A 571,696-nucleotide genomic window follows, 5' to 3' on the forward strand; every position below is an offset into this window, starting at 1 on the left:
GCTCTGCTTGGAGTTGGACGCTGCGTGGAGTCCCGGAGTTTTCTCAGCAGCCTTTGCAGCCAGTTCTTGGCCAAGGTGTGGCTCTGCTGCCATCCCAAATCTGTGCCTGCCTTGCCCAGCCTGAGTGCAAGTGGGGCATGTGCTGGGCATGGCTGGAGAATTCCATGGACAAAATCCTCCCCCATCGTCACCTTTACATCTGCTCATTGCTCTGGGCAGCACAAATCTACACTTCTGTTAGTGGAATCATTGAATTGCTTGCTGATCATGACATCTGCAATACTAATGTACAAATACAGAAAAATCAACTTTGGTTTCAGAATTAAATTTTTTTTATATTGCTACAGCTGCATTGCCAATAGAGAAACATACAAATATCAATTAAAGCTTAGAAATCTAGTTATTGTTTCGATTCTGTTATGTAAATAGATAAAAATATAAACTTGCTAAAAAAATTAATTGCTTACAGCCCTCTACCACCACTCACTACACACAAATATCAATTGAAGTTTAACAATTCAATTCATTACATATTACTACAACAGTACAGCCTATATACAAATAAAAAAATATCAGTATCCCTCTCTAAAGAATCCCAGAGCCAGTACTAAAGAAATAGAATTCTACAACCAGACAACGCAATATGTATTTGAATCCCTTTAAATACATAAACATACAATATACAGATGTAAATCTGTATTTCATATTTCGTAGCACTTAAAGCAAGCCATATAAAAATACACACATAACAGACCTAATCATAATTATAGAAATATCAATATATAATTTTAAGAATCTTTACCACCCCATCAACAAAACTCTACAGCCATACATCTTAACAAGTATGTCAGTATAAATACAGATGTCAGCACATCAATATACATGCATCAGGAGAACAATATACATACATATATACCTGTACAAATACCAGTCTACATCGGGCTATATAAATAACCATCAACTTCTAACTCTCAGTCCCACTGTAACCATCTCTAACTCCAAGTCCATCAGCAGGAATTGCAGCTGCCCAAGTCCCCGGGCTCTCCCTGGGTCTCTTCCTCCCGTGCAGAGCAGCTCTCCTGGACAGGGACAGCAGATGGGACCCGTGGGGAGCAAAGGGAACACTGAGTCAGGATGGGGCCGTTTCCCTTGGCAGCAGCTGCCCTTCAGTCAGGGCAGGGCAAATGGCAGCGCCTCCCCAGGAGGGTGAGAAAGAACAAGTTTGTGCAAAGGCCAGGGCCAAAGGCCAGGCCCCCCTCAGCCCCAGGCTGCCTGAGCGGCCCTGCGGCCTCACCCGGGCTCTGGGCTGGCAGCAGCAGCTCCCTGGGCACTGCTGGAGCTGGTGGCCTTCAGCTTCTCCCTGCTGCCTCCTGTCAGTGCCCGCCTGTGCTCAAGGTCTGCAGGGCAGCTGTGGCCAAAGTGGAGCCTCTGCAATTGGTTCCAAGGGCTGGCAGAGCTGCAGGCGCGGAGCCCTGTGTGCTCCCTGCTGGCCCCTCCATCCCCTGAGCCCCAGCGTGCCCTGGGCAAAGCCCCGGCCCCCTTCAGTTTCTTCAGCCCCTCACAGTCCTCTCAGCCCACTCCATCCCTTCGGAGCCATCCCGGGGCCTTGGAGCCGCCAGCGCCCTCAGCCTGTGCCACTTCCCTGTGCCCTGAGTGCCCCCGTGGCCCTCTGCTCCCCCAGAGCCCTCAGTGCCCCCAGCAGCTCAAGGGCACCGTCCCTGCAGCGTCAGCGCCTCCTCAGCCCCCTGAGCCCCCTGTGTCTCCCTGTCCTTCAGCAGCTCCTCAGGGGACAGTGCCTGGGGCCACCGGCAGCTCCCAGCGCTCCAGGGACACCCGGGGCTGGAACTGCTGCTCCGCTCGGCCCGGCCGCCAGCTGGGACCCAGCACAGACACAGGGGACACAGGGGGCACAGGGGGAAAAACAAGAGCTGAAAAAGGCAGCCCAGGGGGGACAGAGGGAAAAATGCAGCCTGGGCCTACACAAACATCACTCCATCCACCTGCACCAACTCACAGACCAGCACAGAGCCTTTGCTTTGTGATGTCAGGGCACGGTTGCCACGTGCTCGTGGTGACATCACAAGGTTGCCTTGGAGCACGGGAGGCCTCAGGGGTGTCAGAGCGGCTCTTGGGCTCGTTCTGTACAGGAGTCTCCTCCTGCACTCAAGGATTTTGTCAGTGGGCTGGTGCTCACTGTCAAGAAACTTGTTTTTTCTTCTTTTCCAAGCAGTTTGAAAACTCGCAGAGCAGTTCCCACAATGATTGGGCAACTTGCTGCTGCAGTTTTCACTGCTTATGGAATAGGTTATTCAACCTATTTCATGTCCAACCTGGCACGTAAGTAGAGGTTTTCCCTGGGTGTCACCTAACCTGGCTCTTGTGTCTTCCTGCTCTTTCGAAACAGAAAGACCATTTGGATGCCACTTGGGTAAAGCTCCTCCTGCCAACACGTTCAGCTCAAAAGGAGGTGTCTGTGGCCAGGGCTGTGCGGGCAGCATTTGCAAGGGAACCTGCAGGGGTTGTGTTCCCTCCATGGGACAGTCTGTGGCAGCAAGGTCTGTCACTTCCTCCCTTTGCTGGGTCAGGCAGCACAACTTGGAAAATGGGGGCTGGGAGACCTTCTAAAAATGCTCTGGTTGTTTGCAGTTTCCTCAAAGAATCTGGTTCATTTTCCCTTGCCCACTGCAGGTCACCTGAGCCGGGTATTCAGAGGGGCCGATCCAGAGGTGAGTGAGAAAGGAACATTTGATATTCCTGGTGTTTAAGAACTGTGCAGCAAGCTGTGAGCTTGGCCTGGGGCAGTAGAGAGTAGAGGGCCAGCTGAGTAGGCTGCAAGAAAATCCATTTCCATGTCTGCAGCAGCAAGAGCAAAGGCATCGCTGGCTGTTTCCTAATTGTGCATTTCAGAGCCTTAAAAAGAACTGAAAGCCCAGTTTTGCAGAGAGAATGTTGCCTGCCCAGAGTATCCAGGGGGGATTATCTAATTCAGAGCAATTTGCAGTCCAGTTGAATCAGCCCATTTGAATTTAGTGTGAGAGACTAAGAATCCCATTGCTATCAAAGATGATGATTTGTGCTTAGTAGAGCTGGCTCTAGAGCTGAACAGAAAGAAGGTTATAAATGAGAGGTAATGGCCTGTGTCTCACACTCCTGTCTCTCCACAGAGCACAGAACCAAGGGAAGATTCTCCTCTGCCTCCCTGTGCTCCTGGAGAAGAGGCCAGAGAGGAGCCCAATGACCACCAGGCTCCAGCTGTGGTCACACCACAGCCACAATTTTCTCAGACAGTAAGTGCCAGTTCTGGAGGGTGCTGTCTTTAGTGCAAGGCAGAGCTGCAAGTTTCTGAGCAGCCAGCTCTTGCTGTTGGTGGCTGAGGATGCTGAGTGCTGGAGTCCTGCCAGGACCCAGCCATTCCCCTCAGCCAGTGACCCCTGGAAAATGGGCTTTGAGCTGTCCTGTTTAGGCCCCAGCTTGCTGGGATTCTGACAGGGGCAGCATCTCACAGTCACTTGCTCTGCATTTGTGTCTACAGAACATGGAGGCAGAGGCACAAGCAGAGCTGTCTGTGTTCCCCAGAGACACCGTGGTAGTGAAGAAGAGGAACACCAAAGAGATCAGAAGACTTCACTACCACTGGAACATCTATTGGCTGAGGCGCGATCTAAAAAACCAGGTGAGTGGAGGAGTGGCAGCCACTCCACTCATCAAAGCTTCTCCTTGTTCTTCTCAGAACTTTGGGGAGGAGCTTCAGGAAGAGCTGCAGGAAACCCAGGCTAGGATCAGGACAACGGACGAGGGGCTGGAGGAAGAAATGACTGGCAGCGAGGAGCCCCGAGATTCCTGCGAGGACCAGAAACTGTCCCAGGCAGAAGCGCTGCCACTTGGACACTTTCTGAAGATGGAGGAGAAAAAGAGGACTCCATGGGAGGAGGTAGAACATCTGAACAAGGAGCTGCAAGTGGGTCTGCAGCCATTAGAGGGGGAAAAGAGTTCTTTCAGAGAAATTTAGTGGTCATTTTGGCAGTCATCCTTCAGAAAATCCATGCAAATGGATTTTGGAGGAAATGGAAAATGAATCTGGCCATGAACTTGAGGAAAACCAGCCTTTGGGATTGACCCATCCAGTTAGAGAAGTGAACATCAGAAAAAACCCATGGCAGAGCCCTGCATGTGGCTGACAGCACCTCCCTAAGGGCTTGCATTTGAAATGGGATCTGGGGCTAATCTCTGCCAGCCATTTTTCTGACACAAACTCCTTTGTTGTCTCAGATCTCCACAGGCTCTTCTGTTGAACCTGCAGCAGCAGCAGCAGCAGTGTCACCTAAAGGAGCCTTTGCTGCCCCAGCTCAGAAGTGGAGCGCGGGCAGTTGGTTCCTCTCCAGCAGTGACACAGCTGCTGCTCAGCAACAGGAGGTGGAGGATGACTCCCTGGAGCTCCTGAGTACGTCTGGTGTCTTTCTTCTCTGAGGGACAATGCACTGTGTGCACGTGTCAGCACAGCTGCACCAAATGATCCTCCTCACTGGGGTGTCCCAGGGGCATTTAGGGCTCCCCACAGGAAATGCTGTGCTCCAAGGCAGCAAGAGAGTGCTCTGGGTGTTCCTGCTGCCTCTGAGGGCAGCTTGGACGTGCTGGGCTTTGCCTGAGCTTGCCTGTCTGCTGAAGGCAGAAGCAGGGCTTGTTCTTGCATCAGCAGAAGGCTGTGACCTAGGAAAAGATCTGGGCAAGTCCTGTGTGCTGGTGGCCAAACTGGATAGAATGGTTAGCTTCCTAAATTCTCCTTAGACTCCTGACTTCTCACCCATCCCCAGAGCAAAAAACTTCACAGAATTTCTTTGGTTTTGGCGTTTTGTTTCCTGGTTGTGGTTTTGGTTTTAGTTTGGTGTTTTTCTGGATATTTTTGGGTAGACTTTTTTCTTCATCTTGAAGCAGCTCTTCTGCCCCATGTGTCTTACTGGTGTCATTTTTATGACTGTTCTTATTACCACTACTACATTTACAGGGGTTTTTTTGGATAATATTTTATATTTGTCAGTGAGAACTCATTTGAAAGAACATCAGGTGACACAAAAACAGAGAGCCAAATGTGTTCTTTTTGTGCCCACAATGAAAAGACAGATAATTTTATCACAATCTGTATTTAATATCCTAGTTTTGTTTAGAAAGATGTGTCCAAGAAACACATCCCTGGGGCTTGATCTGATCAAAGTGCACTGTAGGCATTTCTCAGGAGCGAGCCTCCAGACCCTCTGCTGTATATTCCTCAGATCCATGGCACTTTTCCATCCCTGATTCCCAGCCATTCCCATGATTGTTAGAATGCTGCCCATTGACCCAAGCCCTGCTCAGATCAGTCTCGAGGAACACACATCAAGTCCTCTGTGATTCTGCAGCACAAGTCATTGAATCTGCTTCTTGCCCAGAAGAGCTGCCAGTGCTGTGCTCTCAGATAAGACCTGGGGGGGGGGGCTGAGAACAGAGCCCAGGTGACTCTGTGTCTCCCATCAGCTGTTGGCACAAAAAGGGCCTTGATGTGCACCTGGGTGTGTCTGAGCTCAGAGCCAATCCTGCTGTGTCCTGAATGGGGTCCCCGGCTTGGAAGGGGCTGGGTGTGGCCGTGCCTTGTTGCCATGGCTTGTCAGGGCTGGTGCTGGGGCTTTGGCAGCTTTGTTGTGGTGGCTGCCCTGGCCCTGAGGGCCGGTGTGAGTGCAGAGGCTGGAGCCTTGCTGAGCTGGGAGAGTCCCGCTGCCGCCCGGCCGCTGCAGCGCGGAGCTGCCCCGAGGCAGCAGCCCCTGCTCTGGGCCGGCTCCTGCATGGCCTGGGCTGGGCTCAGCCAGGGGCAGCATCTCCTCTGGGCAGCTGTCCGTGTCCCGCCGGCCCCTGAGGAGGGAGCACTGCTGTCCTTGCTGCCCTTGCCCGCTGCGGGAAGATGGGCACGTGTGCGGGGCTGAGAGGGCCAGTGCAATGGCAGGGACTGATCCCTGCTCTCAGGGGGAGGAGGAGCACTGTGCTTCTCCACCTGGGCCACGGCCAAGGGCGTCTTCCAGCTCAGCCTGCTCATCACGGCTCAGGCTCCTGCTGCTGCTGGAGGCCCCCTTGGCATTGCTTACAGCATCAGCTGCTTTGCTTTACAAAGGGAAAGGCATTCTCTTGGCCAACTGCTGCAAGGTGGAGAAGGTGCCCTCCTCTCCTGGGAATGCATCTCCCTCTGCTTTGTTTTCTGTCAAGAGATCTCTTCAAAGGCCTGTGGAAAATCAGGCTCTGTGCTGGCCTGCTTGTACTGCAGAGCTGCCTGTCTTGTTGTGCTTGTTGGTGTTACCCAGCTGAGCACAAAGGACTCAGAAGGCCAGACTGTACAGCCCCAGTGGGGCTGCCTTTTGTATCTCTTGGATGGTGGGATCTCTGCTTTCAAGTGAGCATCTTGCATTTTGTTTCCCTCAGGGAAAATGGTGAACATGGAAAATCCCCAGGGGAAATACGTTGAACTGGAAAATGTCGGCAGAGGGTGAGTCCAACCACAGTTTCTTCTACACAGTCATGGGGCAGGTGATTTGCTGCTGGAATATCTACCAAGTGTGAAGTCAGGCCAGCTGCAAACATATTCAGACACTGGGTTAGTCTTCCCCATGTCTCAGTACCAGCCAGAATTTGTAAGTGTGGTCAGGAGGCATTGTCAAAGACACTTGTATTTCATTGCCACAAACAGCAATCTACCCCCAACCACAGCAGTGAGATAAAAGTTCTCAGGAATATTCCTTCCCAAGTGTTTGCTGAAGGAAATAGTCTGTGCTCAGAATAAAAACTGCCCCGTTTAGAAACTGAAACCCAAGATGAAAGAATCATTTGGCCTTTTGAGCTGAGGCACTAAAGCCCAGTGCTTCAGGAACAGGCCCAGTGCCCATGCACTGCAGAGGAAAATGCATCATCTGCCTTCTGGCAGAGCCCTCCTGCATGCTGCAGGTTTGAGGCATTTCCAGCAGACATCTCCTGTCTGGGCTGGCTTTCACTCCAAGATCTAAATGGCTTCTCCTTTCTTTGCTGCTCTTTTGTTTCTAGGGGTTTTGGAGATGTTTGCAGAGCGGTCGACACTGCCACAGGAGGAGAGGTAAATGTCAAGAGCCCCTGCAGATCCTGCTGCTCTCCAGGGCTTTCCTCTCTTGTGTCAGCTGGGGCTGGAGCTGTGGCTAGAGCTGTGCTGCAAAGGCACAAGAAGCACAGACTGGTGCCAGCCTGCCAAGTGCATTTGGGACAGTCTTTGTCCTGCTCAGCTGCCAGGAGGAAGGCAAGGAGGGCAGCGGTTCCTTTCAGAGAAGGACGCTCTCCCTGGCTCTCAATTCCTCAAACAAAGGTGGTGCCTTAGAGCATCTCACTGCTCTCTGGGCCGACGGCTTCAGGGTGCTGAATTCTCATTTCTGGCTGCCAGCAAATACATCTGAATGTTCCTGGCAGTTCCTCAGCCACCTGCAGTGCTGCACGTGGGAACTGCACGTAGGGAGAGATCTGCAAGGCCTCCCTAAAAGCCCCAAGCCCTGCCTGTAGCCCAAGATGTATCCACAGAGTACCAAGGCACGCTTTACTTCTTCTGAAGTGCAGACAGAGAAACAGAGAGTGTGCTCAGAGCTTTGGGGGTGATAGTTGAGACATGATTGCTAACAAGTGGACAAGGCAAAATGTCAGTGGCCACGTGTCCTGTAAGTGGCCTCCAAAGCAGCAGAGAAATGAGCTGTTGGAATGTCAGTTCCTAATGACTCCTTTGTCTAATCCCAAGGCACTTTGGCAAGGCTCACCTGTGTCATTGCTAAATCACTCATCCCATGTGTGCTGTGGTCTCGTGCCACCAACTTCTAAAGTTGCTGATTTTCAATGTCATTCTAGGTGGCCATCAAAAAAATTGATCTCCAAGGACTCATGATAGAAGACCTTTTAACTGAAATCAAGATCATGAAGATGAACACGAGTCCCCAAATTGTCAGTTATTTAGACAGGTGAGTGATCATGGTGTCATCCCATGAAGGTTTGTTTCCATACTAAAAGCATGCAAGGTTAAAAACCCACTTTGGACCCGGGCAGAAAAGAGAGCTGGTAATTATTGGGTAATTATTATTTCTCTACTCATCTCCAATGGATGGGAAGAGAGTGTATTTTGTCTGCATGAGTCTTCCCTGGCTTTCAAACACATAGTTGAAAAATTGTTCAAAAACCTGCATCAACCCTACCATACTCAGTCAATACCCTGTAAGCTCACTGGCTCTGTGTTGTCTCAGGATTGATTTTTAAGGTTTCTTTAATGCTGATGAAGCATCCTAGAGAGGATTTCCCTTGGATTGTTGCCCCTCTTTTCCATGGCTGTCCATGCCAGGAACACTAGGTGCTTATTTCCAGAAATACCCTGTGTGACAGGTTTTTCATCTTGGCTGTTACTAAACTGCACTTTTTGCCTGCTGGCCATCTAAAACATCTTCTTTTTCACAGATGTGCTGTTCTCCTTGAGACTGCACAGACTGCAAACAATGCACAGCCTGGAGGGAATGTCTATTCCTTTCATTCTGTCCTTGTCACAAAGGGATCCAGAAACAAGAATCAAGCAAAGAAACCAACGTTTGCGTGTTCATCTGCATGGCCTTGTTCCCTTCTTTCAGCTACCTTGTACGCGAAGAACTCTGGCTGGTGATGGAGTTCATGGATGGAGGCACTCTGTTCGACGCTGTCAAGGAGACCTACATGACAGAAGACGAGATTGGGATCGTCAGTCGGGAGGTCAGTCAGGGATCCCAGCTGTGCTTTCCAGGGCTGGGGCAGGACTGTCTGGGAAAGGGGCTCAGAACAGGAGCCATTCCATGGGCCAGGCTTTGTTTCTGTGTCGCTGGAATGCTCTGGGCAAGCAAGAGCATCCCACGTGAACTGCCTGCCAGTGCCCCTGCACTCACTGGACTCTGTTCTTGTCCTCTTCTCTCCTGCTGTTGCATTCTCACTCTGGCTCTTGTATTTGCTCTTCTCCATCTTACCTCTCTAAACTTTGGCCTGCACTGCATTCCTTGCCTGTAAAAGCAAAGGTGGTGGTGGCAGCATTTGAAAGGAACAGCAAAGAAAAAAGAGAGACTCATTTCTCTCAGTGCTCAGCTGAAAAGGTTGGCAGTGCAGCCAAAATGCTCTTGACTTGTGAGCACCTCCACTGCAGCAGCATCATCCTGGCTGGTTTGCAGGGCAGAGTCTACACCAGCAGTTGCTGTTGCTCTTTGACAAGCTGACATGCCTTTCTTTAGAAGGGTGCTGCTCTGCCAGTGTTGGAGCAGCAAGCTCTTCCTCTCAATGGCACTGTGTTCTGCCATTCCTCCCCATTCCCCTGGAGAGGGAATCTTGGAGAGCTGTTTCCTTTCTTGTGTGATGAAATCCCATCCCTGATTTTCGCCCTCCTGTTTCTGGTTTCTCTCTCAGTGCCTCCAAGGACTGAATTACCTCCACTCCCACCACGTGATGCACCGAGACTTGAAGAGCCCCAACATCCTCCTCAGGACCGATGGCTCTGTCAAGCTGGGTCAGTATATTCTTGGTCAGGTGCAGCATTCCAGGGATAGGGGGGGTGTGGGGCTGCTTTGGAGTGACTGCCAGCTCCCCAAAAATGGTGCTGGTGGCAGTGCAGGGAGCCCTGCTGTGAGCTGACCACACGGTTGCAACGTGCACAGACCTATGGCAGGGAACAAGCAGTCCAGAGTGGCATTGCTCTGTGTGTGTCCCTTCCAGAGAGAGGGAGCTACAAGTCTAAAGCTTCAGGGCAACAAAAGCCACTGCTGGAGGCAGTGTAAAAAATGTGGGGATTTTGGAAGTAGCCAATGCCACATTTCCTTGTCTAAAGTCCTGAGGAAACAGAGCAGGGACTGTTGCAGGAGATTCAACAGCACATTCTCCAACTTCTACTGGGCAATTGTTTTGCTTGCTTTCCTAATTGCACAGGATTCAAATCAAAACAGTCTTTTGCTTTCTCCCCAGCTGATTTTGGCTTGTCTGCTCTACTCACCCCTGAGCAGAGTAGACGCAGGTCAGAGGTCGGCACTTACTGGTGGAGAGCACCTGAGCTGGTGAAAGGTCACCCATATGGCCCCAAAATTGACATCTGGGCCTTTGGGATTGTGACAATTGAAATGGTGGAAGGAGAACCTCCTTATTATAATGAAACTCCTCGCTCGGTAAGGTGTAAATACTCTCTGATCCCGCTGTCTTTCTCCCCCAGCCCACCTTCTGTGTGCCATTGGACAAAATCCCATTGCCATCTGCTGGAACTACTTCCACCACGGTCCCTTTCTGAAAATGTCCCTGCAGCACATCAGCATCTGCTGGAGTTTTGGTTGCATCACTGGGGGAGCTCAAGCCTTACCCCACACAAACAATCTCCCTTCTCAGGCAACATTTGGCTTTGGCTTAGAAGTCGTTCCAGCTCTTTTGGCCACAGAGATGGCCCTACTAACAGGAAACAACCATCTTAGAGCTACTGTTCTCTTTCCTGAAATGAAGGGAAGAAACCTTAACCCAACCAAGTTTCTAAAAGAGTGGTTTGGAGAGAAGAAACAAGCAAAAAGCTGGATGACTTTTGTTTGATGGCAGCTGTGCTTTAGGGACCAACAAGCACTGCAGAGATGCTTTGCATGTAATAATCTTTGGAAATAGTGGAGTGAGTTAGTAGAGCAAAGTCCGTCTTCCAAATAGCCTGCCAAGCTGGTCAGGTGCATCCTCAGAGAAGCAAAGGGGCTTTTGCTGATGTAGTTTCCACTAACAAGGTCAGTCAATGAAATCAGCTGCCAAGGCAACATCTGCTGCATGTTGGAAAAGCTGTGGCTGCATCGGGCTTTGGGTTTTTGTTGGTCCAGGAAAGTCTTCTCTGCCTCTGTGCCATGGCAGAAACTGCCACTGCAGAGTGCAGCTTGAACAATGGGATCTGGGAGAGCAGTTCCAGAGGTGAAAGAAGCAGCTGAGAGACTGGTGTTTCCTTCTTCTCCAGGCTCAGATCCTGATAGCCACCAAAGGGACCCCAGAGCTGCAGCAGCCCAAGCTCCTCTCCCCTTTGCTGCGGGACTTCCTGAGCTGCTGCCTGCAGACAGACGAGGCGCGGCGCTGGTCTGCCCAGGAGCTGCTGCAGGTAAAATGCCAAGGGGCTGCAGGGAAACAGTGTCCCAGGGATGGGCTCCTCCTCCACTCAAGTGCAAGGCATCAGATGAGCCCCCTCCTCCTCACCTCCACTCTTGGTGCTGTTCAAATGAAAACAGGCAGGAGTCCTAGACTGGGCTGGGCTGGCAGGGACCTGGAAAGCTCATCTGGTCCAAGGGCCCTGCAGTGAGCAGGGGCATCTTGAAAGAGATCAGGATGCTCAGACCTGAAATCTTTCCAGGGCTGGGGCACTTAGCAGCTCTTGCAGCAAGCTGTGCTATTCTTGCCCTGCTGTAGGTCCTTAGACCTACTCTGACTCAATTCTCTTTTCATTTAAAAAATATTCCCCTGCCTTTGAGGCTCTAATCTTGGAAAGTATTGGCTTATTATTGTTTTATTTTTCCTTTGTGCAGCATCCATTTGTAACTCTGGCCAAGCCGACCTCCAGCCTGGTGCATCTAATCATGACCGTGAAGGAGTGGAAGGCACAGAGAAGGATGAGACACCGACATTAGAGCTGTTTGCTCCATCACCAGTCCAGAGAGGATTAGTGTAGACAGTAGTTAGTAATTTTAGTTAGGATTCAAGTGTTGGATTGTTGCATAGGATAGTAATGTAGGATATTAGCATTGATTGTAAACAAATAAATTTTCTGAAATCTCAACTCTTTGCAAAGATTCCCCTCCTTTGGAGCCTCTTCAAAAGCTCAACATTTCCTTCCATACTTAGAGGTGGAAAATGACATTGAGGGCTTCCTTGGTGCAGTTGAAAAGTGGTGAAGACTCTTCTTCAGTTATCCTCTCCAGACCACAGTGCCTTTGGAATGTGGCCCACTGGCTGGGTTTTACCCAGCTGTGGCACTTGTGTTTGAGGCAGAAAGGGCAGTGGCATTTGCAGGCAGAACCAAAGGACGAGTGGGGCAGCCCAAACACCCTGTGCATCTGCAGGCCTTGAGCTCTGACTGGAGAGCATTTGGGTTCCTGCCCCTTGGATTTGCATCCCTAAGTGCAGTGTCTCTGTCTGGAGGAGAGTTTTGCCCCAGTGAGAAAGCAGCAAGGTCAGGGAGGCTGCTGGGAAAGGCGCAGAGCTGGTGCAGAGCTGTCAGCGGGCGCCAGGTGAGAGCAGGCCCCGCCTTGGCCAGGCTGGAGCCCCAGCAGAGCCCTGGCAGAGCCCGGAGCAGCCTGAGCCTGGGCAGGGGCAGGCTGGAAGGAGGCCCTTGGAGCTGCAAGAGGCAGCGGCCCGGCCCTGGGGGCCTCTTGGTGGCCCCGGGCGAATGCTGTGCTCCCAGAGCCCAGCTGGCAGCCGGCTGCTCCCGAGGGGAAGCGCAGCCGTGCCGGGCACAGCACAGACTGGTGGCATTGGCCGCCCGCAGTCTGCACAGGAGGAGAGAAAGGCACAGCACAGCCTAGGGCTGCAGGCCTGCCTGAGGATTCCTACTCTTGTGCCGGCTGCCCTGGCACTCCTGGCAAAGGTGAGCAGTGTGTGCAGCACTCTGGGCACAGGGAGGGAGCCGGGCTGCTCCGCAGGCTCCAGCACAGGGCAGCGTCCTTCAGGCACGGCGCTTCTGCCTCCCGGGGGAACCGAGGCCAGCGGGAGGCAGGGACAGCTTGGCAGGTCACATCTGCAGCACAAAAGGGCCTCACACAGCTCTGCCAGGAAGCGCCTGCACTCCTGGAGCTCTGCACTCAGCCACAGCAAAGGGGTGAAATGCAGAGTGCTCTGCAGAAATATTCAGGGGCACCAGCCCAGCCTGCTTTGTGCTCTCTGGCACACAGCAAGCGCTGTGCAACACAGCCCTGAGCTGCTGGAGAGAGGTGTTAGAAAGGAGCCAACTCTTGGATGAAATTAAATAGGGACAAAGTCATCAAAGCAAAAGAGAACTGTTTCTTAGTAAGGATTCACCTGAGCTGCCAGGGCTCCTCATTGTGAGGAAAGGAGGGGCTGGGAAATGCAGGAATGGGGGCCCAGGGGTCCCAGGGAGAAGGAAAAGGGGGGTCTGGGGGCTGGGAGAGGCGGGGTGGCTGGAAAAAGGTTGTGTTGGTGCTGGATCAGGGGGTGCAGGGGGGTCTCAGGGCAGGACAAATGGGTAAAAGGGCACCTGGGCTCTCAGGAATGGGGGTGCAGGGGGGTCTCAGGGTCAAGGAAATGGGGAGCAGGGACTTGGAGAGGTAGATGGGAGCTCCGGGGGTCCTTGAGCCCAGGAAAGGAAAGTTCAGGGTTTCCCAGAAAAGGGGGTACCAGGGTGGGGACACTCAGAGTGTTTGGGAAGGGGGAGTTCAGGGGGGTCTCTGGTTTTGAAGAAAGGTGGGGCTGGGGGCTGGGAAAGGCAGGAATGGAGGTCCAAGGCATTCCACGCCATCCCAAAGTCAAGCACAGGGGAAGTCTGGAGGCTGGGAGCCATGGGATGGCCGGGAAAAGGGGAGCAGGGGGTGCTGGTTTTCAGAAATGGGGGATTCAGGGGGTCCCTGTGCAGGATAAGGAGAGCAGGGGGTGCTGGTGTTCAGAAATGGGGGATTCAGGGGGTCCCTGTGCAGGATAAGGGGAGCAGGGGGTGCTGGTGTTCAGAAATGGGGGATTCAGGGGGTCCCTGTGCAGGATAAGGGGAGCAGGGGGGTCCCGGGGCCGGGAATGGCAGGTCAGGGTCCCGGGGCCAGGGGTCCCACTCCCCCTGGCCCCCCCAGGAGCACCCCCAGCCCCAGCCCTGGAGCCATCCCGCTGCTCCTGCTCACTCCCAGCAGGATCCCAGTAGGATCCCAGTACAGCCCAGTCACTCCCACTCCTGGCATTCCCCCCGAGCCCCCGGGGATCTGGGGCATTCCTGGTGGCCACGGCGCTGCCCAGGTCACCAAGAGGCGCCGGGAACAGGAGGAGATCCAGGCTGAGGAATTGACAAATGCCCTGGGGCACTCCTGCCTGGAATGGCTCCGGAAATGTGTCAGATATGGGCGGGAGGCACTGGAGCATAAAGGGGGGGAGGGCAGAATTCCCATGGGAATGTGGGATTGGGAAATGTGGGATTTGGGAGGGCAGAATTTGGGAACATGGGAATTCCCGTGGGACCTCCAAGGATGGACCCCACTGCTGTCCCATTGCCATGGGAATTCTGTAGCTGGATCTCACTGCCATCCCATTCCCATGGAATTCCATGGGCAGATCCCATCCCCATCCCACTGCCAGGGAAGCTCCAGCCCAGATCCCCCCCAAACCCATCCTGGGGGTCGCCCTGTTCTTTGCCCTCCCCACCCCCCACAAGACTCCTGGGGGTCCCCCCATGACCCCCCTGGCCCCCCCAAACTCCTCCTGGGTCCCCCCTCATCCCCCCACGGGGATTCCTGGGAGTCCCCCCGTGTCCCCTCCCCCAGGACTTTGGGGGTCCCCCCGACCTGTCCGTGCCCCTCCCCCGTTTCTGCCCCCCTGTGATGGTGGGGGGTGGGGGCCGAGTGCTGGTGCCCCCCTGCCTGCAGCAGATCCAGCGCTGGGGGCACTGCAGGGGCTCCCTGGCCATTTGGGCTCCCCTGGGATTTGGGGTGACCCCCCGGGCCCCAGGATCTCCCTGAACACGCTGACGCTGCCCGGGCACAGTGAGAAGGTTCAGACCCGGCTCGGGGTCCCAGCTCTGTCACCGGCCCCGCCCAGGTGTTGCCATAAGGCCTCTGTTAGCAGTAGTTAGGCTAAGGAGTTGGTCCCTGTGGAGGCCCATGGGAACCAAACCTGAGAAATGAGGCCTGAGAATCTGCTGATGTAAGGAACAACGTTTAAAGGACTTAGTAGAGCATGTAGTACATATAGGTATACAAATTACTTGTGAAATATGATTACATGGTTACCAATAAAATATTTTCTATGGTGGGAGTTAAGCTTAGAGAATTAACCTTTATTTTAGCTAGAGCAAGCGTGCAAAATTTATAGCCTTTAGAAAGGTTACCTGCAAGATGAATGTGAATGTTTAAAGTAAAATACGTAGGAGACTGCACGTAGGCTGATGAAGTAAGACTTGTAGCAAAGGTATAAAAGATAAGCATCTTTTGTAACCAACTCGGGACCCTGACTTTGAGACATTAGTCCTCAGGTCCCCGGGGCCTCAAATAAAGCACCGCATAAACTGACACTCTGTTGGTTTGTGTTTTCTCTGGGGATCGGGCAGCAGTTTTCTGGCGACCGCAGCAGGACTCCGGAGGTGGCTGGGGCGGTTCGCGAGCTGATCAACTCCACGCCGGCACCGGGTGATTTCTGGGGAGTCATCGACCCGCGCCCGACCCCGCACCTGACGGACGACTGTGAGAAGGTAAGCCCAAAGGTGCTTTATTTTTTTTTAAGGTTTGGGTGCCTGCCTAATAAGACGGGATGGTGATTCCCGCAGGGTTGGGCTAAAGATGTCTATGGTCTGGAGAGCCTAGGCGCCGACCGTCAAACGAGGCGAAAGCCTCGCAGGCTCGGCACTTGCCCCTCGTGGCGACGAGAAGTGGCAAGATTGGTATTGGTATTGGTATTGGTATTGGTATTGGTATTCGTATTGGTATTAGTATTAGTATTGGTGTGTGTGTGTGTGTGTGTGAGCAACTTAAAGTGTAAAAAAAAAAAAAAAGAGAAAAAAAAGAAAAAGAGAAAAAAAAGAGGAAAAAAAAAAAGAGGAAAAACAAAAAAAAAAAAAGAGAGAGATGATGCCGTTTAAAACCTTTAAGACTTTGGTACAATCTAATGATAAGGTCCCAGGGAATTCCCCCTTGGGATGTTTACTGGGAAGGTGGAAAAAGGAAGGATTCCACCAAGAGTTACATAAAAGTAAAATGATTGATTATTGTAATCATCGATGGCCGCTATATGAAACTGGTGGCCCAGAGTGGCCTTTGAATGGATCTGTTAACTCTGATGTTATAACCCCTTTGATGTGCTTTTTACAGAATAATGAGAAATGGGATGAAATACCTTATCTTGATTTGTTTTATGCTCTCAAAAACAAACCAGAGTGGCAAAAGGAGTGTGGAATTATGATCTTGCAAAAGACAGAGAATGGAGATGGTTGTTTAGGATGTAAAAATAGAAGTAAATGTGATGAGTGCATTAGTAAGTTAATGAGTACAGAGGAAGACATTTCGTTGCTCGTATCCCCTAGTGCCCCCCCTTTAGAATCCTCTGAAGAAGAGGATGGAGCAGAATGTGGGGGGGGGGAGAAAGTGGTTTCCTGGGACTCGGGGAAAAGTGATACTCAAGAGTCACCTGCGAGAAAGGTGAAGGAGAAGCCGAGAACTCCCTTAGCTGAAAGAACTAGAAAAGGGAAAAAGGGTCGGGAGGACCCTCAATTCATGGCCCCATTGAGGGAAGCGATGAGGGCGCAAGGAGAGAAAGTAGTGATTAAAGTCCCATTTTCCCCAGGCGATTTGATGATATGGAAGCAGTCAGCCGGGTCGTATCGGGAGGACCCAGAAAGAGTGGCTCGTGTGGTTAAAATGGTGATAAAAACTCAGAATCCGGATTGGAATGATTTACAAGTTTTACTAGATACATTAATGGACTCCACTGAAAAGGAGATGGTATTACGAGTCATGACGGAGAAAGCTAGGGAAATGGTGCGGTTGCAGCTGGCTGAGGGAACTTTGAATGATCTGGTGCCAAGAGAGGATCCTGGGTGGGACCTGAACACAAACAGGGGTTGGAAAAGGCTTAGAGACTACCAAGAGTTGCTGATTGAGGGAGTTAGGACTGGAATACCTAAAACCTTAAATTGGTCTAAATTATATTCTGTAAGACAAGATAAAAATGAATCTCCTTCTGCATTTTTAGAACGGCTGAAAGAGACAGCCAGGAAATATACTAATTTGGAAGTGAAAGGAGAATCAGGAAAATTACAATTGGCTTTGATTTTCATGGGGCAGTCGCAGGAAGACATTAGAAAGAAGTTACAGAAATTAGAAGGGGAGGACACAAGGAATTTAGAGAAGATGTTGGAAGTTGCTTGGAAAGTGTATAATAATAGGGAAAAGGAAACAGTGAAAAGGCAACAGTCTAGCATGTTGGCAGTACTACAGCAGGCGGTGGGGGGTGATAATAGAAGGGGGCGGAGAAGAGGGAGAGGAGGTATCAGTCACGGGAGAATTCTGCAAAGTCAGGGAAGAGGGGGAGCTGAGAATATGTTTGGGGTCCAGAGAAGGTTGGATATTAATCAATGTGCCTTTTGTAAGCAGATGGGGCATTGGAAAAACGAATGTCCAGTGAGATTGGGAATGGGGAACGGAGCAACTACTATGGGAAATATGGGAACTTTCGCTTCAGGGACAGCAGATGTTGCTCAAGCATATGTTTTAGGAAACTATCAGAATCAGAGCTGACTAGACCAGGATCTCAAAGTAACCTTAGAAATTGGAGGACAAGAACATGAATTAAGAGTGGACACTGGAGCAACACATTCAGCATTAAACACAAAATTAGGACCATTAAGTGATACTAAAATTCAAGTTGTGGGGGCTATGGGAAAAATGGAAGAGAGGGCCTTCTTACAGCCCCTAGATATTAAATTTAGAGGGAAGGCGTTTGATCATCAGTTTTTATATTTACCTAAATGTCCAGAGTCTCTTCTTGGAAGGGACCTATTGTCACAATTAAATGCAAAAATAATATTTGAAAAAGTAAGAGTTAAACTGGAAATACCAGATGAACAATTGTCCAAATTATTTGTAGTTAAAGAAGTTGAACCTACCCCCGTCCCAGAGGAAATAGAGCAGGCAGTAGTACCTTGGGTTTGGGAAACAGGAGTCCCAGGAAAATCCAAAGCAGCCCAGCCAGTGATAATTGAATTAAAGGAGGGAGCACAACCTGTTAGGGTGAAACAGTACCCTATAAAGTTGGAAGCCCAGAAAGGGGTAGCCCCTTTAATCGCTCAGTTCATTATGCTAGGGATACTACAGGAATGTGAATCTGAATTCAATACCCCTATTTTTCCCGTAAGGAAGTCAAATGGTAAGTATAGACTAGTACAGGATTTAAGGGCAATAAATAACATTGTCAAAGACATTCACCTGGTGGTGGCCAACCCGTATACTTTGTTAACATCTGTGTCAGAGAAATTCCAATGGTTTACAGTTATTGATTTAAAAGATGCCTTCTTCTGCATCCCACTGGCATTAGAAAGTAGGAAATATTTTGCCTTCGAATGGGAAAATCCAGATACCGGACGAAAAAGGCAGCTCACTTGGACACGACTTCCCCAAGGATTTAAGAATTCTCCTACAATTTTTGGAAATCAATTAGCCAAAGAGCTGGAGGAATGGAAGACGACTCAGGTAAGAGAATCACCCTTCTCTTACGTTCTCCTCCAGTATGTGGACGACATCTTTCTGGCTACAGAACAACGGGAGGTCTGTTTAACCCTAACTATAGAACTGTTGAATATGCTGGGACAAGGAGGATATCGGGTTTCAAAGGAAAAGGCCCAATTAATCCAAGAGAGTGTGATATACCTAGGCTGTGAAATCTCAAAGGGGGTAAGGAAATTGGGAATCAATAGAGTTGAAGCTATCTGTGCAATACCCACACCCCGAAACCACCAAGAACTAAGATCCTTTTTAGGAATGGTGGGTTGGTGTAGACTCTGGATACCAAACTTTGAGCTAATGGCTAAACCCCTTTATGAAGCTTTAAAGGAGTCTCAACTGCAGTGGAACAAACCACAGGAGAAGGCCTTCCTAGATCTGAAACAGGCCTTGAAAGAGGCACCTGCACTCGGCCTACCAGATTTAAATAAAGACTTTCAGCTATATGTCAATGAGAGGCAGCGACTAGCCCTGGGCGTACTAACCCAAACCCTTGGATCAGGGAAGAGGCCTGTTGGGTATTTCTCTAAACAACTGGACACTGTGAGCGCAGGATGGCCGGCATGCTTGCGGGCAGTGTCAGCCACAGTGATACTGATCCAGGAGGCCCGAAAATTGACTCTGGGGAGAAAGATGGAGGTGTTTGTGCCCCATATGGTACTGGCAGTTTTGGAACAAAAAGGGGGGCATTGGATGTCCTCTAGCAGATTGTTACAATACCATGCATTGCTCAGAGAACAGGATGATGTTGAGCTCAAAGTGACTAATTGCATCAATCCAGCAGAGTTCCTCCGCAGTGAGCAGAATGAGGGCGAATTAACACATGACTGTGTGGAAACCATCGAACAGGTGTACGCTAGCCGACCGGACCTGAGAGATGTGCCCCTGGAGGTGCCAGACTGGGAACTGTACACCGATGGATCCAGCTTCGTAGAGAATGGAACCAGGTATGCCGGGTATGCAGTGGTGACCCTCACGCAGGTGGTGGAAGCTAAGGCCCTCACTCCAGGAACATCTGCGCAGAAGGCTGAAATTATAGCATTAACCAGAGCCCTGGTCCTGAGCAGTGGGAAAACGGTAAATATATGGACAGATTCAAAATATGCATTTGGAGTTCTGCACGTACATGGGGCTTTATGGAAAGAGAGAGGACTGTTAAGGGGACATCCATTCGACATCGGAATGAGATCCTGCTGCTACTGGAAGCTGTGTATAAGCCAGTGGAAGTGGCTGTGATGCATGTGAAAGGACACCAGAAAGATGAGGGAAAGATTTTTCGAGGGAATCGGCTGGCTGATTTAATCGCACGAAAAGCTGCCAGAGAGGTCTGGACTGAAATGGCGCTGATTCCAATGAAGGTAGGACCAGTACAACCTTATATGGGACAAAAACCCAGTTATTCTGCTGAAGATGAGAAATTGGCACAGCTGGTCCTGGCCCAGAAGAATGCAATGGGATATAATGTGACTGAGACTGGCCAAGTAGTGGTCCCTACCAAATTGATGAAGGTGATTTTAGAAACTGAGCATAATAAATGCCACTGGGGAGCAGAGGTATTGGTAAAATTTCTGAAGAGGGAAATTATCTCTAACCAGATGTTAACAATGGCTAAACGAGTGAATGCCATGTGCCCAGTGTGCCTTAAAAATAATCCAGTAGTGAGGAAGCAGATACAACTAGGGAAATTACAGGTAGGAGCAGAGCCAGGAGATTATTGGCAGATAGATTTTTCCGAATTACCCCGATCACAAGGATACAAGTATCTGCTGGTGTATGTCTGCACGTTTTCGGGATGGCCAGAGGCCTTCCCTTGCAGAACTAATCAGGCCAAAGAAGTAGTGAAAACATTAATGAGAGAAATCATTCCGAGATTTGGGGTTCCATTAGGGATCTCTTCTGACAGGGGACCTCATTTGGTGGCAGGAGTGGTACAGACAGTCGCCCGACTGTTAGATGTTACCTAGAATTTACATACCCCATGGCGGCCTCAATCCAGTGGGCAAGTAGAGAGGATGAAGCAAACCTTGAAAGGACAGATTAAGAAAATCTGTCAGGAGGCCAAAATCCAGTGGTTTCAGGCCCTACCATTAGCCTTGTTAAGAATTAGGATTAAACCCCGGGAGAGGATAGGAGTAAGTCCATACGAGATACTGTATGGCAGACCATATCATGCTACAGTATTAAAGGGAGACCCTCATGTAGTAGGGAATGATGTGCTTTTTAATTATGTATTGTCTCTGAATAAGGTACTTACTGCCCTAAAAGGAGCCCTGCAATGGAACAGACCCCTGCCGCTGGAAAATCCTGTCCATGACATCCAACCAGGAGACCAGGTCTATGTGAAAAATTGGAACACAGACCCCCTGAAAGAAACATGGGAAGGCCCATGACAAGTGATCAGGACCACCTTCACTGCAGTAAAAGTCGAGGGGATCGACAATTGGATACATTACACCCGAGTCAAGAAGGTGCCGACCCGTTGGGAAGTTCAACCGTTAACCCCCACTCGAATGGTGTTCCGGCCCAAGGTCGGATTCTGACAGTTGGGTTCTTGCTGATCTGTTTATTACCTTTAACCAATGAATTTTTAGTTATTACAGAACTCGAACCCAAATAGTGATGATGGAAGGAATGAATGTGTCTATGACCTGTCTGTTCACGGACAACCAGAAAGTTGGATCCGAAGAAATCAATATAAAGTGGAAGAGACGTGGGGCAGAACAAATTCATACAGGTATAACTATGATTTGGGATGAGGATGAGCAAAAGGAAATACCACCCTGCAACTATCCAATGTCACAATAACTGACAGTGACGTTTATCGTTGTGTAGTCTGGATAAGAGAAAGCTTTGATTATGGGAGTTTCAAATTGAAAGTTTTACCATGGGATACTGGAAAATAAGTGAAGAAACTGTAGCTGTAAATGTAACTCCAGTCTCAACTCAGGTGGATATGTGGGACGGACCTCCTTTGAGAATAAATTGTACCTTCAAATTGGAAAAGAAATGTTATCAGGATATCCAAGTCAAGTGGTGGAAACAGAATAAACATCAGCAATGGGAAAGACAGCTGGGGAATATAAGTTGGTGGACTCTGGGAACTTATGGGAAGGGGTGGCTGAATTATACTGATCTGAAGATAGGAGAGACAGAAGGTATATATCTGTGCATAGTGTCTTGTGGAGGGAAAGGGAATTTTGGGTTACGAAAGGTGGAGGCAAGGGCCCACTTAGGCTCTGAAATTAAGGCCCAACATGGAGAATATCAAGTGACCAAAGGGAAGGATGTGATTTTTACTTGTGAAGTTAAAGAAGGCCAGCATTTTTCCGAGTATGGATGGTGGTTTGGGAAAAATTTAACATCTGGAGGGAAGTATCAGATAGAAAGGAGATTAAGAGAATCAATTATCCCGATAGTAAGGAATGTGCAGCCAGGAAAAGATGAAGGCATTTACTGGTGTTGGATAGCACAGGATGATTGGTGGGCACATGCAAGAACGATGATGTACCTAGACGAGATGAGAGTGACTCGGCAGGTAGATAATGAGGTAGGGTTACCAAGAAACTCTAAACAGGAAAATCTGGTAGTAGGACTGATACGAGACTTTGGAAAAACTCAGAATGTGTCATCTATAACTGCTTGTCTACCTTTACCCCATGCAGCAGGGGATCCCATACCCTGGGGAATTATTACTATCACTGAAATGCCTCCGATCACCAGAAATGGGACAAAGGAATGTAGGAAAGAGTTGCATAACCGTACTGAGTGGACAGTTAAAACAACAACTCTCCGCAAACAGTGGTCCTCACCTGGAAGTAGAGGGGATTGTGAAGCCTTACCCAATTCCAAATTCATCACGATTGGACGATTCAAAAATGTAGGATGGTGTGAATATGATGAGGTACAATCACATAAAATGCCCACTACAAAATATTACTATGAAGTGTTTTGCCAGGATGGCAAGGAAGAGTGGACTACATGGCAAGCAATCTGGGGGCCAAGCTTGCTGGAAACATATAGTTATCTAGGGAAAATTGGATGGTGTATACAATGGACTGGTAGAAAGAACCAGACACATGCCCATGTCCTGACAGCAGAAACAAGTCATAGGAAAATGACAGAGAAAGTAGAGTCATGGAATTGCACAAGGGTAATTACGTGTGATACACCAGGAGAGCAGATAGGGCTGGTACCAGTGAAGATTTTGCTGAAATGGGGATGTGAATGTAGAGGATACAACCACTCTATAAAAGGAGAATTAAAAGGACAAAAGCAGGTGAATTGCAAAACTACTACTATAAGGAGTCCAGGGAATTTAGTATGGGTCATGGGACATGGAATGTGGAGCACACATATACCTATAGATGGATTGGTGACCCAAATAACATTGGGAGTGCCCACATTATGCCCATTCTGGAAACAATCAAGATTGGCAGATTTGGACATAGGAAGGAGGAATAAAAGAGAGGTCATAGAGGGAATAGATACAGAAGATGAGTGGCATGAACCATCAGGAGGGGTCAAATTGGGTTGGATGTTAGAATCATTATTTGCTCCCATATTGACCTATAGAAATAGGGAAATGCTCTACCGGCTTTTGGGACAAACTGAGAGATTAGCATCAGCCACTAAAAAGGGGTTTAAGGATTTGAATTTGCAGCTACAAGCAACTAGTAGGATGGCTATACAGAATCGAATGGCATTGGATATGTTGTTATTAAAGGAACATGGCGTCTGCGGGTACCTACATGATAGAACAGATCATTGCTGTATCCATATCCCAAACGTTACAAAGGAAGTAGAAAAAGACATAAGTCAATTGGATGATATAGAGTCTAAGATACAGGAAACCAAAGAAGATGCTGAACACAATTGGATTGGAGCAATATTTAGCTCTTTAGGGATCCAGGTTTCTGGTTGGATATCCTCTGTCATTCAATATGTAATAATGATTATAATCTTGGTTGTGATTATTTTTGTAACATATCGTTGTTTCTTAGGAATGATCTTTAGGGAAAGGATGCATACGAGAAGAGTCATGAAGGCCATGACCCGAAATGAAGTCATGACAAGAATTACTCCACCACCATCTTATATAGAAACTGCTGCATGAAGAAGAGAATTGAGCATCCTTGCAACTGGTTGAAGAATGCTCAAAAGGGGGGAGTTGTTGCCATAAGGCCTCTGTTAGCAGTAGTTAGGCTAAGGAGTTGGTCCCTGTGCAGGCCCATGGGAACCAAACCTGAGAAATGAGGCCTGAGAATCTGCTGATGTAAGGAACAACGTTTAAAGGACTTAGTAGAGCATGTAGTACATAGGTATATAAATTACTTGTGAAATATGATTACATGGTCATCAATAAAATGTTTTCTATGGTGGGAGTTAAGCTTAGAGAATTAACCTTTATTTTAGCTAGAGCAAGCGTGCAAAATTTATAGCCTTTAGAAAGGTTACCTGCAAGATGAATGTGAATGTTTAAAGTAAAATACGTAGGAGATTGCACGTAGGCTGATGAAGTAAGACTTGTAACAAAGGTATAAAAGATAAGCATCTTTTGTAACCAACTCGGGACTCTGACTTTGAGACATTAGTCCTCAGGTCCCCGGGGCCTCAAATAAAGCACCGCATAAACTGACACTCTGTTGGTTTGTGTTTTCTCTGGGGATTGGGCAGCAGGGGAAGGGTCCACAAGGAATTCCTGACTCTAAATTTGTCCAAGTTGCTGCACGTTTTATACATGAAAAATTGGATGCAATCCCTGCCCAAGTGGAAAATGTGGCCAATCCAATAGTGGGGGCCAGGGGTGTCCCAGGAAGATCCAAGGCAGCAGAACCAGTGAGGATTGCACTCAAACCAGGAGCCACAGCAAAGGGAAGGCAAAAACAATTCCCTTGGAAATCAGAGACCTGGAAGGGATCGGCACCTGCAACTAAAACATTCCTGCAGCACAGTCTGTTAGTGCAATGCGAGCCCAAATCCAACAGCCCAATTTTAGCCATTGAGAAAGCAGATGGGGAGAGTTATCCATTAGTACAAGATTGAAGAGCAATTAACAAAACACCGAGGACATAAACCCAATAGTGGCCAATCCCTACACCCTTCTGACCACACTGACAGAGGAATTAGGGGGGTTTGCTGTTGTAGGTGCCTTTTCCTGCATTCCTGGGCATGAAAACAGCCAGGAGCTCTTTGCTTTTGGGTGGGAAAATTCTGAGACAGGAAGGAAAACTCAGCTCACATGGACAGTTTTATCACAAGATTACAAGAACAGCCCCACAATATTTGGAAACCAGCCAATAAAGGAATTACAGACTGGAAAAAACAAGAACCAGAAGGGATTATTCTTCAATATGCAGATGACATCCTGAGTGAGGATGAGGGGTTGTGCAGTAACCAGGCAGGATAAGGTGATGGAGGCAAAGGCCCTGCCAGCAGATGTGTCAGCACAAAAAGCTGAACTGATTGCACTAAGCAGAGCCCTAGACCTGAAGGAAGGGAAAAAGGGAAATATAAATATCTGGACTGACTCTAAATATACATTTAGTGTTGTCCACGCCCATGGAGCCATCTGGAAAGAGAAAGGACTTCTGAACGCTCAAGGCAATCAAATCAAACATGCTGAACAGGTACTTGCCCTCTCAGAGAGCATTAAAAACCACACAGAAGTAGCTTTCATGCCTTGTAGAGGTCACCAAAAAGGGAAAACCACTCCAGAACTGGGAAACTGCTTTGCTGATAAAGCAGCAAGAGGGATTGCAGAAAAAGGTATTCTTGCAGTAATTGCACAGAAAGAGATTAATTTGTCAGGGTTCACCCCAAAATATGACCAGGCAGAGCACAAACTAATCAAGTTTCTCAAAGCTGAGATGACAGAAGGTGGGTGGGCTGTTACACCACAAATCAGGTTGTAGTCCCACCCCTGATCCTGCCAGAGCTGGCTCAAAGAGAACATGAAAACACACATTTGGGTGTTGAAAACCTCCTGAAACAGCTAAAAAAGGGAGTAATAGGAAAGGGAATGACTGACATGATACAATCAGTAGTGAGCAAATGTGAAATCTGCTGGAAAAACAACCCTGACACCAGGAAAAGAGTTGTATTAGGAGTAACAAAAGCAGGGGACCTTCCTGGAGATTACTGGCAAATAGATTTTGTGGAGTTACCATGCAAAGAGGGATAACATCAGTCCCTGTGAAATACTATATGGCAGACCAGATCAGATCCCAGATATTTTTGGTGAAATTCACTTGAAAGGGGAAACTTGATTTCTAGAGATGTCTAATGGTTTTAGATTGCACTTTGCAGCAGCTCCAGACTTACCTGGTGCTGACCAGACCCCCAGGACTGGACACAGCTGTGCATCCATTCCAGCCTGGAGACTGGTCTGTGTCAGTGCTGGGACAATGATCCTCTACAAGCCAGTCCTGCTGACCACTCTCACCACGGTCACCATTGCTGGGATATTGGGACATTTCTGGTGCATATTTAGGGATTTTTACCAAATTTTTTGGATTTTTACCCAAAAATTTTGCTGGGTTTTGGGTGTTTTTCACCCAAATTTCAATTTTTTCACACAAAATTTCTTAATTTTCGGGTGTTTTTTCCCAAATTTGTCCAATTTTCACCCAAAATCATTCTTTTTTTGGGTGTTTTTAACCAAATGTCAGTTTTACCCAAAATTTCTCTGGTTTTGGGTGTTTTTTCCCCAATTTTTGGCTTTTTCACCCAAAATTTCTCCTCTTTTGGTCGTTTTAAACCAAATTTTTGTGGTTTTCACCCAAAATTCACATCCTGGTTCATGTTTAGGGGTTTTTCCCAAAATTTCTGTTTTTTCAGGTGTTTTTTAACCAAATTTAGGGGATTTTCACCCAAAATTTCACCATTTTGGGTGTTTTTTTTCAAATCCGCCATTTTTTACCCAAAATTCTTCAATTTTTGGATTTTTTCTACCAATTTTGTGGGGTTTTCACCCAAAATTCCTCTTCCTGTTCCATATTTAGGGGTTTTACCCAGATCTGCCATTTTTTTCCCCAAATTTCTTCTGGTTTTGGGTGTTTTAAACCAAATCTCCCATTTTTCAACCCAAAATCCACTTCCCTGGTCAATTCTGAGCCTTTTACCCAAATCCGCTGGTTTTAAACCCAAAATTTCTTCATTTTTGGTTGTTTTTAACAACATTTTTGTGGTTTTCACCCAAAATTCACATCCCTGGTTCATGTTTAGGAGTTTTTCCCAAAATTTCTCCTTTTTTGGGTGTGTTTAAACAAAATTTTGGGGATTTTCACCCAAAATTTCGCCCTTTTTTGGGTGTTTTTCACCCAAATTTCAATTTTTTTTCACCCAGAATTTCTTAATTTTTTGGGTGGTTTTAACCAAAATCGTCTTTTTTTTCACTCAAAATTTGTATCCCTAGCTCGTATTTATGGGGTTTTTCCAAAATTTCGAGATTTTCACAGAAAATTCTTCATTTTCTGGCATTTTTAACCAAATTTTGGGGATTTTCACCCAAAATTTCTCAATTTTGGGGTGTTTTTTCCCAATTCCGCCATTTTTTACCCAAAATGTCTCTGGTTTTGGGTGTTTTCAACCAAATCTGTGATTTTTTTTCACCCAAAATTCACATCCCTGGTTCACATTTAGGGATTTTTGCCAAATTTTTGGGATTTTTACCTAAAATTTCTCCATTTTAGGGTGTTTTTAACCAAATTTCAGCTTTTTCACCCAAAATTTTAGCATTTTGGGTGGTTTTCCCCAATTTTCAACTTCGTCCCCCAAAATTTCTTCATTTTCCCAAATTTGGGGGATTTTCGCCCAAAATTTGTCCATTTTGGGATATTTTTTTACCAATTTTCTGGAGTTTTCACCTAAAATTCCTTTTCCTGTTCCATATTTAGGGGTTTTACCCAAATCTGCCATTTTTTCCCAAAATTTCTTCTGGTTTTGGGTATTTTTAACCAAATCTCCCGTTTTTCAACCCAAAATCCATTTCCCTGTTGAATCCTGAGACTTTTACCCAAATCCGCTGGTTTTAAACCCAAAATTTCTTCATTTTTGGTCGTTTTTAACAACATTTTTGTGGTTTTCACCCAAAACTCACATCCCTGGTTCATGTTTAGGAGTTTTTCCCAAAATTTCTCCTTTTTGGGGTGTTTTTAAACCAAATTTCGGGGATTTTCACCCAAAATTTCGCCCTTTTTTGGGTGTTTTCCACCCAAATTTCAATTTTTTTCACCTAGAATTTCTTAATTTTTTGGGTGGTTTTAAGTAAAATCGTCTTTTTTTTCACTCAAAATTTGTATCCCTGGTTTGTATTTATGGGGTTTTCCCAAAATTTCGAGATTTTCACACAAAATTCTTCATTTTTGGGCGTTTTTAACCAAATTTGGGGGATTTTCACCCAAAATTTCTCAATTTTGGGGTGTTTTTTCCCAATTCCGCCATTTTTTACCCAAAATGTCTCTGGTTTTGGGTGTTTTCAACCAAAACTGTGATTTTTTCACCCAAAATTCACATCCCTGGTTCATATTTAGGGATTTTTACCAATTTTGGGGGATTTTTGCCCAAAATTTCTCCATTTTTGGGTATTTTTAACCAAATTTCAGCTTTTCACCCAAAATTTCAGCATTTTGGGTGGTTTTCCCCAATTTTCAACTTCGTCCCCCAAAATTTCTTCATTTTCCCAAATTTGGGGGATTTTCGCCCAAAATTTGTGCATTTTGGGATATTTTTTTACCAATTTTCTGGAGTTTTCACCTAAAATTCCTTTTCCTGTTCCATATTTAGGGGTTTTACCCAAATCTGCCATTTTCCCCCCAAATTTCTTCTGGTTTTGGGTGTTTTTAACCAAATCTCCCATTTTTCAACCCAAAATCCATTTCCCTGTTGAATCCTGAGTCTTTTACCCAAATCCACCAGTTTTAAACCCAAAATTTTTCCATTTTTGGGTAGTTTTAACCAAATTTTTGTGGTTTTCACACAAAATTTACATCCCTGGTTCATATTTAGGTTTTTTCCCCAAATTTTGGTGATTTTCACGCAAAATTTCTCCATTTTTTAGGTGTTTTTGACCAAATTTTCCTTTTTTTTCACCAATTTTCTACTTTTTTGCCCAAAATTTCTTAATTTTGGGGTATTTTTTCCCAAATTTGTGAGATTTTTGCCCAAAATTTCTCCATTTTTTGGTCTTTCATCCCAAATTTGCTGGTTTTGAACCCAAAACTCCTTTTCTTTGTTTCCCGAAATTTGGGTAAAAAAATGGGTGGGATTTAAAGGGGAAAAGGAATTTTGTGGTAAAAAAGCCAAAATTTGGTAAAAAATGGTCAAAAGGGAACAAAGAAAAAGAGTTTTTGGGGCAAAAAACCCCAAAATTTGGGCAAAAAACTGATGGAATTTAAAGGGTAGAAAGAATTTGGGGTAAAAAATGAATATTTGGGGTAAAAAAATGAGCAGCTGAGAGGGAATTTGGGGCAAAAAAAGGCAAAATTTGGTAAAAAAAAAAAAATGGCCCAAAGGGGACAAAGAGAAGGAATTTGGGGGAAAATGAAGGAATTTGACAGCAAAAAACTGGTGGAGGTGAGAGAAATTTGGGGTGAAAAACGGGGATTTTGGGAAAAAATGGGGTTTTGGGGGGGGGAAATAAAAAAATTTGGAGAAAAAAAAATTCAGGGAACAAACACCAAATTTTTTGGGAAAAAAAATCTCGATTTTGGGGAAAAAAAGGAGATTTGGGGAGGGATAATACGAAATTTGGGGGAAAAACCAAAAATTTGGGTGAAAAACTTCAGATGTCGGGGAAAACCATCAAATTTGGGGAAAAAAAAGGGAATTTGGGGCAAGAAAAATCAAAATTGGGGGAAAAAACTTTAAATTTGGGAGAAAACCCCCCAATTTTTGGGTAAAAGGAAATACGGGGGTGAAAAAAACTCAAAATTGGGGAAAACCACAAAAATTTGGGGGGAAAAACCTCAAATTTTGGGAAAAAAACCCTGGATTTTGGGGCAATTTGGAGGAAAAAAATCTCAATATTGGGGGAAAACCCCAATTTTGGGAAAAAAAGGGAATTTAGGGGGAAAAAACCCTCAAATTTTGGGGAAAAAACATTAAAATTGGGGAAAAAATAAAAAAGAAAAACAAAAATTTGTGGGGAAACCCCACAAATTTGCTGGAAAAAAACACAGATTTTGCGCAAATTCTGGGGGAAAAAAACTTAAATTTTGGATGAAAAACCTCAAATTTTGTTTTTTTTCCCCAATTTTTGTTGTTTTTTAACAAAATTAGTGGGTTTTGACCAGAATTTGTATTTTTTTGAGCCCAAAAACCTTAAAATTCACACCAAAAAAACCCTAAATTCATCCCAAAATTTACATTAAAAACCTCCAAAATTCATCCCAAAACCCCTCAAAATTCATTACAAAAAACCACAAAAATTCACCCAAAACTCATCCTAAAAACCACCAAAAATTCACCCAGAAAAAGCCCAAAAATCACCCCAAAAATTCACCCAAAAATCACCCCAAAAATTCACCCAAAAATACCCCCCAAAACCCCCAAATTCGCCCTAAAAATCACCAAAATTCACCCAAAAACCTTAAAATTTACCCAAAATTCACCCTAAAAAGCACCAAAAATTTACCCAGAAAAACCCCAAAATTCATCCAAAAATTCACCCAAAAAATCCGAAAAATTCGCCACCAAAAAACCCAAAATTCACCCTAAAAATACCAAAAATTCACTGCAAAAAACTCCAAAAATTCACCCAAAAAAAGCCCAAATATTCACCCAAAACCCTCAAAAATTCACCCCACATATACCCCAAAATATGCCCCAAAAAATGCCAGAAATTCATCCTAAAAACCCCCAAAAATTCATCCAAAAAATCCCCAAAAATTCATCCCAAAAAGCACCAAAATTCCCCCCAAAATATCCCAAAAATTCACCTCAAAAATACCCCAAAATTTACCCAAAAAGCCCCCCAAATTCACCCCAAAAACCTCAAAATTCACCGAAAAATTGGCCCCCCCCTAAAACCCCACAGATTTTATTTTTCCCCCAAATCTTCCCGAATTCACCCCAAAAATTCTCCTTTTTGTTCTCCCTCAGTTTGTGGAGCAGCGACGGGAAAAGTGGCACCGGAAAAAGGTACAAAAATCCCCCAAAATTGCCCCAAAATCACCCAAAAATTACCACAAAATCGTCCCAAAATTACCCAAAAATTGACCAAAAAAATTCCCCCAAAATTCCCCCAAAATTGTCTCAAAATTAGCCAAAAAATTGCCCCAAAATTACCCAAAAATTGACCCAAAAATCGTCCCAAAAATCGACCCAAAAGTACCCAAAAATTATCCCAAAAAATTGCGCCAAAATTGACCCAAAATTCCCCCAAAATCACCCCAAAAATTGACCCAAAATTCCCCCAAAATCGTCCCAAAATTAAATCAAAAATTGCCCCAAAATTATCTCAAAAATTGACCCAAAATTGACTCAAAATTGACCCAAAATTTTCCCAAAATCGTCCCAAAATTACCCAAAAAGTGAACAAAATTGCCCCAAAAATTCACCCAAAATTGACCCAAAATTGCCCCAAAATTGTCCCAAAATCACCAAAATATTGACCCAAAATTGCCCCAAAATCGGGGCTGGGGGCGGAGCCAGAGTCACCACCTGCCAATCAAAGGAGTCTTGGCTCCTCCCACTCCTTTTATGGGCAGAACTTCCCTTAAAAATTCTGAATTTTAAAAAATAATTTCGAGGCAATTTCATTTAACAAGCTCAAGCCACGCCCCCTCATTAATATTCATCATCTCCCCCCCAGTTCCTCCCGTCCCCCCCCCTCAGGTTTGGACCTTTCCAAGATGGTGGCGCTGATGGGGGGCGGGGCCAACGCCCAAGGCGGAAGAGGAAGAGGAAGAAGAGGAAGAGGAAGAAGAAGCGGAAACAGGAAGTGGGCGCTGCCCCCTGCTGGCCGACCCCATGTTACCGCCCACTTCCGACTCGGATTAAGCCCCGCCCCCTTTTTTGGCTCCTCCCCCTTTCTCGCTGGGGCCCCGCCCCCTTCGCCATATTTATATAAAGATGTAAAATGTCTCTGTGTCATAGGGGGCGGGGCTTAAAGGGGGCGGGGCTTAAAGGGGCAGGGCTTAAGGGAAAAATAATTAAATAAATTGAATTAAATTAAGGAAAATAAAATAAACTATAATTAAGGAAAATAAAATTAAAATTAAATTAAATTAAGGAAAAAATTATAATTAAGTAATTAAATAATCATTTTAATTATTTAATTATAAGTAATTAATAATATATAATTAATAATTAACAATTAATAATTAATAATATAAATGATTAGAGAGACTTCTAAGTTCTAAAGCATGAAATTAAAAAGTTTATTTTGAAATTATTTTTTAATATTTTGAATTTTTAAAATCGCCGGGGATTGATAAATTGGAATAAAATAAAATTTTAAAAAGTAAAATTAAGGGAAATAAAATTTTTAAAAGATGACATTAAATGAAATAACAGAGAAATAATAGGAAATAAAAAAGAAATAAATAATATAAAATAAATAAAATTAAATTAAATTTATTAAATAAATTAAATTAAATTAAAATAAAATAAAATAAAAAGTAAATAAAAATTAAAACATAAAATAAAACAATAAAATTAGGGGAAATTAAATTCAAGAAAAGTAAAAAAAATTAAATGAAAAAGAAAATTAAGGAAAAGTAAATTAAAGAAAATTAAATTAAGGAAAATAAAGTAAAAATAAAATAAGGGGAAAAAATATTAAATTAAGGGAAATTAATTAAACATAATAAAATTTTAAAATATAAAATTAAGGGTAATAAAATATAAAAAAGGTGAAATTAAACGAAATAAAGAATAAGAAACAAAAATAAAAAAAATAATAAAATAAAATAATAAAGTAAAGGTAAATTAAAATAAATTAAGGAAAATAAAATAAAAATTAAGGAAATTAAAATAAAATCAAGGAAAATTAAATAAAAGACAATAAAAAGAGAACAAAGGAAAATAAAATTTAAATAGGCAAAATAAAATAAAAGAATAAAATTATGGAAAATTAGATTACATTAAATGAAGGAAAATTAAATAAGAAAATAAAGGAAAACAAAACTAAATAAAATTAAATAAGGAAATTCAATACAAATTAAAATAAAATAAAAATAAATTAAATTAGGGAAAATAAAATAAAATATTAAACTAAAATAATTCAGGAAAAAATAAAATAATTTTAAAATAATAATTATATAAATTAAATTATTTAAATTAAATTAGCAAAAATAAAAATAAAACAAAATAAATCAACCAAATCCAGTAAAATAAACAAAACCAAATCAAAAAAATCACCAACAAATAATTTAAAAATAATTAAAATTTAAGAAGAAATTTCCCAAACCAGAGAAAACAAACCCAAACCTCCCCAAATTTGGGTTTTTCTCTGTACAGGCCCCAAAAATCCGATTAAATTTTAAAATAATTATTAATAAAAGTCAATATCATTTAATATAACAATATTAATTAATAATTAAAAAATTATTAGGAGTAATAATATATTAATAATATTAATATTAATAATTATTAATAAAACCTGAAACACGGTAAATAATTCAAATAATCCAAATTAAAGAAAATAATTAAGTGAAAGAACATCAAAAGAAATAAAAAGAAATAAAAATAAATAAAAAGAAATAAAAAGAAATAAAGTAATAAAATAAAAAATTAAAGGAAATTAGGGAAAATAAAGTAAAATGAAACAAAATTTAATTAAATTAAAAGAATGGAAAAGAAAAAATAATAAAAAATAAAGGAAAATTAGGGAAAATAAAATAAAGTAAATAAAATGAAATAATAAAATAAAATTAAATAAATAAAATAAAAATAAAATAAAATAAAATAAAATAAAATAAAATAAAATAAAGGAATATAAAATTAAATAAAATTACATTAAGATAAATTAAGGCAGATAAAAGAAGATAAAATAAAATAAATAAAATGAAAAAATTAAATTTAATTCAACTAAGGAAAATAAAATAAAATAAAGTAAAAAAATTAAGTAAAATAAAATAAAATAAAGTAAAATACATAAAATGAAATAGTAAATTAAAATAAAAAAATTAAATTAAATTAAAGAGAATAAAATAAAAATTAAATTAAATTAAAATTTAATTCAATAAAATTTAAATTCAATTAAATCAAAATAAGGAGAATAAAATAAAATAAAATAAAATAAAATAAAATAAAATAAAAACAATAAAAGTAAAATTAAATTAGGGAAAAAAATATGAAAAGAAAAGAAAAGAAAAGAAAAGAAAAGAAAAGAAAAGAAAAATTAAAATAAATTAAAATGAGGAAAATAAAATAAATATAAAATAAATATAAATTAAATATAAAATAAATTTAGAAAAATAAAATAAAATAAAATAAAATAAAATAAATCACCCAAATCCAGAAAAATCACGAAAATCCAATTAAAAAATCCCCAAGAAATAATTAAAAAAATAATAAAATTAAGACAAAACAACTCCAACCCAACCAAATGAACCCAAAACCTCCCAACCTTTGAGTTTTTTTCTCTGTTCGGGGACAGGAAATGCCCCTTTGGGACTTCCCCAAAACCCCCGGAAAGCCCCAAAAAAGGCTTTTTTAGCCGCAAATTTTCACTTCCGCTGCAGCTGCAGCTGCAGCTCTGGGCACCTGCTCCAGATAATAAATGATTAATTACAGTAATTAGGGCTGATAATTGAGGTTAAAATACAATTCAACGCCCCATTAATTAATGGATCCAAGGCAATATCAAATACCCCATTAATTAATCAATATGAGTGAATCAATTAAATAAATATTAATTCAATTAAATCAATTAAATTGGATTGAATCAATCCAATAAATAATTTAAGAGTTCATTGCTGTCTCCTGATTAATTAATTAAATTCATTTAATGATTCATTCATTCTCCTGATTCATTAATTAAATGGCTCCAGATTATTGCAGCTGGGGACACAGACGTTGGGGTGGAATCTCCAATGGCGTCGTCATCATCAGGAGCACCCCAACCAGCATCAGCACCTTTGGCACAGAAATAGGAGCCGGAATCCTCGTCCTGGAGGTTGTTCATGGTCAGTGTCACCGAGCTCTGCCCGTTGTCCCTGGAGATCCTGAAACGACCTTTGAACGACGGCGCGTAGAAGGTGCTGCCACTGCTGCGGATCCCTGCGAGCCATTCCAGACCATGCCCGGGTCTCTGGCGGACCCAGAACATCCCGAATTTCCCGCAATCGAACCCGGATCCGCGGCAGAGCAGAGTCAGGGACCCCCCGGGGGGCTGGAGGTCCCCCCCGGACTCCAGCAGGGTCAGGGTCATTTTTTAAGCTGATCATTAATAATTACAAAATAAAAATAATATTATAATAAAAAATAATAATTAATTATTCTTTTTCAATTTAAGTTTGAAGTCCAAGGATTTGATTTGGTCAGGATTTTGGGTCAAGGGTTGAGCTTTTCCCATCCCCATCTCCCCTTTTTCCCCCAGGGCTCCAGGCGGCCGTGACCCTGCTGGAGTCCGGGGGGGCCGAGCAGACCCTGGGGCGTCCCTGGCCTTGGTCTGTCGTGGGTCTGGGTTTGATTTTGGGGGTTACAGAATGTTCTGGATCCGCCAGAGACCCGGGCAGGGGCTGGAATGGCTCACGGGGATCTGCAGTGGTGGCACCACCAACTACGCACCATCAGTGCAGGGCCGGTTCAGGATCTCCAGGGACAACGGGCAGAGCTCGGTGACACTGACCATGAACAACCTCCAGGACGAGGATTCCGGCTCCTATTTCTGTGCCAAATATGCTGGCAGTGGTTATGGTGCTCTTGCTGCCTATGGTGACAGTCCCCCACCCCATTGTCAGCATTCAGAAACACATAATCACACGGAATGAATGAATTAATTAATTAATCACACGGAGCCAATCAGGTGTCGGTGCCTTATTGGGAGCCCTCAGAACACAGGGCTGGCTGGAGGCTCAAATCAGGCATTCACTGGACATACAGAGGCTCGTGCTCTTATATTTTTACATTTTACATAATAATGGTTTGTTTGAATCAATTTCTTCCCCAACCACCAATCACAAAAATCACAAAAATCACACTCATCCTCCCTCTCCCCTGATTTATGACCCAGGCAAAGTCACACTTGATTTGGTTAAGACAAAGCATGGAAGTGTCGTCCTGGCTACAGGAAAGGTGAGGTTCCATGGCCAAGGCCGTGCTGTCCTGCAGGTCCAGGCCTCACCTTTATAACCAATTCCACCACATCCCCAGTTACACCCGGGGGGTCCCTGACTCTGCTCTGCCGCAGATCTGGGTTCAATTTTGGGAGTTACGAGATGCACTGGGTTCGACAGAGACCTGGGAAGGGGCTGGAATGGGTCGCAGGGATCAGCAGGGGCAGCACTGATTACGCACCATCTGTGAAGGGTCGATTCACGATCTCCAGGGACAACGGGCAGAGCTCAGTGACACTGACCATGAACAACCTCCAGGACGAGGATTCCGGCTCCTATTTCTGGGCCAAAACTGATGGTAATGGGGATGCCACTAATGTTGGTTATATTGGCTGGGTTGGAATTTTGGGTTTTGTCCCCACCCCTGTCCCCGTGTCCCCAGGTGTCCCCAGGTGTCCCCAGGTGTCCCCACAGCCCAGACCCTTCCCCCAGCCCTCACTGACCCACCCCTGACCCTTTGTCCCACATCTCCTCCCTCGGCACCGGCGCTGCCCAGTGACCCCAAACCCTGCCCGGGTTCTGGCCCCAAACTCAACTCTTGGCCCCCAATCCCAACCTGGGCCCCAAATCCAGCCCCTTCTCACCCAAAGACAAACTTTATCCCTTCAATCCCAACCATTTGTCCCCAGTTCTCTCCAGTTCTGCCCCAATTTTAACTCCTGGCATCAAGTCACAGCCACGGACCCAAATATGCCCCAGTGGCCTCACATCGGGAATTTTGGCCTAAAATTTAAATTCTTGACCCTTCACCTCAACCTTGGGCCCAAAATCTTCAGAGTTTCAGGGAAATTTTGGGGAACAAGAGTCCCAAGTGTGGCCCAGAGGTGACATTTGGGGCTGAACCAGTGCAGGGTTGGGGGAAAGGGCCAAGGACTGGGCCAGGGGCTGAGGTTTGGGGGAAGGGTCTGGGCTGTGGGGACACCTGGGGACACCGAGATGGGGATGGGGCCAGCAGTGGCATCGACATTATTGTTAGCAGCATCACCAGCAGCACCAGCCCTCTTGGCACAGAAATAGGAGCCGGAATCCTCGTCCTTGAGGTTGTTCATGGTCAGTGTCACCGAGCTCTGCCCGTTGTCCCTGGAGATCGTGACTCGACTCTTCACGGATGACCTGTACCAGGTGCTGCCAGCGCTGTTGATACCAGCGATGTATTCCATTGCCTTCCCGGGGCTCTGCCGGATCCAGCCCATCCCAAATTGTCCGAAATCGAACCCGGATCCACGGCAGAGCAGAGTCAGGGACCCCCCGGGGTCTGCTCGGCCCCCCCGGACTCCAGCAGGGTCACGGCCGCCCGGAGCCCTGCGGGAAAAAAGGGAGATGGGGATGGGAAAAGCTCAACCACTGACACAAAATCCTGATTGTTGGCTCCAGATCAAACCCTCAGAGTAAAACATTAAATTGAAAAATAATAATCTATTATAATTATTTTAATTATATAATTTAAAAATATTAATTAATAATATTTAGGGTAAATATTAAACCATCCCTGGGCGGCTGTGACCCTGCTGGAGTCCGGGGAGGACCTCCAGCCCTCCGGGGGGTCCCTGACTCTGCTCTGCCGCTGATCCGGGTTTGATTTTGGGGGTTACTCCATGGCCTGGATCCATCAGAGGCCTGGGAAGGGGCTGGAATATGTTGCAGCAGTCAACAGAATTGGTGGTTACACCTGGTACACGTCATCGTTCAAGGGCCGGTTCAGGATCTCCAGGGACAAAGGGCAAAGCTCGGTGACACTGACCATGAACAACCTCCAGGACGAGGATTCCGGCTCCTATTTCTGTGCCAAATGCTCCCCCAGTGGTTGTGGTACTGCTGGTGGTTATGGTGACAATGCCAGTGCTGTCCCATCCCTATCTCAGTGTCCCCACAGCCCAGACCCTTCCCACAAAGTCCAGCCCTTGCCCCAATTCTTTACCATTTCCCCCAACGCTGCACTGGTTCAGCCCCAAATGTCACCTCTGGGCCACACTTGGGGCCCTTGTTCCCCAAAATTACCCATAAACTGTGAAAATTTTTTTCACAAGATTGAGATGAAGGATCAAGAATTTAAATTTCAGGCCAAAATTCCCGATGTGAGGCCAGTGGGTCAGATTTGGGTCTCTGGCTGTGACTTGTTGTGAGGAGTGGAAATTTTGGGTGGGAGTTGACAAGTCTGGGGGCAAATGGTTGGGACTGGAGGGACAAGGTTGAGCTCAGAGTGAGAATGTTCCCAATTTGGGTCCAATGTTGGGGTTTGGGGCCAAGGGTTGGGGTTTGGGGCCCAGGGTTGGGGTTTGGGGCCCAGGGTTGGGGTTTGGGGCCAAAGCAGCCCAAGCAGTCCAGCTTTGGGGCAGCCGGGGGAGATCTGGGGCAAAGGGCCAAGAGCTGGGCCAGGGGCTGAGGTTTGGGGGAAGGGTCTGGGCTGTGGGGACACCTGGGGACACCGAGATGGGGATGGGGCTTCAAAAGGCATTATCAATATCACCAGCCCACCATCCACTATTTACAGATTTGGCACAGAAATAGGAGCCGGAATCCTCGTCCTGGAGGTTGTTCATGGTCAGTGTCACTGAGCTCTGCCCGTTGTCCCTGGAGATCGTGACCCAACCCTTGAACGATGGTGGGTACCCGGCACTGCCATAAATGTTTTTCCCTGCGACCCATTCCAGCCCCTTCCCATGGCTCTGGCGCACCCACATCATTCCTTTATTCCCAAAATCGAACCCGGATCCGCGGCAGAGCAGAGTCAGGGACCCCCCGGGGTCTGCTCGGCCCCCCCGGACTCCAGCAGGGTCACGGCCGCCCGGAGCCCTGCGGGAAAAAGGGGAGATGGGGATGAGGCCCCGGATCCGGGCGTGTCCCGGGGTGGCCGTGGCCCTCCGGAGGCACCGGGACACACCTGGCAGGGCCAGCAGGAATATGGGTAATTTTTAAAATTAATTATTATAATTAAAATTTAAATATATATTTTTTTAAGTAATTAATTTTTTTTGTTTGCTTTGTTTTTCTGATTTTTAACTCTAAAGGTTCAGTTTGGGGCCGAATATCAGGATTTTATATCAGTGGCTGAGCTCTTCCTATTCCCATCTCCCCTTTTTCCGGCTCCTATTTCTGCCCCAAAGGCCACAGGGGTCACGGGGCCCTTGGTGATCGTGGTCACAGTGCTGGGGTTGGTTCTGGTGGTTTTGGCCCCTTCCCCGGGTCCCCACCTGCTGGAAAAGATGAAATTACAGCAGGAAAGTTTCACAGATGTGTCCCTTTAGCAGAAGGTGCTCTCTGAATGTGGAACCTGAAAGCAGAACTGAGATAGAAGCAAGTTTTGATACGGAAGAATAAAAGATGTCTAAATGAAGGATTGCTGGGCCTGTTGTCACTGGAGAACTCAGAAATCAAAGTTTAAGACAAATTGAAAAGAGGTTTTATGGCTGGGGCAAAGGAGATGTTGACCACAAAGAAAGATGTTTTTACCAAGCAGAATTAGGTCTTAAAAAAAAGCAGAAGATGCCATAAGCAAACAAAAACCATGTTTTTACCAAGCAGAAAAATGGTCTTTTAATTCTCCACTGCAAGAAAACAGAAAAACAACTTAAAATTTAAATGTAACACAATAACTGGATGTGATTGGTTTGTACCAACCATAGTATGGTAATGATGGTAGTTGTGATAGGCTGGAGGTAAATGTAAAGGTGTTGTGTGTGATGCTGGTTGGTTTTTTTGTATTAAAATGCTAAAAAAAGAAAACAATATAATGTATTATAACCAGAACTAACGTGGTTTCAGGCTTGACTAAGCTGTGCCTGGCAGGTTTAGGCCGGGCTCTGTCACCCACAACCCAGTGACACCTTTGATACAATAAACAGCATTTTGAACAGTCCCCAGTTGTCCCAACATCCTTTGTCAACACTCCTTGTGCAGGTCTGGGGACAGCTGGGGACACAGAGATGGGGCCAAAGCCATGAACAGGAGCAGCAGTGCCCCAACCGTCATAGGAAACATCAGACTTGGCACAGAAATAGGAGCCGGAATCCTCGTCCTGGAGGTTGTTCATGGTCAGTGTCACCGAGCTCTGCCCGTTGTCCCTGGAGATCCTGAACCGGCCCTTGACTGACGGCGCGTAGTAGGAGCTGCCATCGCTGTTGATATGGGAGACGTATTCCAGTGACTGCCTGGGGCTCTGTCGGATCCACAGCACCCCAAAACTCCCAAAATCAAACCTGGATCCGCGGCAGAGCAGAGTCAGGGACCCCCCGGGGTCTGCTCGGCCCCCCCGGACTCCAGCAGGGTCACGGCCGTTTCCCCATTGTCAGAAAATCCATTTTTCTGACTCACAGAAGGGGCTCCTGAGATTTTTCAAAAGGTTTTTTCTGTTCTCAGTCTGATGCGGAGGGTGAGCTGGTGCAGGTGTGACAATTCCTGCCATCACAATACAAACCGAACCCATTCAGAATTACATTATTTGCATTTATTGGCCAATCAGCTTTTGCCACACAAAGCTGCTGGTTCTTCTGAGACAATCATCTAAAAATACCCCACGTGGGGTTTGTTACAGCACGACTTTGATGGTTCTGTTCCTCCAAAATATCTGCTCTGTTTGTTTAAACCCACACTGACCCCACAAACCCACACCTCCCCACCTCCCCATTCCCTCCATATTCTAATGAGCTGCCACGCCTCCTGCTGGGTGTGGCCTGGGGCCTTGGGAGGAAGGCCAAGGTCTTCCTCAGGCTGATCTTGGCTCTGGGCAGGTTGGGCTCTTTTCCAGGTCACTTTGCTCTGGCCAAGAATCGGGTTTAGCGGATTCAGGCCATAATGTTCTGTCCTGTGGGTTTCTCCCAATGCCCAAGTCTGGCTTTACTGAATTTCCACAGGGCACGTCTCCTCCCCATGGTTTTGACCCAGCGACTCAATTCCTCTGTGCTGCTGCTGCCGGTTCTGTCTGCGGAACGAGTTGTGCTGTTCTCGACCAAAATCATCACACAAACCGTAAAATATTCGTTAATTAAAAGGAAATAAGTAAAAAATTAAACCTATTCTCAGGCTGGCCCTGCCAGGTGTGTCGCGGTGTCTTTGGAGTGTCACACCCACCCCGGGACACGCCCGGATCCGGTGCCTCATCCCCATCTCCCCTTTTTCCTGCAGGGCTCTGGGCAGCAGCACCAGGACCACCATCATCAACAGATTTGGCACAGAAATAGGAGCCGGAATCCTCGTCCTGGAGGTTGTTCATGGTCAGTGTCACCGAGCTCTGCCCGTTGTCCCTGGAGATCCTGAACCGCCCACTGACTGATGGCGCGTAGTAGATGTCGCCACCATCATCGTTGATATCTACGATGAATTCCAGCCCCTCTCAGGGCTCTGGCGGATCCAGGCCATCCCAAATTGTCCCAAATCGAACCCGGATCCGCGGCAGAGCAGAGTCAGGGACCCCCCGGCGTCTGCTCGGCCCCCCCGGACTCCAGCAGGATCACGGCCGCCCGGAGCCCTGCGGGAAAAAGGGGAGATGGGGATGGGAAAAGCTCAAACCTTGACCCAAAATCCTGACCAAATCAAATCCTTGGACTTAAAACTTAAATTGAAAAAGAATAATTAATTATTATTTTTTATTATAATATTATTTTTATTTTGTAATTATTAATGATCAGCTTTAAAAATGACCCTGACCCTGCTGGAGTCCGGGGGGACCTCCAGCCCCCTGGGGGGTCCCTGACTCTGCTCTGCCGCGGATCCGGGATCGATTTTGGGAGTTATTACATGGCCTGGTTCTGCCAGAGCCCCGGAAAGGGGCTGGAATTCCTCGCTGGGATCCACCCTAAAGGTGACAGCACTGGGTACGCACCGTCAGTGCAGGGTCGTTTCAGGATCTTCAGGGACAACGGGCAGAGCTCAGTGACACTGACCATGAACAACCTCCAGGACGAGGATTCCGGCTCCTATTTCTGTGCCAGAAATGCTGGTGGTGGTTGGGCTGGTGGTAATCTTGGTTGAGGGTTTGTGGTTTTGTCCCCCCCCTTGTCCCTGTGTCCCCAGGTGTCCCCACAGCCCATACCCTTCCCCCAGCCCTCACTCACCCACCCCTGACCCTTTGTCCCACATCTCCTCCCTCGGCACCGGCGCTGCCCAGTGACCCCAAACCCTGCCCGGGTTCTGGCCCCAAACTCAACTCTTGGCCCCCAATCCCAACCTGGGCCCCAAAAGTGCCCAAAGGGCCGAGGTTTGGGGCCAGCAAAGGGTTGAGGTTTGGAGCCAGCAAAGGGCCGAGGTTTGGGGCCAGCAAAGGGCCGAGGTTTGGGGTCAGCGGCTGCTGCTCTGAGCCCAAAGGGGAGATTTGGGGTGAAATGGCCGAGATTTGGGGCCGAAGCTGTTGAGTGTTTGGGGCAGAGCCAGGAAAGAGTTTGGACGCAAAGCCAAGAGATTTGGGAGAACTGGCCAAGGATGGAGTCAAGAGTTGGGGCTCGGGGGAAGGGTTTGGGATTTGGGGACGGGTGGGGGCTCCGAGATGGGGCTGGGGCCTCCAAAGGCAAAATCACCGTAACCAGCCCAACCCCAAACATCATAAACGTGTTTGGCGCAGAAATAGGAGCCGGAATCCTCGTCCTGGAGGTTGTTCATGGTCAGTGTCACCGAGCTCTGCCCGTTGTCCCTGGAGATCCTGAACCGGCCCTGGAACAATGGGGCGTAGTAGGCGCCGCCACTGTCGTAGATCCCTGCGAGCCATTCCAGCCCCTTCCCGGGTCTCTGTCGAACCCAGTAGATTCCATAACTTCTGAAATCGTAGCCAGAGGCGTGGCAGAGCAGAGTCAGGGACCCCCCGGGTTCTGCTCGGCTCCCCCGGACTCCAGCAGGATCACGGCCGCCCGGAGCCCTGCGGGAAAAAGGGGAGATGGGGATGGGAAAAGATCAACCACTGACACAAAATCCTGACCAAATCAAATCCTTGGACTTAAAACTTAAATTGAAAAAGAATAATTTATTATTCTTTTTTTATTATAATATTATTTTTATTTTGTAATTATTAATGATCAGATTAAAAAATGGCCCTGACCCTGCTGGAGTCCGGGGGGGACCTCCAGCCCCCCAGGGGGTCCCTGACTCTGCTCTGCTGCGGATCTGGGTTCGATTTTGGGAAATTTGGAATGGAGTGGGCACGAAAGAGACCCGGGCAGACCCTGGAACACATTGCCAGTATCAACAGCAATGGTGACTACACCAACTACGCGCCATCGTTCAAGGGTCGTGTCACGATCTCCAGGGACAACGGGCAGAACTCGGTGACACTGACCATGAACAACCTCCAAGACGAGGATTCCGGCTCCTATTTCTGTGCCAAATACGCCAGTGCTGGTGGTGATTTTGCTGCTGGTATTGCACCTCCTGATCATTTTGTCCCCAAAGCCCCCATGGCCGTGTCCCCAGCCATCCCCAGACCCTTCCCCCAAGCCCTGCCTTTGACACCATTATTTTCCTTGAGTCCCAACCTGGAGCTGATTCAGCCCCAAATCTCAACTGTTGGTACCAAACCTCAGCTGGGGGCTCCAGGTCTCACCCAAGTTCACCAAAACTTTGTGCAAAGGGACGAGATTTGCGGCCAACGGAGCAGATTGCGGTCCGTGGTTGGGACTCGGTGCCTGAGGTGGAAATTGGACCAAAACTGGACAAGTCTGGGGAAAAATGGGATGGGAGGGACAAGGTTGAGCTCAGGGCAAAAACTGTCGCAGTTTTTGGCCAAAGGTTGGGATTTGGGGCCAAGGGTTCAGATTTTGGTCTAAAGGAGCCCAAAGCTGAGAGAACATCAATAATTGAGTCAATTGAGTCAACAATTGTGTCAGGCCTTTGAGGGAAGCTTTGGGGACAGGTGGGGGCCCAGCAACTCTGGGGAACAAAAGCACCAGAACCAGCAGGAACAACAATACAGAACGGGGCAGAAAGAGCACTCCAAGCACCATCATCGTAACATTTGGTGCAGAAATAGGAGCCGGAATCCTCATCCTGGAGGTTGTTCATGGTCAGTGTCACCGAGCTCTGCCCGTTGTCCCTGGAGATCCTGAACCGGCCCTGCACTGACGATGCGTACGTGGTATCACCATTCTTTTTGATTCCTGCGACCCATTCCAGCCCCTTCCCGGGTCTCTGGCGCATCCAGGCCAACCCTTTACTCCCAAAATCAAACCCGGATCCGCGGCAGAGCAGAGTCAGGGACCCCCCGGGGTCTGCTCGGCCCCCCCCGGACTCCAGCAGGATCATGGCAGACTGTATTATAATAATTAACAATTTTAAATGTATATTATTGAAAAAAAAAAACAAATTCTTTTCAATTTAATTTTTAAGTCCAAAAGTTTAATAAGGGGCCGGAAATAAGAAATTTTTGTTCAAGATTTCAGCTTTCTCCATCCCCATCTCCCCTTTTTCCCGCAGGGCTCCAGGCGGTCGTGACCCTGCTGGAGTCCGGGGGGGGACCTCCAGCCCCCTGGGGGGTCCCTGACTCTGCTCTGCCGCGGATCCGGGTTCGATTTTGGGAGTTATTACATGGCCTGGTTCTGCCAGAGCCCCGGGAAGGGGCTGGAATGGCTCACAGGGATCCACCCCAATGGTGGCAGCACCTGGTACACACCGTTAGTGAAGGGTCGTTTCACAATCTCCAGGGACAACGGGCAGAGCTCAGTGACACTGACCATGAACAACCTCCAGGACGAGGATTCCGGCTCCTATTTCTGTGCCAGATCTACTGGTGGTGGTGCTGCTGTTTATTGCATTGTCCCCGCCCCCATGGCTGTGTCCCCAGCTGTCCCCAGGTGTCCCCCAAGCCCAGACCCTTCCCCCAAACCTCAGCTCCTGCCCCCGGCCGGGGCCCTTTGGGCTCCTCTTTTTCCCCCTGACCTTTCCCTGTCCCTGTCCCTGTCCTTGTCCCTCCCCTCCCTCCCCCTTCCTGCCCCTGCCAGGACAAAGCCCAGACCCCACACTCAGGGCTGAGCCCCTGGTGACAGAGGAGCCCAAAGAGCTGCTGGGGAGGAGGTCAAAGGCCAGAGGAGGTTGAACCATTCACCCACTGAATAAAAATATATTTATTTAATTCAGTATCATCATTTCCGTTATCTTATCCTCCATTAGTCTCAAATGTTTTTCTATTAATTGGTAATTCAGCCTAATAATGTTCAATTTAATTTTATAAATTATTAATCCATATTCCTGAAGATCCTTTTATTATGAGTTATCCAACACAACTATAAATTAATTTATAACTGGAGGAGTTGTGGAATCCTCCCGTTTTGAGGGGGCTGAAATCTGACCTTGCTCTCCTTGTGTTCTCTCCTGCCTTGACCCAAACCCTGAGATTCCTCCCCTGCAATTCCTGATAAAACCCCTCAGCCCTGTCCCTGCTTGGGCTCTTTGTCTTCTCCATCAGTCTCTGGTTCAAAAGGAAAATAAAAATGGATTTTCCAGTTTAACACAACAGAGACTTGTTTTGTCACTGGAGCCACCAGTGGCCCAGGTGGGGTTTGGGGGACAGGGCCGGGATTTGGGGACACCTGGGGACACCTGGGGACACCTGGGGACAGCTGGGGACACAGCGACGGGGGCGGGGACAATAAAATAACCAGTAGCAGCTCCAAACCAACCACCACCAGCAGATTTGGCACAGAAATAGGAGCCGGAATCCTCGTCCTGGAGGTTGTTCATGGTCAGTGTCACTGAGCTCTGCCCGTTGTCCCTGGAGATCCTGAACCGGCCCTTGAAGGACGACGCGTAGTAGGTGTAAGTACCACCGCTGCTGATCTCTGCAATGAATTCCAGCCTTTTACTGGGTCTCTGTCAACTCCACTCCATTGCAAAACTCCCAAAATCGAACCCGGATCCGCGGCAGAGCAGAGTCAGGGACCCCCCGGGGGGCTGGAGGTCCCCCCCAGACTCCAGCAGGGTCACGAACGCCTGGAGATGGTTTAATATTTACCCTAAATATTAATAATTAATAATTTCAAATTATATAATTAAAATAATTATAATAGATTATTATTTTTCAATTTAAGTTTTTACTCTGAGGGTTTGATTTGGGTCACTGGTTGAGCTTTTCCCATCCCCATCTCCCCTTTTTCCCGCAGGGCTCCGGGCGGCCGTGACCCTGCTGGAGCCCGGGGGGGACGAGCAGACCCCGGGGGGTCCCTGACTCTGCTCTGCCGCGGATCCGGGTTCAGTTTTGGGAGTTATTCAATGCAGTGGATTCGACAGAGACCCTCTAAAGGGCTGGAATTCGTTGCACACATCAGCAACGTTGCACACATCAGTGGTGAAACCACCTACTACGCACAATCCGTCAAGGGCCGGTTCAGGATCTCCAGGGAGAACAAGCAGAGCTCGTTGACACTGACCATGAACAACCTCCAGGACGAGGATTCCGGCTCCTATTTCTGTGCCAAGGGTGTTTATTCCTGTTGTGGCACATCTGCTGCTGATAAAGGCTCTGCTGGTTTTATCCCCACCCCTGTCCCCGTGTCCCCAGGTGTCCCCACAGTCCAGAGCCTTCCCCCAGCCCTCACTCACTCACCCCTGACCCTTTGTCCCACATCTCCTCCCTCGGCATCGGCGCTGCCCAGTGACCCCAAACCCTGCCCGGGTTCTGGCCCCAAACTCAACTCTTGGCCCCCAATCTCAACCTGGGCTGCAAAAGTGCCCAAAGGGTCGAGGTTTGGGGCCAGCAAAGGGTCGAGGTTTGGGGTCAGCAAAGGGTCGAGGTTTGGGGCCAGCAAAGGGCCGAGGTTTGGGGTCAGCAAAGGGCCGAGGTTTGGGGCCAGCAAAGGGCCGAGGTTTGGGGCCAGCAAAGGGTCGAGGTTTGGGGCCAGCAAAGGGCCGAGGTTTGGGGTCAGCAAAGGGCCAAGGTTTGGGATCACAAAGGGCCGAGGTTTGGGGTCAGCGGCTGCTGCTCTGAGCCCAAAGGGGAGATTTGGGGTGAAAGGGTCGAGATTTGGGGCCAAAGCTGTTGAGTGTTTGGGGCAGAGCCAGGAAAGAGTTTGGGCGCAAAGCCAAGAGATTTGGGAGAACTGGCCAAGGGTGGAGTCAAGAGTTGGGGCTCGGGGGAAGGGTTTGGGATTTGTGGTCAGGTGGGAGCTCCGAGATGGGGCTGGGGCCTCCAAAGGCAAAATCACCGTAACCAGCCCAACCCCAAACATCATAAACGTGTTTGGTGCAGAAATAGGAGCCGGAATCCTCGTCCTGGAGGTTGTTCATGGTCAGTGTCACCGAACTCTGCCCGTTGTCCCTGGAGATCCTGAACCGGCCCTTGACCGATGGCCTGTAGTAGGTGGTTCCACCAGCGCTGCTGATGTGTGCAACGAATTCCAGCCCCTGCCCGGGGCTCTGCCAGACACAGTGCGGGGCGTGACTCCCGAATTTGAACCCAGATCCGTGGCAGAGCAGAGTCAGGGACCCCCCGGGGGGCTGGAGGTCCCCCCCGGACTCCAGTAGGGTCACGGCCAATTTTTTAGCTGATCATTAATAATTGCAAAATAAAATATTATTATAATAAAAGTAAATAATTAATTATTTTTTTCAATTTAAGTTTTAAGACCAAGGATTTGATTTGGTCAGGATTTTGGGTCAAGGGTTGAGCTTTTCCCATCCCCATCTCCCCTTTTTCCCGCAGGGCTCTGGGCGGCCGTGACCCTGCTGGAGTCCGGGGGGGCCGAGCAGACGCCGGGGGGTCCCTGACTCTGCTCTGCCGCAGTTTCGGGTGTAATTTCGAGACTTCCACCCTCTATTGGGTGCGCCAGAGACCTGGGGGGGCGATGGAATTGCTCGCGGGGATCAACGGCAAAGGCAGCACCTTCTACACTCAGTCTGTGCAGGGTCGATTCACCATCTCCAGGGACAACGGGCAGAGCTCGGTGACACTGACCATGAACAACCTCAAGGACGAGGATTCCGGCACCTATTTCTGTGCCAAAGATTTTTATCCAGGCCATTATCACGCTGGTGCTGCTGTTGCAGTGGATTTGTGAAGCCAGGGATGGTGATAATAAGAGAGGGTTGGACTGAGACAGCCGTGGACACGACCAGTGTGGTTAATTCTACAAAGCCCCTCTATTCCATCTCAAATGGCAGGTCACAGACTCCTCCAGACAGTTGACAAATGCAGACACGTTTCCATTGGCCCACGGCAGAGGAAAGAATGTAAACACACATTGTTTGGTTTGCCCTTCAGGGGGCTCACACCTGCACACCAACAATTCTATTGAATGACCTTGAACACCCCGTTATCTTTCCCAAAAACACCTGAATATCTAATTCTGGCTGCGCCACAGCTCACTGAGAATTTTCTTGAGTGTCACAGGTCAGGCCTCAGTCAGGGTAGTTCAATATCTATAGATAAATCATGGTTTCTTTGCCTAAGAGATTCAGCAACAAGTGTGGGTTTGAACCTGGGTTTGTGGGGTCAGTGTGGGTTTAAACCTGAATTTGTGGGTTTAATGTTTATTTAAATGTGGTTTGTGGGGTCAGTGTGGGTTCAAACCAGGGATTGTGGGGTCAGTGGGGTTTAAACCTGGGTTTGTGGGGTCAATGTCTATTTAAACGTGGGTTTGTGGGTTTAATGTTTATTTAAATTAGGTTTGTGGGGTCAATGTCTATTTAAACCTGGACCTTGTCCTGTCCAGGCCCCCCCGGTTTGGAGGAAAAATCCCCCCGTGTGTCCCAGCTGGAATAAGACACAACTCGCTCTGCAATTCCTGATTGGAGCGTCCCGAATCCACCCTTCAGGTGTCGCTGACCATGACCAGCCCCAAGGACGAGGATTTTGGCCCCAGTTTCTGCCCCAAATCCGCTCTCGGTCTCAGCCGTGACTTCGTTTGTCAAATTTTCAGCGCCGCCTTTGGTGCTGCTGTTCCTGATCTTGGCGTTGGTGTTCGAGCGGTTGGCCAAGGGTGAAGACAGAGGGGCTGGGGCTGGGCCAGGGGAGGGACAGGGGAAAGCTGGGGACAGCTGGGGACAGCTGGGGAAACCTGGGGACAGCTGAGGACACGGCCATGGGTGTGTGGTCAGCACAGGCATCATCACCATAACCAACACCAGTAGCACAACCACCGCTGGAGCATTTGGCACAGAAATAGGTGCCAGAGTCCTCGTCCTTGAGGTTGTTCATGGTCAGTGTCACCGAGCTCTGCCCGTTGTCCCTGGAGATCGTGAAACGGCCCTTCACGGACGGCGCGTAGGCGATGTAACCACCATTGCTGTAGATCCCCGCAACCCATTCCAGCGCCTGTCCAGGTCTCTGGCGGATCCAGAACATTCCTTTGTTTCCGAAATCGCACCCGGATCCGCGGCAGAGCAGAGTCAGGGACCCCCCGGGGGGCTGGAGGTCCCCCCCGGACTCCAGCAGGGTCAGGGTCATTTTTTAAGCTGATCATTAATAATTACAAAATGAAAATAATATTTTGTAATAATAATAATAAAAAAATTAATTATTCTTTTTCAATTTAAGCTTTAAGTCCAAGGATTTGATTTGGTCAGGATTTTGGGTCATTGGTTGAGCTTTTCCCATGCCCATCTCCCCTTTTTCTCGCAGGGCTCCGGGTGGCCGTGACCCTGCTGGAGTCCGGGGGGGCCGAGCAGACCCCGGGGGGTCCCTGACTCTGCTCTGCCGCAGATCCGGGTTCGATTTCAGACAAGTTGGGATGGGCTGGTATCGACAGAGCCCTGGGAATGTGCTGGAATACGTTGCAGAGATCAGCAGCGGTGGCAGCACCAGATACGCACAATCCGTGCAGGGCCGGTTCAGGATCTCCAGGGACAACGGGCAGAGCTCGGTGACACTGACCATGAACAACCTCCAGGACGAGGATTCTGGCTCCTATTTCTGCACGAAAACTGTTGATGGTTATGGTTATGGTGCTGCTTATCTTACTGGCCTCGCCCCCATGGCCGTGTCTTCAGCTGTCCCCAGGCGTCCCCAGCTGTCCCCAGGTGTCCCCAGCTGTCCCCAAAGCCCAGACCGTTCCCCCAAAGCTCAGCCTTTGCCCCAGTCTCTCCCCATTGGCTGCAGCCCTGCCCCGCTCCTGCCCCAAACCTCAGCTGGGGGCTCCAGGTCTCACCCAAGCTCACCAAAACTTTGGGCAAAGGGCCGAGAGTTGGGTCTCATGGGCCAGATTTGGGTTCTTGGCTGTGACTCGGTGCCTGAGGTGGAAATCGGGGCAAAACTGGACAAGTCTGGGGACAAATGGGATTGAAGGAACAACGTTGAGCTCAGGGCAAAACTGTCGCGGTTTTTGGCCAAAGGTTGGGATTTGGGGCCAAGGGTTGAGATTTAGGTCTAAAGGAGCCGAAAATTGAGAGAACATCAATAATTGAGACAATTGAGTCAACAATTGTGTCAGGCCTTTGAGGGAAGCTTTGGGGACAGGTGGGGGCCCAGCAACTCTGGGGAACAAAAGAACCAGAACCAGCAGGAACAACAATACAGAACGGGGCAGAAAGAGCACTCCAAGCACCACTATCATAACATTTGGCACAGAAATAGGAGCCGGAATCCTCGTCCTGGAGGTTGTTCATGGTCAGTGTCACCAAGCTCTGCCCGTTGTCCCTGGAGATCATGAATCGACCCTTGACTGACGATGCGTAGTCGGTGCTGCGACCAGTGTTGGTGATCCCTGCGACGTATTCCAGAGGCTGCCCAGGTCTCTGTCGATACCAGCCCATTCCTTTGCTCCCGAAATCAAACCCGGATCCACGACAGGTCAGAGTGATTGATGCCCCCGGGGTCTGCTCGGCCCCCCCGGACTCCAGCAGGGTCACGGCCGCCCGGAGCCCTGCGGGAAAAAGGGGAGATGGGGATGAGGCGCCAGATCCGGGCGTGTCCCGGGGTGGGCGTGGCGCTCCGGAGGCGCCGGGACACAACTGGCAGGGACAGCAGGACAGTGGGGATAATTTTAAACCTAATTAATTATAATTAACAATTTTAAAATATATTATTAAATAAATATTTATTTACTATTATCTTTCAATTCAACTTTTATCTCCAAGGGCGGCCGTGACCCTGCTGGAGTCCGGGGGTGACCTCCAGCCCCCCGGGGGGTCCCTGACTCTGCTCTGCCACGGATCCGGGTTCAATTTCGGGAAATTCGGAATTGACTGGGTTCGACAGAGACCCGGGAAGGGGCTGGAGTTCGTGGCAGGGATCAGCAGCAGCGGTGGCAGCACCTGGTACAGCTCATCTGTGCAGGGCTGGTTCAGGATCTCCAGGGACAACGGGCAGAGCTCGGTGACACTGACCATGAACAACCTCCAGGACGAGGATTCCGGCTCCTATTTCTGTGCCAAATCTGCGGCTACGGGAAATGGTGAAGGGGCCAATGCTGGTGCTATTGGTTGGGTGTTTAAGTTCTGAGTTCACCCCTGTCCCTGCGTCCCCAGCTGTCCCCATGTCCCAGAACTTCCCCCAAACCTCAGTGACCCATCCCTGACCCTTTGCCCCACTGAGTCGGAGCTGCTGACCCCAAACCTCTACCCTTTGCTGGCCCCGAACCTCGACCCTTTGCTGGCCCCAAACCTCGGCCCTTTGCTGGCCCCAAACCTCGGCCCTTTGGGCACTTTTGGGGCCCAGGTTGAGATTTGGGGCCAAGAGTTGAGTTTGGGGCCAGAACCCGGGCAGGGTTTGGGGTCACTGGGCAGCGCCGGTGCCGAGGGAGGAGATGTGGGACAAAGGGTCAGGGGTGGGTGAGTGAGGGCTGGGGGAAGGGTCTGGGCTGTGGGGACACTTGGGGTGGGGGAACGGAACCAGGACAAGCATCAGCAGCTGCCCCCCAACCATCCTGATCTTTGGCACAGAAATAGGAGCCGGAATCCTCGTCCTTGAGGTTGTTCATGGTCAGTGTCACCGAGCTCTGCCCGTTGTCCCTGGGGATCCTCACCCGGCCCTGCACTGACGGCTCGTACACGGTGCTGCCATCGCTGTTGATACTTGCAACCCATTCCAGCCCCTTCCCGGGGCTCTGGCGCATCCAGCCCATCCCGAATTTTCCAAAAAGGAACCCACAGCCGTGGCAGAGAATGTGCAGAGCCCCCCCAGGGGGCTGGAGGACACCCATGGGCTCCTGTGAGCATCTCCCTGGGTGGGCGTGGAGTTCTGAAGGCGCTGGCTGCAACCTGGGGGGCTCAGGAAAAAGATGGGTCTAATTTTTACATTAACTTTTAATAACTGTTACAATTTTTTAATATTATTTAAAATTTAAAAGTAATTATTGTTTTTTATTATAATTTTTTACTGCAAGGGTTTCATGTGGGGCCAACATTCAGAATCTTGTGTCACTGGTTGAGCTTTTCCCATCCCCATCTCCCCTTTTTCCCGCAGGGCTCCGGGCGGCCGTGACCCTGCTGGAGTCCGGGGGGGATCTCCGGGCTCCCGGGGGAGTCCTGGCTTTGGTCTGCCGAGGCTCTGGATTTGATTTCAAGAGTTACTGAATGGAATGGGTTCGACAGAGCCCCGGGAAGGGGCTGGAATGGGTCATGGCCATCAGCTGCAATGGTGGCAGCACCTGGTACGCGCCGTCCGTGTGGGGCCGGTTCAGGATCTCCAGGGACAACGGGCAGAGCTCGGTGACACTGACCATGAACAACCTCCAGGACGAGGATTCCGGCTCCTATTTCTGCGTTAAATCTGTTAACACTGGTACTCCTGCTGCTGGTAATGGTGATGATGCTGGTGGTTGCCCTGCCCCATCTCTGATTTCACACCGGTCCCCAAAACTCGGCCCCCACCCCAAACCCCACATTGTCACCACAACCAACAACAGCCGCACATCAACCACCAGCCCCGGGCCTGACCTGAGCCCAGCCCAGGGTGGGGACAGAGGGGCCAGGGCTGGGCCAGGGGTGGGACAGGGGACACCTGGGGACACCTGGGGACACCTGGGGACAGATGGGCAGGGACAGATCCATCAGCAGCTGCAATATGAGGAGCATGATCACCATCACTGTAGGCAGATTTGGCACAGAAATAAACACCGGAATCCTCCTCCTTGAGGTTGTTCATGGTCAGTGTCACCGAGCTCTGCTCGTTGTCCCTGGAGATCGTGACCCGGCCCCTGAACGATGGCTCATATCTCTTGTCTCCATCATGGTCAATGCCCACAATGTATTCCAGCCCTTTCCTGGGTCTCTGGCGGACCCACATGATCCCTTTACTTCTGAAATCGAACCCGGATCCGCGGCAGAGCAGAGTCAGGGACCCCCCGGGGTCTGCTCGGCTCCCCCGGACTCCAGCAGGGTCACGGCTGCCCGGAGCCCTGCGGGAAAAAGGGGAGATGGGGATGAGGCGCCGGATCCGGGTGTGTCCCGGGCTGGGCGTGGCGCTCCGGAGGCGCCGGGACACACCTGGGAAGGTCGGCTGGAAGAGGTGGAGGACCTGAGTGGTGCCTGAGCCTCCTCTGCCGCGGCTCCGGTTTGAATTTCGGACAATTTGGTTTGGGTTGGATGCGCCAGAGACCCGGGAAGGGGCTGGAACACATTGGAGGGATCAAGAGCGATGGCAGCACCTACTACACCTCACCATTCAAGGGTCGGGTCACGATCTCCAGGGACAATGGGCAGAGCTCTGTGACACTGACCATGAACAACCTCCAGGACGAGGATTCCGGCTCCTATTTCTGTGCCCGCTGCCGTGATGGTGGTTGGGATGTTGCTGTTGTTGGTTTTGGTGACGATTCCCGCCGTGTCCCCAAGCTGCCACTGCTGGGCCCCCAAATATCCCAGAATCTGACCAAAATCCTTCCCCCAAGTCCCAACACTTGGATGGACACAAATCTCGGCCATTTTCCCCCAAACTCCGCCATCGCTGCCCCAACTCTCACATTTCTCTGCAGCTCTCAGTTTGACCCAAATCTCAAAGTTTCACCCCAAAACTCAGCCCTTTGTGCCCCAGATCCCAACGGGCTTCACTTGTGACCATTGGACCCAAATCTCCCCTGTTCAGCCCCAAATCTCAACTGTTGGCACCAAACCTCAGCTGGCGGCTCCGGGTCTGACCCGAGTTCCCCAAAACTTTGTGCAAAGGGCTGATGGGGCAGATTTGGGTCCACGGCTGTGACTTGGTGCCAGGAGTGGAAATTTGGATCAGAACTGGAAAAGTCTGGGGTCAAATGAGATTGGAGGGACAAGGCAGAGCTCTGGGCAGGAAAATTCCCAATTTCTGGCCAAGGGTTGGGATTTGCGTCCAAGGGTGGGGATTTGGGGCTAAAGCAGCCCAAGCAGTCCTGTTGCTAAATTTCTTAGGTGAAGAAAACATGATTTATCTATAGATATTGAACTACCCTGACTGAGGCCTGGCCTGTGACACTCAAGAAAATTCTCAGTGAGCTGTGGCGCAGCCAGAATTAGATATTCAGGTGTTTTTGGGAAAGATAACGGGTAGTTCAAGGTCATTCAATAGAATTGTTGGGGTGCAGGTGTGAGCCCCCTGAAGGGCAAACCAAACAATGTGTGTTTACATTCTTTCCTCTGCCGTGGGCCAATGGAAACGTGTCTGCATTTGTCAACTGTCTGGAGGAGTCTGTGACCTGCCATTTGAGATGGAATAGAGGGGCTTTGTAGAATTAACCACACTGGTCGTGTCCACGTCTGTCTCGGTCCAACCCTCTCTTATTATCACCATCCCTGGCTTTTCAAAACAAACAAAAAATGTAATTATTTAAATTATATATATATTTAAAGTTTAATTATTATAATTATTTTTGAAAATTATTCCAATCTCCTGGTGTCCCTGCCAGGTGTGTCCCGGCGCCTCCGGAGTGCCACGCCCACCCCGGGACACGCCCGGATCCGGCGCCTCATCCCCATCTCCCCTTTTTCCCGCAGGGCTCCGGGCGGCCGTGACCCTGCTGGAGTCCGGGGGGGCCGAGCAGACCCCGGGTGGGTCAATCACTCCCATCTGTCGCGGATCCGGGTTCGATTTCGGGAAATTCGGGATGTTCTGGGTGCGCCAAAGCCCCGGGCAGGGGCTGGAATGGGTCGGGGGGATCCACGACGACGGCAGTGCCCAGTGGCACTCGCCATCACTGCGGGGCCGTGTCACCGTGGCCAGGGACAACGGGCAGAGCTCGGTGACACTGACCATCCACAACCTCACGGACGAGGATTCCGGCTCCTATTTCTGTGCCAAGAACTTTGACGGCAGCGGCGGGTGGGGCTCTGCTGCTCCTTGTCACCCTCAAAGCCCCCAAATGTCCCCAAATGCCCCCAAATGTCCCCAAACCCAACCCCTGACCCCGTTCCTGTCCCCATTTCCCAACTCTGAACTGGTTCTGCCCCAAATCTCCACCACTGACCCCCGACCTCAACTCCCGGCCCCACGTCCCGACCCTCGGGGCCGATTTTTGGGGCAAACCCTCAGGGTTTGGTGCCCACGGCCGAGGTTTGGGGCCGGGGGTGGAGATTTGGGGGTGCCCCAAATGGGGGGATGTTCAGGCCAAGGGTCACGAGGGAAGGGAGGGGAAATTTGGGGGGAAAGGCCGAGATTTGGGGGAAATGGTGAAAACTGGGGAGAAAGTTGAGAGTTGGGGTAGCGATGGTGGAGTTTGGGGGAAAATGGACAAGATTTAAGGGGATGAGTTGGGATTTGGGAGAAGAATCTGTGGATAAGAGACTTTTGAGGGCCCATCACGGTGGTGGAGTCAATACCACCATCAGCAGAGATAAAGCCAAGACCACCAATAACAGTAGGAACAAAACAGCCACTGGCAGAGCATTTGGCACAGAAATAGGAGCCGGAATCCTCGTCCTGGAGGTTGTTCATGGTCAGTGTCACCGAGCTCTGCCCGTTGTCCCTGGAGATCGTGAACCGGCCCTGCACTGATGACGCGTAGTAGGTGGTGAGACCATTGCCGTAGATTGCTGCAACGTATTCCAGCGCCTGCCCGAGTCTCTGGCGGATCCAATACATGTTGTAATTCCCGAAATCGAACCCGGATCCGCGGCAGAGCAGAGTCAGGGATCCCCCGGGGTCTGCTCGGCCCCCCCGGACTCCAGCAGGGTCACGGCCGCCCGGAGCCCTGCGGGAAAAAGGGGAGATGGGGATGGGAAAAGATCAACCATTGATACAATATCCTGAGTTATTTTAAACTAATTATAATTATTCAGTCTAATTCTTTACTCTGAGGGTTTGATGTGGGGCCGGGGGTCAGGATTTTTGGTCAATGTTTGAACTTTTTACATCTCCATGCCATAACCCAGGCCCATTAATTGGACTCTTGCAATTAACACTGGATCCAATCATTAATGAATCGGACGCCTGCATTTAACTTGGTCCATTTAATTAATGAATCCGGTGACTGCAATGGACACATGATTTATTAAAAAAAAATCTATATTGATCTATTACCGATATCCAACTATGACGGACACAGACTCTCTAACAGTTTAAATTAGAAAGTGTCTGTTTATTACGACACCAGGGATTGATCCCAAACGCGCACCACAACCCACAGATGGGCACGGGGGCTTTTTATCTCCAGGAGTATTGAACACCCAAAACACAAATGCACATCCAAAACTCTGGTTCAGCCCATTCCCTGCCTCGTATGGTAATTAGCCAACAAAGTCATTAAGCATCTGTAGTTTGTTCTTTGAAATGGGTCGGTGGTCTTTTTTATGGGGCAGGGTCTCAAAATGATGAAGTGAGATGAATTTTCTTCGCTTTGACTTTTTAACCTTTTAGTGTCACGTGACAACTGAATCCTGTTTTTCCAGGACTGTTTGATTCCCAGGGGAATTTGGGGTAAAAGTGGTGAAGATTCAGGGCTGGAGAAACGGCCGTGACCCTGCTGGAGTCTGGGGGGGCCGAGCAGACCCCGGGGGGTCCCTGACTCTGCTCTGCTGCGGATTCGGGTTCGATTTTGGGAGTTATCACATGGAATGGGTTCGACAGAGCCCTGGGAAGGGGCTGGAATTCGTTGCAGAGATCAGCAAGGATGGTGGCAGCACCTGGTACACGCCGTCTGTCAAGGGTCGAGTCACGATCTCCAGGGACAACGGGCAGAGCTCAGTGACACTGACCATGAACAACCTCCAGGACGAGGATTCCGGCTCCTATTTCTTTGCCAGAGATGCTGGTACTGGTGGGTAGGTTGATGATATTGACAATGCCTTTGGAGGCTCCATCCCAACATCTGTGTCCCCAGGTGTCCCCAGGTGTCCCCAGCTGTCCCCAGCCCCTGTGACTCAGCTCACACCCAGCTCTGTGCCCGGGGAAAGCCGCGGCCTCTCTGGGAATGCAGAATTCCAACCCTGGGGACACCTGGGGACACGGCAATGGGGGCGGGGCCAATACGGTCAGCAGCATCACCACCAGTACTTGGTGCTTTTGTATTGGTTGCGTTTGTGGTTTTGTCCCCGCTCCTGTCCCTGTGTCCCCAGGTGTCCCCACAGCCCAGACCCTTCCCCCAGCCCTCACTCACCCACCCCTGACCCTTTGTCCCACATCTCCTCCCTCGGCACTGGTGCTGCCCAGTGACCCCAAACCCTGCCCGGGTTCTGGCCCAAACTCAAATCTTGGCCCCCAGTCTCAACCTGGGCCCCAAAAGTGCCCAAAGGGTCGAGGTTTGGGGCCAGCAAAGGGCCGAGGTTTGGGGCCAGCAAAGGGCCGAGGTTTGGGGCCAGCAAAGGGTCGAGGTTTGGGGCCAGCAAAGGGCCGAGGTTTGGGGCCAGCAAAGGGTCGAGGTTTGGGGTCAGCGGCTGCTGCTCTGAGCCCAAAGGGGAGATTTGGGGTGAAATGGCCGAGATTTGGGGCCGAAGCTGTTGAGTGTTTGGGGCAGAGCCAGGAAAGAGTTTGGACGCAAAGCCAAGAGATTTGGGAGAACTGGCCAAGGATGGAGTCAAGAGTTGGGGCTCGGGGGAAGGGTTTGGGGTTTGGGGACGGGTGGGGGCTCCGAGATGGGGCTGGGGCCTCCAAAGGCAAAATCACCGTAACCAGCCCAACCCCAAACATCATAAACGTGTTTGGCGCAGAAATAGGAGCCGGAATCCTCGTCCTGGAGGTTGTTCATGGTCAGTGTCACCGAGCTCTGCCCGTTGTCCCTGGAGATCCTGAACCAGCCCTTGACCGATGGCCTGTAGTAGGTGGTTCCACCAGCACTGCTGATGTACCCAACGAATTCCAGTGACTGACCGGGGCTCTGCAGGACCCAGTGCAGGGCGTGACTCCCGAAATCGAACCCGGATCCGTGGCAGAGCAGAGTCAGGGACCTCGTGGAGGGCTGGAGGTCCCCCCAGACTCCAGCAGGGTCATGGCTGCCCTTGGAGTCTAATGTTGAATTGAAAGAAAACAGTAAATAAATAATTATTTAATAATATATTTTTAAATTGTTAATTAAAATTATTAGGTTAAAAATTATCCCCATTGTCCTGCTGGCCCTGCCAGGTGTGTCCCGGTGCCTCTGGAGCGCCACGCCCACCCCGGGACACGCCCGGATCCGGCGCCTCATCCCCATCTCCCCTTTTTCCCGCAGGGGTCCGGGCGGCCGTGACCCTGCTGGAGTCCGGGGGGGCCGAGCAGACCCCGGGGAGTCCCTGACTCTGCTCTGCCGCGGATCCGGGTTCGATTTTGGGAGTAAAGGAATATTCTGGATCCGCCAGAGCCCCGGGAAGGGGCTGGAATGGGTTGCAGGGATCAGCAAAAGCAGTGTCGACATCTATTATGGGTCATCAGTGCAGGGCCGGTTCACGATCTCCAGGGACAACGGGCAGAGCTCGGTGACACTGACCATCCACAACCTCCAGGACGAGGATTCCGGCTCCTATTTCTGTGCCAAATGCCCTGCCAGTGGCTGTTTTGTTCCTACTGTTTTTGGTGGTCTTGGCTTTATCTCTGCTGATGGTGGTATTGACTCCACCACCGTGATGGGTCCTCAAAAGTCTCTTATCCCCAGATTCTTCTCCCAAATCCCAACCCATCCCCTTAAATCTTGGCCATTTTCCCCCAAACTCCACCATCACTGCCCCAACTGTCAACTTTCCCCCCAGTTTTCACAGTTTCCCCCAAATCTCAGCTATTTTCCCCCCAAACCTGCCCCACTGGCCCAGAACCATCCCCCAAATCTCGGCCTTTCCCTCCAAATTTCCTCTCCCTATTTCTGTGCCAAAAGTTCTGATGGTTGTTTTGGCGGTGTCCCCAACTGTCCCCAGATCCCACAGCCCCACCAGCCCCAAGGGGTGTCCAGGTGTCCGTGCAGAGCCCTCCCCCTCCAGCCCAGCCCCTCCCCAGCTCTGAGGGGCTCTGGGGGCGTGGGACAGCTGGGGACACCTGGGGACAGCTGGGGACACGGCGGAGATGGTGGGGACAAAAGCAAAAGCAGCTCCAATATCAGAAGGATTGTAACCATTAGCACCAGCAGATTTCCCGCAGAAATAGGAGCCGGAATCCTCGTCCTGGAGGTTGTTCATGGTCAGTGTCACTGAGCTCTGCCCATTGTCCCTGGAGATCCTGAACCGGCCCTGCACTGATGGAGCGTGCCAGTATCTGCCATCCTTGTGGATACTTGCAATGAATTCCAGCCCCTTCCCGGGGCTCTGGCAGATCCAGAACATTGCAAAATTCCCAAAATCAAACCCGGATCCACGGCAGAGCAGAGTCAGGGACCCCCCGGGACTCCAGCAGGGTCACGGCCGCCCGGAGCTCTGCGGGAAAAAGGGGAGGTGGGAATGGGAAAAGCTCATATGATTAACCCAATATCCAAACTCTTGGCCTCAAATAAAACCCTTTGAGTTACATAATAAATTAAAAAAAAATGTTAGTTAATGATTAACTATTCGATGAATTTTTAAAAAAATTATTAATAAAAATAATTTATTTTAAATTTTAACCAAATTTTTAGGTCATATTTCTAGGAAAATGGACCTGCACTCAATGAACCAGAGTGAGCTTTTTCCCACAGGGCTCCGGGCGGCCGTGACCCTGCTGGAGTCCGGGGGGGACCTCCAGCCCCCCGGGGGGTCCCTGACTCTGCTCTGCCGTGGATCCAGGTTCAATTTTGGGAGTTATTACATGGCCTGGTTCCGCCAGAGCCCCGGGAAAGGGCTGGAATGGGTCGCAGGGATCCACCACAATGGTGACAGCACTGGGTACGCACCATCAGTCAAGGGTCGGTTCAGGATCTCCGGGGACAATGGGCAGAGCTCGGTGACACTGACCATGAACAACCTCAAGGACGAGGATTCTGGCTCCTATTTCTGTGCCAGAAATGTTGTTGGTGGTTGGGCTGGTGGGTATCTTGGTCGGGTGTTTGTGGTTCGGCCCCGCCCCTGTCCTCGCGTCCCCAGGTGTCCCCACAGCCCAGACCCTTCCCCCAGCCCTCACTCACCCACCCCTGACCCTTTGTCCCACATCTCCTCCCTTGGCACCGGTGCTGCCCAGTGACCCCAAACCCTGCCCGGGTTCTGGCCCCAAACTCAACTCTTGGCCCCCGTTCCCAGCCCTTGGCCCCAAATCCAGCCCCTTCTCACCCAAAGACAAACTTTATCCCTTCAGTCCCAACCATTTGTCCCCAGGTCTCTCCAGTTCTGCCCCAAATTTAACTCCTGGCACCGAGTCACAGCCAGTGACCCAAATCTGCCCCAGTGGCCTCACACTGGGTCTTCTGGCCTAAAATTTAAATACTTGACCCTTCACTTCAACCTTGGGCCCAAAATCTTCAGAGTTTCAGGGAAATTTTGGGGAACAAGAGTCCCAAGTGTGGCCCAGAGCTGACATTGGGGCTGAACCAGTGCAGGGTTGGGAGAAAGGGTCAAGGGCTGGGCCAGGGGCTGAAGTTTGGGGGAAGGGTCTGGGGACATAGAGATTGGGGTGGGGCAGCACCAGCCTCATCACCAAAACCATCAACAGCAGCCCCACAGTAACTGGTGAAATATTTGGCACAGAAATAGGAGCCGGAATCCTTGTCCTGGAGGTTGTTCATGGTCAGTGTCACCGGAGCTCTGCCCGTTGTCCCTGGAGATCGTGAATCAACCCTGCACTGACGGCGCGTAGTTGGCGGTGCCACCACTGCAGATCCCCGTGACCCATTCCAGACCTTTCCCAGGCCTCTGGCGGATCCAATACATTCCGTAACCCCCAAAATCAAACCCGGATCCACGACAGACCAAGGCCAGGGACCCCCCGGGGGGCTGGAGGTCCCCCCCAGACTCCAGCAGGGTCACGGCCGCCCTGAGCCCTGCGAGAAAAAAGGGAGATGGGGATGGGAAAAGCTCAAGTCTTGAAGAAAAAATTCTGATTTTTTCAGGGACCTCCAGCCCCCCTGGGGGGTCCCTGACTCTGCTCTGCCGCGGATCCGGGTTTGATTTTGGGAGTTTTGGAATGGGCTGGATCCGACAGAGCCCCGGGAAGGGGCTGGAATACGTCGCCGGGATCAACACTGGTGGCAGCACCTCGTACCCGCCGTCAGTGCAGGGCCGGTTCAGCATCTCCAGGGACAACGGGCAGAGCTCGGTGACACTGACCATGAACAACCTCCAGGACGAGGATTCCGGCTCCTATTTCTGTGCCAAATCTGCTTATACTGGTCGTGGTGCTTATGGTATTGGTTATCATGGTTTTGCCCAACTCCCATCATTTGGTTTGCCAGTGTCCCCAAAGCCCAGACCCTTCCCCAGATCTGAACCCTTGACCCCAGTCCTGACCCTTGACCCCGTGTCTTGGCCCTGGGCCCAACGCTGACCTTTGGGGCCGAGTTTAAAGAACAGATTTGGGGCCGAGGCCGTCAAAACTTTGGAGAAATGGTCAAGAGCTAGGTCAAGGGTTCAGATCTGGGGAAGGGTCTGGGTTTGGGGACGCCTGGGGACACCGAGATGGGGGTGAGGTCACCAGCAGCACTGTCACCATAAGCAGCAGCTGCACCAGCCCAACTACTACCAGTAGATCTGGCACAGAACTAGGAGCCGGAATCCTCATCCTGGAGGTTGTTCATGGTCAGTGTCACCGAGCTCCGCCCGTTGTCCCTGGAGATGCTGTATCGACCCCTCACAGATGAGCTGTACCAGGTGCTGCCTCCAGTGTTGATGTACGCAACATATTCCAGCCCCTGTACGGGGCTCTGTCGAACCCACTCAATGTCATAACTCCCAAAACTGAACCCGGATCCGCGGCAGAGCAGAGTCAGGGACCCCCCAGGGTCTGCTCGGCCCTCCCGGACTCCAGCAGGGTCACGGCCGCCCAGAGCCCTGCGGGAAAAAGGGGAGATGGAGATGGGAAAAGATCAACCCTTGACATAAAATCCTGACCAAATCAAATCCTTGGACGTAAAATTTAAATTGAACAAGAATAATTAATTATTATTATTTAATATAATATTATTTTTGTTTTGTAATTTTTAATGATCAGCTTAAAAAACGACCCTGACCCTGCTGGAGTCCAGGGGGGACCTCCAGCCCCCCGGGGGGTCCCTGACTCTGCTCTGCCGCGGATCCGGGTTTGAGTTTGGGAATTTTGGGATGCAGTGGGCTCGACAGAGCCCCAAGAAGGGGCTGGAATGGATCGCAGCCATCAACTACAATGGTGGCAGCTCCTACTACGCACCATCCGTGAAGGGCCGGTTCAGGATCTCCAGGGACAACGGGCAGAGCTCGGTGACACTGACCATGAACAACCTCCAGGACAAGGATTCCGGCTCCTATTTCTGTGCCAAAAGATACTTATGGTGGTGGTTGGAGCGGTGGTGCTCCTGTTTATGGTTTTGACCCTGTCCCCGGGCCCCAGATCATTCCTTGTAGCACTCAACTCAATTTTTGACTCTTGTCTCAACCTTGGACTTCTTTAACCACAAATCTCAACCCAAATCCCAAACCTTCACTCCACATTTCCACTCCTGGCACCAAGTCACAGCCAGAAACCCAAATCTGTCCCATCAACTGTTAGCACAAAGTTTTGGGGAACTCAGGTGAGACCCGGAACCACCAGTTGAGGTTTGGTGCCAACAGTTGAGATTTGGGGCTGAATCAGTTCCAGTTTGGGCCTCAAGGAAAATAATGGTGTCAAAGGCAGGGCTTGGGGGAAGGGTCTGGGCTGTGGGGACGCCTGGGGACACCGAGATAGGGATGGGGCCGGCACTGGCATTGTCATCATTAGCAGCTGCAGCAGCAGCAACACCCCAGCCACCACCAGCCTCTCTGGCACAGAAATAGGAGCCGGAATCCTCGTCCTGGAGGTTGTTCATGGTCAGTGTCACCGAGCTCTGCCCGTTGTCCCTGGAGATCCTGAACCGGCCCTTCACGGATGGTGTGTAGGCGGAGTAACCACCATTGCTGCTGATCCCTGTGAGCCATTCCAGCCCCTTTCCGGGGCTCTGACGGATCCACATCATTGATTTACTCCCAAAATCGAACCCGGATCCGCGGCAGAGCAGAGTCAGGGACCCCCTGGGGGGCTGGAGGTCCCCCCCGGATTCCAGCAGGGTCACGGCCGCCCTTGGAGTTAAAACTTGAATTGAAAGATAATAGTAAAAAAATAATTATTTAATAATATATTTCAAAATTGTTAATTATAATTAATTAGGTTAAAAATTATCCCCATTGTCCTGCTGACCCTTCTCAGGTGTGTCCCGGCGCCTCCGGAGCACCACGCCCACCCCGGGACACGCCCGGATCCGGCGCCTCATCCCCATCTCCCCTTTTTCCCGCAGGGCTCCGGGCGGCCATGACCCTGCTGGAGTCCGGGGGGGCCGAGCAGACCCCGGGGGGTCCCTGACTCTGCTCTGCTGCGGATCCAGGTTCGATTTCGGGAAATTTGCCATGTTGTGGATCCGCCAGAGCCCCGGGAAAGGGCTGGAATGGGTCGCAGCGATCAGAAGTGGTGGCAGCACCGCATACGCGCCGTCAGTCGAGGGTCGTTTCACGATCTCCAGGGACAATGGGCAGAGCTCGGTGACACTGACCATGAACAACCTCCAGGACGAGGATTCCGGCTCCTATTTCTGTGCCAAATCTTCCTCTGCTAGTGGTGGTTGGGAAGCTGTTGCCTATGCTTCCTTGGGTTCTCTTGGTTGCCCATGGCCGTGTCCCCAGGTGTCCCCAGGTGTCCCCAGGTGTCTCCAAAGCCCAGACCCTTCCCCAGATCTGAACCCTTGACCCCAATCCTGACCCCCTGACCCCGTGTCCTGGCCCTGGGCCCAGCGCTGACCTTTGGGGCTGAGTTTAAAGAACAGATTTGGGGCCGAGGCCGTCAAAGCTTTGGAGAAATGGTCAAGGGACAGGTCAGGGGCTGAGCTTTGGGGGAATGGTCTGGGCTTTGGGGACACCTGGGGACACCGAGATGGGGGCGGGGCGAAAACCAGTAGCAGGATGCAAATCTGTATTAGATGATTTGGCACAGAAATAGGAGCCGGAATCCTCGTCCTGGAGGTTGTTCATGGTCAGTGTCACCAAGCTCTGCCCGTTGTCCCTGGAGATCGTGAAACGACCCTTGACAGACAGCGCGTAGTAGGTGCCTCTGCCACTGCTGTAGATGCCTGTGACCCATTCCAGCCCTTTCCCGGGACTCTGTCGTGCCCACTGCATTCCGAAATTCCCGAAATCGAACCCGGATCCGCGGCAGAACAGAGTCAGGGACCCCCCGGGGTCTGCTCGGCCCCCCCGGACTCCAGCAGGGTCACGGCTGCCCGGAGCCCTGCGGGAAAAAGGGGAGATGGGGATGAGGCGCCGGATCCGGGCGTGTCCTGGGGTGGGCGTGGCGCTCCGGAGGCACCGGGACACACCTGGCAGGGCCAGCAGGACAATGGGCATAATTTTTAACCTAATTGATTATAATTAACAATTTAAAAATATATTATTAAATAATTATTTTTTTACTATTATCTTTCAATTCAAGTTTTAACTCCAAGGGCGGCCGTGACCCTGCTGGAGTCCAGGGGGGACCTCCAGCCTCCCGGGGGGTCCCTGACTCTGCTCTGCCGCGGATCCGGGTTCGATTTCGGACAATTTGGGGTGGGCTGGATCCGCCAGAGCCCTGGGAAGGGGCTGGAATGGGTCACAAGGATCAGCAATGGTGGCAGCACCGACTACGCGCTGTCCTTCAAGGGCCGTGTCACGATCTCCAAGGACAACGGGCAGAGCTCGGTGACACTGACCATGAACAACCTCCAGGACGAGGATTCCGGCTCCTATTTCTCTGTTAAGGCTTCCTGTGTTGGTTGTGTTGTTACTGGTGCTTATGTTGATGCCTCAAGCCTCTCATTCTTCCCTGCCCTCTCCATCGGGTCCCCACCTTTCTCCAAACCCCAGATTTTTGTCCCGAAGCTCAGCCCCTGACCCAGCTCTGGACCAATTGTCCCCATTTCCTCCAAAAGTGACCATTGACCCCAAATCCTCACCTGGTTCTGCCCCAAAACTCCCCCCTTGGCCCCAACCTCCTCCCGTGTCCCCAATCCTGACCTTTCTCTCCAAAAGTGCCGTTTTTGCCCCAAATTCTGTCCCAGTTCAGACTCCAATGTCCTGAGGTTCAACTGGGGCCGAGAGTTGGGTCAGCCATGGTGGAGTTTGGGGGGAAATGGCCGAGATTTGGGGCCAAGGGTTGGGATTTGGGGGAAGGATCAGAGGATCCCAGGACATTTGGGGACCCAGTGGGTGGGGGTTTGGGGCCATGGGCAGCGTTACCACCACCAGCATAACGGCCATAACAACCACTGGTGTAACATTTGGCACAAAAATAGGAGCCGGAATCCTCGTCCTGGAGGTTGTTCATGGTCAGTGTCACCGAGCTCTGCCCGTTGTCCCTGGAGATTGTGAATCGACCCTGCACAGACTGAGTGTAGTAGGTGTCTCCATCATGGTCAATGCCTGCGACGAATTCCAGCCCCTGTCCAGGGCTCTGTCGGACCCACAGTATCGGGAATTTCGCAAAACTGAACCCGGATCCGCGGCAGAGCAGAGTCAGGGACCCCCCGGGGTCTGCTCGGCCCCCCCGGACTCCAGCAGGGTCACGGCCGTTTCCCCATTGTCAGGAAATCCATTTTTCTGACTCACAGAAGGGACTCCTGAGATTTTTCAAAAGGTTTTTTCTGTTCTCAGTCTGATGTGGAGGCTGAGCTGGTGCAGGTGTTACAATTCACGCCATCACAGTCAGAAACCAAACTCTTTCAGAATTACATTATTTGCATTTTTTGGCCTATCAGGTTTGTCCACACAAAGCTGCTGATGCTTCCGAGCCAAACATCTAAAAATACCCCACGTGGGTTTTGTTACAGCACGACTTTGATGGTTCTATTTCTCCAAAATATCTGTTTTGTTTGTTAGGCTATTGTTTGGATCTTGTCTCCGGTTCCATTTCTCTCTCAGCAATGTCTGTCCTACCCCGGGGCTGCTCTAAATCACCATTTTTTTATCTCAGAGTTTGCCCAGGGCCGTGTGAGCCTCCTGCCAGGCTTTGGGAATTCCCTGCAAATCCATTTCCCACGTCTCCCCCTCTTTCCTGAAGGGGAATAAAAACATCTTTGGTGTCCCCGTTCATGATTTGCTGTGCACAGTGAGGGACACGAGGCGCCGTTGGGGATATTGAGATAAAACAATCAATGCACAGAAACCACAGCCCGGCCCTAAACCATCACCAGCTGAGCTTTGGGGCCTGGGGCTGACAGTTTTTATAATAATATATTTTAATTTTTAAAATTATTATTAATTAGGTTAAAAATATAACCCATACACCTTCTCACCTTCCCAGGTGTGTCCCGGCGCCTCCGGAGCGCCACGCCCACCCCGGGACACGCCCGGATCCGGCGCCTCATCCCCATCTCCCCTTTTTCCCGCAGGGCTCCGGGCGGCCGTGACCCTGCTGGAGTCCGGGGCCGCCAAGCAGACCCCGGGGGGTCCCTGACTCTGCTCTGCCGCGGATCCGGGTTCGATTTTGGGAATAAAGGAATGATGTGGGTGCGCCAGAGCCATGGGAAGGGGCTGGAATGGGTCGCAGGGAAAAACATTTATGGCAGTGCCGGGTACCCACCATCGTTCAAGGGTTGGGTCACGATCTCCAGGGACAACGGGCAGAGCTCAGTGACACTGACCATGAACAACCTCAAGGACGAGGATTCCGGCTCCTATTTCTGTGCCAAATCCGCTGGTGGTGGTTATATTGGTTCTCCTGCTGGGTATCCTGACGACACCTTTGGAGGCCCCATCCCCACCTCTGTGTCCCCAGGTGTCCCCAGGTGTCCCCAAAGCCCAGACCCTTCCCCCAAAGCTCAGCCCTTGCCCCAGTCTCTCCCCATTGGCTGAAGCCCTGCAAAGTTGGGGAGGACAAAGTGGAGATTTGGGGTGGGGAGTTGTGGTTTGGGGCCGGCGGGTGAGAATTGGGACTGAGCCGGGCCAAGGTTGGGATGGAGGGTCAAGGGTGGGGTCAGGGGGTGGGGTTTGGGGGGAGGGGCTTTGGGGACAGGTGGGGACTCATTTATGGGGCGGGGCCTGCAAAGGCTTTGTCACCAAGACCTGTATTTCCCTTCTGCCGGTTTTATCCCAGCTGAAGTCAGGGTGAAAGACACTGGAAATGTCGAGTTGAGTTCAGTCTTGGTGTTTATTAAATCCCATTTATTTACAATATTTACAGTCCCACTAAGCATGAGCTCCAACTTGCCAGTCAGAGAAAGGAGACAAAAGGGAGAGTTGCTAACTCTTACCAAGGATATTTAAGGGATAATTACCCAATACCAAGGTCAGGCCGATATTATTGATAAGTTCAACCCAATAATGACCCAATGGGCGTTTTCACCCAATGACAGAAAAACACCCAAATCCGTAAAAAAAAAGAACAAAAAGTAAGGAAAAAAGACAAAAAGAAAGCCCCAAATGCTCCATCTTGGCTCATATGTATTACTGTACGTTAAAACCCCAAATTCAAAGTTTCTGGGATTCAAAACGATGAGCAGAACCACTACCAGTACTGAAGTATTTCCCGCAGAAATAGGAGCCCGAATCCTCGTCCTGGAGGTTGTTCATGGTCAGTGTCACCGAGCTCTGCCCGTTGTCCCTGGAGATCGTGAAACGACCCTTGACAGACGGCGCGTAGTAGATGTCGCCACCATTGCACATCCCCGTGAGCCATTCCAGCCCCTTCCCGGGGCTCTGCCGGATCAAGTCCATCCCAAATTGTCCAAAATCAAACCCAGATCCGCGGCAGAGCAGAGTCAGGGACCCCCGGGGGCTGGAGGTCCCCCCCGGACTCCAGCAGGGTCACGGCCGCTTCTCCTGCCCTGAAACGTCAACACACGGCCCCAAACTCCTCGGGGTTGGCATCAAATCTTCACCAGACGTTTCCAGTGTCTCCAAGTGCCACAAGCCCTGCAATCAACCCTGATTCGTGTATTAATTAATTCCACATCTATGCATGACCCTGCCCCACTCACTGCCTAATTAACAGCCTGTAAACGACCCTTCAAACCCCCTGGGACACCGACCCCAGTGTGATCCTGGCCACGGCCTCGAGCTCCCTCCCGCTCCTCGCCCTCCTGGCCCTGCTGGCCCTGCCAGGTGTGTCCCAGTGCCTTGGGTTTGCCAAAACCACCAGAACCGACACCGTGAACACGATCACCGAGGGCCCCGTAACCACTGTGGTCTTTGGTGCAGAAATAGGAGCCGGAATCCTCGTCCTGGAGGTTGTTCATGGTCAGTGTCACCGAGCTCTGCCCGTTGTCCCTGGAGATCCTGAACTGGCCCTGAACTGATGATGCATATCTGGTGTATCCATCATTGTCAATGCCTGCAACGTATTCCAGCGCCTGCCCGGGGCTCTGTCTGATCCACTGCATCCCAAAACTCCCAAATCTGAACCCGGATCCGCGGCAGAGCAGAGTCAGGGACCCCCCGGGGGGCTGGAGGTTCCCCCCCGGACTCCAGCAGGGTCACGGCTGCCCTTGGAGTGCAAAGTTGAATTGAAAGATAATAGTAAATAAATAATTATTTAATAATACATTATTAAATTTTTAATAATAATTAATTAGGTTAAAAATTATCCCCACTGTCCTGCTGCCCCTGCCAGGTGTGTCCCGGCGCCTCCGGAGCGCCATGCCCACCCCGGGACACGCCCAGATCTGGCGCCTCATCCCCATCTCCCCTTTTTCCCGCAGGGCTCCGGGCGGCCGTGACCCTGCTGGAGTCCGGGGGGGCCGAGCAGACCCCGGGGGGCCCCTGACTCTGCTCTGCCGTGGATCCGGGTTCAGATTTGGGAGTTTTGGGATGCAGTGGATCAGACAGAGACCCGGGAAGGGGCTGGAATGGCTGACAGGGATCCACAGGAGTGGTTCTTACACCGACTACGCGCCGTCAGTCGAGGGCTGGTTCAGGATCTCCAGGGACAACGGGCAGAGCTCGGTGACACTGACCATGAACAACCTCCAGGACAAGGATTCCGGCTCCTATTTCTGTGCCAAGGGTGCTTATAGTAATTGGGAAAATGTTGCTGCTGCTTATGGTGATGGTGACAGTGCTGGTCCCGTCCCCATGGCCATGTCCCCAGGTGTCCCCAGCTGTCCCCAGCTGTCCCCAGGTGTCCCCAAAGCCCAGATCCTTCCCCCAAAGCTCAGCCCTTGCCCCAGTCTCTCCCCATTGGCTGCAGCCCTGCCCCACTCCTGCCCCAAATTCTCAGCTCCTGCCCCAAACCTCAGCTTCTGACCCAGTTTCAGACCCTCTGTCCCCATTTACCTTATTGGTGACCATTGACCCCAAATCCTTACCTGGTTCTGCCCCAAAACTCCCCCCTTGACCCCAAACCTCCTCCTGTGTCCCCCAATCCTGACCTTTCTCTCCAAAAGTGCCGTTTTTGCCCCAAATCCAGGCCCCTTCATGTCCCATTTCAGACACTGAAATCCCAGGGCTTAACTGAGTCTGAGAGTTGGGGCAGCGATGGCGGAGTTTGGGGGAAATGGCCGAGATTTGGAGCCAAGGGTTGGGATTTGGGGGAAGGATCAGGGGATCCCAGGACTTTTGGGGACCCATTGGTGGGGGATTGGGGCCATGGGCAGCGTTACCAGCACCAGCATAAGCAGCACCACCATAACTGCTGTAACAACCACTGCCATAACATTTGGCACAGAAATAGGAGCCGGAATCCTCGTCCTGGAGGTTGTTCATGGTCAGTGTCACCGAGCTCTGCCCTTTGTCCCCGGAGATCCTGAACCGGCCCTGCACAGATGGTGTGTAGTAGGTGTCTCCATCATTGTCAATTCCTGCGATCCATTCCAGCGCCTGCCCGGGCCTCTGTCGGACCCACAGTATCGGGAATTTCCCAAAACTGGACCAAGATCCGTGGCAGAGCAGAGTCAGGGACCCCCCGGGGGGCTGGAGGTCCCCCCCGGACTCCAGCAGGGTCACGGCCACCCGGAGATGGTTTAATATTCAAACTAAATATTAATAAATAATAATTTTAAATTATATAATTTTAATAATTATAATATATTGTTATTTTTCAATTTAATTTTTTACTCTGAGGGTTTGATCTGGGGCCAACAATCAGGATTTTGGTTCAAAGGTTGAACTTCATCCATCCCCATCTCCCCTTTTTCCCGCAGGGCTCCGGGCGGCCGTGACCCTGCTGGAGTCCAGGGGGGGCCGAGCAGACCCCGGGGGGTCCCTGACTCTGCTCTGCCGCGGATCCGGGTTCAGTTTTGGGAGTAAAGCAATGATGTGGATCCACCAGACATCTGGGAAGGGGCTGGAATACGTTGCAGGGATTGGTGAGGATGGAGACACCAGATACCCGCCCTCCTTCAAGGGCCGTGTCACGATCTCCAGGGACAACGGGCAGAGCTCGGTGACACTGACCATGAACAACCTCCAGGATGAGGATTCCGGCACCTATTTCTGTGCCAAGGGTGCTTATGCTGGTGGTTATTATGCTGGTGCTGCTATTGCAGCTGCCTATGGTTTTGTTCACATCCCTGTGACCATGTCCCCAGCTGTCCCCAGGTGTCCCCAGGTGTCCCCAGGTGTCCCCAGCCCTCCCCTGGCCCAGCCCTGACCCCTCTGTCCCCACCCTGGCCCGGGGCTGCTCAATCTCTCCGTGGCTGCCCCGGGCCAGGGGCTGGAGCCCCCCACGGGAATTTCCCGCTCAGCCCGAGCTGGGGAGGATTCGCTGTCCCCACCAAAGCCCGGCCCTGCCTGGGGATCTGCCCCCATTGATCCTGTGCCCGGGAATTCTCCCAGCCCTGGAGGGGTTCAGTTCCAAATGTCAGCTCTGGGCCACCCCTGGGGCTCTTGTTCCCCATAAATCCTCTGAAATGGTGATGAGTTTGGTCCCAAGGTTGACGTGAGGCGTGAAGAATTTAAATTTCAGTCCCAGTGTCCCGATGTGAGGCCATTGGCAAGATGGAGATCAGTGGCTGTGACTCGTTGCCAGGAGTGGAAATTTGGGGACGGACTGGACACGTCTGGGGGCAAATGGTTGGGACTGGAGGGACAAGGTTGGGTGCAGGGTAAGAACAGTCCCAGTTTGGACCTGAGGGCCCCTGGAGGGCAAATGGATCAGGGTTGTGGGTTCGGGGGTTGGAATTCTGCATTCCCAGGGAGGCTGCGGCTTTCCCCGGGCACAGAGCTGGGTGTGAGCTGAGACACAGGGGCTGGGGACAGCTGGGGACAGCTCGGGACACCTGGGGACACCTGGGAACAGCTGGGGATAGCTGGGGAAACCTGGGGACAGCTGGGGACACCTGGGGACACCTGGGAACAGCTGGGGACAGCTGGGGACACCTGGGGGCACGGCCTTGGGGATGGAGAGAAAACCATACACGGCTGCAATAGCAGCCCCAGCGTAATAATACCAACCACTATAAAATTCTTTGGCACAGAAATAGGAGCCGGAATCCTCATCCTTGAGGTTGTTCATGGTCAGTGTCACCGAGCTCTGCCTGTTGTCCCTGGAGATTGAGACCCGGCCCTGCAGTGACTCCGCGTAGTAGGTGCTGCCTTTGCCGTAGATCCCGGCGAGAAATTCCATCTCCCCCTCGGGGCTCTGGCGCACCCAGTACAGGGTGTGGCTCTCAAAATCGAACCCGGATCCGCGGCAGAGCAGAGTCAGGGACCCCCCAGGGTCTGCTCGGCCCCCCCGGACTCCAGCAGGGTCACGGCCGCCCGGAGCCCTGCGGGAAAAAGGGGAGATGGGGATGGGAAAAGCTCAACCAATCACACAAAATCCTGACTCTCATCCCCAAATTAAAATCATGGAGTTAGTTATTTAATTGAAATAAAATTATTATTATTATTTTTAATAGTATACTATAAAAATTGTAAATTATTTTAATTACAAACTGCCGTGACCCTGCTGGAGTCCGGGGGGAACCTCCAGCCCGCCGGAGGGGTCCCTGACTCTGCTCTGCCGCGGATCCAGGTTCGATTTCGGGAAATTTGAGGTGGGCTGGGTGCACCCGAAACCCGGGCAGGGGCTGGAATACGTCACACGAATCAGCAGCAGCAAAGGCAGCCCCAACTACGGACCATCAGTCCAGGGCCGTGTCACGATCTCCAGGGACAACGGGCAGAGCTCGGTGACACTGACCATGAACAACCTCCAGGACGAGGATTCTGGCACCTATTTCTGCACCAAAAATGTCTATATGTCTAGTCATAGCGGTAAAGTTACTGTTGCTGCAAGTATCACTCTTTATGGTGCTGATGTTGGTTATGTCAGTTTTGGCCCCGTCCCCATCTCGGTGTCCCCAGGTGTCCCCAAAGCCCAGACCCTTCCCCCAAAGCTCAGCCCCTGGCCCAGTCTCTCCCCATTGGCTGCAGCCCTGCCCCGCTCCTGCCCCAAACCCCAGAGTTTTCTCCCAAATCTGAGCCCCTGACCCCGTTCCAGACCCTTTGTCCCGTTTTGTTCCAACGGTGACCCTTAACCCCAAATCTGACTGTTTCATCCTCAAAACTCCCCCCTTGGCCCTCAACCTTCTGTGGCTCCCAATCCTGACCTTTCTCTCCAAAAGTGCCGTTTTTGCCCCAAATCCCAACCCCAAATCCTGTCCCAGCCCAGACACTGAAATCCCAGGCTCCAACTGAGGCTCCTTTGCTCTGCCCCAGCCCACAGAGAAATCCCAACTGGAGATTCCCCCAAGGGCCTCAAACCCGCGGGAACTCCCTGGGCAAAAACACAGAAAATTCCGGGACTTTGGCCAAGGCTCCAACACGTCCCCAGATCCAACACCAACCCCCTTCTCCCGACACTGTCTCAGCCCAGGAGTGAGTGAGCAGGGGAGATTTGGGGCAAATGGGGAAAACTGGGGGGAAAGAGGGGAGTTGGGGCAGCGATGGTGGAGTGTGGAGGGAAATGGCCGAGATTTGGGGCCAAGGGTTGAGATTTGGGGGAAGCATTTGAGGATTCTGGAGAGAGGTGAGATCCCAGCAGTGGGGGCTTTTGGCCGTGAGCACTGTGGCAAACTAATGCACCAGCAGTACTGCCACAGCAAACACTATCAAAACGTTTGGCACAGAAATAGGAGCCGGAATCCTCGTCCTGGAGGTTGTTCATGGTCAGTGTCACCGAGCTCTGCCCGTTGTCCCTGGAGATCCTGAACCGGCCCCAAACTGATGGTGTGTAGAAGGTGCTGCCACTTTTGGTGATCCCCGCGACCCATTCCAGCCCCTTCCCGGGGCTCTGTCGAGCCCACTCCATTTGGTAACTCCCGAAATCGAACCCGGATCCGCGGCAGAGCAGAGTCAGGGACCCCCCGGGGTCTGCTCAGTCCCCCTGGACTCCAGCAGAGTCTCTGCCGCAGCAGCCCTGTGGGAAGGGGGAATTTCTGGAACCTTCCTTGAGGCCCCTCCTCCAGCAGCCCCCAGGAACAGCCCTGTCACCTCCAGGCACTCACAGCACAGGGAGCTCAGCGGGGCAAGGACAGGCAGGGCCTGGGGTGGGGTGAATTCCAGCCAGGGTTTGTCACCTCCCCCACGCCCGAGGGGTCAGGGAAAGGAGACCCAGCCCGTGTGGGGAGCACAGGGTTAAATTTGGGGTCAGGAACCAACGGCCTGAGGGCACAGGGGGGACAAAGGGCAGGACAAAAGGCAGGGCCCTGTAGGGGACACGGGGACAGGTCACCAGGGGTGCACTGTCAACATAACCAACAGCAGGAGTACCAGTGTTAACAGATTAACACAGAAATAGGAGCCGGAATCCTTGTCCTGGAGGTTGTTCATGGTCAGTGTCACCGAGCTCTGCCCCTTGTCCCTGGAGATCCTGAACCGACCTTTGACTGATGGTGCATAGTAGATGTCGCCACCATTGTTGTTGAGACTCGCAATGAATTCCAGCCCCTTCCCGGGACTCTGTCGATACCAGCCCATCCCGAATTCTCCAAAATCGAACCCGGATCCGCGGCAGAGCAGAGTCAGGGACCCCCCGGGGTCTGCTCGGCCCCCCCGGACTCCAGCAGGGTCATGGCCGCCCGGAGCCCTGTGAGAAAAAGGGGAGATGGGGATGGGAAAAGCTCAACCACTGACACAAAACCCTGACTCTCTTCTCCAAATTAAAATCATGGAATTAGTTATTAAATTGAAATAAAATTATTATTTATTTATTTTCTAATGGTATACTTTAAAAATTGTTAATTATTTTCATTACAAACTGCCGTTACCCTGCTGGAGTCCGGGGGGGCAGAGCAGACCCCGGGGGGTCCCTGACTCTGCTCTGCCGCAGATCCGGGTTCGATTTCGGGAGTTATGCCATGCACTGGATTCGGCAGCCCGAGGGGGAGATGGAATTCGTTGGGTACATCAGCAGTGCTGGTGGAACCACCTACTACAGGCCATCTTTCAAGGGCCGGTTCAGGATCTCCAGGGACAACGGGCAGAGCTCGGCGACACTGACCATGGACAACCTCAAAGGAGATGATTCGGGCACCTATTTCTGTGCCAAATCTCTTTATGGTGGTGGCAATTATGCCAATACTGCCTATGGTTTTGGCCCCGCCCCCATGGCCGAGTCCCCAGCTGTCCCCAGCTGTCCCCTGACCCTTCCCCCAGGCCTTTCCCTTCAAGGTGTCCCAGGTTGGGCTGGAAGAGGCCCCGAGGGATGGGGACAATGTGGGGACCAGGCACGGCCTCGGCTGGTTGGGCCAATGCCAAGGTTGGGATCAGAATCAGCAGCACCAAACACGGAGCCAAAAGTTTTACAAATTAATTCAGGTCTGGGTTTAAACCCACACTGACCCCACAAACTGAGGTTTAAATAGATATTGACCCCACAAACCACATTTAAATAAACATTAAACCCACAATCCCAGGTTTAAACCCACACTGACCCCACAAACCCAGGTTCAAACCCACACTGACCCCACAAACCCAGGGTTAAACCCACACTTGTTGCTAAATTTCTTAGGCAAAGTAACCATGATTTATCTATAGATATTGAACTACCCTGACTGAGGCCTGGCCTGTGACACTCAAGAAAATTCTCAGTGAGCTGTGGCGCAGCCAGAATTGGATATTCAGGTGTTTTTGGGAAAGATAATGGGGTGTTCAAGGTCATTCAATAGAATTGTTGGGGTGCAGGTGTGAGCCCCCTGAAGGGCAAACCAAACCATGTGTGTTTACATTCTTTCCTCTGCCGTGGGCCAATGGAAACGTGTCTGCATTTGTCAACTGTCTGGAGGAGTCTGTGACCTGCCATTGGAGATGGAATAGAGGGGCTTTGTAGAATTAACCACACTGGTCGTGTCCACGTCTGTCTGAGTCCAACCCTCTCTTATTATCACCATTCCCAGCCTCACAAAACCACTGCAACAGCACCACCAGCGTAATAATGGCCTGGATAAAAATCTTTGGCACAGAAATAGGAGCCGGAATCCTCGTCCTTGAGGTTGTTCATGGTCAGTGTCACCGAGCTCTGCCCCTTGTCCCTGGAGATCCTGAACCGACCCTGCACTGACGGCGCGTAGTTGGTGGTGCCACCACTGCAGATCCCCGTGACCCATTCCAGCCCCTCCTGGGTCTCTGGCGGATCCAGAACATTCCTTTACTCCCAAAATCGAACCCGGATCCACAACAGAGCAGAGTCAGGGACCCCCCGGGGTCTGCTCGGCCCCCCCGGACTCCAGCAGGGTCACGGCCGCCCAGAGCCCTGCGGGAAAAAGGGGAGATGGGGATGGGAAAAGCTCAACCAGTGACCCAAAATCCTGATTGTTGGCCCCAGATCAAACCCTCAGACTAAAAAATGAAATTTATTAATAATAATATATTATAATTATTATAATTATATCATTTAAAATTATTTATTTTTAATATTTTGTTTAAATATTAAACCATCTCCAGGCAGCCGTGACCGTCCTGTAGATAGGGGGCACCCCCAGCCCCCGGGGAATCCCTGACTCTGCTCTGCCGCGGATCCGGGTTCGATTTTGGGACTCCCGTAATGTTCTGGATCCGCCAGAGCCCCGGGAAGGGGCTGGAATGGATCGCAGGGATCACCAAAAGTGGCAGCACCTTCTACGCGCCATCCGTGCAGGGTTGGGTCACAATCTCCAGGGACAACGGGCAGAGCTCGGTGACACTGACCATGAACAACCTCCAGGACGAGGATTCCGGCTCCTATTTCTGTGCAAAATCTTCTGGTGCTGGTACTGCTGGTGGTTTCTTTGCTGCTGCTGCTACTCAGGCTGGTTATCGTATTGTCCCCACCCCCAAGGCCGTGTCCCCAGGTGTCCCCAGGTGTCCCTAGGTGTCCCCAGGTGTCCCCAAAGCCCAGACCCTTCCCCCAGAGCTCAGCCCTTGCCCCAGTCTCTCCCCATTGGCTGAAGCCCTGCAAAGTGGGGGAGGACAAAGTGGAGATTTGGGGTGGGGAGTTGTGGTTTGGGGCCGGCGGGTGAGAATTGGGACCGAGCCAGGCCAAGGTTGGGATGGAGGGTCAAGGGTGGGGTCAGGGGGTGGGGTTTGGGGGAGGGGCGGGGCTTTGGGGACAGCTGGGGACACAGCCAATGGGAGTGGGTCGAAGATGGACAAGAGGAAAAGCAGCAACTCAAATGCCATCGACATGAGTAGCAGGAGTGTAACCATCGGCCAAGGCACGTTTGGCACAGAAATAGGAGCCGGAATCCTCGTCCTGGAGGTTGTTCATGGTCAGTGTCACCGAGCTCTGCCCGTTGTCCCTGGAGATCCTGAAGCGGCCCTTGAGAGATGGCCTGTAGCAGTGACCCATTCCAGCCCCTTTCCAGGGCTCTGGAGATACCAGCCCATCCCAAATTGTCCAAAATCGAACCCGGATCCGCGGCAGAGCAGAGTCAGGGACCCCCCGGGGTCTGCTCGGCCCCCCCGGACTCCAGCAGGGTCACGGCCGCCCGGAGCCCTGCGGGAAAAAGGGGAGATGGGGATGAGGCACCGGATCCGGGCGTGTCCCGGGGTGGGCTTGGCACTCCGGAGACACCGGGACACACCTGGCAGGGCCAGCAGGAGATTGGAATAATTTTCAAAAATAATTATAATAATTAAACTTTAAATATATATATAATTTAAATAATTCAATTTTTTGTTTGTTGTGAAAAGCCAGGGATGGTGATAATAAGAGAGAGTTGGACTGAGACAGCCGTGGACACGACCAGTGTGGTTAATTCTACAAAGCCCTCTATTCCATCTCAAATGGCAGGTCACAGACTCCTCCAGACAGTTGACAAATGCAGACACGTTTCCATTGGCCCACGGCAGAGGAAAGAATGTAAACACACATTGTTTGGTTGGCCCTTCAGGGGGCTCACACCTGCACCCCAACAATTCTATTGAATGACCTTGAACACCCTGTTATCTTTCCCAAAAACACCTGAATATCTAATTCTGGCTGTGCCACAGCTCACTGAGAATTTTCTTGAGTGTCACAGGTCAGGCCTCAGTCAGGGTAGTTCAATATCTATAGATAAATCAGGGTTTCTTGTCCTAAGAAATTCATCAACAAGTGTGGGTTTAACCCTGGGTTTGTGGGGTCAGTGTGGGTTTGAACCTGGGTTTGCAGGATCAAAGTGTATTTAAACCTGGACCGGATTTAGTTTGTAACAATTTTGGCTGCATGTTCGGTGCTGCTGATTCTGGTCCTGATGCTGGTGTTGGCCCAACTGGCCCGGGCTGTGCCCAATCCCCACATTGTCCCCAGAACACGGTGCCACCTCCAGGAAAGGGGTCTGGGGGAAGGGTCTGGGGACATCTGGGGACACAGAGATGGGGGCAGAGACAAAACCATCAGGACCCCAACCAGCACCAGCATTATAACTACCAGTACCAGCACCCTTGGCACAGAAATAGGAGCCGGAATCCTCGTCCTGGAGGTTGTTCATGGTCAATGTCACTGAGCTCTGCCCGTTGTCCCTGGAGATCCTGAACCGGCCCTTGAACGACGGTGCATAGTCGGTGTAACCACCACCGCTGCTGATCCCTGCGACCCATTCCAGCCCCTTCCCAGGGCTCTGTCGAGCCCACTGCATTTCGAAATTCCCAAAATAGAACCCGGATCTGCGGCAGAGCAGAGTCAGGGACCCCCCGGGGGGCTGGAGGTCCTCCCCGGACTCCAGCAGGGTCACGGCCGCCCGGAGGTGGTTTATTATTTAACCTAAATATTATAATTATTAATTTTAAATTATATAAATATAATAATTATAATATATTATTATTTTTCAATTTAATTTTTTACTCTGAGATCTGGATCAGATTACTTTGATCAGGAGCCAACAATCAGGATTTTGTGTCAGTGGTTGAGCTTTTCCCATCCCCATCTCCCCTTTTTCCCGCAGGGCTCCGGGTGGCCGTGACCCTGCTGGAGTCCGAGGGGGCCGAGCAGACCCCGGGGGGTCCCTGACTCTGTTCTGCCGCGGATCCGGGTTCGATTTCGGGAGTTTTGCCATGCACTGGGTCCTGCAGTGCCCCGGGAAGGGGCTGGAATTCGTTGGGTACATCAGCAGTGGTGGGGGCAGCACCTTCTACGCCTCGTCTGTGCAGGGCCGGTTCAGGATCTCCAGGGACAACGGGCAGAGCTCGGTGACACTGACCATGAACAACCTCCAGGACGAGGATTCCGGCTCCTATTTCTGCGCCAAACACGTTTATGATGTTTGGGGTTGGGCTGGTTACGGTGATTTTGCCTTTGGAGGCCCCAGCCCCATCTCGGAGCCCCCACCCGTCCCCAAACCCCAAACCCTTCCCCCGAGCCCCAACTCTTGACTCCATCCTTGGCCAGTTCTCCCAAATCTCTTGGCTTTGCGTCCAAACTCTTTCCTGGCTCTGCCCCAAAACTCAACAGCTTTGGCCCCAAATCTCGGCCATTTCACCCCAAATCTCCCCTTTGGGCTCAGAGCAGCAGCCGCTGATCCCAAACCTCGGCCCTTTGCTGGCCCCAAACCTCGACCCTTTGCTGGCCCCAAACCTCGACCCTTTATTGACCCCAAACCTCGACCCTTTGCTGGCCCCAAACCTCGACCCTTTGCTGGCTCCAAACCTCGACCCTTTGCTGGCCCCAAACCTTGGCCCTTTGGGCACTTTTGGGGCCCAGGTTGGGATTGGGGGCCAAGAGTTGAGTTTGGGGCCAGAACCCGGGCAGGGTTTGGGGTCACTGGGCAGCGCCGGTGCCGAGGGAGGAGATGTGGGACAAAGGGTCAGGGGTGGGTGAGTGAGGGCTGGGGGAAGGGTCTGGGCTGTGGGGACACCTGGGGACACAGGGACAGGGGGTACAAAACCACAAACACCCGACCCAACCAATATAACCAGCACCAGAATCAGCACCAGATTCTTTGGTGCAGAAATAGATTCCAGAATCCTCGTCCTTGAGATTATTCATGGTCAGTGTCACTGAGCTCTGCCCATTGTCCCTGGAGATCGTTACCTGGCCACTAAACGATGGCGGGTACCAGGGCCTGGCACCATTGTCAATCCCTGCAACGTATTCCAGCCCCTTCCCAGGGGTCTGGCGAACCCACATCAGCCCATGACTCCCAAAATCGATCCCAGATTGGCGGCAGAGCAGAGTCAGGGACCCCCCGGGGTCTGCTCGCCCCCCCCAGACTCCAGCAGGGTCAAGGCCACTTCTCCAGCCCTGAATCTTCACCACTTTTACCCCAAATTCCCCTGGGAATCAAACAGTCCTGAAAAAACAGGATTCAGTTGCCAGGTGACACTAACAGGTTAAAAAGTCAAAGCAAAGAAAACTCATCTCACTTCATCATTTTGGGACCCCACCCCATAAAAAAGGACCACCGACCCATTTCAAAGAACAAACCACAAATGCTTAATGACTTTGTTGGCTAATTACCATACGAGGCAGGGAATGGGCTGAACCAGAGTTTTGGATGTGCATTTGTGTTTTGGGTGTTCAATACTCCTGGAGATAAAAAGCCCCCGTGCCCATCTGTGGGTTGTGGTGTGTGTTTGGGATCAATCCCTGGTGTCGTAATAAACAGACACTTTCTAATTTAAACTGTTAGAGAGTCTGTGTCCGTCATAGTTGGATATCGGTAATAGATCAATATAGATTTTTTTTTAATAAATCATGTGTCCATTGCAGTCACCGGATTCATTAATTAAATGGACCAAGTTAAATGCAGGCGTCCGATTCATTAATGATTGGATCCAGTGTTAATTGCAAGAGTCCAATTAATGGGCCTGGGTTATGGCATGGAGATGTAAAAAGTTCAACCACTGACCCAAAATCCTGACCCCCGGCCCCACATCAAACCCTCAGAGTAAAGAATTAGACTGAATAATTATAATTAGTTTAAAATAACTCAGGATATTGTATCAATGGTTGATCTTTTCCCATCCCCATCTCCCCTTTTTCCTGCAGGGCTCCGGGCGGCCGTGACCCTGCTGGAGTCCGGGGGGGCCGAGCAGACCGCGGGGGGACCCTGACTCTGCTCTGCCGCGGATCCGGGTTCAGTTTTGGGAGTTACGACATGTTCTGGATCCGCCAGAGCCCCGGGAAGGGGCTGGAATACATCGCAGGGATCCGCAGCGATGGCAGCGCCTGCTACGCGCCGTCGTTCGAGGGCCGTGTCACGATCTCCAGGGACAACGGGCAGAGCTCGGTGACACTGACCATGAACAACCTCAAGGACGAGGATTCCGGCTCCTATTTCTGTGCCAAATGTTACACCAGTAGTTGTTATAACAGTTATTATGGTGCTTATACTGGTGCTTTTAACGCTGCCCATGGCCCTGAGCCCACTGGGTCCCCAAATGTCCTGGGATCCCCTGATCCTTCCCCCAAATCCCAACCCTTGGCCCCAAATCTCGGCCATTTTCCCCAAACTCCGCCATCGCTGCCCCAACTCTCAGACTCAGTTATCCCTGGGATTTCAGTGTCTGAAATGGGACATGAAGGGGCCTGGATTTGGGGCAAAAACGGCACTTTTGGAGAGAAAGGTCAGGATTGGGGGACACGGGAGGAGGTTGGGGCCAAGGGGGGAGTTTTAGGGCAGAGCCAGATGAAGGTTTGGGGTCAGTAGCGACCATTGGGGTAAATGGGGATGAAGGGTCCAGAGCTGGGTCAGGGGCTGAGATTTGGGACAAAAATCTGGGGTTTGGAGACAGGCAGGGACCCGATGGTGGGGGCAGGGAAGAATGAGAGGCTTGAGGCATCAACATAAACGCCAGTAGCAACACAACCAACACAGGAAGCCTTAACACAGAAATAGGAGCCGGAATCCTCATCCTGGAGGTTGTTCATGGTCAGTGTCACCGAGCTCTCCCCGTTGTCCCTGGAGATCGTAACCCGGCCCTGGACCGATGGCTCGTGCCAGGTGACTCCTCCCTTGTTGACCACGCTGACCCATTCCAGCCCCTTCCCAGGGCTCTGGCGGATCCAGTGCACGTTGAACTGCCCAAAATTGAACCCAGAGCCACGGCAGAGCAAAGTCAGGGAACCCCGAGGAGAGTCTCCATCATCCTCCTGGCCCTGCTGTCCCTGCCAGGTGTGTCCCGGCACCTCCGGAGCGCCACGCCCACCCCGGGACACGCCCGGATCCGGCGCCTCATCCCCATCTCCCCTTTTTCCCGCAGGGCTCTGGGCGGCCGTGACCCTGCTGGAGTCCGGGGGGGCCAAGCAGACCCCGGGGGTCCCTGACTCTGCTCTGCCGCGGATCCGGGTTCGATTTCGGGAACAAAGGAATGATGTGGATCCGCCAGAGCCCCAGGAAGGGGCTGGAATACGTTGCAGGGATTGACAGTGATAGATACACCTGGTATGCGCCATCATTCAAGGGTCGGGTCACGATCTCCAGGGACAACGGGCAGAGCTCGGTGACACTGACCATGAACAACCTCCAGGACGAGGATTCCGGCTCCTATTTCTGTGCCAAATCTTCTGGTGCTGGTGGATGGGCTGTTGATATTGACAATGCCTTTGGAGGCTCCCACCCCATCTCGGTGTCCCCAGGTGTCCCCACAGCCCAGACCCTTCCCCCAAACCTCAGCCCCTGGCCCAGCTCTTGGCCCTTTGCCCCAGATCTCCCCCGGCTGCCCCAATGCTGGACTGCTTGGGCTGCTTTGGCCCCAATCCCCAACCCTGGGCCCCAAACCCCAACCCTGGGCCCCAGAGCACAACCCATGACCCCAAACTGGAAACAATCTCACCCTGAGCTCAGCCTTGTTCCTCCAATCCCAACCATTTGCCCCAAGACTTTTCAACTGCCACCCGAAATTTCCACTCCTCACAACAAGTCACAGCCAGTGACCCAAATCTGCCCCATTGGCCTCACATTGGGACTTTGGGTCTAAAATTTAAATTCTTGACCCTTCACCTCAACCTCGTGCCCAAAATCTTCACAGTTTATGGGTAATTTAGGGGAACAAGAGTCCCAAGTGTGACCCAGAGGTGACATTTGGGGCTGACTCAGTGCAGGGTTGGGGGAAAGGGTCAAGGGCTGGGCCAGGGGCTGAGGTTTGGAGGAAGAGTCTGGGCTTTGGGGAGAGATGGGGACACAAAGATCGAGGCGAGGCCAGAACCAGCACAACTGACATCTCCATCATAAGCAGAACCATAAGTACAACAACTATAAATAATTTTGGCACAGAAATAGGAGCTGGAATCCTCATCCTGGAGGTTGCTCATGGTCAGTGTCACCGAGCTCTGCCCGTTGTCCCTGGAGATCCTGAACCGGCCCTTGAACGATGGCACGTAGTAGGAGCCGACACCCGTTTTGTAGATTCTCGCAAGCCATTCCAGGCTCTTCCCAGGTCTCTGTCAAACCCAGTACATTCCGTAATTCCCGAAATCAAACCCGGATCCGCGGCAGAGCAGAGGCAGGGACCCCCCGGGGGACTGGAGGTCCCCCCCGGACTCCAGCAGGGTCACGGCCGCCCAGAGATCGTTTAATATTTACCCTAAATATTAATAATTATTATTTTTTTAATGATCTAAATTTAATTATTATAATATATTATTATTTTTCAATTTAGTTTTTTACTCTGAGGGTTTGATCTGGGGCCAACAATCAGGATTTGTGTCAGTGGTTGAGCTTTTCCCATCCCCATCTCCCCTTTTTCCCGCAGGGCTCCGGGCGGCCGTGACCCTGCTGGAGTCCGGGGGGGCCGAGCAGACCCTGGGGGGTCCCTGACTCTGCTCTGCCGCAGATCCGGGTTCAGTTTTGGGGGTTTTGCAATAGACTGGATTTGACAGAGCCCCGGGAAGGGGCTGGAATGGGTCGCAGGGATCAACACTTATGGCAGTGCCAGGTACCCACCATCTTTCAAGGGTCGGGTCACGATCTCCAGGGACAACGGGCAGAGCTCGGTGACACTGACCATGAACAAGCTCAAGGACGAGGATTCCGGCTCCTATTTCTGCGGGAAATCTGCTGATGCTGGTGCTGATAATCCTTCTGATATTGCAGCCGCTTATTGTTTTGTCCACATTCTCGTGACCATGTCCGCAGGTGTCCCCAGCTGGCCCCAGCTGTCCCCTGTCCCTCCCCTGGCCCAGCCCCAGCCCCTCTGTCCCCACCCTTGGCCAACGTCTCCAATACCAAGGCCAAGATCAGGAACAGCAGCATCAAACGCGGCGCTGAAAATTTGACAAACGAAGTCACGAACGAGACCGAGAGCAGATTTGGGGCAGAAATTGGGGCCAAAATCCTTGTCCTTGGGGCTGGTCCTGGCCAGTGACACCTGAAGGGCGGATTCGGGACGTTCCAATCAGGAATTGCAGAGAAAATTGAGTTTTATTCCAGTTGGGACACACGGGGGGATTTCTCCTCCAAACCGGGGGGGCCTGGACAGGACAAGGTCCAGGTTTAAATAGACATTGACCCCACAAACCTAATTTAAATAAACATTAAACCCACAATCCCAGGTTTAAACCCACAGTGAGCCCACAAACCCAGGTTTAAGCACACATTGACCCCACAAACCCACAGTTAAACCCACACTGACCCCACAATCCCAGGTTTAAACCCACAGTGAGCCCACAAACCCAAGTTTAAACTCACACTTACCCCACAAACCCAGGTTCAAACCCACACTTGTTGCTGAATCTCTTAGGCAAAGAAACCATGATTTATCTATAGATATTGAACTACCCTGACTGAGGCCTGGCCTGTGACACTCAAGAAAATTCCCAGTGAGCTGTGGCGCAGCCAGAATTCGATATTCAGGTGTTTTTGGGAAAGATAATGGGGTGTTCAAGGTCATTCAATAGAATTGTTGGTGTGCAGGTGTGAGCCCCCTGAAGGGCAAACCAAACAATGTGTGTTTACTTTCTTTCCTCTGCCGTGGGCCAATGGAAACGTGTCTGCATTTGTCAACTGTCTGGAGGAGTCTGTGACCTGCCATTGGAGATGGAATAGAGGGGCTTTGTAGAATTAACCACACTGGTCGTGTCCACGTCTGTCTCGGTCCAACCCTCTCTTATTGTCACCATCCCTGGCTTCACAAAACCACTGCAACAGCAGCACCAGCATAATAATGGCCTGGATAAAATTCTTTGGTGCAGAAATAGGAGCCGGAATCCTCGTCCTTGAGGTTGTTCATGGTCAGTGTCACCGAGCTCTGCCCGTTGTCCCTGGAGATCCTGAACCGACCCTGCACAGACTGAGTGTAGAAGGCGCTGCCTTTGCCATTGATCCCCGTGAGCAATTCCATCGCCCCCCCCGGTCTCTGGCGCACCCAATAGAGGATGGAAGTATCGAAATTACACCCGAAACTGCGGCAGAGCAGAGTCAGGGACCCCCCGGGGTCTGCTCGGCCCCCCCAGACTCCAGCAGGGTCACGGCCGCCCTTGGAGTTAAAAGTTGAATTGAAAGATAATAGTAAATAAATAATTATTTAATAATATATTTAAAAATTGTTAATTATAATTAATTAGGTATAAAATTATCCCCATTGTCCTGCTGGCCCTGCCAAGTGTGTCCCGGCGCCTCCGGAGCGCCACGCCCACCCCGGGACACGCCCGGATCCGGCGCCTCATCCCCATCTCCCCTTTTTCCCTCAGGGCTCCGAGCGGCCGTGACCTTGCTGGAGTCCGGGGGGGCCGAGCAGACCCCGGGGGGTCCCTGACTCTGCTCTGCCGCGGATCCGGGTTTGATTTTGGGAGTAAAGGAATGAACTGGGTTCGACAGAGCCCTGGGAAGGGGCTGGAATGGGTCGCCAGTATCGGCAGCGATGGTGGAAACATCTACTATGCGCCATCAATGAAGGGTCGGTTCAGCATCTCCAGGGACAACGGGCAGAGCTCGGTGACACTGACCATGAACAACGTCAAGGACGAGGATTCCGGCTCCTATTTCTGTGCCAAAACTGTTGATGGTTATGGTTATGGTTATGGTTATCTTAATGAACTCGCCCCCATGGCCGTGTCCCCAGGTGTCCCCAGGTGTCCCCAGCTGTCCCCAGCTGTCCCCAGCTGTCCCCCAAGCCCAGACCCTTCCCCCAAACCTCACCTCCTGCCCCCGGCCGGGGCCCTTTGGGCTCCTCTTTGTTCCCCCGACCTTTTCCTTCCCCTGTCCCTGTCCTTGTCCCTCCCCTCCCTCCCCCTTCCTGCCCCTGCCAGGACAAAGCCCAGACCCCACACTCAGGGCTGAGCCCCTGGTGACAGAGGAGCCCAAAGAGCTGCTGGGGAGGAGGTCAAAGGCCAGAGGAGGTTGAACCATTCACCCACTAAGTAAAAATATATTTATTTAATTCAGTATCATCATTTCCGTTATCTTATCCTCCATTAGTCTCAAATGTTTTTCTATTGATTGGTAATTCAGCCTAATAATGATCATTTTAATTTTGTAAGTTATTAATCCATATTCCTGACAATCCTTTTATTATGAGTTATCCAACACAACTATAAATTAATTTATAACTGGAGGAGTTGTGGAATCCTCCCGTTTTGAGGGGGCTGAAATCTGACCTTGCTCTCCTTGTGTTCTCTCCTGCCTTGACCCAAACCCTGAGATTCCTCCCCTGCAACTCCTGATAAAACCCCTCAGCCCTGTCCCTGCTCAGGGTCTTCATCTTCTCCTCCCTCTCTGGGTCAGGAGGAAAAATAAAAATGGATTTTCCAGTTTAACACAACAGAGATTTGTTTTGTCACTGGAGCCACCAGTGCCCCAGGTGGGGTTTGGGGGACGGGGCCACGATTTGGGGACAGGTGGGGACACGGAGATGGGGCCGGGGCCAGAGTGGGGAACAGGAGCAGCACCAGGCCCAGCACCATCAGCGTAAGCACTGGGACCGACAGATTTCCCGCAGAAATAGGAGCCGGAATCCTCGTCCTGGAGGTTGTTCATGGTCAGTGTCACCGAGCTCTGCCCGTTGTCCCTGGAGATTGTGAAACGACCCGTGACTGACGGTGTGTAGCTGGTGCCACCAGCACTGGTGATTCTTGCAACGTATTCCAGCACATTCCCAGGTCTCTGTTGAACCCAGTACATCCCGAAATTCCCAAAATCGAACCCAGATCCACAGCAGAGCAGAGTCAGGGACCCCCCGGGGGGCTGGAGTTCCCCCCCAGACTCCAGCAGGGTCACGGCCACCCAGAGCTCCAGACCCCTGTGGGGTCCCTGACTCTGCTCTGCCGAGGGTCTGGATTCAGTTTCGGGAGTTACTCCATGTTCTGGATCCGCCAGAGACCCGGGCAGGCACTCGAATTCATCGCAGGGATCAAGAGCACTGGTGGAAACATTGGCTACGCACCATCCGTGAAGGGTCGTTTCACGATCTCCAGGGACAATGGGCAGAGCTCGGTGACACTGATCATGAACAACCTCAAGGACGAGGATTCCGGCTCCTATTTCTGTGCCCGGTGTCGCAATGGCGATTGTACTCTTGGTGGAGTGGTTGCTAACACTGGTGCTGTTGCAGCCCATGGCCCCAAGCCGCCACTGCTGGGATCCCACCTGTCCCCAAAATCTCCTGGTCCTTCCCCCAAATCCCAGCACTTGGCCCCAAATCTCGGTCATTTTCCCCCAATCTCCGCCATCGCTGCCCCAACTCTCTCATTTCTCTGCAGCTCTCAGCGTTTGACCCAAATCTCAAAGCTTTGACCCCAAAACTCAGCTCTTTGTACCTCAGCGTGAAACGGTCTTGTGACCATTGCTCCCAAATCTCCACTGCCCAGCCCCAAATCTCATCTGCTCGGTGCCGCACAACAACAGCTGACATCAGGAATTTTGGCCTGAAATTTAAATTCTTGAACCTTCACATACACCTTGGGCCGAAAAATCTTCACAGTTTCAGGGAAATTTTGGGGAACAAGAGTCCCAAGTGTGGCCCAGAGGTGACATTGGGGCTGAACCAGTGCAGGGTTGGGGAAAAGGGTCAAGGGCTGGGCCAAGGGCTGAGGTTTGGGGGAAGGGTCTGGGCTGTGGGGACACCTGGGGACACGGAGACGGGGGTGGGACAGCACCGGCATCATCACCATAAGTAGCAGCAGCACCACAATAATTGGTGAAATATCTGGCACAGAAATAGGAGCCGGAATCCTCGTCCTGGAGGTTGTTCATGGTCAGTGTCACCGAGCTCTGCCCATTGTCCCTGGAGATCGTGAAACGACCATTGAATGATGGTGCGTAGTAGGGGTTGCCACCACTGCAGATCCTTGCGAGGAACTCCAGCCCCTTCCCGGGGCTCTGGCGCATCCAAGTCATGTAGTAACCCCCGAAATCGAACCCGGATCCGCGGCAGAGCAGAGTCAGGGACCCCCCGGGGGGCTGGAGGTCCCCCCCGGACTCCAGCAGAGTCAGGGTCATTTTTTAAGATGAACTTTAATAATTACAAAATAAAAAAAATATAATAATAAATTAATTATTCTTTTTCAATTTAAGTTTTCAGTCCAAGGATTTGATTTGGTCAGGATTTTGGGTCACTGGTTGATCTTTTCCCATCCCCATCTCCCTTTTTCCCGCAGGGCTCCGGGCGGCCGTGACCCTGCTGGAGTCCGGGGGGGCCGAGCAGACCCCGGGGGGTCCCTGACTCTGCTCTGCCGCGGATCCGGGTTCAATTTCGGGAGTCACGACATGTTCTGGGTGCGCCAGAGACCAGGAGAGGGGCTGGAATTTGTTGCAGGGATCAGCGATGGTGGCAGCACAAACTACAGGCCCTCAGTGCGCGGTCGGTCCAGGATCTCCAGGGACAACGGGCAGAGCTCGGTGACACTGACCATGAACAACCTCCAGGACGAGGATTCCGGCTCCTATTTCTGTGCCAAATGCTCCTCCCGCGGTCACGCTGCTGCTCCTAATCGTGATGATGCCAGTGCTGGACCTGCCCCCATCGTGGTGTCCCCAGGTGTCCCCACAGCCCAGACCCTTCCCCCAAACCTCAGCCCCTGGCCCAGCTCTTGGCCCTTTGCCCCAGATCTCCCCCAGCTGCCCCAATGCTGGACAAAGCAGTGTAACACAGAGGTCTGTAATTAATTAATGAGTGGATCTGGGTCAATTGCAGCATTTCAGGCACTTTGTGACACCAGGAACCTCAAGTGCAGGTTTGACACCAGTCTATGAGAGTTTGGACCTCTCCTGCCCCAAATTTTAAGTTCCTGGCCCTAAACGTCACCTCCTCTCCCAGGCGGGGCCCTTTGGGCTCCTGAGCTGACCCTCGGCCCTCTGACAGCAGCCCTGGCCTGGGACTCGCCCAACTCTCCCCAAATCTCCGCTGCTGGCACAGAAAAACAAAAACCCCTGAGTTTTATCCCAAATCTCAGCCCCTGACCCAGCTCTGGACCCTTTGTCCCCATTTGTTCCCATGGTGACCATTGACCCCAAATCTTCACCTGGTTCTGCCCTAAAACTCCCCCCTTGGCCCCAACCTCCTCCCGTGTCCCCCAATCCTGACCTTTCTCTCCAAAAGTGCCGGTTTTGCCACAAATCCTGGCCCCAAATCCTGTCCCATTTCAGACACTGAAATCCCAGCGTCCAATGGATGCCAAGGGTTGGAGCAGTGATGGCGGAGTTTGGGGGAAAATGGCCGAGATTTGGGGCCAAGGGTTGGGATTTGGGGGAAGGATCTGGGGTTTTTGGGGACAGGTGTGATCCCAGCAGTGGGGACTTGGGGCCATGACCAAGAGCATCAACAAAACCAGCAGCACAACAACCACCACTAGTGCAAGAATCTTTGGCACAGAAATAGGAGCCGGAATCCTCGTCCTGGAGGTTGTTCATGGTCAGTGTCACCGAGCTCTGCCCGTTGTCCCTGGAGATCCTGAACCGGCCCTTGAACGATGGCGCGTAGTAGGTGCTGCCACCGCTGTGGATCCCTGCGATGAATTCCAGCCCCTTCCCAGGGCTCTGTCAAACCCAGTTCATTCCGAATTTCCCAAAACTGAACCCAGAATTAAGCTGATCATTAATAATTACAAAATAAAAATAGTATTATAATAAAAAATAATTATTAATTATTCTTTTTCAATTTAAGTTTGAAGTCCAATGATTTGATTAGGTCAGGATTTTGTGTCAGTGGTTGATCTTTTCCCATCCCCATCTCCCCTTTTTCCCGCAGGGCTCCGGGCGGCTGTGACCCTGCTGGAGTCCGGGGGGGCCGAGCAGACCCCGGGGGGTCCCTGATTCTGCTCTGCCGCGGATCCGGGTTTGATTTTGAGAAATTCGGGATGGGCTGGCAATGACAGAGACCCAGGCAGACGCTGGAATACATCGCAGGGATTGAGAGTGGTGGTGGCACCTTGTACGATCCACCGTTCAAGGGCCGGTTCAGGATCTCCAGGGACAACGGGCAGAGCTCGGTGACACTGACCATGAACAGCCTCAAGGACGAGGATTCCGGCTCCTATTTCTGTGTTAAATCTCCTGGTAATGGTGCTCCTGCTGGTAACTATAATGACGATGCCTTTGGTGGCCCCGCCCCCATCTCGGTGTCCCCAGGTGTCCCCACAGCCCAGACCCTTCCCCCAAACCCCAACCCTTGGCCTCAAATTGGAAACATTCTCACCCTCAGCTCAACCTCGTTCATCCAATCACAACCTTTTGCCCCAGACTAGTCCAATCCTTCTCCAAATTTCCCCTCCCAGCACCGAGTCACAGCCAGTGACCCAAATCTGCCCCACTGGCCTCATATCAGGACTTTTGGCGTAAAGCTTAAATTCTTGACCCTTCACCTCAACCTTGTGCCCAAAATCTTCACAGTTTCAGGGAAATTTTGGGGAACAAGGGGCCCAAGTGTGGCCCAGAGGTGACATTTGGGGCTGAACCATTGCAGGGTTGCGAGAAAGGGCCAAGAGCTGGGCAAGAGGCTGAGGTTTGCGGGAAGAGTCTGGGCTGTGCGGACATCTGGGGAAACCGAGATGGGGACGGGGCCAGCACTGGCATCATCACCATGAGCAGCAGGAACACCACTACTGGCAGATTTGGCACAGAAATAGGAGCCGGAATCCTCGTCCTGGAGGCTGTTCATGGTCAGTGTCACCGAGCTCTGCCCGTTGTCCCTGGAGATCATGACCCAACCCTTCAATGATGGTGCGTAGTAGATGCTGCCACCACTGCTGCTGATGGCCGTGAGCCATTCCAGCCCCTGCCCGGGTCTCTGGCGAATCCAGAGCATTCCGTAACTTCCGAAATCGAACCTGGATCCGCGGCAGAGCAGAGTCAGGGACCCCCTGGGGGGCAGGAGGTCCCCCCCGGACTCCAGCAGGGTCACGGCCGCCCGGAGATTTAACCTAAATATTAATAATAAATAATTTTAAATTATATAATTATAATAATTATAATAGATTATTATTTTTCAATTTATTTTTTTACTCTAAGGGTTTGATCTGGGGCAAACACTCAGGATTTTGGGTCACTGGTTGATCTTTTCCCATCCCCATCTCCCCTTTTTCCCGCAGGGCTCCGGGCGGCCGTGACCCTGCTGGAGTCCGGGGGGGCCGAGCAGACCCCGGGGGGTCCCTGACTCTGCTCTGCCGCGGATCCGGGTTCGATTTTGAGAGTCACACCGCGTACTGGGTGTGCCAGAGCCCCGAGGGGGAGATGGAATTGCTCGCCGGGATCTACGGCAAAGGCAGCACCTACTACGCGGAGTCGCTGCAGGGCCGGGTCTCAATCTCCAGGGACAACGAGCAGAGCTTGGTGACACTGACCATGATCGACCTCAAGGACGAGGATTCCGGCTCCTATTTCTGTGCCAAAGAATTTTATAATGGTCGGTATTTTTACGCTGGTGCTGCTATTGCAGCCGTGTATGGTTTTCTCTCCATCCCCAGGGCCGTGTCCCCAGGTGTCCCCAGCTGTCCCCAGCTGTCCCCAGCTGTTTCCAGCTGTCCCCTGCCATCCCCCCGAGCTCTGGGGACAGCAGTGACACTTCTGTCCCGGGCCCTGTGACACCCCAAACAAAACAACAACGAGAGCGGCGGGAAGGACAAACCAGAGCTGGGAACCCGCCACAGCCCCGGGGCCGGGCCGGGAGGGGATGGGGGAGAGGCTTTTCCCCCCAAAACCCCGGGGCAGCCTGAGCCCGGTCCCCTGCAGGGCCCTGGGGAGAACCGGGATGGGAAATGGGCTGGAAATGGGCAGGGAATAGGCAGGAAATGGGCTGGAAATGGGCAGGAAATGGGCAGGGAATGGGCCTGGGTCACACCCTGTCCCCAGCACTCCGTGACACCTCCAGCCCTTCCTGGGACACCCTCAGGGGACACATGGGGACGTGGCCATGGGTGATGAGGTCAATACGATCAGCAGCAGAAGCCCCACCCGATAAAGCATTTCTGGCACAGAAATAGGAGCCGGAATCCTCGTCCTGGAGGTTGTTCATGGTCAGTGTCACCGAGCTCTGCCCGTTGTCTCTGGAGATCGTGGCCCGGCCCTTCACAGACGATGTGTACCAGGTGGTGCCAGCACTGTTGATCTCCGCGAGCCATTCCAGCCCCTTCCTGGGGCTCTGGTGCAGCCAGAACATGGCAAATTGTCCAAAATCAAACCCGGATCCACGGCAGAGCAGAGTCAGGGACCCCCCGGGGGGCTGGAGGTTCCCCCCCGGACTCCAGCAGGGTCAGGGCAGTTTGTAATGAAAATAATTACAAATTTTAAAAAATACTCTTAAAAAAATAATAAATAATAATTTTATTTCAATTTAATAACTAACTCCATGATTTTAATTTGGGGAACAGAGTCGGGATTTTGGGTCAGTGGTTGATCTTTTCCCATCCCCATCTCCCCTTTTTCCCGCAGGGCTCCGGGCGGCCGTGACCCTGCTGGAGTTCGGGGGGGCCGAGGAGACCCCGGGGGGTCCCTGACTCTGCTCTGCCGCAGTTTAGGGTGTAATTTAGAGACTTCCACCCTCTATTGGGTGCGCCAGAGACCCGGGGGGGCCATGGAATTGCTCGCGGGGATCAACGGCAAAGGCAGCGCCTTCTACACTCAGTCTGTGTAGGGTCGGTTCACCATCTCCAGGGACAACGGGCAGAGCTCGGTGACACTGACCATGAACAACCTCAAGGACGAGGATTCCGGCTCCTATTTCTGTGCCAAAGATTTTTATCCAGGCCATTATTACGCTGGTGCTGCTGTTGCAGTGGATTTGTGAAGCTGGGGATGGTGATAATAAGAGAAGATTGGACTGAGACAGACGTGGACACGACCAGTGTGGTTAATTCTACAAAGCCCCTCTATTCCATCTCCAATGGCAGGTCACAGACTCCTCCAGACAGTTGACAAATGCAGAGACGTTTCCATTGGCCCAGGGCAGAGGAAAGAATGTAAACACACATTGTTTGGTTGGCCCTTCAGGGGGCTCACACCTGCACACCAACAATTCTATTGAATGACCTTGAACACCCCGTTATCTTTCCCAAAAACACCTGAATATCTAATTCTGGCTGTGCCACAGCTCACTGGGAATTTTCTTGAGTGTCACAGGTCAGGCCTCAGTCAGGGTAGTTCAATATCTATAGATAAATCATGGTTACTTTGCCTAAGAAATTTAGCAACAAGTGTGGGTTTAACCCTGGGTTTGTGGGGTCAGTGTGGGTTTAAACCTGGGTTTGTGGGGTCAGTATGGGTTTATACCTGGGATTGTGGGGTCAGTGTGGGTTTAAACCCAGACCTGATTTCATTTGTAAAACTTTTGGCTCCGTGTTTGGTGCTGCTGATTCTGATCCCAACTTTGGCATTGGCCCAACCAGCCGAGGCCGTGCCCGGTCCCCACATTGTCCCCATCCCTCGGGGCCTCTTCCAGCCCAACCTGGGACACCTTGAAGGGAAAGGCCTGGGGGAAGTGTCAGGGGACAGCTGGGGACAGCTGGGGACACGGCCATGGGGGCGGGGCCAAAACCATAGGCAGTATTGGCGTAATTGCCACCACCATAAAGAGTTTTGGCACAGAAATAGGAGCCGGAATCCTCGTCCTTGAGGTTGTTCATGGTCAGTGTCACCGAGCTCTGCCTGTTGTCCCTAGAGATCCTGAAACGACCCTTCACAGACGGCGCGTAGGCGATGTAACCACCATTGCTGTAGATCACAGCGACCCATTCCAGCACCTGTCCGGGTCTCTGGCGGATCCAGAACATTCCTTTACTCCTGAAATCGAACCTGGATCCGCGGCAGAGCAGAGTCAGGGACCTCCCGTGGTCTGCTCGGCTCCCCCGGACTCCAGCAGGGTCACGGCCGCCCTTGGTGTCAAATGTTGAATTGAAAGATAACAGTAAATATATAATCATTTACTAATATATTTTTAAACTGGTAATTAGAATTATTTAGGTTAAAAATTATCCCCATTGTCCTGCTGGCCCTGCCAGGTGTGTCCTGGTGCCTCCGGAGCGCCACGCCCACCCCGGGACATGCCCGGATCCGGCGCCTCATCCCCATCTCCCCTTTTCCCGCAGGGCTCCGGGCGGCCGTGACCCTGCTGGAGTCCGGGGGGGCTGAGCAGACCCCGGGGGGTCCCTGACTCTGCTCTGCCGCGGATCCCGGTTTGATTTCCAGAGTTACGGACTGTTCTGGATCTGCCAGAGACCCGGGCAGGCGCTGGAATACATCGCGAGTATCTACAGCAATGGTGCTTACAGCAACTACGCGCCGTCTGTGAAGGGTCGATTCACGATCTCCAGGGACAACGGGCAGAGCTCGGTGACACTGACCATGAACAACCTCCAGGACGAGGATTCCGGCTCCTATTTCTGTGCCAGGTGTTATGGCAACTGTTATGCTGCTGCTGAGTATATTGACGATGACGCTGCTGGCCCCAGCCCCACCTCTGTGTTCCCAGCTGTCCCCAAAGCCCAGACCCTTCACGTGAACATCAGCCCCTTGTAGTAACATCGTGGAGGGCAGGGACAAGGAGCTCTGCAGAGCTGAGATATTCTAGAAACACTTGGTTTTATTACTTATTCATTATTTATTATTTTTTTTACTTATTTACTTCTTGTTATTTATTACTTTTTTTACTTATTTATTATCTATTAAAGGGTCATGGGTAAAGAGGGCTTTGCCTTCAGCCACCAGCCTGGGCTGGAGGGAACCCCAAAGAGAGAAAGGAGGAGAGAGGAAGGGCAAGAGAGGGCAGGAGCAGGAGGGCAAGAGAAGAAAGGCCCTGGTTCCAATCCATTCTATCTCCTTTTGTGTTGAATATTCTAATTTACAGTGACCAACTGGCAGGAGATACAAACCTTACAGACTTTGCATACGGCCCATGAGAACTGCTCTATCACCATGTCATTTTATGTTCTAAACTCTAAAAGCTACATTTCTTATCTGTTTTTTCCCTGATGCCTTTGGCAGGGTGGAAAGGTGACATTCCTGAGTCCTTTTCTTTTCTTGTCCTTCCACCCATCTCCAGCTCATCCCCGTCCTCCTGCCTGCCACGATCACATCTCAGAGCTGCATTTAATTTCTATTTCAGTCACAGGTTTTCCATCTCCAGTATTTCTTACCAGGCAATTCATAAATCCTTCCTGACCCTTATTTCCCGACACAGCCCAAGCCGTCCAGCATTGGGGCAGCCGGGGGAGATCTGGGGCAAAGGGCCAAGAGTTGGGCCAGGGGCTGAGGTTTGGGGGAAGGGTCTGGGCTGTGGGGACACCTGGGGACACCGAGATGGGGACGGGGCGAACACCATCACCATGAGTAACAGCAGCATAACCCCAACCAGTACTAGCACATTTCCCGCAGAAATAGGAGCCGGAATCCTCGTCCTGGAGGTTGTTCATGGTCAGTGTCACCGAGCTCTGCCCGTTGTCCCTGGAGATCCTGAACCGGCCCTTCATGGATGATGCGTAGAAGGTGTAAGTACCACCGCTGCTGATCTCTGCGACCCATTCCAGCCCCTTCCCGGGGCTCTGTCGAACCCAGTTCATTCCGTAACTCCCAAAATTGAACCCGGATCCGCGGCAGAGCAGAGTCAGGGACCCCCCAGGGTCTGCTCGGCCCCCCTGGACTCCAGCAGGGTCACGGCCGCCCGGAGCCCTGCGGGAAAAAGGGGAGATGGGGATGGGAAAAGATCAACCAGTGACACAAAATCTTGACTCTTGGACCCAAATCAAACCCTCAGAGTAAAAAACTAAATTGAAAAATAATAATCTATTATAGTTATTATAATTATATAATTTTAAATTATTTATTATTAATATTTACGTTAAATATTAAACCATCTCCGGGCGACCGTGACCCTGCTGGAGTCCAGGGGGGACCTCCAGCCCCCCGGGAGGTCCCTGACTCTGCTCTGCCGTGGATCCGGGTTCGATTTTGGGAATTTTGGAATGTATTGGATCCGCCAGACACCTGGAAAGGGGCTGGAATTCATTGCAAGTATCCACAAGGATGGCAGATACTGGCACACTCCATCCGTGAAGGGCCGGTTCAGGATCTCCAGGGACAACGGGCAGAGCTTGGTGACACTGACCATGAACAACCTCCAGGACGACGATTCTGGCACCTATTTCTGTTGGAAATCTGCTGGTGCTAATGGTTATAATCCTTCTGATATTGGAGCCACTTTTGGTTTTGTCCCCACCACCTCGGCCGTGTCCCCAGCTGTCCCCAGGTGTCCCCTGTCCCTCCCCTGGCCCAACCCTGGCCCCTCTGTCCCCACCCTGGGCTGGGCTCAGGTCAGGCTCGGGGCTGGTGGTTGATGTGTGGCTGTTGTTGGTTGTGGTGACAATGGTGGCCGTGTCCCCAAGCTGCCACTGCTCGAAGCCAGGGATGGTGACAATAAAAGAGGGTTGGACCGAGACAGACGTGGACACGACCAGTGTGGTTAATTCTACAAAGCCCCTCTATTCCATCTCCAATGGCAGGTCACAGACTCCTCCAGACAGTTGACAAATGCAGACACGTTTCCATTGGCCCACGGCAGAGGAAAGAATGTAAACACACATTGTTTGGTTTGCCCTTCAGGGGGCTCACACCTGCACACCAACAATTCTATTGAATGACCTTGAACACCCCGTTATCTTTCCCAAAAACACCTGAATATCTAATTCTGGCTGCACCACAGCTCACTGGGAATTTTCTTGAGTGTCACAGGCCAGGCCTCAGTCAGGGTAGTTCAATATCTATAGATAAATCATGGTTTCTTGTCTTAAGAATTTTAGCAACAAGTGTGGGTTTAACCCTGGGTTTGTGGGGTCAGTGTGGGTTTAACCCTGGGATTGTGGGGTCAGTGTGGGTTTAAACCCTTTGCCCCAGATCTCCCCCGGCTGCCCCAATGCTGGACAGAGCAGTGTAACACAGAGGTCTGTAATTAATTAATGAGTGGATCTGGGTCAATTGCAGTGTTTCAGGCACTTTGTGACACCAGGAACCTCAAGTGCAGGTTTGACACCAGTCCATGAGAATTTGGACCTCTCCTGCCCCAAATTTTAAGTTCCTGGCCTTAAACGTCACCTCCTCCCCCAGGCGGGGCCCTTTGGGCTCCTGAGCTGACCCTCGGCCCTCTGACAGCAGCCCTGGCCTGGGACTCGCCCAACTCTCCCCAAATCTCCGCTGCTGGCACAGAAAAACAAAAGCCCCTAAGTTTTGTCCCAAATCTCAGCCCCTGACCCAGCTCTGGACCCTTTGTCCCCATTTGTTCCAATGGTGACCATTAACCCCAAATCCTCACCTGGTTCTGCCCCAAAACTCCCCCCTTGTCCCCAACCTCCTCCCGTGTCCCCCAATCCTGACTTTTCTCTCCAAAAGTGCCATTTTTGCCACAAATCCTGGCCCCAAATCCTGTCCCAGTGCAGGCACTGAAATCCCGGTGTCTAATGGAAGCCAAGGGTTGGAGCAGTGATGGCGGAGTTTGGGGGAAAATAACTGAGATTTGGGGCCAAGAGATGGGATTTGGGGGAATGGTCTGGGGATTTTGGGGACAGGTGTGATCCCAGCAGTGGGGACTTGGGGCCATGACCAAGAGCATCAACAACAGCAGCAGCACAACAACCACCACTAGTGCGAGAATCCTTGGCACAGAAATAGGAGCCGGAATCCTCGTCCTGGAGGTTGTTCATGGTCAGTGTCACCGAGCTCTGCCCGTTGTCCCTGGAGATCGTGACCCGACCCTTGACAGATGGTCCGTAGTAGGTGCTGCCATCACTGCTGCTGATTCGTGCGACGTATTCCAGCCCCTTCCCAGGGCTCTGTCGATACCAGCCAATCCCAAATTGTCCAAAATTGAACCCGGATCCGTGGCAGAGCAGAGTCAGGGACCCCCCGGGGGGCCGGAGGTCCCCCCCGGACTCCAGCAGGGTCACGGCCACTCGGAGATGGTTTAATATTTAACCTAAATATAAATTAATAATTTAAAATGATATCATAATTATAATAGATTATTATTTTTCAATTTAATGTTTTACTCTGAGGGTTTGATCTGGAGCCAATAATCAGTTTATTGGGTCACTGGTTGAGGTGTTCCCATCCCCATCTCCCCTTTTTCCCGCAGGGCTCCGGGCGGCCGTGACCCTGCTGGAGTCCGGGGGGGGCCGAGCAGACCCCGGGGGGTCCCTGACTCTGCTCTGCCGCGGATCCGGGTTCGATTTCGGGAATTTTGGAATCTACTGAGTCCGCCAGAGACCCGGGCAGGCGCTGGAATGGCTCGCAGGGATTTACAGCAGTGGTGGAGACACCAGATACGCGCCGTCAGTGCAGGGTCGTTTCACGATCTCCAGGGACAACGGGCAGAGCTCGGTGACACTGACCATGAACAACCTCCAGGACGAGGATTCTGGCACCTATTTCTGCGGGAAATCTTTTGGTGGTTATGCTGATAATGCTGCTGATACTGCATCCACTTTTGGTTTCATTCCCCACCCCCAGGGCCTCGTGTCCTCAGGTGTCTCCAGGTGTCCCCCGCTGTCCCCAGCTGTCCCCATCTGTCCCCAGGTGTCCCCAGCTGTCCCCAGGTGTCCCCAGGTGTCCCCAGGTGTCCCCAGGTGTCCCCAGACCCTCCCCTGGCCCAGCCCTGACCCCTCTGTCCCCACCCTGGCCCGGGGCTGCTCAATCTCTTCGTGGCTGCCCCGGGCCAGGGGCTGGAGCCCCCCACGGGAATTTCCCGCTCAGCCCGAGCTGGGGAGGATTCGCTGTCCCCACCAAAGCCCGGCCCTGCCTGGGGATCTGCCCCCATTGATCCTGTGCCCGGGAATTCTCCCAGCCCTGGAGGGGTTCAGTTCCAAATGTCAGCTCTGGGCCACCCCTGGGGCTCTTGTTCCCCATAAATCCTCTGAAATGGTGAAGAGTTTGGGCCCAAGGTAGACGTGGGGCGTGAAGAATTTAAATTTCAGTCCCAGTGTCCTGATGTTAGGCCATTGGCAAGATGGAGATCAGTGGCTGTGACTCGGTGCCAGGAGAGGAAATTTGGGGACGGACCTGACACGTCTGGGGGCAAATGGTTGGGACTGGAGGGACAAGGTTGGGTGCAGGGTAAGAACGGTCCCAGTTTGGACCTGAGGGCCCCTGGAGGGCAAATGGATCAGGGCTGGGGGTTGGAATTCTGCATTCCCAGGGAGGCTGCGGCTTTCCCCGGGCACAGAGCTGGGTGTGAGCTGAGACACAGGGGCTGGGGACAGCTGGGGACACCTGGGGACACCTGGGGGGACAGAGATGGGGGTTGGGCCTAAACCACCAGAACCAACACCTGCACCATGAATATTGACATCACTCCGACCGTCATCATTTTTGGCGCAGAAATAGGAGCCGGAATCCTCGTCCTGGAGGTTGTTCATGGTCAGTGTCACCGAGCTCTGCCCGTTGTCCCTGGAGATCCTGAACCTGCCCGTGACCGATGGCCTGTAGTAGATATATTTACTATTGCTGGTGGCAACCCAATCCAGCCCCTTCCCGGGGCTCTGGCGCATCCAGCCAATGGCGTAACTCCCAAAATTGAACCCAGATGTGCGACACAGGAGGCGCAGGAACCCCCCGGGGGGCTGGAGATCCCCCCCAGACTCCAGCAGGGTCACGGCCGCCCGGAGCCCTGCGGGAAAAAGGGGAGATGGGGATGGGAAAAGCTCAACCCTTGACCCAAAATCCTGATTGTTGGCCCCTGATCAAACCCTCAGAGTAAAAAACTAAATTGAAAAATAATAATATATTATAATAATTAAATTTATATCATTTAAAAATATTAATTATTAATATTTAGGTTAAATATTAAACCATCTCTGGGTGGCCGTGACCCTGCTGGAGTCTGGGGGGGACCTCCAGCCCCCCAGGGGGTCCCTGACTCTGCTCTGCCACGGATCCGGGTTCGATTTCGGGAATTACGGAATGTACTGGGTTCGACAGAGACCTGGGAACAGCCTGGAATGGCTTGCGGGAATCTACAAAACTGGTGTCGGCTCCTACTACGCGCCGTCGTTCAAGGGCCGGTTCAGGATCTCCAGGGACAACGGGCAGAGCTCAGTGACACTGACCATGAACAACCTCCAGGACGAGGATTCCGGATCCTGTTTCTGTGCCAAAGATCGTAGCTCTTTTGGTGACGATGGTTATGGTATTGTCCCTGTCCCCAGCTGTCCCCAGGTGTCCCCTGTTGCTGTCCCCAGCTGTCCTCAGCTGTCCCCAGGTGTCCCCAGGTGTCCCTAGACCCTCCCCTGGCCCAGCCCTGACCCCTCTGTCCTCACCCTGGCCCGGGGCTGCTCAATCTCTCCGTGGCTGCCCCGGGCCAGGGGCTGGAGCCCCCCACGGGAATTTCCCGCTCAGCCCGAGCTGGGGAGGGGCTGGGCTGGAGGGGGAGGGCTCTGCTCGGACACCTGGACATATCGGCTCTGGCCGTGCCGTGGGAGGCCCAGCGAGGCCTTGGGGGGAATTTCCCATCCAAAAGGGGCTCCGGCATTGGAAGGGGCTGCCCTGGGGGGTTTGGAGCCACCAGGCCTGGAGGTGTCCCAGGAAGGGCTGGAGGTGGCACTGAGAGCTGGGGACAAGGTGGGGACCAGGGACAGCCTGGGCAGGGGGGGCCAAGGCCAGAGTCAATATCAGAACCAGCACCACCGAACCCGGGACCCAAACCCACACAACAGAAATCATTGCATCGACCGAAAGCGGATTTGGCACAGGAATAGGAGCTGGAATCCTCGTCCTTGAGGTTGTTCATGGTCAGTGTCACCGAGCTCTGCCCGTTGTCCCTGGAGATCGTGAATCGACCCTTCACGGATGGTGCGTAACTGGTTGAAAAGCTGTTGAAGCTGATGTGCCCAACAAACTCCAGCCCCTTCCCGGGTTTCTGACGATACCAGTCCATCGCAAATTCTCCGAAATCAAACCCGGATCCGCGGCAGAGAAGAGCCAGGGACCCCCCGGGGGGCTGGAGGTCCCCCCAGACTCCAGCAGGGTCACGGCTGCCCTTGGAGTTAAAAGTTGAATTGAAAGATAATAGTAAATAAATAATTTTTTAATAATATGTATTTAAATTGTTAATTTTAATTAATTAGGCTGAAAATCATGCCCATTGTCCTGCTGGCCCTGCCAGGTGTGTCCCAGTGCCTCTGGAGCGTCACGCCCACCCCGGGACACGCCCGGATCCGGCGCCTCATCCCCATCTCCCCTTTTTCCCGCAGGGCTCCGGGCGGCCGTGACCCTGCTGGAGTCCGGGGGGGCCGAGCAGACCCCGGGGGTCCCTGACTCTGCTCTGCCGCGGATCTGGGTTCGATTTCAGGAAATTCGCGATGCAGTGGGTTCGACAGAGCCCTGGGAAGGGGCTGGAATGGATCGCAGTGATCTACAGCAATGGTGCCACCACAAGATACGCACCGTCAGTGCAGGGTCGATTCGCGATCTCCAGGGACAACGGGCAGAGCTCGGTGACACTGACCATGAACAACCTCCAGGACGAGGATTCCGGCTCCTATTTCTGTGCCAAACCGACTGATGGTCATACTAATGCTGGTAATCCTTGTGTTATTCCCGTCCCCCACCCCAAGTGTCCCAAGACTCCCAGACCCTTCCCCCAAAGCTCAGCCCCCGACCCATCCCTTGACCATTTCTCCAAAGCTTTGACGGCCTCGGCCCCAAATCTGTTCTTTAAACTCGGCCCCAAAGGTCAGCGCTGGGCCCAGGGCCAGGACAAGGGATCAGGGGTCAGGATTGGGGTCAAGGGTTCAGATCTGGGGAAGGGTCTGGGCTTTGGGGACACCTGGGGACACAATGGTGGGGACGGGGCCAAAACCAACATAACCAACATCAGCACCGTAAACACGACCAGCAGCAGAACAACCTCCCCAACTGGACGCATAAGGACACCTGGCACAGAAATAGGAGCCGGAATCCTCATCCTGGAGGTTGTTCATGGTCAGTGTCACCGAGCTCTGCCCGTTGTCCCTGGAGATCGTGAAACGACCCTGCACTGACAGTGTGTACCTGATGCTCAGAGCTGAGTTGATGTAGGCGACCCATTCCAGACCCTGCCCGGTCTCTGGCGTGTCCAGAACATCCCAAATTGTCCGAAATCGAACCCGGATCCGCGGCAGAGCAGAGTCAGGGACCCCCCGGGGTCTGCTCGGCCCCCCCGGACTCCAGCAGGGTCACGGCCGCCCGGGGCCCTGCGGGAAAAAGGGGAGATGGGGATGGGAAAAGCTCAACCATTAACCCAAAATCCTGACAGTGTTCCCCAAATTAAAATCATGGAGTTAGTTATTAAAGTGAAATAAACTTATTTATTTATTTATTTATTTTGGTATATTTTAAAAATTGTTAATTATTTTAATCACAAACTGCCGTGACCCTGCTGGAGTCCGGGTGGGACCTCCAGCCCCCCGGGGGATCCCTGACTCTTCTCTGCCGCGGATCCGGATTCAATTTTGGGAATTTTGGAATGTAGTGGGCTCGACAGAGACCCAGGAAGGGGCTGGAATGGGTCGCAGGGATCAACTTCAATGGTGGTTACATCGTGTACGTGCCGTCAGTGCAGGGCCGGTTCAGGATCTCCAGGGACAACGGGCAGAGCTCGGTGACACTGACCATGAGCAACCTCCAGGACGTGGATTCCGGCTCCTATTTCTGTGCCAAAAAGGATGATCGCTGGGGTGCTTTTCCTGATGCTGGCCCTGGTCCCAAGGCCCCACTGCTTGAATCCCATCTGTCCCCAAAATTCCCTGATCCTACTCCTAAATCTTCACCCTTGAAACCAAATTAGGACAGTTTTTGCCCTCAGCTCAATCTTCTCCCTCCAATCCCAACTATTTGCCCCCAGACTTGGCCAGTCCTGCCCCAAATGTCCCCTCTTGGCCCTAATTCACAGCCATGCACTCAAATCTGTCCCGTTGGCCTCACATCAGGACTTCTGGCCTAAAGTTTAAATTTTTGACCCTTCACCTCAATCTTGTGCACAAAAACTTCACAGTTTATGGGCAATTTTGGGCAACAAGAGTCCCAAGTGTGGCCCAGAGGTGACATTTTGGGCTGAACCAGTGCAGGGTTGGGAAAAAGAGTAAAGAATTGGGGCAAGGGATGAGGTTTGGGGGAAAAGTCTGAGCTTTGGGGACAACTGGGGACACGGAGATGGGCGCGGGACCGGCAGTGGCATCGTCACCATGAGCAGCAGCAGCAGCAACACCACAATAATTGGTGTAACATTTGGCACAAAAATAGGAGCCGGAATCCTCGTCCTTGAGGTTGTTCATGGTCAGTGTCACCGAGCTCTGCCCGTTGTCCTTGGAGATCGTGAATCGACCCTCCACTGATGGTGCGTAGTTGGTGTAAGCACCATCGCTGCTGATCCGTGCGACCCATTCCAGCCCCTTCCCGGGTCTCTGGCGCATCCAGGTCATGTAGTAACCCCCGAAATCGAACCCGGATCCACGACAGACCAAGGCCACGGACCCCCCGGGGTCTGCTCGGTCCCCCCGGACTCCAGCAGGGTCACGGCTGCCCAGAGCCCTGCGGGAAAAAGGGGAGATGGGGATGAGGTGCCGGATCCGGGCGTGTCCCGGGGTGGGCGTGGCACTCCGGAGGCGCCGGGGCACACCTGGCAGGGCCAGCAGGACAGTGGGTATGATTTTTAACCTAATTGATTATAATTAACAATTTAAAAAATATTATTAAATAATTTTTTTGTTTACTATTATCTTTCAATTCAAATTTTATCTCCAATGGCGGCCGTGACCCTGCTGGAGTCCGGGGGGGACCTCCAGCCCCCTGGGGGGTCCCTGACTCTGCTCTTCCACGGATCCGGGTTCGATTTCGGGAATTACGACATGTATTGGGTCCGTCAGAGACCCGGGCAGGCGCTGGAATGGCTCGCGGGGATCTACAGAACTGGTGGCAGCTCCTATTACGCATCATCGGTCAAGGGTCGATTCACGATCTCCAGGGACAACGGGCAGAGTTCGGTGACACTGACCATGAACAACCTCCAGGACGAGGATTCTGGCTCCTATTTCTGTGCCAGATGTTACAGCAGTGGTTGTAATGTTCCTGGTGCTCATGGTGACGATGCTGGTGCTGGCCCACCCCCATCTCTGTGTCGCCCACAGCCCAGACCCTTCCCACAAACCTCAGCCCCTGGCCCAATTCTTGACCCTTTCCCCCAACCCTGCACTTGTTCAGCCCCAAATGTCACCTCTGGGCCACACTTGGGACTCTTGTTCCCCAAAATTTCCTTGAAACTGTGAAGATTTTGGGCCCAAGGTTGAGGTGAAGGGTCAAGTATTTAAATTTTAGGCCAGAAGACGCAGTGTGAGGCCAATGGGACAGATTTGGGTCCGTGGCTGTGACTTGGTGCCAGGAGTTAAAATTGGGGCAGAACTGGAGAGATCTGGGGACAAATGGTTGGGATTGAAGGGATAAAGTTTGTCTTTGGGTGAGAAGGGTCTGGATTTGGGGCCAAGGGCTGGGACTGGGGGCCAAGAGTTGAGTTTGGGGCCAGAACCCGGGCAGGGTTTGGGGTCACTGGGCAGCACCGGTGCCGAGGGAGGAGATGTGGGACAAAGGGTCAGGGGTGGGTCAGTGAGGGCTGGGGGAAGGGTCTGGGCTGTGGGGACACCTGGGGACACGGGGACAGGGGCGGGGACAAAACCACATACACCCAACCCAACCAATATAACCTGCACCAGAACCAGCACCAGATTCTTTGGCGTAAAAATAGGTTCCAGAATCCTCGTCCTTGAGGTTTTTCATGGTCAGTGTCACCGAGCTCTGCCCGTTGTCCCTGGACATTGTGACCTGGCCACTAAACGATGGCGGGTACCAGGGCCTGGCACCATTGTCAACCCCTGCAATGTATTCCAGCCCCTTCCCGGGGCTCTGGCGGACCCACATCAGCCCATGACTCCCAAAATCAAACCCGGATCCGTGGCAGAGCAGAGTCAGGGACCCCCCGGGGGTCTGCTCGGCCCCCCCGGACTCCAGCAGGGTCACGGCCGCCCGGAGCCAATTCCCAATGCATCCAGCAATGCAGCCAATTTATTAATTTGTTGGATAAAAGAATGAGCAATTACAGCTCCGGGTGCTCGGGGGTCCCCGCCCCAAACAAAGCACAAATTCAGCTCTCGAGTGGTGGTTTTCTTATACCACCCTTGACCCTTCACTTCCCCAAGTTTTTAGTTATTTTCTGCTTTGCTTTCTTTCATCATCAGCAGTTTTTGAAGGTCTGTTGGGGAGGGGGTCCGAGATGGTTTCTTATTTCTCTCCAGCCCCCCCCATTCACCCATTAAAATATCCTTTTTCACTTGCATTATTTTTATGTAAATAATTTGATTATTTATATAAGTAATTTTTGTATTTCTATAATTTGATTAACAAGTACATCTATATTTTATTAGCCAATGTACATTTTTCCAGGCTCCTCTCAGTCCTTACACAGCCCTGAGCCAGCAGGGCCAACACCTGCCTGCACGAGGCCCCTCCCTCAGTCACAAAACCTCAAAACCAGCTGATTTCCAAATATCTCTGCAAAGCCAGTCAGTTTGTGTTAGTCCCAGTTCCCCTTTTAATGATTACAAACTCTTCTATATTTATATTGGGAGTAGTTAAAAATATATAAAAGGTAAACAAACAATCACCATTTTGCTGTTAAAACAAACTGTGAGGTAAAAACCCCCCAGTGTTCTACAGCTGTGTTGTTAAATCCTCCTTTCATGCCTTACTTTGCTCTTTTTAAATAAAAGTTTATTTTAGAAAACACTTTTTTTTTAAATAATCCCACGGTCTCTGTCCTCATTGCCCACAGACACACGTGATATTGGACTGACACGAATTACAACCCGATTTCTCACAGTAATAACTAATTAATTGATTTTAATGATAAATTCCAGCTGAGGTTTATTCAAGGTTGAGACCTCCTGTGGAAAAGCCACTTGGGGAGAGCTCAGGGAAAGCAGTCAGGTCCACACACCACACACACCAGGGCTGGCTCAGCGCTAGGTTTAGAAAGTCTGATTAATTAATATCAATTAACTACTAATTAAATAATTATAAAAATAATAATATTTACTAATAATTATTAGTAATATATTCTTATAGTATATATTACAATATCACGGCCGCCCGGAGCCCTGCGGGAAAAAGGGGAGATGGGGATGGGAAAAGCTCAACCACTGACCCAAAATCCTGAGTGTTGGCCCCAGATCAAACCCTCAGAGTAAAATATTAAATTGAAAAAAAAATCATCTATTATAATTATAATAATTATATAATTTTAAATTATTTATTATTAATATTTAGGTTAAATATGGAGCCATCTCCAAGGGCGGCCGTGACCCTGCTGGAGTCCGGGGGGGACCTCCAGCCCCCCGGGGGGTCCCTGACTCTGCTCTGCCGCGGATCCGGGTTCAAATTCGGGAGTCACGCCCTGCACTGGGTCCGGCAGAGCCCCGGGAAGGGGCTGGAATTCGTTGCACACATCAGCAGGGCTGGGGGAACCACCTACTACAGGCCATCGGTCAAGGGCCGGTTCAGGATCTCCAGGGACAACGGGCAGAGCTCGGTGACACTGACCATGAACAACCTCCAGGACGAGGATTCCGGCTCCTATTTCTGCGCCAAACACGTTTATGATGTTTGGGGTTGGGCTGGTTACGGTGATTTTGCCTTTGGAGGCCCCAGCCCCATCTCGGAGCCCCCACCCGTCCCCAAATCCCAAACCCTTCCCCCAAGCCCCAACTCTTGACTCCACCCTTGGCCAGTTCTCCCAAATCTCCTGGCTTTGCGCCCAAACTCTTTCCTGGCTCTGCCCCAAACACTCAACAGCTTTGGCCCCAAATCTCGGCCATTTCACCCCAAATCTCCCCTTTGGGCTCAGACCAGCAGCCGCTGACCCCAAACCTCGGCCCTTTGCTGACCCCAAACCTCGACCCTTTGCTGACCCCAAACCTCGACCCTTTGCTGGCCCCAAACCTCGACCCTTTGCTGACCCCAAACCTCGGCCCTTTGCTGGCCCCAAACCTCGGCCCTTTGGGCACTTTTGGGGCCCAGGTTGAGATTGGGGGTCAAGAGTTGAGTTTGGGGCCAGAACCCGGGCAGGGTTTGGGGTCACTGGGCAGCGCCGGTGCCGAGGGAGGAGATGTGGGACAAAGGGTCAGGGGTGGGTGAGTGAGGGCTGGGGGAAGGGTCTGGGCTGTGGGGACACCTGGGGACACGGGGACGCAGGGGGACAAAACCACTCAAATATCAGAAAAACCAATAGCAGAAGCACCGACCCAACTAGTATAACCATTTTTGGCTCAAAAATAGGAGCCGGAATCCTCGTCCTTGAGGTTGTTCATAGTCAATGTCACCGAGCTCTGCCCGTTGTCGTTCCCAATCATGAACCGGCCCTCCACGGATGGCGTGTAGTAGGCGTTGCCACTGCTGTGACTGATCCCGGAAACGAATTCCAGCCCCTGCCATGACCTCTGGCGCATCCAGCCCATCCCAAATTTCATGACATCAAACCTGGATCCGCGGCAGAGCAGAGTCAGGGACCCCCCGGGGTCTGCTCGGCCCCCCCGGACTCCAGCAGGGTCAGGGTCATTTTTTAGACTAATCGTTAATAATTACAAAATAAAAATAATATAATAAAAAATAATAATTAATTACTCTTTTTCAATTTAAGTTTTAAGTCCAAGGATTTGATTTGGTCAGGATTTTGGGTCAAGGGTTGATCTTTCCCCATCCCCATCTCCCCTTTTTCCCGCAGGGCTCCGGGCGGCCGTGACCCTGCTGGAGTCCGGGGGGGCCGAGCAGACCCCGGGGGGTCCCTGACTCTGCTCTGCCGCGGATCCGGGTTCGATTTTGAGAGTCACACCGCGTACTGGGTGTGCCAGAGCCCCGAGGGGGAGATGGAATTGCTCGCTGGGATCTACGGCAAAGGCAGCACCGACTACACGGAGTCGGTACAGGGTCGGGTCTCAATCTCCAGGGACAACGAGCAGAGCTTGGTGACACTGACCGTGATCGACCTCAAGGATGAGGATTCCGGCTCCTATTTCTGTGCCAAAGAATTTTATAGTGGTCGGTATTATTACGCTGCTGCTGCTATTGCAGCCGTGTATGGTTTTCTCTCCATCCCCAAGGCCGTGTCCCCAGGTGTCCCCAGGTGTCCCCAGGTGTCCCCAGGTGTCCCCAAAGCCCAGACCCTTCCCCTAAACCTCAGCTCCTGCCCCCGGCCGGGGCCCTTTTGGCTCCTCTTTTTCCCCCCGACCTTTTCCTTTCCCTGTCCTTGTCCCTCCCCTCCCTCCCCCTTCCCTCCCCTCCCTCCCCCTTCCCGCCCCTGCCAGGACAAAGCCCAGACCCCACACTCAGGGCTGAGCCCCTGGTGACAGAGGAGCCCAAAGAGCTGCTGGGGGGGAGGTCAAATGCCAGAGGAGGTTGAACCATTCACCCACTAAGTAAAAATATATTTATTTAATTCAGTATCATCATTTCCGTTATCTTATCCTCCATTAGTCTCAAATGATTTCCTATTTATTGGTAATTCAGCCTAATAATGTTCAATTTAATTTTATAAATTATTAATCTATATTCCCGAAAATCCTTTTATTATGAGTCATCCAACACACCTATAAATAGTTTACAAACGGAGGAATTGTGGAATCCTCCCGTTTTGAGGGGGCTGAAATCTGACCTTGCTCTCCTCGTGTTCTCTCCTGCCTTGACCCAAACCCTGAGATTCCTCCCCTGCAATTCCTGATAAAACCCCTCAGCCCTGTCCCTACCCGGGCTCTTTGTCTTCTCCTTCAGTCTCTGGTTCAAAAGGAAAATAAAAATGGATTTTCCAGTTTAACACAACAGAGATTTGTTTTGTCACTGGAGCCACCAGTGCCCCAGGTGGGGTTTGGGGGACGGGGCCGGGATCTGGGGACAGGTGGGAACACGGAGATGGGGCCGGGGCCAGAGCGGGGAACAGGAGAAGCACCAGGCCCAGCACCATCAGCGTAAGCGCTGGGACCAACAGATTTCTCGCAGAAACAGGAGCCGGAATCCTCGTCCTTGAGGTTGTTCATGGTCAGTGTCACCGAGCTCTGCCCGTTGTCCCTGGAGATCCTGAACCGGCCCTGCACTGACGGCGTGTAGCTGGTGCCACCAGCACTGGTGATTCTTGCAACATATTCCAGCACATTCCCAGGTCTCTGTCGAACCCAGTACATTCCGAAATTCCCGAAATCGAACCCGGATCTGCGGCAGAGCAGAGTCAGGGACCCCCCGGGGGGCTGGAGTTCCCCCCCAGACTCCAGCAGGGTCAGGGTCATGTTTTAAGCTCATCATTAATAATTACAAAATAAAAATTATATTATAATAAAAAATAATAATTAATTATTCTTGTTCAATTTAAGTTTTAAATCCAAGAATTTGATTTGGTCATGATTTTGTGTCAGTGGTTGATCTTTTCCCATCCCCATCTCCCCTTTTTCCCGCAGGGCTCCGGGCGGCCGTGACCCTGCTGGAGTCCGGGGGGGCCGAGCAGACCCCGGGGGGTCCCTGACTCTGCTCTGCCGCGGATCTGGGTTCGATTTTGGGAGTAAAGGAATGCAGTGGATCCGCCAGAGCCCCAGGAAGGGGCTGGAATGGATGGCAGGCATTGACTCTGATGGAGACACCTACTATGCGCCATCACTCAAGGGCCGGTTCAGGATCTCCAGGGACAACGGGCAGCGCTCGTTGACACTGACCATGAACAACCTCCAGGACGAGGATTCCGGCTCCTATTTCTGCGCCAAACGTGACAATGGTTACGCTGGTGATGGTCTTGCTGCTGTTATTCCCCTCTGTCACCCCAAGTGTCCCGAGACCCCCAGGCCTTGTCACGATCCTCTAATGCAGGTGGGGCTCCTGATGGGTCATTAACTGATCTCAGGGAGCAAAAACAGCACAGAGGGGATTTCTGTATTCGTCAAATCAAATGTGCATTTATTGAGTTCCAAAGGAAGGATTTGAAGGGAAATAAAGGATAGAGAGAAAATAAAAATGAGAGTGGGTAATAACTACAAACGAAGAGACAAAATCCTCATGGTCCAGCCAATAAATCCATCTTCTTCCATAGGGAGATCACAAACTCTTTGGGTAACTCAGGGCTCCTTATGGTCATTTCCAAAGCGACAGGGAGTTGGCCAAAAGGTGGGGAGACCGTAATTTGAGTTGCTTTTGAGAGAATGAGAACAGGTCCAGGAAATGGATCAATCTGGCAGAAAATAAAATCAATTCACGGGGACTCGCCCATTGTGTCTGCTCAGGTTCTGATGGAAATGCTGGGGGTTTTTCATTCAAACACATCTACAGGTAACACTTGGCAAAGGTCCCACCTCAGCCAGGCCGGAACTGCTGTGCTGGAATTTTTTGAGTCTTTTTAGTGGTTTCTCTCTCTGTCCTTGATAAAGGTCATGAGATGAGGGACCATCGGACTGTCTGTTACAGGGACAAAGCCATAAACAGGAGCATCAGTGCCCCAACCATCATAGGAAACATCAGACTTGGTGCAGAAATAGGAGCCGGAATCCTCGTCCTGGAGGTCGTTCATGGTCAGTGTCACCGAGCTCTGCCCGTTGTCCCTGGAGATCGTGACCCGAACCTGCACTGACGGCGCGTAGGCGATGTAACCACCATTGCTGTAGATCCCAGCGACCCATTCCAGCGCCTGTCCGGGTCTCTGGTGGATCCAGAACATTCCTTTACTCCCGAAATCGAACCCGGATCTGCAGCAGAGCAGAGTCAGGGACCCCCCAGGGGTCTGCTCGGACCCCCAGCATCCAGCAGGGTCACGGCCGCCCGGAGATGGTTTAATATTTAACCTAAATATAAATTAATAATTTAAAATGATATCATAATTATAAAAGAATATTATTTTTCAATTTAATATTTTACTCTGAGGGTTTGATCTGGAGCCAACAATCAGTTTTTTGGGTCACTGGTTGAGCTTTTCCAATCCCCATCTCCCCTTTTTCCCGCAGGGCTCCGGGCGGCCGTGACCCTGCTGGAGTCCGGGGGGTCCGAGCAGACCCCGGGGGGTCCCTGACTCTGCTCTGCCGCGGATCCAGGTTCGATTTCGGGAATTATGACATGTTCTGGATCCGCCAGAGACCCGGGCAAGCGCTGGAATTCGTTGCGGGATTCAGAAAGAAGGACGGCAGCGTCGGCTACGTGATGTCTGTCAAGGGCCGGTTCACCATGGCCAGAGACAACGGGCAGAGCTTGGTGACACTGACCATGAACAACCTCCAGGACGAGGATTCCGGCTCCTATTTCTGTGCCAAATATGTTAATGATGGCTGTGGTGCTTCTGGAGCTGGTGCCTATGGTGCTGGTGCCCGTCCTGGCCACAAACCCCCTACGACTGCAGGGATTGTCCCAGTCTGTCCAAGGATGTGATTTGCCTCACGACTGTCTCCAGCGATTGAGGATTGAGACTCCAGACTCTGAAAGGAGCCCCTGGCCTGGCTGAGGTGGAACGTTTGCCAAGTATCAGAGGACTGGAATTGCATCTCCATGAGAACGGAGTGCAGGGACAATGGGACTGGTCACAGTGGGCTGAGCCGAGGCTGCCTGTCCAAACTGGTCTGTCCGTGCCAGAGGTGGGGTTTGGAGCTTGTTCTTGAGCATCAACCCCAACATTCCTGATCATCCAACCTCAACATCCCTGAGCATCCAACCCCAACATCCTTGAGCATCCAAACCTCAACATCCCTGATCATCGAACCCCAACATTCCTGATCATCCAACCCCAACATCCCTGATCATCCAACCCCAACATCCCTGAGCCCCCAACCCCAACATCCCTGAGCACCAACCCCAACATCCCTGAGCCCCCAACCCCAACATCCCTGATCACCAACCCCAACATCCCTGATCACCAACCCCAACATCCCTGAGCCCCCAACCCCAACATCCCTGAGCCCCCAACCCCAACATCCCTGAGCCCCCAACCCCAAAATCCCTGAGGCCCCAACCCCAACATCCCTGAGCCCCCAACTCCAACATCCCTGAGCCCCAACCCCAACATCCCTGAGCCCCCAACTCCAACACCCCTGAGCCCCCAACCTCAACATTCCTGAGCACCCAACCCCAACATTCCTGATCATCCAACTCCAACATTCCTGAGCCTCAACCCCAACATCCCTGAGCCCCCAACCCCAACATTCCTGAGCCTCCAACCCCAACATTCCTGAGCATCCAAACCTCAGCATCCCTGAGCCCCCAACCCCAACATCCCTGAGCCCCCAACCCCAACATCCCTGAGCACCAACCCCAACATTCCTGATCATCCAACCCCAACATCCCTGAACACCAACCCCAACATCCCTGAGCTCCCAACCCCAACATCCCTGAGCACCCAAACCTCAACATCCCTGAGCCCCCAACATCCCTGAGCCCCCAACCCCAACATCCCTGAGCCCCCAACATCCCTGAGCCCCCAACCCCAACATCCCTGAGCCCCCAACCCCAACATTCCTGAGCACCCAAACCCCAACATCCCTGAGCCCCAACCCCAACATCCCTGAGCATCAACCCCAACATCCCTGAGCCCCCAACCCCAACATTCCTGATCATCCAACCCCAACATCCCTGACCACCAACCCCAACATCCCTAAGCCCCCAACCCCAACATTTCTGAACACTGAACCCCAACATCCCTGAGCCCCAAACCCCAACATCCCTGAGCACCAACCCCAACATCCCTGAGCCCCCAACCCCAACATCCCTGATCATCCAACCTCAACATCCCTGAGCCCCCAACCCCAACATTCCTGAGCCCCGAACCCCAACATCCCTGAGCACCCAACCCCAACATCCCTGAGCCCCCAAACCTCAACACAGGTGGTTCCCTTTGGCTCTGTCCCCTCTCTTTGGTCCCCGCCTTGACCACCCTATAAAACTCTGGAGACCCCCACTCACATTTGTGATCACCCCACTGGAGAAGATCGTGTCAGGCCTCGAGGACTCGTCCCTCCATGTTGGTGGATTTAATCCCCTTCCCCTCTTTCTTCCTCACTATTCTCTATTTTCTCTCCCCACTATCGCATTTGTTGGCACAAAATAAAAGTGCATTTTTTGTTTAAATAAACTGAGTTGTTCCCACTGTGTCTTTTGTGTTCTGAGATCCCTAAAATGAACCATCAGGATTCCTGCATGTATTTGTGGACTCTGACACCGCCAAAGGTCAGCGCTGGGCCCAGGGCCAGGGCACAGGGTCAGGGGTCAGGATTGGGGTCAAGGGTTCAGATCTGGGGAAGGGTCTGGGCTTTGGGGACACCTGGGGACACAATGGTGGGGACGGGGCCAAAACCAACATAACCAACATCGGCACCGTAAACACGACCAGCAGCAGAACAACCTCCCCAACTGGACACATGAGGACACCTGGCACAGAAACAGGAGCCGGAAAAAGGGGAGATGGGGATGAGGCGCCGGATCCGGGCGTGACCCGGGGTGGTGGTTTAATTTTTAACTTGGTATAAATAACAAAAAAAAAAAACCCAAACAAACAAAATTTAAATTATTTTTTTCTATTACCAGTTATAAATAAAGTATTTTAAATTTAATTTTTAAATTCAATGGTTCGACGTGGAGTCGACAATCAGGATTTTGGGTCAATGGTTGAGCTTTTCCCATTCCCAGGAGACATTAATTGGACTCTTGCAATTAACACTGCACCCATTAATTAATAAATTGAATTCCTTCGTTTAACTCATTAATGAATCAGACAACTGCAATTAACACAAACTGCTTAATTAATTAATTGGACATCTGCAATAATCTGGAGCCATTTAATTAATGAATCAGGAGAATTAATGAATCATTAAATGAATTTAATTAATGAATCAAGAGACAGCAATGAACTCTTAAATTATTTATTGGATTGATTCAATCCAATTTAATTGATTTAATTGTATTAATATTTATTTAATTGATTCACTCATATTGATTAATTAATGTGGTATTTGATATTGACTTGGATCCATTAATTAATGGGGCGTTGAATTGTATTTTAACCTCAATTATCAGCCCTAATTACTGTAATTAATCATTTATTATCTGGAGCAGGTGCCCAGAGCTGCAGCTGCAGCGAAAATGAAAATTTGAGGCTAAAAAAGCCTTTTTTGGGGCTTTCCGGGGGTTTTGGGGAAGTCCCAAAGGGGCATTTCCTGTCCCCGAACAGAGAAAAACTCAAAGGTTGGGAGGTTTGGGGTTCATTTGGTTGGGTTGGAGTTGTTTTGTCTTAATTTTATTATTTTTTTAATTATTTGTTAGGGATTTTTTAATTGGATTTTCGTGATTTTTCTGGATTTGGGTGATTTATTTTATTTTATTTTTCTAAATTTAATTTATATTTATTTTATATTTATTTTATTTTCCTCATTTTAATTTAATTTGATTTATTTTAATTTTTCTTTTCTTTTCTTTTCTTTTCTTTTCTTTTCTTTTCTTTTCTTTTCTTTTCTTTTCTTTTTATATTTTTATTTTCCCTAATTTAATTTTATTTTTATTGTCTTTATTTTATTTTATTTTATTTTATTTTATTCTCCTTATTTTGATTTAATTGAATTTAAATTTTATTGAATTAAATTTTAATTTAATTTAATTTTGATTTTATTCTCCTTAATTTAATTTAATTTTTTATTTTAATTTACTAATTCATTTTATGTATTTTGCTTTATTTTATTTGATTTTATTGAATTTTATTACTTTATTTTATTTTATTTTCCTTACTTGAATTAAATTTAATTTTTTCATTTTATTTATTTTATTTTATCTTATTTTATCTTCCTTAATTTAACTTAATGTATTTTTATTTAATTTTATATTCCTTTATTTTATTTTATTTTTTTACTTATTTTATTTATTTAATTTTATTTTATTATTTCATTTTATTTACTTTATTTTATTTTCCCTAATTTTCCTTTTTTTTATTATTTTTTCTTTTCTATTCTTTTAATTTAATTTAATTTAGTTTCATTTTACTTTATTTTCCCCAATTTCCTTTAATTTTTTATTTTATTACTTTATTTCTTTTTATTTCTCTTTATTTCTTTTTATTTCTTTTGATGTTCTTTCACTTAATTCTTTTATTTTATTTGGATTATTTGAATTATTTACCGTGTTTCTGGTTTTTTAAAAAACTATTAATATTAATATTATTAATAATTAATATATAATTACTCTTAATAATATTATAATTATTAAATAATATTGTTATATTAAATGATATTGACTTTTATTAATAATTGATTTTAAAATTTAAGCGGTTTTTTGAGGCCTGGACAGAGAAAAACCCAAATTTGGGGAGGTTTGGGTTTGTTTTCTCTGGTTTGGGAAATTTCTTCTTAAAATTTAATTATTTTTAAATTATTTATTGGTGATTTTTTTGATTTGGTTTTGGTGATTTTACTGGATTTGGTTGATTTATTTTGTTTTATTTTTATTTTTCCTAATTTAATTTAATTAATTAATTTTAATATAATTATTATTTTAATTTTTTTTTCTTAATTATTTTAGTTTATTATTTAATTTTATTTTCCCTTATTTAATTGATTTTTATTTTATTTTAATTTTTATTGAATTTCCTTAATTTAATTTTATTTAGTTTTGTTTTCCTTTATTTTCTTATTTAATTTTCCTTCATTTAATGTAATCTAATTTTCCATAATTTTATTATTTTATTTTATTTTGCCTAATTTAATTTTATTTTCCTTTGTTCTCTTTTTATGGCCTTTTTTTAATTTTCCTTTATTTTATTTTAATTTCCTTAATTTTTATTTTATTTTCCTTAATTTAATTTAATTTAATTTACCTTTACTTTATTTTATTTTATTATTTTACTTTTTTATTTCTTTTTGTTTCTTATTCTTTATTTCGTTTAATTTCACCTTTTTCTATCTTTTATTACCCTAAATTTTATTTTTTAAAATTTTATTATCTTTAATTAATTTTCCTTAATTTAATATTTTTTCCCTTATTTTATTTTTACTTTATTTTCCTAATTTAATTTTCCTTAATTTACCTTTCCTTAATTTTCTTTTTATTTTATTTTTTTACTTTTCTTTAATTTCATTTAATTTTCCTTAATTTTATTGTTTTATTTTATTTTTTAATTTTTATTTTCTTTTTAATTTAATTTAATTTATTTTAATTTAATTTAATTTAATTTAATTTAATTTAATTTAATTTATATTATTTTCTTTCTTTTTTATTTCTTATTATTTCTCTGTTATTTCATTTAATTCCATCTTTTAAAAATTTTATTTCCCTTAATTTTACTTTTTAAAATTTTATTTTATTCCAATTTATCAATCCCCGGCGATTTTAAAAATTCAAAATATTAAAAAATAATTTCAAATTAAACTTTTTAATTTCATCCTTTAGAACTTAGAAGTATCTCTAATCATTATTATTAATTATTAATCATTATTAATTGTTAAATATTGTTAATTATTAGTTATCTATTATTAATTATCAATAATCATTTATTATAATGATTAATTAATTAATTGATAATAAATAAATTATTTCTTAATTTACTTTAAATTTAAATTTATTTTCCTTATTATAGTTTATTTTATTTTCCTTAATTTAATTCAATTTATTTAATTATTTTTCCCTTAAGCCCCGCCCCTTTAGCCCCACCCATTTGAGCCCCGCCCCATATGACACAGAGACATTTTACATATCTATATAAATATGGGGAAAGGGGGCGTGGCCCCGGCGGGAAAAGGGGGAGGAGCCAAAAAAGGGGAGGGGCTTAATCCGAGTCGGAAGTGGGCGGTAACATGGGGTCGGCCAGGAGGGGCCAGCGCCCACTTCCTGTTTCCGCTTCTTCTTCTTCCTCTTCCTCTTCTTCCTCTTCTGCCTCGGGCCGGAAGTGAGGGGGCGGGGCTAAGGAAGAGGCCACGCCCCCCCATCAGCGCCACCATCTTGGAAACGTCCAATCCTGAGTGGGGGGACGGGAGGAACTGGGGGGGAGATGATGAATATTAATGAGGGGGCATGGCTTGAGCTGGTTAAACCCCGCCCACTTTTGGGAAAGAGCCAATAAAATTGCCCCGAAATTATTTTTGAAAATTCGGAATTTTTAAGGGAAGTTCCTCCCATAAAAGGAGTGGGAGGAGCCAAGACTCCTTTGATTGACAGGTGGTGACTCTGGCTCCGCCCCCAGCCCCGATTTTGGGGCAATTTTGGGTCAATTTTTTGGTGATTTTGGGAAAATTTTGGGTGAATTTTTGGGTAAATTTTGGCCAATTTTTGGGTAATTTTGGGACGATTTTGGGGCAATTTTGGGTCAATTTTGAGTCAATTTTGGGTCAATTTTTGAGATAATTTTGGGGCAATGTTTGAGTCAATTTTGGGACGATTTTGGGGGAATTTTGGGTCAATTTTGGCGCAATTTTTGGGATACTTTTTGGGTACTTTAGGGTCGATTTTTGGGACGATTTTTGTGGTAATTTTTGGGTAATTTTGAGGAAATTTTTTGGTCAATTTTTGGGTAATTTTGGGAGGATTTTGGGACGATTTTTGGGTCAATTTTTGGGTAATTTTGGGACGATTTTGTGGTAGTTTTTGGGTGATTTTGGGGCAATTTTTGGGGATTTTTGTACCTTTTTCCGGTGCCACTTTTCCCGTCGCTTCTCCACAAACTGAGGGAGAACAAAAAGGAGAATTTTTGGGGTGAATTCGGGAAGATTTGGGGGGAAAAAAAAAATCTGTGGGGCTTCTTTTGGGGGGCCAATTTTTGGGTGAATTTTGATGTTTTTGGGGTGAACTTTTGGGGCTTTTGGGGGTTAATTTTTCAGGGTTTTTTTGGATGAATTTTGGGGTTTTTTGGGTAAATTTTGGGGTATATTTGAGGTGAATTTTTGGAATTTTTTGGGGTGAATTTTGGTGCTTTTTGGGATGAATTTTTGGGGATTTTTTTGATGAATTTTTTGGGTTTTTTAGGCTGAATTTTTAGCATTTTTTGGGGCAAATTTTGGGGTATACGTGGGGTGAATTTTTGAGGGTTTTGGGTGAATATTTGGGCTTTTTTTGGGTGAATCTTTGGTGTTTTTTGCCGTGAATTTTTGGTATTTTTTGGGTGAATTTTGGTTTTTTTGGTGGCGAATTTTTCGGGGGTTTTGGGTGAATTTTTGGATGAATTTTGGGGTTTTTCTGGGTAAATTTTTGGTGCTTTTTAGGGTGAATTTTGGGTAAATTTTAAGAATTTTTTGGGTGAATTTTGGGGATTTTTAGGGCGAATTTCGGTTTTTTGGGGGGTATTTTTGGGTGAATTTTTGGGGTGAATTTTGGGTTTTTTCTGGGTGAATTTTTGGTGTTTTTTAGGTTGAATTTTGGGTGAATTTTTGTGGGTTTTTTGTACTGAATTTCGAGGGGTTTTTTGGGATAAATTTTGGAGTTTTTTTAAGTAAATTTTGGGATGAATTTAGGTTGTTTTTGGTGTGAATTTTAAGTTTTTTGAGCTCAAAAAAATTACAAATTGTGGTCAAAACCCACTAATTTTGTTAAAAAACAACAAAAATAGGGGAAAAAAAAATTTTGAGGTTTTCCACCCAAAATTTAAAGTTTTTTCCCCCAGAATTTGTGCAAAATCTGTTGGGTTTTTTTTTCCCAGCAAATTTGTGGTTTTTTCCCCACAAATGTTTGGTTTTTTTTTTTTTTTTCCCAATTTTAATGTTTTTTCCCCAAAATTTGAGGGTTTTTTCCTCCTAAATTCCCTTTTTTCCCAAAATTGGGGTTTTCCCCCCAATATTGAGGTTTTTTCCTCCAATTTGCCCCAAAATCCAGGGATTTTTTTTTTCCCAAAACTTGAGGTTTTTCCCCCCAAATTTTTGTGGTTTTCCCCAATTTTGAGTTTTTTTCACCCCCGTACTTCCTTTTACCCAAAAATTGGGAGGTTTCCCCCCAGATTTAAAGTTTTTTTCCCCCAAATTTGATTTTTCTTGCCCCAAATTCCCTTTTTTCCCCCCAAATTTGAGTTTTTTCCCCGAAATCTGAAGTTTTTCACCCAAATTTTTGGTTTTCCCCCAAATTTTGTATTATCCCTCCCCAAATCTCCTTTTTTTCCCAAAATCGAGATTTTTTTTTTTCCCAAAACATTTGGTGTTTGTTCCCCGAAATTTTTTATTTTCTACAAATTTTTTTATTTTTCCCCACCAAAACCCCATTTTTTTCCCAAAATCCCCGTTTTTCACCCCAAATTTCTCTCACCTCCACCAGTTTTTTGCTGTCAAATTCCTTCATATTCCCCCAAATTCCTTCTCTTTGTCCCCTTTGGGCCTTTTTTTTTTACCAAATTTTGCCTTTTTTTGCCCCAAATTCCCTCTCAGCTGCTCATTTTTTTACCCCAAATATTCATTTTTTACCCCAAATTCTTTCTACCCTTTAAATTCCATCAGTTTTTTACCCAATTTTTGGGGTTTTTACCCCAAAAACTCTTTTTCTTTGTCCCCTTTTGACCATTTTTGACCAAATTTTGGCTTTTTTACCCCAAAATTCCTTTTCTCTTTTAAACTCCACCCATTTTTTACCCAAATTTCACATTTTTCCCCAAAAAAACTCTTTTTCTGTGTTCCCTTTGGACCATTTTTGACCAAATTTTGGGTTTTTTGCCCCAAAATTCCTTTTCCCCTTTAAATCCCACCCTTTTTTTTACCCAAATTCCGGGAAACAAAGAAAAGGAATTTTGGGTTCAAAACCAGCATATTTGGGATGAAAGACCCAAAAATGGAGAAATTTTTGGCAAAAATCCCACAAACTTGGGAAAAAATACCCAAAAATTAAGAAATTTTGGGCAAAAAAGTAGAAAATTGCTGAAAAAAAAGGAAAATTTGTTCAAAACCACCCAAAAATGGCGAAATTCTGGGCGAAAATCCCCGAAATTTGGGAAAAAAACCCCTAAATATGAACCAGGGAATGTAAATTTTGTGTGGAAACCACAAAAATTTGGTTAAAACTACCCAAAAATGGAGAAATTTTGGGGGACAAAGTTGAAAATTGGGGGAAACCACCCAAAATGCTGAAATTTTGGGTGAAAAAGCTGAAATTTGGTTAAAAATACCTGAAAATGGAGAAATTTTGGGCAAAAATCCCCAAAATTTGGTAAAAATCCCTAAATATGAACCCGGGATGTGAATTTTGGGTGAAAAAAATCACAGATTTGGTTGAAAACACCCAAAACCAGAGACATTTTGGGTAAAAAATGGCGGAATTGGGAAAAAACACCCCAAAATTGAGAAATTTTGGGTGAAAATCCCCCAAATTTGATTAAAAACGCCCGAAAATGAAGAATTTTGCTTGAAAATCTCGAAATTTTGGGAAAACCCCATAAATACGAGCTAGGGATACAAATTTTGAGTGGAAAAAAAAGACGATTTTGGTTAAAACCACCCAAAAATTTAAGAAATTTTGGGTGAAAAAATTGAAATTTGGCTGATAAGCACCCAAAAAAGGGCGAAATTTTGGGTGAAAATCCCCGAAATTTGGTTTAAAAACACCCAAAAAAAGAGAAATTTTGGGAAAAAACTCCTAAACATGAACCAGGGATGTGAATTTTGGGTGAAAACCACAAAAATTTTGTTAAAAACGACCAAAAATGAAAAAATTTTGGGTTTAAAACCAGCGGATTTGGGTAGAAGGCTCAGAATTGACCAGGGAAGTGGATTTTGGGTCGAAAAACGGGAGATTTGGTTAAAAACACCCAAAACCAGAAAAATTTTGGGGAAAAAATGGCAGATCTGGGTAAAACCCCTAAATATGGAACAGGAAGAGGAATTTTGGGTGAAAACCCTGGAAATTTGGTTTAAAAACACCCGAAAAAACAGAAATTTTGGGAAAAACCCCTAAATATGAACCAGGGATGTGAATTTTGGGTGAAAACCACAAAAATTTGGTTAAAAACGACCGAAAGAGGAGAAATGTTGGGTGAAAAAAGCCAAAAATTGGGGAAAAAAACACCCAAAACCAGAGAAATTTTGGGTAAAACTGACATTTGGTTAAAAACACCCAAAAAATGAATAATTTTGGGTGAAAATTGCACAAATTTGGGAAAAAACACCTGAAAATTAGGAAATTTTGGGTGAAAAAATTGAAATTTGGGGGAAAACCACACAAAACCCAACAAAATTTTTGGGTAAAAATCCCAAAAATTTGGTAAAAATCCCTAAATATGCACCAGAAATGTCCCAATATCCCAGCAATGGTGACCGTGGTGAGAGTGGTCAGCAGGACTGGCTTGTAGAGGATCATTGTCCCACCACTGACACAGACCAGTCTCCAGGCTGGAATGGATGCACAGCTGTGTCCAGTCCTGGGGGTCTGGTCAGCACCAGGTAAGTCTGGAGCTGCTGCAAAGTGCAATCTAAAACCATTAGACATCTCTAGAAATCAAGTTTCTCCTTCATGGGAATTTCACCAAAATATCTGGGATCTGATCTGGTCTGCCATATAGTATTTCACAGGGACTGATGTTATCCCTCTTTGCATGGTAACTCCACAAAATCTATTTGCCAGTAATCTCCAGGAAGATCCCCTGCTTTTGTTACTCCTAATACAACTCTTTTCCTCGTGTCAGGGTTGTTTTTCCAGCAGATTTCACATTTGCTCACTACTGATTGTATCATGTCCGTCATTCCTTTTCCTATTACTCCCTTTTTCAGCTGTTTCAGGAGGTTTTCAACACCCAAATGTGTGTTTTCATGTTCTCTTTGAGCCAGCTCTGGCAGGATCAGGGGTGGGACTACAACCTGATTTGTGGTGTAACAGCCCACCCACCTTCTGTCATGTCAGCTTTGAGAAACTTGATTAGTTTGTGCTCTGCCTGGTCATATTTTGGGGTGAACCCTGACAAATTAATCTCTTTCTGTGGAATTACTGCGAGAATACCTTTTTCTGCAATCCCTCTTGCTGCTTTTTCAGCAAAGCAGTTTCCCAGTTCTGGAGTGGTTTTCCCTTTTTGGTGACCTCTACAAGGCATGAAAGCTACTTCTGTGTGGTTTTTAATGCTCTCTGAGAGGGCAAGTACATGTTCAGCATGTTTGATTTGATTGCCTTGAGTGTTCAGAAGTCCTTTCTCTTTCCAGATGGCTCCATGGGCGTGGACAACACTAAATGTATATTTAGAGTCAGTCCAGATATTTATATTTCCCTTTTTCCCTTGCTTCAGGGAGATCTCCAGGCCCCAGTAAACTCCTGCTTCCTTGGCCATCTGTGCTTTGTCTTTGGAAACTTTGGACTCACTCCCTCCCAAAAAGTGTAATAAACTTAGGGTAAGTCGTGTGCAACCATCTCTAGTTTTGGCTGCACTCAGGATGTCATCTGCACATTGAAGAATAATTCCTTCTGGTTCTTGTTTTTTCCAGTCTTTTAATTCCTTTATTAGCTGGTTTCCAAATATTGTGGGGCTGTTCTTGTAATCTTGTGATAAAACTGTCCATGTGAGCTGAGTTTTCCTCCCTGTCTCAGGATTTTCCCACTCCAAAGCAAAGAGCTCCTGGCTGTTTTCATGGCCAGGAATGCAGAAAAAGGCACCTACAACAGTAAACCCCCCTAATCCCTCTGTCAGTGTGGTCAGAAGGGTGTAGGGATTGGCCACTATTGGGTTTATGTCCTCGGTGTTTTGTTAATTGCTCTTAACTCTTGTACTAATGGATAACTCTCCCCATCTGCTTTCTAAATGGCCAAACTTGGGCTGTTGGATTTGGGCTCCCATTGCACTAACAGACCGTGCTGCAGGAATGTTTTAGTTGCAGGTGCCAATCCCTTCCAGTTCTCTGATTTCCAGGGGAATTGTTTTTGCCTTCCCTTTGCTGTGGCTCCTGGTTTGAGTGCAATCCTCACTGGTTCTGCTGCCTTGGATCTTCCTGGGACACCCCTGGCCCCCACTATTGGATTGGCCACATTTTCCACTTGGGCAGGGACTGCATCCAATTTTTCCTGTATAAAACGTGCAGCAATTTGGACAAATTTAGGTATTCCTTGTACACCCTTCCCCTTTTAAAATTTAATTTCTGCTCCCAATTTCTGCAGCAAGTCCCTCCCCAGCAGCGGCTCGGGGCAGTTGGGCATAAAAAGGATGGATGTGGGACGGGTGGGGTTAAAGCGGTTCCTGTACTGAGGAAAGGGAGCTCCAAGGGTCCCCGGTGTCCCCACTCCCATCCAAAGGTGGGAAAACCCGGGATGGTTGGGAATGGGGGTCCCGGGTGTCCCCGGTGCTGAGGAAAGGAGGGGCCCAGGGGATCCCGGGCAAGGCAGGAATAGGGGCCCAGGGGGTCCGTGGGCCAAGGCCAAGGGGGCTCTGGGGGCAGGGAGAGGCGGGATGTCCGGGAAAGGGGCGCAGGGCTGTCGGTGCCGGGTCAGGGGGTGCAGGGGGAACCCATGGCCGGGAATGGGGGTCCGGGGCTCCCCGGGCTGACGGGAACAGGGGATGCCGGGGCTGGGAGAGGAGGATCCCCGGGCAAGGGGCTGCGGGGCGGGGTCGGGGCAGGATAAGGGGGCGCAGGGGGTCCCGGGGCCGGGGAAGGAGCTGCAGGGGGGTCCCGGTGCCCGGGAATGGGGATTCCAGGGGCTCCTGGGGGGGCTCCCCAAAGCCCCTCCCAGGGGGGAGCAGGAGCCGGCTCAGGAGCTGTGGGGAGAGAAAAGGGGCCGAGCCCGGCACGGGGGGACACGGGGGAGTCCCGGGCGCTCCGAGGGGGGGGACACGAGCCCCGGGGACCCCCCTCACCTTCTCCCGCAGGGGAGGCTGAGCCCCAGCCCCGGCAGACGGAGCCAAGACGGAGCCCCGAGCCCCAGAGAACACTGGGACCCAGCAAGACCAGAACTGGGGAACAGGGATCAGAGTGGGACCAACTCGGATATACTGGGATTAGACTGAGAGTGACTGGGGTCATACTGGGGGAAAATGGAACCTTACTGGGACAAGTGGATGTGGCTGGGAATGACCATGAGTGTGCTGAGGGTAATTGGGATATAGTGGGAGTGTCTGTGACCATACTGGGGGTGACTGGGAACACACTGGGAGGGACTGGGGGTAACTGGGTCTACACTGGGGGAACTGGGATCCATGGATTCTCCATTGGACAGGAGGTCACAGCTGGAAACCACCTGCACCGTGTGCAGACCTGGGAACGAGGAGAGAAGGGACCCATGGAGTCGTGTCCCAGCCCTGTTGGAAAGCAGATAGAAATCTCCCAGGACCCCGTGCACACAGGCTTAGAGGCAGAAAAGAATGCAGGGGCTGGTTTGAAACCCTCGGGGAAACTGAGATCCATAAAGTCACACAGACATGAAGTTGGAATGTGAGTTTTAGTTTCAGGTGAGTAAAAATATGCCTTTAGTGCCATAAGCAAAGAAGAGACTGTATTAATTGATAGAAAAGCCCTAAAGTCCAGTTTAAAGTTCAGCAGCATTACCTTGTACAAAGTTAACTAAGTCCTAGGCATAATATAAACATAACAGAGCACTGCTGACATTGCCAGACAGAATAGACAGGCTGTAGGCACAGGCCTTGTGTAAGAAATGATTCCCATTGTCACACAACTGTGTTAGACCCGGAGAGGTGCAAAAAGACAGGAACAGCATCGTGTTTGTGGCTGGTTGGATGATTTAGGAACAGAATTCATTGTATCGGGGCTGCTGCTGCTGCTTCTGCTTGGGACATGGGGACTCTGTGCTGGAAGGCATTTTGCATGATGGCCCGGACTGTAACAGCCTGACCTTGGTGAGGCTGATCCAGCCATGGCATAAACTACTTTTCCAAGCAGCAGCACCTCTCTTGTTCCTGGGCTGGCCGCTCCAACTTGCCAGCTGTCCATCAGCAATGTGCCCGCTGCTCCTGCCTGCTGCCAGTCCTTCCCTGGCAGTGACAGCAGGAGCTGCTCCTGCCGCCGGCAGCTCCTGTGCCTGGAGTCCCTTCCCGTGCTGGCAGCACCAGCTGCCTCTTGCCTTCAGCCCAATGCCTGCCTGCACCTCGGCCTGCCTTTGCCAGCTCTCTTTTCCCAAGCCTTTGACTGCCAGGCTTCTGCCCCAGCCCAGGGTCATTTGTTATTCCCATCACCTGCTGCTTTGACACCAGGAACCATTTTGGTTTGACCTAAGAGGTGAATTATGAAGACTGTGGTGCTTTCTTGTCCACAATGTCCTGTTAAGACCCAGACCACGCTGTTCTTACAGCTGGGATTGTGGCTGTTCCTACACCATTTATTCCACACTGCAGGACTAAAGGAAATCTCTCCTTTTCCTTACTAAATTAAAACTATAGCCTAGTGCAAGTATGTGATAAAAGAGAATGAATGCCATAATCCTCCTTTTCTTTTTTGGTCACTAGTGGATAGCTCCCTGAAGGATACAGAACAACTCAAAAATGTTGTGTATACAATGAAGAAGAAAACGCAACACAAAATTCCCTCTGGATGATGAGGTTAGAAAACCTGTTTTAATCTGTGTCACTGTTTCTCACCACATCTACTTAGCTGACAAGAAATTGAGCTGATTTTCTCCACACTGAGGCAGTTTTGCAATGAAGCAGCAGCGTGTTATGATGCTAAATAAGAATCTGGCATTACCTCTAATGGTCACTGCTGCAAAGTGTATCAGTGCACAGCAAGGCAGACTGGGTTATCACAGTTATTCCTCCCCTCCCATCCTTTAGCGTGAGTGCAAGTGGGGCATGTGCTGGGCATGGATGGAGAATTCCATGGACAAAATCCTTCCCCCATCATCACCTCGACATCTGCTCATTGCTCTGGGCAGCCTAAGTGTATATTTCTTTTAGTGGAAACACTGAATTGCTTGCAGATCGTGACATCTGCAATACCATTGTACAAATACAGAAAAATCAACTTCAGTTTCAAAATGAAATTTATTTTAAATTGCTACAGCTGCATTTCCAGTACAGAAATATACAAATATCAATTAAAGCTTAGAAATCTAGTTTATTGTTACATTTGTGTTATGCAAATAGATACAAATATAATCTTGTTTAAAAAAATAATTTCTTGCAGTCCTCTACAACCACTTACTACACACAAATATCAATTGAGGTTTAACGATTCAATTCATTACATATTACTACAACTATACAGCCCATATACAAATACAAAAATATCAGTATCCCTCTCTAAAGAATCCCAGACCCAGTACTAAAGAAATAGAATTCTAGAACCAGAAAACTCAATACATATTTAAGTATTTGTAAATACATAAACATAAAATATACAGATGTAAATCTGTAATTCATATTTCGTACGACATAAAGCAAAGAATATTGAAATACACACACAAAAAACCTATCTATAAGTGTACAAATATCAATGTACCAATAGAAGAATCCTTACAACCCTATCAACAAAACACTACAGCCATACATCCGAACAAGTATATCAGTATAAATACAGATGTCAGCACATCAATATACATGCAGCAAGAGAACAATAGACATACATATATACCTGTACAAATACCAGTCTACATCAGGCTATATAAATAACCATCAACTTCTAACTCTCAGTCCCACTGTGACCATCTCTAACTCCAAGTCCATCAGCAGGAATTGCAGCTGCCCAAGTCCCCGGGCTCTCCCTGCGTCTCTTCCTCCCGTGCAGAGCAGCTCTCCTGGACAGGGACAGCAGATGGGACCCGTGGGGAGCAAAGGGAACACTGAGTCAGGATGGGGCCGTTTCCCTTGGCAGCAGCTGCCCTTCAGTCAGGGCAGGGCAAATGGCAGCGCCTCCCCAGGAGGGTGAGAAAGAACAAGTTTGTGCAAAGGCCAGGGCCAAAGGCCAGGCCCCCCTCAGCCCCAGGCTGCCTGAGCGGCCCTGCGGCCTCACCCGGGCTCTGGGCTGGCAGCAGCAGCTCCCTGGGCACTGCTGGAGCTGGTGGCCTTCAGCTTCTCCCTGCTGCCTCCTGTCAGTGCCCGCCTGTGCTCAAGGTCTGCAGGGCAGCTGTGGCTAAAGTGGAGCCTCTGCAATTGGTTCCAAGGGCTGGCAGAGCTGCAGGCCCGGAGCCCTGTGTGCTCCCTGCTGGCCCCTCCATCCCCTGAGCCCCAGCGTGCCCTGGGCAAAGCCCCGGCCCCCTTCAGTTTCTTCAGCCCCTCACAGTCCTCTCAGCCCACTCCATCCCTTCGGAGCCATCCCGGGGCCTTGGAGCCGCCAGTGCCCTCAGCCTGTGCCACTTCCCTGTGCCCTGAGTGCCCCCGTGGCCCTCTGCTCCCCCAGAGCCCTCAGTGCCCCCAGCAGCTCAAGGGCACCGTCCCTGCAGCGTCAGCGCCTCCTCAGCCCCCTGAGCCCCCTGTGTCTCCCTGTCCTTCAGCAGCTCCTCAGGGGACAGTGCCTGGGGCCACCGGCAGCTCCCAGCGCTCCAGGGACACCCGGGGCTGGAACTGCTGCTCCGCCCGGCCCGGCCGCCAGCTGGGACCCAGCACAGACACAGGGGACACAGGGGGCACAGGGGGAAAAACAAGAGCTGAAAAAGGCAGCCCAGGGGGGACAGAAGGAAAAATGCAGCCTGGGCCTACACAAACATCACTCCATCCACCTGCACCAATTCACAGACCAGCACAGAGCCTTTGCTTTGTGATGTCAGGGCACGGTTGCCACGTGCTCGTGGTGACATCACAAGGTTGCCTTGGAGCACGGGAGGCCTCAGGGGTGTCAGAGCGGCTCTTGGGCTCGCTCCGTGCAGGAGTGTCCTCCTGTTCTCGAGGCTTTTCAGTGGCCAAGTGCTCACTGACAGTAGCCTTGCGATTTTCTTGTTTTTCAAGCAGTTTGAAAACCTGCACAGCAGTTCCCACAATGATTGGGCAACTCGCTGCTGCAGTTTTCACTGCTTATAAAATAGGTTATTCAACCTATTTCATGACACACCTGGCAGGTAAGTAGAGGTTTTCCCTGGGTGTCACCTAACCTGGCTTTTGTGTCTCCCTGCTCTTTCAAAACAGAAAGACCATTTGGATGCCACTTGGGTAAAGCTCCTCCTGCCAACACGTTCAGCTCCAAAGGGAGTGTCTGTGGCCAGGGCTCTGTGGGCAGCATTTGCAAGGGAACCTGCAGGGGTTGTGTTCCCTCCATGGGACAGTCTGTGGCAGCAGAGTCTGTCATTTCCTCCCTTTGCTGGGTCAGGCAGCACAACTTTGAAAATGTGGGCTGGGAGACCTTCTAAAAATGCTCTGGTTGTTTCCAGTTTCCTCAAAGAATCTGGTTCATTTTCCCTTGCCCACTGCAGGTCACCTGAGCCGGGTATTCAGAGGGGCCGATCCAGAGGTGAGTGAGAAAGGAACATTTGATGTTCCTGGTGTTTAACAATTGTGCAGCAAGCTGTGAGCTTGGCCAGTGGCAGTAGAGAGTAGAGGGCCAGCTGAGTAGGCTGCAAGAAAATCCATTTCCATGTCTGCAGCAGCAAGAGCAAAGGCATCACTGGCTATTTCCTAATTCTCCTTTGCAGAGCTTGAAAAGAACTAAAAGCTCAGTTTTGCACAGAGAATGTTGCCTCCTCAGAGTAGCCAGGGGGGATTATCTAATTCAGAGCAATTTGCAGTCCACTTGAATCAGCCCATTTGAATTTAGTCTGAGGGACTCAGAATCCCATTGCTATCAAAAAATGATGATTTGTGCTTAGTAGAGCTGGCTCTAGAACTGAACAGAAAGAAGGTTATAAATGAGAGGAAATGGCCTGTGTCTCACTCTCCTGTCTGTCCGCAGAGCACAGAACCAAGGGAAGATTCTCCTCTGGCTCCCTGTGCTCCTGGAGAAGAGGCCAGAGAGGAGCCAAGTGACCACCAGGCTCCAGCTGTGGTCACACCACAGCCACAGCTTTCCCAGACAGTAAGTGCCAGTTCTGGAGGGTGCTGTTGGTGGCTGAGGATGCTGAGTGCTGGAGTCCTGCCAGGACCCAGCCATTCCCCTCAGCCAGTGACCCCTGGAAAATGGGCTTTGAGCTGTTCTGTTTAGGCCCCAGCTTGCTGGGATTCTGACAGGGGCAGCATCTCACAGTCACTTGCTCTGCATTTGTGTCTACAGAACATGGAGGCAGAGGCACAAGCAGAGCTGTCTGTGTTCCCCAGTGACATCATGGGAGTGAAGAGGAGAGACACAGAAGAGATCAGATGACTTCAAGACCACTGGAACATCTATTGGCTGAGGCGCCTTTTACAAAACCAGGTGAGTGGAGGAGTGGCAGCCACTCCACTCATGAAAGTGTCTCCTTCTTCTTCTTCCTCACAGAACTTTGGTGAGGAACTTCAGTCAGAGATGCAGCAACCCCAGGCTAGGATCAGGACACCAGACGAGAGGCTGGAGGGAGAAATGAAGGTTCCAGGAGGAAGAGAAGAGAGAATTCATCTCTCTGGGGAGGAAGAGGCTCTAGAAAAACCAGTGAGTGAAAGAGCCATAGCCACTGCAGTCACCAGCCTGGTGCTTTCTGCCCTTCTTGCCTTTCCCCAGCAGAGCAGCAGGGGGTGGGGTGATGCCTCTGAGTGCCCTCCTGCTCCAGTGTCTGTCACAGCCACTCTGAAGGACACTCCCTGCTGGGCTGAATCTCAGCTGCTGCCCTGGACAGGGGACTAGTGCTTTGGCCTTTTGGCCAGCAGTCATGGGAAGGCATTCCTGCTGGCCTCTTCCTGCTCTCCTTGTTTCTTGAGGGGTTCTTGCAGGTGAACACGGTGACCCTGATGGATCTCGAAAGAAGCTGTCTGTATCCCTTGTGAATCTGGTCTCTCCCTTTCCTCACAGTCCATGACTCTTGGCTGACAGGGACAAGCTGCACTCTCTGACTGCTTTGTTCTCTTTGACTCCAGGTGGGAGTGTTGACATCTTGCCTGGCAGCCTGCAGAGATTTCCATCAAGGCACTGGCAGCGAGGAGCCCCGAGATTCCTGCGAGGACCAGAAACTGTCCCAGGCAGAAGCGCTGCCAGTTGGACACTTTCTGAAGATGGGGGAGAAAAAGAGGACTCCACGGGAGGAGGTAGAACATCTGAACAAGGAGCTGCAAGTGTGTCTGCAGCCCTTGGAGGGGGAAAAGAGTCCTCGGGAGAAATGGAATGGTCATTTTGGCAGTCATCCTTCAGAAAATCCATGCAAATGGATTTTGGAGGAAATGGAAAATGAATCTGGCCATGAACTTGAGTAAAACCAGCCTTTGGGATTGACCCATACAGTTAGAGAAGTGACCATCAGAAAAAACCCATGGCAGAGCCCTGCATGTAGCTGACAGCCCCTCCCTAAGGGCTTGCATTTGAAATGGCATCTGGGGCTAATCTCTGCCAGCCACTTTTCTGACACAAACTCCTTTGTTGTCTCAGATCTCCACAGGCTCTTCTGTTGAACCTGCAGCAGCAGCAGCAGCAGCAGTGTCACCTAAAGGAGCCTTTGCTGCCCCAGCTCAGAAGTGGAGCCCGGGCAGTTGGTTCATCTCCAGCAGTGACACAGCTGCTGCTCAGCAACAGGAGGTGGAGGGTGACTCCCTGGAGCTCCTGAGTACGTCTGGTGTCTTTCTTCTCTGAGGGACAGTGTACTGTGTGCACGTGTCAGCACAGCTGGGCCAAATGATCCTCCTCACTGTGGTGTCCCAGGGGCATTTAGGGCTCCCCACAGGAAATGCTGTGCTCCAAGGCAGCAAGAGAGTGCTCTGGGTGTTCCTGCTGCCTCTGAGGGCAGCTTGGACGTGCTGGGCTTTGCCTGAGCTTCCCTGTCTGCTGAAGGCAGAAGCAGGGCTTGTTCTTGCATCAGCAGAAGGCTGTGACCTAGGAAATGATATGGGCAAGTCCTGTGTGCTGGTGGCCAAACTGGATAGAATGGTTAGCTTCCTAAATTCTCCTTAGACTCCTGACTTCTCAACTGTCACCAGAGCAAAAAACTTCACAGAATTTCTTTGGTTTTGGCGTTTTCTTTCTTGGTTGTGGTTTTGGTTTTAGTTTGGTGTTTTTCTGGATTTTTTTGGGTAGAGTTATTTCTCCATCCTGAAGCAGCTCTTCTCCCCCATGTGTCTTACTGGTGTCATTTTTATGACTGTTGTTATTACCACTACTACATTTACAGTTTTTTTTTTTTTAATAATATTTTTTATTTGTCAGTGAGAACTCATTTGAAAGAACATCAGGTGACACAAAAACAGAGAGCCAAATGTGTTCTTTTTGTGCCCACAATGAAAAGACAGATAATTTTATCACAATCTGTATTTAATATCCTAGTTTTGTTCTTAGAAAGATGTGTCCAAGAAACACATCCCTGGGGCTTGATCAGATCAAAGTGCACTGTAGGCATTTCTCAGGAGCAAGCCTCCAGCCCCTCTGCTGTATATTCCTCAGATCCATGGCACTTTTCCATCCCTGATTCCCAGCCATTCCCATGACTGTTAGAATGCTGCCCATTGACCCAAGCCCTGCTCAGATCAGTCTCAAGGAACACACATCAAGTCCTCTGTGATGCTGCAGCACAAGTCATTGAATCTGCTCCTTGCCCAGAAGAGCTGCCAGTGCTGTGCTCTCAGATAAGACCTGGGGGGGCTGAGAACAGAGCCCAGTTGACTCTGTGTCTCCCATCCCCTGTTGGCACAAAAAGGGCCTTGATGTGCACCTGGGTGTGTCTGAGCTCAGAGCCAATCCTGCTGTGTCCTGAATGGGGTCCCCGGCTTGGAAGGGGCTGGGTGTGGCCGTGCCTTCTTGCCATGGCTTGTCAGGGCTGGTGCTGGGGCTTTGGCAGCTTTGTTGTGGTGGCTGCCCTGGCCCTGAGGGCCGGTGTGAGTGCAGAGGCTGGAGCCTTGCTGAGCTGGGAGAGTCCCGCTGCCGCCCGGCCGCTGCAGCGCGGAGCTGCCCCGAGGCAGCAGCCCCTGCTCTGGGCCGGCTCCTGCATGGCCTGGGCTGGGCTCAGCCAGGGGCAGCATCTCCTCTGGGCAGCTGTCCGTGTCCCGCCGGCCCCTGAGGAGGGAGCACTGCTGTCCTTGCTGCCCTTGCCCGCTGCAGGAAGATGGGCACGTGTGCGGGGCTGAGAGGGCCAGTGCAATGGCAGGGACTGATCCCTGCTCTCAGGGGGAGGAGGAGCACTGTGCTTCTCCACCTGGGCCACGGCCAAGGGCGTCTTCCAGCTCAGCCTGCTCATCATGGCTCAGGCTCCTGCTGCTGCTGGAGGCCCCCTTGGCATTGCTTACAGCAACAGCTGCTTTGCTTTACAAAGGGAAAGGCATTCTCTTGGCCAACTGCTGCAAGGTGGAGAAGGTGCCCTCCTCTCCTGGGAATGCATCTCCCTCTGCTTTGTTTTCTGTCAAGAGATCTCTTCAAAGGCCTGTGGAAAATCAGGCTCTGTGCTGGCCTGCTTGTACTGCAGAGCTGCCTGTCTTGTTGTGCTTGTTGGTGTTACCCAGCTGAGCACAAAGGACTCAGAAGGCCAGACTGTACAGCCCCAGTGGGGCTGCCTTTTGTATCTCTTGGATGGTGGGATCTCTGCTTTCAAGTGAGCATCTTGCATTTTGTTTCCCTCAGGGAAAATGGTGAACGTGGAGAATCCCCGGAGGAAATACACTGAACTGGAAAATGTCGGCAGAGGGTGAGTCCAACCACAGTTTCTTCTACACAGTCATGGGGCAGGTGATTTGCTGCTGGAATATCTACCAAGTGTGAAGTCAGGCACGCTGCAAACATATTCAGTCACTGGGTTAGTCTGCCCCATGTCTCAGTACCAGCCAGAATTTGTAAGTGTGGTCAGGAGGCATTGTCAAAGACACTTGTATTTCATTGCCAGAAACAGCAACCTACCCCCAACCACAGCAGTGAGATAGCAGTTCTCAGGAATATTTCTTCCCAAGTGTTTGCTGAAGGAAATAATCTGTGCTCAGGATAAAAACTGCCCCATTTAGAAACTGAAACCCGAGATGAAAGAATTACCTGGCCTTTTGAGCTGAGGCACTAAAGCCCAGTGCTTCAGGAACAGGCCCAGTGCCCATGCACTGCAGAGGAAAATGCATCATCTGCCTTCTGGCAGAGCCCTCCTGCATGCTGCAGGTTTGAGGCATTTCCAGCAGACATCTCCTGTCTGGGCTGGCTTTCACTCCAAGATCTAAATGGCTTCTCCTTTCTTTGCTGCTCTTTTGTTTCTAGGGGCTTTGGAGATGTTTGCAGAGCGGTCGACGCTGCCACAGGAGGAGAGGTAAATGTCAAGAGCCCCTGCAGATCCTGCTGCTCTCCAGGGCTTTCCTCTCTTGTGTCAGCTGGGGCTGGAGCTGTGGCTAGAGCTGTGCTGCAAAGGCACAAGAAGCACAGACTGGTGCCAGCCTGCCAAGTGCATCTGGGACAGTCTTTGTCCTGCTCAGCTGCCAGGAGGAAGGCAAGGAGGGCAGCGGTTCCTTTCAGAGAAGGGCGCTCTCCCTGGCTCTCAATTCCTCAAACAAAGGTGGTGCATTAGAGCATCTCACTGCTCTCTGGGCCGACGGCTTCAGAGTGCTGAATTCTCATTTCTGGCTGCCAGCAAATACATCGGAATGTTCCTGGCAGTTCCTCAGCCACCTGCAGTGCTGCTACGTGGGAAGTGCACGTAGGGAGAGATCTGCAAGGCCTCCCTAAAAGCCCCAAGCCCTGCCTGTAGCCCAAGATGTATCCACAGAGTACCAAGGCACGCTTTACTTCTTCTGAAGTGCAGACAGAGAAACAGAGAGTGTGCTCAGAGCTTTGGGGGTGATAGTTGAGACATGAGTGCTAACAAGTGGACAAGACACAATGTCAGTGGCCACGTGTCCTGTAAGTGGCCCCCAAAGGAGCAGAGAAATGAGCTGTTGGAATGTCAGTTCCTAATTTCTCCTTTGTCTAATCCCAAGGCACTTTGGCAAGGCTCACCCGTGTCATTGCTAAATCACTCATCCCATGTGTGCTGTGGTCTCGTGCCACCAACTTCTAAAGTTGCTGATTTTAAATGTCATTCTAGGTGGCCATCAAAAAAATTGATCTTCAAGGACTCATGATAGAAGACATTCTAACCGAAATCAGAGTCCTGAAGATGAATACGACTCCTTATATTGTGAATTACTTAGACAGGTGAGTGATCATGGTCTCATCTCATGAAGGTTTGTTTCCATACTAAAAGCATGCAAGGTTAAAAACCCACTTTGGACCCGGGCAGAAAAGAGAGCTGGTAATTATTGGGTAATTATTACTTCTCTATTCATCTCCAATGGATGGGAAGAGAGTGTATTTTGTCTGCATGAGTCTTCCCTGGCTTTCAAACACATAGTTGAAAAATTGTTCAAAAACCTGCACCAACCGTACCATACTCAGTCAATACCCTGAAAGCTCACTGGCTCCATGTTGTCTCAGGATTGATTTTTAAGGTTTCTTTAATGCTGATGAAGCAATCTAGAGAGGATTTCCCTTGGATTGTGTCCCCTCGTTTCCATGGCTGTCCATGCCAGGAACACTAGGTGCTTATTTCCAGAAATACCCCATGTGACAGGTTTTCATCTTGGCTGTTACTAAACTGCACTTTTTGCCTGCTGGCCATCAGAGACATCTCCATTTTCACAGCTGTGCTGTTCTCCTTGAGACTGCACAGACTGCAAACAATGCACAGCCTGGAGGGAATGTCTATTCCTTTCATTCTGTTTCATCCCTTGTCACAAAGGGATCCAGAAACAAGAATCAAGCAAAGAAACCAACATTTGCATGTTCATCTGCATGGCCTTGTTCCCTTCTTTCAGCTACCTTGTACATGCGGAACTCTGGCTGGTGATGGAGTTCATGGATGGAGGCACTCTGTTCGACGCTGTCAAGGCGTTTGAGATGACAGAAGACGAGATCGCTGTCGTCAGTCGGGAGGTCAGTCAGGGATCCCAGCTGTGCTTCCCAAGGCTGGGGCAGGACTGTCTGGGAAAGGGGCTCAGAACAGGAGCCATTCCATGGGCCAGGCTTTGTTTCTGTCGCTGGAATGCTCTGGGCAAGCAAGAGCATCCCACGTGAAATGCCTGCCAGTACCCCTGCACTCACTGCACTCTGTTCTTGTCCTCTTCTCTGCTGCTCTTGAATTCTCACTCTGGCTCTTGTATTTGCTCTTCTCCATCTTACCTCTCTAAACTTTGGCCTGCACTGCATTCCTTGCCTGTAAAAGCAAAGGTGGTGGTGGCAGCATTTGAAAGGAACAGCAAAGAAAAAAGAGAGACTCATTTCTCTCAGTGCTCAGCTGAAAAGGTTGGCAGTGCAGCCAAAATGCTCTTGACTTGTGAACACATCCACTGCAGCAGCATCATCCTGGCTGGTTTGCAGGGCAGAGTCTACACCAGCGGTTGCTGTTGCTCTTTGACAAGCTGACATGCCTTTCTTTAGAAGGGTGCTGCTCTGCCAGTGTTGGAGCAGCAAGCTCTTCCTCTCAATGGCACTGTGTTCTGCCATTCCTCCCCATTCCCCTGGAGAGGGAATCTTGGAGAGCTGTTTCCTTTCTTGTGTGATGAAATCCCATCCCTGATTTTTGCCCTCCTGTTTCTGGTTTCTCTCTCAGTGCCTCCAAGGACTGAATTACCTCCACTCCCACCACGTGATGCACCGAGACTTGAAGAGCCCCAACATCCTCCTCAGAACCGATGGCTCTGTCAAGCTGGGTCAGTATATTCTTGGTCAGGTGCAGCATTCCAGGGATAGGGGGGGTGTGGGGCTGCTTTGGAGTGACTGCCAGCTCCCCAAAAATGGTGCTGGTGGCAGTGCAGGGAGCCCTGCTGTGAGCTGACCACACGGTTGCAACGTGCACAGACCTATGGCAGGGAACAAGCAGTCCAGAGTGGCATTGCTCTGTGTGTGTCCCTTCCAGAGAGAGGGAGCTACAAGTCTAAAGCTTCCGGGGAACAAAAGCCACTGCTGGAGGCAGTGTAAAAAATGTGGGGATTTTGGAAGTAGCCAATGCCATATTTCCTTGGCTAAAGTCCTGAGGAAACAGAGCAGGGACTGTTGCAGGAGATTCAACGGCACATTCTCCAACTTCTACTGGGCAATTCGTTTGCTTGCTTTCCTAATTGCACAGGATTCAAATCAAAACAGTCTTTTGCTTTCTCCCCAGCTGATTTTGGCGTGTCTGCTCTACTCACCCCTGAGCAGAGTAGACGCAGGTCAGAGGTCGGCACTTACTGGTGGAGAGCACCTGAGCTGGTGAAAGGTCACCCATATGGCCCCAAAATTGACATCTGGGCCTTTGGGATTGTGACAATTGAAATGGTGGAAGGAGAACCTCCTTATTATAATGAAACTCCTCGCTCGGTAAGGTGTAAATACTCTCTGATCCCGCTGCCTTTCTCCCCCAGCCCACCTTCTGTGTGCCATTGGACAAAATCCCATTGCCATCTGCTGGAACTACTTCCACCACGGTCCCTTTCTGAAAATGTCCCTGCAGCACATCAGCATCTGCTGGAGTTTTGGTTGCATCACTGGGGGAGCTCAAGCCTTACCCCACACAAACAATCTCCCTTCTCAGGCAACATTTGGCTTTGGCTTAGAAGTCGTTCCAGCTCTTTTGGCCACAGAGATGGCCCCACTAACAGGAAACAACCATCTTAGAGCTACTGTTCTCTTTCCTGTAATGAAGGGAAGAAGCCCAAACCCAACCAAGTTTCTAAAAGAGTGGTTTGGAGAGAAGAAACAAACAAAAAGCTTGATGACTTTTGTTTGATGGCAGCTGTGCTTTAGGGACCAACAAGCACTGCAGAGATGCTTTGCATGTAATAATCCTTGGAAAGAGTAGAGTGAGTTAGTAGAGCAAAGTCCCTCTTCCAAATAGCCTGCCAAGCTGGTCAGGTGCATCCTCAGAGAAGCAAAGGGGCTTTTGCTGATGTAGTTTCCACTAACAAGGTCAGTCAATGAAATCAGCTGCCAAGGCAAGATCTGCTGCATGTTGGAAAAGCTGTGGCTGCATCAGGCTTTGGGTTTTTTGTTGGTCCAGGAAAGTCATCTCTGCCTCTGTGCCACGGCAGAAACTGCCACTGCAGAGTGCAGCTTGAACAATGGGATCTGGGAGAGCAGTTCCAGAGGTGAAAGAAGCAGCTGAGAGACTGGTGTTTCCTTTTTCTCCAGGCTCAGGTCCTGATAGCCACCAAAGGGACCCCAGAGCTGCAGCAGCCCAAGCTCCTCTCCCCTTTGCTGCGGGACTTCCTGAGCTGCTGCCTGCAGACAGACGAGGCGCGGCGCTGGTCTGCCCAGGAGCTGCTGCAGGTAAAATGCCAAGGGGCTGCAGGGAAACAGTGTCCCAGGGTTGGGCTCCTCCTCCACTCAAGTGCAAGGCATCAGATGAGCCCCCTCCTCCTCACCTCCACTCTTGGTGCTGTTCAAATGAAAACAGCCAGGAGTCCTAGACTGGGCTGGGCTGGCAGGGACCTGGAAAGCTCATCTGGTCCAAGGGCCCTGCAGTGAGCAGGGGCATCTTGAAAGAGATCAGGATGCTCAGATCTGAAATCTTTCCAGGGCTGGGGCACTTAGCAGCTCTTGCAGCAAACTCTGCCACTGCTGCCCCACTGTTGGTCCTTAGACCTACTCTGACTCAATCCCCTTTTCATTTCAAAAATATTTCCCTGCCTTTGAGGCTCTAATCTTGGAAAGTATTGGCTTATTGTTGGTTTTTTTTTTTCCTTTGCACAGCATCCATTTGTAACTCTGGCCAAGCCAATATCCAGCCTGGTGCCACTTATAATGACGGTGAAGGAGTGGAAGGAGGAGAGAAGAATGAGACAACATCATTAGAACTCTTTGCTCCATCACCAGCTCAGAGAAAAAATTTAGAGTAGGATTCTAGTTAGGATTCTAGGAAAGACTATACTGTAGTACGATAGAAGATAAGAAGTTAAGATTGTAGCGTAGGATAGCAGCCTATGATATTAGCACTGATTGTAAACAAATAAATTTGTGAAATCTCAACTCCTTTCAAAGATTCCCCTCCTTCTGAGCCTCTGAGAAAGCTCAACATTTCCTTCTGAACTTGGAGGTGGAAAATGACATTGAGGGCTTCTTTGGTACGGTTGGAAAGTGGTGAAGGCTCTTCTTCAGTCATCCTCTCCAGACCACAGGGCCTTTGGAATGTGGCCCATCCCGGTCCCTTTCCCGGGTCCTGCCCCTCCCGCCCCCGGAGCTGCCGCCGGACGCCCCCCCAAGATGCTGCCGGGGCTCGGGGGCTCCGTCTTGGCTCCGTCTGCCGGGGCTGGGGCTCGGCCTCCCCTGCGGGAGAAGGTGAGGAGGGTCCCCGGGGCTCGTGTCCCCCCCTCGGAGCGCCCGGGACTCCCCCGTGTCCCCCCGTGCCGGGCTCGGCCCCTTTTCTCTCCCCACAGCTCCTGAGCCGGCTCCTGCTCCCCCCTGGGAGGGGCTTTGGGGAGCCCCCCCAGGAGCCCCTGCAATCCCCATTCCCGGGCATCGGGACCCCCCTGCAGCTCTTTCCCCGGCCCCGGGACCCCCCGCGCCCCCTTATCCTGCCCCGACCCCGCCCCGCAGCCCCTTGCCCGGGGATCCTCCTCTCCCAGCCCCGGCATCCCCTGTTCCCGTCAGCCCGGGGAGCCCCGGACCCCCATTCCCGGCCATGGGTTCCCCCTGCACCCCCTGACCCGGCACCGACAGCCCTGCGCCCCTTTCCCGGACATCCCGCCTCTCCCTGCCCCCAGAGCCCCCTTGGCCTTGGCCCACAGACCCCCTGGGCCCCTATTCCTGCCTTGCCCGGGACCCCCTGGGCCCCTCCTTTCCTCAGCACCGGGGACACCCGGGACCCCCATTCCCAATCATCCCGGGTTTTCCCACCTTTGGATGGGAGTGGGGACACCAGGGACCCTTGGAGCTCCCTTTCCTAAGCACAGGAACCGCTTTAACCCCACCCATCCCACATCCATCCTTTTTATGCCCAACTCCCCTGAACCGCTGCTGGGGAGGGACTTGCTGCAGAAATTGGGAGCAGAAATTAAATTTTAAAAAGGGGAATGTGTACAAGGAATTCCTGAATCTAAATTTGTCCAAGTTGCTGCAGTTTTTATACAGGAAAAATTGGATGCAATCCCTGCCCAAGTGGAAAATGTGGCCAATCCAATAGTGGGGGCCAGGGGTGTCCCAGGAAGATCCAAGGCAGCAGAACCAGTGAGGATTGCACTCAAACCAGGAGCCACAGCAAAGGGAAGGCAAAAACAATTCCCCTGGAAATCAGAGAACTGGAAGGGATTGGCACCTGCAACTAAAACATTCCTACAGCACGGTCTGTTAGTGCAATGGGAGCCCAAATCCAACAGCCCAAGTTTGGTCATTTAGAAAGCAGATGGGGAGAGTTATCCATTAGTACAAGAGTTAAGAGCAATTAACAAAACACCGAGGACATAAACCCAATAGTGGCCAATCCCTACACCCTTCTGACCACACTGACAGAGGAATTAGGGGGGTTTACTGTTGTAGGTGCCTTTTTCTGCGTTCCTGGGCATGAAAACAGCCAGGAGCTCTTTGCTTTGGAGTGGGAAAATCCTGAGACAGGGGGGAAAACTCAGCTCACATGGACAGTTTTATCACAAGATTACAAGAACAGCCCCACAATATTTGGAAACCAGCTAATAAAGGAATTAAAGACTGGAAAAAACAAGAACCAGAAGGAATTATTCTTCAATGTGCAGATGACATCCTGAGTGCAGCCAAAACTAGAGATGGTTGCACACGACTTACCCTAAGTTTATTACACTTTTTGGGAGGGAGTGAGTCCAAAGTTTCCAAAGACAAAGCACAGATGGCCAAGGAAGCAGGAGTTTACTGGGGCCTGGAGATCTCCCGTGGACATGGGCAGCTGAGCAAAGAAGGGAAAGAAGCCACCTGTGGACTCCCAGAGCCCCACACTGGGAGAGAGAGGCAGCTTTCCTGGGAATGGGGGGGTGTTGTCCTTTGTGGAGGGCTGATTATGGACTGCTGGGAAAACCCCGACATGGGGCAGGAAAAGCAGCCGAGAAAAGAATTATCCTGTGGGCTGAGAACACCAGAGCAGCATTTCAACAGCTGAAACACTCTCTAGGGCCAGCCCCAGCCCTGGCACTGCCAGACTTAACTGAGCCTTTGGAACTTTTCACAGCCCACAGACGGAATCTGGCTCTGGGGGCACCAGCACAGCCTCGGGAATCCACGGAGGGCTGTGGCCACTTTTCCAGACAGACAGATAATGTTCCCCAGGGCTGCCCAGGATGCCTGAGGGCTGTGGCAGCCACACTCCTCCTGATGCAGGAAGCCCAAAAACTCCTCCCTGGGCGACACACTGCAGCGTCTGTACCTCATGCCCTGTTCCAGCTGCACTGGAACAAAAGGGGGGCACTGGCTACCTGGGAACCCGATGCTTAAACATCAAGCCCTGTTATTAGAGCAGGATGATGTTACCCTGAAAACAACTTCTGTTGTTGGCCCTGCCATGGTTTTGTCCTCCACCTTCATTGACAAGGACCCTAAACATAACTGTTTACAGACAATTGGAGAAGTCTGTTCCAGTCAATGGGACCTGAGAGATGTGCCCTGGAAAATCCAGACTGGGAGCCTTTTACAGGTGAGAGCAGCTTTATGAAAAACAGCCAAAGGATGAGGGGTTATGCAGTAACCAGGCAGGATAAGGTGATGGAGGCAAAGGCCCTGCCAGCAGATGTGTCAGCACAGAAAGCTGAACTGATTGCACTAACCAGAGCCCTGGACCTGAAGGAAGGGAAAAAGGGAAATATAAATATCTGGACTGACTCTAAATATACATTTAGTGTTGTCCACGCCCATGGAGCCATCTGGAAAGAGAAAGGACTTCTGAACACTCAAGGCAATCAAATCAAACATGCTGAACATGTACTTGCCCTCTCAGAGAGCATTAAAAACCACACAGAAGTAGCTTTCATGCCTTGTAGAGGTCACCAAAAAGGGAAAACCACTCCAGAACTGGGAAACTGCTTTGCTGAAAAAGCAGCAAGAGGGATTGCAGAAAAAGGTATTCTCGCAGTAATTCCACAGAAAGAGATTAATTTGTCAGGGTTCACCCCAAAATATGACCAGGCAGAGCACAAACTAATCAAGTTTCTCAAAGCTGAGATGACAGAAGGTGGGTAGGCTGTTACACCACAAATCAGGTTGTAGTCCCACCCCTGATCCTGCCAGAGCTGGCTCAAAGAGAACATGAAAACACACATTTGGGTGTTGAAAACCTCCTGAAACAGCTGAAAAAGGGAGTAATAGGAAAGGGAATGACTGACATGATACAATCAGTAGTGAGCAAATGTGAAATCTGCTGGAAAAACAACCCTGACACCAGGAAAAGAGTTGTATTAGGAGTAACAAAAGCAGGGGATCTTCCTGGAGATTACTGGCAAATAGATTTTGTGGAGTTACCATGCAAAGAGGGATAACATCAGTCCCTGTAAAATACTATATGGCAGAGCAGATCAGATCCCAAATATTTTTGGTGAAATTCCCATGAAGGGGAAACTTGATTTCTAGAGATGTCTAATGGTTTTAGATTGCACTTTGCAGCAGCTCCAGACTTACCTGGTGCTGACCAGACCCCCAGGACTGGACACAGCTGTGCATCCATTCCAGCCTGGAGCCTGGTCTGTGTCAGTGGTGGGACAATGATCCTCTACAAGCCAGTCCTGCTGACCACTCTCACCACGGTCACCATTGCTGGCAAAGGACCTGGATTGGCTATTCCAGAGCTAAGAGAGCTCCTGCTCCTGGAACAGCTGTAAAAACAGACTGAGACTGATGCAGACAAAAACATGCTTTAAATGATTTCTCCTCTGTACTTAAAGAACTGTGCACAATAATCCTTATTCTTCTTTGCATGATACCTAACTGTACAAGACAATGCTACTGTTAGATGTTTATTACTGGTGTTTAGTATTTTTTTTATTGGTAGATATTTATCTCTGGTTAAATGTTCATTACTGCTACCTGTTCACTATTGTTAGTTACCAATTTGTGATTGAATACCTATAATTAGTAAATATTTAGGATAGAGACTCGACAAGGAAAAGGCCTTGTCAAGCCTCTAAAGGGGGGAAATGATGCCTGAAGCTTTAGTTTTCATATTTGCAGATCCTGTGCTGCCCAGGGATGTAGTTCTGAGCCTCATATTCAGTGCCAGTCAGCTCTTCACAGAGCAGGGACACAAAACAAATCCTTTTTCTGCACAGAACCAAGGACACCTTTCAGGCCCAAAAGCACAAACAAGGGTGGACTGAAGGGAGGAACAAGAAGGATGAGACCTCACAACCTGGAGCTGTAATTGGACCATTAAACCCAATATGCAAATGGACCAAAACTTATAAAAGTGTCAGATCTGGTGACTGGGCAGCCATTTTTTGTGACTGTTCTTGGTCCACCCGGGGTGCAGCCTTGGTGGGGCTCCTGTCCTGCCCAGGGTGGATCCTGGATTCAATAAATCCCTACTTTATTCTCTGTCCCTGCCCAGTCTCTGTTACAGGTCAGCCTCCCAAGGCATCAGCACGGCCTGGCCCAGGGACACTGAGCTCCAGCACTTTGGGCTGCTGTGCCCGGGCTGCTGCCCTTGGGCTCCCAGCACAGGCCAAGGGGGGACAATCCCCTCCAGAAACTGTTGTTGGCTTTAAGCTTTGCTCTGGAACATCCCCAAGGAGCCACCTGCAGGGGCTGGAGCCCGGCCGGGTGCCCGGGGCCACCAAAGCCGCTGGGGCAGTGCCCTCCTGCCCCGGGCAGGGCAGAGAACACCCAAGGAAAGGCTCCTGCTGGGCTCAGGGCAGGGACAGGGCACTCCCCTGGCGCTGCCACGGGCACAGCAGAGCCGGCCTGGGGACAGCATTGGCATTGATGGCCCCTGGAATCCCAGCAGGGATTGCTCCTCACCTCACTGCTCTCATTGCATTGGTCATCCATTCAAATCATTTCCCCATGGAATTCCCATGGCAGTGGGCTGGGGGGAGACCCATCCATGGAATTCTCACCTGACTGGGATGACAGTGAGATCCAGCCATGGAAATTCCATGGGAATTCCTGCATTCCCTAGTCTCCCCATTTCTGAATCCCACATTCCCATGGGAATTCCCCTTCCCCTCCCACACCCACCTTTGTGCTCCAGAGCCTCCCAACCATATCTGATGTCTTTTGGGGGCCGTTCTACACAGGTGTGTCCCAGGTGTGTCCACCAGGATCCCTTTGCATTCCCAGCACCTCTGGGTGATCCAGTGGCACCGTGGGACACTGCAAAGCTCCTGGATCCCAGCTGGAAGGAGATGAAATCCCACCCGTCGTAGCCGTACCGGTGGGATCCATGGATTCTCCATTGGACAGGAGGTCACAGCTGGAAACCACCTGCACCGTGTGGAGACCTGGGAACGAGGAGAGAAGGGACCCATGGAGTCGTGTCCCAGCCCCACAGAGCCCCTTGGAGCTCCCTGGATTCCCATTCCATCCCCACAGATCCTCCCCATCCCCACAGATCCCATCTCACCCCTCAGAGTCTTCCATTCCCTCCATCCCCTGGTTATCCCAATGTCCTGGGACTGGTTACCTAATATCCCGTCTCTGGCTATCCCAATATGCCAGGTCTGACTATCCCACAAAATTTTATTGTTGACGTTAAAAAAATTCATGTTAACATAAAAAATTTAATATTTACCTATAGTAATTCCAGCAAATCCCTTCCTGGTAGATACAGTAATCCATGAATGCCCTACTGTTTCTCAAACTTGTATTTTAATGTTTTACAAAAATATGATTTTTCAGATGGGCCAGTTGCTTCTACTACTGTAACATAATCACCTTCTATAGGTACTAAAGCCTTGTTCAAAGCAGAATGTGTTACTCCAGTGTCAACTAAAAATTTTTCTTTGCCTTCTCCCCCAGCTTCCCAGGTCTGGCTATCCCAGTATCCACCTCTGGCTATCCCAACATCCAGCTCTGGCTATCCCAGTATCCAGCTCTGGCTATCCCAATATCCAGCTCTGGCTATCCCAGTATCCCAGCTCTGGCTATCCCAGTATCCCAGCTCTGGCTATCCCAATATCCCAGCTCTGGCTATCCCAGTATCCCAGCTCTGGCTATTCCAATATCCCAGCTCTGGCTATCCCATATCCAGCTCTGGCTATCCCAATATCCCAGCTCTGGCTATCCCAATATCCCAGCTATGGCTATCCCAGTATCCCAGCTCTGGCTATCCCAGTATCCAGCTCTGGCTATCCCAATATCCCAGCCCAGCTCCCGCTGCCATCCCCGGTGTCTGCGGCTCCATCCGGCCCCGCTCGCTGTCCCAGCGCTCGCAGGGGGTCCCGTCCCTGTCCCCACAATCCAGGACTGGGGGACCCCCGGGCCAGGCTCCGACAGCGCCACTTCCAGGGACTGCAGGGAGTGGGGAACTGGGGGGACACGGAGATTTGGGGGAGCTGGGGGGCTGAAAGTGGGAGTTTGGGGATCCAGGGGGGTCAAGAGGCCAAGGAAAGGGGGGACTGGAAGAGCGGGGACAGCTGAAGGACGTTCAGGGGCTCAGAGTCAAGGAAAGGGGGTGCAGGGACTGGGAGAGGTGGGATGGGGTGTCCAGGGAATCCTGTGCCCAGCAAAGGGGGTGCCAGGGCTCCTCAGTGTGAGGAAAGGAGGGGCTGGGAAATGCAGGAATGGGGGCCCAGGGGTCCCAGGGAGAAGGAAAAGGGGGGTCTGGGGGCTGGGAGAGGCGGGGTGGCTGGGAAAAGGTTGTGTTGGTGCCAGATCAGGGGGTGCAGGGGGGTCTCAGGGCAGGGCAAAGGGGTAAAAGGGCACCTGGGTTCTCAGGAATGGGGGTGCAGGGGGGTCTCAGGGTCAGGGAAATGGGGAGCAGGGACGTGGAGAGGTAGAAGGGAGTTCCAGGGAGTCCTTGAGCCCAAGAAAGGAAAGTTCAGGGTTTCCCAAAAAGGGGGAACCAGGGTGGGGACACTCAGAGTGTTTGGGAAGGGGGAGTTCAGGGGGTCTCTGGTTTTGAAGAAAGGTGGGGCTGGGGGATGGGAAAGGCAGGAATGGGGGTCCAAGGCATTCCACACCTTCCCAAAGTCAAGCACACGGGAAATCTGGAGGGTGGGAGCCATGGGATGGCCGGGAAAAGGGGAGCAGGGGGTGCTGGTGTTCAGAAATGGGGGATTCAGGGGGTCCCTGTGCAGGATAAGGGGAGCAGGGGGTGCTGGTGTTCAGAAATGGGGGATTCAGGGGGTCCCTGTGCAGGATAAGGGGAGCAGGGGGTCCCGGGGCCGGGAATGGCGGGTCAGGGTCCCGGGGCCGGGGGTCCCACTCCCTCTGGCCCCCCCAGGAGCGCCCCCAGCCCCAGCCCTGGAGCCATCCCGCTGCTCCTGCTCACTCCCAGCAGGATCCCAGTAGGATCCCAGTACAGCCCAGTCACTCCCACTCCTGGCATTCCCCCCGAGCCCCCGGGGATCCGGGGGATTCCTGGTGGCCACGGCACTGCCCAGGTCACCAAGAGGCGCCGGGAACAGGAGGAGATCCAGGCTGAGGAATTGACAAATGCCCTGGGGCACTCCTGCCTGGAATGGCTCCGGAAATGTGTCAGATATGGGCGGGAGGCACTGGAGCATAAAGGGGGGGAGGGCAGAATTCCCATGGGAATGTGGGATTGGGAAATGTGGGATTTGGGAGGGCAAAATTTGGGAACATGGGAATTCCCGTGGGGCCTCCAAGGATGGACCCCACTGCTGTCCCATTGCCATGGGAATTCTGTAGCTGGATCTCACTGCCATCCCATTCCCATGGAATTCCATGGGCAGATCCCATCCCCATCCCACTGCCAGGGAAGCTCCAGCCCAGATCCCCCCCAAACCCATCCTGGGGGTCGCCCTGTTCTTTGCCCTCCCCACCCCCCACAAGACTCCTGGGGGTCCCCCCATGACCCCCCCGGCCCCCCCAAACTCCTCCTGGGTCCCCCCTCATCCCCCCACGGGGATTCCTGGGAGTCCCCCCGTGTCCCCTCCCCCAGGACTTTGGGGGTCCCCCCGACCTGTCCGTGCCCCTCCCCCGTTTCTGCCCCCCTGTGATGGTGGGGGGTGGGGGCCGAGTGCTGGTGCCCCCCTGCCTGCAGCAGATCCAGCGCTGGGGGCACTGCAGGGGCTCCCTGGCCATTTGGGCTCCCCTGGGATTTGGGGTGACCCCCCGGGCCCCAGGATCTCCCTGAACACGCTGACGCTGCCCGGGCACAGTGAGAAGGTTCAGACCCGGCTCGGGGTCCCAGCTCTGTCACCGGCCCCGCCCAGGGACCCCCAAACCCTCCTGGGACCCCCAAATTCCCCCTGGGACCCCCAAATCCTCCCTGGGACCCCCAAACCCTCCCGGGACCCCCAAATCCCCCCTGGGACCCCCAGCCCCCCCCGGGGCTCCGCTGCCGGAATCACCGGGAGTGGTGTTGCCCTTTGAAGGGGAGTTTTCCTGGGAACCCAAAACAGGCGCCTCTTAAAGCGGCCATGGCAGAGAGAATCCCAAAAATCCACCCCGGGGGGGCGGGGGGCAAAACATCTCCCAGAGGGGCTTGGAATGGGGGTCCCCTATAAAATGTCACCTGACGGGGGTGATGAGGTGCTCCCAGCACAGCCCAGTCACTGCCAGTCCTGGCCTCCCCCTGGGCCCTCTCTGCCTTCCGACCTTTCCCGGCTCCATCCCCGCTCGTCCCGCGGGCTGCGAGGGGTTCGGGAACGGGGCAGGAGGAGGAGGGAGGGAGGAAGAGGCGGAGCGGCCACGGGAAGCGGGAGGAAGAAGAGCAGAGGAGGGAGCGGGCGGCTCCAGCGCTCCCTGAAGCCGCAGCAGCCCCGGGACCATCGGCCCCATCCCGCAGGTGCCCGGGGAGGGGGAGCTCGCCCCAAATATCCCGGGTTTGGGCTCCCTGGGCTTGGGGTTTTTGGGGGGATGTTTGGAGCTGGCAGGGCTCCAAAGGCGAGGCGCAGATGGCCCTTGGGGGGACATGGGGGGGTCCCCGGGAGGTGGTTTTGTTTGGTTGGTTTTTGTTTTGGTTTTGGGTTTGGTTTTGTTTTGTTTTGGTGATTTTTGGGTTTGTTTGTTTGTTTGTTTTTTTGGGTTGGGTTGTTGTTTTTTTGGGGGAAGGAGGTTTATTAGTAACCACACACTCCCGTGTGGTTCCAGTTTCCTTGGCACTCCCAGTATGAGCCAAGTCATTCCCAATTATTCCCCAGTATGGTACAATTTGCCCCCAGCAGGGTCCCAATTGCTTCCAGTTCCTCCTTCTTTTGTCTGTTGTGTTCCCAGTTCTCCCAGTTACCCCTAGAAAACCCCCATCACTCCCAGTATGATGCCAGTCTCTCCCAGCAGGGCCCCAGTCACTCACAATTGGTCCCAGTTCCCACCAGCACATTCCCAGTGGCTCCCAGTGTGGTCCCACTCACCACCTGCATGGTCTCAGGTACTCCCAGTATATCCCAGTTGCCCTTGTAGTCATTGCCAGGCACTCCCAGTTCCCTCAGCATGGTTCAGTTGCCCCCAGTTTTATCCCAGTCCCTGCCAGAACCTCCCAGTTGTCACCAGTATGCATCCTGTCATTCCCAGTTTTTTCCAGTTCCTCCCAGTGTGTGCACAGCTGGTTTCCTGTGTGGCTCTGGTGGCTCCCAGTAACCCCAGTCAGGGTCCCATCACAGAATCACAGAATGTGTAGGTTGGAAGAGACCTTCAAGATCATCGAGTCCAACCCAGCCCCAACACCTCAACTGGATCATGGCATCGAGTGCCACATCCAGTCTCTTCTTAAACACATCCAGGGATGGTGACTCCACCACCTCCCCAGGCAGACTATTCCAGTATTTAATCACTCTTTCTGTGAAAATCTTCTTCCTACTATCCAACCTATATTTCCCTTGTCACAGCTGAAGACTGTGTCCTGTCCTTCTGTCAGTTGCTGCCTGGACAAAGAGACTAACCCCCAGCTGTCTACAACCCCCCTTCAGGAAGTTGTAGAGAGTGATAAGGTCACCTCTGAGTCTCCTTTTCTCCAGGCTAAACAGCCCCAGCTCCCTCAGTCGTTCTTCCTCTGGCTTGTTTTCCAAGCCCCTCACCAGCCTCGTTGCCTCCTCTGGACACGTTCAAGCGTCTCAAGGTCCTTCCTAAAGTGAGGGGCCAGAACTGGACACAGCACTCAAGGTGTGGCCTCACCAGTGCTGAGTCCAGGGGAAGAATGAGCTCCCTGCTCCTGCTGGCCACACCATTCCTGATCCAGGCCAGGGGCCATTGGCCCTCTTGGCCACCTGGGCACACTGCAGGCTCATGTTCAGCCGCTGCTGAGCAGAACCCCCAGGTCCCTTTCTGCCTGGGCACTGTCCAGCCACACCATCCCCAGCCTAGAGCACTGCAGGGGTTATTGTGGCCAAAGTGCAGGACTTGGCACTTGGACTCATTAAACTCCATCTTGTTGCACTCTGCCCACCCATCCAACCATTCCAGGTCTCTCTGCAGAGCCCTCCCACCTGCCAACAGATCAACAAATGTTCCCAGCTTATTGTCATCTATAAATTTACTAATGAAAGACTCAATACCCTCATCCATGTCGTCAATACAAATACTGAACAGAGCTGGCCCCAGCACAGACCCCTGAGGAACACCCCTGGTGACTGTCCCCAGCTGGATGCAGCACCATTCCCCAGCACTCTCTGGGCCTGGCCATGCAGCCAGTTCCTAACCCAGCAAAGAGTGCTCCTGTCCAAGCCCCGGGCTGCCAGCTTATCCAGGAGTGTGCTGTGGGAGACAGTGTCAAAGGCCTTGCTGAAATCCAAACAGACATCCACAGCTCTTCCTGCATCCACCAGGCAGGTCACCTGGTCATCAAAGGAGACCAGGTTGGTCAAACACGACCCACCCCTCCTAAACCCGTGCTGGCTGGCTCTGACACCCTGGCCATCCTGTAGGTGCTGTGTGATGACACTCAATATAAACTGCTCCATTACCTTTACTGGGTACTGAGGTCAGGCTGACTGGGCTATAATTACTGGGATCCTCCTTCCCACCCTTCTTGTGAATGGGTGTCACATTGGCAGCTTCCAGTCACCTGGAACCTCAGCAGTGAGCCAGGACTGTTGGTAAATGATGGAGAGTGGTTTCACAAGCTCATCTGCCAGCTCCCTCATCACCCTGGGGTGGATCCCATCTGGGCCCAGAGATTTATAGTGTCCAAGCATCTCAGCAGATCTCTGACTGCCTCCTCCTGGATAACAGGGGCACCATTCTGCTCCCTGACACCATCTACCAGCCCAGGAGGGCAGTTGTCCCAAAGGCAAGTTGTCTTCCCACTGAAAACTGAGGCAAAGAAGGCCTTAAGCACTTCTGCCTTCTCCTCATCTGCAGTTACTAAGTTCCCTCCCTTACCCAATAGAGAGCAAAGGTTGGCCTTGCCTTTCCTTTTACCATCAATGTATTTATAGAAACATTTTGTATTGTCCATTACAGAAGCCGCCATTTTGAGTTCAAACTGACCTTTGGCCTCCCTGGTTTTTTTCCTACATGCTCTAGCAGCCCCTGAAATACTTCCTGAGAGACCTGGCCCTCCTTCCAAAAATCATAAATCCTCTTTTTATTCCTGAGTTCATCCAAAACCTCTTTGCCCATCCAGGCTGGGCATTTGCCTCGTCGACTCATCTTTCGGCACACGGGGACAGTCTGTTCCTGTGCCCTCAAAATCTCTGTTTTGAAGAACACCCAGCTTTCCTGGACTCCTTTGTTCTTAAGGGCTGCTTCCCAAGGAACTCTCTGAATAAGTCTCCTATATAGGCCAAAGTCTGCCCTCTGGAAATCCAATGAAAGAGTCTTAATGATGTACCTCCTGATTTCACAATTTTTAAGAACTCTGTAATTTCATGATCACTCTGCCCCAGTCGTCCTCCAACCACCACATCTCCCACCAGCCCATCTCTATTTGTGAACAACAGATCCAACATAGTCTCTCCCCTGGTGGGCTCACCTACCAGCTGTGACAAAATGTTATCATCCATGCACTCTAAAAATTTCCTGGACTGCCTCATTTCTGCTGTATTTAGTTCCCAGCAGATGTCTGGCAGGTTGAAGTCACCTACAAGAACAAGGGCTGGTGATCCTGAAACATTCCCCTGCTGCTTATAGAATAAGTTGTCAGCTCTTCCTCCTGGTTGGGTGGATGATAACAGACTCCCAGTAGGATGTCAGCCTTGTTGGCTTTCCCCTTAATTCTCACCCATAGGCATTCAACTGAATCTTCATTAGTTTCAATAACTATGGTGTCAAAAACCTTCTTAATATAAAGGGCCACCCCTGCACCTCTTCTCCCTTTCCTGTCTCTTCTGAAGGGCCTGTAGCCATGGAGTGCAGTGCTCCAGCTGTGTGAGTCATCCCACCACATTTCTGTGATGGTGACTACATCACAGCTTTGCTGTTGCCCCATGACCTCCAGCTCCTCCTCTTGGGTCTGGTGGCTGCCAGTAACCCCCAGGCAGTGTCCATTCACACCCACTCTAATCCCAGTATGATGCCAGTTGCCCCCAGTGTGATCCCAGTCTCTCCCTGTCAATGCCAGCATGACCCCAGTAGCCTCCAGTAGGATCCCCATGACTTCCAGTCTCTCCCAGTATATTCCAGTCACCCCTAGAATGTTCCCAGTCATTCCCAGTTCCTCCCTGTTTGTGTCAGTGTGATTCCAGTCGTTCACAGCCACTCCCAGTCAATCCCAGTATGAGTCCAGTCCCCCTGAGTGTGATCCCAGTCTCACCCAGAGTGGACCCAGCTGCTTCCACTGTGATCCCAGTATGACCCCATTTGCTGCCAGAATACAGAATACAGAATACAGTTGTTCCCAGTTCCTCCCAGTATGATTGAAATTGCCCCCATTTGCCCCTAGAATATTCCCAGTCTCTCTCAGCAGGGACCCAGTCATGTCCAGTAGCCCCAGCATGGATCCATTAACTCCCAGTTGCCCCCAGCATGGTCCCATTTGTCCCGTGCATGATCCCAGCTGTTCCCAGTGTGGTTCCAGTCACTCCAGTACAGTTACAGACACTCCCAGTATATCCCAGTTGCCCTCAGCCTGCTTGTAGTCCTTCCCAGTCACTCCCAGTTGTCCCAGTAAGATTCTGACTGCCTCAGAATGATCCCAGTCTTTCCCAGTTACTCCCAGTTGCCTCCAGCATGTTCCAAATTTCTGTCAATTGCCCCAAGTGTGTTCCCAGTTGCTCCCAGTATGATTCCAGTTTCCCCAGTTGTGGTCTCATTCCCCTCAGCATGGTTCCAGTACCTTTCAGTTGATCCCAGCTGCTCCCAATGTATCCACATTTTCCTCCCAACATGGGCCCAGCAGCTCCCAGTAATCCCCAGTCAGGATCCATTCACACCTGCTGTAATCCCAGTGGCTCCCAGGATGATCCCAGTAGGACCCGTAGTCACTCCTGGTGTGGTTCCAGTCACTTCCAGGATGATCCCAGTCACTCCCACTGCAATCCCAGTCACTCCCAGTATGAGCTGTTGCACCCAGTCACCCCCAGTATGACCCCAGTGTGGTTCCAGTGACCCCCAGTATGACCTCAGTCACTCCCAGATACTCCCATTATTATTGCAGCCATGCCCTGAGTGACTCCCTGTCTCTCCCACTGTGGGCCCAGTTGCTTCCAATTGCCCCTAGTGTAGTCCCAGTCACTCCATAGATGATCCCAATCCCTCCCAGCATAGTCCCAGTCATGCCCAGTTGCCCCCAGTGTGATCCCAGTTCTCCCCAGTGTGGTTCCAGCTGTTCTCAGTGTGGTTTCAGTCCCCCCATTATGGTCACAGACAGTCCCAGTATATCCCAGTTGCCCTCAGCATGCTTGTAGTCATTCCCAGTCACTCCCAGTTGCCCCAGTAATGTTCCAGTTACCCCAGTACAAACCAGACCCTCCCAGTGATGTCACTCCTGGGATCCCCCACCCCTCTCTGCCTTCCCCCCATCCCAGATCTCCCGAGAGGAGCCCCAAGGGCTGGAAGTGCCCAGCCAGGGTCCCCAGCAAGGCCCAGTTTGGATGTGCAGCCCCCAGTTTTCCCAGTTTCACTCTCCTTTTCCCTGGGCCGGGTTCCCCCCGGCTCCAGCGGGTGGGAGCAGCCGAGAGCCCCACGCTGCCCATCCCGACCTGTCCCGGCTCCATCCCCGCTCCTCCCGCGGGCTGCCAGGGCTTGGGGAATGGGGCACCCGGGGTGTGCCTGCTCCTGGGGGAGGAGGAGGAGGGCTGGGACAGGAGGGGTGGGGAAGGGGAGAGAGAACGGATGGAAGTAGGAGAAGGAGGTGGGGTTAGCCATGTGGAGGAGGAGGGATGGAAGAGGAGGGGCAGGGGAAAGAATAAGAGGAAGGACAAAGGAAGATCCAGGAAAGGAGAAGCAACCACGAGGTTGAGCACTCCCTGAATTCACAGCCCCCCACCCATAAGATCATCACCCCCCATCCCACAGGTGACCAGGGAGGGGGAGCTGGGCCCAGATATCCTGGGGGTTCCCTGGGTTGGGTTTTTTGGGACGGGATATCTGGAGAATGAAGAACTCCAAATCTGAGTGGAAAATGCCCCTTGGGGGGACATTGGGGGGTCCCAGTGGCAGCTGCTGGCAGAGGCAGCCTGGAGGAGCAGAGCCCTGTGTCCCCCAGGAGCCCAAAGTGGGGAGCCCAGAGAGGGGGGAGCGCCGTGATTGGTGGGACCCTCAACAGCCTGGAGAGGGGCAGGGGGGACTCCTTGGACCCCCTGGACCCCAAAGCAGAGAATGAGGGGAGAAGAGAACTTGGGATCCCAAAAACCTCCAGCATCCCTGTGAGGAGATGGAAAAGGGGGGAACTTCTCATATTCCTGGGACTCCCAGCAGACTGGGGAGGGCAGGGACCGAGTAGACGGGCGACCCCCAGTTCAAGTGTGACCCCCAGCAGCTGGGACAGAGGGGAATGACCGAACACCAAAGGGGAGAGACCCGAGACAGGGAACTGCTGGGAGGCATTTTCAGGGCTGAATGTTGATGTATCAGAGGTTTCTCTGGACCCCAAATGGGCAGGGACCTCAAGAGGTGGACTTGGGCAAAACCTTAAACTCAATGTGCTGATCCCTTGTTTTTACCCCAAATCAGGACCTCCCATTCCAAACCATTGGCCAAGTGGAGGAGGAGGCTGCAAGGAAGAGGAAGATGCCCCAGGACAGCCAGGCAGGTGAGGAGGAAGTCAGTGCCCCTTTCCCCCTCTCTCCTGCTCCATCTCCCAGCCCAGCACGGCCCCCAGCTGCAGGACAACCCCTCTGCCAACACTGTCCTGCTGGGGATGGACTGAGGGGATCTCCTTCTCCTTCCCTCTGGCACCGAGGTAAATCCCATCCTCTCCTTGTCCTTCCTCCCCCAGACAAGAAGCTGAGAATGGAGATCAGGAAGGACAAATCCCCACAGCAGAACCTCATGGAAGAGGCTGTTTTGAGTGGCTCCACTGTACAGGAATCCAATGGGGAAGAAAAGCCCCGAAGATCCCTTAGGAGGAGGGGCTCCAAACCCATCCCAGGGGGCTCTGAGGAGGAAAGATCCACCCAGTTCCAGGAAGGTGGACAGAGCTTCAGCCGGGGCTCTGAGCTGGTCCATGAGCAGCTTCATGATGAGGAGAAGCCCCACAAGTGCTTGGAGTGTGAGAAGAGCTTCAGCCGGAGAGACCACCTGATCAGCCACCAGCGCATTCACACTGATGAGAGGCCCTTCCGCTGCCCCGACTGCAGGAAGGGCTTCAAGGACAACTCCACCCTCATCAAGCACTGGCGCATCCACACTGGGGAGAGGCCCCACGAGTGTGGCGAATGTAGGATGAGCTTCAGTGACAGATCCAACCTGATCCGCCACCAGAGGATCCACACCAGGGAACGGCCCTACCAGTGTGAGCAGTGTGGGAAGAGCTTCAGCCGCAGATCCACCTTGATCTGCCACCAGAACACCCACACTGAGGAAAGGCCATACAAGTGTGGGGAATGTGGGAAGGGCTTCAACCAGAGGGGCCACCTGATCATCCACCAAATGAGCCACACTGGGGAGAGGCCCTATGAGTGTTCTGAGTGTGGGAAGAGGTTTAAGACCAGCTCAGATCTCCTCCTGCACCAGCGGATTCACACTGATGAGAGACCCTTCCACTGCCCCGACTGCAGGAAGGGCTTCAAGCACAACTCCCACCTCATCAGGCACCGGCGCATCCACACTGGGGAGAGGCCCTACCAGTGTCCCCAGTGTGGGAAGAGCTTCACCCAGAGCTCTACCTTGACCCAACACCAACGGAGGCATCGGTGAGGGAACCCCTGTGAGTGCCTCGACTGTGAGAAGAACTTCATGTGAGTCTCCAACTCCATCCCCCATTGCAGGACCCACGTTGGGCAGGGCCCTGTTGACCCACATTTCCCATGATCTGCACTGGGGGAACACTGGGCTGGTGTTTTGGTGTATTCCTTTCGTTAATTATTCCACCTTATGTTGCTGGTTTTACCCAAGTTAACTCCCTCCCCACCAGTTGTTTGTCACTCCTTGTACCTGCCCCTTGCCTCACCTACAGGATGTCAATACTTGTCTGTCCCTGCCCTCAGTTCTGGAAGATTCCATGTTCTTTGCCATACCAATGGTTTCCTTAAGTTGTGTCTTCCCCTGGTTACTCCATTGGTTGTTGTTCTGTAAGTCCCTCCCTGTGACCCTCCCCAGGTTATGCCCTATTGCTTGGATATCTGTTGCCTCCCTCAGTTCCTCCCCTGTTTGTAAGTGGATGCACAGCCATATTCTTTGTCTTTCATCCCTGACACTTTCAAGGAATAAATCACCTTGGAAATCATACGAAGCATCCCTCTTTTCCCCTGCCTGCATTCCACGGTGTTGCAGACCCCCAGTGCTGTAGAGAGCAGGCCCTGCTCTGCTGCCCCCCAGGTCATTCCTGACTGGGGGCAGCCACTCTTGGCGCTGGTGCCTGGGAGCTGGTCGGGCTGAAGAGAAACTCCAGCACTGCGGCAGGCTGGTGCTCCTTTTGTTTGCAGGTCCCTAATAAATATTCTTTTGATTCATCTTCATCCCTTGAAACTAGACAAAATTGGAGTAAAACCCAACAAATTCATCAAAGGCACCTAAAGCCTCATTTTTCACTAGTGCTTCGATGGAATCTGGGATTCAGGGAGATACTTGGGAGGATTTGGGCATTTTGGGGGTATTTGTTGTGGTTGTCTTCATTTCTTGGTGCTCAAAGAGACAAGAAAGTTTGTTGACTCACCTCAAAACCTCTCAATGCCACTGGAAACTACTTAATCCCACCCCAAAATTACTTGATTCCACAGCCCCTCAGGGTGGGATTGGAGTGGAAGGTGATTGGGCAAAGTGGGATGCAAATAGGGAGGGGTGAAGTGGATATTGGGTGGGGTGGGATGGGTGGGATAGGGATTGGGAGGTGCAAAATGGAGGAAATAGGGCTTGGAAAGAGGGTCTTGATGCCCAGCATGGGTTGGGATGGGTTTGGGTTAAGACTGGGGAGGTGGGGTGGGGTCTGGAATGAGACAGCCAAAGTTCAGGGATGATGAAAGGAGGAGGAACCGATTACTGAGGGGTTTTGCATATTCCATACTCCATGGAGTATCCCATGTTTCTGAGGCACTTGTGGGGCACTCCCAAACTCTTGGTGGGTCTTCTTAGAGCAGCTCCCTGCAGCCCCATTGCCAGGGGTGGTTGCCTTGGGCACCAGCTCAGAGCTGTAGCCACAGTCCGTTGCCTCGGTGCTGGAGAGCAGAGAAATGATGAATGGCCCCAGACATCTCCAGGGTGTGTTTGGGGGCCAGGGCAAGTTCTGTGTAGGTGAGGCAGACACTGCCCCAGCCCCAGCCACTGCAGCCTCTGCTCCAGCCCCAAAGTGGCTGCCAAGCCCCTGGCACCCCAAAAACCCCACCTGTGAGAGGGACCAGAGCAGGTGAGGCTGTGACACGGGTGTGACACTGACACGTCCCACAGCCCTGGAGCTCCCAGCAGCTGAGATGGTGCTGGATCCAAGGGGGACTGTGGATCTCTCTCTCCCTCTCTCTCTTCTCCTGACTTCCTCTTCTCAAAATCTGGAGAACTGTAAGTTGGACAGGTCAGAGTTTTCTCAGTCAGTGCTTTGTGAAGTGATATACTGGAATTCCATGGTGCTTTAAGATTTCTCATGTAGCTCATTCTCTGAAATTTGCAAGTTAAAAGTTTGTTCTCCACCCTGGTGAGAAGTTTGTGGTTTTCTCCCATGTGCCCCCTGAGGGGATCGAGGTACCTCAAGTCCCTTTCCAACAGCGGCCGAGCCAGCTTGGGGCACAGCAGCAGGAACTGCAGTGCTGAGCAAGGCCTGGCTTGGCTGGAGGGAGCAGAAAGGCCAAGCCCTGAGCCCAGGCCTGGCACAGCAGGGCCTGTCCCTCCCGGGTGCCTCGGGGCTCTTTGTGGGCCAGTGGGATGGCAGGGGCAGCAAGGACAAATGTCATCAAACTGCAAGCCCTGCCAGCCTCCTCAGGGAGGGGCCAGGGAGGAGCAAAGTGCCGGCCCTGAAAGGAAAGTTCCTCCTGTGGGGCCTCCAGAGGCGCTGCCAGAGCCCAGGGGACAAAGGCCTGGGTGCCTGTGGCCCTGCCAGCCCTGCCCAGCCCTTGGCCATGTGTCCTGCAGGCTGTGCCCCCTGTGCGTGCTGCTGCTGTGCCCTGGCCGGCTGCAGACGTCCATCTCGCTGTCCCCCCCAGCATTTCCCAGCCCAGCATTTCTGTGCCCTCCCTGGGCTCCCTGCACCCAGCGCTGCCGGCTCCTGGCACACAGAGCCAGGCCAGGAGCCCACCCTGCCAAGGGCCTTTGGAGCAGCCTGGTGCCTGCCATGGCTCCTGACCTCAGCAGCTGCTCCTGGGGTGCTTCCATGGAACCCGAGCACAGCAATGCTGCTGGGCATTGGCCCTGCTCAGGCTCACACACTGTCAGGGCACATTCCCTGCCTGGAGGATTCGTGCCTGACCCAAGCCCTGCACTTGTGGCTCCAGCATTGCTTTCCAACAAGAACAGGGGAAGGCAAACTGTGTGTAGCTCATGGTATTTTACAGTATCTAAAACTGGCTAAGTCATTGGTCTTAGAGGTGAGATCCATTTGGAATGAATGGGATGGAGAGTAGGACAACATGGAAAAGGGGAGCATAGAAATCAATAGCAGAAAACATCTTGGATTGTTTCTTTCCATTTTCATTTCCCTTCTGGAAAGCTGTTTCAGGTTTCCAGGAATCTTCTCCACAGTCGTGTCTGCTCTTTTCAAAAACCTTTCCTGGAGAATGAGGTCAAACTTTTGTCACAAGATGTGCCACCAACTGCAGCTTCTCTTGGCTTTCCACACTGTGTGTGCAGCACAACCCTTGCAGCAAAGCAGGTCAAATGTTTGGAAAACGTGACAACTTGTCCTTTCTTTTCCTTGTGGACTGGGGCGTTGCTCCATTAGTTAGGTTTTCATTGTTACTGTTCTACCCTAAGAAAACATGACAGGGTATCTGGAGTTGTTAGAGAATACAGCCTGGCTGAATGCAGAGAAAGAATCTCCAGAGGCTGCAGCCAGGATTGGAGAGTTGTGTGATAATCATTCCAACATCCCCATGGACACCTGGAAAGTGATCTAGAACATGAAAATTGGCTGACAGAGGGAGATTGTTTCTGTGTTCAGCTTAGATGATTCTACATCTCATGCATTGATCTAAATCAAGAGCACAATCAGTTCATGATAAGCACCAGAAAAAGCTGAACCTCTCCGAAGAGATGACTGAAAGAATCTGAAAAGGAGAAATTCAAAAGGAGAATGACTCAGTGAACTTTGTCTGGAAGAGGGGTAATTTTTTTCTAATAATTTCTAATCCATTTCCTCTGCTGTTGTCTTTCTGAAAAAGACCATTTTCATCCCAGATGCCTCATGAAATGAGAAGCCTGAGCTTGTGGAAGTGCCTGAAAGATGCCCTGTTCCTCTGCAGGGACACTCAGGCTGAAACAGGAGCCTGAGCCCTGTCTTGGGAAGGCTCCTGGGAGCTGGAATTGGTGGCGTGCTGGGAGAGGAGGAGCAGGGGGAGAAGGATGGGCGCTGCTGTGTGGCAGGAGCAGGAGGTTTGGGCCGCAGGACATTCCGCCTGCGCCGCTGCCCCGCAATGGGCGGCCGTGCCCGGGGCTCTGGGCCTGGCCCCGCCTGTGCTGAGCTCCCGACACTGCGGGAGCTGCCCGGGCTGGGCTCAGGTTCCCGCTGGCCCTGGGCAGCAGGCTGGGCTCCAGCTGGGATCAGCAGCAGCTGCAAATACCTCTGCCCATCTCCACTTGCTGCTGCTGCTGCTCGGAGGAAGCAATGAAGGGAGTCGAGAAGATCTGGTTTCTCTTTCTCCTGGTGGATTTTTTTCATTTTATTTGTCACTGCAGAGGCAATTTCTGTGATGGCCTCTGCCAGTTGATTCTATTTCAGCAGCAGCAGCAGCAACAGGGCTGTGTTTGAGTGCTGCAAATGTGGCCTGTGTGGCTTTAAATCTCCTCAACTTTGTGTTCAGGGACTTGTGAACATTTGGAGATCTGCTACTCATGATGCCAGAGTTTCCTATCATAAAAGCACCTCTGGGTGGCACTGATCAAAAAAGGAAATTGCAGTTTTACTGATAAAATTCAAGTGGCCACCAGAAGAGGGACAAGAGCAGCCATGATCTACAATTGCCAAGGCAAAGGCAGCAGCATCTCCTGCTGTCACCTCAGGGGGAGTAAAACAGTGCTGAAAAGAGCGCTGGAAGCCGATCCTTTCTTTCTCTGCAGGCTGGGTCAGGGCAGCACAGGCGGGCCCTGAGCAATCAGGGCTGTTGGTGGGTGATTGTTGCTCTAGTGCCGAATTGAGGTGGACAAAGGCCTTGGAAGGCGAGGCAGGAGCAGGTGGGAAGGGGCCGGTGCTGCTGCTGCTCCTGCCCGGGAGCCCCGGCTGGGCCGGGCCGGCGCCCGCTGCGCTGCGGCTCCTGCTGCTGCCAGAGCCGGGCGGGACTCGGGGACAGGGAATGGACACGGGGGGACACCAAAGGCCTGCGGGGCTGCGGGGATGTTGGCGCTGGGGCCAGCGCCAGCACAGAGCTTCAGCCGCAATGAACCCAGAGGGAAAGGCTGGGGAAAGGCTCCATTGCAGCCTTTCTTTCCTCAGGGCTGGGAAGGGACCGAAATGAAAGGAGAACAAGCAGGGCCCGACCCCTCCTCCTTTGGGAGGAGCCCCATGCCTGGGGGCTGTGAGATGCCATGAGGGTCTGTGAGGGGTCATGAGGGGCCAGGAGAGGTTCTATGGGGCCGTGAAGGGCTGTGAGGGGCCATGAGGAGCCTCAGCCCTGGCAGGAGGGGGGTCCCACCATGTCCCCAGGGCAGGGCAGCCCTGAGGGGCCGCCAGTGCAGACGTGGCAGCAGAGCGGGCTTGGGGCACCTCCGGGAGGGGATGAGACCCTTCCCCAGCTCCAAACCACACCAAACCCACCATTAACAGGATTCTCCATCTTTAGAATCCACTGGCTACTCGGAGTTCACTCTACAGTTTAATCTTGGTGGGAAAACCAAGGGAATTTTCCCAGTGAGTGACATCCAGCCATTGTTAATAATGTCTAAGATTTAAAAGTCTTACCAATGAAAAGTAATACTAATGAATAATAAGAACAAGAACAAGAAATAAATCCCCAAATCCCAACACCCACCACCACACCAAAATGACAAACCTCATTTTTCTTTACCATCACAGGTTCCATGTAAACAAAATCCTATTAACTTTCTCCACCTCACATCTTCCCCACCAGATAAATGAGGCTATTTGCAGGGTTTAATACAAGTCACAATTGAGACCTGGAGGGAAGAACAGGGAGACACTACCAATTTCCATGTCAAACCCAGCAGGCCAACTCCAAAGTGGAGAGAATAAAATGGAATGGGGACAGGAGCTGGTCAGATGTTCCTCTAAAGGATCCCAAAATCACCTCCAAGTGAACAGGAGGGGAAAATAAATCCCTATAAACCACCGTGTGTGTTCAGGGACTCAGCTGTGAGGAGCTGGACACAGACAGAGGCATCTGAAACAATCTCGGGGTTTATGGTTTCTTTCTTCCTGAGATTCCAAGGCTGGTGGTTCGTGTGGGTCCGAGGGAGTGTTTTTCCCTCCTGACCTCTGAAGGCTTTGAGTCTGAGTCTGTGCTGAGCTTGGTGTGACGCAAGAATGATGAGGAGTCTCAAGGTCTTGGTTTTCTTGGTTTCTCACGTTGTTTATTAATTCTTATCTTACAAATTCTCTGTGTCCGGCCAAGATGTTCACAGGAGCTTGGACACGATGTGACTCCCTCTGTGATGGGAGGTTGCTCTGCCTTTATACAGATAACTACATGGTTATTATTTATTATTTCATAAAAATGCCCATCACCTATACTAACAGAATCATTTCTACTTTGACCCAATCCACTGATACTACTTTGTGCCCACGTCACTGCAGAAGATGGATGCCAAGGGAGAAGAAGAAGAACCCAGGGAAGCGCCCTAAAATCGCCATTTTGTCCCTTTGCATCTACATCCTAAAAATCCCAAAACTACAAAATCTTCTACACGCTGATAACTACACTATTGTCTGTCATACATTTGTGACTTGCAATTCTTCTTTGTGTTTGATGTTTTCCACATGGACCAAAATCAAAGACTGTGTCTTCCTGGGCTCTGTGCCAGGCAAACCCCCTGCACAGACCCCAGACCCACTTTTTGGGGTCCCAGGCCTCTCCACCGAGGTCTGTGACCATCCAGGGTGCCCAGAGGGATGCCCTGGACTCCAACAGTTGACTCCAACAGAGGCCATGACAAAGCTGAGTGGTTTCCCTGCTGTGGCCAGGCCCTTCCTGGCCCCAGGGGCTGATGGCATTTGTGCTCCCTCAGGTTCATCTCCCCACACCAACAGCATGGGGGTGCTGAGGCCTGCTCTGGGCAGTGCAAACAGGGGCTCCTGAGGCAGCGCTGCCGTGTCTGTGCCTGCAAGGATGCGGCCCCTGTGTGAGCTGGGGGAGAGGCCAGGGCTGCCCAGGGGCGATGTTGTTGGCAGGGGCATGAGGACGCTCTGGGACGCTGCCCTGGGGTGTCCAGCGCAGTGGGGATGGATCAGCCCCTGCTCTGCTGCTCCTTCCCGTCTCCCCCAGGGCCCTTGCAGAGCCCCAGCCCTGCTGTTTGCCCCCAGCCTGCCCAGGGCCAGCCTGGGGCTGCTCCCGGGGCTTTTCTGTGCTGAGCATTGGCCTGGGCGTGTTCTGGAGAGAGCCTGGGCAAGGAGCCTGGAGCCCCCAGGCCCTGCCCTGAGGCGTCAGCGCTGCCCCAGCAGTGCCCATGGCCTGTCCCTGCTGCAGCCCCGGCACTGCCACCCCCAGGCCTGTGCCCGGCCCCGAGAGCCCTCAGGCCCTACAGCAACACCAGGGCCAGGAGGGCAGCGGGGCAGGGCCACGGCAGCAGCACTGGCAGCACCAAGGGCTGCTGCTCCTGGGCACAGCTGCTGTGCCAGCCCTGATCTGCCCCCAGCTCTGCACACAGACATTGCTGCTGCAGCTGCACAGAAGGGAGCAAAAGGGGCATCTCTGCAGAAAACTTGCCCAGGAGATCCTTGAGTTACTTTAAAGCCACCAGGAGTGCAGTCCCTCATTGGCATAGTCTGTGGCCACAGGGGAGGTGGAGAGAAACAAAATGAGAAATGGCACAAACAATGAGATTTATTTGTAACAAGATAAAAAGAATAAAACACAGGAGAAACCCTACAACCAAACCAAAATAAAATATCAAATTTGAGTTTTATTACAAGTGATTTACAGAAATTGGCCATTAGTTTAATGTTTCTGAAACCATCCAGTCATCAATTTCCACACTGCAGCCTTGAGCTCCTGGTTCCTCAGGCTGTAGATGAGGGGGTTCAGGGCTGGAGGCACCACTGAGTAAAGAACTGAAAGTGCAGGATCCAGGGATGGGGAGGAGATGGAGGGGGGCTTCAGGTGAGCAAACAGAGCAGTGCTGAGGAACAGGGAGACCACAGCCAGGTGAGGGAGGCAGGTGGAAAAGGCTTTGTGCTGTCCCTGCTCAGAGGGGATCCTCAGCACGGCCCTGAAGATCTGCACATAGGAGAAAACAATGAACACAAAACAGCCAAAAAATGGACAGGCACTAACAGCAATGAGCCCAAGTTCCCTGAGGTTGGAGTGTGAGCAGGAGAGCTTGAGGATCTGGGGGATTTCACAGAAGAACTGTCCTAGGCCATTGCCATGGCACAGGGGCAGGGAGAAAGTATTGGCTGTGTGCAGCAGTGAATAGAGAAAGGCACTGGCCCAGGCAGCTGCTGCCATGTGGGCACAAGCTCTGCTGCCCAGGAGGGTCCCGTAGTGCAGGGGTTTGCAGATGGACACGTAGCAGTCGTAGCACATGATGGTCAAGAGGGAAAACTCTGCTCCAATGAAGAACAGAAAGAAAAAGAGCTGAGCAGCACATGCAGTGTAGGAGATGTTCCTGGTGTCCCAGAGGGAATTGTGCATTGCTTTGGGGACAGTGGTGCAGATGCAACCCAGGTCACTGAGGGCCAGGTGGAGCAGGAAGAAGAACATGGGGCTGTGCAGGTGGTGGCCGCAGGCTGCGGCGCTGATGACGAGGCCTTTGGCCAGGAGGGCAGCCAGGGAGATGCCCAGGAAGAGGCAGAAGTGCAGGAGCTGCAGCTGCCTCGTGTCTGCCAATGCCAGCAGGAGGATGTGGCTGATGGAGCTGCTGTTGGACATTTGCTGTGTGTGGCCCTGGGGACTTGTTCATGGGTAAAGGACAGTGACAAGCTAGCACAGGCTGCTTTGAGCTCAGCCTGTGCCATTTCCTGTAGACTGTCCTGCTGGTTTTGGTATTTTTGGTGCTGACCCTGACTGCTGACAAAACAGCAACACATTCACTTCAGAGCTGGACTGGGTTGATGCACAAGATGGCGGATGGGGCTGAGGCAGACACACACAAGATGGCGGATGGGGTTGAGGCAGACACACACAAGATGGCGGATGGGGCTGAGGCAGACACACACAAGATGGAGGATGGGGCTGAGGCAGACACACACAAGATGGCGGATGGGGCTGAGGCAGACACACACAAGATGGCGGATGGGGCTGAGGCAGACACACACAAGATGGCGGATGGGGGCTGAGGCAGACACACACAAGATGGTGGATGGGGGGGCCGAGGCAGACACACACAAGATGGCGGATGGGGCTGAGGCAGACACACACAAGATGGCGGATGGAGCTGAGGCAGACACACACAAGATGGCGGATGGGGCTGAGGCAGACACACACAAGATGGCGGATGGGGTTGAGGCAGACACACACACAATGGCGGATGGGGCTGAGGCGGGGCCTCCCAGCACGGTCTGCGGCCCCTGCCAGCCCAGCTCCAGCCCCGGAGCCGCGCGGGGCAGGGAGAGTCCTTCCCTTCAGCCCTTTGTTGAACAGGACATTAACAGACACCCGGGAAATGGGCACGGTGTGGCACATTTGCTCTGTGCACACAAACATAGACCAGCCAGTTTGGAATGTCAGCTGGCAGTATTTTGATGCCAAGGCAATTCAAACAGGTGAAAATAGGAAAAAACTCCAGGGACTGAACATTTTAAAATAAAGGCTTTTATTTTTTCTCCAAAAGAGGGCCAAAAGCATTTCCTGAGCAGATGGACTTTGTTTAGCATCAAGAAGCATCACAAGTGGTTTGGTCCAGGCAGGAGTCACAGTGACTGTGAGGGGATGAAAACGGAGATGGATGTGCTTGAGGCGGATGGTGCAGTGGCTGCTCACCCGCAATGTGTATCCCTCAGAGTACCTATTTCTTTAGAACACCATGAAGACTACAGAGAACTGAAATACAAACCAAAACTGCAGCAGGAAGCCCAGTGCACTTTAGGTTGTTCTCCATGAGACTCTCCAAGCTGAGCACGGCCATTCTGTTCAGCAGACGCACAGGCAGGGGCTCCTTGGAGCGCTGCTCTGGCACCTGTTCTTTGGAGTGGGGGATTGCAGGGGAAAACAAGAGAAGCCCATCCACTACTGAAGAGGAGCAGTCACTGACAGGAACCAGTGGGTTAAGAAATGTGAGGGGGAAAAAAGGCAGAAATTGTGAGGTGACAAGTGTGAGAAATGGGAGTGGAAAAAGGAGAGAAGTGTGAGGGAAGAAAAGGGTAGGAAACCTGTGTGGGAAAGGGTGAGAGAACTGAGGTGACAAGTGTGAGAAATGGGAGTGAAAATGGGAGAGGAAGGTGAGAGGAGGAAAAGGCAGGAAATACAATGGGAAAATTCTAAGAAACATGAATGGGAAAGAGTGAGAAACAATGGGGGAAAATAGAGGGAAATGTGAGGGAAAGAGAGTGAGAAACTTTACTGGCAGAGAGAGAGATAAACAGGCAGCAAATGTGAAGGGAACACTGTGAGAATCCTGAGGGGAAAAGAGTGAGAAACCAGAGGGCAGAGACAGACAGAAAACATTAAGGGAAAAAAAGGATGGGAAGTTTGATGGGAAAAGTGTCAGAAAACAGGCGTTAAAAAGGCCGCAAAATGTGAGAGGAAAAGTATAAGGAACATGAGGGGGATAAAAATGATAATATGTGAGGGGAAAAGTGTGAGAAACATCAGGGCAAAAGTGTAAAACTTGAGGAGACAACTTGAAGAAAAATGCCTGAGAAAAGGAGAGAAATATGAGGGAAGAAAAAAAAGCAGGAAACAGTGGGAAGGTGGGGAAATGTGAGAGGTAAAGTGTGAGGAAAAGGAGCTGAAAATGGTGGAGAAAATGAGTAAAACTTGACAGGCAAACATGAGAGGAAAACTGTGAGACTTGAGAGGGCAAAGAGGTGGAAATGTGAGAGGGAAAAGAGCAGGAAATGTGAAGAGAGAAAAGGAGAGAAGGCAGTATTGGCATAAGAGCTGAAATAATTCCTAACACATTCTCCTGTGCATTTGCCCATTGATTGCACAAGCCCAGGGCTTCTCTGTATGTCCGTCTCCACCTGTGCCTTGATTCCTGTTTGGAAGCAGTAGAAGTGGCAGGATGTGCCCAGCAGCAGGAGCTGCTCCAAGCTGGGAAGGCGCCAGGTGGTGCTGATTTCCAGAGGCTTCTGTGTGCCAGGTGAGGCCAAGGCAGGAGGGGGTTGAAAGGTGCTGGTGCTGCTGCTCCTCTATGCCAGAGAGCCCTGGCTGGGCAGGGCACGGCGCCCACTGCACTGCGGGCTCTTTCTCCTGCCACAGCTGGGCACAGCTGGCATCAAATCCCCATGACTTGTGGGGAAACCAAGGGCTTTGTGGAGGCTGCATTGCTCTGCACACACCCAGGCCACCTGCAGCACAGAGCTTTGGCCTCCAAAAAGGTAACCCCGAGGGAAACAGCTGGAAAAGGTTTCATTTTCACCTTGCAATAGAAGCGACTCAAATGAATGTCACCAAGCAGGGCCCAATCCCCGGTGCCAGCTCAGTGGGAGAAAGGAGGCATGACTTTATTTCAGTGCTGGTTGCATGGGGAATCACTTTTCTAACACAGGTGCTACCTCAGAAATCTCACCTGCTAATTTGTAACCATGGAAAGAAGACCTACTCATTACTTTGCTGAAACTCACAGGGTAATCTTCCCTCAAATTAGTTGACATATTTAAATCTCTTCTCAGAAGTTTCTGACAGGAGAGTAGGGCTCTCTTGAGGGTCTCTGATGGTCATTTGGGGAACATCCCATTCCTCCAATTCTCCTCTGATGCTCAAGAGCCTCCTACAGCCACTTTCTTCCCCTACCAGTAGTTTTCCAGCTTCCTTCTTAGGATGACTACTCTATTCTCAAGGCTAAGGCAGCCACTTGCACACATCAGTCACTGTGCTGGGGGAATAGAGGGCTCAACACTGTCTGTTAATGCGAAGGGAATTCATGATTTGTTACAGTTCAACAATTTCTCAACACCTTCCTTCTCTGGGAATTGCTCACAAGCATTTCCTCAATTTACCATGAAAGTGTTTTTGCTTTCTGAAGCCACCTTGTGTCTTTCCTTCAGCAATTCAGAAAGAAAACACAAATTGCCTCTGGAAACCCTTCTGCTCCCTTCCAAATCAGTTCACTGCTCAAGCACAAGGCACAGGCTCATCCCCATTCCCTCAGTGAGATAGGAGGTAATATTTTGCTGCACTTGAGAGGTTATTAAAAAAAGAATGAAAGTTGTTTGTTCTGGGGTTTTCTTAGGGTTTGTATTTGTTCTAGTTATTTTGTTGGGTGTTGCTGTGAGCTGGGAGAGGGGCTAGGGTGAAGACCAAACCAAAAGGAAAGTAGGATAAGAGGGAAGGGGACAGAAAAGGAGGCAGTGGGGAGAGAATATAAGTTCCCTAGTACCCAGCCAAAGGGAAAGGGGACACAGTTCACCCTGGGCTGGGCAAGGCAATAAAAAGCAGCATTCTGTGTGAGTGTGTGTTGTGTGTGTGTTTGGCTCTTGGGAGAGCGAGATACACACCCAGCTTAGGTGAACCCTTACTAAGAAACAGTTCTCTTTTGCTTTGATGACTTTGTCCCCATTTAATTTCATCCAAGAGTTGGCTCCTTTCTAACCCCTCTCTCCCAGCAGCTCAGGGCTGTGTTGCACAGCGCTTGCTGTGTGCCAGAGAGCACAAAGCAGGCTGGGCTGGTGCCCCTGAATATTTCTGCAGAGCACTCTGCATTTCACCCCTTTGCTGTGGCTGAGTGCAGAGCTCCAGGAGTGCAGGCGCTTCCTGGCAGAGCTGTGTGAGGCCCTTTTGTGCTGCAGATGTGACCTGCCAAGCTGTCCCTGCCTCCCACTGGCCTCGGTTCCCCCGGGAGGCAGAAGCGCCGTGCCTGAAGGACGCTGCCCTGTGCTGGAGCCTGCGGAGCAGCCCGGCTCCCTCCCTGTGCCCAGAGTGCTGCACACACTGCTCACCTTTGCCAGGAGTGCCAGGGCAGCCGGCACAAGAGTAGGAATCCTCAGGCAGGCCTGCAGCCCTGGGCTGTGCTGTGCCTTTCTCTCCTCCTGTGCAGACTGCGGGCGGCCAATGCCACCAGTCTGTGCTGTGCCCGGCACGGCTGCGCTTCCCCTCGGGAGCAGCCGGCTGCCAGCTGGGCTCTGAGAGCGCAGCATTCGCCCGGGGCCACCAAGAGGCCCCCAGGGCCGGGCTGCTGCCTCTTGCAGCTCCAAGGGCCTCCTTCCAGCCTGCCCCTGCCCAGGCTCAGGCTGCTCCGGGCTCTGCCAGGGCTCTGCTGGGGCTCCAGCCTGGCCAAGGCGGGGCCTGCTCTCACCTGGCGCCCGCTGACAGCTCTGCACCAGCTCTGTGCCTTTCCCAGCAGCCTCCCTGACCTTTCTGCTTTCTCACTGGGGCAAAATTCTCCTCCAGACACAGAGACTGCACTTAGGGATACAAATCCAAGTGGCAGGAACTCAAATGCTCTCCAGTCAGAGCTCAAGGCCTGCAGATGCACAGGGTGTTTGGGCTGCCCCACTCGTCCTTTGGTTCTGCCTGCAAATGCCACTGCCCTTTCTGCCTCAAACACAAGTGCCACAGCTGGGTAAAACCCAGCCAGTGGGCCACATTCCAAAGGCACTGTGGTCTGGAGAGGATAACTGAAGAAGAGTCTTCACCACTTTCCAACTGCACCAAGGAAGCCCTCAATGTCATTTTCCACCTCTAAGTATGGAAGGAAATGTTGAGCTTTCTGAGAGGCTCAGAAGGAGGGGAATCTTTGCAAGGAGTTGAGATTTCAGAAAATTTATTTGTTTACAATCAGTGCTAATATCCTACGTTACTATCCTATGCAACAATCCAACACTTGAATCCTAACTAAAATTACTAACTACTGTCCTACACTAATCCTCTCTGGACTGGTGATGGAGCAAACAGCTCTAATGTCGGTGTCTCATCCTTCTCTGTGCCTTCCACTCCTTCACGGTCATGATTAGATGCACCAGGCTGGAGGTCGGCTTGGCCAGAGTTACAAATGGATGCTGCACAAAGGAAAAATAAAACAATAATAAGCCAATACTTTCCAAGATTAGAGCCTCAAAGGCAGGGGAATATTTTTTAAATGAAAAGAGAATTGAGTCAGAGTAGGTCTAAGGACCAACAGTGGGGCAAGAATAGCACAGCTTGCTGCAAGAGTTGCTAAGTGCCCCAGCCCTGGAAATATTTCAGGTCTGAGCATCCTGATCTCTTTCAAGATGCCCCTGCTCACTGCAGGGCACTTGGACCAGATGAGCTTTCCAGGTCCCTGCCAGCCCAGCCCAGTCTAGGACTCCTGCCTGTTTCCATTTGAACAGCACCAAGAGTGGAGGTGAGGAGGAGGGGGCTCATCTGATGCCTTGCACTTGAGTGGAGGAGGAGCCCATCCCTGGGACACTGTTTCCCTGCAGCCCCTTGGCATTTTACCTGCAGCAGCTCCTGGGCAGACCAGCGCCGCGCCTCGTCTGTCTGCAGGCAGCAGCTCAGGAAGTCCCGCAGCAAGGGGGAGAGGAGCTTGGGCTGCTGCAGCTCTGGGGTCCCTTTGGTGGCTATCAGGAGCTGAGCCTGGAGAAAAAGGAAACACCAGTCTCTCAGCTGCTTCTTTCACCTCTGGAACTGCTCTCCCAGATCCCATTGTTCAAGCTGCACTCTGCAGTGGCAGTTTCTGCCGTGGCACAGAGGCAGAGAGGACTTTCCTGGACCAACAAAAATCCAAAGCCCGATGCAGCCACAGCTTCTCCAAAATGCAGCAGATGTTGCCTTGGCAGCTGATTTCATTGACTGACCTTGTTAGTGGAAACTACATCAGCAAAAGCCCCTTTGCTTCTCTGAGGATGCACCTGACCAGCTTGGCAGGCTATTTGGAAGAGGGACTTTGCTCTATTAACTCACTCTACTATTCCCAAGGATTATTACATGCAAAGCATCTCGGCAGTGCTTGTTGGTCCCTAAAGCACAGCTGCCATCAAACAAAAGTCATCAAGCTTTTTGTTTGTTTCTTCTCTCCAAACCACTCTTTTAGAAACTTGGTTGGGTTTGGGCTTCTTCCCTTCATTTCAGGAAAGAGAACAGTAGTTCTAAGATGGTTGTTTCCTGTTAGTAGGGCCATCTCTGTGGCCAAAGGAACTGGAAAGACTTCTAAGCCAAAGCCAAATGTTGCCTGAGAAGGGAGATTGTTTGTGTGGGGTAAGGCTTGAGCTCCCCCAGTGATGCAACCAAAACTCCAGTAGATGCTGATGTGCTGCAGGGACATTTTCAGAAAGGGACCGTGGTGGAAGTAGTTCCAGCAGATGGCAATGGGATTTTGTCCAATGGCACACAGAAGGTGGGCTGGGGGAGAAAGGCAGCGGGATCAGAGAGTATTTACACCTTACCGAGCGAGGAGTTTCATTATAATAAGGAGGTTCTCCTTCCACCATTTCAATTGTCACAATCCCAAAGGCCCAGATGTCAATTTTGGGGCCATATGGGTGACCTTTCACCAGCTCAGGTGCTCTCCACCAGTAAGTGCCGACCTCTGACCTGCGTCTACTCTGCTCAGGGGTGAGTAGAGCAGACAAGCCAAAATCAGCTGGGGAGAAAGCAAAAGACTGTTTTGATTTGAATCCTGTGCAATTAGGAAAGCAAGCAAACGAATTGCCCAGTAGAAGTTGGAGAATGTGCCGTTGAATCTCCTGCAACAGTCCCTGCTCTGTTTCCTCAGGACTTTAGCCAAGGAAATATGGCATTGGCTACTTCCAAAACCCCCATATTTTTTACACTGCCTCCAGCAGTGGCTTTTGTTGCCCTGAAGCTTTAGACTTGTAGCTCCCTCTCTCTGGAAGGGACACACACAGAGCAATGCCACTCTGGACTGCTTGTTCCCTGCCATAGGTCTGTGCACGTTGCAACCGTGTGGTCAGCTCACAGCAGGGCTCCCTGCACTGCCACCAGCACCATTTTTGGGGAGCTGGCAGTCACTCCAAAGCAGCCCCACACCCCCCCTATCCCTGGAATGCTGCACCTGACCAAGAATATACTGACCCAGCTTGACAGAGCCATCGGTTCTGAGGAGGATGTTGGGGCTCTTCAAGTCTCGGTGCATCACGTGGTGGGAGTGGAGGTAATTCAGTCCTTGGAGGCACTGAGAGAGAAACCAGAAACAGGAGGGCAAAAATCAGGGATGGGATTTCATCACACAAGAAAGGAAACAGCTCTCCAAGATTCCTTCTCCAGGGGAATGGGGAGGAATGGCAGAAGACAGTGCCATTGAGAGGAAGAGCTTGCTGCTCCAACACTGGCAGAGCAGCACCCTTCTAAAGAAAGGCATGTCAGCTTGTCAAAGAGCAACAGCAACTGCTGGTGTAGACTCTGCCCTGCAAACCAGCCAGGATGATGCTGCTGCAGTGGATGTGCTCACAAGTCAAGAGCATTTTGGCTGCACTGCCAACCTTTTCAGCTGAGCACTGAGAGAAATGAGTCTCTCTTTTTTCTTTGTTGTTCCTTTCAAATGCTGCCACCACCACCTTTGCTTTTACAGGCAAGGAATGCAGTGCAGGCCAAAGTTTAGAGAGGTAAGATGGAGAAGAGGAAATACAAGAGGCAGAGTGAGAATGCAACAGCAGGAGAGAAGAGGACAAGAACAGAGTGCAGTGAGTGCAGGGGTACTGGCAGGCATTTCACGTGGGATGCTCTTGCTTGCCCAGAGCATTCCAGCGACACAGAAACAAAGCCTGGCCCATGGAATGGCTCCTGTTCTGAGCCCCTTTCCCAGACAGTCCTGCCCCAGCCCTGGGAAGCACAGCTGGGATCCCTGACTGACCTCCCGACTGACAACTGCGATCTCGTCTTCTGTCATGTAGGTCTCTTTGACAGCGTCGTACAGAGTGCCTCCATCCATGAACTCCATCACCAGCCAGAGTTCATCACGCACAAGGTAGCTGAAAGAAGGGAACAAGGCCATACAGATGAACATGCATGTGTTGGTTTCTTTGCTTGATTCTTGTTTCTGGATCCCTTTGTGACAAGGACAGAATGAAAGGAATAGACATTCCCTCCAGGCTGTGCATTGTTTGCAGTCTGTGCAGTCTCAAGGAGAACAGCACAGCTGTGAAAATGGAGATGTCTCTGATGGCCAGCAGGCAAAAAGTGCAGTTTAGTAACAGCCAAGATGAAAAACCTGTCACACAGGGTATTTCTGGAAATAAGCACCTAGTGTTCCTGGCATGGACAGCCATGGAAAAGAGGGGCAACAATCCAAAGGGAAATCCTCTCTAGGATGCTTCATCAGCATTAAAGAAACCTTAAAAATCAATCCTGAGACAACACGGAGCCAGTGAGCTTACAGGGTATTGACTGAGTATGGCAGGGTTGATGCAGGTTTTTGAACAATTTTTCAACTATGTGTTTGAAAGCCAGGGAAGACTCATGCAGACAAAATACACTCTCTTCCCATCCATTGGAGATGAGTAGAGAAATAATAATTACCCAGTGATTACCAGCTCTCTTTTCTGCCTGTGTCCAAAGTGGGTTTTTAACCTTGCATGCTTTTAGTATGGAAACAAACCTTCATGAGATGAGACCATGATCACTCACCTGTCTAAGTAATTCACAATACGGGGACTTGTGCTCATCCTCAGGACCCTGATTTCTGTTAGAATATCTTCTATCATGAGTCCTTGCAGATCAATTTTCTTGATGGCCACCTAGAATGACATTGAAAATCAGCAGCTTTAGAAGTTGGTGGCACAAGACCACAACACACATGGGATGAGTGATTTAGCAATGACACGGGTGAGCCTTGCCAAAGTGCCTTGGGATTAGACAAATTAGGAGTAATTAGGAACCGACATTCCAACAGCTCATTTCTCTGCTCCTTTGGGGGCCACTTACAGGACACGTGGCCACTGACATTTTGCCTTGTCCACTTCTTAGCAATCATGTCTCAACTATCACCCCCAAAGCTCTGAGCACACTCTCTGTTCCTCTGTCTGCACTTCAGAAGAAGTAAAGCGTGCCTTGGTACTCTGTGGATACATCTTGGGCTACAGGCAGGGCTTGGGGCTTTTAGGGAGGCCTTGCAGATCTCTCCCTACGTGCAGTTCCCACGTGCAGCACTGCAGGTGGCTGAGGAACTGCCAGGAACATTCCGATGTATTTGCTGGCAGCCAGAAATGAGAATTCAGCACTCTGAAGCCGTCGGCCCAGAGAGCAGTGAGATGCTCTAAGGCACCACCTTTGTTGGAGCAGTTGAGAGCCAGGGAGAGCGTCCTTCTCTGAAAGGAACCGCTGCCCTCCTTGCCTTCCTCCTGGCAGCTGAGCAGGACAAAGACTGTCCCAGATGCACTTGGCAGGCTGGCACTAGTCTGGGCTTCTTGTGCTTTTGCAGCACAGCTCTAGCCACAGCTCCAGCCCCAGCTGACACAAGAGAGGAAAGCCCTGGAGAGCAGCAGGATCTGCAGGGGCTCTTGACATTTACCTCTCCTCCTGTGGCAATGTCGACCGCTCTGCAAACATCTCCAAAGCCCCTAGAAACAAAAGAGCAGCAAAGAAAGGAGAAGCCATTTAGATCTTGAAGTGAAAGCCAGCCCAGACAGGAGATGTCTGCTGGAAATGCCTCAAACCTGCAGCATGCAGGAGGGCTCTGCCAGAAGGCAGATGATGCATTTTCCTCTGCAGTGCATGGGCACTGGGCCTGTTCCTGAAGCACTGGGCTTTAGTGCCTCAGCACAAGAGGCCAGGTGATTCTTTCATCTTGGATTTCAGTTTCTAAACGGGGCAGTTTTTATCCTGAGCACAGACTATTTCCTGCCCATTGCACTGGCCCTCTCAGCCCCGCACACGTGCCCATCTTCCCGCAGCGGGCAAGGGCAGCAAGGACAGCAGTGCTCCCTCCTCAGGGGCCGGCGGGACACGGACAGCTGCCCAGAGGAGATGCTGCCCCTGGCTGAGCCCAGCCCAGGCCATGCAGGAGCCGGCCCAGAGCAGGGGCTGCTGCCTCGGGGCAGCTCCGCGCTGCAGCGGCCGGGCGGCAGCGGGACTCTCCCAGCTCAGCAAGGCTCCAGCCTCTGCACTCACACCGGCCCTCAGGGCCAGGGCAGCCACCACAACAAAGCTGCCAAAGCCCCAGCACCAGCCCTGACAAGCCATGGCAAGAAGGCACGGCCACACCCAGCCCCTTCCAAGCCGGGGACCCCATTCAGGACACAGCAGGATTGGCTCTGAGCTCAGACACACCCAGGTGCACATCAAGGCCCTTTTTGTGCCAACAGGGGATGGGAGACACAGAGTCAACTGGGCTCTGTTCTCAGCCCCCCCAGGTCTTATCTGAGAGCACAGCACTGGCAGCTCTTCTGGGCAAGAAGCAGATTCAATGACTTGTGCTGCAGAATCACAGAGGACTTGATGTGTGTTCCTCGAGACTGATCTGAGCAGGGCTTGGGTCAATGGGCAGCATTCTAACAGTCATGGGAATGGCTGGGAATCAGGGATGGAAAAGTGCCATGGATCTGAGGAATATACAGCAGAGGGGCTGGAGGCTTGCTCCTGAGAAATGCCTACAGTGCACTTTGATCTGATCAAGCCCCAGGGATGTGTTTCTTGGACACATCTTTCTAAGAACAAAACTAGGATATTAAATACAGATTGTGATAAAATTATCTGTCCTTTCAACGGGGGCACAAAAAGAACACCTCTGGCTCTCTCTTTTTGTATCACCTGATGTTCTTTCAAATGAGTTCTAACTGACAAAAATATAATATTCTCATAAAATACCTGTAGATGTAGTAGTGATAATAATAAGTCATAAAAATGACACCAGTAAGACACATGGGGCAGAAGAGGTCCTTCAAGATGGAAAAACAACTCTACCCAAAAATATCCAGAAAAACCCCAAACTAAAACCAAAACCACAACCAAGAAAGAAAACGCCAAAACCAAAGAAATTCTGTGAAGTTTTTTGCTCTGGGGATGGGTGAGAAGTCAGGAGTCTAAGGAGAATTTAGAAAGCTAACCATTCTATCCAGTTTGGCCACTAGCACACAGGACTTGCCCACATCATTTCCTAGGTCACAGCCTTCTGCTGATGCAAGAACAAGCCCTGCTTCTGCCTTCAGCAGACAGGGAAGCTCAGGCAAAGCCCAGCACGTCCAAGCTGCCCTCAGAGGCAGCAGGAACACCCAGAGCACTCTCTTGCTGCCTTGGAGCACAGCATTTCCTGTGGGGAGCCCTAAATGCCCCTGGGACACCACAGTGAGGAGGATCATTTGGCCCAGCTGTGCTGACACGTGCACACAGTACACTGTCCCTCAGAGAAGAAAGACACCAGACGTACTCAGGAGCTCCAGGGAGTCACCCTCCACCTCCTGTTGCTGAGCAGCAGCTGTGTCACTGCTGGAGCTGAACCAACTGCCCGGGCTCCACTTCTGAGCTGGGGCAGCAAAGGCTCCTTTAGGTGACACTGCTGCTGCTGCTGCTGCTGCTGCTGCTGCTGCCGGTTCAACAGAAGAGCCTGTGGAGATCTGAGACAACAAAGGAGTTTGTGTCAGAAAAATGGCTGGCAGAGATTAGCCCCAGATGCCATTTCAAATGCAAGCCCTTAGGGAGGTGCTGTCAGCCACATGCAGGGCTCTGCCATGGGTTTTTTCTGATGTTCACTTCTCTAACTGGATGGGTCAATCCCAAAGGCTGGTTTTACTCAAGTTCATGGCCAGATTCATTTTCCATTTCCTCCAAAATCCATTTGCATGGATTTTCTGAAGGATGACTGCCAAAATGACCACTAAATTTCTCTGAAAGAACTCTTTTCCCCCTCTAATGGCTGCAGACGCACTTGCAGCTCCTTGTTCAGATGTTCTACCTCCTCCCATGGAGTCCTCTTTTTCTCCTCCATCTTCAGAAAGTGTCCAAGGGGCAGCGCTTCTGCCTGGGACAGTTTCTGGTCCTCGCAGGAATCTCGGGGCTCCTCGCTGCCAGTCATTTCTTCCTCCAGCCCCTCGTCCGTTGTCCTGATCCTAGCCTGGGTTTCCTGCGGCTCTTCCTGAAGCTCCTCCCCAAAGTTCTGAGAAGAACAAGGAGAAGCTTTGATGAGTGGAGTGGCTGCCACTCCTCCACTCACCTGGTTTTTTAGATCGCGCCTCAGCCAATAGATGTTCCAGTGGTAGTGAAGTCTTCTGATCTCTTTGGTGTTCCTCTTCTTCACTACCACGGTGTCTCTGGGGAACACAGACAGCTCTGCTTGTGCCTCTGCCTCCATGTTCTGTAGACACAAATGCAGAGCAAGTGATTGTGAGATGCTGCCCCTGTCAGAATCCCAGCAAGCTGGGGCCTAAACAGGACAGCTCAAAGCCCATTTTCCAGGGGTCACTGGCTGAGGGGAATGGCTAGCTCCTGGCAGGACTCCAGCACTCAGCATCCTCAGCCACCAACAGCAAGAGCTGGCTGCTCAGAAACTTGCAGCTCTGCCTTGCACTAAAGACAGCACCCTCCAGAACTGGCACTTACTGTCTGGGATAGTTCAGGCTGTGGTGTGACCACAGCTGGAGCCTGGTGGTCATTGGGCTCCTCTCTGGCCTCTTCTCCAGGAGCACAGGGAGCCAGAGGAGAATCTTCCCTTTGTTCTGTGCTCTGTCGACAGACAGGAGTGTGAGACACAGGCCATTACCTCTCATTTATAACCTTCTTTCTGTTCAGTTCTAGAGCCAGCTCTACTAAGCACAAATCATCATTTTTTGATAGCAATGGGATTCTGAGTCCCTGAGACTAAATTCAAATGGGCTGATTCAAGTGGACTGCAAATTGCTCTGAATTAGATAATTCCCCCTGGCTACTCTGGGCAGGCAACATTCTCTGTGCAAAACTGGGCTTTTAGTTCTTTTCAAGCTTTGCAATGGAAAATTAGGAAATAGCCAGTGATGCCTTTGCTCTTGCTGCTGCAGACATGGAAATGGATTTTCTTGCAGCCTACTCAGCTGGCCCTCTACTCTCTACTGCCACTGGCCAAGCTCACAGCTGGCTGCACAATTCTTAAACACCAGGAACATCAAATGTTCCTTTCTCACTCACCTCCGGATCGGCCCCTCTGAATACCCGGCTCAGGTGACCTGCAGTGGGCAAGGGAAAATGAACCAGATTCTTTGAGGAAACTGCAAACAACCGGAGCATTTTTAGAAGGTCTCCCAGCCCCCATTTTCAAAGTTGTGCTGCCTGACCCAGCAAAGGGAGGAAATGACAGACTCTGCTGCCACAGACTGTCCCATGGAGGGAACACAACCCCTGCAGGTTCCCTTGCAAATGCTGCCTGCACAGCCCTGGCCACAGACACCCCCTTTTGAGCTGAACGTGTTGGCAGGAGGAGCTTTACCCAAGTGGCATCCAAATGGTCTTTCTGTTTCCAAATTAACTCAGTCACTAAGAAAGAGCAGGAAGACACAAAAGCCAGGTTAGGTGACACCCAGGGGAAACCTCTACTTACCTGCCAGGTTAGTCATGAAATAGGTCGAATAACCTATTCCATAAGCAGTGAAAACTGCAGCAGCAAGTTGCCCAATCATTGTGGGAACTGCTGTGCAAGTTTTCAGACTGCTCCAAAAACAAGAAAAATGCAAGGCTACTGTCAGTGAGCACTTGGCCACTGAAAAGCCTCGAGCGCAGCAGGAAACACTGCTTGATAAACAGGAAAAAAAATCTCCAGTCAGTAGGCGGTTGCCTGCTGACAAAAACCTCGCGCGCAGGAGGACACTCCTGCTCTGAGCGAGCCCAAGAGCTGCTCTGACACCCCTGAGGCCTCCCGTGCTCCAAGGCAACCTTGTGATGTCACCACGAGCACGTGGCAACCGTGCCCTGACATCACAAAGCAAAGGCTCTGTGCTGGTCTGTGAATTGGTGCAGGTGGATGGAGTGATGTTTGTGTAGGCCCAGGCTGCATTTTTCCTTCTGTCCCCCCTGGGCTGCCTTTTTCAGCTCTTGTTTTTCCCCCTGTGTCCCCTGTGTCTGTGCTGGGTCCCAGCTGGCGGCCGGGCCGGGCGGAGCAGCAGTTCCAGCCCCGGGTGTCCCTGGAGCCCTGGGAGCTGCCGGTGGCCCCAGGCACTGTCCCCTGAGGAGCTGCTGAAGGACAGGGAGACACAGGGGGCTCAGGGGGCTGAGGAGGCGCTGACGCTGCAGGGACGGTGCCCTTGAGCTGCTGGGGGCACTGAGGGCTCTGGGGGAGCAGAGGGCCATGGGGGCACTCAGGGCACAGGGAAGTGGCACAGGCTGAGGGCGCTGGCGGCTCCAAGGCCCCGGGATGGCTCCGAAGGGATGGAGTGGGCTGAGAGGACTGTGAGGGGCTGGAGAAACTGAAGGGGGCCGGGGCTTTGCCCAGGGCACGCTGGGGCTCAGGGGATGGAGGGGCCAGCAGGGAGCACACAGGGCTCCGGGCCTGCAGCTCTGCCAGCCCTTGGAACCAATTGCACAGGCTCCACTTTGGCCACAGCTGCCCTGCAGACCTTGAGCACAGGCGGGCACTGACAGGAGGCAGCAGGGAGAAGCTGAAGGCCACCAGCTCCAGCAGTGCCCAGGGAGCTGCTGCTGCCAGCCCAGAGCCCGGGTGAGGCCGCAGGGCCGCTCAGGCAGCCTGGGGCTGAGGGGGGCCTGGCCTTTGGACAAACTTGTTCTTTCTCACCCTCCTGGGGAGGCGCTGCCATTTGCCCTGCCCTGACTGAAGGGCAGCTGCTGCCAAGGGAAACGGCCCCATCCTGACTCAGTGTTCCCTTTGCTCCCCACGGGTCCCATCTGCTGTCCCTGTCCAGGAGAGCTGCTCTGCACGGGAGGAAGAGACGCAGGGAGAGCCCGGGGACTTGGGCAGCTGCAATTCCTGCTGATGGACTTGGAGTTAGAGATGGTCACAGTGAGACTGAGAGTTAGAAGTTGATGGTTATTTATATAGCCTGATGTAGACTGGTATTTGTACAGGTATATATGTATGTCTATTGTTCTCTTGCTGCATGTATATTGATGTGCTGACATCTGTATTTATGCTGACATACTTGTTCAGATGTATGGCTGTAGAGTTTTGTTGGTGGGGTTGTAAGGATTCTTCTATTGGTACATTGGTATTTGTATACTTATAGATAGATTTTTGGGTATTTCTATATGCTTTGCTTTATGTCATATGAAATATAAATTACAGTTTTACATCTGTATATTGTATAGTTATGTGTGTACAAATATTGAAATATATTTTGAGTTGTCTGGTTCTAGAATTCTCTTTCTTTAGTACTGGGTCTGGGATTCTTTAGAGAGGGATACTAATATTTCTGTATGTGTATATAGGCTGTACAGTTGTAGTAATATGTAATGAATTAAATTTTTAAACTTCAATTGATATTTCTGTGTATTGAGTAGTTGTAGAGGGTTGCAAGAAATTAAATTTTTTAACAAGTTTATATTTGTATCGATTTACATAACACAATTGTTACAATAAACTAGTTTTTTAAGCTTTAATTGATATTTGTATGTCCCTCTATTGAAAGTGCAGCTGTAGCAATTTAAAATAAAGTTAATTTTGAAACCTAAGTTGATTTTTCTGTATTTGTACATTAGTATTGCAGATGTCATGATCTGCAAGCAATTCAATGTTTCCACTAAAAGAAGTGTAGGTTTGTGCTGCCCAGAGCAATGAGCAGATGTAAAGGTGACGATGGGGGAGGATTTTGTCCATGGAATTCTCCAGCCATGCCCAGCACATGCCCCACTTGCACTCAGGCTGGGCAAGGCAGGCACAGATTTGGGATGGCAGCAGAGCCACACCTTGGCCAAGAACTGGCTGCAAAGGCTGCTGAGAAAACTCCGGGACTCCACGCAGCGTCCAACTCCAAGCAGAGCCACCCAGGGAGGACAAATCCACCCCCCAGGCCACGGGCAGCTCTTCAGGAAGCGCTCCAAGTGTCCCTCTGAAGGTCATCCTGGAGCCCAGGAGCCAACAGGGATCCTGAGCCAACTCCACTGCCTTTGGCAGCACTTTGGCCAAGGAGCTGCAGCAAGGGGGAGGCAACAGGGACTGGGACTGCTGCAGGCTGGGCAGGGAGGAAGGGCCAGGGCCACTTGTGCAGTGTGGAATAAATGGTGTAGGAACAGCCACAATCCCAGCTGTAAGAACAGCGTGTCCTTGGCCTAAACAGGATATTGTGGACAAGAAAGCACCACAGTCTTCATAATTCACCTCTTAGGTCAAACCAGAATGGTTCCTGGTGTCAAAGCAGCAGGTGATGGGAATAACAAATGTCCCTGGGCTGGGGCAGAAGCCTGGCAGTCAAAGGCTTGGGAAAAGAGAGCTGGCAAAGGCAGGCCGAGGTGCAGGCAGGCATTGGGCTGAAGGCAAGAGGCAGCTGGTGCTGCCAGCACGGGAAGGGACTCCAGGCACAGGAGCTGCCGGCGGCAGGAGCAGCTCCTGCTGTCACTGCCAGGGAAGGACTGGCAGCAGGCAGGAGCAGCGGGCACATTGCTGATGGACAGCTGGCAAGTTGGAGCTGCCAGTCCAGGAACAAGAGAGGTGCTGCTGCTTGGAAAAGTAGTTTATGCCATGGCTGAATCAGCCTCACCAAGGTCAGGCTGTTACAGTCCAGGCCATCATGCAAAATGCCTTCCAGCACAGAGTCCCCATGTCCCAAGCAGAAGCAGCAGCAGCAGCCCTGATACAATGAATTCTATTCCTAAATCATCCAACCAGCCACAAACACGATGCTGTTCCTGTCTTTTTGCACCTCTCCTGGTCTCACCCAGTTGTGTGACAATGGGAATCATTTCTTACACAAGGCCTGTGCCTACAGCCTGTCTATTCTGTCTGGCAATGTCAGCAATGCTCTGGTATGTTTATATTATATCTAGGACTTAGTTAACTTTGTACAAGGTAATGCTGCTGAACCTGAAACTGGACTTTAGGGCTTTTCTATCAATTAATGCAGTCTCTTCTTTGCTTAAGGCACTTAAGGCATATTTTTACTGACCTAAAACTAAAACTCACATTCCCACTTCATGCCTGTGTGACTTTATGGATCTCAGTTTTCCCGAGGGTTTCAAAGCAGCCCCTGCATTCTTTTCTGCCTCTAAGCCTGTGTGCACGGGGTCCTGGGAGATTTCTATCTGCTTTCCAACAGGGCTGGGACACGACTCCATGGGTCTCTTCTCTCCTCCTTCCCAGGTCTCCACACAGTGCAAGTGGTTTCCAGCTGTGACCTCCTGTCCAATGGAGCATCCATGGATCCCAGTTCCCCCAGTGTAGACCCAGTTACCCCCAGTCCCTCTCAGTGTGTTCCCAGTCACCCCCAGTATCGTCACAAACTCTCCCAGTATATCCCAGTTGCCCTCAGCACACTCATGGTCATTCCCAGCCACATCCACTTGTCCCAGGAGGGTTCCATTTTCCCCCAGTATGACCCCAGTCACTCTCAGCCTAATCCCAGTATATCCCAGTTGGTCCCACTCTGATCCCTGTTCTCCAGTTCTGGTCCTGCTGGGTCCCAGTGTGCTCTGATCCTGCTCCCAGTGGGTGCAAGTCCTGGGCCCGGTGTGTCCCGGTGTATCCCGGTGTGTCCCGGCGTGTCCCGGCGTCCCAGCCCATCCCAGCCGGTCCCAGCCCATCCTGGTCCCTTTCCCGGGTAATGCCCCTCCCACCCCCGGAGCTGCCACCGGACGCCCCCCCAAGATGCTGCCGGGGCTCGGGGGCTCCGTCTTGGCTCCGTCTGCCGGGGCTGGGGCTCGGCCTCCCCTGCGGGAGAAGGTGAGGGGGGGCCCCGGGGTTCGTGTCCCCCCCTCGGAGCGCCCAGGACTCCCCCGTGTCCCCCCGTGCCGGGCTTGGCCCCTTTTCTCTCCCCACAGCTCCTGAGCCGGCTCCTGCTCCCCCCTGGGAGGGGCTTTGGGGAGCCCCCCCCGGGAGCCCCTGGAATCCCCATTCCCGGGCACTGGGACCGGCCCGCAGCTCCTTCCCCGGCCCCGGGACCCCCTGCGCCCCCTTATCCTGCCCCGACCCCGCCCCGCAGCCCCTTGCCCGGGGATCCTCCTCTCCCAGCCCCGGCATCCCCTGTTCCCGTCAGCCCGGGGAGCCCCAGACCCCCATTCCCGGCCATGGGTTCCCCCTGCACCCCCTGACCCGGCACCGACAGCCCTGCGCCCCTTTCCCGGACATCCCGCCTCTCCCTGCCCCCAGAGCCCCCTTGGCCTTGGCCCACAGACCCCCTGGGCCCCTATTCCTACCTTTCCCGGGACCCCCTGGGCCCCTCCTTTCCTCAGCACTGGGGACACCCGGGACCCCCATTCCCAACCATCCCGGGTTTTCCCACCTTTGGATGGGAGTGGGGACACCGGGGACCCTTGGAGCTCCCTTTCCTAAGCACAGGAACCGCTTTAACCCCACCCGTCCCACACCTCACCACCCCCAGCCTCCCCTTTTCCCAGCCCTGGATCCCCCCAAGCCCCTTCCCTGCTCTCCCTTCCCTTCCCCTCCCACACCCACCTTTGTGCTCTAGAACCTCCCGACCATATCTGATGTCTTTTGGGGGCCCTTCCACACAGGTGTGTCCCAGGTAATGCTTCATCTGCTCCACCAGGATCCCTTTGGATTCCCAGCACCTCTGGGTGATCCAGTGGCACCGTGGGACACTGCAAAGCTCCTGGATCCCAGCTGGAAGGAGATGAAATCCCACCCGTCGTAGCCGTACCGGTGGGATCCATGGATTCACCATTGGACAGGAGGTCACAGCTGGAAACCACCTGCACCGTGTGGAGACCTGGGAACGAGGAGAGAAGGGACCCATGGAGTCGTGTCCCAGCCCCACAGAGCCCCTTGGAGCTCCCTGGATTCCCATTCCAGCCCCACAGATCCTCCTCATCCCCACAGATCCCATCCCAGCCCCTCAGAGTCCTCCATCCCCACAGATCCCAGCCCAGCCCTGGCTCCCCCCACTCCCCCCGCTCTGGTTGTCCCGGCCCCATCTCCAGGTCACTGTCGGCCACGAGCCGGTTCCTCTCCTTGAGCCGGGCCTGGTTATCCCAATGTCCTGGGCCTGGTTATCCCACTATCCCAGCTCTGGCTATCCCATATCCATCTCTGGCTATCCCAATATCCCAGCTCTGGCTATCCCAGTACCCCAGATCTGGCTATCCCAATATCCCAGCTCTGGCTATCCCAATATCCCAGCTCTGGCTATCCAAGTATCCAGCTCTGGCGATCCCATTATCCCAGCTCTGGCTATCCCAATATCCAGCTCTGGCTATCCCAGTATCCAGCTCTGGCTATCCCAGTATCCAGCTCTGGTTATCCCAATATCCCAGCCCAGCTCCCGCTGCCATCCCCGGTGTCTGCGGCTCCATCCGGCCCCACTCGCTGTCCCAGCGCTCGCAGGGGGTCCCGTCCCCGTCCCCACAATCCAGGACTGGGGGACCCCCGGGCCGGGCTCCGACAGCGCCACTTCCAGGGACTGCAGGGAGTGGGGAACTGGGGGGACACGGAGATTTGGGGGAGCTGGGGGGCTGAAAGTGGGAGTTTGGGGATCCAGGGGGGTCAAGAGGCCAAGGAAAGGGGGGACTGGAAGAGCTGGGACAGCTGAAGGAGGTTCAGGGGCTCAGAGTCAAGGAAAGGGGGTGCAGGGACTGGGAGAGGTGGGATGGGGTGTCCAGGGAATCCTGTGCCCAGCAAAGGGGGTGCCAGGGCTCCTCAGTGTGAGGAAAGGAGGGGCTGGGAAATGCAGGAATGGGGGTCCAGGGGTCCCAGGGAGAAGGAAAAGGGGGGTCTGGGGGCTGGGAGAGGCGGGGTGGCCGGGAAAAGGTTGTGTTGGTGCCGGATCAGGGGGTGCAGGGGGGTCTCAGGGCAGGGCAAAGGGGTAAAAGGGCACCTGGGTTCTCAGGAATGGGGGTGCAGGGGGGTCTCAGGGTCAGGGAAATGGGGAGCAGGGACTTGGAGAGGTAGAAGGGAGTTCCAGGGGGTTCTTGAGCCCAAGAAAGGAAAGTTCAGGGTTTCCCAAAAAGGGGGTACCAGGGTGGGGACACTCGGGGACACCAGGAGGTTTCTGGTTTTGAAGAAAGGTGGGGCTGGGGGCTGGGAAAGGCAGGAATGGGGGTCCAAGGCATTCCACACCATCCCAAAGTCAAGCACAGGGGAAGTCTGGAGGCTGGGAGCCATGGGATGGCCGGGAAAAGGGCAGCAGGGGGTGCTGGTGTTCAGAAATGGGGGATTCAGGGGGTCCCTGTGCAGGATAAGGGGAGCAGGGGGTGCTGGTGTTCAGAAATGGGGGATTCAGGGGGTCCCTGTGCAGGATAAGGGGAGCAGGGGGGTCCCGGGGCCGGGAATGGCGGGTCAGGGTCCTGGGGCCGGGGGTCCCACTCCCCCTGGCCCCCCCAGGAGCGCCCCCAGCCCCAGCCCTGGAGCCATCCCGCTGCTCCTGCTCACTCCCAGCAGGATCCCAGTAGGATCCCAGTACAGCCCAGTCACTCCCACTCCTGGCATTCCCCCCGAGCCCCCGGGGATCCGGGGCATTCCTGGTGGCCACGGCGCTGCCCAGGTCACCGAGAGGCGCCGGGAACAGGAGGAGATCCAGGCTGAGGAATTGACAAATGCCCTGGGGCACTCCTGCCTGGAATGGCTCCGGAAATGTGTCAGATATGGGCGGGAGGCACTGGAGCATAAAGGGGGGGAGGGCAGAATTCCCATGGGAATGTGGGATTGGGAAATGTGGGATTTGGGAGGGCAGAATTTGGGAACATGGGAATTCCCGTGGGACCTCCAAGGATGGACCCCACTGCTGTCCCATTGCCATGGGAATTCTGTAGCTGGATCTCACTGCCATCCCATTCCCATGGAATTTCATGGGCAGATCCCATCCCCATCCCACTGCCAGGGAAGCTCCAGCCCAGATCCCCCCCAAACCCATCCTGGAGGTCGCCCTGTTCTTTGCCCTCCCCACCCCCCACAAGACTCCTGGGGGTCCCCCCATGACCCCCCCGGCCCCCCCAAACTCCTCCTGGGTCCCCCTTCATCCCCCTGTTATGAATAAAAATGGGCGGAGAAAATATTAATCTCCATAAACGCCTTTATTAATCAGCTCTTATTAATATTTGCCCGAGGGGTTTGGTCGCCGTGGAGGAGGAGGGCTTTATCAGCTCTGCTGCATGCAATTCAACAGAGCTGGAGGACTGGCCCTCGCTGGGAAGTAATCCCAGAGTCCTGACAGTTCTTTGTTTTCTCCTGTGGTCTCATCTCCGGTTTGGTCTTTTTAACTTACGGCTAGTAAGCAAAACCAGAGAAATTAGCTTTTCTGATTCTCTAGGGTTCACACGGCTGAGCATTAGTTCTTATCTGTTTTAATTTTACTTGGTTTTTATTTGATAAGGGTTTTTTTATGTTAGATTTCATCCCGAGACGCTCTCGGAGTTCTTAATTTGCATGCGGGATCACCGGGGCCGGCGCTTGAAGCTCTTTGTGGCCACGTGGTAGTCTTTGCCGCAGCAATGGCGTTTCGGTCTCACGCTGCTTCACAGCGGCGGCAACGTTGTGGGGGTTTGGGCCGGGGCTTGTGCGGTGGGAGGTGGAACGTGGCGGGTGTGGGGTTTTTCTCTTGAAGCGGGGCAGCGGTCTGGCCAGCTCGGGGACGCTTCATCTGGCCGAGGTGGCTGACCGCGTGGCGGCTGCGGGTGGACGGGCGGCCGGGGCTCTTCTCCGCGCCGAACCGGGGAACGGCTGGGGCTGGGGAGAGGCTTCTCCCCGGCGAACCGGAGGGGCGCAGCTGGGGTTTCTCCATGCTGAACCGGCAGGGGGGACAGCCGGCTCTTCTCCCCTCTGCTCCGGCGGCGGCGGCCGCGGGCGGGCGGTTCCGCAGACTCTGGGTTTTTCTCCGCCGGCTCCCGGCCGCGGACGGGGCTGGGAAGGGGCTTTTCTGCAGCGAACCGGGGGGGAGACGGGGCGGCCGGCTCCTCTCTCTTTCCCTGTCGGTGGCAGAGCCGGTGGCTCCGCCGCGGCTCTCTCGCCCCGTCTCTGACCTGGGATGGGGGGGGCGCAGCGCCCGAGAGTTTTTCTACGGGAACGGGCTCCCTGTTTTTAAGGTGGTCTGGGAGGAAGGAAAGGTGCCACGTGCCACTAAGGTGGCTTTTCACTGTTACATTATAGGATAAACATTTTAAATTTTATTTTTATCACCCCCACGGGGATTCCTGGGAGTCCCCCCGTGTCCCCTCCCCCAGGACTTTGGGGGTCCCCCCGACCTGTCCGTGCCCCTCCCCCGTTTCTGCCCCCCTGTGATGGTGGGGGGTGGGGGCCGAGTGCTGGTGCCCCCCTGCCTGCAGCAGATCCAGCACTGGGGGCACTGCAGGGGCTCCCTGGCCATTTGGGCTCCCCTGGGATTTGGGGTGACTCCCCGGGCCCCAGGATCTCCCTGAACACGCTGACGCTGCCCGGGCACAGTGAGAAGGTTCAGACCCGGCTCGGGGCCCCAGCTCTGTCACCGGCCCTGCCCAGGGACCCCCAAACCCTCACGGGACCCCCAAATCCCCCCTGGGACCCCCAAATCCCCCCCGGGACCCCCAAATCCCCCCTGGGACCCCCAGCCCCCCCCGGGGCTCTGCTGCCGGAATCACCGGGAGTGGTGTTGCCCTTTGAAGGGGAGTTTTCCTGGGAACCCAAAACAGGCGCCTCTTAAAGCGGCCATGGCAGAGAGAATCCCAAAAATCCACCCCGGGTGGGAGGGGGGCAAAACATCCCCCAGAGGGGCTTGGAATGGGGGTCCCCTATAAAATGTCACCTGACGGGGGTGATGAGGTGCTCCCAGCACAGCCCAGTCACTGCCAGTCCTGGCATCCCCCTGGGCCCTCTCTGCCTTCCGACCTTTCCCGGCTCCATCCCCGCTCGTCCCGCGGGCTGCGAGGGGTTCGGGAACGGGGCAGGAGGAGGAGGGAGGGAGGAAGAGGCGGAGCAGCCGCGGGAAGCGGGAGGAAGAAGAGCAGAGGAGGGAGCGGGCGGCTCCAGCGCTCCCTGAAGCCGCAGCAGCCCCGGGACCATCGGCCCCATCCCGCAGGTGCCCGGGGAGGGGGAGCTCGCCCCAAATATCCCGGGTTTGGGCTCCCTGGGCTTGGGGTTTTTGGGGGGATGTTTGGAGCTGGCAGGGCTCCAAAGGCGAGGCGCAGATGGCCCTCGGGGGGACATCGGGGGGTCCCCGGGAGGTGGTTTTGGGGGGTCCCGGTGTGGGCAGAGCCCTGGCGGGGCCGGGGGGACCCCGGGTTTGGGGAGCCCGGGAGAGGGCCGGGGTTTGGGGAGCCCCTGAGCGGGAGCCCAGAGACAGGAGAGCCCCAGGAGCCCAAAGCGGGGAGCCCGAGAGGGGGGGAGCCCTGGGATTGCCGGGACCCTGTTGGGGGGCGCTGGGGCTGGAGGGGCGGGATGGCCGGGAAAGGGGTTCGGGGGTCCCGGGGCCGGCAGTGGCGGCTCCCAGGATCAGCCCTGGGCCCCCCATGGCCATAACAAGGGCTGGGAGCTGTACAAATAGCATTAGCAGCAAATTAAAAAAGATGGATCCCTTAGGCTTAGCCTGAGAATGGTGCTTTTCAGAGTGGATGGGGTAAATTTAAAATAAAAAAATCCTTTATTGTGTTAGAATTAAAAATGACATTACTAGGGCTTTGTTTTCATATTTCTCTCTCCTTTGCTATGTTTGAGAGAAAAAGAAGTCAGTAAATCTTTAATCCCATTAACTGATCCTTAATACAGAATGTCCTACAGAGAAGGAGAGATTTCTGTTCCCACAGGTATTTCTTGGAAAAGAAAGGAATGATTTTGAGGAATGAGGTTAACATATAGTAGAAGTAAATGCTGTACAGCAGTACTTGTGTCAGTCTAAAGTGTTTTGGTTTGGTTTTTTGGTGGTTTTTGTTTGGTTTTTTGGGATTTTTGGTTCCCTGTGGTTGTTTGGTTTGTTGTTGGTTTTTTTTTTTTTTTTTTTTTTTTTTTTGTTGTTTGTTTTGTGATTGTTCTTTTTGGAGGTTTTTTTTTTTTGGTTTTTTTTTTTTGTTTTTGTTTTGGTTTTTTTTTGTTTTGTTTTGTTTTGTTTTTTTGGTTTGTGGTGGATTTTTTTTTTGTTTTGTTTTTGTTTGGTTTTTTGTTTTGTTTTGGGGAGGTTTTTTTGGGGGAAGGAGGTTTTGTAGTCTTCTTTTAGTCATTGCCAGGCACTCCCAGTTCCCTCAGCATGGTTCAGTTGCCCCCAGTTTTATCCCAGTCCCTGCCAGAACCTCCCAGTTGTCGCCAGTATGCATCCTGTCATTCCCAGTTTTTCCCAGTTCCTCCCAGTGTGTGCACAGCTGGTTTCCTGCGTGGCTCTGGTAGCTCCCAGTAACCCCAGTCAGGGTCCCATCACAGAATCACAGAATGTGTAGGTTGGAAGAGACCTTCAAGATCATCGAGTCCAACCCAGCCCCAACACCTCAACTGGATCATGGCATCGAGTGCCACATCCAGTCTCTTCTTAAACACATCCAGGGATGGTGACTCCACCACCTCCCCAGGCAGACTATTCCAGTATTTAATCACTCTTTCTGTGAAAATCTTCTTCCTACTATCCAACCTATATTTCCCTTGTCACAGCTGAAGACTGTGTCCCGTCCTTCTGTCAGTTGCTGCCTGGACAAAGAGACCAACCCCCAGCTGTCTGCAACCCCCCTTCAGGAAGTTGTAGAGAGTGATAAGGTCACCTCTGAGTCTCCTTTTCTCCAGGCTAAACAGCCCCAGCTCCCTCAGTCGTTCTTCCTCTGGCTTGTTTTCCAAGCCCCTCACCAGCCTCGTTGCCTCCTCTGGACACGTTCAAGCGTCTCAAGGTCCTTCCTAAACTGAGGGGCCAGAACTGGACACAGCACTCAAGGTGTGGCCTCACCAGTGCTGAGTCCAGGGGAAGAATGAGCTCCCTGCTCCTGCTGGCCACATCATTCCTGATCCAGGCCAGGGGCCATTGGCCCTCTTGGCCACCTGGGCACACTGCAGGCTCATGTTCAGCCGCTGCTGAGCAGAACCCCCAGGTCCCTTTCTGCCTGGGCACTGTCCAGCCACACCATCCCCAGCCTAGAGCACTGCAGGGGTTATTGTGGCCAAAGTGCAGGACTTGGCACTTGGACTCATTAAACTCCATCTAGTTGCACTCTGCCCACCCATCCAACCATTCCAGGTCTCTCTGCAGAGCCCTCCCACCTGCCAACAGATCAACAAATGTTCCCAGCTTAGTGTCATCTATAAATTTACTAATGAAAGACTCAATACCCTCATCCATGTCGTCAATACAAATACTGAACAGAGCTGGCCCCAGCACAGACCCCTGAGGAACACCCCTGGTGACTGTCCCCAGCTGGATGCAGCACCATTCCCCACCACTCTCTGGGCCTGGCCATGCAGCCAGTTCCTAACCCAGCAAAGAGTGCTCCTGTCCAAGCCCCGGGCTGCTAGCTTATCCAGGAGTGTGCTGTGGGAGACAGTGCCAAAGGCCTTGCTGAAGTCCAAACAGACATCCACAGCCCTTCCTGCATCCACCAGGCAGGTCACCTGGTCATCAAAGGAGACCAGGTTGGTCAAACACAACCCACCCCTCCTAAACCCGTGCTGGCTGGCTCTGACACCCTGGCCATCCTGTAGGTGCTGTGTGATGACACTCAATATAAACTGCTCCATTACCTTTACTGGGTACTGAGGTCAGGCTGACTGGGCTATAATTACTGGGATCCTCCTTCCCACCCTTCTTGTGAATGGGTGTCACATTGGCAGCTTCCAGTCACCTGGAACCTCAGCAGTGAGCCAGGACTGTTGGTAAATGATGGAGAGTGGCTTCACAAGCTTATCTGCCAGCTCCCTCATCACCCTGGGGTGGATCCCGTCTGGGCCCAGAGATTTATAGTGTCCAAGCATCTCAGCAGTTCTCTGACTGCCTTATCTTGGATAACAGGGGACCATTCTGTTCCCTGACACCATCAACGAACCCAGGAGGGCAGTTGTCCCAAAGGCAAGTTGTCTTCCCACTGAAGACTGAGGCAAAGAAGGCATTAAGCACTTCTGCCTTCCCCTCATCTGCAGTTATTAAGTACCCTCCCACATCTACTAGAGAACAAAGGTTGGTCTTACCCTTCCTTTTGCCATTAGTATATTTGTAAAAACATTTTTTATTATCCTTTACAAAATTACCAAATTAAGTTCAAACTGACCTTTGGACTCTGTAACATTTTTCCTTCATACTCTAGCAATCCCCTGAAATCCTTCCGGAGAGACCTGACCCTCCTTCCGAAGAAGATAAATCCTCTTTTTATTCCTGAGTTCATCAAAAACCTCCTTGCCCATCCAGGCTGGGCATTTGCCTCGTCCGCTCATCTTTCGGCACACAGGGACAGTCTGTTCCTGTGCCCTCAAAATCTCTGTTTTGTAGAACACCCACCTTTCCTGAACTCCTTTGTTTTTAAGGGCTGCTTCCCAAGGAACTCTCTGAATAAGTCTCCTAAACAGGCCAAAGTCTGCCCTCTGGAAGTCCAGTGAAAGACTGCTATTGATGTACCTCCTGATTTCACCAAATATCAAGAACTCTGTAATTTCATGATCACTCTGCCCCAGTCGTCCTCCAACCACCACATCTCCCACCAGCCCATCTCTGTTTGTGAACAACAGATCCAACATAGTCTCTCCCCTGGTGGGCTCACCTACCAACTGTGACAAAAAGTTATCATCCATGCACTCTAAAAATTTCCTGGACTGCCTCATTTCTGCTGTATTAAGTTCCCAGCAGATGTCTGGTAGGTTGAAGTCACCTACAAGAACAAGGGCTGGTGATCCTGAAACATTCCCCAGCTGCTGATAGAATAAGTTGTCCACCTCTTCCTCCTGGTTGGGTGGATGATAACAGACTCCCAGTAGGATGTCAGCCTTGTTGGCTTTCCCCTTAATTCTCACCCATAGGCATTCAACTCCATTTTCATGCGTTTCAATACCTATGGATTCAAAAGCCTTCTTAATATAAAAGGCCACTCCTCCACCTCTTCTCCCTTTCCTGTCTCTTCTGAAGAGCCTGTAGCCATGGAGTGCAGTGCTCCAGCTGTGTGAGTCATCCCACCACGTTTCTGTGATGGTGACTACATCACAGCTTTGCTGTTGCCCCATGACCTCCAGCTCCTCCTGTTTGTTACCCATGCTACGTGCATTGGTGTACATGCCCTTCAGCTGGGCTACTGATTTCACCCCTAACTCAGGCTCAGTACCCTTGGGTCTGCTTCCAGGCAGCCCAGCTGCATCCCCTTCCCCCTTCAAACCTAGTTTAAAGCCCTCTCAATGAGGTCAGCCAGTTCCTGAGCTAAGAACCTTCTACCCTTAACAGAGAAGGAACCACGAGCTTGAGCACTCCCTGAATTCACAGCCCCCCACCTGTGAGATCATCACCCCCCATCCCACAGGTGACCAGGGAGGGGGAGCTGGGCCCAGATATCCTGGGGGGTCCCTGGGTTGGGTTTTTTTGGGAGGATGTTTGGAGAATGAAGAACTCCAGAGGTGAGTGGAAAATGCCCCTTGTGGGGACATTGGGGGGTCCCAGTGGCAGCTGCTGGCAGAGGCAGCCTGGAGGAGCAGAGCCCTGTGTCCCCCAGGAGCCCAAAGTGGGGAGCCCAGAGAGGGGGGAGCGCCGCGATTGGCGGGACCCTCAACAGCCTGGCGAGGGGCAGGGGGGACTCCTTGGCCCCCCTGGACCCCAAAGCAGAGAATGAGGGGAGAAGGGACCTTGGGATCCCAAAAACCTCCAGCATCCCTGTGAGGAGATGGAAAAGGGGGGAACTTCTCATATTCCTGGGACTCCCAGCAGCCTGAGGAGGGCAGGGCCTGAGTAGACGGGGGACCCCCAGTTCAAGCGTGACCCCCAGCAGCTGGGACAGGGGGGAACCCCCAAACACCAAAGGGGAGAGACCCTAGACAGGGGAACTGCTGGGAGGCATTTTCTGGGCTGAATGTTGATGTTTGAGAGGTTTTTCTGGACCCCAAATGGGCAGTGACTTCTAGAGATGGACTTGGGCAAAACCTTAAACTCAATGTGCTCATCCCTTGGTTTCACCCCAAATCAGGACATCCCATTCCAAAACATCGGCCAAGTAGAGGAGGAGGCTGCAAGAAAGTGGAAGATGTCCCAGGACAGCCAGGCAGGTGAGGAGGAAGTCAGTGCCCCTTTCCCCCTCTCTCCTGCTCCATCTCTCAGCCGAGCACAGCCCCCGGCTGCAGGACAACCCTGCTGCCAACACTGTCCTGCTGGGGATGGACTGGGGGGATTGTCCTTCCCCTTCCCTCTGGCACAGAGGCAAATCCCATCCTCTCCTTGTCCTTCCTCTCCCCCAGACAAGAAGCTGAGAATGGAAACCAGGGAGGGCAAATCCCCACAGCAGAACCTTATGGAAGAGGCTGTTTTGAGCAGCTCCACAGCACAGGAATCCAACAGGGAGGAAAAGCCCCAGAGATCCCTTAGGAGGAGGGTCTCCAAACCCATCCCAGGGTGCTCTGAGGAGGAAAGACACCCCCAGTCCCAGGTTGGTGGACAGAACCTCAGCCGAGGCTCAGAGCTGGTCCATGAGCAGCTTCATGATGGGGAGAAGCCCCACAAGTGCTTGGAGTGTGGGAAGAGCTTCAGCTGGAGGTCATACCTGATCAGACACCAGAGGATCCACACTGGGGAGAGGCCCTACGAGTGTCCCCAGTGTGGGAAGAGGTTTAAGACCAGCTCCAGTCTCCTCTCACACCAGCACATTCACACTGATGAGAGGCCCTTCCGCTGCCCCGACTGCAGGAAGGGCTTCAAGCACAACTCCACTCTCATCAAGCACCGGCGCATCCACACTGGGGAGAGGCCCCACGAGTGTAGGGAATGTGGGATGAACTTCAGCACAAGCTCCCACCTGATCCGCCACAAGAGGATCCACACCAGGGAACGGCCCTATGAGTGTGAGAAATGTGGGAAGAGCTTTAGCCAACGCTCCCACTTGATCCGTCACCAGAACACCCACGCTGAGGAAAGGCCATACAAGTGTGGGGAATGTGGGAAGGGCTTCAACCAGAGGTCCAAACTGATCATCCACCAAATGAGCCACACTGGGGAGAGGCCCTATGAGTGTTCTGAATGTGGGAAGAGGTTTCAGACCAGCTCAGATCTTCTCGTGCACCAGCGGATTCACAGAGAGGAGAGGCCCTTCCGCTGCCCCGACTGCAGGAAGGGCTTCAAGCACAACTCCACCCTCGTCACCCACCGGCGCATCCACACTGGGGAGAGGCCCCACGAGTGTCCCCAGTGTGGGAAGAGCTTCCTAGACAGGTCTAACTTGACCCGACACCAACGGAACCATCAGTAAGGGGAGCCCTGTGACTGCCCTGGCTGTGGGAAGAGCTTCGTGCTCTGCTCCAACTCCATCCCCCATTGGATGACCTACATTTTTAAGAACCCTGGTGACCCACATTCACTGTAATCTCCTTTGGGAAGACACTTGGCTGGTGCTCTTTTTCTTTGATTGTACTTAATATTCTTTTGATTTATCTCCATCTTATTAAAATAGACAACTTTGGATAAAAATCAATAAACTCATCAAGGGCATCTATAGGCTCATTTTTTCTGGTGTTTCCAGGAGATCTGGGATTCAGAGAGATACTTTTGCGCATTTGGGGGCGTGCAGGGTATTTGGTGTAATTTTCTCCATGTCTTGGCGTTCAAAGGGACACGGGGGTTTTATTTGTCACCTCACAACCACTCGATGTCACTGGAAACTACTCGATCCCACCCACAATTACTTGATTCCACAGCCACTCAGGGTGGGATGGGGTTGGAAGAGGATTGGGCAAAGTGGGATGCAAATAAGAGAGGGATGAGTGGGCATGGAGTGAGGCAGGATGGGTGGGAGGGGGTTTGGGACGTGGGAAATGGAGGAAATAGGGCTTGGGAAGGGGGTCTTGATGTCCAGCAGGGGTGGGATAGGGATAGGAATAGGACTGGGGAGGTGGGGTGGTGTCTGAAATGAGACAGCCAAAGGCTGGGGATGATGAAAAGAGGGGCAACCTGTTATTGATTTACTGATTCACATTGATTCACATTCATATTGACTCACATTCCTGAAGAGATTTTGAGGTATCCTATGTTTCTGAGTCAGTTTTGGGGCACTCCCCAGCTCTTGGGGGGTTTCCTGAGAGCAGCTCCATGCAGCCCCATTGCCAGGGGTGGTTGCCTTGGGCACCAGCTCAGAGCTGCAGCCACAGTCCGTTGCCTCGGTGCTGGAGAGCAGAGAAATGATGAATGGCCCCAGACATCTCCAGGGTGTGTTTGGGGCCAGGGCAAGTTCTGTGTAGGTCGGGTGGTCACTGCCCCAGCCCCAGCCACTGCAGCCTCTGCTCCAGCCCCAAAGTGGCTGCCAAACCCCTGGCACCTCAAAAACCCCACCTGTGAGAGGGACCAGAGCAGGTGAGGCTGTGACACGGGTGTGACACTGACACGTCCCATGTCCCCAGAGCTCCCAGCAGCTGAGATGGTGCTGGATCCAAGGAAGACTGTGGATCACCCTCTCTTGCTCTCTCTTCCTGACTACTTCTTCTCAAAATCTGGAGAACTATAAGTTGGACAGGTTAGAGTTTGCTCAGTCACTGCTTTGTGAAATGATTTACAGGAATTCCATGGTGCTTTAACATTTCCCATGTAGCTCATTCTCTGAAATTTGCAAGTTAAAGTTTGTTCTCCACCCTGGTGAGAAGTTTGTTGTTTTCTCCCATGTGCCCCCTGAGGGGATCGAGGTACCTCAAGTCCCTTTCCAACAGCGGCCGAGCCAGCTTGGGGCACAGCAGCAGGAACTGCAGTGCTGAGCAAGGCCTGGCTTGGCTGGAGGGAGCAGAAAGGCCAAGCCCTGAGCCCAGGCCTGGCACAGCAGGGCCTGTCCCTCCCGGGTGCCTCGGGGCTCTTTGTGGGCCAGTGGGATGGCAGGGGCAGCAAGGACAAATGTCATCAAACTGCAAGCCCTGCCAGCCTCCTCAGGGAGGGGCCAGGGAGGAGCAAAGTGCCGGCCCTGAAAGGAAAGTTCCTCCTGTGGGGCCTCCAGAGGCGCTGCCAGAGCCCAGGGGACAAAGGCCTGGGTGCCTGTGGCCCTGCCAGCCCTGCCCAGCCCTTGGCCATGTGTCCTGCAGGCTGTGCCCCCTGTGCGTGCTGCTGCTGTGCCCTGGCCGGCTGCAGACGCCCATCTCGCTGTCCCCCCCAGCATTTCCCAGCCCAGCATTTCTGTGCCCTCCCTGGGCTCCCTGCACCCAGCGCTGCCGGCTCCTGGCACACAGAGCCAGGCCAGGAGCCCACCCTGCCAAGGGCCTTTGGAGCAGCCTGGTGCCTGCCATGGCTCCTGACCTCAGCAGCTGCTCCTGGGGTGCTTCCATGGAACCCGAGCACAGCAATGCTGCTGGGCATTGGCCCTGCTCAGGCTCACACACTGTCAGGGCACATTCCCTGCCTGGAGGATTCGTGCCTGACCCAAGCCCTGCACTTGTGGCTCCAGCATTGCTTTCCAACAAGAACAGGGGAAGGCAAACTGTGTGTAGCTCATGGTATTTTACAGTGTCTAAAACTGGCTAAGTCATTGGTCTTAGAGGTGAGATCCATTTGGAATGAATGGGATGGAGAAGTAGGACAACATGGAAAAGGGGAGCATAGAAATCCATGGCAGAAAACATCTTGGATTGTTTCTTTCAATTTTCATTTCACTTCTGGAAATCTGTTTCAATTTTCCCACAATCTTCTTCACAGTCATGTCTGCCCTTTTCAAGATCCTTCCCTGGAGAATGAGGTCAAACTTCTGTCACAAGATGTGGCACCAACTGCAGCTTCTCTTGGCTTTCCACACCACAAGTGCAGCACAACCCTTGCAGCAAAGCAGATCAAATATTTGGAGAACCTTAGAACTTGTCCTTTTTTTTCCTGATGGGCTGAGGAGTTGTGCCATTGGTGAGGTTTTCATTGTTAGTGTTCTACCCTAAGAAAACATGACAGGGTATCTGGAGTTGTTAGGGAATGCAGGCCTGGCTGAATGCAGAGAATGAATCTCCAGAGGCTGCAGCCAGGAGTGGAGAGTTGTGTGATAATCATTCCAACATGCCCCCAGAAGATGGATGCCAAGGGAGAAGAAGAAGAACTCAGGGCACCGCCCTAAAATCTCCACCTTGTCCCATTGCATCTACATCCTAAAAACGCTAAACTACAAAATCTTCTACATGGTGATAACTACACTACTGTCTGTCATACATTTGTGACTTGCAATTCTTCTCTGTGTTTGATGTTTTTCACATGGACCAAAATCAAAGACTGTGTCTTCCTGGGCTCTGTGCCAGGCAAAACCCCCCTGCACAGACCCCAGACTCTCTTTCTCGAGTCCCAGGCCTCTCTACCGAGGTCTCTGACCATCCAGGGTGCCCAGAGGGATGCCCTGGACTCCAACAGCTGACTTGAGAGGCCACACCAAAGCTGAGTGGTTTCCCTGCTGTGGCCCAGCCCTTCCTGGCCCCAGGGGCTGATGGCATTTGTGCTCCCTCAGGTTCATCTCCCCACCCCAACAGCATGGGGGTGCTGAGGCCTGCTCTGGGCAGTGCAAACAGGGGCTCCTGAGGCAGTGCTGCCGTGTCTGTGCCTGCAAGGATGCGGCCCCTGTGTGAGCTGGGGGAGAGGCCAGGGCTGCCCAGGGGGGATGTTGTTGGCAGGTGCATGAGGACGCTCTGGGACGCTGCCCTGGGGTGTCCAGCGCAGTGGGGATGGATCAGCCCCTGCTCTGCTGCTCCTTCCCGTCTCCCCCAGGGCCCTTGCAGAGCCCCAGCCCTGCTGTTTGCCCCCAGCCTGCCCAGGGCCAGCCTGGGGCTGCTCCCGGGGCTTTTCTGTGCTGAGCATTGGCCTGGGCGTGTTCTGGAGAGAACCTGGGCAAGGAGCCTGGAGCCCCCAGGCCCTGCCCTGAGGCGTCAGCGCTGCCCCAGCAGTGCCCATGGCCTGTCCCTGCTGCAGCCCCGGCACTGCCACCCCCAGGCCTGTGCCCGGCCCCGAGAGCCCTCAGGCCCTACAGCAACACCAGGGCCAGGAGGGCAGCGGGGCAGGGCCACGGCAGCAGCACTGGCAGCACCAAGGGCTGCTGCTCCTGGGCACAGCTGCTGTGCCAGCCCTGATCTGCCCCCAGCTCTGCACACAGACATTGCTGCTGCAGCTGCAGACAAGGGAACAAAAGGGGCATCTCTGCTGAAAACTTGCCCAGGAGATCCTTGAGTTCCTTTAAAGCCACCAAGAGTACAGCCCCTCATTGACACAGTCTGTGGCCACAGGGATGGTCGAGAGAAATAAAATGAGAAATGGCACAAACAGAGACATTTCTTTCTGGTTAAGAATTATGAAGTAAAACAAACAAAGAGGAACTCCAAAATGAAATCAACAAGAATTATCAAAGAATACTTTTATTACAAATTAATTGCAGAAATAGGCCAGCAGTTTAATGTTTCTGAAACCATCCAGTTATCAGTTTCCACACTGCAGCCTTGAGCTCCTGGTTCCTCAGGCTGTAGATGAGGGGGTTCAGGGCTGGAGACACCACCGAGTACAGAACTGACAGGGCCAGATCCAGGGATGGGAAGGAGTTGGAGGGCAACTTCAGATGAGCAAACAGGGCAGTGCTCACAAACAGGGAGACCACAGCCAGGTGAGGGAGGCAGGTGGAAAAGGCTTTGTGCCGTCCCTGCTCAGAGGGGATCCTCAGCACAGCCATGAAGATCTGCACATAGGAGAAAACAATGAACACAAAACACCCAAGTGCTAAATAGGCACTAACTGCAATGAACGCAAGTTTCCTGAGGTTGGAGCGTGAACAGGAGAGCTTGAGGATCTGGGGGATTTCACAGAAGAACTGGCCCAGGGTATTGCCATGGCACAGGGGCAGGGAAAATGTATTGACTGTTTGCAAAAGAGCATTGAGAAAGGCACTGGCCCAGGCAGCTGCTGCCATGTGGGCACAAGCTCTGCTGCCCAGGAGGGTCCCGTAGTGCAGGGGTTTGCAGATGGACACGTAGCGGTTGTAGCACATGATGGTCAGGAGATAAAATTCTGCTGTGATAAAGAACAGAAAGAAAAAGAGCTGAGCAGCACATCCTGTGTAGGAGATGTCCCTGGTGTCCCAGAGGGAATTGTGCATGGCTTTGGGGACAGTGGTGCAGATGCAGCCCAGGTCACTGAGGGCCAGGTGGAGCAGGAAGAAGAACATGGGGCTGTGCAGGTGGTGGCCGCAGGCTGCGGCGCTGATGATGAGGCCGTTGGCCAGGAGGGCAGCCAGGGAGATGCCCAGGAAGAGGCAGAAGTGTAGGAGCTGCAGCTGCCTCGTGTCTGCCAATGCCAGCAGGAGGAAGTGGCTGATGGAGCTGCTGTTGGACATTTGTGGTGTCTTGGCATGGGGATCTGTAAAAAGAGTAATCATGGAATAGTTCAGTTTGGAGAGGACTTTGAATATCCCAGCCCAGCTTGATGGCACTTTCCCCCCACTGCCTGCCCAGGGCTCTGCTGCCTGGAGCTGTCCCAGCCTGCAGCTGCTTCCCTGTGCCCAGGGCTGGGCCCTGCCAGTGCTGCCAGAGCCCAGCCCAGCCCTGGGGGCTCAGCTCTGCCCTGCAGAGCCCTCCCAGCTCAGGCACTGCCCAGGGGCAGCTCTGGCTCTGCAGGCTCTGATGGCAACCTCAGAGCAACCCTGAGGAGGCTGGAAAAGTGATTCTGGTGCTGCCTGCAAGGGGCCCTGTGCTGATTTCTGTCACTGCCTGGTTTATTAAGATCTGAGAGAAAATAGTTTTATTTTTCTAACCCTGAACTGAGTGATGAATATATGTGTGCAATTTCCAATCAAGGCTATCCAAAGCAGTAGATTAAAATGCAGGATTTCCCTGTTTTAGCAGCCCCTGCCTTGCTGTGCTCCTTGAATAACGTACTTGGAAATTTTCTGGAGTTATATATAATTCTGAGTACAGTCCTGAACACTGCAGCATCCTCACTACACAAGGAGAACACTTCCAAGCCTTACCAGCTGTCTCCTTCCACCCAGATCTTGTCCCCCAGTGCTGGGAGCAGCTCCCCGGGCTGGCTGAGAGCTGTCCCTGGCAGGCAGCAGAGTCCCTGCCCCAGCACAGCGCCCTGGGCTGCAGGACCCTGCTCTGCAGGACAGCCCTGGGCACCCCTGGCTGCTCTACACAGGAGACAAGCAGAGAATGTACTCACAGAGTCTGTAGGCATTGGGATGTTCCAGCTTTAGGAGAGGACTGCAGGAGCTGCAGCTGCATTGTCCTGCAGCCAGAGGTTCCTGTGCCAAGGGCTGGGAGTGATTCTCCCCCAGGCACTTGTCAGCCCCTTCCCAGCCCTGAGTGATTGAAGCTCTCTGTGCCTGTGTGCTGTGCCCGGGGTGGCTGCAGGCAGTGCCCCAGCCCTGCTGGCCTGGGAGAAGAGCTACTCATCAAGAGAAATGTGGTTTTGAAGCTCTTCTTGGTTGCCAGGAGCTGCCTCTGTGCCAGGAGCCCAGCCCAGCTCAGCAGCACAGACACAGCACAAGGACTTTAATGACCCTCTCGGGGCTTGTGCTGAGGCCCTGAACATCAGTCCCTGAGAGGGAGATGAAGAAACCACTTAAGAGCTCCAAGTCAGAATCCAGCTCCAAAGTTTTCTGAAGTTTCAATGGGTCCCACTGAGGGACAGGAGAGAGAAAGTGGCCCCAGGCCCCAGGCAAAACAGAGAACTGCAGGCAGTGGTGACAGGTTTTTCAAAAGACTTTGGGTTTTGCTTTTGCCTTGGAATCTCTGAGAGGTTTGTGCAATCCAGTTATCTGCTGTAATTAGTCCCTTGAGAGGGTTTGTCAGTAATGACACTCAGTGGGGCTCATTAATGCTTCAAGATACTTTAGTTATTTTAAGGTACTTGGAGTTTCCCTTTTAAAACTGACTCTGTGAGAGGTTTGTGCAATCATGGCCCCAATTATCTACTTTAATAAGTCCCTTGGGATTCTGAGTCAGTAACAACACTCAGTGGGGCTCATTAGCACTTCACAGTACTCAAAGTTTATTAAGGAACTACTTTTTGACACTGAGTCTGAGTGCTGTGTGTGATAGTTGGCCTCCAATTATCTGCTTTAATGAGTCCCTTGGGAGCTTTGCATTGACACTCAGTGGGGCTCATTAATGCTTTGAGATACTCAAGGTGTTTAAGGTACTTTGGATTTTCCCTCCCACACTGAATCTCTGAGAAGCTTTTGTGCAATCCTGGCCTCCAAGTCTCACCTCCAAGGACTCCATAAGGAGTCTGTGTTGGGGATGGACTTCAGGGGGACCCATTAATGCTTCCAGACACTTTGGGTATTTCTCCTGACTTTGACTCCTGGAAAGGTTTGTGCAATCTCCTCTCAGGCCCTGAGGTTCCAGGGCTCAACTCCAAATGCACCACGGGGCTCATTAGGATCAAACAAGTCCTGACAAACCATGGCTGTGCCTTGATTTCCCTCTGTTCTGGTGCAGTTCATTAGGAAGTTTTCCTCCTGCAGTTATGGAGAAAAGTTTCCAAGAGCTTCAAAGAAATACATATTTCTATTTGAAAGGAGGTATTTTATTACTGTTCTCTTTAGAGAAGCGGTGACTGACGCATTCAGTGACTGATATTGATCCACAGTCTCTCCCAAGGAGGTCTGCCCTGCTCAGAGAAGCTGTGCCTTGAGCTCTGGCCCAGTGTGGACAACCTTGCTGTACATTTCCAAACCCCATCCTGTCTCTCCTCACTCACCTGGGATCTGCTTTGCTTGAAAAACTGGCGGCACTCAGCCAACATAGGGGTTTTTTTTATTATTTTTTTAAGCAATCTAAAACTCCTGAGTATCCCCAGTGAAAACAGACAATCTCCTCAAGTGTGTGCCAAGGCCAAGGTGTCACCAAGGAGGTTCCCCTTCCCCAAGGCAGAACCATGCAAGGAATGATTTAGACACACAGGAAGTTCTGCAAGAAACACAAATCCAGAGTTGGCTGAAGGCAGAATTAGACCAACTGCTGAAGGACAGACAAGCTTTGAACTCCTTGCAGCTCCAAGCTGCAGGTGGGTTGTTGGGAGGTGCGTGAGTGAGCCCAGAGTGAGGGCAAGGGCACTGCAGAGAGGCCTGGAAGTGCTTGTGTGCAGACAGGCAGTGGGGAAGGGCAGTGCAGGGCTGGCCTGGGCCAGGAGTGAGGGTGGATCATCATGCCCAGCTGGCCTGGGCCATGGCGAGGGGCTGTGGCCACGGGCACTGCCCTGAGCCCACTGCCTGGGCCCCTTGCTCAGGGCTGGTGTCAGTGCCCAGAGGCAGAGGGGATCCCTTGCTGGGGGCTGTGCCATGGCCACCTGCCCTGTGCCACGCTGGCTGCTCAGGCGCCGCGGGACCAGCAGCAAACGCCACTGCCAGGGCCAAAGGCAGCTCAGGCAGACAGAAAGGGTTAGGGCTGGCCACTGTTTCCATGGCAGCCCTCCCTGGGACACCACACCTGGGTCACCTGGCCTGGCCATTGCCATGGAAACTCAGCTCATTTGGAATGCAATAGGGGATAAAGGTTTTAGTAGGGCCTGTCCCAAAAGGACAAAGTGTGGTGTTTTTAAACTAAAGGAAGGGAAGTTCAGATAAGGAGAGATAAGGAGGAATTTTTTGATGGTGAGGCTGATGATCCACCAGGACAGGTTCCCAGGGAGGTGGACAATGTCCCATCCCTGGAAACATTCCAGTCCAGCTGGGACAGGGCTCTAAACAACCTGATCTGCTGAAAGATGTCCCTGCTCATGGCAGGGGTTTGGATGAGATGAGCACTGCAGAGCTCTTCCCATCCAAACCATTCCAGGACTGCACGGGGACAAGGGGCTGCTCACTGCCCTCCATCCACTCCCCTGACTCCTCCTTGTCTCTGCTGGAGCCCACATCCAGCAGCCAAAGGCAGCCCCTGCTCTGGCCTTTCCCCCCTGCCCCAGGGGCTGCCAGAGCCAGGGGGGCACAGGTGACCTTTAGGCTCTGCAGGGCTCAGGCCCAGCAGCTGTGCCAGAGTCAGGGCTGAGGTGACACTCTGTGGGCTGGGGCAGAGGCCAGGCAGAAATGAGCCCTGAAGCAGCAGCTCTGCAGTGGTGGCCACCAGGCCAGGTTGCCAAGAGAGGCTTCTGGCCATGGCCTGGAAGCAGCTGCTGCTGCCAAGGTGCCTTTGGTGCCTCAGGCTCTCCCTGGCACAGCTCCCAGCACGGCACTCTGCACTTGTGCCCGAGCCCTTCCCTGTCTTGGGGCTGGCCTGGGGCTTTTCCTGCAGCGGGATCTGCCCTGGGCCTGGCACAGGAAAGGCAGTTCCTGCTGGAGCAGGAGGCTCTGCCTGCAATGGCCTCAAAAAGCCCCAACAGGGTCCTGTTTTCTTAAAAATTGCTTCCTAGGTCTGTATGTTCTAATAATTGTTATAGCTCCTATATGTGGAGTAAATTACGCTCTTTTTTTATTGACTCTGTGGTGTAAATGAATCTTTCTGTCAAATCCAGATCTGAATCAGTCATAGCTATATTTATAAAATGTATCTAGTATTCCATTGTTTCTCCCGTAGGACAAAATTCATTTTGGTTGAATTCCACCTGCCCTATCTTTAACACATAAACTTTTGACAAAGTCTGGGGCTAGGATTGGATCCAGCCACTTTAAGTTTTTTTTCTTAGGTGGAATTTTAAAAGTCTAGGAATCTTGGAGGGGTTTGAGGATCCATAGTGGGTCATTTCTCCACCTCAGGATGCAGCAGGAGATTCTCCAATGAAGAAATGAAGCTTTTGCCTGAAGCTCCCACTGTGCCCAGGACAGGAAGCCCTGGGAGTGTCTGGGACATCCCGGCTCTTTGGCAGCCTGGGCACTCCTGGGGTGTCACCGTGGAGCCCCCGTGAGTGCCTGTGACAGATGGGTGCCTTTGCAGCCCAAGGTGCCCTGGGATGTGCCCATGGCATGGCTGGGACTGCCTCTGCCCACAGGGCTCTTGAGCATCCCAGCTCAGGCCTGGGGCCAGAGTCCCTTGCCATGGCAACCATTTGCAGTCCCATTGCCAGGGCCAGGGGATGCCAGAAGGGATCCCAGAATGGGCTGAGTTGGGAGGGAGCCATCAGGACCCTGGAGTGCAACTGCTGGCCCTGCACAGGACAGCCCAACAATCCCAGCCTGGGCCTGGCAGCGCTGTCCAAAGGCTGCTGGAGCTCAGAGAGCCCTGGAGCTGTGAGCCTTCCCTGGGAGCCTGTTCAGTGGCCCAGCAGCCTCTGGGGGAAAAACCTATTCCTGAGATCCAACCCAAAGCTGCCCCGAGTCAGCTCCAGCCGTTGCCTGCAGTCCTGTCCCTGGGCCCCAGAGGGAAGAGGTTCCCACAGCCCCCAGCCAGGGACCCGCTCCCAAGGCTCTTGCCAGGGCAGCCAGGGCTGGCACCAGCTGTGATGCTCGGTTTCCCCAGGCCGGGCTTTAGGAATGGGATTCCCCAATTTCCTGCTCCTGCTAAAACCGTGCCGCCCCTCGCTGCCCTCCAGCCTCCCACTGAAAGTACAAAAGGCAAAGAGCCCAGGCTGGGATAAGAAAAATTCACTGGGAACTGCAACAGGATAAGCAACAAATATGAACAGAAACAATATTGCTAACAGAAGGGATAAGACAAACTATATATAGGAAAAACTACAAGAAGATCTACTGGCTCTTCCCAGACACGTCTTTCCTCCTGCTTGGAAAGGACACCCTTCACCTTGGGAGAGAGAGAGAGTCCCTTTCCTGCCCTGCAAATGACCTAAGGTAGGACTGAATACAATGACAGGGCCATGGCCAGACCCTGACATTCTTCAATCCCACCTAACATCATTGCCAGGGGCAGGGAAGGGGACAGGTCTCTTCCCAGTGTGGATCACAATGAATTTGGGTCACCAGTTTTCTGCAAAACGTGGGTCCTCTGATGGAGTTGGAGATCCACAAAGAGCTCTTCCCACAGTTGGGGCACCCACAGGGCTTCCCCTACTGGTGCCTCCGTTGGTGTTGGGTCAAGTGAGAGCTCCGGGTGAAGCTCTTCCCACACTGGGGACACTCGTGGGGCCTCTCCCCAGTGTGGATGTGCCGGTGGGTGACGAGGGTGGAGTTTTGCTTGAAGCCCTTCCCGCAGTCGGGGCAGCGGAAGGGCCTCTCATCAGTGTGAATCTGCTGGTGCTTGAGGAGATCTGAGCTGGTCTTAAACCTCTTCCCACACTCCGAACACTCATAGGGCCTCTCCCCAGTGTGGTTCATTTGGTGGATGATCAGCTGGGACCTCTGGTTGAAGCCCTTCCCACATTCCCCACACTTGTATGGCCTTTCCTCAGCGTGGATGTTCTGATGGTGGATCAAGTTGGATCTACGGTTGAAGCTCTTCCCACACTGCTCACACTCGAAGGGCCGTTCTCTTGTGTGGATCCTCTGGTGGTGGATCAGGCTGGTTCTGTCACTGAAGCTCATCCCACATTCCTCACACTCGTGGGGCCTCTCCCCAGTGTGGATGCGCCGGTGCCTGATGAGAGTGGCATTTTGCTTGAAGCCCTTCCTGCAGTCGGGGCAGCGGAAGGGCCTCTCCTCTGTGTGAATCCGCTCATGCATGAGGAGATTGGAGCTGGTCTTAAACCTCTTCCCACACTGGGGACACTCATAGGGCCTCTCCCCAGTGTGGACTCGCTGATGTCTGATCAGTTGGGACCTCCGGCTGAAGCTCTTCCCACACTCCAAGCACTTGTGGGGCTTCTCCCCATCATGAAGCTGCTCATGGACCAGCTCAGAGCCCCGGCTGAAGCTCTGTCCACCTTCCCGTCTCAGGGGGGGTCTTTCCTCCTCAGAGCCCCCTGGGATGGGTTTGGAGCCCCTCCTCCTAAGGGATCTCTGGGGCTTTTCCTCCCCGATGGATTCCTGCACTGTGGAGCTGCTCAAAACGGCCTCTTCCAGGAGGTTCTGCTGTGGGGATTTGTCCTCCCTGGTCTCCATCCTCAGCTTTTTGTCTGGAGGAGGAAGGACAAGGAGAGGATGGGATTTGCCTCTGTGCCAGAGGGAAGGGGAAGGAGATCCCCTCAGTCCATCCCCAGCAGGACAGTGTTGGCAGTGGGGTTGTCCTGCAGCCGGGGGCCGTGATGGGCTGGGAGATGGAGCAGGAGAGAGGGAGAAAGGGGCACTGACTTCCTCCTCACCTGCCTGGCTGTCCTGGGGCATCTTCCTCTTCCTTGCAGCCTTCTCTTCCATCTGTCGAAGGATTGGGAATGGGAAATCCTCGTTTGGCGGAAAACAAGGGATGAGAACTTTGAGTTTAAAGGTCTTTCTGTTTAAGTCCATCTCTAGAGGTCATCGGGCATCTGGGGTCCATAAAAACCTTCCAAACACCAAGATTCAGCCCAGAAAATATCTCCCAGAAGTTCCCTGTCTCTGCTCTCTCCCCTTTGGTGTTCAGGTATTCGTCCCTGTCCCAGGTGCTGAGGGTCACGCTTGTATTGGGGGTCCTATGTTGACTGCGCCCCTGCCCCACCCAGGAATCAGAAAAGTTCCCACCTTTTCCATCTCTCTACTTAGAGATGCTGGGTGTTGTTGGGGTCCCAGGGTCCCTTCTCCCCTCATTCTCTGCTTTGGGGTCCAGGGGGTCCAAGGAGTCCCCCCTGCCCCTCTCCAGGCTGTTGAGGGTCCCACCAATCGCGGCGCTCCCCCCTCTCTGGGCTCCCCTCTTTGGGCTCCTGGGGGACACAGGGCTCTGCTCCTCCAGGCTGCCTCTGCTAGCAGCTGCCACTGGGACCCCCCAATGTCCCCCCAAGGGGCATTTTCCACTCAGATTTGGAGTTCTCCATTCTCCGGACATCCCCCCCAAAAAAACCCAACCCAGGGACCCCCCAGGATATCTGGGCCCAGCTCCCCCTCCCTAGTCACCTGTGGGATGGGGGGTGATGATCCCATGGGTGGGGGCTGCAAATTCAGGGAGTGCTCAACCTCATGGTTCCTTCTCCTTTCCCTGATCCTCCTTTGTCCCTCTTCTTCTTCTTCCTCTTCTGCCTGCCCCTCCTCTTCCATCCCTCCTCCTCCACATGGCTAACCCCACCTCCTTCTCCTACTTCCATCCCTTCTCTCTCCCCCATCCCTCCTGTCCCAGCCCTCCTCCTCCTCCCCCAGGAGCAGGCACACCCCGGGTGCCCCGTTCCCCAAGCCCTGGCAGCCCGCGGGAGGAGCGGGGATGGAGCCAGGACAGGTCGGGATGGACAGCGCGGGGCTCTCGGCTGCTCCCACCCCCTGGGGCCAGGGAGAACCCGGCCTGGGGAAAAGGAGAGGGAAACTGGGAAAACTGGGCCTGCACATCCAAACTGGGCCTTGCTGGGGACCCTGGCTGGGCACTGCCAGCCCTTGGGGCTCCTCTCGGGAGATCTGGGATGGGGGGAAGGCAGAGAGGGGTGGGGGATCCCAGGAGTGGCATCACTGGGAGGGTCTGGTTTGTACTAGGGTAACTGGAACATTACAGGGGCAACTGGGAGTGACTGGGAATGACTACAAGCATGCTGAGGGCAACTGGGATATACTGGGAGTGTCTGTGACTATAATGGGGGGACTGAAACCACACTGGGAACAGCTGGAACCACGCTGGGGGTGACTGGGAGTGAGTGGGACTGCACTGGGGGCAACTGGAAGCAACTGGGCCCACAGTGGGAGGGACAGGGAGTCACTCAGGGCATGGCTGCAATAATAATGGGAGTATCTGGGAGTGACTGAGGTCATACTGGGGGTCACTGGATCCACACTGGGGTCATACTGGGGGTTACTGGGTGCAACAGCTCATACTGGGAGTGACTGGGATTGCAGTGGGAGTGACTGGGATCATCCTGGAAGTGACTGGAACCACACCAGGAGTGACTACGGGTCCGACTGGGATCATCCTGGGAGCCACTGGGATTACAGCAGGTGTGAATGGATCCTGACTGGGGATTACTGGGAGCTGCTGGGCCCATTCTGGGAGGAAAATGTGGATACACTGGGAGCAGCTGGGATCAACTGGATGTACTGGAACCATGCTGAGGGGACTGAGACCACATCTGGGGCAACTGGAATCATACTGGGAGCAACTGGGAACACACTTGGGGCAATTGACAGAAATTGGGAACATACAGGAGGAAACTGGGAGAAACTGGGAAAGACTGGGATCATTGTGAGGCAGCCAGAATCTTACTGGGGCAACTGGGAGTGACTGGGAAGGACTACAAGCATGCTGAGGGAAACGGGGATATACTGGGAGTGTCTGTAACTGTACTGGAGTGACTGGAACCACATGGGAACAGCTGGGATCATCCACGGGACAAATGGGACCATGCTGGGGGCAACTGGGAGTTAATGGATCCATGCTGGGGCTACTGGACATGACTGGGTCCCTGCTGAGAGAGACTGGGAATATTCTAGGGGCAAATGGGGGCAATTTTGTTCATAGTGGGAGGAACTGGGAACAACTGGAAGTATTCTGGCAGCAAATGGGGTCATGCTGGGATCACAGTGGAAGCAGCTGGGTCCACTCTGGGTGAGAGTGGGATCACACTCAGGGAGACTGGACTCATACTGGGATTGACTGGGAGTGGCTGTGAACGACTGGAATCACACTGACACAAACAGGGAGGAACTGGGAATGACTGGGAACATTCTGGGGTGACTGGAATATACTGAGAGAGACTGGAAGTCATGGGGATCCTACTGGAGGCTACTGGGGTCATGCTGGCATTGACAGGGAGAGACTGGGATCACACTGGGGGCAACTGGCATCATACTGGGATTAGAGTGGGTATGATGGGACCCTGACTGGGATTACTGGGAGCTACCAGACCCATCATGAGAATCAACTGGGAATACACTGGGAGCAACTGGGAATGACAGGATGCATACTGGTGACAACTGGGAGGTTCTGGCAGGGACTGGGATAAAACTGGGGGCAACTGAACCATGCTGAGGGAACTGGGAGTGCCGGGCAATGACTAAAAGAAGACTACAAAACCTCCTTCCCCCAAAAAAACCCGAAAAAACAAAACAAAAAACAAAAAAACCAAACCAAAACAAAACAAAAAAATCCACCACAAACCAAAACCAAAACAAAACAAAAAAAAACTCCAAAAAACAACAACCACAAAAAAAAAGCCAACAAACCAAACAACCACAGGGAACCAAAAATCCCAAAAAACCAAACAAAAACCACCAAAAAACCAAACCAAAACACTTTAGACTGACACAAGTACTGCTATACAGCATTTACTTCTACTATATGTTAACCTCATTCCTCAAAATCATTCCTTTCTTTTCCAAGAAATACCTGTGGGAACAGAAATCTCTCCTTCTCTGTAGGACATTCTGTATTAAGGATCAGTTAATGCGATTAAAGATTTATTGGCTTCTTTTTCTCTCAAACATACCAAAGGAGGGAGAAATATGAAAACAAAGCTCTAGTAATGTCATTTTTAATTCTGACACAATTAAGGATTATTTTGTTTTTTAATTTACCCCATCCACTCTGAAAAGCACCATTCTCAGGCTAAGCCTAAGGGATCCATCTTTTTTAATTTGCTGCTAATGCTATTTGTACAGCTCCCAGCCCTTGTTATGGCCATGGGGGGCCCAGGGCTGATCCTGGGAGCCGCCACTGCCGGCCCCGGGACCCCCGAACCCCTTTCCCGGCCATCCCGCCCCTCCAGCCCCAGCGCCCCCCAACGGGGTCCCGGCAATCCCAGGGCTCCCCCCCTCTCGGGCTCCCCGCTTTGGGCTCCTGGGGCTCTCCTGTCTCTGGGCTCCCGCTCAGGGGCTCCCCAAACCCCGGCCCTCTCCCAGGCTCCCCAAACCCCGGCCCTCTCCCGGGCTCCCCAAACCCGGGGTCCCCCTGGCCCCGCCGGGGCTCTGCCCACACCGGGACCCCCCAAAACCACCTCCCGGGGACCCCCCCATGTCCCCCCGAGGGCCATCTGCGCCTCGCCTTTGGAGCCCTGCCAGCTCCAAACATCCCCCCAAAAACCCCAAGCCCAGGGAGCCCAAACCCGGGATATTTGGGGCGAGCTCCCCCTCCCCGGGCACCTGCGGGATGGGGCCGATGGTCCGGGGGCTGCTGCGGCTTCAGGGAGCGCTGGAGCCGCCCGCTCCCTCCTCTGCTCTTCTTCCTCCCGCTTCCCGCGGCCGCTCCGCCTCTTCCTCCCTCCCTCCTCCTCCTGCCCCGTTCCCGAACCCCTCGCAGCCCGCGGGACGAGCGGGGATGGAGCCGGGAAAGGTCGGAAGGCAGAGAGGGCCCAGGGGGATGCCAGGACTGGCAGTGACTGGGCTGTGCTGGGAGCACCTCATCACCCCCGTCAGGTGACATTTTATAGGGGACCCCCATTCCAAGCCCCTCTGGGGGATGTTTTGCCCCCCCCTCCCCCCACCCGGGGTGGATTTTTGGGATTCTCTCTGCCATGGCTGCTTGAAGAGGCGCCTGTTTTGGGTTCCCAGGAAAACTCCCCTTCAAAGGGCAACACCACTCCCGGTGATTCCGGCAGCGGAGCCCCGGGGGGGGCTGGGGGTCCTAGGGGGGATTTGGGGGTCCCGGGGGGGATTTGGGGGTCCCAGGGGGGATTTGGGGGTCCCGGGAGGGTTTGGGGGTCCCGGGAGGGCTTGGGGGTCCCAGGGGGATTTGGGGGTCCCGGGAGGATTTGGGGGTCCCGGGAGGGTTTGGGGGTCCCGGGAGGGTTTGGGGGTCCCTGGGCGGGGCCGGTGACAGAGCTGGGACCCCGAGCCGGGTCTGAACCTTCTCACTGTGCCCGGGCAGCGTCAGCGTGTTCAGGGAGATCCTGGGGCCCGGGGGGTCACCCCAAATCCCAGGGGAGCCCAAATGGCCAGGGAGCCCCTGCAGTGCCCCCAGCGCTGGATCTGCTGCAGGCAGGGGGGCACCAGCACTCGGCCCCCACCCCCCACCATCACAGGGGGGCAGAAACGGGAGAGGGGCACGGACAGGTCGGGGGGACCCCCAAAGTCCTGGGGGAGGGGACACGGGGGGACTCCCAGGAATCCCCGTGGGGGGATGAGGGGGGACCCAGGAGGAGTTTGGGGGGGCCGGGGGGTTCATGGGGGGACCCCCAGGAGTCTTGTGGGGGGTGGGGAGGGCAAAGAACAGGGCGACCCCCAGGATGGGTTTGGGGGGGATCTGGACTGGAGCTTCCCTGGCAGTGGGATGGGGATGGGATCTGCCCATGGAATTCCATGGGAATGGGATGGCAGTGAGATCCAGCTACAGAATTCCCATGGGAATGGGACAGCAGTGGGGTCCATCCTTGGAGGTCCCACGGGAATTCCCATGTTCCCAAATTCTGCCCTCCCAAATCCCACATTTCCCAATCCCACATTCCCATGGGAATTCTGCCCTCCCCCCCTTTATGCTCCAGTGCCTCCCGCCCATATCTGACACATTTCCGGAGCCATTCCAGGCAGGAGTGCCCCAGGGCATTTGTCAATTCCTCAGCCTGGATCTCCTCCTGTTCCCGGCGCCTCTTGGTGACCTGGGCAGCGCCGTGGCCACCAGGAATGCCCCGGATCCCCGGGGGCTCGGGGGGAATGCCAGGAGTGGGAGTGACTGGGCTGTACTGGGATCCTACTGGGATCCTGCTGGGAGTGAGCAGGAGCAGCGGGATGGCTCCAGGGCTGGGGCTGGGGGCGCTCCTGGGGGGGCCAGGGGGAGTGGGACCCCCGGCCCCGGGACCCTGACCCGCCATTCCCGGCCCCGGGACCCCCCTGCTCCCCTTATCCTGCACAGGGACCCCCTGAATCCCCCATTTCTGAACACCAGCACCCCCTGCTCCCCTTATCCTGCACAGGGACCCCCTGAATCCCCCATTTCTGAACACCAGCACCCCCTGCTGCCCTTTTCCCGGCCATCCCATGGCTCCCAGCCTCCAGACTTCCCCTGTGCTTGACTTTGGGATGGTGTGGAATGCCTTGGACCCCCATTCCTGCCTTTCCCAGCCCCCAGCCCCACCTTTCTTCAAAACCAGAAACCCCCCTGAACTCCCCCTTCCCAAACACTCTGAGTGTCCCCACCCTGGTACCCCCTTTTTGGGAAAGCCTGAACTTTCCTTTCTTGGGCTCAAGGACCCCCTGGAACTCCCTTCTACCTCTCCAAGTCCCTGCTCCCCCTTTCCTTGACCCTGAGACCCCCCTGCACCCCCATTCCTGAGAGCCCAGGTGCCCTTTTACCCCTTTGCCCTGCCCTGAGACCCCCCTGCACCCCCTGATCCGGCACCAACACAACCTTTTTCCAGCCACCCCGCCTCTCCCAGCCCCCAGACCCCCCTTTTCCTTCTCCCTGGGACCCCTGGGCCCCCATTCCTGCATTTCCCAGCCCCTCCTTTCCTCACAATGAGGAGCCCTGGCAGCTCAGGTGAATCCTTACTAAGAAACAGTTCTCTTTTGCTTTGATGACTTTGTCCCTATTTAATTTCATCCAAGAGTTGGCTCCTTTCTAACACCTCTCTCCAGCAGCTCAGGGCTGTGTTGCACAGCGCTTGCTGTGTGCCAGAGAGCACAAAGCAGGCTGGGCTGGTGCCCCTGAATATTTCTGCAGAGCACTCTGCATTTCACCCCTTTGCTGTGGCTGAGTGCAGAGCTCCAGGAGTGCAGGCGCTTCCTGGCAGAGCTGTGTGAGGCCCTTTTGTGCTGCAGATGTGACCTGCCAAGCTGTCCCTGCCTCCCGCTGGCCTCGGTTCCCCCGGGAGGCAGAAGCGCCGTGCCTGAAGGACGCTGCCCTGTGCTGGAGCCTGCGGAGCAGCCCGGCTCCCTCCCTGTGCCCAGAGTGCTACACACACTGCTCACCTTTGCCAGGAGTGCCAGGGCAGCCGGCACAAGAGTAGGAATCTTCAGGCAGGCCTGCAGCCCTGGGCTGTGCTGTGCCTTTCTCTCCTCCTGTGCAGACTGCGGGCGGCCAATGCCACCAGTCTGTGCTGTGCCCGGCACAGCTGCGCTTCCCCTCGGGAGCAGCCGGCTGCCAGCTGGGCTCTGGGAGCACAGCATTCGCCCGGGGCCACCAAGAGGCCCCCAGGGCCGGGCCGCTGCCTCTTGCAGCTCCAAGGGCCTCCTTCCAGCCTGCCCCTGCCCAGGCTCAGGCTGCTCCGGGCTCTGCCAGGGCTCTGCTGGGGCTCCAGCCTGGCCAAGGCGGGGCCTGCTCTTACCTGGCGCCCGCTGACAGCTCTGCACCAGCTCTGCGCCTTTCCCAGCAGCCTCCCTGACCTTGCTGCTTTCTCACTGGGGCAAAACTCTCCTCCAGACAGAGAGACTGCACTTAGGGATACAAATCCAAGTGGCAGGAACTCAAATGCTCTCCAGTCAGAGCTCAAGGCCTGCAGATGCACAGGGTGTTTGGGCTGCCCCACTCGTCCTTTGGTTCTGCCTGCAAATGCCACTGCCCTTTCTGCCTCAAACACAAGTGCCACAGCTGGGTAAAACCCAGCCAGTGGGCCACATTCCAAAGGCACTGTGGTCTGGAGAGGATAACTGAAGAAGAGTCTTCACCACTTTCCAACTGCACCAAGGAAGCCCTCAATGTCATTTTCCACCTCTAAGTATGGAAGGAAATGTTGAGCTTTCTGAGAGGCTCAGAAGGAGGGGAATCTTTGCAAGGAGTTGAGATTTCAGAAAATTTATTTGTTTACAATCAGTGCTAATATCCTACGTTACTATCCTATGCAACAATCCAACACTTGAATCCTAACTAAAATTACTAACTACTGTCCTACACTAATCCTCTCTGGACTGGTGATGGAGCAAACAGCTCTAATGTCGGTGTCTCATCCTTCTCTGTGCCTTCCACTCCTTCACGGTCATGATTAGATGCACCAGGCTGGAGGTCGGCTTGGCCAGAGTTACAAATGGATGCTGCACAAAGGAAAAATAAAACAATAATAAGCCAATACTTTCCAACCTTAGAGCCTCAAAGGCAGGGGAATATTTTTTAAATGAAAAGAGAATTGAGTCAGAGTAGGTCTAAGGACCTACAGCGAGGCAAGAATAGCACAGCTTGCTGCAAGAGTTGCTAAGTGCCCCAGCCCTGGAAATATTTCAGGTCTGAGCATCCTGATCTCTTTCAAGATGCCCCTGCTCACTGCAGGGCCCTTGGACCAGATGAGCTTTCCAGGTCCCTGCCAGCCCAGCCCAGTCTAGGACTCCTGGCTGTTTTCATTTGAACAGCACCAAGAGTGGAGGTGAGGAGGAGGGGGCTCATCTGATGCCTTGCACTTGAGTGGAGGAGGAGCCCATCCCTGGGACACTGTTTCCCTGCAGCCCCTTGGCATTTTACCTGCAGCAGCTCCTGGGCAGACCAGCGCCGCGCCTCATCTGTCTGCAGGCAGCAGCTCAGGAAGTCCCGCAGCAAAGGGGAGAGGAGCTTGGGCTGCTGCAGCTCTGGGGTCCCTTTGGTGGCTATCAGGAGCTGAGCCTGGAGAAAAAGGAAACACCAGTCTCTCAGCTGCTTCTTTCACCTCTGGAACTGCTCTCCCAGATCCCATTGTTCAAGCTGCACTCTGCAGTGGCAGTTTCTGCCGTGGCACAGAGGCAGAGAAGACTTTCCTGGACCAACAAAAACCCAAAGCCCGATGCAGCCACAGCTTTTCCAACATGCAGCAGATGTTGCCTTGGCAGCTGATTTCATTGACTGACCTTGTTAGTAGAAACTACATCAGCAAAAGCCCCTTTGCTTCTCTGAGGATGCACCTGACCAGCTTGGCAGGCTATTTGGAAGAGGGACTTTGCTCTACTAACTCACTCCACTATTTCCAAAGATTATTACATGCAAAGCATCTCTGCAGTGCTTGTTGGTCCCTAAAGCACAGCTGCCATCAAACAAAAGTCATCCAGCTTTTTGCTTGTTTCTTCTCTCCAAACCACTCTTTTAGAAACTTGGTTGGGTTTAGGTTTCTTCCCTTCATTTCAGGAAAGAGAACAGCAGCTCTAAGATGGTTGTTTTCTGTTAGTGGGGCCATCTATGTGGCCAAAAGAGCTGGAACGACTTCTAAGCCAAAGCCAAATGTTGCCTGAGAAGGGAGATTGTTTGTGTGGGGTAAGGCTTGAGCTCCCCCAGTGATGCAACCAAAACTCCAGCAGATGCTGATGTGCTGCAGGGACATTTTCAGAAAGGGACCGTGGTGGAAGTAGTTCCAGCAGATGACAATGGGATTTTGTCCAATGGTACACAGAAGGTGGGCTGGGGGAGAAAGACAGCGGGATCAGAGAGTATTTACACCTTACCGAGCGAGGAGTTTCATTATAATAAGGAGGTTCTCCTTCCACCATTTCAATGGCCACAATCCCAAAGGCCCAGATGTCAATTTTGGGGCCATATGGGTGACCTTTCACCAGCTCAGGTGCTCTCCACCAGTAAGTGCCGACCTCTGACCTGCGTCTACTCTGCTCAGGGGTGAGTAGAGCAGACAAGCCAAAATCAGCTGGGGAGAAAGCAAAAGACTGTTTTGATTTGAATCCTGTGCAATTAGGAAAGCAAGCAAAAGAATTGCCCAGTAGAAGTTGGAGAATGTGCTGTTGAATCTCCTGCAACAGTCCCTGCTCTGTTTCCTCAGGACTTTAGACAAGGAAATGTGGCATTGGCTACTTCCAAAATCCCCACATTTTTTACACTGCCTCCAGCAGTGGCTTTTGTTGCCCTGAAGCTTTAGACTTGTAGCTCCGTCTCTCTGGAAGGGACACACACAGAGCAATGCCACTCTGGACTGCTTGTTCCCTGCCATAGGTCTGTGCACGTTGCAACCGTGTGGTCAGCTCACAGCAGGGCTCCCTGCACTGCCACCAGCACCATTTTTGGGGAGCTGGCAGTCACTCCAAAGCAGCCCCACACCCCCCCTATCCCTGGAATGCTGCACCTGACCAAGAATATACTGACCCAGCTTGACAGAGCCATCGGTCCTGAGGAGGATGTTGGGGCTCTTCAAGTCTCGGTGCATCACGTGGTGGGAGTGGAGGTAATTCAGTCCTTGGAGGCACTGAGAGAGAAACCAGAAACAGGAGGGCAAAAATCAGGGATGGGATTTCATCACACAAGAAAGGAAACAGCTCTCCAAGATTCCCTCTCCAGGGGAATGGGGAGGAATGGCAGAACACAGTGCCATTGAGAGGAAGAGCTTGCTGCTCCAACACTGGCAGAGCAGCACCCTTCTAAAGAAAGGCATGTCAGCTTGTCAAAGAGCAACAGCAACTGCTGGTGTAGACTCTGCCCTGCAAACCAGCCAGGATGATGCTGCTGCAGTGGATGTGCTCACAAGTCAAGAGCATTTTGGCTGCACTGCCAACCTTTACAGCTGAGCACTGAGAGAAATGAGTCTCTCTTTTTTCTTTGCTGTTCCTTTCAAATGCTGCCACCACCACCTTTGCTTTTACAGGCAAGGAATGCAGTGCAGGCCAAAGTTTAGAGAGGTAAGATGGAGAAGAGGAAATACAAGAGGCAGAGTGAGAATGCAAGAGCAGGAGAGAAGAGGACAAGAACAGAGTCCAGTGAGTGCAGGGGCACTGGCAGGCAGTTCACGTGGGATGCTCTTGCTTGCCCAGAGCATTCCAGCGACACAGAAACAAAGCCTGGCCCATGGAATGGCTCCTGTTCTGAGCCCCTTTCCCAGACAGTCCTGCCCCAGCCCTGGGAAGCACAGCTGGGATCCCTGACTGACCTCCCGACAGACGATGGCGATCTCGTCTTCTGTCATGTAGGTCTCCTTGACAGCGTCGAACAGAGTGCCTCCATCCATGAACTCCATCACCAGCCAGAGTTCCTCATGTATAAGGTAGCTGAAAGAAGGGAACAAGGCCATGCAGATGAACATGCAAACGTTGGTTTCTTTGCTTGATTCTTGTTTCTGGATCCCTTTGTGACAAGGACAGAATGAAAGGAATAGACATTCCCTCCAGGCTGTGCATTGTTTGCAGTCTGTGCAGTCTCAAGGAGAACAGCACATCTGTGAAAAGAAGATGTTTTAGATGGCCAGCAGGAAAAAAGTGCAGTTTAGTAACAGCCAAGATGAAAAACGTGTCCCACGGGGTATTTCTGGAAATAAGCACCTAGTGTTCCTGGCATGGACAGCCATGGAAAAGAGGGGCAACAATCCAGTGGGAAATCCTCTCTAGAATGCTTCATCAGCATTAAAGAAACCTTAAAAAATCAATCCTGTAACAACATGGAAGCAGTGAGCTTTCAGGGTATTGACTTAGTATGGTAGGGTTGATGCAGGTTTTTGAACAGTTTTTCAACTATGTGTTTGAAAGCCAGGGAAGACTCATGCAGACAAAATACACTCTCTTCCCATCCATTGGAGATGAGTAGAGAAATAATAATTACCCAATAATTACCAGCTCTCTTTTCTGCCCGTGTCCAAAGTGGGTTTTTAACCTTGCATGCTTTTAGTATGTAAACAAACCTTCATGGGATGAGACCATGATCACTCACCTGTCTAAATAATTTACAATCTGGGGACTTGTATTCATCCTCAGAACTCTGATTTCTGTTAGAATGTCTTCTATCATGAGTCCCTGAAGATCAATTTTCTTGATGGCCACCTAGAATGACATTGAAAATCAGCAACTTTAGAAGTTGGTGGCACGAGACCACAGCACACATGGGATGAGTGATTTAGCAATGACACGGGTGAGCCTTGCCAAAGTGCCTTGGGATTAGACAAATTAGGAGTAATTAGGAACCGACATTCCAACAGCTCATTTCTCTGCTCCTTTGGAGGCCACTTCCAGGACACGTGGCTACTGACATTTTGCCTTGTCCACTTGTTAGCAATCATGTCTCAACTATCACCCCCAAAGCTCTGAGCACACTCTCTGTTTCTCTGTCTGCACTTCAGAAGAAGTAAAGCGTGCCTTGGTACTCTGTGGATACATCTTGGGCTACAGGCAGGGCTTGGGGCTTTTAGGGAGGCCTTGCAGATCTCTCCCTACGTGCAGTTCCCACGTGCAGCACTGCAGGTGGCTGAGGAACTGCCAGGAACATTCAGATGTATTTGCTGGCAGCCAGAAATGAGAATTCAGCACTCTGAAGCCGTCGGCCCAGAGAGAGTGAGAAGCTCTAAGGCACCACCTTTGTTTGAGGAATTGAGAGCCAGGGAGAGCGTCCTTCTCTGAAAGGAACCGCTGCCCTCCTTGCCTTCCTCCTGGCAGCTGAGCAGGACAAAGACTGTCCCAAATGCACTTGGCAGGCTGGCACCACTCTGTGCTTCTTGTGCCTTTGCAGCACAGCTCTAGCCACAGCTCCAGCCCCAGCTGACACAAGAGAGGAAAGCCCTGGAGAGCAGCAGGATCTGCAGGGGCTCTTGACATTTACCTCTCCTCCTGTGGCAGTGTCGACCGCTCTGCAAACATCTCCAAAACCCCTAGAAACAAAAGAGCAGCAAAGAAAGGAGAAGCCATTTAGATCTTGGAGTGAAAGCCAGCCCAGACAGGAGATGTCTGCTGGAAATGCCTCAAACCTGCAGCATGCAGGAGGGCTCTGCCAGAAGGCAGATGATGCATTTTCCTCTGCAGTGCATGGGCACTGGGCCTGTTCCTGAAGCATTGGGCTTTAGTGCCTCAGCTCAAAAGGCCAAATGATTCTTTCATCTTGGGTTTCAGTTTCTAAACGGGGCAGTTTTTATTCTGAGCACAGACTATTTCCTTCAGCAAACACTTGGGAAGGAATATTCCTGAGAACTGTTATCTCACTGCTGTGGTTGGGGGTAGATTGCTGTTTGTGGCAATGAAATACAAGTGTCTTTGACAATGCCTCCTGACCACACTTACAAATTCTGGCTGGTACTGAGACATGGGGAAGACTAACCCAGTGACTGAATATGTTTGCAGCGTGCCTGACTTCACACTTGGTAGATATTCCAGCAGCAAATCACCTGCCCCATGACTGTGTAGAAGAAACTGTGGTTGGACTCACCCTCTGCCGACATTTTCCAGTTCAACGTATTTCCCCCGGGGATTTTCCATGTTCACCATTTTCCCTGAGGGAAACAAAATGCAAGATGCTCATTTGAAAGCAGAGATCCCACCATCCAAGAGATACAAAAGGCAGCCCCACTGGGGCTGTACAGTCTGGCCTTCTGAGTCCTTTGTGCTCAGCTGGGTAACACCAACAAGCACAACAAGACAGGCAGCTCTGCAGTACAAGCAGGCCAGCACAGAGCCTGATTTTCCACAGGCCTTTGAAGAGATCTCTTGACAGAAAACAAAGCAGAGGGAGACGCATTCCCAGGAGAGGAGGGCACCTTCTCCACCTTGCAGCAGTTGGCCAAGAGAATGCCTTTCCCTTTGTAAAGCAAAGCAGCTGATGCTGTAACCAATGCCAGGGGGGCCTCCAGCAGCAGCAGGAGCCTGAGCCATGATGAGCAGGCTGAGCTGGAAGACGCCCTTGGCCGTGGCCCAGGTGGAGAAGCACAGTGCTCCTCCTCCCCCTGAGAGCAGGGATCAGTCCCTGCCATTGCACTGGCCCTCTCAGCCCCGCACACGTGCCCATCTTCCCGCAGCGGGCAAGGGCAGCAAGGACAGCAGTGCTCCCTCCTCAGGGGCCGGCGGGACACGGACAGCTGCCCAGAGGAGATGCTGCCCCTGGCTGAGCCCAGCCCAGGCCATGCAGGAGCCGGCCCAGAGCAGGGGCTGCTGCCTCGGGGCAGCTCCGCGCTGCAGCGGCCGGGCGGCAGCGGGACTCTCCCAGCTCAGCAAGGCTCCAGCCTCTGCACTCACACCGGCCCTCAGGGCCAGGGCAGCCACCACAACAAAGCTGCCAAAGCCCCAGCACCAGCCCTGACAAGCCATGGCAAGAAGGCACGGCCACACCCAGCCCCTTCCAAGCCGGGGACCCCATTCAGGACACAGCAGGATTGGCTCTGAGCTCAGACACACCCAGGTGCACATCAAGGCCCTTTTTGTGCCAACAGGGGATGGGAGACACAGAGTCACCTGGGCTCTGTTCTCAGCCCCCCCCCAGGTCTTATCTGAGAGCACAGCACTGGCAGCTCTTCTGGGCAAAAAGCAGATTCAATGACTTGTGCTGCAGAATCACAGAGGACTTGATGTGTGTTCCTTGAGACTGATCTGAGCAGGGCTTGGGTCAATGGGCAGCATTCTAACAATCATGGGAATGACTGGGAATCAGGGATGGAAAAGTGCCATGGATCTGAGGAATATACAGCAGAGGGTCTGGAGGCTCGCTCCTGAGAAATGCCTACAGTGCACTTTGATCAGATCAAGCCCCAGGGATGTGTTTCTTGGACACATCTTTCTAAACAAAACTAGGATATTAAATACAGATTGTGATAAAATTATCTGTCTTTTCATTGTGGGCACAAAAAGAACACATTTGGCTCTCTGTTTTTGTGTCACCTGATGTTCTTTCAAATGAGTTCTCACTGACAAATATAAAATATTATCCAAAAAAACCCCTGTAAATGTAGTAGTGGTAATAAGAACAGTCATAAAAATGACACCAGTAAGACACATGGGGCAGAAGAGCTGCTTCAAGATGAAGAAAAAGTCTACCCAAAAATATCCAGAAAAACACCAAACTAAAACCAAAACCACAACCAGGAAACAAAACGCCAAAACCAAAGAAATTCTGTGAAGTTTTTTGCTCTGGGGATGGGTGAGAAGTCAGGAGTCTAAGGAGAATTTAGGAAGCTAACCATTCTATCCAGTTTGGCCACCAGCACACAGGACTTGCCCACATCATTTCCTAGGTCACAGCCTTCTGCTGATGCAAGAACAAGCCCTGCTTCTGCCTTCAGCAGACAGGCAAGCTCAGGCAAAGCCCAGCACGTCCAAGCTGCCCTCAGAGGCAGCAGGAACACCCAGAGCACTCTCTTGCTGCCTTGGAGCACAGCATTTCCTGTGGGGAGCCCTAAATGCCCCTGGGACACCACAGTGAGGAGGATCATTTGGTGCAGCTGTGCTGACACGTGCACACAGTGCATTGTCCCTCAGAGAAGAAAGACACCAGACGAACTCAGGAGCTCCAGGGAGTCATCCTCCACCTCCTGTTGCTGAGCAGCAGCTGTGTCACTGCTGGAGAGGAACCAACTGCCCGCGCTCCACTTCTGAGCTGGGGCAGCAAAGGCTCCTTTAGGTGACACTGCTGCTGCTGCTGCTGCAGGTTCAACAGAAGAGCCTGTGGAGATCTGAGACAACAAAGGAGTTTGTGTCAGAAAAATGGCTGGCAGAGATTAGCCCCAGATCCCATTTCAAATGCAAGCCCTTAGGGAGGTGCTGTCAGCCACATGCAGGGCTCTGCCATGGGTTTTTTCTGATGTTCACTTCTCTAACTGGATGGGTCAATCCCAAAGGCTGGTTTTACTCAAGTTCATGGCCAGATTCATTTTCCATTTCCTCCAAAATCCATTTGCATGGATTTTCTGAAGGATGACTGCCAAAATGACCACTAAATTTCTCTGAAAGAACTCTTTTCCCCCTCTAATGGCTGCAGACCCACTTGCAGCTCCTTGTTCAGATGTTCTACCTCCTCCCATGGAGTCCTCTTTTTCTCCTCCATCTTCAGAAAGTGTCCAAGGGGCAGCGCTTCTGCCTGGGACAGTTTCTGGTCCTCGCAGGAATCTCGGGGCTCCTCGCTGCCAGTCATTTCTTCCTCCAGCCCCTCGTCCGTTGTCCTGATCCTAGCCTGGGTTTCCTGCGGCTCTTCCTGAAGCTCCTCCCCAAAGTTCTGAGAAGAACAAGGAGAAGCTTTGATGAGTGGAGTGGCTGCCACTCCTCCACTCACCTGGTTTTTTAGATCGCGCCTCAGCCAATAGATGTTCCAGTGGTAGTGAAGTCTTCTGATCTCTTTGGTGTTCCTCTTCTTCACTACCACGGTGTCTCTGGAGAACACAGACAGCTCTGCTTGTGCCTCTGCCTCCATGTTCTGTAGACACAAATGCAGAGCAAGTGACTGTGAGATGCTGCCCCTGTCAGAATCCCAGCAAGCTGGGGCCTAAACAGGACAGCTCAAAGCCCATTTTCCAGGGGTCACTGGCTGAGGGGAATGGCTAGCTCCTGGCAGGACTCCAGCACTCAGCATCCTCAGCCACCAACAGCAAGAGCTGGCTGCTCAGAAACTTGCAGCTCTGCCTTGCACTAAAGACAGCACCCTCCAGAACTGGCACTTACTGTCTGGGATAGTTCAGGCTGTGGTGTGACCACAGCTGGAGCCTGGTGGTCATTGGGCTCCTCTCTGGCCTCTTCTCCAGGAGCACAGGGAGCCAGAGGAGAATCTTCCCTTTGTTCTGTGCTCTGTCGACAGACAGGAGTGTGAGACACAGGCCATTACCTCTCATTTATAACCTTCTTTCTGTTCAGTTCTAGAGCCAGCTCTACTAAGCACAAATCATCATTTTTTGATAGCAATGGGATTCTGAGTCCCTGAGACTAAATTCAAATGGGCTGATTCAAGTGGACTGCAAATTGCTCTGAATTAGATAATTCCCCCTGGCTACTCTGGGCAGGCAACATTCTCTGTGCAAAACTGGGCTTTTAGTTCTTTTCAAGCTTTGCAATGGAAAATTAGGAAATAGCCAGTGATGCCTTTGCTCTTGCTGCTGCAGACATGGAAATGGATTTTCTTGCAGCCTACTCAGCTGGCCCTCTACTCTCTACTGCCACTGGCCAAGCTCACAGCTGGCTGCACAATTCTTAAACACCAGGAACATCAAATGTTCCTTTCTCACTCACCTCCGGATCGGCCCCTCTGAATACCCGGCTCAGGTGACCTGCAGTGGGCAAGGGAAAATGAACCAGATTCTTTGAGGAAACTGCAAACAACCGGAGCATTTTTAGAAGGTCTCCCAGCCCCCATTTTCAAAGTTGTGCTGCCTGACCCAGCAAAGGGAGGAAATGACAGACTCTGCTGCCACAGACTGTCCCATGGAGGGAACACAACCCCTGCAGGTTCCCTTGCAAATGCTGCCCGCACAGCCCTGGCCACAGACACCCCCTTTGGAGCTGAACGTGTTGGCAGGAGGAGCTTTACCCAAGTGGCATCCAAATGGTCTTTCTGTTTCCAAATTAACTCAGTCACTAAGAAAGAGCAGGAAGACACAAAAGCCAGGTTAGGTGACACCCAGGGGAAACCTCTACTTACCTGCCAGGTTAGTCATGAAATAGGTCGAATAACCTATTCCATAAGCAGTGAAAACTGCAGCAGCAAGTTGCCCAATCATTGTGGGAACTGCTGTGCAAGTTTTCAGACTGCTCCAAAAACAAGAAAAATGCAAGGCTACTGTCAGTGAGCACTTGGCCACTGAAAAGCCTCGAGCGCAGCAGGAAACACTGCTTGATAAACAGGAAAAAAAATCTCCAGTCAGTAGGCGGTTGCCTGCTGACAAATCCTCGCGCGCAGGAGGACACTCCTGCTCTGAGTGAGCCCAAGAGCTGCTCTGACACCCCTGAGGCCTCCCGTGCTCCAAGGCAACCTTGTGATGTCACCACGAGCACGTGGCAACCGTGCCCTGACATCACAAAGAAAAGGCTCTGTGCTGGTCTGTGAATTGGTGCAGGTGGATGGAGTGATGTTTGTGTAGGCCCAGGGTGCATTTTTCCCTCTGTCCCCCCTGGGCTGCCTTTTTCAGCTCTTGTTTTTCCCCCTGTGCCCCCTGTGTCCCCTGTGTCTGTGCTGGGTCCCAGCTGGCGGCCGGGCCGGGCGGAGCAGCAGTTCCAGCCCTGGGTGTCCCTGGAGCGCTGGGAGCTGCCGGTGGCCCCAGGCACTGTCCCCTGAGGAGCTGCTGAAGGACAGAGAGACACAGGGGGCTGAGGGGGCTGAGGAGGCGCTGACGCTGCAGGGACGGTGCCCTTGAGCTGCTGGGGGCACTGAGGGCTCTGGGGGAGCAGAGGGCCACGGGGGCACTCAGGGCACAGGGAAGTGGCACAGGCTGAGGGCGCTGGCGGCTCCAAGGCCCCGGGATGGCTCCGAAGGGATGGAGTGGGCTGAGAGGACTGTGAGGGGCTGGAGAAACTGAAGGGGGCCGGGGCTTTGCCCAGGGCACGCTGGGGCTCAGGGGATAGAGGGGCCAGCAGGGAGCACACAGGGCTCCGGGCCTGCAGCTCTGCCAGCCCTTGGAACCAATTGCACAGGCTCCACTTTGGCCACAGCTGCCCTGCAGACCTTGAGCACAGGCGGGCACTGACAGGAGGCAGCAGGGAGAAGCTGAAGGCCACCAGCTCCAGCAGTGCCCAGGGAGCTGCTGCTGCCAGCCCAGAGCCCGGGTGAGGCCGCAGGGCCGCTCAGGCAGCCTGGGGCTGAGGGGGGCCTGGCCTTTGGACAAACTTGTTCTTTCTCCTCCTCCTGGGGAGGTGCTGCCATTTGCCCTGCCCTGACTGAAGGGCAGCTGCTGCCAAGGGAAACGGCCCCATCCTGACTCAGTGTTCCCTTTGCTCCCCACGGGTCCCATCTGCTGTCCCTGTCCAGGAGAGCTGCTCTGCACGGGAGGAAGAGACGCAGGGAGAGCCCGGGGACTTGGGCAGCTGCAATTCCTGCTGATGGACTTGGAGATAGAGATGGTCACAGTGAGACTGAGAGTTAGAAGTTGATGGTTATTTATATAGCCTGATGTAGACTGGTATTTGTACAGGTATATATGTATGTCTATTGTTCTCTTGCTGCATGTATATTGATGTGCTGACATCTGTATTTATACTGACATACTTGTTCAGATGTATGGCTGTAGAGTTTTGTTGGTGGGGTTGTAAGGATTCTTCTATTGGTACATTGGTATTTGTATACTTATAGATAGATTTTTGGGTATTTCTATATGCTTTGCTTTATGTCATATGAAATATAAATTACAGTTTTACATCTGTATATTGTATAGTTATGTGTGTACAAATATTGAAATATATTTTGAGTTGTCTGGTTCTAGAATTCTCTTTCTTTAGTACTGGGTCTGGGATTCTTTAGAGAGGGATACTAATATTTCTGTATGTGTATATAGGCTGTACAGTTGTAGTAATATGTAATGAATTAAATTTTTAAACTTCAATTGATATTTCTGTGTATTGAGTAGTTGTAGAGGGTTGCAAGAAATTAAATTTTTTAACAAGTTTATATTTGTATCGATTTACATAACACAATTGTTACAATAAACTAGTTTTTTAAGCTTTAATTGATATTTGTATGTCCCTCTATTGAAAGTGCAGCTGTAGCAATTTAAAATAAAGTTAATTTTGAAACCTAAGTTGATTTTTCTGTATTTGTACATTAGTATTGCAGATGTCATGATCTGCAAGCAATTCAATGTTTCCACTAAAAGAAGTGTAGGTTTGTGCTGCCCAGAGCAATGAGCAGATGTAAAGGTGACGATGGGGGAGGATTTTGTCCATGGAATTCTCCAGCCATGCCCAGCACATGCCCCACTTGCACTCAGGCTGGGCAAGGCAGGCACAGATTTGGGATGGCAGCAGAGCCACACCTTGGCCAAGAACTGGCTGCAAAGGCTGCTGAGAAAACTCCGGGACTCCACGCAGCGTCCAACTCCAAGCAGAGCCACCCAGGGAGGACAAATCCACCCCCCAGGCCACGGGCAGCTCTTCAGGAAGCGCTCCAAGTGTCCCTCTGAAGGTCATCCTGGAGCCCAGGAGCCAACAGGGATCCTGAGCCAACTCCACTGCCTTTGGCAGCACTTTGGCCAAGGAGCTGCAGCAAGGGGGAGGCAACAGGGACTGGGACTGCTGCAGGCTGGGCAGGGAGGAAGGGCCAGGGCCACTTGTGCAGTGTGGAATAAATGGTGTAGGAACAGCCACAATCCCAGCTGTAAGAACAGCGTGTCCTTGGCCTAAACAGGATATTGTGGACAAGAAAGCACCACAGTCTTCATAATTCACCTCTTAGGTCAAACCAGAATGGTTCCTGGTGTCAAAGCAGCAGGTGATGGGAATAACAAATGTCCCTGGGCTGGGGCAGAAGCCTGGCAGTCAAAGGCTTGGGAAAAGAGAGCTGGCAAAGGCAGGCCGAGGTGCAGGCAGGCATTGGGCTGAAGGCAAGAGGCAGCTGGTGCTGCCAGCACGGGAAGGGACTCCAGGCACAGGAGCTGCCGGCGGCAGGAGCAGCTCCTGCTGTCACTGCCAGGGAAGGACTGGCAGCAGGCAGGAGCAGCGGGCACATTGCTGATGGACAGCTGGCAAGTTGGAGCTGCCAGCCCAGGAACAAGAGAGGTGCTGCTGCTTGGAAAAGTAGTTTATGCCATGGCTGAATCAGCCTCACCAAGGTCAGGCTGTTACAGTCCAGGCCATCATGCAAAATGCCTTCCAGCACAGAGTCCCCATGGCCCAAGCAGAAGCAGCAGCAGCAGCCCCGATACAATGAATTCTATTCCTAAATCATCCAACCAGCCACAAACACGATGCTGTTCCTGTCTTTTTGCACCTCTCCTGGTCTCACCCAGTTGTGTGACAATGGGAATCATTTCTTACACAAGGCCTGTGCCTACAGCCTGTCTATTCTGTCTAGCAATGTCAGCAATGCTCTGGTATGTTTATATTATATCTAGGACTTAGTTAACTTTGTACAAGGTAATGCTGCTGAACCTGAAACTGGACTTTAGGGCTTTTCTATCAATTAATACAGTCTCTTCTTTGCTTAAGGCACTTAAGGCATATTTTTACTGACCTAAAACTAAAACTCACATTCCCACTTCATGCCTGTGTGACTTTATGGATCTCAGTTTTCCCGAGGGTTTCAAAGCAGCCCCTGCATTCTTTTCTGCCTCTAAGCCTGTGTGCACGGGGTCCTGGGAGATTTCTATCTGCTTTCCAACAGGGCTGGGACACGACTCCATGGGTCCCTTCTCTCCTCCTTCCCAGGTCTCCACACAGTGCAGGTGGTTTCCAGCTGTGACCTCCTGTCCAATGGAGCATCCATGGATCCCAGTTCCCCCAGTGTAGACCCAGTTACCCCCAGTCCCTCTCAGTGTGTTCCCAGTCACCCCCAGTATGGTCACAAACTCTCCCAGTATATCTCAGTTGCCCTCAGCACACTCATGGTCATTCCCAGCCACATCCACTTGTCCCAGGAGGGTTCCAGTTTCCACCAGTATGACCCCAGTCACTCTCAGCCTAATCCCAGTATATCCCAGTTGGTCCCACTCTGATCCCTGTTCTCCAGTTCTGGTCCTGCTGGGTCCCAGTGTGCTCTGATGCTGCTCCCAGTGGGTGCAAGTCCTGGGCCCGGTGTGTCCCGGTGTATCCCGGTGTGTCCCGGCGTGTCCCGGCGTCCCAGCCCATCCCAGCCGGTCCCAGCCCATCCTGGTCCCTTTCCCGGGTAATGCCCCTCCCGCCCCCGGAGCTGCCACCGGACGCCCCCCCAAGATGCTGCCGGGGCTCGGGGGCTCCGTCTTGGCTCCGTCTGCCGGGGCTGGGGCTCGGCCTCCCCTGCGGGAGAAGGTGAGGGGGGGCCCCGGGGCTCGTGTCCCCCCCTCGGAGCGCCCGGGACTCCCCCGTGTCCCCCCGTGCCGGGCTTGGCCCCTTTTCTCTCCCCACAGCTCCTGAGCCGGCTCCTGCTCCCCCCTGGGAGGGGCTTTGGGGAGCCCCCCCCGGGAGCCCCTGGAATCCCCATTCCCGGGCACTGGGACCGGCCCGCAGCTCCTTCCCCGGCCCCGGGACCCCCTGCGCCCCCTTATCCTGCCCCGACCCCGCCCCGCAGCCCCTTGCCCGGGGATCCTCCTCTCCCAGCCCCGGCATCCCCTGTTCCCGTCAGCCCGGGGAGCCCCAGACCCCCATTCCCGGCCATGGGTTCCCCCTGCACCCCCTGACCCGGCACCGACAGCCCTGCGCCCCTTTCCCGGACATCCTGCCTCTCCCTGCCCCCAGAGCCCCCTTGGCCTTGGCCCACAGACCCCCTGGGCCCCTATTCCTGCCTTGCCCGGGACCCCCTGGGCCCCTCCTTTCCTCAGCACCGGGGACACCCGGGACCCCCATTCCCAACCATCCCGGGTTTTCCCACCTTTGGATGGGAGTGGGGACACCGGGGACCCTTGGAGCTCCCTTTCCTAAGCACAGGAACCGCTTTAACCCCACCCGTCCCACACCTCACCACCCCCAGCCTCCCCTTTTCCCAGCCCTGGATCCCCCCAAGCCCCTTCCCTGCTCTCCCTTCCCTTCCCCTCCCACACCCACCTTTGTGCTCTAGAACCTCCCGACCATATCTGATGTCTTTTGGGGGCCCTTCCACACAGGTGTGTCCCAGGTAATGCTTCATCTGCTCCACCAGGATCCCTTTGGATTCCCAGCACCTCTGGGTGATCCAGTGGCACCGTGGGACACTGCAAAGCTCCTGGATCCCAGCTGGAAGGAGATGAAATCCCACCCGTCGTAGCCGTACCGGTGGGATCCATGGATTCACCATTGGACAGGAGGTCACAGCTGGAAACCACCTGCACCGTGTGGAGACCTGGGAACGAGGAGAGAAGGGACCCATGGAGTCGTGTCCCAGCCCCACAGAGCCCCTTGGAGCTCCCTGGATTCCCATTCCAGCCCCACAGATCCTCCTCATCCCCACAGATCCCATCCCAGCCCCTCAGAGTCCTCCATCCCCACAGATCCCAGCCCAGCCCTGGCTCCCCCCACTCCCCCCGCTCTGGTTGTCCCGGCCCCATCTCCAGGTCACTGTCGGCCACGAGCCGGTTCCTCTCCTTGAGCCGGGCCTGGTTATCCCAATGTCCTGGGCCTGGTTATCCCACTATCCCAGCTCTGGCTATCCCATATCCATCTCTGGCTATCCCAATATCCCAGCTCTGGCTATCCCAATATCCCAGCTCTGGCTATCCAAGTATCCAGCTCTGGCGATCCCATTATCCCAGCTCTGGCTATCCCAATATCCAGCTCTGGCTATCCCAATATCCAGCTCTGGCTATCCCAGTTTCCAGCTCTGGCTATCCCATATCCAGCTCTGGCTATCCCAGTATCCAGCTCTGGCTATCCCAATATCCCAGCCCAGCTCCCGCTGCCATCCCCGGTGTCTGCGGCTCCATCCGGCCCCGCTCGCTGTCCCAGCGCTCGCAGGGGGTCCCGTCCCTGTCCCCACAATCCAGGACTGGGGGACCCCCGGGCCGGGCTCCGACAGCGCCACTTCCAGGGACTGCAGGGAGTGGGGAACTGGGGGGACACGGAGATTTGGGGGAGCTGGGGGGCTGAAAGTGGGAGTTTGGGGATCCAGGGGGGTCAAGAGGCCAAGGAAAGGGGGGACTGGAAGAGCTGGGACAGCTGAAGGAGGTTCAGGGGCTCAGAGTCAAGGAAAGGGGGTGCAGGGACTGGGAGAGGTGGGATGGGGTGTCCAGGGAATCCTGTGCCCAGCAAAGGAGGGGCCAGGGCTCCTCAGTGTGAGGAAAGGAGGGGCTGGGAAATGCAGGAATGGGGGCCCAGGGGTCCCAGGGAGAAGGAAAAGGGGGGTCTGGGGGCTGGGAGAGGCGGGGTGGCCGGGAAAAGGTTGTGTTGGTGCCGGATCAGGGGGTGCAGGGGGGTCTCAGGGCAGGGCAAAGGGGTAAAAGGGCACCTGGGTTCTCAGGAATGGGGGTGCAGGGGGGTCTCAGGGTCAGGGAAATGGGGAGCAGGGACTTGGAGAGGTAGAAGGGAGTTCCAGGGGGTCCTTGAGCCCAAGAAAGGAAAGTTCAGGGTTTCCCAAAAAGGGGGGACCAGGGTGGGGACACTCGGGGACACCAGGAGGTTTCTGGTTTCGAAGAAAGGTGGGGCTGGGGGCTGGGAAAGGCAGGAATGGGGGTCCAAGGCATTCCACACCATCTCAAAGTCAAGCATACGGGAAGTCTGGAGGCTGGGAGCCATGGGATGGGCGGGAAAAGGGGAGCAGGGGGTGCTGGTGTTCAGAAATGGGGGATTCAGGGGGTCCCTGTGCAGGATAAGGGGAGCAGGGGGTGCTGGTGTTCAGAAATGGGGGATTCAGGGGGTCCCTGTGCAGGATAAGGGGAGCAGGGGGTGCTGGTGTTCAGAAATGGGGGATTCAGGGGGTCCCTGTGCAGGATAAGGGGAGCAGGGGGGTCCCGGGGCCGGGAATGGCGGGTCAGGGTCCCGGGGCCGGGGGTCCCACTCCCCCTGGCCCCCCCAGGAGCGCCCCCAGCCCCAGCCCTGGAGCCATCCCGCTGCTCCTGCTCACTCCCAGCAGGATCCCAGTAGGATCCCAGTACAGCCCAGTCACTCCCACTCCTGGCATTCCCCCCGAGCCCCCGGGGATCCGGGGGATTCCTGGTGGCCACGGCGCTGCCCAGGTCACCAAGAGGCGCCGGGAACAGGAGGAGATCCAGGCTGAGGAACTGACAAATGCCCTGGGGCACTCCTGCCTGGAATGGCTCCGGAAATGTGTCAGATATGGGCGGGAGGCACTGGAGCATAAAGGGGGGGAGGGCAGAATTCCCATGGGAATGTGGGATTGGGAAATGTGGGATTTGGGAGGGCAAAATTTGGGAACATGGGAATTCCCGTGGGGCCTCCAAGGATGGACCCCACTGCTGTCCCATTCCCATGGGAATTCTGTAGCTGGATCTCACTGCCATCCCATTCCCATGGAATTCCATGGGCAGATCCCATCCCCATCCCACTGCCAGGGAAGCTCCAGTCCAGATCCCCCCCAAACCCATCCTGGGGGTCGCCCTGTTCTTTGCCCTCCCCACCCCCCACAAGACTCCTGGGGGTCCCCCCATGAACCCCCCGGCCCCCCCAAACTCCTCCTGGGTCCCCCCTCATCCCCCCACGGGGATTCCTGGGAGTCCCCCCGTGTCCCCTCCCCCAGGACTTTGGGGGTCCCCCCGACCTGTCCGTGCCCCTCTCCCGTTTCTGCCCCCCTGTGATGGTGGGGGGTGGGGGCCGAGTGCTGGTGCCCCCCTGCCTGCAGCAGATCCAGCGCTGGGGGCACTGCAGGGGCTCCCTGGCCATTTGGGCTCCCCTGGGATTTGGGGTGACCCCCCGGGCCCCAGGATCTCCCTGAACACGCTGACGCTGCCCGGGCACAGTGAGAAGGTTCAGACCCGGCTCGGGGCCCCAGCTCTGTCACCGGCCCTGCCCAGGGACCCCCAAACCCTCACGGGACCCCCAAATCCCCCCTGGGACCCCCAAACCCTCACGGGACCCCCAAATCCCCCCTGGGACCCCCAGCCCCCCCCGGGGCTCTGCTGCCGGAATCACCGGGAGTGGTGTTGCCCTTTGAAGGGGAGTTTTCCTGGGAACCCAAAACAGGCGCCTCTTAAAGCGGCCATGGCAGAGAGAATCCCAAAAATCCACCCCGGGGGGGCGGGGGGCAAAACATCTCCCAGAGGGGCTTGGAATGGGGGTCCCCTATAAAATGTCACCTGACGGGGGTGATGAGGTGCTCCCAGCACAGCCCAGTCACTGCCAGTCCTGGCATCCCCCTGGGCCCTCTCTGCCTTCCGACCTTTCCCGGCTCCATCCCCGCTCGTCCCGCGGGCTGCGAGGGGTTCGGGAACGGGGCAGGAGGAGGAGGGAGGGAGGAAGAGGCGGAGCGGCCGCGGGAAGCGGGAGGAAGAAGAGCAGAGGAGGGAGCGGGCGGCTCCAGCGCTCCCTGAAGCCGCAGCAGCCCCGGGACCATCGGCCCCATCCCGCAGGTGCCCGGGGAGGGGGAGCTCGCCCCAAATATCCCGGGTTTGGGCTCCCTGGGCTTGGGGTTTTTGGGGGGATGTTTGGAGCTGGCAGGGCTCCAAAGGCGAGGCGCAGATGGCCCTCGGGGGGACATGGGGGGGTCCCCGGGAGGTGGTTTTGGGGGGTCCCGGTGTGGGCAGAGCCCCGGCGGGGCCGGGGGGACCCCGGGTTTGGGGAGCCCGGGAGAGGGCCGGGGTTTGGAGAGCCCCTGAGCAGGAGCCCAGAGACAGGAGAGCCCCAGGAGCCCAAAGCGGGGAGCCCGAGAGGGGGGGAGCCCTGGGATTGCCGGGACCCCGTTGGGGGGCGCTGGGGCTGGAGGGGCGGGATGGCCGGGAAAGGGGTTCGGGGGTCCCGGGGCCGGCAGTGGCGGCTCCCAGGATCAGCCCTGGGCCCCCCATGGCCATAACAAGGGCTGGGAGCTGTACAAATAGCATTAGCAGCAAATTAAAAAAGATGGATCCCTTAGGCTTAGCCTGAGAATGGTGCTTTTCAGAGTGGATGGGGTAAATTTAAAATAAAAAAATCCTTTATTGTGTTAGAATTAAAAATGACATTACTAGAGCTTTGTTTTCATATTTCTCTCTCCTTTGCTATGTTTGAGAGAAAAAGAAGCCAGTAAATCTTTAATCCCATTAACTGATCCTTAATACAGAATGTCCTACAGAGAAGGAGAGATTTCTGTTCCCACAGGTATTTCTTGGAAAAGAAAGGAATGATTTTGAGGAATGAGGTTAACATATAGTAGAAGTAAATGCTGTACAGCAGTACTTGTGTCAGTCTAAAGTGTTTTGGTTTGGTTTTTTGGTGGTTTTTGTTTGGTTTTTTGGGATTTTTGGTTCCCTGTGGTTGTTTGGTTTGTTGGCTTTTTTTCTTTTTTGTGTTTGTTGTTTTTTGGAGGTTTTTTTTTGTTTTGGTTTGGTTTGTGGTGGATTTTCTTTTCTTTTGTTTTGGTTTGGTTTTTGTTTTTTTGTTTTGTTTTTTGGGGGTTTTTTGGGGGGGAAGGAGGTTTTGTAGTCTTCTTTTAGTCATTGCCAGGCACTCCCAGTTCCCTCAGCATGGTTCAGTTGCCCCCAGTTTTATCCCAGTCCCTGCCAGTACCTCCCAGTTGTCGCCAGTATGCATCCTGTCATTCCAAGTTGCTCCAAGTGTGTTCCCAGTTGATTCTCAGTATGGCTCTGGTAGCTCCCAGTAACCCCAGTCAGGGTCCCATCACAGAATCACAGAATGTGTAGGTTGGAAGAGACCTTCAAGATCATCGAGTCCAACCCAGCCCTGACACCTCAACTGGATCATGGCATCGAGTGCCACATCCAGTCTCTTCTTAAACACATCCAGGGATGGTGACTCCACCACCTCCCCAGGCAGACTATTTCAGTATTTAATCACTCTTTCTGTGAAAAACTTCTTCCTACTATCCAACCTATATTTCCCTTGACACAGCTGAAGACTGTCCTGTCCTTCTGTCAGTTGCTGCCTGGACAAAGAGACCAACCCCCAGCTGCCTGCAACCCCCCTTCAGGAAGTTGTAGAGAGTGATAAGGTCACCTCTGAGTCTCCTTTTCTCCAGGCTAAACAGCCCCAGCTCCCTCAGTCGTTCTTCATCTGGCTTGTTTTCCAAGCCCCTCACCAGCCTCGTTGCCTCCTCTGGACGCGTTCAAGCGTCTCAAGGTCCTTCCTAAAGTGAGGGGCCAGAACTGGACACAGCACTCAAGGTGTGGCCTCACCAGTGCTGAGTCCAGGGGAAGAATGAGCTCCCTGCTCCTGCTGGCCACACCATTCCTGATCCAGGCCAGGGGCCATTGGCCCTCTTGGCCACCTGGGCACACTACAGGCTCATGTTCAGCCGCTGCTGACCAGAACCCCCAGGTCCCTTTCTGCCTGGGCACTGTCCAGCCACACCATCCCCAGCCTAGAGCACTGCAGGGGTTATTGTGGCCAAAGTGCAGGACTTGGCACTTGGACTCATTAAACTCCATCTGGTTGCACTCTGCCCACCCATCCAACCATTCCAGGTCTCTCTGCAGAGCCCTCCCACCTGCCAACAGATCAACAAATGTTCCCAGCTTAGTGTCATCTACAAATTTACTAATGAAAGACTCAATTCCCTCATCCATGTTGTCAATACAAATACTGAACAGAGCTGGCCCCAGCACAGACCCCTGAGGAACACCCCTGGTGACTGTCCCCAGCTGGATGCAGCACCATTCCCCACCACTCTCTGGGCCTGGCCATGCAGCCAGTTCCTAACCCAGCAAAGAGTGCTCCTGTCCAAGCCCCGGGCTGCCAGCTTATCCAGGAGTGTGCTGTGGGAGACAGTGCCAAAGGCCTTGCTGAAGTCCAGACAGACATCCACAGCCCTTCCTGCATCCACCAGGCAGGTCACCTGGTCATCAAAGGAGACCAGGTTGGTCAAACACGACCCACCCCTCCTAAACCCGTGCTGGCTGGCTCTGACACCCTGGCCATCCTGTAGGTGCTGTGTGATGACACTCAATATAAACTGCTCCATTACCTTTACCAGGTACTGAGGTCAGGCTGACTGGGCTATAATTACTGGGATCCTCCTTCCCACCCTTCTTGTGAATGGGTGTCACATTGGCAGCTTCCAGTCACCTGGAACCTCAGCAGTGAGCCAGGACTGTTGGTAAATGATGGAGAGTGGCTTCACAAGCTCATCTGCCAGCTCCCTCCTCACCCTGGGCTGGATCCCATCTGGCCCAGAGATTTATAGTGTCCAAGCATCTCAGCAGTTCTCTGACTGCCTCCTCCTGGATAACAGGGGCACCATTCTGCTCCCTGACACCATCTACCAGCCCAGGAGGGCAAGTTGTCCTGAGGACAAGCCATCTTCCCACTGAAGACTGAGGCAAAGAAGGCATTAAGCACTTCTGCCTTCTCCTCATCTGCAGTTACTAAGTTCCCTCCGTTACCCAATAGAGAGCAAAGGTTGACCTTACCTTTCCTTTTACCTTTCATGTATTTGTATAAACATTTTGTATTGTCCTTTACAGTAGTTGCCATTTTGAGTTCAAACTGACCTTTGGCCTCCCTAATTTTTTTCCTACATTCTCTAGCAGCCCCTGAAATACTTCCTGAGGCCCCTGACCCTCCTTCCAAAGGTGATACATCCTCTTTTTATAGCTGAGTTCATCCAAAGCCTCCTTGCCTATCCAGGCTGGGGATTTGCCTCATCAGCTCATCTTTTGCACACGGGGACAGTCTGTTCCTGTGCCCTCAAAATCTCTGTTTTGAACAACACCCACCTTTGCTGAACTCCTTTGTTTTTAAGAGCTGCTTCCCAAGGAACTCTCTGAATAAGTCTCCTATATAGGCCAAAGTCTGCCCTCTGGAAGTCCAGTGAAAAAGTCTTATTGATGTTCCTCCTGATTTCACCAAATATTGAGAACTCTGTAATTTCATGATCACTCTGCCCCAGTCGTCCTCCAACCACCACATCTCCCACCAGCCCATCTCTATTTGTGAACAACTGATCCAACATAGTCTCTCCCCTGGTGGGCTCACCTACCAACTGTGACAAAAAGTTATCATCCATGCACTCTAAAAATTTCCTGGACTGTCTCTTTTCTGCTGTATTAAGTTCCCAGCAGCTGTCTGGCAGGTTGAAGTCACCTACAAGAACAAGGGCTGATGATCCTGAAACATTCTCCAGCTGCTGATAGAATAAGTTGTCCACCTCTTCCTCCTGGTTGGGTGGATGATAACAGACTCCCAGTAGGATGTCAGCCTTGTTGGCTTTCCCCTTAATTCTCACCCATAGGCATTCAACTGAATCTTCATTAGTTTCAATACCTATGGTGCCAAAAGCCTTCTTAATATAAAGGGCCACCCCTCCACCTCTTCTCCCTTTCCTGTCTCTTCTGAAGAGCCTGTAGCCATGGAGTGCAGTGCTCCAGCTGTGTGAGTCATCCCACCACATTTCTGTGATGGTGACTACATCACAGCTTTCCTGTTGCCCCATGACCTCCAGCTCTTCCTCTTGGGTCTGGTGGCTGCCAGTAACCCCCAGGCAGTGTCCATTCACACCCACTCTAATCCCAGTATGATGCCAGTTGCCCCCAGTGTGATCCCAGTCTCTCCCTGTCAATGCCAGCATGACCCCAGTAGCCTCCAGTAGGATCCCCATGACTTCCAGTCTCTCCCAGTATATTCCAGTCACCCCTAGAATGTTCCCAGTCATTCCCAGTTCCTCCCTGTTTGTGTCAGTGTGATTCCAGTCATTCACAGCCACTCCCAGTCAATCCCAGTATGAGTCCAGTCCCCCTGAGTGTGATCTCAGTCTCACCCAGAGTGGACCCAGCTGCTTCCACTGTGATCCCAGTATGACCCCATTTGCTGCCAGAATACTTCCAGTTGTTCCCAGTTCCTCCCACTATGAACAAAATTGCCCCCATTTGCCCCTAGAATATTCCCAGTCTCTCTCAGCAGGGACCCAGTCATGCCCAGTAGCCCCAGCATGGATCCATTAACTCCCAGTTGCCCCCAGTGTGGTCCCATTTGTCCTGTGCATGATCCCAGCTGTTCCCAGTGTGGTTCCAGTCACTCCAGTACAGTTACAGACACTCCCAGTATATCCCCGTTTCCCTCAGCATGCTTGTAGTCCTTCCCAGTCACTCCCAGTTGCCCCAGTAAGATTCTGGCTGCCTCACAATGATCCCAGTCTTTCCCATTTTCTCCCAGTTTTCTCCTGTATGTTCCCAATTTCTGTCAATTGCCTCAAGTGTGTTCCCAGTTGCTCCCAGTATGATTCCAGTTTCCCCAGATTGGTCTCAGTCCCCTCAGCATGGTTCCAGTACCTTCCAGTTGATCCCAGCTGCTCCCAGTGTATCCACATTTTCCTCCCAGAATGGGCCCAGCAGCTCCCAGTAAGCCCCAGTCAGGATCCATTCACACCTGCTGTAATCCCAGTGGCTCCCAGGATGATCCCAGTAGGACCCGTAGTCACTCCCAGTATGGTTCAAGTCACTTCCAGGATGATCCCAGTCACTCCCACTACAATCCCAGTCACTCCCAGTATGAGCTGTTGCACCCAGTTACCCCCAGTATGACCCCAGTGTGGTTCCAGTGACCCCCAGTATGACCTCAGTCACTCCCAGATACTCCCATTATTATTGCAGCCATGCCCTGAGTGACTCCCTGTCCCTCCCACTGTGGGCCCAGTTGCTTCCAGTTGCCCCTAGTGTAGTCCCAGTCACCCATAGATGATTCCAATCCCTCCCAGCATAGTCCCAGTCATGCCCAGTTGCCCCCAGTGCAGACCCACTCACTCCCACTCCCTCCCAGTCACCCCCAGTGTGGTTCCAGCTGTTCCCAGTGTGGTTTCAGTCCCCCCATTTATGGTCACAGACACTCCCAGTATACCCCAGTTGCCCTCAGCATGCTTGTCGTCATTCCCAGTCACTCCCAGTTGCCCCAGTAATGTTCCAGTTACCCCAGTACAAACCCTCCCACTGATGCCACTCCTGGGATCCCCCACCCCTCTCTGCCTTCCCCCCATCCCAGATCTCCCGAGAGGTGCCCCAAGGGCTGGCAGTGCCCAGCCAGGGTCCCCAGCAAGGCCCAGTTTGGATGTGCAGCCCCCAGTTTTCCCAGTTTCCCTCTCCTTTTCCCCAGGCTGGGTTCCCCCCGGCCCCAGCGGGTGGGAGCAGCCGAGAGCCCCGCGCTGCCCATCCCAACCTGTCCCAGCTCCATCCCCGCTCCTCCCGAGGGCTGCCAGGGATGGACTGGGGGGATCTCCTTCCCCTTCCCTCTGGCACGGAGGCAAATCCCATCCTCTCCTTGTCCTTCTTCCCCCAGACAAGGAGCTGAGGATGGAGACCAGGGAGGACAAATCCCCGCAGCACAACCTTATGGAAGAGCCTATTTTGATTGGCTCCACTGTACAGGAATCCAACAGGGAGGAAAAGCCCCAGAGATCCTACAGGAGGAGGGCCTCCAAACCCATCCCAGGGGGCTCTGAGGAGGAAAGACCTGCCTTCTGCATGAAAGGTGGACAGAGCTTCAGCCAGGGCTCTGAGCTGGTCCATGAGCAGCTTCATGATTGGGAGAAGCCCCACAAGTGCTTGGAGTGTGGGAAGAGCTTCAGCCGGAGAGACCACCTGATCAGACACCAGAGGATCCACACTGGGGAGAGGCCCTATGAGTGTCCCCAGTGTGGGAAGAGGTTTCACACCAGCTCCCATCTCCTGAGGCACCAGCAGATTCACACTGATGAGAGGCCCTTCCGCTGCCCCGACTGCAGGAAGGGCTTCAAGCGCAGCTCCCACCTCATCAGGCACCGGCGCATCCACACTGGGGAGAGGCCCCACGAGTGTGGGGAATGTGGGATGAGCTTCAGCACAAGGTCCCACCTGATCAGCCACCAGAGGATCCACACCAGGGAACAGCCCTACCAGTGTGAGCAGTGTGGGAAGAGCTTCAGCGACAGATCCAGCCTGATCCACCACCAGAACACCCACGCTGAGGAAAGGCCACACAAGTGTGGGGAATGTGGGAAGGGCTTCAACCAGAGGGGCCACCTGAGCATCCACCAAATGAGCCACACTGGGGAGAGGCCCTATCAGTGTTCTGAGTGTGGGAAGGGGTTTCAGACCAGCTCCCATCTCCTCAGGCACCAGCGGATTCACAGAGAAGAGAGGCCCTACCGCTGCCCCGACTGCAGGAAGGGCTTCAAGGACAACTCCAACCTCATCACCCACCGGCGCATCCACACTGGGGAGAGGCCCCACGAGTGTCCCCAGTGTGGGAAGAGCTTCTCAGACAGGTCTACCTTGACCAGACACCAACGGAACCATCAGTAAGGGGAGCCCTGTGAGTGCCCCGAATATGGGAAGAGCTTCGTGCTCTGCTCTAACTCCATCCCCCATTGGATAACCCACATTGGGCAGAGCCCTGGTGACCCACATTCACTGTAATCTCCTTTGGGAAGACACTGGGATGGTGGTCTTTTTGTTTGGTTGTACTTAATATTCTTTTGATTTATCTCCATCTTATTAAAATAGACAAAATTTTGATAAAAATCAATAAACTTACCAAAGTCATCTAAAGCCTCACTTTTTACTAGTGTTTCCAGGGAATCTGGGATTCAGGGAGATACATGGGAGTATTTAGGGGTTTGGGGGGTATTTGGTGTGGTTTTCTTCATTTCTTGGCACTCAAAGGGACAAGGGAGTTTGATCTGTCACCTCACAACCACTCAATGGCACTGAAAACTACTCAATCCCACCCCTCAATCACTCTGTTCCAGAGCCCCTCAGGGTGGGATGGGTTGGAAGGGGACTGGGCAAAGTGTGGCACAAATCAGGAGGGGTGAGATGGGCAGTGGGTGGGGCAGGATGGGTGGGTTGGGGTTTGGAAGCTGGGAAATGAGGGAAATAGGGCTTGGGAAGGGGGTCTCAGTGTCCAGCATGGGTGGGATGGGTTTGGGTTGGGATTGGGGAGGTGGGATCTGGAATGAGACTGCCAAAATTTGGGGATGATGAAGGGAGGGGGAACCTGTTACTGACGGAGATTTTGGATATTCCGTGTTCCTGAAGAGATTTTGGGGTATCTCATGTTTCTGAGGGAGACACCTCCTGCACCAAAATTCTGCCCTGGGAGCGACTTCTCTTTCTCCTCACCTCCAGGCTGAACCTTCCAAGCTGCACTTCGGGGAGGTTTCCTTCTCTTGCCACTCCCAAGAAATCTGTCTGCTGTTCACAAACAGAGAAGGGCTGCTGGGGGACGTGGTGGTCGGGGCCATCTGGGGCACAGTGACCATGAAATAATCGAGTTTTCAATATTCAGTTAAACAAGGAGGTGGCATCAACAAAACTTCTACGCTGGACTTCCAGAGGGCAGAGTTGGGCCTGTTCAGGATGCTGATTTGGAGACTACTGAATCAAGTACTGCTTGTTTTAAGGGAAGGAGCCCTTCAACAAAGGGGTCCAGGAAGGACTGATGTACTTCAAGAAAGAAATCTTGGAGACACAAGGCTGTGCCTGTGTGCCAAAAGATGAGCTGGCAAGGAGAACAAACTGGCCTGGATGGATGGGGAGCTTTGGCAGGAACTCAGGGCAAAAAAGAGGATGGATCACTTTTGGAAAGAGGGGAAGGCTGCCCAGGAAATGTTTAAGGATGTCATTAGGTCCTGAGAAAGAAGATTAGGCATGTGAAAGCCCAATTATATCTTAATCTGGCCACTTCTGTCAATGATATTAAAAATGTTATTACAAATACAATAATGGCAAAAGGAGGGGCAAGGACAACCTGCACTCTTTATTGAATGCAGGGGGAATACAGTAACTAAAGATGAGGAGAAGGCTGAGGTACTGAACACCTTCTTTGCCTCAGTGTTCAACATTAAGACAGGTTGTCCTCAGGACAAATGTCCTCCTGAGCTGGTGGATGGGGACAGGGAGCAGAACAGCCCCTGTAATCCAGGAGGAAGCAGCTGGTGACCTGCTGAGCCACTCAGATGCTCACAGGTGTATGGGATTGGATGGGATCCATCCTGGGGGAATGAGGGAGCTGGGGGATGAGCTCCCCCAGCTGCTCTCCATCATTTCTCCTCAGTCCTGGCTCACTGGGGAGCTCCCAGAGGACTGGAGGTGCCAATGTGAGCCCATCCCCAAGAAGGGCTGGCAGGAGGATCTGGGGAACTCCAGGCCTGTCAGCCTGACCTGGGTGCCTGGCAAGGGAATGGAACAGATCCCCTTGAGTGCCATCACAGGGCACCTGCAGCATGGCCCGGGGATCAGACCCAGCCAGTGTGGGTTTAGGAGGGGCAGGTCCTGCCTGACCAACCTGAGCTCCTTTTATACCCAGGTGACCCACCTGGTGGATGTGGGAAAGGCTGTGGATGTGTCTACCTGGACATCAGCAAAGCCTTTGACACCGTGAGCCACAGCATTCCCTGGAAAAGCTGCAGCCCACGGCTTGGGCAGGTTCCCTCTTTGCTGGAGAATGAAGAACTGTCTGGAGGCTTGGCCCAGAGAGTGCTGGGGATGGTGCTACATCAGTTGGTGTCCAGTCCCTGGTGGTGTCCCCAGGGATGTGTGTTGGGCCCAGTCCTGTTTAATATCTTCATGGATGATCTGGGTGAGGGGATGGAGTCCAGCATTAACAAATTGCAGATGGCACCACGCTGGGTATGAGGGTGGATCTGCTGGGGGGCAGGACAAGGAGACACAGCCTTGGGCTGCACCAGGGGAGGTTTAGGCTGGAAAACAGGAAGAAGTTCTTCACAGAAAGGGGGATTGGGAATTGGAATGGGCTGGCCCAGGGGGAGGTGGCAGAGTCACTGTCCCCCTCCAGGGGCACTTAGTGGTGTGGTCTGGGTGACAAGGTGGTATTTAGGGCATTGGTTGGACTTGATGATCTCCAAGGTCTTTTCCAACCTGATTCTGTCATTCTGTGATGATTGGGACACTCTGGGGAACCAAGGGGCCATTGTGACACTGCGGGGCCTCATGGATCTAAGAGGACCACAGTGACACTGTGCAGCCCCAAAAACCCCCCAAAAAGGGGCCATTGTGACACTTGGGGGCTTCATGGGACCAAAAGGCATGTTGGCACTACAGGACCCCATGAAACCAAGGGAACACAGAACACATATGGCTGGTTTGCCCTCCCAGGGGCTGCCTTACAGTTCCAGCTGATGTTCACATCCCAAGGGTCACTTCTCCTCTGGCCCTGGAGCACTGAGGCTCTGGGCTTTCCTTCCTGTGGAAAAGAACTGTCCTCTCCCTCCTGCAGGTGCCCATGGCCAAAATGGGGAATCCACCTTCCACATTCTGAATATCCTGGGATAGCTCCCAGACAAAAGCTGCCATGACTGAAAGTCTGGCTGCTCTTGGCTTCCTGAGGTCCAGCTCTCATCTGCCTTTGAAACACCAGGGCTCCAGGCTTTTCTTGCTGTGGAAAAGACCCACCCCTCCTGGCAGAAATTAGGATTCCACCTCCAAAATTCTCTATATGCAAGGGTTGCCTTCAGACAAAATCTGCCATTACTGAGAAGTCTTACTGGCCTTGGCTTCCCGAGGCCTGGCTCTCATCTGCCTTTGAAACACTGGGGCTCTGTGCTTTTCTGCCTATGGAAAAGAACTGTTGTTCTCATCCAGACTCCCATGGCAGAAATTGGGATTCCACTGCCAAAATCCCATCTATCCAAGGGTTGCTCCCAGACAAGCACTACCAGGACATACAGGTCAGGCTGGCTGTGTCCTCACGGGGAGCCACTTCTCATCTTCCCCTTAAACACTTGGACTTTGTGCTTTTCCTTCCTGTGGAAAAGAACAGTCATTCTCCCCCAGGTGCCCATGAACAAAACTGGGATTCTAGATCCAAAATTCTGTATATCCAAAGATTGCTTCCGGATGAATGCTGACATAAGACAGGTCTGGTCATTAGTCTTTTGAGGTGCACCTCTCACTTGCCCCTGAAACACTGGGGCTCTGTGCTTTCCTTCCTGTGGACAACACTTCCCGGGAGGGATGGAAATGCTGCAGGGACAGCACCAGCCAGGGCCAGGAATGAGCTTTGCCTTCCTGGCTGGTGCAATGAGGCTCCTTTGGAGCAAGAGGAGGCAAAGATAAAGTCAAGTTCAACAGTTCAAGGAAAAATGTAGAAAATTGGAAGCCTCTCAAAATGCCACACGTTCATCTGTTAGCTCTGGGCCTTAGAATTCAAGTGATTTGTATTTTCCAGGTTTTTAAACAGAGTTTAATTGGGCATCTCTTGTCATTTTTTCTGCTCTCCTGATCTTGAAAGAGGTTCTGTGCTCCTGTGAGGCACATCTGGAGGGGTGGTTGGCAACCATGGAATCCTCTGGGAAAGCACTTGATTGACTTCAGGGCAGGGCTGGAGAGCTCAGCCTGAGGACAGAACTGTTCCAGATGCCTCTGTCCATGTCCAGCTCCTCACAGCTGAGTCCCTGAACACACACGGTGGTTTATAGGGATTTATTTTTCCCTCCTGTTCAATTGGCAGCGATTGGTTGTGGTGTTGGTGTTTTTGGTGCTGACCCTGACTGCTGACAAAACAGCAACACATTCACTTCAGAGCTGGATGGCGGATGGGGCTGAGGCAGACACACACAAGATGGCGGATGGGGCTGAGGCACACACACACAAGATGGCGGATGGGGCTGAGGCAGACACACACACGATGGCGGATGGGGCTGAGGCGGGGCCTCCCAGCACGGTCTGCGGCCCCTGCCAGCCCAGCTCCAGCCCCGGAGCCGCGCGGGACAGGGAGAGTCCTTCCCTTCAGCCCTTTGTTGAACAGGACATTAACAGACACCGGGGAAATGGGCACAGTGTGGCACATTTGCTCTGTAAACACAAACATAGACCAGCCAGTTTGGAATGTCAGCTGGCAGTATTTTGATGTCAAGGCAATTCAAATAGGTGAAAATAGGGAAAAACTCCAGGGACTGAACATTTTAAAATAAAGGCTTTTATTTTTTCTCCCAAAGAGGGCCAAAAGCATTTACTGTGCAGATGGACTCTGTTTAGCATCAAGAAGCATCACAAGTGGTTTGGTCCAGGCAGGAGTCACAGTGACTGTGAGGGGATGAAAACGGAGATGGATCTGCTGGAGGCGGATGGTGCAGTGGCTGCTCACCCACAATGTGTATCCCTCAGGGGACCTATTTCTTTAGAACACCATGAAGACTACAGAGTACTGAAATACAAACCAAAACTGCAGCAGGAAGCGCAGTGCACTTTAGGTTGTTCCCCATGAGACTCTTCAAGCTGAGCACGGCCATTCTGTTCAGCAGACGCACAGGCAGGGGCTCCTTGGAGCGCTGCTCTGGCACCCGTTCTTTGGAGTAGGGGATTGCAGGGGAAAACAAGAGAAGCCCATCCACTACTGAAGAGGAGCAGTCACTGACAGGAACCAGTGGGTTAAGGAATGTGAGGGGGAAAAAAGGCAGAAATTGTGAGGTGACAAGTGTGAGAAATGGGAGTGGAAAAAGGAGAGAAGTGTGAGGGAAGAAAAGGGTAGGAAACCTGTGTGGGAAAGGCTGAGAAAACTGAGGGGAAAATGGTGAGAAATGTGAGTGAAAATAGGAGAAGAAGGTGAGAGGAGGAAAAGGCAGGAAATACAATGGGAAAATTCTAAGAAATATGAGTGGGAAAGGGTGAAAAATATAGGGGGAAATGGAGAGAAATATGAAGAGAAGAGAGTGAGAAACTTTACTGGCAAAGAGAGAGAAACAGGCAGCAAATGTGAGGGGAACATTGTGAGAATCCTGAGGGGAAAAGAGCGAGAAACCAGACGACAGAGAAAGGCAGAAAACAAGAGGGGGGAAAAAAAAGGTGGGAAGTCTGACAGGAAAAGTGTCCGAAAACAGGAGTGAAAAAAGGCCACAAAATGTGAGAGAAAATTATAAGGAACATGAGGGTGAAAGAATGATAAATGTGAGGGGAAAAGTATGAGAAATGTCAGAGGAAAAGTTTAGAATCATGAGGGCAAAAGTGAGAATCCTGAGGAGAAAACTTGGAGAAAAATGACTGAGGAAAGGACAAAACATGAGGGGAGAAAAGGGCAGGATTAGTGAGGGAAAAATTGTGAGAAACATGAGGAAAAAAAGAGCAGGAAACAGTGGGAAGGTGGGGAAGTGTGAGAGGTAAAGTGTGAGGAAAAGGAGCTGAAAAGGGTGGGGAAAATGAGTAAAACTTGGCAGGCAAACATGACAGGAAAACTGTGAGACTCAAGAGGGGGAAGGGGTGGAAATGTGAGAGGGAAAAGAGCAGGAAATGCGAAGAGAGAAAAGGAGAGAAGGCAGTATTGGCATAAGAGCTGAAATAATTCCTAACACATTCCCCCATGCATTTGCCCATTGATTGCACAAGCCCAGGGCTCCTCTGTATGTCCGTCTCCACCTGTGCCTTGATTCCTGTTTGGAAGCAGTAGAAGTGGCAGGATGTGCCCAGCAGCAGGAGCTGCTCCAAGCTGGGAAGGCGCCAGGTGGTGCTGATTTCCAGAGGCTTCTGTGTGCCAGGTGAGGCCAAGGCAGGAGTGGGTTGAAAGGTGCTGGTGCTGCTGCTCCTCTGTGCCAGAGAGCCCCGGCTGGGCAGGGCACGGCGCCCACTGCACTGCGGGCCCTTTCTCCTGCCACAGCTGGGCACAGCTGGCAACAAATCCCCATGACTTGTGGGGAAACCAAGGGCTTTGTGGAGGCTGCATTGCTCTGCACACACCCGGGCCACCTGCAGCACAGAGCTTTGGCCCCCAAAAAGGTAACCCTGAGGGAAACAGCTGGAAAAGGTTTCATTTTCACCTTTCAGTAGAAGTGACTCAAATGAAAGTCACCAAGCAGGGCCCAATCCCCGGTGCCAGCTCAGTGGGAGAAAGGAGGCATGACTTTATTTCAGTGCTGGGTGCATGGGGAATCACTTTTCTAACACAGATGCTCACTCAGAAATCTCACCTGCTAATTTGTAACCATGGAAAAAAGACCTACTCATTACTTTGCTGAAACTCCCAGGCTAAACATTCCCTCAAATTAGTTGACATATTTAAATCACTTCTCAGAAGTTCCTGACAGGAGAGTAGGGCTCTCTTGAGGGTCTCTGGTGGTCATTTGGGGAACATCCCATTCCTCCAATTCTCCTCTGATGCTCAAGACCCTCCTACAACCACTTTCTTCCCCTACCAGTAGTTTTCCAGCTTCCTTCTTAGGAGGACTACTCTATTCTCAAGGCTAAGGTAGCCACTTGCACACATCAATCACTGCACTGGGGGAATAGAGGGCTCAACACTGTTAATGCAATGGGAATTCATGATTTTTTACAGTTCAGCGTTTTCTCAACACCTTCCTTCTCTGGGAATTGCTCACAAGCATTTCCTCAATTTACTGTGAAAGTATTTTTGCTTTCTGAAACCACCTTGTGTCTTTCCTTCAGCAATTCAGAAAGAAAACACCAATTGCCTCCTGAAACCCTTCTGCTCCCTTCCAAATCAGTTCACTGCTCAAGCACAAGGCACAGGCACATCCCCGAGTCCCTCAGTGAGATAGGAGGCAATATTTTGCTGCACCTGAGAGGGTATTAAAAAAAAAAAAAGAAACAAAGTAGTTGGTCCTGGGTGTTGTTACTTAGGGTTTGTGTTTGTTCTGGTTAATTTGTTGGGTGTTGCTGTGAGCTGGGAGAGGGGCCAGGTTGAAGACCAGACCAAAAGTGAAGTAGGATAAGAGGGAAGGGGACAGAAAAGGAGGCAGTGGGGAGAGAATAAAAATTCCCTAGTACCCAGCCAAAGGGAAAGGGACAGAGTTCACCCTGGGCGGGGCAAGGCAATAAAAAGCAGCATTCTGTGTGAGTGTGTGTTGTGTGTATATTTGGCTCTTGGGAGAGCGAGATACACACCCAGCTCAGGTGAATCCTTACTAAGAAACAGTTCTCTTTTGCTTTGATGACTTTGTCCCCATTTAATTTCATCCAAGAGTTGGCTCCTTTCTAACACCTCTCTCCAGCAGCTCAGGGCTGTGTTGCACAGCACTTGCTGTGTGCCAGAGAGCACAAAGCAGGCTGGGCTGGTGCCCCTGAATATTTCTGCAGAGCACTCTGCATTTCACCCCTTTGCTGTGGCTGAGTGCAGAGCTCCAGGAGTGCAGGCGCTTCCTGGCAGAGCTGTGTGAGGCCCTTTTGTGCTGCAGATGTGACCTGCCAAGCTGTCCCTGCCTCCCACTGGCCTCGGTTCCCCCGGGAGGCAGAAGCGCCGTGCCTGAAGGACGCTGCCCTGTGCTGGAGCCTGCGGAGCAGCCCGGCTCCCTCCCTGTGCCCAGAGTGCTGCACACACTGCTCACCTTTGCCAGGAGTGCCAGGGCAGCCGGCACAAGAGTAGGAATCCTCAGGCAGGCCTGCAGCCCTGGGCTGTGCTGTGCCTTTCTCTCCTCCTGTGCAGACTGCGGGCGGCCAATGCCACCAGTCTGTGCTGTGCCCGGCACAGCTGCGCTTCCCCTCGGGAGCAGCCGGCTGCCAGCTGGGCTCTGAGAGCGCAGCATTCGCCCGGGGCCACCAAGAGGCCCCCAGGGCCGGGCTGCTGCCTCTTGCAGCTCCAAGGGCCTCCTTCCAGCCTGCCCCTGCCCAGGCTCAGGCTGCTCTGGGCTCTGCCAGGGCTCTGCTGGGGCTCCAGCCTGGCCAAGGCGGGGCCTGCTCTCACCTGGCGCCCGCTGACAGCTCTGCACCAGCTCTGCGCCTTTCCCAGCAGCCTCCCTGACCTTGCTGCTTTCTCACTGGGGCAAAACTCTCCTCCACACACAGAGACTGCACTTAGGGATACAAATCCAAGGGGCAGGAACTCAAATGCTCTCCAGTCAGAGCTCAAGGCCTGCAGATGCACAGGGTGTTTGGGCTGCCCCACTCGTCCTTTGGTTCTGCCTGCAAATGCCACTGCCCTTTCTGCTTCAAACACAAGTGCCACAGCTGGGTAAAACCCAGCCAGTGGGCCACATTCCAAAGGCACTGTGGTCTGGAGAGGATAACTGAAGAAGAGCCTTCCCCACTTTCCAACCGTACCAAAGAAGCCCTCAATGTCATTTTCTGCATCAAAGTTCAGAAGGAAATGCTGAGCTTTCTCAGAGGCTCAGAAGGAAGGGAATCTTTGAAAGCAGTTGAGATTTCAGAAAATTTATTTGTTTACAATCAATGCTAATATCATAGGCTTCTATCTTACACTACAATACTACGGAACAATCTTAACTAGAATCCTAACTAGAATGCTACTCTAAAGTTTTTCTCTGGACTGGTGATGGGCCAATCTGTTCTAATGTCGATGTCTCATCCTTCTTCTCCTGTCCTTCCACTCCTTCACCGCAGTGATCAGTGGCACCAGGCTGGAGGTCGGTTTGGCCAGAGTTACAAATGGATGCTGCACAAAGGAAAAAAAAAAACAACAATAAGCCAATACTTTCCAAGATTAGAGCATCAAAAGCAGGGGAATATTTTTTAAATGGAAAAGGGATTGAGTCAGAGTAGGACTAAGAACCAACAGTGGGGCAGCAGTGGCAGAGTTTGCGGCAAGAGCCGCTAAGTGCCCCAGCCCTGGAAAGATTTCAGGTCTGAGCATCCTGATCTCTTTCAAGATGCCCCTGCTCACTGCAGGGCCCTTGGACCAGATAAGCTTTCCAGGTCCCTGCCAGCCCAGCCCAGTCTAGGACTCCTGCCTGTTTTCATTTGAACAGCACCAAGAGTGGAGGTGAGGAGGAGGGGGCTCATCTGATGCCTTGCACTTGAGTGGAGGAGGAGCCCATCCCTGGGACACTGTTTCCCTGCAGCCCCTTGGCATTTTACCTGCAGCAGCTCCTGGGCAGACCAGCGCCGCGCCTCGTCTGTCTGCAGGCAGCAGCTCAGGAAGTCCCGCAGCAAAGGGGAGAGGAGCTTGGGCTGCTGCAGCTCTGGGGTCCCTTTGGTGGCTATCAGGACCTGAGCCTGGAGAAAAAGGAAACACCAGTCTCTCAGCTGCTTCTTTCGCCTCTGGAACTGCTCTCCCAGATCCATTGTTCAAGCTGCACTCTGCAGTGGCAGTTTCTGACGTGGCACAGAGGCAGAGATGACTTTCCTGGACCAACAAAAAACACAAACCCCGAGGCAGCCACAGCTTTTCCAACACGCAGCAGATGTTGCGTTGGAAGCTGATTTCATTGACTGACCTTGTTAGTGGAAACTACATCAGCAAAAGCCCCTTTGCTTCTCTGAAGACTCACCTGACCAGCTTGGCAGGCTATTTGGAAGAGGGACTTTGCTCTATTAACTCACTCTACTATTTCCAAGGATTATTACATGCAAAGCATCTCGGCAGTGTTTGTTGGTTCCTAAAACACAGCTGCCATCAAACAAAAGTCATCAAGCTTTTTGTTTGTTTCTTCTCTCCAAACCACTCTTTTAGAAACTTGGTTGGGTTTGGGTTTCTTTCCTTCATTTCAGGAAAGAGAACAGCAGCTCTAAGATGGTTGTTTTCTGTTAGTGGGGCCATCTCTGTGGCCAAAAGAGCTGGAACGACTTCTAAGCCAAAGCCAAATGTTGCCTGAGAAGGGAGATTGTTTGTGTGGGGTAAGGCTTGAGCTCCCCCAGTGATGCAACCAAAACTCCAGCAGATGCTGATGTGCTGCAGGGACATTTTCAGAAAGGGACCGTGGTGGAAGTAGTTCCAGCAGATGGCAATGGGATTGTGTCCAACGGTACACAGAAGGTGGGCTGGGGGAGAAAGACAGTGAGATCAGAGAGTATTTACACCTTACCGAGCGAGGAGTTTCATTATAATAAGGAGGTTCTCCTTCCACCATTTCAATGGCCACAATCCCAAAGGCCCAGATGTCAATTTTGGGGCCATATGGGTGACCTTTCACCAGCTCAGGTGCTCTCCACCAGTAACTGCCGACCTCTGAGCTGCGTCTACTCTGCTCAGGGGTGAGTAGAGCAGACACGCCAAAATCAGCTGAGGAGAAAGCAAAAGACTGTTTTGATTTGAATCCTGTGCAATTAGGAAAGCAAGCAAAAGAATTGCCCAGTAGAAGTTGGAGAATGTGCTGTTGAATCTCCTGCAACAGTCCCTGCTCTGTTTCCTCAGGACTTTAGCCAAGGAAATATGGCATTGGCTACTTCCAAAATCCCCACATTTTTTACACTGCCTCCAGCAGTGGCTTTTGTTCCCCAAAGCTTTAGACTTGTAGCTCCGTCTCTCTGGAAGGGACACACACAGAGCAATGCCACTCTGGACTGCTTGTTCCCTGCCATAGGTCTGTGCACGTTGCAACCGTGTGGTCAGCTCACAGCAGGGCTCCCTGCACTGCCACCAGCACCATTTTTGGGGAGCTGGCAGTCACTCCAAAGCAGCCCCACACCCCCCCTATCCCTGGAATGCTGCACCTGACCAAGAATATACTGACCCAGCTTGACAGAGCCATCGGTTCTGAGGAGGATGTTGGGGCTCTTCAAGTCTCGGTGCATCACGTGGTGGGAGTGGAGGTAATTCAGTCCTTGGAGGCACTGAGAGAGAAACCAGAAACAGGAGGGCAAAAATCAGGGATGGGATTTCATCACACAAGAAAGGAAACAGCTCTCCAAGATTCCCTCTCCAGGGGAATGGGGAGGAACGGCAGAACACAGTGCCATTGAGAGGAAGAGCTTGCTGCTCCAACACTGGCAGAGCAGCACCCTTCTAAAGAAAGGCATGTCAGCTTGTCAAAGAGCAACAGCAACTGCTGGTGTAGACTCTGCCCTGCAAACCAGCCAGGATGATGCTGCTGCAGTGGATGTGCTCACAAGTCAAGAGCATTTTGGCTGCACTGCCAACCTTTACAGCTGAGCACTGAGAGAAATGAGTCTCTCTTTTTTCTTTGCTGTTCCTTTCAAATGCTGCCACCACCACCTTTGCTTTTACAGGCAAGGAATGCAGTGCAGGCCAAAGTTTAGAGAGGTAAGATGGAGAAGAGGAAATACAAGAGGCAGAGTGAGAATGCAAGAGCAGGAGAGAAGAGGACAAGAACAGAGTCCAGTGAGTGCAGGGGCACTGGCAGGCAGTTCACGTGGGATGCTCTTGCTTGCCCAGAGCATTCCAGCGACACAGAAACAAAGCCTGGCCCATGGAATGGCTCCTGTTCTGAGCCCCTTTCCCAGACAGTCCTGCCCCAGCCCTGGGAAGCACAGCTGGGATCCCTGACTGACCTCCCGACAGACGATGGCGATCTCGTCTTCTGTCATGTAGGTCTCCTTGACAGCGTCGAACAGAGTGCCTCCATCCATGAACTCCATCACCAGCCAGAGTTCCTCATGTATAAGGTAGCTGAAAGAAGGGAACAAGGCCATGCAGATGAACATGCAAACGTTGGTTTCTTTGCTTGATTCTTGTTTCTGGATCCCTTTGTGACAAGGACAGAATGAAAGGAATAGACATTCCCTCCAGGCTGTGCATTGTTTGCAGTCTGTGCAGTCTCAAGGAGAACAGCACATCTGTGAAAAGAAGATGTTTTAGATGGCCAGCAGGAAAAAAGTGCAGTTTAGTAACAGCCAAGATGAAAAACGTGTCCCACGGGGTATTTCTGGAAATAAGCACCTAGTGTTCCTGGCATGGACAGCCATGGAAAAGAGGGGCAACAATCCAGTGGGAAATCCTCTCTAGAATGCTTCATCAGCATTAAAGAAACCTTAAAAAATCAATCCTGTAACAACATGGAAGCAGTGAGCTTTCAGGGTATTGACTTAGTATGGTAGGGTTGATGCAGGTTTTTGAACAGTTTTTCAACTATGTGTTTGAAAGCCAGGGAAGACTCATGCAGACAAAATACACTCTCTTCCCATCCATTGGAGATGAGTAGAGAAATAATAATTACCCAATAATTACCAGCTCTCTTTTCTGCCCGTGTCCAAAGTGGGTTTTTAACCTTGCATGCTTTTAGTATGTAAACAAACCTTCATGGGATGAGACCATGATCACTCACCTGTCTAAATAATTTACAATCTGGGGACTTGTATTCATCCTCAGAACTCTGATTTCTGTTAGAATGTCTTCTATCATGAGTCCCTGAAGATCAATTTTCTTGATGGCCACCTAGAATGACATTGAAAATCAGCAACTTTAGAAGTTGGTGGCACGAGACCACAGCACACATGGGATGAGTGATTTAGCAATGACACGGGTGAGCCTTGCCAAAGTGCCTTGGGATTAGACAAATTAGGAGTAATTAGGAACCGACATTCCAACAGCTCATTTCTCTGCTCCTTTGGAGGCCACTTCCAGGACACGTGGCTACTGACATTTTGCCTTGTCCACTTGTTAGCAATCATGTCTCAACTATCACCCCCAAAGCTCTGAGCACACTCTCTGTTTCTCTGTCTGCACTTCAGAAGAAGTAAAGCGTGCCTTGGTACTCTGTGGATACATCTTGGGCTACAGGCAGGGCTTGGGGCTTTTAGGGAGGCCTTGCAGATCTCTCCCTACGTGCAGTTCCCACGTGCAGCACTGCAGGTGGCTGAGGAACTGCCAGGAACATTCAGATGTATTTGCTGGCAGCCAGAAATGAGAATTCAGCACTCTGAAGCCGTCGGCCCAGAGAGCAGTGAGATGCTCTAAGGCACCACCTTTGTTTGAGGAATTGAGAGCCAGGGAGAGCGTCCTTCTCTGAAAGGAACCGCTGCCCTCCTTGCCTTCCTCCTGGCAGCTGAGCAGGACAAAGACTGTCCCAGATGCACTTGGCAGGCTGGCACCACTCTGTGCTTCTTGTGCCTTTGCAGCACAGCTCTAGCCACAGCTCCAGCTCCAGCTGACAAAAGAGAGGAAAGCCCTGGAGAGCAGCAGGATCTGCAGGGGCTGTTGACATTTACCTCTCCTCCTGTGGCAGTGTCGACCGCTCTGCAAACATCTCCAAAGCCCCTAGAAACAAAAGAGCAGCAAAGAAAGGAGAAGCCATTTAGATCTTGAAGTGAAAGCCAGCCCAGACAGGAGATGTCTGCTGGAAATGCCTCAAACCTGCAGCATGCAGGAGGGCTCTGCCAGAAGGCAGATGATGCATTTTCCTCTGCAGTGCATGGGCACTGGGCCTGTTCCTGAAGCACTGGGCTTTAGTGCCTCAGCTCAAAAGGCCAGGTGATTCTTTCCTCTTGGGTTTCAATTTCTAAACTGGGCAGTTTTTATCCTGAGCACAGACTATTTCCTTCAGCAAACACTTGGGAAGGAATATTCCTGAGAACTGTTATCTCACTGCTGTGCTTGGGGGTAGGTTGCTGTTTGTGGCAATGAAATACAAGTGTCTTTGACAATGCCTCCTGACCACAATTACAAATTCTGGCTGGTACTGAGACATGGGGCAGACTAACCCAGTGACTGAATATGTTTGCAGCTTCAAAGTGCCTGACTTCACACTTGGTAGATATTCCAGCAGCAAATCACCTGCCCCATGACTGTGGAGAACAAACTGTGGTTGGACTCACCCTCTGCCAACATTTTCCAGTTCAATGTATTTCCTGCGGGGATTTTCCATGTTCACCATTTTCCCTGAGGGAAACAAAATGCAAGATGCTCACTTGAAAGCAGAGACACCACCATCCAAGAGATACAAAAGGCAGCCCCACAGGACACAGCAGGATTGGCTCTGAGCTCAGACGCACCCAGGTGCACATCAAGGCCCTTTTTGTGCCAACAGCTGATGGGAGACACAGAGTCACCTGGGCTCTGTTCTCAGCCCCCCCCCAGGTCTTATCTGAGAGCACAGCACTGGCAGCTCTTCTGGGCAAGAAGCAGATTCAATGACTTGTGCTGCAGAATCACAGAGGACTTGATGTGTGTTCCTTGAGACTGATCTGAGCAGGGCTTGGGTCAATGGGCAGCATTCTAACAGTCATGGGAATGACTGGGAATCAGGGATGGAAAAGTGCCATGGATCCGAGGAATATACAGCAGAGGGGCTGGAGGCTTGCTCCTGAGAAATGCCTACAGTGCACTTTGATCTGATCAAGCCCCAGGGATGTGTTTCTTGGACACATCTTTCTAAGAACAAAACTAGGATATTAAATACAGATTGTGATAAAATTATCTGTCTTTTCATTGTGGGCACAAAAAGAACACATTTGGCTCTGTTTTTGTGTCACCTGATGTTCTTTCAAATGAGTTCTCACTGACAAATATAAAATATTATAAAAAAAAAAAAAAACTGTAAATGTAGTAGTGGTGATAAGAACAGTCATAAAAATGACACCAGTGAGACACATGGGGGAGAAGAGCTGCTTCAGGATGGAGAAAAAACTCTACCCAAAAATATCCAGAAAAACACCAAACTAAAACCAAAACCACAACCAAGAAAGAAAACGCCAAAACCAAAGAAATTCTGTGAAGTTTTTTGCCCTGGTGATGGGTGAGAAGTCAGGAGTCTAAGGAGAATTTAGAAAGCTAACCATTCTATCCAGTTTGGCCACCAGCACACAGGACTTGCCCACATCATTTCCTAGGTCACAGCCTTCTGCTGATGCAAGAACAAGCCCTGCTTCTGCCTTCAGCAGACAGGGAAGCTCAGGCAAAGCCCAGCACGTCCAAGCTGCCCTCAGAGGCAGCAGGAACACCCAGAGCACTCTCTTGCTGCCTTGGAGCACAGCATTTCCTGTGGGGAGCCCTAAATGCCCCTGGGACACCACAGTGAAGAGGATCATTTGGTGCAGCTGTGCTGACACGTGCACACAGTGCACTGCCCCTCAGAGAAGAAAGACACCAGACGTACTCAGGAGCTCCAGGGAGTCATCCTCCGCCTCCTGTTGCTGAGCAGCAGCTGTGTCACTGCTGGAGCTGAACCAACTGCCCGGGCTCCACTTCTGAGCTGGGGCAGCAAAGGCTCCTTTAGGTGACACTGCTGCTGCTGCTGCTGCTGCTGCTGCAGGTTCAACAGAAGAGCCTGTGGAGATCTGAGACAACAAAGGAGTTTGTGTCAGAAAAGTGGCTGGCAGAGATTAGCCCCAGATCCCATTTCAAATGCAAGCCCTTAGGGAGGTGCTGTCAGCCACATGCAGGGCTCTGCCATGGGTTTTTTCTGATGTTCACTTCTCTAACTGTATGGGTCAATCCCAAAGGCTGGTTTTACTCAAGTTCATGGCCAGATTCGTTTTCCATTTCCTTCAAAATCCATTTTCATGGATTTTCTGAAGGATGACTGCCAAAATGACCATTCCATTTCTCCCGAGGACTCTTTTCCCCCTCCGAGGGCTGCAGACACACTTGCAGCTCCTTGTTCAGATGTTCTACCTCCTCCCATGGAGTCCTCTTTTTCTCCCCCATCTTCAGAAAGTGTCCAACTGGCAGCGCTTCTGCCTGGGACAGTTTCTGGTCCTCGCAGGAATCTCGGGGCTCCTCGCTGCCAGTCCCTTGATGGAAATCTCTGCAGGCTGCCAGGCGAGATGTCAACACTCCCACCTGGAGTCAAAGAGAACAAAGCAGTCAGAGAGTGCAGCTTGTCCCTGCCAGCCAAGAGTCATGGACTGTGAGGAAAGGGAGAGACCAGATTCACAAGGGATACAGACAGCTTCTTTCAAGATCCATCGGGGTCACCGGGTTCACCTGCAAGAACCCCTCAAGAAACAAGGAGAGCAGGAAGAGGCCAGCAGGAATGCCTTCCCATGACTGCTGGCCAAAAGGCCAAAGCACTAGTCCCCTGTCCAGGGCAGCAGCTGAGATTCAGCCCAGCAGGGAGTGTCCTTCAGAGTGGCTGTGACAGACACTGGAGCAGGAGGGCACTCAGAGGCATCACCCCAGTCCCTGCTGCTCTGCTGGGGAAAGGCAAGAAGGGTAGAAAGCACCAGGTTGGTGACTGCAGTGGCTATGGCTCCTTCACTTACTGGTTCATCTAGAGCCTCTTGCTCCTCACGGAGATGAATCCTCTCTTCTCTTTCTCCTGGAAGCATCATTTCTTCCTCCAGCCTCTCGTCCGTTGTCCTGATCCTAGCCTGGGTGTTCAGCATCTCTGCCTGCAGCTCCTCACCAAAGTTCTGTGGACAGGAAGAAGGAGACATTTTCATGAGTGGAGTGGCTGCCACTCCTCCACTCACCTGGTTTTTTAGATCGCGCCTCAGCCAATAGATGTTCCAGTGGTCTTGAAGTCGTCTGATCTGTTCCGTGTCTCTCCTCTTCACTCCCATGATGTCACTGGGGAACACAGACAGCTCTGCTTGTGCCTCTGCCTCCATGTTCTGTAGACACAAATGCAGAGCAAGTGACTGTGAGATGCTGCCCCTATCAGAATCCCAGCAAGCTGGGGCCTAAACAGGACAGCTCAAAGCCCATTTTCCAGGAGTCACTGGCTGAGGGGAATGGCTGGGTCCTGGCAGGACTCCAGCACTCAGCATCCTCAGCCACCAACAGCAAGAGCTGGCTGCTCAGAAACTTGCAGCTCTGCCTTGCACTAAAGACAGCACCCTCCAGAACTGGCACTTACTGTCCAGGAAAGCTGTGGTTGTGGTGTGACCACAGCTGGAGCCTGGTGGTCATTTGGCTCCATTTGTGGTGTGACCACAGCTGGAGCCTGGTGGTCATTGGGCTCCTCTCTGGCCTCTTCTCCAGGAGCACAGGGAGCCAGAAGAGAATCTTCTCTTGGTTCTGTGCTCTGTGGACAGACAGGAGCATGAGACACAGGCCATTACCTCTCATTTATAACCTTCTTTCTGTTCAGCTCTAGAGCCAGCTCTACTAATCACAAATCATCATCTTTGATAGCAATGGGATTCTTAGTCTCTCACACTAAATTCAAATGGGCTGATTAAAGTGGACTGCAAATTGCTCTGAATTAGATAATCCCCCCTGGCTACTCTGGGCAGGCAACATTCTCTCTGCAAAACTGGGCTTTTAGTTCTTTTCAAGCTCTGCAATGGAAAATTAGGAAATAACCAGTGATGCCTTTGCTCTTGCTGCTGCAGACATGGAAATGGATTTTCTTGCAGCCTACTCAGCTGGCCCTCTACTCTCTACTGCCACAGGCCAAGCTCACAGCTGGCTGCACAATTCTTAAACACCAGGAACATCAAGTGTTACTTTCTCACTCACCTCCGGATCGGCCCCTCTGAATACCCGGCTCAGATGACTTGCAGTGGGTAAGGGAAAATGAACCAGATTCTTTGAGGAAACTGCAAACAACTGGAGCGTTTTTAGAAGGTCTCCCAGCCCACATTTTCCAAGTTGTGCTGCTTGACCCAGCAAAGGGAGGAAATGACAGACTCTGCTGCCACAGACTGTCCCATGGAGGGAACACAACCCCTGCAGGTTCCCTTGCAAATGCTGCCCACAGAGCCCTGGCCACAGACACCCCCTTTGGAGCTGAACGTGTTGACAGGAGGAGCTTTACCCAAGTGGCATCCAAATGGTCTTTCTATTTCCAAATCAACTCAGTCACTAAGAAAGAGCAGGAAGACACAAAAGCCAGGTTAGGTGACACCCAGGGAAAACCTCTACTTACGTGCCAGGTTAGTCAGGAAAAAGGTTGAATAACCTATTTTATAAGCAGCGAAAACTGCAGCAGCAAGTTGCCCAACCATTGTGGGAACTGCTGTGCAGGTTTTCAAACTGCTAAAAAACCAAAAAAAACGCAAGGCAACTGTCAGTGAGCACGTGGCCACTGACAAAAACCTCGAGAACAGGAGGACACTCCTGCTCAGAACGAGCTCAAGAGCCGCTCTGACACCCCTGAGGTCTCCCGTGCTCCAAGGCAACCTTGTGATGTCACCACGAGCATGTGGCAACCGTGCCCTGACATCACAAAGAAAAGGCTCTGTGCTGGTCTGTGAATTGGTGCAGGTGGATGGAGTGATGTTTGTGTAGGCCCAGGCTGCATTTTTCCCTCTGTCCCCCCTGGGCTGCCTTTTTCAGCTCTTGTTTTTCCCCCTGTGCCCCCTGTGTCCCCTGTGTCTGTGCTGGGTCCCAGCTGGCGGCCGGGCCAGGCGGAGCAGCAGTTCCAGCCCCGGGTGTCCCTGGAGCGCTGGGAGCTGCCGGTGGCCCCAGGCACTGTCCCCTGAGGAGCTGCTGAAGGACAGGGAGACACAGGGGGCTCAGGGGGCTGAGGAGGCGCTGACGCTGCAGGGACGGTGCCCTTGAGCTGCTGGGGGCACTGAGGGCTCTGGGGGAGCAGAGGGCCACGGGGGCACTCAGGGCACAGGGAAGTGGCACAGGCTGAGGGCGCTGGCGGCTCCAAGGCCCCGGGATGGCTCCGAAGGGATGGAGTGGGCTGAGAGGACTGTGAGGGGCTGGAGAAACTGAAGGGGGCCGGGGCTTTGCCCAGGGCACGCTGGGGCTCAGGGGATGGAGGGGCCAGCAGGGAGCACACAGGGCTCCGGGCCTGCAGCTCTGCCAGCCCTTGGAACCAATTGCACAGGCTCCACTTTGGCCACAGCTGCCCTGCAGACCTTGAGCACAGGCGGGCACTGACAGGAGGCAGCAGGGAGAAGCTGAAGGCCACCAGCTCCAGCAGTGCCCAGGGAGCTGCTGCTGCCAGCCCAGAGCCCGGGTGAGGCCGCAGGGCCGCTCAGGCAGCCTGGGGCTGAGGGGGGCCTGGCCTTTGGCCCTGGCCTTTGGACAAACTTGTTCTTTCTCACCCTCCTGGGGAGGCGCTGCCATTTGCCCTGCCCTGACTGAAGGGCAGCTGCTGCCAAGGGAAACGGCCCCATCCTGACTCAGTGTTCCCTTTGCTCCCCACGGGTCCCATCTGCTGTCCCTGTTCAGGAGAGCTGCTCTGCACGGGAGGAAGAGACCCAGGGAGAGCCCGGGGACTTGGGCAGCTGCAATTCCTGCTGATGGACTTGGAGTTAGAGATGCTCACAGTGGGACTGAGAGTTAGAAGTTGATGGTTATTTATATAGCCTGATGTAGACTGGTATTTGTACAGGTATATATGTATGTCTATTGTTCTCTTGCTGCATGTATACTGATGTGCTGACATCTGTATTTATACTGACAAACTTGTTCAGATGTATGGCCGAATAGTTTTGATGGGGTGGTAAGGATTCTTAAAATTATATATTGATATTTCTATAATTATGATTAGGTTTGTTATGTGTGTATTTTTATATGGCTTGCTTTATGTGCTACGAAATATGAAATACAGATTTACATCTGTATATTGTATGTTGATGTATTTAAAGGGATTCAAATACATATTGCGTTGTGTGGTTGTAGAATTCTGTTTCTTTAGTACTGGCTCTGGGATTCTTTAGACAGGGATACTGATATTTTTTTATTTGTATATGGGCTGTACTGTTGTAGTAATATGTAATGAATTGAATTGTTAAACTTCAATTGATATTTGTGTGTATTGAGTAGTTGTAGAGGGCTGCAAGAAATTAATTTTTTTAACAAGTATATATTTTTATCTATTTACATAACACAATTGAAACAGTAACTAGATTTCTAAGCTTTAATTGATATTTGTATGTTTCTCTACAGGCAGTGCAGCTGTAGCAATTTAAAATAAATTTAATTTTAAAATCTAAGTTGATTATTGTGTTTGTATATTGGTATTGCAGATGTAAGGATCTGCCATCAATTCAGTGTATCCACTAAAAGAAGTGTAGATTTGTGCTGCCCAGAGCAATGAGCAGATGTAAAGGTGACGATCGGGGAGGATTTTGTCCATGGAACTCTCCAGGCATGCCCAGCACAGGCCCCACTTGCACTCAGGCTGGGCAAGGCAGGCACAGATTTGGGACGGCAGCAGAGCCACACCTTGGCCAAGAACTGGCTGCAAAGGCTGCTGAGAAAACTCCGGGACTCCACGCAGCGTCCAACTCCAAGCAGAGCCACCCAGGGAGGACAAATCCACCCCCCAGGCCACGGGCAGCTCTTCAGGAAGCGCTCCAAGTGTCCCTCTGAAGGTCATCCTGGAGCCCAGGAGCCAACAGGGATCCTGGGCCAGCTCCGCTGCCTTTGGCAGCACTTTGGCCAAAGAGCTGCAGCAAGGGGGAGGCAACAGGGACTGGGACTGCTGCAGGCTGGGCAGGGAGGAAGGGCCAGGGACACTTGTGCTGACATGCTCCACAATCCACAGGGATGGGGGAGAACTGGGAAGCAACAAGTTCTCCCAGGCACGACAGGGATGGAAGCCCTTGGGGTGGAGTTCCCTGGAGGAACTGCCAGGGGAGTTGCTGCTGGGATCAGCAGCAGCAGAAGGCAGCAGGATCTGCTCCTTTTCCTGGCTCTGTGTGCAGGGCACAGGCTGTGCTGGCCCTGCTCCCACAAAGCCCTTGCCCATGGAGGCTGCAGGCTCAAAGCAATCCCAGTGCAGAGAGAGGCTTTGCAGCTGAACTCCACTGCCCTTGTGTTTGGGGCTGGAATGGCTCTCATGCCAAAGCACAGCAGGGAACCAGGGCTTGCGGAGGCAGAGCCTGTAGAGGGAAAGAGAGATCAGGCACTCACATGCCTCCAACTCCTTCAGCTCTCTTCTTTTGCAGAATGAGAAATAAGCAAGCTGGGGAGAGGCACATGCAGTCCTTTGAAAAAAACATGGTGTCTGACAAGTCCTGTGGGAGAATAAAAATAGGGAGCAACCTTGCCTTGTTTTCATAGCCTGTGTCTTCTGCAGAGGAGACAATGGGATGTGCAGGAGGGGAGGGGAGGAATAACTGTGATAACCCAGTCTGCCTTGCTGTGCACTGATACACTTTGCAGCAGTGACCATTAGAGGTAAAGCCAAGTTCTTATTTAGCATCATGACACGCTGCTGCTTCATTGCAAAACTGCCTCAGTGTGGAGAAAATCAGCTTAATTTCTTGTCAGTTTAAGTAGATGTGGTGAGAAACAGTGTCACAGATTAAAACAGGTTTTCTTACCTCGTCATCCAGAGGGAATTTTATGTTGCTTTTTCTTCTTCATTGTATGCACAACATTTTTGAGTTGTTCTGTATCCTTCAGGGAGCTATCCACTAGTGACTGAAAAAGAAAAGGAGGATTATGGCATTTATTCCTTTTCAACACATACTTGCACTAAGCTGTAGCTTCAACTTAGGAAGGAAAAGGAGAGATTTTCTTTAGTCCTGCAGTGTGGAATAAATGGTGTAGGAACAGCCACAATCCCAGCTGTAAGAACAGCATGTCCTTGGCCTAAACAGGACATTGTGGACAAGAAAGCACCACAATCTTCATGATTCACCTCTTAGGTCAAACCAGAATGGTTCACGGTGTCAAAGCAGCAGGTGATGGGAATAACAAATGTCCCTGGGCTGGGGCAGAAGCCTGGCAGTCAAAGGCTTGGGCAAAGAGAGCTGGCAAAGGCAGGCCGAGGTGCAGGCAGGCATTGGGCTGAAGGCAAGAGGCAGCTGGTGCTGCCAGCACGGGAAGGGACTCCAGGCACAGGAGCTGCCGGCGGCAGGAGCAGCTCCTGCTGTCACTGCCAGGGAAGGACTGGCAGCAGGCAGGAGCAGCGGGCACACTGCTGATGGACAGCTGGCAAGTTGGAGCGGCCAGCCCAGGAACAAGAGAGGTGCTGCTGCTTGGAAAAGTAGTTTATGGCATGGCTGGATCAGCCTCACCAAGGTCAGGGTGTTACAGTCCGGGCCATCATGCAAAATGCCTTCCAGCACAGAGTCCCCATGGCCCAAGCAGAAGCAGCAGCAGCAGCCCTGATACAATGAATTCTATTCCTAAATCATCCAACCAGCCACAAACACGATGCTGTTCCTGTCTTTTTGCACCTCTCCTGGTCTAACACAGTTGTGTGACAATGGGAATCATTTCTTACACAAAGCCTGTGCCTACAGCCTGTCTATTCTGTCTGGCAATGTCAGCAATGCTCTGGTATGTTTATATTATGCCTAGGACTTAGTTAACTTTGTACAAGGTAATGCTGCTGAACTTTAAACTGGACTTTAGGGCTTTTCTATCAATTAATACAGTCTCTTCTTTGCTTAAGGCACTTAAGGCATATTTTTACTCACCTAAAACTAAAACTCCCATTCCCACTTCATGTCTGTGTGACTTTATGGATCTCAGTTTCCCCGAGGGTTTCAAACCAGCCCCTGCATTCTTTTCTGCCTCTAAGCCTGTGTGCACGGGGTCCTGGGAGATTTCTATCTGCTTTCCAACAGGGCTGGGACACGACTCCATGGGTCCCTTCTCTCCTCCTTCCCAGGTCTCCATACAGTGCAGGTGGTTTCCAGCTGTGACCTCCTGTCCAGTGGAGCATCCATGGATCCCAGTTCCCCCAGTGTAGACCCAGTTACCCCCAGTCCCTCTCAGTGTGTTCCCAGACACTCCCAGTATGGTCACAGACACTCCCAGTATATCCCAGTCACCCTCAGCACACTCATGGTCATTCCCAGCCACATCCACTTGTCCCAGGAGGGTTCCAGTTTCCACCAGTATGATCCCAGTCACTCTCAGCCTAAGCCCAGTATATCCCAGTTGGTCCTACTCTGATCCCTGTTCTCCAGTTCTGGTCCTGCTGGGTCCCAGTGTGCTCTGATCCTGCTCCCAGTGGGTGCCAGTCCTGGGCCCGGTGTGTCCTGGTGTATCCCGGTGTGTCCCATCCCGGTGTGTCCCGCTGTGTCCCGCTGTGTCCTTTCCCGGTGTGTCCCGGTGTGTCCCGGTGTCCCAGCCCATCCCAGCCGCTCCCAGCCCATCCCGGTCCCTTTCCCGGGTCCTGCCCCTCTCGCCCCCGGAGCTGCCGCCAGACGCCCCCCCCGATGCTGCTGGGGCTCGGGGGCTCTGTCTTGGCTCCGTCTGCCGGGGCTGGGGCTTGGCCTCCCCTGCGGGAGAAGGTGAGGGGGGTCCCCGGGGCTTGTGTCCCCCCCTCGGAGCGCCCGGGACTCCCCCGTGTCCCCCCGTGCCGGGCTCGGCCCCTTTTCTCTCCCCACAGCTCCTGAGCCGGCTCCTGCTCCCCCCTGGGAGGGGCTTTGGGGAGCCCCCCCGGGAGCCCCTGGAATCCCCATTCCCGGGCACTGGGACCCCCCCGCAGCTCCTTTCCCGGCCCTGGGACCCCCCGCGCTTCCTTATCCTGCCCTGACCCCGCCCCGCAGCCCCTTGCCCGGGGATCCTCCTCTCCCAGCCCCGGCATCCCCTGTTCCCGTCAGCCTGGGGAGCCCCGGACCCCCATTCCCAGCCATGGGTTCCCCCTGCACCCCCTGACCCGGCACCGACAGCCCTGCGCCCCTTTCCCGGACATCCCGCCTCTCCCTACCCCCAGAGCCCCCTTGGCCTTGGCCCACAGACCCCCTGGGCCCCTATTCCTGCCTTGCCCGGGACCCCCTGGGCCCCTCCTTTCCTCAGCACCGGGGACACCCGGGACCCCCATTCCCAACCATCTCGGGTTTTCCCACCTTTGGATGGGAGTGGGGACACCGGGGACCCTTGGAGCTCCCTTTCCTAAGCACAGGAACCGCTTTAACCCCACCCGTCCCACACCTACCCACCCCCAGCCTCCCCTTTTCCCACCCCTGGGTGTACAAGGAATTCCTGTACCTAAATTTCCCCAAGTTGCTGCACGTTTTATACAGGAAAAATTGGATGCAATCCCTGCCCAAGTGGAAAATGTGGCCAATCCAATAGTGGGGGCCAGGGGTGTCCCAGGAAGATCCAAGGCAGCAGAACCAGTGAGGATTGCACTCAAACCAGGAGCCACAGCAAAGGGAAGGCAAAAACAATTCCCCTGGAAATCAGAGAACTGGAAGGGATTGGCACCTGCAACTCAAACATTCCTGCAGCACAGTCTGTTAGTGCAATGGGAGCCCAAATCCAACAGCCCAATTTTGGCCATTTAGAAAGCAGATGGGGAGAGTTATCCATTAGTACAAGATTGAAGAGCAATTAACAAAATACCGAGGACATAAACCCAATAGTGGCCAATCCCTACACCCTTCTGACCACACTGACAGACGAATTAGGGGGGTTTGCTGTTGTAGGTGCCTTTTCCTGCATTCCTGGCCATGAAAACAGCCAGGAGCTCTTTGCTTTGGAGTGGGAAAATCCTGAGACAGGGAGGAAAACTCAGCTCACATGGACAGTTTTATCACAAGATTACAAGAACAGCCCCACAATATTTGAAAACCAGCTAATAAAGGAATTAAAGACTGGAAAAAACAAGAACCAGAAGGGATTATTCTTCAATATGCAGATGACATCCTGAGTGCAGCCAAAACTAGAGATGGTTGCACACGTCTCATCCTAAGTTTATTACACTTTTTGGGAGGGAGTGAGTCCAAAGTTTCTAAAGACAAAGCACAGATGGCCAAGGAAGCAGGAGTTTACTGGGGCCTGGAGATCTCCCATGGCCACGGGCAGCTGAGCAAAGAAGGGAAAGAAGCCCCCTGTGGACTCCCAGAGCCCCACACTGGGAGAGAGAGGCAGCTTTCCTGGGAATGGTGGGGTGGTGTCCTTTGTGGAGGGCTGATTATGGACTGCTGGAAAAACCCCGACATGGGGCAGGAAAAGCAGCCGAGAAAAGAATTATCCTGTGGACTGAGAACACCAGAGCAGCATTTCAACAGCTGAAACACTCCCTAGGGCCAGCCCCAGCACTGGCACTGCCAGACTTAACTGAGCCTTTGGAACTTTTCACACCCCACAGACGGAATCTGGCTCTGGGGGCACCAGCACAGCCTCGGGAATCCACGGAGGGCTGGGGCCACTTTTCCAGACAGACAGACAATGTTCCCCAGGGCTGCCCAGGATGCCTGAGGGCTGTGGCAGCCACACTCCTCCTGATGCAGGAAGCCCAAAAACTCCTCCCTGGGCGACACACTGCAGTGTATGCACCCCATGCCCTGTTCCAGCTGGGCTCAGGGCAGGGACAGGGCACTCCCCTGGCGCTGCCACGGGCACAGCAGAGCCGGCCTGGGGACAGCATTGGCATTGATGGCCCCTGGAATCCCAGCAGGGATTTCTCCTCACCTCACTGCTCTCATTGCATTGGTCATCCATTCAAATCATTTCCCCATGGAATTCCCATGGCAGTGGGCTGGGGGGAATATCCAGCCATGGAATTCTCACCTGACTGGGATGACAGTGAGATCCAGCCATGGAAATTCCATGGGAATTACTGCATTCCCTGGTCTCCCATTTCGGAATCCCACATTCCCATGGGAATTCCCCTTCCCCTCCCACACCCACCTTTGTGCTCCAGAGACTCCCGACCATATCTGATGTCTTTTGGGGGCCCTTCCACACAGGTGTGTCCCAGGTAATGCTTCATCTGCCCCACCAGGATCCCTTTGGATTCCCAGCACCTCTGGGTGATCCAGTGGCACCGTGGGACACTGCAAAGCTCCCGGATCCCAGCTGGAAGGAGATGAAATCCCACTCGTCGTAGCCGTACCGGTGGGATCCATGGATTCTCCATCGGACAGGAGGTCACAGCTGGAAACCACCTGCACCGTGTGGAGACCTGGGAATGAGGAGAGAAGGGACCCATGGAGTCGTGTCCCAGCCCCACAGAGCCCCTTGGAGCTCCCTGGATTCCCATTCCAGCCTCACAGATCCCCCCCATCCCCAGAGATCCCATTGCAGCCCCTCAGAGTCCTCCATTCCCACAGATCCCATTGCAGCCCCTCAGAGTCCTCCATCCCCACAGATCCCATCCCAGCCCCTCAGAGTCCTCCATCCCCACAGATCCCAGCCCAGCCCTGGCTCCCCCCACTCCCCCCGTTCTGGTTGTCCCGGCCCCGTCTCCAGGTCACTGTCGGCCACGAGCCGGTTCCTCTCCTTGAGTCGGGCCTGGTTATCCCAATGTCCTGGGCCTGGTTATCCCAATATCCCAGCTCTGGCTATCCCAATATGCCAGGTCTGATTATCCCACAAAATTTTATTGTTGACATTAAAAAATTTCATGTTAACATTAAAAAATTTAATATTTACTTATAGTAATTCCAGCAAATCCCTTCCTTCTCGATGCAGTAATCCATGAATGCCCGACTGTTTCTCAAACTTGTATTTTAATGTTTTACAAAAATATGATTTTTCAGATGGGCCAGTTGCTTCTACTACTGTGACATAATCACCTTCTATAGGTACTAAACCCTTTTTCAAAGCAGAATATGTTGCTCCAGTGTCAACTAAAAATTTTACAACTTTGCCTGCTCCCCCACCTTCCCAGCTCTGGCTATCCCGATATCCCAGCTCTGGCTATCCCAACATCCAGCTCTGGCTATCCCAATATCCCAGCTCTGGCTATCCCAATATCCAGCTCTGGCTATCCCAGTTTCCAGCTCTGGCTATCCCAATATCCCAGCTCTGGCTATCCCAGTATCCAGCTCTGGCTATCCCAATATCCCAGCCCAGCTCCCACTGCCATCCCCGGTGTCTGCGGCTCCATCCGGCCCCGCTTGCTGTCCCAGCGCTCGCAGGGGGTCCCGTCCCCACAATCCAGGACTGGGGGACCCCCGGGCCGGGCTCCGACAGCGCCACTTCCAGGGACTGCAGGGAGTGGGGAACTGGGGGGACACGGAGATTTGGGGGAGCTGGGGGGCTGAAAGTGGGAGTTTGGGGGTCCAGGGGGGTCAAGAGGCCAAGGAAAGGGGGGACTGGAAGAGCTGGGACAGCTGAAGGAGGTTCAGGGGCTCAGAGTCAAGGAAAGGGGGTGCAGGGACTGGGAGAGGTGGGATGGGGTGTCCAGGGAATCCTGTGCCCAGCAAAGGGGGTGCCAGGGCTCCTCAGTGTGAGGAAAGGAGGAGCTGGGAAATGCAGGAATGGGGGCCCAGGGGTCCCAGGGAGAAGGAAAAGGGGGGTCTGGGGGCTGGGAGAGGCGGGGTGGCCGGGAAAAGGTTGTGTTGGTGCCGGATCAGGGCGTGCAGGGGGGTCTCAGGGCACGGCAAAGGGGTAAAAGGGCACCTGGGTTCTCAGGAATGGGGGTGCAGGGGGGTCTCAGGGTCAGGGAAATGGGGAGCAGGAACTTGGAGAGGTAGAAAGGAGTTCCAGGGAGTCCTTGAGCCCAAGAAAGGAAAGTTCAGGGTTTCCCAAAAAGGGGGGACCAGGATGGGGACACTCGGGGACACCAGGGGGTTTCTGGTTTTGAAGAAAGGTGGGGCTGGGGGCTGGGAAAGGCAGGAATGGGGGTCCAAGGCATTCCACGCCATCCCAAAGTCAAGCACAGGGGAAGTCTGGAGGCTGGGAGCCATGGGATGGCCGGGAAAAGGGGAGCAGGGGGTGCTGGTGTTCAGAAATGGGGGATTCAGGGGGTCCCTGTGCAGGATAAGGGGAGCAGGGGGGTCCCAGGGCCGGGAATGGCGGTTCAGAGGCCCCGAAGAGGGACAAGATCCCCTCCTCTGCCGGGGCCTCTCCCAGCCGGGAACTCTCCCGGCCGCTGCTCTCGGGGGAGCCCCGAACGACGGCGGGTCCTGGGCCGAGCCCCCCCCTCAGCCGGGAGGGGCCTGGGGGGGCCGGGACGGGGCTCGGGGCTCCTGGGGTGACCTGGGGGACCCTCGGGGGGTCCAGATCCCCCTGGGCCCCCTCTCCCACCCCCTTCCCTCTGTTCCCCCCAAACTTACTCTGCCCCGAGCTCGGTTGGGACTGACCCGGCCCTGCCCCATAGTGTCCCGGCCGGGAGGAGGAGGAGGAAGAGGAGGGACAGAGGAGGAGGAAGGGGAGGAGCAGCAGGAGGAGGAGAAGGCAGAGAAGCCCCACGTGTGTTCACCGTTCTTTATCTCCAGCTCCTTCGGCCAGGACCATCGGCCCCATCCCGCAGGTGCCCGGGGAGGGGGAGCTCGCCCCAAGTATCCCGGGTTTGGGCTCCCTGGGCTTGGGGTTTTTGGGGGGATGTTTGGAGCTGGCAGGGCTCCAAAGGCGAGGCGCAGATGGCCCTCGGGAGGACATGGGGGGGTCCCCGGGACGTGGTTTTGTTTGTTTGTTTTTTGTTTTTGGTTTTCATTTTGTTTTGGGTTTTTGGGTTTGTTTGTTTGTTTGTTTGTTTGTTTGTTTGTGTTGGGTTGTTTTTTTTTTTTTTCTGGGAATGAGGTTTATTAGTTACCACACACCCCCATGTTGTTCCAGTTTCCTTGGCACTCCCAGTATGAGCCAAGTCATTCCCAATTATTCCCCAGTATGGTACCATTTGCCCCCAGCAGGGTCCCAATTGCTCCCAGTTCCTCCTTCTTTCGTCTGCTGTGTTCCCAGTTCTCCCAGTTACCCCTAGAAAACCCGCATCACTCCCAGTATGATGCCAGTCTCTCCCAGCAGGGCCCCAGTCACTCACAATTGGTCCCAGTTCCCACCAGCACATTCCCAGAAGCTCCCAGTGTGATCCCAGTCACCACCTGCATGGTCTCAGGTACTCCCAGTATATCCCAGTTGCCCTTGTAGTCATTGCCAGGCACTCCCAGTTCCCTCAGCATGGTTCAGTTGCCCCCAGTTTTATCCCAGTCCCTGCCAGTACCTCCCAGTTGTCACCAGTATGCATCCTGTCATTCCCAGTTGCTCCCAGTGTATTCCCAGTTGATTCTCATGATGGGTCTGGTGGCTGCCAGTAACCCCAGTCAGGGTCCATTCACACCCACTCTAATCCCAGTATGATGCCAGTTGCCCCCAGTGTGATCCCAGTCTCTCCCTGTCAATGCCAGCATGACCCCAGTAGCCTCCAGTAGGATCCCCATGACTTCCAGTCTCTCCCAGTATATTCCAGCCACCCCTAGAATGTTCCCAGTCATTCCCAGTTCCTCCCTGTTTGTGTCAGTGTGATTCCAGTCGTTCACAGCCACTCCCAGTCAATCCCAGTATGAGTCCAGTCCCCCTGAGTGTGATCCCAGACTCACCCAGAGTGGACCCAGCTGCTTCCACTGTGATCCCAGTATGACCCCATTTGCTGCCAGAATAGCTCCAGTTGTTCCCAGTTCCTCCCAGTATGATCCAAATTGCCCCCATTTGCCTCTAGCAGGGACCCAGGCATGCCCAGTAGCCCCAGCATGGATCCATTAACTCCCAGTTGCCCCCAGCGTGGTCCCATTTGTCCCATGCATGATCCCAGCTGTTCCCAGTGTGGTTCCAGTCACTCCAGTACAGTTACAGACACTCCCGGTATATCCCAGTTTCCCTCAGCATGCTTGTAGTCCTTCCCAGTCACTCCCAGTTGCCCCAGTAAGATTCTGGCTGCCTCACAATGATCCCAGTCTTTCCCAGTTACTCCCAGTTGCCTCCTGTCTGTTCCCAATTTCTGTCAATTGCCCCAAGTGTGTTCCCAGTTGCTCCCAGTATGATTCCAGTTTCCCCAGATGTGGTCTCAGTCCCCTCAGCATGGTTCCAGTACATCCAGTTGATCCCAGCTGCTCCCAGTGTATCCACATTGTCCTCCCAGAATGGGCCCAGCAGCTCCCAGTAAGCCCCAGTCAGGATCCATTCACACCTGCTGTAATCCCAGTGGCTCCCAGGATGATCCCAGTAGGACCCGTAGTCACTCCCAGTGTGGTTCAGGTCACTTCCAGGATGATCCCAGTCACTCCCACTACAATCCCAGTCACTCCCAGTACACCCAGTCACCCCCAGTATGACCCCAGTATGGTTCCAGTGACCCCCAGTATGATCTCAGTCACTCCCAGATACTCCCATTATTATTGCAGCCATGCCCTGAGTGACTCCCTGTCCCTCCCACTGTGGGCCCAGTTGCTTCCAGTTGCCCCTAGTGTAGTCCCAGTCACCCATAGATGATTCCAATCCCTCCCAGCATAGTCCCAGTCATGCCCAGTTGCCCCCAGTGAAGACCCACTCCCTCCCAGTCACCCCCAGTGTGATCCCAGTTCTCCCCAGTGTGGTTCCAGCTGTTCCCAGTGTGGTTTCAGTCCCCCCATTATGGTCACAGACACTCCCAGTATATCCCAGTTGCCCTCAGCATGCTTGTAGTCATTCCCAGTCACTCCCAGTTGCCCCAGTAATGTTCCAGTTACCCCAGTACAAACCAGACCCTCCCAGTGATGCCACTCCTGGGATCCCCCACCCCTCTCTGCCTTCCCCCATCCCAGATCTCCCGAGAGGAGCCCCAAGGGCTGGCAGTGCCCAGCCAGGGTCCCCAGCAAGGCCCAGTTTGGATGTGCAGCCCCCAGTTTTCCCAGTTTCCCTCTCCTTTTCCCCGGGCCGGGTTCCCCCCGGCCCCAGGGGGTGGGAGCAGCCGAGAGCCCCGCGCTGCCCATCCCGACCTGTCCCGGCTCCATCCCCGCTCCTCCCGAGGGCTGCCAGGGATGGACTGGGGGGATCTCCTTCCCCTTCCCTCTGGCACAGAGGCAAATCCCATCCTCTCCTTGTCCTTCTTCCCCCAGACAAGGAGCTGACGATGGAGACCAGGGAGGACAACTCCCCGCAGCACAACCTTATGGAAGAGCCTATTTTGATTTGCTCCACTGTACAGGAATCCAACAGGGAGGAAAAGCCCCAGAGATCCCTTAGGTGGAGGGGCTCCAAACCCATCCCAGGGGGCTCTGAGGAGGAAAGACCCGCCTTCTACATGAAAGGTGGACAGAGCTTCAGCCAGGACTCTGAGCTGGTACATGAGCAGCTTCATGATGAGGAGAAGCCCCACAAGTGCTTGGAGTGTGGGAAGAGCTTCAACTGGAGGTCCCAACTGATCAGCCACCAGCGGATTCACACAGGGGAGAGGCCCTTCCGCTGCCCCGACTGCAGGAAGGGCTTCAAGCAAAACTCCCACCTCGTCACCCACCGGCGCATCCACACTGGGGAGAGGCCCCACGAGTGTGGGGAATGTGGGATGAGCTTCAGCAGAAACTCCCACCTGATCAACCACCAGAGGATCCACACCAGGGAATGGCCCTACCAGTGTGAGCAGTGTGGGAAGAGCTTCAGCCAGCGCTGCAACCTGATCTGCCACCAGAACACCCACGCTGAGGAAAGGCCATACAAGTGTGGGGAATGTGGGAAGGGCTTCAACCTGAGGTCCCAGCTGATCATCCACCAAATGAACCACACTGGGGAGAGGCCCTATGAGTGTTCTGAGTGTGGGAAGGGGTTTCAGACCAGCTCCAGTCTTCTCCAGCACCAGCGGATTCACAGAGAGGAGAGGCCCTACCGCTGCCCCGACTGCGGGAAGGGCTTCAAGCAAAACTCCAACCTCGTCACCCACCAGCGCATCCACACTGGGGAGAGGCCCCACGAGTGTCCTCAGTGTGGGAAGAGCTTCACCAGGAGCTCTCACTTGACCAGACACCAACAGAGTCACCGGTAAGGGAAGTCCTGAGAGTGCCCCAAATGTGGGAAGAGCTTCGTGCTCTGCTCCAACTCCACCCCCATTGGAGGACACACACTGGGCAGAGCCCTGGTGACCAACATTCACTGTAATCTCCTTTGGGAAGACACTGGGCTGGTGGTCCTTTTGTTTGGTTGTCCTTAATATTCTTTTGATTGATCTCCATCCCTTTAAAATAGACAAATTTATACAAAAATCAATAAACTCATCAAGGGCATCTATCGGCTCACTTTCTTCTAGTGTTTCAAGGGGATCTGGGATTCAGAGAGATACTTCGGAGCATTTGGGGGTGTGGGGGGTATTTGGTGTAATTTTCTCCATGTCTTGGCGTTCAAAGGGACACGGGGGTTTTATTTGTCACCTCACAACCACTCGATGTCACTGAAAACTACTCAATCCCACCCCAAAATTACATGATTCCACAGCCTCTCAGGGTGGGATGGGGTTGGAAGAGGATTGAACAAAATGGGATGCAAATAAGAGAGTGGGCATTGGGTGGGGCAGGATGGGTGGGATGGGGTTTAGGAGGTGTGAAATGGGGGAAATAGGGCTTGGGAAGGGGACCTTGATGCCAGCAGGGGTGGGATAGGGATAGGAATAGGACTGGGGAGGTGGGGTGATGTCTGAAATGAGACAGCCAAAGGCTGAGGATGATGAAAAGAGGGAGAACCTGTTATTGATTGACTGATTCACATTGATTTACATTCATATTGGTTCCTATTCCTGAAGAGATTTTGGGGTATCCCATGTTTCTGAGGCAGTTTTGGGGCACTCCTCAGCTCTTGGGGGGTTTCCTGAGAGCAGCTCCATGCAGCCCCATTGCCAGGGGTGGTTGCCTTGGGCACCAGCTCAGAGCTGCAGCCACAGTCCATTGCCTCGGTGCTGGAGAGCAGAGAAATGCTGAATGGCCCCAGACATCTCCAGGGTGTGTTTGGGGGCCAGGGCAAGTTCTGTGTAGGTGGGGCAGTCACTGCCCCAGCCCCAGCCACTGCAGCCTCTGCTCCAGCCCCAAAGTGGCTGCCAAACCCCGGGCACCCCAAAAACCCCACCTGTGAGAGGGACCAGAGCAGGTGAGGCTGTGACACGGGTGTGACACTGACACGTCCCATGTCCCCAGAGCTCCCAGCAGCTGAGATGGTGCTGGATCCAAGGGGGACTGTGAATCTCTCTCTCCCGCTGTCTCTTTTCCTGACTTCCTCTTCTGGAAATCTGGAGAACTGCAAGTTGGACAGATCAGAGTTTTCTCAATCAGTGCTTTGTGAAGTGATTTACTGGAATTCCATGGTGCTTTAACATTTCCTAACTATCTCATTGCCTGATGTTTGCAAGTTAAAAGTTTGTTCTCCACCCTGGTGAGAAGTTTGTTGTTTTCTCCCATGTGCCCCCTGAGGGGATCGAGGTACCTCAAGTCCCTTTCCAACAGCGGCCGAGCCAGCTTGGGGCACAGCAGCAGGAACTGCAGTGCTGAGCAAGGCCTGGCTTGGCTGGAGGGAGCAGAAAGGCCAAGCCCTGAGCCCAGGCCTGGCACAGCAGGGCCTGTCCCTCCCGGGTGCCTTGGGGCTCTTTGTGGGGCAGTGGGATGGCAGGGGCAGCAAGGACAAATGTCATCAAACTGCAAGCCCTGCCAGTCTCCTCAGGGAGGGGCCAGAGAGGAGCAAAGTGCAGGCCCTGAAAGGAAAGTTCCTCCTGTGGGGCCTCCAGAGGCGCTGCCAGAGCCCAGGGGACAAAGGCCTGGGTGCCTGTGGCCCTGCCAGCCCTGCCCAGCCCTTGGCCATGTGTCCTGCAGGCTGTGCCCCCTGTGCGTGCTGCTGCTGTGCCCTGGCCGGCTGCACGTGCTCATCTCGCTGTCCCCCCCAGCATTTCCCAGCCCAGCATTTCTGTGCCCTCCCTGGGCTCCCTGCACCCAGCGCTGCCGGCTCCTGGCACACAGAGCCAGGCCAGGAGCCCACCCTGCCAAGGGCCTTTGGAGCAGCCTGGTGCCTGCCATGGCTCCTGACCTCAGCAGCTGCTCCTGGGATGCTTCCATGGAAGCCGAGCACAGCAACGCTGCTGGCCATTGGCCCTGCTCAGGCTCACACACTGTCAGGGCACATTCCCTGCCTGGAGGATTCATGCCTGACCCAAGCCCTGCACTTGTGGCTCCAGCATTGCTTTCCAACAAGAACAGGGGAAGGCAAACTGTGTGTAGCTCATGGTATTTTACAGTGTCTAAAACTGGCTAAGTCATTGGTCTTAGAGATGAGATCCATTTGGAATAAATGGGATGGAGAAGTATTGCAAGATAGAAAATGGGAGCATAAAAACAAATAGAGAAAAACATCTTGGATTGTTTCTTTCCACTTTCATTGCATTTCTTAAAAGCTGTTTCAGTTTTCCCAGAATCTTCTTGATAGTCTTATCTGCTCTTTTCAAGAACCTTTCCTTGGGAGTGAGGTCAAGCCTCTGTCATAAGATGTGCCACCAACTGCAGCTTCTCTTGGCTTTCCACACTGTGTATGCAGCACGACTCTTGCAGCAAAGCAGGTCAAATGTTTGGAGAACTTTGTAGCTTGTTCTTTTTCCCTGAGGACTGGGGAGTTGTGCCATTTTTAAAGTTTTCATTGTTACTGTTCTACTCTAAGAATACATGATGCAGTACCAGGAATTGTTAGGGAATGCAAGCGTGGCTGAATGCAGAGAAAGAATCTCCAGTGGCTGCAGCCACAAGTGGAGAGCTGTGTGCTAATCATTCCAACATCCCCATGGACATCTTGATAGTGATCTAGAACATGAAAATTGGCTGACAAATTTTTTTTGTGTTCAGTTTAGATGATTCTACATCTCATGCATTGATCTAAATCAAGAGCACAATCAGTTCATGAAAAGCACCAGAACAAGCTCAACCACTCTGAGGAGATGACTGAAAGGATCTGAAAAGGAGAAATGCAATAGAGAATGACTCAGTGAACTTGGTATGGAATTAGGGTCATTTTTTCTAATCATTTCTAATCCATTCCCTCTGCTGCTGTCTTTCTGAAAAAGACCATTTTCATTTCAGATGCCTCATGAAATGATAAGCCTGAGCTTGTGGAAGTGCCTGAAAGATGCCCTGTTCCTCTGCAGGGACACTCAGGCTGAAACAGGAGCCTGAGCCCTGTCTTGGGAAGGCTCCTGGGAGCTGGAATTGGTGGCGTGCTGGGAGAGGAGGAGCAGGGGGAGAAGGATGGGCGCTGCTGTGTGGCAGGAGCAGGAGGTTTGGGCCGCAGGACATTCCGCCTGCGCCGCTGCCCCGCAATGGGCGGCCGTGCCCGGGGCTCTGGGCCTGGCCCCGCCTGCGCTGAGCTCCCGACACTGCGGGAGCTGCCCGGGCTGGGCTCAGGTTCCCGCTGGCCCTGGGCAGCAGGCTGGGCTCCAGCTGGGATCAGCAGCAGCTGCAAATACCTCTGCCCATCTCCACTTGCTGCTGCTGCTGCTCGGAGGAAGCAATGAAGGGAGTTGAGGAGTTCTCGTTTCTCTTTCTCCTGGTGGATTTTTTTCATTTTTTTTCACACTGCAGAGGCAATTTCTGTGATGGCCTCTGCCAGTTGATTCTATTTCAGCAGCAGCAGCAAGGCTGTGTTTGAGTGCTGCAAATGTGGCCTGTGTGGCTTTAATTCTCCTCAACTTTGTGCTCAGGGACTTGTGAACATTTGGAGATCTGCTACTCATGATGCCAGAGTTTCCTATCATAAAAGCACCTCTGGTGGCACTGATCAAAAAAGGAAATTACAGTTTTATGGATAAAGTTCAAGTGGCAACCAGAAGAGGGACAAGGGCAGCCATTATCTACAATTGCCAAGGCAAAGGCAGCAGCACCTCCTGCTGTCACCTCAGGGGGAGTAAAACAGTGCTGAAAAGAGCGCTGGAAGCCGATCCTTTCTTTCTCTGCAGGCTGGGTCAGGGCAGCACAGGCGGGCCCTGAGCAATCAGGGCTGTTGGTGGGTGATTGTTGCTCTAGTGCCGAATTGAGGTGGACAAAGGCCTTGGAAGGCGAGGCAGGAGCAGGTGGGAAGGGGCCGGCGCTGCTGCTGCTCCTGCCCGGGAGCCCCGGCTGGGCCGGGCCGGCGCCCGCTGCGCTGCGGCTCCTGCTGCTGCCAGAGCCGGGCAGGACTCGGGGACAGGGAATGGACACGGGGGGACACCAAAGGCCTGCGGGGCTGCGGGGATGTTGGCGCTGGGGCCAGCGCCAGCACAGAGCTTCAGCCGCAATGAACCCAGAGGGAAAGGCTGGGGAAAGGCTCCATTGCAGCCTTTCTTTCCTCAGGGCTGTGAAGGGACTGAAATGAAAGGAGAACAAGCAGGGCCCGACCCCTCCTCCTTTGGGAGGAGCCCCATGGCTGGGGCTGTGAGGGGCCATGAGGGGCTGTGAGGGGCCATGAGGGGCTGTGAGGGGTCATGAGGGGCCAGGAGAGGTTCTGTGGGGCCATGAAGGGCTGTGAGGGGCCATGAGGAGCCTCAGCCCTGGCAGGAGGGGGGTCCCACCATGTCCCCAGGGCAGGGCAGCCCTGAGGGGCCGCCAGTGCAGACGTGGCAGCAGAGCGGGCTTGGGGCACCTCCGGGAAGGGATGAGACCCTTCCCCAGCTCCAAACCACACCAAACCCACCATTAACAGGTTTTCCATCTTTAAAATCCACTGGCTGCTTGGAGTTGACTGTACAGTTTAATCTTGGTGGGAAAACCAAGGAAATTTTCCCAGTGAGTGAAATCCAGCCATTGTTAATAATGTCTAAGATTTAAAAGTCTTACCAATGAAAAGTAATACTAATGAATAATAAGAACAAGAAATAAACCCCCAAATCCCAACACCCAGTACCACACCAAAATGGCAAACCTCATTTTCTTTACCATCACAGGGTTTGTGAAATCAAATCCTATTAACATTCTCCACCTCTGTCTTCCCCACCAGATAAATGAGGCTATTTGCAGTGTTTAATACATGTTACAATTGAGGGGTGGAGAGAAGAATGGGGAGACACTGCCAATTTCCATGTCAAACCCAGCAGGCCAACGCCAAAGTGGAGAGAATAAAATGGAATGGGGACGGGCTGGTCAGATGTTCCTCTAAAGGATCTGCTGAGCCCCAGCAGAGCCCTGGCAGAGCCAAGAGCAGCCCCAGCAGCCCCAGAGCCCGGCTGGAAGGAGGCACTTGGAGCAGGGAGTGGCAGCAGCTCCAGCTGTTCCCTGCAGTCCTGTCCCTGGGCCCCAGAGGGAAGAGGTTCCCACAGCCCCCAGCCAGGGACCCGCTCCCAAGGCTGTTGCCAGGGCAGCCAGGGCTGGCACCAGCTGTGATGCTCGGTTTCCCCGGGCCGGGCTTTAGGAATGGGATTCCCCAATTTCCTGATCCCGCTAAAACCGTGCCGCCCCTCGCTGCCCTCCAGCCTCCCATTGAAAGTACAAAAGGCAAAGACCCCAGGCTGGGAAAAGAACAATTTACTTGGAACAGCAACAATATAAGCAACAAATAGGAACAGAAAAAATATAGATAGCAGAAGGGGTATGGCAAACTATATACAAGTAAAAATAAAACAACACCAGTTGTTTCTTCCCAGCCATGCATTTCCTTCTGCCTGGAAAGGACATCCTTCCCCATGAAGGCAAAAGAGAGTCCCTTTCTTGCCTTTAGCCATGACCTTAGGTGGGATCGAATACGATGACAGGGCCATGGACAGACCCTCACATTCTTCAATCCCACCAAATTTCATTGCCAGGGGCACAGAAAAGGGACAGATTTCCTCCCAGCATGGATCACAGTGAATGTGGGTCACCAGGGTTCTGCAAAATGTGGGTCCTCTGATGGGGGATGTGGTTGGAGACTCAAATTATGCTCTTCCCACAGTCGAGGCACTCTCGGGGCTTCCCTTATCGATGCCTCCATTGGTGTTGAGTCAAGTGAGAGCTCTGGTTGAAGCTTTTCCCACACTGGGGACACTTATAGGGCCTCTCCCCAGTGTGGATGCGCCGGTGGGTGAGCAGGGTGGAGTTGTGCTTGAAGCCCTTCCTGCAGTCGGGGCAGCGGAAGGGCCTCTCATCAGTGTGAATGCGCTGGTGTGAGAGGAGAGTGGAACTGGTCTGAAACCTCTTCCCACACTCAGAACACTCATAGGGCCTCTCCCCAGTGTGGCTCATTTGGTGGATGATTAGCTGGCCCCTCTGGTTGAAGCCCTTCCCACATTCCCCACACTTGTATGGCCTTTCCTCAGCGTGGATGTTTTGGTGACGGACCAGACTGGAGCACTGGGTGAAGCTCTTCCCACATTTCTCACACTTGTAGGGCCGTTCCCTGGTGTGGATCCTCTGGTGGCTGATCAGGTGGGACCTTGTGCTGAAGCTCATCCCACATTCCCCACACTTGTGGGGCCTCTCCCCAGTGTGGATGCGCCGGTGGGTGACGAGGGTGGAGTTGTGCTTGAAGCCCTTCCTGCAGTCGGGGCAGCGGAAGGGCCTCTCCCCTGTGTGAATCCGCTGGTGGCAGATCACGTGGGACCTCCAGTTGAAGCTCTTCCCACACTCCAAGCACTTGTGTGGCTTCTCCCCATCATCAAGCTGCTCATGGACCAGCTCAGAGCCCTGGCTGAAGTTCTGTCCACTTTCTTGGAACTGCGGGGATCTTTCCTCCTCAGAGCACCCTGGGATGGGTTTGGAGCCCCTCCTCCTAAGGGATCTCTGGGGCTTTTCCTCACTGTTGGATTCCTGTGCTGTGGAGCCGCTCAAAACAGCCTCTTCCATGAGGTTCTGCTGTGGGGATTTGTTCTCCCTGGTCTCCAACCTCAGCTTCTTGTCTGGGGGAGGAAGGACAAGGAGAGGATGGGATTTGCCTCCGTGCCAGAGGGAAGGGGAAGGACAACCCCCCAGTCCATCCCCAGCAGGATGGTGTTGGCAGTGGGGTTGTCCTGCAGCCGGGGGCCGTGCTGGGCTGGGAGATGGAGCAGGAGAGAGGGGGAAAGGGGCACTGACTTCCTCCTCACCTGTCCAGATGTCCTGGGCCACCTTCCTCTTCATCGCAGCCTAAAGTAAAAAGTTAAACTAAAAATGCAGAAGCAAACAGCAACAACAGAAAAAACCAAACACAAAGTCAGAATACAACCTGACACCCAGTTAGTCAAGGTGTTGGTAGCACTCCAATCAATTTGTGACTCCTGTCCTCCTGCAGTGACAGATGGGGTTTTCTTGAAGCAGTGATCGTGTAGAAGGGTATAGTTTTTCTCTGAAAATCCAGTGGTGGGGTAGATGAGTCTGGTCCTCCTCTGGGAATCCAGTGGAAACAGGCTGCTTCTGCTGTGCTGAATGTCAGATTATATCCAGGTAGGAATGCTTGGCTCCTCCTTGTGGGAGGAGCATCTCACAATGGGATGATTTACTTTTATCAGTCATGCAGTGAACATCAATGCAGCCCATTAACAGAAGATAAGCCCCTGGAGGGAGGATGGGTTGTGGAAGAGATAAAGAACACTGCCCCACCTGGTTTTAACAGCTGGGCCATTAACAGAAGATAATCCCTGGAGTTATGAGGGATGGGCCATGGAAGAGATAAAGAACACTGCCCCACCTGGTTTTAACAGATGGGAATGGAATACAAACTTTTGGTTCCATCTTGCATTGCAACCCAGGACTATTGGTCAAATGCATATTCATGAAGACTATACACATTCAAACATTCCTTTGTGTGCACATTTTCTGGGAATTCTTCAGCTTAGTTTGACCCCTGACCTCATCATCCTAAAGTATGTGAAATAATTCAGATGTGATTTTAAAACTTTTGTGTTTTATTTCCTTTTGAGGTCACCTGGTCTGTGGTTTGGCAGTTATTGATGGCCAAAGGGTCAGTGGTGGATTCCTCCTGGCTCTTTCTGTGTTATTTGCCTGAGGTTTTTTCAGTGTTATCTTATCTTGCAGACATTTTAGCCAACGATTTTCTTTCAATCAACATTAGCCATTTCACTATTGTCAGCCAGTTACAGAAATACAGGCATCAGTCATTATTTCACAACCATAGTCACTTCTGCAAAGATAGTTAGCAGATTTTAATTTTTTTATATTAATATAGTCTATTAAATGGTATATTTATATTGTTGTTTATATTTGTAATTGTATTTATGATTATGTTTATGATTATTGTCTTTATATTATATATTTATAGTTTTATAATATACTCTATTTCAATATTTTGCAATACCATAAACTATAATACGCTTATCACACTGAAATATGCAATCTCCACAGGGATTAGGGTATTAACTGCTAAAGGGTGACAAATTAGACTATATCAAAAGTAGTTTAAAAGAGATTACAAACTGCACTGTGTCAAAATAATTTGCAAAAGCCAAGATATAAGTGTGAAAGCCAAGAACTACACAGTTATTTCTAACAGGTCTCCTGACCTAACAGAACACCAGGACTGTGCTAAATGAGCAGATTGAAGGAATTACAAGGATGCATGCTAGGAGTACTGAGGACACATGAAAGGCTGTCTTTGTTTGAAAGACAGGGATCTGCTGGGGAGGGGCAGGGCCTCCCTAAAAATGGAGAATTCAAATCCCCTCCCTGCAAATTATTATAATTTAGAAAAGGAAAGGGGCTTTCTTGCAGAGGGATGAGGTTAAGAAGAACAGTTCTTTACTAGTATATATAACAAGGCAAACAAACAACAACAACTACAGCATTAATAGCAAACACAACCAGGAACCTTGGGAGGCATTGTTTCACAAAGCCCGGGGCAGTCCAATCTCTTGGGACCCTGAGAGCACCAAGCTGGAACAGTGGGAAAAATCCCGGGCTGGTGGATGGGATCAGAAGCTGTGCAGTGGCAGCTGGAATGGCAGGGATGTCCCAGCAGGGCAGGGCAGTGTGGGGTCACAGAGCAGCAAAAAGCCTCAAGGCAGTGCCGAAGAAACGGCGGCAGCGGGATGGGGCTGGCCCAGCAGGGCAGGGGGAGACGAGCTCAGAATTCCTGGGCACATGAGCAGGGGTTGGCAGATTTCACAGGACTGGACTCTTGTTTCTTTAATCTGAAATTACTAAATGACTTCACTTGTCTTTGCAGCACTTTGAATGTGCCTCATCTCTTGGCATTTGCATCCAGCTGTTTCTTGAGAAAAGAGGTGGCCTGAGCAGCAACTAGACAGGAAGTCTGGCAGCAGTGCAGTCTGTCAGCTCAGCCACAAGACCCAGGAGCAGTATGAAAAGGAAATTATTCTGTGTCGTCCCTGAATTTCTTGCTTTCAAGTGTTTGAGTCTTTGCAGCAGCTTCTCACGCTGCTTCATGTAAACAATATAGTATTCTTAGAATTTATCTCTATGTTTTGCATTCTTGTTCTCTGAGAGAGAACTTGACTGATGGTCATATTGACCAATGGAGTCAGGAGGTTGTAACCTCCTTGGGCAAATCTTGGCCCTCTGTACAAAATGTATATAAGCCTATTGGAGTCAGATAATAAAGAGCTTTCCATGTTTCACCAAGCTGCTGACTGCTGTCCTCTGTGAATGTCCACTCCCACGTCACAACGTGTTGCCTCTAAAAGGCTGGGATAACATCTGGTGACCCCGACGTGTGGGAAGAGGGTCTCCAGTGCATCTGGTGACCCCTCCGTGTCTGGACTGCAGCTGGGTCGCATCTGCTGACCCTTTGTGTCTGAACGGCACATCTGGACACTGTCCGTGCCTGAACGGACTCCTGACGTGGGAGAACAGGTCACGCCGGTGACCTCCAACTGTGTGAGAGACTGCACGTCGGTGGACCTGTCTGCCCAGTGAGAGACTGAGCTGCTCTGCCTGAGGTATCGTGGTAAGAGATAACGATCTCTAAACCCTCCTCAGATGAGGAAACCCTCATGGTGGACCTTTGCCTTGAGGTCCTGAGGAGAGAAGAAGTCTCCTTTCCTGGAGATGCTCTCCAGAAATTGTTCTATTATGCTAGAACTCATGGGTTTTTTTGCAGCCTTGAAGAAGTTTTTTCTACAGCAGAGTGGAAGTCTTTGGGCGACTATCTGCTCCAGGTTTTCTTTGCAAATCGCAGTGTGAAACTTTTGAAACTGATATCCACCTGGAGCAGGCTGGAGAATGTGCTGCCTAAAGTACAGCCTTCCAGCTCTGAGGACAGCTCCAACCACATCGGGCTGGGTGCCAGGGAAGACAGTAGAGTCATTCCTCCTGTTCCTGCCCCTCGGAGACGGGCGGGACAGCCGACCCCGCTTCCTTGCAGCAGCATGGCGGGAAGCCTGCCTGCACTCAGCGCACCAGCTGAGGCGGGCATGGGGTCTCCTGCTGAGCAGACCCCTTTCGCACCCACGCCTCATTGGCGCTGGAGTGTGGAAAACCTCGGGGCTTCTGAAAGCCCCTCGGGATTGGCCCCCCTCCCAGTCCCGAGCCGCAGCTGAAAAAGCAGCGGCGGAGGCGAAAAATCGCCTCCCCCACTTCCCTCCCCCTCCGTGCCTTCCTGGCCTTGGAAGCGCCGAGAGTGCTCTTGGATCGGGGGGGAGGGGTGGTTTTTGGGGACTGTCCGCACTGTGGAATGTCAATAAGGTATTCCGTGTGGGGCGGAGCGGCCCCAAGGAGTGAAGGGGCCAGCCCGCGGCAGGCTGTAAAGCCCGCCCGGTCTGTGCGGGGGGGACCGCCGAGTCCATGGGGGACGGGGCAGCCCCAGAGATGCGGCGGGGCCGGCCCGGAACGGGCAACAGTGCCCACCCAACCCCCGCGGGGGGGAGCGGCCCCGGAGCGAGAAGAAACCCCCCCGCAGGGGCCAGTTCCGCCCGCGAGAAGGGGCGGGGCGACCCCGAGCCGAGTGGAAGCGAAACCGTCCGGCATCAGAGCCACAGCTGCGGCTCCGCTTGGGAATGCAGGGCTGGGACAGCCTCCCAGCCCCCCCGCTCCTCCCCGTGCCGATTGGGGCACTCCCCCCGTGCCTGTGGGGGCAGCGCTTGGCAAGCAGGACACGTCTCCTGCTGCGCTGTGGTCTCCCCCCGCGCTGAGCAGGAGCAGCGCGGCGGAGGCAGCTGTGGCCGATCTGTTCATTTTAAAGGGACAGCGCAATCACAAGCGGGTGTTCCCCTGCTACAGAGGGTCCCGGAGTCCCAGATCTCCCCCAGTCTCAGGTGATGTCCCAACCGAGGCTAATGCTGTGGGCGGCTGTGGGTCAGCACGGCGTCCCCTGCAGGGCAGGGATGGATTCCCCAGCTTTGGAGGTGCGGTGAGAAAAGCTCTCACCCCTGTCCTTGTGGAACACACGGGACAGGATTCAGAGGTGGATGATGCCTCATCTAATGCTCAGGCCAGCAAGACTAATGCTAAGGCCAGCAAAAAACAAAGAAAGAGAATGCAAAAAAGAGGAATCACTCCCTTGTTTCTTTGTGGAAGGTGTGGATGGCCGAATTACATGGCAGATGTTTGTAAGGCAAGCCATGTGAAAGGCCAGCCTCTGTCAAAAGGGCAGTGGGGTGCAAAGAGGAAGCGTGCTCGGACAGAAGAGTCTTCCCAGTCCCCACAGCCGATGGAGGTTTGATGGGAAAGTTCAGTCCCATACCCACCTCTCCCTGTCAGTGTCCCTGAAGGGACCAAAATTGTTTAATTTGTGTTTGAGTTTTCTGTTCACAGGACAAAGAGTTGGTGGTGAGAAGGCAGTTGCTCTGAAGTATTGAGCTGCCTGGATTTCACTGGACTGTTGCTCTGATCAGAGACTGTCCTGGAACAATTTGGAATGGACATTGCAATTTTTTCCTTTGTTGTTTGGCAGCTGGAATGGACTGTCTTTCAAGATCCATTCATCGCCCTTCATGACTTGTTTGGGAGTTGTTGGACCAGGATCATCTGAAATCTTCAACCAGTCCTGGGATGTTCCTGTGTTCTGCATCGAAACAGAACTCTGGGGACTGGAGGTTTTTTATAACACCTCCAAAAAGCCAATCCTCAATTGTGAATCTGAATGATTGTTTTCTGTGATTCATTTGTATCCTGCAGCTATCACTGGCTGATGAATGTCCAATTCCTTGCACGTTCTGGAATGGGTCATTTTTGCCCCATCTGCTACAAGGCGGCAAAATATTGTTTGAAAAAACAAACAAACAATCAAGTATTTTTTTTTGTTTGAGCTAATTATTGCTCGATTTCAGCCGCAAAAATGGCAATCAATCATTTTTGTATGAGCTCATTGCTTAATTGATAAATGCAGGCAACAATGCTTGCGAATTTGATGGGTGCAGATTTTTGTAAAATTCATACTCTCAGTATTATGGGAGGAATTTGAATGGAGCTTTGCAAGCAGTGTTTTTCTGCCAAATGCTCTGGAGCCATGAGCTGTTGCGAGTGGCAAGAATCCTTTGGATTTCTTTTTTGCGGCCCAAAAATATTCAGAAATTTAGTGCAAGGGCCCACTGTCTTTACAGATGATTTGGGAGGATGAGGTAGGCCAGTGTTCCTTGGAAGGATGATTTTGAGGGCAAGTTTTGGAAGCCCCTGAGGATGGGCAGCCCATTTGGTTGTTCGGGGCTGCTGTCATGGCATTTCCACAGTTTTCCCAGAAACTTTTTCATTTAGTCATGGATTTAATTTCTGTGGTCGACATGGCACACAGATGGGTTGTTCAATTTAAAGGGAGTCAGCAATGTTGTTTGTTCCATTTGCTGAAGAACCTTTTGTTGTGCCAGAGGCCTAGTTCTTCAAAAACCAAAAACGGGGAATGCAGGGTGAAGCCCCGCAAATTTAATTGGCAAAGGCTTTGCATGCCATGGAGCACCTTACAGATGCCACAGAATTTCACTAACCCTGCAAGGTGAAAAGCAAGAAACCATGACCGAATGAAGGTCAACAGAGGAGGAACCACTGGTCCTCCCATGGGAACAGAAATTGAACTGTAGTTCATTTTCTTTTTTCCTTTTTTCTTTTTTTTAAGGTAAAAAGGGTGAGATGTCGTCCCTGCATTTCTTCATTTCATGTGTTTGAGTCTTTGCAGCAGCTTCTCACGCTGCTTCATGTAAACAATAAGTATTCTTAGAATTTATCTCTATGTTTTGCATTCTTGTTCTCTGAGAGAGAACTTGACTGATGGTCATATTGACCAATGGAGTCAGGAGGTTGTAACCTCCTTGGGCCAATCTTGGCCCTCTGTACAAAATGTATATAAGCCTATTGGAGTCAGATAATAAAGAGCATTCCATGTTTCACCAAGCTGCTGCATGCTGTCCTCTGTAAAGGTCCGCCACCACGTCCCAACGTGTTGCCCCTCTAAAGGTGTGGGATAACATGGGTCCACCAATGGGAGATGGAGTTGGAGCAGTGCAGGAAGCTCTTCCCACAGTCAGGGCACTCAAAGGGCTTCCTTTACCAGTGCTTCCGTTGGTCTCTGTTAAAGTGAGAGCTCCTGGACAAGCTCTTCCCACAACCGGGACACTCGTAGGGCCAGTCCTTGGTTTGGATCCTCTGGTGACAGATCAGGTTGGATATCTGGCTGAAGCTCATCCCACATTCCCCACACTCGTGGGGCCTCTCCCCAGTGTGGATGCACCAGTGCCTGATGTGGGTGGAGTTGTGCTTGAAGCCCTTCCTGTAGCTGGGGCAGCGTAAGGGCCTCTCCTGTCTGTGAATCTACTGGTGGTTGATGAGATTGGAGCTGGTCTGAAACCTCACGACACTTGTAGAATTTGTCTCTCTTGTGGATGCGCTGGTGCCTGATGAGGGTGGAGTTGTGCTTGAAGCTCTTCCCACAGTCAGGGCAGCAGAAGGGCCTCTCCTCTCTGTGAATCCGCTGGTGAGAAAGAAGATGGGAGCGGGTGTGAAACCCCTTCCCACACTCAGGACACTCATAGGGCCTCTCCCCAGTGTGGATCATTTGGTGGATGCTCAGTTGGGACCTCTGGTTGAAGCCCTTCCCACATTCCCCACACTTGTATGGCCTTTCCTCAGCGTGGATATTCTTGTGGCGGATCAAGGCAGAGCTATGGCTGAAGCTCTTCCCACATTCCCCACACTGGTAGGGCCGTTCCCCAGTGTGGATCCTCTTGTGGCGGATCAGGCTAGATCTCTGGCTGAAGCTCTTCCCACATTCCCCACACTCATGGGGCCTCTCCCCAGTGTGGATGCGCTGGTGCCTGATGAGGAAGGAGTTATCTTTAAAGCCCTTCCCGCAGTCGGGGCAGCGAAAGGGCCTCTCCTCTCTGTGAATCCGTTGATGCTTGAGGAGATGGGAGCTGGTCTGAAACCTCTTCCCACACTGGGGACACCCGTAGGGCCTCTCCCCAGAGTGTCTGCGTTGGTGGGTGAGAAGTTGGGAGCTGCCGCTGAAGCTCTTCCCGCATTCCCCCGACTCGTAGGGCCATTCAGTGGTGTGGATCACCTGGTGCTGGATCAGGTTATTGATCTGGCTAAAGTCCTTCCCACACTCCAAGCACTTGTAGGGCTTCTCCCCATCATGAAGCTGCTCAGGGACAACCAGCTCCAAGCCCTGGCTGAAGCTCTGTCCACTTTCTTGGCACAAGATGGGTCTTTCCTCCTCACAGCTCCCTGGGATGGGTTTGGAGCCCCTCCTCCTAAGGGATCTCTGGGGCTTTTCCTCCCCATTGTATTCTTGCACTGTGAGGCTGCTCAAAATGGACTCTTTGAAGAGGTTCTCCCACAGGGATTTGTCCTCCCTGGTCTCCATCCTCAGGTTCTTGTCTGGAGGAGGAAGGACAAGGAGAGGATGGGATTTGCCTCCGTGCCAGAGGGAAGGGGAAGGAAATTCCCTCAGTCCATCCCCAGCAGGATGGTGGTGGCATTGGGGTTGTCCTGCAGCCGGGAGCCGTGCTGGGCTGGGAGATGGAGCAGGAAAGAGGGGGAAGGGGACACAGATTTCCACCTTCCCTGCCTGGATGTCCTGGGCCATCTTCCTCTTCATCGCAGCCTAAAGTAAAAAGTTAAACTAAAAATGCAGTAGCAAAAAAACCCCCAAAAATCTACTGACAGAATCAGAATACAACCTGACACCCAGTTAGTCAGAGGTGTTGGTAGCACTCTAATCAAATCTTAGCTCCTGTCCTCCTGCAGTGACAGATGTGGTTTTCTTGAAGCAAAGCTCCTCAAGAAGGGTGTAATTTTCTTCTGAAGGTCTAGTGGTGGAGGAAATGAGTCTGGTGCTCCTCTGGGAATCCAGTGGAAACAGGCTGCTTCTGGTGTGCTGAATCTCAGATTATATTCAGATAGGAATGCTTGGCTCCTCCCTGTGGGAGGAGCATCTCCCAATGGGATGATTTACTTTTATCAGTCATGCAGTAAGCATCAATGGCCCATTAATAGATGATAGGCCCCTGGAGGGAGGATGGGTTGTGGAAGAGATAAAGAACACTGCCCCACCTGGTTTTAACAGCTGGGCCGTTAACAGAAGATAATCCCTGGAGTTATGAGGGATGGGTCATGGAAGAGATAAAGAACACTGCCCCACCTGGTTTTAACAGATTGGAATGGAATACAAACTTTTGGTTCCATCTTGCATTGCAACCCAAGACTATTGGTCAAATGCATATTCATGAAGACTATACACATTTAAACATTCCTTTGAGTGCATATTTTCTAGGAATTCTTTATCTTAGTTCGACCCCTGACCTCATCTTCCTAAAGGATGTGCCATAATGCAGATGTGATTTTGAGACTTTTGTGTTTTATTACCTCTCAAGGCCACCTGGTCTGTGGTTTGGCAGTTATTGATGGCCAAAGGGTTGGTGGTGGATTCCTTCTGGCTCTTTCTGTGTTATTTGCCTGGGTTTTTTTTTTTTTTTTCAATGTTATCTTATCATCCAGACATTTTAGCCAATGTTTTTCTTTCAATCAACATCAGCCATTTCACTATTTTCAGTCAGTTACAGAAATACAGGCATCAGTCATTTTTTCCCTACCATAGTCACTTCTGCAAGGTAAATTAGCACATTTTATTTTTTAATAATAATATAGTCTATTAAATAGTATATTTATATTTCTGTTTATTTGTATTTGTGTTTATGTCTATGTTTATGATTATTGTCTTTATATTATGTATTTATAGTTTTATAAAATACTCTATTTCAATATTTTGCAATACCATAAACTGTAATACATTTTACACACTGAAATATGCAATCTCCACAGGGATTAGGGTATTAACTGCTAAAGGGTGACAAATTAGACTATATCAAAAGCAGTTTAAAAGAGATTACAAACTGCACTGTGTCAAAATAATTTGCAAAAGCCAAGATATAAGTGTGAAAGCCAAGAACTACACAGTTATTTCTAACAGGTCTCCTTGCCTAACAGAACACCAGGACTGTGCTAAATGAGCAGATTGAAGGAATTACAAGGATGCATGCTAGGAGTACTGAGGACACATGAAAGGCTGTCTTTGTTTGAAAGACAGGGATCTGCTGGGGAGGGGCAGGGCCACCCTAGAAATGGAGAATTCAAACCCCCTCCCTCCAAATTATTATAATTTAGAAAAGGAAAGGGGCTTTCAGCCAGAGGGATGAGGTTAAGAAGAACAATTCTTTACTAGTATATATAGCAAGGCAAACAAACAACAACAACTACAGCATTAATAGCAAACACAACCAGGAACCTTGGGAGGCATTGTTTCACAAAGCCCGGGGCAGTCCAATCTCTTGGGACCCTGAGAGCACCAAGCTGGAACAGTGGAAAAAATCCCGGGCTGGTGGATGGGATCAGAAGCTGTGCAGTGGCAGCTGGAATGGCAGGGATGTCCCAGCAGGGCAGGGCAGTGTGGGGTCACAGAGCAGCAAAAAGCCTCAAGGCAGCGCCAAAGAAACGGCGGCAGCGGGATGGGGCTGGCCCAGCAGGGCAGGGGGAGACGAGCTCAGAATTCCTGGGCACATGAGCAGGGGTTGGCAGATTTCACAGGACTCGACTCTTGTTTCTTTAATCTGAAATTACTAAATGACTTCACTTGTCTTTGCAGCACTTTGAATGTGCCTCATCTCTTGGCATTTGCATCCAGCTGTTTCTTGAGAAAAGAGGTGGCCTGAGCAGCAACTAGACAGGAAGTCTGGCAGCAGTGCAGTCTGTCAGCTCAGCCACAAGACCCAGGAGCAGTATGAAGAGAAAATTATTCGGTACTGAGGGCATATGCTTCAGTGTACAGGTTTGTACTCTGAGTCAAGTATTGTATTTTAAAATGCAAATGTAAACTTTGTGGTTTACATACAAGAGATGAATTCTTTAGAACCATAGATTTAAGATGGAGGCTGGAGGGCTGTAACTGAAGTGGCATAAATAGAAATCCGAGCAGTCCAGGCTGCTCCTGAAGCTGAGCACAAGGAAAGCTCAGCACTGCAGCAGCTCCCCACAGAGGTGGTGCCCTCTCCATGGCTGGGGTTGCTCAGGGCCCTGCTGGATAAAGCCCTGAGCAGCCTGGTCTGATCCCTCAGCTGCCCCTGCCGTGCTCTGGAGGTTGGGCTGGGGCACCTCCTGAGGCCCCTCCTGCCCCAAGTTGTTCTGTGATTGTGTCCCAGAGCCCTGCAGCAGCCAGCCTGGCTCAGGGCACCAGCCTGCACTTCCTCACTTTGGAGTTCTGCAGTGGCTTTGACTTGTCTGATTGTCCTTGGGAGATATTCTTCTCTTTAATGCTTCATTGCCATGACTATCTGTGCATGCACTGAAGAGAAATGAACTCAGTTTCTGGGGAAATGAGCAGCTGCAAGTTGAGGGTGTGAATTTTCGATGGTTGATAACTGGGTCTTGCAGGGCCTTGGGGCTGGCCATGGATTTCACAGCAAAGGCTGCAAAGACACTGGAACAGACTTGTCTCTGGATTTCTCAGTCCCTATGGATTGGTTTTCAAAACCTGTGGATGGATTGCTGAAAGTCTCTAGGTGCTTGTTGAACTCCAGGAGTTTGACCAGAGCAGACTTTCTTGGTTGATTTTCCAACCTATACTCTGAATTTTGAATTTGAACCATTCAAGACTGTGAAATTGAATTAAGTTGTTTTTTTTTTCTTCCCATGTCAGTAAAGTTTTTTAACTTTGAGAACTTTCTCAGTTTTCTGCCGGGGCATATGCTTGTCTTTGATGATTTTGCAGTTTTCTTCTTCAATACTGTTTTCATTACATGACTTTTATCAGTATTTTATAAATGCTTAATGTCTGAAAAGTGCAATTCAGATAAATTTATCACAGGCCATAATCAGCCTCAAAAATTTTCCAGATTATCTGAAAGGGGGTATAGGTAATTAAAAGGTGTCAAATACCAGTCACTTAGAGCTTGATCTCTCAAAGTACTCATCAGCATTTTTTAAACAGTATCCTTTTCCATCTCCTTTCATGTAAGAAAGGTCTTATTCCTGCCATCACGCTGTCCCACAATTAAAACCCCACAGCTCTGTTTAGTACCTGTAGGTAGTTGAATTGCACTGTTTCCTTTGAAACCAGGTACGTGCTTGGGCTGCAGCCCTTGAAAGAATTCCTGATTGCAACATAATTTTGTGTGTCACAGGAGGTTACTGCTGCTGGGAGGCTCTGTGCTCATCCTTTGGAAGAACATAAATAATACTGAAGGAAAAATCCAAAGGAAAGCTCAGACAACAGAGTCATTGATAGTTATACAGATCTTAATTTTGTCAGTTTTCCCTTCCTTTAATTTTTTAAAAAATATGTTTTTTTAAAGTGAAAGTCTGTATTTCAGCAAAAAATTATTTGAAAGTTTAATGGGCCATTCATTCACCCCAAATCTGGTACCAGTTCTTTGACTCCATGATGACTCAGAAAATTTGCAGTCATTCCTCTTGAACTTTTTCTCACCTCTTATCTTATCTTTTTCTTATCAGTGGTATTGCTGACAAAATTTAAAGGGCAATGTTTTGGAAAAAAACCCCTTTTTATAGATCATCAGATTATTTTCATTGTGGGAAAGAGGTATTAGTTGGAAATAGATTCTCTTAGGGCACGTAAGATTTTCTATTTTGAGGTGATGTGTTGAAAGAGATTCATGGAAAGATTTGACCCATTTATCTCCATCTGATTTTAGGGGGAAGATGTGCAGGCTCTGAAGAGCAGCATTTGATGGCCTCAAGTTGGGGAACTCCAAACCCAAGGTGTCTGTTTGGGAAAACGTTGATTTCTGTAGAGCAGGTACTAAAGTTGGGGCCAGAGCTGGGAAATGTGGCTCCCAGCCCAGAGCCATCATCTCCATAAAACCACTCCTCCAAAGTCCTGGCATATTTTGGGATAGCCTGCACCTCAACAGTGAAAACCAAAGCCTTGAATAAAGAACAGAGAAGGGAAAGGGTAAAAAATGTCAAAGAAAGTAATTTGCATGACTTGGGAGCAGAGAAATCATTTCAGTGAGCCATCTCTGACAGAGAGTTTTGGAAAACGAACACAGAATATTAAATTGACTGCAGGGAAAAAGCCAACTCCATGCTCAGGCCATGATATTTATCAAAAGCAAGTCTGTGATTGCAGGAACTCTCCTGCACAGAGGAATCCTGCAGGGCCAGCTGCTCTCCGGAAGGAGCCTGTGAGCTCCATCAGCCTTTTTGTCAAGCAGGGGCCAAGTCCCAAGTGTAGCAAGTGATTGAAAGATCCTGCCCAACCCCTGCCCAGGTGACCCAAGGTGAAGGGAGGGGGGAGACCCCAGAGCCTTTTGGGGACACCTGGGACACACCTGGGACCCCCTGGAATCCCTTTGGGAGACCCCAGACTCTTTTGGGGACACTTGGGAACCCCTGGGCCCATCTGGGGAGCCCAAAGATCCCCTTGGGATCTCCACAAAACCCTCTTGGGACCCCCCCAAACTCCTCTAGGCCTCCCTTGGGACACCCCCAGACCCATTTGGGGAACCTCCTGGGGACCCCAGAGCCATTTGGGGACACTTGGGGACCCCCAAGACTCTCCTGGGATCCCCCCAGACACATTTGGGACACCCCTGACACCCCAGACCCTTTGGGGGCACCTGGGACTCCCCCACACCCATTTGGGGAGCTCTTTGGGATCCCCCCAAACTCCTCAGAGACCCCCTTGGGACACCCCCAGACCCATTTGGGAACCTTCAGACTACCCAAAATATTCCCCTGGGCCACCCAAGACCCATTTCTGCCTCTCCCCCTCCCTTTCACCCCCCTCCCAGACCCCCCTGGGTAATTTAGGGGATATATTGGAGATAGTTTGGAGTAAATTTGAGGAATATTTTGGGGTAATTTTGGCCATATTTTGGGACTATTTTGAGCTAATTTTGGTCTAATTCTGAGGTAATTTTGCTGATTTTTTGGGGATAATTTGGGGTAATTTTGGGGGTGTTTTGGGGCAATTGTGAGGATATTTTGGGGATATTTTGCACTTATTCTGGTGCAATTTTGGGAGATGTTTTTGGTAAATTTGGGGTAATTTTGGCTTTTTGAGAGTACATATTTTGGGGATATTTTGTGGTAACTTTTTGTGTAATTTTGCGGATATTTTTGGGTAATTTGGAGACAGGGGAGAGAAAATTCCCTGGGAATGTTTCCAAAAAGTTCCCAAACACCTACGGGGTGGGTGCCTAAAATGTCCCTGAAATATTCAAAAAAAAACCTCCAAAAAATGTGTGGGGAATGTTTCTCTAATTCCCCAAGATATCCCAAGAATATTCCCAAAAATGTGCACGGCATGTTTCTAAAATCCCCTGAAACAGACCCAAAAAACATTCCCAAATATGGGCAGGGAGTGTTTCTAAAATCGATTGATATATTCTGAAAATTTCCCAAAAGTGTTCATGGAATGTTTCTAAAATGTCCGCAAAATGTTCCCCAAAAATTCCCAATAATGTGCGTGGACTGCTTCTGAAAGGTCCCTGAAATATTCCCAAAATATTCCCAGAATCCACTGAAGACATCCCCAAAATATCAACAAAATATCCCTGGAATATCTCCAAAGTGTTACCAAAATATTTCTGGGATGTTCCCAAAACATTCCCAAAATGTCCCTGAAATATGCCAACAACTTCATCAAAATATCCCCCAAATATTCCTAATTCTGCCCAAAATATTCAAAGAGTGTTTCTAAAATGTTTCTGAAATGTTCCTAAAATATTTCCAGAAATTTCTCAAAATGTCCCCAAAATACCCCCAAGAACATGCCCAAACTATTCCCAAATATCCCTACACTGTTACCAAAATATCTGAAAAAATATCCCCCAAATATTTTTTAAATTTCATTGCTGAGCTGTAATGGCCCATTAACAGAAGAGATCCCCATGGAGGTAATGGGAGGGTGAACAGAGATAAGAATCAATGCCCCACCTGGTTTTAACAGCTGCCTTGTTATCAGAAAGGCACTTGCACCCTCCCTCCTGGAGATACAACAGATAAAGAAAAAACACCTCCCCAGCCAGGTTCCAAAAGATGGAATAGAATAAAAATTTTTGGTTTTTTTTTTTTTTATAGTTGGGGGGGGGTTGTGGGGTTTTTTTGTTTCTTTTGGTTTTTTTGTAGGTTTTCCTGGGGTTTTTTTGTTTGTTTTGTTTTTTGTTTGTTTTGTTAGAATACCCAAGACAGACTTTATGGCTGACATAAATTCGACTTTGTCCCCAGGCCCTGCCCACCATGTCCCTCATCCCAGCCCTGGCACTCCTATGGATCAGGAACAGTGTGGCCAGCAGGAGCAGGGCAGAGATTCTTCCCCTGTGCTGGGCACTGCTTGAGGCAGCACCTCGAGTGCTGTGTCCAGTTCTGGGCCCCCCAGTTTAGGAACAACAGGGAGGGGCTGGAGCGTGTCCAGAGAAGGGAACAAGGCTGGGGAGGGCTCTGGAACACAAGTCCAGGGAGGAGCAGCTGCGGGAGCTGGGCTTGTTTCTCCTGGACAAGAGGAGGCTCAGGGGAGACAAGGCAGTGTCAGGGCACAGCTTGGACTGCATGATGTCCAAGGTCATTTCCAGCCTTGCTGATTGTGTGATTCTCTGAAAGCAGCCTTGCAGCAGTGTCAGGATGAGGCCTGGGCCTCCTCTTCAGAAGGTGCAGCAGCCCAGGTCCCTCAGCTTCTCCTGACAGCCCCAAAGCCCATCCTGCCAGTCCTGCAGAGCCTCTGCAGCTCCTCCTAATGGCCCACGACAGGAGCCCCACAGCCAGACACAGCAGCCCAGATGTGCCCCCCTGGCCTGGGGTGCCTCTGGCAAGGGAGCAGCCCCAGGCACTGCAGGAGCCTGCAGACAATTCCTGAAGCACTTGGAGGATGATCCTGCTCCCCAAGGGATGTTCCCATGGTGCCAACTCAGGAACTGCAATGGGGAGTGGGGCCAGAGAGGAAAGGGCAACCAGGGATGGGCTGTTTGCAGGGGAGGGAACAGGGGAAGGCCACAGGAAGAAATTTGTAGCAGGAAGTGTAAAGAAAGCCAAGGTGAAACAAAGGAAATGTTGAGGGCAGTTTGGGGGTGGCTGCCAGGCAGCCCTGGCTCTGAGCAACAACGTCTGCAGTGGCACAGGAAACTCAGAACTGATGGGAACAAACTCTCTGTGTGACTTGAGAGGCCACGCCAAAGCTGAGTGGTTTCCCTGCTGTGGCCCAGCCCTTCCTGGCCCCAGGGGCTGATGGCATTTGTGCTTCCTCAGGTTCATCTCCCCACACCAACAGCATGGGGGTGCTGAGGCCTGCTCTGGGCAGTGCAAACAGGGGCTCCTGAGGCAGCGCTGCCGTGTCTGTGCCTGCAAGGATGCGGCCCCTGTGTGAGCTGGGGGAGAGGCCAGGGCTGCCCAGGGGGGATGTTGTTGGCACTGCCCATGGCCTGTCCCTGCTGCAGCCCCGGCACTGCCACCCCCAGCCCTGTGCCCGGCCCCGAGAGCCCTCAGGCCCTACAGCAACACCAGGGCCAGGAGGGCAGCGGGGCAGGGCCACGGCAGCAGCACTGGCAGCACCAAGGGCTGCTGCTCCTGGGCACAGCTGCTGTGCCAGCCCTGATCTGCCCCCAGCTCTGCACACAGACATTGCTGCTGCAGCTGCAGAGAAGGGAACAAAAGGGGCATCTCTGCAGAAAACTTGGCTGGGAGATCCTTGAGTTCTTTAAAAGCCACCAAGAGTGCAGCCCCTCAATGACACAGTCTGTGGTCACAGGGAACGTGGAGCAAAACAAAATGCGAAATGGAACAAACAGTGATATACCTTTGTTGACAATATGAAAAAAGCAAAACACGGGGAAAAAAACTCATAACCAAACAAGAGGAACTATCAAAGATGACTTTTATTACAAGTAATTTGCAGAAATTGACCAGCAGTTTAATGTTTCTGAAAACATCCAGTCATCAGTCTCCACACTGCAGCCTTGAGCTCCTGGTTCCTCAGGCTGTAGATGAGGGGGTTCAGGGCTGGAGACCCCACTGAGTACAGAACTGACAGGGCCAAATCCAGGGATGGGGAGGACATGGAGGGGGGCTTCAGGTAGGCAAAAACTGCAATGCTTACAAACAGGGAGACCACAGCCAGATGAGGGAGGCAGGTGGAAAAGGCTTTGTGCCGTCCCTGCTCAGAGGGGATCCTTAGCACCACCCTGATGATCTGCACATAGGAGAAAACAATGAACACAAAACAGCCAAGTGCTATACAGCAACAAACTGCAAGAAGCCCAAGTTCCCTGAGATAGGATTTGGAGCAGGAGAGCCTGAGGATCTGGGGGATTTCACAGAAGAACTGGCCCAGGTCATTTCCCTTGCACAGGGGCAGGGAAAATGTATTAGCTGTGTTCATGAGAGCATTGAGAAAGGCACTGGCCCAGGCAGCTGCTGCCATGTGGGCACAAGCTCTGCTGCCCAGGAGGGTCCCGTAGTGCAGGGGTTTGCAGATGGACACGTAGCGGTCATAGCACATGATGGTGTCAGGGTCCGCAAACATATGCGGGGAACCTGATGGTTCGTTTTGGAGATCTCAAAGCGCAAAAGACACAACAGGGGACAAACCAGTTTGCTTAAACAAAAATTGCACTTTTATTTAGTGCCCACAATGCGATAATAGGGAAAGAAAATAGAGAATAGTGAGAAAGATAGAGAAAGAGAGGAAGGGGGATTATAGCTACCAGGTGGAGAGTCGGAGGTCCTCAAGACGTAGAGATGCCCATAGACGCGATCTTCTCCAGTGGGGTGTACACAAAGGGTGCACGGGATCTGCAGAGTCTTTATAGGCTGGTCGGGAAGAGGACCAAGGCGAGTGGAACGGAGCCAAAGAGGGCACTGGGCCAGTGCAGGCACCTGCGTCAAAGTTGGGTGCTCAGGAACAAGCAGCAAGCTGTACCCTTCTAGCACGGTCAGTATAACCAGCTCAGTCCACTGTAACGAGCTACTATTGTTCTTGCATTCCATTCTCATGGAGATGCGTATCAGTCCTCGGCAGGCGCCCCACCTCAGCCAGGCCAGGGGCTCTCCCCAGTCTCTCCGGGGGTCTTGGTCTTCAACCATCGGAGACAGTTGTGAGGCATAACACATCCTCGGACAGACTCTGACAGATGGTCAGCAGGAAATACTCTGCTGTGATAAAGAACAGAAAGAAAAAGGCCTGTACAGCACATCCTGCATAGGAGATGTTCCTGGTGTCCCAGAGGTAATTGTGCATGGCTTTGGGGACAGTGGTGCAGATGGAGCCCAGGTCACTGAGGGCCAGGTGGAGAAGGAAGAAGAACATGGGGCTGTGCAGGTGGTGGCCGCAGGCTGCAGCGCTAATGACGAGGCCGTTGGCCAGGAGGGCAGCCAGGGAGATGCCCAGGAAGAGGCAGAAGTGCAGGAGCTGCAGCTGCCTCGTGTCTGCCAATGCCAGCAGGAGGAAGTGGCTGATGGAGCTGCTGTTGGACATTTGTGGTGTCTTGGCATGGGGATCTGTAAAAAGAGTAATCATGGAATAGTTCAGTTAGGGGAGGACTTTGAATATCCCAGCCCAGCTTGATGGTACTTTCCCCCCACTGCCTGCCCAGGGCTCTGCTGCCTGGAGCTGTCCCTGCCTGCAGCTGCTTCCCTGTGCCCAGGGCTGGGCCCTGCCAGTGCTGCCAGAGCCCAGCCCAGCCCTGGGGGCTCAGCTCTGCCCTGCAGAGCCCTCCCAGCTCAGGCACTGCCCAGGGGCAGCTCTGGCTCTGCAGGCTCTGATGGCAACCTCAGAGCAACCCTGAGGAGGCTGGAAAAGTGATTCTGGTGCTGCCTGCAAGGGGTCCTGTGCTGATTTCTGTCACTGCCTGGTTTAGTAAGGTCTGAGAGAAAATTGTTGGGTTTTCTTCTCAACCTGAACTGAGAGGTGAATATTTATGTCCAATTTCCCATCCAGGCAATTCAGAGATGTAGATTAAAAAGCAGGATTTCCCTACTTATGCAGCCCCTGCCTCACTGTGCTCCCTGTATAATCTACTTGGAAGTGTTCTGCAGTTAAATGTCATGCTGGGAGCAGTCCTGAACAATTCAGTATCCTCACCACACAAGCCTTACCAGCTATCACCTTCCACCCAGATCTTGTCCCCCAGTGCTGGGAGCAGCTCCCAGGGCTGGCTGAGAGCTGTCCCTGGCAGGCAGCAGAGTCCCTGCCCCAGCACAGCGCCCTGAGCTGCAGGACCCTGCTCTGCAGGACAGCCCTGGGCACCCCTGGCTGCTCTACACAGGAGAGAAGCAGAGAATGTACTCACAGAGTCTGTAGGCATTGCGATGGTCCAGCTTTAGGAGAGGACTGCAGGAGCTGCAGCTGCATTGTCCTGCAGCCAGAGGTTCCTGTGCCAAGGGCTGGGAGTGATTCTCCCCCAGGCACTTGTCAGCCCCTTCCCAGCCCTGAGTGATTGAAGCTCTCTGTGCCTGTGTGCTGTGCCCGGGGTGGCTGCAGGCAGTGCCCCAGCCCTGCTGGGCTGGGAGAAGAGCTGCTCATCAAGAGAAATGTGGTTTTGAAGCTCTTCTTGGTTGCCAGGAGCTGCCTCTGTACCAGGAGCCCAGCCCAGCTCAGCAGCACAGACACAGCACAAGGACTTCAATGACCCTCTTGGGGCTTGGTGATGAAGCCCTGAACATCAGTCCCTGAAAGGGAGATGAAGAAATCTCTCCAGAGCTCCAGGTCAGAATCAAACTCCAAAGTTTCTGGAAGTTTTAATGGGTCCCACTGTGGGACACAACAGAGAAAGTGTCCCCAGGCCCCAGGCAGAGCAGAGAACTGCAGGCAGTGATGACAGGTGGGGACAAAGAGAAGCCAAGTCCTGGTGCCCTGGGGCACAGCAGCCTCTGTGCCACCAAAGGCTGTGAGCAGACACCTTGTCCTGAGGCCCTGGGGCCTCCTGGCACAGCCCCAGCAAGGCTGGGCACTGTCAGCCCCTTGTCCTGCCCTCAGCATCCCCCTCCCATCCCAGGGGCCTCAAGGATCTGCTGGAAGGAGTCCCTGGGGAGCCTTGGTCAGGAATGGCCCTGGGGGGCTCCTTAATGCTCCCAGGGACTGCAGGTTCTTCAAAGGACTTTGGGTTTTCTTTTGCCTTGGAGTCTCTGAGAGGTCTCTGCAATCCTGGCCTCCAATTATCTGCTGTAATTAGTCCCTTGAGAGGTTTTGTCAGTAATGACACTCAGTGGGGCTCATTAATGCTTCAAGATACATCAGTTATTTTAAGGTACTTGATGTTTCCCTTTTGATACAGACTCTCAGAGGTTTGTGCAATCATGGCCCCCATTATCTGCTTTAATGAGTCCCTTGGGAGCTTTGTATTGACACTCAGTGGGGCTCATTCATGCTTTGAGAAACTGGAAGTTTTAAAGGTACTTTCGATTTTCCTTCCCACACTGAATCTCTAAGAGTTTTTTGTGCAATCCTGGCCTTCAATTCTCTCCTCCAAGGACTCCATGAGGAGCCTGTGTTGGGGATGGACATCAGTGGGACCCATTAATGCTTCCAGACACTTTGGGCATTTCTCCTGACTTTGACTCCTGCAAAGGTTTGTGCAATCTCCTCTCAGGCCCTGAGGTTCCAGGGCTCAACTCCAAATGCACCACGGGGCTCATTAGGATCAAACAAGTCCTGACAAACCATGGCTGTGCCTTGATTTCCCTCTGGTCTGGTGCAGTTCATTAGGAAGGTTTCCTACTGCAGTTATGGAGAAAAGTTTCCAAGAGCTTCTAAGAAAAACACATTTCTATTTGAAAGGATGTATTTTATTACTGTTCTTTTTAGAGAAGAGTCGACTGACACATTCAGTGACTGATATTGACCCAGAGTCTCTCCCAAGAAAGTCTGGTGTGGCCAGTTAAGCTGTGCCTTGAGCTCTGACCCAGTGTGGACAACCTTGCTCCACATTCCTCACTCCCATCCTGTCTCCCCCGATTCCCCTGCAACATGCTTTGCTTGGAAAACTGGCTGCATTCAGCCAACATAAGGGGTTTTCTTCTTTTATTTTTTGAAGCAATCTAAAACTCTTGAGTTTCTCTATTGAAAACAGACACACTCCTCAAGTGTGTGCCAAGGCCAAGGGGCCACCAAGGAGGTTCCCCTTCCCCAAGGCAGAACCATGCAAGGAATGATTTAGACACACAGGAAGTTCTGCAAGAAACACAAATCCAGAGTTGGCTGAAGGCAGAATTAGACCAACTCCTGAAGGACAGACAAGCTTTGAACTCCTTGCAGCTCCAAGCTGCAGGTGGGTTGTTGGGAGGTGTGTGAGTGAGCCCAGAGTGAGGGCAAGGGAAATGCAGAGAGCCCTGGAAGTGCTTGCGTGCAGACAGGCAGTGGGGAAGGGCATTGCTCGTCAATGCCCCATCCCTGGAAACATTCCAGTCCAGCTGGGAAAGGGCTCTGAACAACCTGATCTGCTGAAAGATGTCCCTGCTCATGGCAGGGGTTTGGATGAGATGAGCACTGCAGAGCTCTTCCCATCCAAACCATTCCAGGACTGCACGGGGACAAGGGGCTGCTCACTGCCCTCCATCCACTCCCCTGACTCCTCCTTGTCTCTGCTGGAGCCCACATCCAGCAGCCAAAGGCAGCCCCTGCTCTGGCCTTTCCCCCCTGCCCCAGGGGCTGCCAGAGCCAGGGGGGCACAGGTGACCTTTAGGCTCTGCAGGGCTCAGGCCCAGCGGCTGTGCCAGAGTCAGGGCTGAGGTGACACTCTGTGGGCTGGGGCAGAGGCCAGGCAGAAATGAGCCCTGAAGCAGCAGCTCTGCAGTGGTGGCCACCAGGCCGGGTTGCCAAGGGAGGCTTCTGGCCATGGCCTGGAAGCAGCTGCTGCTGCCAAGGTGCCTTTGGTGCCTCAGGCTCTCCCTGGCACAGCCCCCAGCACGGCACTCTGCACTTGTGCCCGAGCCCTTCCCTGTCTTGGGGCTGGCCTGGGGCTTTTCCTGCAGCGGGATCTGCCCTGGGCTTGGCACAGGAAAGGCAGTTCATGCTGGAGCAGGAGGTTCTGCCTGGAATGGGCTCAAACAACTTCAGAAAAACCCTGTTTTCTTAAAAATTTCTTCCTAGAGCAATATTTTCTTATAATTGTTATAGCTCCTATAATGTGGAGCAAATTACTCTCTTTTTTAATTGACTCTGTGATGTAAATGAATCTTTCTGTCAAATCCAGATCTGAATCAGTCATAGCTGTATTTATAGAAATCTATCTGGTATTCCATTATTTATCCTGTAGGACAAATTGCATTTTGGTTCAATTCCACCTCTCCAATCTTTCACACATAAAACTTTGACAAAGTCTGGGGCTAGGATTGGATCCAGATGCTGCCAGTCTCCTCTCTCAGATGGAATTTTTAGAGTCTAGGCATCCTGGAGGGGTTTGAGGATCCATGGTGGCTGTTGGGTGTCATTTCTCCACCTCAGGACTCAGCAGGAGTTTCTCCAATGCAGAAATGAAGCTTTTGCCTGAAGCTCCCACTGTGCCCAGGACAGGAAGCCCTGGGAGTGTCTGGGACATCCCGGCTCTTTGGCAGCCTGGGCACTCCTGGGGTGTCGCCGTGGAGCCCCCGTGAGTGCCTGTGACAGATGGGTGCCTTTGCAGCCCAAGGTGCCCTGGGATGTGCCCATGGCATGGCTGGGACTGCCTCTGCCCACAGGGCTCTTGAGCATCCCAGCTCAGGCCTGGGGCCAGAGTCCCTTGCCATGGCAACCATTTGCAGTCCCATTGCCAGGGCCAGGGGATGCCAGAAGGGATCCCAGAATGGGCTGAGTTGGGAGGGAGCCATCAGGATCCTGGAGTGCAACTGCTGGCCCTGCACAGGACAGCCCAACAATCCCAGCCTGGGCCTGGCAGCGCTGTCCAAAGGCTGCTGGAGCTCAGAGAGCCCTGGAGCTGTGAGCCTTCCCTGGGAGCCTGTTCAGTGGCCCAGCAGCCTCTGGGGGAAAAACCTTTTCCTGAGATCCAACCCAAAGCTGCCCCGAGTCAGCTCCAGCCGTTGCCTGCAGTCCTGTCCCTGGGCCCCAGAGGGAAGAGGTTCCCACAGCCCCCAGCCAGAGACCCACTCCCAAGGCTGTTGCCAGGGCAGCCAGGGCTGGCACCAGCTGTGATGCTCAGTTTCCCCGGGCCGGGCTTTAGGAATGGGATTCCCCAATTTCCTGCTCCTGCTAAAACCGTGCTGCCCCTGGCTGCCCTCCAGCCTCCCACTGAAAGTACAAAAGGCAAAGAGCCCAGGCTGGGATAAGAACAATTTACTGGCAACAGCAACAGGATAAGCAACAAACAGGAACAGAAACAACAGTGATAACAGAAGGGGATAAGACAAACTATATCCATGGAAATTGCAACCAATTACCAACTGGCTCACTCAGCAACACATTTTATCCTGCATGGGAAGAACACCCTTCTTGGGAGAGAGAGAGAGAGAGTCCCTTTCCTGACCCCAGCAATGACCTGATATGGGATCAAGGACAATGACAGGGCCATGGCCAGACCCTGACGTTCTTTAATCCCACCTCACATCATTACCAGGGGCAGGGAAAAGGACAGGTGTCTTCCCAGTGTGGATCATAGGGAATGTGGGTCACTAGGGCTCTGCCCAGTGTGGGTCCTCTGATGGGGATGAGGCTGGAGACTCATATGAAGCTGTCCCCACAGTTGAGGCACCCACAGGTCTTCCCTCACCGGTGCCTCTGTGAGTGTCGGGTAAAGTTAGAGCTTTTGGTGAAGCTCTTCCCACACTGGGGACACTCGTGGGGCCTCTCCCCAGTGTGGATGCACCAGTGGGTGACGAGGTGGGAGTTGTGCTTGAAGCCCTTCCTGCAGTCGGGGCAGCGGAAGGGCCTCTCCTCTCTGTGAATCTGCTGGTGCCTGAGGAGATCTGAGCTGTGCTGAAACCTCTTTCTACACTCAGAACACTCATAGGGCCTCTCCCCAGCATGGATCATTTGGTGGATGATCAGCTGGGACCTCCGGTTGAAGCCCTTCCCACATTCCCCACACTTGTATGGCCTTTCCTCAGCGTGGGTGTTCTGGTGGCAGATCAAGGTGCAGCGTTGGCTGAAGCTCTTCCCACATTGCTCACACTGGTAGGGCCGTTCCCTGGTGTGGATCCTCTGGTGGGAGATCAGGGTGGATCTGTCACTGAAGCTCGTCCCAGGCTCTGCCAGGGCTCTGCTGGGGCTCCAGCCTGGCCAAGGTGGGGCCTGCTCTCACCTGGCGCCCGCTGACAGCTCTGCACCAGCTCTGCGCCTTTCCCAGCAGCCTCCCTGACCTTGCTGCTTTCTCACTGGGGCAAAACTCTCCTCCACACACAGAGACTGCACTTAGGGATACAAATCCAAGGGGCAGGAACTCAAATGCTCTCCAGTCAGAGCTCAAGGCCTGCAGATGCACAGGGTGTTTGGGCTGCCCCACTCGTCCTTTGGTTCTGCCTGCAAATGCCACTGCCCTTTCTGCTTCAAACACAAGTGCCACAGCTGGGTAAAACCCAGCCAGTGGGCCACATTCCAAAGGCACTGTGGTCTGGAGAGGATGACTGAAGAAGAGCCTTCCCCACTTTCCAACCGTACCAAAGAAGCCCTCAATGTCATTTTCTGCATCAAAGTTCAGAAGGAAATGCTGAGCTTTCTCAGAGGCTCAGAAGGAAGGGAATCTTTGAAAGCAGTTGAGATTTCAGAAAATTTATTTGTTTACAATCAATGCTAATATCATAGGCTTCTATCTTACACTACAATACTACGGAACAATCTTAACTAGAATCCTAACTAGAATGCTACTCTAAAGTTTTTCTCTGGACTGGTGATGGGCCAATCTGTTCTAATGTCGATGTCTCATCCTTCTTCTCCTGTCCTTCCACTCCTTCACCGCAGTGATCAGTGGCACCAGGCTGGAGGTCGGTTTGGCCAGAGTTACAAATGGATGCTGCACAAAGGAAAAAAAAAAACAACAATAAGCCAATACTTTCCAAGATTAGAGCATCAAAAGCAGGGGAATATTTTTTAAATGGAAAAGGGATTGAGTCAGAGTAGGACTAAGAACCAACAGTGGGGCAGCAGTGGCAGAGTTTGCGGCAAGAGCCGCTAAGTGCCCCAGCCCTGGAAAGATTTCAGGTCTGAGCATCCTGATCTCTTTCAAGATGCCCCTGCTCACTGCAGGGCCCTTGGACCAGATAAGCTTTCCAGGTCCCTGCCAGCCCAGCCCAGTCTAGGACTCCTGCCTGTTTTCATTTGAACAGCACCAAGAGTGGAGGTGAGGAGGAGGGGGCTCATCTGATGCCTTGCACTTGAGTGGAGGAGGAGCCCATCCCTGGGACACTGTTTCCCTGCAGCCCCTTGGCATTTTACCTGCAGCAGCTCCTGGGCAGACCAGCGCCGCGCCTCGTCTGTCTGCAGGCAGCAGCTCAGGAAGTCCCGCAGCAAAGGGGAGAGGAGCTTGGGCTGCTGCAGCTCTGGGGTCCCTTTGGTGGCTATCAGGACCTGAGCCTGGAGAAAAAGGAAACACCAGTCTCTCAGCTGCTTCTTTCGCCTCTGGAACTGCTCTCCCAGATCCATTGTTCAAGCTGCACTCTGCAGTGGCAGTTTCTGACGTGGCACAGAGGCAGAGATGACTTTCCTGGACCAACAAAAAACACAAACCCCGAGGCAGCCACAGCTTTTCCAACACGCAGCAGATGTTGTGTTGGAAGCTGATTTCATTGACTGACCTTGTTAGTGGAAACTACATCAGCAAAAGCCCCTTTGCTTCTCTGAAGACTCACCTGACCAGCTTGGCAGGCTATTTGGAAGAGGGACTTTGCTCTATTAACTCACTCTACTATTTCCAAGGATTATTACATGCAAAGCATCTCGGCAGTGTTTGTTGGTTCCTAAAACACAGCTGCCATCAAACAAAAGTCATCAAGCTTTTTGTTTGTTTCTTCTCTCCAAACCACTCTTTTAGAAACTTGGTTGGGTTTGGGTTTCTTTCCTTCATTTCAGGAAAGAGAACAGCAGCTCTAAGATGGTTGTTTTCTGTTAGTGGGGCCATCTCTGTGGCCAAAAGAGCTGGAACGACTTCTAAGCCAAAGCCAAATGTTGCCTGAGAAGGGAGATTGTTTGTGTGGGGTAAGGCTTGAGCTCCCCCAGTGATGCAACCAAAACTCCAGCAGATGCTGATGTGCTGCAGGGACATTTTCAGAAAGGGACCGTGGTGGAAGTAGTTCCAGCAGATGGCAATGGGATTGTGTCCAACGGTACACAGAAGGTGGGCTGGGGGAGAAAGACAGTGAGATCAGAGAGTATTTACACCTTACCGAGCGAGGAGTTTCATTATAATAAGGAGGTTCTCCTTCCACCATTTCAATTGTCACAATCCCAAAGGCCCAGATGTCAATTTTGGGGCCATATGGGTGACCTTTCACCAGCTCAGGTGCTCTCCACCAGTAACTGCCGACCTCTGAGCTGCGTCTACTCTGCTCAGGGGTGAGTAGAGCAGACACGCCAAAATCAGCTGGGGAGAAAGCAAAAGACTGTTTTGATTTGAATCCTGTGCAATTAGGAAAGCAAGCAAACGAATTGCCCAGTAGAAGTTGGAGAATGTGCTGTTGAATCTCCTGCAACAGTCCCTGCTCTGTTTCCTCAGGACTTCAGCCAAGGAAATATGGCATTGGCTACTTCCAAAATCCCCACATTTTTTACACTGCCTCCAGCAGTGGCTTTTGTTCCCCTGAAGCTTTAGACTTGTAGCTCCCTCTCTCTGGAAGGGACACACACAGAGCAATGCCACTCTGGACTGCTTGTTCCCTGCCATAGGTCTGTGCACATTGCAACCGTGTGGTCAGCTCACAGCAGGGCTCCCTGCACTGCCACCAGCACCATTTTTGGGGAGCTGGCAGTCACTCCAAAGCAGCCCCACACCCCCCCTATCCCTGGAATGCTGCACCTGACCAAGAATATACTGACCCAGCTTGACAGAGCCATCGGTTCTGAGGAGGATGTTGGGGCTCTTCAAGTCTCGGTGCATCACGTGGTGGGAGTGGAGGTAATTCAGTCCTTGGAGGCACTGAGAGAGAAACCAGAAACAGGAGGGCAAAAATCAGGGATGGGATTTCATCACACAAGAAAGGAAACAGCTCTCCAAGATTCCCTCTCCAGGGGAATGGGGAGGAATGGCAGAACACAGTGCCATTGAGAGGAAGAGCTTGCTCCTCCAACACTGGCAGAGCAGCACCCTTCTAAAGAAAGGCATGTCAGCTTGTCAAAGAGCAACAGCAACTGCTGGTGTAGACTCTGCCCTGCAAACCAGCCAGGATGATGCTGCTGCAGTGGAGGTGCTCACAAGTCAAGAGCATTTTGGCTGCACTGCCAACCTTTTCATCTGAGCACTGAGAGAAATGAGCCTCTCTTTTTTCCTTGCTGTTCCTTTCAAATGTTGCCACCACCACCTTTGCTTTTACAGGCAAGGAATGCAGTGCAGGCCAAAGATTAGAGAGGTAAGATGGAGAAGAGCAAATACAAGAGCCAGAGTGAGAATTCAAGAGCAGCAGAGAAGAGGACAAGAACAGAGTCCAGTGAGTGCAGGGGCACTGGCAGGCAGTTCACGTGGGATGCTCTTGCTTGCCCAGAGCATTCCAGCGACACAGAAACAAAGCCTGGCCCATGGAATGGCTCCTGTTCTGAGCCCCTTTCCCAGACAGTCCTGCCCCAGCCCTGGGAAGCACAGCTGGGATCCCTGACTGACCTCCCGACTGACGATGGAAATCTCGTCTTCTGTCATCTCAAACGCCTTGACAGCGTCGAACAGAGTGCCTCCATCCATGAACTCCATCACCAGCCAGAGTTCCTCATGTATAAGGTAGCTGAAAGAAGGGAACAAGGCCATGCAGATGAACATGCAAACGTTGGTTTCTTTGCTTGATTCTTGTTTCTGGATCCCTTTGTGACAAGGACAGAATGAAAGGAATAGACATTCCCTCCAGGCTGTGCATTGTTTGCAGTCTGTGCAGTCTCAAGGAGAACAGCACATCTGTGAAAAGAAGATGTTTTAGATGGCCAGCAGGAAAAAAGTGCAGTTTAGTAACAGCCAAGATGAAAAACGTGTCCCACGGGGTATTTCTGGAAATAAGCACCTAGTGTTCCTGGCATGGACAGCCATGGAAAAGAGGGGCAACAATCCAGTGGGAAATCCTCTCTAGAATGCTTCATCAGCATTAAAGAAACCTTAAAAAATCAATCCTGTAACAACATGGAAGCAGTGAGCTTTCAGGGTATTGACTTAGTATGGTAGGGTTGATGCAGGTTTTTGAACAGTTTTTCAACTATGTGTTTGAAAGCCAGGGAAGACTCATGCAGACAAAATACACTCTCTTCCCATCCATTGGAGATGAGTAGAGAAATAATAATTACCCAATAATTACCAGCTCTCTTTTCTGCCCGTGTCCAAAGTGGGTTTTTAACCTTGCATGCTTTTAGTATGTAAACAAACCTTCATGGGATGAGACCATGATCACTCACCTGTCTAAATAATTTACAATCTGGGGACTTGTATTCATCCTCAGAACTCTGATTTCTGTTAGAATGTCTTCTATCATGAGTCCCTGAAGATCAATTTTCTTGATGGCCACCTAGAATGACATTGAAAATCAGCAACTTTAGAAGTTGGTGGCACGAGACCACAGCACACATGGGATGAGTGATTTAGCAATGACACGGGTGAGCCTTGCCAAAGTGCCTTGGGATTAGACAAATTAGGAGTAATTAGGAACCGACATTCCAACAGCTCATTTCTCTGCTCCTTTGGAGGCCACTTCCAGGACACGTGGCTACTGACATTTTGCCTTGTCCACTTGTTAGCAATCATGTCTCAACTATCACCCCCAAAGCTCTGAGCACACTCTCTGTTTCTCTGTCTGCACTTCAGAAGAAGTAAAGCGTGCCTTGGTACTCTGTGGATACATCTTGGGCTACAGGCAGGGCTTGGGGCTTTTAGGGAGGCCTTGCAGATCTCTCCCTACGTGCAGTTCCCACGTGCAGCACTGCAGGTGGCTGAGGAACTGCCAGGAACATTCAGATGTATTTGCTGGCAGCCAGAAATGAGAATTCAGCACTCTGAAGCCGTCGGCCCAGAGAGCAGTGAGATGCTCTAAGGCACCACCTTTGTTAGAGCAATTGAGAGCCAGGGAGAGCGTCCTTCTCTGAAAGGAACCGCTGCCCTCCTTGCCTTCCTCCTGGCAGCTGAGCAGGACAAAGACTGTCCCAAATGCACTTGGCACGCTGGCACCAGTCTGTGCTTCTTGTGCCTTTGCAGCACAGCTCTAGGCACAGCTCCAGCCCCAGCTGACACAAGAGAGGAAAGCCCTGGAGAGCAGCAGGATCTGCAGGGGCTCTTGACATTTACCTCTCCTCCTGTGGCAGCGTCGACCGCTCTGCAAACATCTCCAAAGCCCCTAGAAACAAAAGAGCAGCAAAGAAAGGAGAAGCCATTTAGATCTTGGAGTGAAAGCCAACCCAGACAGGAGATGTCTGCTGGAAATGCCTCAAACCTGCAGCATGCAGGAGGGCTCTGCCAGAAGGCAGATGATGCATTTTCCTCTCCAGTGCATGGGCACTGGGCCTGTTCCTGAAGCACTGGGATTTAGTGCCTCAGCTCAAAAGGCCAGGTGATTCTTTCATCTCGGGTTTCAGTTTCTAAATGGGGCAGTTTTTATCCTGAGCACAGACTATTTCCTTCAGCAAACACTTGGGAAGAAATATTCCTGAGAACTGTTATCTCACTGCTGTGCTTGGGGGTAGGTTGCTGTTTGTGGCAATGAAATACAAGTGTTTTGACAATGCCTCCTGACCACACTTACAAATTCTGGCTGGTACTGAGACATGGGGCAGACTAACCCAGTGTCTGAATATGTTTGCAGCTGGCCTGACTTCACTCTTGGTAGATATTCCAGCAGCAAATCACCTGCCCCATGACTGTGTAGAAGAAACTGTGGTTGGACTCACCCTCTGCCAACATTTTCCAGTTCAATGTATTTCCCCCGGGGATTCTCCACGTTCACCATTTTCCCTGAGGGAAACAAAATGCAAGATGCTCACTTGAAAGCAGAGATCCCACCATCCAAGAGATACAAAAGGCAGCCCCACTGGGGCTGTACAGTCTGGGCTTCTGAGTCCTTTGTGCTCAGCTGGGTAACACCAACAAGCACAACAAGACAGGCAGCTCTGCAGTACAAGCTGGCCAGCACAGAGCCTGATTTTCCACAGGCCTTTGAAGAGATCTCTTGACAGAAAACAAAGCAGAGGGAGATGCATTCCCAGGAGAGGAGGGCACCTTCTCCACCTTGCAGCAGTTGGCCAAGAGAATGCCTTTCCCTTTGTAAAGCAAAGCAGCTGATGCTGTAACCAATGCCAAGGGGGCCTCCAGCAGCAGCAGGAGCCTGAGCTGTGATGAGCAGGCTGAGCTGGAAGACGCCCTTGGCCGTGGCCCAGGTGGAGAAGCACAGTGCTCCTCCTCCCCCTGAGAGCAGGGATCAGTCCCTGCCATTGCACTGGCCCTCTCAGCCCCGCACACGTGCCCATCTTCCCGCAGCGGGCAAGGGCAGCAAGGACAGCAGTGCTCCCTCCTCAGGGGCCGGCGGGACACGGACAGCTGCCCAGAGGAGATGCTGCCCCTGGCTGAGCCCAGCCCAGGCCATGCAGGAGCCGGCCCAGAGCAGGGGCTGCTGCCTCGGGGCAGCTCCGCGCTGCAGCGGCCGGGCGGCAGCGGGACTCTCCCAGCTCAGCAAGGCTCCAGCCTCTGCACTCACACCGGCCCTCAGGGCCAGGGCAGCCACCACAACAAAGCTGCCAAAGCCCCAGCACCAGCTCTGACAAGCCAGGGCAACAAGGCACGGCCACACCCAGCCCCTTCCAAGCCGGGGACCCCATTCAGGACACAGCAGGATTGGCTCTGAGCTCAGACACACCCAGGTGCACATCAAGGCCCTTTTTGTGCCAACAGGGGATGGGAGACACAGAGTCAACTGGGCTCTGTTCTCAGCCCCCCCAGGTCTTATCTGAGAGCACAGCACTGGCAGCTCTTCTGGGCAAGAAGCAGATTCAATGACTTGTGCTGCAGAATCACAGAGGACTTGATGTGTGTTCCTCGAGACTGATCTGTGCAGGGCTTGGGTCAATGGGCAGCATTCTAACAGTCATGGGAATGACTGGGAATCAGGGATGGAAAAGTGCCATGGATCCGAGGAATATACAGCAGAGGGGCTGGAGGCTTGCTCCTGAGAAATGCCTACAGTGCACTTTGATCTGATCAAGCCCCAGGGATGTGTTTCTTGGACACATCTTTCTAAGAACAAAACTAGGATATTAAATACAGATTGTGATAACATTATCTGTCTTTTCATTGTGGGCACAAAAAGAACACATTTGGCTCTCTGTTTCTATGTCACCCGATGTTCTTTCAAATGAGTTCTCACTAACAAATATATAATATTATTTAAAAAAATCCTGTAGATGTAGTAGTGGTAATAAGAACAGTCATAAAAATGACACCAGTGAGACACATGGGGGAGAAGAGTTCCTTCAGGATGGAGAAAAAACTCTACCCAAAAAAATCCGGAAAAACCCCAAACTAAAAACTAAACAACAACCAAGATACAAAACGCCAAAACCAAACAAATTCTGTGAAGTTTTTTGCTCTGGGGATGGGTGAGAAGTCAGGAGTCTAAGGAGAATTTAGGAAGCTAACCATTCTATCCAGTTTGGCCACCAGCACACAGGACTTGCCCACATCATTTCCTAGGTCACAGCCTTCTGCTGATGCAAGAACAAGCCCTGCTTCTGCCTTCAGCAGACAGGGAAGCTCAGGCAAAGCCCAGCACGTCCAAGCTGCCCTCAGAGGCAGCAGGAACACCCAGAGCACTCTCTTGCTGCCTTGGAGCACAGCATTTCCTGTGGGGAGCCCTAAATGCCCCTGGGACACCACAGTGAAGAGGATCATTTGGTGCAGCTGTGCTGACACGTGCACACAGTGCACTGCCCCTCAGAGAAGAAAGACACCAGACGTACTCAGGAGCTCCAGGGAGTCATCCTCCGCCTCCTGTTGCTGAGCAGCAGCTGTGTCACTGCTGGAGAGGAACCAACTGCCCGGGCTCCACTTCTGAGCTGGGGCAGCAAAGGCTCCTTTAGGTGACACTGCTGCTGCTGCTGCTGCTGCTGCTGCTGCTGCAGGTTCAACAGAAGAGCCTGTGGAGATCTGAGACAAGAAAGGAGTTTGTGTCAGAAAAGTGGCTGGCAGAGATTAGCCCCAGATCCCATTTCAAATGCAAGCCCTTAGGGAGGTGCTGTCAGCCACATGCAGGGCTCTGCCATGGGTTTTTTCTGCTGTTCACTTCTCTAACTGTATGGGTCAATCCCAAAGGCTGGTTTTACTCAAGTTCATGGCCAGATTCGTTTTCCATTTCCTTCAAAATCCATTTTCATGGATTTTCTGAAGGATGACTGCCAAAATGACCATTCCATTTCTCTGAAAGAACTCTTCCCCTTCCAAGGGCTGCAGACACACTTGCAGCTCCTTGTTCAGATGTTCTACCTCCTCCCATGGAGTCCTCTTTCGTTTCACCACATTCAGAAAGTGTCCAAGGGGCAGCGCTTCTGCCTGCGACAGTTTCTGGTCCTCGCAGGAATCTCGGGGCTCCTCGCTGCCAGTCCCTTGATGGAAATCTCTGCAGGCTGCCAGGCGAGATGTCAACACTCCCACCTGGAGTCAAAGAGAACAAAGCAGTCAGAGAGTGCAGCTTGTCCCTGCCAGCCAAGAGTCATGGACTGTGAGGAAAGGGAGAGACCAGATTCACAAGGGATACAGACAGCTTCTTTCAAGATCCAGCTGGGTCACCGTGTTCACCTGCAAGAACCCCTCAAGAAACAAGGAGAGCAGGAAGAGGCCAGCAGGAATGCCTTCCCATGACTGCTGGCCAAAAGGCCAAAGCACTAGTCCCCTGTCCAGGGCAGCAGCTGAGATTCAGCCCAGCAGGGAGTGTCCTTCAGAGTGGCTGTGACAGACACTGGAGCAGGAGGGCACTCAGAGGCATCACCCCAGTCCCTGCTGCTCTGCTGGGGAAAGGCAAGAAGGGCAGAAAGCACCAGGTTGGTGACTGCAGTGGCTGTGGCTCCTTCACTCACTGGTTCTTCCAGAGCCTCTTGCTCCTCAGGGAGATGAATCCTCTCTTCTCTTTCTCCTGGAGCATTCATTTCTTCCTCCAGCCCCTCGTCCGTTGTCCTGATCCTAGCCTGGGTGTTCAGCATTTCTGCCTGGAGCTCCTCACCAAAGCTCTGTGAAGAACAAGGGGAAGCTTTGATGAGTGGAGTGGCTGCCACTCCTCCACTCACCTGGTTTTGTAGATGGCGTCTGAGATGATAGATGTTCCAGTGGTAGTGAAGTTTTCTGATGTCTTCGGTGTTCCTCTTCTTCACTACCACGGTGTCTCTGGGAAATATAGACAGCTCTGCTTGTGCCTCTGCCTCCATGTTCTGTACACACAAATGCAGAGCAAGTGACGGTGAGATGCTGCCCCTATCAGAATCCCAGCAAGCTGGGGCCTAAACAGGACAGCTCAAAGCCCATTTTCCAGGGGTCACTGGCTGAGGGGAATGGCTGGGTCCTGGCAGGACTCCGGCACTCAGCATCCTCAGCCACCAACAGCAAGAGCTGGCTGCTCAGAAACTTGCAGCTCTGCCTTGCACTAAAGACAGCACCCTCCAGAACTGGCACTTACAGTACAGGAAAGCTGTGGTTGTGGTGTGACCACAGCTGGAGCCTGGTGGTCATTGGGCTCCTCTCTGGCCTCTTCTCCAGGAGCACAGGGAGACAGAGGAGAATCTTCTCTTGGTTCTGTGCTCTGTGGACAGACAGGAGTGTGAGACACAGGCCATTACCTCTCATTTATAACCTTCTTTCTGTTCAGCTCTAGAGCCAGCTCTACTAAGCACAAATCATCATCTTTGATAGTAATGGGATTCTGAGTCCCTCCGACTAAATTCAAATGGGCTGATTCAACTGGACTGCAAATTGCTCTGAATTAGATAATCCCCCCTGTGGCTACTCTGGGCAGGCAACATTCTCTCTGCAAAACTGGGCTTTTAGTTTTTTTTAAGACCTGCAATGCACAATTAGGAAACGGCCAATGATGCCTTTGCTCTTGCTGCTGCAGACATGGAAATGGATTTTCTTGCAGCCTACTCAGCTGGCCCTCTACTCTCTACTGCCCCTGGCCCAGCTCACAGCTTGCTGCACAATTCCTAAACACCAGGAACATCAAATGTTCCTTTCTCACTCACCTCTGGATCGGCCCCTCTGAATACCCGGCTCAGGTGACCTGCAGTGGGCAAGGGAAAATGAACCAGATTCTTTAAGGAAACTGGAAACAACTGGAGCATTTTTAGAAGGTCTCCCAGCCCCCATTTTCAAAGCTGTGCTGCTTGACCCAGCAAAGGGAGGAAATGACAGACTCTGCTGCCACAGACTGTCCCATGGAGGGAACACAACCCCTGCAGGTTCCCTTGCAAATGCTGCCCACAGAGCCCTGGCCACAGACACCCCCTTTGGAGCTGAACGTGTTGGCAGGAGGAGCTTTACCCAAGTGGCATCCAAATGGTCTTTCTGTTTTGAAAGAGCAGGAAGACACAAAAGGCAGGTTAGGTGAAACCCAGGGAAAACCTCTACTTACCTGCCAGGTTACTCAGAAAATAGGTTGAATAACCTATTCCATAAGCAGTGAAAACTGCAGCAGCAAGTTGCCCAATCATTTTGGGAACTGCTGTGCAAGTTTTCAAACTGCTCCAAAAACAAGAAAAATGCCGGGCTACTGTCAGTGAGCACTTGGCCACTGAAAAGCCTCGAGCGCAGCAGGAAACACTGCTTGATAAACAGGAAAAAAAAGTCTCCAGTCAGTAGGTGGTTGCCTTCTGACAAAAACCTCGCACGCAGGAGGACACTCCTGCACTGAGCGAGCTCAAAAGCTGCTCTGACACCCCTGAGGCCTCCCGTGCTCCAAGGCTCCAAGGCAACCTTGTGATGTCACCACGAGCACGTGGCAACCGTGCCCTGACATCACAAAGCAAAGGCTCTGTGCTGGTCTGTGAATTGGTGCAGGTGGATGGAGTGATGTTTGTGTAGGCCCAGGGTGCATTTTTCCCTCTGTCCCCCCTGGGCTGCCTTTTTCAGCTCTTGTTTTTCCCCCTGTGCCCCCTGTGTCCCCTGTGTCTGTGCTGGGTCCCAGCTGGCGGCCGGGCCGGGCGGAGCAGCAATTCCAGCCCCGGGTGTCCCTGGAGCCCTGGGAGCTGCCGGTGGCCCCAGGCACTGTCCCCTGAGGAGCTGCTGAAGGACAGGGAGACACAGGGGGCTGAGGGGGCTGAGGAGGCGCTGACGCTGCAGGGACGGTGCCCTTGAGCTGCTGGGGGCACTGAGGGCTCTGGGGGAGCAGAGGGCCACGGGGGCACTCAGGGCACAGGGAAGTGGCACAGGCTGAGGGCGCTGGCGGCTCCAAGGCCCCGGGATGGCTCCGAAGGGATGGAGTGGGCTGAGAGGACTGTGAGGGGCTGGAGAAACTGAAGGGGGCCGGGGCTTTGCCCAGGGCACGCTGGGGCTCAGGGGATGGAGGGGCCAGCAGGGAGCACACAGGGCTCCGGGCCTGCAGCTCTGCCAGCCCTTGGAACCAATTGCACAGGCTCCACTTTGGCCACAGCTGCCCTGCAGACCTTGAGCACAGGCGGGCACTGACAGGAGGCAGCAGGGAGAAGCTGAAGGCCACCAGCCCCAGCAGTGCCCAGGGAGCTGCTGCTGCCAGCCCAGAGCCCGGGTGAGGCCGCAGGGCCGCTCAGGCAGCCTGGGGCTGAGGGGGGCCTGGCCTTTGGCCCTGGCCTTTGGACAAACTTGTTCTTTCTCACCCTCCTGGGGAGGCGCCGCCATTTGCCCTGCCCTGACTGAAGGGCAGCTGCTGCCAAGGGAAACGGCCCCATCCTGACTCAGTGTTCCCTTTGCTCCCCACGGGTCCCATCTGCTGTCCCTGTCCAGGAGAGCTGCTCTGCACGGGAGGAAGAGACCCAGGGAGAGCCCGGGGGTTTGGGCAGCTGCAATTCCTGCTGATGGACTTGGAGTTAGAGATGCTCACAGTGGGACTGAGAGTTAGAAGTTGATGGTTATTTATATAGCCTGATGTAGACTGGTATTTGTACAGGTATATATGTATGTCTATTGTTCTCTTGCTGCATGTATATTGATGTGCTGACATCTGTATTTATACTGACATACTTGTTCAGATGTATGGCTGTAGAGTTTTGTTGATGGGGTTGTAAGGATTCTTATATTGGTACACTGGTATTTGTATACTTATAGATAGGGTTTTTTTGTGTGTGTATTTCTATATGCTTTGCTTTATGTCCTATGAAATATAAATTTTAGATTTACACCTGTATATTCTATAGTTATGTCTATAGAAATATTTAAATATGTCTTGAGTTGTATGGTTATAGAATTCTGTTTCTTTAGTACTGGGTCTAAGATCCTTTAGAGAGGGATACTGAATATTTCTGTATTTCTATATAGGCTGTACAGTTGGAGTAATATGTAATGAATTGAACTGTTAAACTTCAATTGATATTTGTGTGTAGTGAGTGGTTGTAGAGGGCTGCAAGAAATTAATTTTTTTAACAAGTTTTTATTTGTATCTATTTACATAACACAATTATAACAATAAACTAGATTTCTAAGCTTAATTAATATTTGTATGTTTCTCTATTGGCAGTGCAGCTGTAGCAATTTAAAATAAATTTAATATTGAAACCAAATTTGATTTTTGTGTATTTGTACATTGGTATTGCAGATGTAAGGATCTGCCATCAATTCAATGTTTCCACTAAAAGAAATATAGACTTGGGCTACCCAGAGCAATGAGCAGATGTAGAGGTGATGATGGGGGAAGGATTTTGTCCATGGAATTCTCCATCCAGGCCCAGAACATGCCCCATTTGCACTCACATTAAAGGATGGGTGGGGAGGAATAACTGTGATAACCCAGTCTGCCTTGCTGTGCACTGATACACTTTGTAGCAGTGACCATTAGAGGTAAGGCCGGATTCTTATTTAGCATCATGACATGCTGCTGCTTCATTGCAAAACTGCGTCAGCATGGAGAAAATCAGCTTAATTTCTTGTCAGTTTAAGTAGACATGTGAGAAACAGTTGCACGGATTAAAACAGGTTTTCTTACCTCATCATCCAGAAGGAATTTTGTCTTGCTTTTTCTTCTTCATTGTATGCACAACATTTTTGAGTTGTTCTGTATCCCCCAGGGAGCTATCCACTAGTGACTGAAAAAGAAAAGGAGGATTATGGCATTCACTCTCTTTTAACACACACTTGCACTAAGCTGTAGCTTCAACTTAGTAAGAAAAGGAGAGATTTTCTTCAGTCATGCAGTGTGGAATAAATGGTGCAGGAACAGCCACAATCCCAGCTGTAAGAACAGCATGTTCTTGGCCTTAACAGGACATTGTGGACAAGAAAGCACCACAGTCTTCATAATTCACCTCTTAGGTCAAACCAGAATGGTTCCTGGTGTCAAAGCAGCAGGTGATGGGAATAACAAATGTCCCTGGGCTGGGGCAGAAGCCTGGCAGTCAAAGGCTTGGGAAAAGAGAGCTGGCAAAGGCAGGCCGAGGTGCAGGCAGGCATTGGGCTGAAGGCAAGAGGCAGCTGGTGCTGCCAGCACGGGAAGGGACTCCAGGCACAGGAGCTGCCGGCGGCAGGAGCAGCTCCTGCTGTCACTGCCAGGGAAGGACTGGCAGCAGGCAGGAGCAGCGGGCACATTGCTGATGGACAGCTGGCAAGTTGGAGTGGCCAGCCCAGGAACAAGAGAGGTGCTGCTGCTTGGAAAAGTAGTTTATGGCATGGCTGGATCAGCCTCACCAAGGTCAGGCTGTTACAGTCCGGGCCATTGTGCAAAATGCCTTCCAGCACAGAGTCCCCATGTCCCAAGCAGAAGCAGCAGCAGCAGCCCCGATACAATGAATTCTATTCCTAAATCATCCAACCAGCCACAAACACGATGCTGTTCCTGTCTTTTTGCACCTCTCCTGGTCTAACACAGTTGTGTGACAATGGGAATCATTTCTTACACAAGGTCTGTGCCTACAGCCTGTCTATTCTGTCTGGCAATGTCAGCAATGCTCTGGTATGTTTATATTATGCCTAGGACTTAGTTAACTTTGTACAAGGTAATGCTGCTGAACCAGAAACTGGACTTTAGGGCTTTTTTATCAATTAATACAGTCTCTTCTTTGCTTAAGGCACTTAAGGCATATTTTTACTTACCTAAAACTAAAACTCACATTCCAACTTCATGTCTGTGTGAATTTATGGATCTCAGTTTCCCTGAGGGTTACAAACCAGCCCCTGCATTCTTTTCTGCCTCTAAGCCTGTGTGCACGGGGTCCTGGGAGATTTCTATCTGCTTTCCACCAGGGCTGGGACACGACTCCATGGGTCCCTTCTCTCCTCCTTCCCAGGTCTCCACACAGTGCAGGTGGTTTCCAGCTGTGACCTCCTGTCCAGTGGAGCATCCATGGATCCCAGTTCCCCCAGTGTAGACCCAGTTACCCCCAGTCCCTCTCAGTGTGTTCCCAGTCACTCCCAGTATGGTCACAGACACTCCCAGTATATCCCAGTTACCCTCAGCACACTCATGGTCATTCCCAGCCACATCCACTTGTCCCAGAAAGGTTCCAGTTTTCCCCAGTATGATCCCAGTCACTCTCAGTCTAATCCCAGTATATCCCAGTTGGTCCCACTCTGATCCCTCTCCCCAGTTCTGGTCCTGCTGGGTCCCAGTGTGCTCTGATCCTGCTCCCAGTGGGTGCCAGTCCTGGGCCCGGTGTGTCCCGGTGTATCCCAGTGTGTCCCGGTGTGTCCCGGTGTATCCCGGTGTGTCCCGGTGTGTCCCGGTGTCCCAGCCCATCCCAGCTGGTCCCAGCCCATCCCGGTCCCTTTCCCGGGTCCTGCCCCTCCCGCCCCCGGAGCTGCCGCCGGACGCCCCCCCAAGATGCTGCTGGGGCTCGGGGGCTCCGTCTTGGCTCCGTCTGCCGGGGCTGGGGCTCGGCCTCCCCTGCGGGAGAAGGTGAGGGGGGGCCCCGGGGCTCGTGTCCCCCCCTCGGAGCGCCCGGGACTCCCCCGTGTCCCCCCGTGCCAGGCACGGCCCCTTTTCTCTCCCCACAGCTCCTGAGCCGGCTCCTGCTCCCCCCTGGGAGGGGCTTTGGGGAGCCCCCCCAGGAGCCCCTGCAATCCCCATTCCCGGGCACCGGGACCCCCCCGCAGCTCCTTCCCCGGCCCCGGGACCCCCCGCGCCCCCTTATCCTGCCCCGACCCCGCCCCGCAGCCCCTTGCCCGGGGATCCTCCTCTCCCAGCCCCGGCATCCCCTGTTCCTGTCAGCCCGGGGAGCCCCAGACCCCCATTCCCGGCCATGGGTTCCCCCTGCACCCCCTGACCCGGCACCGACAGCCCTACGCCCCTTTCCCGGACATCCTGCCTCTCCCTGCCCCCAGAGCCCCCTTGGCCTTGGCCCACAGACCCCCTGGGCCCCTATTCCTGCCTTGCCCGGGACCCCCTGGGCCCCTCCTTTCCTCAGCACCGGGGACACCCGGGACCCCCATTCCCAACCATCCCGGGTTTTCCCACCTTTGGATGGGAGTGGGGACACCGGGGACCCTTGGAGCTCCCTTTCCTAAGCACAGGAACCGCTTTAACCCCACCCATCCCACACACCTACCCACCCCCAGCCTAAACTTTTTCCCAGCCCTGGATCCCCCCAAGCCCCTTCCCTGCTCTCCCTTCCCTTCCCTTCCCCTCCCACACCCACCTTTGTGCTCCAGAGCCTCCCGACCATATCTGATGTCTTTTGGGGGCCCTTCCACACAGGTGTGTCCCAGGTAATGCTTCATCTGCTCCACCAGGATCCCTTTGCATTCCCAGCACCTCTGGGTGATCCAGTGGCACCGTGGGACACTGCAAAGCTCCCGGATCCCAGCTGGAAGGAGATGAAATCCCACCCGTCGTAGCCGTACTGGTGGGATCCATGGATTCTCCATTGGACAGGAGGTCACAGCTGGAAACCACCTGCACCCTGTGGAGACCTGGGAACGAGGAGAGAAGGGACCCATGGAGTCGTGTCCCAGCCCCACAGAGCCCCTTGGAGCTCCCTGGATTCCCATTCCAGCCCCACAGATCCCCCCCATCCCCAGAGATCCCATTGCAGCCCCTCAGAGTTCTCCATTCCCACCGATCCCATCCCAGCCCCTCAGAGTCCCCCATTCCCTCCATCCCCTGGTTATCCCAATGTCCTGGGTCTCGTTATCCCAATATCCTGTCTCTGCCTATCCCAATATGCCAGGTCTGACTATCCCACAAAATTTTATTGTTGACATTAAAAAATTTCATGTTAACATTAAAAAATTTAATATTTACCTTTAGTAATTCCAGCAAATCCCTTCCTGCTCGATGCAGTAATCTATGAATGCCCTACTGTTTCTCAAACTTGTATTTTAATGTTTTACAAAAATATGATTTTTCACATGGGCCAGTTGCTTCTACTATTGTGACATAATCACCTTCAACAGGTACTAAAGCCTTGTTCGAAGCAGAATATGTTGCTCCAGTGTCAACTAAAAATTTTACCTTTTTGGCTGCTCCCCCACCTTCCCAGCTCTGGCTATCCCAGTATCCAGCTCTGGCTATCCCAGTATCCAGCCCTGGCTATCCCAATATCCCAGCCCAGCTCCCGCTGCCATCCCCGGTGTCTGCGGCTCCATCCGGCCCCGCTCGCTGTCCCAGCGCTCACAGGGGGTCCCGTCCCCGTCCCCACAATCCAGGACTGGGGGACCCCCGGGCCGGGCTCCGACAGCGCCACTTCCAGGGACTGCAGGGAGTGGGGAACTGGGGGGACACGGAGATTTGGGGGAGCTGGGGGGCTGAAAGTGGGAGTTTGGGCATCCAGGGGGGTCAAGAGGCCAAGGAAAGGGGGGACTGGAAGAGCTGGGACAGCTGAAGGAGGTTCAGGGGCTCAGAGTCAAGGAAAGGGGGTGCAGGGACTGGGAGAGGTGGGATGGGGTGTCCAGGGAATCCTGTGCCCAGCAAAGGGGGTGCCAGGGCTCCTCAGTCTGAGGAAAGGAGGTGCTGGGAAATGCAGGAATGGGGGTCCAGGGGTCCCAGGGAGAAGGAAAAGGGGGGTCTGGGGGCTGGGAGAGGCGGGGTGGCCGGGAAAAGGTTGTGTTGGTGTCGGATCAGGGGGTGCAGGGGGGTCTCAGGGCAGGGCAAAGGGGTAAAAGGGCACCTGGGCTCTCAGGAATGGGGGTGCAGGGGGGTCTCAGGGTCAGGGAAATGGGGAGCAGGAACTTGGAGAGGTAGAAGGGAGTTCCAGGGGGTCTTTGAGCCCAAGAAAGGAAAGTTCAGGGTTTCCCAAAAAGCGGGGACCAGGGTGGGGACACTCAGAGTGTTTGGGAAAGGGGAGTTCAGGGGGTCTCTGGTTTTGAAGAAAAGTGGGGCTGGGGGCTGGGTAAGGCAGGAATGGGGGTCCAAGGCACTCCACACAATCCCAAAGTCAAGCACATGGGAAGTCTGGAGGCTGGGAGCCATGGGATGGCCGGGAAAAGGGGAGCAGGGGGTGCTGGTGTTCAGAAATGGGGGATTCAGGGGGTCCCTGTGCAGGATAAGGGGAGCAGGGGGGTCCCGGGGCCGGGAATGGCGGGTCAGGGTCCCGGGGCCGGGGGTCCCACTCCCCCTGGCCCCCCCAGGAGCGCCCCCAGCCCCAGCCCTGGAGCCATCCCGCTGCTCCCGCTCACTCCCAGCAGGATCCCAGTAGGATCCCAGTACAGCCCAGTCACTCCCACTCCTGGCATTCCCCCCGAGCCCCCGGGGATCCGGGGGATTCCTGGTGGCCACGGCGCTGCCCAGGTCACCAAGAGGCGCCGGGAACAGGAGGAGATCCAGGCTGAGGAATTGACAAATGCCCTGGGGCACTCCTGCCTGGAATGGCTCCGGAAATGTGTCAGATATGGGCGGGAGGCACTGAAGCATAAAGGGGGGGAGGGCAGAATTCCCGTGGGAATGTGGGATTGGGAAATGTGGGATTTGGGAAGGCAAAGTTTGGGAACATGGGAATTCCCGTGGGACCTCCAAGGATGGACCCCACTGCTGTCCCATTCCCATGGGAATTCTGTAGCTGGATCTCACTGCCATCCCATTCCCATGGAATTCCATGGGCAGATCCCATCCCCATCCCACTGCCAGGGAAGCTCCAGCCCAGATCCCCCCCAAACCCATCCTGGGGGTCGCCCTGTTCTTTGCCCTCCCCACCCCCCACAAGACTCCTGGGGGTCCCCCCATGACCCCCCCGGCCCCCCCAAACTCCTCCTGGGTCCCCCCTCATCCCCCCACGGGGATTCCTGGGAGTCCCCCCGTGTCCCCTCCCCCAGGACTTTGGGGGTCCCCCCGACCTGTCCGTGCCCCTCCCCCGTTTCTGCCCCCCTGTGATGGTGGGGGGTGGGGGCCGAGTGCTGGTGCCCCCCTGCCTGCAGCAGATCCAGCGCTGGGGGCACTGCAGGGGCTCCCTGGCCATTTGGGCTCCCCTGGGATTTGGGGTGACCCCCCGGGCCCCAGGATCTCCCTGAACACGCTGACGCTGCCCGGGCACAGTGAGAAGGTTCAGACCCGGCTCGGGGTCCCAGCTCTGTCACCGGCCCCGCCCAGGGACCCCCAAACCCTCCCGGGACCCCCAAATCCCCCCTGGGACCCCTAAATCTCCCCTGGGACCCCCAAATCCCTCCCGGGACCCCCAAACCCTCCCGGGACCCCCAAATCCCCCCCGGGACCCCCAAATCCCCCCTGGGACCCCCAGCCCCCCTGGGGCTCCGCTGCCGGAATCACCGGGACTGGTGTTGCCCTTTGAAGGGGAGTTTTCCTGGGAACCCAAAAGAGGTGCCTCTTAAAGCGGCCATGGCAGAGAGAATCCCAAAAATCCACCCCGGGTGGGTGGGGGGCAAAACATCCCCCAGAGGGGCTTGGAATGGGGGTCCCCTATAAAATGTCACCTGACGGGGGTGATGAGGTGCTCCCAGCACAGCCCAGTCACTGCCAGTCCTGGCATCCCCCTGGGCCCTCTCTGCCTTCCGACCTTTCCCGGCTCCATCCCCGCTCGTCCCGCGGGCTGCGAGGGGTTCGGGAACGGGGCAGGAGGAGGAGGGAGGGAGGAAGAAGAGCAGAGGAGGGAGCGGGCGGCTCCAGCGCTCCCTGAAGCCGCAGCAGCCCCGGGACCATCGGCCCCATCCCGCAGGTGCCCGGGGAGGGGGAGCTCGCCCCAAATATCCCGGGTTTGGGCTCCCTGGGCTTGGGGTTTTTGGGGGGATGTTTGGAGCTGGCAGGGCTCCAAAGGCGAGGCGCAGATGGCCCTCGGGGGGACATGGGGGGGTCCCCGGGAGGTGGTTTTGGGGGGTCCCAGTGTGGGCAGAGCCCCGGCGGGGCCGGGGGACCCCGGGTTTGGGGAGCCCGGGAGAGGGCCGGGGTTTGGGGATCCCCAGAGCGGGAGCCCAGAGACAGGAGAGCCCCAGGAGCCCAAAGCGGGGAGCCCGAGAGGGGGGGAGCCCTGGGATTGCCGGGACCCTGTTGGGGGGCGCTGGGGCTGGAGGGGCGGGATGGCCGGGAAAGGGGTTCGGGGGTCCCGGGGCCGGCAGTGGCGGCTCCCAGGATCAGCCCTGGGCCCCTCATGGCCATAACAAGGGCTGGGAGCTGTACAAATAGCATTAGCAGCAAATTAAAAAAGATGGATCCCTTAGGCTTAGCCTGAGAATGGTGCTTTTCAGAGTGGATGGGGTAAATTTAAAATAAAAAACCTTAATTGTGTCAGAATTAAAAATGACATTACTAGAGCTTTGTTTTCATATTTCTCCCTCCTTTGCTATGTTTGAGAGAAAAAGAAGCCAATAAATCTTTAATCGCATTAACTGATCCTTAATACAGAATGTCCTACAGAGAAGGAGAGATTTCTGTTCCCACAGGTATTTCTTGGAAAAAAAAGGAATGATTTTGAGGAATGAGGTTAACATATAGTAGAAGTAAATGCTGTATAGCAGTACTTGTGTCAGTCTAAAGTGTTTTGGTTTGGTTTTTTGGTGGATTTTGTTTGGTTGTTTGGGATTTTTGGTTCCCTGTGGTTGTTTGGTTTGTTGGGTTTTGTTTGTGTTTTGTTTTTTTTTTTTGTTTTTTTTTTGTTTTTTTTTTTTTTGTGGTTGTTGCTTTTTGGAGTTTTTTTTGTTTTGGTTTGGTTTTGGTTTGTGGTAAATTTTTGTTTTGTTTTGTTTTGGGTTTTTTTGGTTTTTTGTTTTGTTTTTTGGGGTTTTTTTGGGGGGAAGGAGGTTTTGTAGTCTTCTTTTAGTCATTGCCCGGCACTCCCAGTTCCCTCAGCATGGTTCAGTTGCCCCCAGCTTTATCCCAGTCCCTGCCAGTACCTCCCAGTTGTCACCAGTATGCATCCTGTCATTCCCAGTTTTTCCCAGTTCCTCCCACTGTGTGCACAGCTGGTTTCCTGCGTGGCTCTGGTAGCTCCCAGTAACCCCAGTCAGGGTCCCATCACAGAATCACAGAATGTGTAGGTTGGAAGAGACCTTCAAGATCATCGAGTCCAACCCAGCCCTGACACCTCAACTGGATCATGGCATCGAGTGCCACATCCAGTCTCTTCTTAAACACATCCAGGGATGGTGACTCCACCACCTCCCCGGGCAGACTATTCCAGTATTTAATCACTCTTTCTGTGAAAAACTTCTTCCTATTATCCAACCTATATTTCCCTTGACACAGCTGAAGACTGTGTCCTGTCCTTCTGTCAGTTGCTGCCTGGACAAAGAGACCAACCCCCAGCTGTCTGCAACCCCCCGTCAGGAAGTTGTAGAGAGTGATAAGGTCACCTCTGAGTCTCCTTTTCTCCAGGCTAAACAGCCCCAGCTCCCTCAGTCGTTCTTCATCTGGCTTGTTTTCCAAGCCCCTCACCAGCCTCGTTGCCTCCTCTGGACGCGTTCAAGCGTCTCAAGGTCCTTCCTAAACTGAGGGGCCAGAACCGGACACAGCACTCAAGGTGTGGCCTCACCAGTGCTGAGTCCAGGGGAAGAATGAGCTCCCTGCTCCTGCTGGCCACACCATTCCTGATCCAGGCCAGGGGCCATTGGCCCTCTTGGCCACCTGGGCACACTGCAGGCTCATGTTCAGCCGCTGCTGAGCAGAACCCCCAGGTCCCTTTCTGCCTGGGCACTGTCCAGCCACACCATCCCCAGCCTAGAGCACTGCAGGGGTTATTGTGGCCAAAGTGCAGGACTTGGCACTTGGACTCATTAAACTCCATCTTGTTGCACTTTGCCCACCCATCCAACCATTCCAGGTCTCTCTGCAGAGCCCTCCCACCTGCCAACAGATCAACAAATGTTCCCAGCTTAGTGTCATCTGCAAATTTACTAATGAAAGACTCAATTCCCTCATCCATGTTGTCAATACAAATACTGAACAGAGCTGGCCCCAGCACAGACCCCTGAGGAACACCCCTGGTGACTGTCCCCAGCTGGATGCAGCACCATTCCCCACCACTCTCTGGGCCTGGCCATGCAGCCAGTTCCTAACCCAGCAAAGAGTGCTCCTGTCCAAGCCCCGGGCTGCCAGCTTATCCAGGAGTGTGCTGTGGGAGACAGTGCCAAAGGCCTTGCTGAAGTCCAGACAGACACCCAGAGCCCTTCCTGCATCCACCAGGCAGGTCACCTGGTCATCAAAGGAGACCAGGTAGGTCAAACACGACCCACCCCTCCTAAACCCGTGCTGGCTGGCTCTGACACCCTGGCCATCCTGTAGGTGCTGTGTGATGACACTCAATATAAACTGTTCCATTACCTTTACCAGATACTGAGGTCAGACTGACTGGGCTATAATTACTGGGATCCTCCTTCTCACCCTTCTTGTGAATGGGCTGCGAGGGGTTCGGGAACGGGGCAGGAGGAGGAGGGAGGGAGGAAGAGGCGGAGCGGCCGCGGGAAGCGGGAGGAAGAAGAGCAGAGGAGGGAGCGGGCGGCTCCAGCGCTCCCTGAAGCCGCAGCAGCCCCGGGACCATCGGCCCCATCCCGCAGGTGCCCGGGGAGGGGGAGCTCGCCCCAAATATCCCGGGTTTGGGCTCCCTGGGCTTGGGGTTTTTGGGGGGATGTTCGGAGCTGGCAGGGCTCCAAAGGCGAGGCGCAGATGGCCCTCGGGGGGACATGGTGGGGGGTCCCCGGGAGGTGGTTTTGTTTGTTCGTTTTTTGTTTTGGTTTTGGTTTTCTTTTGGTTTTGGTTTTCTTTTCTTTTCTTTTCTTTTCTTTTCTTTTCTTTTCTTTTCTTTTCTTTTGGGGTTTTTTGTTTGTTTGTTTGGGTTGGGTTGTTGTTTTTTGGGGGGGAAGGAGGTTTATTAGTAACCACACACCCCCGTGTGGTTCCAGTTTCCTTGGCACTCCCAGTATGAGCCAAGTCATTCCCAATTATTCCCTAGTATGGTACAATTTGCTCCCAGCAGGGTCCCAATTGCTCCCAGTTCCTCCTTCTTTCGTCTGCTGTGTTCCCAGTTCTCCCAGTTACCCCTAGAAAACCCCCATCACTCCCAGTATGATGCCAGTCTCTCCCAGCAGGGCCCCAGTCAGTCACAATTGGTCCCAGTTCCCACCAGCACATTCCCAGTGGCTCCCAGTGTGGTCCCAGTCACCACCTCCATGGTCTCAGGTACTCCCAGTATATCCCAGTTGCCCTTGTAGTCATTGCCAGGCACTCCCAGTTCCCTCAGCATGGTTCAGTTGCCCCCAGTTTTATCCCAGTCCCTGCCAGTACCTCCCAGTTGTCACCAGTATGCATCCTGTCATTCCCAGTTGCTCCCAGTGTATTCCCAGTTGTTTCTCAGGATGGGTCTGGTGGCTGCCAGTAACCCACAGGCAGTGTCCATTCACACCCACTCTAATCCCAGTATGATGCCAGTTGCCCCCAGTGTGATCCCAGTCTCTCCCTGCCAATGCCAGCATGACCCCAGTAGCCTCCAGTAGGATCCCCATGACTTCCAGTCTCTCCCAGTATATTCCCGTCACCCCTAGAATGTTCCCAGTCATTCCCAGTTCCTCCCTGTTTGTGTCAGTGTGATTCCAGTCGTTCACAGCCACTCCCAGTCAATCCCAGTATGAGTCCAGTCCCCCTGAGTGTGATCCCAGTCTCACCCAGAGTGGACCCAGCTGCTTCCACTGTGATCCCAGTATGACCCCATTTGCTGCCAGAATAGCTCCAGTTGTTCCCAGTTCCTCCCAGTGTGAATGAAATTGCCCCCATTTGCCCCTAGAATATTCCCAGTCTCTCTCAGCAGGGACCCAGTCATGCCCAGTAGCCCCAGCATGGATCCATTAACTCCCAGTTGCCCCCAGTGTGGTCCCATTTGTCCTGTGCATGATCCCAGCTGTTCCCAGTGTGGTTCCAGTCACTCCAGTACAGTTACAGACACTCCCAGTATATCCCCGTTTCCCTCAGCATGCTTGTAGTCCTTCGCAGTCACTCCCAGTTGCCCCAGTAAGATTCTGGCTGCCTCACAATGATCCCAGTCTTTCCCAGTTTCTCCCAGTTTCCTCCTGTATGTTCCCAATTTCTGTCAGTTGCCCCAAGTGTGTTCCCAGTTGCTCCCAGTATGATTCCAGTTGCCCCAGATGTGGTCTCAGTCCCCTCAGCATGGCTCCAGTACCTTCCAGTTGATCCCAGCTGCTCCCAGTGTATCCACATTTTTCTCCCAACATGGACCCAGCAGCTCCCAGTAATCCCCAGTCAGGATCCATTCACACCTGCTGTAATCCCAGTGGCTCCCAGGATGATCCCAGTAGGACCCGTAGTCACTCCCAGTGTGGTTCAAGTCACTTCCAGGATGATCCCAGTCACTCCCACTACAATCCCAGTCACTCCCAGTATGAGCTGTTGCACCCAGTCACCCCCAGTATGACCCCAGTGTGGTTCCAGTCACCCCCAGTATGACCTCAGTCACTCCCAGATACTCCCATTATTATTGCAGCGATGCCCTGAGTGACTCCCTGTCCCTCCCACTGTGGGCCCAGTTGCTTCCAGTTGCCCCTAGTGTAGTCCCAGTCACTCCATAGATGATCCAAATCCCTCCCAGCATAGTCCCAGTCATGCCCAGTTGCCCCTAGTGTGATCCCAGTTCTCCCCAGTGTGGTTCCAGCTGTTCCCAGTGTGGTTTCAGTCCCCCCATTATGGTCACAGACACTCCCAGTATATCCCAGTTGCCCTCAGCATGCTTGTAGTCATTCCCAGTCACTCCCAGTTGCCCATGTAAGTTTCCAGTTACCCCAGTACAAACCAGACCCTCCCAGTGATGCCACTCCTGGGATCCCCCACCCCTCTCTGCCTTCCCCCCATCCCAGATCTCCCGAGAGGAGCCCCAATGGCTGGCAGTGCCCAGCCAGGGTCCCCAGCAAGGCCCAGTTTAGATGTGCAGCCCCCAGTTTTCCCAGTTTCCCTCTCCTTTTCCCCGGGCCGGGTTCCCCCTGGCCCCAGCGGGTGGGAGCAGCCGAGAGCCCCGCGCTGCCCATCCTGACCTGTCCCGGCTCCATCCCCGCTCCTGCCATCCTGCCAGGGATGGACTGAGGGGATCTCCTTCCCCTCTCCTCTGGCACGGAGGCAAATCCCATCCTCTCCTTGTCCTTCTTCCCCCAGACAAGGAGCTGACGATGGAGACCAGGGAGGACAACTCCCCACAGCAGAACCTTGTGGAAGAGCCCATTTTGATTGGCTCCACTGTACAGGAATCCAACAGGGAGGAAAAGCCCCAGAGATCCCGCAGGAGGAGGGCCTCCAAATCCATCCCAGGGTGCTCTGAGGAGGAAAGATCTACCCTGTGCCAGGAAGGTGGACAGAGCTTCAGCCGGGGCTCTGAGCTGGTCCATGAGCAGCGTCATAATGGGGAGAAGCCCCACAAGTGCTTGGAGTGTGGGAAGAGCTTCAGCCGGAGACACCACCTGATCAGACACCAGAACACCCACACTGGGGAGAGGCCCTACAAGTGTCCTGAGTGTGGGAAGAGGTTTCAGACCAGCTCCCGTCTCCTCAGGCACCAGCAGATTCACACTGATGAGAGGCCCTTCCGCTGCCCCTACTGCCAGAAGGGCTTCAATCGCAACTCCACCCTCATCAGTCACCGGCGCATCCACACTGGGGAGAGGCCCTATGAGTGTGGGGAATGTGGGATGAGCTTCAGCACAAGGTCCCACCTGATCTCCCACCAGAGGATCCACACCAGGGAACGGCCCTACCAATGTGAGCAGTGTGGGAAGAACTTCAGCCACAGATCAAACTTGATCTGCCACCAGAACACCCACGCTGAGGAAAGGCCATACAAGTGTGGGGAATGTGAAAAAGGTTTCAACCGGAGATCCAAACTGATCATCCACCAAATGAACCACACTGGGGAGAGGCCCTATGACTGTTCTGAGTGTGGGAAGAGATTTAGGAGCAGCTCCCATCTCCTCAGGCACCAGCGGATTCACACCGATGAGAGGCCCTTCCGCTGCCCCGACTGCAGGAAGGGCTTCAAGCACAACTCTCACCTCGTCGCCCACCGGCGCATCCACACTGGGGAGAGGCCCCACGAGTGTCCCCAGTGTGGGAAGAGTTTCTCCAGGAGCTCTCACTTGACCAGACACCAACGGAGTCACTGGTAAGGGAAGCCCTGTGAGTGCCCTGAATGTGGGAAGAGCTTCGTGCTCTGCTCCAACCTCATCCCCCATCAGACGACCCACGTTGGGCAGAGTCCTGGTGACCCATATTCACTGTTATCTGCATTGGGAAGACACTGGGCTGGTGGTCTTCATGTTTGGTGGTCCTTAATATTCTTTTGATTCATTTCCATCCCTTTAAAATAGACAAAATTTTGATAAAAATCAATAAACTTACCAAAGTCATCTAAAGCCTCACTTTTTATTAGTGTTTCCAGGGTATCTGGGATTCAGGGAGATACATGGGAGTATTTAGGGGCTTGGGGGGTGTTTGCTGTGGTTTTCTTCATTTCTTGGCACTCAAAGGGACAAGGGAGTTTGATCTGTCACCTCACAACCACTCAATGTCACTGAAAACTACTCAATCCCATCCCACAATTACTCTGTTCCAGAGCCCCTCAGGGTGGGATGGGTTGGAAGGGGATTGGGCAAAGTGTGCTACAAATCAGGAGGGGTGAGATGGGCATTGGGTGGGGCAGGATGGGTGGGTTGGGGTTTGGAAGCTGGGAAATGGGGGAAATAGGGCTTGGGAAGGGGGTCTCAGTGTCCAGCATGGGTGGGATGGGTTTGGGTTGGGATTGGGGAGGTGGGATCTGGAATGAGACTGCCGAAATCTGGGGATGATGAAGGGAGGGGGAACCTGTTACTGACGGAGATTTTGGATATTCCGTGTTCCTGAAGAGATTTTGGGGTATCTCATGTTTCTGAGGGAGACACCTCCTGCACCAAAATTCTGCCCTGGGAGCGACTTCTCTTTCTCCTCACCTCCAGGCTGAACCTTCCAAGCTGCACTTTGGGGAGGTTTCCTTCTCTTGCCACTCCCAAGAAATCTCTGTCTGCTGTTCACAAACAGAGAAGGGCTGCTGGGGGATGTGGTGGTCGGGGCCATCTGGGGCACAGTGACCATGAAATAATCGAGTTTTCAATATTCAGTTAAACAAGGAGGTGGCATCAACAAAACTTCTACGCTGGACTTCCAGAGGGCAGAGTTGGGCCTGTTCAGGATGCTGATTTGGAGACTACTGAATCAAGTACTGCTTGTTTTAAGGGAAGGAGCCCTTCAACAAAGGGGTCCAGGAAGGACTGATGTACTTCAAGAAAGAAATCTTGGAGACACAAGGCTGTGCCTATGTGCCAAAAGATGAGCTGGCAAGGAGAACAAACTGGCCTGGATGGGCAGGGAGCTTTGGCAGGAACTCAGGGCAAAAAAGAGGATGCATCATTTTTGGAAAGAGGGGAAGGCTGCCCAGGAAATGTTTAAGGATATCATTAGGTCCTGAGAAAGAAAATAAGGCATGTGAAAGCCCAATTAGAACTTAATCTGGCCACTTCTGTCAATGATATTAAAAATGTTATTATAAATACATTAATGGCAAAAGAAGGGGCAAGGACAACCTGCACTCTTTATTAAATGCAGGGGGAATACAGTAACTAAAGATGAGGAGAAGGCTGAGGTACTGAACACCTTCTTTGCCTCAGTTTTCAACATTAAGACAGGTTGTCCTCAGGACAAGTGTCCTCCTGAGCTGGTGGATGGGGACAGGGAGCAGAACAGCCCCTGTAATCCAGGAGGAAGCAGCTGGTGACCTGCTGAGCCACTCAGATGCTCACAGGTGTATGGGATCAGATGGGATCCATCCTGGGGGAATGAGGGAGCTGGGGGATGAGCTCCCCCAGCTGCTCTCCATCATTTCTCCTCAGTCCTGGCTCACTGGGGAGCTCCCAGAGGACTGGAGGTGCCAATGTGAGCCCATCCCCAAGAAGGGCTGGCAGGAGGATCTGGGGAACTCCAGGCCTGTCAGCCTGACCTGGATGCCTGGCAAGGGAATGGAACAGATCCCCTTGAGTGCCATCACAGGGCACCTGCAGCATGGCCCAGGGATCAGACCCAGCCAGCGTGGGTTTAGGAGGGGCAGGTCCTGCCTGACCAACCTGAGCTCCTTTTATAGCCAGGTGACCCACCTGGTGGATGTGGGAAAGGCTGTGGATGTGTCTACCTGGACATCAGCAAAGCCTTTGACACCATGAGCCACAGCATTCCCTGGAAAAGCTGCAGCCCACGGCTTGGGCAGGTTCCCTCTTTGCTGGAGAATGAAGAACTGTCTGGAGGCTGGGCCCAGAGAGTGCTGGGGGTGGTGCTGCATCCAGTTGGTGTCCAGTCCCTGGTGGTGTCCCCAGGGACGTGTGTTGGGCCCAGTCCTGTTTAATATCTTCATGGATGATCTGGGTGAGGGGATGGAGTCCAGCATTAACAAATTGCAGATGGCACCACGCTGGGTGTGAGGGTGGATCTGCTGGAGGGCAGGACAAGGAGACACAGCCTTGGGCTGCACCAGGGGAGGTTTAGGCTGGAAAACAGGAAGAAGTTCTTCACAGAAAGGGGGATTGGGAATTGGAATGGGCTGGCCAGGGGGGAGGTGGCAGAGTCACTGTCCCCCTCCAGGGGCACTTAGTGGTGTGGTCTGGGTGACAAGGTGGTAGTTAGGGCATTGGTTGGACTTGATGATCTCCAAGGTCTTTTCCAACCTGATTCTGTCATTCTGTGATGATTGGGACACTCTGGGGAAGCAAGGGGCCATTGTGACACTGCGGGGCCTCATGGATCTAAGAGGACCACAGTGACACTGTGCAGCCCCAAAAACCCCCGAAAAAGGGGCCATTGTGACACTTGGGGCTTCATGGGACCAAAAGGCATGTTGGCACTACAGGGCCCCATGAAACCAAGGGAACACAGAACACATCTGGCTGGTTTGCTCTTCCAGGGGCTGCCTTACCGTTCCAGCTGATGTTCACATCCCAAGGGTCACTTCTCCTCTGGCCCTGGAGCACTGGGGCTCTGGGCTTTCCTTCCTGTGGAAAAGAACTGTCCTCTTCCTCCTGCAGGTGCCCATGGTCAAAATGGGGAATCCACCTCCCACATTCTGAATATCCTGGGATAGCTCCCAGACAAAAGCTGCCATGACTGACAAGTCTGGCTGCTCTTGGCTTCCTGAGGTCCAGCTCTCACCTGCCTTTGAAACACCAGGGCTCCAGGCTTTTCTTGCTGTGGAAAAGACCCACCCCTCCTGGCAGAAATTAGGATTCCACCTCCAAAATTCTCTATATGCAAGGGTTGCCTCCAGAAAAAATCTGCCATTACTGAAAAGTCTTACTGGCCTTGGCTTCCCGAGGCCTGGCTCTCATCTGCCTTTGAAACACTGGGGCTCTGTGCTTTTCTGCCTTTGGAAAAGAACTGTTGTTCTCATCCAGATACCCATGGCAGAAATTGGGATTCCACTGCCAAAATCCCATCTATCCAAGGGTTGCTCCCAGACAAGCACTACCAGGACAGACAGGTCAGGCTGGCTGTGTCCTCATGGGGAGCCACTTCTCATCTTCCCCTTAAACACTTGGACTTTGTGCTTTTCCTTCCTGTGGAAAAGAACAGTCATTCTCCCCCAGGTGCCCATGGCCAAAACTGAGATTCTAGATCCAAAATTCTGTATATCCAAAGATTGCTTCTGGATGAATGCTGACATAAAGACAGGTCTGGCTGGCTTTAGTCTTTTGAGGTGCCCCTCTCACTTGCCCCCGAAACACTGGGGCTCTGTGCTTTCCTTCCTGTGGACAACACTTGCCCTTCTCATTGAGGTTTCTGCAGCCGTAACTGGAATCCCACTTTCAAAATTTCATCTATGCAAGGGCTCTTCCAAGATGAATGCTGCCACGACAGATGGGTCCTGCTGTCTTTGGTCTCCTGTGATTTGGTGACATAAATAATGAAAAATGAGGTTTGGTTGTAGAAACCTGCAAGAGTGGGACAGGAGGGATAAGCTGGAGCCCCTCTGATGCTCACAGTGAGTCCCCCATGGCCCCTTCCTTCCCATAACCTGTGCTAGGAGCACCCTGCTGGGACTGGGCTCATCCCAAATGCTGTGCACACCCTTCTGGCTAGAAACAACACCTTTTTTATTTCTTTTAATTTGGTAGTAGAACTAACTTTTCCTCAAAAAATAACCCCTGCTTGCCCTTTTTAAAAACACTCGCACAGTGTGAATTTGCCTATCGTATATGTGTTATGTTTATCTGAAAAATGTTTTGAAGAGAAAAACACATTTACTATTTTTATGTCTTCCAGTTTTCATAAGGAAATCTGACTGGCTTTGTTTTGTTCTGGTACTGCAGGCTTCAGACCCATTCCTTGCAGTCTAATTGAAGATGAGTTTCATGGCACAGAAGACTACCACAGAGAACAAAAGGTAAACAATTGCAAATCAATCTTATTTGGATTATGACTTGTGGTCCTTATAAAAACCCTTTCCAAGGGCTGGGTTTTCAAGCTGGAGCATGATGTACAGCGAGTTTCTCTGGATAATGCTGGAGCCCATCTCAGCAGATGCAGAAATGGGCCAGAATCCAGCATTTGGGGTGTGAATTTGGGCTCCTGGCCTTGCCCCAAAGGAGAGACAGGATGTCCCCTGCAATGTCTGCATGGAGCAGACAGAACAGATGGGGAAGTGTCTGCAGGGCCCCTGGGAGGGAATCTTGGGGTTCCTGTCAGCAGGATCCTTTTGTAGCTTCAGCCTGGGCTGGGCAGCACTTCCATCTGCAGCTTCCATGTGCTGCTCCAGCAGCTGCTGCTGGGGACCCTGAGGGAAGAGGCCCCGGGAGGGATGGAAATGCTGCAGGGACAGCACCAGCCAGGGCCAGGAATGAGCTTTGCCTTCCTGGCTGGTGCAATGAGACTCCTTCGGTGCAAGAGGAGGCAAAGATAAAGTCAAGTTCAACAGTTCAAGGAAAAATGTAGAACACTGGATGCCTCTCAAAAGGCCTCACATATTCATCTGTTAGCTCTTCAGTGTCAGTCCTTGTAAAAAGCCTTCCCAGTTTTCCTTTGGATTGCAGGGCCCACAGCTGGGCTTCAGAGTTCAATTAGTAATTAGTTTTTTCCAGGTTTTTAAACAGTGTTTAATTGGGCATCTCTTGTCATTTTTTCTGCTCTCCTGACCTTGAAAAAGAGGTTCTGTGCTCCTGTGAGGCACATCTGGAGGGGTGGCTGGCAACCATGGAATCCTCTGGGAAAGCACTTGATTGACTTCAGGGCAGGGGTGGAAAGCTCAGCCTGACGACAGAACTGTTCCAGATGCCTCTGTCCATGTCCAACTCCTCACACCTGAGTCGCTGAACACGCACAGTGGTTTATAGGGATTTATTTTCCCCTCTTGTTCACTTTGAGGTGATTTTGGGATCCTTTAGAGGAACATCTGACCAGCCCTTGTCCCCATTCCATTTTATTCTCTCCACTTTGGCGTTGGCCTGCTGGGTTTGACATGGAAATTGGTAGTGTCTCCCCGTTCTTCCCTCCAGGTCTCAATTGTGACTTGTATTAAACACTGCAAATGGCCTCATTTATCTGGTGGGGAAATTGTGAGGTGGAGAAAGTTAATAGGATTGGTTTTCACAAACCTTGTGATGGTAAAGAAAAATGAGGTTTGTCATTTTCGTGTGGTGGTGGGTGTTGGGATTCAGAAGTTTGTTTCTTGTTCTTCTTATTATTAGTCATTAGTATTACTTTTCATTGGTAAGACTTTTAAGTCTTAGACATTATTAAGAGTGGCTGGATATCACTCACTGGGAAAATTCCCTTGCTTTTCCCACCAAGATTAAACTGTACAGTCAACTCGGAGTAGCCAGTGGATTCTAAAGATGGAAAATCCTGTTAATGGTGGGTTTGGTGTGGTTTGGAGCTGGGGAAGGGTCTCATCCCCTCCCGGAGGTGCCCCAAGCCCGCTCTGCTGCCACGTCTGCACTGGCGGCCCCTCAGGGCTGCCCTGCCCTGGGGACATGGTGGGACCCCCCTCCTGCCAGGGCTGAGGCTCCTCATGGCCCCTCACAGCCCTTCATGGCCCCACAGAACCTCTCCTGGCCCCTCATGGCCCTGCATGGCCCTTCATGGCCCCACAGAACCTCTCCTGGCCCCTCATGGTATCTCACAGCCCTTCATGGCTCCTGATTTCCCTCAGAGCCCCTACACTCCCTCATGGTTTCTCACAGCCCTTTACATCCTTTCATGGCCCCTCATGGCCCCTCACGGCCCCTCACGGCCCCTCACAGCCCCAGGCATGGGGCTTCTCCCAAAGGAGGAGGGGTCGGGCCCTGCTTGTTCTCCTTTCATTTCAGTCCCTTCACAGCCCTGAGGAAAGAAAGGCTGCAATGGAGCCTTTCCCCAGCCTTTCCCTCTGGGTTCATTGCGGCTGAAGCTCTGTGCTGGCGCTGGCCCCAGCGCCAACATGCCCGCAGCCCCGCAGGCCTTTGGTGTCCCCCCGTGTCCATTCCCTGTCCCCGAGTCCCGCCCGGCTCTGGCAGCAGCAAGGAGCCGCAGCGCAGCGGGCGCCGGCCCGGCCCAGCCGGGGCTCCCGGGCAGGAGCAGCAGCAGCGCCGGCCCCTTCCCACCTGCTCCTGCCTCGCCTTCCAAGGCCTTTGTCCACCTCAAGTCGGCACTAGAGCAACAATCACCCACCAACAGCCCTGATTGCTCAGGGCCCGCCTGTGCTGCCCTGACCCAGCCTGCAGAGAAAGAAAGGATCGGCTTCCAGCGCTGTTTTCAGCACTGTTTTACTCACCCTGAGGTGACAGCAGGAGGTGCTGCTGCCTTTGCCTTGGCAATTGTAGATCATGGCTGCTCTTGCCCCTCTTCTGGTTGCCACTTGAATTTTATGAATAAAACTGCAATTGCCCTTTTTGATCAGTGCCACCCAGAGGTGCTTTTATGATAGGAAACTCTGGCATCATGAGTAGCAGATCTCCAAATGTTCACAAGTCCCTGAGCACAAAGTTGAGGAGAATTAAAGCCACACGGGCCACATTTGCAGCACTCAAACACAGCCCTGTTGCTGCTGCTGCTGCTAAAATAGAATCAACTGGCAGAGGCCATCACAGAAATTGCCTCTTCGGTGTCAAATAAAATGAAAAAAATCCACCAGGAGAAAGAGAGACCAGAACTCCTCGACTCCCTTCATTGCTTCCTCCGAGCAGCAGCAGCAAGTGGAGATGGGCAGAGGTATTTGCAGCTGCTGCTGATCCCAGCTGGAGCCCAGCCTGCTGCCCAGGGCCAGCGGGAACCTGAGCCCAGCCCGGGCAGCTCCCGCAGTGTCGGGAGCTCAGCGCAGGCGGGGCCAGGCCCAGAGCCCCGGGCACGGCCGCCCATTGCGGGGCAGCGGCGCAGGTGGAATGTCCTGCGGCCCAAACCTCCTGCTCCTGCCACACAGCAGCGCCCATCCTTCTCCCCCTGCTCCTCCTCTCCCAGCACGCCACCAATTCCAGCTCCCAGGAGCCTTCCCAAGACAGGGCTCAGGCTCCTGTTTCAGCCTGAGTGTCCCTGCAGAGGAACAGGGCATCTTTCAGGCACTTCCACAAGCTCAGGCTTATCATTTCATGAGGCATCTGGAATGAAAATGGTCTTTTTCAGAAAGACAACAGCAGAAGGAATGGATTAGAAAATATTAGAAAAAATGACCTTAATTCCAGACCAAGTTCACCAAGTCATTCTCTATTGCATTTCTCCCTTTCAGATTCTTTCTGAGGAGTCATCTCTCCCTTTCAGATTCTCCTCTTCTGAGGAGTCATCTCCTCAGAGTGGTTGAGTTTGTTCTGGTGCTTTTCATGTACTGATTGTACTCTTGATTTAGATCAATGCATGAGATGTAGAATCATCTAAATTGAACACAGAAACAAAACTCCCTCTGTCAGCCAATTTTCATGTTCTAGATCACTTTCCAGGTGTCCATGGGGATGTTGGAAGGGTTATCACACAGCTCTCCACTCCTGGCTGCAGCCTCTGGAGATTCATTCTCTGCATTCAGCCAGGCTTGTACTCTCTAACAACTCCTGGTACCCTGGCATGTTTTTTTAGGGTAGAACAGTAAAAATGAAAACTTTAAAAATGGCACAACTCCCCATTCCACAAGGAAAAAGAACAAGCTGTAAAGTTCTCCAAACATTTGTCCTGCTTTGCTGCAAGAGTTGTGCTGTACTCATGGTGTGGAAAGCCAAGAGAAGCTGCAACTGGTGACACATCTTGTGACAGAAGCTGCACCTTGTTCTCCAGGGAAGGTTCTTGGAAAGAGCAGGCAGGACTGTGAAGATTGTGGGAAAACTGTAACAGCTTTTAAGAAATGAAATTAAAATTAAAGAACAATCCATGATAGTCTTCTCTATTTGTTTCTATTCTCCCTTTCTTATCTTGCAATATTTCTCCATCCCATTCATTCCAAATGGATCTCACCTCTAAGACTGATGACTTAGCCAGATTTAGACACTGTGAAATACCATGAGCTACATCCTGTTTGCCTTCCCCTGCTTTTCTTGGAAAGCAATGCTGGAGACACAAGTGCAGTGCTGGGGTCAGGTACAAATTCTGCATTCAGGGAATGTGCTCTGATAATGTCTGACCCTCAGCAGGGACAATGCACAGCAGCAACCAAGGGGATTCCTCTGCCACAGTGCAGGAGTCAAGACTCTGGGTCTTGGCTCAACAGGGCAAAGTTCCCGTGTTTGGACAGGCTCAGGGGCTGCCCCCGAGGAACGCGGGGCTCAGCGCTGGGCCCAGCGGGCAACGGACAAATGGACACAAGGACAAACGGCCCCGGGGCTTCAGTTGCAGCAGCAGCAGCAGCAGCAGCGACAAAAGCAGCGATTTATTGAGTTTCTCCTACCTTTCTTCTCCCTCTCTTCAGTCCCATGCCCTCTCCCAGTCTCCTCCCGGTGTCCCCCTCCTCTCCCAGTCTTCCTCTCCCCTGCTGGACCGGGCAATGCCCCGGGCCCACCCCCGGCCCCGGGTGGGGCTGCCCCGTCCCCATCCCCGGGCGTCCCGCCGTGGTCTGGCCTCCGCCCGGCTCTGGCTGTACTGGCGGTGGCGCTGCTGGGCGGGGATCAGTGCCCGGGGCTGGGGCAGCATCGCCGCCCTTTGGCTCCGCCTGCTCCGAGCCCGGCCCCTCCTGGGCCCCGCCGAGGGCACAGGCGGAGCGGCCGCTCCCGCCGCCTCCGCTGCGGCTTCCCCGGCCCGAGCTCCTCCGCTCGGCAGCGCGGCCGCCAGCCCTGACCCGGCGCTGTCGGGTTCCAAGGAAGGAACCCCTGGGGATGCCCGGCCCGGGGCGCTCGGGGGGCGCTCGGGGGCCGTTGCTGGCCCAGGGCCGAGCGCTGACAGCCGCGTCTCACCGGCAGGGAAGGCGCAGCCGGGCCGCAAGGAGCAGTACCGGCTGGGTTCGCTGCTGGGGCGCGGCGGCTTCGGCAGCGTCTTCGCGGCAACGCGGCTCTCGGACGGCGCCCCGGTGAGCGGCGGGGCTGGCGGCAGGCACAGGAGGAGGAGGAGGAAGAGGAGGAGGAGGAGGAGGAGGAGGAGGGGGAGGATGGGGCTGGACAGGGCGGGCGGCGAGCTCAGCCCGCTGCTCCCCTTGGCTTGCAGGTGGCCATCAAAAGGGTGCCACGGAACCACATCCAGCACTGGGACGAGCTGGTGAGTGAGCAGGGCCAGCGGGAGAAGCCGGGCTGTGCCGGGCGGGGATGAGCCCAGGCCCGGCAGGGTGGAAGCTGCCAGGACGCCTCGAGGGGGGTGATGTGGGGCCAGCGGAGGGTGCAGAGCATCCCGGGCTGGGTAAAGGGCTGCCCCAGCCCTGGCACGGCCTCAGCCCCACTGATGGCATCGTGGTCCTTCCGCAGCCCAACGGCACCAGGGCACCACTGGAGGTTGTGCTGCTCGACCGGGTCTCCACTGGCTTCCCTGGGGTCATCCAGCTGCTGGAGTGGCAGGAGTTCCCCAATGACATCGTGATGGTGCTGGAGCGCCCGGAGCAGTGTCAGGACCTGCGGCACTTCATTCGGGCACAGAGGTTCCTGTCTGAGGAGGTGGCGCGGGAGCTGTTCCGGCAGGTCCTGGAAGCTGTGCAGCACTGCACCAGCTGTGGGGTCCTGCACAGGGACATAAAGCCAGCAAACATCCTGGTCGACCTGGCCACTGGGCAGGCCAAATTGATCGATTTTGGCTGTGGCACCTACCTTCAAGACACAGCCTACACTCGATTTGCAGGTGAGCCCAGGCAAGAGTGTGCTCCCAGTTCTGGACATCTCATGGCCCAGCATCTCATGGCCCCACCTGGGTGTGGCAGCAGGGATTCTCCCTTTTGCTGCCAGTCATGGCACTGAGACTTCAGCTGGGTTGCTTTTGAGCAGAGTTGTGTGGGGGGCAGCTTCCAGCCCAGCTGGCAGCCTTTGCCAGCCACTCTGCCCAGGACTGGGACTGGGACTGGGGCATCCAGCCCAACAGAAACGCCCATGGGTGAAGGTAGCAGAGAGAGGTGGCCAGAACCTGAGCACCAGCCAGTTTGGTGTGCAGACAATACAGGGCTTGGACTGCTCTGCCCACCTGGTTTGCTTTGGGATCATAATGTTTTTGGGGGCAATGCAGGCAGGGAGGAGGAAAGTATGGTTTTTCCCTAGCTTTGAGTGGGTTTTTTCTTGTCACAGTCAGGACTTTCCAGGGTTTCCGTTGCCCTCTTCCAACACCAGTGGCTTCTTTTCCAACCCCAAGTTTGTACACAAGGCCCAGGTGCTGGCAAGAGGGCAGTGGTCACACCATGTGCCACTGGGGCAGCCCTGACCTGCCCAGGGATGCTGGGGCCAGGCTCTGGGAGCAGCAGCATCCCCCTGATGATCCCCATCTGTATTCCATAGGAACACCATCCTACAGCCCCCCGGAATGGACCCACTTTGGCTGGTACTATGGCAGGCCAGCTACCATCTGGTCCCTGGGCATCTTGCTGCACCAGATGGTCTGCGGGGAGCACCCTTTCAGGAGGGGCCAGAAGATCAGCTGGGACCATCAGCTCTCGCTGCCACAACGGCTCTCTCAAGGTGGATCCTCATCTCTGGGCACAGGGGAATACCAGTGCTGGGGGACAGCAGTGGGGCTTGTGAGCATCCTGCTCTGGCAGCAGCTGGGGAGGTGGCACATGTCCTGCTCTCCTGCTCTTCTCCAAAACAGGGAATTGATGGGAAAGTTTAGGCCCAGCTCTGAGCACATCCAGCATGGCCTGGGCATGGGAATAGTGGGGCAAAGCTGACAGGAGCCTTCTCCAGCTCACCGGGGGTTTCTGGTTTCTCTCCCCAGAGTGCCAAGATCTAGTCAGGAGGTGTTTATCCATGCCTGACTGGGAAAGGCCTTCATTAGAAGACCTCTTGTGTCATCCTTGGATGCAGGATATTCATCGGCCATAGAAGAAGGGAGAGAGCCACAGGCACACTTTGATGCAGGGCCCTGGTAAGTTACAGCTCCACACATGCCTTGGCAATCAGAGGCAAAGAAACCCAGTCTTTTTTGTGCTGCCTGTGTCACTGTGCAGGGGTCATCGGATGGGCCCTTGTGCTGCAGCTGAGCTGCTCTGCCCAGCACTGGTGGCTGCCATCCAGGCTGGTTTGGCTTGTCCTGGTTCACTGACAGCTGGAGCCCTGGGCAGAACCCTGACAGCCTGGTCTCACCCCCAGGGAAGGAGAAGGAGCCCCTGGAGAAGCTGGACCAGGTGGGGCTGCTGCTGCTGGAGACAGTGAGAACGACACCAAGGAGGACAAGCTCTTCCTTGTCCTGGCCACCACAAGGCTGAAGACGATGGACTTGGATTCTGGCACCTTCTTCAAAGCCACGCTCCACAGCCAATTTGCAGATGAGTTCACACGCAGGGGGATGCTCCCAGATTTGGGCATTGCACAGCCTGGCCAGGAACCAAAGGTTCCCCCTTTGCTGGGGCAGGTGCAACTGATTGTTCAGTGCACTGCCAAGCTGCTTTTTGTCAGGGCTGGGACCATGGGCTGGGGTGGTTATGAAATGGGAGTTGGCTCCTGGCCCTGCCAACAGCCCCCACCACCCACTGTGCCCTGGGCTGGGGCTGGGGCAGCCAGCCCGACACAAACAAACCCCCTTGGTGGGAGCAGAGGTGGGACTCCAGAACCTGTCCATGGGCTGCTTTGCTTTGCAGGCAAGGAAGGGCTTGGGCTGCTGCACTTTCCTTGTTTGCTTTGGGATCACCATGATTTTTGGGGGGCAGTGGAAGGGGGATTGGGAGAAAGCGTGGGCTTCTTTCACTGGTGGGTGGGTTTTTCCCTGGCATGTCAGGGTTGGGCCTTCCTCAAGCCCCTGACAGCTACAAGATCTTTTTACCTTTTCTCTTGTTTCCCCTTTTCCTCTGTAATCTATTTTCATTAATTAGTTGTTTGTTTTTCTAAAGGAAGCGTTCTAGGTGGTGTCCAGTCTGGATCAGGAAGTGCTTGGGACCAGCTGTGGTGTGGATGGGCCGTGGCCTTGGAGAAGGATGAGGACATGGATTGGGAGCAGCTTTTCTTCCAGCGGCGGATGGCGTGAGGTGGGTCCCCGTCTTCTTGGTGTGGGTGGGATGAGAGGTTTTGGGAGATGGCAGCAAGGACAGGAGCATCCTGCTCTGGGCAGCTGCTGAGGGCTGGATCTGCCATGGCTGGGGCAGGCTGGGCACATGTCCTGCCCTCCTGCTCTGCTGCCAAGGGCAGCAATGATGGGCAGCTTTGGGCCCCGCTCTGAGCACGGCCAGCACGGTCTGGGCACCGTGGGGGGCTGGGACAAGGGCACAGGAGCCTTCAGCTCACAGGTGGTTTCTGCTTTCTCTCCTTGCAGCCGGGCTCTGCAGATGCTGAGGCTGCTCTGGGCTCTGCCAGGGCTCTGCTGGGCTCAGCCCTGGGCATGGCTGGGCTGGCTGTGCCCTCACATGGCTCTGACAGCTTTGCATCATTTGAGCCCATTCCGAGCACATCGCCTGAGCTTTCTGCTTTTGCAGGTGAGTGAGACTCTCCTGCAGGCCAAGAGATTGCAGTTAGGGGTGCACACCCAATTGGCAAGAACCCAGATGCTACACGATCCCAACTGAACACCCGGATCTCCACAAGATGTTTTATCTGCCCTACTCCTCTCTCCTTTTTGGCTGGAATTGTGCAATTGCACTTTCTTCCTCCTCTAGAAGTGCCACGAGTGGGCCAAACCTGGCGAGGGGGCCGTGTTCCTGAGGCAGTGCGGTCTGGAGTTGGTGGATGAAGAATTGCCCTTCTGCATTTGTACACCAGAGCAAAAAGCTGTAAGTGGGATTTTCCGTCCTTAAGAAAGCCCTGACCATTTCAAAGGGAATGTGCACCTCATTCACAGGGTGAGAAGGAAGGTCATCCTCTAAAGGATTTGGGGTTTGATGGAGTTTAGATTCCCAGTCCTGCTTGAAGCTGGAAGGGTACAAGCAATTCCCTATTGCTTCAATCACAATTTAAAAACAATGTTGAAAACAGTCCCCAAAATCTTTAAAAGAGGCTGCTGAGGTCAGTAAGATGGGTCCATGTCATCAGCACATTCACAAGCTAAATACCTGAGTTCTCTTTTTCAAAAGATCAGTTACCTCTTAATGCAATGTTACAGAAGATATTCCACTAAAAAGTTAGAGTTTGATTTTATCTTTTACATTTTATGTACATTTTTTTTCTTTTTCTTTTTTTTTTTCTTTTATGAAAGAGATAACATGTCCTATAAATGTCTTTTGCTGCTGGTTCCCATGTGGAGCAGCTCCCTTCCCTCTGGCTGAGCTGCTCAGGCAGAGCCCGGCAGCTCCTGGCCCTGCAGGGCTGAGGCTTTTCCCCCTTGCTGGGTACAGACTGATGGAGCAGCACTGCTCAACACGGGGACACACAGAGGGAGCAGAAGCAGCTGCCTTTGTCCACCTGCAGCTCCAAGGCCCAAACTGTGAGCAGACAGGGCTGGAAGAGCCTGGCAGGCTCCCTGTTTGCTGTGCTGCCCCACTTGTGCCCGGCCCAGCTCTGCGGGAGGCAGAGAGAGAACAAGGGGCAGCTCCCTGCCAGCCCCAGCCCAGGGACCCCTCCGGCCCCAGGCCTTGGGGCACTGTCAGCACCTGCTGCTCCAGCCACGGCTTCTGCTGGCCCTGACAGCAACCACCAAACTGTGCCTGATCCCCAGGGAGCAGCAGCAGGGCCTGGATCTGATCCCTCACTCTGGGGCAGGGCTGGACAAACGACCCCCACAGCAGCAGCAGCACATGGAGCTGACTTTCAGCACAGCCCCTGCCACTGTTCCCTCCCGTGTGCAGGGTGTCACAGCAGCCTGAGGCACCTGGGAGCCCTCAGGGCCAGCAGGGACTTGAGATGGCAGCCCTGGGCTCCTGGAGGTTGTGCAAGGAACAGAAGTGGCAATTCCTTCTCCACACAGAGCTTCCTGATGGAAAAGTCTTCTGTGAGCAGACAGCTGCATGGGCAGAGAAAGGAGGGTCTGGACACTGGATCTGTGCCAGTTCCACAGTCCTGGGCAGCAGCCACCGAGCCTCAGGGGAACAGAGGGCACAGCAAGAGGGACAAAACCAGGCAAGGGCAGAGCCTGGAGAGAGCCAGAGCTGGGAGCAGGAACAGCTGCTTCATTGCACTCTTGGAGAAAGCTCTGGGCTGCTTCAAAGGGCTCAAATGCAGGAAGGGGAGAGAGGGACACAAACAATGCTCCTGCTTCCACACTCTCCCCTCTCAGTGTCCCAGAAGGAATTGCATGAACTGTATTCTTCTCTCTGTGTTGTCTCCTTCAGCGTGAGCAGCTCAGCACCAGGAGCTTAAGGAGCTGAAGCCTCAGGCCACAGGAGCTGAGCAAGAGGAGACTTTCTGAGCAAATGAATGCTGCTAACGTGGATCCAATTGAATCCAGCAGATGAAATCATGGAATCACAGAATCCTTTCTGTTGGGAAAGACCTCTGAGCTCACCCAGCCCAGGCAGTCCCCAACAGTGTCCAGCCCAGCCCTCAACCTGAAGTCCCAAAGGTCCCTGAAGTACCAAGGTTGGACAGGAGGCCTGAGTGAGGCCTGAACAACCGGCCCTGAGCCAAAGGTGCCTCTGGATGGACCTTCCAGCCAAAGGTTATCTTTGTATCTGCTCACCAACGAAATATGCATGATCATTAGCCGTGTGTTAGATGTATCCACTCATTAGTGAAACGTGTATTGACCTTTCTGTGTTTAGGAGACAGACAAGGCCATGAAATGTGACATCTGGCCTTGTTTGGGGCTGGATGGGCAAAGTCACCTCCCCTGGTTCCTCCTTGGGCCCTGGCCAGGCTTTGGGAGGAGCCAAGGAGGAGGATGAATCCAGATGTTGCCACCCTAGAAGTGCTGTCAGTTTGTTCATTCAGCACCATCAGAGCTGGGCCCTCTCCCAGCCAGGCTGGAGCCTCCCCTGTGGCTGGAGGAGCTGCAGGAATTCCCAGTGTCCGGGAGAGGCTCTGCAGCCCTTGGCTGTGACAGCTTCCCCCAGCTGATGTGTGGGTGTGGGTGCTGGGAAAGGCTGAGGGGAGCTGGGGATGGATCTTTCTCACTCCCCGCGGGCAATCCTTGGTGGGGATGATTGGGTGCATTGCTGAGCTGCTCCTTCTGTGCTCCTTTGCTGCTTTGAGATGCAGTAAATTGCATTTGAGTTGGTCAATTCCTTCAGCTGGTGTCTTTGTGCTGACCCTGCCCAGTGGTAAAACAACATTGGCATAGTCTGGCTAGATCACAACAGAATGTCACAATGGAAATGTAAATGTAAGCGTAAATGTAAATGTAAATGTAAATGTAAATGTAAATGTAAATGTAAATGTAAATGTAAATGTAAGGAATCAGTCCCATCTGAAATTCTGGGATGGGAAGACCTTCTCTAGACTTTGCTGGCTCTGGAGTGGGCTGAGGTCTGAGCACTGTGCAAGCCATGGAGGAGTCAGTTAAAAGAAGCTGAACCACTGGATGTCTTAAAATGCATCCAAAAGTTGCCTATGGAAAAAGGAAAAGAACTTGTGGGCTTGGAAGACAAAGCTGAATTTTGTTAAGGGCACATTGGAAACAGCACTAACAGAAGGAACAAGTATTGTTGGAACATTCCCACATGGAGTGACAGAAGAAGGCTTCAATCTTGAGCTCAGATGCATTTCTGCAAGTGAAAAATTATTAATGTAATAAATAACTGTATACATATTCATATTATGGTTAGACATATATATTTTCTATATCTATATCTATTCATATCAATATCTATATATCTATATCTACATCTAAATTAATGATAATGTGAAATAGTGCTGGCAATACTAATTTGGTAGCTTTGGCTGCTCAAGGATGTAACACCAAATACCCTACAGAAAAACATTGGTCAGGACCCAATTGTCAGTGGTCAACTTTGTGAGATTGTATACAACAAAAAGAGGAGGAAGGGATGAAATTGGCTAATTTTACATGGTTTGCTGATACTGTTATGCAGAATGTTCTGTTACTGTGAAAAATACAGTGATTAAGACTGCTGGGTTGTTCATATCTCAGACAATCCCCAAGCTGCAGGATTGGTTGAATGGATGAAGGGGTTGATAAAAGAGCAGTTGGAAAAATTAGGAGATGGGAACCTGTCCCAATGGAAAACCCATGTCCCAGATGTGCTCCATACCCTTAACCATGGCCCCACTGGGGAAATGGAAACCCCCTGGGTGTGCAGGGCTGCACCCAGTTTGCAAATACAACCATGGACAGGGAGACTTTGACCTCCTGGGAAATTGTTCTGGGTGAGATGGCCCCTGACAGGCCACCCCAGAGGCTGCAGGGCTGGACCTTCATGCATTGCAATTAATTAGGATAAATCAGAAGCAAATGAGAGTTACCAATACCAAAACAGGAATTCAGAGTCCTCCAGGACACTTTGGTTTGGTCACTGCCCACTGGAGCTTGGCCTTGCAAAGTGTTCATGTCATGGGAGGAGGAATTGATGCAGAATATCAATGAGAAATTAAACTGATAGAAAGAGCAGTAGAAGAGTGACAGAAAGAAGAGAATTCTTCTTGGTGGGATTGGCCTCATGGCTACTAAATTGGAGGCTGCTGTGAAATGTATTTGTGGCAGTGACTGTAATCATTGCAGTGTGAGCACTTGGTGTGTTATGATTCCATGTTAGAGTTGTTGTGACACTTTGTGCTGGGAAATGGAGTGCTGAGACTGTCTAAAAAGAGACGCAATCTGAAGAAAAAAAGGAGGATTTGATAAATAACATAGAAAAGCATCTCATTAGGCATGTTTTGAAAGGAATGTGAATTACAGCTCTGAGTAATGAACTTGAGCAGCACTTAACTGAAGATAAGAGGCAATACCTTTGTCCCTAATACTTAAATCTAAGACTCTGGTTTTGAAAGATTTTTTATGAAGGTTGTCATTCACCTGTAGGGCAAAGCACCAATTGAAAAATTTCGGCCTGTACAGCAGGTCCTGACTGAAGCTTGAACAACAGGCCCTGAGGCAAAGCTGACCTCTAGATAAACCTTCCAGCCAAAGGTTATCTTTGTATCCATTCATTAATGGAGCATTACCACCAAAATGATCTCTGTATCTGTTCAGTGGTGAAATCTGGATTTACCTTTCTCTGTTTAAAATCAGACAAGGCCCCATCTGGCCTTGTTTGGGGGTGAAGGATCCAGGCCAACTCCCTTGGTTCCTCCTTGAGCCCTGGCCAGGCTTTGGGAGAAACCCAACAGAAGAATGAAACCAGATGTCCAAACACCAGAAGTGATGGCAGCTTGTTTGTTTAACAGTGTAAAAGCTGGGCCCTCTCCCAGCAAGGTTGGAGGCCTTGTTTCCTGCGAAGGTGGACACACCTGCAGGAAATCCCAGTGTCTGGGAGTGGGTCTGCAGTCCTTGGCTTCTCCCAGGTGATGTGTGGATCAAGATGATGGTAAAGTCTGAGGGTAACTGGTGATGGATCTTTCTAAATCACCACAGGCAGTCTTTGGTAGAAACAACTGAATGCGTAGCTGAGCTCCTTTTGTAATTCTTTGCTAACAATTATGTGCTTTTTTTGTAATTCTCTGCAGCTTTGCATTACATAAATGACACAATTCCTTAAGTTGGTGTCTGTGTCTTTGGTGCTGACCCTGCCCACTGGTGAAACAGGGCCCCGTCCTGCCTAAGTGTCACCTGGGAAGACAAAAACCCTCACTCCAAATGTCACCCCTTTCTCCTTGTTCTCCCCACTTTATACACTGCACATGATGTCCCGTGGTCTGGGGTATCCCTGGGGTCACTTGGGGTCACCTGTCCTGGCTGTGTCCCCTCCCAAGCTCCCCCACAGCCCCAGCCCCTCCCCAGCGTGGCTGGACAAGGGGCAGGGAAGGCCTTGGCTCTGTGTGAGCTCAGCAAGAACAAACCCATCTCTGTGTGATCAGCCTGTGCTCAGCACCCGGCCCCAGCAGTGTCCCAGTGCCAGCCTCTGTGGCATCGGTCCCCACAAGGGGTTTCCATGGCAATGGCCAGGCCAGGTGACCCAGGTGTGGTGTCCCAGGGAGGGCTGCCATGGAAACCGTGGCCAGCCCTAACCCTTTCTGTCTGGCTGAGCTGCCTTTGGCCCTGGCAGTGGTGTTTGCTGCTGGTCCCGCGGCGCCTGAGCAGCCAGCGCGGCACAGGGCAGGTGGCCATGGCACAGCCCCCAGCAAGGGATCCCCTCTGCCTCTGGGCACTGACACCAGCCCTGAGCAAGGGGCCCAGGCAGTGGGCTCAGGGCAGTGCCCGTGGCCACAGCCCCTTGCCATGGCCCAGGCCAGCTTGGCATGATGATCCACCCTCACTCCTGGCCCAGGCCAGCCCTGCACTGCCCTTCCCCACTGCCTGTCTGCACACAAGCACTTCCAGGCCTCTCTGCACTGCCCTTGCCCTCACTCTGGGCTCACTCACACACCTCCCAACAACCCACCTGCAGCTTGGAGCTGCAAGGAGTTCAAAGCTTGTCTGTCCTTCAGGAGTTGGTCAAAATCTGCCTTCAGCCAACTCTGGATTTGTGTTTATTGCAGAACTTCCTGTGTGTCTAAAACATTCCTTGCATGGTTCTGCCTTGGAGAAGGGGAACCTCCTTGGTGGCACCTTGGGCTTGGCACACACACTTGAGGAATGTGTTTGTTTTCAATGGGGAAACTCAGAAGTTTTAGGCTGCTTCAAAAAATAACAGAAGAAAACCCCTATGTTGGTTGAGTGCAGCCATTTCTGCAAGCAAAGCAGGCCCCAGGTGAGTGAGGAGAGACAGGATGGGGTTGAGGAATGTGGAGCAAGGTTGTCCACACTGCCTCAGAGCTCAAGGCACAGCTGCTCTGGGCAGGCCAGACCTCCTTGGGAGAGTCCCTGGATCAATATCAGTCACTGAATGCGTCAGTCACCTCTTCTCTAAAGAGAACAGGAATACAATACATCCTTTCAAATAGAAATGTGTATTTCTTAGAAGCTCTTGGAAACTTTTCTCCATAACTGCAGTAGGAAACCTTCCTAATGAACTGCACCAGACCAGAGGGAAATCAAGGCACAGCCATGGTTTGTCAGGACTTGCTTGATCCTAATGAGCCCCGTGGTGCATTTGGTGCTGAGCCCTGGAACCTCAGGGCCTGAGAGGAGATTTTACAAACCTTTCCAGGAGTCAAAGTCAGAAGAAATGCCCAAAGTGTCTGGAAGCATTAATGGGTTCCACTGAGGTCCATCCCCAACAGAGGCTCCTCCTGGAATCCTTGGAGTAGAGAACTGGAGGTCAGGATTACACAAAAACTCAGAGACTCAGTGTGGGAAGGAAAATCCAAAGTACCTTTAAAACCTTGAGTATCTCAAAGCATGAATGAGCCCCACTGAGTGTCAATGCAAAGCTCCCAAGGGACTCATTAAAGCAGATAATTGGAGGCCAATTATCACACACAGCACTCAGACTTAGTGTCAAAAAGTAGTTCCTTAATAAACTTTGAGTACTGTGAAGTGCTAATGAGCCCCACTGAGTGTTGTTACTGACTCAGAATCCCAAGGGACTTGTTAAAGTAGATAATTGGGGCCATGATTGCACAAACCTCTCATAGAGTCAGTTTTAAAAGGGAAACTCCAAGTACCTTAAAATAACTAAAGTATCTTGAAGCATTAATGAGCCCCACTGAGTGTCATTACTGACAAAGCCTCTCAAGGGACTAATTACAGCAGATAATTGGATTGCACAAACCTCTCAGAGATTCCAAGGCAAAGGCAAAATGCAAAGTCTTTTGAAAAACCTGTCACCACTGCCTGCAGTTCTCTGCTCTGCCTGGGGCCTGGGGATACTTTATCTCTCCTGTCCCTCTGTGGGACACATTAAAACTTCAAGAAACTTTGGAGTTGGATTCTGACTTGGAGCTCTGGAGAGGTTTCATCATCTCCCTCTGATGTTCAGGGCCTCATCACCAAGCCCCAAGAGGGTCATTAAAGTCCTTGTGCTGTGTCTGTGCTGCTGAGCTGGGCTGGGCTCCTGGCACAGAGGCAGCTCCTGGCAACCAAGAAGAGCTTAAAACCACATTTCTCTTGATGAGCAGCTCTTCTCCCAGCCCAGCAGGGCTGGGGCACTGCCTGCAGCCACCCCGGGCACAGCACACAGGCACAGAGAGCTTCAATCACTCAGGGCTGGGAAGGGGCTGACAAGTGCCTGGGGGAGAATCACTCCCAGCCCTTGGCACAGGAACCTCTGGCTGCAGGACAATGCAGCTGCAGCTCCTGCAGTCCTCTCCTAAAGCTGGAACATGCCAATGCTTACAGACTCTGTGAGTACATTCTCTGCTTCTCTCCTGTGTAGAGCAGCCAGGGGGGCCCAGGGCTGTCCTGCAGAGCAGGGTCCTGCAGCCCAGGGCGCTGTGCTGGGGCAGGGACTCTGCTGCCTGCCAGGGACAGCTCTCAGCCAGCCCTGGGAGCTGCTCCCAGCACTGGGGGACAAGATCTGGGTGGAAGGACACAGCTGGTAAGGCTTGGAAGTGTTCTTCTTGTGTGGGGAGGATGCTGCATTGTTCAGAACTGCTCCCAGCATGACATTGAACTGCAGAACATTTCTAAGTAGATTTTTCAGGGAGCACAGTGAGGCAGGGGCTGCATAAAAAGGAGAATCCTGATTTTTAACCTAGGAATCTGTGTTGCCTAAATGGGAAATCGCACACAGATATTCATCTTTCAGTTCAGGTTTAGAAAAAAGAACCAAGCAATTTTCTCTCAGATCTTACTTAACCAGGCAGTGACAGAAATTAGAACAGGGCCCCTTGCAGGCAGCATCAGTGTTGGTGTTCCAGGCTCCTCAGGGTTGCTCTGACATTGCCATCAGAGCCTGCAGAGCCAGAGCTGCCCCTGGGCAGTGCCTGAGCTGGGAGGGCTCTGCAGGGCAGAGCTGAGCCCCCAGGGCTGGGCTGGGCTCTGGCAGCACTGGCAGGGCCCAGCCCTGGGCACAGGGAAGCAGCTGCAGGCAGGGACAGCTCCAAGCAGCAGAGCCCTGGGCAGGCAGTGGGGGGAAAGTGCCACCAAGCTGGGCTGGGATATTCAAAGTCCTCTCCAAACTGAACTATTCCATGATTACTCTCCTTACAGATCCCCATGCCAAGACACCACAAATGTCCAACAGCAGCTCCATCAGCCACTTCCTCCTGCTGGCATTGGCAGACACGAGGCAGCTGCAGCTCCTGCACTTCTGCCTCTTCCTGGGCATCTCCCTGGCTGCCCTCCTGGCCAACGGCCTCGTCATTAGCGCCGCAGCCTGCGGCCACCACCTGCACAGCCCCATGTTCTTCTTCCTGCTCCACCTGGCCCTCAGTGACCTGGGCTCCATCTGCACCACTGTCCCCAAAGCCATGCACAATTCCCTCTAGGACACCAGGACCATCTCCTATGCAGGATGTGCTGCTCAAGTATTTTTTTTAGTTTTATTTGCTATAACAGAGTATTTCCTGCTGACCATCATGTGCTACGACCGCTACGTGTCCATCTGCAAACCCCTGCACTACGGGATCCTCCTGGACAGCAGAGCTTGTGCCCACATGGCAGCAGCTGCCTGGACCAGTGGCTTTCTCTATTCACTGCTGCACACAGCCAATACATTTTCCCTGCCCCTGTGCCATGGCAATGCAGTGGGCCAGTTATTCTGTGAAATCCCCCAGATCCTCAAACTCTCATGCTCCACATTCCATCTCAGGGAACTTGGACTTCTTGTGTTTTCCATCTCTTTAGGACTTGGCTGTTTTGTGTTCATTGTTTTCTCCTATGTGCAGATCTTCAGGGCTGTGCTGAGGATCCCCTCTGAGCAGGGACGGCACAAAGCCTTTTCCACCTGCCTCCCTCACCTGGCCGTGGTCTCCCTTTTCATCGCTACTGCAGTGTTTGCCTACCTGAAGCCCCCCTCCATCTCCTCCCCATCTCTGGATGTGGCTCTGTCAGTTCTGTACTCAGTGGTTCCTCCAGCCCTGAACCCCCTCATCTACAGCCTGAGGAACCAGGAACTCAAGAAAGCTCTCACAGGACTGATGTCTGGATGCTTTTCAGCTACCACACACTGCCTGCTTCCTTCTGTCATTGGCTCCCAGTGCACATCATGACAGGCCAATACTCTCCATATTAATATTTCTTCTGTTTCTAATGCTGTTGTTTTGAAAGCAATGATGGTATTCATTCCCTCCAATTTCATTATCCCCCCTTCTTTGTGATCCAGAAACTTCATGTAAATGAGGAGAATTCAATTGTACTTAGGCAAAATAAATGAACTTGCAACATTTTTGGGGTTTTTCCATTATCCTCATCAGAGCAGGAATGAACAGAAATGGGCACAGCTTTGTGGCTGCCCCAGCTCTGGGATGGGCCCTGGGCCTGGAGCAGGAGCAGCTCTGGAGGGCCCTGAGGCCGGGGCTGTTGTGCTGGCCTGGGCAGATGGGATGGCAGCAGGGGCTGCAGAGCTCTCAGGAGCTCAGGGACAGGGCAGCAGGGCACACGGGGAGCCTCCTTTTCCCTTGGGCCAGCACCTTGCCCGTGCCTGGGGCTGAGTCCTGTCTGAGCTGCAGCTGCTGCTGTGCCCTCCCGAGGGGCTGAGGCTGTGGGGCCCCTGCCCAGAGCCCCCTGCCCTGAGCAGAGCTGTGGGGCCAGAGCCGGCTGGGCTGTGCTGGGGAGAGGCCCTTGGTGCTGCACAGAGCTCAGGGCAGCTGGCAGAGCTGGCAGGGAGCTGGGCTGGGCTCAGAGAGCCTGGCACAGAAACCATCAGTGTCCATCTCAGCCTGGGGGAGCGTGCAGGGGCAGGACTCAGCCCAGGCCTTGTGGGGCAGGGCCAGCGCCTGGGGAAGGCATTGAAAACAGGCAAGTGGCCCAGAGAGGAGGCTGCTCTGTGCCCTTGGTGGCACAGGCACAGCAGGGAGGGGGCCCAGGACATTTGTCCCCAATGGCAGCCTCTGTCCCCAGGCGCTGGCAGCCCTGGCTGCTGGGCCCAGGTCTGGGGGCACTTTGGCTGTGGCCCAGCTCCATCCTCCTGCGGGGCTCAGGGCTGTTCCCGGCCATGGCCAGCCCTGCCCGGCCTCTCTGCTGGCCCAGAGCCCGGCAGAGCCTGGGGCAGGGCTGTCTGTGCAGCCCCACAGGGGCCACGGGCTGCGCAGGAGCTGGCAGAGGCTGCCCAGCAGGGAGGCCATGGGGCACAGAGCCCCAAGGCTGCCGTGGGCACCACGGCACAGGGGCCGTTCCCACCCGCAGGGCTCCTGTCCGGCCCTGGGCCTGCACAGGGGCTGTGGCACCACGGCTGGGCCAGCGCGGCACAAAGGGGCCACGCAGCCGCTGCTGGGGGCTGACAGCAAGGCTAGGCACACACGAGGAATTGCTGGGCACTGCCTGCGCTGCCCAGGGCTGACTGTGCCAAAGGCACGGCTCAGCTGCCCTTGGGGGCTGCAGGAAAACTCCAGAGCCCCAAGAGCCTCCATGGCTGTGCTGGAGACCAAGGCTGGAGGAGGGAAAGGCAGGGCTGCTGCGGGATGGGGAGGGGATTGAATTCCAGCACACACCTCACTTCTCTGGTCATCCTGGCACGGTGCTGCTCCCTGTTTCAGCCTGGAGCAGAGCAGATGTTGATGGGACAGGAGCCCCCCGGGGCTGTCAGGGACCTGCAGCTTGCAAGGTGCTCTGCTCTCCCTCAGCTCCTCTCTGAGAGATGCCAACCCCAGCTGGGCACCTCAGGGCACAAGTGGCACTGTCTGTTCATGGGCACACACCTGACCTCTGCCTGGAAAGGGGCACAGGTTTAAATTCCTGTTAAATTCATAATACACAAGCAAATCTTTATTATTTGGGTCATTTGAGTACAACGTTTTCCCACCAGGAACAGGAATTTCCTGGATCTACTGGATTCTTCTACTGATGCCAGGAGAAGAAATACTGGTCTTCCCTTCTACCTTTGCCACCAACATTCAGTCTAATATTTCATGACCTCCTTCTTTCAGGCATTTCCAGCTCTCCTGTTTAAATGGCCATATCAAAGGACATCTCTTCATTTAGAGCAGCTGGATCTATGTCTTTCCTGTTGCCCCCAGATTTCCTCCTGCAGCTGTTCCCTGGTCATTCCAATGCACCTCCCTTGACTGGCTTCATGCTTTGAGCTTCAGGGAGTTGCCCAATCTTCCACAAATTTTAATAACTCCTTAGGTAGCATCTTAGTTGTATTTTTATCTTTTATATCATCTCTTCCTACGTCCTTGCCTGTATGGCAATCCCTTGTGGATTATGAACATGTCAGATGTGTCTGGCATGTCACAAGGAGCTGAGGGAAGTGTTTTGATGTTTATTACTTTTTATCCTGTTCACATTTTTATGTTGGCCATGAAAAAAAACTTTTTTGTGGCTCTGAACCACACCAGTTCCTGGTCACTCAAAGGACACAAATCTGATGAGTTGTGGTTCCCACTCAAGTGGATGCTCTTTGACCTCCCTCCACAGCCAGAGCAAAGCTCCCTTCTCCCAGAAAGTCCCTGGCAGTGGAGGGATGAAGGAAACAGGACAGGCTGTGGGGATCAGGTGCAGGGCAGAGCCAGGGAGAAGAATTACTTTTGCATTTGGTGGAGCTGTGCCTCCCCTTGGGTTTGTTGGCTGGCAATGAATGAACATCCCTCTGTGTCTGGGGCTGCTCCTTCTCCAAGGAAAGCAGCTGGGAGTTGGAGCCAAGGAGCTGAAAGCTGCAGGCCCAGCCTGGGCTGGAGGGAGCTCAGATTTGCACAAGGCTGCTCTGAGTCCCAGGGCTGGGATGGGGGAAATGGTGGAGTGGGGGTAGGGACAGAGTCTGATTGATTGTCAGCCATGAGGGGCCTTAATTTTCATATCTATTCAAACTGAACATTAGAAGGTACTTGGATTCTGGGTCAATTGGAGATTGCACATATATAAGGATATTAATGAGAAAAAAAAACCTAAACAGGACCGAAACATTTTTTCCTCACTGTCTTATAAATATAATACATTCACTTTGAATTCAGTTCTGAAGTCTGTCTAATTAACCACAAACATTTGAAAATTTAAATCAAATTATTCCCAGAGTCTTGGCCTGTTAAGGTGTTCTGAATGTTGATGAGCCCTGGGGCACTGAATTCCTGAACTGAAGAGCTGAAGGCTGAACAAGCCTCTGGAGAAGTCAAATCCTCCAGCAGCCCCCAAGTGTCTGAGGATGTCACAGCTCCCACTGAGGCCATCCCTGCCCACAGACCGTGGGGGAATGGGCACACAAGGAGAGCGTCCCTGGGGCTGGGCAGGCAGAACTCAGAGGCACCAGCGGGTCCAGGTGGGAAATGGAGTGTGCAATGTGGCTGTGACAGCCCTGCCTGGGCTGTGCCAAGCAGGACAGACAAGCCCTGACCCCCAACACCCAAACAACTCTCTGAATTAGACATTTAATAGGAATTACAATTGTTTGTGTCCTCTGAGTTGGAAACACTGGAGAAATACCAACAAGAGATTCTCAGAAGCTTAAAAAAACTGAACGGCCTTTAGTGGCAACTTTAGAAACTCAGAGAAACTTTGGCAAAAGGTTTAATATGACTTTCAATCAACAAAAAACACTTCTCAAAGCATTTACATGGCCCATTCTACTGTGCAAAGTCCAAGCCTGTTCAATTTAAAGTTACTCATAATTAGCAAGAGCAGAGAATTAAAAGATGAAGACAGGTGAAAAGGGAAAGACCTATAAGATACAGGGAAGCACACGGAGCCACCAACTCCTGGATTCCAGTGATGCTCAGATAGAAATTCCAAGAGGATGTGGGGTCAAGATGTGTGCTGGCCTTGTGGTCAGCCTTAAATACCCCTTGTTCTTCCTGGGCCCTTCCCCCAGGTGGGACTTGGGGCCATCTGGTCACTCAGGAGCTGGGCTGGGGGCTGCAGAGGTGGCAGTGGAGCATTGCCTTTGGTGTGCCAGGGACTGGCAGACACTGCTGTGTGGGAAGACAGAGACAGTGCTTATGGCACTCCTGCCTCTGATATATTGCAGTGTGTTAATGACCAAAGAGTGGGAACAGCCTTGCCCTCACAGCTGTGGGTGTGACAAAAGAGTGAGTTGGTAGAGAGTCAGTTGGGGTCTGCTGGCTGTGCTGTGAGGATGAAGGGACAGGAGGTCGTGTGAGGGACAGAGAAGGGAAGCCACCGTCCGAGGGACAGACAGGGTCAGGTGGCCATGCTCGGGACAGGAAGCAGCGAGCTGGGACTGCAGAAAGAAGAGAGAAAGAGCCACAGCTGTGGGGAGCTGCCTACAGGATTGCTACATAGAAAAGGTATGAAAGACATCTAGATAACATGGTGCTGATGCCTGAAGCACTCTGAAGTTTTTATTGAAGCACTCGGAGTTCAGTGGCCCTCTCGACTACGACACTGCTGGGCTGGGATAGAGCTCTGGGGGGATTGGGGTTCCAGGGCAGGGCAAGGCTGGACCTGCCCCTTCCTGCCCCACACACCAAATGCTTCCAGCCAACAATCTCCTCTGATCTCTCACAAGAGGCAATGTTGGAGGTGGAATCCCAATTGTGGCCATGGGCAGATGGACAAGGAGGACAGTTCTTTCCCATAGGAAGGAAAGCACAGAGTCTTCCCCAGGGTTTTGGGGACAGATGGGAGGTGACCCTTGTGAAACCATTGCCAGCCAGACTTGTCCTGGCAATATTCCTATGGGAACAATTCCTGAATACAAGGAAATTTGGTGGTAAAATCTGGATTCTGGGTGCATTTTACCGCACTACCATGGGCCGGCACAGGAGGGGGAGATTTCCCCCTCAAGAGAGGCTCATATTCCAGTTTCTGCATTCAGGCAGCTCCACATCCCTCAGCTCTGGCTGCAGAGCAGCTGGAAATGCAAGTGCAGGAGCTCTGCTCATGCCCAGCCACAGCAGGTGACAGCAGGGACAGGGTCCTGGCAGTGTGACATTTGCAGAGAGAGCCTTCAGCAAACGCTGGGGGCTGGAACTCTGTGCAGAAAACGCCCCAGGGGTCTGTGCAGGGAGGCAAAAGCAACAAAGTTTCGGTTCTGGCCCGGCCGGGGAGCACCAAATCGGCTCCATTTCAGGGCGAGGTGCCATTGCCGGCTGCTCTCCGAGCCCCAGAGCAGAGCCCCGGGGGCACCGAGAGCGGGGACTGTGCAGGAGCCGGGCACGGCCAGAGAGGCCGGGCTGAAGGTGAGCCCGGGGCGGGCAGGGGCTGGAGGGGGCCCAGCCCGGGGGGTCCCGCGGAGCCTCCCCGCTCCAAAGCCCCGCCTGCGGCAGCGGGGCAGCTGCCGGGAGCCTGTGCCGGGGCCGGGCCGCGGGGGGTGTTCCCGGGGCCTCCGGGGGAGCGGCTTTTTGTCCCGGCCCGGGGCCGTTCCCGCGGGGTTGGGGTCCCTGGGAAGGCGCCCGAGGACAGGGTGGGAGCGGTCGGTTCGCGGTGTTGGATCATTGTTTGCGGTGGGGTGATGGCCGGTTGGGGTTTCAGTGTTTCTGGGCCCGGGGCAGTGTGTTCTGTGGGCTCCCCCAGCGGTCGGAAGCCCCGCGGGTGCGGGGAGCGCTGGCGCAGCCCCGGCACGGGCGGGGCGGCCCCGGGCGGGCTGTGGGAGCCGGGAGCGGCCACCCGGGCCCGGAGCCGCCGCCTTGGGCCGGGAGCCCCCCGGGCAGAGCTCTGTGCTCGGGGCCGAGGCCCGGGCGGCCCGGGGAGCGGAGGGTGCAGGGTCCCCCTGGGCTGGGGCTGGCTCTGCCCGGCTCGGGGGCTGCATTGTCAGCCCAGAGGCGCCTGGGGATGGCCCGGTACCGGCAGGGCTGGGAGGGGAACCCGGAATGAGGGAACAGAAACAGGCAGTGGGAGAGCTGGGGGTGTTCCAGGAGCCTGGACGTGTTGGGAGCATGGACAAGGGGGACCCGTGGATACCCCAGGACCCCAAAACAGGGACCCCGGGCAGTGCTGAGCCCTGGGACGCCTGTGATGCCAAACTGGGGAGCCCAGAGAAGGGGAACCTCCTGGATTCCCAGGAGCCACAGCAGCCCAGAGAGGGGGAACAGCAATTCAAACTGATCTGCAGCAACCCAGACAGGGGGGGCTTCCAGGACCCCAAAATAGAGAGAGCAGAGAGGGGAAACTCACGGTTGGGTGTTTTCTACTGAATCTTGGTCATTTCTGTATTTTGGGGAATGAATCTTGGTGTTTTGGAGGTTTATCTGTGCACCAGATGCCCGGTGATGTTGTGGTGTGTTTTGTTCTAATGGTTTGTTCTATTACTCCCCTGAGTTGTTGGTTTGCTCCAAGTTTGTACCCACCTACCCAAGTTTTCAATCCTGTCCCGATCCTTCCCAATTTCCCTGAATATTCCCTGTCATGTTACTCGGCTGTCAATCCTTCCCTCACCCTGCCCCTCTTCCAGATTGTTCTCTGTCAATCCCCCAATCCTCGAGGCCCCATTGGAGCATGTGGCCCACTCTCCTCCCCTTGTTTGCCCTCTTGGTTCAGCAAATGCAAACCCCACCTTTCACTCCTCCCCTACTTTCCTCCCATTTGCTAAAGATTTGTACTCTCCCCTGAACCCTCCCCAGTTTAAGAGGTCACAAGCAGCCAGACCCCTGTCTTCAATACCTCATACCTCCACTGGAATAAATCCTTTTGCAACCCATAGTGAAGGTCTCCCTCTCATCCTTGTCTCCATCGTGTACCTGACAGCAGACTGAGTGCCACAGAGCATCACCTCTAGCCACTCCTTGGGTCACCTTGGGACAAGGTGTGTCCCTCTCCCAGGGTGGTGCCGTGGAAGGGCCGGTTGGCTCCGGGACTGGGTCACGGTGACTTCTAGAGATGAACTTGGGCAGAGGGACCTTCTAACTTAATGTGCTCATCCCTTGTTTTTCTCCTAAGCAGGATTCGCAAACCTTAGCTCGATGGAAGAGAAGGGTGCAAGGAAGAGAAAGATGCTCCAGGATAGCCAGGCAGGTGAGGAGGAAGTCAGTGCCCCTTTCCCCCTTTCTCCTGCTCCATCTCCCAGCCCAGCACGGCCCCCGACTGCAGGACAACCCCAATGGCAACACTGTCCTGCTGGGAATGGACTGGGATAAATTCCTTCCCCTTCCCTCTGGCACAGAGGCAAATCCCATTCTGTCTTTGTCTTTCTTCCCCCAGACAAGGAGCTGAGGATGGAGACCAGGGAGGACAAATCCCCACAGCAGAACCTCATGGAAGAGGCCATTGTGAGCAGCTCCACAGCGCAAGAATCCAATGGGGAGGAAAAGCCCCAGAGATCCCTCAGGAGGAGGGGCTCCAAACCCATCCCAGGGGACTCTCAGGAGGAAAGACTCACCCTGAGTCAGGAAGGTGGCTGGAGATCCAGCCGGGGCTCAGAGCTGGTCCATGAGCAGCTTCATGATGGGGAGAAGCCCCACAAGTGCTTGGAGTGTGGGAAGAGCTTCAGCTGCAGGTCCCAGCTGATCAGCCACCAGAGGATCCACACTGGGGAGAGGCCCTATGAGTGTCCCCAGTGTGGGAAGAGGTTTCACACCAGCTCCAATCTCCTCAGGCACGAGCGGATTCACACTGATGAGAGGCCCTTCCGCTGCCCCGACTGCAGGAAGGGCTTCAAGGACAACTCCACCCTCATCAGGCACCGGCGCATCCACACTGGGGAGAGACCCCACGAGTGTGGGGAATGTGGGATGAGCTTCACCCAGAGATCCGACCTGATCCGCCACCAGAGGATCCACACCAGGGAACGGCCCTACCAGTGTGAGCAGTGTGGGAAGAGCTTCAGCCACAGATCCAACTTGATCTGCCACCAGAACACCCACGCTGAGGAAAGGCCATACAAGTGTGGGGAATGTGGGAAGGGCTTCAACCAGAGGGGCCAGCTGATCATCCACCAAATGAGCCACACTGGGGAGAGGCCCTATGAGTGTTCTGAGTGTGGGAAGAGGTTTCAGACCAGCTCCCTTCTCCTCCGGCACCAGCGGATTCACAGAGAGGAGAGGCCCTTCCGCTGCCCCGACTGCAGGAAGGGCTTCAAGCAAAACTCCCACCTCATCAGGCACCGGCGCATCCACACTGGGGAGAGGCCCCACGAGTGTCCCCAGTGTGGGAAGAGCTTCACCCAGAGCTCTCACTTGACCCAACACCAACGGAGTCACCGGTAAGGGAAGCCCTGTGAGTGCCCCGACTGTGGGAAGAGCTTCATGTGAGTCTCCAACTCCATCCTCTATCAGAGGACTCACATTAGGAAGAGCTCTGGTGACTCACATTTACCATGATCCATGCGGGGAGGACACCTGTCCCTTTCCCTGCCCCTGGCAATGATGTGAGATGGGATTGAAGAACGTCAGGGTCTGGTCATGGCCCTGTCATTTTTTTTGATCTCACCTCTTGTCATTGCCCAGGGCAGGAAAAGAACCCTCTCTCTCCCTAGGAGAATAGTGTTTTTTCCAGGCAGGAGAAAATACATGGCTGGGAAGAGCGACTCAGTGTTGTTATAGTTTTCCCTGTATATAGTTTGTCTATCCTTTCTGTTATCGTTGTTTCTATTCCTGTTTGTTCCTTATCTTGTTGTTGTTGCCAGTAAATTCCTCTTATCCCAGCCGGGGGTCTTTGCCTTTTGTACTTTCAGTGGGAGGCTGGAGGGCAGTGAGGGGCGGCACGGTTTTAGCGGGAGCAGGAAATTGAGGAATCCCATTCCTAAAGCCTGGCCCGGGGAAACCGAGCATCACAGCTGGTGCCAGCCCTGGCTGCCCTAGCAACATCCTTGGGAGCGGGTCCCTGGCTGGGGGTTGTGGGAACCTCTTCCCTCTGGGGCCCAGGGACAGGACTGCAGGAAACGGCTGGAGCTGACTCGGGGCAGCTTTGGGTTGGATCTCAGGAAAAGGTTTTTCCCCCAGAGGCTGCTGGGCCACTGAACAGGCTTCCAGGGAAGGGTCACAGCTCCAGGGCTCTCTGAGCTCCAGCAGCCTTTGGACAGCGCTGCCAGGCCCAGGCTGGGATTGTTGGGCTGTCCTGTGCAGGGCCAGCAGTTGCACTCCAGGATCCTGATGGCTCCCTCCCAACTCAGCCCATTCTGGGATCCCTTCTGGCATCCCCTGGCCCTGGCAATGGGACTGCAAATGGTTGCCATGGCAAGGAAGTCTGGCCCCAGGCCTGAGCTGGGATGCTCAAGAGCCCTGTGGGCAGAGGCAGTCCCAGCCATGCCATGGGCACATCCCAGGGCACCTTGGGCTGCAAAGGCACCCATCTGTCACAGGCACTCACGGGGGCTCCACGATGACACCCCGGGAGTGCCCAGGCTGCCAAAGAGCCGGGATGTCCCAGACACTCCCAGGGCTTCCTGTCCTGGGCACAGTGGGAGCTTCAGGCAAAAGCTTCATTTCTTCATTGGGGAAACTCCTGCCGAGTCATGAATGGGAGAATCATACTTAACCCTACATAAAATGCTTTAATGAATATTTGCTCTTCCCACAAGTCACTTGTGATGAAAATGCAAGCAAATCCCAAACAGTAATAAACTGACAATACAACAATTATGGTGGCAATTCCAAGTTTCATCCCACAGGAAGGTAAGCATCAATTAACTGCACCAGACCTGGGGGAAATCAAAGCACAGCCTTGTCAGGACTTGTGTTACCCTGATCTGACCCGTGGTGCATTTGGTGCTGAGCCCTGGAACCTCAGGCCTGAGAGGAGATTGCACAAACCTTTCCAGGAGGCAAAGTCAGAGGAAAAGCCCAAAGTGTCTGGAAGGATTAATGGGTCCCACTGAGGTCCATCCCCAATACAGGCTCCTTATGGACTCCTTAAAGGAGAGAATTGGAGGCCAGAATTGCACAAAAGCCTCTCAGAGACTCAGTGTGGGAAGGAAAATCCAAAGTATCTTTAAACATCTTGAGTATCTCAAAGCATTAAATAGCCCCACTGAATGTCCATACAAAGCTCCCAAATGACTCATTAAAGCAGATAATTGGGGCTATGATTGCGCAAACCTGTCAAAGACTCAGTGGCAAAAGGAAGTACCTAAATTACCCTGAGTACTTTGAAACATTAGTGAGCCCCAGTGAGTGTTTTTACTGGCTAAGAATCTCAAGGGACTCATTAAAGCAGATAATTGGAGGCCAATTATTGCACACAGGCCTCAGACTCAATGTCAAAAAGTAGTTCCTTAATAAACTTTTTGTACCCTGAAGTGCTAATGAGCCCCACTGAGTGTTGTTACTAAAAATCCCAAAGGACTTGTTAAATTAGATAAATGGGGCCAGGATACACAAACCTCTCACAGAGCCAGTTAAACGGAAACGCCAAGTACCTTATAATAACTGAAGTATCTCAAAGCATTAATGAGCCCCACTGAGTGTTGTTATTGACAAAGCCTCTCAAGGGACTCATTAAAGCAGATAATTGGAGGCCAGGATTGCACAAACCTCTCAGAGATTCCAAGGCAAAAGCAAAACCCAAAGTCCTTTGAAGAACCTGCAGTCCCTGAGAGCATTAAGGAGCCCTCCAGGGCCATTCCTGACCAAGGCTCCCCAGGGACACCTTCCAGCAGATCCTTGAGGCCACTGGGATGGGAGGGGGATGCTGAGGGCAGGACAAGGGGCTGAGAGTGCCCAGCCTTGCTGGGGCTGTGCCAGGAGGCCCCAGGGCCTCAGGACAAGGTGTCTGCTCACAGCCCTTGGTGGCACAGAGGCTGCTGTGCCCCAGGGCACCAGGACTTGGCTTCTCTTTGTCCCCCCCTGTCATCACTGCCTGCAGTTCTCTGCTCTGGGGACACTTTCTCTTTTGTGCCCCTCAGTGGGACCCATTAAAACTTCCAGAAACTTTAGAGTTGGATTCTGACTTGGAGTTCTTGAGAGGTTTCTTCATCTCCCTGGCAGAGATTGATGTTCAGGGCCTCAGCACAAGCCCCAAGAGGGTCACTGAAGTCCTTGTGCTGTGTCTGTGCTGCTGAGCTGGGCCGGGCTCCTGGCACAGAGGCAGCTCCTGGCAAGGGCAGCGCTGCAGAGAGACAGCTCTGCCCAGGAGCAGCTCCTGTGCACAGCCCAGCAGGGCTGGGGCACTGCCAGGGCATCTCAGGGACACGAGCAGGGCACAGGCAGAGCTGACAGGGGCTCAGCACTGGCAGGGGCTGTGTGCTGTCCCAGAGGGGGCTGTGTCACAGCAGCACCTCTGGGGCTGTGTCACAGAGCCCCAGAGCAGCTGTGATGTCACAAAGGGGCTGTGTGACAGCACAGAGTGGGTTGTGTGAGGTCACAGATTGGGCTATGACATCACAGAGTTTGTTGTGTGAAATTATCGAGCATCTTTATCATCACAGAGGGGGGTGTGTGACATTGCAGAGCAGGATGTGACATCTTGCTGTGGCTTTATGACATCGTAGAGAGGGCTGTGAGGTCATGGAGTGTGCTGTGACATTCCAGGGTGGCTGCATAACATCACTGAGTGAGCTGTGTGACATCCCTGAAAGGGTTGTGACATCACAGAGCTAGCTGTGACTTCATAGAAGGTGAGTCTGTGACATCAGAAAATGGGATGTGACATCACAAAGTAGTAACACGAGAAAAAGAAATAAGAAAAGGTACTAATGAAAAACTGGACAAATAGGAAAAAAAAGTCCGAGATTGTGAAGAGTTGCATTCTGAAGCCTCTGGAGCAGGAAAGAAGGAGTTTATTGCTTCTGAAAAGATCTGGGGCATCATTTTCCTCAGGGCATCCATGAGCTCCTGGTTCCTCAGGCTGTAGATGAGGGGGTTCAGGGCTGGAGGCATCACTGAGTACAGAACTGACAGGGCCAGATCCAGGATTGTGAGGAAATGGAGGGGTGCTTCAGATAGGCAAATGTGCCAGTGCTGAGGGACAGAGAGACCACAGCCAGGTGAGGGAGGCAGGTGGAAAAGGCTTTGTGCCATCCCTGCTCAGAGGGGATCCTCAGCACAGCCCTGAAGATCTGCACATAGGAGAAAACAATGAACACAAAACAGCCAAATGCTAAATAGGCACTAAATGCAAGAAGGCCCAGTTTGCTAAAGGAGGAGTGTGAGAAGGGGCGCTGGAGGATGTGTGGGATTTCACAGAAGAACCCTATGGCACAGGGTTAGAGAAAATGTATTGTCTGTGTGCAGGAGAGCATTGAGAAAGGCACTGGCCCAGGCAGCTGCTGCCATGTGGGCACAAGCTCTGCTGCCCAGGAGGGTCCCGTAGTGCAGGGGTTTGCAGATGGACACGTAGCGGTCGTAGCACATGATGGTCAGCAGGAAATACTCTGCTGAGATGAAGAACAGAAAGGAAAAGAGCTGTGCAGCACATGCTGTGTAGGAGATGTTCCTGGTGTCCCAGAGGGAATTGTGCATGGCTTTGGGGACAGTGGTGCAGATGGAGCCCAGGTCACTGAGGGCCAGGTGGAGCAGGAAGAAGAACATGGGGCTGTGCAGGTGGTGGCCGCAGGCTGCGGCGCTGATGACGAGGCCGTTGGCCAGGAGGGCAGCCAGGGAGATGCCCAGGAAGAGGCAGAAGTGCAGGAGCTGCAGCTGCCTCGTGTCTGCCAATGCCAGCAGGAGGAAGTGGCTGATGGAGCTGCTGTTGGACATTTGCTGTGTGTGGCCCTGGGGACTTGTTCATGGGTAAAGGACAGTGACAAGTCAGGAGAGACGGCTTTGGGCCAAACCTGTGGCATTTCCTGTAGACTGTCCTGCTGGTGTTGGTGTTTTTGATGCTGACCTTGACTGCTGACAAAACAGCAACACATTCACTTCAGAGCTGGACTGGGTTGATGCACAAGATGGCGGATACGGCTTAGGCAGACACACAGAAGATGGCGGATGGGGCCGAGCCAGCCACACACAAGATGGCGGATGGGGCTGAGGCACACACACACAAGATGGTGGATAAGGCTTAGGCAGACACACACAAGATGGCGGATGGGGCCGAGCCAGCCACACACAAGATGGCGGATGGGGATGAGGCTGGGCCTCCCAGCACGGTCTGCGGCCCCTGCCAGCCCAGCTCCAGCCCCGGAGCCGCGCGGGACAGGGAGAGTCCTTCCCTTCAGCCCTTTGTTGAACAGGACATTAACAGACACCCAGGAAATGGGCACGGTGTGGCACATTTGCTCTGTGCACACAAACATAGACCAGCCAGTTTGGAATGTCAGCTGGCAGTATTTTGATGTCAAAGCAATTCAAATAGCAGAAAATAGATGAAAACTCCAAAGACTGAACATTTTAAAATAAAGGCTTTTATTTTTTCTCCAAAAGAGGGCCAAAAGCATTTCCTGTGCAGATGGACTTTGTTTAGCATCAAGAAGCATCACAAGTGGTTTGGTCCAGGCAGGAGGCACAGTGACTGTGAGGGGATGAAAACGGAGATGGATCTGCTTGAGGCGGATGGTGCAGTGGCTGCTCACCCGCAATGTGTATCCCTCAGGGGACCTATTTCTTTAGAACACCATGAAGACTACAGAGAACTGAAATACAAACCAAAGCTGCAGCAGGAAGCCCAGTGCACTTTAGGTTGTTCTCCATGAGACTCTTCAAGCTGAGCACGGCCATTCTGTTCAGCAGACGCACAGGCAGGGGCTCCTTGGAGCGCTGCTCTGGCACCCGTTCTTTGGAGTGGGGGATTGCAGGGGAAAACAAGAGAAGCCCATCCACTACTGAAGAGGAGCAGGCACTGACAGGAACCAGTGGGTTAAGAAATGTGAGGGGAAAAAAGGTAGAAATTGTGAGGTGACAAGTGTGAGAAATGGGAGTGAAAAAAGGAGAGAAGTGTGAGGGAAGAAAAGGGTAGGAAACCTGTGTGGGAAAGGGTGAGAGAGCTGAGGGGAAAATGGTGAGAAATGTGAGTGAAAATAGGAGAGGAAGGTGAGAGGAGGAAAAGGCAGGGAATACAGTGGGAAAATTCTAAGAAACATGAGTGGGAAAGGGTGAGAAACAAAGGGGAAAATAGGGGGAAATGTGAGGGGAAGAGAGTGAGAAACTTTACTGGCAAAGATAGAGAAACAGGCAGCAAATGTGAGGGGAACATTGTGAGAATCCTGAGGGGAAAAGAGTGAGAAACCAGAGGACAGAGAAAGGCAGAAAACATGAAGAGAAAAAATGGTGGGAATTTTGATGGGAAAAGTGTCATAAAGCAGGAGTGAAAAAAAGGGCACAAAATGCAAGAGGAAAAGAATAAGGAACAGGAGGGGGAAAGTGTGGAGAAGATGGCTGAGGAATGGTTAGAGGTAAGGGACACAATAGCTCTCAGATCAATCTTGTAACTAGAAGCTAGGACAAGGCCAGCATGTTCCTGGCAGAACTGTTAGAAAAGAACAGGATGAGGGAGAGAAACTGAGATCATGAGAAAAGAAGAACTGAACATTACAAGGTGATATGACTTTTGCAATATGCTGATAATAGCATGAAGTAAGCTATTGTGTAGTCACTACCAATCAGGAGCTTGGCTTTTGCCATATGTATGAGCTGATTACTTAGATTATAAATGTAAGCGAGAAAACAAATAAAATCGAGCCTGATTGATCAACATCGGTTGAGTCAGTCTCCCTCCATCCAACAAATGGTGACCCCGATACGTGATACGGCACCACGGTTGGAGGAGTAGGAGTTCAGGTCCTGCAAGCAGAGGGACGGCGAAAGAAGATCTTCTGTGCCCCGGTGCTCACATTGGTGGGGCCGGCTGATACGTGCTGCCGAGACCTTGGGGAGCTGCACAGCGCTGACTAACATGGAGAGGCAAGCAGCATATGATTTATTTGCCTGTATGCTAGAAAAATGGCAAGTCCAGGGTATAGATATTAAAAAAGAGTTGCCAGGCATATCCTAAGGGGTGCTTTATGAACCCCCATACAGTGCATGAGCTTTCTGAATGGCAAAAATTTGGGGATAAGACATGGGATGCAAGTTTAAATGATAATAAACCAGCTAAGAAATTAAGAAAACAGTAGAAAGCAGTACATAATGCTCTGCTGCAACACCAAGCAAAAAAACCAAACAGCTCAGCAAGCAGTAGCAGCCCAAGGAAAGAATCTGACATATTCATCAGAGCCAGACTTTCCCTTGCCTCCTGCATGTACAACAGTACATCTGCCTCCAAAGCAAGTAGGTGCCACCAGAAAAGACACAGTGGCTGCAGACTCTGTACCATCAGCTCCCCCAATGCCTCCAGTCGCTGCAGGTCAGCTGACAGATTCATGCCCATTACCATGGACTGGGGAGAGCGATGAAACTATTCCAAAAGATGAATCAGATTTGACAGAGGTAGTGGCCAAAAATCGGAAGTGCAGTAGCTAAAAAAAGAGTAAAACGAAAAAATGCACAGATAATAAAAGCAGAAAACTCGATGGCATGCCCAGTAATATATAATCCTGCACCGGGAGGAGGTGTCACTGCCCAATTGACTTCCCTTGATTGGAAATTACTTTCCCAATTGCGCTCCACTCTTAGCCAGTATGGGGTAAAAAGTGAGCCTGCTCGGCAAATGCTGGATTATATCTGGAGTACATATTTGCTGTTGCCAGCAGATTTTTGGGGTATCTCTAAGCTTGTGTTTACACCCCACCAACTTTTGTTATTTCAAGCTCACTGGCAAGCCCTAACACAAGAGTCAGTTGCCACACAGAGACAACCTGGGAATCCTCTACATGGGGTTACCTTAGATAAATTGCTGAGAATAGGCAATTGGATAAGGACAGAGGCACAGGCTCTGTTAGAACCAGAAAAATGTTAAGAGGTCATAAAGCTTGCTAGAGCTGCTATGGATAAGGTAAAAGATCCACATGGAACCCCTATATATATGAGAATAAAACAGAGTAGAGAAGAACCATTAGGCAAATTTGTAAATCGACTAGTAGAGGAAATAGAAAAAGCTAGAGTGCCACTCTATATACAAGGAGCTATGTTAAAACACTGTATACTTCAAAATGATAATCAGGCTACAAAAAACCTAGTTAACACCTTAGGAGCTAATTAGTCTGTAAAAAAAGCTCTAGAGAAAGCAGCATTTGTACCCTCTGGGCCTCAGGCATTTATTGTCGAAGCTATTAAAAGGCTAGGTGAAACATTTCAGAAACAGGCAGAAAGTAATCAAGCTCAAGTTTTTGCTGCTCTTGCTCCACTCCAAGCTGCTGTTACAGCAAGTCAGCCAAAGCGAAGTGGAAGAGACCGAAAAAGGAGCCTGTCGGAGGAAATCGGGAAACGGCAAGACCAGCGCGCCATCCAGCCGCCGCGCCGGGACACAAATAGCAGCTGTACAGCAGCCAGTGACCTGCACCCCGCCACCTCCGGAAGCCTCAGCCTGAACTTGGCAGCCACAGTGGACATATCTATTAAGGACAATTGCCCTGTGCCAATTCCCACTGGAGTAAAGGGACCAGTAACCTATCAGGGACAGTCGGTTCCTGCTTTACTTTTGAGACGATCTTCTACTTTTTTAAAAGGGTTGGACATTACTGTGGGACTTATTGATGCTGATTTCACAGGCGAGATTTGTATTTTAGCACGGACACTGTATCCTCCAGTGCTCACTCCAGCTGGCACCCGGATAGCTCAATTGTTACCATTTTCGACCTTGGCTCCGGAACATCGCTCGGAAACACAAAGAGGAGACTATGGTTTTGACTCTACAGGAGGATCAGCATTCTTAACACTGGACCTGCTGAAGTACAATATATTGGTCGAGGTCACATGTGTGTGCTTACACCCACAGGTCCTGTGTGGATTCCCAGCTGCTGGACGCAAGCAGAGAATGACAGCACCCAGCAGTCCAGCAGAACGAGAGTGGCATCGCCTGCTCCTGATCCTTCAACCTGTGATAGCTCGGCTCCAGCCAGTGTGGCCTAACCCTCTAGTAGTAGAAAATAGAACTGATGTACTAACATTGTTGCATAAACTACAAAGCACCCGACTACGATTAATTAAGAGTTCTAACTGTCTGCACTGCGACAAGCCTAACTGTGGTGCTTGAGTAAAAATATATTGTGGGGCTTGTTGCAGACAGTGGTGGGTTTTTCAACAGCAGCTTGCACAGCCATGGTGCCCACGCTGCTCCTTTTATTGGCATCGTTATAACTGGCAGACAGCCATTAAAAATTATACAGGGTGCAGTACTGTGCCAGAAGCAGTAAACCTTGTTCAAGATTTAGGTCAAAGAGATAGGCTGGAATTGGTATTTTTAATAGAAAGAGAGGTGTGTTGCCTGTTGGCACAAAAGGCTACTCGCATATTGCAGACAACCTGCAAATATGGGGTGAGAATACCTCATATGCATCAGGTAGATCCTGCTGATTGGGATATGTGTTGTCGCCGCTGGGCTCACAGAGCTACCAAAAATAGACAAAAGGCAAAACATGTGGGTCACTTGAGTTAATCAATCTGGTCAGGATAATTTGTGTTTATCACTTGCCACGCATTCCAATCTATTTCACACTTGTTTAATTGGAAAACAAGAATGTGCGAGGGAAGCATGGAAAAGTTACGTTTCTCATTGGCAAAATGAGACAACAGCACAACGGGAATATTGCTCTTGGTTTGCTGAAATCATTCAGCAAGGCAGTACTTCTCGCTGTGACCCTCTCCTGCCTATTGATTTGGCTATATGCCTCAGGAAACGCCATCTTCTTGGAGCTCTTGTTCAGCAATTAAACAAAAAGGGGGAAAATAGGGGAGAGGAGAAAGACATTTGGGTATTAGAATGGTTACAGCCACCCCTACAACAATGTAAAACTGTTTTTCAAAAATCAGAAATGTTGGCAGTCCTTATCCATAAAGGCAGACAGCGTGCACGACAGATTACGGGGAATGAACCAGGCACTATTCTGTTGCCAATAGCTCAAGATATACTGCAATGGTACATTGAAAATCATGAGGAGGTGGGCCTTGCTCTGCTGGGAGGAGGGGCCACAGTTGTGACAACGGTAAAGTGGCCCCACCCTTGCAATGGGTGGGAGAACAACAGTGGCTGAGCAAACCTCTGTAGAGTGAACAGCCCATCCCAGAAACAATCACAGTTTTCACAGATGCTGGGAAAAAGTCACAAAAAGCTGCTATTACATGGCAGCAGGTAAATGAATGGCAAGAAGTAATATTGCCTGCTGAAGAGGGGGATTCTTTACTAACTTTGGAACTGTCACCTGTTGTATGGGTCATGACAAATTTGTCAGAACCGGTGAACATTGTTACAGATTCGTTATATGTTGCTGGGATAGTGCAGAGAGTTGAGGGTTCAGAAATAAGACAAATAGATAACAAGAGACTAGGGGACCTTCTCATTTAATTAAGGTTGGCAATTCAAACAAGAGCACACTCCTATGCAGTTATTCACATTCGCAGTCATAAGTGGGACATTGGGTTAGGCGAAGGAAATGATAGAGCTGCTAAGCTGGTTGCAGTAGCAGGAACACCACCCCTGCCCCCCCAGAACCAAGCTAGGGAGTCACACGCTATATTCCATCAGAATGCCAAGGGGTTGATGCGAGCATTTAAGATAACCTCAACAGAGGCTACTAATATAGTAAGAGCTTGTCCTATTTGTAGTCACCACAATGGAGGGGTCGGTATAGGAGTGGGGACAGGGACCAAATGAAATATGCAAATGGATGTTACTCATATTCCATCATTTGGTAGACTAAAATATGTGCATGTTACAGTGGACACATATAGCAAGTATGTATGGGCTACAGCTCAGGCAGGAGAACGGGCCAGTCATGTACTGCGGCATCTTACTGCCTGCTTTGCAGTCATGGGAGTGCCGAAGACAATAAAAACTGATAACGGCCCTTCATATACTAGCTCTCGTGTCACAGCCTTCCTGCAGACTTGGAGGGTGGAACATAAAACAGGCATTCCTCACTCACCCACTGGGCAAGCTGTGGTAAAGTGCACACATAAAAAGAAGCCAGCAGCCATGAAGCATGCTAAAGGCCCTGATAAAAAATATCAAACCGATGTATGGGTTAAATACAAAGATCCTAAAACAGGCATTTGGCTGGAACCAGCAAAAGTGCTGTTCTGGGGGCATGGTTATCTGTGTGTTTCTACCCCCACAGGCTCACAGTGGATCCCAGCAAGAAATGCCAGACCATATTATGACCGAATTTCTGAATGAGCAGTCAGAGGACTACAAGAGAATTAAAACAAAGATATTAATCACGCTGAGACCGATATTGCACAGCCTCAAAGAGCAAATAAATGAGCAGGTAAACCAAGCTATAGATCAAATTACATCCCCTGGAGGGATCAGAAAACTGCAGTAAGTCCTCTCATCTACCTTTGATAGAAAAACTACGACAGAACATTGCTCAATTTGTAAAGATTGGAAGTGTACCTCTTGGTTGTTGTTGGACTGTGCTGGATGCAGTCGTATGGTGTGGGTTAACCAAGTGGTATTGTTTGATCGAATTTGTTACTTGTGCTTTGATCGGTACCGCAGGGAGACACCCGTTACTGCACTAGAAAAAGATACAGGGCTTCCCGCCCACCTGGCAAGGCAGTTGTTTGAGTCTCCGGAACAAAGAACAATAGCCGGAGCACGCTGGGAGATAAAGCATCACGCTGTACACTTGCTTGCTGCTGCACGCTCAAAGATTTGTGCTACTTGCTGTGGTAAAACAGTAGGTGTCCCCAGAAGGTGAGCAATTCCAGAAAATGACTGGGATGATCTTTGTGCTTGGTTTGCTAAGATGGGGCATAAATCTAAAAAGAGAAAGTGGGGTAAACGCAATGCCTCCAGTATGGGAAAATGCTAATGTGTGGGTTACTTGGGCAAATGCAACCAGGACTAATGCTTTTTGTCTGTCATTAGCCAGTGTCTCACAGCCTTTCAAAACCTGCCTGACAGGGTTACCCCTTATCAATACGTGCGCAACTGGACTGGTTAAAAAGGCACACGACAGAGATTAAACTTTCACAAAATCCCCTAGATGACTGGCTAACCCAGACTTTTGGTCTAACACCATGGCTAACTCAGCTTTTGAAAGAAGGGCTACGATTTTTGCTTATGATTTTAATTGTCATTCTATGCGTGAGATTGCTGTTTGCTTGCTTTTTTCGTTGTCAGTCCCAAGTGCTTGCAACCATTAAAGAAAAAGGGGGAACTGTGGAGGAGATGGCTGAGGAACGGTTAGAGGATAAGGGACACAATAGCTCTCAGACTGATATTGTAATTAGAAGCTAGGACAAGGCCAGCATGCTCCTTGTAGAACTGTTAGAAAAGAACAGGATGAGGGAGAGAAACTGAGATCATGAGAAAAGAGGAACTGAACATTACAAGGTGATACAACTGTTGCAATATGCTGATATAACATGAAGTAAGCTATTGTGTAGTCACTACCAATCAGGAGCTTGGCTTTTGCAGTATGTATGAGCTAATTATTTAGAATATAAATGTAAGCAAGAAAACAAATAAAATTGAGCCTGATTGATCAACATCGGTTGAGTTAGTCTCCCTCTTTCCAACAGCCTCCACTGTTAAAGCAAGTGCCGAGGAGGCCACCAAGATGATCAGAGGGATGGAGCACCTATGCTATGAGGGACAGGTGAGAGAACTGGACTTGTTCAGTCTCGAGAAGATAAGGCTCTGGGAGACCTTACAACCCTTTCCATTACCTGAAGGGGCTACAAGAGAGCTGGAGAGGGTCACCACAAAGACATGTAGTGATAGAAGGGGAAATGGCTTCAAACTGAGAGAAAACAGGGTTAGATTAAATGTTAGGAAGAAAATCTTGATTGTTAGGGTGCTGAAGCACTAGCACGAGCTGCCCAAAGAAGCTGTCCTTCCCTAGGAGTGTTCAAGGCCAGGTTGGATTGGGCTTGGACTACCAGATCTAGTGGAAGGTGGCCCTGTCCCTGGCACAGGGGTTGAAACCAGATGGTCTTTAGTATCCCTGAGATTTCAAAGCATTCTGTGAATGCTTTGAACAATTCTATAATTCTGTATCCTGTAATTTCAGGTAAACCAAGTAGCTTTCCTCATATTGGTGACTTGTGCTATTTACTGCATGTTCTACCCTCCAGGCCAGCAGTTCTTCAAGAAACATAAAAACTACATTCCTCTTTCAAAATCTCACAACATACTATAGAGCTCCATGCTTTCAAGTATTTTTTTACTAGAATAATAATCCACTAGTGTTGTGCTAACAAGATAATAACAAGATAATCACCTGTTGTGGAGTACCAGGCATAAAAATGTTTTATCTCAAGCATTCTGACTGTTGCAACAGAAAAGCTGTGACTGGAAGAGAGAGTGCTGCAAAGATGGAAATGCACTGAGCTGAGCCAACTTCTTCTTCTGTCTTGAGACTTGTGCTCAGTGCTGATGTGTAAACTGCCAACTCCCTGCAGAGCACCAAAGGCCTCACTGCACATTCCCAAGACAGTGGCAAAAATCTGTTTTACATAAGAGATGTGCACCAGGAAAACTATAAAAGGAAGTGGATGAGCCCCACCTCTCTCTCTTTTTGTCTGTTGCGCTCTCTTTGTTCTCCTCATTTCCTGGTAAATAACAGTTCCCTGAAGAAGTAACAGTTCCCTGAAATGGGATCTGGTGTCTGTGACCTGGTATCTTTGTTCAACCTGAAAAGAACTTGTAAGGAACATCGCACACCCTTTTGGGTCAGTTGTGACACAATAGACCAGGAAAAAAAGGGTGGGAGTACTAAAGCCTTGGATGAACTCTTGCATGAACTATGAGAGTGAGAGGCATTAGAAAATTGATCCAAACACTGAGAAGCTGCAGTGCTATACTGAAATCCTATTGCAGAAATAATTGCTTTCAATATCCAGTGTAATTCCTTGTATTAGAAAGCCTGTCATTTCTCCGTTTGCATCAAAATTAACATCAGCAAGCAAGTAATATGGCTAAGGACTGAAAACACCACATCAACCTTGCTGCATCCCCCGCCTCAAAAAACCCATTCATAGAGCTTCTCAAATGTTCACCACAGAACAAAGTGGGACATGGGCCTTCAAAGGGTAGGATTGATGAAAACATGGAAAGCCAAGCAACACGTCCACTGCGTATACATCATCCCGCTGCTGCACTGCTGTGGCGTTTCCAAGGAGCCTTGCCCATCTGAGATGCACCTCTGGGAGCTTCCCTGGGCACATCCGCACACTAGAGGGAGCTGCCTGCCTTGGACGTAAAGAAAGAAAGAAAACCAAGTTGCAACACGCTGTGGGACAATGCACAAAGTGCTGGTAGGAGGAAAGCAGTGGGCCCAAATGTGCCAGTCCCTGCAAAACTAGAAGTTGTGAGGCAGAGACCAAATAGGTCAGGTGCTGGACAGGCTACAGGAAGGCAGCCTTAGGAAAACAGAAAAAGCACCACCATTCCAAAGTTTGGAAGCTTCATTCCTCTGCTTCTCACTTTTAAACCACTTTTTCTCTATTTCTCAGGTGAGGTTTAACTCCAGCCAGCAATCAAGCACTTACACACAGCCATTCTTGCTCACTGTCCCACCAGCAGGATGGGCTGGGCAGACAACTGGAAAGCTGGAAAACTCACCAGTGGAGAACAATTCAGTTGCACACGGAATGCAGAAGACACACACACAAGCAGAAAACCCCAAAGCACTCATTCGCCATTTCCCACAGGCAGGCAGGTGTTTCCCATCTCCAGGACAGCAGGACCCCCTGACGCCTCACAGTGACTTGGCAAGACAAATGCCATCACTCCAAATGTCCCCTCCTGCCTCCTTCTTACACACAGCTTGAAATACCGAGCAGGATGATGCATGGTCTGGAATATTCCTTTGGCCAGTTCGGGTCACCTGTCCTGGCTGTGTCTCCTCCCAACCTCTCATGCAGCTCAGTCTCTGGGCAGTTGCCTCAGTCATGGTGGGTGCCAAGCTGAGAGAGGCCATGGCTCATGAAGATCCAAAGTGCACAAGTTTTCACTCCCTCACATTGGCCTTAGTTCCTGTGGCAGAACTCACCTTCCTGCTGGACACTTGCCTGCGCCTGAGCCTGTGGAGAAGCCTGGCTCCCTCCCCCTCTGCCCAGAGTAACACAGGCACTCCCAACCTTTCCCAGGAACTGCAACACAAGCGTGGCCATGGCAGCCTTCCCAGCAGTGACACCACTGCTCTGCTCTGTTTTGCCCTACTCTGCTCCTCTATTCACAGCTGCAAGCCTCTAGCTCCACAACAGGTGGTGGCCAAGAGGCAGTGCAGGAAGAAGACCTTTGCCCACTTCCCAACCATGCCACAAACCCCATCCATGGGTCTTGCCATGCTTTAGAAACGCTCGACTCACCATTCCAAAGCAACTTTAGAGCTTATTCACACGGTGAGAACAAAGGGAAGCTTCCAACACAGTATTTATTTTGACTATCAATCTAAACAACTACAAACTACAAACTATCCACTAGAAACTACAAACTACGGAAAACAACAATGGCCTCTCTCCAGGGCTAGTATCTCCTGTCGGCCATGAACTGCTGCGCTGCCATGATCAGAGGCGTGAGGCTGGAGGTCGGCTTGGCCAAGGTCACAAACGGATGCTGCCAGAGAGAAAAAGAAGAAATGAACCTCTACTTTCCTCACAGTCTGAAACAGACTTTCTCTGGCTACCAGAAAGATGCAGAAATGAGGGTGCTCTGTGCACCTCTGTCTCCTTGCTATGTGAGGCAAACATGCCTACAATCCCACAAGCCCACTAATCCAGATGTCTTCAGTTCAAGGAGATTTAGTCTAGGTGACCTTGAAAGGCTCCTTTCAACCAACCCATCCCAGGCCAGCATTCTCCCCCATTTTCCTTGGAGAACTGCCCACCCTGGAGATTATTAGGAGAGGGGCCCGTCTGATGCCTTGCACGGGAGCAGACGAGGAGCCCCTGGCAGTGGGCAGCAGCAGGCGCATGCTGCAGCCGCTTTGCCTTTTACCTGCAGAAGTTCCTGGGCAGACCAGCGCCTGTCCTCGTCCGTCTCCAGGCAGCAGTGCAGAAAGTCTCGCAACCAAGCCGACTGCTGCCTGGGATTCTGCAGCTTCGGGGTGCCCCCGGTGCTGATCAGCTGTTGGACCTAGAGAAGAAGGAAACGCCGCACTCTACCTGGCTCCTCGCACCACAAACTGCTCACGCACACCCACTGGACAAGCTCCATTCTCCAGCGGCACTTGCCTCCCTGCCAGAGGGTGGGACATTCCTACCCCAGCCAAAAGAACCCAAACCCTCAGACAGCCACAGCCACTCCAATGTGCACGGGCTCTTGCTTTGACCCCTGATTTCACTGGCTGATGAAATGAAGAGCAGCTCCATCAGCAAAAGCACACTTTGCTTCTCTGACGACTGACACCAGCTCCACGGCGATTTGGAAGAGGGACTTCAGTCTACCTCTACTATTCCCAAAGATTTTTCCATAAAATGCAGCTTGGCACTGCTCACTGCTCCCTTAAGCAAAGCTTCCATCTAGCAAAAAGCACGACAACATTTTCATGTTGTTCATGATGAAATAGACAAGGAGCATGAGAGACTACCCAGCCTGGAACGCATCATCTTCAGGTGTTAACAAGCTTCCTGGGCAGAAGAATGGGGGCAGGTTTTGTTAGAGTGACAGTAGGATCTGAGAGCAGCTGCAGCGTACCGTGCGGGAAGATTTCATCAGGTGAGGAGGCTCTCCTTCCACCATCTCGATCCCCACGATGCCAAGCGACCAGATGTCGACTTTGGGACCATAGGGCTTCCTGGTGAAAATTTCTGGCGCCATCCAGTAAGTAGTTCCTACAGCTGATCTCCGTTTGCTCTGCTCAGCAGTGAGCTGAGCAGCGAGGCCAAAATCAGCTGAGGAGAAAAAAACCACTGGGATCAAGCCAGCGTGAATTAGGAAAGCAAAGCAAAGAATTCCCCACCGTACCAATGTCCAAGAAGGCAGTGTGGAATCCAGCTGCAAAAGCACCCATGCAGGCATCACTCAGGCCTACAGCCAAGGAACTATGGAATGGGCCACTTGCCAAAAGCCCCCACTTTCAGACAGTGCCTTTTAGTCCCTGAAGCTTTAGACCATGAGTGCCTTTCTTGGGAAGGGACACACACAACCCAAAGCCACTCCTGAGACCTTCTTCCCAGCCACACCCCCCTGCACCTGGCAGATGTGCTCTGCCACAGGCACCACTCTCGGGGAACTGGCAGTCACCCAAAGGCAGCCCCACACCGCAGCCTGCCCCGGCTGGGCCTGGCTGACAACACCCACCCAACTTGACAGATCCGTCCAAGCCCAGGAGAATGTTGTGGCTTTTGATGTCTCGGTGGATCACTTGCTTGGTGTGAAGGAAATACAGGCCTTGCAGACACTGAGAGAGGAAAAAGAAACAGCAGCCTAAGAGTTCCTCGTCTGATTTCATCCCACAAGCAGGGAAGTGGCCCATCTGCACGACTGCCTTGCTGGGGGATGGTGAACCGTGGCAGGACAGGCTGCTGGCAGGGGCAGGAGCTTGCTGCTCCAACATGAGGACAGCAGTGGCTTCCTAAGCGAGGGTGTATTCACTTTTGAAAGAGAAAGGGCTGCTGTTCCTCTGGCCAGTGCCCTGCAAACACAGACTGAAGGAGCACTGCTGCAGTGGCTGTGCTCTCTCCAGCCGGATGACAGCAGATGCTTTTGCATTTGGGGTGCAAGGCTCTCCTTTGAGGCTGAGCTCTGTGAGAGTCCCACGAGTATCTCTTTGTCTTTGCCACTGGTTTCAGATTCTGCCACCAGTGCCTTTGCTCTTATGGGGAAGGAATGCAGCACACACAGGCTTCAGGCAAGCGTTTAGAGAGGCCAACACAAACAAACCCACTAGAAGAAGGGCAGGCACACTGGCAGGCAATTCAGATGCTCTTGCTAGTGCCGGTCATAAGAGAAAGGCAGAAAGGAAGCTCAGAAGCTGAAATCACTCCTCTCCTGGCTACCCGTTGGGAAGGACCATCCCATAAAAGTCACGAGAAGCACAAGCGCCATCCCTCACCTCCCTAGAGACAGCTGCTATCTCTCCTTCCATCATACGAATCTCCCTGATGACATCGTATAAAGAACCTCCGTCCATGTATTCCATCACCAGCCAGACTTCGTCATCCACCAGGTAGCTGAAAGGAGGAAACAACAGCGTGGAGATGAACGCCCGCATTTCCATGACCTGATGGATTCTTCTTTCCGTGTCTATCTCAGAGGAAGGCAGGAGGAAGTGAAGAGTCCCTCACTGGGCTCTACAGGCCTTGAACTTTGTGCAGTCTAAAAGACTGCTTGCTATCCACACCAATGCAAAACCCTGGGAACAGGCCAAGGGAAATATGATCTACAGTGCTTTGTCAGCACAAAAGACCCATGGGAAAAAATCAAACCCTAAACCCAACAAAACAACAAGGAGAGAGGGCAGGGACTTGGAGGCTGTTGGCTCAGTAAGACAGGGCCAAGTCAGGTCTTTGCAAATGCACTTCAAACTAGGTATGCCAGGAAAGATGAATGCAGCCCCAATGCAATCTCCTCCCAAGATGCTGTAGATCAGTCCAGAAACAGGAGTGAACAGCTCCATCCTCTGCCAGTGGCCAAAGCAGTGATTGAACCTGTGGCTTGCAGGATGGCCCTTCCCAGCAGAGCAGCAGGACCACTCACCTGTCGACATAGCTCACAAGGCTGGCGTTCTGGATGTTGCGCATGACCTGGATTTCATTCAGGCACGCTTCGTCGCTTCTCTCTTGCAGGAGACTAATTTTCTTTATGGCCACCTAAAACAACATGGAAAGCCATGAACCAAAGAAGTCTGTGGCACAAGACCGCAAGGGGAACACGGAGACAGTGATTTTGGGATGACAGAACTGGGGTGGACCAAACTGCCTTGTGACTGGACATCAGAGGAACTCAAAAGCTGAGCTTGCAAGAGCCTCTTACACCACTTGCTTGGGCGCCAGTCCCAGGACGTGGAGCCAGAGATCCTCTGCCTTGTAAATCTTGGAGAAACACAGTCTAAACTCTCCACCTCAAAGCTCAAACAACACTCGCTGTGCCCCCAGTCTTCCCCCAGGGCTTTATTTCATCATGCCTATTTTCATTCACACACTTCTTGCAAGCAGGAAGCCATCTTGTGCCAGGGAAAATGGAGCAAAACTGCTGGGAAACCTTTGGCACTGGAATTCTAGGGGGTCTCATCATTACTCCAGCAGCCGCTGGCATTCTCCATTGCACAACAACAAAGCAAACGTACAGACATGAAGGATAAAATGGCATCCTAAAAACATCCTGTCGGTTACCCGTACAAGTACATACATTATGGAAAAAATGCCGTGATGATGAAAACATTGTTAATAACACCTCCAAAAAACACTATCCTAGCACTTCCTCACTTCAGGAATTTTAATTTTGCTCCGCTAAAACACTTTTCCTTCACACCATTGACACTGGCAATTACTGCCTGACTGTAAAAAGAAATAACCCACACCTTGATCCTCTAGCGATACACGCCAGGCTCTGAGCAGGGCTCAGGCCCTTGAGAGACTCCTCACAGATGTCTCTCTCTAAGCACAGCTCCCAAGGGCAGCACTGCAGGTGACTAAGGCACTACCAGCACCATTCCCATGTATTTGCTAACAGCCAGAAACGAGAACTCAGGAACCCTGAGCCGCAGCCCCAAAGAGCAGGGCCGTGCTCTAAGACACCACCTTGGCTCTAAGACACCACTAAGACCCAGCTAGTGTGTGCTCCTCTGAAACACACCGCTTGGCCTCCTTGCATTCCTTGGGCCAGTTGAGAAGGATCAAATCTGTCCCCACTGCATTTGGCAGGCAGACACTGCTCTGCACTTCATTTGCCTTTGCAGGAAAGCTCTACTGTCGACCCAAAGCTCAGCCACAGCTCACAGCAGAGGGGAGGGCTCTCGAGAGCTGCAGAAGCTGCAGCATTGCTCGACACTTACCTCTTCTCCCGTGGCAGTCTCCACTGCCAGGCACACTGTGCCGAAACCCCTGGAAACAAAACAGCAGCAGAGAAAGGAGTTCTTTAGACCCTGCAAGTGCAAGACACCGGGGTGCAAGGGGAAAAAAAGTCCTGGGGTAAACAGCAAATGGAACACAACACATTCTGGTCCGGCTCCTTTCTCTGTTTTCTCTTTCTGAAAGCCTCAGGACACAGATCCTTTCTCCAGCTGGCAAGGAAAGTAGTCTCCAGCCACAGCTGCAGCCACAGCCAGAGCAGGCAAAGGCTTCTGCTGTTGCACACACAAATGGAGAAGGACTCAAACCAGAGGATCCTTAGACAGCTGCCTTCTGGATCCAGAGCCGTTGGCAGCTGCTTCTTTTCGGGGCACCAGACACAGGAAGGACTCTACTTTTCCACTGGGTTCTTGTACGTTTGGCTCCTCGCAGAAGAAATGTTGCAAATAAATCCCATTTACAGTCAGCAGTGCTGGCTTTTAAAAGGGAATCACTAGGGGGATTCTTTGCAGGAAAGGCCTAAACCCCACAGGATCCACGAGGCGCCTGCCATCAGGCAGAATGCTGCCTTTTCCTCTGGAGTGCATTGGCACTGGGCATTCCCCTGAAGCTTTGGCTTTTGCCACCTCAGCTACAAAGGAGAGGTGCTTCTTTCATTTCTTCTTTTGGCTTCTAGACTTGGTGGTGGTCATCCTGAGCACTGAATCTTGTTCTCCACAAAATACAGGAAAGAAATGTTATTGAGAGCTGTTCCCTGACAGCTCTCAGCTGCTAACTTGACCTTAGAGGCCATGAAGTCTTTCCTCCTTTCATTCCCACGTATTCTGTATTCTTCTGAGACAAGCAAAAATGGTTTCTCCTAAGAAAAGTAGCAAACAGGTGCAACATGCTTGAGGGACAGGACATCTGCTGGGTGCTGCTCTTTGCTGCAGAGAAGACATTGCCAGCATCCTGGTGTCCTTGCCATGCCTTTGGACCACAGCTATAAATGCTGACCAGTACTGAGAGGTGGCAGCATTTCAACACAGTGTCTGAACAGCTCTGGAGCTTTCCCGACGTCACTCCGGGGAGACGTGGCACCAGCAAAATACACAGGCCCTCCCTTTGAAGGAGAAACTGTGGCTGCACTCACCCTTTGCCAAGAGTTTCCATTTCTGTGTATTTTGCCTCGGGATCTCCCTCGCTCACCAGCATCCCTGTAAAAATCCAAAGGGAAGATGCTCACTTCAAAACAGAGATCCCATCCTGCAGCAGATTAGAAAGGCAGCCCCACTCACTGGGCCCTTTTCAGCTCAGCCAGTCGAGGAGCAACACCACCACCAAAACAACAGCAGCAAGGCAAGCAGCTCTGCAGCGCAGACAGCCTGCACAAAACTAAAAGTCTAAACTACAATCTAAGCACATGGAGAAAGAGGCAGAGGAGACAGGGATCAGAAAACTGTAACTGAGTGAAGTGATTGTTGTCTAGAAACATTAAAGGCAGCAGGAAAAACAAAACCTTTCTGTTCTCTGCAAGGAACACTCTGTGACATTCAACGAAAGCTTTAATCCTTGCAAACGTGAAAGGCACCTTGCGTTCTGGAATCAAGTTTTATCAACAGCTGCCCTTTCCAGAACAGGAAGAACATTGCAAGGTGCTTCCAGCGAAGGCATGATCTCCACCTTGAAGCAGGCCTTTGCCTAAGAACGCCCTTCTGCCTTCCAAGAGCAGCAGCTCACATTATAACCCACTGGGATGGGCCCCAGGAATGAGGTCCCTCAGCCTTTAAGCACAGGCTAAGCTCTGAAGAGGACCTTGGCCATGCCCCACAGGAGCTGGGCCAGAGAGCTCCTTGAGGCCTCTCATTCTCTAGGCCACAGCCTCCTCCTGCTCAGCCAGAAACAATCTCTGCTTTGCCTTTTGCCTGGAGGGAAGCTCGGGCAAAGCCAAACCAGGCCCAGCTGCCCTCAGAGACAGGAGCAGCGCCCCGGTGCTCCCGCAGCACCTCACAGCACAACAGCAGCTCCTGTGTGGAGGCCTCAGGGCCTGACACTCAGCTGAGGAGGAACAGGAGATGGGACAGCTCCTGCTGACACACAAGGCACTGCTCCAGCACACAAGGAGCACAAAGGACATACTCAGCATGGCCAGGCACTCGTCCTCTGTCCTCTCTCGCAGCTGCTCCCTGCTGCCAGAGGAACTGCTCGTGCTCCAGGTGCGCGAGCCGCTCGTGCTTGACTCCACATCTCGGCCAGCGCAGGACTCTTCAGAGCCGGCAGCTTGTGCAGGTGCCAGGACAGAGGAGGTGGAGCTCTGGGACAAGAAATGAAGTTGGGTCACAAATGTGCCTGGCAGAGATGCCCCTCCCAGCCCAACTCCAGGTGCAAAATCTAAAGCCTGGCAGACAAAATGTCACCAAAGACACTGCTAAGCAAAGCTGGCACTTACTGATCTTGGCCGCTCAGGCTCTGGGCTGACAGCAGGGGCAGCTTCACTGGCACCTTCCTCTTCAGCCTCCTCCTCGGGTACAGAGGCAGCCAGAACAGGTGCTGACGCTGCCTTTCTGCTCTGTGGACACAGCAGCATGAGGGACAGGAAAGAACCTGTCATTCAGAACCTTACGTATCTCCAGCTACACGCCCCGCTGCATCTCAGCTGCTCCTTTAGCCACCCACAGCTGCTCTGTGGAGAGGGCCAGGTCACTCCTGGGGACAGTGTCTCCTCCATATCCTGCAAGGCTGTGAACTGCATCTTTGCACTGCTCTCTTCACAGGGGACAGGGAGCCTGCACAGCCACTGGGCACAGAGGGCCTCACTCTTCTGTACCGCAGCACATCCAAAGACATCCCAATGCTGCCTCTTGTCTCCCGCTAAGACAAATTCCCGTTGGAATAGTGGGAAACTGACGCCTAAACGCCCAAATTCCACACTGCTTTTCCAGGCCTCATTGGCTGGGGGAAGTGCTCTGGAAGCGTTTTCAGCCATGCATGGGGAGTGCTGTCTGATTAGAAACTTGCAGCTCTGCTTTGCTCCAGCCACAGGCCTACCCAGAGCTGCCACTTACTGATGCTGGATCCTCAGGCCCTGCAGTGGCAGCAGGCGCAGCTTGGTGGGCATCTTCCTCCCCTTTGGAAGCCCCTTTGGGCTCTTCTTCAGGAAGACACGCAGCCAGAGAAGGCTCAGGGGTCGGTTTTGAGCTCTGCAGACAGACCGCAGTGTGAGGGACAGGCAACCTTCTATGTATTCAGCTCTAGACCCAGCTGCACTAAGGAGTAATCATCTGGAGAGAAATGGGATTCTAAGTTGTTCAAACTCAAGTAAAATGGGCCAGTTAGATGGGACTGCACTCTCTTGTACAGCAGAAATTCCACTGTGGCTTAAAGCACCAAGAACCCCGCTTTCATCTGATTCCAAGCTCTGAAATGGAACCGGAGGAAACAGCCAGGGATCCTTCTCCTGCTGCTGCTGCTGGGCTGCCAAGAGTCTGGACTGTACTTTCATTCTTCCAACCAGGCTGGCGACAGACTGTAACAGGCCCAGCTCACAGATTGCTCCACAAGTATCAAACGCTGCCAATGCCAAAGGCTCCTTTGCCACTCACCCAAGGACTGGATTCTCTCCAGGCATGAGCAATGTGACCTGCAACACACAAGGGAAAAAGAACCGGATGCTGTAAGAAAACTGCCAGGGGTGGGCAAGCCTACCAAAAAGTCAACCCAAAGACAGAGTTTCTGCTTTCACTACATCCCTCCAGCAGCAACCCTTGTGTCACACAGCAAGCAAGACAACAGCACAAAATACTGCCTTGTGTCCACCTTATGTCCTCTTTGGCCACTCAAGCCAGAGAAACATGAGAGTGCGAAAGTCCAAGTGCTCCTGAAACAGTCGTTGCCTCTGCCCCACCCAGAAGCAGCTACAGCTCCTCTCTTTCCTGTACTTCAGTTTTCTGAAGAGATTGCAAGCAGCAATTGCCACGAGCTTGCTGAAGACGTTTCCCTAGAAAAGTTTCACCCAAGTCCCCCTTAGCCATGGTGGCAGTTCTTTTGTGACACAGCACGGGAACAGCTCCTGGCTTTGGCAACACACAAGTCTTTGGAAATGTCTGCTTCAGAGCTCTTTTCCAAGCTGATTCTGTCATTTCATCACAGAGCAAATGGCTCTTTTAGTGCACAAGAAATGTCAAGTTCCACAGTCCTGTCCCAGGATGAGGGAATGCAGACAAGAAGATGCTTCCCCTCAGTCCAGGAGAGCAACACACAATTTCTACAAGGACTCCTGCCAAGCTCTTGCAGTCTTCCCGTCTTGGAAGTTGACTTGCCTGAGCCAGCAAACTGAGGAGATTTCCAGACTCCACTGACACAGGCCATGCCTTGGCGGGAGCAGAACCCCCACAGGCTACACTGCAAATGCCGCTAGAGACACCCCTTTCTTAGCTGGAGTTTTTGACAGCAGATTCAGCCAGCTAAAGGCCTCTTTGTGGGATTTTGTTTTCCAAACGCTGCACCAAACAAAAATGTCTACTTACGTGCCAGGTGGGCAAAAAAGTACCCAGAATACGCCACAGAAAAAGCCGTGAAAACCGCAGCACACGCTCGCTCCATGGCTCAAGCAGCACTGCTCAATCTGCACCAGAGGACACCTGTGGGGAAAAACAAAACTCCTCAGAGTCCTGTCAGGGTGCAGCCTGCTGGCAGAGACCTCGTGGATCTGCAGGTTCCGCCCGCACTGAGCGTGCCAAAGAGCTGCTCTGCACACTGAGGCCTTCCCTGCCTCGTCATGGCAACTCTGCCTTGACAGCGCTGTGAGGCGGCCGCTGACATCACAATAGCAGCTGCTCTGGGCTGCTTTGTGAATTCACACGTAGAACCAGACCTTCTCTACAGCTAAGGCAAAAAAACACTGCAGAGTTCTCTCTGCTAAAAAGCAACAAAAAAAGCCTTCCTAGTCTGTAACCTATTGCTCAAAGCATTCTAAGAGTAACTTAAAACACACCAAGCCCCTATTGCCCACACTGAGAAGCTGAATACTGAGAATGGACCAGGATGTGAGGAACCACATTATTGATCTTTGGCCACTAATGCTTCTGAGCAAAAAACAGAAGGCTTGTTCCAGCTAGACCTTCTTTAGTTCTAGAAAGCAGCAAACAAGGAGAAGCACTATAATTACATTTAGAGATGTCTCCTGGGTGCAAAGACAAGGTCATAGATCTTTCAGTGCTATTTATTCAAAACTTTTTACATCATACCCATGAGTGTGATTTTAGCAAGAAAATGCCATGACCAGAAATTGAAGGAGGATTGTTATGTCTGGCTCATTCCAGCAGAGAGGCCTTGGGACCACAGCACGACCATCATTTTTTTCCCCCATTTTTGTCCTTCCACAGTGTTTTTGAGGACATGGGTCTGAGGATGGGTGACACAGAAGTGGCAGTTCTGACATACAGCTGAAACCATCAGGGCCAGCGTGGCATGTGGGACTGTTTCTCTAGTCCAGCAGAACAAGGCAACCCAGAGCAGTGACACTGATACCAACTGAGTCCAATCAAGACATAAGAAGCCCAGCAGGGTGGTAGGAAGAGGCAGTGAAGTGGCAGAACCAATCCCCACACACATGCCCTGTGTGGTGGACTGATGGCAATGGAGAAATGAGTATTTTACACAGCAGTAACTGCTTGTCACGTAATAAAGGAGAAATAAATTTTCAGTCAAAGCTGCTATTTTGTGGCAAAAAAGTAATGGAATCCCACGCAGAAACTGATCTAAACTGCTCTCCACTGACAGACTTGCTAAAAGCTTATATATAAAGGTATCCAGCCCTAAAGAGAGATGGGGACTAAGAAAACTAGCACCATCCACAGTTACTTGTGGAGAAAACATGAACTTTGGTAAAAGAAAATTTTAAAACCCTCATATCCATATTTGTGAGTCAAATATGTTGCTGAGCAGCTAGAGAAGGAGCTGAATCAGCTGCAAACTGCCTCTGAGGCTGAAACAATAGCCGGCCGCAGGCCAGAGCAAGAACTGAATGCCAGGAGGAAGCTAGCCCCCAAAACCTGAGAACCAGTTAAACACGGTTGTCCAAAGCCAAAGAGCTTTAGCGTTGCAATTTAACACTGCGGGGGAAGGCCTGGGACCAGCGTCCTCCAGACTGCAGGAAGAGTCAGGCCTCCCAGACTGCACCGCCACTGCCACAGCCCTTGGGAGGGCTTTAATGGGGAACCTCTTCCCTCCCATCTTAATTCCCCCTGCCCCTAAAAAATATGGCAGTGGGACGCTCCAAACAGGATGTCACCTTCCTCCGCTCCCTGGAGGAGAGGAGCAAAGCCAGTCTTCTTCCCTCCTCCTTATCCCAGGCCCTGTCCACTGATAAAGAAGGAATTCGCTAATCAGGAGGCAGAGTTAATGGTAGTGACACTTCACTCAACGCTCTACTCACCTACAAGAGAAAATTAGCAATAATCCTAAAGAAAGTTAAATGGAGAATGTTTTGATAGTTTCGCTAATGGGGGGAAATGAAATCTTTTCGAGGAGGAAGCACATGGTGAAAATTCCTGGTCTTTTGCCTGGGGAACAACCTGTTGCGTGAAAAGTTTGGACACCTTGGACAGGGGAGAACCCCTATCTATCCCCACTCCAAAATATGCTAAAATTACTGGGAGAGTGTGGGAGGCAGCTGACCTCCAAGCAATGCATGAGAGACGGCTGATGCCCCTTTGATCTTCTTCTGTGTTATTGTTACTTATTTCAGAATTTAAGGATAGAGACTGAGAAAACAGAATCTCGGCACCACCTCCAAAAAGTGAGTTGGGGAGGGTGGTGAGTTCAAATACCCTAAGAGGCTCTTTGGAAATAAAATGGGAAATAAACGGAGATTCAGTTTCCCTGTACTCTTAATGAAGCTTTGCAAACTGCTCCTGCAGTGCCTCTTTCTGGCAGCGGTGGATATTGAGCACTGTCTTCCACCAGAGGCTGCAGGCCGAAATGCTGCCACTAGAGAATCTGTAACCCTTAGGAGAAAATGCTTTTATCACCATGCAAGTTTGTCGTTTTGGTCTCACTAATAACCCTGAATGTTCAAGTGTATCCTCACCAGTCAGGAGACCGAGTGTATGTCCAGACCTGGAATAAAGAGCCAATTAACCAAAATTTTGATCCCATGGCTGTGAGATCTACAGCTAGAGACTCCTAAATGATGTGATTAAAGTCAGCTCCGGACACACAGAATTGTATTGAACAGCACAGTAAATGTAACTCTGCTGCAGATAAAGCTACAATAGGACAAGAAACTCTAAAATGAAAAACATTAAATGGTTTACCTTTCTGCTCATTTCCTTAACAATGTCTCCAGTATGCAGCATGGCTGTTTGTTCCTGAACTAGTCAACCATCCTAGCAGGACCTTGTACCTAATGACTGTAATAGCAAGTATGGCTTTGACTGCCAGAGGGGTGAGAGACCAAGAAAGAAAAGAGAGCCAAGTCCTTTTCCATAAGGACCACTCTAACATCACACACATAGAACAAATACTACCTGACCCTTGGAGAAGAAATTTTGGTTTATGGACTTCATATATAATGGACTCATATGGACTTCAAAACAGAATGTAACAGAAAGTGTAGATCTGACAAAAAAAAAAAAAAAAAAAAAAAAAAAAAAAAAAAAAAAGTTACATAATACTGAAAAGGTCTCAAAAGGGTGGTTGGCTATTCTAAATTAAGCTTGCCTACAAGATGCTAAGAATCCTCATCAGTATTATTAAGGTACTGGATAATTTAAATAAGATAACTTTTGCCAAATCAGTTTTATTAGTGATTGTTGCTTTCTTGATGTCTTCTAAATTTCTTTTTACAGACTTTTATTGTTGGTTTGACTTAAGGATCACTGAAACTTTCTGTGGCAGAGAACACAAAAGAATACTAAGTGGATAATTCCTCCTTATGAAGTAGGTCCAAGTAGGACTGAGTTTTCTCCTTCTAGAGGTGTTTCATGGAAAGATGAAGTGGTGACAGAACTGAAGAATTGCTGTTCTTCACTGCATTGAGTGTTCAGATGTTTTTATCTTATTAGGTTTTAAGACATTTATGCTCATATGTTTTATATGTTTGTTGGAACCAATATTTTAAAATTTTTGTATTTTCTCCCTGGTTGCCACAGTGGGTGAAGATTCCTCTCTAAATTTCCCTTAGCCAAATTTTTATACCTCCTCCCATGTCCTCAGAGCAAAACATAAAATTACTACACCAAGGCAAGTACATGGAGCAATGACAGGTGATGTGTAGAGCATGCCTGTGCAGAAGGGCACGTGGAACTGTTGGTGGCCCTTGGAAGCAGGGAGAAAAGGAGCTGACAGAGGAGTAAAGGTGGCAGTTGGAAAGCTCTCTCCAGCTGTAGACAAAGAAGGCATAAGTGGTTAAGCTGACAAAAGACAAGAAGAAAGATTTTGAGGTTGAGAGTCACTGAAAGATTAGGTAAAGTCGGAAAGGTATTTGGTGGGAACCCAGGACCTTGACTGAAATTATATGCTGAGGAGGTTGGAACCTCTTGAGTTTTGTTATATCTTCAACCCTCACCCCTGAGGCAATCCAGATTATTACAACAATTAAGTAATTTCAGATTACTTTACTGAGAAAGGTTGCTCTGCTTTCATTTTCTGAAATGCAGTGAAATGATTGCTCTCTGGGTGCCTGTTCCCTTCTCTGCCCCACATGACAGCCAAAGTGACCCCATTGCCAGCAGGAGGAGTGTGCAAATGGGGGATATCCTGGGGATAGATGGCCAGCATAGAGGACTGCTATTTTGATGCCAAAATTCTGGTGGGGAGAAAGGTTCTTGTGTCTCATTCTGCAAGCTGAGCTTCCTAACCTCTTTCAAGTCCTTTCACAGTCTAGTGCTCTGTCAACAGTGCTTCATTTCTATGATGGGAATTCTGAAGTTCTTTCAAATAAGCTTTTTGTGAAAGAGAACAGGTCTGGCTTGCAGTGCACTGCTCTGTAGGCCTTAGGAAATCATTTTGTCAGCTCTTACCCACCTATTGCCCTAAAAATGCATGTGAGAGACTGAAGCTTTGCCAGCTGTGACAGTGCCCAGAAGAGAAGGCAGTTAGGGGCAAAATACTGAGAATTATTGTGCTGTTGGCACATCAGGTATCAGGTGGGTGACAAAAAGGACCTTAAGACATCTGTAAGTAGCTTAGCTGAAAATAAAGGAGAGGAAGGTCAAAAGAAAGGAAGCAGTAGAAGCATCAAAGGAATGAGACGACGATGTAAAGAAGTTAAAAGTAGCAAAAAGGAAAAAAATAGTAATTGTATAAAATACTGAAAAATTTAAACAAGGCTTCTCCTGGTGCTGGATGGTGCATTGGGGGATGGTGTTAGCAGCTTTGGGTGCCCATCCCAAAGCCATCACCTATTTTCCCTCAGCCCTGACCGGTCCAGGCAGCCTTTCTGATAGTGTTGTCCCACAAGGCACACAATCAATCATAAGCCTTTGATTAGCTTGTTTTCAAAAAGAAGAGAGTGATGCCAAGTTTGTTGTAGAAGTTTTCTCTGGGGAACACAAAATGAATTTTGAATCCAGTTTGAAAACATAGTTGGCCATTTCTTGAAAAACTCCCCAAAGAGGTTTGTGGTACTTCACTGAATTCTTCTACCACTGTGCAAAAATTTCATTTAAAAAGTTTAAAGAAGCTTTTTATTTTAAATGAATTTATTAGATGTCTAAGTACTTGCAAGCATACTCTACTGCTATCATGGTCACCCATCAGCTGGAAAATATATCTAAAGAATCACCTTCTGAAAGGAATGCCATACATTTTAAAGCAGTTTGTTAGCTTGTTTGCTCTTGTGGAGCCAGAAGAAATGAGCAATCTGAAGACGAATTAGACTTCATTTAATCAGGATTGGGATAAGAGACCTATGTGTTAATGTAAAAATATGTGTAACAAAGGTTGGGATCACTAAGTTTTAAAGTGGGCTTGGTACCATCCAAGACCAACCAAGAAGGTGGGCCTCTAACATGCTGTGTTGGTCCAGTGCCCCATCCCAATGAGCTGGACATCCCATTGTGATGTCACACGTACTGTCCCCTGGCAGTGAACTGTGATGTCTCTACGGTTAGACTGCAACCTCACATCTCTTGGGGCTTTCATTCAGGCCCAGAGAGAACCTGACTCAGATTGGCTCAGGTCTGATTTCCTGCCATGTGTGTCCATGAGATCTGGAGGTTTGAGAGCGGGGACAGTGGGGGACCAAGGCTTCTCCATTTTGTTGCAGTGTGTGAGATTCTTTGGTAGTGCCAGTGATGGGGAGCAGCTTCTCAGGACTCCCTGAATTGCCACGGAGAACAGACAGAGCCATGGGGACAGAGTGGAGCTGCCCCATTTGCCATGATGAGCAAGAGGGTGTTGCTTGTGTGATACCCTGTGGCCATGAGTTCTGCATGGGTTGCATCCTGCGTTGGGCAGAGAAGAAACCAGAATGCCCACTCTGCAGAAGATTGATAGAGTCTGTCAGGTTTTCTCTCCAGGAACAAAAAAACCTCAAGTGTGTCATCACGCCCCAGGGAGAATCACCAGAGACCAGCAGACAGGCAGAAAGATCTCTTGGCCTCCTGGATCCAAATAGCTGCCAGAGCCCTGGAGTGGTTCCTGTGCAAGGGACACCCTCCCCAGCTGAGCAGGGGCCTGCAGGAACAGAGGCTGTGGGTAGCCTGCTGCCCAAGGTCTGGGCAGAACTTTTCCAAAAAGAAGAGCATGTTCTTGACCCCATGCTGCCCTGGCTGTGCCAGAGGCTGGAGCCAATATATGGGTCCCAGTGGTGGCTGGCAGTGAGAGCAGAGAACAGCATCTTGTATGCCCTGTGCCTCTGCGGTCCAGATGGGGAGGCCATTGTTGGAAAGAGGGAGACTGACTCAACCGATGTTGATCAATCAGGCTCAATTTTATTTCTTTTCTCGCTTACATTTATATTCTAAATACTTAGTTCATACATATTGCAAAAGCCAAGCTCCTGATTGGTAGTGACTATACAATAGCTTACTTCATGTTATATCAGCATATTGCAACAGTTGTATCGCCTTGTAATGTTCAGTTCCTCCTTTCTCATGATCTCAGTTTCTCTCCCTCATCTTCATGCTGGCCTTGTCCTAGCTTCTAGTTACAATATTAGTCTGAGAGCTACTGTGTTCTTTATCCTCTACCCATTCCTCAGCCATCTTCTCCACAATTCCCCCTTTTTCTTTAATGGTTGCAAGTACTTGGGAATGATGACAAAAAAAGCAAGCAAACACCAATCTCACATATAGAATGACAATTAAAATCATAAGCAAAAATCGTAGCCCTTTTTTCAAAAGCTGAGTTAGCTATGATGTTAGACCAAAAGTTTATAGTAGTTCTGATCTGAAGGACTGCGTGTCTCAGGCTGTTTACGTCCTGAGTGAGTGCTGATATGACCTCCGTAGTAACATTTGCCTGCTTTATAGCCCAACATGCAAGTTTACTGTATTTGCTAAACAATCCTCTGTCCTTTGGATTAGTAAGATTAAGGGGTAACCCTATCAGACAGGTTTTGAAAGGCTGTGAGACACTGGCTAATGACAGACAAAAAGCATTAGTCCTGGTTGCATTTGCCCAAGTAACTCACACATTAGCATTTTCCCGTATTGGAGGCATTGCGTTTGCCCCTCTTTTTAGATTTATGCCCCATCCTAGCAGAACGAGCACAAAGATCATCCCAGTTATTTTCTGGAATTGCCCACCTTCTGGGGACACCTACTGTTTTACCACAGCAAGTAGCAAAAATCTTTGTGCGTGCAGCAGCAAGCAAGCGTGCAGCGTGATGCTTTATCTCCCAGCGTACTCCGGCTATTATTCTTTGTTCCGGAGACTCAAACAACTGGCTTGCCAAGTGGGCGGGAAGCCTTGTATCTTTTTCTAGTGCAGTAACGGGTGTCTCCCTGCGGTACCGGTCAAAGCACAAGTAACAAATTCAATCAAACAATACCACTTGGTTAACCCACACCCTACAACCACATCCAGCACAGTCCAACAACAACCAAGAGGTACACTTCCAATCTTTACAAATTAAGCAATGTTCTGTTGTAGTTTTTCTATCAAAGATAGATGAGAGGACTTACTGCAGTTTTCCGATCTCTCTAGGGGATGTAATTTGATTTTATAGCTTGGTTTACTTGCTCATTTATTTGCCCTTTGAGGCTATCCAATATCGGTCTCAGCGTGATTAATATCTTCGTTTTAATTCTCTCGTAGTCCTCCGACTGCTCATTCAGAAATTCTGCCATAATATGGTCTGGCATTTCTTGCTGGGATCCACTGTGAGCCTGTGGGAGTAGAAACACACAGATAACCACGCCCCCAGAACAGCACTTTTGCTGGTTCCAGCCAAATGCCTGTTTTAGGATCTTTGTATTTAACCCATACATCGGTTTGATGTTCCTTATCAGGGCCTTTAGCATGCCTCACGACTGCTGGCTCCTTTAAATCTCCAAACACACACAAATGATTTATTACAAATAACACAGTGGTCAATCTCTGCTGTAAATCTGTCATTGTCTCCTGTTTCTTTAAATATGCTTTAAGCATTCTATGTGTGCGCTCTACCACAGCCTACCCAGTGGGTGAGTGAGGAATGCCTGTTTTATGTTCCACCCCCCAAGTCTGCAGGAAGGCTGTGACACGAGAGCTAGTATATGAAGGGCCGTTATCAGTTTTTATTATCTTTGGCACTCCCATGACTGGAAAGCAGGCAGTAAGATGTCAAAGTACGTGACTGGTCTGTTCTCCTGCCTGAGCTGTATCCCATACACACTTGCTATATGTGTCCACTGTAACATGCACATATTTTAGTCTACCAAATGATGGAATATGAGTAAGATCCATTTGCCATGTTTCATTTGGCCCCTGTCCCCGGGGGTTGACTCTCACTCCTATACCGACCCCTCCATTGTGGTGACTGCAAATAGGACAAGATCTTACTATATCAGTAGCCTCTGTTGAGGTTATCTTAAATGCTCGCATCAACCCCTTGGCATTCTGATGGAATATAGCGTGTGACTCCCTAGCTTGGTTCTGGGGGGGCAGGGGTGGTGTTCCTGCTACTGCAACTGGTTTATCAGCTTTATTATTTCCTTCGCCTAACCTAATGTTCCACTAATGATTGCGAATGTGAATAACTGCATAGGGGTGTGTTCTTGTTTGAATTGCCAACCTTAATTGAATGAGAAGGTTCCCTAGTCTCTTGTTATCTATTTGTCTTATTTTTGAACTCTCAATTCTCTGCACTATCCCAGCAACATATAACGAATCTGTAACAATGTTCACCGGTTCTGACAAATTTGTCATGACCTATACAACAGCTGACAATTCCAAAGTTTGTAAAGAATCCCCCTCTTCAGCAGGCAATATTACTTCTTGCCATTCATTTACCTGCTGCCATGTAATAACAGCTTTTTGTGACCTTTTCCCAGCATCTGTAAAAACTGTGATTGTTTCTGGGATGGGCTGTTCACTCCGCAGAGGTTTGCTCAGCCACTGTTGTTCTCCCACCCATTGCAAGGGTGGGGGCCACTTTACCGTTGTCACAACTGTGGCCCCTCCTCCCAGCGGAGCAAGGCCCACCTCCTCATGATTTTCAATGTACCATTGCAGTATATCTCGAGCTATTGGCAACAGAATAGTGCCTGGTTCATTCCCCGTAATCTGTCGTGCACACTGTCTACCTTTATGGATAAGAACTGCCAACATTTCTGATTTTTGAAAAACAGTTTTACATTGTTGTAGGGGTAGCTGTAACCATTCTAATACCCAAATGTCTTTCTCTTTTCCCCTATTCTCCCCCTTTTTCTTTAATTGCTGAACAAGAGCTCCAAGAAGATGGCGTTTCCCAAGCCATATAGCCAAATCAATAGGCAGGAGAGGGTCACGGCGAGAAGTACTGCCTTGCTGAATGATTTCAGCAAACCAAGAACAATATTCTCGTTGTGCTGTTGTCTCATTTTGCCAATGAGAAACGTAACTTTTCCACGCTTCCCTTGCACATTCTTGTTTTCCAATTAAACAAGTGCGAAATGGATTGGAAGGCGTGGCAAGTGATAAACACAAACTATCTTGACCAGATTGATTAACCTAAGTGACTCACATGTTTTGCCTTTCGTCTCTTTTTGGTAGCTCTGTGAGCCCAGCGGCGACAACACATATCCCGATCAGCAGGATCCACCTGATGCATATGAGGTATTCCCACCCCATATTTGCAGGTTGTCTGCAATATGCGAGTAGCCTTTTGTGCCAACAGGCGACACACCTCTTTTTCTATTAAAAATACCAATTCCAGCCTATCTCTTTGACCTAAATCTTGAACAAGGTTTACTGCTTCTGGCACAGTACTGCACCCTGTATAATTTTTTATGGCTGTTTGCCAATTATAACGATGCCAATAAAAGGAGCAGCGTGGGCACCATGGGTGTGCAAGCTGCTGTTGAAAGACCCACCATTGTCTGCAACAAGCCCCACAATATATTTTTACCCAAGCACCACAGTTAGGCTTGTCGCAGTGCAGACAGTTAGAACTCTTAATTAATTGTAGTCGGGTGCTTTGTAGTTTATGCAACAATGTTAGTACATCAGTTCTATTTTCTGCTACTAGAGGATTAGGCCACACTGGCTGGAGCCGAGCTATCACAGGTTGAAGGATCAGGAGCAGGCAATGCTGCTCTCGTCTCTTGTGTTTTCTTTCTGAATTGCTGAAGAAAAAGGCACAATGTGGCTTCAGATAGCAAAAACACTTTCAGGGTAAATTGAGGAAATGCTTGTGAGCAATTCTCAGAGAAGGAAGGTGTTGAGAAAATGTTGAACTCTAACAAATCATTAATTCCCTTTGCATTAACAGACAGTGTTGAGCTCTCTATTCCCCCAGTGCAGTGATTGATGTGTGCAAGTGGCTGCCTTAGCCTTGAGAATAGAGTAGTCCTCCTAAGAAGGAAGCTGGAAAACTACTGGTAGGGGAAGAAAGTGGTTGTAGGAGGCTCTTGAGCATCAGAGGAGAATTGGAGGAATGGGATGTTCCCCAAATGACCCCCAGAGACTCTCAAGAGAGCCCTACTCTCCTGTCAGTAACTTCTGAGAACTGATTTAAATATGTCAACTAATTGGAGAGAATGTTTAGCCTGTGAGTTTCAGCAAAGTAATGAGTAGGTCTTCTTTCCATGATTACAAATTAGCTGGTGAGATTTCTGAGTGAGCACCTGTTTGAAAAGTGATTCCCCATGCACCCAGCACTGAAATAAAGTCATGCCTCATTTCTCCCACTGAGCTGGCACCAGGGATTGGACCCTGCTTGGTAACTTTCATTTCAGTCACTTCTACTGAAAGGTGCAAATGAAACCTTTTCCAGCTCTTTCCCTCGGGGTTACCTTTTTGGGGGCCAAAGCTATGTGCTGCAGCTGGCCCGGGTGTGTGCAGAGCAATGCAGCCTCCACAAAGCCCTTGGTTTCCCCACAAGTCATGGGGATTTGTTGCCAGCTGTGCCCAGCTGTGGCAGGAGAAAGAGCCCTAGGTGCTAGATGCTGTCATTCTCTGCTTGCGTCCAGCGGCTGGGAATCCACACAGGACCTGTGGGTGTAAGCACACACATGTGACCTCAACCAATATATTGTACTTCAGCAGGCCCAGTGTTAAGAATGCTGATCCTCCTGTAGAGCCAAAACCATAGTATTCTCTTTGTGTTTCCGAGCGATGTTCCGGAGCCAAGGTCGAAAATGGTAACAATTGAGCTATCCGGGTGCCAGCTGGAATGAGCACTGGAGGATACAGTGTCTGTGCTAAAAATACAAATCTCGCCTGTAAAATCAGCATCAATCAATCCCACAGTAATGTCCAATCCTTTTAAAAAAGTAGAAGATTGTCCCAAAAGTAAAGCAGGAACCGACTGTCCCTGATAGGTTACTGGTCCCTTTACTCCAGTGGGAATTGGCACAGGGCGATTGTCCTTAATAGATATGTCCACTGTGGCTGCCAAGTCCAGGCCGAGGCTTCCGGAGGTGGCGGGGTGCAGGTCGCTGGCTGCTGTACAGCTGCTATTTGTGTCCCGGCGCGGCGGCTGGATGGTGCGCTGGTCTTGCCGTTTCCTGATTTCCTCTGACAGGCTCCTGTGTTATGGGTATCAGAGCGACACTTCTGACACCATACTCCACTTGCAGGACACTCTTGGCGAAAGTGACCTATTGTTCCACAACAGTAGCACCTTTCTCGGTCTCCTCCGCCTTGCTTCGGCTGACTTGCTGTAAGAGCAGCTTGGAGTGGAGCAAGAGCAGCAAAAACTTGAGCCTGACTACTCTCTGCCTGTTTCTGAAGTGTTTCACCTAGCCCTTTAATAGCCTCGACAATAAATGCCTGAGGCCCAGAGGGTACAGATGCTGCTTTCTCTAGAGCCTCTTCTACAGACCAATTAGCTCCAATTGTTAACTACGTTTTTTATAGCCTGGTTACCATTTTGGAGTATACACTGTTTTAACATAGCTCCTTGCATATAGAGTGGCACTCCAGCTTTTTCTATTCCCTCTACTAGTTGATCTACAAATTTGCCTAATGGTTTTTCTCTACCTTGTTTTATTCTCATATATATAGGGGTTCCATGTGGATCTTTTACCTTATCCATAGCAGCTCTAGCGAGCTTCAGGACCTCTCAACATTTTTCCAGTCCTAACAGAGCCTGTGCCTCTGTCCTTATTCAATTGCCTATTCCCAGCAATTCATCTAAAGTAACCCCATGCAGAGGATCCCCAGGTTGTCTCTGTGTGGCAACTGACTCCTGTGCTAGGGGTTGCCAGTGAGCTTGAAATAACAAAAGTCGGTGGGGTGTAAACACAAGCTTAGAAATACCCCGACAATCTGCTGGCAACAGCAAATATGTACTCCAGATATAATCCAGCATTTGCCAAGCAGGCTCACTGTTTACTCTGTTTACTCTATATTGGTTAACAGTGGAGTGCAATTGGGAAAGTAATTTCCAATCAAGGGAAGTCAATTGGGCAGTGACACCTCCTCCCGGTGCAGGATTGTATATTACCGGGCATGCCATCGAGCTCCCTGCTTCTATCATCTGTGCATCCCCTCGTTCTACTCCTTCTTTAGCTAGTGCACTCCATACCCCCCTCCGATTCCTGGCCACTACCTCTGTCAAATCTGATTCAACTTTCGGAATAGTTTCATCGCTCTCCCCAGTCCATGGTAATGGACATGAATCTGTCAGCTGACCCGCAGCGACTGGAGGGATTGGGGGAGCCGATGGTACAGAGTCTGCAGCCACCGTGTCCCCTCTGGTGGCACCCGTTTGCCCTGGAGGCAGATGTACTGCTGTACATCCAGGAGGCAAGGGAAAGTCTGGCTCTGATGAATACATCAGATTCTTTCCCTGGGCTGCTACTGCCTGCTGAGCTGCCTGTTTTTCTGCTTAGTGTTGCAGCAGAGCATTATGTACTGCTCGCCACTGTTTCCCTAACTTCTTAGCTGTTTTATCATCATCTAAACTTGCCTCCCATATCTTATCCCCAAATTTTCGCCATTCAGAAAGCTTATGTACTGTATGGGGGTTCATAAAGCACCCTTTAGCATACCCATATGCTAGCAAGCCTGGCAACTCTTTTTTAATATCTGTACCCTGGACTTGCCATTTTTCTAGTATACAGGCAAATAAATCATATGCTGCTTGCCTCTCCATGTCAGTCAGCGCTGTGCAGCTCCCCAAGGTCTCGGCAGCACGTATCAGCCGGCCCCACCGATGTGAGCACCGGGGCACGGAAGTGGAATTTCTTCTTTCGCCATCCCTCTGCTTGCAGGACTGAACTCCTACTCCTCCAACCGTGGTGTGGTATCATGTCCTGGGGTCACCATTTGTTGGAAAGAGGGAGACTGACTCAACCGATGTTGATCAATCAGGCTCAATTTTATTTCTTTTCTCGCTTACATTTATATTCTAAATAATTAGTTCATACATATTGCAAAAGCCAAGCTCCTGATTGGTAGTGACTAAACAATAGCTTACTTCATGCTACATCAGCATATTGCAACAGTTGTATCATCTTGTAGCGTTCAGTTCCTCTTTTCTCATGATCTCATCTTCTCTCCCTCATCCTCATGCTGGCCTTGTCCTAGCTTCTAGTTACAATATTAGTCTGAGAGCTACTGTGTCCCTTATCCTCTACCCGTTCCTCAGCTATCTTCTCCACACACTCCCAAGGCTGTTGCCAGGGCAGCCAGGGCTGGCACCAGCTGTGATGCTCGGTTTCCCCGGGCCGGGCTTTAGGAATGGGATTCCCCAATTTCCTGCTCCCGCTAAAACCGTGCTGCCCCTCACTGCCCTCCAGCCTCCCACTGAAAGTACAAAAGGCAAAGAGCCCAGGCTGCAATAAGAACAATTTACTGGCAACAGCAACAGGATAAGCAACAAACTGGAACAGAAACAACGGTGATAACAGAAGAGGATAAGACAAACTATATACAGGGAAATTACAACCAATTACCAAATGGCTCATCCAGCAACATATTTTATCTTGCATGGGAAGGACACCCTTCTTCTTGGGAGAGAGAGAGAGTCCCTTTCCTGACCCTGGCAATGACATGAGGTGGGATCAAAGACAATGACAAGGCCATGGCCAGACCCTGACGTTCTTTAATCCCACCTAATATCATTGCCAGGGGCACAGAAAGGGACAGGTGTCTTCCCAGTGTGGATCAGAATGAATTTGGGTCACCAGGGTTCTGCAAAATGAGGGTCCTCGGATGGAGATGGAGTTGGAGATCCACAGAAAGCTCTCAGAGTCATAGCACTTGCCTCAGCGGTGACTCCGTTGGTGTTGGGTCAGGTGAGAGCTCTGGGGGAAGCTCTTCCCACACTGGGGACACTTGTGGGGCCTCTCCCCAGTGTGGATGCGCCGGTGCCTGATGAGGTGGGAGCTGTGCTTGAAGCCCTTCCTGCAGTCGGGGCAGCGGAAGGGCCTCTCATCAGTGTGAATCCGCTGGTGCACGAGAAGATCTGAGCTGCGCTGAAACCTCTTCCCACACTCAGAACACTCATAGGGCCTCTCTCCAGTGTGGTTCATTTGGTGGATGATCAGCTGGCCCCTCTGGTTGAAGCCGTTCCCACATTCCCCACACTTGTATGGCCTTTCCTCAGCGTGGGTGTTCTGGTGGCTGATCAAGGTGGAGCGGTGGCTGAAGCTCTTCCCACATTGCTCACACTCGTAGGGCCGTTCCCTGGTGTGGATCCTCTGGTGGCGGATCAGGCTGGATCTGTCACTGAAGCTCATCCCACATTCCCCACATTCGTGGGGCCTCTCCCCAGTGTGGATGCGCCGGTGGGTGACAAGGTGGGAGTTGTCCTTGAAGCCCTTCCTGCAGTCGGGGCAGCGGAAGGGCCTCTCCTCTGTGTGAATGCGCTGGTGTGAGAGGAGATGGGAGCTGGTCTGAAACCTCTTCTCACACTGGGGACACTCATAGGGCCTCTCCCCAGTGTGGATCCTCTGGTGGCTGATCAGATGGGACCTGCAGCTGAAGCCCTTCCCACACTCCAAGCACTTGTGGGGCTTCTCCCCATCATGAAGCTGCTCATCGAGCAGCTCAGAGCCCCGGCTGAAGTTCTTTCCTCCTTCCCGGCTCAGGGTGGGTCTTTCCTCCTCAGAGCACCCTGGGATGGGTTTGGAGCCCCTCCTCCTAAGGGATCTCTGGGGCTTTTCCTCCCTGTTGGATTCCTGTTCTGTGGAGTTGCTCAAAACAGCCTCTCCCACAAGGTTCTGCTGTGGAGATTTTTCCTCCCTGGTCTCCATCTTCAGCTCCTTGTCTGGGGGAGGAAGGACAAGGAGAGGATGGGATTTGCCTCCGTGCCAGAGGGAAGGGGAAGGACAACCCCCCCAGTCCATCCCCAGCAGGACAGTGTTGGCAGCAGGGTTGTCCTGCAGCCGGGGGCCATGCTGGGCTGGGAGATGGAGCAGGAGAGAGGGGGAAAGGGGCACTGACTTCCTCCTCACCTGCCTGGTTGTTCTGAGACATCTTCCTCTTCTTCCTTGCAGCTTCCTCCTCCACTTGGCCAATGCTTTAGAATGGGAGGTCCTGATTTGGGGTGAAAACAAGAGATCAGCAAGTTGAGTTTTAGGTTTTGCCCACGTCCATCTCTAGAGGCCACTGCCCATCTGGGGTCCAAAAAAACCTCTGAAACATCAACATTCAGCCCTGAAAATGCCTCTCAGGAGTTCCCCTGTCTCTGCTCTCTCCCCTTTGGTGTTCGGGGGTTCCCCCTGTCCCAGCTCCTGGGGGTCACGCTTGTATTGGGGGTCCCCCATCTACTCGGTCCCTGCCCTCTCCAGGCTGCTGGGAGTCCCAGGAATATGAGAAGATCCCCCCTTTTACACCTCCCCACTTTGGGATGCTGGGGGGTGTTGGTCCTGTGGAGTCCCTTCAGCCACTCAATGTAATACCCAGGGTCTGGCCTTGGAAAGACAAACCCCAGCTACCCTTCCTGCTTGAGGGGATAGTTCCAGTGTGCTCTGTACACAATGGTTTGGTCAGTTCGGCCCCCCTCAATGACTTTGGCCTGGTAGTTCCTTCCCCCTCAGTGTGTCTCCACTGGCTTCAGGTCAATGCCCTTACCTGCCCTTTTCCTGCCCCCAGACCCTCTACTTGAGGGGAGACAGGAGTGGGGTTCCCTCTCTCGTCCTCTCTCTCTTCGCCTTCTTCTCCCACCCCACCTCGGGGTGGGGAAATAAAATGGACTCTCGTGCTTAACAAAAGAGACTTGTCTCGTCTGTTTCCCTACTGGTGGCTGTAACCTCCCTGGACACAATGATCACTGTTGCCACACGATCCACCTGGGTCTCAGAGTCCCTTCTCCCCTTATTCTCTGCTTTGGGGTCCAGGGGGTCCAAAGAGCACCCCCTGCCCCTCTCCAGCCTGTTGAGGGTCCCGCCAATCGCGGCGCTCCCCCCTCTCTGGGCTCCCCACTTTGGGCTCCTGAGGGACACAGGGCTCTGCTCCTCCAGGCTGCCTCTGCCAGCAGCTGCCACTGGGACCCCCCAATGTCCCCCCAAGGGGCATTTTCCACTCACCTTTGGAGTTCTTCATTCTCCAAACATCCCCCCCAAAAAACCCAACCCAGGGACCCCCCAGGATAGCTGGGCCCAGCTCCCCCTCCCTGGTCACCTGTGGGATGGGGGGTGATGATCCCATGGGTGGGGGGCTGTGAATTCAGGGAGTGCTTGACCTCATGGTTCATTCTCTCTTAAGGGTAGAAGGTTCTTAGCTCAGGAACTGGCTGACCTCATTGAGAGGGCTTTAAACTAGGTTTGAAGGGGGAAGGGGATGCAGCTGGGCTGCCTGGAAGCAGACCCAAGGGTGCTAAGCCTGAGTTAGGGCTGAAATCAGTAGCCCAGCTGAAGGGCATGTACACCAATGCATGTAGCATGGGTAACAAACAGGAGGAGCTGGAGGTCATGGGGCAACAGCAAAGCTGTGATGTAGTCACCAGCACAGAAACGTGGTGGGATGACTCACACAGCTGGAGCACTGCACTCCATGGCTACAGGCTCTTCAGAAGAGACAGGAAAGGGAGAAGAGGTGCAGGGGTGGCCCTTTATATTAAGAAGGCTTTTGATGCAATAGGTATTGAAACAAATGAAGATTCAGTTGAATGGCTATGGGTGAGAATTAAGGGGAAAGCCTACAAGGCTGACATCCTACTGGGAGTCTGTTATCATCCACCAAACCAGGAGGAAGAGCTGACAACTTATTCTATAAGCAGCTGGAGAATGTTTCAGGATCACCAGCCCTTGTTCTTGTAGGTGACTTCAACCTGCCAGACATCTGCTGGGAACTTAATACAGCAGAAATGAGACAGTCCAGGAAATTTTTAGAGTGCATGGATGATAACATTTTGTCACAGTTGGTAGGCGAGCCCAACAGGGGAGAGACTATGTTGGATCTGTTGTTCACAAATAGAGATGGGCTGGTGGGAGATGCGATGGTTGGAGGACAACTGGGGCAGAGTGATCATGAAATTACAGAGTTCTTGATATTTGGTGAAATCAGGAGCTACATCAATAAGACTCTTACATTGGACTTCCAGAGGGCAGACTTTGGCCTATTTAGGAGACTTATTCAGAGAGTTCCTTGGGAAGCAGCCCTTAAGAACAAAGGAGTTCAGGAAAGGTGGGTGTTCTTCAAAACAGAGATTCTGAGGGTACAGGAACAGACTGTCCCTGTGTGCCAAAAGATGATTCAACGAGGCAAATGCCCAGCCTGGATGGGTCAAGGAGGTTTTGGATGACCTCAGGAAAAAAAAGAGGATGTATCATCTTTGGAAGGAGGGTCAGGTGCCTCAGGAAGTATTTAAGGGGATTGCTAGAGCATGTAGGAAAATATTAGGGAGGCCAAAGGTCAGTCTGAACTCAAAATGGTGACTTCTGTAAGGGACAATACAAAATGTTTCTATAAATACATTAATGGTAAAAGGAAAGGTAAGGCAAACCTTTGCTCTCTATTGGATAGGGGAAGGAACTTGATAACTGCAGATGAGGGGAAGGCAGAAGTGCTTAATGCCTTCTTTGCCTCAGTCTTCAGTGGGAAGATGACTTGTCCTCAGGACAACTGCCCTCCTGGGCTGGTAGATGGTGTCAGGGAACAGAATGGTGCCCCTGTTATCCAGGAGGAGACAGTCAGAGAACTGCTGAGCCACTTGGATGTTCATCAATCTCTGGGCCCAGATGGGATCCACCCCAGGGTGAGGAGGGAGCTGGCAGATGAGCTTGTGAAGCCACTCTCCATCATTTACCAACAGTCCTGGCTCACTGCTGAGGTTCCAGGTGACTGGAAGCTGCCAATGTGACACCCATTCACAAGAAGGGTGGGAAGGAGGATCCCAGTAATTATAGCTCAGTCAGCCTGACCTCAGTACCTAGTAAAGGTAAAGGAGCAGTTTATATTGAGTGTCATCACACAGCACCTACAGGATGGCCAGGCTGTCAGAGCCAGCCAGCACGGGTTTAGGAGAGGTGAGTCATGTTTGACCAGCCTGGTCTCCTTTGATGACCAGGTGACCTGCCTGGTGGATGCAGGAAGGGCTGTGGATGTCTGTTTGGACTTCAGCAAGGCCTGTGGCACTGTCTCCCACAGCACACTCCTGGATAAGCTGGCAGCCCGGGGCTTGGACAGGAGCACTCTTTGCTGGGTTAGGAACTGGCTGCATGGCCAGGCCCAGAGAGTGGTGGGGGAATGTTGGAGTCCAGGGCAACCCCTTGGATGACCTGAGACCTGGGAAAGAGAATTTGAGCCCTGGACAGGGGGGTGTGGAACCGGTCCAGGGGGGTTGGAAACCTTGGCACAGAGCCCAGGAAGACACTGAGTTTGATCTTAGCCCATGGGAGAAACTTCCAGCATTAGGAGAGGAATTGCAAATCACCAGGAAGTGAAAATAGTAGTTTAATACAGTAGAATATACAAGATTCAGTAGTTTTAGGGTTCTTAGAATAGAGGTAAATGGGGGACAAGATGGTGGAATTTGGGTGGTACCTCGTGTCCCTCTCCTTCTTCCTCGTCCTCCATCTTCTGGGGTGGTGATGAAATAAGATAGTTAGAGTGGATTGGGTCAAAGCAGAAGTGACCCTCTTAGTGTAAGCACTAGGCATTGGTGTGAAATAGTAAATATCCTATACGTAATTATCTGTATAAATGTAAGGTGACGTCCCTTCGGTGGGCAGTCGCCTCGTGTCCCAGCCGCTGTCCGGACCTCGGCTGGGAGCGGAGAAAAACTTTGTGATATCAAATAATAAACAACTTGAGAAACCAGAAAGCAAGGCCTTGAAGACTCTGCTTCTTTGTACCAACGCGACTCGGGGCTTTTAGAGGGCCAAGGACTTTAAACAACTTGAATCTCGGGTGAGAAAACCAACCCGAGAATTGGCGCCCCTGGGTGCCTGGACGAGAATTGGCGTCCCTGGGTACTTTCCAGTGGACACACCAAGCCCTCTGAAGCCAGGAAAACAGCCAGAGAAGACAGGGGAAGATTTTTGGCCAAAGCAGCTGCCTTCAAATTCGCCTTGGACAGACAAACTTCAAGGGCCCTGAAGTCGTCACCCTGAGATCTGCTGGTCGGTGATCAGGACACCCCCGGGATGAATTTGAGAACACCTGCACCCTGTTTTTCGGCTTTGGTAAGACCGGTCGAATTTAGGACACATGGGGGTGGGAATCTCCCAGAACAGCTTAGGATCCTAGCAAAATTAAGGGTAGTTGTGTCTGCACATCCTGCAGGCCTTTCTGAGAAGGAGCTTCAAGCTCTTCTTTTGTGGGTTCGGTGTAACTTTCCACATTGTGAGACCCACGTTGTATTTGAGCCTGCATTTTGGCAAGAGGCAAACAGGGAACTTTACAACAGAGCAACTAAGAAAGATAAAGCAGCTGCGAAGCTTTTGCCCGCAGCGAGAACCATGCTAGAGTCCATTTCACGTAACAGAAAAGCAGTTCCTCCTTCTTTACAACAGCAGAGGACTGCGCAAGAGGGATAAAGCAAGGTTTCTTCCGCTGGGCAGCAGCCAGCAGCGACTTGTTCTGCCTCTCAGCAGCAGGCGGATCCCAAATCTCCTAGTGGGGATGTGGGAGGGGAGAGCCATCAGCTCACCCAGGCAACATCAGGGGAAAGCCAGCAGCTTCCCCGAGGTGAGGCACATGATGCACAGCAGCTTGTCTCGGTGCCTCAAACCCCAAAACCTGATTCCCCAAAGCCAGTTCCGGGAAAGCAAAAACTTGTACTTTATCCCAGCGATCAAGATAGAGACATGCGTTCTTCTGAGACATGTCCCCTGGACATGGGACAATTGCCCCAGGGGGGGAAACAGGGAGATTTAGAACATATTCCATCTAGAAGCCCGTTTACCCCCCCGCAGATATCACGCGAAATCGCTTCGCCGCCTCTCCCTCCAGCAGAGCAAGGACAAACACAGCAGGGGGGAGGGGGAGGGGGCCAAACACCAGAACAGCAGGGAAAACAACCCCAAATCGCGTCAGCCGCGGGAGATAAGACCGCAGCGCATGCGCGCGAAAGCGATCCGAGTCAGTCGCGCCGGGAACAGTCATACAGCGGTGACGGGGAACGTAACGGGGGGCAGTGGGAAAACATACCGTGTCAAGGGGGCGCGGATCGCGGGGAAAAACAACTCGCGGGCGATCGTCGGGATTTTGCAAACCGCGGGACCGGGACGGCAGCGGGGGAAAAGTCCATGCCGGTAGCTGAGCGCAGGTTGATGACGCAAGCTACGGGGAGCAATGTGGGCCAAGTTGCGTCCGCATCGCAAAGCATGGGCAAAGAGCCAGAAAGGGCGGTGCAGGCGCAGGCGCAGAGCCATGCACTGCAAACCCCAGAGGTGCTTGCGGCGGATTTTGGCGCAGGCGCGGTGGGAGTGGGGTGGATTCCAAGCCGCAGTCTCGCTCGGGGCGGGGTAAACCCCGATGGCGAGCGGGACGGGGCGGTCTCTGGGGGCGGGCCGAGAGGGAACGCCTCCCAGGGGGGTGCCGGGACAGCGCAAGCAGGATCGGAGCAGGCGGGGGTGGCGCAGGCGGGGATGGAGAGTGGCCAGGGCAGAGAATTTGTCCAGGGAGCCGCCTCCTCACGGCAGCCGCAGACCATGACCCCGCCCACGAGCGGCGCCTTGATACCAGCACAGCAGGCGCTCAGTGATCCAAAATCAGCTAGCTTGTTCATATGCATGGACGCACGTCCAAAAAATATTACAACAGTTTCCAGAGACCCAGAAACAGAGAATTTGTTACAAGCACAGTGTCTTTTGTCGGAGCTGATGGAACAGATCCCAGAAAAAATACCCAGTGCCGGACAGGGTCCGGCTGTCTCGATGACAGCGCCACCTAGTGGCGGGACTGTACAATTACAGCAAACACGGCAACTGCCGCACTCAGCCAGTCCAGCAACAGCGCCAGCTAGTGGCGGAACACCCTCATTACATCATTTTTTCCCAATTACATACAAAAAACAGATTTATTCTCCAAAGCAGCAATTTCGACAGGAACAAACACAGCCTGTGTCAACTTTAGAGGATCACGAAGCAATTCAACTACAACAACAAGCAGTCAGCATGGATGAAAGCATGATTCATATCACTGCTTCGCAAGGCATTCCTTTCATATCAACAACAACAGCAACTGCAGATTCTTCATCTCAAGCTCCTTCAATTTTATTATCCAAAGATTTCATGAAGAAATTTCTCCTGCAATTTAAAGAAACAGCTTTGGAGCTCAACCCAGATTCAAACACTCAATTCCCTCAAGTGTTCCTTTCACCAAAAGCCAATCAAGCTCCTCTTCAATCAACTGCACAGACGCATTCTCCATTTATCCTCCGGCTACCCGATGGATCAACCCTCTCCTTTGGTAGTGCTGCACAGGGATCACGTGCTGCACAGAAATCCCAGCTTCCTACTCCTCAATTAGGAGGAAAAGAAATCTCAAGAAGAGACATATCCCTCAGGGATGAAGGGATCACATCTCAAGAAGATGTGAACAAGCACCAAACACAAGAAGACTCCGGAATGACAGGAGCAGCATCATCATGGAAATCACAGCAATTAATTCCATTTTTGGAAGATTCACAGATATCTGATGCACAGGTACCCAGTGCAACAGATTGGACTGAGATAAAGAAAAAAGCATTGAAAAAATTCAATTTAACAGGTGCAAGAAGTCTAGCATTGCCAGTGGCATACGATGCACAAGGTCAGAATCCGAGATGGGAGCGATTGGATCGTGATGTCATCAAGGAATTAGTGAAAGCCATCCGTGATAATGGATTTGGATCCCCGTACTTCAAGCAGCTTTTGAAGGCAACATTCAACATATATGATCTGACGCCTTTTGATCTCAGATCTATCGCATCAATGATTCTAACAGATTCGCAAGTCCTTATCTGGGAAGCGAAATGGAAAAGAGCCCGTGAAGAGCTCAGGAGGAGATTCAAGGAGGACCAAATGCAGGCATCACCGTGGCAGAAATGGCAGGTGATCCACCAAATGATGACCCAGGTCGTCAAGCAAGGAATTTGCCACGAGAGGTGTTGACAGATATAAAAGAAGCAGCAAGAAAAGCAATAGTGCAAATTCCACCAGCAGGAATTCCAGAAAGCATTTACACAGAGATAAAGCAAAGCCCAACAGAATCTTTCTCCTCATTCATTGATCGTCTAACACAAGCAATAGACAGGCAAGTCAATGATGAGGGAGCGAAGCCACATCTGCTTCGAAGTCTTGCTTTTGCAAATGCCAACGCAGACTGCAAACGCATCATCAGTGCAATGCCAGGCCAGCCGTCCTTGGCAGAAATGTTGGAAGCATGCAGCAAAGTAGGAACACCACAGCATGTTGCATCCATTCAAGCAAGCATCTGGGGAGAACAGATGGAAAAAATCATCAAAGCCCAGACTGAAAACCTTAAGGAGGCTTTGGCAGCTCTTCGACAAAATAATTCCACAACAGTAATGACAGCAAAACTTTCAGGAGCACAATGATACAAGTGCGGCAAACAATGGCACTTGCACGATCCACTTTCCAAGCCACAAATTGTTGAAAGCAAAAATAAGTTTTAGAGAAAAGCCAAAAATAAGTGAGGTGCCGTTGGATGCAATAACCATATTTACAGACGGCTCAGGAAAAACTCACAAATCAGTAATCACATGGCAAAATGCAACAACAGGAAAGTGGGAATCAAACATAGAAACAGTGCAAGGTTCACCACAGATAGTGGAGTTGGCAGCAGTGGTTCGAGTCTTCGAATTGTTTTCTCAACCTCTCAATCTGATCACAGATTCAGCATATGTAGCAAATGTGGTCAGAAGGCTTGAAAATTCACTTTTAAAGGAAGTTGACAATGAAGATTTGTATTCATACTTACTTTGTATGAGGACTCTATTACAAGAGAGAAAACATGAATATTTTGTTTCTCACATTAGGGCACGCTCTTCCCTTCCAGGATTCTTAGCAGAGGGCAATGCACACGCAGATGAATTGGCTATGCCAATTTCAAACACTTTGCCGAACATCTTTGAGCAGGCAAAGTTGAGTCATGCATTTTTTCATCAGAATGCTCAGGCATTGATGGAAGCCTTTCACATTTCCAAAAGCCAGGCAAAGGAAATCATCAATACCTGTCCAGACTGTCAGCGTGTACAGCCTCCTGCATCCATGGGAGCAGTCAATCCAAGAGGATTGCACAGTCTGCAACTGTGGCAGACAGATGTCACCAAATACCCATCTTTTGGCAAACTTAAAAACATCCATGTCTCAGTAGACACATTCTCAGGTGCAACTTTTGCATCATTGCACACAGGCGAGACGGCACAACACGCTTGTCGACACTTTTTACAAGCGTTTGCATCATTAGGTGTGCTACAAGAAATCAAAACAGACAATGGTCCAACCTACACAGGGAAAGTGCTTGACAAATTTCTGAAAAGGTGGGGTGTCCATCACACTTTTGGTATCCCACATTCTCCAACAGGTCAAGCAATCATTGAAAGGACACACCAAACACTAAAAGCCCTTTTGGAAAAACAGAAAAGGGGGGAGGCGGATGCAACACCACACATGCGCTTGAACAAAGCTTTGTATGTGTTGAATTTTCTAAATGGCTCCTTTACAGAGCCCACTCTGCCAATCATCAGACACTTTTCAAATAGTACAAAAGCAAAACTGAAGGAGAATCCTTTAGTTTTGGTCAGGAACCCAGACACAGGACAAATTGAAGGACCATTCAAATTAGTAACTGGGGGCAAGGGTTATGCTTGTGTCTCCACAGGAGCTGGAACGAGATGGGTGGCTGCAAAGAACGTGATGCCCTACCGAGTCCAAATGCAAGCAGACGCGGACCCCAAGACAGGAAGCAGGAACACAGGCACGCAGACATGAGCAGATGTCAAGACAGCGGACATCCCCTTGCTCTACGTGCAAGAGAGACTTTGGGATTTGGGTTTCCCTTGGGACTTGGGTGGTGGTGCATTTTAGGAGTTCCTAGGGGAAGGAGGCCTCTGATAGCACACATTTGCCTCATTTTCTCATTGGTTGCCTTGAGCAACGCGGCAGATTGGCCCATGGCTCAACCAAAGGAAAATGTTTGGGAAACTCTGGCCAATGCATCAGGGTTGGACACCATTTGTTTGACACACTCAAAACCAGGGAAGCCTTTTTCAACATGTTTGGTAGGGTTGCCAGTGAGCAAATGGCCGATTGCAAAAAACGTCCCTCCAGCAATCTTAAAGATCATTTCAAATCCAGTGGACAAATGGGGTGTTTGGACAAAGTTCCTTCCTGTGGCTCCTTTTGAACCTCAGGAACTGGAAATTCTTGAATCGGTCAGAATGAAATTTTGTGTGAAATTTGACTACTCTGGAGTGGCAGAAAACAAAACAATAGATGTCACTCCAAATCACATAATTTATAGAAAAGCATCGTCTTGGTGTAACTCTCCTTCTTGGTGTCCCTCTCCTTCTTCCTTGTCCTCCATCTTCTGGGGTGGTGATGAAATAAGATAGAGTGGATTGGGTCAAAGCAGAAGTGACCCTCTTAGTGTAAGCACTAGGCATTGGTGTGAAATAGTAAATATCCTATACGTAATTATCTGTATAAATGTAAGGTGACGTCCCTTCGGTGGGCAGTCGCCTCGTGCCCCAGCCGCTGTCCGGACCTCGGCTTGGAGCGGAGAAAAACTTTGTGATATCAAATAATAAACAACTTGAGAAACCAGAAAGCAAGGCCTTGAAGACTCCGCTTCTTTGTACCAACGTGACTCGGGGCTTTTAGAGGGCCAAGGACTTTAAACAACTTGAATCTCGGGTGAGAAAACCAACCCGAGACCTCGGGGCTGTTTGTGGGGCAGTGGGATGGCAGGGGCAGTAAGGACAAATGTCAGCAAATTGCAAGCCCTGCCAGCCTCCTCAGGGAGGGGCCAGGGAGGAGCAAAGTGCAGGCCCTGAAAGGAAAGTTCCTCCTGTGGGGCCTCCAGAGGCGCTGCCAGAGCCCAGGGGACAAAGGCCTGGGTGCCTGTGGCCCTGCCAGCCCTGCCCAGCCCTTGGCCATGTGTCCTGCAGGCTGTGCCCCCTGTGCGTGCTGCTGCTGTGCCCTGGCCGGCTGCACACGCCCATCTCGCTGTCCCCCCCAGCATTTCCCAGCCCAGCATTTCTGTGCCCTCCCTGGGCTCCCTGCACCCAGCGCTGCCGGCTCCTGGCACACAGAGCCAGGCCAGGAGCCCACCCTGCCAAGGGCCTTTGGAGCAGCCTGGTGCCTGCCATGGCTCCTGACCTCAGCAGCTGCTCCTGGGATGCTTCCATGGAAGCCGAGCACAGCAACGCTGCTGGCCATTGGCCCTGCTCAGGCTCACACACTGTCAGGGCACATTCCCTGCCTGTAGGATTCGTGCCTGACCCAAGCCCTGCACTTATGGCTCCAGCATTGCTTTCCAACAAGAACAGGGGAAGGCAAACACGATGTAGCTCATGGTATTTTACAGTGTCTAAAACTGGCTAAGTCATTGGTCTTAGAGGTGAGATCCATTTGGAATGAATGGGATGGAGAAGTATTGCAAGATAGAAAATGGGAGCATAAAAACAAATAGAGAAAAACATCTTGGATTGTTTCTTTCCACTTTCATTGCATTTCTTAAAAGCTGTTTCAGTTTTCCCAGAGTCTTCTTGATAGTCTTATCTGCTCTTTTCAAGAACCTTTCCTTGGGAGTGAGGTCAAGCCTCTGTCATAAGATGTGCCACCAACTGCAGCTTCTCTTGGCTTTCCACACTGTGTATGCAGCACGACTCTTGCAGCAAAGCAGGTCAAATGTTTGGAGAACTTTGTAGCTTGTTCTTTTTCCCTGAGGACTGGGGAGCTGTGCCATTTTTAAAGTTTTCATTGTTACTCTTCTACTCTAAGAATACATGATGCAGTACCAGGAATTGTTAGGGAATGCAAGCCTGGCTGAATGCAGAGAAAGAATCTCCAGAGGCTGCAGCCACAAGTGGAGAGCTGTGTGCTAGTCATTCCAACATCCCCATGGACATCTTGATAGTGATCCAGAACATGAAAATTGGCTGACAGATTTTTTTTTTGTGTTCGGTTTAGATGATTCTACGTCTCATGCATTGAGCTAAATCAAGAGCACAATCAGTTCATGAAAAGCACCAGAACAAGCTCAACCACTCTGAGGAGATGACTGAAAGCATCTGAAAAGGAGAAATGCAATAGAGAATGACTCAGTGATCTTGGTCTGGAATTAGGGTCATTTTTTTCTAATCATTTCTAATCCATTCCCTCTGCTGCTGTCTTTCTGAAAAAGACCATTTTCATTTCAGATGCCTCATGAAATGATAAGCCTGAGCTTGTGGAAGTGCCTGAAAGATGCCCTGTTCCTCTGCAGGGACACTCAGGCTGAAACAGGAGCCTGAGCCCTGTCTTGGGAAGGCTCCTGGGAGCTGGAATTGGTGGCGTGCTGGGAGAGGAGGAGCAGGGGGAGAAGGATGGGCGCTGCTGTGTGGCAGGAGCAGGAGGTTTGGGCCGCAGGACATTCCGCCTGCACCGCTGCCCCGCAATGGGCGGCCGTGCCCGGGGCTCTGGGCCTGGCCCCGCCTGCGCTGAGCTCCCGACACTGCGGGAGCTGCCCGGGCTGGGCTCAGGTTCCCGCTGGCCCTGGGCAGCAGGCTGGGCTCCAGCTGGGATCAGCAGCAGCTGCAAATACCTCTGCCCATCTCCACTTGCTGCTGCTGCTGCTGCTCGGAGGAAGCAATGAAGGGAGTCGAGGAGTTCTGGTTTCTCTTTCTCTTGGTGGATTATTTTCATTTTATTTGACACCGAAGAGGCAATTTCTGTGATGGCCTCTGCCAGTTGATTCTATTTCAGCAGCAGCAGCAGCAGCAACAGGGCTGTGTTTGAGTGCTGCAAATGTGGCCTGTGTGGCTTTAATTCTCCTCAACTTTGTGCTCAGGGACTTGTGAACATTTGGAGATCTGCTACTCATGATGCCAGAGTTTCCTATCATAAAAGCACCTCTGGGTGGCACTGATCAAAAAGGGCAATTGCAGTTATACTGATAAAGTTCAAGTGGCAACCAGAAGAGCGGCAAGAGCAGCCATGATCTACAATTGCCAAGGCAAAGGCAGCAGCACCTCCTGCTGTCACCTCAGGGTGAGGAAAACAGTGCTGAAAAGAGCGCTGGAAGCCGATCCTTTCTTTCTCTGCAGGCTGGGTCAGGGCAGCACAGGCGGGCCCTGAGCAATCAGGGCTGTTGGTGGGTGATTGTTGCTCTAGTGCCGAATTGAGGTGGACAAAGGCCTTGGAAGGCGAGGCAGGAGCAGGTGGGAAGGGGCCGGCGCTGCTGCTGCTCCTGCCCGGGAGCCCCGGCTGGGCCGGGCCGGCGCCCGCTGCGCTGCGGCTCCTGCTGCTGCCAGAGCCGGGCGGGACTCGGGGACAGGGAATGGACACGGGGGGACACCAAAGGCCTGCGGGGCTGCGGGGATGTTGGCGCTGGGGCCAGCGCCAGCACAGAGCTTCAGCCGCAATGAACCCAGAGGGAAAGGCTGGGGAAAGGGGAAAGGCTCCATTGCAGCCTTTCTTTCCTCAGGGCTGTGAAGGGACTGAAATGAAAGGAGAACAAGCAGGGCCCGACCCCTCCTGCTTTGGGAGGAGCTCCATGCCTGGGGCTGTGAGGGGCCGTGTGGGGCCATGAGGGGCTGTGAGGGGCCATGAGGGGCCAGGAGAGGTTCTATGGGGCCATGAAGGGCTGTGAGGAGCCATGAGGGGCCAGGAGAGGTTCTGTGGGGCCAGGAAGGGCTGTGAGGGGCCATGAGGAGCCTCAGCCCTGGCAGGAGAGGAGTCCCACCATGTCCCCAGGGCAGGGCAGCCCTGAGGGGCCGCCAGTGCAGACGTGGCAGCAGAGCGGGCTTGGGGCACCTCCGGGAGGGGATGAGACCCTTCCCCAGCTCCAAACCACACCAAACCCACCATTAACAGGATTTTCCATCTTTAAAATCCACTGACTACTTGGAGTTGACTGTACAGTTTAATCTTGGTTGGAAAACCAAGGGAATTTTCATAGTGAATGACATCCAGCCATTGTTAATAATGTCTAAGATTTAAAAGTCTTACCAATGAAAAGCAATACTAATAAATAATAAGAACATGAACAAGAAATAAGCCCCCAAATTCCAACACCCAGCACCACACCAAAATGACAAACCTCATTTTTCTTTACCATCACAAGGTTCATGAAAAAAAATCCTATTAACTTTCTCCACCTCACAATTTCCCCACCAGATAAATGAGGCTATTTGCAGTGTTTAATACAAGTCACAGTTGAGGGGTGGAGGGAAGAACGGTTAGACACTACCAATTTCCATGTCAAACCCAGCAGGCCAACTCCAAAGTGGAGAGAATAAAATGGAATGGGGACAGGGGCTGGTCAGATGTTCCTCTAAAGGATCCCAAAATCACCTCCAAATGAACAGGAGGGGAAAATAAATCCCTATAAACCACCGTGTGTGTTCAGGGACTCAGCTGTGAGGAGCTGGACATGGACAGAGGCATCTGGAACAGTTCTGTCCTCAGGCTGAGCTCTCCAGCCCTGCCCTGAAGTCAATCAAGTGCTTTCCCAGAGGATTCCATGGTTGCCAACCACCCCTCCAGATGTGCCTCACAGGAGCACAGAACCTCTTTCAAGGTCAGGAGAGCAGAAAAAAATGACAAGAGATGCCCAATTAAACACTGTTTAAAAACCTGGAAAATAAAATTAGTTGAACTCTGAAGCCCAGAGCTAACAGATGAATGTGTGGCATTTTGAGGGGCTTCCAATGTTTTATATTTTTCCTGTTGAACTTGACTTTATCTTTGCTTCCTCTTGCTCCAAAGGAGCCTCATTGCACCAGCCAGGAAGGCAAAGCTCATTCCTGGCCCTGGCTGGTGCTGTCCCTGCAGCATTTCCATCCCTCCCGGGGCCTCTTCCCTCAGGGTCCCCAGCAGCAGCTGCTGGAGCAGCACATGGAAGCTGCAGATGGAAGTGCTGCCCAGCCCAGGCTGAAGCTACAAAAGGATCCTGCTGACAGGAACCCCAAGATTCCCTCCCAGGGGCCCTGCAGACACTTCCCCATCTGTTCTGTCTGCTCCATGCAGACATTGCAGGGCACATCCTGTCTCGCCTTTGAGGCAAGGCCAGGAGCCCCAATTCACACTCCAAATGCTGGATTCTGGCCCATTTCTGCATCTGCTGAGATGGGCTCCAGCATTATCCAGAGAAACTCGCTGTATTTCATCCTCCAGCTTGAAAACCCAGCCCTTGGAAAGGGTTTTTATAAGGACCACAAGTCATAATCCAAATAAGATTAATTTTAACCTGTTACCCTTCATTCTCTGTGGTAGATTCTTCTATTCTGTGTCATGAAACACATCTTCAATTCGACTGCACGGAATGGGTCTGAAACCTGCAGTACCAGAACAAAACAAAGCCAGTCAGATTTCCTTAGGAAAACTGGAAGACATAAAAATAGTAAATGTGTTTTTCTCTTCAAAAAATTTTTCAAGTTAACATAACATGTACACAATAAAGCAAATCCAAACTATGTGAGTGTTTTAAAAATGGTCAAGCAAGGGCTATTTTTTGAGGAAGGGTTAATTCTACTACCAAATTAACTAGTTCAAGTTAAAGATAAATTGAACTTAGCATTGAAAACCTGCACATGGTGCCTACACAGGGTGTTTGCTGACTCCTCGTGGCCTGCAAGGAGCAACTGGAGAACAAGAGCTGGCCCAGAGGAGACAGGACACATGGGTGCAGAGGAGATGCAGCACTTGAGAACAGCTTTCTGTTGGCTACTTAGGATTTTTTGAATAAAAAGCTATTGAATCTCAACTCCCTTGCAAGTTTCCCTTCTTTCCCGGTGTGATTCAGGTGCCTGGAGCGATGTGATGGGCAGCGGGCCCAGCGTGGCCGAGAGCTGAGCCCCAGCAGAGCCCTGGCAGAGCCCAGAGCAGCCTCAGCAGCCCCAGAGCCCGGCTGGAAGGAGGCACTTGGAGCAGGGAGAGGCAGCAGCTCCAGCCGTTCCCTGCAGTCCTGTCCCTGGGCCCCAGAGGGAAGAGGTTCCCACAGCCCCCAGCCAGGGACCCGCTCCCAAGGCTGTTGCCAGGGCAGCCAGGGCTGGCACCAGCTGTGATGCTCAGTTTCCCCGGGCCGGGCTTTAGGAATGGGATTCCCCAATTTCCTGCTCCTGCTAAAACCGTGCCGCCCTTCGCTGCCCTCCAGCCTCCCACTGAAAGTACAAAAGGCAAAGACCCCAGGCTGGGATAAGAACAATTTACTGGCAACTACAAGATAAGGAACAAACAGGAACAGAGACAATATAGATAACAGAAGGGGTATGGCAAACTATATACAAGTAAAAATAAAACACCACAAATTGGTTCTTCCCAGTCATGCATTTCCTTCTGCCTGGAAAGGACATGCTTCTCCATGAGGGAGAGAGAGGGTCCCGTCCCTTTCTTGCCTTTAGCCATGACCTGAGGTGGGATCAAATACAATGACAGGGCCATGACCAGACCCTCACATTCTTCAATCACACCTAATTTCATTGCCAGGGGCAGGGAAAGGGACAGATTTCCTCCCAGCATGGATCACAATGCTTGTGTGTCAGCAGGGTTCTGCAAAATCTGGGTCTTCTGATGGGGGATGAGGATGGAGACTCAAATTATGCTCTTTCCACAGTTGGGGCACTCTCAGGGCTTCCCTTACCGGTGCCTCCGTTGGTGTTGGGTCAAGTGAGAGCTGTCTGAGAAGCTCTTCCCACACTGGGGACACTCTTGGGGCCTCTCCCCAGTGTGGATGCGCCGGTGCCTGATGAGGTGGGAGTTGCGCTTGAAGCCCTTCCTGCAGTCGGGGCAGCGGAAGGGCCTCTCCTCTGTGTGAATCCGCTCGTGCAGGAGGAGATTGGAGCTGGTCTGAAACCTCTTCCCACACTCAAGACACTCATAGGGCCTCTCCCCAGTGTGGCTCATTTGGTGGATGATCAGCTGGCCCCTCTGGTTGAAGCCCTTCCCACATTCCCCACACTTGTATGGCCTTTCCTCAGCGTGGGTGTTCTGGTGGCGGATCAAGGTGGATCTGTGGCTGAAGCTCTTCCCACACTGCTCACACTGGTAGGGCCGTTCCCTGGTGTGGATCCTCTGGTGACAGATCAGGCTGGATCTGTCACTGAAGCTCATCCCACATTCCCCACACTCGTGGGGCCTCTCCCCAGTGTGGATGCGCCGGTGCTTGACGAGGGTGGAGTTGTCCTTGAAGCCCTTCCTGCAGTCGGGGCAGCGGAAGAGTCTCTCATTGGTGTGAATTTGCTGGTGCCTGAGGAGAGTGGAGCTGGTGTGAAACCTCTTCCCACACTGGGGACACTCATAGGGCCTCTCCCCAGTGTGGATCCGCTGGTGGCTGATCAGGTGGTGTCTCCAGCTGAAGCTCTTCCCACACTCCAAGCACTTGTGGGGCTTCTCCCCATCATGAAGCTGCTCATGGACCGGCTCAGAGCTCCGGCTGAAGGTCTGTCCACCTTCCTGGAACTGAGGGGGGTCTTTCCTCCTCAGAGCGCCCTGGAATGGGTTTGGAGCCCCTCCTCCTGCAGAATCTCTGGGGCTTTTCCTCCCCGTTGGATTCCTGTGGTGTGGAGCTGCTCAAAACGGCCTCTTCCATAAGGTTCTGCTGTGGGGATTTGTCCTCCCTGGTCTCCAACCTCAGCTTCTTGTCTGGGGGAGAAAGGACAAGGAGAGGATGGGATTTGCCTCCATGACAAAGGGAAGGAGGAGATCCCCTCAGTCCATCCCCAGCAGGACAGTGTTGGCAGCAGGGTTGTCCTGCAGCCGGGGGCCGTGCTGGGCTGGGAGATGGAGCAGGAGAGAGGGGGAAAGGGGCACTGACTTCCTCCTCACCTGCCTGGCTGTCCTGGGGCATCTTCCTCTTCCTTGCAGCCTCCTCCTCCACTTGGCCAATATTTTGGAATGGGAGGTCCTGATTTGGGATGAAAACAAGGGATCAGCACGTTGAGTTTAAGGTTTTGCCCAAGTCCATCTCTAGAGGTCCCTGCCCATTTGGGGTCCAGAAAAACCTCCCAAACATCAACATTCAGCCCTGAAAATGCCTCCCAGCAGTTCCCTGTCTCGGGTCTCTCCCCTTTGGTGTTCGGGGGTTCCCCCTGTCCCAGCTGCTGGGGGTCACGCTTGTACTGGGGGTCCCCCGTCAACTCGGTCCCTGCCCTCCCCAGTCTGCTGGGAGTCCCAGGAATATGAGAAGTTCCCCCCTTTTCCATCTCCTCACAGGGATGCTGGAGGTTTTTGGGATCCTAAGTTCTCTTCTCCCCTCATTCTCTGCTTTGGGGTGCAGGGGGTCCAAGGAGTCCCCCCTGCCCCTCTCCAGCCTGTTGAGGGTCCCGCCAATCGCGGCGCTCCCCCCTCTCTGGGCTCCCCACTTTGGGCTCCTGGGGGACACAGGGCTCTGCTCCTCCAGGCTGCCTCTGCTAGCAGCTGCCACTGGGACCCCCCAATGTCCCCCCAAGGGGCATTTTCCACTCACCTTTGGAGTTCTTCATTCTCCAGATATCCCGTCCCAAAAAACCCAACCCAGGGAACCCCCAGGATATCTGGGCCCAGCTCCCCCTCCCTGGTCACCTGTGGGATGGGGGGTGATGATCCCACGGGTGGGGGGCTGTGAATTCAGGGAGTGCTTGACCTCGTGGTTCCTTCTCCTTTCCCTAATACTCCTTTGTCCCTCCTCTTCCTCTTTCCCCTGCCCCTCCTCTTCCATCCCTTCTCCTCCCTAATCCCACCTCCTTCTCCTATTTCCATCCCTTCTCTCTCCCCTTCCCCACCCCTCCTGTCCCAGCCCTCCTCCTCCTCCCCGAGGTACAGGCACACCCCGCGTGCCCCGTTCCCCAAGCCCTGGCAGCCCACGGGACGAGCGGGGATGGAGCCGGGAAAGGTCGGGATGGGCAGCGTGGGGCTCTGCCCACACCGGGACCCCCCAAAACCACCTCCCGGGGACCTCCCCATGTCCCCCCGAGGGCCATCTGCGCCTCGCCTTTGGAGCCCTGCCAGCTCCAAACATCCCCCCAAAAACCCCAAGCCCAGGCACCCCAAACCCGGGATATTTGGGGCGAGCTCCCCCTCCCCGGGCACCTGCGGGATGGGGCCGATGGTCCCGGGGCTGCTGCGGCTTCAGGGAGCGCTGGAGCCGCCCGCTCCCTCCTCTGCTCTTCTTCCTCCCGCTTCCCGCGGCCGCTCCGCCTCTTCCTCCCTCCCTCCTCCTCCTGCCCCGTTCCCGAACCCCTCGCAGCCCGCGGGACGAGCGGGGATGGAGCCGGGAAAGGTCGGAAGGCAGAGAGGGCCCAGGGGGATGCCAGGACTGGCAGTGACTGGGCTGTGCTGGGAGCACCTCATCACCCCCGTCAGGTGACATTTTATAGGGGACCCCCATTCCAAGCCCCTCTGGGGGATGTTTTGCCCCCCGCTCCCCCGGGGTGGATTTTTGGGATTCTCTCTGCCATGGCCGCTTTAAGAGGCGCCTGTTTTGGGTTCCCAGGAAAACTCCCCTTCAAAGGGCAACACCACTCCCGGTGATTCCGGCAGCGGAGCCCCGGGGAGGGCTGGGGGTCTCAGGGGGGATTTGGGGGTCCCAGGGGGGTTTTGGGGGTCCCGGGAGGGATTTGGGGGTCCCAGGGGGGATGTTGGGGGTCCCGGGAGGGTTTGGGGGTCCCGGGAGGGTTTGAGGGTCCCAGGGGGGATTTGGGGGTCCCGGGGGAGATTTGGGGGTCCCGGGAGGGTTTGGGGGTCCCTGGGCGGGGCCGGTGACAGAGCTGGGACCCCGAGCCTTCTCACTGTGCCCGGGCAGCGTCAGCGTGTTCAGGGAGATCCTGGGGCCCGGGGGGTCACCCCAAATCCCAGGGGAGCCCAAATGGCCAGGGAGCCCCTGCAGTGCCCCCAGCACTGGATCTGCTGCAGGCAGGGGGTCACCAGCACTCGGCCCCCACCCCCCACCATCACAGGGGGGCAGAAACGGGGGAGGGGCACGGACAGGTCGGGGGGACCCCCAAAGTCCTGGGGGAGGGGACATGGGGGGACTCCCAGGAATCCCCGTGGGGGGATGAGGGGGGACCCAGGAGGAGTTTGGGGGGGCCGGGGGGTTCATGGGGGGACCCCCAGGAGTCTTGTGGGGGGTGGGGAGGGCAAAGAACAGGGCGACACCCAGGATGGGTTTGGGGGGGATCTGGGCTGGAGCTTCCCTGGCAGTGGGATGGGGATGGGATCTGCCCATGGAATTCCATGGGAATGGGATGGCAGTGAGATCCAGCTACAGAATTCCCATGGCAATGGGACAGCAGTGGGGTCCATCCTTGGAGGTCCCACGGGAATTCCCATGTTCCCAAACTTTGCCTTCCCAAATCCCACATTTCCCAATCCCACATTCCCATGGGAATTCTGCCCTCCCCCCCTTTATGCTCCAGTGCCTCCCGCCCATATCTGACACATTTCCGGAGCCATTCCAGGCAGGAGTGCCCCAGGGCATTTGTCAATTCCTCAGCCTGGATCTCCTCCTGTTCCCGGCGCCTCTTGGTGACCTGGGCAGCGCCGTGGCCACCAGGAATGCCCCGGATCCCCGGGGGCTCGGGGGGAATGCCAGGAGTGGGAGTGACTGGGCTGTACTGGGATCCTACTGGGATCCTGCTGGGAGTGAGCAGGAGCAGAGGGATGGCTCCAGGGCTGGGGCTGGGGGCGCTCCTGGGGGGGCCAGGGGGAGTGGGACCCCCGGCCCCGGGACCCTGACCCGCCATTCCCGGCCCCGGGACCCCCCTGCTCCCCTTATCCTGCACAGGGACCCCCTGAATCCCCCATTTCTGAACACCAGCACCCCCTGCTCCCCTTTTCCCGGCCATCCCATGGCTCCCAGCCTCCAGACATCCCCTGTGCTTGACTTTGGGATGGCGTGGAATGCCTTGGACCCCCATTCCTGCCTTTCCCAGCCCCCAGCCCCAACTTTCTTCAAAACCAGAGACTCCTTGAACTCCCCTTTCCCAAACACTCTTGAGTGTCCCCACCCTGGTCCCCCCTTTTTGGGAAACCCTGAACTTCCCTTTCTTGGGGTCAAGGACCCCCTGGAACTCCTTTCTACCTCTCCAAGTCCCTGCTCCCCATTTCCCTGACCCTGAGACCACCCTGCACCCCCATTCCTGAGAACCCAGGTGCCCTTTTACCCCTTTGCCCTGCCCTGAGACCCCCCTGCACGCCCTGATCCGGCACCAATACAACCTTTTCCCGGCCACCCCGCCTCTCCCAGCCCCCAGAGCCCCCTTTTCCTTCTCCCTGGGACCCCTGGGCCCCCATTCCTGCATTTCCCAGCCCCTCCTTTCCTCAGACTGAGGAGTTCTGACACCCCCTTTGCTGGGCACAGGATTCCCTGGACATCCCATCCCACCTCTCCCAGTCCCTGCACCCCCTTTCCTTGACTCTGAGCCCCTGAACCTCCTTCAGCTGTCCCAGCTCTTCCAGTCCCCCCTTTCCTTGGCCTCTTGACCCCCCTGGATGCCCAAACTCCCACTTTCAGCCCCCCAGCTCCCCCAAATCTCCGTGTCCCCCCAGTTCCCCACTCCCTGCAGTCCCTGGAAGTGGCGCTGTCGGAGCCCGGCCCGGGGGTCCCCCAGTCCTGGATTGTGGGGACGGGGACGGGACCCCCTGCGAGCGCTGGGACAGCGAGCGGGGCCGGATGGAGCCGCAGACACCGGGGATGGCAGCGGGAGCTGGGCTGGGATACTGGGATATCCAGGGCTGGATATGGGATAGCCAGAGCTGGGATATTGGGATAGCCAGAGCTGGGATATTGGGATAGCCAGAGCTGGATATGGGATAGCCAGAGCTGGGACAGTGGCATAGCCAGAGCTGGGATATTGGGATAGCCAGAGCTGGGATATTGGGATAGCCAGAGCTGGGATATTGAGGGAGCAGCCAAAGAAGTAAAATTTTTAGTTGACACTGGAGCAACATATTCTGCTTTGAACAAGGCTTTAGTACCTATAGAAGATGATTATGTCACAGCAGTAGAAGCAACTGGCCCATCTGAAAAATCATTTTTTTGTAAACCATTAAAATACAAGTTTGAGAAACAGTAGGGCATTCATAGATTACTGCATCGAGCAAAAAGGGATTTGCAGGAATTACTATAGGTAATTATTAAATTGTTTTATGTTAACATGAATTTTTTAAATGTCAACAATAAAATTTTGTGGGATAATCAGACCTGGAATATTGGGATTGCCAGAGACAGGATATTGGGATAACCAGACCCAGGACATTGGGATAACCAGGGGATGGAGGGAATGGAGGACTCTGAGGGGCTGCAATGGGATCTCTGGGGATGGGGGGGAACTGTGGGGCTGAGATGGGAATCCAGGGAGCTCCAAGGGGCTCTGTGGGGCTGGGACACGACTCCATGGGTCCCTTCTCTCCTCGTTCCCAGGTCTCCACAGGGTGCAGGTGGTTTCCAGCTGTGACCTCCTGTCCAATGGAGAATCCATGGATCCCACCGGTACGGCTACGACGGGTGGGATTTCATCTCCTTCCAGCTGGGATCCAGGAGCTTTGCAGTGTCCCACGGTGCCACTGGATCACCCAGAGGTGCTGGGAATCCAAAGGGATCCTGGTGGGGCAGATGAAGCATTACCTGGGACACACCTGTGTGGAAGGGCCCCCAAAAGACATCAGATATGGTCGGGAGGCTCTGGAGCACAAAGGTGGGTGTGGGAGGGGAAGGGGAATTCCCATGGGAATGTGGGATTCAGAAATGGGGAGACCAGGGAATGCAGGAATTCCCATGGAATTTCCATGGCTGGATCTCACTGTCATCCCAGTCAGGTGAGAATTCCATGGCTGGATCTCCCCCCCAGCCCACTGCCATGGGAATTCCATGGGGAAATGATTTGAATGGATGACCAATGCAATGAGAGCAGTGAGGTGAGGAGCAATCCCTGCTGGGATTCCAGGGGCCATCAATGCCAATGCTGTCCCCAGGCCGGCTCTGCTGTGCCCGTGGCAGCGCCAGGGGAGTGCCCTGTCCCTGCCCTGAGCCCAGCAGGAGCCTTTCCTTGGGTGTTCTCTGCCCTGCCCGGGGCAGGAGGGCACTGCCCCAGCGGCTTTGGTGGCCCCGGGCACCCGGCCGGGCTCCAGCCCCTGCAGGTGGCTCCTTGGGGATGTTCCAGAGCAAAGCTTAAAGCCAACAACAGTTTCTGGAGGGGATTGTCCCCCCTTGGCCTGTGCTGGGAGCCCAAGGGCAGCAGCCCGGGCACAGCAGCCCAAAGTGCTGGAGCTCAGTGTCCCTGGGCCAGGCCGTGCTGATGCCTTGGGAGGCTGACCTGAAACAGAGACTGGGCAGGGACAGAGAATAAAGTAGGTATTTATTGAATCCAGGATCCCCCCTGGGCAGGACAGGAGCCCCACCAAGGCTGCACCCCAGGTGGACCAAGAACAGTCACAAAAAATGGCTGCCCAGTCACCAGATCTGACACTTTTATAAGTTTTGGGCCATTTGCATATTGGGGTTTAATTGTCCAATTACAGCTTCAGGTTGTGAGGTCTCATCCTTCTTGTTCCTCCCTTCAGTGCACCCTTGTTTGTGCTTTTGGGCCTGAAAGGTGTCTTTGGTTCTGTGCAGAAAAAGGATTTGTTTTGTCTCCCTGCTCTGTGAAGAGCTGACTGGCACTGAATATGAGGCTCAGAACTGCATCCGTGGGCAGCACAGAATCTGCAAATATGAAAACTAAAGCTTCAGGCACCATTTCCCCCCTTTAAAGGCTTGACAAGGCCTTTTCCTTGTTCAGTCTCTATCCTAAACATTTTCTAATAATAGGTATTCAATCACAAATAAGTAACTAACAATAGTGAACAGCCAGCAGTAATGAACATTTAACCAGAGATAAATATCTAGCAATAATAAAAAAATACTAAAAACCAGTAATAAACATCTAACAGTAGTATTGTCTTATACAGTTAGGTATCATGCAAAGAAGAATGATTATTTTGCACAGTTCTTTAAGTACAGAGGAGAAATCACTTAAAGCATGTTTTTGTCTGCATCAGCCTCAGTCTGTGTTTTTACAGTTGTTCCAGGAGCAGGAGCTCTCTTAGCTCTGGAAAAGCCAATCCAGGTCCTTTGCCAGCAATGGTGACCGTGGTGAGAGTGGTCAGCAGGACTGGCTTGTAGAGGATCATTGTCCCACCACTGACACAGACCAGTCTCCAGGCTGGAATGGATGCACAGCTGTGTCCAGTCCTGGGGGTCTGGTCAGCACCAGGTAAGTCTGGAGCTTCTGCAAAGTGCAATCTAAAACCATTAGACATCTCTAGAAATCAAGTTTCCCCTTTCAAGTGAATTTCACCAAAAATATGTGGGATCTGATCTGGTCTGCCATATAGTATTTCACAGGGACTGATGTTATCCCTCTTTGCATGGTAACTCCACAAAATCTATTTGCCAGTAATCTCCAGGAAGATCCCCTGCTTTTTTTACTCCTAATACAACTCTTTTCCTGGTGTCAGGGTTGTTTTTCCAGCAGATTTCACATTTGCTCACTACTGATTGTATCATGTCAGTCATTCCCTTTCCTTTTACTCACTTTTTCATCTGTTTCAGGAGGTTTTCAACACCAAAATGTGTGTTTTCATGTTCTCTTTGAGCCAGCTCTGGCAGGATCAGGGGTGGGACTACAACCTGATTTGTGGTGTAACAGCCCACCCACCTTCTGTCATCTCAGCTTTGAGAAACTTGATTAGTTTGTGCTCTGCCTGGTCATATTTTGGGGTGAACCCTGACAAATTAATCTCTTTCTGTGGAATTACTGCGAGAATACCTTTTTCTGCAATCCCTCTTGCTGCTTTATCAGCAAAGCAGTTTCCCAGTTCTGGAGTGGTTTTCCCTTTTTGGTGACCTCTACAAGGCATGAAAGCTACTTCTGTGTGGTTTTTAATGCTCTCTGAGAGGGCAAGTACCTGTTCAGCAGGTTTGATTTGATTGCCTTGAGTGTTCAGAACTCCTTTCTCTTTCCAGATGGCTCCATGGGTGTGGACAACACTAAATGTATATTTAGAGTCAGTCTAGATATTTATATTTCCCTTTTTCCCTTCCTTCAGGTCCAGGGCTCTGGTCAGTGCAATCAGTTCAGCTTTCTGTGCTGACACATCTGCTGGCAGGGCCTTTGCCTCCATCACCTTATCCTGCCTGGTTACTGCATAACCCCTCATCCTTTGGCTGTTTTTCATAAAGCTGCTCTCACCTGTAAAAGGCTCCCAATCTGGATTTTCCAGGGGCACATCTCTCAGGTCCCATCGACTGGAATAGACTTCTCCAATTGTCTGTAAACAGTTATGTTTAGGCTCCTTGTCAATGAAGGTGGAGGACAAAACCATGGCAGGGCCAGCAACAGAAGTTGTTTTCAGGGTAACATCATCCTGCTCTAATAACAGGGCTTGATGTTTAAGCATCGGGTTCCCAGGTAGCCAGTGCCCCCCTTTTGTTCCAGTGCAGCTGGAACAGGGCACAGGGTACAGACACTGCAGTGTGTCGCCCAGGGAGGAGTTTTTGGGCTTCCTGCATCAGGAGGAGTGTGGCTGCCACAGCCCTCAGGCATCCTGGGCAGCCCTGGGGAACATTGTCTGTCCGTCTGGAAAAGTGGCCACAGCCCTCCGTGGATTCCCGAGGCTGTGCTGGTGCTCCCAGAGCCAGATTCCGTCTGTGGGGTGTGAAAAGTTCCAAAGGCTCAGTCTGGCAGTGCCAGTGCTGGGGCTGGCCCTAGAGAGTGTTTCAGCTGTTGAAATGCTGCTCTGGTGTTCTCAGCCCTCAGGATAATTCTTTTCTCGGCTGCTTTTCCTGCCTCATGTCGGGGTTTTTCCAGCAGTCCATAATTAGCCCTCCACAAAGGACAACACCCCCCCATTCCCAGGAAAGCTGCCTCTCTCTCCCAGTGTGGGGCTCTGGGAGTCCACAGGTGGCTTCTTTCCCTTCTTTGCTCAGCTGCCCATGTCCACGGGAGATCTCCAGGCCCCAGTAAACTCCTGCTTCCTTGGCCATCTGTGCTTTGTCTTTGGAAACTTTGGACTCACTCCCTCCCAAAAAGTGTAATAAACTCAGGGTAAGTCGTGTGCAACCATCTCTAGTTTTGGCTGCACTCAGGATGTCATCTGCATATTGAAGAATAATTCCTTCTGGTTCTTGTTTTCTCCAGTCTTTTAATTCCTTTATTAGCTGGTTTCCAAATATTGTGGGGCTGTTCTTGTAATCTTGTGATAAAACTGTCCATGTGAGCTGAGTTTTCCTCCCTGTCTCAGGATTTTCCCACTCCAAAGCAAAGAGCTCCTGGCTGTTTTCATGCCCAGGAATGCAGGAAAAGGCACCTACAACAGTAAACCCCCCTAATTCGTCTGTCAGTGTGGTCAGAAGGGTGTAGGGATTGGCCACTATTGGGTTTATGTCCTCGGTATTTTGTTAATTGCTCTTCAGTCTTGTACTAATGGATAACTCTCCCCATCTGCTTTCTAAATGGCCAAAATCGGGCTGTTGGATTTGGGCTCCCATTGCACTAACAGACCGTGCTGCAGGAATGTTTTAGTTGCAGGTGCCAATCCCTTCCAGTTCTCTGATTTCCAAGGGAATTGTTTTTGCCTTCCCTTTGCTGTGGCTCCTGGTTTGAGTGCAATCCTCACTGGTTCTGCTGCCTTGGATCTTCCTGGGACACCCCTGGCCCCCACTATTGGATTGGCCACATTTTCCACTTGGGCAGGGATTGCATCCAATTTTTCCTGTATAAAACATGCAGCAACTTGGACAAATTTAGATTCAGGAATTCCTTGTGGACCCTTCCCCTTTTTAAATTTAATTTCTGCTTCCAATTTCTGCAGCAAGTCCCTCCCCAGCAGCGGCTCAGGGTTGTTGGGTATAAAAAGGATGGATGTGGGACGGGTGGGGTTAAAGCGGTTCCTGTGCTTAGGAAAGGGAGCTCCAAGGGTCCCCGGTGTCCCCACTCCCATCCAAAGGTGGGAAAAGCCGGGATGGTTGGGAATGGGGGTCCCGGGTGTCCCCGGTGCTGAGGAAAGGAGGGGCCCAGGGGGTCCCGGGCAAGGCAGGAATAGGGGCCCAGGGGGTCTGTGGGCCAAGGCCAAGGGGGCTCTGGGGGCAGGGAGAGGCGGGATGTCTGGGAAAGGGGCGCAGGGCTGTCGGTGCCGGGTCGGGGGTGCAGGGGGAACCCATGGCCGGGAATGGGGGTCCGGGGCTCCCCGGGCTGACGGGAACAGGGGATGCCGGGGCTGGGAGAGGAGGATCCCCGGGCAAGGGGCTGCGGGGCGGGGTCGGGGCAGGATAAGGGGGTGCGGGGGGTCCCGGGGCCGGGGAAGGAGCTGCGGGGGGGTCCCGGTGCCCGGGAATGGGGATTCCAGGGGCTCCCGGGGGGGCTCCCCAAAGCCCCTCCCAGGGGGGGAGCAGGAGCCGGCTCAGGAGCTGTGGGGAGAGAAAAGGGGCCGAGCCCGGCACGGGGGGACACGGGGGAGTCCCGGGCGCTCCGAGGGGGGGACACGAGCCCCGGGGACCCCCCTCACCTTCTCCCGCAGGGGAGGCCGAGCCCCAGCCCCGGCAGACGGAGCCAAGACGGAGCCCCTGAGCCTCAGAGAACACTGGGACCCAGCAAGACCAGAACTGGGGAACAGGGATCAGAGTGGGACCAACTGGGATATACTGGGATTAGACTGAGAGTGACTTGGATCATACTGGTGCAAACTGGAACCTTACTGGGACAAGTGGATGTGGCTGGGAATGACCATGAGTGTGCTGAGGGTAACTGGGATATACTGGGAGTGTCTGTGACCATACTGGGAGTGACTGGGAACACACTGAGACGGTCTGAGGGTAACTGGGTCTACACTGGGGGAACTGGGATCCATGGACTCTCATTGGACAGGAGGTCACAGCTGGAAACCACCTGCACCGTGTGGAGACCTGGGAAGGAGGAGAGAAGGGACCCATGGAGTCGTGTCCCACCCTGTGTGAAAGCAGATAGAAATCTCCCAGGACCCCGGGCACACAGGCTTAGAGGCAGAAAAGAATGCAGGGGCTGGTTTGAAACCCTCGGGGAAACTGAGATCCATAAAGTCACACAGACATGAAGTGGGAATGAGAGGTTTAGTTTTAGGTGAGTAAAAATATGCCTTAATTGCCTTAAGTGCCTGAAGTAAAGAAGAGACTGTATTAATTGATAGAAAAGCCCCAAAGTCCAGTTTCAGGTTCAGCAGCATTACCTTGTACAAAGTTAACTCAGTCCTAGATATAATATAAACATACCAGAGCATTGCTGACATTGCTAGACAGAATAGACAGGCTGTAGGCACAGGCCTTGTGTAAGAAATGATTCCCATTGTCACACAACTGTGTTAGACCAGGAGAGGTGCAAAAAGACAGGAATAGCATCGTGTTTGTGGCTGGTTGCATGATTTAGGAATAGAATTCATTGTATCGGGGCTGCTGCTGCTTCTGCTTGGGGACTCTGTGCTGGAAGGCATTTTGCATGATGGCCCGGACTGTAACACCCCGACCTTGGTGAGGCTGATCCAGCCATGGCATAAACTACTTTTCCAAGCAGCAGCACCTCTCTTGTTCCTGGGCTGGCCGCTCCAACTTGCCAGCTGTCCATCAGCAATGTGCCCGCTGCTCCTGCCTGCTGCCAGTCCTTCCCTGGCAGTGACAGCAGGAGCTGCTCCTGCCGCCGGCAGCTCCTGTGCCTGGAGTCCCTTCCCGTGCTGGCAGCACCAGCTGCCTCTTGCCTTCAGCCCAATGCCTGCCTGCACCTCGGCCTGCCTTTGCCAGCTCTCTTTTCCCAAGCCTTTGACTCCCAGGCTTCTGCCCCAGCCCAGGGACATTTGTTATTCCCATCACCTGCTGCTTTGACACCATGAACCATTCTGGTTTGACCTAAGAGGTGAATCATGAAGATTGTGGTGCTTTCTTGTCCACAATGTCCTGTTAAGACCCAGACCACGCTGTTCTTACAGCTGGGATTGTGGCTGTTCCTACACCATTTATTCCACACTGCAGGACTAAAGAAAATCTCTCCTTTTCCTTACTAAGTTGAAGCTACAGCTTAGTGCAAGTATGTGTTAAAAGAGAATGAATGCCATAATCCTCCTTTTTTTTTTTTTTTTTTTCAGTCACTAGTGGATACCTCCCTGGAGGATACAGAAGAACTCAACAATGTTGTGCATGCAATGAAGAAAAGGCAACACAAAATTCCCTCTGGATGACGAGGTTAGGAAACCTGTTTTAATCTGTGTCACTGTTTCTCACCACATCTACTTAAACTGACAAGAAATTGAGCTGATTTTCTCCAGGCTGAGGCAGTTTTGCAATGAAGCAGCAGCGTGTCATGATGCTAAATAAGAATCTGGCATTACCTCTAATGGTCACTGCTGCAAAGTGTATCAGTGCACAGCAAGGCAGACTGGGTTATCACAGTTATTCCTCCCCTCCCCTCCTGCACATCCCATTGTCTCCTCTGCAGAAGACACAGGCTATGAAAACAAGGCAAGGTTGCTTTTTCTTCTCCCACAGGACTTGTTAGACACCATGTTTTTTCAAAGGACTGCATGTGCCTCTCCCCAGCTTGCTCATTTCTCATTCTCCAAAAGCAGAGAGCTGAAGGAGTTGGAGGCCTGTGAGTGCCTGATCTCTCTTTCCCTCTACAGGCTCTGCCTCCCCAAGCCCTGGTTCCCTGCTGTGCTTTGGCATGAGAGCCATTCCAGCCCCAAACACAAGGGCAGTGGAGTTCAGCTGCAAAGCCTCTCTCTGCACTGGGATTGCTTTGAGCCTGCAGCCTCCATGGGCAAGGGCTTTGTGGGAGCAGGGCCAGCACAGCCTGTGCCCTGCACACAGAGCCAGAAAAGGAGCAGATCCTGCTGCCTTCTGCTGCTGCTGATCCCAGCAGCAACTCCCTTGGCAGCTCCTCCAGGGAACTCCACCCCAAGGGCTTCCATCCCTGTCGTGACGGGGAGAACTTGTTGCTTCCCAGTTCTCCCCCATCCCTGTGGATTGTGGAGCATGTCAGCACAAGTGTCCATGGCCCTTCCTCCCTGCCCAGCCTGCAGCAGTCCCAGTCCCTGTTGCCTCCCCCTTGCTGCAGCTCCTTGGCCAAAGTGCTGCCAAAGGCAGCGGAGCTGGCTCAGGATCCCTGTTGGCTCCTGGGCTCCAGGATGACCTTCAGAGGGACACTTGGAGCGCTTCCTGAAGAGCTGCCCGTGGCCTGGGGGGTGGATTTGTCTTCCCTGGGTGGCTCTGGTTGGAGTTGGACGCTGCGTGGAGTCCCGGAGTTTTCTCAGCAGCCTTTGCAGCCAGTTCTTGGCCAGGGTGTGGCTCTGCTGCCATCCCAAATCTGTGCCTGCCTTGCCCAGCCTGAGTGCAAGTGGGGCATGTGCTGGGCATGGCTGGAGAATTCCATGGACAAAATCCTCCCCCATCGTCACCTTTACATCTGCTCATTGCTCTGGGCAGCACAAATCTACACTTCTTTTAGTGGAAACATTGAATTGCTTGCAGATCATGACATCTGCAATACTAATGTACAAATACAGAAAAATCAACTTTGGTATAAAAATGAAATTTATTTTAAATTACTACACCCAGACTGCTGGTATAGAAACACATAAATATCCAAGTTTAGAACACGAGTTTATTGTTACAAATGTGCTATGTAAGTAAATTCAATTATAATTTTCAGTTTAAAAATTAATTTATTAATACCCTCCAGAGCCACTCTGTATACAGAAATATCCATTGAAATTTAACAGTTTAATGTATTACATATTATTCCAACTGTACAGCCTATATACAAATACAGAAATATCAGTATCCCTCTCTAAAGGATCTCAGACCCAGTACTAAAGAAACAGAATTCTTTAACCATATAACTGAAGATATATTTCAATATTTGTACCCACATAACTCTACAATATACAGATGTAAATCTATCATTTATATTTCATGTGACATAAAGCAAAGCATATAGAAATTCGCACACAAAAACCCTATCCATAAGTATGCAAATATCAATATACTAATATAAGAATCCTTACAACCCCATCAACAAAACTCTACAGTCATACATCTAAACAAGTCTGTCAGTATAAATACAGATGTCAGCACATCAATATACATGCAGCAAGAGAACAATAGACATACATATATACCTGTACAAATACCAGCCTACATCAGGCTATAGAAATAACCATCAACTTGTAACTTTCAGTCCCACTGTGACCATCTCTAACTCCGAGTCCACCAGCAGGAATTGCAGCTGCCCAAGTCCCCGGGCTCTCCCTGGGTCTCTTCCTCCCGTGCAGAGCAGCTCTCCTGGACAGGGACAGCAGATGGGACCCGTGGGGAGCAAAGGGAACACTGAGTCAGGATGGGGCCGTTTCCCTTGGCAGCAGCTGCCCTTCAGTCAGGGCAGGGCAAATGGCAGCGCCTCCCCAGGAGGGTGAGAAAGAACAAGTTTGTGCAAAGGCCAGGGCCAAAGGCCAGGCCCCCCTCAGCCCCAGGCTGCCTGAGCGGCCCTGCGGCCTCACCCGGGCTCTGGGCTGGCAGCAGCAGCTCCCTGGGCACTGCTGGAGCTGGTGGCCTTCAGCTTCTCCCTGCTGCCTCCTGTCAGTGCCCGCCTGTGCTCAAGGTCTGCAGGGCAGCTGTGGCCAAAGTGGAGCCTGTGCAATTGGTTCCAAGGGCTGGCAGAGCTGCAGGCCCGGAGCCCTGTGTGCTCCCTGCTGGCCCCTCCATCCCCTGAGCCCCAGCGTGCCCTGGGCAAAGCCCCGGCCCCCTTCAGTTTCTCCAGCCCCTCACAGTCCTCTCAGCCCACTCCATCCCTTCGGAGCCATCCCAGGGCCTTGGAGCCGCCAGTGCCCTCAGCCTGTGCCACTTCCCTGTGCCCTGAGTGCCCCCGTGGCCCTCTGCTCCCCCAGAGCCCTCAGTGCCCCCAGCAGCTCAAGGGCACCGTCCCTGCAGCGTCAACGCCTCCTCAGCCCCCTCAGCCCCCTGTGTCTCCCTGTCCTTCAGCAGCTCCTCAGGGGACAGTGCCTGGGGCCACCGGCAGCTCCCAGCGCTCCAGGGACACCCGGGGCTGGAACTGCTGCTCCGCCCGGCCCGGCCGCCAGCTGGGACCCAGCACAGACACAGGGGGCACAGGGGGCACAGGGGGAAAAACAAGAGCTGAAAAAGGCAGCCCAGGGGGGACACAGGGAAAAATGCAGCCTGGGCCTACACAAGCATCACTCCATCCACCTGCACCAATTCACAGACCAGCACAGAGCCTTTTCTTTGTGATGTCAGGGCACGGTTGCCACGTGCTCGTGGTGACATCACAAGGTTGCCTTGGAGCACGGGAGGCCTCAGGGGTGTCAGAGCGGCTCTTGGGCTCGCTCTGTACAGGAGTCTCCTCCTGCACTTGAGGCTTTTCAGTGGGCTAGTGCTCACTGGCCATAGCCTTGCGTTTTTCTTGTTTTTTAAGCAGTTTGAAAACCTGCACAGCAGTTGCCACAATGATTGGGCAACTTGCTGCTGCAGTTTTCGCTGCTTATAAAATAGGTTATTCAACCTATTTTATGTCCAACCTGGCACGTAAGTAGAGGTTTTCCCTGGGTGTCACCTAACCTGGCTTTTGTGTCTCCCTGCTCTTTCTTACTGACTGAGTTAATTTGGAAACAGAAAGACCACTTGGATGCCACTTGGGTAAAGCTCCTCCTGCCAACACGTTCAGCTCCAAAGGGGGGGTCTGTGGCCAGGGCTGTGCGGGCAGCATTTGCAAGGCAACCTGCAGGGGTTGTGTTCCCTCCATGGGACAGTCTGTGGCAGCAGAGTCTGTCACTTCCTCCCTTTGCTGGGTCAAGCAGCACAACTTGGAAAATGGGGGCTGGGAGACCTTCTAAAAATGCTCTGGTTGTTTCCGGTTTCCTCAAAGAATCTGGTTCATTTTCCCTTGCCCACTGCAGGTCACCTGAGCCAGGTATTCAGAGGGGCTGATCCAGAGGTGAGTGAGAAAGGAACATTTGATGTTCCTGGTGTTTAAGAATTGTGCAGCAAGCTGTGAGCTTGCCCTGGGGCAGTAGAGAGTAGAGGGCCAGCTGAGTAGGCTGCAAGAAAATCCATTTCCATGTCTGCAGCAGCAAGAGCAAAGGCATCACTGGCTATTTCTTAATTGTCCATTGCAGAGCCTTAAAAAGAACTAAAAGCCCAGTTTTGCAGAGAGAATGTTGCCTTTCCAGAGTAGCCAGGGGAGATTATCTAATTCAGAACAATTTGCAGTCCACTTGAATCAGCCCATTTGAATTTAGTCTGAGGGACTTAGAATCCCATTGCTCTCAAAGATGATGATTTGTGCTTAGTAGAGCTGGCTCTAGAGCTGAACAGAAAGAAGGTTATAAATGACAGGTAATGGCCTGTATCTCACACTCCTGTCTGTCCACAGAGCACAGAACCAAGTGAAGATTCTTCTTCTCTGTCTCCCTGTGCTCCTGGAGAAGAGGCCAGAGAGGAGCCAAATGACCACCAGGCTCCAGCTGTGGTCACACCACAGCCTGAACATTCCCTGACAGTAAGTGCCAGTTCTGGAGGGTGCTGTCTTTAGTGCAAGGCAGAGCTGCAAGTTTCTGAGCAGCCAGCTCTTGCTGTTGGTGGCTGAGGATGCTGAGTGCTGGAGTCCTGCCAGGACCCAGCCATTCCCCTCAGCCAGTGACCCCTGGAAAATGGGCTTGGAGCTGTCCTGTTTAGGCCCCAGCTTGCTGGGATTCTGATAGGGGCAGCATCTCACAGTCACTTGCTCTGCATTTGTGTCTACAGAACATGGAGGCAGAGGCACAAGAAGAGCTGAATGTATTTCCTAGAGACACCGTGGTAGTGAAGAAGAGGAACACCGAAGACATCAGAAAACTTCACTACCACTGGAATATCTATCGTCTCAGGTGCCTTTTACAAAACCAGGTGAGTGGAGGAGTTGCAGCCACTCCACTCATGAAAGTGTCTCCTTCTTCTTGTTCTTCTCAGAACTTTGGGGATGAGCTTCAGGTAGAGCTGCAGGAAACCCAGGCGAGGATCAGGACAACAGAGAAGAGGCTGGAGGAAGAAATGACTGGCAGCGAGGAGCCCCGAGATTCCTGCGAGGACCAGAAACTGTCCCAGGCAGAAGCGCTGCCAGTTGAGCACGTTCTGAAGATGGGGGAGGAGAAGAGGACTCCATGGGAGGAGGTAGAACATCTGAACAAGGAGCTGCAAGTGTGTCTGCAGCCCTTGGAGGGGGAAAAGTGTTCTTTCGGAGAAATGGAATGGCCATTTTGGCAGTCATCCTTCAGAAAATCCATGCAAATGAATCTTGGAGGAAATGGAAATTGAATCTGGCCATGAACTTGAGTAAAACCAGCCTTTGGGATTGTCCCATCCAGTTAGAGAAGTGAACATCAGAAAAAACCCATGGCAGAGCCCTGCATGTGGCTGACAGCACCTCCCTAAGGGCTTGCATTTGAAATGGGATCTGGGGCTAATCTCTGCCAGCCACTTTTCTGACACAAACTCCTTTCTTGTCTCAGATCTCCACAGGCTCTTCTGTTGAACCTGCAGCAGCAGCAGCAGCAGCAGCAGTGTCACCTAAAGGAGCCTTTGCTGCCCCAGCTCAGAAGTGGAGCCCGGGCAGTTGGTTCCTCTCCAGCAGTGACACAGCTGCTGCTCAGCAACAGGAGGTGGAGGATGACTCCCTGGAGCTCCTGAGTACGTCTGGTGTCTTTCTTCTCTGAGGGACAGTGCACTGTGTGCATGTGTCAGCACAGCTGCACCAAATGATCCTCCTCACTGGGGTGTCCCAGGGGCATTTAGGGCTCCCCACAGGAAATGCTGTGCTCCAAGGCAGCAAGAGAGTGCTCTGGGTGTTCCTGCTGCCTCTGAGGGCAGCTTGGACGTGCTGGGCTTTGCCTGAGCTTCCCTGTCTGCTGCAGGCAGAAGCAGGGCTTGTTCTTGCATCAGCAGAAGGCTGTGACCTAGGAAATGATGTGGGCAAGTCCTGTGTGCTGGTGGCAAAACTGGGTAGAATGGTTAGCTTCCTAAATTCTTCTTAGACTCCTGATTTCTCACTCATCACCAGAACAAAAAACTTCACAGAATTTCTTTGGTTTTGGCATTTTGTTTCTTGCTTGTGGTTTTGGTTTTAGTTTGGGGTTTTTCTGGAGTTTTTTGGGTAGAGTTTTTTTCTCCATCCTGAAGCAGCTCTTCTCCCCCATGTGTCTTACTGGTGTAAATTTTATGACTGTTCTTATTACCACTACTACATCTATAGGTTTTGTTTTGTTTTTTGGGTGTTTCTTTTTATATTAATATACTTTTGTCAGTGAGAACTCCTTTGAAAGAACATCAGGTGACACAGAAAGAAAGAGCCAGAGGTGTTCATTTTGTGCCTCAATTGAAATGAAAGATAAATTTATCACAATCTGTATTTAATATCCTAGTTTTGTTCTTAGAAAGATGTGTCCAAGAAACACATCCCTGGGGCTTGATCAGATCAAAGTGCACTGTAGGCATTTCTCAGGAGCAAGCCTCCAGCCCCTCTGCTGTATATTCCTCAGATCCATGACACTTTTCCATCCCTGATTCCCAGTCATTCCCATGACTGTTAGAATGCTGCCCATTGACCCAAGCCCTGCTCAGATCAGTCTCGAGGAACACACATCAAGTCCTCTGTGATTCTGCAGCACAAGTCATTGAATCTGCTTCTTGCCCAGAAGAGCTGCCAGTGCTGTGCTCTCAGATAAGACCTGGGGGGGCTGAGAACAGAGCCCAGTTGACTCTGTGTCTCCCATCCCCTGTTGGCACAAAAAGGGCCTTGATGTGCACCTGGGTGTGTCTGAGCTCAGAGCCAATCCTGCTGTGTCCTGAATGGGGTCCCCGGCTTGGAAGGGGCTGGGTGTGGCCGTGCCTTGTTGCCATGGTTTGTCAGGGCTGGTGCTGGGGCTTTGGCAGCTTTGTTGTGGTGGCTGCCCTGGCCCTGAGGGCCGGTGTGAGTGCAGAGGCTGGAGCCTTGCTGAGCTGGGAGAGTCCCGCTGCCGCCCGGCCGCTGCAGCGCGGAGCTGCCCCGAGGCAGCAGCCCCTGCTCTGGGCCGGCTCCTGCATGGCCTGGGCTGGGCTCAGCCAGGGGCAGCATCTCCTCTGGGCAGCTGTCCGTGTCCCGCCGGCCCCTGAGGAGGGAGCACTGCTGTCCTTGCTGCCCTTGCCCGCTGCGGGAAGATGGGCACGTGTGCGGGGCTGAGAGGGCCAGTGCAATGGCAGGGACTGATCCCTGCTCTCAGGGGGAGGAGGAGCACTGTGCTTCTCCACCTGGGCCACGGCCAAGGGCGTCTTCCAGCTCAGCCTGCTCATCACGGCTCAGGCTCCTGCTGCTGCTGCTGGAGGCCCCCTTGGCATTGGTTACAGCATCAGCTGCTTTGCTTTACAAAGGGAAAGGCATTCTCTTGGCCAACTGCTGCAAGGTGGAGAAGGTGCCCTCCTCTCCTGGGAATGCATCTCCCTCTGCTTTGTTTTCTGTCAAGAGATCTCTTCAAAGGCCTGTGGAAAGTCAGGCTCTGTGCTCGCCTGCTTGTACTGCAGAGCTGCCTGTCTTGTTGGGGTTGTTGGTGTTTCCCAGCTGAGCACAAAGGACTCAGAAGGCCAGACTGTACAGCCCCAGTGGGGCTGCCTTTTGTATCTCTTGGACGGTGGGATCTCTGCTTTCAAGTGAGCATCTTCCATTTTGTTTCCCTCAGGGAAAATGGTGAACGTGGAAAATCCCCGGGGGAAATACATTGAACTGGAAAATGTTGGCAGAGGGTGAGTCCAACCACAGTTTCTTCTCCACAGTCATGGGGCAGGTGATTTGCTGCTGGAATATCTACCAAGTGTGAAGTCAGGCATGCTGCAAACATATTCAGACACTGGGTTAGTCTGCCCCATGTCTCAGTACCAGCCAGAATTTGTAAGTGTGGTCAGGAGGCATTGTCAAAGACACTTGTATTTCATTGCCAGAAACAGCAACCTACCCACAAGCACAGCAGTGAATGAACAGTTCTCAGGAATATTTCTTCCCAAGTGTTTGCTGAAGGAAATAGTCTGTGCTCAGGACAAAAACTGCCCAGTTTAGAAACTGAAACCCGAGATGAAACAATCACCTGGCCTTTTGAGCTGAGGCACTGAAGCCCAATGCTTCAGGAACAGGCCCAGTGCCCATGCACTGGAGAGGAAAATGCATCATGTGCCTTCTGGCAGAGCCCTCCTGCATGCTGCAGGTTTGAGGCATTTCCAGCAGACATCTCCTGTCTGGGCTGGCTTTCACTCCAAGATCTAAATGGCTTCTCCTTTCTTTGCTGCTCTTTTGTTTCTAGGGGCTTTGGAGAGGTTTGCAGAGCAGTCGACACTGCCACAGGAGGCGAGGTAAATGTCAAGAGCCCCTGCAGATCCTGCTGCTCTCCAGGGCTTTCCTCTCTTGTGTCAGCTGGGGCTGGAGCTGTGGCTAGAGCTGTGCTGCAAAGGCACAAGAAGCACAGACGGGTGCCAGCCTGCCAAGTGCATTTGGGACAGTCTTTGTCGTGCTCAGCTGCCAGGAGGAAGGCAAGGAGGGCAGTGGTTCCTTTCAGAGAAGGACATTCTCCCTGGCTCTCAGTTGCTCCAACAAAGGTGGTGCCTTAGAGCATCTCACTGCTCTCTGGGCTGACGGCTTCAGAGTGCTGAATTCTCATTTCTGGCTGCCAGCAAATACATCTGAATGTTCCTGGCAGTTCCTCAGCCACCTGCAGTGCTGCACGTGGGAACTGCACGTAGGGAGAGATCTGCAAGGCCTCCCTAAAAGCCCCAAGCCCTGCCTGTAGCCCAAGATGTATCCACAGAGTACCAAGGCACGCTTTACTTCTTCTCAAGTGCAGACAGAGAAACAGAGAGTGTGCTCAGAGCTTTGGGGCTGATAGCTGAGACATGATTGCTAACAAGTGGACAAGGCAAAATGTCAGTGGCCAAGTGTCCTGGAAGTGGCCCCCAAAGGAGCAGAGAAATGAGCTGTTGGAATGTCAGTTCCTAAATCCTCCTTTGTCTAATCCCAAGGCACTTTGGCAAGGCTCACCTGTGTCATTGCTAAATCCCTCATCCCATGTGTGCTGTGGTCTCGTGCCACCAACGTCTAAAGTTGCCGATTTTCAATGTCATTCTAGGTGGCCATCAAGAAAATTGATCTTCAGGGACTCATGATCGAAGACATTCTAACAGAAATCAGAGTCCTGAGGATGAATACAAGTCCCCAAATTGTAAATTATTTAGACAGGTGAGTGATCATGGTCTCATCCCATGAAGGTTTGTTTACATACTAAAAGCATGCAAGGTTAAAAACCCACTTTGGACATGGGCAGAAAAGAGAGCTGGCAATTATTGGGTAATTATTATTTCTCTGCTCACCTCCAATGGATGGGAAGAGAGTGTATTTTGTCTGCATGAGTCTTCCCTGGCTTTCAAACACATAGTTGAAAAATTGTTCAAAAACCTGCATCAACCCTACCATACTAAGTCAATAGCCTGTAAGCTCACTGCCTCCATGTTGTCTCAGGATTGATTTTTAAGGTTTCTTTAATGCTGATGAAGCATCCTAGAGAGGATTTCCCTTGTATTGTTGCCCCTCTTTTCCATGGCTGCCCATGCCAGGAACACTAGGTGCTTATTTCCAGAAATACCCCGTATGACAGGTTTTTCATCTTGGCTGTTACTAAACTGCACTTTTTGCCTGCTGGCCATCTAAAACATCTCCTTTTCCACAGATGTGCTGTTCTCCTTGAGACTGCACAGACTGCAAACAATGCACAGCCTGGAGGGAATGTCTATTCCTTTCATTCTGTCTTTGTCACAAAGGGATCCAGAAACAAGAATCAAGCAAAGAAACCAACACATGCATGTTCATCTGTATGGCCTTGTTCCCTTCTTTCAGCTACCTTGTGCGTGAAGAACTCTGGCTGGTGATGGAGTTCATGGATGGAGGCACTCTGTTCGACGCTGTCAGAGAGACCAAAATGACAGAAGACGAGATCGGAATTGTCAGTCAGGAGGTCAGTCAGGGATCCCAGCTGTGCTTCCCAGGGCTGGGGCAGGACTGTCTGGGAAAGGGGCTCAGAACAGGAGCCATTCCATGGGCCAGGCTTTGTTTCTGTGTCGCTGGAATGCTCTGGGCAAGCAAGAGCATCCCACGTGAACTGCCTGCCAGTGCCCCTGCACTCACTGCACTCTGTTCTTGTCCTCTTCTCTCCTGCTCTTGCATTCTCACTCTGGCTCTTGGATTTGCTCCTCTCCATCTTACCTCTCTAAACTTTGGCCTGCACTGCATTCCTTGCCTGTAAAAGCAAAGGTGGTGGTGGCAGCATTTGAAAGGAACAGCAAAGAAAAAAGAGAGACTCATTTCTCTCAGTGCTCAGCTGAAAAGGTTAGCAGTGCAGCCAAAATGCTCTTGACTTGTGAGCACCTCCACTGCAGCAGCATCATCCTGGCTGGTTTGCAGGGCAGAGTCTACACCAGCAGTTGCTGTTGCTCTTTGACAAGCTGACATGCCTTTCTTTAGAAGGGTGCTGCTCTGCCAGTGTTGGAGCAGCAAGCTCTTCCTCTCAATGGCACTGTGTTCTGCCATTCCTCCCCATTCCCCTGGAGAGGGAATCTTGGAGAGCTGTTTCCTTTCTTGTGTGATGAAATCCCATCTCTGATTTTTGCCCTCCTGTTTCTGGTTTCTCTCTCAGTGCCTCCAAGGACTGAATTACCTCCACTCCCACCACGTGATGCACCGAGACTTGAAGAGCCCCAACATCCTCCTCAGGACCGATGGCTCTGTCAAGCTGGGTCAGTATATTCTTGGTCAGGTGCAGCATTCCAGGGATAGGGGGGGTGTGGGGCTGCTTTGGAGTGACTGCCAGCTCCCCAAAAATGGTGCTGGTGGCAGTGCAGGGAGCCCTGCTGTGAGCTGACCACACGGTTGCAACGTGCACAGACCTATGGCAGGGAACAAGCAGTCCAGAGTGGCATTGCTCTGTGTGTGTCCCTTCCAGAGAGAGGGAGCTACAAGTCTAAAGCTTCAGGGGAACAAAAGCCACTGCTGGAGGCAGTGTAAAAAATGTGGGGATTTTGGAAGTAGCCAATGCCATATTTCCTTGGCTAAAGTCCTGAGGAAACAGAGCAGGGACTGTTGCAGGAGATTCAACAGCACATTCTCCAACTTCTACTGGGCAATTCTTTTGCTTGCTTTCCTAATTGCACAGGATTCAAATCAAAACAGTCTTTTGCTTTCTCCCCAGCTGATTTTGGCTTGTCTGCTCTACTCACCCCTGAGCAGAGTAGACGCAGCTCAGAGGTCGGCACTTACTGGTGGAGAGCACCTGAGCTGGTGAAAGGTCACCCATATGGCCCCAAAATTGACATCTGGGCCTTTGGGATTGTGGCCATTGAAATGGTGGAAGGAGAACCTCCTTATTATAATGAAACTCCTCGCTCGGTAAGGTGTAAATACTCTCTGATCCCGCTGTCTTTCTCCCCCAGCCCACCTTCTGTGAGCCATTGGACAAAATCCCATTGCCATCTGCTGGAACTACTTCCACCACGGTCCCTTTCTGAAAATGTCCCTGCAGCACATCAGCATCTGCTGGAGTTTTGGTTGCATCACTGGGGGAGCTCAAGCCTTACCCCAGGCAAACAATCTCCCTTCTCAGGCAACATTTGGCTTTGGATTAGAAGTCGTTCCAGCTCTTTTGGCCACATAGATGGCCCTACTAACAGGAAACAACCATCTTAGAGCTGCTGTTCCCTTTCCTGAAATGAAGAAACTTAAACCCAACCAAGTTTCTAAAAGAGTGGTTTGGAGAGAAGAAACAAACAAAAAACTTGATGACTTTTGTTTGATGGCAGCTGTGCTTTAGGGACCAACAAGCACCGCAGAGATGCTTTGCATGTAATAATCCTTGGAAATAGTAGAGTGAGTTAGTAGAGCAAAGTCCCTCTTCCAAATAGCCTGCCAAGCTGGTCAGGTGAATCCTCAGAGAAGCCAAGAGGCTTTTGCTGATGTAGTTTCCACTAACAAGGTCAGTCAATGAAATCAGCTGCCAAGGCAAGATCTGCTGCATGTTGGAAAAGCTGTGGCTGCATCGGGCTTTGGGTTTTTGTTGGTCCAGGAAAGTCCTCTCTGCCTCTGTGCCACGGCAGAAACTGCCACTGCAGAGTGCAGCTTGAACAATGGGATCTGGGAGAGCAGTTCCAGAGGTGAAAGAAGCAGCTGAGAGACTGGTGTTTCCTTTTTCTCCAGGCTCAGCTCCTGATAGCCACCAAAGGGACCCCAGAGCTGCAGCAGCCCAAGCTCCTCTCCCCTTTGCTGCGGGACTTCCTGAGCTGCTGCCTGCAGACAGACGAGGCGCGGCGCTGGTCTGCCCCGGAGCTGCTGCAGGTAAAATGCCAAGGGGCTGCAGGGAAACAGTGTCCCAGGGATGGGCTCCTCCTCCACTCAAGTGCAAGGCATCAGATGAGCCCCCTCCTCCTCCCCTCCACTCTTGGTGCTGTTCAAATGAAAACAGCCAGGAGTCCTAGACTGGGCTGGGCTGGCAGGGACCTGGAAAGCTCATCTGGTCCAAGTGCCCTGCAGTGAGCAGGGGCATCTTGAAAGAGATCAGGATGCTCAGACCTGAAATCTTTCCAGGGCTGGGGCACTTAGCAGCTCTTGCAGCAAACTCTGCCACTGCTGCCCCACTGTTGGTCCTTAGACCTACTCTGACTCAATTCTCTTTTAATCTGAAAAATATTTCCCTGCCTTTGAGGCTCTAAGCTTGGAAAGTATTGGCATATTGTTGGGTTTTTTTTCCTTTGTGCAGCATCCTTTTGTAACGCTGGCCAAGCCGACCTCCAGCCTGGTGCCACTGATCATGATGGTGAAGGAGTGGAAGGAGGAGAGAAGAATAAGACACCACCATTAGAAATGTTTGCTCCATCACCAGTCCAGAGAATTATTAGACAGTAGGATTATAGTTAGGAATTGTAGTTAAGATTCTAGTGAAGGATTGTAGCGCAGAATTTTACCATAGGATACTAGCTTCGATTGTACACAAATAAAGTTTGTGAAATCTCAACTCCTTTCAAAGATTCTCCTCCTTCTGAGCCTCTGAGAAAGCTCAACATTTCCTTCTGAACTTAGAGGTAGAAAATGACATTGAGGGCTTCTTTGGTACGGTTGGAAAGTGGGGAAGGCTCTTCTTCAGTCATCCTCTCCAGACCACAGTGCCTTTGGAATGTGGCCCACTGGCTGGGTTTTACCCAGCTGGGGCACTTGTGTTTGAGGCAGAAAGGGCAGTGGCATTTGCAGGCAGAACTAAAGGACGAGTGGGGCAGCCCAAACACCCTGTGCATCTGCAGGCCTTGAGCTCTGACTGGAGAGCATTTGAGTTCCTGCCACTTGGATTTGTATCCCTAAGTGCAGTCTCTGTGTCTGGAGGAGAGTTTTGCCCCAGTAAGAAAGCAGCAAGGTCAGGGAGGCTGCTGGGAAAGGCGCAGAGCTGGTGCAGAGCTGTCAGCGGGCGCCAGGTGAGAGCAGGCCCCGCCTTGGCCAGGCTGGAGCCCCAGCAGAGCCCTGGCAGAGCCCAGAGCAGCCTGAGCCTGGGCAGGGGCAGGCTGGAAGGAGGCCCTTGGAGCTGCAAGAGCCAGCAGCCTGGCCCTGGGGGCCTCTTGGTGGCCCCGGGCGAATGCTGCGCTCTCAGAGCCCAGCTGGCAGCCGGCTGCTCCCGAGGGGAAGCGCAGCCGTGCCGGGCACAGCACAGACTGGTGGCATTGGCCGCCCGCAGTCTGCACAGGAGGAGAGAAAGGCACAGCACAGCCCAGGGCTGCAGGCCTGCCTGAGGATTCCTACTCTTGTGCCGGCTGCCCTGGCACTCCTGGCAAAGGTGAGCAGTGTGTGCAGCACTCTGGGCACAGGGAGGGAGCCGGGCTGCTCCGCAGGCTCCAGCACAGGGCAGCGTCCTTCAGGCACGGCGCTTCTGCCTCCCGGGGTAACCAAGGCCAGCGGGAGGCAGGGACAGCTTGGCAGGTCACATCTGCAGCACAAAAGGGCCTCACACAGCTCTGCCAGGAAGCGCCTGCACTCCTGGAGCTCTGCACTCAGCCACAGCAAAGGGGTGAAATGCAGAGTGCTCTGCAGAAATATTCAGGGGCACCAGCCCAGCCTGCTTTGTGCTCTCTGGCACACAGCAAGCGCTGTGCAACACAGCCCTGAGCTGCTGGGAGAGAGGGGTTAGAAAGGAGCCAACTCTTGGATGAAATTAAATGGGGACAAAGTCATCAAAGCAAAAGAGAACTGTTTCTTAGTAAGGATTCACCTGAGCTGGGTGTGTATCTCGCTCTCCCAAGAGCCAAACACACACACAACACACACTCACACAGAATGCTGCTTTTTATTGCCTTGCCCAGCCCAGGGTGAACCGTGTCCCCTTTCCCTTTGGCTGGGTACTAGGGAACTTATATTCTCTCCCCACTGCCTCCTTTTCTGTCCCCTCCCCTCTTATCCTACTTCCCTTTTGGTCTGATCTTCAACCTGGCCCCTCTCCCAGATCACAGCAACACCCAACAAATTAACCAGAACAAATACAAACCCTAAATAACAACACCTACCACCAAAAAATTTCCTTCTTTTTTCTAGTAATCTTTTGGCTGCAGCAAAATATTACCTCCTAGCTCACTGAGGGAATCGGGGATGAGCCTGTGGCCAGTGCTTGAGCAGTGAACTGATTTGGAAGGGAGCAGAAGGGTTTCGGGAGGCAATTTGTGTTTTCTTTCTAAATTGCAGAAGGAAAGACACAATGTGGCTTCAGACAGCAAAAACACTTTCACGGTAAATTGAGGAAATTCTTGTGAGCAATTCCCAGAGAAGGAAGGTGTTGAGAAAATGTTGAACTGTAACAAATCATGAATTCCCTTCACATTAACAGACAATGTTGAGCCTTCTATTCCCCCAGCACAGTGAATGATGTGTGCAAGTGGCTACCTTAGCCTTGAGAATAGAGTAGTCCTCCTAAGAAGGGAGCTGGAAAACTACTGGTGGGGGAACAAAGTGGTTGTAGGAGGGTCTTGAGCCTCAGAAGAGAATTGGAGGAATGGGATGTTCCCCAAATGACCACCAGAGACCCTCAAGAGAGCCCTACTCTCCTGTCAGGAACTTCTGAGAACTGATTTAAATATGTCAACTAATTGGAGAGAATGTTTAGCCTGTGAGTTTCAGCAAAGTAATGAGTAGGTCTTCTTTCCATGGTTACAAATTAGTAGGTGAGATTTCTGAGTGAGCACCTGTGTTAGAAAAGTGATTCCCCATGCACCCAGCACTGAAATAAAGTCATGCCTCCTTTCTCCCACTGGCCTTGGCCTCACCTGGCACACAGAAGCCTCTGGAAATCAGCACCACCTGGCGCCTTCCCAGCTTGGAGCAGCTCCTGCTGCTGGGCACATCCTGCCACTTCTACTGCTTCCAAACAGGAATCAAGGCACAGGTGGAGACAGACATACAGAGAAGCCCTGGGCTTGTGCAATCAATGGGCAAATGCATGGGGGAACGTCTTAGGAATTATTTCAGCTCTTATGCCAATACCGCCTTCTCTCCTTTTCTCTCTTCACATTTCCTGCTCTTTTCCCTCTCACATTCCCACCCCTTCCCCCTCTCGAGTCTCACAGTTTTCCTCTCATGTTTGCCTCCCAAGTTTTACTCATTTCCCCCACCCTTTTCATCTCCTTTTCCTCACACTTTACCTCTCACATTTCCCCACCTTCCCACTGTTTCTTTCTTTTGTCTTTCCTCGTGTTTCTCACAATGTTTCCCTCACTTATCCTGCCCTTTTCTCCCCTAATGTTTCTCTCTTTTCTTCAGTCATTTTTCTTCAAGTTGTCTCCTCACGTTTCTCACTTTTGCCCTCATGTTTCTCACAATTTTCTTATCACATTTCTCACACTTTTCCCCTCACATTTATCATTCTTTCCTCCTCATGTTCCTTATACTTTTCCTCTTGCATTTTCTGCTTTTTTTTCACTCCTAGTTTCTGCCCCTTTTCCCATCAAACTTCCCACTCTTTTTTTCCCCTTCATGTTTTCTGCCTTTCTCTGCCCTTTGGTTTCTCATTTTTTTCCCCTCAGGATTCTCACAGTGTTCCCCTCACATTTGCTGCCTGTTTCTCTCTCTTTGCCAGTAAAGCTTCTCTCTCTCTTCCCCTCACATTTCCCTCCATTTTTTCCTCTTCGTTTCTCACCCTTTTCCGCTCATGTTTCTTAGAATTTTCCAACTGTATTTCCTGCCTTTTCCTCCTCTCACCTTCCTCTCCTATTTTCACTCCCATTTCTCACACTTGTCACCTCACAATTTCTGCCTTTTTCCCCCTCACATTTCTTAACCCACTGGTTCCTGTCAGTGACTGCTCCTCTTCAGTAGAGGATGGGCTTCTCTTGTTTTCCCCTGCAATCCCCTACTCCAAAGAACGGGTGCCAGAGCAGCGCTCCAAGGAGCCCCTGCCTGTGCGTCTGCTAAACAGAATGGCCGTGCTCAGCTTGAAGAGTCTCATGGGGAACAACCTAAAGTGCACTGGGCTTCCTGCTGCAGTTTTGGTTTGTATTTCAGTTCTCTGTAGTCTTCATGGTGTTCTAAAGAAATAGGTCCCCTGAGGGATACACATTGTGGGTGAGCAGCCACTGCACCATCCGCCTCAAGCAGATCCATCTCCGTTTTCATCCCCTCACAGTCACTGTGCCTCCTGCCTAGACCAAACCACTTGTGATGCTTCTTGATGCTAAACAAAGTCCATCTGCATAGGAAAGGCTTTTGGCCCTCTTCTGGAGAAAAAAAAAAAAAAAAAAAAAAAAAAAGCCTTTTTTTAAAAATGTTCAGTCCCTGGAGTTTTTTCCTATCTTCACCTATTTGAATTGCCTTGACTTAAAAATACTGCCAGCTGACATTCCAAACTGGCTGGTCTATGTTTGTGTGCACAGAGCAAAGGTGCCACACCGTGCCCATTTCCTGGGTGTCTGTTAATGTCCTGTTCAACAAAGGGCTGAAGGGAAGGACTCTCCCTGCCCCGCGCGGCTCCGGGGCTGGAGCTGGGCTGGCAGGGGCCACAGACCGTGCTGGGAGGCCCCGCCTCAGCCCCATCCGCCATCATGTGTGTGTCTGCCTCAGCCCCATCCACCATCTTGTGTGTGTCTGCCTCAGCCCCATCCGCCATCTTGTGTGTGTCTGCCTCAGCCCATCCGCCATCATGTGTGTGTCTGCCTCTGCCCCATCCCCCATCTTGTGCATCAACCCAGCCCAGCTCTGAAGTGAATGTGTTGCTGTTTTGTCAGCAGTCAGGGTCAGCAACAAAACCACCAACACCAGCAGGACAGTCTACAGGGAATGCCTGGCACACGTTTGGCTCAAAGCAGCCTCTCCTGACTTGTCACTGTCCTTTACCCATGAACAAGTCCCCAGGGCCACACACAGCAAATGTCCAACAGCAGCTCCATCAGCCACTTCCTCCTGCTGGCATTGGCAGACACGAGGCAGCTGCAGCTCCTGCACTTCTGCCTCTTCCTGGGCATCTCCCTGGCTGCCCTCCTGGCCAACGGCCTCGTCATCAGCGCCGCAGCCTGCGGCCACCACCTGCACAGCCCCATGTTCTTCTTCCTGCTCCACCTGGCCCTCAGTGACCTGGGCTCCATCTGCACCACTGTCCCCAAAGCCATGCACAATTCCCTCTGGGACACCAGGAACATCTCCTGTGCAGGATGTGCTGTACAGGTTCTTTTCTTTATGTTTTTCATGTCAGCAGAGTATTTCCTGCTGACCATCATGTGCTACGACCGCTACGTGTCCATCTGCAAACCCCTGCACTACGGGACCCTCCTGGGCAGCAGAGCTTGTGCCCACATGGCAGCAGCTGCCTGGGCCAGTGCCTTTCTCTATTCACTGCTGCACACAGCCAATACATTTTCCCTGCCCCTGTGCCATGGCAATGGCCTAGGACAGTTCTTCTGTGAAATCCCCCAGATCCTCAAGCTCTCCTGTTCACACTCCAACCTCAGGGAACTTGGGCTCATTGCAGTTAGTGCCTGTCCATTTTTTGGCTGTTTTGTGTTCATTGTTTTCTCCTATGTGCAGATCTTCAGGGCCGTGCTGAGGATCCCCTCTGAGCAGGGACGGCACAAAGCCTTTTCCACCTGCCTCCCTCACCTGGCTGTGGTCTCCCTGTTTGTGAGCACTGCCATGTTTGCCCATCTGAAGCCCCTCTCCATCTCCTCCCCATCCCTGGATCTGGCCCTGTCAGTTCTGTACTCAGTGATGCCTCCAGCCCTGAACCCCCTCATCTACAGCCTGAGGAACCTGGAGCTCAAGGATGCCCTGAGGAAAATGATGCCTGGATCTTTTCAGAAGCAATAAACTCCCTCTTTCCTGCTCCAGAGGCTTCAGAATACAACTCTTCACAGTCTCAGACATTTTTTCCTATTTGTATATTTTTTCATTGGGACCTTTCCTGTTTCTTTTTCTTGTGTTACTACTTTGTGATGTCACATCCCATTTTCTGATGTCACAGACTCACCTTCTATGAAGTCACAGCGAGCTCTGTGATGTCACAACCCATTCAATGATGTTCCACAACTCACTCAGTGATGTCATGCAGCCACCCTGGAATGTCACAGCCCAATCTATGACTTCACAGCCCTATGATGTCATATAGCCACAGCAAAATGTCACATCTTGCTCTGCAATGTCGCACACCCCTCTCTGTGATGCTGTAGCTGCTCAATGACCTCACACAACAAACTCTGTGATGTCATAGCCCAATCTGTGACCTCACACAACCCACTCTGTGCTGTCACACAGCCCCTTTGTGACATCCCAGCTGCTCTGGGGCTCTTTGACACAGCCCCAGAGGTGCTGCTGTGACACAGCCCCCTCTGGGACAGCACACAGCCCCTGCCAGTGCTGAGCCCCTGTCAGCTCTGCCTGTGCCCTGCTCGTGTCCCTGAGATGCCCTGGCAGTGCCCCAGCCCTGCTGGGCTGTGCACAGGAGCTGCTCCTGGGCAGAGCTGTCTCTCTGCAGCGCTGCCCTTGCCAGGAGCTGCCTCTGTGCCAGGAGCCCGGCCCAGCTCAGCAGCACAGACACAGCACAAGGACTTCAATGACCCTCTTGGGGCTTGTGCTGAGGCCCTGAACATCAGTCCCTGAGAGGGAGGGGTAGAAACCCCTGCAGAACTCCAAGTCAGAATCCAACTCCAAGGTTTTCTGAAGTTTTAATGGGTCCCACTGAGGGTCATGACAGAGAAAGTGTCCCCAGGCCCCAGGCAGAGCAGAGAACTGCAGGCAGTGATGACAGGTGGGGACAAAGAGAAGCCAAGTCCTGGTGCCCTGGGGCACAGCAGCCTCTGTGCCACCAAGGGCTGTGAGCAGACACCTTGTCCTGAGGCCCTGGGGCCTCCTGGCACAGCCCCAGCAAGGCTGGGCACTCTCAGCCCCTTGTCCTGCCCTCAGCATCCCCCTCCCATCCCAGTGGCCTCAAGGATCTGCTGCAAGGAGTCCCTGGGGAGCCTTGGTCAGGAATGGCCCGGGGGGGCTCTTTAATGCTCCCAGGGACTGCAGGTTCTTCAAAGGACTTTGGGTTTTGGTTTTGCCTTGGAGTCTCTGAGAAGTTTGTGCAATCCTGGCCTTCAATTATCTGCTGTAATTATTCCCTTCAGAGGGTTTGTCAGTAACAACACTCAGTGGGGCTCATTAATGCATCCAGGTACTCCAGTTATTTTAAGGTACTTGGTGTTTCCATTTTAAAACTGACTCTGAGAGGTTTGTGCAGTCATGGCCTCCAATTATCTACATTAACAAGTCCCTTGGGATTCTTAGTCAGTAACAACACTCAGTGGGGCTCATTAGTAATTCAGGGTACTCAAAGTTTATTAAGCAACTACTTTTTGACACTGAGTCTGAAGCCTGTGTGCAATAATTGGCCTCCAATTATCTGCTTTAAGGTGTCCCTTGAGATTCTTAGCCAGTAAAAACACTCACTGGGGCTCACTAATGTTTCAAGGTACTCAGGGCAATTTTGGTACTTCTTTTTGCTTCTGAGTCTTTGACAGGTTTGTACAATCATGGCCCCAATTATCTGCTATAATGAGTCCCTTGGGAGCTCTGTATTGACATTCAGTGGGGCTCATTAATGCTTTGAGATTCAAGGTATTTAAGATACTTTGGATTTTCCTTCACACACTGAATCTCTGAGAGGCTTTTGTGCAATCCCAGCCTCCAATTCTCTTCTTTATGGAATCCATAAGGAGCCTGTATTGGGGATGGACCTCAGTGGGACCCATTAATTCTTTGAGACACTTTGGTTATTTCCTCTGACTTTGACTCCTGGAAAGGTTTGTGCAATCTCCTCTCAGGCCTGAGGTTCCAGGGCTCAGCACCAAATGCACCACGGGTCAGATCAGGGTAACACAAGTCCTGACAAGGCTGTGCTTTGATTTCCCCCAGGTCTGGTGCAGTTAATTGATGCTTACCTTCCTGTGGGATGAAACTTGGAATTGCCACCATAATTGTTGTATTGTCAGTTTATTAATGTTTGGGATTTGCTTGCATTTTCATCACAAGTGACTTGTGGGAAGAGCAAATATTCATTAAAGGATTTTATGTAGGGTTAAGTTTGATTCTCCACCTCAGCAGGAGTTTCTCCAATGAAGAAATGAAGCTTTTGCCTGAAGCTCCCACTGTGCCCATGACAGGAAGCCCTGGGAGTGTCTGGGACATCCCGGCTCTTTGGCAGCCTGGGCACTCCTGGGGTGTCACCGTGGAGCCCCCGTGAGTGCCTGTGACAGATGGGTGCCTTTGCAGCCCAAGGTGCCCTGGGATGTGCCCATGGCATGGCTGGGACTGCCTCTGCCCACAGGGCTCTTGAGCATCCCAGCTCAGGCCTGGGGCCAGAGTCCCTTGCCATGGCAACCATTTGCAGTCCCATTGCCAGGGCCAGGGGATGCCAGAAGGGATCCCAGAATGGGCTGAGTTGGGAGGGAGCCATCAGGATCCTGGAGTGCAACTGCTGGCCCTGCACAGGACAGCTCAACAATCCCAGCCTGGGCCTGGCAGCGCTGTCCAAAGGCTGCTGGAGCTCAGAGAGCCCTGGAGCTGTGAGCCTTCCCTGGGAGCCTGTTCAGTGGCCCAGCAGCCTCTGGGGGAAAAACCTTTTCCTGAGATCCAACCCAAAGCTGCCCCGAGTCAGCTCCAGCCATTCCCTGCAGTCCTGTCCCTGGGCCCCAGAGGGAAGAGGTTCCCACAGCCTCCAGCCAGGGACCCGCTCCCAAGGCTGTTGCCAGGGCAGCCAGGGCTGGCACCAGCTGTGATGTTCGGTTTCCCTGGGCCGGGCTTTAGGAATGGGATTCCCCAGTTTCCTGCTCCTGCTGAAACCGTGCCGCCCCTGGCTGCCCTCCAGCCTCCCACTGAAAGTAAAAAAGGCAAAGACCCCCGGCTGAGATAAAAACAATTTACTGGTAACAGCAACAAGATAAGCAACAAACAGGAATAGAAACGACGATAACAGAAAGGATAGACAAACTATATACAGGGAAAACTATAACAACACTGAGTGGCTCTTCCCAGCCATGTATTTTCTCCTGCCTGGAAAAAACACTATTCTCCTAGGGAGAGAGAGGGTTCTTTTCCTGCCCTGGGCAATGACAAGAGATGAGATCAAAAAAAATGACAGGGCCATGACCAGACCCTGACGTTCTTCAATCCCATCTCACATCATTGCCAGGGGCAGGGAAAGGGACAGGTGTCCTCCCCGCATGGATCATGGTAAATGTGAGTCACCAGAGCTCTTCCTAATGTGAGTCCTCTGATAGAGGATGGAGTTGGAGACTCACATGAAGCTCTTCCCACACTGGGGGCACTCATAGGGCCTCTCCCCAGTGTGGATGCGCTGGTGGGTGACGAGGTTGGAGTTTTGCTTGAAGCCCTTCCTGCAGTCGGGGCAGCAGAAGGGCCTCTCATCAGTGTGAATCCGCTCGTGCAGGAGGAGAAGGGAGCTGGTGTGAAACCTCTTCCCACACTGGGGACACTTGTAGGGCCTCTCCCCAGTGTGGCTCATTTGGTGGATGATCAGCTGGCCCCTCTGGCTGAAGCCCTTCTCACATTCCCCACACTTGTATGGCCTTTCCTCAGCGTGGGTGTTCTGGTGGCAGATCAAGTGGTATCTGTGGCTGAAGCTCTTCCCACATTTCTCACACTCATAGGGCCGTTCCCTGGTGTGGATCCTCTGGTGGACGATCAGGTGGGAGCTCTGAGTGAAGCTCATCCCACATTCCCCACACTCGTGGGGCCTCTCCCCAGTGTGGATGCGCCGGTGCCTGACAAGGGTGGAGCTCCGCTTGAAGCCCTTCCTGCAGTCAGGGCAGCGGAAGGGCCTCTCATCAGTGTGAATCTGCTCGTGCATGAGGAGATGGGAGCTGGTCTGAAACCTCTTCCCACACTGGGGACACTCGTAGGGCCTCTCCCCAGTGTGGATCATCTGGTGTCCGATCAGGTGGGACCTGCAGCTGAAGCTCTTCCCACACTCCAAGCACTTGTGGGGCTTCTCCCCATCAGGAAGCTGCTCATGGACCAGCTCAGAGCCCCGGCTGAAGCTCTGTCCACCTTCCTGGCACAGGTCAGGTCTTTCCTCCTGAGAGTCCCCTGGGATGGGTTTGGAGCCCCTCCTTCTGCAGAATCTCTGTGGCTTTTCCTCCCTCTTGGATTCCTGTGCTGTGGAGCTGCTCAAAACAGACTCTTCCACGAGGTTCTGCTGTGGGGATTTGTCCTCCCTGGTCTCCATCTTCAGCTCCTTGTCTGGGGGAGGAAGGACAAGGAGAAGATGGGATTTGCCTCCGTGCCAGAGGGAAGGGGAAGGACAACCCCTCAGTCCATCCCCAGCAGGACAGTGTTGGCAGTGGGGTTGTCCTGCAGCTGGGGGCCGTGCTGGGCTGGGAGATGGAGCAGGAGAGAGGGGGGAAAGGGGCACTGACTTCCTCCTCACCTGCCTGGCTGTCCCGGGGCATCTTCCTCTTCATTGCAGCCTAAACTAAAAAACTAAAAATTAAACTAAAAATCCAGTAGTAAAACAAAAAACACTAACAGAGTCAGAATACAAGCTGGCACTCAGTTAGTCAGGGTGTTTGTGGCTGCAGTCCTCCTGGAGAGACAGATGTGGTTTTCTTGAAGCAATGACCTTGTAGAAGGGTGTAGTTTTCCTCTGATGGCCCAGTGCTGGTGCAGATGGGTCTGGCGCTCCTCTGGGAATCCAGTGAAACAGGCTGCCTTTTGTGTGGTGAATGTCATATGATACCCAGGTAGGAATGCTTGGCTCCTCCCTCTGGGTGGAACATCTCCCAATGGGATGATTTACTTTATCAATCATGCAGTGAATATCAATGGCCCATTAACAGAAGATAAGCTCCTGGAAGGAGGACGGGTTGTGGAAGAGATAAAGAACACTGCCCCACCTGGTTTTAACAGCTGGGCCATTAACAGAAGATAATCCCTGGAGTTATGAGGGATGGGCCATGGAAGAGATAAAGAACACTGGTTTTAACAGATGGGAATGGAATAAAATAATTTTGGTTACATCTTGCATTGCAACCCAAGGCTATTGGTCAAATGCATATTCATGAAGACTATACACATTTAAACATTCCTTGGAGTGCACATTTTATGGCAATTCTTTAGCTTAGTTCGACCCTTGACCTCATCTTTCTAAAGGATGTGCCATAATGCAGATGTGATTTTGAGACTTTTGTGTTTTATTTCCTCTCGAGGTCACCTGGTCTGTGGTTTGGCAGTTATTGATGGCCAAAGGGTCGGTGGTGGATTCCTCCAGGCCCTTCCTGTGTTATTTGCCTGGGGTTTTTTTTCAATGTTATCTTATCATCCAGACATTTTAGCCAACGTTTTTCTTTCAATCAGCATTAGCCATTTCACTTTTGTCAGCCAGTTACAGAAATACAGGCATCAGTCGTTATTTCCCAACCATAGTCACTTCTGCAAAGATAGTTAGCAAATTTTAATTTTTTAGTGTTTATATAATCTATTAAATAGCATATTTATATTGTTGTTTATATTTGTATTTATATTTGTTTATGAATATTGTCATTGTACTATATATTTTTAGTTTAATAATATACTCTATTTCAATATTTTGCAATACCATAAAGCATAATACATTTATCACACTGAAATATGCAATCTCCACAGGGATTAGGGTATTAACTGCCAAAGGGTGACAAATTAGACTATATCAAAAGCAGTTTAAAAGAGATTACAAACTGCACTGTATCAAAATAATTTGCAAAACCCAGGATATAAGTGTGAATGCCAAGAACTACACAGTTGTTTCTCACAGGTCTCCTGGCCTAACAGAACACCAGGACTGTGCTAAATGAGCAGATTGAAGGAATTACAAGGATGCATGCTAGGAGCACTGAGGACATATGAAAGGCTGTCTTTGTTTGAAAGACAGGGATCTGCTAGAGAGGGGCAGGGCCTCCCTAGAAATGGAGAATTCAAACCCCCTCCCTCCAAATTATTATAATTTAGAAAAGGAAAGGGGCTTTCAGGCAGTGGGATGAGGTTAAGAAGCACAGTTCTTTACTAGTATATATGACAAGGCAAACAAACAACAACAACTGCAGCATTAATAGCAAACACAACCAGGAACCTTGGGAGGAATTGTTTCACAAAGCCCGGGGCAGTCCAATCTCTTGGGACCCTGAGAGCACCAAGCTGGAACAGTGGAAAAAATCCCGGGCTGGTGGATGGGATCAAAAGCTGTGCAGTGGCAGCTGGAATGGCAGGGATGTCCCAGCAGGGCAGGGCAGTGTGGGGTCACAGAGCAGCAAAAAGCCTCAAGGCAGCGCCAAAGAAACAGCGGCAGCGGGATGGGGCTGGGCCAGCAGGACAGGGGGAGATGAGCTCAGAATTCCTGGGCACATGAGCAGGGGTTGGCAGATTTCACAGGACTCGACTCTTGTTTCTTTAACCTGAAATTACTAAATTACTTCACTTGCCTTTGCAGCACTTTGAATGTGACTCATCTCTTGGCATTTGCATCCAGCTGTTTCTTGAGAAAAGAGGTGGCCTGAGCAGCAACTAGACTGGAAGTCTGGCCACAGTGCAGTCTGTCAGCTCAGCCACAAGACCCAGGAGCAGCATGAAGAGGAAATTATTTTATACTGAGGGCATATGCTTCAGTGTACAGGTTTGTACTCTGTGTCAAGTACTGTATTTTAAAATGCAAATGTAAACTTTGTGGTTTACATACAAGAGATGAATTCTTTAGAACCATAGATTTAAGATGGAGGCTTGGGGGCCGTAACTGAAGCGGCATAAATAGAAATCAGAGCAGTCCAGGCTGCTCCTGAAGCTGAGCACAAGGAAAGCTCAGCACTGCAGCAGCTCCCCACAGAAGTGGTGCTGTCTCCATGGCTGGGGTTGCTCAGGGCCCTGCTGGATAAAGCCCTGAGCAGCCTGGTCTGATCCCTCAGCTGCCCCTGCCGTGCTCTGGAGGTTGGGCTGCGGCACCTCCTGAGGCCCCTCCTGCCCCAAGTTGTTCTGTGATTGTGTCCCAGAGCCCTGCAGCAGCCAGCCTGGCTCAGGGCACCAGCCTGCACTTCCTCACTTTGGAGTTCTGCAGTGGCTTTGACTTGTCTGATTGTCCTTGGGAGATATTCTTCTCTTTAATGCTTCATTGCCATGACTATCTGTGCATGCACTGAAGAGAAATGAAGTCAGTTTCTGGGGAAATGAGTAGCTGCAAGCTGAGGGTCGGAATTTTCGATGGTTGATAACTGGGTCTTGCAGGGCCTTGGGGCTGGCCATGGATTTCCCAGCAAAGGCTGCAAAGACACTGGAACAGACTTGTCTCTGGATTTCTCAGTCCCTATGGATTGGTTTTCAAAATCTGTGGATGGATTGCTGAAAGTCTCTAGATGCTTGTTGAACTCCGGGAGTTTCACCAGAGCAGACTTTCTGGGTTGATTTTCCAACCTATACTCTGAATTTTGAATTTGAACCATTCAAGAGCATAAAACTGAATTAAGTTGTTTTTTATTTCTTCCCATCTCAGTAAAGTTTTTTACCTTTGAGAACTTTGTCAGTCTTCTGCAGGGGCATATGGTTGTCTCTGATGATTTTGCAGTTTTCTTCTTCAATACTGTTTTCATTACATGACTTTTATCAGTATTTTATAAATACTAAATGTCTGAAAAGCATAATTCAGATAAATTTATCACAGCCCATAATCAGCCTCAAAGATTTTCCAGATTATCTGAAAGGGGGTATAGGTAATTTAAAGGTGTCAAATACCACAGTCACTTAGAGCTTGATCTCTCAAAGTACTCATCAGCATTTTTTAAACAGTATTCTTTTCCATCTCCTTTCATGTAAGAAAGGTCTTATTCCTGCCATCACGCTGTCCCACAATTAAAAGTCCACAGCTCTGTTTAGTACCTGTAGGTAGTTGAATTGCACTGTTTCCTTTGAAACTAGGTACGTGCTTGGGCTGCAGCCCTTGAAAGAATTCCTGATTGCAACATAATTTTGTGTGTCACAGGAGGTTACTGCTGCTGGGAGGCTCTGTGCTGATCCTTTGGAAAAAAAACCTTAAAGGATAAATCAAATGGAAAGCTCAGACAACAGAGTCATTGAAAGTTTTACAGGTCTTAATTTTGTCAGTTTTCCCTTCCTTTATTTTTTTTTTTTTTAAATAATTGTATTTTAAAGTGAAAGTCTGTTTCTCAGCAAAAAATTTTTTGGAAGTTTAGTTGGCCATTCATTCACCCCAAAACTGGTACCAGTCCTTTTGACTCCATGATGACTCAGAAAATTTACAGTCTTTCCTTTTGAACTTTTTCTTACCTCTTATATTATATTTTTCTTACCAGTGGTAGTGCTGACAAAAATTAAAGGGCTATGCTTTGGACAAAAAAACCCTTTTTATAGATCATCAGATTATTTTCATTGTGGGAAGGAGGTATTAGCTGGAAATAGATTCTCTTAGTGATAGTAAGATTTTCTATTTTGAGGTGATGTGTTGAAAGAGATTCTTGGAAAGATTTGACCCATTTATCTCCATCTGATTTTAGGGGGAAGATGTGCAGGCTCTGAAGAGCAGCATTTGATGGCCTCAAGTTGGGGAACTCCAAACCCAAGGTGTCTGTTTGGGACAACGTTGATTTCTGTAGAGCAGGTACTAAAGTTGGGGCCAGAGCTGGGAAGTGTGACTCCCAGCCCAGAGCCATCATCTCCATAAAACCACTCCTCCAAAGTCCTGGCATATTTTGGGACATCCTGCACCTCAACAGTGAAAACCAAAGCCTTGTATAAAGAACAGAGAGGGAAATGAAAACAAATGTCAAAAGAAAGTAATTTGCATGTCTTGGGAGCAGAGAAATCATTTCAGTGAGCCATCTCTGACAGAGAGTTTTGGAAAACGAACACAGAATATTAAATTCCCTGCAGGGAAAAAGCCAACTCCATGCTCAGGCCATGATATTTATCAAAAGCAAGTCTGTGACTGCAGGAACTCTCCTGCACAGAGGAATCCTGCAGGGCCAGCTGCTCTCTGGAAGGAGCCTGTGAGCTCCATCAGCCTTTTTGTCAAGCAGGGGCCAAGTCCCACGTGTAGCAAGTGATTGAAAGATCCTGCCCAAGCCCCTGCCCAGGTGACCCAAGGTGAAGGGGGGGAGACCCCAGAGCCTTTTGGGGACACCTGGGACACACCTGGGACCCCCTGAAATCCCTTTGGGAGACCCCAGACTCTTTTGGAGACAATTGGGAACCCCCAGACCCATTTGGGGAGCCCCAAGACCCCCCTGGGATCCCCCCAAAACCCTCTTTGGACCCCCCCAGACTCCTCTAGGCCCCCCTTGGGACACCCCCAGACTTATTAAGGAACCTCCTGGGGGCCCCAGACCTTTATAGGGACACTTTGGGACCCCCAGGGTTCTCCTGGGATCCCCGCAGACACATTTGGGACACCCCTGACACCCCAGACCCATTGGGGGCACCTGGGACACTCCCACGCCCATTTGGGGAGCCCTTTTTTGACCCACCCCAAACTCCTCAGAGACCCCCTTGGGACACACCCAGACCCATTTGGGGACCCCCAGAGACCCCAGACACATTGGGGGATGCTCCAGGACGCCCCTGGGACATTCCAGACCCATTTGGGAACCTTCAGATCCCCCCAAAATCCTCCTGGGCCACCCCAGGCCCATTTCTGCCCTTCCTCCTCCCTTTCACCCCCCTCCCAGACTCCCCTGGGTAACTTAGGGGATATTTGGGCGTTATTTTGGAGATAGTTTGGAGCAAATTTGAGGAATATTTTGGGGTAATTTTGGCCATATATTTGGGACCATTTTGAGCAAATTTTGGTCTAATTCTGAGGCAATTTTGCTGATATTTTGGGGATAATCTGGGGTAATTTAGGGGATGTTTTGGGGTAATTGTGGAGATATTTTGCACTAATTCTGGTGTAATTTTGGGAGATGTTTTATGATAAATTTGGGGTAATTTTGGCTTTTTGAGAGTACATATTTTGGGGATATTTTGTGGCAATTTTTGTGTAATTTTGTGGATATTTTAGGGTAATTTGGAGACAGGTGAGAGAAAATTCCCTGGGAATGTTTTCAAAAAATTCCCAAAAATTTGCTGAGAAGGTGCCTAAAATGTCCCTGAGGTTATCCCAAAAAATTCCAAAAAATGTTTGGGGAATGTTTCTCTAATCCCCCAAGATGTCCCCAGAATATTCCCAAAAATGTGCACAGCATGTTTTTAAAATCCCCTGAAACATTCCCAAAAAATATTCTGAAATATGTGCAGGGATTGTTTCTGAAATTGATTAAATGTTCCCAAAAATTCCCAGAAGTGTTCATGGAGTGTATCTATAATGTCCTAAAAATGTTCCCCAAAAATTCCCAGTAATGTGCATGGACTGCTTCTGAAATGTCCCTGAAATATTCCCCAAATTTTCCCAGAATCTTCTCAAAACATCCCCAAAATATCCATGGAATATCTCCAAAATGTTCCCATAATATTTCTGCTATGTTCCTAAAACATTCCCAAAATGTCCCTGAAATATGCCAACAACTTCATCAAAATATCCCCCAAACATTCCTAATTCCCCCCAAAATATTCACAGAACGTTTCTAAAATGTCTCCAAAATGTTTCTAAAATATTTCCAGAATCTTCTCGAAATATCCCCAAAATACTCCCAAGAACGTTCCCAAACTATTCCCAAATATCCCTACACTGTTACCAAAATATCTGAAAAATATCCCCCAAATATTTTTCAAATGTCATTGCTGAGCTGTAATGGCCCATTAACAGAAGAGATCCCCATGGAGGTAATGGGAGGGTGAACAGAGATAAGAATCAATGCCCCACCTGGTTTTAACAGCTGGCTTGTTATCAGAAAGGCACTTGCACCCTCCCTCCTGGAGATACAACAGATAAAGAAAAAACACCTCCCCAGCCAGGTTCCAAAAGATGGAATAGAATAAATTGTTTTGTTTTGTTTTGTTTTTGTTGTTTTGTTAGAAACCCAAGACACCCTTCATGGCTGACAGAAATTCGACTTTGTCCCCAGGCCCTGCCCACCATGTCCCTCATCCAAGCCCTGGCACTCCTATGGATCAGGAACAGTGTGGCCAGCAGGAGCAGGGCAGAGATTCTTCCCCTGTGCTGGGCACTGCTTGAGGCAGCACCTCGAGTGCTGTGTCCAGTTCTGGGCCCCCCAATTTACGAACAACATGGAGGGGCTGGAGCATGTCCAGAGAAGGGAACAAGGCTGGGGAGGGCTCTGGAACACAAGTCCTGTGAGGAGCAGCTGAGGGAGCTGGGCTTGTTTCTCCTGGACAAGAGGAGGCTCAAGGGGAGACAAGGCAGTGTCAGGGCACAGCTTGGACTTGATGATGTCCAAGGTCATTTGCAGCCTTGCTGATTGTGTGATTCTCTGAAAGCAGCCTTGCAGCAGTGTCAGGAGGAGGCCTGGGACTCCTCTTCAGAAGGTGCAGCAGCCCAGGTCCCTCAGCTTCTCCTGACAGCCCCAAAGCCCATCGTGTCAGTCCTGCAGAGCCTCTGCAGCTCCTCCTCATGGCCCACAACAGGAGCCCCACAGCCAGACACAGCAGCCCAGATGTGCCCCCCTGGCCTGGGGTGCCTCTGGCAAGGGAGCAGCCCCAGGCACTGCAGGAGCCTGCAGACAATTCCTGAAGCACTTGGAGGATGATCCTGCTCCCCAAGGGACGTTCCCACAGTGCCAACTCTGGAACTGCAATGGGGAGTGGGGCCAGAGAGGAAAGGGCAACCAGGGATGGGCTGTTTGCAGGGGAGGGAACAGGGGTGGGGAAGAGGAAGAAATTTGTAGCACGAAGTGTAAAGAAAGCCAAGGTGATGCAAAGGCAATGCTCAGGGCAGTTTTAGGGTGGCTGCCAGGCAGCCCTGGCTCTGAGCAACAACGTCTGCAGTGGCACAGGAAACTCAGAGCTGATGGGAACAAACTCTCTGTGTGACTTGAGAGGCCACGCCAAAGCTGAGTGGTTTCCCTGCTGTGGCCCAGCCCTTCCTGGCCCCAGGGGCTGATGGCATTTGTGCTCCCTCAGGTTCATCTCCCCACACCAACAGCATGGGGGTGCTGAGGCCTGCTCTGGGCAGTGCAAACAGGGGCTCCTGAGGCAGTGCTGCCGTGTCTGTGCCTGCAAGGATGCGGCCCCTGTGTGAGCTGGGGGAGAGGCCAGGGCTGCCCAGGGGGGATGTTGTTGGCAGGTGCATGAGGGCGCTCTGGGACGCTGCCCTGGGGTGTCCAGCGCAGTGGGGATGGATCAGCCCCTGCTCTGCTGTTCCTTCCCGTCTCCCCCAGGGCCCTTGCAGAGCCCCAGCCCTGCTGTTTGCCCCCAGCCTGCCCAGGGCCAGCCTGGGGCTGCTCCCGGGGCTTTTCTGTGCTGAGCATTGGCCTGGGCGTGTTCTGGAGAGAGCCTGGGCAAGGAGCCTGGAGCCCATTCTGAGAATGCAATCCAAGATGGAACCAAAACAATGTATTCTATTGCCATCTGTGAAAACCAGGTGGGGCAGTGTTCTTTATCTCTTCCATGGCCCATCCCTCATATTTCCAGGGATTATCTTCTGTTAATGGGCCAGTTGTTAAAACCAGGTGGGGCAGTGTTCTTTATCTCTTCCACAACCCATCCTCCCTCCAGGGGTTTATCTTCTGTTAATGGGCAATTGATGTTCACTGCATCACTGATAAAAGTAACATCATCCCATTGGGAGATGCTTCACCCACAGGGAGGAGCCAAGCATTCCTACCTGGATATAATCTCCGATTCACCACACCAGAAGCAGTCTGTTGCCACTGGATTCCTAGTGGAGCACCAGACCCATCTGCACCATCACTGGATTTTCAGAGGAAAACTACACCCTTCTACAAAATCTTTGCTTCAAGAAAACCACAAGTGTAACTCCAGGAGGACTGCCGCCCCAATTTGATTGGACTGCTACCAACACCCCTAACTAACTGGGTGTCAGGTTGTATTCTGACACTGTCTGTTCTTTTGGGGGTTTTTTTTACTACTGCATTTTAGTTTTAATTTTTAATTTTTTAGTTTAGGCTGCAAGGAACTGGAAGATGCCCCGGGACAGCCAGGCAGGTGAGAAGGAAGTCAGTGCCCCTTTCCCCCTCTCTCCTGCTCCATCTCCCAGCCCAGCATGGCCCCCGGCTGCAGGAAAACCCCACTGTCAACACTGTCCTGCTGGGGATGGACTGGGGAGTTGTCCTTCCCCTTCCCTCTGGCACGGAGGCAAATCCCATCCTCTCCTTGTCCTTCGTCTCCCAGACAAGAAGCTGAGAATGGAGACCAGGGAGGACAAATCCACACAGCAGAACCTCGTGGAAGAGGCTGTTTTGAGCGGCTCTACAGCACAAGAATCCAACAGGGAGGAAAAGCCCCAGAGATCCTGCAGGAGGAGGAGCTCTAAAGCCATCCCAGGGGCCTCTGAAGGGCAAAGACCCACTCAATTCCAGGAAGGTGGACAGAGCTTCAGCCAGGGCTCTGAGCTGGTCCATGAGCAGCTTCATGATGGGGAGAAGCCCCACAAGTGCTTGGAGTGTGGGAAGAGCTTCAGCTGCAGGTCCCAACTGATCAGCCACCAGAGGATCCACACTGGGGAGAGGCCCTATGAGTGTCCCCAGTGTGGGAAGAGGTTTCACACCAGCTCCAATCTCCTCAGGCACCAGCGCATTCACACAGAGGAGAGGCCCTTCCGCTGCCCCGACTGCAGGAAGGGCTTCAAGCACAACTCCCACCTCGTGACCCACCGGCGCATCCACACTGGGGAGAGGCCCCATGAGTGTGGGGAATGTGGGATGAGCTTCAGCAGAAACTCCCACCTGATCGTCCACCAGAGGATCCACACCAGGGAACGGCCCTACGAGTGTGAGCAGTGTGGGAAGAGCTTCAGCCAGCGCTCCTGCCTGATCCGCCACCAGAACACCCACGCTGAGGAAAGGCCATACAAGTGTGGGGAATGTGGGAAGGGCTTCAACCAGAGGGTCCAGCTGATCATCCACCAAATGAGCCACACTGGGGAGAGGCCCTATGAGTGTTCTGAGTGTGGGAAGAGGTTTCAGCGCAGCTCAGATCTCCTCAAGCACCAGCGGATTCACAGAGAGGAGAGGCCCTTCTGCTGCCCCGACTGCGGGAAGGGCTTCAAGCAAAACTCCCACCTCGTCACCCACCGGCGCATCCACACTGGAGAGAGGCCCCACGAGTGTCCCCAGTGTGGGAAGAGCTTCACCCAGAGCTCTCACTTGACCCAACACCAACGGAGTCACCTGTAAGGGAAGCCCTGTGAGTGCCCTGACTGAGGGAAGAGCATAATTTGAGTCTCCAACCTCATCCCCTATCAGAGGACTCACATTGGGAAGAACCCTGGTGACCCACATTCCCTGTGATCCATGCTGGGAGGAAACCTGTCCCTTTCCCTGCCCCTGGCAATGATGTGAGGTGGGATTGAAGAACGTCATGGTCTGGCCATGGCCCTGTCATTGTATTTGATCCCATATCAGGTCATTGCTGGGGTCAGGAAAGGGACTCTCCCTCTCCCCCAAGGAGAAGGGTGTCCTTCCCATGCAGGATAAAGTACGTTGCTGGGTGAGCCAGTTGGTAATTGGTTGTAATTTCCCTGTATATAGTTTGTGTTATCCCCTTCTCTTATTACTGTTGTTTCTGTTCCTGTTTGTTCCTTTTCTTGTTGCGGTGCCCAGTAAATTGTTCTTATCCCAGCCTGGGATCTTTGCCTTTTGTACTTTCAGTGGGAGGCTGGAGGGCAGCAAGGGCCAGCACAGTTTTAGCGGGAGCAGGAAATTGGGGAATCCCATTCCTAAAGCCCGGCCCGGGGAAACTGAGCATCACAGCTGGTGCCAGCCCTGGCTGCCCTGGCAACAGCCTTGGGAGCGGGTCCCTGGCTGGGGGCTGTGGGAACCTCTTCCCTCTGGGGCCCAGGGACAGGACTGCAGGGAACGGCTGGAGCTGACTCGGGGCAGCTTTGGGTTGGATCTCAGGAAAAGGCTTTTCCCCCAGAGGCTGCTGGGGCACTGAACAGGCTGCACTGTTGCCCCTCAGTGTGAAATCCTCTTCACTGATCAACAGAACCATTATCAGGGAGCTCAGTAAAAGACAGCACAATAATCTAGTACAGGAGCCTCGCAGAGCTCCTTGAAAAATCCCTTAAATTCACAATAGGTATTTCATGCAGACTGGCTCCAGGAGCCCCAAACTCTGTATTAAACACACAAAATCTGCAAAAAAACCACCCAGATATGGTAGCAAACCTAAGGAGATTCTTGGAATTTCTGGGGGAAAACCTGGGAAAAATGGCTGGGAATGACTAGTAAAAAAAAAATCTGTGGAAAATCTGGCTGTAAAATGGCCAAAATCTGCCCTAAAATTGCATGGGAAGTGGCCCCAAGAGCCCCAAAATCTGCACCTAAACATCCAAAATCTGCACTAAAATACCCAAAATCTGCACTTGAACACCCAAAAATGTCCCCAAACTCTGGGAGATTCCTGGGATTTCTGGGGAAAAGCTAGAAAAAGGGCTGGGATACACAGAGAAAGAAATCTGAGGAAAATTGGAGCTACAATGGCCAAAATCAGCTCTAATCCATGTCACAGATCCACAGAGCAGCTGTGATGTCACAAAGGGGCTCTGTGACAGCAGAGAGTGGGTTGTGTGAGGTCATAGATTGGGCTATGACATCACAGAGTTTGTTGTGTGAGGTCATTGAGCAGCTACAGCATCACAGAGGGGAGAGTGGGACATTGCAGAGCAAGATGTGACATTTTGCTGTGGCTTTATGACATCATAGAGTAGGCTGTGAGATCATAGAGTGTGCTGTGACATTACAGGGTGGCTGTGTGACATCACTGAGTGAGCTGTGTGACATCACTGAATGGGTTGTGACATCACAGAGCTAGCTGTGACTTCATAGAAGGTGAGTCTGTGACATCAGAAAGTGGGTTGTGATAACATAAACTAGTAACTCTAGAAACTAAAGAAACAGGAAATGTCCCAATGAAAAATTAACAAATAGGAAAAAAAAGTCTGAGATTGTAAAGAGCTGCATTCTGAAAGTTCTGGAGCAGGAAAGGAGTAGTTTATTGCTTCTGCAAAGATCAAGGTGTCATTTTCCTCAGGCGATCTTTGAGCTCCTGGTTCCTCAGGCTGTAGATGAGGGGGTCAGGGCTGGAGGCACCACCGAGTACAGAACTGACAAGGCCAGATCCAGGGATGGGGAGGAGTTGGAGGGGGGCATCAGGAAGGCAAACAGGACAGTGCTCACAAACAGGGAGACCACGGCCAGGTGAGGGAGGCAGGTGGAAAAGGCTTTGTGCCGTCCCTGCTCAGAGGGGATCCTCAGCACAGCCCTGAAGATCTGCACATAGGAGAAAACAATGAACACAAAACAACCAAATACCAAACAGACACTAACAGCAAGAAGTCCAAGTTCTCTGAGGTTGGAGAGTGAGCAGGAGAGCTTGAGGATCTGGGGGATTTCACAGAAGAACTGGCCCAGGGCATTGCCATGGCACAGGGGCAGGGAAAATGTATTGGCTGTGTGCAGGAGAGCATTGAGAAAGGCGCTGGCCCAGGCAGCTGCTGCCATGTGGGCACAAGCTCTGCTGCCCAGGAGGGTCCCGTAGTGCAGGGGTTTGCAGATGGACACGTAGCAGTCGTAGCACATGATGGTCAAGAGGGAAAACTCTGCTCCAATGAAGAACAGAAAGAAAAAGAGCTGTGCAGCACATCCTGCATAGGAGATGTCCCTGGTGTCCCAGAGGGAATTGTGCATGGCTTTGGGGACAGTGGTGCAGATGGAGCCCAGGTCACTGAGGGCCAGGTTGAGCAGGAAGAAGAACATGGGGCTGTGCAGGTGGTGGCCGCAGGCTGCGGCGCTGATGACGAGGCCGTTGGCCAGGAGGGCAGCCAGGGAGATGCCCAGGAAGAGGCAGAAGTGCAGGAGCTGCAGCTGCCTCGTGTCTGCCAATGCCAGCAGGAGGAAATGGCTGATGGAGCTGCTGTTGGACATTTGCTTGTGTGGCCATGGGGACCTGTTCATGGGTAAAGGACAGTGACAAGTCAGGAGAGGCTGCATTAAGCCAAACATGTGCCAGGCATTCCCTGTAGACTGTCCTGCTGGTGTTGGTGGTTTTGGTGCTGACCCTGACTGCTGACAAAACAGCAACACATTCACTTCAGAGCTGGACTGGGTTGATGCACAAGATGGGGGATGGGGCTGAGGCAGACACACACAAGATGGCGGATGGGGCTGAGGCAGACACACACAAGATGGCGGATGGGGGCTGAGGCAGACACACACAAGATGGCGGATGGGGGCTGAGGCAGACACACACAAGATGGCGGATGGGGCTGAGGCAGACACACACACGATGGCGGATGGGGCTGAGGTGGGGCCTCCCAGCACGGTCTGCAGCCCCTGCCAGCCCAGCTCCAGCCCCGGAGCCGTGCAGGGCAGGGAGAGTCCTTCCCTTCAGCCCTTTGTTGAACAGGACATTAACAGACACCCGGGAAATGGGCACGGTGTGGCACCTTTGCTCTGTGCACACAAACATAGACCAGCCAGTTTGGAATGTCAGCTGGCAGTATTTTGATGTCAAGGCAATTCAAATAGGTGAAGATAGGAAAAGTCTCTCGAGACTGAATATTTAAAAAAAAAAACTTCTATATTTTTTTCCAAGAGGGCCAAAAGCATTTCCTGTGCAGATGGACTCTGTTTAGCATCAAGAAGCATCACAAGTGGTTTGGTCCAGGCAGGAGGCACAGTGACTGTGAGGGGATGAAAACAGAGATGGATCTGCTGGAGGCGGATGGTGCAGTGGCTGCTCACCCGCAATGTGTATCCCTCAGGGGACCTATTTCTTTAGAACACCATGAAGACTACAGAGAACTGAAATACAAACCAAAACTGCAGCAGGAAGCCCAGTGCACTTTAGGTTGTTCTCCATGAGACTCTTCAAGCTGAGCACGGCCATTCTGTTCAGCAGACGCACAGGCAGGGGCTCCTTGGAGCGCTGCTCTGGCACCCGTTCTTTGGAGTAGGGGATTGCAGGGGAAAACAAGAGAAGCCCATCCTCTACTGAAGAGGAGCAGTCACTGACAGGAACCAGTGGGTTAAGAAATGTGAGGGGAAAAAAAGGCAGAAATTGTGAGGTGACAAGTGTGAGAAATGGGAGTGGAAAAAGGAGAGGAGTGTGAGGGAAGAAAAGAGTAGGAAACCTGTGTGGGAAAGGGTGAGACAACTGAGGGGGAAATGGTGAGAAATGTGAGTGAAAATAGGAGAGGAAGGTAAGAGAAGGAAAAGGCAGGAAATACAATGGGAAAATTCTAAGAAACATGAGTGGGAGAGGGTGAGAAACAAAGGGGAAAAATGGAGGGAAATGTGAGGGGAAGAGAGTGAGAAACTTTAGTGGCAAAGAGAGAAAAACAGGCAGCAAATATGAGGGGAACATTGTGAGAATCCTGAGGGGAAAAGAGTGAGAAACCAGAGCAGAGAAAGGCAGAAAACATGAAGGGAAAAAAAGGGTGGGAAGTTTGAAGGGAAAAGTGGCAGAAAATAGGAGTGAAAAAAGGGCACAAAATGTGAGAGAAAATTATAATGAACATGAGGGTGAAAGAATGATAAATGTGAGCAGAAAAGTGTGAGGAAGGTGAGAGGGAAGGTGTGAGAAACATGCGGGCAAAAGTGAGAAATATGTAGGGAAAACCTGAAGAAAAATGACTGATGGAAGGAGAGAAACATGAGGGAAGAAAAGGGCAGGATAAGTGAGGGGAAAATTGTTAGAAACGTGAGGGAAGAAAAAAGCAGGAAACAGTGGGGAGGTGGGGAAATGTGAGAGGTAAAGTGTGAGGAAAAGGAGCTGAAAAGGGTGGGGAAAATGAGTAAAACTTCGCAGGCAAACATGAGAGGAAAACTGTGAAACTCGAGTGGGGGAAGGGGTGGAAATGTGAGAGGGAAAAGAGCAGGAAATGTGAAGAGAGAAAAGGAGAGGAGGCAGTATTGGCATAAGAGCTGAAATAATTCCTAACACATTCCCCCATGCATTTGCCCATTGATTGCACAAGCCCAGGGCTCCTCTGTATGTGCGTCTCCACCTGTGCCTTGGTTCCTGTTTGGAAGCAGTAAAAGTGGCAGGATGTGCCCAGCAGCAGGAGCTGCTCCAAGCTGGGAAGGCGCCAGGTGGTGCTGATTTCCAGAGGCTTCTGTGTGCCAGGGGAGGCCAAGGCAGGAGTGGGTTGAAAGGTGCTGGTGCTGCTGCTCCTCTGTGCCAGAGAGCCCCGGCTGGGCAGGGCACGGCGCCCACTGCACTGCGGGCTCTTTCTCCTGCCACAGCTGGGCACAGCTGGCAACAAATCCCCATGACTTGTGGGGAAACCAAGGGCTTTGTGGAGGCTGCATTGCTCTGCACACACCCGGGCCACCTGCAGCACAGAGCTTTGGCCCCCAAAAAGGTAACCCCGAGGGAAACAGCTGGAAAAGGTTTCATTTTCACCTTGCAATAGAAGCGACTCAAATGAAAGTCACCAAGCAGGGCCCAATCCCCGGTGCCAGCTCAGTGGGAGAAAGGAGGCATGACTTTATTTCAGTGCTGGGTGCATGGGGAATCACTTTTCTAACACAGGTGCTCACTCAGAAATCTCACCTACTAATTTGTAACCATGGAAAGAAGACCTACTCATTACTTTGCTGAAACTCACAGGCTAAACATTCTCTCCAATTAGTTGACATATTTAAATCACTTCTCAGAAGTTCCTGACAGGAGAGTAGGGCTCTCTTGAGGGTCTCTGGTGGTCATTTGGGGAACATCCCATTCCTCCAATTCTCCTCTAAAGCTCAAGACTCTCCTACAACCACTTTCTTCCCCTACCAGTAGTTTTCCAGCTTCCTTCTTAGGAGGACTACTCTATTCTCAAGGCTAAGGCAGCCACTTGCACACATCAATCACTGCACTGGGGGAATAGAGGGCTCAACACTGTTAATGCAATGGGAATTCATGATTTTTTACAGTTCAGCGTTTTCTCAACACCTTCCTTCTCTGGGAATTGCTCACAAGCATTTCCTCAATTTACTGTGAAAGTATTTTTGCTTTCTGAAACCACCTTGTGTCTTTCCTTCAGCAATTCAGAAAGAAAACACCAATTGCCTCCTGAAACCCTTCTGCTCCCTTCCAAATCAGTTCACTGCTCAAGCACAAGGCACAGGCACATCCCCGAGTCCCTCAGTGAGATAGGAGGCAATATTTTGCTGCACCTGAGAGGGTATTAAAAAAAAAAGAAACAAAGTAGTTGGTCCTGGGTGTTGTTACTTAGGGTTTGTGTTTGTTCTGGTTAATTTGTTGGGTGTTGCTGTGAGCTGGGAGAGGGGCCAGGTTGAAGACCAGACCAAAAGGGAAGTAGGAAAAGAGGAGAGAGGACAGAAAGAAGGCAGTGGGGAGAGAATAAAAATTCCCTAGTACCCAGCCAAAGGGAAAGGGACACAGTTCACCCTGGGCGGGGCAAGGCAATAAAAAGCAGCATTCTGTGTGAGTGTGTGTTGTGTGTGTGTTTGGCTCTTGGGAGAGCGAGATACACACCCAGCTCAGGTGAATCCTTACTAAGAAACAGTTCTCTTTTGCTTTGATGACTTTGTCCCCATTTAATTTCATCCAAGACTTGGCTCCTTTCTAACACCTCTCTCCAGCAGCTCAGGGCTGTGTTGCACAGCGCTTGCTGTGTGCCAGAGAGCACAAAGCAGGCTGGGCTGGTGCCCCTGAATATTTCTGCAGAGCACTCTGCATTTCACCCCTTTGCTGTGGCTGAGTGCAGAGCTCCAGGAGTGCAGGCGCTTCCTGGCAGAGCTGTGTGAGGCCCTTTTGTGCTGCAGATGTGACCTGCCAAGCTGTCCCTGCCTCCCGCTGGCCTCGGTTACCCCGGGAGGCAGAAGCGCCGTGCCTGAAGGACGCTGCCCTGTGCTGGAGCCTGCGGAGCAGCCCGGCTCCCTCCCTGTGCCCAGAGTGCTGCACACACTGCTCACCTTTGCCAGGAGTGCCAGGGCAGCCGGCACAAGAGTAGGAATCCTCAGGCAGGCCTGCAGCCCTGGGCTGTGCTGTGCCTTTCTCTCCTCCTGTGCAGACTGCGGGCGGCCAATGCCACCAGTCTGTGCTGTGCCCGGCACGGCTGCGCTTCCCCTCGGGAGCAGCCGGCTGCCAGCTGGGCTCTGAGAGTGCAGCATTCGCCCGGGGCCACCAAGAGGCCCCCAGGGCCAGGCTGCTGGCTCTTGCAGCTCCAAGGGCCTCCTTCCAGCCTGCCCCTGCCCAGGCTCAGGCTGCTCTGGGCTCTGCCAGGGCTCTGCTGGGGCTCCAGCCTGGCCAAGGCAGGGCCTGCTCTCACCTGGCGCCCGCTGACAGCTCTGCACCAGCTCTGCACCTTTCCCAGCAGCCTCCCTGACCTTGCTACTTTCTCATTGGGGCAAAACTCTCCTCCACACAGAGACACTGCACTTAGGGATACAAATCCAAGGGGCAGGAACTCAAATACTCTCCAGTCAGAGCTCAAGGCCTGCAGATGCACAGGGTGTTTGGGCTACCCCACTCGTCCTTTGGTTCTGCCTGCAAATGCCACTGCCCTTTCTGCCTCAAACACAAGTGCCCCAGCTGGGTAAAACCCAGCCAGTGGGCCACATTCCAAAGGCCCTGTGGTCTGGAGAGGATGACTGAAGAAGAGTCTTCACCACTTTCCAACTGCACCAAAGAAGCCCTCAATGTCATTTTCCACCTCTAAGTTCAGGAGGAAATGTTGAGCTTTTGAAGAGGCTCAGAAGGAGGGGAATCTTTGCAAGGAGTTGAGATTTCAGAAAATTTATTTGTTTACAATCAATGCTAATATCCTACGTTACTATCCTATGCAACAATCCAACACTTGAATCCTAACTAAAATTACTAACTACTGTCCTACACTAATCCTCTCTGGACTGGTGATGGAGCAAACAGTTCTAATGTCGGTGTCTCATCCTTCTCTGTGCCTTCCACTCCTTCACAGTCATGATTAGATGCACCAGGCTGGATGTCGGCTTAGCCAGAGTTACAAATGGATGCTGCTCAAAGGAAAAATAAAACAATAATAAGCCAATACTTTCCAACCTTAGAGCCTCAAAGGCAGGGGAATATTTTTTAAATGAAAAGAGAATTGAGTCAGAGTAGGTCTAAGGACCAACAGTGGGGCAAGAATAGCACAGCTTGCTGCAAGAGCTGCTAAGTGCCCCAGCCCTGGAAAGATTTCAGGTCTGAGCATCCTGATCTCTTTCAAGATGCCCCTGCTCACTGCAGGGCACTTGGACCAGATGAGCTTTCCAGGTCCCTGCCAGCCCAGCCCAGTCTAGGACTCCTGGCTGTTTTCATTTGAACAGCACCAAGAGTGGAGGGGAGGAGGAGGGGGCTCATCTGATGCCTTGCACTTGAGTGGAGGAGGAGCCCATCCCTGGGACACTGTTTCCCTGCAGCCCCTTGGCATTTTACCTGCAGCAGCTCCTGGGCAGACCAGCGCCGCGCCTCGTCTGTCTGCAGGCAGCAGCTCAGGAAGTCCCGCAGCAAAGGGGAGAGGAGCTTGGGCTGCTGCAGCTCTGGGGTCCCTTTGGTGGCTATCAGGAGCTGAGCCTGGAGAAAAAGGAAACACCAGTCTCTCAGCTGCTTCTTTCACCTCTGGAACTGCTCTCCCAGATCCCATTGTTCAAGCTGCACTCTGCAGTGGCAGTTTCTGCCGTGGCACAGAGGCAGAGAGGACTTTCCTGGACCAACAAAAACCCAAAGCCCGATGCAGCCACAGCTTTTCCAACATGCAGCAGATCTTGCCTTGGCAGCTGATTTCATTGACTGACCTTGTTAGTGGAAACTACATCAGCAAAAGCCTCTTGGCTTCTCTGAGGATTCACCTGACCAGCTTGGCAGGCTATTTGGAAGAGGGACTTTGCTCTACTAACTCACTCTACTATTTCCAAGGATTATTACATGCAAAGCATCTCTGCGGTGCTTGTTGGTCCCTAAAGCACAGCTGCCATCAAACAAAAGTCATCAAGTTTTTTGTTTGTTTCTTCTCTCCAAACCACTCTTTTAGAAACTTGGTTGGGTTTAAGTTTCTTCATTTCAGGAAAGGGAACAGCAGCTCTAAGATGGTTGTTTCCTGTTAGTAGGGCCATCTATGTGGCCAAAAGAGCTGGAACGACTTCTAATCCAAAGCCAAATGTTGCCTGAGAAGGGAGATTGTTTGCCTGGGGTAAGGCTTGAGTTCCCCCAGTGATGCAACCAAAACTCCAGCAGATGCTGATGTGCTGCAGGGACATTTTCAGAAAGGGACCGTGGTGGAAGTAGTTCCAGCAGATGGCAATGGGATTTTGTCCAATGGCTCACAGAAGGTGGGCTGGGGGAGAAAGACAGTGAGATCAGAGAGTATTTACACCTTACCGAGCGAGGAGTTTCATTATAATAAGGAGGTTCTCCTTCCACCATTTCAATGGCCACAATCCCAAAGGCCCAGATGTCAATTTTGGGGCCATATGGGTGACCTTTCACCAGCTCAGGTGCTCTCCACCAGTAAGTGCCGACCTCTGAGCTGCGTCTACTCTGCTCAGGGGTGAGTAGAGCAGACAAGCCAAAATCAGCTGGGGAGAAAGCAAAAGACTGTTTTGATTTGAATCCTGTGCAATTAGGAAAGCAAGCAAAAGAATTGCCCAGTAGAAGTTGGAGAATGTGCTGTTGAATCTCCTGCAACAGTCCCTGCTCTGTTTCCTCAGGACTTTAGCCAAGGAAATATGGCATTGGCTACTTCCAAAATCCCCACATTTTTTACACTGCCTCCAGCAGTGGCTTTTGTTGCCCTGAAGCTTTAGACTTGTAGCTCCCTCTCTCTGGAAGGGACACACACAGAGCAATGCCACTCTGGACTGCTTGTTCCCTGCCATAGGTCTGTGCACGTTGCAACCATGTGGTCAGCTCACAGCAGGGCTCCCTGCACTGCCACCAGCACCATTTTTGGGGAGCTGGCAGTCACTCCAAAGCAGCCCCACACCCCCCCTATCCCTGGAATGCTGCACCTGACCAAGAATATACTGACCCAGCTTGACAGAGCCATCGGTCCTGAGGAGGATGTTGGGGCTCTTCAAGTCTCGGTGCATCACGTGGTGGGAGTGGAGGTAATTCAGTCCTTGGAGGCACTGAGAGAGAAACCAGAAACAGGAGGGCAAAAATCAGAGATGGGATTTCATCACACAAGAAAGGAAACAGCTCTCCAAGATTCCCTCTCCAGGGGAATGGGGAGGAATGGCAGAACACAGTGCCATTGAGAGGAAGAGCTTGCTGCTCCAACACTGGCAGAGCAGCACCCTTCTAAAGAAAGGCATGTCAGCTTGTCAAAGAGCAACAGCAACTGCTGGTGTAGACTCTGCCCTGCAAACCAGCCAGGATGATGCTGCTGCAGTGGAGGTGCTCACAAGTCAAGAGCATTTTGGCTGCACTGCTAACCTTTTCAGCTGAGCACTGAGAGAAATGAGTCTCTCTTTTTTCTTTGCTGTTCCTTTCAAATGCTGCCACCACCACCTTTGCTTTTACAGGCAAGGAATGCAGTGCAGGCCAAAGTTTAGAGAGGTAAGATGGAGAGGAGCAAATCCAAGAGCCAGAGTGAGAATGCAAGAGCAGGAGAGAAGAGGACAAGAACAGAGTGCAGTGAGTGCAGGGGCACTGGCAGGCAGTTCACGTGGGATGCTCTTGCTTGCCCAGAGCATTCCAGCGACACAGAAACAAAGCCTGGCCCATGGAATGGCTCCTGTTCTGAGCCCCTTTCCCAGACAGTCCTGCCCCAGCCCTGGGAAGCACAGCTGGGATCCCTGACTGACCTCCCGACTGACAACTGCGATCTCGTCTTCTGTCATGTAGGTCTCCTTGACAGCGTCGAACAGAGTGCCTCCATCCATGAACTCCATCACCAGCCAGAGTTCTTCACGCACAAGGTAGCTGAAAGAAGGGAACAAGGCCATACAGATGAACATGCATGTGTTGGTTTCTTTGCTTGATTCTTGTTTCTGGATCCCTTTGTGACAAGGACAGAATGAAAGGAATAGACATTCCCTCCAGGCTGTGCATTGTTTGCAGTCTGTGCAGTCTCAAGGAGAACAGCACATCTGGGAAAAAGGAGATGTTTTAGATGGCCAGCAGGCAAAAAGTGCAGTTTAGTAACAGCCAAAATGAAAAACCTGTCATACGGGGTATTTCTAGAAATAAGCACCTAGTGTTCCTGGCATGGGCAGCCATGGAAAAGAGGGGCAACAATACAAGGGAAATCCTCTCTAGGATGCTTCATCAGCATTAAAGAAACCTTAAAAATCAATCCTGAGACAACATGGAGGCAGTGAGCTTACAGGCTATTGACTTAGTATGGTAGGGTTGATGCAGGTTTTTGAACAATTTTTCAACTATGTGTTTGAAAGCCAGGGAAGACTCATGCAGACAAAATACACTCTCTTCCCATCCATTGGAGGTGAGCAGAGAAATAATAATTACCCAATAATTGCCAGCTCTCTTTTCTGCCCATGTCCAAAGTGGGTTTTTAACCTTGCATGCTTTTAGTATGTAAACAAACCTTCATGGGATGAGACCATGATCACTCACCTGTCTAAATAATTTACAATTTGGGGACTCGTGTTCATCCTCATGACTCTGATTTCAGTTAAAAGGTCTTCTATCATGAGTCCTTGGAGATCAATTTTCTTGATGGCCACCTAGAATGACATGGAAAATCAGCAACTTTAGAAGTTGGTGGCACAAGACCACAGTACACATGGGATGAGTGATTCAGCAATGACACGGGTGAGCCTTGCCAAAGTGCCTTGGGATTAGACAAAGGAGTAATTAGGAACTGACATTCCAACAGCTCATTTCTCTGCTCCTTTGAGGGCCACTTACAGGACACGTGGCCACTGACATTTTGCCTTGTCCACTTGTTAGCAATCATGTCTCAACTATCACCCCCAAAGCTCTGAGCACACTCTCTGTTTCTCTGTCTGCGCTTCAGAAGAAGTAAAGCGTGCCTTGGTACTCTGTGGATACATCTTGGGCTACAGGCAGGGCTTGGGGCTTTTAGGGAGGCCTTGCAGATCTCTCCCTACGTGCAGTTCCCACGTGCAGCACTGCAGGTGGCTGAGGAACTGCCAGGAACATTCAGATGTATTTGCTGGCAGCCAGAAATGAGAATTCAGCACTCTGAAGCCGTCGGCCCAGAGAGCAGTGAGATGCTCTAAGGCACCACCTTTGTTGGAGCAATTGAGAGCCAGGGAGAGCGTCCTTCTCTGAAAGGAACCACTGCCCTCCTTGCCTTCCTCCTGGCAGCTGAGCAGGACAAAGACTGTCCCAAATGCACTTGGCAGGCTGGCACCAGTCTGTGCTTCTTGTGCCTTTGCAGCACAGCTCTAGCCACAGCTCCAGCCCCAGCTGACACAAGAGAGGAAAGCCCTGGAGAGCAGCAGGATCTGCAGGGGCTCTTGACATTTACCTCTCCTCCTGTGGCAGTGTCGACCGCTCTGCAAACCTCTCCAAAGCCCCTAGAAACAAAAGAGCAGCAAAGAAAGGAGAAGCCATTTAGATCTTGGAGTGAAAGCCAGCCCAGACAGGAGATGTCTGCTGGAAATGCTTCAAACCTGCAGCATGCAGGAGGGCTCTACCAGAAGGCAGATGATGCATTTTCCTCTCCAGTGCATGGGCACTGGGCCTGTTCCTGAAGCAATGGGGTTTAGTGCCTCAGCTCAAAAGGCCAGGTGATTGTTTCATCTCGGGTTTCAGTTTCTAAACTGGGCAGTTTTTGTCCTGAGCACAGACTATTTCCTTCAGCAAACACTTGGGAAGGAATATTCCTGAGAAGTGTTATCTCACTGCTGTGCTTGTGGGTAGGTTGCTGTTTCTGGCCATGAAATACAAGTGTCTTTGACAATGCCTTCTGACCACACTTACAAATTCTGGCTGGTACTGAGACATGGGGAAGACTAACCCAGTGTCTGAATATGTTTGCAGCTTGCCTGACTTCACACTTGGTAGATATTCCAGCAGCAAATCACCTGCCCCATGACTGTGTAGAAGCAACTGTGGTTGGACTCACCCTCTGCCAACATTTTCCAGTTCAGTGTATTTCCTGTGAGGATTTTCCATGTTCACCATTTTCCCTGAGGGAAACAAAATGCAAGATGCTCACTTGAAAGCAGAGATCCCACCATCCAAGAGATACAAAAGGCAGCCCCACAGGACACAGCAGGATTGGCTCTGAGCTCAGACACACCCAGGTGCACATCAAGGCCCTTTTTGTGCCAACAGGGGATGGGAGACACAGAGTCACCTGGGCTCTGTTCTCAGCCCCCCCAGGTCTTATCTGAGAGCACAGCACTGGCAGCTCTTCTGGGCAAGAAGCAGATTCAATGACTTGTGCTGCAGAATCACAGAGGACTTGATGTGTGCTCCTCGAGACTGATCGGAGCAGGGCTTGGGTCAATGGGCAGCATTCTAACAGTCATGGGAATGACTGGAAATCAGGTATGGAAAAGTGCCATGGATCTGAGGAATATACAGCAGAGGGGCTGGAGGCTTGCTCCTGAGAAATGCCTACAGTGCACTTTGATCTGATCAAGCCCCAGGGATGTGTTTCTTGGCCACATCTTTCTAAGAACAAAACTAGGATATTAAATACAGATTGTGATAAAATTATCTGTCCTTTCAATGGGGGCACAAAAAGAACACATCTGTCTCTCTCTTTGTGTGTCACCTGATGTTCTTTCAAATAAGTTCTCACGGACAAAAATATAATATTTTCATAAAATACCTATAGATGTAGTAGTGATAATAAGAACAGTCATTAAAATGACACCAGAAAGACACATGGGGCAGAAGAGCTCCTTCAGGATGGAGAAAAAACTCTACCCAAAAAAATCCAGAAAAAACCCCAAACTAAAACCAAAACCACAACCAAGAAACAAAACGCCAAAGCCAAAGAAATTCTGTGAAGTTTTTTGCTCTGGTGATGGGTGAGAAGTCAGGAGTCTAAGGAGAATTTAGGAAGCTAACCATTCTATCCAGTTTGGCCACTAGCACACAGGACTTGCCCAGATCATTTCCTAGGTCACAGCCTTCTGCTGATGCAAGAACAAGCCCTGCTTCTGCCTTCAGCAGACAGGGAAGCTCAGGCAAAGCCCAGCACGTCCAAGCTGCCCTCAGAGGCAGCAGGAACACCCAGAGCACTCTCTTGCTGCCTTGGAGCACAGCATTTCCTGTGGGGAGCCCTAAATGCCCCTGGGACACCCCAGTGAGGAGGATCATGTGGTGCAGCTGTGCTGACACGTGCACACAGTGCACTGTCCCTCAGAGAAGAAAGACACCAGACGTACTCAGGAGCTCCAGGGAGTCATCCTCCACCTCCTGTTGCTGAGCAGCAGCTGTGTCACTGCTGGAGAGGAACCAACTGCCCGGGCTCCACTTCTGAGCTGGGGCAGCAAAGGCTCCTTTAGGTGACACTGCTGCTGCTGCTGCTGCTGCTGCAGGTTCAACAGAAGAGCCTGTGGAGATCTGAGACAAGAAAGGAGTTTGTGTCAGAAAAGTGGCTGGCAGAGATTAGCCCCAGATCCCATTTCAAATGCAAGCCCTTAGGGAGGTGCTGTCAGCCACATGCAGGGCTCTGCCATGGGTTTTTTCTGATGTTCACTTCTCTAACTGGATGGGACAATCCCAAAGGCTGGTTTTACTCAAGTTCATGGCCAGATTCATTTTCCATTTTCTCCAAAATCCATTTGCATGGATTTTCTGAAGGATGACTGCCAAAATGTCCATTCCATTTCTCCAAAAGAACTCTTTTCCCCCTCCAAGGGCTGCAGACACACTTGCAGCTCCTTGTTCAGATGTTCTACCTCCTCCCATGGAGTCCTCTTTTGTTTCACCACATTCAGAAAGTGTCCAACTGGCAGCGCTTCTGCCTGGGATAGTTTCTGGTCCTCGCAGGAATCTCGGGTCTCCTCGCTGCCAGTTATTTCTTCCTCCAGGCTCTCGTCTGTTGTCCTGATCCTCGCCTGGGTTTCCTGCAGCTCTGCCTGCAGCTCCTCACCAAAGTTGTCTGAACAAGAAGGGGAAGCTTTTATGAGTGAGGTGGCTGCCACTCCTCCACTCACCTGGTTTTGGAGATGGCGCCTGAGACGATAGATGTTCCAGTGGTCTTCAATTCTTCTGATCTCCTCTGTGTTTCTCCTCTTCACTCCCATGGTGTCACTGGGGAACACAGACAGCTCTGCTGGTGCCTCTGCCTCCATGTTCTGTAGACACAAATGCAGAGCAAGTGATTGTGAGATGCTGCCCCTGTGAGAATCCCAGCAAGCTGGGGCCTAAACAGGACAGCTCAAAGCCCATTTTCCAGGGGTCACTGGCTGAGGGGAATGGCTGGGTCCTGGCAGGACTCCAGCACTCAGCATCCTCAGCCACCAACAGCAAGAGCTGGCTGCTCAGAAACTTGCAGCTCTGCCTTGCACTAAAGACAGCACCCTCCAGAACTGGCACTTACTGTTTGGGAAAGTCGTGGCTGTGGTGTGACCACAGCTGGAGCCTGGTGGTCATTGGGCTCCTCTCTGGCCTCTTCTACAGGAGCGCAGGGAGTCAGAGGAGAATCTTCCCTTGGTTCTGTGCTCTGTGGACAGACAGGAGCGTGAGACACAGGCCATTACCTCTCATTTATAACCTTCTTTCTGTTCAGCTCTAGAGCCAGCTCTACTAAGCACAAATCATCAACTTTGATAGCAATGGGATTCTAAGTTCCTCAGACTAAATTCAAATGGGCTGATTCAACTGGACTGCAAATTGCTCTGAATTAGATAATCCCCCCTGGATACTCTGGGCAGGCAACATTCTCTCTGCAAAACTGGGCTTTTAGTTCTTTTTAAAGCTCTGCAACGCACAATTAGGAAATAGCCAGTAATGCCTTTGCTCTTGCTGCTGCAGACATGGAAATGGATTTTCTTGCAGCCTACTCAGCTGGCCCTCTACTCTCTACTGCCCCAGGCCAAGGTCACAGCTTGCTGCACAATTCTTAAACACCAGGAACATCAAATGTTCCTTTCTCACTCACCTCCGGATCGGCCCCTCTGAATACCCGGCTCAGGTGACCTGCAGTGGGCAAGGGAAAATGAACCAGATTCTTTGAGGAAACTGGAAACAACCAGAGCATTTTTAGAAGGTCTCCCAGCCCCCATTTTCCAAGTTGTGCTGCTTGACCCAGCAAAGGGAGGAAGTGACAGACTCTGCTGCCACAGACTGTCCCATGGAGGGAACACAACCCCTGCAGGTTCCCTTGCAAATGCTGCCCGCACAGCCCTAGCCACAGACACCCCCTTTGGAGCTGAACATGTTGGCAGGAGGAGCTTTACCCAAGTGGCATCCAAATGGTCTTTCTGTTTCGAAAGAGCAGGAAGACACAAAAACCAGGTTAGGTGACACCCAGGGAAAACCTCTACTTACCTGCCAGGTTACTCAGGAAATAGGTTGAATAACCTATTCCATAAGCAGTGAAAACTGCAGCAGCGAGTTGCCCAATCATTGTGGGAACTGCTCTGCAAGTTTTCAGACTGCTGAAAAACAAGAAAAAACAAGTCTCCTGTCAGTGAGCACCAGCTTACTGACAAAAAGCCTTGAACACAGGACACCTATGTGAGGACACTCCTATGCAGAGCGAACTCGAGAGCCGCTCTGACACCCCTGAGGCCTCCCGTGCTCCAAGGCAACCTTGTGATGTCACCACGAGCACGTGGCAACCGTGCCCTGACATCACAAAGAAAAGGCTCTGTGCTGGTCTGTGAATTGGTGCAGGTGGATGGAGTGATGTTTGTGTAGGCCCAGGGTGCATTTTTCCCTCTGTCCCCCCTGGGCTGCCTTTTTCAGCTCTTGTTTTTCCCCCTGTGCCCCCTGTGTCCCCTGTGTCTGTGCTGGGTCCCAGCTGGCGGCCGGGCCGGGCGGAGCAGCAGTTCCAGCCCCGGGTGTCCCTGGAGCGCTGGGAGCTGCCGGTGGCCCCAGGCACTGTCCCCTGAGGAGCTGCTGAAGGACAGGGAGACACAGGGGGCTGAGGGGGCTGAGGAGGCGCTGACGCTGCAGGGACGGTGCCCTTGAGCTGCTGGGGGCACTGAGGGCTCTGGGGGAGCAGAGGGCCACGGGGGCACTCAGGGCACAGGGAAGTGGCACAGGCTGAGGGCGCTGGCGGCTCCAAGGCCCCGGGATGGCTCCGAAGGGATGGAGTGGGCTGAGAGGACTGTGAGGGGCTGAAGAAACTGAAGGGGCCCGGGGCTTTGCCCAGGGCACGCTGGGGCTCAGGGGATGGAGGGGCCAGCAGGGAGCACACAGGGCTCCGCGCCTGCAGCTCTGCCAGCCCTTGGAACCAATTGCACAGGCTCCACTTTGGCCACAGCTGCCCTGCAGACCTTGAGCACAGGCGGGCACTGACAGGAGGCAGCAGGGAGAAGCTGAAGGCCACCAGCTCCAGCAGTGCCCAGGGAGCTGCTGCTGCCAGCCCAGAGCCCGGGTGAGGCCGCAGGGCCGCTCAGGCAGCCTGGGGCTGAGGGGGGCCTGGCCTTTGCACAAACTTGTTCTTTCTCACCCTCCTGGGGAGGCGCTGCCATTTGCCCTGCCCTGACTGAAGGGCAGCTGCTGCCAAGGGAAACGGCCCCATCCTGACTCAGTGTTCCCTTTGCTCCCCACGGGTCCCATCTGCTGTCCCTGTCCAGGAGAGCTGCTCTGCACGGGAGGAAGAGACCCAGGGAGAGCCCGGGGACTTGGGCAGCTGCAATTCCTGCTGATGGACTTGGAGTTAGAGATGCTCACAGTGCGACTGAGAGTTAGAAGTTGATGGTTATTTATATAGCCTGATGTAGACTGGTATTTGTACAGGTATATATGTATGTCTATTGTTCTCTTGCTGCATGTATATTGATGTGCTGACATCTGTATTTATACTGACAGACTTGTTCAGATGTATGGCTGTATAGTTTTGTTGATGGGGTTGTAAGGATTCTTATATTGGTACATTGGTATTTGTATACTTATAGATAGGGGTTTTGTGTATGTATTTCTATATGCTTTGCTTTATATCATATGAAATATTATTTACAGTTTTACATCTGTATATTGTAGAGTTATGTGAGTACAAATATTTAAATATATCTTGAGTTGTATGGTTATGAAATTCGATTTCTTTAGTACTGGCTCTGGGATTCTTAAGAGTGGCACACTGACAATTTTCTATTCGTATATAGGCTGTACAGTTGGAATAATATGTAATACGTTAAACGGTTAAATTTCAAAGGATATTTCTGTAAAGTGAGTGGTTGTAGAGGGTTTCAATAAATTAATTTTTTTAACTGAAAGTTATAATTGTATTTATTTATATAGCACAATTGTAACAATAAACTAGTTTTCTAAACTTTGATATTTGTGTGTTTCTATACCGGCAGTGCGGGTGTAGTAATTTAAAATAAATTTCACTTTAAAACCAAAGTTGACTTTTCTGTATTTGTACATTAGTATTGCAGATGTCATGATCTGCAAGCAATTCAATGTTTCCACTAAAAGAAGTGTAGATTTGTGCTGCCCAGAGCAATGAGCAGATGTAAAGGTGACGATGGGGGAGGATTTTGTCCATGGAATTCTCCAGCCATGCCCAGCACATGCCCCACTTGCACTCAGGCTGGGCAAGGCAGGCACAGATTTGGGATGGCAGCAGAGCCACACCCTGGCCAAGAACTGGCTGCAAAGGCTGCTGAGAAAACTCCGGGACTCCACGCAGCGTCCAACTCCAACCAGAGCCACCCAGGGAAGACAAATCCACCCCCCAGGCCACGGGCAGCTCTTCAGGAAGCGCTCCAAGTGTCCCTCTGAAGGTCATCCTGGAGCCCAGGAGCCAACAGGGATCCTGAGCCAGCTCCGCTGCCTTTGGCAGCACTTTGGCCAAGGAGCTGCAGCAAGGGGGAGGCAACAGGGACTGGGACTGCTGCAGGCTGGGCAGGGAGGAAGGGCCATGGACACTTGTGCTGACATGCTCCACAATCCACAGGGATGGGGGAGAACTGGGAAGCAACAAGTTCTCCCCGTCACGACAGGGATGGAAGCCCTTGGGGTGGAGTTCCCTGCAGGAACTGCCAGGCGAGTTGCTGCTGGGATCAGCAGCAGCAGAAGGCAGCAGGATCTGCTCCTTTTCCTGGCTCTGTGTGCAGGGCACAGGCTGTGCTGGCCCTGCTCCCACAAAGCCCTTGCCCATGGAGGCTGCAGGCTCAAAGCAATCCCAGTGCAGAGAGAGGCTTTGCAGCTGAACTCCACTGCCCTTGTGTTTGGGGCTGGAATGGCTCTCATGCCAAAGCACAGCAGGGAACCAGGGCTTGGGGAGGCAGAGCCTGTAGAGGGAAAGAGAGATCAGGCACTCACATGCCTCCAACTCCTTCAGCTCTCTTCTTTTGGAGAATGAGAAATAAGAAAGTTGGGGAGAGGCACATGCAGTCCTTTGAAAAAACATGGTGTCTAACAAGTCCTGTGGGAGAAGAAAAAGAGGAGCAACCTTGCCTTGTTTTCATAGCCTGTGTCTTCTGCAGAGGAGACAATGGGATGTGCAGGAGGGGAGGAATAACTGTGATAACCCAGTCTGCCTTGCTGTGCACTGATACACTTTGTAGCAGTGAACATTAGAGGTAATGCCAGATTCTTATTTAGCATCATAACACGCTCTGCTCCATTGCAAAACTGCCTCAGCCTGGAGAAAATCAGCTGAATTTCTTGTCAGTTTAAGTAGATGTGGTGAGAAACCGTGACACAGATTAAAACAGGTTTTCTTACCTCATCATTCAGAGGGAATTTTGTGTTGTCTTTTCTTCACTGTATGCACAACATTGTTGAGTTGTTCTGTATCCTTCAGGGAGCTATCCACTAGTGACTGAAAAAGAAAAGGAGGATTATGGCATTCATTCTCTTTTAACATATACTTGCACTAAGCTGTAGCTTCAACTTAGTAAGGAAAAGGAGAGATTTTCTTTAGTCCCGCAGTGTGGAATAAATGGTGTAGGAGCAGCCATAATCCCAGCTGTAAGAACAGCGTGTTCTTGGTCTTAACAAGACATTGTGGACAAGAAAGCACCACAACCTTCATGATTCACCTCCCAGGTCAAACCAGAATGGTTCATGGTGTCAAAGCAGCAGGTGATGGGAATAACAAATGTCCCTGGGCTGGGGCAGAAGCCTGGGAGTCAAAGGCTTGGGAAAAGAGAGCTGGCAAAGGCAGGCCGAGGTGCAGGCAGGCATTGGGCTGAAGGCAAGAGGCAGCTGGTGCTGCCAGCACGGGAAGGGACTCCAGGCACAGGAGCTGCCGGCGGCAGGAGCAGCTCCTGCTGTCACTGCCAGGGAAGGACTGGCAGCAGGCAGGAGCAGCGGGCACATTGCTGATGGACAGCTGGCAAGTTGGAGCGGCCAGCCCAGAACAAGAGAGGGGCTGCTGCTTGGAAAAGTAGTTTATGGCATGGCTGGATCAGCCTCACCAAGGTCAGGCTGTTACAGTCCAGGCCATCATGCAAAAGGCCTTCCAGCACAGAGTCCCCATGGCCCAAGCAGAAGCAGCAGCAGCAGCCCCAATACAATGAATTCTGTTCCTAAATCATCCAACCAGCCACAAACACGATGCTGTTCCTGTCTTTTTGCACCTCTCCTGGTCTAACACAGTTGTGTGACAATGGGAATCATTTCTTACACAAGGCCTGTGCCTACAGCCTGTCTATTCTGTCTGGCAATGTCAGCAATGCTCTGTTATATTATGTCTAGGACTTAGTTAACTTTGTAAAAGATAATGCTACTGAACCCTTAACTGGACTTTGGGGCTTTTCTATCAATTAATACAGTCTCTTATTTCCTTAAGGCACTTAAGGCATATTTTTACTGACCTAAAACTAAAACTCACATTCCCACTTCATGTCTGTGTGACTTTATGGATCTCAGTTTCCCCGAGGGTTTCAAAGCAGCCCCTGCATTCTTTTCTGCCTCTAAGCCTGTGTGCCCGGGGTCCTGGGAGATTTCTATCTGCTTTCCACCAGGGCTGGGACACGACTCCATGGGTCCCTTCTCTCCTCCTTCCCAGGTCTCCACACGGTGCAGGTGGTTTCCAGCTGTGACCTCCTGTCCAATGGAGCATCCATGGATCCCAGTTCCCCCAGTGTAGACCCAGTTACCTCCAGTCCCTCTCACTGTGTTCCCAGTCACCCCCAGTATGGTCACAGACACTCCCAGTATATCCCAGATACCCTCAGCACACTCATGGTCATTCCCAGCCACATCCACTTGTCCCAGTGAGGTTCCAGTTTCCACCAGTATGATCCCAGTCACTCGCAGTCTAATCCCAGTATATCCCAGTTGGTCCCACTCTGATACCTGTTCCCCAGTTCTGGTCTTGAGGGGTCCCAGTGTTCTCTAGGGTTCGGGGGCCCCGTCTTGACTCCGTCTGCCGGGGCTGGGGCTCGGCCTCCCCTGCGGGAGAAGGTGAGGGGGGTCCCCGGGGCTCGTGTCCCCCCCTCGGAGCGCCCGGGACTCCCCCGTGTCCCCCCGTGCCGGGCTCGGCCCCTTTTCTCTCCCCACAGCTCCTGAGCCGGCTCCTGCTCCCCCCTGGGAGGGGCTTTGGGGAGCCCCCCCTGAGCCCCTGGAATCCCCATTCCCGGGCACCGGGACCCCCCCGCAGCTCCTTCCCCGGCCCCGGGACCCCCCGCGCCCCCTTATCCTGCCCCGACCCCGCCCCGCAGCCCCTTGCCCGGGGATCCTCCTCTCCCAGCCCCGGCATCCCCTGTTCCCGTCAGCCCGGGGAGCCCCGGACCCCCATTCCTGGCCATGGGTTCCCCCTGCACCCCCTGACCCGGCACCGACAGCCCTGCGCCCCTTTCCCGGACATCCCGCCTCTCCCTGCCCCCAGAGCCCCCTTGGCCTTGGCCCACAGATCCCCTGGGCCCCTATTTCTGCCTTGCCCGGGACCCCCTGGGCCCCTCCTTTCCTCAGCACCGGGGACACCCGGGACCCCCATTCCCAACCATCCCGGCTTTTCCCACCTTTGGATGGGAGTGGGGACACCGGGGACCCTTGGAGCTCCCTTTCCTAAGCACAGGAACCGCTTTAACCCCACCCATCCCACACCTACCCACCCCCAGCCTCCCCTTTTGCCACCCCTGGATCCCCCAGAGCCACTTCCCTGCTCTCTCTTCCCTTTCCTTCCCTTCCCCTCCCACACCCACCTTTGTGCTCCAGAGCCTCCCGACCATATCTGATGTCTTTTGGGGGCCCTTCCACACAGGTGTGTCCCAGGTAATGCTTCATCTGCTCCACCAGGATCCCTTTGCATTCCCAGCACCTCTGGGTGATCCAGTGGCACCATGGGACACTGCAAAGCTCCTGGATCCCAGCTGGAAGGAGATGAAATCCCACCCGTCGTAGCCGTACCGGTGGGATCCATGGATTCTTCATTGGACAGGAGGTCACAGCTGGAAACCACCTGCACCATGTGGAGACCTGGGAACGAGGAGAGAAGGGACCCATGGAGTCGTGTCCCAGCCCCACAGAGCCCCTTGAAGCTCCCTGGATTCCCATTCCAGCCTCACAGATCCCCCCATTCCCAGAGATCCCATTGCAGCCCCTCAGAGTCCTCCATTCCCACAGATCCCAGCCCAGCCCCTCAGAGTCCTCCATTCCCTCCATCCCCTGGTTATCCCAATGTCCTGGGCCTGGTTATCCCAATATCCCGTCTCTGGCTATCCTAATATGCCAGGCCTGACTATCCCACAAAAATTTCATGTTAACATTAAAAAATTTAATATTTAACTTTAGTAATTCCAGCAAATCCCTTCCTGCTCGATGCAGTAATCTATGAATGCCCTACTGTTTCTCAAACTTGTATTTTAATGTTTTACAAAAATATGATTTTTTCAGATGGGCCAGTTGCTTCTACTACTGTAAAATAATCATCTTCCATAGGTACTAAAGCCTTGTTCAAAGCAGAATATGTTGCTCCAGTGTCAACTAAAAATTTTACTTCTTTGGCTGCTCCCCCAGTATCCCAGCTCTGGCTATCCCAATATCCCAGCTCTGGCTATCCCAGTATCCAGCTCTGGCTATTCCATACCCAGCTCTGGCTATCCCAATATCCAGCTCTGGCTATCCCATATCCAGCTCTGGCTATCCCAATATCCCAGCCCAGCTCCCGCTGCCATCCCCGGTGTCTGCGGCTCCATCCGGCCCCGCTCGCTGTCCCAGCGCTCGCAGGGGGTCCCGTCCCCGTCCCCACAGTCCAGGACTGGGGGACCCCCGGGCCGGGCTCCGACAGCGCCACTTCCAGGGACTGCAGGGAGTGGGGAACTGGGGGGACATGGAGATTTGGGGAGCTGGGGGGCTGAAAGGGGGAGTTTGGGCATCCAGGGGGGTCAAGAGGCCAAGGAAAGGGGGGACTGGAAGAGCTGGGACAGCTGAAGGAGGTTCAGGGGCTCAGAGTCAAGGAAAGGGGGTGCAGGGACTGGGAGAGGTGGGATGGGGTGTCCAGGGAATCCTGTGCCCAGCAAAGGGGGGGCCAGGGCTCCTCAGTCTGAGGAAAGGAGGGGCTGGGAAATGCAGGAATGGGGGCCCAGGGGTCCCAGGGAGAAGGAAAAGGGGGCTCTGGGGGCTGGGAGAGGCGGGGTGGCCGGGAAAAGGTTGTGTTGGTGCCGGATCAGGGGGTGCAGGGGGGTCTCAGGGCAGGGCAAAGGGGTAAAAGGGCACCTGGGTTCTCAGGAATGGGAGTGCAGGGGGGTCTCAGGGTCAGGGAAATGGGGAGCAGGGACTTGGAGAGGTAGAAGGGAGTTCCAGGGGGTCCTTGAGCCCAAGAAAGGAAAGTTCAGGGTTTCCCAAAATGGGGGGACCAGGGTGGAGACACATAGAGTGTTTGGGAAGGGAGAGTACAGGGGGAGTCTGTGGTTTTGAAAAAAAGGTGGGGCTGGGAAATGCAGGAATGGGGGTCCAAGGCATTCCAGGGCATCCCAAAGTCAAGCACACGGGAAGTCTGGAGGGTGGGAGCCATGGGATGGCCGGGAAAAGGGGAGCAGGGGGTGCTGGTGTTCAGAAATGGGGGATTCAGGGGGTCCCTGTGCAGGATAAGGGGAGCAGGGGGGTCCCGGGGCCGGGAATGGCGGGTCAGGGTCCCGGGGCCGGGGGTCCCACTCCCCCTGGCCCCCCCAGGAGCGCCCCCAGCCCTGGAGCCATCCCGCTGCTCCTGCTCACTCCCAGCAGGATCCCAGTAGGATCCCAGTACAGCCCAGTCACTCCCACTCCTGGCATTCCCCCCGAGCCCCCGGGGATCCGGGGGATTCCTGGTGGCCACGGCGCTGCCCAGGTCACCAAGAGGCGCCGGGAACAGGAGGAGATCCAGGCTGAGGAATTGACAAATGCCCTGGGGCACTCCTGCCTGGAATGGCTCCGGAAATGTGTCAGATATGGGCGGGAGGCACTGGAGCATAAAGTGGGGGAGGGCAGAATTCCCGTGGGAATGTGGGATTGGGAAATGTGGGATTTGGGAGGGCAAGATTTGGGAACAGGGGAATTCCCGTGGGACCTCCAAGGATGGACCCCACTGCTGTCCCATTCCCATGGGAATTCTGTAGCTGGATCTCACTGCCATCCCATTCCCATGGAATTCCACGGGCAGATCCCATCCCCATCCCACTGCCAGGGAAGCTCCAGCCCAGATCCCCCCCAAACCCATCCTGGGGGTCGCCCTGTTCTTTGCCCTCCCCACCCCCCACAAGACTCCTGGGGGTCCCCCCATGACCCTCCCGCCCCCCCCAAACTCCTCCTGGGTCCCCCCTCATCCCCCCACGGGGATTCCTGGGAGTCCCCCCATGTCCCCTCCCCCAGGACTTTGGGGGTCCCCCCGACCTGTCCGTGCCCCTCCCCCGTTTCTGCCCCCCTGTGATGGTGGGGGGTGGGGGCCGAGTGCTGGTGCCCCCCTGCCTGCAGCAGATCCAGCGCTGGGGGCACTGCAGGGGCTCCCTGGCCATTTGGGCTCCCCTGGGATTTGGGGTGACTCCCCGGGCCCCAGGATCTCCCTGAACACGCTGACACTGCCCGGGCACAGTGAGAAGGTTCACACCCGGCTCGGGGTCCCAGCTCTGTCACCGGCCCCGCCCAGGGACCCCCAAACCCTCCCGGGACCCCCAAATCCCCCCGGGACCCCCAGCCCCCCCCGGGACCCTCAAATCCACCCTGGGACCCCCAAACCCTCCTGGGCCCCCCAAATCCCCCCTGGGACCCCCAAAGACCTCCGGGACCCCCAAATCCCCCCTGGGACCCCCAAACCCTCCTGGGTCCCCCAAACCCTCCCGGGACCCCCAAATCCCCCCTGGGACCCCCAGCCCCCCCCGGGGCTCCGCTGCCGGAATCACCGGGAGTGGTGTTGCCCTTTGAAGGGGAGTTTTCCTGGGAACCCAAAACAGGCGCCTCTTAAAGCGGCCATGGCAGAGAGAATCCCAAAAATCCACCCCGGGTGGGAGGGGGGCAAAACATCCCCCAGAGGGGCTTGGAATGGGGGTCCCCTATAAAATGTCACCTGACGGGGGTGATGAGGTGCTCCCAGCACAGCCCAGTCACTGCCAGTCCTGGCATCCCCCTGGGCCCTCTCTGCCTTCCGACCTTTCCCGGCTCCATCCCCGCTCGTCCCGCGGGCTGCGAGGGGTTCGGGAACGGGGCAGGAGGAGGAGGGAGGGAGGAAGAGGCGGAGCGGCCGCGGGAAGCGGGAGGAAGAAGAGCAGAGGAGGGAGCGGGCGGCTCCAGCGCTCCCTGAAGCCGCAGCAGCCCCGGGACCATCGGCCCCATCCCGCAGGTGCCCGGGGAGGGGGAGCTCGCCCCAAATATCCCGGGTTTGGGCTCCCTGGGCTTGGGGTTTTTGGGGGGATGTTTGGAGCTGGCAGGGCTCCAAAGGCGAGGCGCAGATGGCCCTCGGGGGGACATGGGGGGGTCCCCGGGAGGTGGTTTTGGGGGGTCCCGGTGTGGGCAGAGCCCCGGCGGGGCCGGGGGGACCCCGGGTTTGGGGAGCCCGGGAGAGGGCCGGGGTTTGGGGAGCCCCTGAGCGGGAGCCCAGAGACAGGAGAGCCCCAGGAGCCCAAAGCGGGGAGCCCGAGAGGGGGGGAGCCCTGGGATTGCCGGGACCCCGTTGGGGGGCGCTGGGGCTGGAGGGGCGGGATGGCCGGGAAAGGGGTTCGGGGGTCCCGGGGCCGGCAGTGGCGGCTCCCAGGATCAGCCCTGGGCCCCCCATGGCCATAACAAGGGCTGGGAGCTGTACAAATAGCATTAGCAGCAAATTAAAAAAGATGGATCCCTTAGGCTTAGCCTGAGAATGGTGCTTTTCAGAATGGATGGGGTAAATTTAAAAGAAAATTAATTAATTGTGTCAGAATTAAAAATGACATTACTAGAGCTTTGTTTTCATATTTCTCCCTCCTTTGCTATGTTTGAGAGAAAAAGAAGCCAATAAATCTTTAATCGCATTAACTGATCCTTAATACAGAATGTCCTACAGAGAAGGAGAGATTTCTGTTCCCACAGGTATTTCTTGGAAAAGAAAGGAATGATTTTGAGGAATGAGGTTAAAATATAGTAGAAGTAAATGCTGTATGGCAGTACGTGTGTCAGTCTAAAGTGTTTTGGTTTGGTTTTTTGGTGGTTTTTGTTTGGGTTTTTGGGATTTTTGGTTCCCTGTGGTTGTTTGGTTTGTTGGGTTTTTTGTTTGGTGGGGTTTTTTTTGGTGGGGTTTTTTTTTTGTTTTGTTTTGTTTTTGTTTTTTTTTAGTTTGGTTTGTGTGGTTTCTTTTTTGTTTGTTTGTTTGTTTCTTTTTTTGTTGGTTTCGTTTATTTTGTTTTGGGGTTTTTTGCGGGTTTTTTTGGTGTGTTTTTGTTTTTGGGTTTTTTTTTTTCAGGAAGGAGGTTTTAGTCTTCTTTTAGTCATTGGCCAGCACTCCCAGTTCCCTCAGCATGGTTCACTTGCCCCCAGTTTTATCCCAGTCCCTGCCAGTACCTCCCAGTTGTCACCAGTATGCATCCTGTCATTCCCTGTTGCTCCCAGTTCCTCCCAGTGTGTGCACAGCTGGTTTCCTGCGTGGCTCTGGTGGCTCCCAGTAACCCCAGTCAGGGTCCCATCACAGAATCACAGAATGTGTAGGTTGGAAGAGACCTTCAAGATCATCGAGTCCAACCCAGCCCTGACACCTCAACTGGATCATGGCATCGAGTGCCACATCCAGTCTCTTCTTAAACACATCCAGGGATGGTGACTCCACCACCTCCCCAGGCAGACTATTCCAGTATTTAATCACTCTTTCCGTGAAAAACTTCTTCCTACTATCCAACCTATATTTCCCTTGTCACAGCTGAAGACTGTGTCCTGTCCTTCTGTCAGTTGCTGCCTGGACAAAGAGACCAACCCCCAGCTGTCTGCAACCCCCCTTCAGGAAGCTGTAGAGAGTGATAAGGTCACCTCTGAGTCTCCTTTTCTCCAGGCTAAACACCCCCAGCTCCCTCAGTCGTTCTTCATCTGGCTTGTTTTCCAAGCCCCTCACCAGCCTCGTTGCCTCCTCTGGACACGTTCAAGCGTCTCAAGGTCCTTCCTAAACTGAGGGGCCAGAACTGGACACAGCACTCAGGGTGTGGCCTCACCAGTGCTGAGTCCAGGGGAAGAATGAGCTCCCTGCTCCTGCTGGCCACACCATTCCTGATCCAGGCCAGGTGCCATTGGCCCTCTTGGCCACCTGGGCACACTGCAGGCTCATGTTCAGCCGCTGCTGAGCAGAACCCCCAGGTCCCTTTCTGCCTGGGCACTGTCCAGCCACACCATCCCCAGCCTAGAGCACTGCAGGGGTTATTGTGGCCAAAGTGCAGGACTTGGCACTTGGACTCCTTAAACTCCATCTTGTTGCACTCTGCCCACCCATCCAACCATTCCAGGTCTCTCTGCAGAGCCCTCCCACCTGCCAACAGATCAACAAATGTTCCCAGCTTAGTGTCATCTACAAATTTACTAATGAAAGACTCAATTCCCTCATCCATGTCGTCAATACAAATACTGAACAGAGCTGGCCCCAGCACAGACCCCTGAGGAACACCACTGGTGACTGTCCCCAGCTGGATGCAGCACCATTCCCCACCACTCTCTGGGCCTGGCCATGCAGCCAGTTCCTAACCCAGCAAAGAGTGCTCCTGTCCAAGCCCCAGGCTGCCAGCTTATCCAGGAGTGTGCTGTGGGAGACAGTGCCAAAGGCCTTGCTGAAGTCCAGACAGACATCCACAGCCCTTGCCTGCATCCACCAGGCAGGTCACCTGGTCAACAAAGGAGACCAGGTTGGTCAAACACGACCCACCCCTCCTAAACCCGTGCTGGCTGGCTCTGACACCCTGGCCATCCTGTAGGTGCTGTGTGATGACACTCAATATAAACTGCTCCATTACCTTTACCAGGTACTGAGGTCAGACTGACTGGGCTATAATTACTGGGATCCTCCTTCCCACCCTTCTTGTGAATGGGTGTCACATTGGCAGCTTCCAGTCACCTGGAACCTCAGCAGTGAGCCAGGACTGTTGGTAAATGATGGAGAGTGGCTTCACAAGCTCATCTGCCAGCTCCCTTCTCATCCTGGGGTGGATCCCATCTGGCCCAGAGATTTATAGTGTCCAAGCATCTCAGCTGTTCTCTGACTGCCTCCTCCTGGATAACAGGGGCACCATTCTGCTCCCTGACACCATCTACCAGCCCAGGAGGGCAGTTGTCCTGAGGACAAACCATCTTCCCACTGAAAACTGAGGCAAAGAAGGCCTTAAGCACTTCTGCCTTCTCCTCATCAGCAGTTACTAAGTTCCCTCCCTTATCCAATAGAGAGCAAAGGTTGGCTTTACCTTTCCTTTTACCATTTTTGTATTTATAGAAACATTTTGTATTGTCCTTTACAGAAGTTGCCATTTTGAGTTCAGACTGACCTTTGGCGTCCCTAATTTTTTTCCTCCATTGTCTAGCAGCCCCCTGAAATACTTCCTGAGGGACCTGGCCCTCCTTCCAAAGATGATACATCCTCTTTTTATTCCTGAGTTCATCCAAAACCTCTTTGCCCGTCCAGGCTGGGCATTTGCCTTGTTGACTCATCTTTTGGCACACAGGGACAGTCTGTTCCTGTGCCCTCAAAATCTCTGTTTTGAAGAACACCCACCTTTCCTGAACTCCTTTGTTCTTAAGGGCTGCTTCCCAAGGAACTCTCTGAATAAGTCTCCTAAATAGGCCAAAGTCTGCCCTCTGGAAGTCCAGTGAAAGAGTCCTATTGATGTACATTCTGATTTCACCAAATATCGAGAACTCTGTAATTTCATGATCACTCTGCCCCAGTCGTCCTCCAACCACCACATCTCCCACCAGCCCATCTCGATCTGTGAACAACAGATCCAACATAGTCTCTCCCCTGGTGGGCTCACCTACCAACTGTGACAAAAAGTTATCATCCATGCACTCTAAAAATTTCCTGGACTGCCTCATTTTTGCTGTATTTAGTTCCCAGCAGCTGTCTGGCAGGTTGAAGTCACCTACAAGAACAAGGGCTGATGATCCTGAAACATTCTCCAGCTGCTGATAGAATAAGTTGTCCAGCTCTTCCTCCTGGTTGGGTGGATGATAACAGACTCCCAGTAGGATGTCAGCCTTGTTGGCTTTCCCCTTAATTCTTACCCATAGGCATTCAGCTCCATCTTCATGAGTTTCAATACCTATGGATTCCAAAGCCTTCTTAATATAAAGGCCACCCCTGCACCTTTTCTCCCTTTCCTGTCTCTTCTGAAGAGCCTGTAGCCATGGAGTGCAGTGCTCCAGCTGTGTGAGTCATCCCACCACGTTTCTGTGCTGGTGACTACATCACAGCTTTGCTGTTGCCCCATGACCTCCAGCTCCTCCTGTTTGTTACCCATGCTACGTGCATTGGTGTACATGCCCTTCAGCTGGGCTACTGATTTCAGCCCTAACTCAGGCTTAGCACCCTTGGGTCTGCTTCCAGGCAGCCCAGCTGCATCCCCTTCCCCCTTCAAACCTAGTTTAAAGCCCTCTCAATGAGGTCAGCCAGTTCCTGAGCTAAGAACCTTCTACCCTTAAGAGAGAATGAACCATGAGGTCAAGCACTCCCTGAATTCACAGCCCCCCACCCATAAGATCATCACCCCCCATCCCACAGGTGACCAGGGAGGGGGAGCTGGGCCCAGACATCCTGGGGGGTCCCTGGGTTGGGATTTTTTGGAGGGATATCTGGAGAATGAAGAACTCCAAAGGTGAGTGGAAAGTGCCCCTTGGGGGGACATTGGGGGGTCCCAGTGGCAGCTGCTGGCAGAGGCAGCCTGGAGGAGCAGAGCCCTGTGTCCCCCAGGAGCCCAAAGTGGGGAGCCCAGAGAGGGGGGAGCGCCGCGATTGGCGGGACCCTCAACAGCCTGGAGAGGGGCAGGGGGGACTCCTTGGACCCCCTACACCCCAAAGCAGAGAATAAGGGGAGAAGGGACCTTGGGATCCCAAAAACCTCCAGCATCCCTGTGAGGAGATGGAAAAGGGGGGAACTTCTCATATTCCTGGGACTCCCAGCAGCCTGGGGAGGGCAGGGCCTGAGTAGACGGGGGACCCCCAGTTCAAGTGTGACCCCCAGCAGCTGGGACAGGGGGAACCCCTGAACACCAAAGGGGAGAGACCCGAGACAGGGCAACTCCTGGGAGGCATTTTCAGGGCTGAATGTTGATGTTTCAGAGGTTTTTCTGGACCCCAAATGGGCAGTGACCTCTAGAGATGGACTTGGGCAAAACCTTAAACTCAACGTGCTCATTTCTTGGTTTCACCACAAATCAGGACCTCCCATTCCAAAACATTGGCCAAGTGGAGGGGGAGGCTGCAAGGAAGAGGAAAATGTCCCAGGACAGCCAGGCAGGTGAGGAGGAAGTCAGTGCCCTTTCCCCCTCTCTCCTGCTCCATCTCCCAGCCCAGCATGGCCCCCGGCTGCAGGAAAACCCCACTGTCAACACTGTCCTGCTGGGGATGGACTGAGGCGATCTCCTTCCCCTTCCCTCTGGCACGGAGCCAAATCCCATCCTCTCCTTGTCCTTCTTCCCCCAGAGAAGGAGCTGAGGATGGAGACCAGGGATGACAAATCTCCACAGCAGAACCTGGAAGAGGCTGTTTTGAGTGGCTCCACAGCACTGGGAGAAAAGGGGAAAAAAAGGGGAGAAAAGGGGAGAAAAAGCCCCAGAGATCCCTTAGGAGGAGGGGCTCCAAACCCATCCCAGGGTGCTCTAACAAGGAAAGACCGACCCAGTTCCGAGAAGGTGGACAGAGCTTCAGCTGGGGCTCTGAGCTGGTCCATGAGCAGCTTCATTATGGGGAGAAACCCCACAAGTGCTTGGAGTGTGGGAAGAGCTTCAGTTGGAGGTCCCATCTGATCAGACACCAGAGGATCCACACTGGGGAGAGGCCCCATGAGTGTGGGGAATGTGGGATGAGCTTCAGCCTGAGATCCAGCCTGATCTGTCACCAGAGGATCCACACCAGGGAACGGCCCTACCAGTGTGAGCAGTGTGGGAAGAGCTTCAGCGACAGATCTGCCTTGATCCGCCACCAGAACACCCACGCTGAGGAAAGGCCATACAAGTGTAGGGAATGTGGGAAGGGCTTCAACCAGAGGTCCCAGCTGATCATCCACCAAATGAGCCACACTGGGGAGAGGCCCTATGAGTGTTCTGAGTGTGGGAAGAGATTTAAGACCAGCTCCCATCTCCTCCTGCGCCAGCGTATTCACACTGATGAGAGGCCCTTCCGCTGCCCCGACTGCAGGAAGGGCTTCAAGGACAACTCTAACCTCATCAGGCACCGGCGCATCCACACTGGGGAGAGGCCCCACGAGTGTCCCCAGTGTGGGAAGAGCTTCTCCAGGAGCTCTCATTTGACCCAACACCAACAGAGTCACCGGTAAGAGAAGCCCTGTGAGTGCCCCGACTCTGGGAAGAGCTTCGTGCTCTGCTCTAACTCCATCCCCCATTGGAGGACACACACTGGGCAGAGCCCTGGTGACCAACATTCCCTGTGATCTCCTTTGGGAAGACACTGGGCTGGTGGTCCTTTTGTTTGGTTGTCCCTAATATTGTTTTGATTGATCTCCATCCCTTGAAAATAGACAAATTTGGATAAAGATCAATAAACTCATTAAGGGCATATATATGCTCACTTTTTTCTAGCGTTTCAAGGGGATCTGGGATTCAGAGAGATACTTTGGAGCATTTGGGGGTGTGGGGGGTATTTGGTGTAATTTTCTCCATTTCTTGGCGCTCAAAGGGACAAGGGGGTTTTATTTGTCACCTCACAACCACTCGATGTCACTGAAAACTACTCAATCCCACCCCAAAATTACTTGATTCCACAGCCTCTCAGGGTGGGATGGGGTTGGAAGAGGATTGGGCAAAGTGGGATGCAAATAAAGAGGGATGAGTGGGCATGGGGTGAGGCAGGATGGGTGGGAGAGGGTTTGGGAGGTGGGAAATGGGGGAAATATTGCTTGGGAAGGGGGTCTGGATGTCCAGCAGGGGTGGGATGGGATAGGGATAGGACTGGGGAGGTGGGGTGATGTCTGAAATGAGACAGCCAAAGGCTGAGGATGATGAAAAGAGGGAGAAACTGTTATTGATTGACTGATTCACATTGATTTACATTCATATTGGTTCCTATTCCTGAAGAGATTTTGGGGTATCTCATGTTTCTGAGGCAGTTTTGGGGCACTCCTCAGCTCTTGGGGGGTTTCCTGAGAGCAGCACCCTGCAGCCCCATTGCCAGGGGTGGTTGCCTTGGGTACCAGCTCAGAGCTGCAGCCACAGTCCGTTGCCTCGGTGCTGGAGAGCAGAGAAATGATGAATGGCCCCAGACATCTCCAGGGTGTGTTTGGAGGCCAGGGCAAGTTCTGTGTAGGTGGGGCGGTCACTGCCCCAGCCCCAGCCACTGCAGCCTCTGCTCCAGCCCCAAAGTGGCTGCCAAGCCCCTGGCACCCCAAAAACCCCACCTGTGAGAGGGACCAGAGCAGGTGAGGCTGTGACACGGGTGTGACACTGACATGTCCCACGGCCCCAGAGCTCCCAGCAGCTGAGATGGTGCTGGATCCAAGGGGGACTGTGGATCTCTCTCCCTCTCTCTCTTTTCCTGACTTCCTCTTCTGGAAATCTGGAGAACTGGAAGTTGGACAGGTCAGAGTTTTCTCAATCAGTGCTTTGTGAAGTGATTTACTGGAATTCCATGGTGCTTTAACATTTCCTAACTATTTCATTGCCTGATGTTTGCAAGTTAAAAGTTTGTTCTCCACCCTCCTCAGAAGTTTGTTGTTTTTTCCCATGTGCCCCCTGAGGGGATCGAGGTACCTCAAGTCCCTTTCCAACAGCGGCCGAGCCAGCTTGGGGCACAGCAGCAGGAACTGCAGTGCTGAGCAAGGCCTGGCTTGGCTGGAGGGAGCAGAAAGGCCAAGCCCTGAGCCCAGGCCTGGCACAGCAGGGCCTGTCCCTCCCGGGTGCCTCGGGGCTCTTTGTGGGCCAGTGGGATGGCAGGGGCAGCAAGGACAAATGGCATCAAACTGCAAGCCCTGCCAGCCTCCTCAAGGAGGGGCCAGGGAGGAGCAAAGTGCAGGCCCTGAAAGGAAAGTTCCTCCTGTGGGGCCTCCAGAGGCGCTGCCAGAGTCCAGGGGACAAAGGCCTGGGTGCCTGTGGCCCTGCCAGCCCTGCCCAGCCCTTGGCCATGTGTCCTGCAGGCTGTGCCCCCTGTGCGTGCTGCTGCTGTGCCCTGGCCGGCTGCACACGCCCATCTCGCTGTCCCCCCCAGCATTTCCCAGCCCAGCATTTCTGTGCCCTCCCTGGGCTCCCTGCACCCAGCGCTGCCGGCTCCTGGCACACAGAGCCAGGCCAGGAGCCCACCCTGCCAAGGGCCTTTGGAGCAGCCTGGTGCCTGCCATGGCTCCTGACCTCAGCAGCTGCTCCTGGGATGCTTCCATGGAAGCCGAGCACAGCAACGCTGCTGGCCATTGGCCCTGCTCAGGCTCACACACTGTCAGGGCACATTCCCTGCCTGGAGGATTCGTGCCTGACCCAAGCCCTGCACTTATGGCTCCAGCATTGCTTTCCAACAAGAACAGGGGAAGGCAAACTGTGTAGCTCATGGTATTTTACCGTGTCTAAAACTCGCCAAGTCATCGGTCTTAGAGGTGAGATCCATTTGGAATGAATGGGATGGAGAAGTAGGACAACATGGAAAAGAGGAGCATAGAAATCAATAGCAGAAAACATCTTGGATTGTTTCTTTCCATTTTCATTTCACTTCTGGAAAGCTGTTGCAGTTTTCCCAGAATCTTCTCTGCAGTTGTGTCTGCTCTATTCAAGAACCTTTGCTTGAGAGTGAGGTCAAGCCTCTGTCACAAGATGTGCCACCAACTGCAGCTTCTCTTGGCTTTCTACATTGTATGTGTAGCACAACTCTTCCAGCAAAGGAGAACAAATATTTGGAGAACTTTACAACTTGTCCTTTTTTTTCCTGGTGGGCTGGGGAGTTGTGCCATTGGTGAGGTTTTCATTGTTACTGTTCTACCCTAAGAAAACATGACAGGATATATGGAGTTGTTAGAGAATACAAGCCTGGCTGAATGCAGAGAAAGAATCTCCAGAGGCTGCAGCCAGGAGTGGAGAGTTGTGTGATAATCATTCAAAAATCCCCATGGATACCTGAAAAGGGATCTCGAGCATAAAAATGGGCTGACAGAGGGAGTTTGTTCCTGTGTTCACTTTAGATGATTCTACATCTCATGCATTGATCGAAATCAAGAGCACAATCAGTTCATGATAAGCACCAGAACAAGCTGAAACTCACCAAGTAGACTGAAAGTATCTGAAAAGGAGAAATGCAGGGAATGACTTGGTGAACTTTGTCTGGAAGAAGGGTCATTTTTTTCTAATCATTTCTAATCCATTCCCTCTGCTGTTGTGTTTCTGAAAAAGGCCGTTTTCATCCCAGATGCCTCATGAAATGAGAAGCCTGAGCTTGTGGAAGTGCCTGAAAGATGCCCTGTTCCTCTGCAGGGACACTCAGGCTGAAACAGGAGCCTGAGGCCTGTCTTGGGAAGGCTCCTGGGAGCTGGAATTGGTGGCGTTCTGGGAGAGGAGGAGCAGGGGGAGAAGGATGGGCGCTGCTGTGTGGCAGGAGCAGGAGGTTTGGGCCGCAGGACATTCCGCCTGCGCCGCTGCCCCGCAATGGGCGGCCGTGCCCGGGGCTCTGGGCCTGGCCCCGCCTGCGCTGAGCTCCCGACACTGCGGGAGCTGCCCGGGCTGGGCTCAGGTTCCCGCTGGCCCTGGGCAGCAGGCTGGGCTCCAGCTGGGATCAGCAGCAGCTGCAAATACCTCTGCCCATCTCCACTTGCTGCTGCTGCTCGGAGGAAGCAATGAAGGGAGTCAAGGAGTTCTGGTTTCTCTTTCTCCTGGTGGATTTTTTTCATTCTTTTTGTCACTGCAGAGGCAATTTCTGTGATGGCTTTTGCCAGTTGATTCTATTTCAGCAGCAGCAGCAACAACAGGGCTGTGTTTGAGTGCTGCAAATGTGGCCTGTGTGGCTTTAATTCTCCTCAACTTTGTGCTCAGGGACTTGTGAACATTTGGAGATCTGCTACTCATGATGCCAGAGTTTCCTATCATAAAAGCACCTCTGGGTGTCACTGATCAAAAAAGGCAATTACAGTTTTATGGATAAAGTTCAAGTGGCAACTAGAAGCGGGGCAAGAGCAGCCATGATCTACAATTGCCAAGGCAAAGGCAGCAGCACCTCCTGCTGTCACCTCAGGGGGAGTAAAACAGTGCTGAAAAGAGCGCTGGAAGCCGATCCTTTCTTTCTCTGCAGGCTGGGTCAGGGCAGCACAGGCGGGCCCTGAGCAATCAGGGCTGTTGGTGGGTGATTGTTGCTCTAGTGCCGACTTGAGGTGGACAAAGGCCTTGGAAGGCGAGGCAGGAGCAGGTGGGAAGGGGCCGGCGCTGCTGCTGCTCCTGCCCGGGAGCCCCGGCTGGGCCGGGCCGGCGCCCGCTGCGCTGCGGCTCCTGCTGCTGCCAGAGCCGGGCAGGACTCGGGGACAGGGAATGGACACGGGGGGACACCAAAGGCCTGCGGGGCTGCGGGGATGTTGGCGCTGGGGCCAGCGCCAGCACAGAGCTTCAGCCGCAATGAACCCAGAGGGAAAGGCTGGGGAAAGGCTCCATTGCAGCCTTTCTTTCCTCAGGGCTGGGAAGGGACCGAAATGAAAGGAGAACAAGCAGGGCCCGACCCCTCCTGCTTTGGGAGGAGCCCCATGCCTGGGGCTGTGAGGGGCCATGAGGGGCTGTGAGGGGTCATGAGGGGCTGTGAGGGGCCGTGAGGGGCCAGGAGAGGTTCTATGGGGCCATGAAGGGCTGTGAGGGGCCATGAGGAGCCTCAGCCCTGGCAGGAGGGGGGTCCCACCATGTCCCCAGGGCAGGGCAGCCCTGAGGGGCCGCCAGTGCAGACGTGGCAGCAGAGCGGGCTTGGGGCACCTCCGGGAGGGGATGAGACCCTTCCCCAGCTCCAAACCACACCAAACCCACCATTAACAGGATTTTCCATCTTTAGAATCCACTGGCAACTTGGAGTTGACTGTATAGTTTAATCCTGGTGGGAAAACCAAGGGAATTTTCCCAGTGAGTGACATCCAGCCATTGTTAATAATGTCTAAGATTTAAAAGTCTTACCAATGAAAAGTAATACTTATGAATAATAAGAACAAGAACAAGAAATAAACTTCCAAATCCCAAAGCTCAGCATCACACCAAAATGACAAACCTCATTTTTCTTTACCATCACAAGGTTCATGAAAAAAAATCCTATTAACTTTCTCCACCTCACATCTTCCCCACCATATAAATGAGGCCATTTGCAGTGTTTATTACCAGTTTATTACCATTGAGACCTGGAGGGAAGAACAGGGAGACACTACCAATTTCCATGTCAAACCCAGCAGACCAACTCCAAAGTGGAGAGAATAAAATGGAATGGGGACAGGGGCTGGTCAGATGTTCCTGTAAAGGATCCCAAAATCACCCCCAAGTGAACAGGAGGGGAAAATAAATCCCTGTAAACCACCGTGTGTGTTCAGGGACTCAGCTGTGAGGAGCTGGACATGGACAGAGGCATCTGGAACAGTTCTGTCCTCAGGCTGAGCTCTCCAGCCCTGCCCTGAAGTCAATCAAATGCTTTCCCAGAGGATTCCATGGTTGCCAACCACCCCTCCAGATGTGCCTCACAGGAGCACAGAACCTTTTTCAACGTCAGGAGAGCAGAAAAAAATGACAAGAGATGCCCAATTAAACTCAGTTTAAAAACCTGGGAAAAAACAATTAGTAGTTGAACTCTGAAGCCCAGCTGTGGGCCCTGGAATCCAAAGGAAAACTGGGAACGCTTTTTACAAGGACTGACACTGAAGGGCTAACAGATGAATGTGTGTGGCATTTTTAGAGGCTTCCAATTTTCTTCATGTTTCCTTGAACTGTTGACCTTGACTTTATCTTTGCCTCCTCTTGCACCAAAGGAGCCTCATTGCACCAGCCAGGAAGGCAAAGCTCATTCCTGGCCCTGGCTGGTGCTGTCCCTGCAGCATTTCCATCCCTCCCGGGGCCTTTTCCCTCAGGGTCCCCAGCAGCAGCTGCTGGAGCAGCACATGGAAGCTGCAGATGGAAGTGCTGCCCAGCCCAGGCTGAAGCTACAAAAGGATCCTGCTGACAGGAACCCCAAGATTCCCTCCCAGGGGCCCTGCAGACACTTCCCCATCTGTTCTGTCTGCTCCATGCAGACATTGCAGGGGACATCCTGTCTCTCCTTTGGGGCAAGGCCATGAGCCCAAATTCACACTCCAAATTCTGGATTCTGTCCCATTTCTGCATCTGCTGAGATGGGCTCCAGCATTATCCAGAGAAACTCACTGTACTTCATCCTCCAGCTTGAAAACCCAGCCCTTGGAAAGGGTTTTTATAAGGACCACAAGTAATAATCCAAATAAGATTAATTTTAACCTGTAACCCTTCATTCTCTGTAGTAGATTCTTCTATTCTATGCCATGAAATACATCTTCAATTCGACTGCAAGGAATGAGTCTGAAGCCTGCAGTACCAGAACAAAACAAAGCCAGCCAGATTTCCTTATGAAAACTGGAAGACATAAAAATAGTAAATGTGTTTTTCTCTTCAAAAAATTTTTCAAGTTAACATAACACGTACACGATAAAGCAAATTCAAACCATGTGAGTGTTTTAAAAATGGGCAAGCAAGGGTTATTTTTGAGGAAGGGTTAATTCTACTACCAAATCAACTAGTTCAAGTTGAAGATGAATTGAACTTAGCATTTAAAACCTGTCCATGGTGCCTACACAGGGTTTTTGCTGACTCCTCATGGCCTGCAAGGAGCAACTGAAAAACAAGAGCTGGCCCAGAGGAGACAAGACACGTGGGTTCAGAGGAGATGCAGCACTTGAGAACAGCTTTCTGTTGGCTACTTTGCATTTTTTTAATTAAAAACTATTGAATCCCAACACGCTTGCAAGTTTCCCTTCTTTCCCGGTGTGATTCAGGTGCCTGGAGCAATGTGATGGGCAGCAGGCCCAGCGTGGCCGAGAGCTGAGCCCCAGCAGAGCCCTGGCAGAGCCCAGAGCAGACTCAGCAGCCCCAGAGCCCGGCTGGAAGGAGGCACTTGGAGCAGGGAGTGGCAGCAGCCCGGCCCTGGGTGCCTCTCCCTGGGACAGGACTCATCAGCCCATCCCAGAGCCAAACTAGGTGTGGGCTGCTCCCAAGGGGAATGGTGGCCCTGCTGGGGAATGTGCAGCCTGGGGGGATTTGGCATTCCTGAGTCTCTACAAGGGCAGAGCAGGGAGAACAGTGCAGTGGTGCTGTCACTGCTGAGGACACCTGCCCTTCTGCCAACCCTCTTGTGGCTCCTGGGGGAGCTGGGAGTGCTGCAGCCCTGTGGGCAGAGGGGCAGAGAGCCAGGCTGCTCCACAGGCTGAGGACAGCCTTTAAATAATAAAGCAATGGGAAAATCTTTCCAGGGCATGAGCAGCTTCAGCTCAGAAACATGTTTTTGTTTGTAAAAATAGATTAGTACTAAATAAATGAATGAAATAGATTTCATTCATAATTCAGATGAATTTCATCCTTTTGCAAGCTTCTAATCCCCTTCCTCAAGGGTAATTTTCTTTACTCACTCGCTTTCAAATAGTTAGAAGGGAGTTAAGTACTCAGGAGAAGGCAACAGCTCCTGTTTCAAAGGGAAGCAGCCACCACTGCAGGGAACCTGAATTGCCCCCAGACACGTGTGTGCATTTGAAGGTTGAGCAGGTGCTGGGACAGAGATCTCACACAACTTCTAAGGCTGTGAAAATCCCACAAGTGGCAAAGTATCATCGTGGGTCAGCTCCTGAGGAAATTCCATTCCCCCACAGCCTCAAAATGGGCAGGAAGGGCTGGGCTGTGGCAAGGTTCAGTTTTGAGTGCCTTGTGCTCCCTGGCATGGAAGTGACCATATGAACTCTGGTACTGATTGATTGGGCTATGGCTGCTGAAGGAGGAGGGGGAATCTCAGGAGACAGGAAAGTCTCTTCTTCTCCTTTCTCCCTGCAGAATGGCCTCTTCAAAGAGCAATGCCTGTGCTGGGTTTACAGGGGACCCCTTCCCTCAGCCCAGGGTCTGACCCACTGTATGCTCTGCAGGAGCCAAACCCAGAGGGGTCCCAATATCAGTCACCACACGGTCCCCACACAGCAGGAGAAAGCACTGCTTGGAGTGGGGCTGGTGAGCTGTGAACCTTCCTGATTCCATCCACCCCACTCCTCTCAGCCACAGATACCAAAAGGATCCCAGGAAACCCACGGTGCTCTACCAGGTCCCAGGAGCACTCCCTGCTGTAGCCTCAGTGATGCTGGATGACCTCGTGGATGAGGATCTCTGGCTGGGGATGGAATGTGTGGATGGAGGCCCTTCCCAGGAGGTTGTGAGGCTGAAGGAGAGATGGCAGCTGTCAGTCAGGAGGGCAGGGACACCGCTTGTGAGTCCATTGCCCTGGACACCCTCACCCACAAGGTGTGCAAGAAGTCACCAAGGCTTTGGCACTCTCAGCCTTCTCTTCCCCACGTTCCTGGTTTCTGTACATTTGCAGTAGAGAACCTTGCTTGTTTTTAAAACAAGAACAAAGATCCCAGGTGGAACAAGCCCCAAATGCTCCAACATACGTCCCTGAATCCCAGATTCTCTGGAAACACTAGTGAAGTGAAGCTTTAGATGCCTTTGATAAATTTATTGATTTTTACCCAAATTTTGTCTACTTTAAAGGGATGGAAATGAATAAAAAAAATATTAAGGACCACCAAACAAAAAGACCATCAGCCCAGTGTCTTCCCAATGCAGATCACAGTGAATGTGGGTCACCAGGGCTCTGCCCAGTGTGTGTCCTCTGATGGGGGATGGAGTTGGAGCAGGTCACGAAGCTCTTCCCAGAGTCAGGGCACTCACAGGGCTTCCCTCAGTGGTGCCTCTGTTGGTGTCTGGTCAAGGCAGAGCTCTGGGTGAAGCTCATCCCACATTCCCCACATTCATGGGGCCTCTCCCCAGTGTGGATGCGCCGGTGGGTGACAAGGGTGGAGTTGTGCTTGAAGCCCTTCCTGCAGTCGGGGCAGCGGAAGGGCCTCCCCTCTGTGTGAATCCGCTGGTGCACGAGAAGATCTGAGCTGGTCTGAAACCGCTTCCCACACTGGGAACACTCATAGGGCCTCTCCCCAGTGTGGATCATTTGGTGGATAATCAGTTTGGACCTCTGGTTGAAGCCCTTCCCACATTCCCTACACTTGTATGGCCTTTCCTCAGCGTGGGTGTTCTGGTGGCAGATCAAGTTGGATCTGTGTCTGAAGCTCTTCCCACATTGCTCACACTGGTAGGGTCGTTCCCTGGTGTGAGTCCCCTGGTGACGGATCAGGTTGGATCTGTGGCTAAAGCTCATCCCACATTCCCCACACTCGTGGGGCCTCTCCCCAGTGTGGATGCGCCGGTGCCTGATGAGGTGGGAGCTGCGCTTGAAGCCCTTCCTGCAGTCGGGGCAGCGGAAGGGCCTCTCCTCTCTGTGAATCCGCGCGTGCATGAGGAGACTGGAGCTGGTCTGAAACCTCTTCTCACACTGGGGACACTCATAGGGCCTCTCCCCAGTGTGGATCCTCTGGTGGCTGATCAGTTGGGACCTTCGGCTGAAGCTCTTCCCACACTCCAGGCACTTGTGGGGCTTCTCCCCATCATGAAGCTGCTCATGGAGCAGTTCAAAGCCCCGGCTGAAGCTCTGTCCACCTTCTCGGAACTGGGTCGGTCTTTCCTTGTTAGAGCACCCTGGGATGGGTTTGGAGCCCCTCCTCCTAAGGGATCTCTGGGGCTTTTTCTCCCCTTTTCTCCCCTTTTTTTCCCCTTTTCTCCCAGTGCTGTGGAGCCACTCAAAACAGCCTCTTCCAGGTTCTGCTGTGGAGATTTGTCATCCCTGGTCTCCATCCTCAGCTCCTTCTTTGGGGGAAGAAGGACAAGGAGAGGATGGGATTTGCCTCCGTGCCAGAGGGAAGGGGAAGGAGATCTCCTCAGTCCATCCCCAGCAGGACAGTGTTGACAGTGGGGTTTTCCTGCAGCCGGGGGCCATGCTGGGCTGGGAGATGGAGCAGGAGAGAGGGGGAAAGGGGCACTGACTTCCTCCTCACCTGCCTGGCTGTCCCGGGGCATCTTCCTCTTCATCGCAGCCTAAACTAAAAAACTAAAAACTAAACTAAAAATGGAGTAGTAAAGATAACAAACTACTGACAGAGTCAGAATACAACCTGACACCCAGTTAGTCAGGGGTGTTGGTAGCAGTCCAATCAAATCGTGTCTGCAATCCTCCTGCAGTGACAGATGTGCTTTTCTTGAAGCAAAGATCTTGTAGAAGGGTGTAGTTTTCCTCTGATGGTCCAGTGGTGGTGTAGATGGGTCTGGTCCTCTTCTGGGAATCCAGTGGAAACAGGCTGCTTCTGGTGTGGTGAATGTCAGATTATATCCAGGTAGGAATGCTTGGCTCCTCCCTGTGGGAGGAGCATCTCCCAATGGGATGATTTACTTTTATCAGTCATGCAGTGAACAACAATGGCCCATTAACACAAGATAAACCCCTGGAGGGAGTATGGCTTGTGGAAGAGATAAAGAACTGTGCCCCACCTGGTTTTAACAGCTGGGCCGTTAACAGAAAATAATCCCTGGAGTTGTGAGGGATGGGCCATGGAAGAGATAAAGAACACTGCCCCACCTGGTTTTAACAGATGGGAATGGAATACAAACTTTTGGTTCCATCTTGCATTGCAACCCAAGACTTTTGGTCAAATGCATATTCATGAAGACTATACACATTTAAACATTCCTTTGTGTGCACATTTTCTGGGTATTCTTTAGCTTAGTTCAACCTCTGACCTCATTTTCCTAAAGTATGTGCCATAATTCAGATGTGATTTTGAGACTTTTGTGTTTTATTTTCTTTTGAGGCTACCTGGTTTGTGATTTGACAGTTATTGATGGCCAAGGGGGGGTCGGTGGTGGATTCCTCCTGGCTCTTTCTGTGATGTTTGCCTGGGTTTTTTTTCCAATGTTATCTTATCATCCAGACATTTTAGCCAACGTTTTTCTCTCAATCAACATTAGCCATTTCACTATTGTCAGTCAGTTACAGAAATACAGGCATCAGTCATTGTTTCCCAACCATAGTCACTTCTGCAAAGATAATTAGCAAATTTTAATTTTTTTCATATTAATATAGTCTATTAAATAGTATATTTATATTGTTGTTTATATTTGTATTTATATTTATGTTTATGAATATTGTCTTTATACTATATATTTATAGTTTTATAATATACTCTATTTCAATATTTTGCAATACCATAAACTATAATACTTTTATCACAGTGAAATAGGCAATCTCCACAGGAATTAGGGTATTAACTGCTAAAGACTGACAAATTAGACTATATCAAAAGCAGTTTAAAAGAGATTACAAACTGCACTGTGTCAAAATCATTTACAAAAGCCAAGATATAAGTGTGAAAGCCAAGAACTACACAGATATTTCTAACAGGTCTCCTGGCATAACAGAACACCAGGACTGTGCTAAATGAGCAGATTGAAGGAATTACAAGGATGCATGCTAGGAGTACTGAGGACACATGAAAGGCTGTCTTTGTTTGAAAGACAGGGATCTGCTGGGGAGGGGCAGGGCCTCCCTAGAAATGGAGAATTCAAACCCCCTCCCTCCAAATGATTATAATTTAGAAAAGGAAAGAGGCTTTCAGGCAGAGGGATGAGGTTAAGAAGAACAGTTCCTTACTAGTATATATAACAAGGCAAACAAACAACAACTGCAGCATTAATAGCAAATACAACCAGGAACCTTGGGAGGCATTGTTTCACAAAGCCCAGGACAGTCCAATATCTTGGGACCCTGAGAGCACCAAGCTGGAAGAGTGGAAAAAATCCCGGGCTGGTGGATGGGATCAGAAGCTGTGCAGTGGCAGCTGGAATGGCAGGGATGTCCCAGCAGGGCAGGGCAGTGTGGGGTCACAGAGCAGCAAAAAGCCTCAAGGCAGCGCCAAAGAAACAGCGGCAGCGGGATGGGGCTGGGCCAGCAGGGCAGGGGGAGACGAGCTCAGAATTCCTGGGCACATGAGCAAGGGTTGGCAGATTTCACAGGACTGGACTCTTGTTTCTTTAACCTGAAAGTTACTAAATGACTTCACTTGCCTTTGCAGCACTTTGAATGTGACTCATCTCTTGGCATTTGCATCCAGCTGTTTCTTGAGAAAGAGGTGGCCTGAGCAGCAACTAGACTGGAAGTCTTGCAGCAGTGCAGTCTGTCAGCTCAGCCACAAGACCCAGGAGCAGTATGAAGAGGAAATTATTCTGTACTGAGGGCATTTGCTGCTTCAGTGTACAGGTTTGTACTCTGTGTCGAGTATTGTATTTTAAAATGCAAATGTAAACTTTGTGGTTTACATACAAGAGATGAATTCTTTAGAACCACAGATTTAAGATTGAGGCTTGGTGGCCGTAACTGAAGTGGCATAAATAGAAATCCGAGCAGTCCAAGCTGCTCCTGAAGCTGAGCACAAGGAAAGCTCAGCACTGCAGCAGCTCCCCACAGAGGTGGTGCCCTCTCCACGGCTGGGGTTGCTCAGGGCCCTGCTGGATAAAGCCCTGAGCAGTCTGGTCTGATCCCTCAGCTGCCCCTGCCGTGCTCTGGAGGTTGGGCTGCGGCACCTCCTGAGGCCCCTCCTGCCCCAAGTTGTTCTGTGATTGTGTCCCAGAGCCCTGCAGCAGCCAGCCTGGCTCAGGGCACCAGCCTGCACTTCCTCACTTTGGAGTTCTGCAGTGGCTTTGACTTGTCTGATTGTCCTTGGGAGATATTCTTCTCTTTAATGCTTCATTGCCATGGCTATCTGTGCATGCACTGAAGAGAAATGAACTCAGTTTCTGGGGAAATGAGCAGCTGCAAGTTGAGGGTGTGAATTTTAGATGGTTGATAACTGGGTCTTGCAGGGCCTTGGGGCTGGCCATGGATTTCCCAGCAAAGGCTGCAAAGCCACTGGAACAGACTTGTCTCTGGATTTCTCAGTCCCTTTGGATTGGTTTTCAAAACGTGGATGGATTGCGGAAAGTCTCTAGGTGCTTGTTGAACTCCAGGAGTTTCACCAGAGCAGACTTTCTTGGTTCATTTTCCACCTATACTCTGAATTTTGAATTTGAACCATTCAAGAGTGTAAAATTGAATTAAGTTGATTTTTATTTCTTCCCATGTCAGTAAAGTTTTTTTACCTTTGAGAACTTTGTTAGTCTTCTGCCGGGGCATATGCTTGTCTCTGATGATTTTGCAGTCTTCTTCTTCAATACTATTTTCATGACATGACTTTTATCAGTTTTTTATCAGTATTAAACATCTGAACAGTGTATTTCAGATGAATATATCACAGCCCATAATCAGCCTCAAAGATTTTCCAGATTATCTGAAGGCGATATAGCTCTGATCAAGGTGTCAAATACCACAGTCACTTAGAGCTTGATCTCTCAAAGTACTCATCAGCATTTTTTAAACAGTATTCTTTTCCATCTCCTTTCATGTAAGAAAGGTCTTATTCCTGCCATCACGCTGTCCCACAATTAAAACCCCACAGCTCTGTTTAGTACCTGTAGGTAGTTGAATTGCACTGTTTCCCTTGAAAACAGGTACGTGCTTGGGCTGCAGCCCTTGAAAGAATTCCTGATTGCAACATAATTTTGTGTGTCACAGGAGGTTACTGCTGCTGGGAGGCTCTGTGCTCATCCTTTGGAAAAAAAACCTTAAAGGATAAATCAAATGGAAAGCTCAGAAAACAGTCATTGATAGTTATACAGATCTTAATTTTATCAGTCATTTTAAATAATTGTATTTTAAAATGAAAATTTCTTTTTTAACAAAAAATTATTTGAAAGTTTAGTGGGCCATTCATTCACCCCAAATCTGCTACCAGTCCCTTTGACTCTATGATGACTCAGAAAATTTAGAATCATTCCTTTGAACTTTTTCTTACCTCTTATCTTATCTTTTTCTTATCAGTGGAAGTGCTGACAAAATTTAAAGGGCAATGCTTTGGACAAAAAATCCCTTTTTATAGATCATCAGATTATTTTCATTGTGGGAAAGAGGTATTACTTGGAAATAGATTTTATTGGGGAAATAGGATTTTCTATTCTGAGGTGATGTGTTGAAAGAGATTCTTGGAAAGATTTGACCCATTTATCTCCATCTGGTTTTGGGGGGACGATGTACAGGCTCTGAAGAGCAGCATTTGATGGCCTCAAGTTGGGGAACTCCAAACCCAAGGTGTCTGTTTGGGAAAACGTTGATTTCTGTAGAGCAGGTACTAAAGTTGGGGCCAGAGCTGGGAAGTGTGGCTCCCAGCCCAGAGCCATCAGCTCCATAAAACCACTCCTCCAAAGTCCTGGCATATTTTGAGATAGCCTGCACTTCAACAGTGAAAACCAAAGCCTTGAATAAAAAACAGAGGGAAAAGGATAAAGAATGTCAAAAGAAAGTAATTTGCATGTCTTGGGAGCAGAGAAATCATTTCAGTGAGCCATCTCCGACAGAGAGTTTTGGAAAACTGGCACAGAATATTAAATTGACTGCAGGGAAAAAGCCAACTCCATGCTCAGGCCATGATATTTATCAAAAGCAAGTCTGTGATTGCAGGAACTCTCCTGCACAGAGGAATCCTGCAGGGCCAGCTGCTCTCCGGAAGGAGCCTGTGAGCTCCATCAGCCTTTTTGTCAAGCAGGGGCCAAGTCCCAAGTGTAGCAAGTGATTGAAAGATCCTGCCCAAGCCCTGCCCAGGTGACCCAAGGTGAAGGGAGGGGAGACCCCAGAGCCTTTTGGGGACACCTGGGACACACCTGGGAGCCCCTGAAATCTCTTTGCAGACCCCAGACTCTTTTGGGGACACTTGGAAACCCCCAGACCCATTTGGGGAGCCCCAAGACCTCCCTGGGATCCCCCCAAAATCCTCTTAGGGCCCCTCAACTTCCTCTAGGCCCCTCTTGGGACACCCCCAGCCCCATTTGGGACTCTTCAGAGACCCCAGACCCATTTGGGGACTCCCAAAAACTCTCTGGAACCCTTTGGGACTCTGTCCCACATCCATGTGGGGGCACCTGGGATGCAGTTGGGAGCCCCAAACCCATTTGGGGACCCCCAGAGACCCCAGACTTATTTGGGGATGCTCCAGGACCCCCCTGGGCCACCCCAGACCCATTTCTGCCCTTCCCCCTCCCTTTTCTCCTCTCTCCCGGACCCCCTGGGAAACTTAGAGGATATTTTGGGGTATTTTGGAGATATTTTGGGGCTATTTTGAGCTAATCTCGGTCTAATTCTGATGTATTTTTGCTGAGATTTTAGGGATAATTTGGGGTAATTATGGGGTTGTTTTGGGGTAATTTGGGGTGAATCTTAATGTAATATTTTTGGATATTTTGGGGTAATTGTGGGGATATTTTCAAGATATTTTGGATGAATTCTGGTGAAATTTTTGGGGATGTTTTGTGGTAAACCTCGGGTAATTTTGGCTTTTTGAGAGTACATATTTTGGACATATTTTGTGGTAATTTTTGTGTAATTTTGTGGATATTTTGGAGTAATTTGGAGACCGGTGAGAGAAAATTGCTCAGGAATGTTCCCTAAAAATTCCCAAAAATCTGCAGGAAGGGTGCCTAAAATGTCCCTGAAATATTCCCCCCAAAAAATTCCAAAAAATGTGTGGGGGATATTACTATAATCCCCCAAGATTTCCGAAGGATATTCTCAAAAATATGCATGGCATATTTTTAAAATCCCCTGAAACTTTCCCAAAAAATATTCCCAAATACGTGCATGGAATGTTTCTAAAATGGATTGAAATGTTCCCAAAAAATTCCCAGAAGTGTTCATGGAGTGTTTCTAAAATGTCCTCAAAATGTTCCTCAAAATTTTCCAATAATGTGCGTGGACTGCTTCTGAAATGTCCCGGAAATATTCTCCAAATATTTCCAAAATCCTCTGAAAACATCCCCAAAATATCCCTGGAATATCTCCAAAATGTTACCAAAATATTTCTGCGATGTTCTCAAAACATTCCCAAAATGTCCCTGAAATATGCCAACAACTTCATCAAAATATCCCCCAAATATTCCTAATTCCTCCCAAAATATTCACAGAACGTTTCTAAAATGTCTCAGAAATGTTCCTAAAATATTTCCAGAATCTTCTCAAAATGTCCCCAAAATACTCCCCAGAACATTCCCAAACTATTCCAAATAATCCCTACATTGTTACCAAAATATCAGAAAAATATCCCCCAAATATTTTTAAATGTCATTGCTGAGCTGTAATGGCCCATTAACAGAAGAGATCCCCATGGAGGTAATGGGAGGGTGAACAGAGATAAGAATCAATGCCCCACCCGGTTTTAACAGCTGGTTTGTTATCAGAAAGGCACTTGCACCCTCCCTCCTGGAGATACAACAGATAAAGAAAAAACACCTCCCCAGCCAGGTTCCAAAAGATGGAATAGAATAAACTTTGTTTGGTTTTTTTCTTTGTTTTGTGTGTTGTTTGTTTGTTTGATTGTTTGTTTGTTTTGTTAGTAAACCCAAGACACTCTTCATGGCTGACACAAATTCGACTTTGTCCCCAGGCCCTGCCCACCATGTCCCTCATCCAAGCCCTGGCACTCCTATGGATCAGGAACAGTGTGGCCAGCAGGAGCAGGGCAGAGATTCTTCCCCTGTGCTGGGCACTGCTTGAGGCAGCACCTCGAGTGCTGTGTCCAGTTCTGGGCCCCCCAATTTAGGAACAACATGGAGGGGCTGGAGCGTGTCCAGAGAAGGGAACAAGGCTGGGGAGGGCTCTGGAACACAAGTCCTGTGAGGAGCAGCTGCGGGAGCTGGGCTTGTTTCTCCTGGACAAGAGGAGGCTCAGGGGAGACAAGGCAGTGTCAGGGCACAGCTTGGACTTGATGATGTCCAAGGTCATTTGCAGCCTTGCTGATTGTGTGATTCTCTGAAAGCAGCCTTGCAGCAGTGTCAGGATGAGGCCTGGGACTCCTCTTCAGAAGGTGCAGCAGCCCAGGTCCCTCAGCTTCTCCTGACAGCCCCAAAGCCCATCGTGTCAGTCCTGCAGAGCCTCTGCAGCTCCTCCTCATGGCCCACAGCAGGAGCCCCACAGCCAGACACAGCAGCCCAGATGTGCCCCCCTGGCCTGGGGTGCCTCTGGCAAGGGAGCAGCCCCAGGCACTGCAGGAGCCTGTAGACAATTCCTGAAGCCCTTGGAGGATGATCCTGCTCCCCAAGGGACGTTCCCACAGTGCCAACTCTGGAACTGCAATGGGGAGTGGGGCCAGAGAGGAAAGGGCAACCAGGGATGGGCTGTTTGCAGGGGAGGGAACAGGGGTTGGCAAGAGAAGGACATTTGTAGCAGAAAGAATAAAGACAGCCCGAGGTGAACAAAGGAAATGTTCAGGGCAGTTTGGGGGTGGCTGCCAGGCAGCCCTGGCTCTGAGCAACAACGTCTGCAGTGGCACAGGAAACTCAGAGCTGATGGGAACAAACTCTCTGTGTGACTTGAGAGGCCACGCCAAAGCTGAGTGGTTTCCCTGCTGTGGCCCAGCCCTTCCTGGCCCCAGGGGCTGATGGCATTTGTGCTCCCTCAGGTTCATCTCCCCACACCAACAGCATGGGGGTGCTGAGGCCTGCTCTGGGCAGTGCAAACAGGGGCTCCTGAGGCAGTGCTGCCGTGTCTGTGCCTGCAAGGCTGCGGCCCCTGTGTGAGCTGGGGGAGAGGCCAGGGCTGCCCAGGGGGGATGTTGTTGGCAGGTGCATGAGGACGCTCTGGGACGCTGCCCTGGGGTGTCCAGCGCAGTGGGGATGGATCAGCCCCTGCTCTGCTGCTCCTTCCCGTCTCCCCCAGGGCCCTTGCAGAGCCCCAGCCCTGCTGTTTGCCCCCAGCCTGCCCAGGGCCAGCCTGGGGCTGCTCCCGGGGCTTTTCTGTGCTGAGCATTGGCCTGGGCGTCTTCTGGAGAGAGCCTGGGCAAGGAGCCTGGAGCCCCCAGGCCCTGCCCTGAGGCGTCAGCGCTGCCCCAGCAGTGCCCATGGCCTGTCCCTGCTGCAGCCCCGGCACTGCCACCCCCAGCCCTGTGCCCGGCCCCGAGAGCCCTCAGGCCCTACAGCAACACCAGGGCCAGGAGGGCAGCGGGGCAGGGCCATGGCAGCAGCACTGGCAGCACCAAGGGCTGCTGCTCCTGGGCACAGCTGCTGTGCCAGCCCTGATCTGCCCCCAGCTCTGCACACAGACGTTGCTGCTGCAGCTGCAGAGAAGGGAACAAAAGGGGCATCTCTGCAGAAAACTTGGCTAGGAGATCCTTGATTTACTTTAAAACCACCAAGAGTGCAGCGCCTCATTGAGACAGTTTTTTGGCCACAGGGAACATGGATAGAAACAAAATGAGAAATGGCACAAAAAAACGACATTTCTTTATGGATAAGACTAAAAATATAAAGTACAGGAAAAAAACCACAAGCAAACCTACAAGAAGTATCAAATTTGAGTTTTATTATAAGGGATTTTCAGAAATTGGCCAGCAGTTTAATGTTTCTGAAACCATCCAGTCATCTGTCTCCACACTGCAGCCTTGAGCTCCTGGTTCCTCAGGCTGTAGATGAGAGGGTTCAGGGCTGGAGGCACCACTGAGTACAGAACTGACAGGGCCATATCCAGAGAAGGGGAGGAGATGGAGGGAGGCTTCAGGTGAGCAAACACTGCAGTGCTGACAAACAGAGAGATCACAGCCAGGTGAGGGAGGCAGGTGGAAAAGGCTTTGTGCCGTCCCTGCTCAGAGGGGATCCTTAGCACGACCCTGAAGATCTGCACATAGGAGAAAACAATGAACACAAAACAGCCAAATAATAAACAGGCACTAAGAACAATAAGACAGATTTCCCTGAGGTAGGATTTGGAGCAGGAGAGCTTGAGGATCTGGGGGATTTCACAGAAGAACTGGCCCAGGGCATTGCCCTGGCACAGGGGCAGAGAAAATGTATTGGCTGTGTGCAGCAGTGAATAGAGAAAGGCACTGGCCCAGGCAGCTGCTGCCATGTGGGCACAAGCTCTGCTGCCCAGGAGGGTCCCGTAGTGCAGGGGTTTGCAGATGGACACGTAGCGGTCGTAGCACATGATGGTGAGCAGGAAATACTCTGCTACAATAAAGAAGAGAAAGAAAAAGAGCTGTGCAGCACATCCTGCATAGGAGATGTCCCTGGTATCCCAGAGGGAATTGTGCATGGCTTTGGGGACAGTGGTGCAGATGCAGCCCAGGTCGCTGAGGGCCAGGTTGAGCAGGAAGAAGAACATGGGGCTGTGCAGGTGGTGGCCGCAGGCTGCGGCGCTGATGACGAGGCCGTTGGCCAGGAGGGCAGCCAGGGAGATGCCCAGGAAGAGGCAGAAGTGCAGGAGCTGCAGCTGCCTCGTGTCTGCCAATGCCAGCAGGAGGAAGTGGCTGATGGAGCTGCTGTTGGACATTTGTGGAGTCTTGGCATGGGCATCTGTAAAAACAGTAATCATGGAATAGTTTACTTTGGAGAGGACTTTCAATATCCCAGCACAGCTTGGTGGCACTTTCCCCCCACTGCCTGCCCAGGGCTCTGCTGCCTGGAGCTGTCCCTGCCTGCAGCTGCTTCCCTGTGCCCAGGGCTGGGCCCTGCCAGTGCTGCCAGAGCCCAGCCCAGCCCTGGGGGCTCAGCTCTGCCCTGCAGAGCCCTCCCAGCTCAGGCACTGCCCAGGGGCAGCTCTGGCTCTGCAGGCTCTGATGGCAACCTCAGAGCAACCCTGAGGAGGCTGGAAAAGTGACAGTGATGCTGCCTGCAAGGGACCCTTTGTGATTTCTGTCACTGCCTGGTTTAGTAAGGTCTGAGATAATTTTTTTTTTATTTTTCTATCCCTGAACTGAAAGATGAATATCTGTGTGCAATTTCCCATCCAGGCAACACAGAGTAGTACATTAATAAAGCAGGATTTTTCCTCTTACTTAGCCATGGCCTCGCTGTGCTCCCTGTATGATCTACTTGGAAATGTTCTGCAGTCAAATGCCATGTTGGGAGCAGTCCTGAAAAACAGAGCATCCTCACCACACAAAGAGAACACTTCCAAGTGTTACCAGCTGTCTCCTTCCACCCAGATCTTGTCCCCCAGTGCTGGGAGCAGCTCCCAGGGCTGGCTGAGAGCTGTCCCTGGCAGGCAGCAGAGTCCCTGCCCCAGCACAGCGCCCTGGGCTGCAGGACCCTGCTCTGCAGGACAGCCCTGGGCACCCCTGGCTGCTCTACACAGGAGAGAAGCAGAGAATGTACTCACAGAGTCTGTAGGCATTGGGATGTTCCAGCTTTAGGAGAGGACTGCAGGAGCTGCAGCTGCATTGTCCTGCAGCCAGAGGTTCCTGTGCCAAGGGCTGGGAGTGATTCTCCCCCAGGCACTTGTCAGCCCCTTCCCAGCCCTGAGTGATTCAAGCTCTCTGTGCCTGTGTGCTGTGCCCGGGGTGGCTGCAGGCAGTGCCCCAGCCCTGCTGGGCTGGGAGAAGAGCTGCTCATCAAGAGAAATGTGGTTTTAAGCTCTTCTTGGTTGCCAGGAGCTGCCTCTGTGCCAGGAGCCCGGCCCAGCCCAGCAGCAGACACAGCACAAGGACTTTAATGACCCTCTTGGGGCTTGGTGATGAGGCCCTGAACATCAGAGGGAGATGATGAAACCGCTCCAGAACTTCAAGTCAGAATCCAACTCCAAATTTTTTGGAAGTTTTAATGGTCCCCACTGAGGGACAGGAGAGAGAAAGTGTCCCCAGGCCCCAGGCAGAGCAGAGAACTGCAGACAGTGGTGACAGGTTTTTCAAAGGACTTTGGGTTTTGCTCTTGCCTTGGAATTTCTGAGAAGTTTTGCAATCCAATTATCTGCTGTAATTAGTCCCTTTGAGAGAGGCTTTGTCAGTAATGACATTCAGTGGGGCTCATTAATGCTTCAAGATACTTTAGTTATTTTAAGGTACTTGGAGTTTCCCTTTTTTAAAACTGACTCTATGAGAGGTTTGTGCAATCATGGCCCCAATTATCTATTTTAACAAGTCCCTTGGGATTCTGAGTCAGTAACAACACTCAGTGGGGCTCATTAGCGCTTCACAGTACTCAAAGTTTATAAAGGAACTACTATTTGACACTGAGTGCTGTGTGTGATAATTGGCCTCCAATTATCTGCTTTAATGAGTCCCTTGGGAGCTTTGCATTGACACTCAGTGGGGCTCATTCATGCTTTGAGATACTCAAGGTATTTAAAGTATTTTGGATTTTCCTCTCCACACTGAGTGTCTGAGAGGTTTTTGTGCAATCCTGGCTTCCAATTCTCTCCTCCAAAGACTCCATGAGGAGCCTGTGTTGGGATGGACATCAGTGGGACCCATTAATACTTTGAGACACTTTGGGTGTTTCTTCGGGCTTTGACTCCTGGAAAGGTTTGTGCAATCTCCTCTCAGGCCCTGAGGTTCCAGGGCTCAGCACCAAATGCACCACGGGGCTCATTAGGATTAAACAAGTCCTGACAAACCATGGCTGTGCCTTGATTTCCCTCTGGTCTGGTGCAGTTCATTAGGAAGGTTTCCTACTGCAGTTATGGAGAAAAGTTTCCAAGAGCTTCTAAGAAATACACATTTATATTTGAAAGGATGTATTTTATTACTGTTCTCTTTAGAAAAGAGGTGGTTGCAGCATTCAGTAACTGAGATTGATCCTGGGACTCCCCTAAGCAGGTCTGGCCAGCTCAGAGAAGCTATGCCTTGAGCTCTGACCCAGTGTAGACAGCCTTGCTCCGCATTCCTCAACCCCATCCTGTCTCTTCTCATTCTGGGACCTGCTTTGTTCAGAGAACTGGCTGCACTCAGGCAGAGAGGGATTTTCTTCCTTTTTTAGCAATCTAAAACTCTTAAGTTTCAGACACACTCTTCAAGTGTGTGCCAAGGCCAAGGTGCCATCAAGGAGGTTCCCCTTCCCCAAGGCAAAACCATGCAAGGAATGTTTTAGACACACAGGAAGTTCTGCAATAAACACAAATCCAGAGTTGGCTGAAGGCAGAATTTGACCAACTCCTGAAGGACACACAAGCTTTGAACTCCTTGCAGCTCCAAGCTGCAGGTGGGTTGTTGGGAGGTGTGTGAGTGAGCCCAGAGTGAGGGCAAGGGAAATGCAGAGAGGCCTGGAAGTGCTTGTGTGCAGACAGGCAGTGGAGAAGGGCAGTGCAGGGCTGGCCTGGGCCAGGAGTGAGGGTGGATCATCATGCCCAGCTGACCTGGGCCATGGCAAGGGGCTGTGGCCACGGGCACTGCCCTGAGCCCACTGCCTGGGCCCCTTGCTCAGGGCTGGTGTCAGTGCCCAGAGGCAGAGGGGATCCCTTGCTGGGGGCTGTGCCATGGCCACCTGCCCTGTGCCGCGCTGGCTGCTCAGGCGCCGCGGGACCAGCAGCAAACGCCACTGCCAGGGCCAAAGGCAGCTCAGGCAGACAGAAAGGGTCAGGGCTGGCCACTGTTTCCATGGCAGCCCTCCCTGGGACACCACACCTGGGTCACCTGGCCTGGCCATTGCCATGGAAAGCCCTTGTGGGGACCGATGCCACAGAGGCTGGCACTGGGACACTGCTGGGGCCGGGTGCTGAGCACAGGCTGATCACACAGAGATGGGTTTGTTCTTGCTGAGCTCACACAGAGCCAAGGCCTTCCCTGCCCCTTGTCCGGCCACGCTGGGGAGGGGCTGGGGCTGTGGGGGAGCTTGGGAGGGGACACAGCCAGGACAGGTGACCCCAAGGGACCCCAGGGATACCCCAGACCATGGGACATCATGTGCAGTGTATAAAGTGGGGAGCACAAAGAGGAAGGGGTGACATTTGGAGTGAGGGTTTTTGTCTTCCCAGGTGACACTTAGGCAGGACAGGGCCCTGTTTAACCAGTGGGCAGGGTCAGCACCAAAGACACAGACACCAACTTAAGGAATTGTGTCATTTATGTAATGCAAAGCTGCAAAGAATTACAAAAAAAAACACATAATCATTAGCAAAGAATTACAAAAGGAGCTCAGCAACACATCCAGTTGTTTCTACCAAAGACTGCCTGTGGTGATTTAGAAAGATCCATCAGCAGTTACCCTCAGACTTTACCATCATCTTGATCCACACATCAGCTGGGGGAAGCCAAGGACTGCAGAGCCACTGCCAGACACTGGGAATTCCTGCAGGTGTGTCCACCTTTGCAGGAAACAAGGCCTCCAAACTTGCTGGGAGAGGGCCCAGCCTTTACACTGTTAAACAAACAAGCTGACATCACTTCTGGTGTGGGAACATCTGGTTTCATTCTTCTGTTGGCATCTCCCAAAGCCTGGCCAGAGCTCAAGGAGGAACCAAGGGAGTTGACCTGGATCCTTCACCCCCAAACAAGGCCAGACGGGGCTTTATCTGGTTTTCAAACACAGAAAGGTAAATCCACATTTCACCAATGAACAGATGCAGAGATAATTGCTAATAACAATTCATTAATGAGCAAATACAAATAAAGCATTTGGTTGGAATGTTCATCCAGAGGTCACCATTGGCTCAGGGCTGGTTGTTCAGGCCTTGCTATTTCAATTGGTCCTTTTCTCTAGAGATGAACAACAACCTCCATAACAATTCCTTCAATAACACAGTTTAGAATTAGCTGTTAGGCATAAAGGCATTGTCTCTTGTCCTTCAATTAAGTGCTGCTCAAGTTCATAATTCAGATCTGTAATTCGCATTCCTTTCAAAGCATGCCTAATGAGATGCTTTTTTATGTTATTTATCAAATTCCCCTTTTTTTTCTTGAGACTGTCTCTTTTTAGACAGTCTCAGCTCTCCATTTCCCAGCACAAAGTGTCACAACAACTCTAATATGGAATCATAACACACCAAGTGCTCACAGTGCAATGATTACAGTCACTGCCACAAATACATTTCACAGCAGCCTCCAATTTCATAGCCATGAGGCCAATCCCACCAAGAAGAATTCTCTTCTTTCTGTCACTCTTCTACTGCTCTTTCTATCAGTTTAATTTCTCCTTGATATTCTGCATCAATTCCTCCTCCCATGACATGAACACTTTGCAAGGCCAAGCTCCAGTGAGCAGTGACCAAACCAAAGTGTCCTGGAGGACTCTGAATTCCTGTTTTGGTATTGATAACTCTCATTTGCTTCTGATTTATCCTAATTAATTGCAATGCATGAAGCTCAGCCCTGCAGCCTCTGGGGTGGCCTGTCAGGGGCCATCTCACCCAGAACAATTTCCCAGGAGGTCAAAGTCTCCCTGTCCATGGTTGTATTTGCAAACTGGGTGCAGCCCTGCACACCCAGGGGGTTTCCATTTCCCCAGTGGGGCCATGGTTAAGGGTATGGAGCACATCTGGGACATGGGGTTTCCATCGGGACAGGTTCCCATCTCCTTATTTTTCCAACTGCTCCTTTAACAACCCCTTCATCCATTCAACCAATCCTGCAGCTTGGGGATTGTCTGGGATATGAACAACCCAGCAGCCTTAATCACTGTATTTTTCACAGTAACAGACAAAGCATTCTGCATCACAGTATCAGCAAACCATGTAAAATTAGCCAATTTCATCCCTTCCTCCTTTTTTCATTGTATACAATCTCACAAAGTTGGCCACTGGCATTTGGGTCCTGGCCAATGCTTTTCTGTAGGATATTTAGTGTTACATCCCTGAGCAGCCAAAGCTACCAAATTAGTATTGCCAGCAGTATTTCACATTATTATTATTTTAGATGTAGATATAGATATTGATATGAACGGATATAAATATACAAAATATATATGTCTAACTATATTGTAAATATGTATATAGTTATTTATTACATTAATATTATTTCACTTGCAGAAATGCATCTGAGCTCAAGATTGAAGCCTTCTTCTGTCACTCCACGTGGGAGTGTTCCAACAATAATTGTTCCTTCTGTTAGTGCTGTTTCCAATGTGCTCTTAACAAAATTCAGCTTTGTCTTCCAAACCCACCAGTTCTTTTCCTTTTTCCATATGCAACTTTTGGATGCATTTTAAGACATCCAGTGGTTCAGCTTCTTTTAACTGACTCCCCCATGGCTTGCACAGTGCTCAGACCTCAGCCCACTCCAGAGCCAGCAAAGTCTAGAGGTCTTCCCATCCCAGAATTTCAGATGGGACTGATTCCTTACATTTACATTTACATTTACATTTACATTTACATTTACATTTACATTTACATTTACATTTACATTTACAGTTACATTTACAGTTACAGTTACATTTACATTGTGCCATTTTGCTGTGATCTGGCCAGACGATGCCAATGCTGTTTTACCAGTGGGCAGGGTCAGCACAAAGACACAGACACCAGCTGAAGGAATTGACCAACTCAAGTGTAATTTACTGCAGCTCAAAGCAGCAAAGGAGCACAGGAGGAGCAGCTCAGCAATGCACCCAATCATCCCCACCAAAGATTGCCCGCAGGGAGTGAGAAAGATCCATCCCCAGCTCCCCTCAGCCTTCCCCAGCACCCACACCCACACATCAGCTGGGGGAAGCTGTCACAGCCAAGGGCTGCAGAGCCTCTCCCGGACACTGGGAATTCCTGAAGCTCCTCCAGCCACAGGGGAGGCTCCAGCCTGGCTGGGAGAGGGCCCAGCTCTGATGGTGCTGAATGAACAAACTGACAGCACTTCTAGGGTGGCAACATCTGGATTCATCCTCCTCCTTGGCTCCTCCCAAAGCCTGGCCAGGGCCCAAGGAAGAACCAGGGGAGGTGACTTTGCCCATCCAGCCCCAAACAAGGCCAGATGTCACATTTCATGGCCTTGTCTGTCTCCTAAACACAGAAAGGTCAATACACGTTTCACTAATGAGTGGATACATCAAACACAAGGCTAATGATCATGCATATTTCGTTGGGGAGCAGATACAAAGATAACCTTTGGCTGGAAGGTCCATCCAGAGGCACCTTTGGCTCAGGGCCGGTTGTTCAGGCCTCACTCAGGCCTCCTGTCCAGCCTTGGCACTTCAGGGACCTTTGGGATTTCAGGTTGAGGGCTGGGCTGGACACTGCTGGGGACTGCCTGCGCTGGGTGAGCTCAGAGGTCTTTCCCAGCAGAAAGGATTCTGTGATTCCATGATTTTATCTGCTGGATTCAGCTGGATCCACGTTAGCAGCATTCATTTGCTCAGAAAGTCTCTTCTTGTTTAGCTCCTGTGGCCTGAGGCTTCAGCTCCTTCAGCTCCTCGTGCTGAGCTGCTCACACTGAAGGAGACAACACAGAGAGAAGAATACAGGTCATGCAGTTCCTTCTGGGACACTGAGAGGGGAGGGTATGGAAGCAGGAGCATTGTTTGGTGTCCCACTCTGCCCTTGCTGCATTTGAGCCCTTTGAAGCAGCCAAGAGCTTTCTCCAAGAGTGCAATGAAGCAGCTGTTCCTGCTCCCAGCTCTGGCTCTCTCCAGGCTCTGCCCTTGCCTGGTTTTGTCCCTCTTGCTGTGCCCTCTGTTCCCCTGGGGCTCGGTGGCTGCTGCCCAGGACTGTGGAACTGGCACAGATCCAGTGTCCAGACCCTCTTTTCTCTGCCCATGCAGCTGTCTGCTCACAGCAGACTTTTCCATCAGGAAGCTCTGTGTGGAGAAGGAGTTGCCACTTCTCTTCCTTGCACAACCTCCAGGAGCCCAGGGCTGCCATCTCAAGTCCCTGCTGGCCCTGAGGGCCCCCAGGTGCCTCAGGCTGCTGTGACACCCCTGCACACGGGAGGGAACAGTGGCAGGGGCTGTGCTGAAAGTCAGCTCCATGTGCTGCTGCTGCTGTGGGGGTCGTTTGTCCAGCCCTGCCCCAGAGTGAGGGATCAGATCCAGGCCCTGCTGCTGCTCCCTGGGGATCAGGCACAGTTTGGTGGTTGCTGTCAGGGCCAGCAGGAGCCGTGGCTGGAGCAGCAGGTGCTGACAGTGCCCCAAGGCCCGGGGCCGGAGGGGTCCCTGGGCTGGGGCTGGCAGGGAGCTGCCCCTTGTTCTCTCTCTGCCTCCCACAGAGCTGGGCCGGGCACAAGTGGGGCAGCACAGCAAACAGGGAGCCTGCCAGGCTCTTCCAGCCCTGTCTGCTCACAGTTTGGGCCTTGGAGCTGCAGGTGGACAAAGGCAGCTGCTTCTGCTCCCTGTGTGTGTCCCCGTGTTGAGCAGTGCTACTCCATCAGTCTGTGCCCAGCAATGGGGAAAAGCCTCAGCCCTGCAGGGCCAGGGGCTGCCGGGCTCTGCCTGAGCAGCTCAGCCAGAGGGAAGGGAGCTGCTCCACACGGGAACCAGCAGCAAAAGACATTTATAGGACATGTTATGTCTTTCATAAAAGAAAAAAAAAGAAAAAGAAAAAAATTGTACATAAAATGTAAAAGATAAAATCAAACTCTAACTTTTTAGTGGAATATCTTCTGTAACTTTGCATTAAGAGGTAACTGATCTTTTGAAAAAGAGAACTCAGGTATTTAGTTTGTGAATGTGCTGATGACATGGACCCATCTTACTGACATCAGCAGCCTCTTTTAAAGATTTTGGGGACTCTTTTCAACATTGTTTTTAAATTGTGATTGAAGCAATAGGGAATTGCTTGTACCCTTCTAGCTTCAAGCAGGACTGGGAATCTAAACTCCATCAAACCCCAAATCCTTTAGAGGATGACCTTCCTTCTCACCCTGTGAATGAGGTGCACATTCCCTTTGAAATGGTCAGGGCTTACTTAAGGATGGAAAATCCCACTTACAGCTTTTTGCTCTGGTGTACAAATGCAGAAGGGCAATTCTTCATCCACCAACTCCAGACTGCACTGCCTCAGGAACACGCCCCCTCGCCAGGTTTGGCCCACTCGTGGCACTTCTGGAGGAGGAAGAAAGTGCAATTGCACAATTCCAGCCAAAAAGGAGAGAGGAGTAGGGCAGATAAAACATCCTGTGGAGATCCGGGTGTTCAGTTGGGATCGTGTAGCATCTGGGTTCTTGCCAATTGGGTGTGCACCCCTAACTGCAATCTCTTGGCCTGCAGGAGAGTCTCACTCACCTGCAAAAGCAGAAAGCTCAGGCGCTGTGCTCGGAACGGGCTCAAATGATGCAAAGCTGTCAGAGCCATGTGAGGGCACAGCCAGCCCAGCCATGCCCAGGGCTGAGCCCAGCAGAGCCCTGGCAGAGCCCAGAGCACCCTCAGCATCTGCAGAGCCCGGCTGCAAGGAGAGAAACCAGAAACCACCTGTGAGCTGAAGGCTCCTGTGCCCTTGTCCCAGCCCCCCACGGTGCCCAGGCCGTGCTGGCCGTGCTCAGAGCGGGGCCCAAAGCTGCCCATCATTGCTGCCCTTGGCAGCAGAGCAGGAGGGCAGGACATGTGCCCAGCCTGCCCCAGCCATGGCAGATCCAGCCCTCAGCAGCTGCCCAGAGCAGGATGCTCCTGTGCTCGCTGCCATCCCCCAAAACCTCTTCTCTCACCCATGCCAAGAAGACGTGGACCCACCTCACGCCATCTGCTGCCTCAAGAAAAGCTGCTCCCAAACCATCCTCATCTTTCTCCAAGGCCACGGCCCATCCACGCCACAGCTGGTCCCAAGCACTTCCTGATCCAGACTGGACACCACCTAGAACGCTTCCTTTAGAAAAACAAACAACAAATTAATGAAAATAGATTACAGAGGAAAAGGGGAAACAAGTAAAAAGGTAAAAAAGATCTTGTAGCTGTCAGGGGCTTGAGAAAGCCCCAACCCACCCAGGGAAAAACCCACCCACCAGTGAGGGAAGCCCACGCTTTCTCCCAATCCCCCTTCCACTGCCCCCCAAAAATCATGGTGATCCCAAAGCAAACAAGGGGAGTGCAGCAGCCCAAGCCCTTCCTTGCCTGCAAAGCAAAGCAGCCCATGGACAGGCTCTGGAGTCCCACCTCTGCTCCCACCAAGGGGGTTTGTTTGTGTCGGGCTGGCTGCCCCAGCCCCAGCCCAGGGCACGGTGGGTGGTGGGGGCTGTTGGCAGGGCCAGGAGCCAACTCCCATTTCATAACCACCCCAGCCCATGGTCCCAGCCCTGACAAAAAGCAGCTTGGCAGTGCACTGAACAATCAGTTGCACCTGCCCCAGCAAAGGGGGAACCTTTGGTTCCTGGCCAGGCTGTACAATGCCCAAATCTGGGAGCATCCCCCTGTGTGTGAACTCATCTGCAAATTGGCTGTGGAGCCTGGCTTTGAAGAAGGTGCCAGAATCCAAGTCCATCATCTTCAGCCTTGTGGTGGCCAGGACGAGGAAGAGCTTGTCCTCCTTGGTGTCGTTCTCACCGTCTCCAGCAGCAGCAGCCCCACCTGGTGCAGCTTCTCCAGGGGCTCCTTCTCCTTCCCTGGGGGTGAGACCAGGCTGTCAGGGTTCTGCCCAGGGCTCCAGCTGTCAGTGAACCAGGACAAGCCAAACCAGCCTGGATGGCAGCCACCAGTGCTGGGCAGAGCAGCTCAGCTCCAACACAAGGGCCCATCTGATGACCCCTGCACAGTGACACAGGCAGCACAAAAAAGTCTGGGTTTCTTTGCCTCTGATTGCCAAGGCATGTGTGGAGCTGTAACTTACCAGGGCCCTGCATCAAAGTGTGCCTGTGACTCTCTCCCTTCTTCTATGGCCGATGAATATCCTGCATCCAAGGGTGACACAAGAGGTCTTCTAATGAAGGCCTTTCCCAGTCAGGCACGGATAAACACCTCCTGACCAGATCTTGGCACTCTGGGGAGAGAAATCAGAAACCCCTGGTCAGCTGGAGAAGGCTCCTGTCCACTTTGCCCCACTATTCCCATGCCCAGGCCATGCTGGATGTGCTCAGAGCTGGGCCTAAACTTTCCCATCAATTTCCTGTTTTGGAGAAGAGCAGGAGAGCAGGACATGTGCCACCTCCTCAACAGCTGCTGCCAGAGCAGGATGCTCACGAGCCCCGCTGCTGTCTCCCAGCACTGGTATTCCCCCGTGCCCAGAGATGAGGATCCACCTTGAGAGAGCCGTTGTGGCAGCGAGAGCTGATGGTCCCAGCTGATCTTCTGGCCCCTCCTGAAAGGGTGCTCCCCGCAGACCATCTGGTGCAGCAGGATGCCCAGGGACCAGATGGTAGCTGGCCTGCCATAGTACCAGCCAAAGTGGGTCCATTCTGGGGGGCTGTAGGATGGTGTTCCTATGGAATACAGATGGAGACCATCAGGGGGATGCTGCTGCTCCCAGAGCCTGGCCCCAGCATCCCTGGGCATGTCGGGGCTGCCCCAGTGGCACATGGTGTGACCCACTGCCCTCTTGCCAGCACCTGGGACTTGTGTACAAACTTGGAGTTGGGAAAGAAGCCACTGGTGTCGGAAGAGGGCAACAAAAAACCTGGAAAGGCCTGACCATAACAAGAGAAAACCCACTCAAAGCTGGGGAAAAACCATACTTCATCCCTGCCTGCCTGCACTGCCCCCAAAACATTATGATCCCAAAGCAAACCAGGCGGGCAGAGCAGTCCAAGCCCTGTATTGTCTGCACACCAAACTGGCTGGTGCTCAGGTTCTGGCCACCTCTCTCTGCTACCTTCACCCATGGGCGTTTCTGTCTGGCTGGATGCCCCAGTCCCAGTCCCAGTCCCAGTCCTGGGCAGAGTGGCTGGCAAAGGCTGCCAGCTGGGCAAAAGCAACCCATCTGAAGTCTAAGTGCCATGACCGGCAGCAAAAGGGAGAATCCCTGCTGCCACACCCAGGTGGGGCCATGAGATGCTGGGCCATGCGATGTCCAGAACTGGGAGTACACTCTTGTCTGGGCTCACCTGCAAATCGAGTGTAGGCTGTGTCTTGCAGGTAGGTGCCACAGCCAAAATCGATCAATTTGGTCTGCCCAGTGGCCAGGTCGACCAGGATGTTTGGGGGGTTTTACGTCCCTGTGCAGGACCCCACAGCTGGTGCAGTGCTGCACAGCTTCCAGGACCTGCCAGAACAGCTGCCGCGCCACCTCCTCGGACAGGAACCTCCTTGCCCGAATGAAGTGCCGCAGGTCCTGACACCGCTCTGGGCGCTCCAGCACCATCACGATGTCGTTGGGGAACTCCCGCCACTCCAGCAGCTGGACAACCCCAGGGAAGCCAGTGGAGACCCTGTCGAGCAGCACAACCTCCAGTGGTGCCCTGGTGCCGTTGGGCTGCGGGAGGACCACGATGCCGTCAGTGGGGCTGAGGCCGTGCCAGGGCTGGGGCAGCCCTTTACCCAGCCCGGGATGCTCTGCACCCTCCGCTGGCCCCACATCACCCCCCTCGAGGCGTCCTGGCAGCTTCCACCCTGCCGGGCCTGGGCTCATCCCCGCCCGGCACAGCCCGGCTTCTCCCGCTGGCCCCGCTCACTCACCAGCTCGCCCCAGTGCTGGATGTGGTTCTGTGGCACCCTTTTGATGGCCACCTGCAAGCCAAGGGGAGCAGCGGGCTGAGCTCGCCGCCCGCCCTGCCCAGCGCCATCCTCCTCCTCCTCCTCCGCCCTCCTCCTCCGCCCTCCTCCTCCTCCTCCTCTTCCTCCTCCTCCTCCTCCTCCTCCTGTGCCCGCCGCCAGCCCCGCCGCTCACCGGGGCACCGTCCGAGAGCCGCGTTGCCGCGAAGACGCTGCCGAAGCCACCGCGCCCCAGCAGCGAACCCAGCCGGTACTGCTCCTTGCGGCCCGGCTGCGCCTTCCCTGCCGGCGAGACGTGGCTGTCAGCGCTCGGCCCTGGGCCAGCAACGGCCCCCGAGCGCCCCCCGAGCGCCCCGGGCTGGGCATCCCCAGGGGTTCCTTCCTTGGAACCCGACAGTGCCAGGTCGGGGCCGGCGGCCGCGCTGCCGAGCGGAGGAGCTCGGGCCGGGGAAGCCGCAGCGGAGGCGGCGGGAGCGGCCGCTCCGCCTGTGCCCTCGGCGGGGCCCGGGAGGGGCCGGGGCCGGGGCCGGGCTCGGAGCAGGCGGAGCCAAAGGGTGGCGATGCTGCCCCAGCCCCGGGCACTGATCCCCGCCCAGCAGCGCCACCGCCAGTACAGCCAGAGCCGGGCGGAGGCCAGACCGCGGCGGGACACCCGGGGACGGGGACGGGGCAGCCCCACCCAGGGCCGGGGGCGGGCCCGGGGCATTGCCCGGCCCTGCAGGGGAGAGGGAGACTGGGAGAGGAGGGGGACACCGGGAGGAGACTGGGAGAGGGTGTGGGACTGCGGGAGAGGGAGAGGAAAGGTAGGAGAAACGCAATAAATCGCTGCTTTTGTTGCTGCCGCTGCTGCCGCTGCCGCTGCTGCTGCTGCTGCTGCTGCTGCTGCTGCAACTGAAGCCCCGGGGCCGTTTGTCCCCATGTCCGTTTTTCCGTTGCCCGCTCGGCCCAGCGCTGAGCCCCGCGCTCCTCGGGGGCAGCCCCTGAGCCTGTCCAAACATGGGAACTTTGCCCTGTTGAGCCAAGACCCAGAGTCTTGACTCCTGCACTGTGGCAGAGGAATCCCCTTGGTTGCTGCTGTGCATTGTCCCTGCTGAGGGTCAGACATTATCAGAGCACATTCCCTGAATGCAGAATTTGTACCCAACCCAAGCACTGCACTTGTGTCTCCAGCATTGCTTTCCAAGAAAAGCAGGGGAAGGCAAACAGGATGTAGTTCATGGTATTTTACAGTGTCTAAAATTTGCCAAGTCATGGATCTTAGAGGTGAGATCCATTTGGAATGAATGGGATGGAGAAGTAGTGCAAGATGGAAAAGGGGAGCATAAAAATAAATAGAGAAGATTATCATGGACTGTTCTTTAATTTTAATTTCATTTCTTAAAAGCTGTTACAGTTTTCCCACAATCTTCACAGTCCTGTCTTCTTGTTCCAAGAACCTTTCCTGGAAGACAAGGTGCAGCTTCTGTCACAAGATGTGCCAGCAGCTGCAGCTTCCCTTGGCTTTCCACACCATAAGTGCAGCACAACTCTTGCAGCAAAGCAGGACAAATGTTTGGAGAACTTTACAGCTTCTTCTTTTTCCTTGTGGAATGGGGTGATGTGCCATTTTTAAAGTTTTCATTTTTACTGTTCTACCCTAAAAACATGCCAGGGTACCGGGAGTTGTTAGAGAATACAAGCCTGGCTGAATGCACAGAATGAATCTCCAGAGGCTGTAGCCAGGAGTGGAGAGTTGTGTGATAATCATTCCAACATGCCCATGGATATCTGGAAAGTGATCTAGAACATGAAAATGGGCTGACAGAGGGAGTTTTGTTTCTGCGTTCAATTTAGATGATTCTATTTCTCATACATTGATCTAAATCAAGAGCATAATAAGTTCATGATAAGCACCAGAACAAGCTGAACCAGTCCAAATAGATGACTGAAGGAATCTGAAAAGGAGAAATGCAGGGAATGACTTGGTGAACTTTGTCTGGAAGAAGGGTCATTTTTTTCTAATCATTTCTAATCCATTCCCTCTGCTGTTGTGTTTCTGAAAAAGGCCGTTTTCATCCCAGATGCCTCATGAAATGAGAAGCCTGAGCTTGTGGAAGTGCCTGAAAGATGCCCTGTTCCTCTGCAGGGACACTCCGGCTGAAAGAGGAGCCTGAGGCCTGTCTTGGGAAGGCTCCTGGGAGCTGGAATTGGTGGCGTGCTGGGAGAGGAGGAGCAGGGGGAGAAGGATGGGCGCTGCTGTGTGGCAGGAGCAGGAGGTTTGGGCCGCAGGACATTCCGCCTGCGCCGCTGCCCCGCAATGGGCGGCCGTGCCCGGGGCTCTGGGCCTGGCCCCGCCTGCGCTGAGCTCCCGACACTGCGGGAGCTGCCCGGGCTGGGCTCAGGTTCCCGCTGGCCCTGGGCAGCAGGCTGGGCTCCAGCTGGGATCAGCAGCAGCTGCAAATACCTCTGCCCATCTCCACTTGCTGCTGCTGCTGCTCAGAGGAAGCAATGAAGGGAGTCAAGGAGTTCTGGTTTCTCTTTCTCCTGGTGGATTTTTTCATTTTATTTGACATTGCAGAGGCAATTTCTGTGATGGCCTCTGCCAGTTGATTCTATTTCAGCAGCAGCAGCAACAGGGCTGTGTTTGAGTGCTGCAAATGTGGCCTGTGTGGCTTTAATTCTCCTCAACTTTGTGCTCAGGGACTTGTGAACATTTGGAGATCTGCTACTCATGATGCCAGAGTTTCCTATCATAAAAGCACCTCTGGGTAGCACTGATCAAAAAGGGCAATTGCAGTTTTACTGATAAAATTCGAGTGGCCACCAGAAGCGGGGCAAGAGCAGCCATGATCTACAATTGCCAAGGCAAAGGCAGCAGCACCTCCTGCTGTCACCTCAGGGTGAGGAAAACAGTGCTGAAAAGAACGCTGGAAGCCGATCCTTTCTTTCTCTGCAGGCTGGGTCAGGGCAGCACAGGCGGGCCCTGAGCAATCAGGGCTGTTGGTGGGTGATTGTTGCTCTAGTGCCGACTTGAGGTGGACAAAGGCCTTGGAAGGCGAGGCAGGAGCAGGTGGGAAGGGGCCGGCGCTGCTGCTGCTCCTGCCCGGGAGCCCCGGCTGGGCCGGGCCGGCGCCCGCTGCGCTGCGGCTCCTGCTGCTGCCAGAGCCGGGCGGGACTCGGGGACAGGGAATGGACACGGGGGGACACCAAAGGCCTGCGGGGCTGCGGGGATGTTGGCGCTGGGGCCAGCGCCAGCACAGAGCTTCAGCCGCAATGAACCCAGAGGGAAAGGCTGGGGAAAGGCTCCATTGCAGCCTTTCTTTCCTCAGGGCTGGGAAGGGACCGAAATGAAAGGAGAACAAGCAGGGCCCGACCCCTCCTGCTTTGGGAGGAGCCCCATGCCTGGGGCTGTGAGGGGCCATGAGGAGCCTCAGCCCTGGCAGGAGGGGGGTCCCACCATGTCCCCACTGGCTACTCAGAGTTCATTCTACAGTTTAATCTTGGTGGGAAAACCAAGGGAATTTTCCCAGTGAGTGACATCCAGCCTCCCTTAGTAATGTCAAACATTTGAAAGTCTTACCAATGAAAAGTAATACTAATGAATAATAAGAACAAGAACAAGAAGTAAACCCCCAAATCCCAACACCCAGCACCACACCAAAATGACAAACCTCAATTTTCTTTACCATCACAAGGTTCATGAAAACAAATCCTATTAACTTTCTCCACCTCACATCTTCCCCACCAGATAAATGAGACCCTTTAGAGTATTTAATACATGTTACAATTGAGAGGTGTACGGAAGAATGGGGAGACGCTACCAATTTCCATGTCAAACCCAGCAGGCCAACTCCAAAGCGGAGAGAATAAAATGGAATGGGGACAGGGGCTGGTCAGATGTTCCTCTAAAGGATCCCAAAATTCACCTCCAAGTGAACAGGAGGGCGAAATAAATCCCTATAAACCACCGTGTGTGTTCAGGGACTCAGCTGTGAGGAGCTGGACATGGACAGAGGCATCTGGAACAGTTCTGTCCTCAGGCTGAGCTCTCCAGCCCTGCCCTGAAGTCAATCAAATGCTTTCCCAGAGGATTCCATGGTTGCCAACCACCCCTCCAGATGTGCCTCACAGGAGCACAGAACCTTTTTCAATATCAGGAGGGTAGAAAAAATGACAAGAGATGCCCAATTAAATGCTGTTTAAAAACCTGGAAAATAAAAATCAGTTGAACTCTGAAGCCCAGAGCTAACAGAATGTGTGTGGCATTTTTAGAGGCTTCCAACGTTCTACATTTTTCCTTGAACTGTTGAACTTGACTTTATCTTTGTCTCCTCTTGCACCAAAGGAGCCTCATTGCACCAGCCAGGAAGGCAAAGCTCATTCCTGGCCCTGGCTGGTGCTGTCCCTGCAGCATTTCCATCCCTCCTGTGGCCTCTTCCCTCAGGGTCCCCAGCAGCAGCTGTTGGAGCAGCACATGGAAGCTGCAGATGGAAGTGCTGCCCATCCCAGGCTGAAGCTACAAAAGGATCCTGCTGACAGGAACCCCAAGATTCCCTCCCAGGGGCCCTGCAGACACTTCCCCATCTGTTCTGTCTGCTCCATGCAGACATTGCAGGGGACATCCTGTCTCTCCTTTGGGGCAAAGCCAGGACCCCAAATTCACACTCCAAATGCTGGATTCTGGCCCATTTCTGCATCTGCTGAGATGGGCTCCAGCATTATCCAGAAAAACTTGCTGTACTTCATCCTCCAGCTTGAAAACCCAGCCCTTGGAAATGGTTTTTATAAGGACCACAAGTAATAATCCAAATAAGATTAATTTTAAACTGTTACCCTTCATTTGCTATGGTAGATTTGTCTGTTCTATGCAATGAAATACATCTTCAATTAGACTGCAAGGAATGGGTCTAAAGCCTGCAGTACCAGAACAAAGGCAGCCAGATTTTCTTACAAAAAAAAAAAAAAAGAAGTTTTTCTCTTGAAAACATTTTTCAAGTTAATATAACATGTACACGATAAAGCAAATTCCCACTATGTGAGTGTATTAAAAATGGGCAAGCAAGGGTTATTTTTTGAGGAAGGGTTAATTCTACTACCAAATTAACTAGTGCAAGTTGAAGATTGAACTTAGCATTTAAAACCTGCACATGGTGCCTACACAGGGTGTTTGCCAGCTCCTTGTGGCCTGCGAGGAGCAACTGGAGAACAAGAGCTGGCCCAGAGGAGACAGGACACGTGGGTGCAGAGGAGATGCGGAACTTGAGAACAGCTTTCTGTTGGCTACTTAGGATTTTTTGAATAAAAACTATTGAATCTCAACGCGCTTGCAAGTTTCCCTTCTTTCCCGGTGTGATTCAGGTGCCTGGAGCGATGTGATGGGCAGCGGGCCCAGCGTGGCCGAGAGCTGAGCCCCAGCAGAGCCCTGGCAGAGCCCAGAGCAGCCTCAGCAGCCCCAGAGCCCGGCTGGAAGGAGGCACTTGGAGCAGGGAGCGGCAGCAGCTCCAGCCGTTCCCTGCAGTCCTGTCCCTGGGCCCCAGAGGGAAGAGGTTCCCACAGCCCCCAGCCAGGGACCCGCTCCCAAGGCTGTTGCCAGGGCAGCCAGGGCTGGCACCAGCTGTGATGCTCGGTTTCCCCAGGCCGGGCTTTAGGAATGGGATTCCCCAATTTCCTGCTCCTGCTAAAACCGTGCCGCCCCTGGCTGCCCTCCAGCCTCCCACTGAAAGTACAAAAGGCAAAGATCCCAGGCTGGGATAAGAACAATTTAGTGGCAACAGCAACAATATAAGCAACAAATAGGAACAGAAAAAATATAGATAACAGAAGGGGTATGGCAAACTATATACAAGTAAAAATAATACAACACCAGTTGGTTCATGCCGGCCATGCATTTCCTTCTGCCTAGAAAGGACAGCCTTCCCCATGAGGGAGAAAGAGAGTCTCTTTCTTGCCTTTAGCCATGACTTGAGGTGGGATCAAATAGAATGACAGGGCCATGTCCAGACCCTCAAATTCTTCAATCCCACCTAATTTCATTGTCAGGGGCATGGAAAGGGACGAATTTCCTCCCAGCATGGATCACAGTGAATGTGGGTCACCAGGGTTCTGCAAAATCTGGGTTTTCTCATGGGGGATGACGTTGGAGACTCAAATTATGCTCTTCCCAGAGTCAGGGCACTCTCAGGGCTTCCCTTATCGGTGCCTCCGTTGATGTTGAGTCAAGTGAGAGCTCTGGTTGAAGCTCTTCCCACACTGGGGACACTCGTAGGGCCTCTCCCCAGTGTGGATGCGCCGGTGGGTGACGAGGTGAAAGTTTCGCGTGAAGCCCTTCCTGCAGTCGGGGCAGCGGAACGGCCTCTCATCAGTGTGAATCCGCTGGTGCTGGAGGAGATGGGAGCTGGTCTTAAACCTCTTCCCACACGGGGGACACTCATAGGGCCTCTCCCCAGTGTGGCTCATTTGGTGGATGATCAGCTGGCCCCTCTGGTTAAAGCCCTTCCCACATTCCCCACACTTGTATGGCCTTTCCTCAGCGTGAGTGTTCTGGTGACGGATCAGATTGGAGCACTGGCTGAAGCTCTTCCCACACTGCTGACACTCATATGGCCGTTCCCTGGTGTGGGTCCTCTGGTGGCAGATCAGGCTGGATCTGTCACTGAAGCTCATCCCACATTCCCCACACTCGTGGGGCCTCTCCCCAGTGTGGATGCGCCGGTGGGTGACGAGGGTGGAGTTGTGCTTGAAGCCCTTCCTGCAGTCGGGGCAGCGGAAGGGCCTTTCATCAGTGTGAATGCGCTCGTGACAGATCAGGTGGGACCTCCAGATGAAGCTCTTCCCACACTCCAAGCACTTGTGGGGCTTCTCCCCATCATGACGCTGCTCATGGACCAGCTCAGAGCCCCGGCTGAAACTCTGCCTACCTTCCTGGCACTGGGTGGTTCTTTCCTCCTCAGAGCACCCTGGGATGGGTTTGGAGACCCTCCTCCTAAGGGATCTCTGAGGCTTTTCCTCCCCGTTGCATTCTTGCACTGGGGAGCCACTCAAAACGGCCTCTTCCATGAGGTTCTGCTGTGGGGATTTGTCCTCCCTGGTCTCCAACCTCAGCTTCTTGTCTGGGGGAGGAAGGACAAGGAGAGGACAGGATTTAGCTCTGTGCCAGAGGGAAGGGGAAGGAGATCCCCCCAGTCGATCTCCCACAGGATGACATCAGCAGAGGGGCTATCCTGCAGCCGGGGGCCGTGCTGGGCTGGGAGATGGAGCAGGAGAGAGGGGGAAAGGGGCACTGACTTCCTCCTCACCTGCCTGGATGTCGTGGGCCATCTTCCACTTCTTCGCAGCCTAAAGTAAAAAACTAAAAATTAAACTAAAAATGCAGTATTAAAACAAAAAAACTACTGACAAAGTCAGAATAAAACCTGACACCCAGTTAGTCAGGGTGTTTGTGGCTGCAGTCCTCCTGCAGTGACAGATGTGGTTTTCTTGAAGCAATGATCTTGTAGAAGGGTGTAGTTTTCCTCTGAAGGTCCAGTGGTGGTGCAGATGGGTCTGGTGCTCCTCTGGGAATCCAGTGGAAACAGACTGCTTCTGGTGTGGTGAATCTGAGATTATATCCAGGTAGGAATGGTTGGCTCCTCCCTGTGGGCGGAGCATCTCCCAATGGGATGATTTACTTTTATCAGTGATGCATGAACATCAATGGCCCATTAACAGAAGATAAGCCCCTGGAGGGAGGATGGGTTGTCGAAGAGATAAGGAACACTGCCCCACCTGGTTTTAACAGCTGGGCCATTTACAGAAGATAATCCCTGGAGTTATGAGGGATGGGCCATGGAAGAGATAAAGAACACTGCCCCACATGGTTCTCACAGATGGCAATAGAATACATTGTTTTGGTTCCATGTTGGATTGCAACCTAAGATTGGGCTCCAGGCTCCTTGCCCAGGCTCTCTCCAGAACACGCCCAGGCCAATGTTCAGCACAGAAAAGCCCCGGGAGCAGCCCCAGGCTGGCCCTGGGCAGGCTAGGGGCAAACAGCAGGGCTGGGGCTCTGCAAGGGCCCTGGGGGAGACGGGAAGGAGCAGCAGAGCAGGGGCTGATCCATCCCCACTGTGCTGGACACCCCAGGGCAGCGTCCCAGAGCGTCCTCATGCACCTGCCAACAACATCCCCCTGGGCAGCCCTGGCCTCTCCCCCAGCTCACACAGGGGCCGCGTCCTTGCAGGCACAGACACGGCAGCACTGCCTCAGGAGCCCCTGTTTGCACTGCCCAGAGCAGGCCTCAGCACCCCCATGCTGTTGGTGTGGGGAGATGAACCTGAGGGAGCACAAATGCCATCAGCCCCTGGGGCCAGGAAGGGCTGGGCCACAGCAGAGAAACCACTCAGCTTTGGCGTGGCCTCTCAAGTCACACAGAGAGTTTGTTCCCATCAGCTCTGAGTTTCCTGTGCCACTGCAGACGTTGTTGCTCAGAGCCAGGGCTGCCTGGCAGCCACCCCCAAACTGCCCTGAGCATTTCCTTTGCTTCACCTTGGATTTCTTTACTCTTCCCTGCTACAAATTTCTTCCTCTTGCCCATCCCTGTTCCCTCCCCTGCAAACAGCCCATCCCTGGTTGCCCTTTCCTCTTTGGCCCCACTCCCCATTGCAGTTCCTGAGTTGGCACAGTGGGAACGTCCCTTGGGGAGCAGGATCATCCTCCAAGGGCTTCAGGAATTGTCTGCAGGCTCCTGCAGTGTCTGGGGCTGCTCCCTTGCCAGAGGCACCCCAGGCCAGGGGGGCACATCTGGGCTGCTGTGTCTGGCTGTGGGGCTCCTGTTGTGGGCCATGGGGAGGAGCTGCAGAGGCTCTGCAGGACTGACAGGATGGGCTTTGGGGCTGTCACGAGAAGCTGAGGGACCTGGGCTGCTGCACCTTCTGAAGAGGAGGCCCACGCCTCATCCTGACACTGCTGCAAGGCTGCTTTCAGAGAATCACACAATCAGCAAGGCTGGAAATCACCTTGGACATCATCAAGTGCAACCTGTGCCCTGGCACTGCCTTGTCTCCCCTGAGCCTCCTCTTGTCCAGGAGAAACAAGCCCAGCTCCCTCAGCTGCTCCTCACAGGACTTGTGTTCCAGAGCCCTCCCCAGCCTTGTTCCCTTCTCTGGACACGCTCCAGCCCCTCCCTGTTGTTCCTAAATTGGGGGACCCAGAACTGGACACAGCACTCGAGGTGCTGCCTCAAGCAGTGCCCAGCACAGGGGAAGAATCTCTGCCCTGCTCCTGCTGGCCACACTGTTCCTGATCCATAGGAGTGCCAGGGCTTGGATGAGGGACATGGTGGGCAGGGCCTGGGGACAAAGTTTAATTTATGTCAGCCATGTAGGGTGTCTTGGGTTTTCTAACAAAACAAACAAACAAACAAACAAAAAAGAAAAAAAGTTTATTCTATTCCATCTTTTGAAACCTTGTTTGTGGAGGTGTTTTTCTTTATCTGTTGTATCTCCAGGAGGGAGGGTGCAAGTGCCTTTCTGATAACAAGCCAGCTGTTAAAACCAGGTGGGGCATTGATTCTTATCTCTGTTCACCCTCCCATTACCTCCATGGGGATCTCTTCTGTTAATGGGCCATTACAGCTCAGCAATGACAGTTAAAAAATATTTGTGGGATATTTTTCAGATATTTTGGTACCAGTGTAGGGATATTTGGGAATAGTTTGGGAATGTTTGTTCTTGGGAGTATTTTGGGGACATTTTGAGAAGATTCCTTAATTATTTTAGGAACATTTCACAGACATTTTAGAAACGTTCTGTGAATTTTTTGGGGGGAATTAGGAATGTTTGGAGGATATTTTGATGAAGTTGTTGGCATATTTCTGGGACATTTCAGGAATGTTTTGGGAATATCCCAGAAATATTTCGGGAACATTTTTGGGATATTTCAGGGATATTTTGGGAGTATTTTGGAGATGATTTGAGAAGATTCTGGGAATATTTTGGTAATATTTCAGGGACATTTCAGAAGCAGTCCACGCACATTATTGGGGAGTTTTGAGGAACATTTCAAGGACATTTTAGAAACACTCCATGTATACTTTTGGGGACTTTTTCAGAACATTTCAATCCATTTGAGAAACACTCCATGCACATATTTGGGAATATTTTTTGTGAATGTTTCAGGGGATTTTAAAAACATGCCATGCACATTTTTGGGAATATTCTGGGGACATCTTGGGGGATTATAGAAACATTCCCCACACATTTTTTGGAATTTTTTTCTGGAATATTTCAGGGACATTTTAGGCACCAACCACGCAGACTTTTGGGAAAATTTTGGGAATCTTCTCGGGGAATTTTCTCTCACCTGTCTCCAAATTACCCCAAAATATCCACAAAATTACCCCAAATTATCCCCAAAATCTCAGCAAATATACCTCAGAATTAGATCAAATTAGCTCAAAATTGACCCAAAATATTGCCAAAATTACTCCAAAATATTCCTCAAATTTACTCTAAAATATCTCAAAAATAACCCCAAAATACCCCCTAAGTTACCCAGGGGGGTCTTGGAAGGGGGGCAAGGGAAGGGGGAGGGGGAAAAATGGGACTGGGGGTGGCGCAGGGGGATATGGGGGGATCTGAAGGTTTTCAAATGTGTCTGAGGGTGTCCCAGGTGTGTCCTGGAGCATTCTTAAATGGGTCTGGGGTCTCTGGGGGTCCCTTAATGGGTTTGGGGTCTCCCAAATGCATCCCAGGTGTCCCCATATGGGTCTGGGACAGGGTCCCAAGGGGTTCCAGACAGTTTCTGGGAGTCCCCAAATGGGTCTGGGGTCTCTGGGGAGTCCCCAAATGGGACTGAGAGTGTCCCAAGGGGGGCCTAGAGGAGTATGGGAGGGTCCAAAGAGGGTTTTGGTGGGATTCCAGGGCAGTTTTGGGGCTCCCCAAATGGGTCCAGGGGTTCCCAAGTGTCCCCAAAAGAGTCTGGGGTCTCCCAAAGGGGTTTCAGGGGCTCCCAGGTGTGTCCCAGGTGTCCCCAAAAGGCTCTGGGGTCTCCCCACCCTTCACCTTGGGTCACCTGGGCAGGGCTTGGGCAGGATCTTTCAATCACTTGCTACACTTGGGACTTGGCCCCTGCTTGACAAAAAGGCTGATGGAGCTCACAGGCTCCTTCCGGAGAGCAGCTGGCCCTGCAGGATTCCTCTGGGCAGGAGAGTTCCTGCAGTCACAGACTTGCTTTTGATAAATATCATGGCCTGGGCATGGAGTTGGCTTTTTCCCTGCAGTGAATTTAATATTCTGTGTTTGTTTTCCAAAACTCTCTGTCGGAGATGGCTCACTGAAATGATTTCTCTGCTCCCAAGACATGCAAATTACTTTATTTTTACATTTTTTTACCCTTTTCCCTCTCTGTTCTTTATACAAGGCTTTGGTTTTCACTGTTGACCTGCAGGCTATCCCAAAATATGCCAGGACTTTGGAGGAGTGGTTTTATGGAGAGGATGGCTCTGGGCTGGGAGCCACACTTCCCAGCTCTGGCCCCAACTTTAGTACCTGCTCTACAGAAATCAACGTTGTCCCAAACAGACACCTTGGGTTTGGAGTTCCCCAACTCGAGGCCATCAAATGCTGCTCTTCAGAGCCTGCACATCTTCCCCCTAAAACCAGATGGAGATAAATGGGTCAAATCTTTCCATGAATCTCTTTCAACACATCATCTCGAAATAGAAAATCTTCCTTTCCCTAAGAGAATCTATTTCCAACTAATACCTTTTTCCCACAATGAAAATAATCTGATGATCTATAAAAAGGGGTCTTTTTGTTCAAAGCACAGCCCTTTAAATTTTGTCAGCACTACCACTGATAAGAAAAAGATAAGATAAGAGATAAGAAAAAGTTCAAAGGAATGATTCTAAATTTTCTGAGTCATCATAGAGTCAAAGGGACTGGTAGCAGATTTGGGATGAATGAATGGCCCACTAAACTTCCAAATAAATTTTTTGCTGAAAAACAGACTTTCACTTTAAAATACAATTATTTAAAAAGAAAAACTAAAGGAATAGAAAACTGACAAAATTAAGACCTGTAAAACTTTCAATGATAGTTGTCTGAGCTTTCCATTGGATTTATCCTTTAAGGTTTTTTTTTTCCAAAAGATCAGCACAGAGCCTCCCAGCAGTAGTAACCTCCTGTGACACACAAAATTATGTTGCAATCAGGAATTCTTTCAAGGGCTGCAGCCCAAACAGGTGCGTGGTTTCAAAGGAAACAGTGCAATTCAACTACCTACAGGTACTAAACAGAGCTGTGGGGTTTTAATTGTGGGACAGCGTGATGGCAGGAATAAGACCTTTCTTACATGAAAGGAGATGGAAAAGAATACTGTTTAAAAAATGCTGATGAGTACTTTGAGAGATCAAGCTCTAAGTGACTGTGGTATTTGACACCTTGATCAGAGCTATATCCCCTTCATATAATCTGGAAAATCTTTGAGGCTGATTATGGGTTGTGATATATTCCTCTGAAATACACTGTTCAGATGTTTAATACTGATAAAACATTGATAAAAGTCATGTAATGAAAACAGTATTGAAGAAGAAAACTGCAAAATCATCAGAGATAAGCATATACCCCTGCAGAAGACTTACAAAGTTCTCAAAGGTAAAAAACTTTACTGACATGGGAAGAAATGAAAACCAACTTAATTCAATTTTACACTCTTGAATGGTTCAAATTCAAAATTCAGAGTATAGGTTGGAAAATCAACCAAAAAAATCTGCTCTGGTAAAACTCCTGGAGTTCAACAAGCACCTAGAGACTTTCAGCAATCCATCCACAGGTTTTGAAAACCAATCCACAGGGACTGAGAAATCCAGAGACAAGTCTGTTCCAGTGTCTTTGCAGCCTTTGCTGGGAAATCCATGGCCAGCCCCAAGGCCCTGCAAGACCCAGTTATCAACCATCGAAAATTCACACCCTCAACTTGCAGCTGCTCATTTCCCCAGAAAGTGAGGTAATTTCTCTTCAGTGCATGCACAGATAGTCATGGCAATGAAGCATTAAAGAGAAGAATATCTCCCAAGGACAATCAGACAAGTCAAATCCACTGCAGAACTCCAAAGTGAGGAAGTGCAGGCTGGTGCCCTGAGCCAGGCTGGCTGCTTGTTGGTGGTTATGTTTGCTCTTTTTTTACTTTAAAGAATTTTTTCCCCATAAGTTACCAAGGAGACTAAGTGTTGGATACATAAAAAGTACTTGACCAAAACCAAAGGGATGGCCAAAAGCTCGGTTGGGGAGGTTTTATCTTATCTGTTGTAACTCCAGAAGGCGGGGGGGGGGGGGGGGGGGCGGGGTAACTGCCTTCCCTGATAAGAAGCCAGCTGTTAAAAACCATGTGGGGTTTTTATCTTATCTCTGCTCAGTCTTTCACTACCCCCATGGGAAAATCTTCTGTTAACCCACCATTAAAGCTCAGCAATGGCATGACACATTTCATCACCCTATTCTGAGATGCTCTACCACAGAGCAGAAGGCAAAACATTTCTACCGAGATAAAAAAGAGCCACAAGTGTCATCAGGCACTCTGGTGTTCCCATGAGACTCCCAAAGGAAGTCTGGACCCACTTCAGGACCCCTGGCTCCACAGGACCATCTCTGCTTCCAACAGGACACCTCTGCCACCCCAGGAGGGCTGACTTTGGACTGTTTCCAACGCCCTGACTAACAGGGTGTCAGGTTGTATTTCTGACTCTGTCAAGTTTTAGGGTTTTGTTTTAGTGGTTTTTTTTTTTTTTTTTTTTTTTTTTTTTTTTTTTTTTTTTTTTTTTTTTCTGAGATTCCTTGTTTGTTTGCTTATTCTTTTGTACTACAAGATCTGTATTTTTAATATCCCTGGTAAAGAACTGCTATACCTATCCCCAAAATCTTTGCCTAACAGCCTTTTAATTGCAAATTTACAATTATTTGAAAAAGGGGAGAGGGGGCTTACATTCCAAGGGAGACTCCAGTCTTCCTTGGCAGATCCCTGTCTATTCAAACCAAAACAGAGCCCAAGTTCCCTGAAGTAGGAGTTGGAGATAATTGGAGGTTCGGTTTGATCCTTTCTTATTTACTGATTTTTTCTCCATAAGTTGCTGGGAGACTAAGTACTGAGTGATTCTGGGTGCTTGACCAAAATATAGAGGTGACCAAAAGTCAGGAGGGGGAGATAACATGAGTTTTGAGGCAGGAAAAAGGACAGGGCTGGGGGCAGCTTCCCTCTCTTGCTCTTGGTGTCGGGGAGAGGACAGCCAGGCTGCTGCTTGCTGTGGGAAGAGTTTGCTGCCACCACCAAAGTGCAGTCCTGTGAAATCTGCCAACCCCTGCTCATGTGCCCAGGAATTCTGAGCTCGTCTCCCCCTGCCCTGCTGGGCCAGCCCCATCCCACTGCCGCCGTTTCTTCGGCGCTGCCTTGAGGCTTTTTGCTGCTCTGTGACCCCACACTGCCCTGCCCTGCTGGGACATCCCTGCCATTCCAGCTGCCACTGCACAGCTTCTGATCCCATCCACCAGCCCGGGATTTTTTCCACTCTTCCAGCTTGGTGCTCTCAGGGTCCCGAGAGATTGGACTGTCCCGGGCTTTGTGAAACAATGTCTCCCAAGGTTCCTGGTTGTGTTTGCTATTAATGCTGTAGTTGTTGTTGTTTGTTTGCCTTGTTATATATACTAGTAAAGAACTGTGCTTCTTAACCTCATCCCTCTGCCTGAAAGCCCCTTTCCTTTTCTAAATTATAATCATTTGGAGGGAGGGGGTTTGAATTCTCCATTTCTAGGGAGGCCCTGCCCCTCCCCAGCAGATCCCTGTCTTTCAAACAAAGACAGCCTTTCATGTGTCCTCAGTACTCATAGCATGCATCCTTGTAATTCCTTCAGTCTGCTCATTTAGCACAGTCCTGGTGTTCTGTTAGGCCAGGAGACCTGTTAGAAATAACTGTGTAGTTCTTGGCTTTCACACATATATCTTGGCTTTTGCAAATTATTTTGACACAGTGCAGTTTGTAATCTCTTTTAAACTGCTTTTGATATAGTCTAATTTGTCACCCTTTGGCAGTTAATACCCTAATCCCTGTGGAGATTGCATATTTCAGTGTGATAAATGTATTATAGTTTATGGTATTGCAAAATATTGAAATAGAGTATATTATAAAACTATAAATATATAGTATAAAGACAATAATCATAAACATAATCATAAATACAATTACAAATATAAACAACAATATAAATACACTATTTAATAGACAATATTAATATTAAAAAATTAAAATGTGCTAATTACCTTGGCAGAAGTGACTATGGTTGGGAAATAATGACTGATGCCTGTATTTCTGTAACTGACTGACAATAGTGAAATGGCTAATGTAGATTGAAAGAAAAACGTTGGCGAAAATGTCTGCAAGATAAGATAACATTGAAAAAAACCCCAGGCAAATAACACATTAAGAGCCAGGAGGAATCCACCACTGACCCTTTGGCCATCAATAGCTGCCAAACCACAGACCAGGTGGCCTCGAGAGGAAATAAACCACAAATGTCTCAAAATCACATCTGCATTATGGCACATCCTTTAGGAAGATGAGGTCAGGGGTCGAACTAAGCTAAAGAATTCCCAGAAAATGTGCACACAAAGGAATGTTTAAATGTGTATAGTCTTCATGAATATGCATTTGACCAATAATCTTGGGTTAAAATGCAAGAAGGAACCAAAAGTTTGTATTCCATTCTCATCTGTTAAAACCACGTGGGGCAGTGTTCTTTATCTCTTCCATGGCCCATCTCTCATAACTCCAGGGATTATCTTCTGTTAATGGCCCAGCTGTTAAAACCAGGTGGGGCAGTGTTCTTTATCTCTTCCACAACCCATCCTCCCTCCAGGGGCTTATCTTCTGTTAATGGGCCATTGATGTTCACTGCATGACTGATAAAGTAAATCATCCCATTGTGAGATGCTCCTCCCACAGGGAGGAGCCAAGCATTCCAAGCTGGATATAATCTGAAATTCAGCACAGCAGAAGCAGCCTGTTTCCACTGGATTCCCAGAGGAGCACCAGAACCATCTGCACCACCACTGGACTTTCAGAGGAAAACTACACCCTTCTACAAGATCATTGCTTCAAGCAAACCACATCTGTCTCTGCAGGAGGACTGCAGCCACGAACACCTTGACTAACTGGGTGTCAGGTTGTATTCTGACTCTGTCCATTGTTTTGGGGGTTTTTTACTACTGCATTTTTAGTTTAACTCTTAGTTTTTTTAGTTTAGGCTGCAATGAAGAGGAAGATGACCCGGGACAGCCAGGCAGGTGAGGAGGAAGTCAGTGCCCCTTTCCCCCTCTCTCCTGCTCCATCTCCCAGCCCAGCACGGCCCCCGGCTGCAGGACAACCCCACTGCAAATGCCATCCTGCTGGGGATGGACTGGGGGGTTGTCCTTCCCCTTCCCTCTGGCACGGAGGCAAATCCCATCCTCTCCTTGTCCTTCCTCCTCCAGACAAGAAGCTGAAGATGGAGACCAGGGAGGACAAATCCCTGCGGGAGAACTCTGTGAAAGAGGCCGTTGTAAGCAACTCCACAGTGCAGGAATCCAACAGGGAGAAAAAGCCTTGGAGATCCCTTAGGAGGAGGGTCTCCAAACCCATCCCAGGGTGCTCTGAGGAGGAAAGACCCACCCTGAGACGGGAAGGTGGACAGAGCTTTAGCCGGAGCCCTGAGCTGGTTGATGAGCAGCATCATGATGGGGAGAAGCCCCACAAGTGTTTGGAGTGTGGGAAGAGCTTCAGCTGGAGGTCCCACCTGATGAGACACCAGATGATCCACACTGGGGAGAGGCCCTATGAATGTCCTGAGTGTAGGAAGAGGTTTCAGACCAGCTCTACTCTCCTCAGGCACGAGCAAATTCACAGAGAGGAGAGGCCCTTCCACTGCCCTGACTGCAGGAAGGGCTTCAAGGACAACTCCACCCTCGTCACCCACCGGCGCATCCACACTGGGGAGAGGCCCCACGAGTGTGGGGAATGTGGGATGAGCTTCAGCACAATCTCCAACCTGATCCGCCACCAGAGGATCCACACCAGGGAACGGCCCTACCAGTGTGAGAAATGTGGGAAGAGCTTCAGATTCAGATCAAACTTGATCTGCCACCAGAACACCCACGCTGAGGAAAGGCCATACAAGTGTGGGGAATGTGGGAAGGGATTCAACCAGAGGTCCCAGCTGATCATCCACCAAATGAACCACACTGGGGGGAGGCCCTATGAGTGTTCTGAGTGTGGGAAGAGATTTAAGACCAGCTCCCATCTCCTCAGGCACCAGCGGATTCACACTGATGAGAGGCCCTTCCGCTGCCCCGACTGCAGGAAGGGCTTAAAGCACAACTCCACCCTCATCAGGCACCGGCGCATCCACACTGGGGAGAGGCCCCACGAGTGTCCCCAGTGTGGGAAGAGCTTCACCCAGCGCTCTCACTTGACCCAACACCAACAGAGTCACCGGTAAGGGAAGCCCTGTGAGTGCCCCGACTCTGGGAAGAGCTTTGTGCTCTGCTCCTCCTCCATCCCCCATTGGAGGACCGACATTGGGCAGAGCTCTGGTGACCAACAATCACTGTAATCTCCTTTGGGAAGTCACTGGGCTGGTGGTCTTTTTGTTTGGTTGTCCCTAATATTCTTTTGGTTGATGTCCATCCCTTTAAAATAGACAAATTTCAATAAAGATCAATAAACTCATTAAAGGCATATATAGGCTCACTTTTTTCTAGTGTTTCAAGGGAATCTGGGATTCAGAGAGATACTTTGGAGCATTTGGGGGTGTGGGGGGTATTTGGTGTAATTTTCTCCATTTCTTGGTGCTCAAAGGGACAAGGGGGTTTTGTCAGCTCACAACCACTCGATGTCACTGAAAACTACTCAATCCCACCCCAAAATTACTTGATTCCACAGCCTCTCAGGGTGGGAAGGGGTTGGAAGAGGATTGGGCAAAGTGGGATGCAAATAAGAGAGGGGTGAGTGGGCATGGGGTGAGGCAGGATGGGTGAGATAGTGTTTGCGTGGTGGTAAATGGAAGAAATAGGGCTTGGGAAGGGGGTCTTGATGTCCAGCATGGGTTGGGATGGGTTTGGGTTAGGACTGGGGAGGTGGGGTGGGGTCTGAAAGGAGACAGCCAAAGTTTGGGGATGATGAAAGGAGGGGGAACTGATTACTGAGGAGTTTTTGGATATTCCATTCTCCATGAAGTATCCCATGTTTCTGAGGCACTTGTAGAGCACTCCCCAACTCTTGGTGGGTGTTCTTAGAGTAGCTCCCTGCAGCCCCATTGCCAGGGGTGGCTGCCTTGGGCACCAGCTCAGAGCTGCAGCCACAGTCCGTTGCCTCAGTGCTGGAGAGCAGAGAAATGATGAATGGCCCCAGACATCTCCTGGGTGTGTTTGCGGCCCAGGGCAAGTTCTGCGTAGGTGGGGCGGTCACTGCCCCAGCCCCAGCCACTGCAGCCTCTGCTCCAGCCCCAGAGTGGCTGCCAAGCCCCTGGCACTCCAAAAACCCCACCTGTGAGAGGGGCCAGAGCAGGTGAGGCTGTGACACGGGTGTGACACTGACACGTCCCACGGCCCCAGAGCTCCCAGCAGCTGAGATGGTGCTGGATCCAAGGGGGACTGTGGATCTCTCTCTCCCTCTCCCTCTTTTCCTGATTTCCTCTTCTAAAAATCTGGAGAACTATAAGTTGGACAGGTCAGAGTTTTCTCAATCAGTGCTTTGTGAAGTGATTTACTGGAATTCCATGGTGCTTTAACATTTCCTAACTATTTCATTGCCTGATGTTTGCAACTAAAATTTGTTCTCTACCCTGGTGAGACGTTTCTTGTTTTCTCCCATGTGCCCCCTGAGGGGATCGAGGTACCTCAAGTCCCTTTCCAACAGGGGCCGAGCCAGCTTGGGGCACAGCAGCAGGAACTGCAGTGCTGAGCAAGGCCTGGCTTGGCTGGAGGGAGCAGAAAGGCCAAGCCCTGAGCCCAGGCCTGGCACAGCAGGGCCTGTCCCTCCCGAGTGCCTCGGGGCTCCTTGTGGGGCACTGGGTTGGCAGAGGCAGCAAGGACAAATGTCATCAAACTGCAAGCCCTGCCAGCCTCCTCAGGGAGGGGCCAGGGAGGAGCAAAGTGCAGGCCCTGAAAGGAAAGTTCCTCCTGTGGGGCCTCCAGAGGCACTGCCAGAGCCCAGGGACAAAGGCCTGGGTGCCTGTGGCCCTGCCAGCCCTGCCCAGCCCTTGGCCATGTGTCCTGCAGGCTGTGCCCCCTGTGCGTGCTGCTGCTGTGCCCTGGCCGGCTGCACACGCCCATCTCGCTGTCCCCCCCAGCATTTCCCAGCCCAGCATTTCTGTGCCCTCCCTGGGCTCCCTGCACCCAGCGCTGCCGGCTCCTGGCACACAGAGCCAGGCCAGGAGCCCACCCTGCCAAGGGCCTTTGGAGCAGCCTGGTGCCTGCCATGGCTCCTGACCTCAGCAGCTGCTCCTGGGATGCTTCCATGGAACCCGAGCTCAGCAACGCTGCTGGGCATTGGCCCTGCTCAGGCTCACACACTGTCAGGGCACATTCCCTGCCTGGAGGATTCGTGCCTGACCCAAGCCCTGCACTTATGGCTCCAGCATTGCTTTCCAACAAGAACAGGGGAAGGCAAACTGTGTGTAGCTTGTGGCATTTTCAGTATCTAAAACTGGCTAAGCCATTGGTCTTAGAGGTGAGATCCATTTGGAATGAATGGGATGGAGAAGTATTGCAAGATAAGAAAGGGAGAATAGAAACAAATAGAAAAAACATCTTGGATTGTTTCTATCCATTTTCATTTCATTTCTTAAAAGCTGTTGCAGTTTTCCCAGAATCTTCTCTGCAGTTTTGTCTTATGTGCCTTAAGCAAAGAAGAGACTGTATTAATTGATAGAAAAGCCCTAAAGTCCAGTTTAAAGTTCAGTAGCATTACCTTGTACAAAGTTAACTGAGTCCTAGACATAATATAAACATACCAGAGCATTGCTGACATTGCTAGACAGAATAGACAGGCTGTAGGCACAGGCCTTGTGTAAGAAATGATTCCCATTGTCACACAACTGTGTTAGACCAGGAGAGGTGCAAAAAAGACAGGAACAGCATTGTGTTTGTGGCTGGTTGGATGATTTAGGAATAGAATTCATTGTATTGGGGCTGCTGCTGCTGCTTCTGCTTGGGACATGGGGACTCTGTGCTGGAAGGCATTTTGCATGATGGCCCGGACTGTAACAGCCTGACCTTGGTGAGGCTGATCCAGCCATGGCATAAACTACTTTTCCAAGCAGCAGCACCTCTCTTGTTCCTGGGCTGGCCGCTCCAACTTGCCAGCTGTCCATCAGCAATGTGCCCGCTGCTCCTGCCTGCTGCCAGTCCTTCCCTGGCAGTGACAGCAGGAGCTGCTCCTGCCGCCGGCAGCTCCTGTGCCTGGAGTCCCTTCCCGTGCTGGCAGCACCAGCTGCCTCTTGCCTTCAGCCCAATGCCTGCCTGCACCTCGGCCTGCCTTTGCCAGCTCTCTTTTCCCAAGCCTTTGACTCCCAGGCTTCTGCTCCAGCCCAGGGACATTTGGTATTCCCATCACCTGCTGCTTTGACACCATGAACCATTCTGGTTTGACCTAAGAGGTGAATCATGAAGATTGTGGTGCTTTCTTGTCCACAATGTCCTGTTAAGACCCAGAACACACTGTTCTTACAGCTGGGATTGTGGCTGTTCCTACACCATTTATTCCACACTGCAGGGCTAAAGAAAATCTCTCCTTTTCCTTACTAAGTTGAAGCTACAGCTTAGTATGTGTTAAAAGAGAATGAATGCCATAATCCTCCTTCTCTTTTTTCAGTCACTAGTGGATAACTCCCTGAAGGATACAGAACAACTCAACAATGTTGTGCATACAATGAAGAAAAGGCAACACAAAAATCCCTCTGGATGACGAGGTTAGAAAACCTGTTTTAATCTGTGTCACTGTTTCTCACCACATCTATTTAAAATGGCAAGAAATTGAGCTGATTTTCTCCACACTGAGGCAGTTTTGCAATGAAGCAGCAGCGTGTCATGATGCTAAATAAGAATCTGGCATTACCTCTAATGGTCACTGCTGCAAAGTGTATCAGTGAACAGCAAGGCAGACTGGGTTATCATAGTTATTCCTCCCCTCCCCTCCTGCACATCCCATTGTCTCCTCTGCAGAAGACACAGGCTATGAAAACAAGGCAAGGTTGCTCCCTCTTTTTCTTCTCCCACAGGACTCGTTAGACACCATGTTTTTTCAAAGGACTGCATGTGCCTCTCCCCAGCTTGCTTATTTCTCATTCTCCAAAAGAAGAGAGCTGAAGGAGTTGGAGGCATGTGAGTGCCTGATCTCTCTTTCCCTCTACAGGCTCTGCCTCCCCAAGCCCTGGTTCCCTGCTGTGCTTTGGCATGAGAGCCATTCCAGCCCCAAACACAAGGGCAGTGGAGTTCAGCTGCAAAGCCTCTCTCTGCACTGGGATTGCTTTGAGCCTGCAGCCTCCATGGGCAAGGGCTTTGTGGGAGCAGGGCCAGCACAGCCTGTGCCCTGCACACAGAGCCAGGAAAAGGAGCAGATCCTGCTGCCTTCTGCTGCTGCTGATCCCAGCAGCAACTCCCCTGGCAGTTCCTGCAGGGAACTCCACCCCAAGGGCTTCCATCCCTGTCGTGACGGGGAGAACTTGTTGCTTCCCAGTTCTCCCCCATCCCTGTGGATTGTGGAGCATGTCAGCACAAGTGTCCATGGCCCTTCCTCCCTGCCCAGCCTGCAGCAGTCCCAGTCCCTGTTGCCTCCCCCTTGCTGCAGCTCCTTGGCCAAAGTGCTGCCAAAGGCAGCGGAGCTGGCTCAGGATCCCTGTTGGCTCCTGGGCTCCAGGATGACCTTCAGAGGGACACTTGGAGCGCTTCCTGAAGAGCTGCGCGTGGCCTGGGGGGTGGATTTGTCCTCCCTGGGTGGCTCTGGTTGGAGTTGGATGCTGCGTGGAGTCCCGGAGTTTTCTCAGCAGCCTTTGCAGCCAGTTCTTGGCCAAGGTGTGGCTCTGCTGCCATCCCAAATCTGTGCCTGCCTTGCCCAGCCTGAGTGCAAGTGGGGCATGTGCTGGGCATGGCTGGAGAATTCCATGGACAAAATCCTCCCCCATCGTCACCTTTACATCTGCTCATTGCTCTGGGCAGCACAAATCTACACTTCTTTTAGGGGAAACATTGAATTGCTTGCAGATCATGACATCTGCAATACTAATGTACAAATACCAAAAAATCAACTTTGGTTTAAAAATGAAATTTATTTTAAATTACTACACCCACACTGCTGGTATAGAAACACGCAAATATCAAAGTTTAGAAAACTAGTTTTTTGTTACAATTGTGCTATGTAAATAAATACAAATATAACCTTCAGTTAAAAAAAAAATTGCACCCCTTTACAACCACTCACTATACAGAAATGTCCATTGAAATTTAACTGTGTAATGTATTACATATTATTCCAACTGTACAGCCTATATAGAAATACAGAAATATCAGTATCCTTCTCTGAAGGATCTTAGACCCAGTACTAAAGAAACAGAATTCTATAACCATACAACTCAAGATATACTTCAATATTTGTATCCACATTACTATACAATATACAGATGTAAATCTATAATTTATATTTCATATGACATAAAGCAAAGCATATAGAAATACACACACAAAAACCCTATCTATAAGTGTACAAATATCAATATACTAATATAAGAATCCTTACAACCCCATCAACAAAACTCTACAGCCATACATCTGAACAAGTATGTCAGTATAAATACAAATGTCAGAACATCAATATACATGCATCAAGAGAACAATATACATACATATATACCTGTACAAATACCAGTCTACATCAGGCTATACAAATAACCATCAACTTGTAACTCTCAGTCCCACTGTGACCATCTCTATCTCCAAGTCCATCAGCAGGAATTGCAGCTGCCCAAGTCCCCGGGCTCTCCCTGGGTCTCTTCCTCCCGTGCAGAGCAGCTCTCCTGGACAGGGACAGCAGATGGGACCCGTGGGGAGCAAAGGGAACACTGAGTCAGGATGGGGCCGTTTCCCTTGGCAGCAGCTGCCCTTCAGTCAGGGCAGGGCAAATGGCAGCGCCTCCCCAGGAGGGTGAGAAAGAACAAGTTTGTCCAAAGGCCAGGGCCAAAGGCCAGGCCCCCCTCAGCCCCAGGCTGCCTGAGTGGCCCTGCGGCCTCACCCGGGCTCTGGGCTGGCAGCAGCAGCTCCCTGGGCACTGCTGGAGCTGGTGGCCTTCAGCTTCTCCCTGCTGCCTCCTGTCAGTGCCCGCCTGTGCTCAAGGTCTGCAGGGCAGCTGTGGCCAAAGTGGAGCCTCTGCAATTGGTTCCAAGGGCTGGCAGAGCTGCAGGCGCGGAGCCCTGTGTGCTCCCTGCTGGCCCCTCCATCCCCTGAGCCCCAGCGTGCCCTGGGCAAAGCCCCGGCCCCCTTCAGTTTCTTCAGCCCCTCACAGTCCTCTCAGCCCACTCCATCCCTTCGGAGCCATCCCGGGGCCTTGGAGCCGCCAGCGCCCTCAGCCTGTGCCACTTCCCTGTGCCCTGAGTGCCCCCGTGGCCCTCTGCTCCCCCAGAGCCCTCAGTGCCCCCAGCAGCTCAAGGGCACCGTCCCTGCAGCGTCAGCGCCTCCTCAGCCCCCTCAGCCCCCTGTGTCTCCCTGTCCTTCAGCAGCTCCTCAGGGGACAGTGCCTGGGGCCACCGGCAGCTCCCAGCGCTCCAGGGACACCCGGGGCTGGAACTGCTGCTCCGCCCGGCCCGGCCGCCAGCTGGGACCCAGCACAGACACAGGGGACACAGGGGGCACAGGGGGAAAAACAAGAGCTGAAAAAGGCAGCCCAGGGGGGACACAGGGAAAAATGCAGCCTGGGCCTACACAAACATCACTCCATCCACCTGCACCAATTCACAGACCAGCACAGAGCCTTTGCTTTGTGATGTCAGGGCACGGTTGCCACGTGCTCATGGTGACATCACAAGGTTGCCTTGGAGCACGGGAGGCCTCAGGGGTGTCAGAGTGGCTCTTGGGCTCGTTCTGTGCAGGAGTTTGCTCCTGTTCTCGAGGATTTTGTCAGTGGCCACGTGCTCACTGACAGTTGCCTTGCTGTTTTTTCGGTTTTTTAGCAGTCTGAAAACTTGCACAGCAGTTCCCAAAATGTTTGGGCAACTCGCTGCTGCAGTTTTCGCTGCTTATAAAATAGGTTATTCAACCTATTTTCTGAGTAACCTGGCAGGTAAGTAGAGGTTTTCCCTGGGTGTCACCTAACCTGGCTTTTGTGTCTCCCTGCTCTTTCTTACTGACTGAGTTACTTTGGAAACTGAAAGACCATTTGGATGCCACTTGGGTAAAGCTCCTCCTGTCAACATGTTCAGCTCCAAAGGGGGTGTCTGTGGCCAGGGCTGTGCGGGCAGCATTTGCAAGGGAACCTGCAGGGGTTGTGTTCCCTCCATGGGACAGTCTGTGGCAGCAGAGTCTGTCATTTCCTCCCTTTGCTGAGTCAAGCAGCACAACTTTGATCATGTCGCCTGGGAGACCTTCTAAAAATGCTCCGGTTGTTTCCAGTTTCCTCAAAGAATCTGGTTCATTTTCCCTTGCCCACTGCAGGTCACCTGAGCCGGGTATTCAGAGGGGCCGATCCGGAGGTGAGTGAGAAAGGAACATTTGATGATCCTGGTGTTTAAGAATTGTGCAGCAAGCTGTGAGCTTGGCCTGGGGCAGTAGAGAGTAGAGGCCCAGCTGAGTAGGCTGCAAGAAAATCCATTTCCATGTCTGCAGCAGCAAGAGCAAAGGCATTACTGGCTATTTCCTAATTGTGCATTGCAGAGCTTTAAAAGAACTAAAAGCCCAGTTTTGCAGAGAGAATGTTGCCTGCCCAGAGTAGCCAGGGGGGATTATCTAATTCAGAGCAATTTGCAGTCCAGTTGCATCAGCCCATTTGAATTTAGTCTGAGTGACTTAGAATCCCATTGCTATCAAAGTTGATGATTTGTGCTTAGTAGAGCTGCCTCCAGAGCTGAACAGAAAGAAGGTTATAAATGAGAGGTAATGGCCTGTGTCTCACACTCCTGTCTGTCCACAGAGCACAGAACCAAGGGAAGATTCTCCTCTGTCTCCCTGTGCTCCTGGAGAAGAGGCCAGAGAGGAGCCAAGTGACCACCAGCCTCCAGCTGTGGTCACACCACAAATGGAGCCAAATGACCACCAGGCTCCAGCTGTGGTCACACCACAGCCACGACTTTCCCAGACAGTAAGTGCCAGTCCTGGAGGGTGCTGTCTTTAGTGCAAGGCAGAGCTGCAAGTTTCTGAGCAGCCAGCTCTTGCTGTTGGTGGCTGAGGATGCTGAGTGCTGGAGTCCTGCCAGGACCCAGCCATTCCCCTCAGCCAGTGACCCCTGGAAAATGGGCTTTGAGCTGTCCTGTTTAGGCCCCAGCTGGCTGGGATTCTGACAGGGGCAGCATCTCACAGTCACTTGCTCTGCATTTGTGTCTACAGAACATGGAGGCAGAGGCACAAGCAGAGCTGTGTCTATTCCCCAGAGACACCGTGGTAGTGAAGAAGAGGAACACCAGAGACTTGAGAAGAATTCACTACCACTGGAACATCTATCGTCTCAGGCGCCTTTTACAAAATCAGGTGAGTGGAGGAGTGGCAGCCACTCCACTCATCAAAGCTTCCCCTTGCTCTTCACAGAGCTTTGGTGATCAGCCCCAGGCAGAGCTGCAGGAAACCCAGGCTTGGATCAGGACAACGGAGGAGAGGCTGGAGGAAGAAATGACTGGCAGCGAGGAGCCCCGAGATTCCTGCGAAGACCAGAAACTCTCCCAGGCAGAAGCGCTGCCAGTTGGGCACATTCTGAATGTGGTGGAGAAAAAGAGGACTCCATGGGAGGAGGTAGAATATCTGAAGAAGGAGCTGCAAGTGTGTCTGCAGCCCTTGGAGGGGGAAAAGAGTTCTTTCAGAGAAATGGAATGGTCATTTTGGCAGTCATCCTTCAGAAAATCCATGCAAATGGATTTTGGAGGAAATGGAAAATGAATCTGGCCATGAACTTGAGTAAAACCAGCCTTTGGGATTGACCCATCCAGTTAGAGAAGTGAACATCAGAAAAAACCCATGGCAGAGCCCTGCATGTGGCTGACAGCACCTCCCTAAGGGCTTGCATTTGAAATGGCATCTGGGGCTAATCTCTGCCAGCCACTTTTCTGACACAAACTCCTTTGTTGTCTCAGATCTCCACAGGCTCTTCTGTTGAACCTGCAGCAGCAGCAGCAGCAGCAGCAGTGTCACCTAAAGGAGCCTTTGCTGCCCCAGCTCAGAAGTGGAGCGCGGGCAGTTGGTTCATCTCCAGCAGTGACACAGCTGCTGCTCAGCAACAGGAGGTGAAGGATGACTCCCTGGAGCTCCTGAGTACGTCTGGTGTCTTTCTTCTCTGAGGGACAGTGCACTGTGTGCACGTGTCAGCACAGCTGCACCAAATGATCCTCCTCACTGGGGTGTCCCAGGGGCATTTAGGGCTCCCCACAGGAAATGCTGTGCTCCAAGGCAGCAAGAGAGTGCTCTGGGTGTTCCTGCTGCCTCTGAGGGCAGCTTGGATGTGCTGAGCTTTGCCTGAGCTTCCCTGTCTGCTGAAGGCAGAAGCAGGGCTTGTTCTTGCATCAGCAGAAGGCTGTGACCTAGGAAATGATGTGGGCAAGTCCTGTGTGCTAGTGGCCAAACTGGATAGAATGGTTAGCTTCCTAAATTCTCCTTAGACTCCTGACTTCTCACCCATCCCCAGAGCAAAAAACTTCACAGAATTTCTTAGTTTTGGCGTTTTGTCTCTTGGTTTTGGTTTTATTTTGGGGTTTTTCTGGATTTTTTGGGGTAGAGTTTTTTCTCCATCATGAAGGAGCTCTTCTGCCCCATGTGTCTTATTGCTGTCATTTTTATGATTGTTCTTATTACCACTACTACATCTACAAGTATTGTTTTGATTTTTGGGGTTTTTTTGATAATATTATATTTCTGTCAGTGAGAACTCCTTTGAAAGAACATCAGGTGACACAAAAACAGAGAGCCAAATGTGTTCTTTTTGTGCCCACAATGAAAAGACAGATAATTTTATCACAATCTGTATTTAATATCCTAGTTTTGTTCTTAGAAAGATGTGTCCAAGAAACACATCCCTGGGGCTTGATCAGATCAAAGTGCACTGGAGGCATTTCTCAGTAGCAAGCCTCCAGCCCCTCTGCTGTATATTCCTCAGATCCATGGCACTTTTCCATCCCTGATTCCCAGTCATTCCCATGATTGTTAGAATGCTGCCTGTTGACCCAAGCCCTGCTCAGATCAGTCTCGAGGAACACACATCAAGTCCTCTGTGATTCTGCAGCACAAGTCATTGAATCTGCTCCTTGCCCAGAAGAGCTGCCAGTGCTGTGCTCTCAGATAAGACCTGGGGGGGCTGAGAACAGAGCCCAGGTGACTCTGTGTCTCCCATCAGCTGTTGGCACAAAAAGGGCCTTGATGTGCACCTGGGTGTGTCTGAGCTCAGAGCCAATCCTGCTGTGTCCTGAATGGGGTCCCCGGCTTGGAAGGGGCTGGGTGTGGCCGTGCCTTCTTGCCATGGCTTGTCAGGGCTGGTGCTGGGGCTTTGGCAGCTTTGTTGTGGTGGCTGCCCTGGCCCTGAGGGCCGGTGTGAGTGCAGAGGCTGGAGCCTTGCTGAGCTGGGAGAGTCCCGCTGCCGCCCGGCCGCTGCAGCGCGGAGCTGCCCCGAGGCAGCAGCCCCTGCTCTGGGCCGGCTCCTGCATGGCCTGGGCTGGGCTCAGCCAGGGGCAGCATCTCCTCTGGGCAGCTGTCCGTGTCCCACCGGCCCCTGAGGAGGGAGCACTGCTGTCCTTGCTGCCCTTGCCCGCTGCGGGAAGATGGGCACGTGTGCGGGGCTGAGAGGGCCAGTGCAAGGGCAGGGACTGATCCCTGCTCTCAGGGGGAGGAGGAGCACTGTGCTTCTCCACCTGGGCCACGGCCAAGGGCGTCTTCCAGCTCAGCCTGCTCATCACGGCTCAGGCTCCTGCTGCTGCTGCTGGAGGCCCCCTTGGCATTGCTTACAGCATCAGCTGCTTTGCTTTACAAAGGGAAAGGCATTCTCTTGGCCAACTGCTGCAAGGTGGAGAAGGCGCCCTCCTCTCCTGGGAATGCATCTCCCTCTGCTTTGTTTTCTGTCAAGAGATCTCTTCAAAGGCCTGTGGAAAATCAGGCTCTGTGCTGGCCTGCTTGTACTGCAGAGCTGCCTGTCTTGTTGCGCTTGTTGGTGTTACCCAGCTGAGCACAAAGGACTCAGAAGGCCAGACTGTACAGCCCCAGTGGGGCTGCCTTTTGTATCTCTTGGATGGTGGGATCTCTGCTTTCAAGTGAGCATCTTGCATTTTGTTTCCCTCAGGGAAAATGGTGAAAGTGGAAAATCCCCGGAGGAAATACATTGAACTGGAAAATGTTGGCAGAGGGTGAGTCCAACCACAGTTTCTTCTCCACAGTCATGGGGCAGGTGATTTGCTGCTGGAATATCTACCAAGTGTGAAGTCAGGCACTTTGAAGCTGCAAACATCTTCAGACACTGGGTTAGTCTGCCCCATGTCTCAGTACCAGCCAGAATTTGTAAGTGTGGTCAGGAGGCATTGTCAAAGACACTTGTATTTCATTTCCAGAAACAGCAACCTACCCCCAACCACAGCAGTAAGATAACAGTTCTCAGGAATATTTCTTCCCAAGTGTTTGCTGAAGGAAATAGTCTGTGCTCAGGATAAAAACTGCCCCGTTTAGAAACTGAAACCCGAGATGAAAGAATCACCTGGCCTTTTGAGCTGAGGCACTAAAGCCCAATGCTTCAGGAACAGGCCCAGTGCCCATGCACTGGAGAGGAAAATGCATCATCTGCCTTCTGGCAGAGCCCTCCTGCATGCTGCAGGTTTGAGGCATTTCCAGCAGACATCTCCTGTCTGGGCTGGCTTTCACTCCAAGATCTAAATGGCTTCTCCTTTCTTTGCTGCTCTTTTGTTTCTAGGGGATTTGGAGATGTTTGCAGAGCGGTCGACGCTGCCACAGGAGGAGAGGTAAATGTCAAGAGCCCCTGCAGATCCTGCTGCTCTCCAGGGCTTTCCTCTCTTGTGTCAGCTGGGGCTGGAGCTGTGGCTAGAGCTGTGCTGCAAAGGCACAAGAAGCACAGACTGGTGCCAGCCTGCCAAGTGCATTTGGGACAGTCTTTGTCCTGCTCAGCTGCCAGGAGGAAGGCAAGGAGGGCAGCGGTTCCTTTCAGAGAAGGACGCTCTCCCTGGCTCTCAATTGCTCCAACAAAGGTGGTGCCTTAGAGCATCTCACTGCTCTCTGGGCCGACGGCTTCAGAGTGCTGAATTCTCATTTCTGGCTGCCAGCAAATACATCTGAATGTTCCTGGCAGTTCCTCAGCCACCTGCAGTGCTGCACGTGGGAACTGCACGTAGGGAGAGATCTGCAAGGCCTCCCTAAAAGCCCCAAGCCCTGCCTGTAGCCCAAGATGTATCCACAGAGTACCAAGGCATGCTTTACTTCTTCTGAAGCGCAGACAGAGAAACAGAGAGTGTGCTCAGAGCTTTGGGGGTGATAGTTGAGACATGATTGCTAACAAGTGGACAAGGCAAAATGTCAGTGGCCACGTGTCCTGTAAGTGGCCCCCAAAGGAGCAGAGAAATGAGCTGTTGGAATGTCAGTTCCTAATGACTCCTTTGTCTAATCCCAAGGCACTTTGGCAAGGCTCACTCGTGTTATTGCTAAATCACTCATCCCATGTGTGCTGTGGTCTCGTGCCACCAACTTCTAAAGTTGCTGATTTTCAATGTCATTCTAGGTGGCCATCAAGAAAATCGACCTTCAAGGACTCATGATAGAAGACATTCTTACCGAAATCAGAGTCCTGAAGATGAATACGACTCCTTATATTGTGAATTATTTAGACAGGTGAGTGGTCATGGTCTCATCCCATGAAGGTTTGTTTACAAACTAAAAGCATGCAAGGTTAAAAACCCACTTGGGACACGGGCAAAAAACTGAGCTGGTAATTATTGGGTAATTATTATTTCTCTACTCATCTCCAGTGGATGGGAAGAGAGTGTATTTTGTCTGCATGAGTCTTCCCTGGCTTTCAAACACATAGTTGAAAAATTGTTCAAAAACCTGCATCAACCCTACCAGAGTAAATCAGAGTAACCCTGTAAGCTCACTGCTTCCATGTTGTCTCAGGATTGATTTTTAAGGTTTCTTTAATGCTGATGAAGCATCTTAGAGAGAATTTCACATTGGATTGTTGCCCCTCTATTCCATGGCTGTCCATGCCAGGAACACTAGGTGCTTATTTCCAGAAATACCCCATGGGACACGTTTTTCATCTTGGCTGTTACTAAACTGCACTTTTTGTCTGCTGGCCATCTAAAACATCTCCTTTTTCCCAGATGTGCTGTTCTCCTTGAGACTGCACAGACTGCAAACAATGCACAGCCTGGAGGGAATGTCTATTCCTTTCATTCTGTCCTTGTCACAAAGGGATCCAGAAACAAGAATCAAGCAAAGCAACCAACGTTTGCATGTTCATCTGCATGGCCTTGTTCCCTTCTTTCAGCTACCTTGTGCGTGAGGAACTCTGGCTGGTGATGGAGTTCATGGATGGAGGCACTCTGTTTGACGCTGTCAAGGCATTCGAGATGACAGAAGACGAGATTGGGATCGTCAGTCGGGAGGTCAGTCAGGGATCCCAGCTGTGCTTCCCAGGGCTGGGGCAGGACTGTCTGGGAAAGGGGCTCACAACAGGAGCCATTCCATGGGCCAGGCTTTGTTTCTGTGTCGCTGGAATGCTCTGGGCAAGCAAGAGCATCCCATGTGAACTGCCTGCCAGTGCCCCTGCACTCACTGCACTCTGTTCTTGTCCTCTTCTCTCCTGCTCTTGCATTCTCACTCTGGCTCTTGGATTTGCTCTTCTCCATCTTACCTCTCTAAACTTTGGCCTGCACTGCATTCCTTGCCTGTAAAAGCAAAGGTGGTGGTGGCAGCATTTGAAAGGAACAGCAAAGAAAAAAGAGAGACTCATTTCTCTCAGTGCTCAGCTGAAAAGGTTGGCAGTGCAGCCAAAATGCTCTTGACTTCTGAGCACATCCACTGCAGGAGCATCATCCTGGCTGGTTTGCAGGGCAGAGTCCGCACCAGCAGTTGCTGTTGCTCTTTGACAAGCTGACATGCCTTTCTTTAGAAGGGTGCTGCTCTGCCAGTGTTGGAGCAGCAAGCTCTTCCTCTCAATGGCACTGTGTTCTGCCATTCCTCCCCATTCCCCTGGAGAGGGAATCTTGGAGAGCTGTTTCCTTTCTTGTGTAATGAAATCCCATCACTGATTTTTGCCCTCCTGTTTCTGGTTTCTCTCTCAGTGCCTCCAAGGACTGAATTACCTCCACTCCCACCACGTGATGCACCGAGACTTGAAGAGCCCCAACATCCTCCTCAGGACCGATGGCTCTGTCAAGCTGGGTCAGTATATTCTTGGTCAGGTGAAGCATTCCAGGGATAGGGGGGGTGTGGGGCTGCTTTGGAGTGACTGCCAGCTCCCCAAAAATGGTGCTGGTGGCAGTGCAGGGAGCCCTGCTGTGAGCTGACCACACAGTTGCAACGTGCACAGACCTATGGCAGGGAACAAGCAGTCCAGAGTGGCATTGCTCTGTGTGTGTCCCTTCCAGAGAGAGGGAGCTACAAGTCTAAAGCTTCAAGGCAACAAAAGCCACTGCTGGAGGCAGTGTAAAAAATGTGGGGATTTTGGAAGTAGCCAATGCCATATTTCCTTGGCTAAAGTCCTGAGGAAACAGAGCAGGGACTGTTGCAGGAGATTCAACGGCACATTCTCCAACTTCTACTGGGCAATTCTTTTGCTTGCTTTCCTAATTGCACAGGATTCAAATCAAAACAGTCTTTTGCTTTCTCCCCAGCTGATTTTGGCTTGTCTGCTCTACTCACCCCTGAGCAGAGTAGACGCAGCTCAGAGGTCGGCACTTACTGGTGGAGAGCACCTGAGCTGGTGAAAGGTCACCCATATGGCCCCAAAATTGACATCTGGGCCTTTGGGATTGTGACCATTGAAATGGTGGAAGGAGAACCTCCCTATTATAATGAAACTCCTCACTCGGTAAGGTGTAAATACTCTCTGATCCCGCTGTCTTTCTCCCCCAGCCCACCTTCTGTGTGCCATTGGACAAAATCCCATTGCCATCTGCTGGAACTACTTCCACCATGGTCCCTTTCTGAAAATGTCCCTGCAGCACATCAGCATCTGCTGGAGTTTTGGTTGCATCACTGGGGGAACTCAAGCCTTACCCCACGCAAACCATCTCCCTTCTCAGGCAACATTTGGCTTTGGCTTGGAAGTCATTCCAGCTCTTTTGGTCACATAGATGGCCCCACTAACAGGAAACAACCATCTTAGAACTACTGTTCTCTTTCCTGAAATGAAGGGAAGAAACTTAAACCAAACCAAGTTTCTAAAAGTGGTTTGGAGAGAAGAAGCAAGCAAAAAGCTGTTTGATGGCAGCTGTGTTTTAGGGACCAACAAGCACTGCAGAGATGCTTTGCATGTAATAATCCTTGGAAATAGTAGAGTGAGTTAGTAGAGCAAAGTCCCTCTTCCAAATAGCCTGCCAGGCTGGTCAGGTGAATCCTCAGAGAAGCCAAGTGGCTTTTGCTGAGGTAGTTTCCACTAACAAGGTCAGTCAATGAAATCAGCTGCCAAGGCAAGATCTGCTGCATGTTGGAAAAGCTGTGGCTGCCTCGGGCTTTGGGTTTTTGTTGGTCCAGGAAAGTCCTCTCTGCTTCTGTGCCACGGCAGAAACTGCCACTGCAGAGTGCAGCTTGAACAATGGGATGTGGGAGAGCAGTTCCAGAGGTGAAAGAAGCAGCTGAGAGACTGGTGTTTCCTTTTTCTCCAGGCTCAGCTCCTGATAGCCACCAAAGGGACCCCAGAGCTGCAGCAGCCCAAGCTACTCTCCCCTTTGCTGCGGGACTTCCTGAGCTGCTGCCTGCAGACAGACGAGGCGCGGCGCTGGTCTGCCCAGGAGCTGCTGCAGGTAAAATGCCAAGGGGCTGCAGGGAAACAGTGTCCCAGGGATGGGCTCCTCCTCCACTCAAGTGCAAGGCATCAGATGAGCCCCCTCCTCCTCCCCTCCACTCTTGGTGCTGTTCAAATGAAAACAGCCAGGAGTCCTAGACTGGGCTGGGCTGGCAGGGACCTGGAAAGCTTATCTGGTCCAAGGGCCCTGCAGTGAGCAGGGGCATCTTGAAAGAGATCAGGATGCTCAGATCTGAAATCTTTCCAGGGCTGGGGCACTTAGCAGCTCTTGCAGCAAACTCTGCCACTGCTGCCCCACTGTTGGTCCTTAGACCTACTCTGACTCAATCCCCTTTTCATTTAAAAAATATTTCCCTGTCTTTGAGGCTCTTAGCTTGGAAAGTATTGGCTTATTGTTTATTTTTTTTTTTCCTTTGTGCAGCATCCATTTGTAACTCTGGCCAAGCCGACCTCCAGCCTGGTGCCACTTATCATGATGGTGAAGGAGTGGAAGGAGCAGAGAAGGATTAGACACCGACAGTAGAACTGTTTGGCCCATCACCAGTCCAGAGGAAAATTTAGAGTAGGATTCTAGTTAGGATTCTAGGAAAGAATGTACTGTAGTAGGATAGAAGATAAGAAGATAAGATTGTAGCGTAGGATAGAAGCCTATGATATTAGCATTGATTGTAAACAAATAAATTTTGTGAAATCTCAACTCCTTTCAATGATTCCCCTCCTTTGGACCCTCTGAGAAAGCTCAACATTTCCTTCTGAACTTGGAGGTGGAAAATGACATTGAGGGCTTCTTTGGTACGGTTGGAAAGTGGGGAAGGCTCTTCTTCAGTCATCCTCTCCAGACCACAGGGCCTTTGGAATGTGGCCCATCCCGGTCCCTTTCCCGGGTCCTGCCCCTCCCGCCCCCGGAGCTGCCGCCGGACGCCCCCCCAAGATGCTGCCCGGGCTCGGGGGCTCCGTCTTGGCTCCGTCTGCCGGGGCTGGGGCTCGGCCTCCCCTGCGGGAGAAGGTGAGGGGGGTCCCCGGGGCTCGTGTCCCCTCCTCGGAGCGCCCGGGACTCCCCCGTGTCCCCCCGTGCCGGGCTCGGCCCCTTTTCTCTCCCCACAGCTCCTGAGCCGGCTCCTGCTCCCCCCTGGGAGGGGCTTTGGGGAGCCCCCCCGGGAGCCCCTGCAATCCCCATTCCCGGGCACCGGGACCCCCCCGCAGCTCCTTCCCCGGCTCCGGGACCCCCCGCGCCCCCTTATCCTGCCCCGACCCCGCCCCGCAGCTCCTTGCCCAGGGATCCTCCTCTCCCAGCCCCGGCATCCCCTGTTCCCGTCAGCCCGGGGAGCCCCGGACCCCCATTCCCGGCCATGGGTTCCCCCTGCACCCCCTGACCCGGCACCGACAGCCCTGCGCCCCTTTCCCGGACATCCCGCCTCTCCCTGCCCCCAGAGCCCCCTTGGCCTTGGCCCACAGACCCCCTGGGCCCCTATTCCTGCCTTGCCCGGGACCCCCTGGGCCCCTCCTTTCCTCAGCACCGGGGACACCCGGGACCCCCATTCCCAACCATCCCGGCTTTTCCCACCTTTGGATGGGAGTGGGGACACCGGGGACCCTTGGAGCTCCCTTTCCTAAGGACAGGAACCGCTTTAACCCCCCCGTCCCACATCCATCCTTTTTGTGCCCAACTCCCCTGAACCGCTGCTGGGGAGGGTCTTGCTGCAGAAATTGGGAGCAGAAATTAAATTTAAAAAGGGGAAGGGTCCACAAGGGATTCCTGAATCTAAATTTGCCCAAGTTGCTGCACGTTTTATACAGGAAAAATTGGATGCAATCCCTGCCCAAGTGGAAAATGTGGCCAATCCAATAGTGGGGGCCAGAGGTGTCCCAGGAAGATCCAAGGCAGCAGAACCAGTGAGGATTGCACTCAAACCAGGAGCCACAGCAAAGGGAAGGCAAAAACAATTCCCTTGGAAATCAGAGAACTGGAAGGGATTGGCACCTGCAACTAAAACATTCCTGCAGCACGGTCTGTTAGTGCAATGGGAGCCCAAATCCAACAGCCCAATTTTGGCCATTTAGAAAGCAGATGGGGAGAGTTATCCATTAGTACAAGATTGAAGAGCAATTAACAAAACATCGAGGACATAAACCCAATAGTGGCCAATCCCTACACCCTTCTGACCACACTGACAGACGAATTAGGGGGGTTTACTGTTGCAGGTGCCTTTTTCTGCATTCCTGGGCATGAAAACAGCCAGGAGCTCTTTGCTTTGGAGTGGGAAAATCCTGAGACAGGGAGGAAAACTCAGCTCACATGGACAGTTTTATCACAAGATTACAAGAACAGCCCCACAATATTTGGAAACCAGCTAATAAAGGAATTAAAAGACTGGAGAAAACAAGAACCAGAAGGAATTATTCTTCAATATGCAGATGACATCCTGAGTGCAGCCAAAACAAGAGATGGTTGCACACGACTTACCCTGAGTTTATTACACTTTTTGGGAGGGAGTGAGTCCAAAGTTTCCAAAGACAAAGCACAGATGGCCAAGGAAGCAGGAGTTTACTGGGGCCTGGAGATCTCCCGTGGACATGGGCAGCTGAGCAAAGAAGGGAAAGAAGCCACCTGTGGACTCCCAGAGCCCCACACTGGGAGAGAGAGGCAGCATTCCTGGGAATGGGGGGGTGGTGTCCTTTGTGGAGGGCTGATTATGGACTGCTGGAAAAACCCCAACATGGGGCAGGAAAAGCAGCTGAGAAAAGAATTATCCTGTGGGCTGAGAACACCAGAGCAGCATTTCAACAGCTGAAACACTCTCTAGGGCCAGCCCCAGCCCTGGCACTGCCAGACTTAACTGAGCCTTTGGAACTTTTCACAGCCCACAGACGGAATCTGGCTCTGAGGGCACCAGCACAGCCTCGGGAATCCACGGAGGGCTGTGGCCACTTTTCCAGACAGACAGACAATGTTCCCCAGGGCTGCCCAGGATGCCTGAGGGCTGTGGCAGCCACACTCCTCCTGATGCAGGAAGCCCAAAAACTCCTCCCTGGGCGACACACTGCAGTGTCTGTACCCCATGCCCTGTTCCAGCTGCACTGGAACAAAAGGGGGGCACTGGCTACCTGGGAACCCGATGCTTAAACATCAAGGCCTGTTATTAGAGCAGGATGATGTTACCCTGAAAACAACTTCTGTTGTTGGCCCTGCCATGGTTTTGTCCTGCACCTTCATTGACAAGGAGCCTAAACATAACTGTTTACAGACAATTGGAGAAGTCTATTCCAGTCAATGGGACCTGAGAGATGTGCCCCTGGAAAATCCAGACAGGGAGCCTTTTACAGGTGAGAGCAGCTTTATGAAAAACAGCCAAAGGATGAGGGGTTATGCAGTAACCAGGCAGGATAAGGTGATGGAGGCAAAGGCCCTGCCAGCAGATGTGTCAGCACAGAAAGCTGAACTGATTGCACTAAGCAGAGCCCTGGACCTGAAGGAAGGGAAAAAGGGAAATATAAATATCTGGACTGACTCTAAATATACATTTAGTGTTGTCCACGCCCATGGAGCCATCTGGAAAGAGAAAGGACTTCTGAACACTCAAGGCAATCAAATCAAACATGCTGAACAGGTACTTGCCCTCTTAGAGAGCATTAAAAACCACACAGAAGTAGCTTTCATGCCTTGTAGAGGTCACCAAAAAGGGAAAACCACTCCAGAACTGGGAAACTGCTTTGCTGATAAAGCAGCAAGAGGGATTGCAGAAAAAGGTATTCTTGCAGTAATTCCACAGAAAGAGATTAATTTGTCAGGGTTCACCCCAAAATATGACCAGGCAGAGCACAAACTAATCAAGTTTCTCAAAGCTGAGATGACAGAAGGTGGGTGGGCTGTTACACCACAAATCAGGTTGTAGTCCCACCCCTGATCCTGCCAGAGCTGGCTCAAAGAGAACATGAAAACACACATTTGGGTGTTGAAAACCTCCTGAAACAGCTAAAAAAGGGAGTAATAGGAAAGGGAATGACTGACATGATACAATCAGTAGTGAGCACATGTGAAATCTGCTGGAAAAACAACCCTGACACCAGGAAAAGAGTTGTATTAGGAGTAACAAAAGCAGGGGATCTTCCTGGAGATTACTGGCAAATAGATTTTGTGGAGTTACCAGGCAAAGAGGGATAACATTAGTCCCTGTGAAATACTATATGGCACACCAGGTCAGATCCCAGATATTTCTGGTGAAATTCACTTGAAAGGGGAAACTTGATTTACTGAGATGTCTAATGGTTTTAGATTGCACTTTGCAGAAGCTCCAGACTTACCTGGTGCTGACCAGACCCCCAGGACTGGACACAGCTGTGCATCCATTCCAGCCTGGAGACTGGTCTGTGTCAGTGGTGGGACAATGATCCTCTACAAGCCAGTCCTGCTGACCACTCTCACCACGGTCACCATTGCTGGCAAAGGACCTGGATTGGCTTTTCCAGAGCTAAGAGAGCTCCTGCTCCTGGAACAACTGCAAAAACACAGACTGAGACTGATGCAGACAAAAACACGCTTTAAATGATTTCTCCTCTGTATTTAAAGAACTGTGCACAATAATCATATTCTTCTTTGCGTGATATCTCACTGTACAAGACAATGCTACTGTTAGATGTTTATTACTGGTGTTTAGTATTTTTTTATGGCTAGATATTTATCTCTGGTTAAATGTTCATTACTGCTGGCTGTTCACTATTGTTAGTTACTTATTTGTGATTGAATACCTATTATTAGTAAATATTTAGGATAGAGACTCGACAAGGAAAAGGCCTTGTCAAGCCTCTAAAGGGGGGAAATGATGCCTGAAGCTTTAGTTTTCATATTTGCAGATTCTGTGCTGCCCAGGGATGTAGTTCTGAGCCTCATATTCAGTGCCAGTCAGCTCTGCACAGAGCAGGGACACAAAACAAATCCTTTTTCTGCAGAGAACCAAGGACACCTTTCAGTTCCAAAAGCACAAACAAGGGTGCACTGAAGGGAGGAACAAGAAGGATGAGACCTCACAACCTGAAGCTGTAATTGGACAATTAAACCCCAATATGCAAATGGACCAAAACTTATAAAAGTGTCAGATCTGGTGCCTGGGCAGCCATTTTTTTGTGACTGTTCTTGGTCCACCCGGGGTGCAGCCTTGGTGGGGCTCCTGTCCTGCCCAGGGGGGACCCTGGATTCAATAAATACCTACTTTATTCTCTGTCCCTGCCCAGTCTCTGTTTCAGGTCAGCCTCCCAAGGCATCAGCACAGCCTGGCCCGGGGACACTGAGCTCCAGCACTTTGGGCTGCTGTGCCCGGGCTGCTGCCCTTGGGCTCCCAGCACAGGCCAAGGGGGGACAATCCCCTCCAGAAACTGTTGTTGGCTTTAAGCTTTGCTCTGGAACATCCCCAAGGAGCCACCTGCAGGGGCTGGAGCCCGGCCGGGTGCCCGGGGCCACCAAAGCCGCTGGGGCAGTGCCCTCCTGCCCCGGGCAGGGCAGAGAACACCCAAGGAAAGGCTCCTGCTGGGCTCAGGGCAGGGACAGGGCACTCCCCTGGCGCTGCCACGGGCACAGCAGAGCCGGCCTGGGGACAGCATTGGCATTGATGGCCCCTGGAATCCCAGCAGGGATTGCTCCTCACCTCACTGCTCTCATTGCATTGGTCATCCATTCAAATCATTTCCCCATGGAATTCCCATGGCAGTGGGCTGGGGGGGAGATCCAGCCATGGAATTCTCACCTGACTGGGATGACAGTGAGATCCAGCCATGGAAATTCCATGGGAATTCCTGCATTCCCTGGTCTCCCCATTTCTGAATCCCACATTCCCATGGGAATTCCCCTTCCCCTCCCACACCCACCTTTGTGCTCCAGAGCCTCCCGACCATATCTGATGTCTTTTGGGGGCCCTTCCACACAGGTGTGTCCCAGGTGATGCTTCATCTGCCCCACCAGGATCCCTTTGGATTCCCTGCACCTCTGGGTGATCCAGTGGCACCGTGGGACACTGCAAAGCTCCTGGATCCCAGCTGGAAGGAGATGAAATCCCACCCGTCGTAGCCGTACCGGTGGGATCCATGGATTCTCCATTGGACAGGAGGTCACAGCTGGAAACCACCTGCACCGTGTGGAGACCTGGGAACGAGGAGAGAAGGGACCCATGGAGTCGTGTCCCAGCCCCACAGAGCCCCTTGGAGCTGCCTGGATTCCCATTCCAGCCCCACAGATCCCCCCCATCCCCACAATCCCATTGCAGCCCCTCAGAGTCCTCCATTCCCACAGATCCCATTGCAGCCCCTCAGAGTCCTCGATTCCCTCCATCCCCTGGTTATCCCAATGTCCTGGGTCTGGTTATCCCAATGTCCTGGATCTAGTTATCCCAATATCCCGTATCTGGCTATCCCAATATCCCAGGTCTGACTATCCCAGAAAATTTTAATGTTAACATTAAAAAAATTATTACTTACTTATAGTAATTCCAGCAAATCCTTTCCTGGTAGATACAGTAATCTATGAATGCCCTACTGTTTCTCAAACTTGTATTTTAACGGTTTACAAAAAAATGATTTTTCAGATGGGCCAGTTGTTTCTACTGCTGTGACATAATCACCTTCTATAGGTACTAAACCCTTGTTCAAAGCAGAATATGTTGTTCCAGTGTCAACTAAAAATTTTACTTCTTTGGCTGCTCCCCCACCTTCCCAGCTCTGGCTATCCCAATATCCAGCTCTGGCTGTCCCAATATCCCAGCTCTGGCTATCCCATATCCAGCTCTGGCTATCCCAGTATCCAGCTCTGGCTGTCCCAATATCCCAGCTCTGGCTAACCCAGTACTCAGCTCTGGCTATCCCAATATCCCAGCCCTGGCTATCCCAGTATCCCAGCTCTGGCTATCCCAGTATCCAGCTCTGGGTATCCCAATATCCCAGCTCTGGCTATCCCAATATCCCAGCTCTGGCTATCCCATATCCAGCTCTGGCTATCCCAGTATCCCAGCTCTGGCTATCCCAATGTCCAGCTCTGGCTATCTCAGTATCCCAGCTCTGGCTATCCCATATCCCAGCTCTGGCTATCCCAATATCCCAGCTCTGGCTATCCCATATCCAGCCCTGGCTATCCCAATATCCCAGCCCAGCTCCCGCTGCCATCCCCGGTGTCTGCGGCTCCATCCGGCCCCGCTCGCTGTCCCAGCGCTCGCAGGGGGTCCCGTCCCCGTCCCCACAATCCAGGACTGGGGGACCCCCGGGCCGGGCTCCGACAGCGCCACTTCCAGGGACTGCAGGGAGTGGGGAACTGGGGGGATACGAAGATCTGGGGGAGCTGGGGGGCTGAAAGTGGGAGTTTGGGCATCCAGGGGGGTCAAGAGGCCAAGGAAAGGGGGGACTGGAAGAGCTGGGACAGCTGAAGGAGGTTCAGGGGCTCAGAGACAAGGAAAGGGGGTGCAGGGACTGGGAGAGGTGGGATGGGGTGTCCAGGGAATCCTGTGCCCAGCAAAGGGGGTGCCAGGGCTCCTCAGTGTGAGGAAAGGAGGGGCCGGGAAAAGCAGGAATGGGGGCCCAGGGGTCCCAGGGAGAAGGAAAAGGGGGCTCTGGGGGCTGGGAGAGGCGGGGTGGCCGGGAAAAGGTTGTGTTGGTGCCGGATCAGGGGGTGCAGGGGAGTCTCAGGGCTGGGCAAAGGGGTAAAAGGGCACCTGGGTTCTCAGGAATGGGGGTGCAGGGGGGTCTCAGGGTCAGGGAAATGGGGAGCAGGGACTTGGAGAGGTAGAAGGGAGTTCCAGGGGGTCCTTGAGACCAAGAATGGAAAGTTCAGGGTTTCCCAAAAAGGAGGGACCAGGGTGGGGATACTCAGAGTGTTTGGGAAGGGAGAGTTCAGTGGGGGTCTCTGGTTTTGAAGAAAGTTGGGGCTGGGGGCTGGGAAATGCAGGAATGGGGGTCCAAAGCATTCCACACCATCCCAAAGTCAAGCACAGGGGAAGTCTGGAGGCTGGGAGCCATGGGATGGCCGGGAAAAGGGGAGCAGGAGGTGCTGGTGTTCAGAGATGGGGGATTGAGGGGTCTCTATGCAGGATAAGGGGAGCAGGGGGTGCTGGTGTTCAGAAATGGGGGATTCAGGGGGTCCCTGTGCAGGATAAGGGGAGCAGGGGGTGCTGGTGTTCAGAAATGGGGGATTCAGGGGGCCCCTGTGCAGGATAAGGGGAGCAGGGGGTGCTGGTGTTCAGAAATGGGGGATTCAGGGGGTCCCTGTGCAGGATAAGGGGAGCAGGGGGGTCCCGGGGCAGGGAATGGCGGGTCAGGGTCCCGGGGCCGGGGGTCCCACTCCCCCTGGCCCCCCCAGGAGCGCCCCCAGCCCCAGCCCTGGAGCCATCCCGCTGCTCCTGCTCACTCCCAGCAGGATCCCAGTAGGATCCCAGTACAGCCCAGTCACTCCCACTCCTGGCATTCCCCCCGAGCCCCCGGGGATCCGGGGGATTCCTGGTGGCCACGGCGCTGCCCAGGTCACCACGAGGCGCCGGGAACAGGAGGAGATCCAGGCTGAGGAATTGACAAATGCCCTGGGGCACTCCTGCCTGGAATGGCTCCGGAAATGTGTCAGATATGGGCGGGAGGCACTGGAGCATAAAGTGGGGGAGGGCAGAATTCCCGTGGGAATGTGGGATTGGGAAATGTGGGATTTGGGAGGGCAGAATTTGGGAACATGGGAATTGCCGTGGGATCTCCAAGGATGGACCCCACTGCTGTCCCATTCCCATGGGAATTCTGTAGCTGGATCTCACTGCCATCCCATTCCCATGGAATTCCATGGGCAGATCCCATCCCCATCCCACTGCCAGGGAAGCTCCAGTCCAGATCCCCCCCAAACCCATCCTGGGTGTCGCCCTGTTCTTTGCCCTCCCCACCCCCCACAAGACTCCTGGGGGTCCCCCCATGACCCCCCCGGCCCCCCCAAACTCCTCCTGGGTCCCCCCTCATCCCCCCACGGGGATTCCTGGGAGTCCCCCCGTGTCCCCTCCCCCAGGACTTTGGGGGTCCCCCCGACCTGTCCGTGCCCCTCCCCCGTTTCTGCCCCCCTGTGATGGTGGGGGGTGGGGGCCGAGTGCTGGTGCCCCCCTGCCTGCAGCAGATCCAGCGCTGGGGGCACTGCAGGGGCTCCCTGGGCATTTGGGCTCCCCTGGGATTTGGGGTGACCCCCCGGGCCCCAGGATCTCCCTGAACACGCTGACGCTGCCCGGGCACAGTGAGAAGGTTCAGACCCGGCTCGGGGTCCCAGCTCTGTCACCGGCCCCGCCCAGGGACCCCCAAACCCTCCCGGGACCCCCAAATCCCCCCTGGGACCCCCAAACACCCCCGGGACCCCCAAACCCTCCTGGGACCCCCAAACCCTCCCGGGACCCCCAAATCCCCCCTGGGACCCCCAAATCCCCCCTGGGACCCCCAAAACCTCCCGGGACCCCCAAATCCCCCCTGGGACCCCCAGCCCCCCCCGGGGCTCCGCTGCCGGAATCACCGGGAGTGGTGTTGCCCTTTGAAGGGGAATTTTCCTGGGAACCCAAAACAGGCGCCTCTTAAAGCGGCCATGGCAGAGAGAATCCCAAAAATCCACCCCGGGGGAGAGGGAGGGCAAAACATCCCCCAGAGGGGCTTGGAATGGGGGTCCCCTATAAAATGTCACCTGACGGGGGTGATGAGGTGCTCCCAGCACAGCCCAGTCACTGCCAGTCCTGGCATCCCCCTGGGCCCTCTCTGCCTTCCGACCTTTCCCGGCTCCATCCCCGCTCGTCCCGCGGGCTGCGAGGGGTTCGGGAACGGGGCAGGAGGAGGAGGGAGGGAGGAAGAGGCGGAGCGGCCGCGGGAAGCGGGAGGAAGAAGAGCAGAGGAGGGAGCGGGCGGCTCCAGCGCTCCCTGAAGCCGCAGCAGCCCCGGGACCATCGGCCCCATCCCGCAGGTGCCCGGGGAGGGGGAGCTCGCCCCAAATATCCCGGGTTTGGGCTCCCTGGGCTTGGGGTTTTTGGGGGAATGTTTGGAGCTGGCAGGGCTCCAAAGGCGAGGCGCAGATGGCCCTCCCTCGGGGGGACATGGGGGGGTCCCCGGGAGGTGGTTTTGTTTGTTTTTTGGTTTTGGTTTTAGTTTGGTTTTGTTTGGGTTTTTTGTGTTTGGGTTTTTTTTTTTTTTTGTTTTTTTTTTTTTTTTTTTTTTTTTTTGTTTGTTTGTTTGTTTGTTTGGTTTGGGTTGTTGTTTTTTGTGGGAAGGAGGTTTATTAGTAACCACACACCCCCGTGTGGTTCCAGTTTCCTTGGCACTCCCAGTATGAGCCAAGTCATTCCCAATTATTCCCCAGTATGGTACAATTTGCCCCCAGCGGGTCCCAGTTGCTCCCAGTTCCTCCTTCTTTCGTCTGCTGTGTTCCCAGTTCTCCCAGTTACCCCTAGAAAACCCCCATCACTCCCAGTATGATGCCAGTCTCTCCCAGCAGGGCCCCAGTCAGTCACAATTGGTCCCAGTTCCCACCAGCACATTCCCAGTGGCTCCCAGTGTGGTCCCACTCACCACCTGCATGGTCTCAGGTACTCCCAGTATATCCCAGTTGCCCTTGTAGTCATTGCCAGGCACTCCCAGTTCCCTCAGCATGGTTCAGTTGCCCCCAGTTTTATCCCAGTCCCTGCCAGTACCTCCCAGTTGTCACCAGTATGCATCCTGTCATTCCCTGTTGCTCCCAGTTCCTCCCAGTGTGTGCACAGCTGGTTTCCTGCGTGGCTCTGGTGGCTCCCAGTAACCCCAGTCAGGGTCCCATCACAGAATCACAGAATGTGTAGGTTGGAAGAGACCTTCAAGATCATCGAGTCCAACCCAGCCCTGACACCTCAACTGGATCATGGCATCAAGTGCCACATCCAGTCTCTTCTTAAACACATCCAGGGATGGTGACTCCACCACCTCCCCAGGCAGACTATTCCAGTATTTAATCACTCTTTCTGTGAAAATCTTCTTCCTACTATCCAACCTATATTTCCCTTGTCACAGCTGAAGACTGTGTCCTGTCCTTCTGTCAGTTGCTGCCTGGACAAAGAGACCAATCCCCAGCTGTCTGCAACCCCCCTTCAGGAAGTTGTAGAGAGTGATAAGGTCACCTCTGAGTCTCCTTTTCTCCAGGCTAAACACCCCCAGCTCCCTCAGTCGTTCTTCCTCTGGCTTGTTTTCCAAGCCCCTCACCAGCCTCGTTGCCTCCTCTGGACACGTTCAAGCGTCTCAAGGTCCTTCCTAAACTGAGGGGCCAGAACTGGACACAGCACTCAAGGTGTTGCCTCACCAGTGCTGAGTCCAGGGGAAGAATGAGCTCCCTGCTCCTGCTGGCCACACCATTCCTGATCCAGGCCAGGTGCCATTGGCCCTCTTGGCCACCTGGGCACACTGCAGGCTCATGTTCAGCCGCTGCTGAGCAGAACCCCCAGGTCCCTTTCTGCCTGGGCACTGTCCAGCCACACCATCCCCAGCCTAGAGCACTGCAGGGGTTATTGTGGCCAAAGTGCAGGACTTGGCACTTGGACTCATTAAACTCCATCTTGTTGCACTCTGCCCACCCATCCAACCATTCCAGGTCTCTCTGCAGAGCCCTCCCACCTGCCAACAGATCAACAAATGTTCCCAGCTTAGTGTCATCTACAAATTTACTAATGAAAGACTCAATACCCTCATCCATGTTGTCAATACAAATACTGAACAGAGCTGGCCCCAGCTCAGACCCCTGAGGAACACCCCTGGTGACTGTCCCCAGCTGGATGCAGCACCATTCCCCACCACTCTCTGGCCTGGCCATGCAGCCAGTTCCTAACCCAGCAAAGAGTGCTCCTGTCCAAGCCCCAGGCTGCCAGCTTATCCAGGAGTGTGCTGTGGGAGACAGTGCCAAAGGCCTTGCTGAAGTCCAGACAGACATCCAGAGCCCTTCCTGCATCCACCAGGCAGGTCACCTGGTCATCAAAGGAGACCAGGTTGGTCAAACACGACCCACCCCTCCTAAACCCGTGCTGGCTGGCTCTGACACCCTGGCCATCCTGTAGGTGCTGTGTGATGACACTCAATATAAACTGCTCCATTACCTTTACCAGGTACTGAGGTCAGGCTGACTGGGCTATAATTACTGGGATCCTCCTTCCCACCCTTCTTGTGAATGGGTGTCACATTGGCAGCTTCCAGTCACCTGGAACCTCAGCAGTGAGCCAGGACTGTTGGTAAATGATGGAGTTGAATAATGTTTTAATGTTTGGGAAAGTTGTATCACAACTGTGACCAAATTCGAAGTTTTAAGAACAAAAACCAAATCTCATTATGTTGATTTGTTAACATGATGATGGAATTCTGATACCATGACAACTTTTGTTGCATGCAATATTAATCCAGATAACAGTTAAAAAACACTACTATAAGATTAAAAAAACACCTGACAAACTCTACTATATCAATGACTCAGATGTAAAACATCAGATACCTTTCCATCCAGCAATGACCCAAATTATTCAAAATGTCATTCTGACTCCTTTTTACACAGCTTCTTACTTTTGCATGCCACCTGATAATGAGCTACTCAGGAAAGCAAGGAGGTAGCTCAAAGAATGTGTTGCAGAAAGAATAAAGATGTCATTAGCCATGAAAAAGCAACAGAAATTATATTAGTGCTCTAAGATGTCTCAAGATAACCTGTATTTTAGCCTTTACTCACTGCACCAAATCCTGAATTCCAGCTATTGATCTGGGAAAATAAAATTAAAACCACTAAAGACAAATCCTCTCTTCTCCAAAAAGGAAACAACCAAGCCCAAACCCTAACACATAATAACACTCCAACACTCACCTTAAATTTTCTGTAGTATCAACAGACAGAGTTAAGTTATTTAACATTCTCTTAACTTAGTTAATGTTCTGTTAATTCCTGTCCTGTTCATCCAAAACTGATACGATTATTTATTCCTCTTCTACCTACCCAATAAAAAATGCAAGTTATGGACTGAGTTGCCTTTGTCCCCTATTTCTTACTGATTTATTCAGCATTCTTAAAGCTTTCTGTCACACTTCAGAAGAGTTTGACACATATTTGGAATTTCTTGGGTGTATTTTGTCTTTCCACTAGGATATTTCTAGTCCACATATTATGTGTGTTCAACACATCTCATGTATCTGAGACACAACAGTATCACTGTTAACTGTAAATATATGAATGTGTACTTATTTCCAGCCAAGAAATCCCAAAGAACAACATGCCATCTTAGGGAATTAGGAATGGGATGATATTTTTCTGGCTACAAAGCACCATATACACAGAGCAACATATTACACTTTATCTCAAAATAACAGTGGCAGAGAACTGAACCATTTGTGCCAAGCAACTCTCCAGCTGAGTAGAGTTAGAGAGAGTGAAGACAGCCATGTAAATCTCTACCCAGAAAGCCTTCAGAGAGGAGCACAGGTATAGGTTGCACTAATTGCTAAGGTTCCTGAGGTTCCAAGTAACAAGGCACAACACGGTGAGAGAACAGACAGGGTGGAAAGAAAGTCTGTCATAAAGTCAGTTCAGTGATGCTCAAGAGTTGTCTTGGGCTACATGTATATGCATTTGTCTGTCTGTACCTTGCGTGTGATCCTCTCTGTTGTGAAAAAAGTAATAACTCCACCAGCCCTAGGGAAGATTAGTCAAACAATAAGAGAAAGACAATCACTTTTCCCCACTATAGGTGGCACCATCAGCTTGAAGGAAGGCAATATTTTTGTCATTGCTTCTGCAGAATCCAAATTTTCCTCTGACACTCTGTATGGTCAGCAATTGCCTTATTATCAGTGCTCAAAGAGTAGAAGAGAAGCTGTAGAACTGTTGAAAATACATGAGCCATAGACAGGGACCAAATGAATGAATGCTATGTATAAAGCATGAGATTTGACAGATCTGTAGACACTGCTGCTAAATGATTCACAACCTTAAGAGAACCAAACTGACAACTTCAGCAGTCTTTCTGAGAAATACTACTTTTGTCAGCCAAATTTCAAGAATTTCTAAAGCCTTTCTAAAAAAAAATGAGTAGAGTTCCTCAAGACCAAACAATAGTAAGAGCTACATGAGTAATACTTCAGGATTAAAAAGGTAAAAAACAAATTTAAAGGTAAAACCTTAAACATGACAGATTTAAATCCACTTAGCCAATAACCAGAGGGCGATAATAAACATAAACAGAAAAACATAAATAAAAAAGCTCCATCCCTCTGGCTCTTTGGGTTAAGGCTTAATAAAACTGAGATGACAGCAGAACTAGAACAGTTACTCATCGCTAAAGGCAAAGTTATGTATGTTAAAACAACAGTCAAAATGCCATCACCTAAAACGTGTCACAAGCAATGTTCCTCAGCAACTGGTTTTATAATCCACTCTACTGAAAGGGGCTTCTCTGAGTGCAGCAATGCATAAAACATCTCCTAAATTGTGAGCTAGCATGACAGCTTTGTTACCACGGGCAGTATTTGCTTGCATATGAGGGTAAGGGCTGTAGATACTGGGAGCACGTGGTTCTTTAGATACCTGCTTTTGAAAGAGTGTCTCAGTCTGTTGTCTCTAGGCAGAAAGGCTTATGAATATATTTGCCAAGACTAATAAAAGAAAAAAAGGAAATAGTCTTTCATTCCATGTTTAACTACTGATACCTTTCCCTAAAACAGAATATTAACATGTAAGAGTCCCAGCTAATCTTGTATTTAGAAATGTGCATGGAAATATGCATGCCTTTGAAATCCAGATTGCCTCTCCTTCCTTCAACATCAAAAGCAGAAACAGAGCCCCAATTTAGCATTGGATTTGGTGCATTTATATGCATTATTTATACTTGCTATCTCTGGGAATCAATATGTCACTCCTTCAGCCAATCAAACATCCAGATCACTTTTCAATGAACCCTTCCTGCCATGATTCAGCTGACAAGAACACAGCTGCATTCAAATTTAAGGGACATCCTAGGTAAATGCTTGCTTGAAGACCTATGCAGAGAACTGGGGAAATTATGCTAATTGCACTGACAGCAATCACTTCTGCCCATCTTCAACTTTAGGTAAAACAGTCAAATATTTCCATTTTTAATGAAAAAAAGAGTAAACAAGGCAAGTGAACAGAATAACAAGAATTAATTCCTAGAATATAACTAAACCCATAACATTTCAGAGTCTTTCCCTCTGGAGAAGCAAATGTTCATCCAGCTCGTTGCTTTCCCTTCACCCCAGTAACCACCATTCAAAGTTTGACACAAAAGTGTTCTAGAGATAGCAAGGTCTGACTTCAGCAGAATTGATCTGTTGATGCAACTCACCTCAGCCACTTGCCCATAATTTTTTGCAAGCCATCCTCACGCCACCATTGCCATTAGCAGCTTCCATCAGTTATGCCTTGTATCCAAAGCTTGTCCAAACCTTGCAGAGTCCCATCTGAATTTCTTCTTTCTTTTCTAGACTGTTTCCTTTCCACATTTAGATCAGTGGCCTACAGTTTTTCATTTTTCTTTTTGCTAGAAACGCATCTTAAATATGTCACTGCATCTTGAGCAATGCAGTAACGTTTCAGGCCTTTTGCCAATCCTTTCACTGCATCTCCTCCTCTTCCCTAGATACATCAACTGTATCTTCCATCACCACTTCTCTTCCAGTCTCCTTGGGAGAGCTGAAGACAAATTTTGCTTTTTGCTCCATCAGCTTGGTTCCAAGTCTTTCAGCCATTGCTCTTAAAACATTTATCCCTCCTTTTGTCATCCAGGGCTTCCACATGAAGGAGACCAATGTGCTGCAGAGAAAGCATCTGGTTCAACAATCCATGTGCATTTGCATTCATATCCAGATTCCTAAATATTTTTTCTAAAACAAAAAGACTATTTTTATTAGGTATGAACAGACTAATCCCTGCCTGGCCCATTATGAACTTGGAATGACCCTCTTTCACCCATTAAGTCTTCTTCATTTTTACATTTGTCAAAATAAAATAGGTATACAAAAGCGTCTTCAAGAATTCAGATAACTTGTTTGGTGTGATAACTGGTTAAAACGCTGACACCCGTTTCTGTCACTAATATGATAATTCCTGTTTTATTGAGGAAACAGAAATACAATTCTTTAAAGCCTGTTTCAAAAGGTAGTGAAGTTGTGAAAGGTAAAGAAGAAGCACTGTATAATCTGTAAATGGAAGAACATGCTCTTTTGCATAATAGAATTCCTATTCAGTATTAGGAAAAAGCAACTATTTCTATGAACTTTTAAATTTTTCATTCATCAGTATTTCCCAGTTATCGCATAAACAGGCTAGCGAGATTTCTAATTGAGAAAATTATGTATTAATTACCATTAGTTACACATTTCAAAGACATGTGTAACTACTGGTAATTAGTTATTATTAGTTATTATTAGTTATAGTTAATGGTAATTAAAGACAAAAGTAAATATTTTGGCTTATTTTAAGTTCCTGAAATGGCAATGGGATAGAGGAAACACTGGAGAAAAAAAAAACAAAACCAAAAACTTAAGCCAAAAAGGAGGGTTTGAGGGCAGGGGGAAAGGGTAAGATCATTGCAACCCAAACTGCCATCAAAAACAAGCCAACTTTGCCAGTTGTTGGCAATGGTATGGAATAACCAGTTTAGTAACCATTATTTGATGTTTATCATCAGAGACTCAAAGGAAAATTCACCATGGATATTTGAATCTCCTTTTGTTTCTCTTAAACTTGTCAGTGAAGAAACATACCTCACATTTTTAGCCACCATCAACACAAAGATAAAATTGAATACATCCAGCTCACTCCTAGCAAATGCAATCTTGAGAACAAATGTTCCTTCTCTTCCATACATGTACATTTATCCCTGGTGACAGCAATACAAAAAAACGCATTTGAGCATGCTTACGGAAGCAAGAACAAATTATTTAGTAAGCAAAGTTAAAAGCTATCTAATATGCAAAATTGCCTTGTCTGAATCACATACAAAAGCCATTTTAAAAACTAGCAATATAAAATATGCCTAGGTTTCCACACATAAGCACAAACAGGAGCACTGGCTAATTGTACATATACATATTTATCTTTGCATGTGGAAGTTTGTTGAGAGTTTTCTTTTTCTGCAATAAATTTAAATATATGACACAATATTCAATTATGATATACTTGGTTACAAGGACTACAGTAGAATTGTACCTTGTACATTGAAGTTATGAGACACACAAGATACCAATTCGGTAAGCTGAAAAAGATATAACAAAAATTGGCGCCTTTTTTTTTTTTTTTTTTTTTTTTTAACAGCTGTGTGAAGGAAGCAGCAAACAGATTTATTTGCTAATAAATAAATTATCTACTGATGGTGGGGGAAAGAGTATTGACTTAAAGAACAACATCACTAACAGCAGTCATTTCTTCTAGACAAAAACAGAATTTCAAACCCTTATTATTGCAAAGAGTCCAAGAAGCAAGCCTGTTCCCAAAATTATTTATGCCAAATAGAAAACTATTCCACTACAGCCAAATTTCATAAAAATGGAAATTTAAAAATCACAATTTGAGATGTACATTTTTCAATAAAATAACCTGACATGTTTAAAAATACCTTCCTTTTAAAAATATAAGGACATAAACATTCATTTGGTTACAAAAATGCAAGACAAAATAAGGACTGGTTCACATTTCCCCAGCTAGAGAACTACAAGCAAAAAACACAAGTATGTATCTGTGAAAGGTTGACAGGTGTTTCCCATTTTCTAGTTCAATTTAAGACAAATTTTTTGCACAAAGCTCTCTCCACCAGTTTATTCTTTCATTTTTCACCCTCATATATAAACCAACATCCTTGACCTTACTGGTTATGTTCTGTCCAATTTCCTAAGCCAGTGGTCTGGAACTGGGGAGCTGGATCCTTACTTCTGTAATAAGTTTCTAACAAATAGGTGAATCAAGTAATAGTAACTCATTAGGTGAATTAATCCCACACTTTACAGAAATCTATTAAAAGAACTCTGTAAATTTTGTTGCCATGTAAATTAATACATATCATCCTGGGCTTAATCCTTGTCAGCTGAGAAACAGGAATATGGGCTGGACTTTGGAGCAACACCATTCCAGTGGTCATGCAGGACTAAATGCTCTTCACATTTCCTTCTTTCTAGAAGGATTTAATCTGAGAGGCATGCACAATGGATGTTTCATGCACACTTCAAGAATTAAGCATTTTAAAACTTTTCAGACACAAATGCTTCTGTTTCCCAGTGGCTGGAGTACTTCTTTTATCCAATAGCCCAGTGGCTAAATCACTTTTTTGGGAAAGCACTGAACAATGTTGTCTCTTCAGCCTGAGGAGGCTGAAATATACAAATTTCCCTGCTGAAAGTACATCCCTGGCATACATAGAGTGTCTAGTGTGACATAATTCACCTTCCTGCTAAAGCCACACCACTGAGCAAACCATGATTTGTCATTTACTGGACCAGAAACAGAACTGATTCATGGCATGACTGTAACCCTCTCCCCCTGGGGATAAAGGTGTCCTCTTGGGAAAATACCTCAACCTCTTCACCCAGATTTTCTGCAGAATCTCATTCAAATGAGCAAGCATATGACAGCAGTGTGCTGTCAACATATACTAGATCTTACTTAGGTCTGTATGAGGTCAGGAGCTAACTAAGCTTGATCTTAACAGTCAAAAATATAAGCTGAGTGTGTAATACTACAGCTAATAATACAGTTACAAGAAAGAAAAATGAAGGATTCATAAAGTGATACTGACCACTAAATGTAAAAGAGTCCTCAATAGTCTCATTCTCAAATCACGGTGCTTGTGGTAGGTTGACCACAGCTGCCAGGTAAATCACTTAACCCCCAAGAGAAAAGGGGGAGAGAATTGGAAGGGCAAAAAGTACATAAAGGGTCAAGATACAGACAGTTGAATAAGTGATGAAAAAGAAAGGAAGAAAAGCAACTTCTCACTAGTGGATTCATGCCCAGCCAGAGTGATGCCCCAGAAACAGCTATCCTGGAAAAAACTCTCCCCCTCTTCCTACACCCCTCACCCAAACTCACACATTTTATTGCTAAGCATAACATCATATGCCATGAGACATCCATTTGGTCAGCTGGGGTCAGCTGTCCCAGCTCCATCCCCTCCTAGCATCTTGCCCACGCCCAGAGTTCTCACTGAGGTGGCAAAGTGAGAAAGAGAGAAAGCCTTGATGCTGTGCAAGGACTGTTCATCAATAGCAAAAACAGTGATTTGTTACCAACATTGGTTTGGTCACCAGCCTAAAATACAGCACTGTGTGGACTGCCATGAAGAAAATCAGCCAAAGTTTCCACTCTCAGCTGAACCCAGTACATGCTGAATCAGCTCAGACTTCCTTCACACTCCTTTTAATTTCCAGGCCTCTCCATTTGTCTTCTTTCACAGAACTAAATGTGCAAACAAGCAGAAACACCTTAGCATCCTCAGCTCAGGAAACAGATTTTTCTCTCCCACTTATGAAGATTTGGATGTTTAGGAGCTGGCTTGAGATGCTGCATCCAGCTGCTATAAATCAAGATTTCCTTTTAGTAATTTCCCCTGTTATTCAGCCAGTACCCATGGGAGCACAGGGATGCCATGAGATGAGAAATACTAACATGTGGAAAAGTTAAAGGTGTATTAGCACACCTGCTGCTATCACGACAGCACACGGAGAGCAAATGAACTCATTTCTTCACTTTCCATATGGGTATAAATAGTCCATTCGGGGGGAAAAGTATATATCTCTAAACAGAAGATTAATATGTTCTAGGAAGGCTATACTTTATAGGAGGGACAAGGAAAGGTCTCATTCTGAACTAAATGAATACCTATAGAAAAATCACTTGTCTCCAAACCCTGAGAGTATTTACAGTTGGAAACAACACTGCACCTTCCAACATTCAACTTACTTGTAGGGTACCCCAAGACCTTGCTAAGTGCATCCTACAGCTGCAAAACATGACAAGTTATTTACACCGTTACAAAATGTTCCACAACAGTTGCAGCTTAACAGCAGTGACTCAAATCTGTCAGCACAGGCTGCAGAACAAATGCTCACCCCAGCTCGGTTCCTTCAGAGGCATTTTGGCACTGCCACCAGGCTGACA

At 51.7% G+C, this 571,696-nt stretch overlaps 5 protein-coding genes, 1 long non-coding RNA gene and 1 pseudogene across 7 annotated transcripts; 3 read left to right on the top strand and 4 right to left on the bottom strand.

Annotated features, from left to right (window-relative positions):
- The first annotated feature begins 132,970 nt into the window (after positions 1-132,970).
- On the top strand, positions 132,971-134,634 carry LOC310920905. Its single transcript, XR_014592069.1, has 3 exons — positions 132,971-133,020; positions 133,792-133,901; positions 134,561-134,634. It is a non-coding gene; the product is annotated as an uncharacterized lncRNA (long non-coding RNA).
- Positions 134,635-161,549: 26,915 nt separating this feature from the next.
- LOC310920899 (olfactory receptor 14J1-like) lies at positions 161,550-162,574 on the bottom strand (the record flags this gene model as incomplete). The annotated part of the gene is made up of 1 exon (XM_083880961.1): positions 161,550-162,574. One exon carries the CDS (start codon positions 162,572-162,574, stop codon positions 161,642-161,644), a length of 933 nt encoding a protein of 310 aa, XP_083737087.1. The 3' UTR covers positions 161,550-161,641.
- A 33,687-nt stretch (positions 162,575-196,261) lies between these two features.
- On the bottom strand, positions 196,262-458,195 carry LOC310920902 (olfactory receptor 14J1-like; the record flags this gene model as incomplete). The annotated part of the gene is made up of 2 exons (XM_083880963.1): positions 196,262-196,350; positions 457,352-458,195. The coding sequence occupies 2 exons, from the start codon at positions 458,193-458,195 to the stop codon at positions 196,262-196,264; spliced, it is 933 nt and encodes a 310-aa protein (XP_083737089.1).
- LOC310921083 (olfactory receptor 14J1-like) lies at positions 291,269-292,663 on the bottom strand (the record flags this gene model as incomplete). The annotated part of the gene is made up of 2 exons (XM_083881188.1): positions 291,269-291,877; positions 292,493-292,663. 2 exons carry the CDS (start codon positions 292,661-292,663, stop codon positions 291,269-291,271), a joined length of 780 nt encoding a protein of 259 aa, XP_083737314.1.
- On the top strand, positions 345,663-346,640 carry LOC310920906 (olfactory receptor 14C36-like; annotated as a pseudogene). The gene has a single exon. The product of its transcript is annotated as an olfactory receptor 14C36-like (transcript).
- On the top strand, positions 440,038-440,970 carry LOC310921094 (olfactory receptor 14J1-like; the record flags this gene model as incomplete). Its single annotated transcript, XM_083881205.1, has 1 exon — positions 440,038-440,970. The coding sequence occupies one exon, from the start codon at positions 440,038-440,040 to the stop codon at positions 440,968-440,970; it is 933 nt and encodes a 310-aa protein (XP_083737331.1).
- A 47,311-nt stretch (positions 458,196-505,506) lies between the features above and the next one.
- LOC310920985 (olfactory receptor 14C36-like) lies at positions 505,507-506,439 on the bottom strand (the record flags this gene model as incomplete). Its single annotated transcript, XM_083881040.1, has 1 exon — positions 505,507-506,439. One exon carries the CDS (start codon positions 506,437-506,439, stop codon positions 505,507-505,509), a length of 933 nt encoding a protein of 310 aa, XP_083737166.1.
- Positions 506,440-571,696: the final 65,257 nt, after the last annotated feature.

The sequence above is a fragment of the Zosterops lateralis genome (genome assembly GCF_965231275.1).
Source record: "Zosterops lateralis genome assembly, chromosome: 32".
In the NCBI taxonomy this organism is placed as follows: Eukaryota; Metazoa; Chordata; class Aves; order Passeriformes; family Zosteropidae; genus Zosterops; species Zosterops lateralis.